The 576,716-nt window shown below is 41.3% G+C and overlaps 5 protein-coding genes and 1 long non-coding RNA gene across 17 annotated transcripts; 4 read left to right on the forward strand and 2 right to left on the reverse strand.

The window, feature by feature from the left end:
• Positions 1–7,018: 7,018 nt before the first annotated feature.
• On the reverse strand, positions 7,019–55,683 carry MAEA (macrophage erythroblast attacher, E3 ubiquitin ligase). 4 transcript variants are annotated; one of them, XM_059469747.1, is made up of 10 exons: positions 55,524–55,658; positions 47,937–48,030; positions 38,006–38,188; positions 34,347–34,550; positions 21,480–21,602; positions 18,487–18,563; positions 12,467–12,575; positions 9,548–9,681; positions 8,668–8,863; positions 7,019–8,273 (listed from the first exon to the last, which is right to left on the reverse strand). In XM_059469747.1, the coding sequence occupies exons 3-10, from the start codon at positions 38,111–38,113 to the stop codon at positions 8,178–8,180; spliced, it is 1,047 nt and encodes a 348-aa protein (XP_059325730.1). In that variant the 5' UTR covers positions 38,114–38,188; positions 47,937–48,030; positions 55,524–55,658; the 3' UTR covers positions 7,019–8,177. The 4 variants fall into 4 exon arrangements, with proteins under 4 accessions (XP_059325730.1, XP_059325728.1, XP_059325729.1 ...); XM_059469745.1 differs by lacking the exon at positions 47,937–48,030 and having other exon boundaries at positions 55,524–55,683; XM_059469746.1 differs by lacking the exons at positions 47,937–48,030; positions 55,524–55,658 and adding an exon at positions 46,365–46,467.
• A 693-nt stretch (positions 55,684–56,376) lies between these two features.
• CTBP1 (C-terminal binding protein 1) lies at positions 56,377–295,804 on the forward strand. Of its 7 annotated transcripts, none has more exons than XM_059469802.1 (10): positions 56,377–56,462; positions 109,850–109,990; positions 257,985–258,139; positions 267,736–267,880; positions 271,713–271,919; positions 277,927–278,141; positions 281,965–282,095; positions 284,223–284,350; positions 287,564–287,681; positions 294,335–295,804. In XM_059469802.1, the coding sequence occupies exons 2-10, from the start codon at positions 109,942–109,944 to the stop codon at positions 294,516–294,518; spliced, it is 1,332 nt and encodes a 443-aa protein (XP_059325785.1). In that variant the 5' UTR covers positions 56,377–56,462; positions 109,850–109,941; the 3' UTR covers positions 294,519–295,804. The 7 variants fall into 7 exon arrangements, with proteins under 7 accessions (XP_059325785.1, XP_059325784.1, XP_059325791.1 ...); XM_059469801.1 differs by having other exon boundaries at positions 56,382–56,462; positions 294,332–295,804; XM_059469804.1 differs by lacking the exons at positions 56,377–56,462; positions 109,850–109,990 and adding exons at positions 227,757–227,939; positions 252,860–252,949 and having other exon boundaries at positions 294,332–295,804.
• Positions 295,805–430,032: 134,228 nt separating this feature from the next.
• SPON2 (spondin 2) lies at positions 430,033–437,579 on the forward strand. 3 transcript variants are annotated; one of them, XM_059471059.1, is made up of 6 exons: positions 430,033–430,369; positions 431,167–431,392; positions 431,758–431,981; positions 432,249–432,440; positions 433,436–433,610; positions 435,653–437,579. In XM_059471059.1, the coding sequence occupies exons 2-6, from the start codon at positions 431,170–431,172 to the stop codon at positions 435,829–435,831; spliced, it is 993 nt and encodes a 330-aa protein (XP_059327042.1). In that variant the 5' UTR covers positions 430,033–430,369; positions 431,167–431,169; the 3' UTR covers positions 435,832–437,579. The 3 variants fall into 3 exon arrangements, with proteins under 3 accessions (XP_059327042.1, XP_059327044.1, XP_059327043.1); XM_059471061.1 differs by lacking the exon at positions 430,033–430,369 and having other exon boundaries at positions 431,160–431,392; XM_059471060.1 differs by lacking the exon at positions 430,033–430,369 and having other exon boundaries at positions 431,838–431,981.
• Positions 437,580–440,597: 3,018 nt separating this feature from the next.
• On the forward strand, positions 440,598–445,928 carry LOC132072619 (transmembrane emp24 domain-containing protein 11-like). Its single transcript, XM_059471056.1, is given in 6 exon segments — positions 440,598–440,737; positions 440,739–440,914; positions 441,765–441,865; positions 442,569–442,694; positions 444,746–444,892; positions 445,779–445,928. Coding segments are annotated over 6 exon segments (840 nt in total).
• Positions 445,929–448,606: 2,678 nt separating this feature from the next.
• Positions 448,607–465,433, forward strand: RNF212 (ring finger protein 212). Its single transcript, XM_059471466.1, has 12 exons — positions 448,607–448,718; positions 450,254–450,315; positions 452,948–453,022; positions 455,717–455,773; positions 458,333–458,391; positions 459,803–459,864; positions 459,954–460,023; positions 460,834–460,879; positions 461,621–461,684; positions 463,192–463,264; positions 463,993–464,181; positions 465,391–465,433. The coding sequence occupies exons 1-12, from the start codon at positions 448,607–448,609 to the stop codon at positions 465,431–465,433; spliced, it is 912 nt and encodes a 303-aa protein (XP_059327449.1).
• Positions 465,434–544,359: 78,926 nt separating this feature from the next.
• On the reverse strand, positions 544,360–560,792 carry LOC132072618 (uncharacterized). The gene is made up of 3 exons (XR_009418358.1): positions 560,721–560,792; positions 546,113–546,208; positions 544,360–545,260 (listed from the first exon to the last, which is right to left on the reverse strand). It is a non-coding gene; the product is annotated as an uncharacterized LOC132072618 (long non-coding RNA).
• Between the last annotated feature and the right edge of the window lie 15,924 nt (positions 560,793–576,716).

Raw genomic sequence — 576,716 nt, forward strand, 5'->3', positions numbered from 1 at the left:
GCCTCTGGGCTTTTCTCTCCAGCTGGTAGTTAAAGTGAATCATTAGCTGTCCTGTAGCACCAGCACCCTGGTTATTCACTGGTTTTTGAAGTAGGATAACGCTGCACTGAAGCCACAATGCTGGCAAGGGATATTCAAAGAAAACAGATGTCACAAAGCCTGGATCATCAGAGGGTATGTACATCTGAGATCAACATTTGCAAAGTGCTGCTGGAAAAGAGAAGCCAGCAGATTTGCATCAGCAGCATCAATTCTCATCTGTTCTTCCCTGTCTGACCAGATAGGATCACTCCCTCCATGGTATCTGTCCCGTTCCAGGGCTGTTCCTCCTGGAGCTGGCCGTGCTCAGCTCCCACACACCAAGGCAGGCAGCTCAGCTGCTCCAGGCACCTTCTGTACCCACAGGAGGGGCAAGTTCAAACACCCTGAGGGCAAGGTCCACTTACAGCCCCCGAGCGAGCCTGTTGGGCTCAAGCCTCATGGTGACTGCAGGGAAGAGGCAGGGAGCAGGCTGGAACACTCCTGAGACAGGAATGTGACCCTGCACTCAGCTGCTCAGAGCTGGGGCTCCCCTGACCCTGGCCCTGCACTCAGCTGCTCAGACCTGGGGCTCCCCTCCTCTCCATCACAGAGCTCCCCACTGTGCTCAGTGCCCGCAGCTGGCACAGACATGGGTGCTGCTGACGCTGCTGCTTCCCTCGCTCCAGCAGCCACCCTCAGGGATGCTCCCCTGGTGCATCCCCAGCACCCAGCCTGAATTCCTCTCCATTTCCTGGTGGAAATCAGCCTGTAAAGGGATGTTCCTTATGGCCACAAATAGGAACAAATAATTTCATGAGCTCCTGTGCAGGACAATGCAGGACAATGAGACAGTCACCTGGGGGTGCAGGGGTTAAAGTAGAAAATTGTGTCACGATCCTCATGGAGAAAGAGCCTCTTCCCCCATACCCCTGAGCAGAACTGCTGCCACCAAGGAGCCACCTCAAAAGGAGGGGGCCAGCACCAAGCAGCCAGGGGTTCCAACCCTGCCTGTTGGGTTTCTGCTGCCCCTGAGCAGTTCTGCCAGCAGGGCACAGAGCTGGTTCAGGTGGAGGTGTCAGCTGGGCATTGCAGCACGATGCCAGGATGATGCCCTGCATGCAGGGAATGAATACAAGGTTTTCCTTAATGACTGCATCCTGGGCAACTTGAGCTTCTCTAAGATAAATTTTCCCCTGACCCCTCCAGTCTCTAATAAAATATTTCTCTGCTTTGCATCCCTAAAGCTGCTACTTGAAAGAGGAGACAACTCCATAAGGGGCCCGCATGGGCACCCTGAGGAACTTCCACAGCTCTGCTTCTGGCTCCTCTGAGCAATTTGTCTTGCTGTGGTTTGCAAAGAAAGAAAAGGAAATTGTCTACTGGTTTATTATCTGTTTATTTCCTTTTGTGGAATTTGTCTATATGATCCTGCTAATCTCCATGGGTGGGGAACAAAATATTTAAGTTAGTTAAAGATCTTTTTTTGTCCTGAAGTGAATAGACCTTATAATCTTTTTCTCCTCATTCTTCCTTCTGGCTCTATCAGGAAAAACTCCTGGCTGGGAATGCAGAAGATCTCCCTGGGAAAATTTGCCCCTCTGCTCTGTGGGTAGGTATAACTATTTCCTTAAATGCACAACATAAAATTTAATTTTATGGGATAGGAAATAGTGTCAAAGGAGTAGGTACAGATGTTACCCCCCCCTTAGCCAGCTTTAGTTTTCCATTTTAGTTTGGGGAACTGAACAGCTCAGTGATTTCCCTGCTCCAGCTTCCAGCACAGCAGCACCAGAGCCCTCTGCAGCCCCACGCCAGAGGGATCTGAACCTGCTGGAGCGAGGCCTGAGGAGGCCACAGAGGTGATCAAGGGCTGAGCCCCTCTGCTGTGGGGACAGGCTGGGACAGCTGGGGGTGTCCTGCCTGCAGAACAGAAGGCTCTGGGGAGAGCCTATGGCACCTTCCAGTGCCTAAAGGGGCTACAAGAGAGCTGGAGAGGGACTTTGACAAGGGCATGGAGTGACAGGACAAGGGGCAATGGCTTCAAACCGGCAGAGGCAGGGTTAGATTTGATATAGGGAGGAAATTCTTTCCTGTGAGGTTGGGCAGGCCCTGGCACAGGTGCCCAGAGCAGCTGTGGCTGCCCTGGATCCCTGGCAGTGCCCAAGGCCAGGTTGGGCAGGGTTTGGAGTAACCTGGGATAGTGGGAGGTGTCCCTGCCCAGGGAATGAGGTGATCTGCAAGGTCCCTTCCACCCCAAACCATTCTGATTCAATGTGATCTGATTCCCAGACTGGACACTGGAGCAGCTTCTTTCCATTAGAACGGAACAATTTACAAGGATCACTTGGTTTCTACAAGAGGCACAGTTTTTTCAATTCCATGTTGCTGAGTTATTTCTGGTTTCCTCAGTGCATCTCCCTCCCACCCATGTTGCACATTCCCATCTTTATTAGGAGCAGGCAGCAAGGTGCTGGGTGAGTTTTGTAACAAAGTCTGGATCTCTGTCACACAGTACTTCCATGTTAATTTTTTCTTCTTTCACTTTTAAAAGCTTCAGATATTTTAATCTCTTTGAAAGGTAACTGGCTGATAACATTTCTTAGCTCTACCCTGATGTTTGATCTCATTTTTGAGGAGTCAAAGCAAACAGCTTTTCTTGTTCAGCAGTCCCTTCTGTTCCTTGTTGTTCTGCTGTTTCCTATTGTTCTTCTTGTGGTGCTGCTTATCCTTCAGCTGATTTCCTCTGGCTAAGCATACAGATCTCTGATAACTGTAATGTGATCAAATAGCAGGATTTTATGGTGTAGCTGAAAATACTGATTCACAACTGTGAGCTCCTCAGTGAAATCAACTTGTTGCCAGCTAGCTGTGAGGACTAAGTTTATTTTTGATATTAAGAACTCCCATGTACAGTTTTAGAACTTCAGTTCAAACTGAGATCAGGACTACATCTCTTGGGATCATTTTTCAATGCCTGGTTCTCACACAACTTCTCACAAAAGGCAGCTGTAAGGCAGAACTGCTTTGTGCTGGCTCTGCACCTGCTGTGCCAAAAACATCTTCAGCCCTCACATCCAACAGGAACTGAACTGGAACTCCTTGCTCCCTCTCACTGGCCTTGATTGCAATTTTTTCCCCCTGACTGTGCCAGAGATAATTCTACATATAGAACCTACCTGGCTCTCAGAGGATGTGTTAGTAAAGGGTTAAGAAATTCTGCTGTCCTGCTCTGCCCATCCTATATCTCCTTCTAAAACAAACAGAAAGTTGAGCTTCTGACAATTTCTCAGAGCTTAGCTAATAGGGACAAATCTTTAAAATAAATGACTGAATTAAGAAAAATGCCTTTATGTGTGGCTGATGCAGGATGCAGAACCAACCAGACACTGAATCTCTGGAAAAGGATAACAGCAGTGAGATCCTGGTGAATCTCTGACCCCCCTCATCATCAAACAAGGAACAGATTCGGGGACTAGAGGGAACTACTGGAAACTAATTGATCTGCTCAAGGAGGAGATGAAAATCACACTTGACCAACCATCATGTGGATCTGGGCTGGGCTTTATTGGGTGTTCAGATTAATGAGTTCAGAATACCTCGTTATGGAACATGAAAATGCAGTTGGAGAAGTTTTAAATACTCATTTTGTTCTATCAAGTGACCTACATTGTGCATCAGGACACCCAGTGCATGCTGTCGGTGTGGGTCTCAAAGCACCCTCAATAAAATGTTCAGTGTGCTTCCCAACACCCTCTGCTCAGGCTGCCTGAGGCTGAAATAAAAGCAACTCAGAGTATTCCTTTATTTTTTCCTCCCTCTGAATAGTGGTCCATTATGCATGTTCAAAGGCTTCTTTTTGGCAGATTTCCAGCTGTAATTTTATCATTCTTCCTGTCCCAAATAATATATTCTTTTTTCCCCCAAAGAGTAATTTTATTACTGAGTAGAAAAGGTCATGCTTATATTAAAAAAAATCCAAACCCTGACTACTTCATCAGTCTTTAAAGCTCACAGGAAAATGTTTTGCCAGAGTTTGTTATCAGCTTTGCTATTTCCTACACACAACGTTGTGACCTCAGCATCCTGAGCCCTTCTCAGCCTGGAAGAAAATGGAAGCTGAAACAGGCACCAAAAGCCCCCAGGGCACTGGGCAGAGTTACCAGTGTCTCTCTTTTGCAACACTGGAAAACCTTCAGCGTTTAGAGCAGGGCTTGGGACCACAACAAACAGAGGGTTAAGGCAATTCTCATCCTTGGTGTAACTGTGGGAATCAGAGTAACCCGTCCTGATCACAGCTGGGACAAACTGCTGCCTTCAAACAGGAACACCAGAACCAAAATCCAGAGCCTCGCTGCCTGGCACGACTGAAAAAACATCCCAGTGAAGGATAGTGTTCATTTCCAGTTCAGCCAGATCTTGAGAGGAAAGAGTCTTTGCTCTCCTAGAGAGCTTCTACCATCTCAAACAACTTTATACTTCCCTGAGCCACCTGCCGCTCTTGGTTTGATGTCGGGGCCACCTGTGAGATGAGCTGTGAACCAACAGCTCTGCTGGAGCCCAGGGCTGCTCCGAGCAGCCAGGGAATGCAAACCAGAGCAGAACACACTGCCACCATCTCTGAGCCTCACACAGCTGGAGGCTCCAGAGCCACGGCCTGAGAGCAGCCCAGCGGGGCAGCCAGGGGGCCACAGCTGCCGGAGCACAGCGGCCCTGCTGCACTCACAGCGGGCTGGCTCACTGCAGATCCCCAAAGTGAGCAACCAGAGCTAACACACAGCTGAGGCTCCTTCTGGAACCTTCCCTTGTAACAGGAACACAGTCAGCGACTGAGTGCTCCTGCTGGCACCTGTGAGTGTGACACACCCGCAGGGACTGAGTGCTCCTGCTGGCACCTGTGACAGTGACACACCCGCAGGGACTGAGTGCTCCTGCTGGCACCTGTGAGTGTGACACACCCGCAGGGACTGAGTGCTCCTGCTGGCACCTGTGAGTGTGACACACAATCAGGGACTGAGTGCTCCTGCTGGCACCTGTGACAGTGACACACCCGCAGGGACTGAGTGCTCCTGCTGGCACCTGTGAGTGTGACACACAATCAGGGTCTGAGTGCTCCTGTTGGCACCTGTGAGTGTGACACACCCGCAGGGACTGAGTGCTCCTGCTGGCACCTGTGAGTGTGACACAGCAGCACAGACTGAGTGCTCCTGTTGGCACCTGTGAGTGTGACACACAATCAGGGACTGAGTGCTCCTGCTGGCACCTGTGAGTGTGACACACAATCAGGGACTGAGTGCTCCTGCTGGCACCTGTGACAGTGACACACCCGCAGGGACTGAGTGCTCCTGCTGGCACCTGTGAGTGTGACACACAATCAGGGTCTGAGTGCTCCTGTTGGCACCTGTGAGTGTGACACACCCGCAGGGACTGAGTGCTCCTGCTGGCACCTGTGAGTGTGACACAGCAGCACAGACTGAGTGCTCCTGTTGGCACCTGTGAGTGTGACACACAATCAGGGACTGAGTGCTCCTGCTGGCACCTGTGAGTGTGACACACAATCAGGGACTGAGTGCTCCTGCTGGCACCTGTGACAGTGACACACCAGCACAGACTGAGTGCTCCTGTTGGCACCTGTGACAGTGACACACCCGCAGGGACTGAGTGCTCCTGCTGGCACCTGTGACAGTGACACACCAGCACAGACTGAGTGCTCCTGTTGGCACCTGGCCATCTGGAATCACACCTCCCAGAAACTGAGCTCTCCTTGTAGGACAGCTCTTCTCTTCTCCCATCCCAAACTAGGATTTTTTGGAGTGTGAGTTTCTCCAGCACTCTACTCAGGTCACAGAAATCATAAGAGGCTGGTCTCAGGAAACCACAGCTCTAACTGGTATTTAAGAGAAGCAAAAGCAACAATTTCCATGCCCTACAATTGTTGTGCATTTATCACACGTTCCCTGAGGTCCAATAGAAATCTACTGCTTCTTTCTTGCTTTGGCCTTTTATGAATTCTTGCAAAGTAAGGAAAAGTGAGGTTGCCATGCTCAAAGCTATGCTTGCCCTTCTGCAAGGATGCTGTCAACAGTGGCCCAACTAGGGGTGCTGCTCCACGTGGGTTTGAGTGACACTGCTCCTCAGGGTGACATCCTGCCCCACTCTGAGCTGAGGGTGCTCCAACTCCTGCCCCAGGGGAAAGGAAAGGAAAGGAAGTTACTGCAGAACTGAAAGCAAATTACTCCAGTTACTAACCTAAGTTCTCTCAGTATCTCCACCTGCTCCTGGTACACTGCATTTGTCCTAAGGAATCATTAAATTTGCCACTTCAGAAGATGCCCAGAGAAGAACAGAGCCCTGCATTGCAGCAGTGAGTGCAGAGCACTGGCCCACGCCAAGCTGGCAGCACTGCAGTGGTGCAGACACATCTGTTCTGAAGCATCAGTAATTGATACCCACTGAAAACTGAACTTTTTCAGACACACCTTCCTGGAAATCCCATGTATTTACAGTTCCACAGGGGCTAGCACCAGCAGTTCAGCAATATCTGTGACCTTTAAGTGTTGAACATGAAAAGAAGTTGTGTCCTTTGTGCTTTGTGCATTCTTTAAAGCATGGAAAACCCACACCTAAATCATCCACAACATTTTATTAACAGGAAGGCTCTAGGACAGTGAGAGGCAGTGTTCTAGGAAGAACAGAAAAAACCCTGGAGTTTACTGGAGTTCATATATGAAAAGTTTAAATCAAAAATACCTATTTGACTGAAATGCTCTGAAGAATGACATTCATGGTTGCTGTGTGGCATTTTTTTGGTTTGCTGGGGAAGTTTTGGGGTTTGTTGGTTTGGATTTTTGTATGCATGTGTGTTGTTAGTTTTCTTCTTTTTCTTTTAAATCTTGCAGAACACTGAAAACCAACACGTGGAAGTTCCACAGTTCTCTGCTCTTAACTCTCAGAGAGGCCACCGAGAGTTAATTCTTTTTACATATAAACACAAAACAGCTTTCTAATTTTATATAATCAAGAAATGGAAAACAATTTTTATTAACATGTCTTACATTTACAATCTTTTATTAGCTAATCAACATCAACATGCAAAAATAAGCGCTAAATACAAACCTCTACAATATGGTTTTGTTTAAACTACAATGGTTTAATTCTTTTGAAAAGTCATAAGGATGTGTTCTGCAGTTGTTAAAATTGAACTATTAGTTTCAGTAATGAATACTATTTAGACCCTAAAATTATGTAATCATCCTGCAAGGCATCTTCAGAAACTTCGCCCAACACTTAAGAATACCAGCTCATTGTCATGTGAGTACATTCTCAAAGCAAGAAATAAGGCAGTAGCACTAATGATTTCATATTGAACCCTATGCACATAACTAATAACTTTAGAAGGACTTTAACACTATGGTAGACTGGAAAAAGAACATTTAAACAAGCACTGGATTTTGCCTGAAATGTTCTCAGTTCTTCGTGATACTTATGCAACCTCCTTAAAATATTTGGGTTTGGAAAAAGACTTCATACTCCTTGAAAGCAGTCCCTATCTGATCCTCCAGAGAAGCCACCTCGTGCCAAAGACATCAAAAATATCTTCCCATGGAAATAAGTTACATCATTCACGTTCAGGACTACTTCACCAGAGGATCATAAAGAAGGCAAAGAGGAGCTTAAAGGAGAACACGTTGGTAGTACTGAGATCTTTGATAACAAAAGGGTCTTGGACAATTGTGAAAAAGAGGGAAGGAAAATGGATTTCATTTCAAATCTGTTCTAAGTTTTCCCCCAGTGCAAGTGTCCATCTTTAAAGAAAGCTATCCTTTAGAAGATGAAAGTACTTTTCTTTGAGAAGAGTCCAATTTTTGACCTTATGTTACAAAACCTTAACAATCAAAATTTGTTTTTGTGTATTTTATTCAAGTACAAACTTAAGTCATAATTCCTCTCTTCTTTTTTTTTTTTTTTTTTTCCTTTCAAGAGTGTTTATTGTTGCTCATTGATCTTTGGTCGCAAGAAACAATAATGCCACCGACAGGTCTGCTCCCCAGGGTGGCAGCTTTTGCTTCTTTGCCACACATTAAGGCCCCCCCTTTGCAGGGCGTGCCAAGATACTCTGTGTCAAAATCCCAGCGGCACTTCATCCTGTGGTCACACACCTACATGATGTACACTTTCTCAGCTTGTGAGAAGTTGAAGACTTCTTTGGTTCTTGGGCAAATTACTTTGTCATCTTGACGGATAGAAAGCAGAGACTGAAAAAGAGGGAAACCAAAAGATAATATTCACAACAGTAATTCAAAGCACTATTGAACTGTTTAGGAAATGAACTTTTAATTTAAAAAAACGTTGTGGTCTGAGGTCAAAACATCTTTGCCCCCAGAAGTGACTTATTGTACATTATTGCTCTCTGGAGGGAAAGATTTCCAATGCCATTTGATCTGGTGTTATAAATTCACATAGTTAGGCATGTGACCATTAATATATCTTCATTAGGACCAATTTAAGCAGCTAAATATACAGTCCTTAAAAAAACATTACTGCAAGAAGTATTCTTCCAGCTTCTGAGTTTCTAAGCTCTTATTTTGATCTAGATTATTCCAACAGCCGCTGTTTCAGCCCTCAGCAGTCAGGGACTGCAGCACTTACATTGTAGCCGTAGACATATCCATTTGGTAACATCATGGGAGGGTTGTTCTCGTTCATTACATCCCCAGAGATCTTGCACACTAGTCGGGAGTTGGCACAGTGTGCCATGGGCAGGGGCTGAGCCAGCTTGTTCAGGGATTTGCTACACACGGGGCAGTCGGGGTTTTTGGAGCTCCCGTCCTCTTTGTAACACTGCCTGTTAGCAGCAAGTTAGGGAACAATCACCACCATGAAACCACAGTGAGCTGCCCAGGGTATGGAAACCTGAAATGGGAAATATCGCCAGCTGTGCCAGCAGAGCCCAGGTGGCAGCATGCACAGAACATTTAACTCAAGTTTCATGTCCACACAAAAGAATCAAGGGTTTGCTCTGTTTCAAGGAACAAGAGTGAGCAAAACTCATGTCTGGCACAGGTGCAGCTTCTGAGGTGCAGCACTCCAGCAGCACCATCCCTTCTCCAGCCCAACAAACCCAATGAAATTTCAAAAGATGCAGCTATTTTTGAATATTCATGGAAAACCTTGCAGGTCAATTTGTGTTTAAGTGCTTAAAAACCAGTAATTTTGACCCAGCTCAGTAACCCTTGCAGGCATATTCACTAATTTCAGACATGAAAAGACAGCCAAACCAGACACAATGTTACATTTTACCTTAAAATTTTTGTTTGGGCATGCCTTTTTTTTTAACCATAATGCTCTTAATTATGATCTCCCCTTAATTTAATAGTGACCAATTTATACCCCATTTAAACAACTGATGAGCAAAAATATTGAAGTGCCACATTTCCTATTTGAGCTCTCTGAAAAGCCTCCATAAACCAAAAATAAACCCCCACATGGCTTTTTTTTCACTCCCAGTAATATCTGCTTTAAAGGATACGGTGTTTTTATAGCTGAAAGGCCTGCCTGGAGTGTTATAGTAAAAACAGAATTGTTTCCCAGCTGATGTAGTCTGTAGTTATCATATCTAAACTGTTGGATCAGCATTCTCCATCGAGCAGGGTCCAAGAGATCCTGTTAAAAAACAACACAACTATAAGTTGCTTTCAATCTGATTGTCCCAGGGAGCAAAAGCCTGGGAGTGACAAATTGTGCCAAACTCACTTGTGCAAACCCATCACAAGCCAGAAGTGACACCCCAATATATAGTGTTTAAAAAGTACCTTTTAGCACTACTTTATTAACACAAGTGTTATTTAAAATAGCTGGAGCAATATTCAATCTCCATCACCTACCAAATGTTCTAATCAAGATACGTAAATCCTGGTAAAGAGGTTACTTCTTCCATTTAGTTTCCCAGAATGCTGGGCTACATAGGAAACAACATGAGCACTGTGGAATGGTTCTTCTGCAGCCTCTGAACCATTAACATCAAAAAGTCAGAAGTGTTTTTTAACTTAAGGCAGGCTAATTCTGCTGATAGTCAATTACAGTACATAATATTTACAGAATTCTGTAAAAAGATTTCAATTTGAAGAAGCTGCCACAACCCCAGGTTAAAGAAAGCTTGCATAAGCTACTCATTTAGAGACAAAATTCTTTAATGCTGTATGTTACCTAAAAGTCAGGATTTTTCTTTCCATGGAAGTAAGAACTAAACCCACAGGTCAAGGATACACTGAGCTTTAAAAGCAGTGCTGTTCAAGAGTCATGTAAGAAGGGAAGATCCTTTGGAAATACACTGAGTGTCATCTATGCAGGGAGACACCCAATAGTGACAATGTTTATTTACCTTTATATCATATTTCTCATATAAATACTATACTGCTCATATTGCCAACTCTGCCTGCTGCACTGAGGGAACCAGGAGAATCAATCTGGGGACACCTTACAGCACCTAAAGGTGCCACACAAGATCTGGAGAGGGACTTGTGACACGAGTCACTCCCTCCCATCGAGTGACAGGACAAGGGAAATGGCTTCAAACAGAAAGCAAGCAGGGTTAGACTGGGCATTAGCAAGAAGCTTTTTGCTGTCAGGGTGGTGAGACACTGCACCAGGGTGCCAGAGAGGCTGTGGATGTGCCATCTGTAGAACTTTGCACTGCTGAGACCACACCTCAAGCCCTGTGTTCAGTTTTGGGCCCCTCACAAGGACACTGAGGGGCTGGAGTGGCTCCAGAGAAGGGCACAGAGCTGGGGAAGGGTTGAGCACAAGGGAGCTGGGGGTGTTTAGCCTGGAGAAAACCAAGATGAGAACACGGTTCTGGGTTGATGGTTGGTCTGGATGATCTCAGAGACCTTTCCCAACCTTCACAGTTCAATGGCTCTGCTGTTGGAGACCAGGTTGGATTTGGCTCCAAGAAATCTGGTCTAGTGGGAGGCAAAGTGACATAAGATTGTTCAACAGATATCAAAGAAAACAGCTTGTTCTGCCACAGCAGTGAATGTTTTCCTTGAAGTCCTGACAGAGGAAAAGCCAGAGAAAGTTCTATTCATTGGTTATTGAGGATGCTTCTTTCCTTGGATTAATAAAAATCAGCTGGTTAGAGATATGATCTCACCAACTTTATCACAGATTTTTTTAAAAAGAATTTACTTAAGAGGCATTTTAGGAAGCCATTTATGCACAGAACTCATAGTCAAGATACTAAAGGTAACTCCAAACAACCATGTGCTGCAATTGTGGTGAACTAGGTAATTATTAGAGAACTCAAAACTTAACTGCCATAAACTAGAATGCTTTAAGTCATATCCATAAGCATTAGGGAATTTGCTCTCATTGTATGGTTGTATGTGGAACAATCCCACCTATTTCTCCTTGTTCTCCCTCACTGAAACACTCCATCCAAACCAGCCCTTAGAATAAAACACAGGATCCTTATTTCCTACCTATTTCTTTCTAACTGCTAAAATATTGATAAATTCTATCTTACACCCAGTCTTCTAACACATCTATCATTGATATTCATGACTTAGATCAAATCTAGCATGCAAAATACCAGGATCCTTCCAGGACTCCAGGATGAGCAAAGAAATTAAAATTGATTCTGTGGGTTGTTCGTTTCAGGGTTTTTTTGTGTGGTTGTTTTGTTAAACCATGATTTCATCATCATGTTTAGAAAATGTGTTTATACTGGCACTGCCAGTACTGGCTTGGCATTTCATGGAAATCTTGTCTTGCTTTGACAACTCAGCTCTTCTCTACCTTCTGCCTCCAAAGCAAGTTAAAAAGAAGTGAATTAGCACATGACCACAGAACTGTCTGTAGAAACAGCTATCTGTGAATTTTGTGCTTGATTTAAATTTAGATGTAGATATTACCACTAATATCTACATCCATTTGCATAATCCAAATAAATGAAAACTTATTTTAAGGAACAAAAATACTGCTTTCACATCATTCAAATCATCCTTCATTTCCTCATCCCAACCACTGCAACAACAGTAATGCGAGGAGCAGAATTGAGAACTGCTGCTGGTGTATTAAATCCACAGGTTTGTATGTTGAACAAGACTCTCTCTCTTTTTTTTTTTTCCTTTGTACTTGCCCATCTTCTGCTCTTGCTGTATATTTAATTATTGTGCTTCCAGCCCACAGATCTCTAATGCTGGGTTCATGGTAAGCCTAGCTCAGTGTCAATCCATGTTACTGTTACAAACCAGCTGAAACAATACAAATATTTTCTGGATTAATGTACAAGGACTGGTTACTAAAATTAAAAGCTCTTACAAAGGTGGAATTTAGGAAGTAAAATTTTTAAAAAAACCTTTAACTTGATATTATCAATGTATTTTCCTGTGCTGAAAAAAGAACATCTGTTTTCATATTGTGCTGCAGCACAGAATTTCAGTGTTACCTTATAGGGAGAGATATGAGTGTCTGAAGGAAAGGCCAACATCCCCATCACCTGTCGAACCTCATCCAGCTGGCTCCCCTCAGCCTGACTGAAGTGCTTTCTTGCATGTCTGAAACAGAGAATTGATACTTTATTAGACAGCCTTGGCTCCAAATCAAGTACATTCACTTAATTATGGAAGACTTCAGAGAAAACCTACAGATTCTGCTCTCAATATATGAACTCCAGGAGTGCTCTATGTACATTTAAAGGACTTGGAAAAACCACATCCTGCAAATGGGAATGCAAGAATGACTAATAATTACTATTTTTACACTGTGATTTCTTAGAAACCAGAATCTTTTTACTGTAGTGTGAAGTCTTGCCTCACCTAGAACTAAAACAACCATGATTATTAGAAGAATGATTATTAACCATAATTATTAGACAAAATGCCTCTGCTCATGCAGGCTCAGTGTATGACACTCCTCTGGCATACACTCACAAGTGAGATAAAGGCAGGCTGAAAATCAGCTGTTCCAAACCCATTACACATCAAGAGTGTTCAAATAACTGCAACGTTTATTTTGAATAAATGATTCTTTGGAGGCAGGGGTATAGGCCTGAAGACAGTATCACTTCCTGTGCAGACTACAAGAAATTGTAGGGCAATGTAATAGAAAACCCCTTGTTAAGAGCACCTTTTTTAGCCAGGAAAATAAAAAATTAATTAGAACCTCAGTATAAATTTTTGTACTTTAACACATACAGATTGTAAGGGATAGACACATGGCTGAAAGCTTGGATATTTGAAATAAGTGATAGAATTACCAGAAACATATTTAAATAAAAAATACAAACTTTAATATTTTTCAGGAAGTAGTAAGAAGCCACAAAATTATTACCAGATTATGAGGATATACAACTACTTTAAAAGCCTGTATGAAAGTTTCCCCGGTCTAGTGTTCACAAGATCAGTAATTCTCAAGTTGGAGTGTAAGTGTGCAGGAAGACCTTCAGCCTTTAAACTGGTGATTAGTTCAGCATTTCTGCTAAAGCTCCTGTTTTCAGTGGTGCACAGATGTAGCACAGCAGGCTGGGTATGGAACCAGCATTACACTGAATTTCTGGCATTGCATAAGTGTAGGAGAATTTTCCCTGTGCTGTGACTTCTGCAGGAAAGATACCAAGTCATCTCTCAAATCCTCCACTAAGAATTTGCTCTTTTTAAACTTTTGAATAGTCTTTTATTAATTCCTAAATTACTGTTAGGAATAGACAGTATTTTCAAAATCGCCATTTCATGGCTTGAATAAGAAAACCTAGGCAAGTTGTTTTTTCTTTTTTTCCAATTCTGAATTTGACAAGTACACTGAGGTCATCAATACCATGAGAACAGTCACTTCAGCAGTGTTTCAGTACTCCCACTTCCTCTCCCACCCAAGCCAGGAAGCAATGGAAGTTATGTAGGACAGAATGTTTCCACCCAATTTCCTATGCTGGGTGAGCAATTCAGGAATGAAAACATATTCCCCAGGTGATAACTGTTATGAGGGCCGAAGCACAAACCCCCTGGCCTGGAGAAGAGACAGCCTGGACACACTGGAAGAAAGCTAAAACAACTGTGGAGAGCTGCAGATGAAATGGAGAGCTTTTGCAAACACAGATTAGACAAACAAAAAAATTCAGATCTACCAGCTGAGATTATCTGTGCATGCATGAGAGAAAAAGGGGGAAAATCTTCTCACAAGACCTGATCAGAGTGCAGTTGTGTTCTGTGATGGTGGAACAGAAGCCACACTTGAGCTTGCACAGCCCGGTTAGGGCTGAGCTCTCCTCCCCACCACCAGCCTTGTATCACGTGCCAAGCACTGAGCACACGGGGATGTGGGGCCTGTTTGGGCTCAGCCACAAGGAGTTAGGTTTCCAGAGTGACCCTGTGTTAGTCTTTATCTCCTGACTTTCCCTCTCTCCTGTGTTCTTTAAAAAACAACAAGGAAGTTTCCCACAAGGTCTGCATGCTATGGCTGAACTCCCTCCACTGAAAAATTAAAATGGAGCAAGGCATCTTTCAAAGGTGAGCAAGTTCATTATCAAGTCTTTTTTAGATTGGGAAGCAAGACACAACACTGTAAGTTACCTGGGAATACACAACAGTGGAATTACACCTTATTTGCCCTCATGCCGTTATTCACCCCTTTCCTTGTCATTCAGCTAATTCCATCTCTGTGCAAGTGCTGGCTTGCTCCTGAGGTCTGTGTGAACATTACAATGCTTAATTGCCATGTTTTTACCACTATTAGCACATATGAGTCTCTATAGCTAAGGCAGGGGGCTGAATTTTTCAGGAAAATAATTTTTAAATCCTGACAACAGACCATCTCTGAAGTCACTAAATTCCTGTGACAGATCTAAGTAATAGGTAGAAAATTTTGTTTTTCAAATCCCAGAATGATCCTGTAAACTCTGCAAGGACAAAGTTCATCATCTTTTGTGTGCCCCTCCAGCCCACACAGGTACAGCTGATATACTGTACTTGGCAAATATTTACAAAGACTTGAAGACCGACAGTTCACTAAATTGTTAAAAGGATCCACATTTGCAATGCCCAGCTTAGATGTCTACATATGCCTGAAGATAGAAATGAACATATTTATTGGGCAGTAGCAATAACTGAACACAAATATGAGGGGTTACCAAGAGAGGACTTGTTTCTACTCAGTGTTCTGGGCAATGCCTGAATGCCTTTATCTGGGACCCTTATGACAACCAGCAGAATTTATACTCAAATGGCTCAAAAGTACATTTATACCCCTGTTCAACTGCACCCCACTAGAAAAATAAAGTGTTCATTCATCCTTGTAGGAGGGAAGTTGACTAAAATGATAGACTGTAGCCATTTTTCCCTAACTTTGCCCACCATCAGCTATTATTTACTCCTTTTTGTCCTTTGTATTCCCAGAACAAGAAGTGCACATGATGTTTTGTTAAGCTTTTAGCTGAGAACTTTGTGTATCTCTGGCATTGCATAAGAGCAAAATATCAAAATGCTGTCAGATTTCCCAGAATGAAATTAGTGAGAGCTCTGAAAGTGTGAAATTGGTGTCATCAGTCATTCATTGTTACTTTAGTAGGTACAAATTTGACAAAAAAGCTCTAGAGACTGAGAGTTAAAGGCTAATGATACTAGGCAAAAAACTGTGTTATATTTAAGGTTAAGAGATTTACTCTTTGTATTCAAGAACAGTTCTTTACATTCTTGAAACTTGCACTTTCAAGGCTACTCTGATAAGGCACCTTAGAGGAAAGTCTGTTTGTACTCATTCTAAAAGCTACACTTATTAAATAAGATGTATAATTTTAAAGTTCACATCCATTTTAATGTAGAAGCAATGTCACTTCAGAGGTTCTCAGCAGGCAGCAAAAGCTTTCAAACTTATTTAAACGCCAGCTGCGTTTCTACAAAATGTCAGTTCCCCCAGTTCCACTCATCCAGGAAACTCCTTGGTAAACAGCCTCTTTCTCTGCTTTCTAATGGATGCCTGACCTATTTATTGCACCACAGACAATACTGAAAGAATCCTGCTGCAGGCACTTAACAGAAGCAAGCTAATAAAACCACAAGTTGCAAGGGTTTGCTAGAAGCAATGAGATTTATGCCACACCTCCCCAAAGGTACTCCCTTATTCATTACTTATTTACTTTCAAACAAGTAGAACGCAATGGTAAAAACTTACAGTTTTTAAGCCACATTATTGAAAGGAAGCATTGACATGCTGAAGTCTGAATGTACAAAATAATCAAAACTCATCCTCCTAGAAAGGAGTCAATTAAGATACAGAAAGACTTCCACAGCTCCTTTTCCTTTTACAATTGGTTATGAAGTTAAAGCAGCCCTGCCATGAGTAGCAATCTATAATTGCCAAGTGTAAAATGTATGTCAGCCCTGAATTTCAGCAGGTACATGGAATACACACACTTCACCCCAACAGCACTCGGGATGGAAGCCTTGTTTGCCATACAGACAGGAGCCTTAAGTTGTAAACCCCAGACAGGTTATTCCACACAAAGCATGCTGTGGCCTCTTGAGGGCTGACAGCTTGCACATTTTACCACTTCTGATGTGGAAAAGGGATGAGAGGGAAACAAATATCCAGTGACAATAAAATACTGAAGGACCTTATCTGCTTTGTCCCAGTTCTCAGCCTATTTCCTTATTCCAGCTCTGTGCCTGCCCCCTGGTTTCCAAGCTACATAAGCAAGCTGTAGCTCAAAGAAAATAGTTTTTAGAGCATGGACTACTCATTGTTAAGATGCATGACTGCACACTTGGCAAAGAAACAAACTGAGAATAAAGCTAAAGGCACAGTATTCATTTGGTATAAAGAGCACCATGGGCTTCAGAAGACATAACGGAGCTGAGTCTCTTTCATGCTTTTCTTAAGTACTTGACAATTCCTTAGGATTTGATAATTCTATCAAAGGGTAAGTGTACACATCTAAATGCTAGCTTGTAGGTTTTGTTTTTAATTATGTTTGGTTTTAATTATTAACATTAAAATTAGCTAGAATTCATCAGATTGCACATTTGCATTGGCTGGGACCAGAGCAAAGATGATTTAAGTGCAAGTAGGGCAAAGTAGGAATGGTATTAGCTCAAAGCAAGCCATGCATCTGAATGAAATTAGAAATAAAACCTGAAAACAACCCTAAAACTCTGCCCTGCAGGAGAGCTTCTCCATCCAGATTTGGGAATATGCTAGAATGTTTTCAGTCTGTGAATACATGATGGTAGTTTTCTGTCCCTCTGTGCTGCTCTGACCAAAAAATCAATTCTGCCACAAATACAAGTTTCAGTTTCTCAAGTACCTAGTTTGGGTTTAAAGGCAGCAGAACTTGCAACTTCCTTAACACAGAAATATTATGTGGCAACAGTGTTCTTATCAGGATTTATCAGCAAAGCTTCAAGTTGGGCCATGAACTTCTCACCTCTCTTTAGGTTTAAATATTCTTACAAAACAGAACCTGCTGGGAGTTCTCCCTCCCTTGTGCACATGTAAGCTCCAGTAGTTCAGCCACCTGCACCGTTCTTTGGTGCTGGCAAGGTCATTGCTTATCAAATTATCAATGCATTTCTTTGTCCCAGTATCAAAATTCTACTTATTTCAGCAAGACTAGTTTCCTCTGTTATCCTGGAACATTATTCCACCTTCAATTCAGGACCATTAACTTGGATGTATAAATTGCTTTATGTGCTGGTACTGAAAGCATTGTCAGAAAACTCTCTTGTGGTTAAGTCAGGCAGTGCTGAGGTGTGACTGCACTTCTGTCACTGATTCACAACCCCACTGGGCATTGTTGCTTTCTCTCTGTAGTCCCACTGAACTACTTCAGAGCAGGTAAAAATGGATATTGAGTTGGTTTCCTCATTTGAAGCCAGAAGAATGGAGTGAGGAAAGCCTAACACAGCTCATCCCTCTCCCACCCACATCCATACAGAACTCTAAATTAGGCATCAATAGTGAACATGGCCTTGCAGGTAACTTGCAGAACAAAAAGTTTAATGAAGATAGCAGAGCAGAATCAGTCAAAATTGAAATGTTAAAGCTTTAGATGAAGGCTTCATTAACCTTTTAGTATTTCTGGTAATTAAAACTGTAATGAATTGCCATGAGAAGCCAGCTGTACCTCTTGAAAATCAGTTAAGGGTGAATATATATTTATATATTACACTATATGCCATCAGAAAATCCATTTGATTTTTAAAGCAGGTTAATTTTCTAAAGCTTGATTTAGAAGAATAAGAAGACAGAGTTTCAGGGACAACATCAATTCTTTAAGAAGGTGCATCTGTGGAATGACACTTGGCCTTTAAAGAAAGTCCAAGCCCAGCTTAAATCCAAAGACTGATGACAATAGCAGGGGAGACCCTCCAAGGCTTTACAGGGCTTCTGGGTGTTGCAGCAACAATCACATGTTTCTAATGAAGCATAATACCATCTCGTTAAGAACACTGTTGGGAAAGCATCCTAATTTCATACCTCACAGCATCCAGTCTCTTGTTCTGTCGAATGAGTTCAATGAACTCCTGAATCCTTAGGCTGAACTCCAGACAGCTCTGAGATGAAACACAAGACAGGCTCTTAGATGGTGCCAAAGCTGCACCGCACGCTCTGTGAACGACTTGTGTGCACAACAAAAGAGAAACTGTTAATAACATGCAACCTGCTTTGCTTGCTTTTAGGCATTCATGCAAAAAAAGTTCAAATGCTGACTCTACACACAAGATCAGCACAGAATTCCATAAAAGCAAACAAATTCCTCCTCCTCTTGCCTCCTGTACAACTTAGCAGGGATGAACTTTCTCCTAAAGACTGGAAGCCTTGTTACCTGAGACACAAATGAGAGCAATAGGTGGTTTCCTTGGACTTGCTCACAATAAAGCAGTAGAGTCAGCAGGAGTTTGGGCCCATGTGCTAATTTGGACAGGCCTACCCAGAAGACTGCAAGGAAGAATCAAGCCTTTGAATGTCTTTTGGAAAACCCCAGTATTAACAAAAACCAGCACAAAGTTTAAGTTGCTGCAATTCACTCCCTCCCTTTCTTCAAGCTTCTATCCCACTCCTCTTGTCAAACATCTAAAAGCCATGCTGGAAACAATCTCAAACAAGAAAACCAAGTGGCATTTACCTGTTTATGGAAAAAGGTAAAATTTGAAGCCTAATGAAGTTGAGAGTGTCCCTTTAAATCAAATTCCACAACCAGTTCACAAAATCTATAAAAAACTGTGAATATGTGGAATTAAAAAGAAAAAGATCTCCCCCCATAAAAGAACAAATCACTATGCTTCTTTATGGGGACACAGTCAACTGTTTTATTACCTTATAAAAATAATGAAACCCCAAAGTGCTCTGAATCATGTATAGAACTCTATTCCCTGTATTCCTCTAATCCACTTGCTGAGTGTTTTTTCTTCAACCATGTTTGTAATGAATAGTTGCCTTTTGTTTATTGTCCATCAGCACAGACACATCAAAATTCCTCAGTGTCTTCAGTAGGAATTTGAGCAACTCCAAATTTCTATCAGTTAGCTGCCTGGGGTGACTAATGCACACACTGCAACAACTGCTTATTTAAGATTTAAAACACAAGCCATTTGAACATAAAAATGATGCATTCTTTCATATGTTAAAACTAACTTCTTTAAGGAACAGAAAAAATTACTTTCCAAATATGCATTTTTCTGTATTCAAGCCCAGATTTAGCAGAAAATAAAAATTTCTCCTCTTGAGATTTTCAATAGGACTATCTTTGTTAACCAAATCTACACAAGTCCTCATCTAGAATTTTAAATAAGCTTGTTTCTACTAAAAATCTGATCAAGCTTTTTAACTGTTAATGATACCAAATCCCAGGGCTTCCTCTTTTGCTAGGACGTTTCCATAGCAAAACCACATGTCAAACAAATGAATTTCCAAGTGAGGTGCAAGCCAGTGGCCCCAGGGTTCTGCAGACAGGTGTAACTAGAAGCAGAGTCCTGGACAATCAGATGATGCACATTCCAACTCTGTGTACCTTCACACAGTCCCACAGCAGCTCTTCACAGGATTTCAGATAGCTCACATCTGTAAAGATGACAGGACTGCTTTCCCAGGCTACCAAACAGTTCAGATTTCAGGTAAGGCTTGCATTCAGGTAGTGGTGGCTGGGACTTTACAACATTAACAGTGATGTTCTAAGCAACTAGACGCAGCAGAAATGTTTGTGTTTCAAAAAGAAGCATAGTAATTTCTCTTCTTCCAACTCTGATCTCTCACAGCCTTAGCTCTGGTTTTTGTTTGATTAAAAAAGAAACAAAAAAAGAAAATTAAAAAAGCATAAGGCTTGCAGAAATAGATTTTTGTTGTACTTTGTTTTTCAAAAAGAGGATGGGGAAGAGTCTTCCTTATTTACTGCCTGTTGAAAATTGGTGATGAAAAAGCAAAACGTTCAGATTATATTTCTTGTATTACTTAACATTAAGATTACACAAGGGGGATTTTTTTTTAGCAGTATAATTATACAATGTGGTTTAGATACCAATTCTGGTTTTCCTTTAATGGTTTCCATAACAAGACCAGCATTTTCTCTAGAACAATCACTGCCTCATTGACTTTTGCATCCCATCTTCATCTCAGTTTGGCACCCCTGAGTGACAGAGAATGTCACTCCTTGCTTATTGTTAAGGGCACTCAAACATTTTTGGTTAAAGAAAGCACTTAGTTTAAAAAATAAGATAAAAACTTCTTTCAGGGAGGCAGGGATTTTGGTCAATATCAGTTAAAAACAGATCTCTGCAAGCCCTATAAAAGATTCCAGCATGTTTTGAAATGCATAATTTAAGAGACAAGGAAATTTAAGTGGACTGCACAGCAACAAGTACACAGCATGTTCAGCCCATGGTACTGGATGGCTTGAGGAAGACTTTTGTGTTTATTGCTTGATTAGATTCCAGCTTTTGTTTTTGTATTTTCTCACAGCAAGTGAATTCTTTACTCTCAAGTTCTGTCATCTTATATTCAAGAGTTAAAAATTACTAAGACTAAAATCTGCATCAAATTTCTCTCAGAAATTTTAAACCTGAGAGAAGAGATTATGAATGAATTTCACCTAATTTCATTCTTAAGACACATTTTTAAGAGTTAAAGTCTCAGCAGGATGCACAGAGTTATTAATTTAAGTCTACATGCATTAAGACACTACATGTTTCGCCCTTTGTTTTCAGATTACACTAAACCCAACTGAGTATTTTATTTTATTTGAGCATCATTTGTTGAGACAACACTGAATCCAGAAGATGACCTATCACTCACTTCCAGGTCTGACATTTGTGGGACTGTTTAGCTCCAACTACCTATGCCTTTTAAGAACATTTTATACTTACTGTCCTTACTTTTATACAAGACCTGTAATTTAAAGCACACTGACCACATCCAGCATCCAAGTAGTTTAGACAACAAATGAAGCAAAATATGAACATGTTGTATTTTCATACCTTCATTTTTCTGAGTCTGGATTTGTTGTCATGACACCAAGCCAAACAAGTCATAGTCTCTTGTCTTTCCAATGACTCTTCCACTTCTTTAGCAGTCAAAAACATCTCAATATTTACCAAATCCTTCAAAAAACAAAAAAGGAAGGAAGATGTTGTTAAATTGTACTCATACTTCACACAACAATTCTTCAACTAAGTTGGAATACAGAGACACAAAAGACTTTGTTCTCAAGACTTCTGGATTTTAGAACCGTACTTTGCAAAAAAGTCATTACAGGATATTTCCATGGACTGGAATGTTCTGATAGTGACAACAGTTCTCTGAGTCTAGTTACATAACAGAATAGAACAAAACAAAACAAAAAAGAAAACGAAGATTAACCCTTGAGTCTTGCAGACTTTTATATAATTGACATGCTTAACATCACAAATATTACCATAGCTCTAGTGAACTAAACTACTCTCAGAAATAGATGGCATTTCAATCTGTCAGAATAGCTGAATACACTTAATCTTAGAAGTTCTACCTTGCAAGAGAAAAAAAGAGAAAAACCAGAACTAGCATCAGCTATACATCACATTCACATCTGGCATTCCATTGGCCAGCTTTTCCTTATAAATACAGGAAGTCTAATACTACTGGGAAGTGAACTAAATCATATTAGGGTTAGCAGAATGGTTATTTACAGAAATTTAAACAAACCACATCTATTTCTAAAGTGCAGCAGAACTTGCAGCTTTTACTAAATCTTTCTCTCATTACTTGAATTTTAAAACCAAAACATTAACATTTATTTTATAGGTTGTATGACCAACAAAACCATTTACCATCAAAAGAATAAAGGGCCTCCTGCAGCTCTGCTGGTATCAAACCCAGGTAAGTCAGATTGAGCTCAGAATCCAGACAGCTACAAGTTTATAGGACAACACTGAGACTGGACTTCAATGGACTCTTCCCATACCCTTAGAGTTAAAAAACCAAAAATCTATTTTATCAATGTGTTGGCAAATGAACTGAAAGAATGCCAGCTTGTTCCACAACAGTATTTTTAGAGTATTCCTACAAGAACATGAGAATAATCATTTTGCTGACTGAAGTTTCCCTGATGATATGCTCAAGTGGAAGGAAAGTGCATTACTCCCCTGTGCATCATAAGGTGACCATATAAAAACCTCTTGCCCATTAACTCCTCTGTGTAAGTAGCGTAACACATAATGCAGTCATGTTAATTATCCTGCTTGCCTTCCATACAGCTGGAGTGGGAAGACAATTCCACTGAAGTTACAAACAATAACGTCTCCATGCATCTCCTCAAGCTTTGAGCTATGTGCTCTCTTAGTGAACAGCATTTGCTTTTACACCAAATTAAAACAAAACCATTTGTTTTTACATCAAAAAAGGGCTGGATGTGCTAAGCAGAAACAAATCACTGGTTTAATCTCATTTGTTAGCTTTTTAGAGTTTAAGCTTCATTACAAAAGAAAATAAAGAAGCATAAGGGCAGCATTTGTTATAAGCCCACGAGCTGGTGAGAGAATCCCAGCTATCTGTATTTATCAATCAGGTGTTGGTATAGCAGCCCTCTACTATGAGCAAAAAGACTGCAATTGCTGCTGAGACAGACAAAACTCTTCAATAAAGAGAATTTCTACATTGCATTTGAAAATTTAAAATGAATCAGGTTCTATGTAACAGAAATGCTAATTAGATTCGTGGCTGCCAAAAGAAGTCAAAGCTTGGCAGCCTTCTCTATTAAATAGACATTATGTATCCAGAAAACAGAGGAGAACATTTTAAATTAAAAGAGTTTCTTTCAGAACCAACAATTACATTTAAATTGCACCAATAAATAGGATTTTCTTCTCTGTTCACTTGATAGAAAGTTAAGAAACAATATAAAAGGGCATTAAGAAATCCTTTTGTAGAGACAGGAATAGCTTTTGCGTTTGCTTATAAGCAGTTAGAAATCTTAATCATGCAGACCGATTACTACAAAAATACTAAGATACAATTGGGCAATAAACCTTTCAAAACCCCACATGCCACACAGGTTTGTTTTTTTAATCCAACCATACTTTCCTATCTTTCCTGGTAGTGCCTGCTCTTGGTGCTTCCTCCTTAGCCAGGACTAAGGAAACAGAAGAAAGGAGAATCAGAGGATTTATCAAAACTGGCACAGCTCTGCTACACAGCCCAGTCAGGAGTACAACTTGTCTGCCTCATCCTGGATGGGCAGGAACCAGATCAGCATTTGGAACAAGTGTCTCATGTTCCAGTCAAAACAAATCCCCGTTAAAACTCCAGTCCTGAACAGCCTTCTGAAAGTATTCTGCAATTCCAAGATGCACAGGCTGCAGACCATACAGAAACATGGTCTTTCTCAGCTCCCAAAACACGATTAAGATTTCACAGGCTGCTACAAAGTGCCTCTCTTATATAATTTACATATAAAATTAAGTAAATGTAAATACACAGTTTTAGAGAAATACTGCCACTTGATTTTGCAGGTGCAGGAAAAGCAGAAGCAAGAAATCTGTTGCCACACACTCCCCTTTGAAATGACAGTATTCAGCACCATTGCAAATGTTTTCTGACTTGTACATAAACTAAAGAGGAATTCTAAACTCTTTAATTACCCTCTTTACAACAGAAACATCTCCCTTCATTTCACACTGAAATGGGGGCTGCAATACTTTCCTGCCCGTGCTGCAGAATAAGGAGAACCCTTCCCCACACTCTGATTTTTTCAGTGCTGGATCAAACCATAACTCTTAGCACAGATTTCCAGCCTCTGTGCCTTGTCAGAACTTTGCCTAAATCACTTGATTGCAAATACACAATTACCTGAGGTTGGGCAGGAAGACTGATTTACACGAAACTTTCATTAATTTTACAGCTGTACTGAAAAATAGCCTCAAATGTCTCAAGGAGGAGAATACATCCCATTAAGTATTGGTAACAATTACCCAGAAACTCAGGGGGGGAAGCACAGTACAAACCAGGGAGTGCCACATGGATTTCATAATTTCTGCTTTAAAAAATGGTATTGGACTAAATGAACTAACTTTCCCTTCTATACAACAGTCACTAACCAGGTTTTAGAAGGGTAACTATCTCAACACTGGGTGAACTTTATCATAAAAGAACTATTTAATTCCATTACAACAGTGAAAACTCCAGAGAAAGACATTTCATTAGAGAAAACTGCACATGAAGGCTAAAGTCACTCCAGTGAAAGCAGCGATACTTATTTAAACAAGAATACAGCTATCCATCACCCTGTGCTCTGCCTGATTTACATATATATAGCTTTTAAAATATCACGGCTTCTTTTTAAGCTGCAAGTGCCTCCAGGGAGGGAGGTTACCAACCCCATGATTCTGCACAGAACTCCAATTATTAGGTATAAAATCCTGTGAGGAATGAGGATGCCTTTATGATGACGATTACTAGATACATACTCCTGGCCAACATAAAAGCTGGATCCCATTTGCTCAGATGGGTTCTCCGTGAGAACATCCCAAACATGTTTATGCACATCCCCTCCTCTGAACAGCCTCTGGACTCTGCTGAGTGTGAGCAGGGATGGGCTGAGCTCTGATGGGCTGGGCTCGCTCCTCAGCAGGGCCTGTCCTCACTGGAGATAAAGACTGCAGCAAAAATGAACACTAGTCTGAAACAACAAAACTAAGAGAACAAATAAAATGGGCCCAGGACTTAATGAATTTATGTGGTTGTGTCACAGAAAAGAAAAAGTGATTCACAAAAATATTGTGAGGAATAATAGCTGTGAAATAATGAGAAGGTATGTATAAAGGCAGTTAGGTAATTTGTTTTAACTGGCAGATATATAAGCTTCATATGAATTTAAAATTAAACACAGCTACATCTATTCTAAAGTTGTGAACCAAACTGGCAAATATATATAAAAATGTGATTTTAAACTGAATTTAAAGCCAAACAAAGGCTGTAACTTTAGACTGTGCACAATTAAGAGAATTCAGCAGTGAGCTGGAAAAAACCCAGAGCTCTACATGTGTGGCTCTAAATTCACCAGGAAAGCTGCTCAGAATTTTCAGCACCAGATGCAACAAAAATAGCAACTTCGCATGAGATCGTATGTGAAATTACTTAAAAAGAACAAAACCATCTTTTCTGCAGTAGTAAAATAACTACAGAAATTCATGTAGTGTTCACATGAGGAGTTTTATGTAACATTTTAAAATTTGGAGCAATCAGGTCAAGTCATTCCTCTCCAGTGGTCTTCGCTATGCACATGAGCTGAAGTACTTTTACTTTATGAGATCTCCAGTCACAAGTCTGGAAAGCTATCAGAAGGAATGTGTGATAAAATCCCTTCTAATTCATATGAACATTTGTGTATTAATATAACCCCCAGAATATTTCACATTAGAAAAGAGAATCTTTAACAGGGCACAAAACCAACCAGAAATGGGTACTAGAACACCCAATACTTGATATTTTCAAATCTCCTATAAGCCATTTTCAAAACAAGATTAATTCATCAAAAAAGAAATGTTAGGCTTAAGATAAAATAAAAGATCTGATGCAGTGAGAAAAGGCAGCATTTTGTAGAAAAGTAAGTATCCTCAATGGAAAAAAGCATCATAAAATAGGCTATGTGTTGTATAAAATAAGCAATTCATAATATCATAGGATGCTGTTTATGTATTTTTTCAAAAATGCAAATTGTTTATTTTTAATTGCTTACTAACATCAATATGAAACTGAAAATAGGCCAGTATGCCTCAAGCTATCAGTGGCTCATTGCCAAGAGTATGTACCAATAACAGCTTTAGTAAGATTGACTATCTGTCTATCTGTACACATTACATGCACAAGAGCACTACCCTCATAAAAAAGCCTTTGCTGATGCACTCCAGTGTTCAGCAGCATGGTAAACTACTTGTGTATGAAATACAATGAACACTTAGGTCACTCAAACAACAACTTCAGAAAAAGCTGTGTTAAGCTTTTAATGACTACTCTCATACTCTCCACAGCAACACAACCTTCAGTACAATTGAGTTCTATGGAAGTGAAATAGAAATGCACTAATGAACAGTTACAAAGAGGTCAATTTGGTCTTCTGTAGTAATATATTCATTTGTTAAAACTTCCCCTGTGATGAACACACAGCCAATGCAGGCACCATGTCAGGCTGTGATTGCTGTTCCGCAGCTCAGGGAGAAGCAAACACAAGCAGTTGCAAGGTAAGACCACAGGAAAGAAGAGATCAGTGCATTTCCACAGTGGGAAGCAGTGAAAGAGGCATCACTTGGCAGGAGCAGGAAGCCTGGAGAGCAGCACAGTCACACTGCCTACTTGAAAACAAGTGCAGGAAGCAAAAATCAGGTGCAGGTGAAGAGGGGGCAGTGCAGGTGGTTGTGATGGCAGTAACAGGAATTGGGAGCACAATCCAAGGCTGCTGGACTAACAGTTCCTTCAAAGTCAACACAGCATGTATAAACTGCACTAACATTGAAGGGAGACACAAATTAAGAAAATAATGGCAGAGGTGGTGACAATACAGCAACACCACAATTACTGAAGACCAGTTAAAGTAGGGCACAAATTAACAGTAAAGGGCCTCCTTACTCTGCTCATAAAATAACATGGTCTGAAGATCATTAAGCTATATTAAGTGTTATGATGCTACTCACATTAACAGGATTAGAGAGAAACTAAAGAGAGTAACTGACAGAATGTCCTACTCAAAGGCAGCTGCAGAGCTAGTTATTGGGGAAAAATGCAAAAACAGACAGCCAAACCACAGATTTATCAACAGAAGAGGCAGAAATGTTTTTGTCTACCAAGTAAACAGAGTACCCATGGTGTACAGTCAAGCTTTCACATGAGAGCATCTTCCATACCCTCATCACAGCACCAACCTTTAGCTCTGTCTGGTTGTTTTTGCAGGATCCCAGGATCTTACACTTAGTGTCTGTCAGAAGAGCAAGGTTGTGCAGCATTAGAGGATACTGGTACTTTTGTTAATTAGTTCTAGTGATTAATTCATGCTCTAAACTTGTGTCCAACTTCTATTTTTCTGACTAGATTACAAAACTCCTCGGTATTTGACCTCTGCTCTCACACATACCCAAAGCACCCACCCATAACATTCTCCAGTGATCCTGTCCCTCCATCCAGTTTTTCCAACAGCTCTCCAAAGTGTGGTCACCAAAACTATCCGTATCCTGGCACTGGCTGCTCCAGAGCCAAGCACAAAGAAGTGTTTCATCCAGCTCCTTTCACTCAAGGACATAAAGTGCTTGAAGAGCCTCAGAGTTGGAGCAAGCACTGAGGTTGGTTATTAGCAATCTGTTTTCCCAACGCATCCTCTGCTCCTGCCTCAGCAATTTTTGTAGCTCAGCAAACGGCTGCACCTTTACCCATCAGCATGTCATACCATGCTAAGTGCAGTAATAAATGACTACACTACAGTAGTGTGACAAAGCCTCTAGAGCTTAAGATGCATCATTGGGCAGAAAAAAAGTGCCTCGTTTTCTGTCATAGCCTCTTCTAGCAGAGGAAAGGCACCATTCCTTTGCTAGAGGAGCACAAGCCCTGCAGCCTTTGTCCACGCAGGATCAGTCTGTCTTAGCAGCTACACACACTCTAACAAAACATTATCTTGTCATCTAATGTAGCAGTAAGAGCAAGCGTTAAATGTGAGGTAAGATTTATACTTTGAGGGAATGTCTGGCAGGAAGAAAGGACAGTAAGAAGAGGCATAACTAAACCCAAACCTCTTCTACTCCTGGGTAATCTCCAGGTGACATCATCATTCCCCATTTAGATAGAATTTCAATTCAAGAATTTTTCTTGCATCAGCAGCCTTCCAGAGTAAGTATTTTGTAATAAATTAGCTCAGTTATGATACACTACAGGTAACCCACTTAGTCTAAACAGACTGAAAAAAAACATGTTCAACATCACAGCACAATTCACGTTGTTGGCTTTTGAAGTGTCAAATGATTCGTAATGAGGAAGTTTGTTATTCTGCTTCAATCTTGACTATTCCACATTTACATAATTCTAATTCCTCAAGATGCTTGAGACAAACTGCAGATGTAAGGCTGTGCAGGAATTGCAGCACTTTTCAAATTCAGACGAACACACCCAGACATTCATTACAGCAATCCACTCAGAGTTGCCATGCCTACACTGGGTACAGCCAAAACACGTTTAAAGGAGTTTCCAAGCAGCTCTCTATAGCCTGGTACTGCAGGTAACTCCAAGCAGCACAAGCTAAATCCTGGCACCTTTAAATGAGCTCTGCCAGTTTAGGAGTTCCTTCACACAGAGTTTTCCTGGAACATCTCCTGGGGGGGAACAGCAAGTCACAGGAGAGGGACACAAATAGCTCCTGGCAAAAGGCACCTTTGACCACTCAGCCTGCATCTGGAAAGTCAGCTTGGCTGTGTTCTGCATGACAGCAAAGTAAATAATACATTCAAGCATTACGATGAATATTATTTACCTATTTGAAATTGAATTGTTATGAATATAAATGTGTTCTGATTAATTACTTTAATACATACGTGTGTGTTTGCCTACAAGCCATTCTCAGACTATGCATCTTAACAAGGAGGATTTCTAAAGGCACATCTGTATGATTGTTAAAAAATGTGTTTATTCAGCTTTTAACTTTTTGAGTTAAGACTTAATACTGCTCCTTTTTGTGATCTCAAATGTGCAGGTTATTTTCTATCTCCCATTTTCTGAGAGAGTTATCAAGCAGAAACAGTTTTTCAGGGGATGGATTACTTCAAAAAGAGCAGCTTCAGGAAGATTTTGCCCTGTAGCAGACAGAAATCCTTCAGCAGTATTCTACTGAGGTGTCAGCTGGAGGATCCATATCACAGTGCTGAGAACACTTTTCTAAAGCAAGGAAAGAACATTCAGCTTTGGGGTTGAAAATAGGAACATGATAAAGAATAGGAAAGAGATCAGATATTTGGTCAAAAGCCATGAAGCTCAAGTTTCTCTTATACCACAGGACATCAAATAATATTTCACAGCTTTCTGTAACAAAATTAAGAGAGTGGAACATGCTTGAATTTGTAGCAGGTATCTTTTCTAGTTAGGCTAATCCCTCCAAAAACAGCTTTACAGAAACTGAAGCTGCAATGATGCAGTAAAAAAGAATAACTGGACCAAAAGGGAGGGAGAGAAAAATGGAAGATAATCAATTTTTCCAATGACTACTATTCCTTATTTAAACAAAATGAATTTTTTTTAAATAAATGTATTTACTACTTTGAAAGACAAACACTTGTAGAATGGCTTTTCAGTCTCTGCCCTGTTTTGACATTCTCCAGTGAATAACCATTACCACAGATATAGAAGTTCAGCTCAGGAAGGAAACCATTGACAATAACTGGAGACCTGAACTCCCACTTCAAGAAAATTACTATCTTTTTGGGACTGTGTCTATTGTCAATACCTGAAGTGTCAAGAAGCCCTTCTAATACCAATCAGTGATGACAATGGTCATATGTCTAGACCAAACTCCTTAAGTCAATGGAACACTCATTTCCCCCTCAGCTCTCAAAAGCAAAAAGCACACTGTGGTATGAATGCAAAGGGCTAACTAAGTTTGAGGGATGATGCATGTACTTAATTACTGATCTAAGAACATTAATTGGCAGAATTTTAATTGATATACACAATCCCTGATTTAAGGTGAAATTAACAACTTTTAAGTCATTTAAGAGTTTTTTCAACTCAAGCATTTAACTGTCCACATTCCAGTGTCACTGCCCACCCTGCCCAGGGTGCAGTAACTCTTCTGTTCCTCAGTGGATTACAGATTTTTGAATAATTTGCTCCCTGCCCCAACACACCAATAATTAGGTTGAATTTATGCTATCCTTCACAGAAAAACCATTGCCACTTGTTCAGCTTTTGTACAGCTTGAGCAGTAAGGCAAGGAGATACAGCCTTTTACTAAAATAAGCTAAGCAAAGATGGAAAGAGGATTTACAGCATATGATAAGGGAGACTGGAAGCTTCAGAATCTGGGTTTGTTTTCAGTCCTACAGGCAAAAATCACTACAGCTATACATAATTAAGCAAAGAATGTAAAGACACTTTACATGTTTATTTTTTCTTCCTAGCCCATTAAGGAAAGGGCTGGAAAAACAAATACAATTTTAAACCCCACCACCTCCAGAAACAGTACACTAAGTACCATATACATAGCTTAATTATAAAATTTATCTACAAACAGAAACCAACTTCCTACTGGAACACCACTCTTCCTAAACTAGATTTGCATATCAATTAATGGCATAGGAATGAGACAGCAGTATAACAAAACATGAAATAACAAAGTTGAAGTCAACAGACAATGTTGCCAGCTAGCTGGAAATATGAATCTGCAGATGAAAATAGGCATTTTTATATTGATGTGGTATTACACTGCAATAATGACCTTATTCTGATTCTATTTATTCTAATAAGCCTATACTGATGAGTTTTATTCATATGCAACAAAAAAACCCATAACATTTAGTTTGTATCTTCAACCCAAACTGTTTTTCACATCATTATGGAGCCAGAAGATATCAAGAAAAAAGTCCACAATAGAATCCCCTCTACCTCGTATTTACTTTGGCACAAACATTTCTGTCTTTGACTGTCAGCTTTTATTTTAATCTTACATTCTGGTTTACTTTCCCAAATAGCATTACTTTTCTTTAAAGACATATAACAAATATTTAATGTTTGGAATTTATTTCTTATATTGCCATAACTTTATGCTGTATAAATGCCTTATGCCCAGTTATTCCTTACTTGAGCAAGTTCTTAACTCTGATATTTAAAATTTCCCTGTAATTTTTTACATCCAACATTGCTTTCCATTCTGTTTGCTTCCTACTTTATAATCATGGTTTTTAAGCACTTATCTTCTATTACAAGACTTGATAGCCTATCATTCCTATGGAGGTAATTAATTTAGAAAATAGCCCAGAATTTGTCACAGGCCATCAAAAACTACTGGAGTTGTACACTATGGCACACAGTCAATCTTTGCCAATAGCACACAGCTGACAGTCTGCCCAAACACTGGGGTGATTTAATGGTTTCCCTTTGGTCACTGAAGCAGAATCCTTTCTGACCTGCTTCACCCACGGAGCACCTTGGCAGCTCTGCAGGTCTCTCACGTTCAGGAGCCACACAAGAAATTCAACCAGGCAGGCTGAGACTCGCTCCCAAGACTGGTCTAACAGCTCCTGGAAAGTGTTTAACTGGGATCCCCAAGCTACAACTGAACTGAAAAAGCTGCTTCCTTCAGCCTTCCCAAGGAGCAGCAAAGGGCACCTCAGCCATGTGCCCCACAAGCAGAGGAACAGTCACAGAATGGTTGAGGTTCAGATCTCTGAACTTGTGTAGTCTCCCTGCTCAAAGCAGGGTCACCTCTAACAGGTTATTTGGGATCTTTCCCATTCCAGTGGGGTTTGAGCATCTCCAAGTACAGGGAGAGCCCACAGGTCCTTGTGCCTGCTGGGGAGCCCAGAACCGGTACAGCACTCCACCGGCTCTAAGCAGGGGTGACTACAGGGGCTGGAGACCTCCCTTCTGCTGCTGCTGATCCCAGTGCAACCCAGAGTGCTGCTCAATTGTCTTTGCCACCAGGGAACATCACTGGGCCATGCTTATCTTGTGCACCCACCTCACCTCTGGCTGCTGGACAAGCTGAACAATAACAGAACTTTTTTCAGGTTCTTACTTAGGGTATAATGTCTACCCAGTCGTAACAAAATCAAGACAAGAATGGTGGTGGGGACATTAATCAGAATGCCAGGTGAGACCACAGTAAACAAAGATTACTTGGCATGAGAGAATAAAATGGTATTTTGGAAGCATTAGAGAACATTTCAATGCTCACATCCTTTAGCAAGAAAGGAACAAAAAGAAACAAAGCTGCTGCCTTACTAAACCAACAAAACCACAAATTCTGTGTAACAAACACGTCCCAGAATCATACTCTGTAAAAGCTGTTCACAAAGAAGATTGCCATACAGTCAGACCAAGTGCAAATCAGGGAAACTGAGGGAAGTCTTATCTTCATTAAGCCAAAACAAACCATAACACTGACTAAAATGCATAATTTGAGTGAACTAGAACAAAAAAGGCCTCAGTGCATTCAACATGCAACTGTGTTCTGTGTTATTACTCTGATGTTATGCAAATTAAAGAGTTAGACTTGCAGACAGAAGGTAAATAATCTTATTTAAAACTCGCTTTTCAACATAAAATTTTCTATTCAACAAACAGAATGGAAAGCTTTAAGTATGATGTTTTCACCACAGGGTCTTGCAGTATGTCATGAAGACTTCCACGCTCATGGCCAAACCAAAGCTGAGCATTACTTAATCAGGCATAACAGAGCTTGCTAGGAAAGTGAAAATATTTCCATAGTGCTTTTTCAGCAGACCTAGTAGGTGCAGTAACACGATGACTCAGCAGAGATGAGCTCCTGCTCAGAACAGAGGGAAGCATCTTCCAGCAGTGGGAGAGCTGCTGAGCAGTCAAGCTGCAGTTATCCCAGCTCACTGCCTTGGGTATTTCTGACTCACATGCACGGGCTACTTCACTAGTGAGGCACAACAGCCTCTTCAGTTGATTTGTTCAGGACTATTTCCTATTAATACTTTGTAACCCACTTCCCCTCTCACTTCTATTCAGCCTCTACATGCTATTTCCTATTTGGCATTTACTGAAATTGCTGCTGGCTGAACAGGATTAGACAGCAAAGCAGCCAAGGAATAAGAGACACATGACAAATAGGTCCCTGTTACACAACAAAGAACAAGTACATATGCTCTAATTTGACATCAGTAAAAAATATATTTTTTCCCCAACAAAATGAGAGAGATGTGTTCAACTATTCCACCTAAGAAAGGCAAAGTACATAACTCATGTAAGAGAATTCAACTTTCAGCATCTTTATTAGAGTAAGATTTTAACTAGAAGAGTTGCATACGTTCTGCAATCAGGCATATCAAAACAAGATTCAAGGACCACTCAGGATCAAATAGCAAAGGCTACCTAAAATCTGCAAAACATGATTTCTCTAGACAAAAAGCAAATTCTTGAAAAATCAGTTTTCATGTCCTCCTGGTTGTCACAGGACCACAATCAGGATTCACTGGTCTGCATAAAATAGCTACACCAAGGTACACAAACTGCAAACACTTCATAACTCACTGTGAGCCCAAGCAAAACCAACTAGCTCACCAGTGAGAAGGAAAGCGACAATCACAAAATGGTGATTTGCAAACCAGCAAAATGTTCTTAGGATCATGCAAGATATAATGGCTACTAAAAAACCCAAATTGTATCAAAATTTCTTTTCCCAAGTAAAAGCCAGCCTTTCTCTCAGTGCATTAAACAGTAGGATGATACAACAGAACAGTTGTTCCTGCAATCAGCAAATGCTATTCTGCTCAGTCTGGTCACCTACACGTATCAGCTGAGTGGGCCTAGACAGATGGGAAGCTCCACCACCTGCTTAATCAGCAGCCTAAAGGCCTCTAACAAGAAATTTTGTATGACATTTGAGAATTAATCTGAGTTTTAACAGAGAAAGGTGTTTATCCAAAAGTATTTAATTTGCGACTAAAAATGATGCCTTCGACTTATTTAATGCATTAAAACACAATTTATGCCAAGGAAGGAGAACGAACTCAAGCTTAAAATGATAAGAAATAAACATTAGGCAGGAAGGCACACCAATACATAACAATAACTGCTCTGAGGTTAAGCAGCTTGTTCCCATTTCCCACCTTGCTCTCTACTGCCACTGTTAGCTAGCTCCTCCCCAGCGGCCTCACCTCGATGCCACTTTGCCTGGCCAGCTTCACAGCTGTGTTGTAGTAGCCACAGCGCAGGAGATGCTCCACCATCATGCGGTCCATGCGCTTCTTCTTCCACATGTTGGCGGCGGCGGGCTGGTCACTGCTGTGCTCCTTCAGGTGCTCGATCCTGCGCTTGCACAGCTTGGCACTCTCATCTTCCGCCTGGATGGACTCCACGGCCTGAAAGGAAAAGCCAACCGTAAGGGCTGCACGCTTGCCATCTCCTTTGACAGCAAAACACAGCCATTGCTTGTAAGCGTTCTTTATGTGTTACACAGCTACTCCCAGTAGTGTCTCTTTTGTTTAGAGATATTGCCCATGGCAGTGCATAAGCTTCTGCACGGCTGGTCCAGTTCTGAGGTATTCTTGCACACAAGTAAGTTTTGATCTATTTGACACTATGAATATATACATTTTTCTGCTTAATTTGCAGTTTATCCAAAACCAGAAACATATCAACTATGGCAGCAACTCCTGTAATAGCCTGCAAAGAGCTTTGTGAAGGTTTGGAGTAATCTGATCCAAACAGTTGAAAGGCAAAATTTCCACCTCTAACCCATGCATGGCCTCTTCCTCCAGCAGCTGTCCTGCTGGATTAATTCTACTCAGGAGTGATGCAGAGTAAACCCACATTACTTCTAATACACTGGAGCCATTTTCATCAGTCATGCAATAATGGAAATTATACAAATGGTTGGCCTCTTGGCACCTGTAATTCAAGGATCTGAAAGCAGTTTTTCAAAATCATCAGTTTTGTTAAACTGCTATTATTTTATATATAACTCTGCTACTGTGGGAACGTGCATCCCTTGTTAAGGAGCTTTACTTAGGAAAACACATTTGTCCAAAGAAAATAGATTGATGATTTAAAACCAACATATTGGCATACCCAGCAAAAAAAAACACCCACCAATCCCTCAAGGTATTGCCACAATATTTTTAATTAAAACCAAAACACACAGCTCAGTTGCTTTCCTTCACCCTTAGAGCCACGATTCCAAGCCAGCTGACTCAGTACACAGCATGGGACAACTCTGGGCCAGGTCAGGCTACAGAACTCCAGAGAGCTGGCAGAACTTTAATGTGCCTGCTAAGGTAAAGGCAAACCAGCAGAGGATGGTTAGTACCTTTCCCATCTGCAATACATCACTGGTGATGCAATTGCACCTTAGGCTGCCCTGTGGTGACTTTAAACCTGCTGGCTTGTGTTGGAATGACTGCACAGCTCTGGCAGCTGCAAGGCAGAGGCAGAACCTGGCAGGCTTTTGGCAGCCCACTCTGCACTCCATGCTGACACAGAGACCTTTCCAGAACTCAAACTGTAGTGTCATACATGATACAGCTCCAGCTCTGGAAACACAGGTTGGCTCTAATTGCATTTACCATGCCTACCCATAGACTTCTTCTGGAAGGATCAGCATTTGAAAAGCAAAGTTAAATGAGAGAAAACTTGCAAGGAAAGCTCACTGAGCTTTTTCCCCTCTTCCCCCCAATTAAGCCTGACTCTGATCTGGCCCTTGATACCAAATTCAAGTATCTGAAACACTAGTCACCATACAAGAGTCTCTTAACATCCATGTAAACATCTCTAGCCTAAGTTACTTTTATTACTGAAGTTGGAGTTACTTGTGCTGCTGACTCGAGCTTTACTTTGTAACAGAGTTTGGTGACAAGTATTTTGTTAGAGTTATGAACTGGGTCTCTTCCTATGCAGCAGGCAAATACTAACTCAAGACAAAACACACTTTCACTTTTTAGATATCTGTAGTATTATCAGTTGTGAAGGCAACCTTGAGAAATATTCTGAATACAACTAAGAACTCAAGGCAGCCAGGCACAAAGGTTAGACCCCTTCTGCTCCCAAAGGGCTCTTCTTATATGGCTTTGTATCTGGACTTATACAGCTCTTGCTGGTTTTTTGATCCTTCTAGTATGTTCAGAAAGGCTGCAGATTCTTTTTAAAACCCTCTGAAGCAAGTCTATCTGGACTTGCCCTGCTGGATGTTAACAGAACTTGAGGGAACAAGCATATTAAACAGGATACAAAAGGGAGAACACAAAGGCCTAGGTTTCCCCAGGATCATTTTCAGAACCTAAGAAACCTGCTGTGTTTTAAAGCTCTCTTTCAAGAGTGAGTGAGGTGTTAAATAAAGGAACCATCCAATTCTATTATGGCCATCTCAGCAGTTCATGAGATCCTTGTCTAAACACAGGAGGCAACAGAGATCCCACATGGGTCCACAGGCTCTAAAGAAAACAATTTTGCTCGTGGCAGAGATTATAGAGAAGACAGTTGGGAGTTGAGGGTTTGGAGCAGAAACAAGACCTTTGTATTTCAGAGGACTTTTACTGTTAAATAATTTTTTTGGCCTTTTGTTCTTTCCAAGTAGCTATAAGATTCCCCAGAGTCTTTCAGGCAGTCAAAAACAAATGAGCAATTAATCTAAAATGGAGCTTTGCACCCAAAACACTTAGCAATGCCTTCAGACACACCCCCACAGTCAGCAAAGCTTTAACAAGTAAATAACTTTTACTCCTCCACATCATTACTACACACCTACCAGCAAGATACAACACCTCTGTCACAAATAGCTCCTATTTTTCTGTAAGTAACAGAGAAGTGAAGAAAACATATCCTTTAAGACCTCTTTAAGTCTCACAAGCCAAGGATGAAAAGAGCAATTAATTTATCAAGCCTTCAGCAGAACAGCTTTTCAACACCTAAGTTGTTCAAGCAGAAAACCCCAAATCAACACATATGACAGCATTATTTTCATGTTGCAAACCTCCAAGGTATTTTGATGCTTCACATAGTACTGTCACAAGATTTATATCTGTTGGTTATTTCATTTAAGTTTCAATGAAATGACTCTGCTTTTATGTTTCATCTATTTATTTTTGGAGAAGCACTGCTCTCAAGTCAGGCAACAAAGCTATTTCCATTTTTCTGCAAGACTTGTTTCAAGTAAGTGTTCTGATGACTCTAGGGATGAGTAATATTCCCATCCAAAATAAGGATGGCTTATGCTTCTTTTTCTGAGAACATATACATCTTTTTCTAAGAAAGATGTGGTAAAAGCATGAAAGGCTGGTTGTATTTTGTTCAAGCTTAACAGCTAGAAGTAGGTTATCCAGCCAAATTTTGTTTAAAAGGCTCTTAATATTCCCTAGGAATCTTTCAAATTGCAAGTTGAGTGTTTGTAAAAATATTCAAGTAACAATCCAGGACAAACTTGCACTTTCTTCTGCAGAGAAGTCTCAACACTGCATACAACTATTCCTGCACTGGGGGTTTCCCATTTTTCAGCTTCATCTTCTACCTGTTTTGCTATTCCAGTGATCAATTTATTCAATTACACAAATCTTTCCATTAGGCAAGCAGGAATTGTACAAATCAATGCATTTTGCTACTATTTCTTTTCTGTTAGTAAAGAAAGTCCTTTCCAGGACTACAGATACCTATTAATTTTACCTCTCAACAGAAGTTTGTTTTGTTATACTTAGACAAGGACCACCAAATTGTGTTTCTGAAGCACAGCGAAGCAAAGTTTCATTTTAAAGATTCAGTAATGCCCGGTGCCTTGAAAAGAAAACCCAAGCAAAGAGCACAGCACCGAAGGCAGAAGAGCACCCACCTTGCGTTTCAGAACGCTGAGCTTCTCAACAACCCCATCGAGCAGGCTGACAACAGAGTCCACAGCGGGACAGCTGCTGAGCGTCTTCTCCAGCTCGGCCACCACCATGCTCACGTGGCTGGTCTCGCGGTCGATGTTCTTCTGGGCGGCCCGGAATCGTTTGTTCAGGGTTTCATACGGCACCTGAAGCACAAACAGCAGCTCAGTAGGATTGCTGTGTTCAACAAGTCAGCTCCTCCAGAGCTTAGCAAGACCGATGATTTCATCTGATGCAGCCCAAAGAGCACCTTGGTTCCAGGGGACTAGAGGTCATTGACTGAACTTTAGTTCCCATACCGAAACCCTTGTTTAAGTTCTCTCAGCAAGGAGCTCACACTTCAAAGATTATGAAAAAGCAACAGGAAAAATGCTGCAGTTTCTTGTCTGATACCAGATTCACCTATCCTGCTTTGGCTGTAGGAAGCATTGATGGAAACAATCCAGGGACAACAGAATATAAAGACAAATCTGTACCTACAAAAGGAAAGCTGCAAGTTAAACCACAACTGAGAGATCACTCTTCAGACCCTGACTTTCTAATTTTACATTTCTTCTCTTCTCTAATTCATTAAAAAAGAGAAAGTTACCTTTGAGAGAAAGCATGTATAATGCATACTGGCTACTGAAAAATTTATGCACAGTACACCAACAGTCATTCAGGAAATCCAACGAGTCTCCTACATACCTCTACCCATGAAAGACTACTTTTTAGGAAGCGTTACTAAAAAGTAGTATATACTTTGTATATACAAGAATTATAAGGAATTCCAAGAGAAACCCCATGTAAATTTTAAGAGATAAAAGCCTAAAATGTATGACTAAACTGGTTAATTTCCTCTAATGCTCCATTCCTGAGTTAAGAGATTTGCCAGTCTTGGAGCTCTCCTGTCCTACTTGTCCCACACCTTTGTGGAACAGCTGAATGAAACCTGCTGCTGATGGCCATTAGGGACACATGGATGGAAGCAGTCAGCCTGGGGAATGATTTGGGGAAAGCTTACAGGAAGTGTTAAACTGCTTCCACTACAGTGGCAGCAAAAGCAATTTACACAGGAAGTTCTATTACTTCACAGAAACAGGAATTTTTAAAGACATTCCAGAGCTATACACTTAATTCAGCCATATCTTTAATCTTTTAAAAGTCCATGAGAAGTTCTTTCAGGTAGTTATGATAATCTTGATTGCTTTTCCATTAATCAAAGGCATAGTTTGGATAGCAATCAGATTATCTATGCTAAAGGTAAAACAGGAAGCACAAATCAGGGCTCTGTTTGGTACATATCACGTGTATGTTTGATTACAAATCTTTCAAGCATATAACTTCTAATCAATTACATCAAGGGCTCAGTTTTCCTCTTTCTAATTATCTGCATGCAAGGAAGTATCCCCAGGGGCCACAGCCCTTCTGGGCTCTATCAGCAGAGAAGTTCCTGCAGCAGCACTGCAATTCCCCATCAGAGAACAGTTTGGTTCAGAGGAAGGAAGATGAGCCAAAGCATTTGCCTTCCAAGACTTTGCATTGCCTACAAAAGGCTGTGCTTCTTTGTGGTAGTAATAAAAGACAAGGACAATCCTGATAAGATATGAAAGGGCTCCTCTTGTAAGGACTGAAATGATCTATTTATTGGTTCCTGGGATCTCAACCTAAACAAGTGACAGGACAAGACCACCACAGAAGGCACTGAGCCAAAACAATTCTTTTCCTTACACATTCTGCCATAAAATCCCAGCAGTACACCCACCCAAAACTCAAGCCACATAAACCATGACAAATTATAGGCTTCAGCACCTACTTAGTTGCCTATGTAACAACACTCCATCTCCAACCCTCTTTTCTTTTTTCCATTTACACAAAAAATATGAAATATTTTAAAGATCCACAGATAAAATGAATGCTCTAGGAGGCCATTATTTTGACATGTCATGTTTTTGAACATGAAACTTATTTCCAGCTCTAAGACCTGATGCCAGACAGCATTAAGATAGCTTCTTCCCTTCCTTTGCCCCACTGCATCTTTCTTACTGTTCACCAAAAAATATTTCTGCAAGTATTTTGCCAATCAGCTTTCCACGCCACACTGAAAATCTGCATCAATAAAGACTTTCATAAGCTACTATTAATTTGAGGTACCTTTTTTAGTACAGCAAGTGCTTTTGTTAAATTTTGAGCAGTCAGCTGGACACAGATCTAGTCAGTTGGGAAAAAAGTCTGTGTTTAATCTCCCTTTTGCCTAGTTCCTTATCTGCGCTCAAGAGCAGTAACAGCACCCATTTCCTGTGCTGTCTCTTCAGCATGCAGAGTTCTGGCACACTTTGTGTTCATATGACATTTAGAACAACTGAACTTTCAATTTCAGCTGCTAACACTATATATCATTTAGAATGTCTAGGTGCAATAGGTCTTGAATCTTATCTTTTTTTTTCCCCTACCATAAAAACAATCTGAATGTCTTCTGTGGAAGAGACTGAGTTGAAATGTTTCCACTATATACTCTGAAAGTAAACAAAAGTAAACATATTGAGAAACATAATTTAAAGTGTCATAACAAGGGAAATTAAAGGTACAATGAAATTATTTGCATAACTGGAGCTGACAGTAAATACACTTTACCAGAGATTTTTGTAATTTGCACAGGCAGTTGTTTCTTATTCTAGAGCCAGCAGTTTTCATGAGAATATTTGTGAATCATATCTTGGTACAGATTTTACACTTACTTTACAGAGACAGAGTCTGTGAATGCCAAAATTTAGAACTACATTCCTTACACAGCAGGATTTTATCTTGAATTTGCATCTTCATCTGCTGGTTCTTTTATTACTCCTACAGCTCCAACATGCCAAAAGACCCAGCACTGGCTTGCTTTGCTGCAGAACCCTTCACAGGTTACAGGCACTGCACCAACAGGAGCATTTCTTTCCACCCATAATGAAAGTTAATGAAAGGAGAACATGTAAGTGCTCTGGACAATGCAATTTTAAACATTTTTAATTATAGTTCACTTGATTTTCAGGTACCATTTTAGAACACTGTGAACACCAAAGTTTTTAGACTAAGAGACAGATGCAAGATTTATATCTCATTAATTGCCATAAACCTATTAGAGACTGGGAATCTTGGCTGCCAGTACCATTCTGGGACCAAACCTGGATTACACACCATGATTTAGAGACAAGAGTGACCTACAGAGCCCAGCCTAGGGAAGCATTACCTTAAGGAAAAAAGAACATCTGAAATACAGCAGCAAGTACTGACCAGGATGGGCTCTGTATGAGCACAATACCAACTTGTCCTACTCGTTAGAGCTTGAAAAGCCACACCCAGCTGGCTCCTATGGTGAGCATACAACAGCATACAAAGGAGAGTTGTAAAATATTAGTGGGCAGCACATTTAAATCCAGTGGCACTAAATAGATTCTGCTCCTTTTGTTCATCAGCTTCCACAGCTGCAGACACATATTCAACCTAAGCATGTCCTAAACCAAGTCAAACTTAAACCTAGTGAAAAGGAATTTGACTGAAGGGGTAAAATTCCAGTAACACAAGTTTTTCCAAGATCAGAATTTTGTTGTGATGTGAAGCAAAGTCTGCTTGGCTGGAGGCTTCTGCAACCATAGTGGCCGTTTCCAGGTGCTAAACACTAACAAAAAAGCAGAGACGACTGATTAACCTGAAACAAATATTTTCTTCATTTCAGGAGTTACTTCACTGTTTTCAGAAAGCCAAAAAAGTGGTGTGCTGTCCCAGAACATGCTCCAACAACCTCTAGCTGTGGAGACAAGACTTAGAAGAGCATTGTTCTGGGTGTACAAGCTGGAACTGGTGGAAGAGCAGGAAGGACTGCCAGGAGAGCTACATGTTGATCACTCAGAGCAAGGAGTAGAAAACTGCAGAGCTAAGGACGTCAGGGGGAGTTTTTAAGTGCACACTTGGGAACTCAGCTGTGAAGTTTACCACCCGGCCTTCAGCCCAAACACAGTCCTCTTCCTGCCCATGAATGCAAATAAGGTACCAAAGCAAGGCAGAGTTCTCAAATCATGAAGTGGCTAAAACTATTCACATTGGGCAACTGTAGACAATCTTTCTTTTCATGATCCATATCAAATGTAACTTGAAATATCCTTAGAGTGAATTTAAATATATTTTCATAAAAATCAAATTTTCAGCGAGCCATTCACTTACTAAGTGATTCCATTTTCTTGAGTTTTTTGAAAACACATTAAAAATAGAAAAAAACACCAGCCAGTATTAAATGCTTGCATATGTTGTAACCTGATGTTTTGCAAACTGTATACACTTCTCAAGTGTTAATTATCAGGCAGCAAATAAATATTTAAAGAAATATAAATAATTTTAAGCCAACTGCATACAGGAGCGCATCAAAACAAGTGTGAGCAGCTGGTGAAGGGAGGCAATCTTGCCCCTGTACTCTGCTCTTCTGAAGCCCCACCTGCAATGCTGCACCCAGCTGAAGACCAGAAGGAGCTGAACCTGCTGGAGCAAGGCCAAAGGAGGCCACAAAGGAGACCAGGGGGCTGAGCCCCTCTGCTGTGGGGACAGGCTGGGACAGCTGGGGGTGTCCTGCCTGCAGAACAGAAGGCTCTGGGAAGAGCCTATGGCACCTTCCAGTGCCTAAAGGGGCTACAAGAGAGCTGGAGAGGGACTTTGACAAGGGCATGGAGTGACAGGACAAGGGGCAATGGCTTCAAAATGGCAGAGGCAGGGTTAGATGAGATATGAGAAAAAAATTCTCTACTGTGAGGGTGGAAAGGCCCTGACACAGGTTATCCAGAGAAGCTGTGGATGACCCATCCCTGGAAGTGTTCAAGGCCAGCCTGGATGGGGCTTTCAGCAACCTGCTTTAATGAACATGGCAAGGATGCTGGAATTAAATTATCCCCAAGTTGCCTTCAAAGTAAACCCTTCTATGATTCTAAACCACCTAATCCTTTACACAGCATCCTACAATGCATATTGCTTTTTTACTCATTATCAAGATTTTACTGAGATTCATTTTCCTTCTCTTCTTAAGGTTTTCTGAATTTATCTACGTGTGCACACTTTGTACTCTCTCCATAAATGGAATATATAGAACCAGCTGCTGAACACACTCCCACCTCAGCTCTTGCTTATCTCTACAGACTCACAGAAAAATGCCTTTAGAAAACCCATGATAAGAGCATAGCATCCATACAGCCTTTAACAATGTGAAAAGGGAGAGCAGAATGCACACCATTTTCCCCTCATAGAAGTTTATTAATTATAGTGATCAAAGCTTCAAATGCTTTGCTACCTCAATGGCATTTATGTTGTTGGAAGTCAGACACCCAGACTGGACTTAAGCTCATTGTAGCACCTTGAATTCTATTAAGCAGCTGAATGGCATTTTGAGAACGGGGTGAAGTTTCAGCCTGTTGCACACCTGCAGCTTCTACAACAGACACAGTCACTCACTGAGCACCTGGGGTTTGCAAACAAATTGAATACAGACACTGCTGAAGGGCTCTCTGCTTGGGATAGAGTACAACATAAAACAAACATCAGCTGTGGAGAGCTCTTCTTTGCAGAGGTGTTGTAGTTGTCCAGCCAAAAAACCTTCTGAGCTACAGCTAGAAATACAGCTCTCATTACCATCACAGCCAGCATATACATCCACTTAATTCAGCTAGACTTCAAATAAGTAATGGACATTACCAGGGCCTTACAGACACCAGCAGCTTAAGGAAGATGAAAAGCATCTACAGAATTGAGTTTGTGACCCAACTACCAAGGACAACAGGGTCTCCCTTCTAAATGCTTTCTCTGTCTTTACTGGTAAGGTCTGCTCCTAAGCCTTCCTGATGGTGTATGAGCAAGCCTGGGCAGAGAGGTGCTACTCACTCATGGAAGAAGTCCAAAGCAAGCTGAAGGTACACAGGTACACGGGAGCAGAAGGGAGGAAAGGAGAGAGCTCCTGGATGACACTGTTAACCTGCTACCATTGCTGGAATGCCACAGTGAACAAGAAAAGGTGAATGTGACTGAAAAGAGCAAGTTTTGTGCCTCTACTCCAAAAAGAGAACCTGGAAGATCACAAAACCTACAGGCTGGTCTGCCTCACCTCAGCTCTCGTGAAAGTTACAGAAAAAACATACAAAAAAGCCCAACCATTTCCAATCTTATAAAGGTGACTAGGAACAACCAGCCCAGATTTGTCATATGCAAATCAAGCTGACAAATTGTTTGCTTTCAGTGCTGAACTGTCTCTGAATGGCAGGGGCACGCAGCAGCTCTTTATGCCAATAGCAGTGAGGTTTCTGACATTGTCTCACTTGTGGCCAAACAGGACACACAGACTCAATGGCTGAACACAAGATGGGTCAGGGACTGACTACTCAGGCTCTAAGAATAATGGTCAGTGGTCCCAAAGCTTCCTGGTGGCCCATGACAAGTACTGCTTGTCTCCAGGAATGTTATCAACTCCAACAAACATGTCATCTTCAACCACCTGCACTACAGAACACATAGAGGGCAAACTGGTAGAGTGCTTGATAAATGGGTGTCAGAGCTGCCATTCAAAAACAATGCCAAACTGGAGAAATACAGCAAGAATTTTGTGAAACAATCAAGGGAAACACCAGAGCCCAATATCTGGCACAAAACCGCTCCAGCCTTTAGTACTGGATGTGGAATAACTGGCTAGGACCACCAGTGCAAGAAAAGATGCAGAGGTCCTGATGGACAGCAGGTGGGACATGAATCAGCAACAGGCTCTCATGGCAGTGAAGGGTAACCCCATGCCAGGCTGCATTAGCAAGACTAAAGGCAGTGGGTAGAGAGGAGTGATTGTTCATGCTCAGCACTCATGCAGACTCATCTGGAATACTGAGTCTGGTTTTCAGGTCATTCCCCCCTCCCACTAAAAAAGAGATGCTGACAACCTGGAGGGAGTCCAGAAGGCTGCCACCATGCCAGTGGAGGATAAAACAAAGTCCAAGAGAAGCTGACAGGGGCAGGCTTGTTTCCTTTGCAGAAGGGAAGGCTCTGGGAGCTGGAAGCGGCACAATCTGATAAAAGCTTTCTGCCACCAAAAGGTGAAGGTCACAGATAAGAGCCAGCCAGACCTTCCGGAGTTACAGAGCAAAAAGGAAGGAGGCTGAGCTGACAACTGTCACTAAAGAAAATTCCAGCTGGACATCAAAAAATATTTCAATCAGAAGATTTGGTAAGCACTAGAACAGCAGCCCAGAAAGGTGATGCAATCTCCACCCTCAAAAACTTTCAGAACTTGGCAGGACTCTGAGCAACCCAGACCAGCTTTGAAGTTAGCCAAGGTTCGAGCAGAAGCCTGAATTTAACAGTCTGCAGGAGTACTCTCCTACCTTAATTTAATGAATTCATCTCTGCTAACTTAGACATCAAATACATTGCCATATGAAGATTGGAATGACCATACCAGATAAGACCAAAAATCCCCTCTCTGTCGCTGTCTTTCCTCTGAGGATATCCAGAAAGAGGATGACACTTGAAAAAAGGCAAGAACAAAGTTACTAAGCCCAAAGTCTCACTGGACTTCTTGAGCCAGAGATGGGAATTTAATAATGGGAATTGAACACCACAGGGTGTTTCTCACTCATGAACTCTGGTTGCTGCTGACCTGAGTTTTAGCACTGCAACATCCTGTTGGGAGATATTTCACAGGCTCACAACTATGTGAAGAAATACTCTTAGCTTTGACTTTACAATTGACTTGAAACCCTTTTGTTCTTGTTTTGGAAGCAAAAAAGGGAACCTTCTCCTACATACTTCTCACATATCTGGAGATTGGAGAGACTCTTTGAACCATTCCTTGAAGACAGACATTCCATCTCTCTAATCATTCTTGCCCTCTGTAGCCATTTTCCAGTTCTGCTAAACCCTTTCTCAGGATGAGAGAAGGGAGAAATTAAGAGTAACTCATCCTGCTTGAGAGAAGAAGAAACCATGGCTTTTAAGCTGTGTAGAGTTCTCCATTGTTCCCTTTCCCAACACTTCTGTCCTGTGTTTGTTACCATTAACCGGGCCACTCACACAAAGCATTCACTATGAGCCCTGACATCCCACTGAGCAATGATGATCACTTCCAACACAGTTATTATATATATATTTAACACTAGAATTAATTTTCTTTCCACCATACCTAAAAACTGTATCACACTGCACTTATCTATACCGAATTTAATTTATTTTAACACCCATTCAGTCTCTCACTATTTTTTCTCTAATGGTTCACACTTTGGCTACATCTGTAATACCTCAATTATCTCAGTAGCATCAAGGAAACTGCTTCATCTCAGCACTTACATTTTCTTCCAGGCTGTTCAAACAGCTGAATAGCACCAGGATGCCAGCAGAATCCTAACACCAATCTTGCTCCATTAGAGAAGCTGGCTACTAAATCTTGATGTTTGTTTTTTATCTTGCCCAGTTCCTTATCTGCCTAAGGATTTCAGTCTTTCTTGAAGAGTTCCTGGTAAAGCTTATCTCCAGAAAACATCCAGTAATATGAATAAACTATCAACCAAGTCCACCTCACTGCCCACTGCAGTTTTTTCAAAACAACTCCAATATCTTTATATGGAATGCACTTTTTAAAAGTCACATTAGCTGATGTACATTATTCCATACTGGATTAGTCAGGATACTATTTCTGCATCAATAAGCCATTGGCTGGAAGGGAAAAATCAATTACATATATTAAAAATCTCACTAAAATTTTACTTAAAGTAGAAGCATGCAAACAGTCTTCTACATTGTCTTTCTTCCACAGCTATCCAACAAAATCCCCAGACTACTTCAGCATCTATCAGAGAATTAGGAGGAGGACTCAACACAGGAGAAGGGGATTTCTCCCAAAATAAAAAGCTTTTTATAACAAGTGTTATGTGTGCATTTCTACTCCTTTGGAGGTGTAGGATGTTAGGCCAAAGTCTAATGGCCACTGTGAAAAATTCAAATACCACTTTGATGCTGCCCACAAGTTTTTCTAACTGGTACAGACCGATACTGAAAGACTGAATTAAAAATTTCTTTTATGACTGAAGATTTGAAAAAAATGTAAGCCTTTATTCTCCCCCAAATCTTTAGCCTTACCTTAGACTTTCAGCACACCAGTTCTCACACTACAACACTGGCCAAATTCCTTCTTTACTTATATAGATTCAACCCTAAGGAGCTCCAAATAAAAATGGAAACTAAAACACAATCACTTTCAGATCACAAGATTATTCAAAATGTTTCTAGCCCACAGTAACTGCATGGATGAAACTAATTCAGATGTAGCAGAAAAAAGTAAAAAACAGTTTGTATAGCTATCATTGGGTTGTTGAGAATTACAGAGTAAAAGTGATCCTTCAAAAAAGTCAGCTGAAGGAAGAAATTGAAGGAAGAAGTATTTGGCTATAACATCATTAAATATTCTCCAGACTCTTGTTAACAGGAATTTTCCAAGTTTCTAAAAACTAATTTTTATAGAAAACAGTATAGACAACAGAAACAAGCATCATTTACACAGGTTTGCAATTCTGTAAAGAACATCCATTTTCTTTCTGTATTTGATATAAAGTAGGTAATTGGGTCTAACTGGTACAAATTCCTACAAAGGGAACTTTTAACTGTATATCCTGACTTGACAGATCTCTGTGTGCATCCTCAGTGTTAAACTATCTTGGCTAAGGAAACTCCTTCCCACAGAAAATGTGGTTCTTTTAAAAACATAAAAACCCACATTGTGTATATTTTCAAATTAACTCAGTCATGAGCAGGAGGGAATTAAAAATGGATTTGTAAAAATCTTATCAAGTACATGAAGTCACAAAATCAGGAGGAAGAAAAAAAATAAGAGTTTCAAGAAATATAAAATCAAGAGAGTCCTACCTAGGTGGGGGGAACCATTACAGAACTATGCTCTCCTTTCAAGGGGCAGGAAAATGGTGAGCTTCCTCTCCTCAACTGTGTTAGCTTACAACACCTGAAAAGCACCAGAGATTTGTATCAATCTACAGGTCTCCAAGACAATTCTGCTGAAGACTTTCAGATAGAAATAAGCTTTTTTCAAATGCCCCTACATGAAATTTAGCCTGGCCAGCCAGCTAGGGAAAACAAGAGAGGTGCAGTGATGAAATTGCCTTTCAAAAAACTAGCAGCAAAGACAACTTAGCACCACTTTAGGCAAGAACAGGGAAATATAACAACTTGTAAGAAAAATTAAGCATCTCCTGGAGAGTTTTAATAAACTGTGTCAAGAGAAAAACTAAACCCCACAAGAAACACCTTCAGCTCTTTTCTTGAGACTAAATTAGAACACCATGCTCACTGCTTCAATGAAACAGAACAGTAGAGGATATCTACTATATATGATGCCATAGAAAAATGAGGCAGGGCACAATAAACTACTGAAAATTTTCCCTCAAAGAAATAACAATTAAGAACTTCCTTGCAGAATTACTGAAATTCTGCATTTTTATATAGTTCATTTTTTCCTCAACAATTCTTGGATTACTTCAGACCAGAGTAAGCATCATTATTTGTCACTGGACTTATCCAAAATGTAAATGGTATCAGCACCTCTTCAGTGAACTCTTCTGACGAGTAGCTCTTACAAATTCCTTAAAACAGTAATAGTTTTTCCTTGTTCTAGGCAAAATCAGAAAAGGAAAATACACTTAAAAGAGTAGTAGTATATTTGAGTAATAGATGGCTTAAAATAACGTCTAGAGTTAGGTTAATTAGAGAAAAGCATTAAAATAAAATCTTGAAGAGATACAGAGCCAAATTAAGTAATTTCATAAGCCTAAAAGCAGTTGGAGGTAATTTGGATTATTAAAAAGCAGTTCTTTTTGCAAACATGTTTTGGAAGCCCAGTAGCTTGCCTCAGTTACACAGCAGTCAGTCTCACAACTCAGGAACACAGTACTGTGTATTGCAGAGCAGCTGTGTCCCAAAAGAAACCATCATTGCATTATTGGAAGCTGCTACTTCAATACAGGAGAGAATGAACAGCAAAAATTCTTGGGCTATCCATCTGCTACACACATACTTACAACAGAAGCAATCACACTCCTTCAGAACATTATCCTGTTACACAAACTGCAAGGAACTTATTTCTGAATGTATGATCAACTTTTGAACAAGGCTTCCTGCAAGAAAATGAAGTGCTTCACAAAGTGATATTACAGTTACAAACAATTGTCTTACATCCCTGTAGAAGGGGGTTGACAGCCATTTTAGAGCCCTGCCTAGAACCACCCTGAGCACATCAGAGGCCTTTCCAAGGCACTTGTTTAAAGCTGCCACCCTGCACTTACACCTCACAAGAAATGTCTTTGCTTTTCTTCTTTCAGTAGAAATACTGGAGTACTGACAAGAACCTAAGCATTGCTTCCTGGCCAAAGCTGAGCTGCAAAGCTAAGGTCACTCAGCAGGTCTGTGTCCTGAGCAAGTCCTTCCATTTGTTTCGATCCTTCTCTCTTCTCCAAATATTTGCTCATTTTAATCCCAGCACCACCTCTTTACCTCTTTAAATGATAGAGGTCTTTGTCCTTCTGTGTGTTTGCACAGCCCAGACACCATGATACTGCTAGAGATCCCATTTCCAATCAAACTGCTCCCAAAACAACCTATTCCAGCCAAAGTCACAGCATTTCTTGTAAGACAATTAGGCATTATTGATTCAAATTAGCAGACCCATATCAGAATATATGAATGACCAAAGTTCTACTCAGTGTATCATCTGGTTTAATTTCATTTTCATTGGTTTACAAGTCCAGTTAATCCACAGAGCTCTTGAAAAAGCTGAAGTAAATCCAAAGAAGTTGTGAAGTAGTTAAATTACTGACTATCAAAATAAAAGTATCTTAAAAATGGCTTTATTTAAATGAAATATCACATATTGTAAGCAGTCAGTTACTTGGGCATATTTCACGTTCTGGGTTAGCAAATACTTCCCACACAGTGTATCTTCGGGCTGTAGTTTGTGGGAGGCCAAGCGCACAATTCAGGCAGCTTTGTGACTGAACAAGCACTGATGGATGCTGTCAGTGTGCCCTTACAGCAAATCTGCCAGAGCAGCACTTCCCTAGGGCTGTGAGCCTGAAAGGAACACTCCTGATTACACAGCAACCACTGACTTGGGGGACAATGGGAAGAAGCTTAGGGAGCACACCAAGCAAAGCACTCTCCTCCTATTGCAGTACTAGGAAATGTTTGGGGCTCATCTTTACTTATTTCCCAGCTCTTGAGAAACACTCACTGTGCTAAGACTCAAATCAAGTCTGATGTCAACACTGAAAGACCCCAATGTGCTAGCTACCACACAAACATACTATTCCTGCACCAGAAAACATGCACAAACCAAACTGACAATACCACAGGGCACTGTCCTGTGAAAACACTACAAACCAAGTATGGTGCAACCAGCAATTGCAACATCAGGTAAGCGTTCACTTGGAAGATACTAGCAGGAGATCCTCTGTGAGATGGTTGAGAATGCCTTTCTTCAAGTATCTTCCTACAGGCACAAAAGGGTACTAATAACCAAGCAACAGCTCTAGGTGATGACCACACTGTCTTTTACTGGGTTTTCTCCCTTCATAAATAACTTTAAAATGTATTTTATAGTGAGTGGGCGGGGGTGGAAAAGAAACCAATTTCTTCAGCTACTGCACAATGTCAAACTTCTTACAACGTGCCAGCGTTAGCTCTTTCTTAGGAGTGTTTTTAGAACAGAGTGCAGTGCAGGAAAACAACAGCAGTAGGAAAGATTTCACACTTGTTTGCTGACACACGCACACACCATGTGTCAAAACAGGAAGTGCATTATTCAGCAGCACAGGAACGCTCGGCACGGACACTGAACACACTTGGTGAGTCAGAGCACCCAGGCTGAAGATGGATTTAGGGTGAGAGAAGTGTTCATGGTGAGTTAGTGCAGAGCTGTCACCAACATCAGGCTTAACTTATTTTGCCAACCTTCTGTCTGAAAAGCACTCAGATAATCCAAAAGGGGGCCAGTGAGAGCTGGAATGGGACTTCTTACAACAGCAGGTAGTGACAGAACAAGGGGGAATGGCTTCCACCTAAGAGGGCAGGTTTAGATTAGATAAGAGGAAGAAATTTTTCCATTGTGAGGATGGTAAAACACTGGCACAGGCTGCCCAGAAAGCTGAGGATGCCTCCTCCCTGGAAGTGTTCAAGGCCAGGCTGGATAAGCCTTTGAGCAACTCGGTGTAGTGGAAGGTCCCTGACCCTGGCAGGAGGGCTGGAACAAGATGATCTTTAATGTCCCTTCCAACTCAAGCCATTCTATGATTCTATCAGGATCTGTATTCGTATTTTCTTATGCTGATGTACAGACAGTGAACTAAATGCTACAAGTTGCTACTTCTGTCTTAAGTCCTGCTTGAACCACTTTCACTGAACAACTTTTGCTGCTACCTTTTCAAAGTTTTAACAAAAGTACTCCTGACTCTTAAAATTAGGTTCAAAACCCACTTGAGTAAAGCTTATAAACATGGGAAAAAAATAAAGTACTGCTACCAGTTATGCAAAAAATTAACGTGCACTTCTGCCTCACTGGGTAAAAAGTTGATTGTTCAGATGTTTGACATCTCCATTAGTGACCTGGATGATGGATCAGAGTGCACCTCCCCAGCCTGCAGAGGACACAAAACCAGGAGGAGTTGTTACTATGCCAGGCGCTCGTGGTGCCATTCCACAGATCTCACTGGGCTGGAGAAATGGGCAAACAAGAACCTCATAAATTCAATAAAGAGAAATGTAAAGCCATACCCTTGAGAAAAAACAACCCTTTGGACCAGGACAAGTTGGAGACAAAGCCCGGGAAGCAGCTTGGCAGCACAGAGCGTGGGGTCCTGCTGGACAAATTGCCCATGACAGCACCCCAGGCTGTGTGAGGCGACCACTGCCAGCAGCTCACGGCAGGTGATCCTGCCCCTCTAACTAGGGCTCAGAGCCACCCAAAGTGCTGTGCCCAGTTCTGGCTCCCCGTCCAACAGAAACATGGACACGCTGGGATGAGCACAGAGAGATCACCACCAGACTGGAGAATCTGGCATGGAACAGGGGCTGAGAGGGCTGGGACTGTTCAGCCCAGAAGAGGCCCAGGGGAAGCCTTGTCAAGGGGTGTGAATGTCCCTGATGGGGACAACAAAGAAGATGGAGCCAGACTCCTCTCAGCAGTGCCCCATCGAAGTACAACAGGCAATGGGCACAAACTGCAATAGAGAGAATTTCCTGTCAACAAAAGATTACATTCTTCTAGTACCACAACAGCAGTCAAACACTGGGCTAGCTTTGCCAAGAGAGGCTGGAGTGTCCGTCTTGGAAGAGAACTGAGAGCAGTCTGGCTGTGGTGCTGAGCAGCCTGCTCCAGCTGACCCTGCTGGGAGGGCTGCTACTGCACCAGACTGTCTGCAGAGGTGGAACCTCAGCTGTTCTGTGGGCCCAGGACAGACACAACATGCACTTCAGAGAAACCCAGTCTCCTGCATGCTTCCCTGCAACAATCCAAAAACCGCATTGCCATGAGAAATTAGTATTTATTAAATCTGCTGCCAGTATGTTCCCTGACAGAGCTGCCAACAAAAGAAACCAAAGAGCAGCTCTGAGAAGGCACTGACAGATCCTGTGCTTCTACAACTCTCCTGTTGCAACTTTTTTTAAAGCAGTAGCAGAGCAGTTAACCCAAACCTGCAGACCAGAATATTTTCAAAGTGACCACTCCTGCTTTTGGGTCTTTCACTTTTGGGAGGGTCTTAGCCTATACAGCTTGCTATCACTTTAATAATCATTCATACTCTAAAGATATGGATGAATTATCCAGCTTCCTGTCATCACTTATTTATTATTTTCAGCAAAGAACTCCGATAACAATGTTTGCATTCATTCACTTTCAAATTGCCAGCTTTCATCTTACATGCTCTCATCTGAGACTAGCAGAATTCCCCATCGGTAGGATAAAAAAAAAAAAAAGAAAAAAAAATTCCACAGCAGTTTGGTAGAAGAATAGCTGACAACCTTCTTGTCCTTGAGAAGGGACTGGAGGGAGCAGGGGGCAATATTCAAGAATTATTTTCTGCACTTAAAGAGCTCCTCTAGATTCAGCTGAAGAAGTGTATTTACTTCCCCTGAGCTGAACTGCTGAAGTATTTCCACTCCAGCAGCAGGCACAATTGAGCTCTGGAGCAGGGATTTCCCTCTGCAGTTTGAAGCACTCTCTCACATGAAAAGCTCTGTGGAACACACTGTAAATGTAGAACTATTACACAACTATTATCTAGTGATGCTGGCATGAGGAAGCTAGAGGGAGGAAACAGGAAGGATATAAATACAAGTCTGCAATCTTTTCTATTTTACTCACATAAGGGAAAACCACCAGTGTCCAGAGCTCCAAGAGACACATCTGAGCTACTGTGTTGGTGAATAAAAAGCCCTCAGTGGTACACATTCATTTTACACAGCCTTTAAATAAACTGGAAATAAAAATTCAGTCTCAGTCCCACAAAAACCTGTAGGCATCATCTGATTTCTAAAGATCAAAATGAGATTTCATATCAACTTACTTTAGCAGACTTTAGCCTTAGTGTTCATTTCTCCGTGCTGCCTTTTCACCTCCACCAGTAAAATGTTTTGATATATGACTCAGAGCTAAGAACATTTCAGAGGACACATTGAAAAGATTTGAGCAGACAATGTTCTGGCAGGTTTTTTTAAACAATGAAAAATGTTACTAAAGATTACAGGAACAACCCAGAAGTTGAATGGCTGCTGGGAAGAGTCAATAAACATCACCTCTGCTTGGAAATTAGGAATTTCAGTGCAAGGGTGTATCACCCTCTTACTATCTAGCTTGCTAACTTGACAAACAACATTCCATTCTGTTATGTATATTTTTGTTGAGATATTTTAGGTGAAAAGAATGCTTGTGAAAATAAAATAATTAGTCCAAAATATTATCTACCTTTGAAATGGCTGGCACTTTGACAATTCATCTTAAGTCATAAGCACCAAAACAAAAACTCACTGATCCTCACTGCCAGTAATTTTTCAGGAATGCAGCAACCAAAGCTGTGGCAACAACTGGAATACACCTAAAATACAGTCTTAAAACGATCTTCTTAACATTAAATGCCTTCACATTGTTCTGGCTATGGAAAGTGCCAGAGAGCTCTTTACAGCTATTTTAAAATTTAGGCCTGATGCTGTCAGGTTCAAAGTACTTCCGGGTGACAGAAAGGAGCCTTCACACGTAAAAGGGGAATCAACACTGTCCTTCTGCTTCTCAGACCCGAGCAGAATGGAGCTGGTGGAGGAGGACGTGCACAAGAAGAACATGGCCAGAGAACCTGCAGAACCAACACTGTAAAGAGCACACAATGCTCGGCGTGTGAAGGACAGCATGATCTCAGCACAACAAAGTTGACTTTGCATTAACATCTCCTGTACACGGCAAAACGTGGACACCCTGACACGAGAGATGTTTAAATAGGCATTCTGCAATAGGGATCCTTCTTCCACAGCTGCAGCTATTTATGTGGCAAACGTCCTGTATACACACCACGACACTTCAAACAAAGGTTCCCGTTGATTCCTATGAGCACCATCCTTGCAGCTCAACAGTTCTCGTAGCACTGAGCGCTAAGGTCACCGCCGAGTCCTTCACCTGCCTCCCAACACCTGCTCAAAGCCCGAGCCCACCTATGCAGCCCTGGGAGACCTCCCTCCGCAGGCAGCCCCAGCATCTCAAGGAACAGCTTCTACCGAACTGCATTTTGCCTATTCGCCTCCACAGCCCCCCAGTACGTCTGTCCCTTTCTATATTTTAAGCTCATCTCCATCTTCGGGGGACCAAGCAGCCAGGGAACCATATTACACCGCCACCTCCACTCCCTCCCCTTTACCACGTCTCCTAACAACGCCACGTAGATGCAGATAATCATCTGGGATGAGCACTCCAGGCAGCGCTCGGTGTTCCTGAGGGGGCACATTCCACTCACACGCCCCAGCCCCTCTCCCCCAGCCCGGCTCCGTCCGAGCCCGCTCCCCCCTCACACCGCCCCGCGAGCACAAGGACCTCACTTCTCTCCCAGCTCCTTTCCAGCTCTTTTTGTGTCCCCGGCGTGGCCCGGGGGCCTCCCCCGTCCCCTCAGGGCACGGAGACACCAGGGAACAGCCGCATATTCCAGGCACGTCCCTCTCCCTCCGCGGAGGGGGATGGGAACAGCAGCAGCGGAGCGGCACCGGCCGAGACGTCAAGCGGAGGAAAAACGAGGACAGCGGGAACCACGCGATAGGAATCGTTCCCGACCTCCATCCCACAGCCCCGGGGCTCCCGAGGCGGGGAGAACGGGGTGGGGAGAAGGGGCTCCCCCTCAGCGCTGCTCGGGCGGGACGCTGAGGGCGTTAACGCGCTCCCCCCCGCGCCGGGGGCGGCCCGGCACCCACCTTGAGAGTGGGGTACTCCTGCACCTTCAGAGTCATTGAGAGCTGAGCGGCTGATTCCTGCACCGCCATCTTGGATCGGGCACCGGCCGCCTCCCCCCTCCCTCCTTTCCCTCCCGCCCTCCTTCCCAGCGCGTCCCGGCGGGAGCTACCTACGGCGCGCGCGGCATGCCGGGAAACGGCGCGCGCCCCGCCCCGGCCCTCATGGACATGGGCCGAACCAACGCCGCGCGCTCCCCCCCTCCCGCCACCCCGCGCCGCCGCGGCTTGGTACGCTCCGAGGGGGCGGTGACGGACGGAGAGCGACGGCGCGCCGGCCAATGAGCGGCTGCCTTCCCTCACGTTCCTCCGCCGTGAGTGTGGGCACCGCCCCAGAGCTCGGGGAGCCGCGCCTGAATGGGCAGCGGTGCGGGAATGGGCGGGGCCGCGGAGATGCGCGGACAAATCAAATGGGATGACGGCATCGGGATAGGCGGGATTTGGGGGGGTTATGGACACCCAGCCACTCAGGGGCGGCAGAGAGCCGTTTCCTACGGCCCAATCAGAACAGCTCTCGGGCTCAGTGGGCGGGGCCTAAAAGTAAATTTTGCTGGTGACTTCAAACGGCCGTTTTAACACCCCCGAGGTGTCCGGGAAGGGGAGGGGCGGGGCGCAGGGCGGGGTGCGATGTGATTGACAGCGCCACCAGCCAATGCTGTAGCCTCTCAGGTTGACGGGCAGGCTGCTGAACCAATGGGCGGTGCCTCTGGGGCGGGCGGGCGGAGCGGCGGGCGGTGTGTGGCTGTGTGTACATCGGGAGGGGCGGGGCCGCCTCCGTGAGTTCCGCGGGGCGGAGGGAGCGAGTGAGAGCCAGTGAGGCGGAGACGGCGGGAAGAGGTTTAAATAGCGGAGACGGCGGCAGCCCCCTGCCCGCGGCTCTCCGGGCCGGCGCCGAGTTTCCCGGTGAGCGGAGGCGTGGGGCGGGCGCAGCTCCCGCCGCAGCCGGGCCGGTCCCGCCCGCCCCGCGGGGGACGGGGTGGAGAGGGAGGGCGGCTCCGTTCGGCCGCCGGGGGCTCTGGGGGTCCCTTCATGGGCGGCGCTGCCCTCGCAGCCTGGCCGGGCGCGGAGCCGGCGGCGCCGGACGCTACAGGTGCGGAGCGGGGGCTGTCCCGGGCGGCGCTGGCTGCGCGGGCTCCCGGCGGGCTCCCGGCGGGCTGGGGATCTCCATGGCTGCGCTCAGAGGCTTCGCGTGACCCGCTGACCTCTGGCCCGTCCCTGTAAGGTGACAAGCACCGGTTTAAGCGAGCAGTAATTCCTCTGGCGGACGTACGTGAGTGTTTCCTTAAAAAAAAAAGAAAGAAAAGAAAAGGGAGGCAATCCCGCAGAGTTTCTACTTCTGTGCGTGTGCGAGGGAATAAAACCGCTCTTGGAGTGTCAGTCCTAATGTAAAAGCTGCTTTCTGGGCAGTGTCTCGGTGTTCGGCACCTCGCTGTGACCCGCAGTGACACAGGGCACCGGGACGGACCTGCAGCACAGCGAGCTTGAGAGGAAGGGAAAGGCGCCCATACCTCCGGCCCGTGCAGTACATACAAACTTCATTCTCTTGCTGAAGTCGATGTCAAAAGTTTAGTTTCCTGATGCACTGGCAGAAATGTGCTTCAAGCAGTGTGCTGCTTGAGTTTGAAGCTTTAAAGAGCCCCCAAACCGTGTACCTATCAATAACCCTGGTGATTTTTATGCTCTCTGAACATTGCGGTTATGTTTTTACCGGTCTGCAGAAGACTGAGGGAAAATAAACACCAAGACTTCCAGGAGGAGCAAACACATTTAGCTTTCTTGGTTTGAAAGAGCAAGTATGTTTCTGAGAATATTTAGTGGTATTTTTTCTGATGTGCATAGATCTCATTGCACTGAAAGTATCTGTCCACCACAAAGGGATGGGGGTAAATAAAAGGGAATGTGGGAAGCCATGTAGTTGAGTATTGGATTTTCTTTGGCTCTTGACTCTTAACTTTTTATTGATATTTACTCACAGCTGCCCTAGCATTCAGCCTTGTGCTGACCATAACCAGCAAATGTATGCCTAAACATAATTTACCAAGCCCACACCAGGTGCAAAGCCTTTGTTTGAGAAGTGTGTTAGTAAAACCTTTGTGTTAGTTACACCTGGGATTAGCATTCGTGTCCAGACACGATCTTGGGACCAGATCCTGCAAGAGGATTTTTATAAGGGGGATTTTGACTCCATTAAGGCTCTGTGCAGGGAATGGTTCACCCTGAGCTGCTTGGGTGGAGGATTGAAAACTTTGCTCAATTGTTGCTGTATTTACAAACATAATTGTGTGGCATTGTAAAATATTCCTGTTCTTCCTGTCTGTCTTCAGCATCCTGTAAGCTAATATTTAGAAGGAAATTTGCTCTTCAGTGTTCCCCATGATTAATGGTACTGAGCAGCCTGAACCTGGCATACCTTAACTCTGTGATGCCTATAGGGATTGAACGAGCGTGACTTGCCGTGTAGTTGATCAAGTCATGTGTGTATTTGTCCTAGACACTTATTTGCAACAGGTTTTGTTTACATGTAATCTCTTAATGGTCCTTTCTGATAATACAGTAGCTAGTTTAATGTCACACAGATACTCTGTGGATACAGGTTATGTGCTCAGACTGTATCTGCCTTTAAACTGGAGGGGTTTTGGTGAAGCTCTGTCAGACGCGAGTAGCCAGAGCTAAAGGGGTTGCTTGATGGAACAGATGGCCAAGCAACCATCATGTCAGAGAAAACAGCATGCATTCGTGTATTCTTAGTTTAACACAAGAGGGAGCATGTCTAATCTTTAACCTTTAAATATTGCGACTTCAGAGAGAAAGCTTCAAGTGTTGAGTGTCAACTAATTTGTGTTCAAGGCTCCATGTGCAAATATTGATACAACCTATGTATATTGCTGGCATGTTCTCAGCTTTGGGCTGCAGCTGTGGGTTTATAGTGTAAATGTTGGCATGATAAATGTGGGGGTGAGAGCTAAGCTAATGATCTTTTGATGTTGTTAAAATGTGTGGTTTCCTGCTAAATTAAACACAATATTTATGGCTATTGTTATTCCTGGGTATGGTCATTAATATACTAAAGTTGTACTTTTTTTCTTAAATATTAGGTTAATATATGTCTTCTGCTTAACCTACCATACAAACTTATAAAGCCGAGTCTTAATTTAATTAAATTTAGTTTAACTGCCTATATACCTTTGCATTTAGAGTTCTTATAAATCCTACTACTTTATTCTTCAATAGGAAGTATGAAGTTGGATCTACTAAGAAGTTTTGTACTGTATCTTCTTTATTTTTGACTTGTCCCCTGGTGTCATAAAAGGAAGATGAAAAATCAGCTTCCATTTTGTGTTGCTTCCTATTGTCCAGTTGAATCATAATGTGTTAATGTTTGTCCTCGTTCAGTGTCTTGTTATTGTGAATTAGCAATTGGTTTAACTTAAGCAGCGTGCAGAGAATCTTCCAAACCTTTAGGAGAACTTCACTCATTTGTTTCCAGTAGCCTTCCACTTTGCTCCAGATTAACGATCAGAGAAAAACATCAGCCTGCCATTGAACACTGCATGCAAATGATGTATCTTTCAGGAGCATAAACACTCTGTGTGTTAGTTGGTGGAGCAGAGCAGAACCCTCAGTGCTCTGCTTTCATACACTGAAGAAAACTGCTGTGGATGGAGATTTCCGCACACTTGCTTCTCTTTCCTCTCCGTGGCCATCGTAACCCCAGTGCCAGGTGGCAGAACTGGGTGTGTGTGTGTCACCATCACTTGTGGTATTTGCAGACCAGACTGGCCTGAGGCAGGAATGTGCAGCCTGTGCCGGTTCAGGGGGGAAGGAGCACAGGTTGTACCACTGTTATAGAGTTCTCTTCCTCCGAGCAGGTGGGTGTGGTGGTATTGTCCATTATCGTGGATTCTCCACGTTTCTTGGCTATTCCATATCAACCAAGACTTATGCTTTGGTTTTCCTGCCCAGCAGGCTTAGGCTGCTGCCCAGACTTTACGATAAAGCTGTATTTTTACTTTAAAAGAAAGTAGCAATATGCCTGTATAGTTCATGGTTTGAGTTTTTTTCCTTCATTTTGTTATTGTAACTTTAAACATAACTGAAAAGTGTCAGTGTAAATGGGTTGTGTAAAAAGTGTTATTTCTGTATCTGAGTAAAAACCCAACAAACAAAAGAAAAAGCCCCCACCACCAAAACCCTGCTATTAACAACACCAGCAGCTGTTGCCCTGATGTGTCACTGTTTAGAGTGTAGTTGTAAAGTAGTAAATACAGATCAAACACTTTGTTTCCTTATTTTAACATGATTATAAGGACCCTTTCCTTATCCAGGGAAAATGCACATGGCCTCAGCAGTTTGGGTTACCAAGTTCCCATAATGAATTGGGGTTGAGACCTCAGTAGAGGCTGTGCTGGGTCATCTGTGGGAGCATTTTCATATCTCTGCTAACAGTCTGGCACCTTTCAGGCAATGTGTGTGCAGAACTTAGAAATTATCCCATGTTTATGCAAACCGGGTTTCGATGTTAAGGTATGTTTTATATTGCTTTTATTAAAAAAAAAAAGGAGGGGGCATTCACAATGTAGGTCAAATTCTTGTGAAACCTCTTTAAAAACAAAAGACTTGTATTTGCATAAAAAAAGGCATGTGGGACTGCCTGAGAAGTGCACAGAGTCCTGTAACTTTCTGAATGGTTTAAATGGGTGATTTAAAATGCAAAGAGAAAGGGGTTTACCTGCGATATTTTTGGCCATAAGCATTTTTTCTTTTTTTTTTTTTCCTTTCTGAATTGCAGCCCCCTGAAAATGGGGGGGTTTAGAAAGAAAGTGCTGACACAGCCTTGACTACAGAGCAGTGCCCTGCTTGGTGCTGCAATAATTGTCCAGGCAGTGTTTTCTGCTTCCCTGCCATTTTGCTTTACATTGCTCCAACCCATTCCATTTTTAACTTTCCCAAAGTTTGGTATTATTGCGAGCCCCCGGCGTGCGTGCAGCCGCCGGAGCAGCGAGGCTGGCAGAGTAGCATGGACTTGTTAATCTCAGCCTGATCTTGTCAGCAACAGCAGAGCAGAGGGAGAGAGAGACGCACACAACTCCGGCTGGGGCAGCGCTCCTAAGGTTCGTCTCGTGTTTTTCATGCCTCAATCGCGTTTCCCTGGGCGAGTGGCGGCGGCGCGGAGCGCGGCGGGGCCGGGGCTCGGCCGCGGTGTTCGTGAGGGGAGGCTCCGGCTGCGAGCCGGCCGCCGTGTGTGTGTCTGTGTGTGTGTGTGTGTCTGTGTGTGTGTGCTACGGCCGCCGAAGGAGAGCAAACCCTGTTGGTTCTCCATGCAAATGACCGCTTTGCTTGTAACAAAAGCCTTGATGTTGGGCTTGGAAAAATGATCTGACAGTGTAACAACCCCAGGCCACTTTCGCCATGTTTTTGTTTATTCATGTTTCATTCCGTTTTCCGTAGCTATCTCGCAGATGTTTCCAATTTCACTGTTTGTTGTCGGCTTGTTTTCTTTTTTTTTTTTTTTTTTCCTCTCTCTCTGTTTTACACCGTCGAGCCTTTTTGGAGTTAGCAAGAAAACGCGTGAAAGAATGTTAAGAAAACAGAGAGGTGTTGCAGATGTTTATACTTTAGTTCTTGCGTTGCGCCTGGCCATTCTGGCACAGGCATTCGGTGCATATGAAGGAACGTAAGCAGCATCTGTTTTACCCACCGAGCTGCTGCTTCCGAAATGTGCCCATTGTAACTTGAATATTTACATAAACACATGAAGCGAGCACGTTCCCGGTGCAGTGTGGCAGGTCGAGATTCTCATTTGTTTGCTACTGCTTTTGAAGGGGGCAGGAAGGGGGGAATCCAAAAGAGCAAGGAAAGGAATATCTGTGACACATCATGTATGCTCCGAGATAAACTCCTGCCATCTCGGAGTGCCTTTAAATATTTGAACAGCTTCCGTGAAGTCAAATAAAATTGGTTACCATGAGAAACAAAAAAGTCTAATAGAATAGTTGAGCATACTAATGAAAATCTGAATGTATCATTGTTTTAGAATCATTCAAAGAACTGGATTAGACAGAAAGCCTTGTCAATAACGTAACATTTAAACATTTTTGCTTCTGAGATCCTGGAAAACAGCAGTACACAGTACAGAAATAGCAGAGGTGGATGGTATGTTATCTTACAGCCGCATAAATTGAAATGTAATCGTCTACTAACGATATTAAAATCAGTCTGGTTGTAGAATTTTATGCTTGATGAACGTATCGAGGCATACACAAATAAAATCTGAAATCCTAAAGGACAATGATTCAATGTCCAGAGCCAGTGGTTAAATCAGATGTGGTAACTATGGTGAGAGGTAAAGTTACTTAGCTTCCCACAGACCATGCATATGTGGGTTTCTTTTCGTATAATGGAGATTAAGGAGAAAAGGATTAGAAAATCTAAAGAGAAATTTTGAGTAGGAGACCTGTAGCCTTGCTCTGGGAATTAACACTGTGGAGGCTTTTAAAAGAGAGGCAGGGTAGAAGTAAACACTCTCTTGTAATATATATTGATGATAATTCTAGAAAGGAGTCTTTCTGCTTGGGAATATCAACAGCTCATGCATACAGGAACAAAATCAATCCTCTGCATATTAAAATAATCCTCCTACTCCAACAAAACAAAAGCAGAACCCTGCATAGATTTTCACATTATGAAGTGACAGCACAAAATCAGGTAAAGAGTGAATGAATTTTAGGTTTTTGTAGAATGAAGCAGTATTGATTTATTTGGATTGCTTCGCATTCCTATTTTTAAGCATGTCTATGATATGTGTTTAGGATTTTTTTTTAAACTTCAAAAATGGTGGTCATAGGAAATAAAATCAGAGCTTAATGTTCTAGCTGGTAAATATTGGGGGAGTTTGGACTGCAGCCAGAGAGGCTTGGACCACATTTCTGATTTTCCTTGAGTTGGGAGGCTTCAGTGTTATCCTGAGCTTCTCTGGGAAGAACTTGAGATTATGCTGATCAGCTCCAAGGGGCATGGGAAGGATTGCCATGCTTGCACATAAAACTCTGGTGTTCTGAGAGAGCCACCAGAGATGCTAATTAGTGATTAGCAATTTGAAAGCTTAGGAAACAGGGGAGAGGTCAGGTTCAATTTCCAGCATAGAGGGAACAGTTCCCTCTAACAGGGAAAAGTACATTTGCTGTGGGAGTGCAGAGACATCTGGGGGACATGAGGTGTGTTCAGCTTTCTAGGAATAGGTGCTGAAGTGTACTGGGGTTTTGGCAATGCATTACACACATCTTTAATGAAATCCTGTAAAGTTTTGGGTTTCCACTCCTGCCTGCCCCCACTGAGGCTGTAAAACACTTGTTTTATGAGAAGCTGGCAGGGGAACTGCTGGTTGAACACAGCCTAGAAGCGCAGTGTTACGAGTTTTAAGGTGTTTTTGGATTTGCTAGGAAATACTTTGAGCTTTTTGTGGGTCATAATCCCTCAGTTTCCCTTATCAGCTGCTGTGAGAGGGTGTTATCAGGTACCTGTTCAGGAGACTGGCTTCACTGTCACTGAGCAACACTGCTGGTTAAACCCATGAATGGAATGTGTGCTTCTGGACTTCAGGCCAAATCATAAAAAATAGACCCAACAACAGTGAAATTCGTATATGTTACAAATTGTTTTCACTATAGGAATGGTCAACAAATTTTATTCATTTTTCTGTTTAAATTGTCACTTTTTCAAAAGTATTAAAAGTTCACTAATTGTATCCTCTGCTAATAAGGAGCAAGAGGAGGAAAAAGTATTGAATTGCTGTTATCAGTGGACAATATTTTGCTTTTTTCTTCATGTTGGAGTTGACATTTATGGAATGGTACATCGTTATTGTATTAATAATGGATTATTATTTCTCAGGGAAATTTTTATTTATGTAGAGATTGCTATTTTAGATTGAAGCAGAAAGCTTCCATATCTAGAGCAAAACTCAGATATAGCTATTGATGTGCAACAATTAATTTCCTTTTCAGTGTGTTCTGAAATTGTTTTATCATCTTCCCTTATTAGGATGTTTTATATTTAAGAACAACCAACCTAAAACTTCAGGCACAGGACGCTGTATAACCTAATGGATAGGAATAGTGCAATTGGAAGAAATAGTATTTTTCTTTCTTTGCTATTGGATTAGGGCAGATCAATTCACCTTTCTGTTTCTGTTTTCCATCTACAAAACAGGTGTAATGGTAATTCCTTCAATACCTACTGATGAAATTTTCAGATAAGCAATATTTTTTCTTACAGCAGCACACATGTTGGATACTGACATATTTGCATCAAAAGCCCTAAAACATTAAAAAATAATTAAAATACCAGTGATTTGATAATAAAATGTTGCCAGAAAAAAGTCATAGTGCTGATGAGGCTTTTTCAGACACTTGTGACTAAGTGTTTTGTAGGGTAGCTGAATATCTGGCTGGTCAGTGCCTTGAGAGTGAGAATTGACAGATTATACATCTCGTTTAAATCTTGAACAAAAGGCAGCACTGACAGAAGCAGAGGACAGTGTCTCAGGCTGCATCAAGGGAAATGCAGGTTGGGTATTAGGAGGAAGTGTTTTCCACAAAGAGTGATAAGGTTCTGGGATGGGGAGGCGGTGCAGTCCCCATCCCTGGTGTGTTTAACAAAGCCGGGATGTGGCACTGGGGGCCAGGCTTTGGCTGAGCTGCTGCGGCTGGCCTGGGCTCGATGCTCTTTAGGTTCTCTGCCAGCCCAGGGATTCTGGGGTTCTGTGAAAAGATGGGCTGCTATTTCTCTAATCTGATCAGTTTAATCAATTGACAGAGAAGAGCATTTACATCTAAAACTTGACAAAATTTAGGGGATTATAGTTTGAAGTGCACCTTAAGTTTCCACAATTTCCTTCACGTGTGTCCCTGCTTCAGTTATCTACTCATATCTTTGTCTTTGTAGACAGCAGAGTCAGTATTTTGTTACTGAAAATGATCACTTGCTGCGGTTTGGTTTGGGGTACTGGGGTTTTTTTATATAATTGCAATAGTCCCTAACACTAAGTATATTTAAAAAATATACTTCTATTTTTCTGTTTACAGGACAGAATTTTTTTCTAAAAAGAACTCTAATATTAAAAGCCAATTTTTCCAACAGTACTCCCTTTGAAAGGAGTATTTTTCTTCATGTGCAGAACAAGACAATATAGCTTAGTTTGTAAAATTTGTTTATACAATGGTATTTTCTGAGTACACAGTGCCTGGAATATGTCTTAGCACATAAAAAATAGAATAAATAAAAGCTTTTGTATCCAAACAGCTTCTGTTTATATTTCTCAGTAAGAGGTGTGTGTGTGGAGAAGGATCCTTGTAGCTTTGAGAAACTGAGTGTATGCTTTGTCTTGTAAATTATGTCATTTGTTATCTTGGTAAATCTTAGAGCAGCAACTACATGACAGTTTCCCTTTAGAACAGTAAAGATCAGGTGGTGATTCTGTGGAAATCATTCCAACTTATGCTGTGTTCTTGAGCAATTTCTCTACCTTTCTCAGGTATCTGTAGAGGAAGGTTAACCAGGGATAATGTTGTGATCTGGTAATGCCTGTGCAAACTGAATCCCATTGTTTTGCAAGGAGATAATGACGGTTTGAAAGCTTTTGCATGCCTTTATTTTTGGTAGATCTTTCATAAATTCCATGCTTTGCTTACTGATATGCCTCCAGAAAGAGTATGGTGTGACATTTTCTCATATCCTCTTTTAAACTGTAAAATGTATGTGTATCTTTTGTGGTGCTTTGTTTATGCTGTGCTGTGACAGACGAGTAGAGATAAAAACATGCTATACTTAAGAACACTTAGAATAATATATTCTTTAAATAACAACTTCTAAGATTGTTTTTTCTTTCATCCTTCATCTCTGCAGTGAGGGAGTGGTATCAGGGAGTGATTGTCATTCTGACTTTTTCATATTAGTGATGTCAGTTTGATCTAATGCAGTTCCTCTGTCATTCCTCAAGCCCTCTAGTACAAATAGATACAAAAACCATCCATGATATTGTGAGTTGAGAGGTGACCAGTGGAGTCCAGACTGTGAGAAGCAGGCAAAGAGATGTGTTACATTTAAATTGTTGTGCACAGGTTGATGTGTTTCCTCAATGTTGGCACAGAAATGAAAGAAAAGATCCTGTTTACTTTTAAGGTCAAAGTGTCTGGGAAGGATTCACTCGAGAAACAATTGCCATTTCCTATTTTACTCTATGACTGTGGGACAGGAAATGGATTTTGCAGATTTTTGCCTCCTGGGAAGGCAGCTTAAATAAAGTAAAGATTATGGTAGAGTCATTGGGCCATAAAAGTTAAGCAGATAAAATTATTTAATCTGTTGGGGATAGAATGTATTACTTTCAGCCCTATATTGTTAGACTGCTGAAGATGTCAAAACCAGGATGTGTTCATCCCTGTTGGAGCAATTAAAAATGTAACTTTTCTGATCCTTGTAGGACTATATCAAAATCAACACCCTTGCATCCTGCCCGTGTGTCAAGGTTTCTGCACCTTATTGATACTTAATTTGAATCAGACTGAATTAAATCTATGTCACACTGCTTTTAATTTGAACATCTCTGCCCACCGAATTAAGGGAGAACTTAACCTGTGGAAATGCTTAAAGCTTTTTAGAAAGGATTGTCTGCTCCTGCTTGGCTGGGGGCAGCAGTATAAACCTAGAGAGGACAAGAAGTTAGCAGCAGAGTGCACAAGTTGAAGGCATAGACGGTTTCAAGTTTCTAATTAGCATTGCACACCCAGGTGAGTAGATGCATAGATAAGTATGGCAGGTATTTCCAGCAGTCTCTAATGTCATTCTGAGTTTTGTATACTTGCACTTGGTTTTGTTCTGGATTTGACTACATCTTTACTCTGTTCCGCATTGTTGTTTCAGTGTTTGTAGTTGATTGATAGTGTTTTGTCTTGCAGTAATGTGTCCTAAATGCATATACATAATTTTCTTTTTCTGATTTAGAGCCCATTGCCAGTTTCTCTGCCAAGTGCTAGTCACAAATTTCTTAGAACTGCCAGTAAGATTTTCTGTTCTTTTGGATGTGTTTCTAGATAGAGCAATGACAGAATTGGGTGAGGAAAGGCACAGCAGTCTGGTCTTGAGCTGGTTTGTAGGTTGAGGTTGTTCAGATCCCCTTGGGAGAGAGGGCCAGTCTGTTAGCAAGCCTGAAGATGTAAGTGGGTGTTTTCTGTAGAGGTCTACAGGATAAAAAGCCAGACTGACCCTTCTCCTGACATATGGGCAGCATGTTCTAATGAGAATGATGAGTACAGTCTGGGAAGTTCCTCAGTGTGTTTATGATTGCTTCTGCCTCAATAAACAACTCCTTGCCAGCTCTTTTCTGTCCCGGGGCTTTGACTTTGTGGGCAATTTCCGTCTGCATAATATCCATGAGTCAGAGTATTGTCAGCTGGAGTACCTCAAATTATATGAAAGGACATAGAGTACAAAATATTTTCTAGTGTTTTGAGAAGAGATGATGACATTCTGACAATTGGAAGATAAGGCTGAAATGTGCAGGGCACCATGCTGTGCATTTCTGATGGATGTTCTGGGAGCAATATCCTCAGCTGGAGACATTTTTGGGAAGCCACTTCTCTGGTTGATACCATTTTCACAATGCTATTTACAGGGAATTCTGACAATGTCATAATTGGAAATTAATGTTTGATAAGAAGTCATTTGCACCTGGAACAGTAACTTTTTTAATACCTGATGTCAATATTCCAATGCTTCCTTAGAGTACCTCTCCTTCATGATCTGTTTAATAGCTTTGTGTTATAAAAAGTGAAGGCTTTTGTGTAGAATCTCAACTGTTGACTTTCAGATTAAGATGACTTTGTATCCTGAAAGGGGTTGTCATAATTTGGCTTTAAATTTTAATTCCTAAAACACGTTACCATTTACCATCCAGTAGTTGCACTTTGATGATCTTTGTGGGTCTCTTCCAGCTCCGGATATTGAATAATTCTGTTATCTTTCTTATCACAAATGTTCACAGTGGGCTTTTTTTAGGGTGCAGGCAGTAATTTCTACAAGTGTGCTCACTGTAGTTTCAATCTTCTTTCCTAAATTCATAATTGGTGTAAAATTGGTCACAGTTTGCAGTGACCAGGTTTGTATAGCTCTGGAAGAAATCTGTCTGTGTTGCAGTTTAGGAAGCCAATGTATATCTGAAGATGCTCAGAGGGCTTTCTGTGCACCCATGGTTACTTATTGTGACTATAGAAAGTCTTTTATGTTAGTAGGCTGTTACCCAATGCTAATTAAAAATGACAGTCACTGTTGTTGCAAATCGTAACCATTGACTATGCAGTAAAAACATGTGAAAAAGCCTATTAACTGCAAAATGGCTAAAAAATATGCAGTGTGGATATTAATTTGCCCCATCATCCTGAGAAGTTTGCCTACAGTAAAGAATCTATCCAGTATTTTTCTCTTAAATTAGGGTTTTTTTTTTGTTATAATCAGTCTTTGCATGTGTTTTAGAGCCTTGAAATTAAAGATGTGATATAAACACTAGGTATTAAAAGGATCAGATAATTTTAATGTGATTTTTAAGAGGTATTTGTAGAGTTCTAGCTTTGACTTGCTGCACTTTGATAGCAAAAATGTTACATATTTCATCAGCTTGAGACTGCAGTAAAATTTTAATTTAGAAATAGTGTTATGCCCAGCTACTTGTTAAAATAATCCTGTGGTTTCAGTGCCATGAAAGTTTTACACAGTTTGCAGTGTGGTTCAGTATTTTTTCAGATTGGTGTTCACATTGATGTCAGGACTGACAGTAAAATTGGGTCTCATAAAAAGTAGGATAAGACAGCAGATTATATTCAGTATTATGTTTTTTTTAGTTGTTCAGCATTGATACATGCCTCTGGATAGGACAGTTAACTTGAGATTAAATTAAAACTAAATTCAGTTCAAATTTTAAGTGAAATAAAATACTGGCACATTAGCTATCACTATGTAAGAAAGAAATTGTCTTTTATTATGTGTGTGCTGAGTCTCTAAGGAAGAATATTGTTCTTTCATAAAGCCATTATGAGTAATGGAACTGGTGTCTGTACAAAATGAGTCTATATGGGGTTTTAACAAAGCAGTGATGTATCAAAGAAGGTGCTTTCCAGCAGTATTTTCTTGTCAAATGCAGTGCATCTCTTAGGCTTTATGGGTGCAGCTTGTCAGCAGAATAAACAAACATCCTGTCACTGTTTCGTTATGCTACCAAAATAAATAACATGACATTCAGCCAAAAGTCTCTTGCACTGTCCAAGCCAAACATGCACAGCAGTTGGCAGTCTCATGTCCCAGAGCACTCTGTGATGGAGGTTTCCCTCCTCAGCACTGACCCTAAAGTGCTGGGGAAGGTTGTGCTGAACAAACCTCAGGGGGAATTCCTGCTGCAGTTCTTCTTGGGAAGAGAATTTGTCATGATGCCAATTGCAAAACACAGATCCAACAAGAATCTGAATTTTGAACTGACAAGCCAAAAGCTTCCATTGTTTGAATTTTCAGAGATCCTGGTACAATCCAAAAAAAGGGTCTTGAAAGTTTTCTGTGTTCAGAAATGTGTGGTGGAACTCTGTGGGAGATTAGGCAGCCTGGTTATAGTCCCTTACTAAACCAAGTTATAGACCAGTTTCATATTGGACACTGTGTCAGTATAGAGTAGAAAAAAAGTGTATCCTGAGGATTGTGCCAGAGCATGAGACAGGAAACACAAGATGGATCACACCGGCAGTAGTTACAGAACTGGGAGAGTGACCAGAAAGTTCTCTGCAAGCCTGACCTGCGGTGCTGGTGGATGCTGGTGCTGCTTGAGCAAACAGTAAAATTGCAGTGATGTGCTGAGCTGGTTGTAGCGAAAGGATTTTGTGGGCTCTGAGGGACTAAGAGGCTGCAGGTAAGGTGATAATACACAGTGGTCTCAGAAATATCTACCATTCTTTCTGTCATACTGATGGGAAAGAAGGCTCAGATTCATCAATGTCTCTGTATCCTGCTCAAAAAAATCCAGCTGCAATGGATTTTTCTTTTCCTTCAGAGAAAAAGTGTCCTACAGCAAGTTCTGTAGTCACCTGATGATCTAGATAGGAGTTTTCTTCTTTTCCAGAGAAAATATCTGGGATCTTTTCACCAAGTGCACTTAATGCTTAAACCACAAAATTTACAGTCTTCATCTTCTCCTTTGTGTGGTGTGAGGATGGATTATTTGCCAAGACCTAATACCTATTCCAGCAGAGCAGAAAATTCACTGAACTTGGAAATAAAATCACGCATTCAAATAGCTAGAGTTGACACAACCCACATCCTCTCCAGTGAGAAGCCTTCCCTATTCATTCTTTGCCTTGCTTTTCCCTTAATAGTGATGGTTCCTTGGTACCTTGTAAATCCCTTACCTGGGGAGGATTTGACAGAGTGAACTCAGATTGCAGTGCAAGAGGGAGTGTGAAATTGCCACCTTATTTTTGTGGCTGCTGTTTGTCAAAGCAGGCATGATTCCATGTAACTGTTCTTTTTGACTGGGGATTTGCTATTGCAAGATCTGAAATAAACTACTAATCATTTGTATTTGCTCATTTTTGCTTTTCAAACTCAAGGTACTGTATGTCACAGGGTACTGTTTCTCTAAACACAGAAATGCTTCCTGATGTAGGCTGTTTGGAGATGTGTGTATTATAAGATCAATAAGGTCATAAAGCATTTTAGACACATTTAGGTCATGTAATGAGAGATGTTACAACAGGTGTGTCACAATCAGGTGTTTAAAAAAATTGGAGTTGACTCAAACTTCTTAAAAAATATTCATTTGGGATGTGTGGGGTGAGGTGATAGCAAGAAGACTGAACATAAGTATCTTCGTTACTTCATATATGAAAGTATATAAAAGAGAGGTGCTGTCAGATTTCAGTTCTCTGTGTTTCAAAGTGTGGCACTTCATTGTAGGCTTGTGCATCCTTGAGAGTCAGGTTAAGAGTTATGCTGTGATATTCAAATTATTAAGCAACTTTCTGCTTCAAGTGTTTGAATGAGCTCAGGAGAAAGAATTTGTTCCCTCCTCTACCTCGTTTTGGGGGATAAGGCTCACATGTGATTTTATAACATTTGAACAGCTGTTACATTTAGTTCCAAGTCCAGATAATTTTTAGGAAGATTGGTTATGGGCATGCACTTTAGGCAGAGGTACACTTCTGTGGGAGGTGTGCTTTTTTGGTGAGGAATTGATTCTGGAAATACTTAGATTTTTCTTTGGTTACTAAAAAGAAAAGAAATCAGATGAACCCTAGGGTGTTCCAGAAATTTTTGTTAAAACAAGACTCTGATATCTCAGGGCTTGTGTCTCCTGGGTGAAGTGGCTGCTGCTTTTATGAGTTACAGATCTCCATACTTCAAGGCAGCAGAAAGAAAATGTGTGATTTAAAGACAGCACAGAAACTTTTATTGCTCTAGATTCAATTTTTCGTATAAAACTATTGTTGTATCTGATGCTGATCAAGTCATAGGTTAAGGTGATGGTCACATTCATCCAGTGATTGTAGCTCTCTGAGAGTTTGATGTGGCTTTAATGGATTTGGATTATGGTTGATAAGCTGCAAAGATGACGTGGACCTGAAAGGTAAGGCAATAACCAGCACCTCTGTCTTGTGTCTTAGTCAGCTTTACAGCACAGCCAAACCCTGCCAAGCAATGTAAAACCTTGTTAACATCTGTTGGGTATTAAAACAAATCACTGCTACTGTAATGCCTTGTTCCTCCTAAAGCTGAATATTGTTTCCTCCTTCCACTTCCATTGGAATCACCAGGGATAATCTTGGCGATACAGAAATGTGCTGCCACTCATGGTATGGCCAAGCAATTAGCAGGACAAAATTAGGATAATGCCTTTAGGATTCCTTTGTATGCCTTTTTGGTTTGTGTGCTAGATTTTTTGTTCATTGCTTCTTGTTCTTTGTATAAGTTGCATTCTGAAATTGTCTGTTAGTGTTTAAAAATAAGAGATTGAATATTTGTGAGAAATCAACAAATAATAGTCTGTCTGACATAAAGTCCTTTTCTGAGCTAGAACAAGCAGTAATGTTATTTAGAGACTGAATTTTCAATGTTGAAGACCTAAAGTTTGGAAATAATCTAAAACCAAAAAATTTCGCTTTTGCTCTAAAGAAGCTTTGTGACTTTTTCTATTTCTCTGTGATGGATTGCTGGAAGAATCATCTTGGAAAAACAACAGCTGCTTTCAGTTTTTATTTGGGTCAGATGCTTTTGTAATGTAGCGTGTTTAATATTGAGACAGAAATGAATGTGTAATTATAGAAATGCCTTTCTGTGAAGTGCCACGAAGCGATAGAGGCAGCGAGGGCAATGTGTGCTGCACACCAGTCGTGTGTTGTGGTCCTGGAGCAGCAGAGGTGGTGACAAAACTGTTCCTGGCTATTTGTTTTCCATCAATGTGAGAGCTGTAGGAAAAGGGAAGGCAAACAATCCAATAAGAAGGTATGTGCCAGTGTGATACTCAAATGAGAAAAAGCATCTGGTTTGTCAGTTTGCTCATGATTTTATCTGAGAAAGTTACTGATAAAATTGTGATGTGTTGCTTCTCCTGTAGTGGTACTGAGGTTGGCTACAATATTGAGACCAAAGAAACCCTTTAATTTCTCACATTCAGCTTTTTAAAATGTTTGTTTGATGTGAGGCTGTTCTAGGATTCTTTCCAGATTTTTTTGTTTGTTTCACAGTACTTCATTTTATGGTCTATTTCATTGCAAGATATGCAATTCTACTAAATTATATTAATTTTTAAATTGTATTAAATTGTCATGTGGACTTAAGTCTTGGAAAACCCAACTTGCAATGAAGAAGGAAAGAACTAATTAAAGTTTAATCTGAAGAGAAGGTTGCTAAAGGTCAGTGTAACAGCTTTTAGGTGTGCAAGAAGTATTTGTAGGGTCATGGTGGAAGAGCACAAGAAATACTGAACTTGGATCAAAGCAAGAGTCAGGCAGGTTGAACTTTATTACCATCCTACCAGAAGATACTTCTTTTTTTAAGCATAATGGTGCAGAAACTCTGGGGTCCTCTGCCTGGAAATCCTGCCCAGTGTCTGTTACCTAATCTCCTGTTCAGACAACTCTGTGTGGATTGAGGGAAGGTGATCTGGGCCAGGGAAAGGAGCAGCCCAGGTGACCTCTTGAGCTCTCCCTCCCAGTTACCTTTTCTGTGAACCTAAGAATAGAATAGCACAACTATGAGAAGTTTCAGTACCTCTCACTTTTTTTTTTTTTATTGTGCTTTTTATTGAAGGGATATAACTCTGTCTGCATGTTTTATTTGTTTTTTAGCATAGGTGTTCTGGGGCAGTGAACTATTGGCAATGACTACGTATTTAACCAATTTCCAGTGGGAAGCTATGAGTGCTGTGAGTATCAGTTAAAGATTCAATCCGTCCATTAATTAAAGTGCTCTTCAGCACTTCCTAGTGTGTGCAAGGACATGGGTAGGCATTTGTTTGGGAGCACCAGTCAATGAGTTCGTGTGATCTGTGCTTTGGTTTTCATCCCTTTTCTAAAAATCTCTCTTCAGAGTGTGCCAGCTTTCCCTATTTTATAGTTTGGCTTATAAGATATGAGATGCAGCTCTGGAACATTTTCATCCTGTGATTTTATTTTTTTTAAAATCTGATGTGGCCTGCTATTTTATGAACTCTCTGAGTGTGTTTGTGTAAATGCTTATTCAGCCCTCATGGGTTTATTCATGACTGTATTGCTGAAGCATTTGGGAGTTCATTATTGTCCATAGTTCCACATGAATTAAGTTGTTTTCTGAGAAAGTAGAGTTTTAAAAGAATTTTCTTCTTGAATTCCAGAGCTGTTTGGCCAGCTGTTGTGCTATTGTGCAGTTGCTGCTTGGGCAGTGCAAGCCCAGCATTTGCAGCCCTTCTCCTTCTGCCCAGGCACTGATTCAGATGCTGAGTTTCCTGAATTTCCAGCACAGGTGGGTGGGAATTGGGCTGCACTCTCATTGTTTGCACCTTCATGGAGTCCTCTTCTGGAGACCCCCTTCTCCCCTCCCATCCCTCCAAATAAGAGATTTAATGAGAAAACCTTGATGTCCTCCCAGCACAGGCTCAGTCACACCAAACGAATGAGCCTAACGAGCCTCTTGAGGAGAATGGTGTATTTACTGTTCCACCTGGAACCTGTGCCCACAAATGGGATGATTAGATTTATGTGTTTGTCCTTAAGGGCAATTCTGTCTATGATTTCAGGGCTGATGGAATGTTTTTTTTGCTATCTCACATGTCTGGCCAGACAATTCAAAGTTAAGCTGGAGAAACAGTAACTTTTCTTTTATTCTCATGGCCAGAGTGTTTAGTGAGATTTAATTAATCTGGATCTTGAGAGTTCCACCTGGAGAAACAGTGGGATAAAATTGGTCAAATGAATTCTTAATTAGAGCACATACCCACTAATGACTGTATTTTTTAATTTAAGGTTTTATCTACTGCAAATTTGTACTCAAAGGACCTTAATTTTTTTTTTCTTTTACAGCTGATTTGTTTTAGTAGTGTCTGCATGGAACTGCATCCCCTTGCTATTTTAAGGGAAAAAAAATCAAACTTTTGATGTGGAAATACTTAAATGTTGTTAGACTGTGCAATTTGAACTGTTCATTAATCCACAGGTTTAAGAAGACTGTTTCCCAGACTGTTTTCAATGGCTGATTGACAGATAAATTCTTGAGCTTTACCATAGGACTGAATATTTTTTATACTTTCAAACCTGATTCTTTTTGTCTGCCTCTTTCTCAGTGTAAAATTCTTGAAACTTCCTTTTGGATGATTTAAGAAGTGTCTGCTTTGTGCTGCTGAAGCAGCCCATGGAAACATGGCAGTGCTTCGTGTGGTTCTGAAACCAAGAGCAAGGCTGTTGGAATGTGCCATGAGGGCCCAGCAAGGACTGAGATTTGTTTGGTTGGTCCTAAATTAAACCTGATTTATGCCCACAGAGGCTACCAAAGCTTCTCTCTTTACCCCCTTCTTATTTTCAAATGTCTGTAGAAGAAAGTATGCTTCTGGATATTGAGACAGGTGGAACCACTTAGCCAAGGAACCATAAAAAATAAATTAATAGAATATCTGGTATCTTCCCCTAGAATCATGTGGGTTTTCATTGCTGGAAAAGTCTGGTCAAGTTCAGAAATGAATCTGGGCTTTTAATCCTGTGTTGTGTTGAGGGTGAGTGTGTCCTATTGTTCTCTGGATTGCCTTGAGTGGTGCTGTTGCTTGAAAAGGGAGTTTTCATTGACCCCTCTGTACAATGCTGTACATTTCTTTTGGGCCTGTTCCAGAAAATGGCTCTATGCTGTAGTAGTAAATTTGTGATATTTATTAAAAAATTAGAAAATAAAGCATGTAAATAACACTGTATCTGTCTATGCAGAAATTCTCATGCTACTTTTGAAGTTGTTTGATTCACAAGAAGATTCATGTTCAGCTATCAGAATGATTTCTGAAAATATCCCCTGTAGAAAGAATTGATATTAACTTTAACCATCATGGGCAGGTGATATTACACTGTTGTTCACTTTTCTGTTACTTTTTATGCTGCAGCTGAACCTCTCTAGTATGCCAAAAATAAACAACTAATATCTATGTAACACCTCAGTCTTAAATTATAGCTTATATGGTTTTACTTTTATTCTAGAGAAGTTGGAACAGAATTTGCAGACTGTTCTGTAAATGTGCTTGCACATTGTAATTTAAAATAATGAGTATCTCCTTGTGCTATTAACATTACTTAAAAATTTACATTTCTTGTTTTTCATTCTCAGTGTGTACATTGATACAGGAAAATTGCAGGGCCAGGGATGCTGATTCTCAGAAAAGTTTATTAAGTTTTCCTTTCGGCAATTAAAATTTCTCTAATTCCCGAGAGCTCTAAATTCAGGTTTGAAAATACATTTTAGTAAATATATTTTCATGGGGTTTTTGAGTAAATCAGGAGTATTTTAAAGAGTATACTAGAACTTTTTTGTAGTTTTAAGTATTTGTAGTGTGCAAGTATTTGACACTAGGAACCCTAAGAATTAGTTGTTTTTAAAGACAAAAGGAAAGCAGGAAGGTAACAAAATGCTTTAATTTGTCTTGAACTTTTCTCTCACTTTGAAATATTTCGAATGGTGACGCTTCTCTATGAGAATTACACATTTTTTTTGCTAAAAATGAATTGAGAAAATAAACTTCAGGTATTTGAAAATGAGAAATAGATTTGCAGAACCTCTGATCTTTTAATCTTTCAGTTGGGAGTCAGCTCAGCACAACCAGGATGGAGAAGTTAAATAAACCAACTTGTCAAACTTTGCAGTACACTTGCTGCTTTCTGGAAATACCTAGAGTATATGAAAAGCACTTGGGTGTTTAGTTCTGTAAAAGCTGGCTAACAAGTTGTGTGTTTCACAATTGATTTTATTTGCAATACTTAAGTTACTGTTTGATTGCTCGTTATTTTAATTACAGCCAGTAAAGCGACAACAAACTGCCAAAAATGATACAGACTTGAATAGTGTTTATTGATTGCCAGGCATGAGCAGAGGAGCTGATCTGATTTGCAATACCAAAGGTGGAACAAAGAGATGGAAAGAGCAGAATAGAATTCTTTCCAGTATTTCAAACAAACATCTTTTGTTTGTAATATAGCTCAGTCAGGGATTTAGCTGTTTAAAAAAAGTACATGAAAAAGGCTCAATTTGATTTAAAAAGAAGCTTTGCAATTTTCTCATTAATGTCATTTTAATATTGTTGGAACATGCAGTTTGTGACTAACAAATCCATCAAATGTATTAGCCAAGTGTTAATTTTATACTAGTGCGGGATGTTGCAAATAGAAAAATAAAGGAAAGATGGAAAATAAAGGCAATGTAAAAATTGGCATTAAAATGAAATTGCATGTAGCATTAAAAATCTCTACAATATTTTCAAGAATTCCATAGAGAAAGTTTTACTCCACCTCAGAAAAGGGTAAGAAGAATGAAGTGCATCTCCAGCTGAGGAAGATTTGAAAAAGGAGGACAGTTATTCATGCTTTCCAATGGTTCTTGGAAATTTGGGAAGATTGCACTTGGAATTTTTTCTGGTTATTAGTTTGTTGGAATTTGCCCCAAGTGTTTTCATCAAAACCTGAAAATAATCTCTGGATTCAAGTTAGGAACCTCAGAAAGTCACTCAAAGAGGTTCTGGCAATGAACCTGTATCCATTATGATGACACTGCTGTCAAAGTAAGAACAGGGGAGTTGAAAATTAAAATAATTGCACTATTGAATTATTTGGTTCTTTAACCCTTCCCATGCCCAATGAGGAGATCACAGATGAATTGGGACCAGGGGAAATGAATCACATGGTGGCAGGACAGATGAAACTGTTCTGTGTGTCATATGTGACAACACAGTTTGATGTTCCCTCCTCCCTTATCCTCTATTGAAGTCTGATTCCTTTTGGCTCTATAAACTTTACTAATGACGTAAACTGTGCTTAAAAGGTGGTTGGGAATTTTTGTGGTCTTTTGTTTGACTGTTTGTTTTCTCTTTGACTACAAAAACACAAACATTTCAGCGTTGTGTTGCACTGTGCATTCCTGGGAACAGTTGCATCAGCATAGCTGGGAGTGTTTATGGAGTGAAGCCCTAAGGCCTGCTCTTGTTGCCCAGAGACAATTTATATCTGTTTGTTTTGTAGTCTCTGTCCATCACTGTCACTGCCCGTGTGGCACAGCTACTGTGGCAAGTATGAAACTTTTCACTATCAGTAATGTTCCATGTGACAGAATTTTTATTCCTTCCATTTAAAAAAGGGTGCTGGAGGGCTCAGCGAATGCATGGTGCATACTGAAATAAGTGATGAGGTTTCCAGAGTAAAGCCCTCAGAATGTGGGAAATGGATATGCTGTTCACTATGATGACATCTTTTATTATTTATCTATATATTCTGTTGTCAGCAGTGTTTCTGCTTGATTCAGTGTGCCGGAGGTGTCATTTCTTGTTTGTGTCAACTTCTGTGCAGCCTTTTTGTGCAGCCCAGCACTCTGCTGTGGGGATGGGTCAGTGCAGAGCTATGGCAAGAGAAGTCATTGCTTAGGAGCTCTTTTACCTTGTGTTGAAAACCAGGAATGTGTTTTCAGGAAGTGGGTATTTTCCTGGCTAGATCTGTTCTTAGTGGTGGGTATCTGTTAAAGTCAGAAAAGCTGTTTTCTGGGGACATGAGACAGATGTTTCTTCTGTTCTTGCACTGCTAGAAAGGTTTGTGATGCCTGTTTCGGTTTGTTTTCCTGGGGTAGTTGCCAGCTTTGGCAATCTGTTCTTGAGCCAGTCGTTCAGCTGGGCACCATGTGTAACCTGATCCAGCAAACAATTGCCTCCAAGAGGGGAAATCCCATTCCCTCTTCTGGAGCTGTCACTGTCCTTCCTTTACATCAAATCTCCTGCTTGCCAAAATGGTTTAGCTCACTAAGTCAGCAGAAGTCAGTAATTTTGTGGTTACCTTAGTATTATTCTTGTTCTTTGGGATATATTGACTTGCTGGATAATCAAATACTGAGCTGTACAAGTGAAGAATGAACTCTCTTTTCTGGGAGAATTGAAGGGAGACACTTGAAGATGACCTTCCTTCAGCAGCTGTGACTGCCCATGCCTTTGGGATGTACCTTAAGACCTTGCATATTTGGCTGTGTGAACTATGCCCTTTGACAAGTCAGGTCCAACAATCTTATATTGGCTGTCTGACTCCTTTAATACCTCTGACCCTAACCCTCTTGAGCCTTAGTTTCATTATTTTGCAGATTGCAAAAGGTGTTTTCTTCACGATACATATTCTAGGAAAATAAAGGAATGTATGAGAATTCAGGTATTACAGTTGTAAGTGCCACAGAAGAACGCATTAGGATTTTTGGTTTTGGGAGCAGGATTTGAATAGTGTACAATAAACAAATTCTTGAGGAATCAGGTGGGATAATAGGTTATCATAAGGTACCTATGATAACCTTATATCATAAGGTTTCTTCATATTTGGAAAAATGCAGAGCATGTTACTTCATATTTGGTTTCTTTATATTTGGAAAAATGCAGAGCATGTTACTTTCTAATTTTAGTGTTTCCTAACTTTGACATGCCTGATTTTGCACCCTTAATCATGTTGATTTAATCTGATTTAATTGTGTCAATTAAAGTTTCTGTACACTGAAATGTAACTGATAAGGCACTAAGAACAAGCCTTAAGAAGAAAATTTGGGATGCATGTACTAACCATGTTTTTTCACTAGTCAGTAAGTTTAGCATTGATTTTAATATAAGTTACAGAAAATACTGCTGGTTCTTTGACTGAATATTAAGTGTTTATTGAGTCTTTAAACACCTTATTCCCCTAATATATAGCTGCTATATGAGAGTTTTCAAAAAAACGAACCAATATAAAACTAGAATTAATATAACTTAATATTTTTGCTATAACCAGTGGTAAAGTGATTTTAACTAGAAGTTTCATTATCAGGGAGCTATCTCCTGATTGCTTACCAAAATTTTTAAGAAGTTTTTACAGGATTTTGTAATTGATGACAAAACTGTGACACTAAGTAGGAGAGCGAAACCACAATCAAGTTTTGTGCTCACTCTCATTCTTTTAGCCCACGTTTCCTGTTTCCTCTCTGTAATTTTGATTTCTCATGCTCTTAAACCTGGCACTTTTGCCTCTCTTCAGTTTGGGGTGTGCAAAGCTCAAGGCTGAAAGCACAGCCTGGGATGTTGATCCCTGACCTGGCTGGTGTGCAAGTGGCAGGCCTTGCATTTCCAGTAATCTGAAAGTCAGAGATAATCAGAGCTGTTGCTGCTGACCAGATGTGTGCCAGCCTCTGAATGTTCTCTGGACAAGGAGTTGTCAGGAGCCGACCCAGCTGCTGCTTTGGAAAGTGACCCTGAACTGCTTTATTGGGGGCTGAACTGCCTAGAATATATTTGAGCAACTTCAAGTCTGTCAATACAAGTTGTAACTTCTACTTAGAATTGACTGAAGACATTTCCTGTTGTAAACAAGAAGTTTAAAGAAAAATGAATTTCAGCTCTTGACTTTCTGTGGTGTGTAATTAACTGCTGTAACTGGAGACTACCAAGGGACATTGTAATAAAGAGAGGATTACAGCCAGGGAAAGCAAATGCTCCTTCTTAATGCCGCTTTTTCTGTAATTTGTAAAGTGTTTTGAAGAGAAATCTGTGTTTTCAGAGCCCACATATCTGGACAGTGGGAGGATGTTTGATCATGCTGAGAGTTGAAATTTCATCTTTATTCACTGGAGAAACTGTAATTCATCTTTGAGACTTGACAAAGTAAGAAATTTATATTGCTGGAAAGCATAACAGATAGATTGACACAGCAATTCAGGCATAACAGATGGCTGAGTTTCAGGAATGGGATGAAAGTTGAAGTGAGATTATAAGCTAGGTATAAAGTACATCCAAAGACCTGATGCAACAGAAAATACCAAGAACTGCTTCAAGGATCACTGTTGGGCACATTTAAGAGTTTGTTTTTTCAAGCTCTTTATAGTCATGTGATGATTATTCTGTACTTGTATTCTGTGAGTTTAAACTGTATTGTTTTGTGCTGTGATCCTGGCTGGGATAAAACAGATAATTTGTGAGAGGCTGGAGCACTGGTAGGCTCCCCTGCAAGGAGAAAAAAGATTTTCTGCCTTCAACTCTAATAACATTGATGAGTTACAATATCATACCATACATAGAAATACAATAATGAATTGTAGAGTAGAACAACAAAAAACATGTTTACATGGGGAATACTTTGAAATAGAAGTCCTTGACTAGCAATCCCAATTATTTTTTGCACAGCTGCTCACATTCCAGCAAACGAATGTCTTGTTTTGAATTAGCTTTGTGTAGTTCGACAGGGAGTCTTATTTATAGATCAAAAATATTCACATGGATCCAATCAGGAATGATATAAATTAATGTCTCATCATAAACAAGTGCAGAGACTTGTAAAGTTTCCCTGATGTTCTCTTTGCCAAGTCAGACAAGTAGTTTACAGCTTCTGCACATGGCACAAGCAGATTTGCACTGCTCTCTGCACAGGGCTGGGAACAGTTGTCTCCTGTTTCTAGCAGGTGGCAACATGTATTTGTTTACTGCCTTAGTGGGATACTTTTATGAGAAATATTTCTGTAGCCTGAGAATAAGGCGGTAGGAATGCTGGCTTGACAGTAATTGTTGGTGTGAAGCTGGGAAACGAGCACTGCCTCCTTACCTTTAGCAGTGTCATCAGCTTGAATAACCTGCTCTGGAAGTTGAGCTGACAAATTTTCTTTTTTAAAAAAAATATCTTTAGTGCTTTTTACTAAATGTTGAAATTAATTTCAAATGCAGATACCAGGCCTGAGGTCTCTGCCTCAGCTAGATGTCCTTTTTTCTTACAGAGTAGCCTCTTGTACTTTCTGTCCCCCCTTTCAGCTTTGAATTCTCCCTGTGCCTCAGATGTAACTAGATGGGTAGAAAACAGCCTATTCTAGATGTGCTTTGCCCTAAACACTTCTGGTGGGAGAGAGGTGTGGGTTTTAATCCTTCAGATAAAGTAAAGCACTTTGGGATGCTGTATAAAAAACGTGGATGGTGCTAAAGCATTCTCTACCTTTTTTCTTGTGGAGCATCTGCTTTTATAGTTGATCTCTGAGGTGCCTACTTGGGCATTTGAGGTGCTCTAGAGTTTGTTTGAATTGGTACAAAGTTCTGAACCACTGTTGCTAAATGAATTTGCTGATGTTTGTGTGGGAACTTATCTCAAGTGTGAGGGAGACATCTCCCAGCAGAAGGCTCAAGGGTGCTTGCTTGAAAATGCCAGAGGTGTTTTGGTAGAGTCTGGCTTCATAGGTCTGGGAAAACATTATTTAATTCCTTTCTGTTGAGTGAGAGACAGGAGTTGTCATTGGGAAGTTTTACAGAGGTGTTCAGAGTACAGACTAATAATTTGTGTTCAGTGGAGTGGAGAAGTGGGGGCAAAAAGGGGTGAAATAGTCAAAAGTTAAGCCAACTTTATGGTAGCTGTAATAGAGGCTGTGAGAAGGGAATTTTTCAGATCAGAAAAACCCTCACAATGAAATAATGGAAGTGTCTGTTCTAGCTGGGACTAGATTTTTAGTTACCCAGAATTCCAAACCTTGGAATCAGCATTGTTTAGACCTTGCTTGAATGTGGGCACCTGAAGAAGCCTGAGCCTAAAATTGGCTCCAGCATCACAAATGTGATGTTGATGGTGTCTGCTGTGACCAAGACTTCATTTTGTCTTTCATATCAGATAATGTTATGTTCAGCTAAAAAAACCCCAAACACAACCAGTCCTGCAGCCAAGGTTTGTCCTCAGGAGACTGAGATACTTTGCTGTGCCACAAGCCAATAAATCAATTAGTCTAAGGTCAGCCCTTCAGTTAATGCTGAAAATTTCTCACAGACAGAAGCTTTAGGGGAGGATAAGGAAAATTTGCAGCTCCTCTTTTTTTGCTTGGGCATAGCAACTATCCTAGACATTTCTTTCACCCAACAGCAATATTGGTTTGGATTAGTGAGACCAATTTCTTAACTGCTGAAACCTGGAGGCATTTTTCACAATAACACTTTGAAATAGTTAACAAGTTTAGTTTTAGCAGAGGTTGATTGTACTTGCATGAGAAAATCTCTTACTCTAGATAAATTAGATGTGAAAATAGACTTCTCTTGGCTAATACAGAGAACCTTGCTGAGGGAAAATGTCTTAAGATATGGAAGAATGTTTGTAAAGGGTTTTGTGGATTAGAATCACAAACCTGTGGGGTTTCAGGGACTCCTGCAGGACATCTTGTCCTGCCTCTCCATCAGAGCACGAGGTTGTGCCAGCTCTGGCTTTGTCTGCCTCATTTTGGAGATCTCCAGGGTTCAGCTTCTCCCGTCCCTTTGGACAGCCCATTCCACTGCTGCACTGCCTGTGCCCTGAGGAAAAGGTCTCAGGCCAATGTGAGCTCAAAGCTGCGGCTTCGCTTTTGAGCTCTGTTCTTCTCTCTGCTGCTGAGCTAAGTTTGGCTCTGTGAGAGTTTTTCCCTGAGCTGGCTCTTTGCAGCAGGGCTGCAGTCTGTCCCAGTCTGTACTGAGGTGTGGGGTCTCTCTGCTCCAGGTGTGCAATTTTCTACTTCTAATTGATACCATTTTTCTGGCCCAGCCCTCTGGTTTATCAAGGTTCCTTTGGGCTGAATCTTTTATATCAATCCTCCCCTTTGCAAGCTTGATACTGTGCTGGGTTTGCTGTACGTGCATGGATTCTCCTCTGGTTTGCTGGAAAGGGTTTCAAACATTGATAACTGCTTGGATTATTATGTGCCAGCAGCCAAGGCACTGATTTAATCTCTTTGGGCTGAGTGGTTCACAAGTTTGCAGCCTCTGCTCCCTCCCCTCCCAGCTGAGACTGCTGCGAGGTGTGGGGCTTTGTCCTTAATTTGGCTTTTGCATTTGGGCTGGCCAAGCACGGTGTGTCTGTGCTCAGTCCATGTCCATGGTGCATAAATACCTTCTTCTCCTTCTGTTTTTGAGCTTCTGTGTGAGATGGTTTCATATCATAGAATCACTAAGTTGGAACAGACCTTTAAGATCATCAAGTCCAACCCATGCCCTAACACCTGAACTAAACCATGGCACTGAGTGCCACATCCAATCTTTGGAAATGCTGAAATAACCACTGTGTGTATGTGTGTAAGATCTCTGCCATATTAAATTCCTTCTTGCACCAGTTCCCCTTCAGTGTAAGTGTTTTGCTTGATTTTCTAGGAGAATTTAGAAAAACAACTAGAACTTTTCTTCTTTGTTTTGATAATAAAGCATTTATATGAACTAAACTGTAACTGAAGCAGAATTCATAAAGTAATTCAAAATTCTTATGCAGAAAACTGCATGGTAGTATTGAGTAGCTTCAGTACTGTAGTGGCGCAGTTTGTGATGGTTTGTAAAAGCTTTCCCTGAAAAAAAACCCAAAAACACACCAAACCCAAGAATTGACTCAAACTTTGCATTCTCAGGAGCTGGAAGAAGATTTGTGTGTATAAAATATGTATTACTGTGTGGGGAAACATTTTGGTAAAAGTTAAACTCCAGTGCTATCAGGCTTGCCTGCCTATTGTTTTATTCCCACTAAAGCAACCTTGAAAATTAGAGAAAGGCAGGAATTACATGAAAAGAGAAAGAACAGAGTTTGCCTCTAGCAAAACATGTTTACAGTAACAGCTGCTCTCAGAGGAACTGCAGAATGCTCACAAAATAGTTTATTTTTGTGTTTATCTACATTGCTGGTAAAGAATCAAATCAATTGACTTAGATATATAGAAATGTAGTATTAATGTTCTGAAAAACAGCGACATTTTCCCACATGAGGGTTTTTTGAATAGTTTATGAATACTTTTGAAGCAGAAAATGTAGCAATAGCTAACAGAAGTCATCAGGATGATATTTTCTACATAGTTACAGGGAAGAAGATTAATTTTGATGCATCATAGGCAGGCACTTCCTTTTGGAGGCATTTGCATGATCCATCTTATTTCGGTGACCTTTATTCTGTCTTATAGGACAAAAGGTGATGTGCCAATGATTCAAAGTCTTGAAAGTTTACTGATTTGGATTTTTTTTAAGGCCCTGCTTTTCTTTGCTGCACAACTTGTCTGTTGTACCTGTCCCATATAAATGCCATCAGCAAAAAGCTTAATCACAGGCAAAGATCTAAAGCTTTATGAGTAATGGATCTAGAAATGGCTAGTATTGTGCTTCAGAATGAGCAGAGAAAAATAAAACAAACAGAATTAAGTCCAGTTCTTTGAACTATACTAACTATTGCAGTTCAGTTAAAGGCATGTATAGTATAAAAAAACCCCAAACCAAACAAAAAATGTTCATGCGAAAACCTCCTGGATGCAGCAGTTGATTCATGACCATCCTTGTGGTTATGTTTGTCTCTTGAATTTCTGTTCCAGCCCTTACACTGCTGCTAAGTTCATAGAGGCTGCTGTATTGCATTAATCTTTGCTATTTTAAACTCAATAAAGCTGCACTGCTTGGTCGTGGCACAATCTAATATCTCTGAGAAGTAAGAAAAAGCTCCCAAAGATGCAACAGTCCAGTGGCAGCTTGAGTTGTTGTTGTTTTTCCTTTTTTTCTAGTTTGTGTGATCTGATTTTGCTTGGTTTTGTTGTGTTTCTTTGTTGTTAGAGGTTAAATTTGTGAATCCCAAGCCTCTTGTCAGCTACTGAATATGGGAAAAGCCAGTGTTTGAATATACATTAAAAGTTCTTTTTCATGATACTTATTTACTTCATTTATTTTCAAGAGGTTTCAGCCTAACAGATATTTGGAGGGTTTGCACTTTCAGTTCTTGGTAGCCTTGCATCTTTGTTTCCAGAGTTGCATTTAAGGGTGGCTTCTTCTGTCCATCACTGTGTGAGAGTGCCTTTCGTGGACAGAATTTATCTCTGTTTAGAAGTTTGAGGTGCATTCTTCACAAAGATGTAGTACTAAGTTTGTTTTTTGACAGAATTTCTCTAATGCATGTGGGGTTTTTTGGGCAAAGTCCCATTCACTCTGTCAGCATTGAACAACTAATTTGGCATTAATTTTTTTTTTAGTCTCCTGCCATGGACAGAATGTTCCAGGGGTGTGTTTATCTTATCAACTTACAAAAAAGAAACATTTCTCAACATCACTCTGTGCTCTTCGTACTGAACACTGAATCTGGTGCTTTCCACAAATGTTATTACACTTTACTGTAATATATTCCAATGATATGTACTGGCTGCTGTCTTAAAATCTTTATGTTTTTAGGTATGTATGCAGAAAAACAACTTAGATGTTCTGAGTGCTGTACTTCTTGAATGTGATGTAAAAGCATATAATGGGTTTAGGACCAGATTAACAGTTATTTAACAGCTATTTAAATGAAGTTGTGACAAACTGCATATGAAATAGAAATAAGAACATTCTGAGGAGGAGAAATAAGATGGAGCTCTCATGCATCACTGGCAGAGCCCCATGCTGGGTGTAAAATAGCTTAATGTACTGTGCCTTAAAATATTCCTAAAACATATAATAAAAGTAAGGTATAGAGGTATTTATTGTGTTTTATGCTGTATTTAATGGTGTATTAGGTTTTGGTGCTGCAATGCTTTCAATTTTCTCTAATAAATCCAGAATGTACGTTCAGTGCTGCACTGCATATTTGTTGCTGCTGCTGCTGACCCTTTTACTATCAGAGTCAATGAAATGGATCCCTGGCAGAAGACACCCCAGGGACAAGCTCTCCATTAAGGTGACTTAACAGGTCTTTCATGTCTCCTGGTGGTACACTAAGAACAAGTCTAAAGTCATCTTGGCTGGGAGCTCTGGATGCAAAGGGGGTCTGAAAACATCTTTGGTAATTTCTTTTCTTTTGAATTTCACGATTTAGTGTGTTCTAACTATGAGAGAGAATAATACTTGGAATGATTCTAATAAACACTTAAGGAATTGATGCCTAGAACAGAGATATGTGGATTAAATTACTTTTTACTTCAGGTTGGTAGTGCTTACTAGGTGCATATACACAACTACATGTCTCCAGAACTGATTTTTTTTTTGTTCATCCATCGAAAATTGTGTTTATATGAAATAGATGCTATTAATCCATTAATGTTTTTATCAGTGATGTACAGCTATAATCAGTTTTTACTAACTGCACTGCTCCATAAATTTTCTAAATACAGGAATATGTCACTTTCCCTGAAAAGTGTAATGACTTAATATGTGCAGCATTCCCTCCTGGGAGTAATCCATTCTCACCAAGTGATTTAATTGGACTTGATTGAACAAGTCACAGAAGTAAAACATTATTTTTAAAGGCCTTTGCTATTTTAGAATAGCCCTGCAATGTCTTGATTTTTTGCAGTACACACCAAATAGAAATTATATGTGGAAAAGGAGGACACAGTAAATGTGCTAGAAATGCTTGAATCAATAACTGTTATAGCTAGGTTTTTGTTTTGTTTTAATTAAGTAAAACATCTATTAATGTAGAGGTGCAGTTTCCTTTGACAAAAAGGAAGTACTACAGGCATTTTTGGAGCGCAGTGTGAGCAATATTCAGTGTACTTTATAATGGGAAGTAATGAAGAAAATCCCATTTTAGTGTTTCACAGTTACAAATGATGCTTTCATTTGTTTGTAGCTGACAATGGGACCGAGGAGAAGGAAGCTATAACAAAAGGTAAAAATGAAATGTGGCTAACCTTTTTTTCTGAAAGGGAGGAAAAAAAATCACTGAAAATATTCCAAATACATTTCTGAGGTCTTTTCTGAGGGGAAAACCCTGTTCTAGCAGGCACAAGTCTGACATGTTTTTCAGTAGAAGACAGCTGAGTTAGTGTGGCTGTCACTAGAGAGAAGACAATCTCTATTTTGTCTTCAAGAAGAAACACTGTCCTTTGGAACAACTCTGAGAGAATCAATATCAAACTGGAAGGGCCTTTTTTTACTGCTTTACTTGCTTTTTTCCTTTTTGTACACTGAGACAATTTATGCTGTGGGGAAGCACAGTTCTAATCATTGCAGGATAATCATTGAACTGGTGACCTCCAAAGTTTTTCATGCCTTGCAGATTCAGTTTCCCTTGTTGACAGTATGAGTATTATCACACTAATATTTGAACATAAATGCTTCTTTAAGGGTTTTTAATGCATCTTATATAGGTGGCTGAAGCTCAGTTTCACCATCTTAAAAAAAATAACTTGAACTCTCTCTCCAGGGATAAATATATAAATAAAATGTCTTTGCTCTTATGTAGAAGCATTTAAAGCAAAGAAGTAAAAATTTAATATTTGGCTTTGCTCAATTAAAATAAACTTAAATCAATGCTAGTAGATATTGATACAATGGGTTTTTATTATATATTTGAGGTCTTAGGTCTTTACAAAGGGACTGATTTTATTTTCATTTGTATTAATGACTTTAGTGTCAGACTCAAGGGCTGGGAAAAAGGTATCATCTTCATCTTGTGACTGAAACTGAAGTGCTTTGGGAGGAGAGCTCAAGGAATCACAGATCAGAGGACTGGCTGTCACATCCTTCGGAGCTCTTTTGCTGGATGGTGTGAAACCAGGGAGTCCTGTGGTGCCTGTATCATGTCTTTTTGGAGTCCTTTTTCCCTCTGATTTCTTCTTCAGACAAAAATCTTTAAAACAGTTGGAAAGTAAAATGACTGTAAATTATTCTGAATCAGAAGCATACAGGCAGAATCACTTGAATCTCATTTTGTTAGGTATGGTGCTCTGCTTTAAGCTTGTGTAATCAATGTGAGATCACCTGAAAATCCACTCTACTGAACATTTCTAGAGTGCATTTCTGCCTCATTGCTGGTAGGAAAAAAGAGGGGAGGTTCTCTGAGTTGTGATTTTTCATAAATGAGTAAAGCTGTTTTTCCTCTGAAATTTTGTGAGGTTTTATGTAGATTTTAATCCTGAAAACTAGATATAATACTGCAAGTAATTTGAGCCTCATGGTGTTTAGGGTGAGGTTTTTTGGTCGTTTTTAGGTTTGTTTTTTGTCCCAAAGGTGGGAATACCTGATCTCTTGAATTAGAATTCTGACCTCCAGGGAAAGAAGCCTTTGTGGTGTTTCTGGAAGAGTTTGCAGTTTGCCCAGTGACCTCTCTACATTTGTACCTTCATTTTGAGAATGCAGATGTTCGGCTGCTTTACATTTTTGGCAGCGGGTTGGCAGAAGACATTACACAAATTTTCCATGAAATCATACTATTGCAGTATTGTTGTCAAAGCTGATGTTTGCTATAAACATAGGACCAGGCCTTGTAGGTCTGTCAGGGGTCAGCAAACTGCAGATGTCACCTTTTTCTTAACCTCTTGCCAGGAATGAGATGCAGGAACACAGGCAGGTGTATTGAGATGCAGATGCTGAGAGGAAATGGCCTGAAGTTGTGTCAGGAAAGGTTTAGGTTATTAGAATTATTAGAAGGTTATTAGGTTGGATATTAGAAAGGTTTTTCACCCAGAGGGGGTGAGGCACAGAGAAGCTGTGGCTGCCCCATCCCTGGAAGTGTCCAAGGCCAGGTTGGATGGAGCTCTGAACAACCTGGTGTAGCTGAAGGTGTCCCTGCCCACAGCAGGAGGGTTGGAACGAGATGATTTTGAAATCCAAATCTCCTGTGGTTCTATGACAGTGGGTTTCTGAATTTCATTGGAACATTCCCAGAGGAGTAGCCTAAAGAGCTTCACTTAGATTATATTTGGAGCTGTACAAACGTGCTTGAGATTTGAAGATCAAATAAATGTCAAAAATGAAGAGTTCCAGAAGGATTCCATGCCTCTTGGGAAGACAGACCTGACCCGAAGTAATAGTTCAGTTTGGGCATACAAAACTCCATAGGTTATTTTATGACATTAAATCCAATTGCTTGGATGGCCTTCCTGAGTTTTCCCTGCAGCTGCCAGAATGTTCAGGGTGCAGTTCTAGACATTGCCTAAGCCAGCAGTGGTTGTATAAAATGACTTTATTCTGGGCTGGAGTCCTGCAGCCTCTGCTTGGCCAGCAGACCTTTGGCCAAACCTGTAGTAGATGGGCAATGGTGTAATAGATAAAAACTTGGTTCTCTTTCATGGAAATGATAGCAGTGTGTCACAGAGCAGGGTTTGGAGCCATTTTGCCTTATTAATCTGCTTATTCATTCTTACATTTCTTCCCAGGTTATCTCAGGTGCAACCTCAGAGCAATAAAGCTGCTCTGCTTCTGTTTTAATTTTTATTGGACGGACTACAGTAAGATCATTCCAGACAGAAATTGATTGCCAAGCTTATTTTAGGTCTTAAAACCATGCAAGATGCTCTCTTGGACATTTGTCATTATATATTGGCGAATTAAAACATAAAATGTGTGGAGGAAGGATGGTTTCTATTTTGTAGCTATAGAAATTCCTTTCTGATTTCTGATACATGTGCTTATTTAGAATCTAGACAGTATATATTTTATTTCTGTTTTTACAACACAGACATTGGTGTAACTTTGTTCTACTGCTTCAGTAAAAGGGTTGGAACAGATAAATTAAATGAATGCCAACATTCTCTTACTGTAATTTTATAGCTGGTTATTCCAAGTTATTTTGGAATTATGACTGGTTCATTCTAATTTAACTTTCACAGTAAGCAGCAGGTATGATAAATTCTAATCTAGTACACAGATTCTTCTTTTTATTTTCAGAGGAGAAAAGCCTTCTGTGCCTTATATTTCAATATTCACTAATACCCAGTATATAATCTTTAAATCATTTTTCCATATTTCATAGTTTCTTCCTGAAGTTTTCTTAAGCTAGTTGTGTTTATCCTGATTATTTGTTCTTGCTATTTTCATCTTCAGAATGTTGAAAGTTTACTTTAGTTATAAGCTGTTTTGGGTAAATATCAGTTTTGCTGAGTCTCTTCAGATATGTTCCATTTTAAAGGTTTTGAGAGTGATTTCCAAAACCAGTGACAAGGACAGCTGTAGTCTTTAAAGCTTTAAACAAAAAGGATGTTTATAAGGGTCAGAGTTTGATGAAAAGCCAAGAATAATGCATAAAGTGATACTTGATGTAATACAGATGGTCTAAATTTCTCATCCTTGTAGGGCCTGGATTTCTTGTCTTTGTAGTTAATCTTTAGTGTCCACTTTCAGCTGTAAAAACTTCTGAGAAATTAATCTTCTTCATTTCATGATCCCATTTTTTAACCTCAGTAATCATTAAGTGGCATTAGAGTGAGAACTGCCTAGATGAATTACTGTACAATTCTTTTGATAACATAGGATTTTTACAGTTATATTTTATATGGAGGCTTTTTTATTTTGTCTATTTAAAAAAATTGAAAGCAATTATTAATATTGCTATAGGAAAGTCTTTTTCCAAAATTCATTATGAGTTTGCCTTTGGTTTAAATTTCAATTTTGCAATGGAATTGGAGAACTTTCCTATTAATTCTGTATTCATTATTTACATCTTTCTATTAAGGGATGTGCTACCTTAAATGCTCACTTATTTTCATTATGATTGTCCAGTGTATTTTCAGGTTAATATCTAGTTTGTGACTACACTTTCCACTACTAAAGATATTAATGTTGTTCCATAAGTAATTTCTGGAAGCTATATTTATTTTCTTGAAAACAAACTTGGTTAAAAATTAAGCTTTTAAGAGAATTGCTCACAGAAGGAAAACAATACTGTAAGCAGTACAAATTGAATATGGACTTGAAAAGCAAGTATTTGTTATTTGCTTTTGGTTTTAGATTTTTTTTTTCCTGTCCTTTCTCTAGTGAGTTGACTCTAGAAACATGAATATGTTTGAATGAACTTATGAGTCAGCTGGTCTTACATCAACATTAGAATGACTCTGCATCTAAATAGCCAGTAAGCTTTTTTAAAGTGCCTATTGCATTAGCACAGTGGGAAGTTTTTATGAAGATACTTGAAGATTTAGACTGGTATGTACACACATGTATAAAATAAATATAAAACTAGATTATTTTTGACTAAGGCAATAACAGCCTGTTTTTAGACCATGACAAACATAAGGAAGTCAAGTTAGTCAAGAATCTTATTTCCATTAGTGCTTGATATTTAATTGAGTATTCCATCATTCAGGTCCTATTTTGTCAGTTTAACTGCCTTTTTATGTGATGTTTGATTGATATGTGACAATTATCCTTGCTGCTGCCTGCGATCACTCACAAGCAGAATTTGTGCACAAGCAAGATGTGATCTGAGCAAAGACTGGGTGCAAAATTGGAATACAAGTGTTTTATTGCCCAGTAGGATTTATAGAGGATATATAGATTTTATATGTATAAAAAGTATTACCTCTAAAAATCATAGTATCATTAAGATTGTAAAAAACCTCTGAGATCACTGAGTCCAACCACAGCACAGCCGTTAATGTCTCCAGGTGCCACAGCCAAATGTCTTTTGAATGCTTCCAGGGATGGTGATTCCATCTCCTCCCTGGGCTGCCTGTTCCAGTGCTTAACCACCCTCTAAGTGAAGAAATTTTTCCTTTGTTTCTTAATGGTACAAACTCAATATACTACTTTAGTTTAAAAAGGTTCGCTACATCACAAAATTTTGCATGGGGTACTTGTTGCATCTGATGAAAGCCAATTTTGAAAGATATTATATTTTTAAAATATACTTTTAATAATGTAAAATCTGAAGTTCACCTTTTTTTTTTAATTATTTTTCCTGTGCAGTGATAAATCAATTTTGCTATTGATGTTCATTGATCAGGAACTGCAGGGACAGAACAAGGAGCAATGGGTTCAAACTGCAAGCAGGGAAATGTATGTTGGATATTAGGAAACAATTCTGTGCTGTGGGGGTGGTGAGGCCCTGGCACAGGTGCCCAGAGGAGCTGGGGATGCCCCAGCCCTGGAAATGTCCAAGGCCGGCTTGGACAGGGCTTGGAGCAGCCTGCTCTGCTGGAACCTCTCCTTACCCATGGCAGAGAGCTGGCATGAGGTGATCTTTAACGTTCCTTTCGACCCCATGCCACGATTCACTTAGAAATTGTAACAGTATGTTGCATTTAGAAATACATATTGGTGCAAAATGCTTTGATTTTTTATCACCCAGGAAGTTGAGTACTGAAGATTTATAGGGTTTTTTAAAATAAAATGTTTAAATATAAATAGCTCCTATTGCTCTTGAGATGTCAGAAAGATGCATTGAGTTCCATATTATGTATTTAATTTTGATGGAATGACAATTGAGAAGGGAATTTCTTTGTAATTGAGAGTACCAGCAATAGTTCTTATAATTGGTTTTAGGCATGGCTTTTAGTGTATAATAGGGGTCAGATATTGATCTCAGTAAAATAAAACTTTCTATGGGGATCATTAAATCATTTATTCTGTGCTGGCATTGGCCTAAGTTACTACTTAACTTGTCATTGTTATAGCCAAAATTTCCTTTGAAATCATTTACTGCTCGATGGGATTTTTAGCTGGGCTAATTAATATGATTATTGGTTACTTCCTAGTAATTAAATATCTAGGATGACTTTTGGGATCTCGTGCCTTTGTCCATTAATCTGTCATTTACTGTAATAATATCCAAGATGTCAGTATCAATTCAACCTTTACAGACTCGCTATTATTAATATATGACATTGTTCTTTCAGTCCTTGGGACCTGCAGGAAAAAAGTATCCCACCCCCTGTGATCAGAATTTGCTCACTTGAGCCATGGGCAGGCATTTGTTCTCAGGATTATAGGATGTTTTCATGATTATCAATTTTCTGTTGGTATTTTTTTCTTTAGTGTTGTCAAATTTTCTATTTTAATAAGCAGTAGAGAATGAAGATTTAGAATGGGTCGAGTGCTTCCCTTTGGGAGCAGGGGCAGATGCTTTGCTGCTCTCTGAGCCTGCCGTGTTTGTGCTGTGCCCTCTGGGGCACGCAGAGCCCGTCAGAAATGGCCATGTACCATCCAACCAAAGGCCAAGAAACAGCAGTTCTACCCACTGCCAGGTGTGCCCGGTGTGACATCCAGAACTGCATCCTTAGCTTGTGTTAAACATCACATAATGCTTCTCATGGATGGAAACCAAAATGAAATGTGTCACGAAGGATTTCTTTCAAAAGGGTGCGTTCTTTAAAGATTATTATTGCCATTTAAATAAAACACTTCTGTAAGTGTAACTTATAAATGAAGTGAAATACCTGTCAAGGCTTCGTTTAAAAGGTCTGAAGTTGCTATGTTTGCCTTGTACAGAAGTCAAAGATATTGCTGCTATTTAAAAGACATCTATGTTCCATGGTACTTCAGAGCAGTGTTTGGGTAGTTGTAAAGTAAAGAAATTGTAAAAGTGAGATTTCTAAGCTTCATATTTCCATTTCCTTCAAATGCATCTTCTGGCTGTTAAATCTGTCATTGCATAGAAATACTTGAAAATTGCATGCTCTTAGAAAATTTCATTTCTTTCTGTTAAAAAAAAAGTAATTTTATCTTACATTTAAATATGTATTGTCAAGGCTGATTACTGCCTAATTGTATTTTTTTCAGGGAATGTGCATCTAATGGAAAGGGAAAGTTTATTTAGTGGTGTATCATTTTTGCTTTTAACATATGGTAATATTTTCAGAGTTTATAAATACCCAACTGTGTAATTGCCAACCCTTATGTGCTCTTGCATATAGATTCCAAAGCATCACATAACAAACTGATGCTTCAGGAGGGAAAAATTTAGTTTCAAGTTCTTTGGGGAATTTCTCCTGATGGTAACTGCTGGTGAGGGTCTCATCACCAATGTGAATGTGGACTGGCTTGGAAGTGATTTGGGGGAATGGATTTCCACACAGAGGACATGCCAGTGGAGGTTGTTGTCATTGCTATTGTTTTTGTATTATTTGCTATTTGGTTTTCCTCAGTTATAGGATAACTTTGATATAATTTAGCACGATCTTGAACTTAATGAGCACTATTGAATTTTACCTCTTCCAGGCGTTTCACTTTTCCTCAGTTGATTGCAGTTGCAGAACGTGTGCCCATTGAAGAGGTGGCGTGGCACTGCTTCCCCCTTGCTGGGACCATTCCCAAGGCAGGAGGGTGACGGGGACATTTCCCTGGTGCTAAAGCTGCCCTGAGCACCCTGGGGTGACTGGCGGTGCATCGCAAAGTCAGACAAGGTGAATGTTGTGTTTTCAGCTGCAGGAGGGAACAGGAGCCAGTGGAGCAGTGGCACACAGGCAGGGGCAGGTCCTGTGGGAAGGACAGGACAAACTCAGCCTTGTGATAGAAATGATGAGCGAACTCCTGGCAAGCTGCAGCTTGTGGAGGAGGAGGATTGACTCTGGATATTCCTCTGCAGAGCAGAACTAACAGCCTCCTGTCACCCTTCCTGTCGCTTGCTTTGCGAAGCCAGGCTGTGCAAAGAAGAGGCTGAACGTTTGCTATCTGAGCATCTTAAACTATAAAATGTATCCTCACGTGAGCTAAAGGGATAGGGCTGAGCATTTCTGCACCTGCACACTGCCAGTGTTTACTAAAAGCAAGATCTGGGTCTTATTTAAACAACTGGGAGAGGAGGTTTTTTCCCAACCTGGAATTTTATTAATGAGCCAGAATGGAAATTCTTGCACAAACAAAGAGCAAGCTTTCTAAAACCTTTAGCCATGCATTTTCTATTTTTTCTTTTTTTTGCCAATGGGCATTTTATAACAAAATAATAGTTCAAAATTCAGGTCCTTAATTAACAAGTAAAGAACTGACCCAATGCCAGCAACAACTGAATCACTAGTATTTAAGGCCATCTGTTGTAGAATTGTCAGATATTCAGAATTTGACATTTTACTCCCTTTATGCAGATAATTTTCATCTGATCTTGACACAGAGAAGCTAACAATCTCAGTCCAGATATGCAACACTCGGATAAAACAAAGGCACATGTTGTACTTTGGTCTATTTTAAGACTTGATTTTTCAGGGAACTATTTTTTATTTGCTTTTGATATAATTGCAAATATACTCATCTTGGAGTCTTGAACTTCTGATGTTATTTATTCAAGCAAAATACTTTTATGTTTTCAAATCTAATTATGTGTAGGGAGAGCTGTTATTCAAACATTCAAAAAAAGATTGCAGGGTCTTTATATTCTGGAGGCAGCCTTTGAACTACTTCTGAAGAAATAATACCAGCAACCAAAGCAAGATGAGTATTATTTGGGCCCTGGTTCTCATGTTTTTTTCCCCATATGCATATTCCTTAATTATTATATTTTACTTGGTTTAAAATTCATTTGTGTACAGTAAATTGATACATAAAAATTGAAACATAAAAATTATTTATAATAAGACCATTTAAGTTATAGTTTCCATTCTTGGTTCTCTACATATGAAAATTCTGTAGTAATGTTGTAGACCACTGTTTGCTTTTTCTTTAAGTCTACTTGTTTTAAGCATTTTTTTCTGAAATCAAAGACTTTTTTTGTGGCCTCTTTGCTTGCTCTTAGAGCCAGAGCATCTCTAACAGGATTTTTTGGCATTGCTGCAGTTCTAACCATACTCCAGATATGGTTTAATAAAGTTGTTGCAACCTCTCTTCAGATTGTGGAGGAAAAGATTTTGTTTCTTAGTAAAGCAAGCATCCCCTAGTATGTGTTTTATAAAGAACACCAGGAGCGTCTCTTCTGAAGTTTGTTTTGAATTTGCTGTTTCAAAACGTGGAGTTTTTGGTTTTCTGAAGGCAGGACAATATCAGCTGGCTATTCAGGGTTTAATGTTAAGCTGTGAAACAGTTCCAAGTATTTTGGTGGAGATGCTAGTGCTGTGGAAGGAAAGGATAAGAGGCAATTGGTCCTGAGTCCCTTCCATACAGGCTCCCATATTCAAAAGGAGCCCAAGTTCCCTCGGTTCTTGTGTAACTGAGGGGATAATCCAGGCAGTCTGCTGGCTTTAGGAACTTCCCTGTCCTCACAGTGAGCTAACACCATGAAGGATCAAGGAGCAACTAGCAAATACCAGGCAGAGTTCAGGAGTCATCTCGAGGAGGTCAGGAAGCTGTAGGCAAAGAAGATAGGACAGCAGGCACTGTGATGCTCCAAAAATAAGGAAAACATGAAATACTGAGGTTTCCCAGCTATGGAACAGATTCCAAGAGCAGCAGTTTTGTACAGTGATTCCTGCATGAACAACTTGAATTACTGATAATTAAAAGTAGCACAGTGAGGTTTGCTTGGAACACTTCTGTTTTGCCTCCTGGGTGCAAGACTGCAAAACTCTGCTTTTCTCCAGGTACTCTGAGTCTAGCCAAATAGAATTCATCTGACGTTACTGGAAGAGCTCATAGTATACCAGAAATCAATGGGAAGTTGATCTACTTGATGTAAATTTTTATCTAGACCTTTTGAAAAGCCGCCACTGTAGCAGAGTGTGCCTGGGAGAGCAGCACGGCCACTGCGCAGGGACTCACTGATGGGTGCTGAGGGGATGTCTCTGCTCCTCGGTGGCAGTGTGACATTCTCACAGGCAGGAAATGCCATTTTTCTCTCTGACAGGAGATCAATACAGTCACATGGTTCAGGGCTTTCCTAAAGAAGCATATTCAGTATTTACTGACACAGTCTGACACCAGCACATCTCCTCTAGGAAGGAATAATTCTTCATTTACACTCCTCTCCCTGAGAAGGGGCTAAGAGGTTTGAGGATGTGAAGTGGTGGCTTGGGTGCTGCCCATAATGTGCAGTGCTGCTTCTCGTGGCTCACACCTCCAGCTTTCTTCCCAAATTAAGGAACACAATTCTTGAGGCATGCAAACTACTTTGTCCATGTCTAACTTCCAGTCTTTTTACAAATTTTTGGAAGTCCCTAGTTAGGTCTTGAAGGAATATTATATTCACAGCTTTGACCTTATTTTCAAGATGTTATGAACTTACAAAAGTTTAAAACTTCTTGATTAAAACTGCACTCTGCAGTAACAGAAACATTCTAAATAATCAAGAACTAACCACAAGTTAATATGTGTTGGAAATTTTATTTCCTAGTGTAGTGTAGGACTGAAATTAGTTTCCATTAAAGACTGTTATGGTCTTATCACTTTCCAGACCAGCTGCCAAGTGCATTTGCTTGATCTTTCTTCTCTAACAGATACAAACCCAGCATATATGTTCAAATAAGGAAACTAAAAATAATCTAGCTGCACACAGAGTTCTCTTCCCAGACATGAGAGAAAAGTATAAACTGTGGTAATTTATAGCTACATCTCAGAAAGATATTGAGATGCTGTGATGAATGTAGTTGCACTAAAACCCCTCTGCAATAAAACAGAAGTTTCATGCATTTGAACTGGCTTACACTGCCAGGTGTGTCCCATGTAGGGATCTTGCATCCTGACATGAGCATGGAGAAGCTTCGCCAGATTTCTCACACCTGCCTAAGGATTTCAGGGCCTGTTTGTCCCCCTCTGCAAACTTCAGAATTGCTTCACCAAGTAGTTTTGCATTGAAGTGGGTCTCAAAAACGGAGCAAGCTGCTGCTCTGTGATGTTTGAGAGCTCTTAAAGGTAACTTTTGAATGCAGGGATGAAGAACACAGGTCCCAGGTTTTTAAGGTCCTTTCTCTAGATAGTTACATACATCATATATCTCAGCACTATGTGAACAGAAGAGAGGAGAATCTAGTTCAAAAACTGTGTATCTGAAAGCAAATTTTGCAGAGCTTCAGCTAAGCAGCCTGCAGGTACTTTAACTCTGCTCTGCCTTCCTACTGCATAAAAGAATGAGTGGATGAGCTTAAATTATGAGTATAGACCAAACAAAATCAGTTTGGAAAATGAGTAGTGTTGGTTACAATATATTATATCACAGCAAACAGTTGTCAGCCAGTTTCAGATGCATGAGACTGTCTAATTGTACTTTTAATTCTTTGTTTCCCCACATTCAATTGTGCTAAAGGATTCAATATCCCAGCCACTAGCATTAATCTTCTACATAAGCAATGCCTGTAATTGCAACAAAGATTGTGTATAGAATTTAGCAAGGTGTGACAGTGCACTGTATTGCTGTGACTGAGATGGGAGTGTAGTTGGCTGGAAATTTCTTAATGAAATGTCATGTCAGGAGATGGAGATTGACACCAAAGTGTGGGGGAAAGAATTGCTAATTAAACAATTCCTCTAGTTGACTATGAAAGTTGACTGTGGGAAGATGGTCAGTGATGCCTTTGAGGCTGGAGACCTTTGAGCTGGGTGAGGGAGCCACAGTGGAAAATAAACTGGTAATTTAACTTGTAGCTATTTTTGTAGAATTCAGAATTAGCTTCTGTTTTTCAAACAGATATTCTAATAGTTGGGGTTTTTATAGCAACAATTTATAGCACTTGCAGACTGTTTTGGATCTATAAAATGCGACATGGTGTGGTTGTGCATCCAGGGATGCTCCATCATTGGAAGTGTTGGATGAGGCTTGAGTGACCCCATGTAGTCCAAGGTGTCCCTGACCTGCAGGGGCAGGGAGTTGGACTAAATGGTCTTTAAATGTCCCTTCCAAAGCAAACTATTGTGTGGCTGATGGGACTGAGGGCAAAGGTGCAAAGCTTGGCAAAGATGGCTTAAATGAAACTGTAAGGGCTGGAAGGGCAACTTGTCACTTGTTTGGTCTCTTCTATTGCCTTTTTTGCTTAGCAAGGAGGGAAGACATTTTTTCAGTATCTACTGGGAAAATCCTTTTTAATGTAGTTATACCTGCTCATAAAGAAACGTAGGTCTTTTGACTCCACAAACTTCCAGAGGATTTATGTACCAGATATCAGTAGAATTACATTTCAGAAATGTCAAAGAAATGTAGAAATGCTATTGCTAAATGCTATCAATGATCATGTATAAATTGCATAATTTATAATGTTTTAAATACTGATTTATGGAAAATGCAGAGTAAATCCACTTGATCTGTACCATTTTGGTATGTTTAGGTGATAAAAATTATCCTCTCATTAAAGTGGCAGAAAGAAATGGTCCAGCATTTTTAATGTATTTAATAAACTCTATCAAAACAAGCCCAAGCACATGTAATTTATATGTGGCAATGGACAATTAAAAAAAAAAAAGGCATTTTTAATTCAGGTACTACTAAAACATAGGTTTTACCCAGACACCTGAGCAAGCAAGAGATAAATACCAGACCAGGTATCTTTTATTCTGACTGGAATGAATTGCTATTGTCTGAAGAGTAGGTGCTATAGTAGCAAAGCTTTATCCTTGGTATTTTCTTTTTTCAACCATAACTGGAAACAGTCTCTGGAAATCTAATCATGCAAAATGATCAGTTTCCTTCTTGCTTTTTTCTTTCTCCTTCTAGTAACTGAGCAAAAATTATATATGTAGTAGTCAATGGGTGAAACAGTTAAACTTCCTCTCTTAAAATCTTTAATGAGTATTCTAATTAACGCAAAATATTACAAAATTAATTTACACCAACTAAAAGCTTAGAGACTCCTTAGGTGAATGATGTCAGGTGTAGCCAATCTAGTGCTGCAGTACTGTACACCTTGATATCTTGAAAAGATGTCATGTTAGCTTTCCATAGGAAAAAAACAATTATATTCTAATGTTTGTGGTGTTGTGATACTGATCCTGCTGTGGTGCTATATTGCTGCCACAGGGCAGTAATATGGCCAAACAAAAAATGTGACCAACAATTGTATTTGCCTTATCTGTAGAAAGTTATTTCACTGAAATATTTTCTAGGTATAAAAGTAATATTGAAGAAATAATGCACAATCATAACATTTAAATATTACTCAGTTTACTTTTTGAGTGGAAAGTAACGTATTCAATCTCAAAAATGTTTTCCCAGTACTTGACATTGTTTCTTACAGCAGCAGGGATGCACATATCCATAGAATAACAAAATGTTGTGGGTAGGGATGGACCTTAAAGATGCCCCAGTTCCACCCCTGGCCATGGGCAGGGACCCCTTCGCTGTCCCGGGTGCTCCAAGCCCCATCCAGCCTGGCCTGGGGCCCTGCAGGGAGGGGGCATCCACAGCTGCTCTGGGCACAGAACCCCAGAATCCCTGGGCTGGCAGAGAACCTAAAGAGCATCGAGCCCAGGCCAGCCGCAGCAGCTCAGCCAAAGCCTGGCCCCCAGTGCCACATCCCGGCTTTGTTAAACACACCAGGGATGGGGACTGCACCGCCTCCCCATCCCAGAACCTTATCACTCTTTGTGGAAAACACTTCCTCCTAATACCCAACCTGCATTTCCCTTGATGCAGCCTGAGACATTGTCCTCTGCTTCTGTCAGTGCTGCCTGGTGACAGAGACCAACCCCACCTGAGCACAGCCACGTTTCAGGGAGCTGTACAAGTGATAAGGTCACCCCTGAGTCTCCTTTTCTCCAGGCAATGTATTCCAACGTCTCACCACCCTCACAGCAAAGAATGTCTTCCCTATATCCAATCTAGCCCTGCCGTCTGTCGGTTTGAAGCCATTGCCCCTTGTCCTGTCACTCCGTGCCCTTGTAAAAGTCCCTCTCCAGCTCTCTTTAGGCACTGAATGGTGCTCCAAGGTGTCCCAGAGCCTTGTGTTCTGCAGGCAGGACACCCCAGCTGTCTCAGGCTGTCCCCACAGCAGAGGGGCCCCGAGCCCCCCAACAGCTTTGAGGCTCCCTTTGGACTCGTGGTATCCAGCATGAGGCTTTGGTGTGCAGAACAACCCACCAGGCCCACAGGTCTCTGTCTAAACTTAATTAGCCATAACTAAATCTCTAACCTAAATGTCTTTAGATGTGATTTCTTACTTACTTTCAGAACAGAGCTTTCTTTTTTGCCCACTGTTTCTTTTCCACTGCACAAGCATATGTTTATTTAACAAGGAGTTTTGAGCTGTAAAGCACAGGTTTCTGAACATCCATGGATTTTTAATAGCGGATTTGTGACAGATGAACCAGTTTCATATGTGGAGTAGGAACACAGACCGTGTGCCTGGCAGTTTGATGTGGGTTTGTGTCTTTCTTGGAGACAAAAAAAAAAGCATCAATAAATCAATAAAAGGTTAAAAGTAATCTTTTCTCCTTGCTGGTTTGAATCCTTTCTAGCAATAGAGATTCATGAAGTCCACCAGTAATTGTTTCCTTTCTTAGAGAATTCATTAACCAAGGCTTTAGCCTTTTAGTCATGAGCACTGACTAATACTTTGCATCCTCTTGTGCTTTCTCAGGTGCATTTAAATATTAAATACATATTATTCATTTGAGTTTCTGATTCAAATAATGATAATTTTCTGTTTTGAATTAGAGGCAGTTCAGTTTTACTGCTGTTGTCTCTCAAAGTCCCTGAGATTGTGTTTCATTCATTTACACAGTTGCTGTCTCTTCTATCCAAATCTCCAAAAAGGGGGAAGGCTTCCAGCTCCTCTGCCTGTTCAGAGAAAAGAAACCTGAATGGAGATTGATCTTCTTTCAGTGTAATTTTCTTTCTTTTCAGACTTTGAAAAATGCAGAAGTGATTAACATGATCTAACAACTGACTTATTTGGCATTTCTGGATGGTTTTTATTTGGGTGTTCCAAGTACTTTATAAAGCAGCAGTTGTGACAGGGCACTGGGCTGTGGATCTGTGTTGCTTTACAAACCAGAGTGGCTTTGGGTGAGGTGAAAGGTGCACCCGTCAGGTTCAATTCCACAAGTAAGGAGAGTAACAGGCGAAGCCAGGAATGCAGCATGTGAGTGAATCAGGTTCATGGTGTTAGACCACACCAAATTCTTCATTTTCCTTCCTTTACATCTGTTTATGACTAAGACTGAGGATTGTTACAATGCTGGTTTTCCTGAAGAATCTTGTGCTGAATACCTGAAATGAAAGTTTAGAGATCTTGTTTGATGAGAATCATAGCTGCAATATTGCTCAATGGTTGTTTTCTGACGCCAAAGATATCAGTTCAATTTTACTTAGAAATGTACATGTCTTAGGTCACTAGCCTTTAATAATTTTCTAATAGCTTGAGTTCTTCAATGAAGTTTAATTAATGACCTAGAAATCTGAGATGGCAGAGATGCTTCCCATCTGTCTGTAGTCATACACATCTGCAGAAATTAATTTTCAGCAGTGAGTAATTTTTGGCTTGTGGACAGATGTATAATTGAGAGAGAATGCTGCTAAGGGGGGGGAAAAAGAAAGCTCTGGGAAAAAAACCTTTATGGTGAAGACAAATACCTCATGAAAAGCTTGTAATGACAGAATTACTGCCACAACCTCTTCTACTGTTTTCACCATGTTCCCTGTCAAAAAGGCCATTTTACAGTCCTGTGCCATAAAAATAAGGGCTTGTGATTATCAAATTATTACACTAAATTTTGGAAGACATTTTATTTGGTGCTAAAGAAATTAAAAAGAAAGAATAGTCCAAAAGGGAATTCAAAGTATTAAAAAATAGTGGACAATATGTCAAAAGCCCATAAGCCTTGGTTTTAGTTGTGTGTTGACAAAGAGAATTCTTGGTCTTATTTTGAATATATTTATCAACAGGAAAAAATACCTCCATTCATAAATAGAGAAAAAATGCTGATGATACTGAAGTTCTCTTCCAGCTTGGATGATTCTGTGATTCTGTGAAATTGTATTCAAATTTTGGGTGATAAATACAGAAGGGGAGGCTGTTGGCTGTATTCCTGGGGCAGAGACCCCATCCTAAAAAGAACTGGCCTTGCACCAGTGATGAAAAAAAAACTGCTGGAGTGAAGGCAAAGTCTTTTTTTAATCTCGGATGTAGTCCCTGTATGTATTCAAGGACTGTGAAAGAGAGTGGTTAAAAGTTCTTCTGCTTTGGATATTGATGTCACTGCTCCTACAGTTACAAGGTTTTGTCTTCTAGCACTCATTAACCAGGATTTTGGTGACTTGCTCTTGAATTTAAGGATATACAAGTTTGACACAATTTAGGATCAGAAATATGACTTCCTAGGAGGGTAACAAGGAGCTGTAGGTAGACCAAGGGATGGCTTGGTGATACCCAAGAGGTGCCTGTGCAAAGAACATGAGGGAGTCCTTCCATCTGCCAGGCAAAGCTGCAGGACAGATCTAATCCCTGGAAGTTTTAGCTAAACTGACAACAAAAGCAGCCAGTAATAAAGGACACCTACTGCTGGAAGGGCTTTCTGTGTGCTAGGGTGGAGTCTATGGCACTGGCAGGTTTCTAATTATGATGATTTTCAGATGTCTCTTAGGCTTTACATTGGAGACATGGGCAGTTTGATGATTCCAGCAGTATCTTTTGAGTCTGTGTTAGTACTAACTTGTTAGTAGTACTAGTAAGTAATAACTTACTTCAGTTTTATTTTGCACTTAGGATGTTTTTTGTGCATGCCTGTGAGCTGTGAGCCTCACTCTTCTGCATTTTGTGGTTTATCTCAGCATTCCCTGAGAATGTGAGGGGTGTCAGAAGGGGCTGCAGCCCCATCTCCCCGTGTTCTGGCTCCAGAAGTGGCACTGGTTTGTGCTTGAGGGAAGGATCCTGTTAGTTCTGCTCTTGCTCTTTTAATTCAGCACCTCGTTTCTTGGCAATGCTGGATGCTGAACTAAACAGACGTTTGGTCAGTGGAACACAGTGCAGTCATTGCTGACTGTGAGAACAAAGCATGTGCTGACATTTTCCCTGCCTTTGGCATTTACCAGCTTATGGATTTCTGACCTGGGTCGGTGCTGTGGCTGTTATTATCAGTGGCCACTGATGTGTTTTCCATAAACTTATCCCTTTTAATAACCACTTAAGGTTTTGGCATCCACAATACCTGTGACGCCAGATGTTACAATTTAATTACATACTCCATGACAAAGCTTCCTGTTGTTTTTAATATTCTGCCTTGCTATTTCACTGTGTGCTCCCCAGACACTGAGTTAAGACATGGAGTGTATTTTACATATCTTTGTGGTATTCTACCCAGTCATACTGTCTTCAGGCTGGGGGAGTTTGTCAGCAAGCTATTTCATGCTTTGGACCATGCTTACTGCCTCTTCAGGCACTCTTTCTACTCCTCCATCTTTCTGAGACAGATTCACCTTAGATGTAGGTAATGTCATTAGAATGTTTGGGGTTTCAGTCCTTTTCTGAGTAGCTAATTTGTGTTTTGGTGTCTAATTCGGTAACGGCTTCATTTTTGTGATTAATTTATTGATCTTGAAGCTCCCTGTACAATTTCTCTTAGACTGTACTGACATCTAATGGTAAGGCAAAGTGGCTTAGCCATACTTAATGGCAAGATAAATTGTCTGACAGGCAAATATAATTATATATTTCCTTCTTAATTCACTATTAGGTTTCATAAGACAAGATGGAATAACTTCAATTTGTGCACAAAAAGGCTGACATATACTTTTTCTTCTGGCAATTAATCTCTTTTTGTTCTGCTCAATGTGCCACACTTATTTTTAAGTGTAACTTAAATCTTTGCAGGAATATTTTTGAGCACAGTGATAGTAATGTGATGGTTTCATACTGCAGAAGTTTTCAGTGTAAGTCACAGGATCTTCAGGAAAGGATGTGAGGACAAAATCTGTCCTGCAGAACTTGCAAAGAGGATGTTCCAGTGTTGTTGTAGCAGTCCCTCCTGCAATTTGAAGAAATACCCAAACAAAAGTCTTTGTCCTCTTTTACTCATCCTCCTATTTGAGGTTCCTCCATATCTTTAATGGGAAACTTTTCAGACACCAATGGATAAGTACTAAATAATACTTTTATAAATGGAATATAGAAAGAAAAAAACCGTTCAGATACTTCTCTTTGTTATAGTCCATGCTTAGGTGTAGTACACTGTATAATTTTGAGATGTAAGCATTACCTGTTTCATTATGAAACACCAGTCCTCTGGTCCAAAATTTCTGTTTTATACAGAACTGATACTGCTGCTACTGACATTAGAAGGGTTCAGCTACAAATTGTAGAGCTTTTTAAAGCAGATTGTTTCTTTCTTACATCATAAACTTTATTTTTCATTTTTCACAGAATTAGAGCCCAAAGCCTCAGAAAGTTGAGTAAATACATCTTTACTGAGTAAATACATCTTTAAGTTAATGTTCAAATAAAAGAAAATTCTCTTAGCATTCTTATGTCATTTTACTTTTATCTCTTGATCAACACTATTAGATCCTTCTTTTTTGCCAAACACAAAATATTTTGTTTTGTACCACAGAAATATTTTGAAATTTAGATACATTTCTATTTCTTAGTAATGATGTTGAGGTATGCTTGACATCAATATAAAGATTTTATAGTGAAGATGATGAGACATTGGAACAATTGCCTAGATAAGTGTGGAGACTTCCTCATTGGAAGTGTTCAAGGCCATGCTGGATGGGGTTTGAGCAACCTGCTCTAGTGGAAGTTGTCTCTGCCCATGGCAGGAGGGTTGGACTAAATGGTCTGTTTACTAATTGAAATAAACAGTTACTGCAAAACAAAATGTATAATTATTTAGGGAAATTAAAGTATTTCTAACATGAGGAAAACCACTATGATTATATTTATTTATTGCTTCCAGGGCTGTGCAGAATGGCACTTCAAGGCTTGTGAGGTGTGATGGAAAATAGAGATGTTGTCAGTTTGGGTGGGAAGGAAGAAGTAAAGCATTAGTCTGACTTGCCTTGGAAATTTATCAAAATTTTGATCATCAGAACTGATGGCACTTGGAATTTGGAAAGTAAACTTACAGTTTATTTTGATAGCCTTACACTATACTTTTTGATGGTTGTTAGTTGAAAGAAGAAATATTTGAAGAATTCAGTGTAGCTTCAGACAAAGGAGTGGAAGCTAGAATGGCTGAGTTAATGAAGGCTGAGATTCCCAGGGGTAACACAGATCTTCATGGCCTTATCCTCTAATAACCTGTCACTCTGTTCTGTGAATTTGATTTCTTATGCTTCATCTTGTGGTTTGGGGTGGCCTACAAATCTATGCCTGCAGCTGACAGTGGGGCAAAGGTAGAAATCAGCCTTCTGCAGTTTGTGTCCTGTGGGTGGAAGTCTGTGCTCAGGAGAGTTTATTCTCTGGATTGTGGGACTTGTTGGGTACCCAGGACAAAGGAGGAATTGAGAATCTGACTCCATGTTCTTAGAAGGCTAATTTATTATTTTATGTACTTATAATATATTAAAGAATGCTATAGTAAAAGTATACTAAAGAATAGAGAAAGGTTACAGACAGAAGGTTACAAAGAATGAGAATGAAAGCTCGTGACCCTCTCCAGAGCCCCGACACAGCTGGGCTGTGATTGGTCATTGAGGAAAAAACAATTCACATGAAACCAATCAAAGAATCACCTGTAGGATAACAATCTCCAACCACATTCCCAAGCAGCAAAACACGGGAGAAGCAAATGAGATAATATTGTTCTCCTTTTCCTCTGAGGCTTCCCAGCTTCCCAGGAGAGAAATCCTGGCGAAGGGATTTTTCAGAAATTGTGACAGTGACACTGCATCCCTCTCAGAGTGAGGTAACTCATCACAGGTGATGCACTTTTTCTGTTCAGACCTAGATGAAACTGGTGCATGCCAACCTCCCCCGTTAGACTGATGCAAAGGGAATGGTCCAACACTGCATGATGCAGCATTTTGGGTTTGAGGGGAGTCCTCCTTGTGGAATTTGTCACACCCCACACGTACAAAGGGTGTGTATAATTAGCCTACTGTTTTGCCCTCTTAAAAAAAAAAATTCTTAGTTTGCTTCCTTTTTATCCTTTTACTCTGGAGAAATAATGGTTTTGGAATGGGCCTTCCTTCAGATCTTCTCACTCACAGCTAATGTTTATCCCTCATTCATTACCAGTATTATCTGTTTTGAAAAGTGAATTCCAAGTTGACTTACTTGTTTATATTTTCTGCTTTAGCCTGTAGGATTTGCTCTCTCTGCTGGAAATATGGTGGAGAATCACTTTTATCTTGAAGTCTCAAAGTAAAGCTTTCCCTTTCTTAAGAAAGCTAAATGCTCCAGCAATACCCCAAGACTTATTCTCTTGAAAAATACACTGAAAGAATCTGATTAACTGAAAGAAAAACTCTAATATTGTTTGCAACAGTGTGTGTTTTGATCTAAAATGTGTACTGCTCAAAAGGGCTCTGTGCATTGATGGTATCTCAGATGGCTTTGTAGATACTACTTGACGTATATGATAAGCACAATATGCTCTTAAATCCCTTGGATTCTCACTTAATCTTAAAATATTGAACTACAGAAGTTTGGTCTAAAATACTATTTGGTGTTCAGGTTTTTAGATCATCAGGCACTGTGTGTGTATTTTTAGTGAATTTCTCAAGTACAATTATTCATGTTGTGGTTTAGCAATTGCAGTAACTAACACTTCCACAATTCCAAGGCTTTTGTTTTGCTGGGAAGCATTTCCCACATCATCATCTGCTCTTTCTGTTGGAACATGATGTGTAATAAAACTGTGTGAGGGTTCAACTTAGAATGGTGTTAACATGTTAATTTATTTTTTGCTCAAATATTTTTTAAACTTATGACAACTTACTATCAATAAAATAATGTTAAAACAATGCTTGAAAGCAAAAAAAATTACTTGATTTATATGGCAGACTTTGAAGCTCCCGAAGACAGATAGAAAACATCTGGTGACACTTTCAGTGGTAGGTCAATAGTTACAGATGGTCTGTTCTTCACAGCTGTCATCCAGCTTTGGATGCAGTGACTACAGTGGGAAAATCTTTTGCTGAATGAATAAACAACACAGCACAGGGAGGCCAGCAGGCCTGTGTATTTCTACAAGATGGGAAATTAAATAAGCTATACAAATTTAAAGTAAGATTAGTGTTTAAAATGTTCATTATATTCTGGTTTTGGTTTTATGCTTTACATCTTTCTATGTTTCTATGCCTTTCTATGTTATGATCTTTTTATGCTATCATCTTTCTAATTGAAGGAAGCAGATTATAAAACAGAAATGATAAGCAAATAAATTAAAGACTAGTTTAAGGCTGATCCTGTGCACAGGTTTGGGGTGTTGGCTTAAGCCAAGGCTGGTTATATAGTTCTGTACTTACATAGTTGGCTTATAAGATTATAAAATCCATGTTAGATTTGATGTAATGCTTGTGCAGTCTTATAACACAACCACATTCAATATTAAAGAACATTGTATTTTAGAAGAATGCCAATGTTGAGAAATGTAACAGTGAATTTCTAAAATGGCAACAGTCTTTGTTTTTTAAAAAGTAAAAAAGTGGCATTCTGCGTTCCTCATAAATTTTTCTTCTCCCTTTCATGATGGGATGTTATATTCAACTGGAATCTGTGCAAAACAGCAGATGAATCTTGAATTTGAGGATAAACAGGTGTGGGGGGAAAGTGAAGAGGACAATGAGGCAAATAAAGAGTTAAAAGCATGATGAATGTTGCACACTAACTCAATTTTAAATTTAATAAAAACCCCAAACACAAAGAAGGAACTTTATTAAAAGTACAAATGCACCGAGCAGGGCAGTACTGGTAAAGATAGTACAAATACAAATGTGCAGTTATTGATACTCAAAATATTTTTCTTTATAATTTCACTTGCAATTCATGAATCTTGATGATATGTTAATGAAATGTGCCTATGTTTGGTTTTAGTGCAGTTCAGCCTCTAGAAAGTAACAAGCAGATTTCTAGGTTCAGTCACTTGTCAGGCCATCTAATCCTATGCACTGATGTTGGAAACTGCTGGGCAGGAATACAGAGAATCAGGGGGGTGGAGTGTTTGGCTCATTTTAGTGTGCGCAGTGCTTGTACTCCAGCGTGCTCTGTGTTTGTTTCTCGAAGTCTACTCAGATATTGAAAGGTGAATAAAAGTGGTGCTCTGATGATGCTTTTTAGAGCATCTGTATCCACAGTTTTGCCACATCCCCTTGCTCACCTGCATTTTACATTCTCCTGCTATAATTAGGTTCTCATTGAGGGATTTTTCCTCCTCTGTCCCCATCCCCCCTTCCCACTTCTCAGTGCTTTGGCTTCAAACGCAGCCTGCTTGTTGCACTGCCCTTCTGCTGCCTTGCCCAGCTGCACAGAATCTGAAAGTGCCTGCCTGGGTCTGCTGCCAAGGAGCTGTGCCTAGTCGTGCAGAAACTGCTCCAAGTGCCATTGGCTTGATAGAGATGTTGGCGTTCCCTCGCCACCAGGATGTGTCTCTGCCCCTTGACTTGGCTTCCTTCAGCTTCCAGGCTGAAACTCTGGATTTCATTGCCATCAAGAGCCTGGATGTTAGCAGTGAAAGAAGTATTTTCTCTCACTGTGAGCTTTGTGATGCAAAGTTGTGGCTTTCCAGTTTCATCTCGGGTGAACACGTTTCTGTCAATTTATAGGAATAAAAACATGTGCCTGCCTAAGGTGCCTGCATTTGTTGGTGGTTTGCTCATTGGAAGGGCAGAAAAGTATTTGAAGTGAAAAGGCAGAGAACAGCAGCTGTCCTGGAACATTTCCACACTGCTTGGTCCGAGTTGTGCCCTGTGCTTTTGACAGGGCACAACTCGACTTAAATCATATTAGGTAAACTGATATTTATTTCACAGCTGTGAAATAAATACTAGTTTACCTAATATGATTTAAGAACTTTGTGAAGATTTTTAATTCTTTGAATTACATACGGATCATCTCCAGATCAAGTGGACAAAGGTGCCAGAAATGATGTATTTTAAAGTTTATCTTTCTGTTCACAGCTTATAAAAGACTGAGCATTTCTGCCTGGTGTGAGAAGAGCATCTCCAAGCTGTGTGGGGACGTTCTTTGAGCTTCCACTTTTGTGTCTCTCATGGACAAACACAAAGTGAAGCGGCAACGTCTGGATCGCATATTTGAAGGTTGGACATTTCAATTTCTAATGTTAACTGTGTTAGTTTTGTGGAATACTGATATTTGCTCTGGGTCATTCTGTGTATTTGTAATTGAGTTGTAGTTGCTGTTGAGGTAATATTGAATGTGCACAAATACTGGTTTTTGGGTGGAAACTGATCCAGACAAATAAGAGAAACTAGTCTGTGACCTATTCTAGAGTTGAGTTGACTTTCATCTTAGCATTTTACAACATTCTACCCAAACACTGTAAAACCTGTGAGCTTATATAAAACAACAATTTCAAAAGGGCAAGATGACCACATAGTGCTCTCAGGAGTCTCTCTCTACAGGCTTGCCTCATGTAGGGTGATTTAACAGCTTGTATCTGGTCCTTGAAAGGAAGTAAAAAGTCAGATGAAAACAAAACAAAAATTGCAGGAGACACCCAAACGTTAAATGAGTATTAATAAAAATAGTGTGAATTCTAGTGGAAGGACTTGTAATCATTTGGATCTCTCATTTTACCTCAGGTCACAAATGACAAATTGCATATTCTTGCTCTTTTTTCCAAAAGGGCTTTTAGAGCTGGTATGAAAGCAGGTTGTAGAATAAGTTGTACTGTTTTTAATGAATGGTCTGGACTGAATGAATTTTTATATTAAAATGTTAATTTCTCACTAAAAGGCAAGGGAATAGTTAATTTTTTTTTGACACAATGAGAGACTGAGTACAGACTGGTGGGCACATGGTCTCTGCATCATGGCTAAGGATGTGAACTGGGGGTGAAACCTTTGCCTCCTCCACATATTGGTCTTGAGACCCTTTCCCAGCAGCTGTGTTGTGTGAGGAGTCCCTGGCAATGGATTTTTACCCTTTCTTTGTGCCAGTGTGAGTGTGACTCTACCAAGAGCTATACTGAGAAGTTGATTTGTACTAAAACTTTTCCTTGGCATATTTTCCATAGGTAAATTCCTCAGTCCAGGTCACTGCTCAGCTGACAGAGCAGTTGCCTGGAAGGGGCAGCTGGAAAAGCTCAGTGGGGTTGCTGGGGCTGTTTAGTCTAACACAGCCAGAGAAATGGACATTTCATCCAGATATCAAAGGGTGCAGCTCCACATTTGGTTTGGGTGGTGAATCTCCTTGTCAGTCTTCCAAAACTGGCCAAGCCCAGCCATGGTTACCAGGTCCAGGCTGTTAGTGCTTCCCACCTAGACTGCTTGGCCAGGTGGGCAGAGCCTGCTCACCAGAGACTGATCCCTGCTCGGAGAAATGGGGAGCTGGCTGCAGAGGATGATGAAATTGGGAAGGCTGCCCCACTTTCTGTGCATCTCTGCTGTTAGATCAGCTGGAACTGACCTAGGAGTGTGCATGCTCCTCTTCTCTGCTCCCCGTCTCAGTTCCCCATCCTACAGTTTCTGTATCCAACTCTTCAAATAAAAATGGAGAATATTAGTTTTTATTTCTTTTGGCCTGTGTTAGTCAGCTGAATCAGCAAGGTGTGAAGAAGAATGACAAACCTGTCCCTTTTGATGGCAGCCAGCAGTTAGAGCAGCTAAAGCCCACTCAGTGCAATCTCAGCCTCCTAATGGGCTGATTCTGTTGAGCAACAGAACAACCTGAGAGGCCAAAAGTGTGTGATGATGTGGAAAGGAGCATTGCCAGGGACAGAGGTGACAGAGCAGCAGCCACTGGGACTGAAACAGCAGTGGCTGCCCCCAGGCTTTGTGCCCACATCCAGTGATGCTCTTTTGTCTGGCTTGTTTTCCCTGCCCTGCACAATTCACTGCATCCATCCTATGGTCAAATCTGCTTGGCCATGCCATGGAGGGAATTGATCCCTTGAAAAGTGATGTAGGAAAAAAAGGGGTTTTTAGCCACCTCTCTGCTTCCTTAATCCCATTTACCAAACAGCCAGGTTGGGAAAATAGAGTGGGAAGGCCAGGCAGAAAATGATCAGGAGGAGAGGGGGTAAAACAACAGGTATGGAAACATGGGGTGAAACATCAGGTATGGAAACATGGGGTAAAACATCAGGTATGGAAACATGGGGTAAAACATCAGGTGTGGAAACATGGGGTGAAACAACAGGTATGGAAACATGGGGTAAAACATCAGGTGTGGAAACATGGGGTGAAACATCAGGTGTGGAAACATGGGGTGAAACATCAGGTATGGAAACATGGGGTAAAATAACAGGTATGGAAACATGGGGTAAAACATCAGTTATGGAAACATGGGGTAAAACATCAGGTATGGAAACATGGGCTAAAACAACAGGTGTGGAAACATGGGGTGAAACATCAGGTATGGAAACATGGGGTAAAACAACAGGTATGGAAACATGGGTAAAACAACAGGTATGGAAACATGGGGTAAAACATCAGGTATGGAAACATGCCTGACATTTTACAGCTGTGGGAACCCAGTTTGGCCCCCAAGTGTTGGAACTGTGTTCTGCTCCTGTGTGTCTGTGTGTTCAAATGTTCTTTGAGGCTTGTAAACACATTTCCCTGATGATGATTTCAAAGAATGTAAAAAGGGATAAAAACTAGGGGGTTGGTTTGTTTTATAATGGCTTTTTTTCTACATATGGTACTGCTCAGATTTAAAAATTAATTATGCAGAATTGTTCTCTGATATATGTGCTTTTCATGACACAACCTAAATATTTTATATTTTAGAAATATCTGTGATGTTTTACAAAGCTTAGGGAATGTAGTGAGCTGTAGAACTATTAAAGGTGGTTTATCTTCTTGGTCAGCTTTTCTGTCCATCAGTCTGTGCATTGCTTTCTTCTCTGGAACTTTCTCTTAGAAGAGAATATTTTAAAGATGCACTTTATTTCTATTGCAAATTCACTTAAAAATGGGCTGCAATAACTTGCTAACTACTACTAACTACATATTTTTTCATGAATTCTTGAATATAACAAAGCTTAATGGAGCTCAGTAAATGATTTTGTCTCTGAGGTACCCATGATTCCCTTTGATGATTTCTTATATATAAAATTGAATATTTGCTTCTAGTCCCAAAGCTGTTTGCAATCATATTTTTTGTGCACATTTCAATGTTCTGCCATTGAAGGCTGTCCCTTAAAAAATCCAGGTATTAAATTCTGGTTTCTAACTTCCACCACTAACTGTGAATTGTGCTGTGGCATCAGGACATGATTTGAGGCACTCTGAGATGCTAATATTAAACTCACTTCTCAATTTGTAAAATAACATTTAGGATTCTTCCCTTGGAGATGAATGGTACCACGACATGTGAAGGATTAATTAGTTACTGATTATATTGTTCTTTGTCCCCCTCTCCGGTGATGCTGGTGATTGCAAAGCATAATTACAGAAGTATACATTTGGCAGAACAGTTGGAAGTGTCACAGTGCAAAAATAAAATGTGTTCATTTTGTGAGTAATTTGAAAAATTCAAAATGTTTTTGGCATTTTGAAAAGTTGTTATCTCTAATTAAGGTATTATTGTGCTTTATATTGTAACAAACTGTAAACAATGCTGTTTATTTGCTTATATTCTAGAAATCCTTAATTAAATTGGTGTATGTTTTACTGACCATTGCTTGGCAGTTCCCTTGGGCTGTCTGACCCCTCCTGCATTTGCTGGGTGCTGATGGATGAAGGAACAGAAGGTGGTGCAGGCAGGGGGAATGGCTGAATTGTCTGTCAAGGGGTTTGCTCAACACTGTGAATTATTTTTAAGTACATTATTTTGGCTGCCTCAGCACTATATATTTATTATACACTGCTTTTGGTGGCTTTCCAAGCTTTAGGGAACACTGGTGGAGGAGGAAAGGGGCTTCTCTCATTTCTTCCTGCTTGTTTGCACAGGTATTAGGGATGAAAGTACAGCACAATGCTGGAAATGTTACTGGAAAATTCAGAGGACTTTCCCAATTAGGTAATTTCTTCCCAGAGCACCTTGTGTGATATTTACACAGCACAGACAGCAACATGTGCCAGGTACAAGTCTGGGAAGACCCTGTCTGTCCCCAGACAGGTGTGGATTTTTTTTGGCTTTTTGTTTTGTTTTTTTTCTTCTGTTGTTGATAAAGCAAAAAGCATCTTAGCACTCAGAATGCTCAATCGTTTCCTTTTTTTTTTGCAGCACTAGTGTTAATGTTATTCTTTATATATTCATGTTGCTTCATCTTTTTAAAAGTGCCCAGAAGAAAAGTTGCAATGAGTTTTAGCTATTTTAACAGTGATGCTTTATTACCTTAGAAAAGAAGAGTTGGCCAGGATGATAAATTGGAAAAGAAAGTGCATATTGATGGGATGAATTTCTGAAATTTCAGATAAAATCTCTCGTCTTTGCTTTTATGAAGGGCAGCCTTTCTTTGGGAAGGCTTGATTAGTGATGCACTTTGAAGGACAGTAAAAGTGCATGATAAATGAATAGTTTCTTTTCAAGGATATGGCCTGGGCTTTCTTTCTTTATAAGGAAACATCTGTGTTTTTAGAGCTTCTTTTTGCTGCTTGAGATTTAATAAGATCAGTCTTCAGTTTGTAGTACATGTGGAATATGTTGATGGTTCCAGGAGGAATGCAAAGGGAAAAAAATCAGATATGAATTGAATTTGAATTTGAATTGATAGAGAAGTCTTGTAATAAAGAGTGACTTAATTAAAAGAAAAATGTATTCACTTTCCTGATTTCTTTTGCTTGTGTGTGTACTAGCTTGGCTTTTTCACTAGTGGGAAGTACCAGGTTGAGAAATACCAAGTGTTTCTTCATGACCATTGGTGGATCTTATCTGGTTTGTGTAAACTGGGATTTGGCCCCTTGCAGGGGCAGTTGAGTTTTCTTCAATTAATGAGAAGATGGCTTGGTCAGGGCTTTCCCTGAATTTCAAAAAGCACTTTTACTGAACTTGGTCTGTACCATGTGAGTTGATTTGTAAATAAGAGGAAGGAGGAATAAATGTTGTTTCCAGGCAGGGGGTGCCCTTTGCTCTTTGTGTAAGTGGGAATTGCAGATGTCAAGTTCTTTGGACAACAAGAGCTTCAGTTTTCTTAACATGCAAATTTGAACATGTTCTTCATTGTTTCATTTGTAGAGATAGTGGAGAAAGACAGGAAATCATAAAATGCACAGGCAATGGTAAATCAAACAGTACTTTATAGAGTTCCTGTGTACTGATATTTGTACTGGGCACACTTAATATGCCAAATGTTTCTTAAAAAGGGATTAATGGGCTGCCTCATTTCCTGGTGTCTTGGACAGACCTCAGAAGGTGGCTTAGTGAAGGATTAGGGCAGCAGAGGGAGCTAAAAGATTCCTAATATTTTATCATTTGTTTCCTAAGTCAAAGTAGCTCCTTTATAAAAGTACCAATTAACCTTTGCAAAAATGTGATTTTCTAACCTTAAGTGCCTTCAGCAAATACATAAGCATTTGAACTGGAGTAAATTCTTTTCCTCTGTAGCAATCCAGTATAAATTAAATTAGGAATTAGATAGTTAAAGCTACAAAATCTTTCTGCAGGAACAGCCATCAAACCTTTCAAGTGTAGCAAATGAAAGTGTTTAAGCAAGCAGAGTTTTCTATGAAAAACCTATAGAAGAATATTCTATAAGTAAACCAGTTTACTTTCAGCTACAAGTGTTTTAACATAAAAATGCATTCTTTGGTGCATTGCATACAAGCATGTTTTAACCATACAATACTATTTTTCTGTGTATTGCTTGTAAAAACTTTGAAAGCATTTTTGAACATGTGGTAATACAGAGAATTAGATAAAAGTTGCCTTCAAAGAACAGGGAGCATATTCTAAGGACTAAGACAAGTTGACTTTAAAATAATAAAATAACAAATGGTGCTACCAGGAATCTCAACACAACAAGATTTTTTGCCTCTTTCCAAAGAAAATGATCTGTATATTTGGGTTATGTTTACCCTACTGCAAAAGCATCCTTTATCTCATTAGAATTAGAGTTGAAATGCTTATGCACAGGCTTGTGTTTGGTTTTTGGCTCTGTTTTTTATATCAGTATTTACAGTGCAAAGTGGTTTTTAGCTTTCCTTTGGCTTCCTGCAGCAACCTGCATCTCAGTCTTCACCTACACAGGCTTTGGATTTGCATCTACTTAAGTATTACAGTATTGCAGAGGTATTGCAAGGTATGAAAAGGGAATTGCCTTAGAAGCCCCTTTTGCTCTAAGTGATACTAAACAGTAGCTGCTAATGGAAATCATTGCTTCAGTAAGAAAATCTGTGGCGGGAAAATCTATGGAGAAAAGAATCGGAGATTTTTAAGTTTTGCTGAAATGTTCATGTCACTGATTTAAGTTATGAATGCTGTAAAGAAAAACTGCCATTTTGTGGTGTCCAGCATCATGCATTTTATCTGTGTTGTCGCATTCTGACTGGTATATTGAATAAAATACACTTAAAATACACTTGGTTACGACAGCAGCTGTGTTCAGCTGCGATCCATCCAGAAAGTTGCATCTCGGCACTGCAGTGAAGTCAAAATAGTTTCCCTGAATGCTAGTGTCAAACACAGTGTTAAATACAGAAAATAATACAGCATGACACTGGTTTTACAGGGTTGTATTAATTGTATTTGTAGTATCAGATACTTGAGTCAGAATCCAGTACATAACCACACCTCATCCTCTAATTCCAGAATAATCTCCTGAGAATTTATTCCTCCTATTCTTCTATTAATAAAAATATTTTCAGGCTAGATATTTAGCTTTTATACAGTGCAGATGCGTGGCTGGTAAAAATTTTAGAAGCTTTAGAAGTCTTAAGTACTTGATGGTGGTATGTTCTTATTTCTGCCTGGGGTCAGGGAAGATGCTCTGATGCTGCTTTGCACTGTGCTCTGGAAAACCGAACTGTACAAAGATTAAGTGTCTAGGTAAACATACTGAAAAATTTACATATTCATCTAATTAAAGCAGTCATGTTCAGCTTCACAGAGGCAGTTCCCATCCTCAGGGAAGTGCAGTCTGAGATGCAAAAAAGGATTTTATTTTGTTTCCTCCCTTAGTGCAGTCAGGATGGGGGTGCTATTATGCAAGTGGAAACAAGAAAATAAAAGTGGAGACAGTCTTCTGGTGCTGGAGGCTTCTGCACAGGGCACACAGCCTCGTGTCCTCAGTGCAGGAGGTCAGTGCTGAATCGGAGGGGGCCTCTCCTTGGACAGGAGGGATGGGATTGATGCAGGGAGTGCCCAGCAGAGAAGGACAGGTCATTTGCAGTTAGGAAATCTGTGTTTTGTCTTGCAGCTCTTCTGAAGTCAGGTACCAGGTCAGGGAGAAGAAAAGCTGCCTCTGCCTCTTCTCTTTCTGTGACAGAAAACAGTCAGAGATGTTCTGGGACAGAAATAGCAGCAGGCTGTTGTAATACTCTTGGAATCCCTTTAAAACATGAGGCTTTGCTAATTGTGAAAATGCCTGGCACTTGCTGCGGGTGAGAACACAGCCTTTGGTACCGCTGGAGATGCAGAACTCTGCAGTGGTTTGTGGCCCTGCTCAGATACCTAAATAAAAAGGTTCCTTCTTCCACCCTTTCCTATGAGAACTAAATTTAAATTGCTTGTGACTTTGAGCAGATGTATTTGGGATGTTTTTTTAAAGCCAGAAATTAGCTGTTAAAAATTATTCATGTTTCTCTTTCCCCTGATGCTTATTTTTCAAAGTATCCTCCCATGCACTGAATTTTCAAACCTTTCATTGTGCCAATTAACTGGAGACACAGCAAAAAAAGACACAAAAATTACAGGCAATGGCAGTAGGAGAGCAAATGATGAAGAGTAAAGGCTCTTTATTCTTTTGATCCTACCTGTATTTGTCAGAAAGTTTCCTTGTGTGCTAGATAATGACACTCAAACACAATTAGACTATGACTCCTGCTAATAGGTAATCAAGAATAATTATAAGTTTTAATTAAATACACGATAAATGCCTCTTTTTGTCAAGGAGTGCACATTAGAAGAAATAGTTTTATTAAGTGCTAAGAAAACTTTTTCCCAGGCAATTTTATCACCATTTCTTGTTCCCTGCTGTTCCTTTCTGTCTTGAAGATTGCATCAGTCACAGGCGTGTGGTTTTTTCCTGGGTATCAAATACCACTTAGGCAGGTGTTGCCCAATTTCCACAACATCTGCCAGTCATTTCTGGTGGCTGCTGTGAGTTTAGCTAACCTGCAGATGGTCATGTTTGCCCGTGTGTGCAGTGCCCCACAGACTGCCGTGCTTGTTCCCCGAGTGCTGCCCTTCCCTTCCATGCAGGCATCAGCAATTTATCAAACTCAAATCATTCAGGAACAGTTACTGCTTCTTGCAGTGAACAAAAGCAGCTGCGCTCTAGCTGTCCTTATCTGCATGAATGCATAGATTGTAAAGGGCTTTGCTGACAAACAAGACAGAAGTTTAGAATTTCACACTGGAATTTAGGGCATGTAAGTCAGAATGAGTCGACAGTGATGTTTAGAAACAATATAATAATGCAGAGAATGAATTAGTTGCCATAGTAACTGCTTTGTTTTAATAATTTGGTGGGGCAATGAATAAAAGGAGCTCAGAAAGAAGTAGTATCACTCTTGATTACATGTGCAATGAGAGAGGTTTCGTTCATTAATAGTGGAAATTAATTTGATTTTATAACAGATTGAAGAATGAATGTATAAGTTTTACTTTGGAAAGGCAATAAAAATGATGTACAGATTTTTTTATTCTTATTTTTTCTACCCCCTGGGAAAAACATAATCACATTTTACGTTTTATTATGGCAATGCAGATTATTGATTTCTTAACAATAAAACATGCTCAATATATTGCATTATAAGCGTGGCCTCAATGTGTGTGCTGTGATTTGTTGCCTGGCAGTTGTTGGCAGCCTAGCAACATGCTCAGTCCAGATCTGCAAAGGGATGGAGACACCCAAAGTTAGGAGTTACAGGAAAGGCAGGTTTCTCACTACTTCAAAACCCATCCAAAATCATCAGCACCTCGAAATCCCTTTGTGCTTCATGGATGAAATTCAAGTACACTACACGCTTTAAAGATCACAGAATCCCAGGATGGCTTGGAAGGGACCCCAGTGATCCTCTCATCCCAGCCCCTCTGCCATGGGCAGGGACCCCTGCCATGAGACCAGGTTGCTCCAAGTCCTGACCTTCTGAATCTTCTTTCCTCTTGCAGATTTGAGCGGTTTGGTGTGCGTTTTGTGACAAATGCAGGGTCCTCAAACAAAGACAAGGCAGGATCCCCAAACCGAAGGAGCTTTTTGGAGGCAGATGTGGAGCCAGCAGAAGCCTCCTGTGCTCGCAGGTAGCTGCAGCCTGCTCTGCAGAAGGAGGGAGGCACAGAAGGAGGTGCTTGCTGCAGAAATTGGTGTGCAGAGCAGGTCCCAGCACCTCTCCCAGCTGCCTGTGTGCTGATGAGGCCGTGTCTGGAGACTGGCAGGTGTCGTGGAAGAAGGGATTACTGCTGATGTCCTTCTGGAGCCTTTCACAGGGCACGGCCTCTAATTTGTGTCTGCCTTCTCATCTGCTGCCCTTTTTCTCATTCTCCTTGACTACTGGCAGCTTTTGGCTGAAATTTGCTGGCGAGTTAAAGATTTAATTATGGAGAGCCCAGTGGGTAGATGGACAGGCACAATTAGGTGAGCCTGGCTTCCTTTGAAAATCTGTCTGAAAGGTGCTTAGCAATTGCAGACAGAAATAAGAAATGCCACCTCACTACTCCTTGGCCTAGGGAGAGATGTCCATCACCAGACCCAAATCCTGTTCCCTCCCTTGAAGTTGATTCTCCAAGCACTGCTCCCAACAGTGGCTCCTCAATAGCTGAAGTTGTGTTCCCAGGATCAGGGAACCTTTCTGTTCCAGGTTATCACCAATCCAAAGCTGATTGCTTTTTTGAAGAGGTTTGTTACCCTTTCTGTGTTGTTTGCTGCTGTGTGTGTAATGCAAGCTCAACTCATTGTGTCAGGGGAAAAAAAAGGGATACCTAAGCTCAGTAGTGACTCAGAAAGGGAAATGAAAGCTTCTCTGTTCCCAGTGCTTGTGTGTGTGTAGGTTTTGGAAGGAGATTTAAAACTAGGGACTGTCCTTCTCTTTGAGGTGAGTGCCCCCATCACTGGGCTGTTCATGTCCTTGACACCTCCCCTCTGGTCTCATAAGAAACTTGCCCTAAAATAAATATTTCTAAGAGCAGTGTGTCATACCTCCGGACCATGTTTTCTTCCTTCTTCCCTTATCTTTTAGCTGTATCTGAATAAAATTAAATTGTGATGTTTTTGAAAGGGACGCTAACTTGGTTTGAACTTTCCTTGGTACCTAATCCTTCATTAGAATTCTGAAATGTTTGTTAATATAATCTTAAAGTTTACCAAATCCTTTCCTGTTTAATTTTTGTGTCAGTCTTTGAAACTTCTCAAAATGTGAGATGATTGGATGAGTTTTGCCCCCATCCAAGATGTCAATGGAGGGAAGTGAAAGGAAGTTCATTCCAGAGCTGCAAACATCCAGTGAAGAATTTTTTAGTTTTTTAGTGCTTCCTTTTATCTGTGTTAACCATAAATCAGTGGTTATTTTATAGGTTCCTTGTGATTACAGTAATCAATAACAGGACTGTATCCTGAAATAGTTGGGGAAGGAAATTTCCAGCAGCTCCAGAAAGGCACTGGTGCATCTGATGTGTGTGGTCTTGCAGTCAGATGTGGTTTTAGCTGCCTTTTCCCCTGCAATTCTGAGTCTCATTTTCTTTGTTTTTCTGCTTCTCTTGGAATGAAATAATTTTTGTTTCATTCCTGGTTTTCTGATGTTTCCTAAATTATGCTTTGTGATACTTTTTTTTTTTTTTTGCTTGGTTATACACAAGTGGATTTCCACTGAAATTAATTAGCATTAAATGTTAATTTTTAAATTTAATGTTCAACTCTGCTCCATTCACTTTGATTTTATTTGCATTAGTCTTTTATGAATGGAAGCAACTGCAAATATGTTCCTAAAAATTATAGCTCTCCACATAACTTAAAATTATTTACCAGTTTACTAAGGGACCACTCATGAAAAACACTCCTGCCCTGCCTGGAAATTGTGGATTCTTCCTTTTTGAAAGAAATACCAATGGGGTTTTCATGCCAGCTCCCCTGGTGGTGCCAAAGGCTTGTTGGACACAAGCTGTGGTCTTTCCTGAGCCATGATTGACTTGTAGCTCCTGGAAATTTCCACCTAGTTGGAAAACATATTTGCTGAATAAAGTTTGTTGGATTGTTCTAGATAAAAACTTTGCATTTTTTGCAGTTTTAAAAGCTCGCTTTTAAAATGATTTACAAGGCAGACTGGTAACTTAGCTTAAACTTGCTTTAACTTACAGGCAGGTTAATCCTTTTGCATCAATAACATTTGACATTTTTCTGATAGGAAGATAGAGTTCAAAGTTAAAGAAAGTAGCTTAGCCTCACTCTATAGAAGTCAATTATGAATGTTCAATTTAACAGGAAAGATTTGAACTAAGAATTGGTCTAATTGAGCCCAGTTGGCACATACAAGAGACCGCTATTACATTTTGGAGTACTTATTTTTAATAACTTCATGCATCTCTTAAAACTCCTTTTGAGTATATGTGACTTCACATACACAACACAGATTACTCAAAAATGTAATGAAATATTTAGTATCCAAAAATGAGGTATTTAATTTAAAAAGCATGCTCAAACAGGTAGTTAGGGCATTCCTGATCCCTCAGTCTGGAGTAGCTGTGACCTCTGATGTGCCTCATGTTGTGGCATTCTTTCTGTGTCCCTTGTGCAGTTCCTTGCTCTGGATGCAGTTAATATCTGCTCTCTCTTTTTCTTCTTGATGCCAGTGTGGCAGAGCTTGTTGTGTTATCAAAGCTGGACTCTGAATTCTTTGCCTCTTTGCAGCAATTCCATAGACCAGAACTGCCACAAGGTACAGGAATTAAAGGCTCGTCAGCATTTCTCCATGAGCACAGAGATATATTTTCTGTTGAAAATCTTTCTTTAATTTGGCGTTACAATTGAACTACATTACATCCAGCATAAAAGGAGGTTGATTTATTAGTTGCAGTTAATTTAAAAGGCTCCTGAATACTCCTCCCTTCCTTCTGCAGTATAGGTGGCTTTCTAAATTTTTTTAAGTTTTCAAGTGTAGCTGAGGCATGGGACAGACCCTGACTTAGGCTGCCAGGTTTACAGATGCCAGTGGTTTTACAAACCTTAAACTGCATTTTAAATAAAGACTTCAAAAAACAGTAGAAGCAGAGTTTTCATGATTTGTAGAAAGTCCATAAATTTATTCTTAATGTAGCTGGGCTACTTTGCTATTGATGGAAAGGGGTTTACAAATTTGAATTGATGTAAAGGAGTTTACAAATTGATACAAACAAAGTTTTTCTGGCAGAACTGTTGGGACCTCATATTTGAAGTAATTGTACTGAAAGCTGTAAAGTTCTGGAGAAGTTATTCTCTGCAGCATTCCTTGGCTGTGGAGGACAGAGCAGGGGGAGGGAGGGAAAGCTAAAATTATACATAGAAGCACATTGAAGATATCATCATATCCTTGACATCAGAGTACAATCTGAGCTGTAGGCTGGCAGTAATGCCTAATGATTGTGCATCCAAAACCAGATGACCTTGTTCTCCCCATTGATATATGCATAATGCTTTTTGTGGTTTCTATTAATGATATATTTCCTTTTCAATCAATTACATTTCAATTAAATTATGTCCTTTCAGTAGCATTAAAGTATTGTGGGTTGAGGAAATAAAAACTAACTTGGTAAGAAAGTGTAAACTGGAAAAAAGGAGTTGATTTCAAAAAAACCCCACTCCGATATTCATCTACTGATGACCATTTAAGAAATGGTCTGTTGCCAATATTTTCTCTTTTATGACACCTAAAATACCAGGTCCTTGAACCAGTTACCTTCAAGCATTGGTTGAGTGTTCAGCTGCACCTGCTCCATCATCTCTTGTGACCTGTGGTGCTAATTTTATTGTAAAAGATATTGTTCACAACAACAGTCGAGTTCCTAGTCAAGTACAAGGAAATATCTTTTAATATTTAGCTCAGCTGAGCCACACTGATTTGGTTGCTTTACTTGCTGAAAGGTTTTCTGTAGCCTCCATAGAAGGTAAGGGTAAACTAAAGCTTTTTCTTTCTAGGTTTATTTAAGAATAATATTGGTCATATGATGTTATCAGCAAGAAGAGAATCAGCATAGCTGCTGCTAAGACAAAAATGTATCTAGACTTGAGGTTTCAGCAGTTGGTAAGGTTATTTTAAGATGCACTCACCATTTGAAGATGTTCCATTAATGCTTGAGATTAGCATATTTTTTAAATGGCAGGAAATTTGATGGAAGCATTTAGAGTAAGCTGGATGGGATGTTTTCAGAACTCAATTTCTGGGAAGCTTGGCTATAATCCTCCCCAGTTCTATGTTTTTCAAATATGACAGTGTCTTCTCTAAAAACATTTGTCTGGTTGAAAATAAAGTGGGAGAAAAGATTGCGTGGTAAACCAGGGTGTCATTCACTGAGTTTGGTGTCAGTCAATTCAGAAGTGATGTGGAAAAAATGCATTTACAGAAGTTTTATTATGCTGGATAACAAGCTGCAAAATACCATAAAAGCTTTGTGTAGCAACTAAACATAAGCATGGGGAGCTGTCAGCTGAATCAGGTCGTTGGGAAACTCCTCAGCTCTCATTTTCTCTGGCTACTTTATCTCCCTCTAGTTCCAATTTTCATTTTACTGTATTTCATAATAAGGGAAAAACCATTCTAACCTCATGTTTCAGGGGCTCAGTGATGTCCATGATATCATAATTAAATCATAAATCACTGGCAGCATATTGATGCCTGGTGTTGAAGCTGCAGCCAGCATTGACACTGTTGGGCTGCCTGTTGTGGCCTGCACCAGTCAAATGAGGGAAAGAAGAATTCAGGCAGCTGGTGGGGTGTGAAGATGAGAACTCCTAACCAAGTAAGCCACGCACTCAGGATTTTTGAGTTTGCTGGTGTGATGTGAAGGTGCCTTCCTCAGGGAGCCAAGCTGTGAGTGGCACGCCTGGGAGGTTGGTGAGGGCTGCTGGAGTTGAAAGCAGGTGCCTTCAGGAGGCAGCCCAGGACTTGCCTGAGGTTTGTGATCTTCCCCATGGCTCTGTGTGGATCCAGCTGGCAAGCAGGAGTGGGGAGCACTCACATTTCTCCTTGCAAAAGTCTGAATGAGCTGTGCTTGAAAGGTACCTGACTCAGAACTGCACTCCATGCTATTGATAGTCAGAACATCAAGTCCCTGTCTGGGAATAAAGAAGATTTTGACCTACTTTAATGGAAGTGTAGCACTTAAAATATTCTCTTCAGCCCTAGGATTGAGAACGGTGTCCTGCTTCCTGCACAGGAATCCAAAACCCCTCTCCTGTTACCTTAGCAAGGCTGTTTCTGTTCTCAAAGCCATAACCAGCGGGCACCATGCTGCATGCAGGTGTAGGAAACATTTCTCCACACATCAGGTGAGTTATGAAGCTCTACTGCAGGATATTTTAGGTTACTGAAGTTTCAGGAAGGCTGAAAGAGTGAATAGGTTCATGGAAGAAAAATCCACTGGGTTTGCTGAAACAATTGTGATTGATAGAGCTCTTGAATGGCAAATTGCTGGTGGCAGGGAGAGATTCTGAAATACAGTCTTGCCCTTTTTCATCTTCTTTTTCTCACTGTTCTTTCCCTGAATCTTAGCAGCAGGGGGAAAAAACCAAGACATCCACTATTTAGTAAGATAAATCTTTGGTCTGAGCCCATGGCAAGCTTTTCTTGCACCCTTGGTTGTGGAAGGCTTCTGTCTTCCTTGCCTGAAATTAGCAGAACTTTGGAGGGTCCTTCAGCTCTTTGAGGCTTTCAGCCTCATTACTGGAGTCAGAAATTGGAGCTGCACTGCCCACTGTAGTGACATCCATAACCCAGCACTTCAGTGTCCACAGCCTCAGGTACCTGCTGCTGTGCTTTCTCATACCTCCCCATTAGCCCTGGCAGCACAAGAAATAATCTCAAATTCAAATATCCATTCTGTAAGTGTCGTAAAAAAGATTAATTTTACAGGTCAATGTTCAGGGGGTTTTTTGTTTAGCTCAGTACGGCTGAAGTATTCAAAGAAAGAGATATATAGGATATAAAAATTAAAAAGTAGCTCCCTGTAGTTGCAGTAATGCACAACATGGGATTGATTCATGGAACAGATGTGTGAGCAGCTCCCTCCAGGTGGTGAGGTGTGTGATTAAAGGTGCAGGAGATCAGAACAAGGAGCAGCCAGCTGTGCTCACAGTCCTTGTGGCAGCAGTTTCTCCCTGTAGTTGTTTCCCTGTGTGTGGAAGGATGATAACACTCACCTGGCTGAGGCTTAACTCACTGCTGCTTTTACAGCAAGGTGAAAAGTCTATATATGGTTTAATAAAACCCCCACGAGTTATTACAGAACAGTGTTATTACATAGTGTTTCATAATTTGCCTATTCAAGCAACTGTCTGTATTAAGGAATAATTGAAACATATTTACAGAGCAAATTTGAAAGAAAAATAATAGCATTATCAAGCTAAAAAGCTATAGCACATGATTATTATACACTTCATGATTCAGCAGCTGAGCTGGTTTTGTGCATGTAAATGATTTTTACCTAATGGATTATTGCAGCAGTGGTGAGTGAGCACACAGGACTCTCTGAAGGGTGCACCTTGAGGACACTGCAGCAGCAATATTTTGCTGTGTCACGAGATTTTATCATGCATAAAGGACAGATTCCTTCATCCTCGGGAGTTTCCAGATGGAAACCACAGATACATTTCTGCTGCCAGTGTGCAGGAATGCAAAATGGTCTTAAACTGGTTCTGTTAGTACAGGGCTTTTTTTTTTTAATTTAAATATTACCTCATGAACTGTCTAACTTGTAGCAGCAGTTATATGAATTACATCCAAAAAATGAAAAAACTTATGTCTAATTACAACAATTTTACGAGTGGTGTCTTTTATTTCTTATTTTTGAAGCAGGAGCAATAAAAATATAAGTGTATTTTAGTTTGCTGTTACAGTGCTCTATATTTGTCAAGTCCTGTTACTAAACAAATAGTAAAAATACTGTGTTGATTTTATTGCTTTAGTAAAACAGTTACAAGAACCACTTTACTACACTTCTCCAAGATTTCCAACATGTTTGAGAGTGAGTACATAGAAGTAATTTCTCAGGTTTGGACGGCATCCAGTACATTATGGAAGGGATCTTTGTACACAGCCAGAGATTTGGGTATGGATAAGGCAGGTACAGCTTCACTAGGATGAGATTTATCCCTTAAAAAAAAGAATTGAAAATGTAATTACCAGAAAAATGCATTGAACTGGGGATCTGCCCTGAAATAAGGGCAGCGATGCAAACATTAACTTGCAGACATTAACTAACAGGCAGCTACAAATAAAAGGGGGTGATGTGTCATTTCTAGATCACTTTAATAGTCCTGGGGATGGTCTCAATCACAACTCTGTGTCTGTGCCAAGCATTCTTTATACCCCTGAATGTGTAAATTCTACATGATGTGTCTGTAGGCTGTGCAAATACAGCATTGTGTTGACTTGTGGTTTTGTTTTTGAAGAACAACATCTTTCTACTGCACTGATAAAGGCGAGGGAAGAATGGGGAAATGTCTGGCAAACTTTGGCATTTCTGATGGAGCCTTTAATGTCAGTCCAGGAAGTAATGGAGCTACAGAGAGATGTGAAGATGCATAGAATGAAGTTGTTAAAACTGTTTGCTTTGGCCTTCCCTCAAACATCTATGTGATAACAGGAGAATTTTGTTGAACTTGAGAGTCAAATAAATTAAAACATACATTCCTACTTAAAGGAACCTCCTCCCCAGCCAGTGAGCAACTTTCTGGTTTATTGAAATGTAATCTCTCATTGAGAGATGGCATATCTCTCAATGAGAAATAATTATTGAAAAATTACATGAATACAAAATTTGTTGAAATATTGTTGTTGATAATATTACACTAATGCACATTGAAATATTACACTAATACAACATTTTGGGGTTTTCCAAGATGCTGTTTGATGTCTGTATTTCCATAGCCATGGTGCTGTTTGCACTACCCTTGGCAGAGGCTGTTTCAGTGAGGTGGCACAAGCTAAGCACCCTTGGGCACAGAATCTTTTAACTCCCATCCACAGAAGAAGGTTTAACAAATTCTGTGGAGATTTGCTGTATAAACTTTTTATTTCTGGCCGGAATTCAGAGTTCTGTGCGGGAGTTTTGCAGCAATGTGATGAGCCACAGTTAAGCCAGCGGGATCATGAGTGGAAGAAGACAGGTCATCTATAAATTAAATTCTCTAAGGTTTTACTTGAGATGACATGATCTGGAAGTTTCTATCATTTCTAGTCCATTGTAAAGGAACTTGTACTTTGGATAACACACCTCCTTTAGGTTCTTTGGGTGGTGGGAAGGATCTGAGCCTGAAGAGGACTCAGATCAACTTCCCTGGATCTGAGGTTTAGATGGGAGAGCTGGTATTTTTGAATGCTACCCTGTTGGGTATGTTTCTGTATCTTTACAATAAAAGTCACTCATTCCTGATGAGAGAGCATTTAGAAGCTGAAATGTGTCTTAGGCTGTCCACTGTGCAGTATTTTAAATATTGAGGACATTGGTTTCTGGAGCTCTGAATACAAACTCCTAAAAAGCCATGTGGGTGTTTACTTTTCAGAGGGGGGCAAAGAAAAATATGTTGTGTTTTTATGCTTGTACTGAAGTTGTGCAGTCCTGTTGATCTCTGTGTCCACACTGCAAACAACTTTTCAAAATTTGGTGTTGAAGCTGAATTGTTTATATTTTAATTTATATCCTTGTATGTTACACATTCATTTTCTCTTGGAGCTCAGTCTCTTTTCTGGGGATAATATTGCATGTTTCAGTTATGGTTTGTATGCCCATGTGTTCCTAGATACAAGAATGTCTCCAATTGTGAAATATTTCCCTGTGTAGTCAACATAAAGCCATTCTTGTGTGTCTGCCTGCCCCTGTTCCCTTCAAATTAAGTTGTGTGTCAGATATTTTTGTTCCCATTTATGTCTGATATTTTGGTGCCCTTTCTTCCTCTGTGTATCACAATCCACTTGCATCCTCTCAGCTGATTTTGCCAACATCCTCATTACTTATTCTCCTTCACACACTAAATTAGCATTGAATTATGTGTTGCATGAATTTACTTGACAGATAAAAGGAAGAACATTTCTTGTGTCTGGAGTGAGGAAATGAGGACAGTTCAAACATGGTGAAGGCTGGCCATCTGCAAAGAGGGACAGTGTCTGTTTTCTGTGAGAAAGTGCAAAGCAATGCAGTGTGCTTGGCCCTATCAGAGCACTCACATCCTTTACTCAAGGCACAAAAGAAGGGCTCCCAAGTATTCCTCACTTTTTCAGATAGAGACTTCATTTATTAAATTGGCACAAATGAAGAAAACAGTGGTACAAAACAATTGCATGTTTGAAGGTACATGTGAGCAAATGTACAGAAACAATTCTCTGATGGTTCACCTTCTGCTTCGGTCCTTATCTCAGACTCCAGAGCTGTGTTCCCCTGGTCATTATTTCTTCAATTATGTCATGTTTTATATACATTTTTATCTGTGTGCATCAATGAGGCAGAATGCCTGCTCTGAGTAAGCACTTTGGATTCCATCTCCAAACTCTGCTCTAATCAATATTGTTTGCAGTGACAGAGTGCTGTGTAGAGTCTCCTTTTCTTGTCTAACCTCAGAAGGGAAATACAGCAGATGGGTTTCACCGTGTGTTTTTGGCAAGGAATAGCATGAAAATAGAAATAAACCTTATTGCATATGTGCTTCTCAGCATGATGCTTGTAATCTGCAATAAATATCACTAAAAAAGTGCAAGCTTATTGCCAGTTAACCATTAATCAGGGGAAAAAAGTTTAATAGAATGAGCTTGAGAGCAAATGTATCTTAACCTTTACATTAAAAACTGGTGGTAGGGTGTTTTTTCTTGTGGTCTCAGGTGAGATGACAGTATAACTCAGTGTGCTCTCATGAGCTGAAAGAAGATGCACTTACATGTTTTTCCAGAAACAGCAAGTCCATTGTTGTGTGAGAATATAAAAAATATGTAAAATATAACAGACTAAAGGAAGGAATATAATTAGAAGACAAAACTGCATATCTTTAGTTGTGTTTTCAACAGGACATATTTCCACAAATTACCAATTAACATTTTAAGTCACCTGAATTTTACCATTATGTGCAAATCACCTAGGTTTGGTAGATACTCAATGTTTTCAAGAAAACTGTAGCATGTTTTCTGAGCTCCAGATGATCCAGCTGTTATCAGGACATTTGAGATGACAGAGCGGTTAAATCCATAAAATACCTGGAGCTGGAGTGGAGGTGACAGAGGTGTCTGTGGCTGCTGCTGTGGGTGACTCTGGGCTACCTTGGTGCCTGAGCTGAGCATCCTGGCCCAGTCCCAGCTGCCCTGGAGGCTGTTGGAGGTCATGGATGAGGATGTGTGGTTATCCAGGACTATCAGCAAGATTTAATTTTAATAATGATTCATCCAGCCTCTTGTGCAGCTCAGCTCCTAGTCTAGTTTCTGTGTGTTAGTACACTAAGTTATTTATTTTTAAAAAATAATCCTATCAACCAGGATAAATAAAAGCTTAAAAATGTTTTTAAATTCAGAGATTAATGGTTGCTTGACTTCTTTGGATAAGGCTAGATCTCTGGACTCTCTGTGAGATGCACTCTGGTTCTTTCTACTGAGGACTGGACAGAATTTTCCTAACAGTGATTTCTTCTTCATGTTCTTCTTCAAATCTTTTCTTCAAGGAGATGTTAATCTCCTACAGGCCATCTACAGGATGTCATGAAATTCTAAACCTTTCAGGTTTTTCCATTATATGTAGTAATTATATCAATATTTGGTGATGATCCTGGCCATTCTGTATTCCCCAGTGGCCAATGCAGCCTTCTGTGACCCACCACACACTCATCAGCCATGTCAGCTGTTCCCTGAAAAAACAAAATGTTCTCTTTGACTCTGAAGGAAAAATGGATATCACCTCTTCATCCTCCCCATTCAATCTTTCCATTGTTTCACTGATGTCAGTTCTGTGCTTCTACAAAAACAGGGAAGAAACAGTGAAGATTCAACTGCAGCAATTCATGTAAGCCCAGAGCAAATGAACCTTTTACTTTTTCTGTCAGTCTGCTCAAATGTGCATTTTATACACATATACAACACCTTCAATTATATATTTTGATACTGGTTGGTTGAGTAATATCAAAAGAAACGTATCTGTTCAAACCCACAGTAAATCAATAAAAGTCTAGCAGTGAAAATGAAATAAAAATGTTTTCTGCCCATGTGGGCTTTCACAGCCCTCAGCAGCTGAGGCTTCTGGGTTTCCTGGGTGTCAGAAACCTTAAAGCATTTGAGTCTGAGCTGGGTTGCAGAGGACACCTTTGATTTTCATCTCTGCCCCATCTCCCCTCGTGCTGAGGTGAGAGGTTCCTTACAGACACACCTTGCTGCTCTTGTACAGCCTTCAGGGGAACTGAAAACAGCTTTAATTAATTCAATGCAATCCCTGTTTGCTTGGACTTTTCCAATTCAGCAGCAGTGTTTTGTGTAAGTAATAGGTAATGTGAGGCAGTTTCTAATCTTCAGCTTCATTAAAACCAGAAATTGTTTTGTAAATGAGTATTTTCTTTTTTAAATCAATAAGTTCCTTCACATTACTCTGTTGACGGTCCCTTGAAGAAAAGTTTTGGCATGGCTAGATCACAATGGGCCATAGCAAGTTGGTTTACATATTTTATTGAGACCACAGATGTTATCTTAAGCACAGGCTCTGAATTCTTATTTTCCTTTTCTAACATACAACTCTCTCCCCTCTCTTTCTTCTTTTTTAAGAGCTTCAACTGCACTAAACAAAATTATAAGCAGATATTTCCATTGTAATAATATCTAGCTAATGAATAAAAAAATTGCAAATCAGCATAGTAAACCTCAGATATTTTCATGTACCATTCCTGTTGCCTCATGCCATGACTATCTGCTCTTCTTCCCCCATCCCTTTTGGTTGAGTCTTCAAATATGGAAAATCTACTCCTCTGTGTCCTTGTAAAATCCCATTTCTCTGCAGTGTTACATGCTCTAGTGAGCCATTTAATGTAGATTTCAGTTGTTTTTGTTTACTGGTGCTGTAAATTTTAGGTATTTCACTCTTCCTCACCCCAAAAGCCTAGTGGACCAAAAGGACAGTCTGATCTTTTCAGATGCAGTCACTTCTGGAGAATGAATTTACCCTTTTGGTGATGGGATTTCCTCTTGTGAGGGCTGGGGAAATGTCAGATTCAAAATGTACTGCACTCAGCAAAGGGAGGGACTGGACAATTTTAAAATGAGAACTTAAACTAGTTTGAGGAAAATGAAGGGGATGGCTTAACTTCTGACATGTTTAGTGTCTCTTGATTTATCTGTTGCTGTATAAGCAAATGGCAGGTCTTAAATATTGGGATATAGAAATTTTCTTCTTTTTTCATTGCAACCATTTTTATTTTTTAAAAAAAGACTGAAGTCCAGTCTTTCTAGACACAATTATTTAGACACAGTACTCATAATATTTCATAATGGAAATCCATTTTTTGTATATTAACGCTATCCTGTTATCATTGATAGCAACACTGTTACTGTTTATGGATATCTGAAGGATATCAATGGATATTTAATATTTATAGTAGGAAGAGTTAGTGCTGGATTGAAGAGAATGGAGAAGGTGCTTAGCAAGGCACTGTGGATGTCACTTTGGGAACACTTTGGTACTCTATAGTGCTCTGCAAAGATTTTTCCCAAAAAATTGTTTTCTTTTCAGTGATTAATTTTTATTCTTATATCATTATCCCTGTCATTAATCCATTCTTTACCTTTTTAATTTTGTGCATGTCTTAGTGTTAAATCTGATTTTTTTTAATGACTTCTTTGTTTTTCTGACATATTCAACACTTTATATGATTGTCTGTTTATATGACTGTGTAGGGCAGGTAGTTCTGTATACTTGGTGAAGTTTGTATGTTTGGAGACAAATTATGTGGATCTTCTCATGGGTCTAAAATTTTCTTTCTAGATTCTTCACTGCTACAAAATAGGAAACAATATTTCCTAGTGCTACCAGAAAATTCTGGGTGCCCCAGACATGCCAATGCAAGAAATGAAGAAATATTGTTGAAGATGTTTGTTTGCTTTGTTACTTTGGCTTCAAGTGTTTGGGTTATTAAAGGGATGAGGATGTTTGCTTAGTTGGTGTAGGGAATTTCTACTTCAAACAAAACGAAACTAGTTTCTCCTTGAATGGCTGTAGCTTTTCACCCATTTTTAAGGCACTGTCCATGCCCAGGACGGCTGCAGGGAACTTCGCTACCTTCTTAAATTATTCCCATTTTTTCCTTTTCTAAACTCTATTGAGTTTTTCTTCTGTGATTAACTAAAAAGTAATTTTGTTCAAATAATCTAAGCGTTGTAAGTGACACAACAGCGTTACAAGTCTGCCATGGAAGCTGTTCCTCCTCATCTGTCCTTGTGTGTTCATTGGGGTGCTGGAGGAGAGATGTGTCTGGAGCAGGGATTTACAGCCCGGATTAAATTACAACACTTGTATTTTTCCATTATGTATTATTCAATGCATTTTAGCAAAGAAATAGGATGTGCCAGGGTATCACAGAGTTCAGCCTTCACTACAGGATCAGTTGCTGCTTTTTGGAGAATTACAGAGCTTTTGTCTTCACAGAGAGAAGCCTCAAGTACAGGCAAACACTCTGGTTTGAAGCCTTAGTATATCCAGTGCTTCTAAAAATGCTTAAGCCTTTTTTTTTTTTTTTTTGGCAGAGCAATTTTTTACAGAAAAATATAAAAAGAAATGTAAAGCTGTTGTTTCTGATTTAACCCTCAGAACTGCTCTATTCTTACTCCTCTTGCAAAGAGGGGCTGTGAGAAGAAGTCTCACCCTAGCAAGAATGTGGGCACAAAATGCAATGAATGATGTTAGTTAGTGTGTATTGTACCTGGTTTTTTACCTTCAGTTGTTGTCTGTATTTCAGACAGCTTTGAAAACAAACATATTCCTTTCAGTGAAAAATAGGTTTATATCATCCAAACTGAACAGTACTGTCATTCCAGGTAGGCTACATATGTTCTGTTATCTGTGATCCAAACAGTTTATGAAGGGACAGAGAAGTAGGGGAAAAGTCCATCTTCTTTTCTTAAACAAGAGGTAATTAATAAATATGTGTAAAACCTCCAAAACCCTTCCTCATGCATTCAGAGCTGTGATGAGAAGGTGGGCAGGGGAACTGAGATGTGTTGGACTCCTCGTGAGCAGGGAGGGAAGCTCAGGAGCATTTTCAATTGTGGAGTTCATGCTTAAGACAATTTAGGTTTTTTAATCAACTGGTAGTTTCTTTCTGAGTCAAAACAAAAGCTGAAACCTAACCAATGTCAGCTCTGCAGTCAGTTTATTGTGGGATTAAACAGATCTGAACTGTTATCTTTAGACTATTATTAACCGGTAATTGGCATTTAATTCCATTTAGTTTTACTAGAAACACTTTTCTGTTAGGATTTGTTTTGCAGGACAAAGGGAAAAGCACATTTGTGTACCCACAGAGAGAGAGGCAGGTTCAGTGATGTCTGATCCAGCGCAGCATCGAGGGGAAGCTGCTGTGTTTAATGAGCACAAAGTGAATGAAGCTCATAACCAGGGCTGCTTTATTGATGTTCTTGGAAGGGTTTGAGAAAACTTCTCTCCCTGCACGAGGCTCCAGAGTTCAACCACGGAGGGAGGCGGTGCCAGGAGCGGGGTTTGTGTCTCTGTGTCTGCAAAACTCCAGAGCTGGGTCGTGCAGTTCTGAGTAATTGCATAATTAAAGTGCAGCGTTTTGTGGAACACACCTCAGTCAGCAGAGAGGGAGAGAGAGGTTCTCCAGCTCCCTGGCACCTCTGAGAAACCCCACCCTGAATCCCTGCTGGCCTGCTCAAGCCAAGGAGGATCCCTTGGGAAGAGGGATTTGGGTTCTGCGCCTCCAGGGCAGTCCTGGGCCGCTCTAATACACCAAGGGATTTAACAATAGCGTTTGATTGTTCTGGGGATAGGGAGACAGGTACAGGCAAAGACTCTGGTTTGATGCCTTGGTATTGGCAGTGCTTCTGAAAATGGTGAAACCTGCTTAAGCAGGAGCAGTTTTTGGCAGGACCATTTCTTTCAGAGGTTCTGAGGGTTCCAGCGTGCCAGAGGCAGCCATGTGGTGTGCGGGGCAGCTCCTTTCACCTCTCTGGAGGAGCCTTCACCCTTCATTTCTAAACCACCACAGTGTTTTGAAATCCAGACATTATCTCTTGTTCAAAAAAACCCCAAAAGCTTCAGCACTGCCCTCAGCAGCACTTGTGTGTTTTATGGAATTCTGTGGAGCTTATTGCGAATTAATTCAAGACTCTTAAAAATTAGTATTTACTGCTACTAAGAATTACAGGCCTGTACCTTATGAGCTACCAGCAGTGAAGAAACAAGCTGAGGTTTGGGTTTGGAGGCCTCCTGAAGGCCAGTGAGACCTTGGCTGTTGGAATGCAGCATCACCAATAGGGCCGATCCCTCAGAACGTGCCCAGCGTGCCCAGGGCATCTGCTGGGGAATGATGGGCAGAGCCAGACACAGCCCTTGTGTGAGCAGCTGCAGGCACAGCTTCCCTCTGTGGAATGGGAGCTGAGTGGCTGCTGCTGGGAAATCGGGCTAAAGAACCATTTATTGCCACAGAAATTCATCACCAGGTGTTACTCAAAAAGAATTGTTTTCTGAAAGGTGTGGTGTTGCAGGAGAGGTGACCAGGGCAGTGCTGAGCTTGGCTTGCCTCACATGATGGCCTGGCATGAGTAGAGTGGCTGTGCTAATGTCTAAACTGAAAGGCATCCTAAATATAACAAGGAATCTGGATAGATGTTGCTCTAGAGATTATTTAGTTTTAACACAAGCTCACCAAATTAGTATGGGTGCTGTACTTAAAACAATAAAAATAGCAGCTCTGAAACAGGGATATTCTACTGTACAGCAAGGGGCTAGAGAGCCTTTCTTACTGTAGAAAAAATAGCTACTCAGCCCATCCACAGATATTATATAGAAATAACTGAGATTATCTTGAACACTGGGCTAATAGAAGTAGAATCAAATTCAAAACATAAAATCAGAGGTCATATCTTCTAAGTGAGTAATAGCAGAGTTTTGTAAAATGGAAACTTGCAACAAGATTCTCATTATAGATAAATAGTGCTTGGATGATCATGGGATGTGCTTTAGCAGCCCCTGTGATATGCATAAAAACAAGTGAACAGAATATTCTGCTCTATCACTATGAGTTCATCATTTCTGAACAGTTTAATGAGTAAGGTGAAGAGGCTGTCATCTCAGAGGGAGACATGAGGAATATATTCATCTTTAGATGCTGTGTGGAGCAAGAGGAAAAAACTGAAAGCCAATGGGCGCAGAAGAAAAAAATGGTGCAAACAACGGCAGAATGAATTGAGGCTGAATTCTGAAGAGGATTCCTGACGGGCAGAGCCCCCAGAGTCCACCACAGCTTTCCAAGGAGAGTGGTGGCAACAAAACAAACCAGGGGTTTTCTTAATGAGGAAATTTAAGTTCCTGAAATAAATTATTTTACATCTCTCCTATAATATCCCAAGGGAAATCTTCTCAGCCCTGTGCTTCTAAGAAATGTGTTATACTACTAGTGCTCATAATGCTTCATTCAAACTATTTTCTTTATCTGGGCAAAGTGTGGATGTTATCAACTATACTTGAGACAACCCACTCTGGAAGTAAAATTCTGTTGGGATAAATGTTGTGATACAATTACCTTGATATGTTGGCTGAATGTGTAATAGTGAGAGAAGAACATCTTTAAGTAATGTATAAAATATGTCACCACAAAGGAATGTACAAATATCCTTCAAAAGGAGCTCAAAAGTTCCAAAACAACACTCCAGGGAAGAAAATCTAGGAGAAAGTAGATTATCTACAGATACTCATTTCTGGATGTTTTTCTTAATAGTTGCTGATTTGAGCATGCTGATGGATTCTTAAAAGCCAATTTTAGATTTTAATGCAGTATCAACTGTTTTCTTAAATTCCTTATGCTCTCAAAATTGCACCCATGAAACATCATCTATGTTTACCAAAATATTTTCAAATTTAGATGAGGGTTGCAACACAGGGAGATAGTTCAAAGAAAGAAGTGTGTATCTAGTGTTGACAGTTTTGCAAAATTATGTGAATATGCATTCAGAATTTTCACTGTAACTGAAAAAAATAGATTTTTACTCTTCCAAAAAAAAAAAAAAAACCCCAAAAAATCAACCCACCCCAAACCCCAACCCTATCATTATAACATATTTTGACTTTAAAAATAGCATTTGTTCTTGTGCTTTAAAACAGAAAGTATCAAGGCTTTTTAGGGGAGCAATTTATTCTATTGCCATTGAAAACAAATGTGGAGAAAAAAACTCTATTGGGTTGCTATCTTTTGTTAAGTTTCTCTGCAAAAAAAATAGATCCTGTGAATCTGTGACTTTTAATGTCCTACAAGACTGCAAAGAAAACCTTAACCATAAAAAAATCATAATCTGAGTTCATTGTTGTATCATGGTAACTGCATAATAAATGCTGTAGATGTGACAGTTTAACAGGTGAGTAAAAGAAATGCTCAGATCACTGAGAACACAGAGATTGCCTGGCTCCCAGCCCAGACCTGTGCCACTCCCTGCCCTCACCTCTGGGTTCCTCTGGGTCTGGATTGAAGGCACTTGGGACAGCAGTTCATGTTCAGACTCAGGTGTTTATTATTTCTGATCAGTAAAACAGTCTCACTGCTGTGAGTTCTGCAGCCTTTCATTAGAAGGCACAAAATGGCAACAATCTCTTGGTACAAGGGCTATTAAGACTAAACCATCCAATTAAGAACTGACACCTGGATTATTTTCCCTTTTAACCCAATAACTGATCCCACAGAGCCCCCAAAGCAGACTTTTCTGCCCCATTACAAAATGCCACCCAAACCCGTGGAGAAGAAGGAGGAAGCAGCATGAAGAACAAACCCAGGATGACACCCTGTGCCCTGCATCTTGCTGCCATCCACAACACACTAAAAATCCCAAACCCTCAATTTCTCACCCAGTGACACACCTGCACTGCTCTCTATAATCTATTTCACACTTTTGTGCATTCCAGTCTATTCTGGAGTCTGGGAAACTTTCTCCATGGATGAGGGTCAGAGTCAGAGCTGCCCTGGGGGTCAGGGCACCCCAGAGCAGACACAGAAATATTCCCTGTGTGCCCTGGGTTTGCACAGGTTCCAAAACAGAGACAAATGTTTTGAATTCTGTGTATTTTGGTTTTGAGGCTGTTTCTCTCATGGGACAAATGAATTAACAGCACTACAAGTGTTACACTGAGGTAAGAGGTTGTTGTAGCTCTGCATTCATCACTGCTGACTCAGCTGTAGCAGCTTAATTTTATATTGGCAAAGATTGAGCACAAACAGAGGCACTACATTGTTAATCTATAATCTATTTCACACTTTTGTGCATTCCAGTCTATTCTGGAGTCTGGGAAACTTTCTCCATGGATGAGGGTCAGAGTCAGAGCTGCCCTGGGGGTCAGGGCACCCCAGAGCAGACACAGAAACATTCCCTGTGTGCCCTGGGTTTCCACATCCACCTACCAGGAGCTGCTTGGGGAGAGGCTGGAGGTGAATCCAGAGACCCCACGGAGCTGCAGTTCCTGACTCCAGCTCTGGGGCCTCACAATAAGAGATCTGTGGATCTGTTGGAGATCCAGAGGAGGCCACGAAGATGCTCAGAGGGCTGGAGCATCTCTGCTGTGGAGGCAGCTGAGAGGGCTCCTTCCAGAGCCTACAGGGAGTGACACGGGAGCTGCAGAGAGACGAGGACATGGAGGGACAGGACGAGAGGGAAGGGTCAGGCTGGATATAAGGAAGAAACTCTTCCCTGTGAGGGTGGGGAGGCCCTGGCACAGGTTGCCCATGGAAGCTGTGGCTGCCCCATCCCTGGAAATGTTCAAGGCCAGCTTGGATGGGGTTTGGAGCAGCCTGGTCTAGTGGAGGTGTCCCTGCCCATGGCAGAGGGTTGGAGCTGGATGGTCTTTAGGATCCCTCCCAACCCAAAGCACTCTGTGATTCTGTGGTAACTGCATGTACAGACAGGATAAAAGCAGCTGTCTGAGAGGCAGCACTTCACAGCATGATAGAGATTGAGCAGAAATGCTGGTACTTTTGGAGACACCGTGGTCTGTCAAGACCTCTGACAACGTGGGAGGTGCTTGCTTTGAGTCACACTAGTAGCGCAGGAGTAGACAAATTCTAATTTGCTTTTGAGTAACCTAAGATATTCAATAATTCCACTTTCCAAGAAAAGAATGATGCAATTTAGTCTCGAAGTACTTAATGAAATGATTATTGAACTGGGTCAGACCATAAAGTGCCCTCTAGCCCAAGGTCCTGTATGAAATAGAAAGCAAAACCAGGCCAACTCTTTATGGTATTTCTAATATTTCCAGTCTTTAATATTTCCAGAGGATGGACTTCTGGCCTGACTTCCCTGACTTCTGTGTTGCCCTCAGTGATACACAGATGGATACATATCGATATATTTATTTTTCCCGCCCTGGAATCTGGTGGTCCCTTTGACTCCTGTGGACTCAGGTCCCTGCACTCACTGGGGAAGGAGGAAGGTGTGCTAGAAGAAAATGTACCAGGATTGAGTGACTGGCACCAGACAAAACAGTAATAATGGGCATTGCTGGCCACTGCAATGGCTCACAGATGTTTAGCAGAAATCTCATCTGGGTGATGACATAAAGATGCCCTGGTATGTGTGATTCTAATACTTAATATTGCACATTTTAGAGCAGATTAGGTACACATGCATGTGTGCACTCCTAATATCAGGGATAAATTTGGGTAACTATAGCTCATAATTTGTCTCATTGCAGCTATTTTTGGAAGTTAAATAATTGCTGATAAAGGGAGTGGTAATTTATGGCAAGAGAAAATGCTCTGGCTTCATCTTCTGTGGAGGGAGGTGGGTGTAATCCTGAGGCTGGTGCTGTTTGCTGCTTCTCTAAAATATGCACTGCTGCTGTCTGTAGGCACGTTTTGGGGCCTGAAAGGATTCACAGCAATGGGGGTATTTTCTTAGTAAATGAAATGATCACCATGCAGAACCCTCGTGAAATATTTAGATAAATGGTTGTCTGTGAGTGGGGATATGTAGGTATGTTTTCTAAATATACTTAATTTTGAAAGAAAGTAACATAATAAATTTCTGGTTGCTAATAATATGCCAGAGAATAGATTATTTTTTTTAAAAACTGATCTAGATTGCCACAGCTAGGGAAGGCAGCCGCTTATTTAAGTAGTAAGCTGGTTTTGAGGAACTGTTTATTAACTTAATGATGTTCAACAAATGATTAGATTGAAATGTGGATATTGCCTTTGAGAAGATGAATGTCATGAGAAGGAGCTGATGGGATTATAACTTCGAATATGTTCCTGTTTATGTGTTTAATGCATTATTAAATGTCATTTGTTTGAGAAAGAATTAAGTTAATAACGGATCTAGTATAAACAAATATTGTTTTTGTATCACTTAGGCTCTATTTGAGCTTTGTTTCATGACAGCAGTTCAGAATTAAGATTCCATTATTTATTAGCTAGAAAGAAGGATGGGAAACAGCACATCTCATGTGTTTAGCTTGGAAATCTCTGGCAGTTGAGGAAGTGGCTGAACATTATGGATGTAAAATACTCATGGAAGTCTCCAGGAAATGCTGGATGTTTTGCAATAAAATAAATATTTGGAAGATCTGACAAGACATCAATCATATGAAGACACCCTGAAAGCACCATTTTATCTGGCATTGTAGATATTAAAACTAATTTAGGACAGCCTTCCAATGTAGTTGGTATGGTGTAGTTAGCCTGGAGAAACCAAGTATGAAGGGGTTTCAGGAACTAAGAATTGTAAACTTCAATGAACATGATCTCAGTATTTTAAATTCTTCATTTAGGAGATGATTCAGAGCTGTGTAGGAATAACCCAACACAAACAGTGGACACTGAGGATGTGCCTGAGAATGTTCTTCCCAGTAGAGATGCCTTTGCCATAAGGGATGCTCCATCTTCCTCCCTGGGAGAGGAAAAACCCCAACTTTACAGAAGGCTGGGAAACCTCTGCTCACTGCATTCCTCAGTAGGGGAAAATATCCATGCAGGAAAACTTTATCATGTGTAAAACAAAGGACCTCCAAATTCAGCAGGATTCATTGTGTTCCTGTGTTCAGGCAAGTTCTTTAAACTAGAATTATTCAGCAGGCACGAAATTATGACCAGCAGGGTCAGTCTGTCAGGTCAGACACTTGCTTTGTGTATTTAAGTACATTTGCTGTCATCCTAAATGTGCTAAAAATCTTTGTGTTCTCCAGTAGTGACTGCTGAAGTCTGACTGGTTGAGGAATTTTAATCTGGTGTAAATACTCCCCTGTGCAGGTAATCTGGTTTTATTACGTCTAACACCAAAATCAGCATTGCATTTGAAGGAATAAATTACAAAACAAGGAGAAGTCTAGAAAGTAATTACTGTGAATATGGTAGTGAATTCTTGAGCTGCCACTTCACTATGGGGTTTGGTTGGTTTGGTTTTGTTTTGTTTTTTTGGTTACTTTGGGTTGTGCTTTATAAAACATGTTTATAGGCTATGTCAGCGATGTTCTTTCTCAGTTGCTGTTGCAAAGACTATTTTCCTAGTTTATCACAAAATGCCAGATTTGCTCAGCATGTAATTTAATCTTATGCTTGGAAGCATCCACATTACTTGGTTATCATGAAGTTATTCTTTAATAAAAATGTATGCTTTGTGATCTATATTTTATTAATGTGGTGAGTCAGTTTATCGATTGTTGCAGATGCCATGAATGTATAATTTGTCACAGTTATTGGTTGCCTGTCAGCAGTTCACAGCCACACAGTGTTCCTGGCTCTTGGGGCACCTTAGGAAAAAACCTCTCTTGATCTGCAAAAGAAAATTTCTCCTGTAAATTATCATCAGACTTGGGTTGGTATTGGGTTTATCACTTCACAGAGTGTGTTACCCTGCGTTAGCCAAACTCTGTGAATAAATTCACGACGTGGCCTGCTCAGGCAAGGGCTTTGAGCAAACACAATTTAGTGATTTTAAATGCTGGGGCTGAGGAAGAAGGAGCACAGCATCAGAAATGGGAGGTGCAGGCTTTGGGCTTTGTCACTGTTTTAGTTTGCTCGGAACTGAGGAATTATTGGGGTCACCAAACTGCAAAAACAGAAGAAAATTCTGAGTCATTTTTATCTCCCTGTTCTGCAGCAGATAGTTTTCTGCTGTAACATAAAGCAGTCATGAGCTTTGTTGATTGAAAAGTTTATTTTCAAGAACAAATGTTAACAAATTTGATTTTTTTAAAAAGGGCTGTTTATTCCCTATATTTTAGCAAAGCAGGTATTTATACCCACAATTGTTTGACTTGAATAAGAAAACTTTGCTAAGAATTTCGCAGTGGTGATACAGATGAAGCAGCTTTGCATGCTGGAGTGGAGCTGTGTGGTGGAAACATCTGCTGGTTTCGTTTTGTTATTTTTAAAGGCTGGTTCTGCATCCTGGGAGCTTGTTGAAGTCATGCACAGAGCTTGTGTGCCATGCCCAAACCAGCTCTGATTTTGGCTTGACCGGTTCTAGTGGCTTCTATCCCCTCATCTTTTTGGGTTCTCTAAAATATCAATGTCTGGTGCCTCCCGCCATCGGTGGTGATTTGGGCAAGAGCATCCTTCCACACAGAGCAGAACAACTTCCCTGGGGGCTCCCCCAGCTTTTGGTGTCTATAATTAATGTACAGTGGGGGGAGTACATCAAAAATCCGGGAAAAGACCCTGCCTAAAATAAGAAGGGCAGAGGGAAGTTAAACGAGGGGAGCGAGAGAGAGGAGAGAAATAAGAAAGAAAAACAAGGGGGAAAAAAGGGTGGGGAAAACCAAGGCGGGGTGGGGAAGGAAAAGCCAGAGGAAAAAGGGAGGAAAGAATTAATCGCGGGTGGGGAAGGAAAAGCCGGAGGAAAAAGGGAGGAAAAGAATTAATCGCGGGGGGCGGGCGAGGAGCGCCCAGAGCCGCTCCCCGCCCCCGCCGCTCCCGGCCGCCGCCGCCTAATGAGCTGCGCTCTGATTGGCCGGGCGCCGGCGGCGGGCGGCCGCCATTGGCTGCGGCCGCGGCGCTCTCCGCCCCCATTGGTCCGCCCGCCTGCCCCGTATTTCCAGCAGCGGCGGCGGCGGCGGCGGATTCCGGTGCGGAGCCGGCGGCGGGCGGGATGCAAGGTGGGCGTGAGGGCGACGCGCGGGGCGAGGGCGGCGCGGCTGGGTGGGGGCATGGATGGATCCCTGTTCGCTCGGTGCGCTGCCCCATCGCTGCGCACCGTCCTGAGCCACCATGGTTGATTCTTCCTTTCATTTGTTTAATTTTTTTTTTATTTTTCCAATAATTATTTTTGCGCCGCACCCCCGGCGGCCGCTGGGCGGGGGCCGCGCCGGGGGCAGCGCCGGCCGCGTCCCGGCCGCTGCTCGGGGGCCGCGGCTCTTTGTGGCTGCCGGGGGCAGCGGCAGAGTTTCCCCGGGAGGGGAGGGGAGGGGATGGGATGGGATGGATCGGGGGCCGCGCTCTCCCCGGTGCCTCCGGCAGCCCCGGTGCGGAGCGGGCGCGGGGCCCTGCGCCCGTCCCGGCGCTGCCGCGAACTTGGCGGGCGCGGAGTTGGCGCTGCGGTGCCCCCGGCTGGGAAATGGAGCTTTGGCGTGCGGAATTGCGGAAAGTCAATGGCAATCGGCTGGGGGGGTTGGCACGTCCCGGAGGGAACGCCGGCATTCTTCCCATAAGTTGTTTCTGCGGATTTGCCAAATATTCAATACCTCCCCTTCGCTTAATTGGAAATCGATGTGGTTAGGTGCGGTTATCTGAACGCGCTTCGGTTTGAGTTTAAAATAACAAATATGAAGTTAAATACTCTCTATTTTTATCTTGCCTTGTAAATCTCTTATACGTTTAATGGACGAATTTAGCTCTGTTATTTTGCAACATATCTCCTTTTTCATGATCTCTTTTACAACCAACTGTATTTATTGTATTTCTTCTGTATATTTAACATCTTATAAAAACCACATCCACGTTTTTAAGTTCTGAGTTTCCTGGTGGTTTTCGTGGCAAAAGTTATTTCTGACGGAGATACGTTTTCAGAGAGAGAAATCTGCTGACAGATTTTGCAACTTTTTTCTCTGTGGCATTTTTCTCTGCATAAGGCTGCAGTTACGACTGGGTTCTGTCATTTCTGTGCCATCTAGTAGTTAGCTGGGAATTTAAATACTCTCTGAGCATCCCCAGCTGGAGATGGTACTGGAAGCTGTAGTATATTTGTACAACCATTTCTGTGATGTGTGAGAAGTGGAGAATTTGGATAGAAATAATTGATTATGGCCATTCAGCAATCAGTGCTCGAATGGTTCTTTCAACTGAAATTGCTGCTGAATCTTTAAGGTGCCTTATATAGAATTTGGGTTAAAATCAATGGTTCTGACCGTGTAGTCAGTGAGATCTACACCTGCACGTGTGATTAACCCCTTGCTGTGCATTGCGGAGGCAGCAGGATGCTTGTGGGGCCAGCTCTGTTGCTAGGCCTAAAAACTTAATTTTTTTGTTGCTAGCCTGAAGCTGTGAGAATCAATACAGGTTTTTACATGGAGTGATGGAAGAATTTCAGCCTGGCCCTACCCAGGAGCAGCCCCAGCCCCTCTGGGGTGAGGGAAGTGGCCAGAGGAGCTGCACTGCCCCAGACTGGAGTGTCCCAGCTCCTGCCCGAGCACCCCCGGGCGCACAGACATCCTGACTGCCAGCAGGCACCGGGACAGGGCGTGCTTTTGGGGAAAAGGATAATGAACGGGAACAGCACCTGTTCACCACTGGGGATTTGTCATCTCCCAGGGAAAAGCTGTGCACCTGCAGTTCTGTGATCACCTACCCAAATCGTCTGAAATGAGCAACGCCCAGGGAGTTTAACATGAATTTATCAGTGTGTTATAATGAGGTGACTGTGATTACTTGAGTAGGTGACAAGGTCAGAGAGTATATATATAAATTGTAATTATTATGATTAAATAAATGCTGCTTATACAAGTGATCTGTACTTTTAAAATGAAGCCAGCAACAGTTCAGCTATTGCTGTTTGAAAGTAGAACTACCCATGTGTACGTTTTATGGCACTTTGATTTTGTTACATAATGGCATGCATAATTTTCATGCATTATATAAACTTCTTTCAGAGCATCCTGAGAAAACAGACAAAATAAGGTCTAGGTCTGTTTGATACCTAGTGAGGCTTTTTTAGCCTAAGTAGCAAATTCTGGTTTCTAATGCTGTGTAAACAAAGTGCAGCCAGGCTGGCGGCGCTGCCTGCTTGTGGTGGGAACAGGAGTATGAGAGATGATGTGAGCACTGCAGAGCTGAGTTACCTGCACACCTCCTGCCTGCCTGCTCACCCAGCAGGTGAGGGGAGCAGCTGAAGGCTTTCCTTTCCCTTTGGCACAGTGCTGGCTTGCTTTTTGGTACCAGGTAGAGATCTTGTGACCCCATGGGGCCGCAGAAAACCTTGTTGTTTCTTACTCTAGATGTTGCTAAGGGTAGACTTAATATCCAAAGGAGATACATGTTACTAAAAACCATATTTTCCAAGTATGAATAGATAATAAACTCTTAATAAATTTAAAAAAAGTCAGATTAGAGAAAGTGAAATCCTGTTAGTTGTTTTTTGGGGGTTATATTTTTTCCTAATTTTATGAATTTGTCAAGCATAGATTACTGGACGTTTGGCACCAATAATATGGAAAACCATTCATTCATTACAAAAGAGTGTCTGAATTTCTTGTTTTACCTACTTGTGGGTCTGAAACAATCAAAGTTTTAGCAGGTGCTGCCTAGTTGTTTTGTAGCTGGTTTTTGTTTGCTTTTTTCCTTTTACTGTGACCCTGATGAATGGAGAGGGAACATTCCCTTGGTGAAATGTGAGGGATTCTTGAGTCTTCATGGTGGCAGTTTCTGTCTTATAGTGATGTGACTTATGGTAGCACTTTTCCCTGATAGCAGCAATGTTTATTTCAGAAGTGTAATTTTCATATTTAAACACATGCAGCGCTAGATTGGAAAACTTTTAACGACAATTGCATGGCATGTTTGTTTGTAAATGGTTATGTTGAATGACGGGAGAAAAATTAATTTGTACTTTTTAAAGATCTGTGATTTTTATATCTGTTATTTAACAGAGCTGTAATGTTATCACTGAGTGCTGCCAGTTGGGTATAAAGTGCAATGTGTAACATTTCCTGGTAGTGGAGTTGCTCTAAGTGGAGAAATAATTTAAGCAGTACAAGGAATTTTATAGCCCTCTTGTCACAATTAACTGTTTTGATGAAATAGGAATTTCCACACCATCCGCCTTGCGGGACCGGAGCCCTCGCTTCCCACGGCAGCAGCAGCAGCAGCAGCAGCAGCATCCTGCCCGGAGCCTGGAGCCCGGAGCGGGGCAGCACGGCCCGGAGCCCGCCTGCTGCCCGGCCGGCGCGGGGCTGCTTCCCTGCCGGCCTCTCCCTGGGCAGGCACTGCCGCTGCTGGGGCCGGGCAGCCTTTGGCTCCCCCTTCCCTGCCGGCCTCTCCCTGGGCAGGCACTGCCGCTGCTGGGGCCGGGCAGCCTTTGGCTCCCCCTTCCCTGCCGGCCTCTCCCTGGGCAGGCACTGCCGCTGCTGGGGCCGGGCAGCCTTTGGCCGCGGGCAGCTCCCTGGCCCGCAGCCCTGCTCAGCCCCTGCTCAGCCCCTGCTCAGCCCCTGCTCAGCCCCTGCTCAGCCCCTGCTCAGCCCCTGCTCAGCCCCTGCTCAGCCCCTGCTCAGCCCCCGCTTCCTGGGCACAGCGCTCGCTGTGCGTGTGGGGCTGTCGTGGGTGTGCTCTGGGTCTGCCACTCACTGCTGGAATTGATTCTGGAGGGAGCGGCGCTCTCTACCCTGAAACTGCAGGTGAGGACTTGCGGTGGGGTGGGGAATCCAGCTGGACCAAGCAATGGTTGTCTCCTCGAGACCATTCTGCTCTACATCCCTGTAGTGGTCACCACCTGACCAGAGGGGAAGAGCTGGCATTTTGTGGTCGCTCCTATCAAATCTGGCTCTTCATGGACCACTGTGTCTCTTACTGTTTTATTTTCCTGCACCGTGGGATGGAGGGTGCTTCTCGCCGCTGCTGGCTAAGCTCAGAAATGGTCATTAATGCCTGCTTGCTACGATTTTTGTGTGCATCCTAGGAAAAGCAGGTTCACAGGAGGGTAGAGTAGCTTCAGGAACACTGATGCTCCTGCTTGGTAAGGGCTGGCTTGGGAGGAGACATCAGGATGTGCTTTTGGAAAGATGCAGTTCCTGTCATGGACCAACTTAGGGCGCAATGAAAAATGGGCACAGCGATGAGAGACTGTGGATAAATGTTGCAAATAATTCTGTAGCACTTCTCCCCCTTTTCATACACGGCCTATATTGACCAGTAACCATTCCAGGCTGCTGCTACCCCTCAGGAAAGAAACTGTGCAAAGGTGAGGTCTCAGCCTGGCACAGCAGGATGGGCGGTATTCAGTTCACAGAAATGGCTCTGAAACATTGACCCTAAGTGCTGTTGGCACAACATCCTGCACATTTCGAGGCACCTTATTAAGAAATGAGTCCTCAAGCTAGAGGTTGTACAACTTGGGGAGTCTGGTGTGTTCTCTTGGGCTGTGTAAGAGATCTCAGTGCTCAATGCTATTTTTGCTGTCACTCAGGGCAGAATAGTCGAGGTCGCTCATCAAGCAAGCTGTGGTGTTGGGAAGGCAGCAGCAGAATGTGCCGTGTGCTACCTTTGCATCCATGTTTTAGGAGATGGAGTAAAAATAGTTCCGAGTGTCATATCTTGGTGAAACCATCCAGCAAAACCTCCTGATTCTTGCACAGATATTTAGTTCAGCCTTCTGCTGCTGCTGCTACCTGAGTATTTGCTTCTAATTGATCTCTTAATCAATAATTACAAATTATTACAATTGCTCAGTCAGAGTGAAAAATTGTGTAACAGGTTGCTGTTATAGTGGAGATCAATCATGTTACCTTAGAGCTAGTTTAATGGTGAAGGAAAGAGCCAGGACTAGTTAATTGTCTCTTCTTTGAGTTATCCTTCTATAAAATGGGGATCATCATCATTATAAAAGGTGCTTTAGGACTCACTAAATATCTTTGAAGCACTTAGGAATCATAGTTAAAAAATAATTGCCTAGTGAATTTACTTAATAAAATGTAAAAATAAAAGATGTAGAATATATTAGGCTTCATAATAATTTAAATAGATGTATATAGTTTATTTACCTTGTCAATGAGAACTAACAACCATTGAAAGCAAATAGGTCTTTAGGAAAACTATAGTGGGAAAATGAGATTATTTAAATTAAGGTTTCCAGTTCACTAGCTTAAATGACTTTTACATTTATGATTTAGGCTCTGATTTAAATCATACTTTGTACTGTTAGTATTTAAAATTTATCATCAACATTGAAGCTGTGAACACAAAAGACGTTTTTGGCAAGATTTGCGGAATGCAATGTCAATATATTTCTCTGGAATACTAAAAATTTAGAAAACACAAACTTTCCCTTGACACTTATGACTTTTGATATATGGAGGAAAAAGAAAAACCTTAAAAAGACAAGTCAAAGGGTTGTTTTTAGTGAACACTCCAATGGGTGCCTGTTCCAATGGCCTGGAAGGGGCCAGGGGCTGGGTGGAGGTACTGCAGGCTCTGGCTCTGTGCTCATTGGTCTTTGTGGAAGGGAAGGAATATTTACAAAGACTTTCTTGAATAAATAACATCAATCCCTTCATCAGATATGAAAGGACTGGTAATGCTTGCTGTTGTTTTTGTTGATTAAGAGAAGTACCAAGGAAAATAGTTTTGCATTACCAGCAGAAATACTACCGAGTGGAAAGGACTGCCTAGAGCTCTTTATTCATTTATTGTTCTGCTGAGCAATTAGAGGAACAAAATATCTTTACATCCTTCTTACACTTGACAGATTGGCATTTGTTTTTCTCTCTGTTTAAGAACCCCAAACAGCCAACAAGCTGAGATTTTCTTCAGTCAGGGAGGAAGTTTAGAGCAGAAGTTTGCAGAATTTGTGACTCTTGTGCTAGCACAGCTGGGACAGCCAGGGGAAGGTGTGGGCTGCAGGTGGAGGTTGCAGGAAGCGTTGCAGGGCTGTAAATCCTCACCCGTGGCTCCCAGCAGTTCCCAGGGGCGCTGGGGCAGCCGCAGGTGATGCTCGGGTGATGCCCTGAGAACAGCGTGCGTGCTCTTACCTCCCTTGCTGCATCTCCTTTGGACGCTCAGAGGGGTGGACTGCTCACTCCTTTCACCCGTGTGTGCCCAAGCTTTTTCAGAGTTAAATGCCTTTGAAATCAGGAGCAGAAATGAGTCCGTACTCTGGGCATGGACTCGCTAGCCCTACACTTGCCTTTAGGAAATGTTGTAAACAGGGATCGGATTTGCACTTGTTATGAAATGGTAATTTCAGCTTTAAATAATGATGCTTTAAATTGTGATTTGCATTTGTATCTTTGAGGAGTAAATACCAGATTGCATTTGTAGTTTTGTACCTTCCTTTTTTCATTCGTCCTCAGAATATCTTAGGGTAGAATAACCTCTGAGTTCTTACTGTGGTTTATTGGCACCTCAATAATTTTGAAATCCAAGCTCAATAATCATATTTCCTACCCTCTCAAAAAATAAAAAGGAAAGAAATCCATTACTTGCTGATTTGTTCAAAATGTTGTTTGGCTCGTTTTGTGTGTACCCACTTAAGTGACCAGAATGTCAATGGAGGCTTTGTTTAAATGTTTTTCTTTATTTTTTTCCTTCCAATCCCACCCACACATACACCTGTTCATCTAAGTCTTTTGGGCCAGATATCAGTTTATTTGGTTGGGCTTTATGGATTTTTTTCCCTCCTGCTCCATTCAGTTAACTGCTTGCTGTCAGTTCTGGCACATCCCCTCGTTTTCTGTAAGTTGCCCATGGAAAAAAGGCTGGTTTCCAAAGGCAAAGAGGTAATCTGGCTGGGAGTCGGATTAACTGGTGCAGTAGCTCATGATAAACATCTGTTGCAATACTCCCAGATGAGAACATCGCTTTCAAAACTATTTACTGCACATTTTGAACTGCTCACTTTACTTGGAGTTTTACTTTTCCCCCCTCCAATTACTAAATTCTTTTGAAAGGACATAGATCCATAGAGTCCATCTCGGAGCCTGTGTTTATTTAATGCTAGAGCCAAGGAAATGGGGTTGTTGAGTTCCTGTTCAGTGCTGGAGCCCTGAATATCTCAGAGTGGAGCACAGAAGTGTGTGCATTCCTCAGTGAAATGCACTGCAGAGCAGCCCTGGGAGTGCTGCTGTGTGTGTCCGTGCTCTCCCTGGGCTGGACCCTCTGCATGTTTCCTTTGCTCTGAATCTGGCAAGATAAGGCTGCTGGGGAGTGGAGTTGGGCTTGGATCTGAAACCCAAGGCTGGCTATGTGGTTGGGAGGGTTTGGCCAACTGGGCTTGGGACTTTGCCATTGAGGAAACCTTCTGCTGTTAGTTTGGAATGTTTTTAAAAGTGTGTTTCTTTGTTTTATGCATTTTTTAAAAAAGTTTTTAATTCTAGATTGAATGGATGAAATGATGACAGTTTGTGCTGCAGCTGGTTTTTGAAGTTAGGGCTGCCAGCAGCCACTCATGCTGTAGCTGAGGATCAGCAAACACAGCAAGCTTTGGTAGGTTTTCCCAAAACATCAACAGCCTTCTCCCCCACCCCACCCAAACCACAAAACCAAACCATTCTTGGTGTCTCTGGGAAAATAACGCTGGAAAACAGTATGGAGTACCTCAAATGGTGAGTGCTTTCCAACAAATCGTTTTTCTTTCTTATGTTAATAAGGATGATGCTCTTAACTTAATCATGTTCAAAGTAGTTTCACTCATATTTCTCAGAAGCTGAAAAGTATTTGGTGCTGAATTTCATATCTAAGTGTTTCCTATCACAATCAAAGAAATCATCTGGGTACTTTACATATGTGTTAATCTTTACCAGAATTAACTCTCTTTGCATAACAGTAACAAACATGGACAAGTAAAGGGGATTTCCAAATACCAAAGTTACTTGTGGCAAAATACAAGAGTCTGTAACTTTATTTCTTGCTGATTTTCTTCGGTCTGGCAGACCCCATGTTGTTTTAGCAATAAATCTGTAAGAACAGCTGTTCTGATTCAGAGCAAGCACTTACAGTTCAATATCCTGTCTCTGATGGTGATCAGCAGGTATCTAGGGAAGCATACAAGAGCAGTGATAAAGTGGTGGAATCTAAGGTGAGGTTTCTTAGTTTACCAGTTTAATGGTGGCATCAGGATTTTCAGAACCTGCTTTCTAATCATAATGCTGAAATGACAGGTGTGAGACACTTAACAGCCTCAGCTTTCTCTTAAAGACTCTGGTGGTGATAGGATGATAAAAAAAAGGAAAGAACCCTGAAAAGCAATGGATAGTATGTAAGAGAGAGAGAAATAATGGGATAGGCTGGGAAAAGGCAAAAAAGGGACTATAATTACTGAATAGTGTAAAGAAATGACAAAAATGGGTGGCTTGTTGCCCTCCTGCACTGGAGCTTACGAAGACCTTGTCCTGGTGGGCTCAGCCATCACCTGCATCACATCATTGGGGCATGGGGGAGAGAGGCAAAACCAGGACACACAGAAATAGTTGGCCTGAGCCTGCTTCAAGGCAAGAAAGACAGCAGAGGGCAGACAAATTAGGTGTGGGAGAAGAAACACGTGGGAAAGGGGAGCGTGATGATGGGAGTGTCCAAGAAACCTGTAGAAACTGAATTATTCTCTGTCTCCGAATATCTGTCCATTCAAATTGATGAATAAGAAATGTTGTCTGTGTAGAAAATTTGTTTTCCAGGTTTGTACTGACACCCTTGGAGCATTGCTGTATTTTTCCCAGGCTTCAAGACACCCAGGTTTTATTTTTAGTGCTATGAACCTGTTCCAGCTTGCTGCAGTCATTACTACTAAGACCATCTAAATAGCAACTCAAAAAAGCTATTAAAGCAATGTAAATAGTAATAAATTGTTTTGGCTTTGTGTGGGTTAAAAGGTACACTTAGGAGGGACTTGGTTTTGGGTCAGGTTTTTTAATGCTCTAGAGCAAAAGCGTGACAAGCCTTACTTACATCACTGCTGAGCAGAGGTGATGCTGCTGTACTTTAAATAAAAGACATGAGGGCGTTGTGACTGGGGTATTCACTGCAACAGTCACTTAAAAGAAGATTTTTAAGGGAAGCTTTTACAAAGGTGTGTGGAAAACTGTTATTGACTATCTAAAGCAAATTCAAGAATAATATCCAGGAGGTGTTGCAGTGGGCGAGGAGGTGTTAGAGCAAAGTGCTCACCAAAGTAAGTCATGCTGCAAGCTAGGATCAAACCTGACAAATCCAGGGTTTATTGTATGTAGCAGGATGAAGAGAAGAGGATGCATTTGAGTACAAAAGGGCAAAACCCATCCTGAATTTAAGCACAGTTTACATAATCCTGTGAGCAAGGAGGGGAGTTGGTACAAGCAGCAAAAGGGGCTGCTGCTGGTACCTTCCAGAAGGGACAGCTTCATCTGTGGGTGCAGACCCGGCAGAGGAGATTGGTTCATCAGCTCATAGACAAGGTGGGTACAAGATTAAATAAAACCCCATACTGGTCTTTAATGAGTTGATATTTTCATAATTAAATGAATAATTAAATTAATTAATAATTAAATAAATTAACAATAGTGGTAGTATTGTGTGTATATGATATTAGAACAGAGTTTCCCATAATTAAAGGAAAATAGTGCAGGAGCAGCTTCCCCAGTATGGGAACAGGAGGGACTAGGAGTCTGTGATTCAGGATTCAGCTTCATTTACCTTTTTAAGAGGATTGTAGGAAATGGATCTTTCCTCAGTTCCCAAGAACTGAAAAAGCTTTTCCCAGCCTGGCATTCTCAGATCCAAGGAGTCTGGGGCAGGTTTTCTCCAATATGTGCTGTGGAAGATGCTTTGATTTGCACCCTGTTACTGTTGCAGCTGTGGACAGGAGAACCACAGGAGTGAATTGTGCTTTCTCTTTTTGCCAGAGAATTTCACCTTTCCCACTGATTATCCATGCTCCTGAAGAACCTGAGTATTCATTTGCTTTCTGTTAGCAAATAATTTTAAATGGAATTTCCACAGTTACTACTCTCAGTAGGAAAATAGGAGCTCTAACAAGGCATATATAAAATAAGATTTTCCAAAATCTAATAATCTGGGTTATGCTTGTTGCCCTTACTATGCAGCTTTTTATTAAAAGGTTTATAAAGGTAAGATGTCAACACTGACTTTTCCCTCCCATTGCAGCAGTGTTTCTTGTGTGTTTGAGATGCTGTATAACCACCTTAGAATAAACAAACATTCTCCAGCATCAGCCTGGACGCATTTTTACAGCACACTCAGGAATTTTTTATGGATGGTTTTGTATTTTCTCTTCTGTTACATACCTCCAGGTGTGCCTACCAGATCCTTTCTAAGCATCCCAGTGATTTCATTGGCATGCACAAAGAGACGTCTCCATTATATACTGAACATAAAAAAGAATTTATTATTGAATTTCAGCCTTCACTTAAAAATGTTTGGTTGTCCTATATCCGTACAGGATTGACTTAACTTTCAAAAGGAGATTCCTCAGAATCAGGGAGGAATCTGATGGCACATTTGCACATCAGTTTACAGTGACTTTTTTACACTCAGATTTTATTTAACTTGTTTAATTCTGTTGTGGTTTCTTTACTAAACAGCAGTAACCTTACAGTTCTGTTTCACAAATGCCTCATTATGCTGAGCTGTTAATAGTTCTGTTAGTATTGTTAAAGTATTAACAGAAGAATAATAATTGCTCTGCTGTAATTGTATTGAGGCTAAAAAAGCATTCTCATAGAATATTAATGAGAGCCTGTTTTGAGGTATGAATTACTGTTCTTAGGACAGAAAATAAACAAAAAGAAAGTACTATCCTGGAAGAACATAATAATAAAAATCAATTTGGCTTCACTTTAGTCTTGAACTCCCTTGCTCCTCCTCTCCTGGCCCCGTTTGTGTTTCCTGTGGGTCCCAGGGATCTGCTCTGCACCACATCTGCTCCGGTACCTCGGCATCGCAGGGGCCTGGCAGACTTTTAACCATGAATTTTCTTTTTTTTCTGTTTATCTCAGCCTTAAATTACTTTAACCTTATTTAGTCTTAAAAACTGTGACTGTGGAGCTAATATTTTATGCAGCATGGAGAGGAACTGGAAGTGCTTTTCATTGCTATGCAAAAGGCAGCTGGGGAATAGCGCAGAATTAACGGCAGGGACTTGTGCTCTTGAGAGTGTGAGCAGTAGTTTATTTTCATTTCTGTCATTAAATATCTTATTACCATCTATTTGTTTTTTCTTTCCTCTCCCCTGCAGTGCAAAAAAGAAAAAGAAAGGGGTGATTACTAGAAGGTAGGAATTGTACAAATGCTGGAAAATACCTTAAATCAGCGACCTTCAGCTGACCTCTGCCACTGCTGGTGTGAGCCCAGCCTGTATTTCTTTTCATAGCTAAGTTAGGACCTCTGCCATCTTTTTCCTTTTATCAAATCTTACTCAATTTCATATCAGGTTTCTGATTTAAAAGCAAAATCCAAATATAGGAATAATTAAAAGAATGATCTCTTGTAAATCTGAAGAGGGCGTATCAAGACATAATAGAACACGAGTGTTTCCTGGGACTTGCTTGACCATTAAAAATTTGCAGTTTATGTTGCATAAGACAATTTTCTGACTGGTTTTGGTAGCAGTTATTTGTAAGTAGGCAACTGAGCTGCTGTTGCAACACTTGGCTTTTCCCAGACCCATTGACCTGAATGAAAAAGACAGTGCAAACTTTAGCTTATTGTTTGTTTTCTGAGATTTGAAAGGGGCTTCAATTTATATTCTAAAGCATGTAATTTCTTTTTTCAGTCTCATGTACCAGCTCCTTGTCATCCTTCATTCTCCCTCGTCTGACATCGGTTTCTCTCTTGTCCATTTAAAACTGAAACTTGAAAAACTGCAGTTTTATACTTTATATTATTCTTCTACCCCGGAGCTGTTTTTAGTGTCTTTATTGCAAGTAGACAGATGGTGATATTTGGTTTCCTGTCAGTTTTAATGAATATAGATAGGAGTGATAAGAACATTTGCTTCGTTTAGCAAACTTCCTTTTCTGGCTTTTAATTAATGAAGTGCTGGCTGGTGTGCCGCTGCCTTTGTATGTGCTACAGTAAAATCTTTTATACAGCCCAACTCATAGTGTCGGCTAATGAAGAAAAAGAGGATGAAAATAACTTTTTTCTCCCAAGATCCTTTAAAGTTTGTTTACCCAGGCTTGGAGCACTGCAGGCATCAGCCATGGAGCTGCTCGGACGAGCTCTGTAGCAGCATCCTTTGTTGCTGCAGATTTTGGTAATATTCTGTTTTGATACCAAGAACCCAAAGGAAGTGGTCTGTGTTTGGTGTTCACTTAACCTTGGGTGAAGTTCAACTCAGTCTGGGAGCAATTTGTTTCTCATGCAATTTCTTAAATAGAATATGGTCCAGAGCAGAAATTTGGTAAAATTAAAAAAAAAACCAAAACAAACAACCTTTGCTTTGCAACCTTTTCTTCCCCCTGCAGTTTGTTCTCCCTTGGAGAGAACCAAAACATTAATATGTAACATTGACTTTTCTTTTTTTTTTTTTCAAATAGTTTGATTTCTGTGTTAGCTTAGCACAGGCATTATTTTAGATTCTTGTAAACTATTTTAGAGTCCATTATTTTTAAGATCTTTCTCCAATGTTTAACACTAAGAGGTTTTCCTTTCTTTTTGTGTATATTGGAGTTTTAATACTGAGGGGGGGTCACTCCTTGTAGGTGAAGTTGTTTAAATAATTTCTGCTTTGCCCTAACAGTTTGAGTTCTTTAATGGTGAAAGTAACCCTTTCTGTGTGTGTGAAACATTGCAGTGGGTAAAGTCTGAATCCTGGCTGTGGATTTAAAATCTCTGCTTCAGCTTTGTAGCTCTAACAGTTCAAGATCTCACTCGATGGAGAGGAGTGGAATGAAGGACCAGAAGGTGATCTTTGGGAACATTATTTTCTGAAGCATATGATTATTGCTAATTCTGATTTTAAACCTGTTGTGTCTTAATATTCCTGTTTCCTGAGTTAAAAAATGGACTAGATTTTGTACTTTTTTGGGGACTTTTGTTTTGCTGTAGCCTTATAAGGGTAGGATTTGGTTCCCTGGTGGAAATCTGTTCGGAGGAAAAAAATCTTGGTTTATTTTAGCAGAGCTGTTTTAAAATACTCCAACAAGCCTGGCAGGAGGCAGAAATAGTTGTTATTTTATATTATTTCTTAGGCCTTTCTGAAAACGTCACAAAGTGCAAACCCTGTTCCTATGGAAAGCTCTTCTCCCAGTGAAAGATACCTCCATTGTAAATGAGTTAAAACCAAACAAGTTGTTTTCTCTGATGCATTTGGTGGAGGCAAATAATCAGGTGTGTGTGTAGTACGTGTATTGCATGGGTGGTATCAGCTCTGCAAACAAACGGTGACTGAGGTTTGAGTGCATCCTTCCTGCCTTCCCAGAGGTCACACGTGAGGGAACAAACCCATGGAAGGACATCTCAAGAGCAGCTTATATTTAAATAATCCCTGCGTTCCCTGTTGGTGGGTGTGCAGTTCTGGTGGCTGTGTTGGTTTGAGGTGGGTGATGAGGAGGGATGTGTGAGCCAGTTCAGGGGACAGGGATCTCTGTGGGCAGCTGCAGCTCAGACCTGAGCACAGACACATCCAGTTCAGGGGACAGGGATCTCTGTGGGCAGCTGCAGCTCAGACCTGGGCACAGACACATCCAGTTCAGGGATCTCTGTGGGCAGCTGCAGCTCAGACCTGAGCACAGACACATCCAGTTCAGGGATCTCTGTGGGCAGCTGCAGCTCAGACCTGGGCACAGACACATCCAGTTCAGGGGACAGGGATCTCTGTGGGCAGCTGCAGCTCAGACCTGAGCACAGACACATCCAGTTCAGGGATCTCTGTGGGCAGCTGCAGCTCGGTGTGTTCTGCTTCAGGAGCTGAGCACGGACACATCCAGTTCAGGGATCTCTGTGGGCAGCTGCAGCTCAGACCTGGGCACAGACACATCCAGTTCAGGGATCTCTCTGGGCAGCTGCAGCTCAGACCTGGGCACAGACACATCCAGTTCAGGGATCTCTGTGGGCAGCTGCAGCTCAGACCTGAGCACAGACACATCCAGTTCAGGGATCTCTGTGGGCAGCTGCAGCTCAGACCCGGGCACAGACACATCCAGTTCAGGATGTTGTCTCTCTGGGCAGCTGCAGCTCGGTGCCTCCTGCTTCAGGAGCTGAGCACAGCTCACCTTCTGTGGGAGCAGCCCAGGCATGCTCATGTGCTCTGGTTCTACCATGAGGGTCCTTTCTTCTGAACCAGAAATCAGCCCTGCTGCAGACAGCAGTGCCCAGTACCAGGGCCAGTTTTAAGCTTTTAAGCTATTTTCTGTGCAGAAATAAATGTAAGCAGAAAATGCATGGTGGTGCCTCCTAATGTGCAGGCAAGAACATTTGAACATTGTTAGTTGCAAGATTAAGGTTGTGCTTTCATCTCTTTCTGGTTCCTTGCCATCCTTCAGGAAACAGAACTGCGTGTCTTCTCTCTTACAATAAAAGAATGCTTTCTGATGCCTCTGAGCTGGTGCTCCTTGCTGTATTTGACATAGGTATTTGTGAATTTTATATGAAATCCAGACTTGAATTAATGGGAAAAATACACACATTTAATTCAGACTGAATAAAACATTCTCCCTCTGGAAAGAGCCCATAGCCTGTATGTGTGGGGTTTATTTTTTCTTTAGCATTTGCTTCTTATTCTCCAAATAATTGTAGTTGCATGTTCTCCTTTTCAATATTTGCCAAAATCTCCAGCAGTTCTTATTCTCTCATATCTCGTTCAGTCATGAGCCAGAAGGAAGGAAAGTCATCTGGAAAAGAAAACCCACAGGGCTTCATTCCCTTCCCACGCCCCATCATTTTCTCTCCACATATTTGAAGATGTGAAGCAGTTTAGATCAGCATTCTCCATCGTTCCTTTTTCCTAACGCAATTCCTCTTCTTGCAGAGAGAAACAAAAGGAAGATACAGAAGAGAAGTTGAAGAAGAAAGGAAAGACAGAGGAAAAAATAGTGGAGAAAATCAGAACAGAGTTGGCTTTTCTAAAAGGAGGTGTCCAGGAAGCAAAATGAGCAGCTTCCCTCTTTTTTTTCCCCCTGTTTTTAGCCCATCCCAGATACTGCAATTCTGAGATAAGTGGGTCAGGCAAAAGGACATAATTAATAGTGATTTCACAGTTGCTGTGGGTACAGGAGAGCATAGTGGGAAGAATGGATTCAAGGAGGTGTTGGCAGGCTCTCAGTGGAAAGCTCCCGGCTGAGCCCCAGGTTGCCATGCCCATCTTGTGCCGTAAGACTGTGGGCTGTGCCAGCCAGGTGGGAGCTGCATCAGAGTGGGAGTGGAGCAGATGGATGCTCCTCTGGGTGCTCTGGTGGATGGAGTGCAGCACATCTCAAGTGCCCTGAATTTAGTATGGGACAGGATGCATTTGTGAGAGCAGCTGGGGAAAGGATGGGTCCAACCTTTGTGAAGCATTGTGGGGAGACAAAGAGCTCAGTGCCCTGACCGGGGGCATAATGGAGCGTAATGTTTTTCTGTCAGACATTCTGAGTTTATTACTAAGGAACATTTCTTGTTTCCCACATCACCTCCAGTTTCTGTTACCTTGCAGTGCTTTGTTTCCTCTGCTTGGTGGTCATGCAGCATCAGCAGGGCTTGTGTGGGATGTGCTGCACATGGTCCAAGGACAGCATTCTGTGCATTTCTGATGAGAGATTACCTTGGGTTTAACCTCTGGAGAAAAGGAGAGAGCACATGCAGCAAGTTACAGTTTGAGGGTGCTGCTGCAGAGAAACTGCTTCAGACAGATGTAGTGGCATTGCTGTCATGGGAGATGGAAGGACAAACCACTTGTGTTGTTCATATCTGCTTTCTGCAAAGTGTAATTTTATTTGCTTTTCTTTTCCTGATGGAGCCAAGTTGCTGTGCCCTGGTCAGGGGATGGTGCCATGATTTTGGATGCTCTTAAAGCCCTGATGGGTCTTTGTGAATTCTGGTGCCCCATCTGCTCTTGGACAGGAGGGAACCCTTGGATTAACGTTCCCAACAGTCTCTGTGCTTGGATTACACATGCCCAACACCACCTGCTTGTGCTGTCACCAGAGCCTGCAAGAAAAGCTTTTCTCTTGAGGAGGAAATGCCTGAACAGGAGCTTTTTACATCCCTATGACACATTCAACTCAGCCACTTTGGAAATGTAGCTGGGAGCAGCATGTCCTGGCTGCTCATGAAGATTCTCTTCATCCAGCTGTGGCCTGTCAGGGCCAGCTGTTGGGACATCACTGACCTGCATCCCTTGCTGGGGATGAGTTGTTTGTGAGGTTGGACACTGCTTGCAGAAGAAGGGCAATGCCTGGGACGGGCTGTCCCCGATGGAGAGGGGAGTGCAACCCCTTGGCGAGATGATCTTATTTCCTTGCCTCCAGAACAACAGTAAATTCATGCTTTCAGGTCTGTAAAAGTGCTTGTGGGTACCAACATTGCAGAACAGTTGACTGTGTGCATCTCGTGGTTTCAGCTCTTGAATGCAGAGGATGAAGCAAAAGCATCTTAGGGGTTGGATTTTTATTTTAGATCCAGTCTATGTTTCAGATTTTAGGACATATTTTGGGGTCTGAACTTTATGGTATTGAACCTTTGTCCTTTTCGTGAAAATAAAAAGACTCTTCTCTCTGTGGTTATGTCTGTGTTATTTTGGTTAAATCACTTGAGATCTTTATTCACATGATTTGAAATGTTTTGAGATTATTGCTAAAAAAAATCAACCCAACTTTCTGAAGGATTTTGAAGGAAAAAAATGAATTTTTCTGAAAGCAGTGGCTCAGTCATCAGTAGGTCTGTTCTGAGAATGAGTTTGTACAGCCCACACAGGGCACATTTGATTGTTGGATAGACATCAGTAACTGGTATTTTTCTTCACAAAAACCCCTTTTGCTTAATACTAAAGATGTATGTAGTCCATTTTTTCAAATAGAGCATCTGAAAAACTGCTTTAGAAATGTTGGTTATTATCAAACACAAACTTTGGAACATTTTAATTTTTCTAAATTACGGTATCAGCGCAAAGACAATAAATTGGAACTGAAGGATGCTTTCCAATTTCTCCAAGCTTTAGACAAAACATTTGTGCATCTGTATCTTTTTTATGTATGTTGAAAGTGCCATATGGAGAGGTCGTTCTGTATTTCAACTGGCAGATGAAATAGGCTAGAAGTAGGAAGCAACTCTAAACCAAAGGGTTTTTCAGCAAAGGAAAAGCCCCAGATTTGCTTTTGTCCTGTGGTGGACATTTATACTGTTGACTAATAATTATGATTTGTTGTATTCTAACAAAGAGACATCAGTGGGTGATTTTTTGTGAAGGGGGAAAAAAGATGACATATGTAGGAATAATGCTTCTATAAAAGGCAGAAAGCTTGAAGGCAAATACAGTGAGCTGGAAAATGGTGATCTGTATCCTTAGTAAACAAAATGTAGGTGAGCAACTGCAATTCCATCTTTTACACACAAATGGGGAAAAAAATCCCCTTCAGTTGCGCCTGAGTCACCAAAGCCAATTAAATGCAGGGGCTTAAAGAGAGATGATGGAAAGAATAAGGGAAGAAAATACCAAGTGTTTGGTGAAAGCCTGGTGGGGGAATGTGGTTATCAAAAAGAGAAAGAGTGTGGTAGATGACTTCACGGTCATAAGAAGATGCTGTTCCTCCTCAGTTTTGTAACTTGCAGAGCAGAAGCAGCACAACTGAGATCTGTGCCAAAGGGCTCAGGGAGAGTGAGGACAAGCTTCTGTTGGTGCTCTGCTGTGAAGCAATGGCCTGATGGCATTATCTGCTGAGGGGGAAATGATACGTGGCTGAGGTCTCCAGGGAGGATGGAGAGCAAGGTGATGGTTCTGCTTTGGTCTTTAACGATGCATGCTCTGCACCTTTGCAAAATTTAGTATTGGTTTTGTCATGGAGGAACTCGGCGTGCGAGCTGTGACCGTAAGGGTGATGCTGAGATGGAGGAGCGGGATCTGCACCGGGGTGGCTGCTGCAGGAGGAGGGCTCCTTTCTGGGAAGGAAAGGCCTGTCAGAAAATAGAGCTGGCCAGCGATAGCCTTGGGAAGGTCAGAGCTGGAAAACACCAGGAGTGGTTAACACTGCCAAGGACGAGAGTGTTCTGGACGCATGGGGTCAGTAGGAGTTGAGCACTGACCACAGTTTGCCCAGCAGAGGTGGTGAAAACTGGAGTAAAGGGCTGGAAATGGAAGTATTTTCTTCCTTAGAAAGGATTTCTCCTTCATGTTTTTAGACCTCTAATGGATTCTTGGTTTGAGAATAATTGTGGTTATTTTCTTGTTCTTTTTCTCCCTCTTGTTCCGGCCAAAAATAGAATTTTATGTAACAATCAAAGACACAAAGTTTATTTCTTGAAGGGGATGTTTAATGCTAACACATCAGGACAGTGTTTTGGTTTTGTTTCCGTTCCGTTCCTCCAACCAGGAGAAATCACATGAAATTTATCATTAAATCAGGAGCACAAAAGGTTTTCTCAGCAGAGCATGGTGTCAGTACTTTGACTTAGAAAGGAGTTGTGCAATTCCACGCTGTATTTTTCCTCTTGCAATCCACTTGTCACAGTATGTTGTTCCCATTATGAGCTCATGCTTCAGGAAATTGTGCCACTTTTTTTTAATTTTAATTTTTTTTTATCACAGGATTTTCAAAGTGAGTATATCTGCTCCCTATAATTTCAAAGCAGAGAAAGAGACTTCCTAGGGCATGTTCTAGCCTTTCTATTTCTGTAACAAAGATCTGCAACTTGGTGGTAGAAGACAAACGATTCATTTTGTCAGGAAAATACCACTTTTCTAAGTGGTTGTCAGGGCATGTCTGAAGCAAACACAGAAAGATTAAAAGCAATCATCTTATGTAAACGTTCAGCAGGACTCCAGGAAGGAGATAAGGAATCAACAGTCAAGAAACTTGGGATGGGTTGCAATAAATATCTTGTCCTATATATTTCCATAGTGCTGTGGGCTTGCAAATTGTGGGACCAATTGCAAGGGAATACTGAATGTTGTTTTATATGGGATTTGGATACCAATAAACAGATTTCTGCCTGGGTTTCATTGCTTAAAGAAGTGTTGAGTAAATGTAATGGAATTTTTTTAAGCAAACCAGGTTGCAGTGAGAGGAAATATTACCTAAAACTCAAAGTGATTTCAGGAACAGTGGAACTGCCATGGAAAGTCACTCAAGATTTATCAGCAATATATTTTGATGAATAAAATATGTGTGTTGCTTTATACTTTCATCATGAATCAGGAAAACCCCTGCAAGAGGCACAGGAAGAGCAACTGCATTTTACATCTTGTCCATTGTTCCCTTTTAGTTTGGCTCTGTGCCCTTCTAGTAAAACACTGTGTTTCTATAAATTCACATTATATACATTTGCATCACATTTATATATATGTAAATTATATCAAGATATGAAATGCCCTTGGAATTATTCATTCTTCGTGCCAAGATGTGTCCATGATAAGCTGTAGACAGCTTTTCAGAGATATATTAGATGTACTTTCATGAGCCTTTCCCCCTCAGTTTTGGTGCTTTTCCAGAAAGAAGCCATTGCCTCTTTTATTCATAATTGAGTGTGATTATGTGCCATTGTCCCAGAGGGATTGTGACAGAAGGCTGTCCCCATGTGAAAGGATTCTGGCTGGCAGTGGCAGAGGCTCCTGCTCTCCCTCAGGCTGGAGGGGAGCAGGGCACTGGGTTCCCAGTGCTCACAGCCTGACGGGAATGCCTCGGCTGTAGGTCCCCTCTCTGGAAATCACTGCTTGAACCTGCAAACTCTGCCTTTTCCCCCTGGCCCAGAGCTACCCCTTGGTGCTCATCAGCAGCTTCAGCATTGCTGGTCCCCTGGTCCCTTAGACAGTGTGAATTGTGAGTTTCATCCAAGCCATGGCACGCCAGGTAAGAGGAGAGGAAAACTGATCCGGGCTCTTCATGGTACAATTCTGCCTTTGTAGCACCAGGGACGCACAGCTCAGGATGAGTACTGTTCAGTCACCACACTTTTTTTTGTTAGCTTTTTCACAGCACTGGTTTATTTTTGAGATGAAGATGTCAAGCCCTAGAGAGGAATTCAGCATTTTTTGCCCAACTCCTCATTTTGTTTAAGGTCTGTTTGCAAATCTGCTTTTGTCTTGATCCAGTCAGATCTCATGGTGGCCTATCAGGAGTTTGTCACCTTCTTCATCCTGTTTAATGCCAGCACTTTTTGAGTGCCTCAAGGAATCCACATGGTTTATTTAGTATTGTAAATGATTTTGCATCTCTTGACTGTTTTCATCACTCCTGTTAATAAATCTTGACCTCAACTTGGGTTTGGTCTTCTAGTTGCTTGTGTTGCAGCATCATTCCATCACCGGTGTAGCTTCACAGCATTCTCTGAACTTCTTGAGCAGTACATTTATTTCCCAAGTAATTTGCAAGTAGTACTGTACAAATTGCATTTTGGAGCCCTGTTTTGAGAAGGAGGTTGGGTTGGACCAGATGATCTTGTTCTTCTTTCCAGCCGAAGTTATTGCAAGATTTTTGCTGAGGTTTTCTCTTAATCCTTTGTTGGCTGTTTGTCCTTCCCAGGTTATTGCTGTTCCACTGCTTATCCTTGGTGGTGTGAGGATCCAAAGCCACTCTTGGTATTCAGCACTGACAATTAGTTTAGCAGACCGGCATTTGTTTATTAATCACTCTTAATGTTTACCGTGCCCTGTTACCAACCGGAGACCTTCTCTGGGTTTCTATCCCAGCCTTGACTGAAACCAGGGTTCTCCAGGGAGGTTCCTCTGCCCAGGCCCTGCAGCTCTGATCCTGCGTTCCCTCAGCTCTGATCCTGCGTTCCCTCAGCTCTGATCCTGCATTCCCTCAGCTCTGATCCTGCGTTCCCTCAGCTCTGATCCTGCGTTCCCTCAGCTCTGATCCTGCATTCCCTCAGCTCTGATCCTGCGTTCCCTCAGCTCTGATGCTGCGTTCCCTCAGCTCTGATCCTGCATTCCCTCAGCTCTGTGCCCTTACGCATGAGATCCTTCTGGCACCTCCTCAGAGGCTGAAGTGCTTCCTTGGTGAGCACAGGTGAACCTTGCCAGGTTCCCCTTCTCCTTGGGGCTCTCAGTCCCAGGCACCCCAGCTCCTCTCTTGCACAGCTCTCAGAGATGGACTTGGTGTTTTTCATGCACTGCAGCAGCCCCACTGCCTTCGTTCCTTTGATCTGGCTGCAGCGTTTTATCAGAGAGATGGAATTTAAATTTCAAATTTACACTTGTTTACAGAGTTTGTCTTGATAAATGTGCTTTTAGTTAGGTAAATCACTGTTCACTGAAAAGCTGGAATGGAGGAAATCTGCAAGCATGAGGATGAGTGCTGCACTACAAGGTGAAAACGTGACTTTTAACAGGGGTGGAGGTCCCTGGAGTGATTGTGTTGTCCCCCCGGCGTTAGAACGGGGATGGAGGGAGGAGAGGCTGCTGAGGGTTTGCTAAGAGCTGGGCTGGCAGTTCCTCATTTCCAAAACTGGTTCCTCAGTTTTGCTGGCAGAAGATGCTGTCCCCTCATTGTGCAGCAGTCTGGGGCAGAGGGTTTGCCTCTCACGTGGGGAGATGGGGAGGTAAATGGGTAAAGCACATCAGGGCTTAACAGACTGCTGAGGGGAACGTTATTCCTTCCCTTCATTTTCTAAATCTGTTTTATTCTTAAAAAATAAAAGTTGGCTTTGGCATCTGTTAGAAAGTAATAAATGCAAAAGAAGAGACGGCAGCTGACAGTGTCAGGTTGTTGTGTATGTCCATTTTAGTAATATGTATAGCAAACCAGAATCTTGTGTATTTTTATTCATTTTTATTCCTAAAAATTGGATAATTGGTTGCTCTTACTTTCTTAGAAATTCTCTGTTTTGCTCAGTGAGTCACTCTTTAGATTACATACAGTTTGAGTGGCTTTACTTGATGGTAAATGTAATGTCAGAGCAGTAATGCCTCCCAAGGACAGGAATAAAGCTGTGTTTAAGCAGTTACTTTATTTTTGTGGATGCTTGTTTTCAGGGAGATAGAGAAATCTGTATTTGTCTTTTTCACAAGACAGAATGTGTCTTTTTCACAAGAAAGAAATGGAAATCCTTTTAATGCTAAATTTTAAAGGAAGATGCTTTAAAAAAAAATTCAAGAAGTTGCAGATCCTTTTACTTTTGTTGGGTGTTGTGAGCTTGACCTAGTTTTGAATATATTTGTGGCTTCCTATAAGGAAAAAAAACAAACCAGGAAAAAACAAAAAACAAAAATGAAAAAAAACAACAAAGCCCAAAACAAAACAAAAAACCTCCCCAAAAAAACAAACCCAAAAACCCCCCAAAAGCGAAAAAAGGGGAAAAAAACTTCCTATTGAGAATTTAATTCTGGAGATATTCCAGCATGGGCTACTATTTCACATACATATTTAATAGTCTTAATTCATATTGAGGGCAAGAAGAGCATTGTTGTAATGGTACATATGACTTAGATTAAATATGCTATTTAAATGGAGCACTGTAAAGGGTATGAAAGTGTTTATAAGTTTATTTTTATTCTAACTTGTTAATAAGTTGGTTATGAGAGCTGAAAAACGCCTCATTTGCAACAGTTTTTGTTGCTATTGCCAAATATTGTCATTCCCCCTCTTCCTCCCCTTGCCTGCAGGTTTTGAAGGAAACCAAAATTAACATGCCTGTCCTTATTAATTATGCTTTCTATTTCCACAGTGCAATATAGTGACAAAATGAGTTTCCTATTGCACCAATATCTTTCTGTCATCACAGCTCTGGGAATATTATTGTTTATTTCTCTACCTCCATGGAGTCAAACCCTTTAAAAAATAATAAATAGTAAGGTGGAACCTGAGGAATAAAGAAGTGAAAATGTCTTTTTTGAAAATATAGTTTTTTGAAGACGAGGAATCTTGCTCCTGTTTGCAGTGACAGGAATGTGAGTGGTGCATCAGGGGATTTACTGATTGAGGGGGATGTTCTTAAAATGATTTTATTACTGCAACTCAAGACACCTGGTTTCAGTGGTGCCCAGTTTAACTCTCAGGTTTAGCTTCAAAAGGTTGTGAGTAATTTTTCTGTGTGGTGTAAATGACTTTCTGCTGATTACAACTTCTTTTTGCCTCTACTAATGGTTTGCCATAATGAAAATAATAATAAGTAACATAATAAAAATAACAACAGCGAGGGTTGAAACTGTAGAAAATTAAGTTGCCTGCACAGATTTACAGTATATAAATTGTCAAACTGCATGATCTTTATATGGGATTATTTTTAATGAGGGTAATAGTGTTGGTTTAACAATCTAGGTTTCTCCATAACATTTGACTTGATATCATAAAACATATTAAGTGCAAAACCAGAATGATGCAAAATGAACGCTCTAAAGGTGAAGTGGATTAAAAACGGGCAGTTTATACCAGAGTCCTGTGGAGAATTTTTTCTCTTAATCCTTGCTGACATTTTTATCCATGATGTGGAAAAAACCTGTAAAGACATCACTGATGTTTGCTGTTGAGACAAAGATGGAGATCAGTGAAGACAGGAGGTCACAGGCACAGGTAGCTCTGGATCACCTGGTTTTATGGGGTTGTTTTAAATATGATTTAATAAATTGGAGGAGGAAGTCAGATGCACAGATGCTGCTGTCACACTTGCAGTGGTTGAGTCCACTCTGGATGAACACGGACATCCAGAGCTGCCACTGCAGAGCCTTGGCCAGAACGAGGGGTCACTCCCATTTCAGGCACAGGGAATTGGGAGCTGGCTCCCTCCACCAGGGGGGAAAGCTTTGGGAAAGATGCACAAGGATGATTTAAAGGCCATGTCATTTGAGACAGAAGAGAGATACTTGCCTAATCCAAGATGAAAACAAAAAAATTGTCCAAGATATGGTAATTTAGACAAATTTAAGCTAGATAAGAGGCAATGCTGTTAAAGCCCAAGAGTAATCCCTCAGTTTATCGGGGAGGATGTGTAACACAGCCTGCAGGAAATGGGGTGAGTGTGCAGGAGTTTGGGGATGGGACCGTGTGATTTTTAGCAGTGCAAAGGAAAGGCCCTGTCACCTGCAGCTCCCTGCACAGGAGCATCATCCAGTGGGTTCTGTGTGGGAACGAGGGAAAATGCTTTGAGCTGAATGTTGTCAATAAGAAACAAGAAAGATGGAAAAGAGTGAGTGAGCTGTGCAGTGGCAAGCAGGAGAAAAGGGATGCAGGGAGATTTTCTGTCATTTTCAGACTTTCTTTGAAGGACGACCTTAGTGCCTTAAGAAAGAAGAAGCAAGTGAAAGCCTACAAAAATCACATGCATTTTAAATATTGCCAATTCCTAGATGTGAGGATAAAACCCTACTGAGTTCCAGAATTTAACAATTTTAAAAAGTGAGCAGCCAAGGCATTTATCTTGTTGCTGTTGCCTGCTGTGCCTAACTTTGGGAGGCCTTGTGATTTTTCCTCAAAAATCTTTAATATTCAGAAATCCCATGTAGTTTGGCTGGTCTTTTACACTGAATTGCAGCAGCTGCACACAGCCTACTGTGCCAGTGCTGGGAGTACTTAATTGTGGAAAGCTACTGAATTCAGCTGCCCAGACACTGGGGTAAGGAAATCTTCATTAGAGCATCTTCAAATGTGCAGAGTTAAGAAAACACAATGGGAGAGATGAGCAGGATTCCCACAGCTGCTCCCTCCCCAGGGTCCACAGCAGCATGGGTGGTTTGGCATGTGAGTGAGATTATTATTTTTATTATTGCTTTAAAGCTGATATTAAATCAAAGATTGTACAGGGGCTTCTGCCAACCAAAACAAAAACATTTATAATCCAAGTGGGGCCCTTCAGGGGTGCGTCAGAAATGAAAGTTTTCAAAATTATTCAAGTATACATGAAACAGCTGGAACTGCTTTGGGTTATGTTCTTGGTGTTTTGAGGTAATGCTATGAAAAACAAATATGTTTATTAGTTTCATAAGCTTTGTGCAAGAGTTTCACTTGGACCACTCAATAAGCAGTTTACATTTGGAGATCTGTCCTTCTGTAAATGATATCTCACAGTTTTAATTTCTCTGATGTCTATCACTGTAACCAAGTCTGAAATTAGAGATGGAATCTTTTCCTGAAAATTAAACCCCAATTAATTTCAATTGGAAGGAAACAAGTACTTCAGAGAACTGTGTTTGGAGAATGAAGTGTTTATTATTGTTTGAAAGCTTGGGGATATCCTGCTTGAAGGGAGTTGGGAGTTCACTGGCACCCACCCACCTTCCATTCCCTCCTTCACACTGGGGAGTTTGCTGTTTTGTTTTTTTAATGCAGTCTTTAAAGGGATTTTTGCAAAGCAGAAGCGGTCTCAGCATTTGTGTTTATGAAATGAGTAGTGGTACCACAATGAGTGCGAGCATTGCAGGTAGGTGTAACCTCTGGTCTCCTCCAGAGAAGAGACAGGCTGGATTTCATGGGGCCCTGCTTCACACAGCTCTCATCTAATTAGGAAAATAAAACCCCAAAGCAGATACACCACACCATCAGCATGGAGATTTTCAGTGGAAGGGCTATAAAGTTAGGAGTTAACATTTTAGAAGGCTGATCAGGACCCAGCATTCACTGCAAGTCTCTACAGCACGGGCAAAGATGATTTTTCACTCTGCGGAAGCAAACGCCATCCGTCCATTTCCTGAAAGCACCTTGTGTAGGTACATTTTAAATAATTGGACAGCAAGAAACACAGTTTTTCTCTTTCGATGCGTTTCCTAAAATACCCGTGGCGAGCTATTTCGTGTCGCGGTGAGGGAGGCGGCGGCGGGGTTGCCATGGCGATGGGTGCCGGTGCCGTGCCGTGCCGTGCCGTGCCGTGCCCGGTCGGTGCCGTGCCGTGCCGTGCCGTGCCGTGCCATGCCCGGCGGTGCCGTGCCATGCCCGGTCGGTGCCGTGCCATGCCGTGCCGTGCCGTGCCATGCCCGGCGGTGCCGTGCCATGCCGTGCCGCGCCGTGCCGTGCCGTGCCCGGTCGGTGCCGCGCCGTGCCGTGCCGTGCCATGCCCGGTCGGTGCCGTGCCGTGCCCGGTCGGTGCCGTGCCGTGCCGTGCCATGCCCGGTCGGTGCCGTGCCATGCCGTGCCGTGCCGTGCCATGCCCGGTCCGTGCCGTGCCGTGCCGTGCCCGGTCGGTGCCGTGCCATGCCGTGCCGTGCCGTGCCATGCCCGGTCCGTGCCGTGCCGTGCCGTGCCCGGTCGGTGCCGCAGCTCGGCCCGTGTGCCCCCCTGGTGCCCGCCGCATTCAGCCGCAGGCTCCCTCCGCGTTCACAGTGGGCTGATGAGTGACCTTTGATCGTGGGCGCCGGCCCTGCCTGGCTGGAAAATAACTTCTCTCAGACGTGGATGCTCTCTCTGTAAACGGGGAGGAAAACAGGCTTATGTTAAAATTCAAAATTAAATTTCCAAAAGCTTTTCTGATGGAATATTATTTTCGGGACTAATCTGCAGGTCCAATTCAGAATTGCAAAATGCCCATTTGAGCCCGGTGCTTGAATGAGCAAATATGTTCTGTACCACAGCACTGGTTTCACTGCCTTGCTTTTAACTAATGTTGTTTTGAAGAATGTCAAGTCACGAGGTTGGGTGGTTTCTTTAATTTTGTTTTTCTTGCTGGTGGTGCTTGTAACTAAAAACTAAAAAAAAAAAAAAAAAAAAAAAAAAAAGAGTAAGGTTTTTGGCGCCAATTAAAGTCCCAACAGTAGCACCATTCATGGCTCCTGCTGTTCCCTGAGGCGTGAGCCGGGGAAGGTGAGCTGGGCGAGGGATGGAGGCGCTCGGGACGCTCAGCCCTCCCTGGCTGCAGGGAGAATCAATCAGGGCTTGCCGGGCTTGTGGAACCCTGGCCCCGTGTACATCCAGGTACTGCCTTGTGGGGACAGCCTTGTTTTCCTCTCCGCTAAAATGTCCCGTGCTCCTTGCCTCATTTCCCAGAGAGGGAATCAATGCATAGTGGGGTCTTTTTTTCCTCTCTGCATTTGATACCATCATATGGTAAATATTAAATTTCTTTGTTTTTCTGCTTCAGAAAAAAAAAAGTGCTTTATTTTCTTAAACTTAGATTAGTTAGTCTGCTTAGTAGTGGCGCCATGGCAAATATCCTCCAAACAACTGGCAAAGTTTGGATCAAAGAAAATCTGAATTCAGGCAGACCTTAAAAACATTACATGTAAAATACAGAAGAGTATGGGTTTTTAAAAGCCATTCGGCTAAATGCAGGTGAAGGAAGAACCCAACATTTCCCTTTCTCCATTTTTCAGTCTCTTGCCTCTTTGTTTTCTGGCTGAAGAGGAGATTGAACCTGAGTTTCTTGGATTGCAGAACTGAAGAGAGACAGCAAGCCCTGTCTTCTGTAGGCTTGGGTTTGGAGCACAGTGGCACCTGCCCGGCAGAGGATGAGCTGGTTGCTCCTGTCAGTGTTTATGATTGTTTGGAGTAGCAATAATAACAAAAATAACATCGTGTCAGTGTGATCTGTGGGGTTCACATGTCACTGACCTTGCTCTTCCATGTGGGTGCAGGCCCCTGCTGGGTGGGCACTGACCCACTCGGGATGGGGCTGCCAGAGCAGAGTCCTGCTCCTGCTCTGTCTGGGGATGGGACTGAACAGGAGCAGTCACTCGATACAGAGCCTCAATCAGGAGCCATAAGCACAATCTCCATTTTCAATGTTCTGATTCATAATCACAGATTCTGCATAAACGGAGCGCTATTGTACAACATCCTCACTCATCTAATTGAGCTCCTGCTCGTCAAAGGTAATTAAATCCGGGCTGTGTGGCTGTAATTAATGAGTGAGGCTGGGATGCCATTGGCTGTGGATCCATAACAGTTGTGTCTGCTGTTTCCCAGTGCTCCACTGGTGTCCACGTGGAGCTGCCCAGAGGTGCTGGGCCCTGCTCTGTCCTGCCCTGTGTCCAGATGTGTGCAGCTGTTTCAGCTCCATCATTAGATGAGGGCACAGGGCAGGTGTGCTCGTGACTTTGGTTTTACCTGTCTGAGCTTTACGTCCTCACAGGATGGGGAGTCGTGGAGGCACAATTTAATTTTGTGCCTTTAGAGATTTTTTAAAGATGTATTTAAGTTAGAAAAACCTTAACTTCCCCACAAAGGAAAAATCCACTAAGTCATTTTATGCTTTCCTTTGTTAATTGATTTGGAAGTCAACAACCCCCCTGGTTTCTTAGTTGGATGTGTAGTACTTTTTGTTTGTGCCTCCTTGGTTTTATCCCAGGTGAAGCAAGACTTGGCAAGAGAAGTTTGAAGTTGATTCATCTTCTAATTTAATATTTGGTACTTTCTTTTTGTTGAAAACATACATTGCCTGCACAAATCTGAGTTGTCTAAATTCTTCTAACAAACTAGTTATGTAATGACTTAGCATTAACTGCCTTTCATATTTTATATCTTTTATATTTTAAAAGCACACCTGAGTAGAGAAATGCGTCCCCTTATGTTAAGAGAGAAATGGAACTTGGTTTGTGTTCACTGCAGTGTTCACTCTGAGCTGTATTGTGGCAGGACTGTCATTTTTTGTTAATGGTGTAGAATCTCCCCATTGCAATGGGTTTAATATTGCAGTTTCTGAGACAGTAATTGACTATTTGGTCATTGAAGAGAAGATTTTTTAAAAACTCCCCCAGCTCTGGGTGGATGATGCTAACTTCCAGTGATGTCTGTTGGTCTTAGATCTAAAATCCATTCAGTAGCTGAATCCATACTAGTAAACTAAATATTCAAAAGATATGATCTTTTTCTGTAGCACTATCAAACCTGGGTATATGGAATTTATTCTTGGTTTTTAATTATGTTGCAGTAAAAATTCCCAGTTATTATAAAGAAGTTCTGACCAGTCAAGAGGCATTTTTCTTTTTCTTCTCACAGTTCTATTAAATGAAGTTCTGGTTCCCTTAGCTTTTTCAGAAATGGATGCTGTTCAGTTTTCTGTGCTTGTATCCAGGGCCCACCCAGAATAAAACTCCACTGTGCACTACAGTAGTGTTTGGTTCTTTTGACAGCTTGCCAGGAAAAGATTTTCTGTTTGTTCCCTTACGGTTTTAAAGTTACACTTGTCACTCTCTGTGGGCATCGGGAAGCAGCAGCAGCTAAATGCCACCCAAAAATACTCCTGCAGGCACTCAGGCACTTGCTTTTCTCGCTCTGTCTTTAAATGCCATGATTTCCTTGCAGTTGCAAGGAGAATGGGGCAGTGGGGGCATTTTCAGGAGGGAGCGGCTGTGGAATTACACCAGAGCTCCAGCCTGTGCAGCACACGGAGCTGCTCTGCGTGGAGCCCTCCTAAAGGGACAGCTGGATGGTGAAAAGCACAGCAGCCACGCAGGGAAATGGTGTGTGTGTTACACAGCTGACAGGAGGTTCAGTGTGATTAAATGTGGACCCAGATTGCTGAGTAAGGATGAATTGTAGCAGTGAGCTGTCTGGGCATCCTTTTGAGTGTGCTTTGCATCACCCCTTGGAGCTGGTGTGCTGATATTAGCCATTCCAGGTGTTGCTTCCACTCTTGATGTGGCAGCAGTGCCTGGAAGCAACACCTGTTTGGGCTTTATCATTCCCTAGAGTGCCAACAAATACTATTTGATACCATTATTTAATGGGTGAGCAGATAAGAATTTATTATTGAAACTTACTTAAACCCCAATAATTTCTGATTTTGTGTGTTGCTGTAAAATGGGGGTTGGTCTCTTTCCCAAGTGACAAGTGATGGTACAAGAGGAGATGGCCTCAAGTTGTGCCAGGGGAAGCTGAATGGATGTTGGAGGTTGATTGGATATTAGGAAAAATTACCTTACTTGGAAGGGTCCCACAGCAGTGGCATTTAGACCACCCTAGCCTGGCAAACATTCTGGACTGGTTGCCACTGTTTGATTTAGTACTATTGATTTTCAGCTTGTTTCTCTTTAGGAAATGATAATCTGTTCAAAACATAAACCTGTTTTTTCCTTCTTCTGTCTGTGGATTCCCAACCATCCCTGACTGCTGCTCAGGCACTGTTTGCCAATGACTTCTTTGTTTTCTTCCTAGAAAAAGTCGTAGATGTAAAAATTGCTTCAGCAAAAATCAATTTCAATTAGTCTCTGCTTTGTTACCCATTAGCACTTTCAGGAAGAGCTTCGGCAAGAGAAATTGGAGGTTTTTAGCTTTGTCACAGGATATTGGTAGAGATGTTTTTAATGGCCTCATCCAGAGGATGTGAATAGGGAAACAAACAAGACATTTCATAAACCTGAATTCTGCCCAGAGCATCTTGTATGTTTTATATATACCTGTTTACCCAGAGAGAGAAATCATCCAGCCTGGCTTCTGTGTGGGGAAAGCACATGGGAGATATTTTTCAGCTAAGTTTGTGACTTTGTGTTTCAGCTCAGATGAACTCAGTGATCTGTTGACAGCAGGACAGTGGAGATCACAAAACTATTTCTGGATGGTAGTACAGACTTTGATTCAGTTTGAAAATCAGGTTGTTGAATGGCATTACTATAGCACAGAGTTTATAAAAAATGAATTACTGATCAGATGGGGGATTATATTTGGAAAAGTGCACTTATGGTCTTGTGTGCTGTGGCAGTAAATACTTCATGAATGCAAGGATTTCACATTAAATGTCTGGTAACAGAAATGTATTTCTAGAACACCAATTCCTGCCATTGAATTCTAAGTGAGAGACTTCCAAATGCTTCTTGTTCTACACACTGTTAAGTAAAAGCAGCCTTTGTTAAGCAAGGAGACTCTAAAATAAGTCTAAGACATTGGGAGTCCTTTGTCACCCATGCTCCTTGCCACATTACAGATGGATTTTTTTACAGGTAGTTACCATAGAACTTGACAAATGGCAGGGGTGCGTTTATGAATCCCAGATTTCATGGACTTCTGTAAAATTTGTTTTAACAAGGCTCTGGATTTTGTATACTTCTCTCCAGGTAGCAAATGAGAAGTTTTTACTTGCAATTTCACCTGAATTGTTTGCCAGTGATTTCAGCTGAAAACCTGAACAGTGAGTTCCAGGGTAATAAATTTGTCTGGCTGCTGGGAACCCCCCACCTTTTGTGGCAAAGCAAGCCCAGATGCAGCTGAAGTTTGCAGAAAATCTGAATGCAGAGTTTTGTTTATCTAGCAGGAGGTGTGCAGCGCACAAGAAAACACCTCGCAGGTAGCCGGTGCTGGCAGCAGTGGGGAGAGCTCGCGGGCATCCCCGCGTGGTGTTTTTGTTGGGCATTTCACAAACACGCCCAGCTGGGTTTGCATTGGCACTGAAGGGGCGGCCCTGGCAGGGCAGGGCTGAGCTGGGTCCGGAGGAGCTGTGGCTGCTCTCACCCAGCTGCTGCTCTCAGCTGCTCTCAGCTGTGGCTGCTCTCACCCAGCTGCTGCTCTCAGCTGCTCTCAGCTGTGGCTGCTCTCACCCAGCTGCTCGGGGGCTCCTGCTGCCCTGGCCCTGCTCCTGCTCCTCCAGGTGTGCCCACAGACCCAGGGCAGGATGGATTCCTCCTTCACTTGTGGTCAGCAGGGCAGCTGGTCTGTGAAATGAGCACCCAGGCAAACCGTACTGAGCTGTTGTATACAAATATATTTTATATATGCACATCAGTGCAGACATGTATAAAAATAAATATATATGAGTATATATAGGCATTTAATACATGCATACGTATATATAATATAATATAATATATAAATACAGCCAGTTTAGTATAGGAAACAAATTACTATGCCCCAGAGCATGGCTTGTTCCAAGTCCTCTGCAGCTGAATTGCTGCTCTGATTGTAGCTTTATGTGGAAGATAAACTTTGATTAATCAGTGTTTTTATTACTCACCTGTAGAGCATGATGAAGTTGTGTCATGCCAAATTTTAAAGGTGGGAACTGCAGTTACCTGAGTTACTTCTGTATCAAGAGATTATTTTTAAATTATGGTTAAAAGTGCTCTTTTTCCAAGTCACCTAATTTAAAGGAATAGTCATGCAATTAGTCATCTAATTGAAAAGAGAAACAGCTCAGATAATAAGAAAAACCTGCTTTTCATTTTGTGGAGTTTATAGTTAATATTGGCAAGTTTTCCCAACTTCATTGTTTTTTCTGCTTGAAATATTAGACCTGAGTGGGGAGTCGATAGCAGCAGAATATCTGAGCAGCCCCAAGGGGCTGAGTGGAGTAGTTCCAGATGCTGAAAGCATTTTTATATTTTCTTGTATTTTATAAAAGCCCAGTTGCAGTCCTATTTTTCTTTTGTGAATTTTAGGAGAACTTGTTTTATAATTATCATATGCTCATGTGAAATCTCTGCTTCTGTACCTTGAATAAAGGTGGGCTAGGGGAAGGGTTTCTTTGCTCAAAAAAAGCAATTTAAAAATGATAGCAAAAGGAGGAGAACTCTCATGTTTAAGACCTTTTTGAATCTTCATAATCTTCAAATATGAATTTCACAGATGTTACCTTGTTATATCTTATATTCTCTGTGTCAAATTTAATTCCTGACCAGATTGCTCACCCCCATACCTACTGCTTCCTTTCTCAGTCCCTGGACAGTAATCTGTTTTATGTACACCATCCTCTTCACTTGTCACAGGACTGAGCTGCTGGCTCAGAGGGCTGCAGGGAGAGTGAGGAGCAGCAGATTTCCCCCCGCTGTCCTGGCCCCTCTCACTGCCCTGTGCTCCTCTGGGGCTGCTGAGCTGGGCTGGGCACAGCTTTGCCCAGGGGCTTCTCCTCTCTTGTGCAGTCAAAGCTTTGCCCAGGGGCTTCTCCTTTCTTGTGCACTGCTCGTCCCTGGCAAACACTTGGGCACTCCTGCTCTCCCACACGTGCTGGCCAGTTCTGTGTGTTGTAGCTAATTCAGGCATTATCCTATATTATATATTATTATAGGTAACTCCTCGGCAATTTGGGTCAACACAAATACAATTTTTCTTTGCTGGCTGGGAACAAATTTTTTAAAATTAATTTTTTGTAAAAAAAATTAAATATTAAATTGGTACATCCAACTGCAAACTCAGAGTGTAACTGAGGGTGCTGACACGTTTCTCAGCAGCTGGATGGTGCCTGCTTGGAGGCCAGGCAGAGGGTGGTGCTGTAAAGGCTGTTGCTCATTCCCCAGGAGGAGCAGGAAAATGCAGGAGCCAGGGGGATGCCCTGTGCTGGGCTGCCTGATGCTCTGCATTTCTCTGTCCCTGCTCAGGACTGTAGCTCAACACGCCTCCTTGCCTTGTCCCCTGGTCAAACCAGGACCCTGAGCAGAGAGAAATGCAGAGCATTTCTGTGTAGCTCAACACGCCTCCTTGCCTTGTCCCCTGGTCAAACCAGGACCCTGACTGCCTCCCTGGCTCGCTCACAGAGGTGGAAATCAGGTACAAGCATTTTATAAGCCTGTAATTAACATTTTTGACACCTATAACCTCTGAAATCTGGCTAATCAGGATCTCATCTGGTTTATTAGGTGCTTCTTGCCTTTTATTTAGGTTTCCAGCTCTGTCATGTGAGCTGGAGCCTCTCTGATTAACCATCCTGGATGCTAATTTTGGGGGTTTAATTATCTTCCTAAAAGCCAGCATGTTGTTACCTTTTTAGAAACACATGCTCAGTTCTTACGCAGATGTTGTTCTTAAAATCTGTTTCTGTAAACATCTCTTTTTGTGGGCCAAGAGGTTTCTGATGGCTCTATATAGCTGTGTGTGATTTCCTGGGGGGAGCAGCAGTAAATCAAGCCCCATCAGTCAGGTGTGCATCCCTCCTGCAGCTCCCAGTTCTCACCAGAAAGTCGAGAGAATCATGAATTAAATTACACTTAATTGGTAATGAATTTAAATTCATTCAGTTTACTTCAATTTCTTCTGCTGCTTGGAAAGTAATTTTAAATGAAGGATGCAGATACTTGCAGAGATCACAGTGTCTCAGAAAACACTGAAATAGGGATGTTGAATGATGCATTTAGCTGGTGATTGAAAAATTTGATGTAATCCTGTGTCATGGGTGGAAGTATTTACACTTTCTCCATCTGTGGCTTACAAAGCCATGCTTGTGTTGTTTTTACATCTCAGTGTTTCACACACACAGGTCACCAGATTATAATTATTCCTACCTGCTTGTGCCTTAATATCTGTGGGAGCCAAGATATTTATTTTTTTTCTTCTGGAGATTTATTGCTTCTTACTGCTGTTCAAGAAAGCTTACACAAAACCTACTAATTTCTCTTTCTTGCTTCCTAAAGGTTGTTGTTAATTGTCTGTGCTAAGTTGTTGGTTTTCTCTAATGAATGTGTGATGCTATCAAGTGATATGGGATTTTGTAGGTGATAGCCATAATATATTTATATACCATTCAAAGAACTTATACATCTCCAAATTCCAGCTGTGTAAGAAGAGCCTGGGGGTGAATCTTACAGGCATAAAAATTCCATATCTGCAGAAATTTTCTTTACTGCACGGACAGCTGAAGGGAAGCTCCAGAAGCAAAAGGCTCCACATATAAATCTGAGCAATGAGTTGGGCATTTGGGCACCCCGTGGATGTGTTGTGAGGTAATCCCTGACTGCTCTTTAGGGATCCGTGCAAGCTGTGTGGCCTTCCAAAATAGGGCAAACTTCCTAGAAGTGAAGCTTTAAAACAGTGCCAGCCAGACACTGGTGCTGCAGTGAGGATGTCTGGGGTGTTTGGGAGCTGCTCTTGTCGTGGTCCTGACTGGAGATCCTGCAGTAAAGTGAGGGCATGCCAGTCCTGTCTCCTGTGGGAGATGCTGGGCTGTTTCTTTCATTGCTTGTTTTCTACTGGAGGTGGCCCTGTGAGCTTGCACAGACAGGGGAAGCTGACTGAGCACTCTGAACTCACACTTTGCAGTACTTGCAAGCCATGCTTTTATGGTCTGGTGCTCCTCTTTCTTCTAGAGTTTGAATTTTTAAATCCATCTTTGTTTTTATTTTCAGTCACATAAAAGTCTCTGGTTTATATCATGAAAGTTTAAAGGTTTGAAGCTTTGAATCCTGAGTTAAGGGAATATTTAACAATTTTTTTTTAACCAAACAAAACACAAAGCAGAGCCCAGCCCCTTCCCATCAGCTGTGCTCTCTGTTAGCTTCTTTAGGCTCCAACTAAAACGGAACGGGCAAATCAATAATTGCTGTTTAATAATGTGTTAGTAATAATGCAGCTGCTGGATGTGAAAGCTCACGTCAGCCTTTCTGCCCTGCTGGAACTGGGCAGCTTTTGTGCCACAGGTAACTGCTGAGGGAGTTAGCTTTTGAGATTTGCTTATTTTATATTTGATGGCCAGAATGAAAGAAAAAGCTTTGGATAAAGGATGAGGTGACAGATTGAGAGATGTGCCAAGAGTTCATCACCTCCTGCATTGTGTTATTTTATCAAACAGCTAACAAATAGTGGTACAAAGTATTCTGATATTTAGGAAAAACAAATCATCCAAGTGGCCTTGCAGCTGGATAAATAGTGCAGAGCTCCTGCAGCTACTGAATCAAGTTAATTTGGGCTTTTTAAAATATACCCGGAGACTTTGTAGTTCAGCATCAGTGCTGAAGTGAGTGGTGCTCAGTGGGGATTTATGTGCTTTTGCAGCACGATTTGGAGGAGGGTTTTGATTTTCTGTGGTGTTATTCCTGAAGGTTTTTGGTAGAAAAGCCTTTTGGACAAGGCGCTGTGCCAGGCAGAGATCAGCCTCCCTGGGAAGGGGAGGTTTTGGAGTCCTCTGGGCTGTGCTGTGTCCCTGGCTGTACAAATTGCGATTCCCGTTCCCATTCCTGGTTGGAGTCCCTAAAAGAGAGTTTGGATTTCCCCTTGCAAGGCTGTTCTTCCAGATGTGCTGTTCCAGGGCAGAGCCTCAGGCCTGCAGGCATCGTGAGCACCCGAGAACTTCCCAGGCATTGCTGTACGTGGGTTACAGACTGCAGAATGGGAGGAATCCCTGAAGTATTACAAGTGGGGAAAGGAACAGTTTCTGAGAAAATTTCCAAATAGCTTTCTAAAGGAGAGTCAGGTTTTCACAGATTTTAACACTGATTTCAGGGGATTCCAGGGGAAATGCTTTCACCTTGTGGAAAGAGCAAACCTGGGTAGTGAAGTAAACCAGTGTATTTATTAAAATATAAATGAATGTGGGTGCTCAGTTAAGGTTGAAAAGTGAAACAGGTAAACACCTGTGACATGTAATGCTACATTACATGACTAGTTAGTGTTTATATACAAGTGGGTTAAATTTTAGTGAATAAAAAAATATTGCTAAAAATGCTGAAAATACAGCATATATGAAATGAGATGGAGTTAATCAATACAGAGGGTGAAAACAGTGACTGCAAAAAGCATTACTGAAAATATAGCCTATATTAAATGAGATGGAGTCAATCTTGGTGTAAAAGTCCACTGCCAAGTGAGGTTTGTGTTTAATGTATTGTTTTGTTGAAGTATGCCAATTATAAACTCATAATTTTTTCCCTCCATTTATCCTATTTCTTCTATAAAGGTGATTCAGAGTGTACAAATGCACACGGGATGTAATTAGAAGAAAATGAGTAATTTTTACAATGGTGCCACAGAGCCATCAGCCCATGCAGCAGTAGGCTGCACTGAAGTACCTGTGCCTAGAAAATTTTCATTTCCTCTGCTGTTGCAGTTTCCCTGTGCTTATTTCCAACTTTCAGCACCTCTGTCCTGAATACACTTTAATCTTCAGCATTGTCTTCATTAAAAGAAGGGGAAATGAAAGTTAGAGGGGAAAAAAAAGCTTGTATGAAGTGTGAAACAAACGCAGTGTAATTCAACCCAGGAAGGATGGGGTAGAGGCTCCCCTGTGCTGCAGGGGCCTTTTTGTTCAAAGCACTGTGAAATACCAGGCAAAGCTGTTTTCAACTTTTAGGTGTGATCTGGCCAGTTGTCTGAAATTCTCAGCAATCATCCTTTTTTAGCAAGTTCTGAGAAAAAAGTGCAGTGTTGGTGGTTTGGGTTTTTTTGTTACGTTGAGCCAATCTCTAATTCTGCAAGCACTTCCAGTTGCAACCTTACATTTTCATCTCTGTTACACCATTCTCTGATTTTATCTGGGCTGAGTGAAAATTGCTTTTAAAAGTAGTTGGGCCGATTTTACTGCAGCTTTCCAGAGTGTGTGCTTCAGGTGGCGCTGCCTGCCCTCATCATCCTCAGTGATGCCAGGAGGGGTTGGAGCAGTGATGGTGAAACCACAGCCACGGGAGGAGCATCCTCTGGAGGGGGAGCACAGGGCCGTGTATAAAAGCATCCTCTTCTCCTGCTCCCAGCAGGATGGAGGACACTGAAACCAAACCAATATTAGGTACCACAGCTGATTCCAAAAGGCCAATTTTCAAATAGTGGGGGAAAAAATAGTTTTCATCAAAGCCGTTGCAAAGTTGCGGCCTGTTTAATGGCAGCTTCTGCAAAAACACAGAACACGGCCTACCCACAGAGGGTGTTAGATGGGGTATTAGGAAGGAATCCTTCCCTGTGAGGGTGGTGATGCCCTGGCACAGGTGCCCAGGGCCAGGCTGTTCACTGGGGCTGGGAGCAGCCTGGTGTAGAGGAAGGTGTCCCTGGCATGGCAGGGGGTTGGAATGAGATGAGGCGCCTCCCAACTCAAACCATTCCGTGATTTATGATACAATCTGGTGTTTGCCTAAGCCAGTGAAGCTGTTTCTGCTTTCAGGTGTGTGAGGAGCAGAAGAGGCCGATGGCAAAACTCTGTTGCCACCCTCTGTGAGCCCCGGCAGTGCAGCTGGGGTGCAATTCATGCCCCTCTGCAGAGGGATTCCCTGTGGGAATTGAGGCTGGGCTGTGAGACTGAGATTATTGAGAGGAGATTCGCAGCAGAGGCAGCAGCTCTGCAGCAGCACGGGAGTCCCTTCGTTACCTTTCTGTGCAGCTGTTTCCCTGAAAGGTGCTGTTGTTTGTTTGCAGCTGTGTGAGGCACGGAGCAGGATTGGAGCAGATGACAGCAGCAGCTTGTCTGTGAGAGGTACACGGCTCAGAGCAGCGTGCTGCTGTCTGTGCTATCAGCTGTCTGCACTTACAGCTGTCATGTAAGTGGGGTAAAAAGAAGGAAAAGTGCAGTTCTTGGGCTCTGCCTGTCACTTGCAGCTGAGAGTCTGGCAAATGATTTTTTTTCTTCGCTTAAAAAGAATTTTCAACTTACTTAAAACAGTATAATTGTAAACAAGGAGTGGATGTGTCAGAGGGATTCTGGCTCCTGAGACTCCATCCTCTCCATCCTGTCTCCATCCTGCTGCCCTGCTCCATGGGGGTACGTGGCAGGATCTGGTGCTGCAGGTGCAGACAGCTCTGCTGTGAGGCTCCATGGCCAAAAATATTCATCTCCATTATTTTTGCTGATGTTATTGCCTGTTCAGACATGGCAGAGCTTTGCCCGCACACCACCTCCTGTGTCACAACTGATTTTTTATTCCCAGTGAACATTAAAATTTCCCAAGCAGAAAGAATTGTTCTTTTTTGTTTGGATTGGTGTGGTTGGGGTTTGTTTAAGCGTTCACTCTGGAGGAATTCTAATATCCTCAAACATCACTGCCATACTCACACCATCAGGCTGACTGGAGGGGCTGGCAGGCTGAAGGCAGAAGCAGGAGCAGTGTCTGAACCTTGCGTGCCATGTCCCTGCACTTGGTGGAAGTGATGGCTTTAAGGGGCATTGCTGGGCCCCTCTGTAGCTCTGCTTGTACAAACACCCTCCTTTTTGGGATGTAGGTAAGGTGTTTTCATGAGCAGCTCATGGGAATAGCCAGCAGTGTAAAAATCAAAGGTAAATGGTCTGGAATGACAAAAAAATGAGAGTTTTCTGTGTACCAGGTGCAACTGTGTGGCTGGAGCTGTTGCAAAGATGTCAGCCTGGGGCTTACAAGTAAACAAGAGAAAATGAATTCTCTGAATTTTACTTTTCATTTTTGTTACTGTGTATTGTTATACGTGTATGTCTTCCTTATTGTCCCCCATGCCAGGCTGGTATTTCTGCAAGTATTTTAGAATTTCATTTGTTTTCCAGGCTTAAAAACCAGTTAGAAGTATATCATTTAACCCCGTGAGACAGTTGCATACAATTTATTTTCTTTTGCAAACTTCTGTCAGGTCCCAGTGCCCCTAAGAGGAGCAGCAGAGTTTCCCAAGCAAGTGCCCTTCACTGTGGCCTGGGGCCATCCCAAAGCTGCATCAGGTGAAGCTGCCATGGCTGCTGCCTGGCATGGGAGTGATGGCATGGGCAATGCATTGTGGAGCACTTCTGCAGCCAGGAAACCATGGAACAGTTCTATTGCCGTGCTGAAATATGGTATTAACCACTGTGCATTACTAGTACAGAGCTTACCAGTCACCTTTTTTACTGGATTAATAGACAGGGCTTTGGCTTGACTGTTTCCAACAGCGTACCCTTGTTTGCCTCGATGACAATTGGTTTTTATCACATTGGTGCACATCTGACAAAAAAGAGGCGCTCTGGATCATTGGTGGCATTAGTCTGGCATTGTCTTGCAGTGCCTTTATTAAAACCCCCTTTGTCCTATTGTTGCTAAGTGATCTATCCATCTTAATATTTTCCTGATGTCTAAGCTACTGTCTGTTAATGGCATCCTAATGCACTCTGAATTGACATATTTCACATCATTTAAACTCTGCTTACCTATTTATCATGCAGAGGTCGTAACTTAGTGAGTGAAAGTCACTCAGAGGATTTTTCTTTGCTATTTCTCTAATTTTCTGTCACTATAAGGAAATTGCAGCTCTTGCACTCACTTATTGTACCGTTGTGATAAAGGCTGTTCCTCACTCTGCCATCCGATACACAGAGGAGCTTTGTACATTTGATTTCCTTTTCTCCCATTTGTGTCAGCCTGATGAGATATTACAAACTGGAGCAGGGATGTTGTGTGCAGCCGTTCCTGGCCCTGGGAGGAACAAAGATGACCTGGCTGGTGTGGCATCCATCCTTGCACAGGGAGGCTATCAGCTCCGTGCTTGCTGGGGCTGGGATTGCGTGTCACTCAATCTTGTCAAAAATTCTATGAATATTCAATGAGGATTTTAATGTATTGTCATCAAGGAAGCAATTTCTGTGTAGTCATATTAAGCATGTTGTCATCTCTGCAGTTTAAATACATTGTTTTGCCCATGAAGTGACCTTAGGCGATTTTAAAATGGTCTCGTTTTTTCTCCATTTGCCTTATACCAAATAAATTAGTTTTACCTAATAGGAAAGAACTTAATGTGGATCTAACACATTTGTATAGGGAAAAGCACATTTTAATAAATAATCAGGGTATTATTCTACATGTACCAGGATTTATCTTTCCCACTTACGCTTACACAGGAGGTTTGAGATATGGTCAGGTTGGCTGCAGTCAAGTTGTTCTCTAACTGAGCTTTCATAATGAGTTCAATTTTCAAAGGGGGGCCATTAATTTATCTCCCTCCTTGCACTGCTGGTGATGTTTAAATCACTGCCTGCCTCATCATTGTGTGTTTAGGTGTAGTTTCAGCTCCATTGCCCAGGCAAGGCTCTCATTTGCATAGATGGTGTATGAGTGTATTTTGTTGGATATGGATTATTGTAGGAAAACCAAATGGGTTCTAGTAAAGTTAAGATTTTGAAGTTTGTTTTCTTGTGGATTTCCTAGATTGCAGGTTTTTTGTAAGTGCATCTCTCTGTACATAGTGAGAATATGAACATTGTTTTTTTGAGAGCAATGCTGTGATGATTCCTTATTGCACATGTCCTAAAGAACGTATTTTTCTTCTGAAATCAGAAGAAACTATTTCAGGATATACAGAATGTGGCATTTGAAGCTGAAATGTGAACAGCAGGGCTTTGTTAGTCACGCCAACGGTTGTGCTGGGAACAACAGGTGTATTGTTGGGTGGACTGGAACAGGGGGATGTCTGATGTGTGCTGAAATCCAGGGAGAAAGCATTAGGGTGTGAAAGTGCTTTGGTAAAAGGCTCTTCATTAGGAAACCTGAAAATCCTGGAAAGTGCAGAAAAGTACATTTTGCTTTTCAGCAGTTTGAGAAGCAGGCTGCTTATTAACTCAGCTAAAGAGTGTTTTAAGCTGGGGAGAGAATGCTGTAGTCACAGCTCCACCGTGTACCTCTGGGCCAGCACTTCCAAAATGAACTGGAAAGTTTTGGTACCTTTTATGTTTGTGTAAGAACATGAAAGTATCTGATTTTTCAGAGGATGGATTAGCATCACTTTCAGGCCCAAGTAGCAGTCACTTTGAGAAATACAGACTTGTTTCTAAGGATACTGAGATGCTTCCTTAAAAGTGATGGAATTCCTGCACCAAATGGCCTAGCACTGGAGGAGAGGTTTTTGCCAATTTTGCAAGATGAGATTCACAGCCTCCAGCTTTGCAGCTAGACTTGAGAAAACTTCCCTTAGTACCTTCCAAGGATTGTTTCCTCTCTTCTATAAAAGCTATCAAAGTCACTTACTGATAAGAACCTTCCAGAAGTTTACTTTCCTTGACTTACTTCATGTGTTAGTTATGTGTGTGAGCATTACTTTGGTCGTATCCTTTGCATGTGGATAAATATGCTGGATGTATGGATAAAGCTGAACTGGGTTTATGGATGGATGCATCTGAGGACTTTAATGACAGAATGTGAGGTCTGTTTCCTTCAAGGACACAGAGATGGCATTTATAATAAACAGATAATCTTTGAAGGAAAAGGATTGATAAAACCAATCCTAACTGATTTAAATAATCGTGATAATCCCTAATTTTGTTTCTTGTTCATTGCCTGATTGACATCATTGTGATAATCTAAAATTTCTCATTCATGTTCAGACTGGAGGAGGAGGAACAGACCACCTCATGCACCTTGTGACACAAGTCAATCCATGGTGGCAGTGGTATTTTCTAGGAGTTATCTAAACCTTGACAAGCAGGAGCCTGCTCTCAGGAGTGGGGTGAGTTTGGCCAGCCAGGAAGGGCTTCCTCAGCTGAGAGCAGAAGGTGATGAGTTCCTCAAGGCTGCCAGTTGGCCCTGTGCTGTGAACATTTGAGAAGATAAGTATTTTGTGTGTGTTAGGCCAACTCCCAGATAAAGATTAGTTGTGTTGTATCTGGGACAAGAGAATTTTAGACCATGTTTGCACTAAAAACTCACATCCATGCTGCTGCAGCCATGCCTGGAGATGGGAAACGTCCAAAGCCAAGGGAGGGAGGGAATAATTCCAGCATAAATGATGCATCCAACCTTGACTCATGCATTACCCTGGCTCTGTGGGTGATGACTTTCCTCCCATAGTCCAGACATGAGAGACACAGAAAAAGGGCTGGGCTTTTGCAGTGGAAAATGCAAAGTTTCACTGGGAGCACTGGCACTGCTCATTTTCATCAGTAAGTAAAGGGTGGGATTTTCTAAAGGCATCACATCTGTACTTGATGCTGTTCCTGAGAGCAGCTTTGGGCTCATGTGCAGTAATGTGCTGGGTCCCAGGCTGTGTACAGTGATTTTCCATTGTTCTGGGGAGGCTTCTCCTCTGAGCTGTTCAGCAAATGAAAGTGGATTAAAGAAAAAGGAGAAAAATTGTTCAGATTGATCATGGCCAAACAAAATTGAAAGGACATCAAGCTTCTCCAGTTCCTGACAGGGGATATTCACAGTATAAAGCAATATGAGTTTTCTTTAAGCTTCATGTTTTCAATCTCTTCCTGTTTTTTAACATTTCAAAAGCCCCGTGGTAAAGTCAAAGCAGACTAGTGCAGAATTAACAAATCTGACTCTAGTATGCCTGCAGGGCTCTGGATATACATACAAAGTAGTAATCCTGTCTGAAGTGATTTCTACTGAGTTGCTTAGAAAGTCTTTTGACGACTTTGCGTGTTTAAAAGCATTTATTGTTGTGGTCAGAAGAAACGATATTTTTCTCTTGATTTCCACTGAGAAAAGACTTTGTGATTTTCTGCAGTTTCTAACATCTTGCAAAGTGCACAAGCAATTAGCACTGGGGCCCAGGAGAAGGAGTCGTGCTTCGTGGCATTACTGCACTTCCCCTGAAACGTGTGTTAGATTTCAGTACTGCAGACATTAATTTCACATCGTTTTGCATTCTGACCATGCATTCAACTGTATTGTTTAAGCTGGCTGTATTACACAGTTGCACTTGGGTTTTAAATGAGTGCATAAATATTTGCAGGGAAGAGGTAAAAAATCTTTACTTGTAGAAATGAGTTGTCTCTAATTAATATAGAATCTATATGTGTTGCTCTTCATTTAAACCTGCAGCTAATTGCTGTCTCACTGACTTCTCAAAGCCAGACATCTGTAATACCATCATCTGAAATTCCAGAGAAGGATTTTGGGGATGTGCATAAATAAAAGTATTGAATAATTAGTAAGCAGTGTATATGTAGCATTTTATAAAAAATTCTGTGAGCGTTTCTTTTGCTACATGAGAAACTGAGGAACAGAGGACAGACATGAAAGATCTTAATGAAGACTGGAATTTAACTTCTCTGTCTCTGTGTTCAGTTCTGGGCCCTGCATGGAAAGAAGGACAGTGAGGTGCTGCAGCAGGCCCAGAGAGCAGCTGGGGAAGAGTCTGGACCATGGCTGTGATGAGGAGCAGCTGAGGGAGCTGGGTGTGTTTCACCTGGGGAAAAGGAGGCTCAGGGGGACCCCGCTGCTCCCTGCAGCTCCCTGACAGGACAGGAGGGTGCACAAGGCCGGGCTCTTCTCCCAGGTGACAAGTGACAGGACAAGAGGAAATGAACTCAGCTTGTGCCACGGCAGGTTCAGATTGGATATGAAGGAAAATTTCTACCAGAAAGGGTTGGCAGGCGTTGGAGCAGGCTGCCCAGGGCAGGGGTGGTCACATCCCTGTCCACATTTAAGACATGTAGATGTGGCACTTGGGAACGTGGCTTAGTGGTGGCATTGGCAGTACTAACGGGTGGACTTGATGATCTTGGAGGCCTTTTCCAAGCTTTTCTATGGTTTTCTCTGGGTTTTAGTTTGTCTCAGTCACCCTTTGCTCACTCCCTGCCTCTCCCTGTGCAGAATTGCTGGGCTCTGGTGGGAGCACAGACCCTCTGCTGCCCTGATTGTAAAAGGACAGATCAAAGCAAACCCACACTCCCCACCCCTTCCCCACCACTCATAATTCAATTTACAGCTGGATTTGGGACCCCCTGCACGAGGAGGTGCTGTGGGAATGCTCCTCTGGATGGAGCCCATTTTGTTCTCACACAAGAGGTACCAGGAAGAGGTGAATTCTGCTGTTGTGCTGCCACATCCACACTGTTATCTTGCTGAACAACTCCACTTGGGCTGTTATTCAATGCAGTTATTCAGTGTTCCCCTGGAACATTGTTCTGTTTGCAGTGTTCTTGTGTGACCTTAGATGAATAATGTGGGAGCTGTCACCGTGTAAAATTAGGCACGTTATAAAAACATCAGTGGAAAAAAAATTTGTTGGGGTCAGATAGTATTTTCCTCAGTAATAGCTTTAAAAATAAAATTCAAGAGACTTTTGTCTCTTTAGAAATCACACTAAACTGACAACAGATACACAATTCTGGTTTCTTTAGATTTACATTCCCTGTTACTACTTGGCTGCCATAGAGACAGATATGTGATACCTTATACAGCCTGCATGTGCTTTGAGGTTTGAGTTGAGCAGTCATCTAATAGTGTAATTTGAAATACTGAATGCTTGTTTTCACTTTCCAAAAAACATCTTTACTGTTCTTTATATGTTGTTTGGCAGCTTCTGCATCTTAAACTGCTCTCTCACAGGATCTTAGAGACATTCCCACAACCACTGAGAAAAGCATTGACTTATATGATCTGAATAGAAAAACAGAAACTTAAACTTTTAGCTGTATTTGAATGTTAAAATGTTGTGAATGGCAGCACCGTGTCAAACCAAAGTACTGACTAGTTTGGCTCCTTGCCTCTGAGAGGGATCAGGTAAGGGAAGAATTTCTAAGCAGAGTAAGCATTTATTCCACAAGCTCTGAATTGTAAGGAGAACTAACTTGGAATAATACTGAGCTTGATATCACAAAAATTACTACTATCTCAGTTAAGGTCCTGTTGCAAAATGGATTTTATATTCTGGCTCTATTCCATCTCCTATTTTTTCTCTTTATCCATACTATGAAAGGAAGAAAATTTCAGCCTTACTGGAATATTTTCCCTCTGTCTCTCATTCACAAGAATACCAGAATTTCCAACCCCTACCACGCTTTTATCTAGTCACATTTAAATGTGCTTTTGACAAGTGAAAAATCAAATTGCCAGACTAAAATAAAAAGTAGCAATCCCCTACTTACTACAGCTATGCATGTGCTAAACTTTGAGCAGCCAAAAAATTATCAGCGTGGCAATTCATTCCTGCCTTCGTTTCTGCCAGAGTGAGTGGCATGGAAGGGATGAGCACGTTTCACCTGCTGGCACCCGGGCCACAAGCTGCGGGTGGCAGAGGGCAGGACAGGGGTGGCCTGTGCTCACCAGGGCTGCAGGTTGGTCCATTAATGCACCATTCATGTGCTAATGGGATGTTTCTGCTTTGCTGCAAGCCCAAGAGTTCCGTGCTCTCGGCCCCCTGAAAACGCCCCTCGTGTTTGTGTGGTGTTCCCCTCTGAGTGTGGAACACTCTTCAGCTGCAGCTTTCACATTTTTCTCTGTTCAGCAAATTTGTTTCAATGCCTGCAGGTCGATTACCTGGAGTAAGTTGCTTTAGAGCTCTACTGGCTTTTCCAAGGGGTGACTTGGGTGTTAGTCCATGTAATAGATGCACTGAGGATCCCTTTACTTCCCACTCAGTCCCAGATTTTGATTCTGTGATGAAATATGATTCCCTCTAGGGGTGTAATAACAATACCCTGGGAAGACCCTTTTTCTTAATAGAATTTGATTTATTAAATAAGCACCTGTGTCCACGTAAATCTGTAATTGGATAATCTATTTGTGCAGATTTACTATGATTTTAAGTGTAAGAAAATCCTTCCACTTCTTGTTTTTCATTATACCATGGAGAAATAAATTAATTTGAACTCTGAAAACTCGTCATACTCAGAATAACATCTTTTTGTTGCCTAACAGTGTAATAAAATACCTCTTAGGCTTATAGCAGTGAAAATGCCCCACAAAGCTGGAGTAACTAATTAAAGACAAGACAACTAGTTATCTGTCTATAAATGCAAAGGATAACACGTGGATAAAAGTTCATGAGATTGACCCTGGTAAATATTTTTCCCTCCTTTTTTATTTGGTATTGTTATTATAATAGGTGTGGAATGCATTGCCTGCTGCAGAGCCGGCAGATGGAGCAAAAGAGCACAATAAATAGTTGGATAAAAATATCCTGAATGCACTCACTCCCAGCTGGGGGAGGGGACGTGGCTTCAGCCCTTTTCATGCTCACTGTTTGTCCAGTGCCATGGTTTCCCATCTGTCTGATCTTGCTCCCATTCTGCCCACAGCCATCTGCATCACTTGCTCTAACTTTTCACATAATGACCATTTCACCCCAAAAGGACTCAGGTTGACTTCACTTTTTTTTGTGTAAACATTTTGCTGGTCTGCTTCTGTATGACAATGCCCATGGTAAAGGATTGGTTCAGTTTTATCTTCTAGAAGAGTTTGGCTTTCAGAAAATTTGAAGTATAAATATTGTCCTGTAAATGTCTCAGTTGATTAAATCAGTATGGTATCTTATTTTTTTATGTGATTAACAACAAACTTAAGACTATTTTTAGGAGGAAAAATGCACTTTGTTCTAAGGAGAAGGTTTAATTGTAAATCTGTTCTGCTAGGTCAGTGGTAAGTGTTCAGAGTTTTTCTGACAGCTTTTCAGCCCTATGGCCACCCATTGTGTAAAGAAATGCTAATAGAAATATTACCAGAAACATTAACACCATTTTCAGTGGAATAAAAGCGTTTGCTCAGAATAAGATTATATATATATATATATATATCTATATATCCATAAAGGGAATGGAAGCTGTCTGCCATGTCCATGAAATGGAGAACAGGAGGCTTGTTGAGATTTTTTAATGTAATTCGAGCCTATTGTTGGGATTTATTTGAATGCACTGTGTGCTCAGACAGAGGTGTCACTGGGTGATATTTTATTGCTTAGTTCTGTGTGGGCACACGTATGTTGTACTATAATTGCTGAAGGCAGGTGGCTGAACACAGATATGCAGAGGACTTCCCATGCATTAACCATGACAAACACTGCACTTTGCTCCCTGTCTGGGAATTCAGGTTTTATTCTCTTGCCACACAACTGAGAAATTACTGAAGCAGCCCTTGAGGTGACAGTGCTGTCTTTTAGTCACAGAATTAACATTTGTTTGGTGACATGGATCACTTATAGATGTATATATAACCTCACTACAAGTTTCACAGTCTTGACGAGCTCATCTGAGACCTCTTACTCAACCCCAGCTTGAATCACAGAATCACAGAGTGGTTTGGGTTGGAAGTGACCTTCAACACCTTCCACTAGACCTGGTTGCTTGAAGCCCCATGCAGCCTTGCCTTCAACACTTTCAGGGATGGGGCATCCCTAATTTCATTGGACAAACCTGTCCTGGTGCCTGACCACCCTCACACTAAAGAACTTCTTCCTAATATCTAATTTAAACCCACTCTCTCCCAGTTTAAAGCCACTCACCCTTGTCCTAGGTCTCATGTTGCAGCTTTTATAGTATTTATAATACCACAGTAAATTCCAGCAGGCTGAGTTAGTGTTTAGTAAGACCCTCTGAAGACAGAGAAACTTGTCAAAGCCTTGCTTTTCAGGCTCTCTCCACTACATTTTCCATGTCTGTTAATTTATCTTTGCATTTTTTCTCCTTTTTTCACACAGAACACTGCCCCTCGTTCTGTGCCATTTGACACCCAGGCAGCAGCCTCCATCCCTCCCTACCTGAACAGAGCAAAGAGTTCTTCAGGTTACACTTGAGATTTGTGGAGAACAGTTTTTGCTGTGTTGGCAGAGTGCAGGGGCAGTCCCTGCAGAAGCAGCTGTGCTGCAGCAGTGCAGGACCCTGCTGTGCAAGTATCCATCCCACCCTGCAGTTAATACTCTGGCTTCATCCTCGTTAGCGAGATAAGATTGCTGCTCCCTTGTAATTTATAACAGCAATCGTCTTGACCCTTGACTTGAGGGTCTTTCACAATCCTTTCATTTCTCCTGGCCTTTTTGACTGCACTAGAGAATATTTGTGTTGAATTTAGTTGTGTGAGGTTTTAAGCTCAGATAAAAGAGTAACTTGTTCATGTCATCTGGGCCCAGGTGCTTGGGGACGTGAATTTGGAGGTCAGGGTTGTAAACGCTGCTCGTATCTGGTGTTCCCAACCAAAGTGGAGATGGGCAGGCAGCGTTGAAAAGGAACTTGCAGGAGGGGACTGGGAATGAGCAGTCCCCATGGAATGTATAAATTGGCTAAGCAGGGAGATCAAGGGCAGATGAGGAAAGAGTGGCATGTTAGAGGTGAAGTGATTAAGAGAGAGTAACCAAAAAGGTACACTGACTTAATATTGCAAAAGTAAATTTAAATGAAAACTAGATGATAATAGAGAAAATCTAAGTACGACTGCCTTAATCTAAAAGTGGGACTCCCTTAATCCTGGATGAAGTTGAGATTTAATTGAACTGCTTATGCCCAAGATGCCTATTTCCCTTCCCAACACACTGATTTTGGAGAAGATTGCTAATGACATTGAGGACAGAGAAACAGCAATTTCTAATTGCAAAATAACAATCACAATTTTAACAGGAGAAGCAAAGCCTATTAAAAGGACTGCTGACCTGTTAATCACACCTTGCTCACATCCTTTGGAAGAGGTTACAGGAAATAAATAGATTCTGATCTAGTGGATAGAAATGTCATAAAGTCTAGTCTTAGTTTACTAAAATAGGTAACTGATACTTCTGCTCAGTCTGGGCTTCAGTGAAGTGCTTGTTAAGCATCACTTCAGGAAATTGTTAGTGAAACTGGAGACGATTAAAATAATTTAAAGGATGGAGAGTGTGACAGAGGACTTGATGTAAAGAACTAAGGCAGAAAGAGGAGTTTTAATGATGTGTGAGTTGGTCCTGGTGTGTGTTTTATTTAATATTTTCAGTAGGGATCTTGCAGGAAGAGTGGTTGGATGTAATATACTGAGACTGTGGAGTAGGAGAGAATTACCAATGTGTAGTAAAGGATCAGAATATCTGTGAATAACATAGTGAGGATGGGTAAAATCCAAATAGTTTTCAATTTCATACCATGAACTGCAAGGATATGTGCTGAAATATCCCTGTTTGGGGTTTTTTAGCTATAAGCTTCTCAGCTCACATTATCCACTGTTGGAAATGACATGGGAAGAGAAGATACTGGTTGTGGTAGATAGGGCAGGTTACCTGGCAGCCACTGATGAAATGCAGCCGTGAGAGAGGCCAAGAGCAATGCTCTGTGGAATAAACTTCCACTGAAGAGAGGAAAATCATAATGCCACTGAATAAGGCTTTTGTGCCATTTCAGACCTGGAGTGTGTTCTCTTGTCATCACATTCACAAATGAAGAATTCATTCCAGGACAGGGCAGGGAAGATCTGCTAAGGTGATGAGGAGGATGTGTGTCCTGGGATGGTGGGATTGAGAGGCTGGCAGCGGGCAGAATGTGTGCTGAGAGCTGTGTATGTTTGCTGTCTGCAAGGATATCAGAGAATTAAAGAAGGAGGGAGTGCGAGGAGTTCCTTCAGCTGAATGCCAGCATTAGCATAAGAAATAAATTGATGTAAACTGACAATTACTGCTTTCAGGCTTGAGGCTGGGAGGCTTCTGACCATGAGTGATTGCTCTGACAGATGCAGTGGGTCTGGACACCAAGCTGGCTTTAATGTGATTTATTTTTTAAAAACTAATTGTGAATGGTACTTGAAAACTGGAGTCAGTGATTCAAAAGGCCCTCTTCAGGCTTAGGTGCCTCTAGTCCCAGTAGTATCTGGATTACATTAGAATTTAGACTGAGGTAATATAAACCTTTATGCATTTATTTATCCCATTTCTGGACTCTGCTGAGCTGACAGGAACAAACAGAATAAAACCCAAGCAGCGTTTCAGAGTTCAGCTGCCCATTACTAACTCCACGTATGGTAATGTGACATTCTGAGGTGCATTTGGCAAAGGAATTGTGCTTTCATGCTTCTCTGAGCAAAGTTTCAGGTTGTCTTTGCCTTCAGGATATGGGATCTTTTTTTATTTTTTTTTATTTTACTTTTAAGCCCTAAACAAAATGGTAGCAAGGCCCAGTCGTGTTAGGGTATGTCTGCACAGCTGTGCAGAACCAGATAATGGCGTATTCAGCTTTTGGCGAAGATTCAGTACTTTTCATTTGTCATCAGAGGTTGCAGCAGTAATGCAAAGTGATACTGGAAAAGCATTATTCTGCTACAGTGACAGCACCATTAAAATCAATGGAATAGGGCTTTTTCCTAATCCCTGCTACAGAAAAAGAATTAACGTGCCGTTAGTTGTGCGAAAGCAGGAAATCATCTGGCTCTGTGCTTGGGTGCAGTGAGTTTGGGTTTAGGAGGCTTTGCCTTTCTTTTAAAGAACAATATATCCTGCCCAGGGCTCTGAGTTCTTAAAAACAATAATTTAAAGATCCATCCACTTTTAGGGAAGGATGGATGATATGATTTTGGAGGTCCCTTAAACACACTGGTTATAAAGATCACTTTGACTCCAGTTCAGCACTGTATCTCCAGTCATGAGTAATCTGGAGTTAAGTCCATGGAGATGCGTGTCCTGCTGGATGGAGCTGTCACAGGGCTGCTGAGTAAGTCTTCAGCAATTGTAAGGTATCCCAGTGTGGGCTTGGTTGTATTTTAGCCAGCTCTATTTTTCACAGCTTTATTATTGAGATGTGAAAACTGGTTTAAGCTGAACATCTGACTTATAACAATGGTTTTTTCTCCCTATTTCAGAAAGAATCACATTTTTTTAGCTCTTACCTGAGCTGGATGTACATTTTCTTTATTGGCCTGTAACCTATATTACCTGCTGTGAAACTGTTTAAGGAAATAATTTATACTTGTATCATAGTTTAGTTTATCAAAAATGTAGTTTTATTTAAACCAGACTTAGTAAAATCAGTGTTAGACAGGTAATTATTTTCAAAGACTGGGTTTAATTAGCTTGCTTGAGATTACAGACAAAATCTATGGCATAAAAGAGAATTGCCAACTTCTTATCTTTTCCACAAGGTTATAAATACATTTTGTTACAGTTCTTCAAACACTAGTCTGTATTGAACCAAAACAATACCACGTTTATTACCATAGTAATTCAGACTGTTGAACTGTGGTTTCCAAAGGTGAAAGGCTGATACATTAACCCACTGATCTGCAAGTGTATGACAGTTTGTGAAAAATGTTCCATATCCTTCTCCTCCAAGCAGTGTGGCAGAGAGCAGGATAAAATGGGTGGCAACAAATGCTAGAGTTAGCTGAGTCCTTTTAGCAGAAAATGTGTTTTTTTATGGCAGGAGGCATACAAAGAATCAGTTGTGGGTTTTTGGTGGTAGTGTGAGATTTTCTGAAGAACTCCTGGAGGTCTGAGTTCTCCAAACTTGTCTCACTTAGTCTGGCTTTTACTTCATAAATGTGTCAGCTTAAAGCAACTGAGGTCTGAAGAATGAATCATTGATTGCAAAGTTTCTCACTGGGCATTCTGACTGCCTTCATCGTTTCCCCAAGTTTATTTATTTAATTTTTTAAAATTTCATTTTTGATTCTCTATAGAATCAAATCTCATGCCAGGGCAGGGTGGTGACGTGCCCTGGCACTGAGAGCTGCTGTCTGTAACTGAGTGCTCACACCGGCTGTCCCTGTCTGCTGCATGCTGGCATTATTCCCACCAGCCTCAGCCCTACTTCACCTTTCCTTTATCTCCCTCCAATGCCTCGGGGCAAAACCACCATCCTTCACTTAGTTCTAATGGGAGGTGGATGGAACATCAGAGCTTATAATGGATGGACTTCTGGAACTTTGTGCAGTCCTCTTTTCGTATGGGAATACTGTAACTTCAGAAAGCTGGTTACTTGTTCATCAAAGCGTATTCTTTCATAATTTCTGGTTTCATATGGTTTGCCTCACTTTCTCTGGCATGTTTTCCTGTTGATTAGATTAGATTATAATTCTGCCTTAGATGATAACTTCTTTGGCAATGGATAAATACTCAGTAAGTCATTATGTAAGAGAAATTGCTGTTTAGAAGTCACCTCTGTGACAACCCTGCAGAAATGAGGGAAGTGAGCAGAAAAGTAGTTTTGGTCAAAAGCAAGCTGTCCTCTTTTTTCTGATTTACTAAATGTTATAGTAAAGAACTGTTTTCTCAGCATTTCGTCCTCCTTCCAAGTATAGTAACTTTTTCTACCCTTTTTTTTTTTCTTTTTTTCTTTTTTTTTTTTTTTTGGTTTTTTGTTTTTGGAGTTTTGGTTTGCTTTGGTGTTTTTTGTTGTTTTGTTCATTTGTGGTTTGGTTTGGTTTGGTTTAGTTTTTTAGCTGGTGGCACTGAGATGGATACTGAGCACAGTATTCCTTTTCCTGCCCCTTTTGTGCTCCTCTGTTAACACCTGGTGACCACTGCTCTTTTGAGGGCTGCTGCACCTCTTGGTGGCCAAATCAAGGTTCCCTGGTCTTTTATGTGTTGCTCAGTCTTTTCTCTACTTGGATCTTCACAGAGAGATTTTGAAGCCTGCACACAAAGTACAGTTGTTAATGACTTCATTAGTAAAATCAGATTATTTTTTTCCTGGAACAGTGCTGCTGAATGTCTGGGTGAATTTGTTGTATAAAGACACAAGATTTGGCACCTCTGATTTATGAAGGAAAGGAAGTGATTTGTATATCTCTTCAAGCTCTGAAACAGAGGAGCAAACAGCAAAGGAATGTCTTTGTTTACACTGGTACTGACAAAAGGATCTTCTAGAATATAATATTTCATATTACATAAAAAGAGCAGATGCTTGCTTTGTTCTTTGAGGGATGTGCTTATCATGAAAGATGTGACTGCTTTTGGGCTGGCACCTTAGAAAGCTTATTGGTATATCACATCTCTGCAATCTCAAAAGAGAAAAGCAATTTAGATAGTCATCTTGGCTTGGTTCTTTACCCAGAGAATACCCAGCAAGGCAGGTTTGTGCAGAAGAGCATTTTCCTTGCTTTGACTCCTGTCTGACGTTACCTCAAGGCCACATGCAGGATTCCTAGAGTTAAAAGAAATTAGACACTCTCCTTTTTCCTCAATTTCTTTTCATTCTGCATTTCTGTAGCTCCTCTCAGTGTCCTCTCACAAGAAGAAGCTAAATAAATTTTTAGCTTCAGAAATGGACAAGAAATGCTTTCACAGGATGTTAGATGCTTTATCGTCTTCCCATGGAAAATTATGTACCCCATTTTTTCCAGATAAACTCAAGATCAGACAGTATTATAAGACAGCTTTTTTAATGAAGTTCAGGACTGGGAGAAATTACTGATTTTCTGAATACCTGCTTCCATATAGGTGCCTGCTCTGCTTGTAGGGAACAGTTTGTAGCACCTGAAGGACAATTTCTCTAAGTGCAGGTATCTGATACTTTTATGTCAACAACACACTACAAAATTTGTTGGCAGAGAGTTTTTGCAGTGATTGGGAAAGAAGCGTCTAAATTTGATGGGTGTAAGTGCAGGTTTACTAAGGGATGGAAGGTTTGGAGCTGGTTAGTTATTAGCATCACTAAAAGCATTGATGCCAGGTCTTGAAAAGGACTGGGCTCAACATGTAGCTGCTTCATGAGTGCCCATTTAGAATATAACAGGTTAGAGTTTACAACTGAATAATTAAACAGAGTATGCAAATGAAAATTTTAGCAGTGACAAAACCCTCCAGTTTGATGGTATGAGGAGGGCTGACAGTGCAAGTCAAAAGTAAATATATTTTTTCCTTACTTGCAGAAAATTTGCTCTTCAAACATCAGGTGCTTGGATAACTTCCAGAGTCAGGATGTGGACTAGATTGACCAATTTTCAGCAGATAAATCTTCTGATTCCATTTTTACTGAGTCTTCAAAATGTTAATGATTTGCTATCTGCAGACTTCAGAGCCTTTCTCAGGGCCTGGAACACTGCCGAACTTATGCCGAGTCTGAAAAAATGACTCTTAAAGCATTTCAATTTAAAACCCCATAATTCATCTGAGTGTGAGCTGGGAGAGTAGCCCACAGCACACTGCAGATGAGAGCTCCTAGCTGTGCTGCTGGGGCTTCAATCCTCTTCTGCAGAAAAGAAATGGGGAATCTTTCCTTAAGGGTTTGACATCAGTAATGCAGATAAGAATTTAGAAAATTGGAGAGCGGGGAATTTGGTTTGCTATACTTAATGAATAGCTTTCACTCATAAGGATGTAATCCAGTTGTTTAAATGATGCATTTTGTAAGTATTTAGGTGTCTGAGGATGCATGAATCTCTCAGTGGGAGATTACAGGTGAGTTGGGAATGAGTTGGTATTGCTAAGGCAAAATATTTATTTCCAGGCTATGTTCTAAAAATAGCTAATTTGCCAATAAAGCAGCCAGGACACTTCCAGGGATGGGACATCCACAGCTTCTCTAGGCCGGATCTCAGAGTGCTTCACTGCCCTTTGAGTAAAGAATTTCTTCCTGAAAGCTAATTAAACCTGCTCTCAGTTTAGAACCATTGCCCCTTGTCCTGTCACTATCTGCCCCTCCTTTTTATCAGCCCCCTTAAGGTAGGCTTTGATGTTCTTGTACATCTGAAATCTCATAAATCCATTCAGTTTATGACAGAGCTGTTTTGTCTGCCCAGTTTGATAAAGAGAACCTTTAGGGGTTGTATCAGGATGTGTTTTGGTGGTGTCCATTCTTGTTGTTCAGTTGTGCTTATTTATATCCTCCAGATCTATTTCCAAGGCCAAATTTTTATGAGGGGTTTTTTGTACAAGAGGTAATCAAGCCCATTGGGAGCATTTAGGTGCAGTATAAATACGGAAATGATGAAGTCCGTGGAGTTTTGCGGTCTGGAGATTTGTGCAGTCAGCTGAATGAAGAGCCTGGCAGTGAGCTGTGTGAGGCTGAGTCTGTGCCCACTCAGCTCCAAGCTGAGCAAAACCAGGGGCCAGGACTGCAGGGCAGTTACCTGGCCTGGCCACCCACAGGAGTCTGCAACATTTACACTTAGATTTTATATATATATATACACAAAACAGAATCATAGAATATGCTGAGTTGGAAGGGACCCCCAAGGACATCCAGTGCAGCTCTGGCCCTGCCCAGCCCCATCCCCAGAGTCACCCCCTGTGCCCAGAGCATTGTCCAAACACCCCCTGAGCTGTGCCAGGCTGGTGCTGTGCCCACGGCCCTGGGGAGCCTGGGCAGGGCCCAGCCACCCTCTGGGGCAGAACCTTTTCCTGATATCGCACACAAACCTCCCCTGGCACGGCTTCAGGCCGTTCCCTCAGTGCTGGCACTGTCACCACAGAGCAGGGATCAGCGTCTGTCCCTCCCGTTCCCCTCAGGAGGAATTTGTGACTGCACTGAGGTCTCCTCTCTGTCCCTCCAGGCTGAACAGCCCCAGTGCCCTCAGCCTCTCCTCACACGGCTTCCCCTCAGGGCCCTGCACCCTCCCCGTGCCCTCCTTTGGGCACTCTCTGACAGTTTGATGTTTTTGTTACCTTGTGGCACCCGGAGCTGCCCCAGCACTGGAGGTGAGGCCGGCCCAGCCCCAGCAGAGCGGGACAATCCCTGCCTTGCCCGGCCGGCCATGCTGGGCCTGATGTCCCCAGCACAGGGATGTCCCTCCTGGCTGCCAGGGCCCTGCTGGCTCACCTTCAGCTTTCCCCTGCCCAGAGCCCCAGGTCCCTTTCCCTGGCACTGCCCTCCAGCCCCGCACTCCCCAGGCTGTCCGTACACCCAGGGCTGCTCCACCCCAGGGGCAGAATGCGGCGCTTTCCCTGCTGACCCTCACATGGTGGGTGATTGCCCTGCCCTCACATTGGCTGAGGTCTCTCTGCAGGGCCTCCCTGCCTTTGGGGGAGCCAGGATCCATCTGCAGAGAGCCCCAGCCCAGGGCTACACCTGGTGCCTCTGCAGATATTGAATATATGTTCGGAAAGAAAAGGAACATTCATGTGCACACAGAGAGATCCATTTATTTTGCTATTCTAATACTTTATTGACTTTAAATTAAAACAGATCTCCTACAATTTGAACTTTTAACGGACTAGTTATTGTCATTCTGCTGTAATTGCTCTTTAATGTCGTTTGAATAACAATCGGAAAGGGGAAAACAAAATTTATGTGCAGTTAAACAGCTGCAGCTGCACCAAACACAAATGTGTGAAAGTTTCCAAATAGGAACTTTAATTTGGCAGTGATTTTGGCAAATAATTGTCCTTTTAGTGCAGCTCAACATCTGTGTGTAGTTTAAAGTTTTGTTACCTCTTAGATAATTAGCTGCCTAGCTTTCATTGTGTTTTAATGTGGTAAGACCTCAGTATAAAATATTCCAGGTTTAAAAATAGCAAAGTGTGTTTTACTCTTGTTAAATTTACATGCCTTTCACAGCCATCACTAACAGGCATGAAAATATCTAAGCTGTGCTCCTTATAAAAGAGCATTTCAAGTAGTAGTGTAGCAGAAAATACTTGGGGGAAAAGCAATAGGCACACACCCCCTTCCCACACTTGGCTGGAAAAAGTGTGTTATTCTTTGAATTGTCATTGAATCCCAGTGTACCTGCAAATGTGCAGTTTTACTTGGACAGAATAGTGTGTGATTCTCCAGAGATGGATATTTTTGCTTGAAGAAAGCAAGCTGCAGTGATTTTGGGGTGTATGGCTCTGGGAGTCCCATGTGTGCAACAGCTCCTCTTAAAAGCATTAATTTCTACAATATGAACTTTGACTCATAATCTGCAATTTTTGTGGAGACACTTTACAATTCTCAGTAAATCCACGTCGGACCTGAGCTGCTGTTCCATCAAATCTCCCATACTGAAGCAGGGGAGCAATTGAATGAATCCAGTGGGACGCCAGTGTAAACCCTGATGATGAAATAATGAACTAATGAGTTGTGCAGCGAGTGGTGAACATGTAGACCTTGGTGCCTTGGGAAATTGTGGAGTTAGATTATATCTGCTCTACAGACTGAAAAATGGGCAGAACAAGCTCTTGGATGTCTGATCCATGGGCAGCAACAGCAGTAGGTGGGGACACATCCTCCAACAGCCCCAAACGCAGCAGCTGTGGGTGCTGGAGCATCCAGAGGACTGCTGCAAGCTGTGTTTTGAGCACCGAATTTCCAGCTGCCTTGGCAGCCCAGTCCTTCTGTACATTAACAATAAATGTGTTTCAGTGCTGTGTATTTGTGAGTTTTGAAACACCCAACACCACTGATGTGACCTTTCAAATCTGTAGGAAGTGCAACAGCTGAGGTGCCAGCCCTGGAGTTTCCCACTTGACCTAATCAAACATCTCAATATTTCAATCTCTAAACCATTTTCTTTTAAATATCTGTGGCATTAATAGCTTGCTCTGAGAGCACCTGTGGCATTAACTCTGGGATTTTAGGCTTTTGAATTAGTTCATCCTTCTGGGAGGTGGACAACCTTCCCTTTGGTTTGGGAGTGCAGGGTGAGTAGGCAAAGCCTTACATGAAAAACAGGCTCAGATCCGGAGCGAAAAGTGAGTAAAAACCTCTGTCAGGTTTGAAAAAAACCACTTTTCAACCATATTAACGTCTGCCTTGTAAAGTGTTAAATCTCTTTGAGTCCTTTATAAATCAAATAAGCAACCATGCAATCTACACAGAAATCTCTAGGCAGACCTTCTTTCTCTTTGGATATTTACTGTGGTCTGGCCAGAAAATTTTGGAAGAGAATTGCCTTATTCCTTTTTTTATGTGTGTATTACTGCCAGGTGAAGAGATTGTTGTCTTGTACTGCGGTTCCTTTAAGCCCCAGAGTAGAAAATTATTAAAGTTGGCCTTTCAGGCTATGTGATTTTTATCTGTGTGGAGTCCTGCTCCAAAAATTGTTTTAAGCTCAATTAATTTCACCATTATTTAACCTCTTGTTTAAATGTGCGATAATGAAAAGAAAGAAAACACAACAGACTCTAGTGAGAGACTTGTAAGAGGTGAATAATTCAATTTTTAAAAATCTGTTATAACTTGATTTCTTGGCCTTGGTTGCGCCTCATCTGTGCAATTAAAGCACCTCCCAGTCTGTCCTCCTGATCACCAGATAATGCTTAAACTCCTTATTTCTGGCCTAACTTTACATATTTCCAGAACTAATCACTTCTTATTAGCCAAGGCAATTTATCTTTCTTAAATATTAGATATTTTTATTAAGTATCAGACTTGCTCTGCTTGAAGAACCTGGGTCACTTCTTATGTTTTAAATTAAGGTAATTGGTGCTGTGTTTTTTCCTTGTGTTTTTGATGTGTCATTGGGGTACCAGGAACGCTCAGCTCTCTGCCCCTTATTCACCTCCAAGAATAAAGTGTAAATTGTGCCTGAGGATCTTTGGTGGGGCTTGAGGGTGGAGGAAGGTGCATCTTGGTGGTGACATGGAGCTCCAGACTAATCTGGCACAAGTGGGGCCAGCAGAAGTGAAATATGTTGGGTATTGTTAATCCCCCAGCCATCAGCTCTTGTTGGGAGGTGCCTGAGCACGAAGTTGTTCCACATCTGGAAAAATATTATGGTGTGGATATTGTGATCTGTGTGCTGCCGTGAGGAATCCACTTTGGCCATGGGCACCACGCTGGGCCCTGAGCCCCTGCTCTGGCCAGGACAAGACTTTGTCCGCTTTAACCACAGCAGATCCCAGCTGTAAGAAAGGAGCACGTCCGGGAACGGAGGAAGGCAAGCAACAGAGAGTTCAGGTTCAGGTCAAGAAGCACAACTGGGAAATGTTTTCCAGTATACCTTTATGCTGCTGGGTTTTTTAACAAATAATTTATCTTCCCCTTAGATGCTTTCATAGCTTCGCTTTAATTTCTCTGCTTCATGGCTTGATGGTTAATTTTCATATATTTAATTACATGTATTTTGCTGCATTTAATGTTTAGATTTATAGAGCCACAGTTTCTCAAAATTATGTAGTAATTTCATTTTAAACAATTTTACTATTCCTCAAAAGGGTAAAATTCACAATTATATGTGCACTTGACAAAGTCATTTCATGATTTCACCACACAAAGATAGTTTTTTGATGGATTTATTGTGTGGTTTGAGTAATTCTGGACAAGCTTCCCACAGATTTTTATTTGATGTGTTTTTAATTTAAGAAATATATTGGATTAAATAAAAGATGTTATTATATATTAATGCATTTTTAAAGTATTACACTACTATTAAATCATAGCCTTTCTCACACACATATTATATAGACTTTGTAATATCAAAAATGAAAAACAGCTTATAGTCTTGAGGAGTAAAGATTGCCAGCATTTATCTGGATGTGACAGAGATAAAAATTAATTGAAGGCAGTGAAAAAAATGACAGTACATGGTAATATTTTTATCACACTCGAAGTCAGTAGATTTTCTTCATTTAGAGCTGGAAGTGTAGCATGTTCTGGTTTTCTCATCAGTTCTAGGAAAGACTGATTTACTCAGGGCTTCCTGGTGCTGCTTTCCAGAGCCAGTATCATTTCCCATCAGCTGGAATGGGCTTTCATCAATTATGGGAGGCAGAAATGGGAGGTTTGGGCTTCTGACACCGGCTCCACTTCTCTGCCTTGTTCCACTCCTAAGCAGGCAGCAGCCCTGACATGCTTCCACTCTGATTTCCACGGAGTTTGTGCATTAAAGACACTTTCTAAATCTTTAATGTGCATCTCTATGTGCTGTCATCTTATTTTATTTGCGCTGGTCAGGCCACAGATAAATTTGTGCTGAATAAAAGAGACTGTTTTTTTCCTTCTTATTTCTCTCTCATTGATGTAAATTATATTTTAGCAACTTAATTTTGCACTTTTCCCCTCTCCATGTGCCTAGGTCCATAATGGCAACTGAGAGAGATCCATGACATGCAGGGCTTTAGTTTTCCCAAGGTGGAAGGAGGTGCTGCGTTTTTGGGATGGTTCTCAGCTCTGCAGTTGTGTTCCTGATTCACACCTGTACCAAGATCACCTGGAAGCCAGCTCAGCTGGCTCCTTGTGCCTGCTCCTGCAGTCCTCCCCTCCCTGAGCTGCTGTGAGGAACAGCAGTGCCACGAGCAGTGCTGGTTTCTTCTGGAGCCATTTCCAGCAAAATGCAGAGGTCCCAGTGTGCCCCCTTGGGTGCCAGCATCCCTGGGGTCTGCATGTGACTGGGCTCACAGGGGCTGCTGTGTTTCCTGCTTGTGCAGACCCACACGGCTGTGGGAGGACTGCCATGAGGATTAAAGGGTTAACAAAAGCACAGGAAATGTTATTGCTCTGTGTTTTTAAGAAAATGTTTTTTTTTTTATTTTCAGTTGAGTGGGGAAAGGAACGAAGAAAAACATAAAATATAGTCTTATCATTGGTTTCCAAAAACACAAATCAAGTGTTTGTCTCCTTGGTTTTTGCACAAGTGTCCTCAGGGTCTGGGGTGAGGAAGGAGGGGAATTCTGTGGACAAATAAGTGTGATGCCTGGATGTGAATTATTGTAAATACCAGTTTGAGGGCTCAGATTCCAAACTGTTCTGCTGTGGAAAGCTGACTGGCTTCACGTTGCTGGCTTGGCCAGTGATGGATTTGTTTTCATCAACCAAGTGACTTCAGCTGTCTGTGCCTTTTCTTCCTTTGCCTTATCTCCTTCATCTCTAATGGGAGACATTTGCTCATTCTGAGCTCAGGCCACGGGGCTGTGATTTCATCTGGCACATTTAGATGTTACCGGAATAGGGATCATAAAAGGTTGTTTGGAAATGTTTAAGATACCCTGTCTCTCAGCGGGTTGATTTTTCAGCAATAAACGCAGGTTTCCAAGTAATTTTGGTTCCATGCAGTGGAGGTGCATTCTGCTGCATGCAGGAGCCTCAGTTCTCTCAGATACACAGATAGATACTCCTCCCGAAAAGCTCTGTGTGCACATTTTTATTGGATGAGCTCTGCCTCAGAAGTGGAACCACGCCATCACTGTGTGCATGCGAGGTGTATTTAATAAATGGGAACAAACTCTATCTCAATTGGAGTTTATTTGCTGTCTCTTCTCTGTAGTGTGCAGTTAGCGGTGCGTGAGTCTTGCCTGCATTCACTGCGAGAAATTCTGCAAGCTGTTGAGTTTCACCATTACTAAATATAGCACTCACTCTAGCACTCTTCAAAATATTTAACAAAAAGGAAAGTTTGTTTTAGTAGTGTTTGGCATTTTACAGTCTCATGATAAGCAAAGGCTTTAGTTGCACCTTAATACTGGTTTGAAAGTAAAGTCTGTAATGTGATTTGTAAAATAGATTTCATTATCGTATATACAAAATTTCTCCTATTTCTTGTAAAGACAGAAGTATTTACAGAGCGTAAAACTTGATCTGCAGTTGTACTTGAAACTGTTGCTGTAAGAACATAATGTAAAAGTGAGGTAAAACTGGTATAAAAATATGTATAACTGATATAAAACTATTTTGGGATTAACCATCTGCAAATATTCCATCACTCTAAACATAATGGACCAGCATGAGGACTCACACATAATGTTAGTAATTAAATGTGTTTGAAAATACAGAAAATGTATTTTTGTATACCTGTAGCAGTTTCAACATACACATTTTTCATTTTTCATAATAAATAAAGAGAATAGCATCTGTTTTAAAAGGAGTTGTTACCAGAAAAAAAAAAACAAAATAAAAAGAGGTGAAATGTGCAATAGCAGCAATATTTTACTTCTTACTGTAACTTTCCCTATAATCAAATAAGCTCCAGCTGCCAGGATATTTATCTCATTTGTCAGGATGTCCAAGTTGTTCTCATCACCCACCTCAAATAAGTCAGCCTGTCCACTGCATTATGTTCACTACTCAGTTGGCCAGAAGAAAACCTTCTTGGAACAGACAGATGGTGAAGAGATAGCAGGAACTCAATAAGTAAAACAAAATCACATGTAAACTTGTTATTTGTAAGTACAAATTGGGGTTTTTTCCAGAGGTCATCTGGCTTCTTGCAGTTGCTGACTCCATTAAAAAAAATAAAATGGATTTTGTTTTTTCCACTTAATTTGCATTAGATGCGTAGTGCCAATTTTCAGGGTGTTGTCTTTCAGGGTTTTTTTTCTTTCTTTCAATTTTTTTTTCTTTTCCATAGGAAAAAAAGCAGAATTTCAGCTGCTCTGTCATTATTAAATAACCAAAAATATTTTTTTAAAAGTCTGTAGAGAAACAGCCCCCACTCCTCCCTGAACTTGCTGATGTTAAAGTGCAAAATTATAATAACCCTTTTTGTGTCAAAGGGCTGATGAAACACCTGAAAGAATGCACTTCCATATAAATGACCAGTTAAAAATACTGCTCTCTTCCCAAGTTTTTATTTGAAAAATTCAAAGGTTTTCCAGAGTCATGCTGGCTATTGGCAGTGAGGAAATCCAGCACTGAGGGCAGGTTAAAGGGTTTTTGGAGGGAGGCTGATGTTTCCAGCCCTGCTGGGGACATGAGTGGGTCTAAAGGTGATGGTGATGTCCTGGTTTATTATTATTGGCTGGTTTATTTTATTTTATTACTATTTTATTTCTTCAGTAGGGTGTCTCAGCCTGGGCAGAGTCGTCATCTGACAGTGGCTCAAGAGCCATTTTTGTGGCTGTTCTTACAGTCACAGAGTGGTTTGGGCTGGAAGGAGCCTTCAGAGGTGGTCAGGCCTTGAGCACGCCTTCAGTGCTAATTAAAAAGATGCATCTGTCACTGGTCCTTTCCCCTAAACCTTCATGGCAGCATTCCCACTGCTGTCCTTCCCTTCCCTTCCCTTCCCTTCCCTTCCCTTCCCTTCCCTTCCCTTCCCTTCCCTTCCCTTCCCTTCCCTTCCCTTCCCTTCCCTTCCCTTCCCTTCCCTTCCCTTCCCTTCCCTTCCCTTCCCTTCCCTTCCCTTCCCTTCCCTTCCCTTCCCTTCCCTTCCCTTCCCTTCCCTTCCCTTCCCTTCCCTTCCCTTCCCTTCCCTTCCCTTCCCTTCCCTTCCCTTCCCTTCCCTTCCCTTCCCTTCCCTTCCCTTCCCTTCCCTTCCCTTCCCTTCCCTTCCCTTCCCTTCCCTTCCCTTCCTCTTTCCTCCCTCGGCACCTTCAGATGAACATTCCTGGGGTTTGGGAGTTTTGCTGTGTTGATAATGCTGTGTTGGGTTGGCAGCGTTCTTTGCTCCATACCCACCAAAATCTGGATGGAAGAGTTTAATGGATCTTGCACTGCACTGTAACAGTCAGCAGATTCACGAAAAGAAAATTAATGACAAACCACTTTGCACTTCCAGAACTTTTGCCTCTGGCAAGGAAACCATTGATTATTTTTTTTGTGATTGAATTGGTTTCTTTTCACATAGATACTTTATGTCAAAGTAGTCAGAAGCTTGGAATATGCACAAACTCCAGTGTCTGACTTTTATTTTCTATATAACACACAAAATCCAAATTTAAAATAATTTAGTAAAATGCAGATTCAAGATTTAATTTTGAATTTCTCATTACTCTTTTAAAATGCAGAAGTTACATTGTGTTGATGCTATTTACCCCATCTGTTTCTACTTTTTAAAAACTGTTTTGTCTTTCATCTATTTTTATTTTTATTTCATGGACTACATTTCTTCTCTGGTGCTCTCAGTGCTACTTTTCTTGAAATACTTATTATAAGCTCCTGAATTTTTGTATTGGTGGACTGATGGACCATGTAGGCCATTAGAAGAACTGAAAAGTTAAACAGTAGGAGTAGCACTGAAGACATAATTAGGCGAAGCATTTGGAGCTTTGGGTATGACCTGTAATGAGGAATTCTGTATAATTCCTATTTCCTTCAAAGAAAAACTGCTTGGTTTTGTGTGTGCAGGTCAATACTTAGCAGGTCAAATACTGCTCTGTATTTGAATATTGCTCAGAATTACTCAGCCTGTTGCCACGTTTGGATGTTGCTGATAAAAACAATATTCTAGAACCTTCTGTGCCTCCCACATTGCCCACTCAGGGAAAAACTGCCATCCTGGTCAGAGGAGATTCAGGGTTTGAATGTTTCAGATATGTATTTCAACATTTCATTGTGCTGCTTGACAGATTAATTGCATTTTGTTTGCCACCTGCACTTTGTGTTGCATCAGGCCGTGTATCTCCAGAAGACACGTGTTGAAAGCTCTGATGAATTACAGTTTTCCAAATAACACAGCGCTGACACCCATAAGATTCCAGAGGGGAGAAGTGTGATATTTGTTTTGCAAACACTGTTTTCTTCCTTTTCTGTGTTGTCAGTTTAGCTTCTTGATTTTCCTGGGTTAAGTTAAGGAAACAAAGATTGCAGTGGCAATAATGTGGGCACATTGCCTCTCACAAGTATCTTTTGTAAATAATTCAGGAAAAGAATTACTTCCCTGCATTCAACTGGAGGACGACTTAGCAGGATTGACTATATTTTGATCATCACATTTGTGCCTTCAGTTGCTAGAAGATTTTGTTACATGGTTGTAAAGGCTGGCAATTAAACCATAATGCTTCTGCCTCACACAAAACTCACAAAATCCTCTTTAAACATCCTGGAGATGGCCTGGCTGCATCCATTGAATTTGTGTTTTGGTACCCAGACACTGAGGGGTTTTATTGACGTGTCACAGACACAAATGTATGCATGTGTATTGCTTGTAGTGTGTTCCACTTCATCTGCTCTGTGGAGTTAGTGGATGTGACCTGTAGTATCTCATCTAGTCCAATATTTCATCTTCAGAAGGAAAAGCTGCTCAAGTCCCCATGGATTTGAGAGGTAACATTTGGCCATACTTCTATTTAATGTCTGAAGCAGGAGGAACACTTCTAACTTTGCTTTATATTCCAGTTACAAAGCTTTGCCTGAAATATAAAATTCATTTAGGAATCACAGAATGAACCATAAAAGGGTTTGGGTTGGAAGGGATGTTACAGATCTCATTCCAATCCCCTTGCCATGGGCAGGGACACCTTCCCACCTTCCACTAGACCAAATGGAAGAACAAGATGCATCCAACCTGGCCTTGAATACTTCAGAGATCACTCTCCTTTCCTGCTTGCTTTCCTCAACATCCAGCACAATGTTTTATGTTCTTGTTTTGGGGAGTACTATAGTCCTGTGCCTGTTCAAAGCCACTATATAAATTATTGTTAGATGCCTGGTTATACCTTCTAAGCAGATCACTCCCTTTTAAAATCATTTTAAGCTCTAAACATGCCAGTTATTCAGCAGAGAGTAAATATTTACTTACGGGAGGTGTTGGTTTGTTGTTTTTTTTTTTAAATCAATGACACAGCTATATTGGCCTTCCCTTTAGTTTGAACATGAAATGGCCATTCCCAGGAAGAAATCTCCTTGTTCAACACCTGACAAAAAAACTCAAGTAAGTCCGATGACCTGAGGGTCTGTTGTTTTCATACTGGTCCATGTTGACATGAAATCTGTTCATCTTCTTTGCAACCTTTGGTATCAAAATATTTGTGCTGTTCAACTGAAGGCAGAAGTGACGAAAATCCTGTTGACAAGTACATATAGTAAAAGCAGGAGTGGAAATGTACCTTACTGTTTCCCAGGAGATGAATAAAGCTCAGTTACATGGGCTTAAACGTGGTGGTGCAGACCCAAAATGCAGCAAAATGCACTCAGGATCTTCAGCTTTTCCTTGTCTGGGATGTGATGGTGCAAGAGGGGGAACAGATGTGGGCTTGTCTCCGTGCTTTCTGTGGGGAAGCAGACAAATCTCCCTCTGAAAATTTGGTTTATTCTGGGCATGGAGATGTTCTGCTGATCTCCAGGGGTGCCTGGATGAGCCTGCCCCCATCTGGGACCTAAATGTTGGGATGAGGTGCACCAGTCAGGGGTTTGGGGGTGATAAACGCTGTTAGCTGTGCAGTTCTTCCTGCAGATCTAGGGAATGGCTGGCTATGCTTAAAGACTTTGCTGTGTTACGAAGTTAAAGGTCCATTTAAACAGCCAGAGGAAGAGGGGCAGAAAAGTTTGAAGTTGGTTCCCTGGAGGAGGTTCGCTTTGAAATGTAGAAGCAGTGGTTTGTGACAGATCGGTGTGAGCAATTCCCACTGGTACCAGCAGCCACCAAAGGATGAGGAGAGAAGAGCCAGCAGGAGGTTCTGAGCTCTGGAACTTGCTCCTTTTCTGATCAGAGTCCAGATATTTTTATTCTTAGGATACGCTTCAAAACTTGAAGGGTGTTTTTGCGGAACGACTCTGGTATTTTCTTATTATGTTGAGGGAAATCTGTGTGGATTTTCCAAAGTGACTGTGCTGTCTGTGATTCCAACTCATGAATTTGTTATAGAAGTCCACATAATTTGTTGGGTTTTTGGGTTTTTTAAGTGATCAAATCACAGAGTATGTAGGAAGCATAAATCTGTGTATGGAGTTGTGAGAAATGTCATGGGAATTTTCAGTCTGATACTGCAGATCAGTACAAATGAAGCCAACTCAGTAACATCAGGGCTTAGCAGTCTTTTGCATCAGAAGTAGGACACAGAAATGTTACTTTCCACAGGATGATTTTTTTTTCCTCTTGCATCATCTCATGGAGATGTCAAAATTTGCAAAATGAGGTCATTTTACCCATGGAAGTTAAGAGGAGCAAACCATTAGAATTTCAATGTGGGAAGCAGCAGGAGGGAGTTTGAGGGCCAGCAGCGACCAGCCAGGGTTGCTCAGGGGAGGATGGCCAAGCTCTCGGACTTCTTTCCAAAGCAGCCCCAATACCCTGCCCTGCCCTGGCTGGGATGGGGGAAATCTCCTTCAAATGTTTTCCTCTGAAGAGCAATCTGCGTAAATTAATTTGTAAGTGTAGTGGTTTCAGGTACAAATCCCACCTTGGCACAGCGCCCCACTGCATTCCCCTACTCAGTTAAGGATTTAAATCTGAAACCTTACCTCTTTTGGGCTGCACTCCTGTGATGTGGTCCATGTGGTTTGAGATATGAACATCCAAATCACTGATGTTAAATGCACTTTAAAAAAATTACCTAAAATAAGTGATTAGAAATGAAATGGCCATATTTTTATGCATTATTTATGGACAAATATTTGATAACCTGACCACATTTTTCATCTCTAGGGCAGTTTAATTAAATAAAAAAAAATGTAGAAAAAATAAATTAGAACTTTATTTAACCCAAGCAAACTTTTTACTAGAACAGAAATCAGTTTGCCATCTGTTATAATTGATGGAGGGCTAAATTGTCTTTTTTTCATAGGAACATTTAGCAGACTGAGCTATATTTAAATCACAAGGTTTGTACTTAGAACATCCAGAAATTAAGTTATTATTTATTAAAAGACCCACTGCATTCTCATTTCAGTAGTGATGAATGCAGGAAAACTTGTTTCCATCATCTAATTTTCGAGTACAATTACTTAGCTGTGCTCATACAATTACTGTTAAAATGTCATATATAAAAATGACTCTATAATCACATTTACTAAAATGTACCACAGGATGGTATTTCTGGAAGAGAAAACTCTAGGAAATAGTGCTTAATCTGTGTTGTTGTGTTTTTTAATTGCCCAAACTGCATCTAAAATACTAAAAATGGGTATTTTTCTGAATAGTCACCTCATTGTTTGTAGTGATTAGTCCAGATAAGAATTCAAGAAGAGGCCTAGGCAACAGTTAAATTAAATTTTAGAAGCCACACTCTTCTTAAGAGCTGTAATTTTGCTCCCAGTAGGCCTTTAAATGCTACTCACATGCTGCCTTCTAAGTCCCATTAAAGATGTCAGTGCTCCTTAAGTTTGGCTTTGTTTAAAAGAAAAAAAAAAAACCTTCTTTTTGAATGAAACATGCAAGCAAATCATTAGATTAAACTGCTCAGGAAATGATATGTGTAAGTTGGATCTGCAGAGTCGTTACACAGCCTCCAGTAAACTTGGAAATCTTAGGGAATGGTATGGGTGGGAGAGGCTGCAAAGGAGGAATTCAGAAATACTGCCCTGGCATGCAGGGACAGTGCTAGGAAAATCAAAGCTCAGGTTGAGACTTGAATGTCACGGGCAAGGCAAAGCTTCTGCAGCTGCAGGGGTGGTGTGAGGATTGGGATGTGTTTGTGGGGACGGTGCAGAGGAGGGGGACTGGGAACATCAGCATGAATTTATTCCAGACAGACCCTGCTGTGTGGGCAGGTTCACTTTGTGGAAACCTGGCTGCATTTGGGGATCAGGGGACAGTGGTGGATAATGTTTTCCTCAGTTGGAACAAGGCTTTCTGTCACAGTGTTACCCAAGCTGGGGTGTGTGGTGGGATGGTTGTGTGAGGTGGGCAAGCAGGGGGTGAAGCTCTGGTTGGATGATGGGGCTCAGAGGTTGTGTTTAGTGCCATCTACTCTTTATTTTCTGGAGACAATAGCAAGTGGAGGAGGATCTGTTGTGTTAGAAGATCTTGCTTGTTTACAGTAGCAGATGAAGGCAGGCAGTGATACCAGAGTGGACCTGCAGCTTTTCACTACAACCAGTATCTCCAGATTTCAAAACTTGTGTTTTTCACTTGTTTAGTTTACAGAGTAACAGAAAGTAACAGAATGGTTGGGGTTGCAAAGCCTGTAAAGATCATCTTGTTCCAGCACCCTTGCCATGGGCAGGGACACCTTCCACTAGACCAGGCCTTGACCACTGCCAGGAATGGGGCAGCCACAGCTTCTCAGAGCAACTTGTTCCAGTGTCTCACCACCCTCACAGTCAAGAATTTCATCCTTAAATCTACCTAAACCTACTCCCTGTCAGTTTGAAGCCATTCCCCCTTGTCCTGTCGCTCCATGTCCTTGTCAAAAGTCCCTCTCCAGATTTCTTTAAGGCCCTTTAGTCACCGGAAGGTGCTTCAGGGTCTCCCTGGAGCCTTCTCCAGGCAGGACACCCCCAGCTGTCCCAGCCTGTCCCCACAGCAGAGGGGCTCAGCCCCTGGTCACCTTTGCGGCCTGCTCTGGCCTTGCTCCAGCACGTCCATGTTGTGCCTGTGCTGGGGCCGAGCTGGAGGCAGCTCTGCAGGTGGGACCTCACCGGAGCAGAGCAGAGTCCCCTCCCTTGGCCTGCCCACCCTGCACGGCTGCAGCCCGGGGCACCGGCGGCTTCTGGGCTGAGAGGACATGGCCAGGGCACGTGGAGCTTCTCACCCACCAGCACCCCCAATCCTTCTCCTGGGGCTGCTCTCGGCCCACTCCCCACGGCATCATGGTGAGAGGCCTTCACTGAGAGCAGGTCTGCACTGAGCCTGCTGAAGGAGAGGCAGAGCTGTGTGACAAAGCCAGTGGAGATTTTATTCTCCCCGTTAAACTGACTAACACCCTTGTCTTGGAAGCTCTGTCAGCATGCAGGGAAACAGAGAGATTTTATTAATCAATGATTAGTTAAGGACTGAAATACAAGCAGGGTATCGGGTTCTGCTGAGCCCTTGTGGAAGGATGGGACAGATCCACACGACTGTGCTGCCCTCGCCTGACCATGGGCAAATGGGTAAATCCTGGTGGGAGGATGGCTGCACGAGCAGCCAGCTCTGCACTTTGGAAGGATTTTCCTAGGAAAGAATATTCCATGGCAGAAATCATCCCCTTCTGCTTTCTGAGACTGATGTCAGCAAAGAGGCCATTTTTTCATCTTATAAATACCTGTTTATAGTTCACTTTTTTCCCCCTTACCATCTTGCCTATAGCTAATTTGTAATGGGAGAGAGAATTTAGCCAAGAGAATGTGTGGTAAAAGGTTGTTCTTATTATCTGTATTTTGCTAAAAATCAGAAGGAGTTACCAAGACAATTGATTTTTAAGGCAGGCATTATCCAGGGCAGGGTACAGCACTGATTTAAACATTTGTTTTATGATGGCATATGTTATTCCAATACTTGTAGCAAGCATTTTAATAAAATATGGATTTATTTTACTGAAAATCTTTCAAAGTTTTAGTACAGCTGTGAGCTGAGGTTTATTTTGGCACACTCAACTGTCCTGTCTACATTAAATGTTTAATTGAATCCCTCTAGTCTTTCAGTTTAACATGCTGAAAACTATTGTCTGAATAACAGTGATGTTGTTCTTTCGTGTTCATAACTATTTTAAGAGCTATGAAAAACAAAAATTAGCTTGTGTTAAGGTCATTTTATGTAGTAAATAATTAAAGATTTAATTGGAAAATTCAGTCTTAGCATATGCAGGTCTCGCATACTTGGATGGCAAATCTTCATTGAGTTCAGGAACATCAAGGAAGGGAAAAAAGACTTTTCAATTTTCCTAATAGATTGGAAAACAGAAAAATTGATTATGGAAACTGTAGACCTATACACAGTTGACAGACCTATACTTAGTTCATGTACCATAACTGTTGCAGAAGTGGTAAGTGTGTGTTGTGCTTCTCAGGTCCCAGGAAAATATTTGATTATTTTTTTAATCCAAGAAGTATTTTGTGCAATAAATAGTAGCCCAGTGGGGAAGGATGAGGAGTCGATTTTGTGGCAGATTTTGGTTTAATTTTGGATGCAGAGGATCCGTGTGTCTGGACCTGAGGGCTGGGGTGTCCGTGGCACAGGCATGGTGAGTTAAACACGTGCAGGTCTGTGCTGGGTAAAAATGAAGGATGAGAGGAGAGCACAGGCAGATGGAGGCACTGCCATCCATTATTGATGGCTGTGGTTGTGATTGGAGTACAGTTACACAGATTGCTAAAAGCTGAGATAGCCATCTCACAGGCAGCAGGATTGTCTTACACCCACTGTGTTTAGTTCTTCTGTACAGCATAGGATATCTGGCTTTAAAAAAGAAATGTATAAACCACACTGGGGTTGGCAGTCTTTTCTTGATTCTAACAACAATAGTTTATTTGGTGGTGTAAATGCTTTAGCAACACATGAATACAATTTTTATTGACTTTAATTTCTCCTTTACGTATGCCATGATTAATTTATTACTGTTTTGGTGATCTTTCAGGTTTTGCCCAACAGAATTCTTATCACAATTTTTACAGTTTAACTTCCTAATTGGATTTTTCTTTTAAAATGAAAGTAAGTTTTTTTTTCTTAATCTTGACCTGCCAGGTTTATCTACCTTTGAAAGGACCACTCCTCTCTCATCAGCTCTGTTCTTTGTGTAATAGTAACTAAGATTCAGCTCTAGCAGAAGTCAACAAAAAATTTGTTATACTATGATTCAGTGGGAGGCTGATGTGACACTTTTTAAAACACACAGTTGTATTAAAACAAACGTAATTTTACAGACCTTCAGGTTTATATTGTATTTTTATTAGCAGTAGGAACTTACTGGCCATAAGGGGACCTGTGTGCGTGGACACGAGACAGATCAGGGCAGTGCAAACTGCAGGTCAGACAGTCAGCCTGTCAGATGCTGCAGGCTGTTCCTTTACAGGGAAGCACTGTGGTCTTTGGCATATCCACTGTGAGCCCAGAATGATGGCCCACTGCTGACACAGCTGAGATCAGCACCGTGCATGAACGTGTGCCTGCCTTTCTCCTCAGTCACATGGAGCACGACTCCTCACTTGTGGTGGGACATCGAAATGTTTTATGGACTTGCTCTGACAGCAAGCATGAGTGTTCAATAGGCAAATATTATACATACTTTAAAGGTGAGGAACCTGGATACATGGAAGGGAAGTGGTTTAGCATCACAAGGCTGGTAGAAGGCTGGTGGCAGAATCAGGGACTAACTGATTGTATGCTTCCCAAATCTTGGTTGGTGCACTAATCCTTCTAATTTCTCCCAGTTTTGAGGTGCCCCTGTTCCCTTCCAAAAGCGACTGCCAGCAGAATTTCTCCAGGCTCTCTCTTGTGCAACTTTTTGCAGACTGGAGTGGAAAAGTCTGAGCTGTGTCATCAGTTAGGATGTCAGCAAGTTAAATACCAAAAATTGATGGACAGCAAACAGTTCTGCTTGACAGAATACAAGAATAGTCTTGCAGTGCTGAGAGACAACGTGTTTAGAAAAGCACTGACTGAGCTAAATCTGAGCAAGGCAGCAGTGCTGGTCCCTCAGGACTCATTGCCATTATTGCTGGAGGACATTTCTACCAGCAGCATCCCTGTGTGAGGTGATGAAGGTGCCACAAACTCCATCTCATTGCAGACTGCTCTTGGAGCACCCAGCACTGTGATCTGTTCATTCATCCCTGCTTTCCAGACATCCCATTTTGGTGCACTTGGATGCCCAAGTGCATGAGCCCCAGACTGTGTCAGTTATTGCATGGCAGTATAAAGAACTTGTTATTAATTTACAGCTAAAGTCCCCAAGGTCAGCGTTTGCCATGCTGTGTGGGGTTTCCCTCTGAAGCCCCGTGGAAAGGTCTCTCCCCTTGTCGGTGGTGCTCTCAGTGGGATCACATTGGCTCCGTCCTGGAAATCAGCTGGTTTGTGGTAACACATCTCTCTTCATCTCAACAACTCAGTGGCAATTGCTTTCTGTTAATGGATGTCAGGAGCAGGGGAGACTGACACAGGAGATGATGCTGTGTGAGAGACCGCTCATCTGTTCTCATTCCTGGAGGGAGTGAGGCACTGACCAACCATTAGTCAGCCTCAAGGTTTTGGAGCTGTAACTCCCCAAAGTGCAGGATCAGGAAGGAATTACCAGGTTAACTCAAACCCTCTTTGTGTCATGTACATATCTGATACAGTTCAGCCCCAGATGTTTTATTAGACTGATCTTTCAGAAGATTTGAAGTATTCAGGAGATAAAGACACGACCATAACCTTTGCAGTATAGTCAATAACATCCACTTGAACAACAACAACAAAATAAGCTAGAAAATACAGATTTTGAATGAGGTTCTAAGCTGCTCAGTGTTATGATGTCTTCCTTTAAGGTCAGGCAGGCTTTTAGTGTCCAGTATTTCCCCCTGCAAAGTGTAATCATGTTATCTCTCTCAGGGATTTTTTGGCAATCTCAGTACATTGTGTTCTTCGAGGCTTTTTTTACTCCAGCACTGAGTTTTTCTTTTTGCAGACTTTCACCCATACAGAATATGGATGCCAGAGCTGGCAGCAACAGTTCACTATTTATAATGTTGGTAATCCTGTCCACAACAGCAAAAATTTCCTCCTTACTTGAATGTAAGGATTTTCTCAAGGAAACGTGACTTCCTCATGCCGAGGTGTGGTTCTGGGAGCCGCACCTCCCTGTCAAGGCTCTCGTTCCCTACCCTGTCAGCGTGGCAGGAGCCTTTCCTAATGGCACAGCTTTCCACCTTGGATTTATTGAAGCATGTTTTGTTTCTTTATTTATCTGTGATCCAAAATGACTGCATGATTGCACTTCTGCTATTATTTTTTAGTCAGTTATTATTGTTTTTATGATGTTCCTAGTAATTTTTGCAAAGATTTTCTATTTATGTCCACATTGTTGGTGAAGATGATGACAAATACCCATTAGAAATATCCTTACTGAGAGAGCTTTTCACTGACAAATGTGTCCTAAGATAATTGATCATAATCCTTTAAATATGTGTTAGTTTTATCAGCCTTGTAGAGCACTAACTTCTTAAACCAGAATGTCAGTAGTGTGCTAACTTGGGCATCCTGCAAAGCTCTCATTTGTTGCATCTTCATGGTTGCCTTAAATGAATTTGTTAAATATTTATGAATCCTGGTGATGAATGTAGTATAAGAATTAAGACTATTAATTTCTAATGAAAATAATTTGCTATTTAGAAGAAATAATCAATAGTGCATAAGTACACAGTGTCTGGATTTCATTAGTTGTTCATTCTTGTTGGCCAGATCGAGTTTAGAAATAAATTTTCATACCAGACGTGCCAAATGGCCCAAGAATTTCAACAATTGTTGAAATTTAATGTTTATAATGTTTATTAATTAATTGAGACCATAATCTAGTATTGGGAAAAGGATATTAAAAAAATAATTTAGTGAAACCCCCATAAAGTAGCCTTCCAGTAGAGCAAATGGACTCACAGTGTATTTATTAGCATTTGGCTCACTTGTTTGAATCTGAATGTGCATGCCCAACTGCTCACAATTGGAATTATTTTTTCTAATGCATCTATGTGGGTGAGCTTGGTTTCTGGAGAGAGGGATGTTGCATTTAACCATGTAGTGAGTCACATATATATATATATATATATATATATATATATATATATATATATATATATATATATATATTACAACTTGTTTGGGTCAGAAAGAAGTAGCATACTGTGATATTCTTACATTTCTGGTAGTGTAAGCTGCTCAAAAATCTGTTTTGCAATTATCTTGATTATTTAAGTTCTTTGGATGTCCTTGTGAGAGCAATAGACTGTTCTTTCCAGCTGAAATTATTTAGCTGTTTCTTTCCTCAGTTAATGTAGGGAGAGAAAATCAATATAGAAGATAATATTTTAGCATTAGTTGATCCTAGGGTCTTATTTGATTCCAGCATAGCAGGCTAAGTAGCAAATGCTCTTAGCAATTGTTTCTGTTAGTGGAATTTAGAAAGCACTAAGAGAAATCTTGATCCATGGAGACAGTACAGTAATTCACATTGACATATTTTCCCCATTTGCCACAGGGCAAGTGGAACTATTAATGCTCCTGTGCAAAACCTCTTTTCTCCTTTCCTCTGTTTGTTTTTTTTTTTAAGAGCAGAACAGAAACAGTGTTGATCCTAACAGTGGATTATATGTAAAAATTTAGACTACCCTGCAGCCATCAAAGGGAAAAAGATTCAGAAAATTTGCCATCAGTGAATCTTTGCTTTTTTCCTAAATAGACCCCTGTTCCATGAGTATATATATTTATTTATTTACATGGTGGATTTCTGCAGTGTTTTGGAGGTTTGATGGTTGTTTTAAGCAAGACGGCATCTCTGGGGTCAGGGAGCAGGTAGCAGCAATTGTAAAATAAACTGTTTGAATACTGCATGTCCACATGAACTGACTGTAACAATAAAATATTCTCTGAATCCATTCTGTGCTCCACAATGTACAGTCAGTGCCCAATGGAGACAGCCGTTCCAACCATGTATACACAAGGAATATTTGTTATCCATTGTAGTATTTTGCCTGCAGCTTTGAGAGACCCAATTTTATCTTCCCTTAAGCAGCCAAAATGATGTCAGCATCAGCATGGCACTTTTATTTTTTTCTTTGAGTGTTTCAAGAACCAAGAAATTGAGCTGTTTGTTGATAAATGAAGGTTTATGTAAAATACATATAAATTTAAGCAATTTAACTCAGTGCAGTAAAATGGCCTTTGAAATGAGATTTAAATGTGAGTTCTTGAAAATCTGGTTGGTTAGATGTGCAGAAAATAACAGACAGTTGACTGGTAATAATGCCATAAACAATAATTAGGCTGTGAGGAGCAGTGTATGATAGATGACCAAGAATATATTATATATCTTCTCAATGTGCATCATCTTGGCTTTATGTTAGCGAACTCTGTGTGTGCTATTCGATTAAAAGTTAACCAGAAAAAATTCCTAGATAAATTGGAAAACAATTTCTTTGGTGTTCTTTCCCTTCCATCATTTCCCTTCCCCTTATATATATATTTTTTTTAAGAGAGCCGAGGGACCGAGCTTAGGTCACAAATGAGATGAGTTTGATGACCTCAGCCTGTGGCCTCTCAGACATCTGTCTACGTCTGAAAACATCCACAGATTTTAGTGGAGTTGGAAATCTCTTGTCAGGAAAGATTCAGGAATAGAGTGGGAACACTTAATTCTGCTTGTGATTGTAAAACCTCAAAAAACAAATAAATCATCTCCTTCGGTGCTTGGTATTGAGTAAAAGTTACAGTTATGATGCATAAAAGGAAAAACTTCCAAAATACTCACTGAACCAAAGTAGGGTTGTTTTTCTTTTTCTCCTTAGACTATTTATTATCTGCATGAATTATTGTTCATTCCTCTGTTGTGATAGTTCTTTCTGATGCGGGCTTCTGTGTGATGTTAATCACAGAGGTGCAGCCTCTGGGAAAGACACCAACTTTAACCTTTCTGGGTCACGGGGCTGGAAGCCACTTCAGTGAGAATCAGCACACACAGCCATACACAGCCCGTTCCCACTGCTTTCCAGGTCTTTCAGGAAAGGAGAATTAATTATTTATACCTTATCTATGTACATTTACTTATTATTACAGCTCAGTTGTCTTTAGCTGCCAGTAGTTAATTTAAAGTACATTTTTCCTAAGGTAACTTCATCATCTGTGATATAACTTGCACTGTTCATAAGGCGTATCAAATCATTTTAATTAAGAACCCAATCTGTTTGTATGGAAGTATTTTCCTTTTTGTCTATGTCTGCTGAACTTTCTTCTTCCTGTGGTGATGTACAAGCCTGTACTGTGATCATTCTTCCAGATACATAAAATAATACAAATTAATAAGAGAGTATTCTGATATCAGTGACTCTTCAGCTGTTCATGGAATTATTCAGGACCAAAGAAACCATAATAATTTGAAGGAAAAAATAGGCTTTATGTACCTTAAGATCTTCCTTGGGATTATGTGATAAAAATGAAAATTTAAAAATTGTCGATTGCAGATTTTTAATGTTTATTGTGTTACTTGTGATCTTGTAATTCAGATGGCACATCAGTGTAGTGAAAAATAATAGTTTGTTACATAAAAGCAGTATAAGATACCCTGCTTCTTGAAAAAGACAGCATATGTTAGGAAACCAAGTAATTGTCTTGATGAAATAAATGAGGAAAAAAAAAAAAGCAGCAAGATATTCAACATGGTCTGCATTAATTGAAAGTGCTTTCAAAAGGAACATAATGTTCCAAGTCCTCTTCTATTCAATAGTCAGTTCCAGGAAATTTACCTTTCAAAACTGCCCCAGAATTAATTTTAATGCGGTTAGTTTTGCTCTGCAAGGCCTTTCTGTCCCTTGCCAGCAGTCCTGGCTCTGGGGAGGTCCCTGGGGCCGGAGGTTTGCAGACACAGCGCCCGTCCAGCAGCAGGGCCTGGGGGGGATCTGGCAGCTGAGGCCGTGGGTGTGGGCTCGGAAAGGCAGGGCTGCTGCACCAGCCCCATCTCCTCCTGGGACAGGGCAAGGGAGGTGGCCTCAGGTTGTGCCAGGCAGGCTTAGATTGGGTATTTGGAACGATTTCTTCATGGAATGGGTGCCCAGGCATTGGAACAGCTGCCCAGGCTGTGGTTGAGTCGCTGTCCCTGGAGGTATTTAACAGACACGCAGAGGGGACATGGAGCGATGGTGGCCTTGGCAGTGCTGCTTAATGGCTGCAGGTTGTGATCTCACACAATTCTGTTTACAGCTCAGGGTGAAGTCTCTGTGGGCTTTCCACAGTGAATCACAAATGCTGCAGATGTGTCAGCCCAGCCGCCCTGGCAGTGCCTGCCTGGCACAACAGGAGCTGCGTGTAAAATTGCACCGGTGATCCTGCCGTGTCGGAGCAATGGCTGTTGTGAGAGGATGCAGTTCCCAGAAGACACTTGTAGGACCAGAGTTGTGCTGTGCTGTGATACAAATTCAACAAAACATCCCTGTCAGATGGTGTTTTCCTGTGTAGAGGAATTGAACCGTTAAAAAGACAATGATTTAGCAAACATTTCCATGAGATGTGTTCTCTCTGCAGTATCTTCTTCATGTAATATGATAAGGCCTTTGGAAAGTTTATCCATTAATCTTTAAATAATGCCATCCTATCATAATGCTCAGTGCTGCCTCAGTCTGTAAGTCAGGGTATTTGGCAGCACAGATCAGCTCGAGCAGCAGTAAATCTGTTGATACTGATTATCACCTCTCTGAATCGCCTTTGCTTTTGTACTGAAATTCTGTGTTACATGAGTATGAGTAGTGTGATCTTTCTGCCAGGAGAACTCGCTGCTCTCTCATTATTCAGCTATACAAAGGGAGTGTTTTCAATATCTTTAACCTTTTTTCCACATCACTCTGTAAATCACATAAATTGATGTCCCTTACGGATGGGAATTATATCTTGGGGAGTCTTGCATAGGGATAAGTTGCAGTTTCCTTTTCAGCTATTCAGTTTTAAGTCTTGAGAACAGGAAGTAAAAGAGCTGCACAAGAGTATTTTGGTTTAATAAAAGCAAAAAGGTGGCCTTCTCAATAACCTCCTACAGATGTTTGTTAGGAGAAAATAAATGTATTAGGAGAAGGTTAAAATATTACTGTGTTGCCAGATATATGGAGGCAGAGAACATGGAATATGTTTCTTTGGCTGATGGGGTATGTGCTGTACACATGAAACCTTGCTAGTATCTTTTACTGGTCTGAAACCATCGACCATTCACTGTAATGGATTGCCTGGCCTGTATATTGTTCCTATGTTGTAAATATGAAATTGATTTTCACTGCCCAGCTCTTTGCTTACTGTGATTCTCTACTCTAGTTTTCCTGTTTTCTTAGAGTTCAAAGATCACTGACTGAAAATAATATTGGTATTTTTTTGCATATTTAATAGGATGCCTTTCTCATTTTGTTTACAAATTTCTGGATATACTACTTTTTAAATTAAATTAAATAATTCTAATCTCCAGGTAGAGCTTGCATGTTTTATCGTTGCCCATTAAGTTATCTAGCAGTTACCAGTGGGCAGGTTTTACCGTGTTGAGGCAAATGTGTTCAGGCTTTTTCAATGTACCAGTCAATGTTTTCTGTTGCTTGTTCCAGCTGCTGTGCACACCGTGGGTGACTGCAGGCACCTGACGTGCTCCACTGATGGGGTGCAGCTGCTGACTGGTGTTGGGGTGCAGCACGATGGGATTTTCATGGCAGGGGGTGTGATCAGCCAGGGACAGCCAGGGAGGTGCTGTGTGTCTCAGGAGCTGGTGTGGGGATTCACCAGAGGTCACTTCTGGCTCACTAATGAACCACTCTCTTATCTTAGCAGCAGGTGATAGTGGAATGCTGGTAGTGCAGTATTTCATGGTGATACAAAGCAGTACTCACTTTGGAACAGGATGAAATTCAAGCCTGGTAACTTGTCATCATCCTGAGAAAATCTGACAAAGCAGGAGAGTTCATTTCAATGTCATAAATGTCCATAATCCCAGTGTGTGGTTGTGCCTAAGGTCCTTTGCAGCAAATGGACAGTTTCACTGTTCTGCTTTTTTCATCCTTTAGTATCCTTGCTGGTTTTTCAGATGGCTAAGACTTGTGCTGAGTTTCAGAGCAAAGTCTCTACCTTAGTGAGATGTGGCTTTGATTTCATATGTGTTTAGTTTTTCTTGAGGGCGTCCTCAGTCTTGTGGAGTGTGTTTGAAACAAGGAAGAAACAAGCAAGTATGATGCTTTCTGTGCCACCTAGTGAATGAATGACAGTCACAAATGCAAATAGAATTGTTTGGGAACTTGAGAACTATCTCTGATACAACTTTTGCTTTTTCCCTGGCTACTTGTTGTACAACTTTGATAAAAATAAGATGCCAAGTGTGTTAGAACTCAAGAGGAGGTAGAGGACAGTAGAGTGCAAATGACACTGCAGCTCACTAACACACTCCCAGCGGCGAGTTCACTCAGGACATCCACTGGTTCTGCTTAGGCCATGGGATGGTTCATTATTCTCCATATTACCTGTGAAATTGCCACCACCAAGCAGGTTATTGAATCTACTACAGACTTGTGGGTTTTGATCCCTTCAGTTGGCCTTAATATGTAGATCTCTTCTTTTTTTGCATGCAGAATGCAGCATCATAAAGAGTATCTGGTTCTCATTATAATTCTAAAGAGAGAGTCAGATTTCATAACTATTCTGCAAAGGCCAGAGCCTACTTCCCTTAATCATCTAAAAAATAGCACTTTGCTTCATGGCCAGGCCCAGACTGATTTAAAACTTGAGAAGTAAATTACTACTCAATAATCCAGTTGTATAAAAGTAAATGCAGAATGTTGTTACACTGGTTCATTATGTTGAAAGCATAGTGCATTATAATTTTTAATGGAATGTGAGTGTAATATATTCTAAATGCCTTCTTTAACACTTTGGAGACAACTGGATCTGTGGTCTCACCAACTGAGGGATTCCCACTGTCCACAGAATTTTGTTAGTAGCTAAATGTAAAATTTTAAGATTTCATTAATAGCAGGACCCTCGGCTATGCCAGTTACACAGTTTGAATGAGCAAGATTTCAGGTGAGGAGGAGAAAACCTTCCCTGGGTCACTAACCCATTTTTTGTCCTTTCATGTTAATTGGCTGCTCATTTCTGGGAACACAGATTGTGCTGCTTCTCCTTTACCTCATCCAATGTCAAATCCCCAAAGAAGCCCTGCCAGCGCAGAAGGGAGGGAGCCATATGGGGCAGGTTGCGATTGTTCCTTCAGGTCTGGATTTATTCCACTGTGAACAGATGGACAATGGCTGACATCCACTCATGGTTCTTGATAGGTTTCTTCTGCTGTTCATCTCTGTCTTCTTTTTCTCTTCGGCCACAACACAGACCATCCTGGAGATGGTCTGGTAACTCCCCCTAACTAGATGGAAAATAATATGTCGTTTCACGACAACAAGAAAATGCAGAGGATTTAATTTGACCCTGGGTTCTTATGTTTTTAGCACTTGAATGGAGAGGGTGAGAACAAGAAGAATATCCCTTAGTCACTTAATACAGATAACATCAGAAGAGAGAGGTTTTTTGTGTTCAGTGGCTTGAAGGGAATTTATTCTTCCATTCATTCAGCTCACTATAAGCTTCTTCACTTTGTATTTCCAGCATAGACCTAGTAGAGCTTTCCAGTCTGAGAAAGGAGCAATGCACATTTGGCATTTCAAAAATGACTTTGAGTGTTTGACACAGCTGAACTTCTTGTTCATTAAGTGGAACTTTAATCTACTACTTTCATCCTTCACCTTCTTTCTAACAGTAGATGAAGGTCCTCTATTTTATTTCATGCTTGCAATGACTGCAATTTCTTAAAGATCAGGTGGTTCTCTTTAGTCAGTTATTCTTTTTTTCCCATTTTCCCCTCAAAACCTGTGGATTTTTCTCCAAAATTACTTTTCACATGAACCAGAAAGCATTAACTTCCTGCAGTGGGAAGTTGCACACAGGGGAAGTTATAACTAAAAAAAAAAAGAAGCTGTAATTGAAATACGCAATTGCAAAATCAAAGGAGGCTGATCTCTCTGTGTGTTATATAAACAAATGCTCCTCAGGATCTAAGTGAAAGAATTAAGGAAATATTTAAATCCAAACAAAGTTTTCTTTCCAGGTTTTAAATAAATTGAATGGACTTAGCTTGATTATACATTTAAACAATCTATTTTAGGATAAAGGTTAAGTGTTGGGCCCTCTTTATCCAACCATTCTTTTCTTCTGACATAAATCTCTCCTAGGATCTCATAATAGCATCTGCAAGATTTACTGTTCACAGAAGTTAAGATATTCCATTGAAACATAATCTTGCATTTTGATTAAAAATGCATAACGGTTTTAAATTTATGGCTTTAAAAACTGTTACAATGAATGATGTCTGTTTGATAACAAAGCAAAATCATGCATGAAAGAACCAGCACACATGGCTGTGACAAACCAAAGAAAATCTGTAAGCACACAATAGCAGTATCTTTGTGTAAGAAAATTGTCAAAGCTCACTCTACACTTCAGAAAACATTCAACATGTATCTTAGGGGTAAAACAGCAAAACTTCCTCTTTCGCTATCTTCAAAGTCCCATCTGCTAAAGACAGTGAGCCCTAATGCCCTGAATTTGTGACAGCCCAAGGTCATGCCCTTATGGTTGCCCATTCTGAGGGGAATAAAACTTGCACCTAAATTATACATGTGGCTGTTAAGAGATACACTTAAAACAATGTGTTTGCTGTGCAGCACATGTGCTGCTCCAGCTGACTCGTGAGAAGCCAAGGAACAGTTTGGGGGTTTGACAAACGCCATAATTCTTAGTGCAGGGCACAGAAGACGCTCAGCTGTGTTACGCTGCTAGTGAAAGAAGAGATTGCAGTAAGAGGATGGGGATTGTTAGGCTTTGTGAAAGATGCATTGTAGCCCTGTGAGCCATGGTGTAAAAGTTGTGAAGATGACTGATTTGAGGTGATCCAGAGGCGAGCTGCTGGAGAAAGCAGGCAGCAAAATGGACGAGGCTTGGCTGGAGTCAGCTCTTCTGCTCCTGGATTTCCTCATGTCCAGTCCAGAACTAGGCCACTGACAGACATGCAAGGGAGGGGGGCTGAATTTGGGGGAAAATGAGCTGCATTTTCTGAAGCAGAAAGAGCAATGCGTTGTGTTCTGAAGGGAAACTTCAATTTTGCTTGAGTTATTTAATGTTTTTTTCCATCCTGGGAGTCTGCATAGTTCATTCTGTGGAGCAGGTGCCTTGTGGCAGCTGTGGAGCAGCGTGCCGAGACCTTTTGGCTGGGGACACGGGGTCAGACAAGCCCTTCCCTTCAGCAGGTGCAGCTGGGCTTGCTGCTGCTGCTCCAGTCAGCATCAGCTGAGGATGCAGCCCAGGATGTTTTCCCAGGAAGCATGAACTAGTGATGGGTGTGCCAGGAGGAACCCGAGTCCCGTGGTACCTACAGTGTGTGTATTTGTTAGGTCTGCGTACAATCAGAAGAGGAAAAAGAGCAAGCATATGAATCCCTTCACGAAGCAGTGTAGAGAATACCAAACTGCAGTATTAATAACCTCCTGTTATTGAATCCTCCATCTGTTCATCATGCCAACTTATCCTCACTTAGAGCACTCCCCTTGTCATAATATTTTGCGCCACACTCCCCTCCCTCCCCGAAGCAGCAGTTCCAGTTTAGATCTAAACATTTGCCCAGTCATGTAACCCCACCGAGGACATGGTCTCAGTGCCTGGATCTGTTTATGTCTCTCTATGAAAAAATGCAACTGAATTCTTAATTTCATTTTTGATTTTTTCCTTTTCCTCTGGTAATTTCTTTTTTTTCTGGAGATTTTCATATCCATATTGGTATTCACAGATATTTCTCTTGTGGTTTAAGCGTGTTTGACCCCCTAATGTTCATTCCTGATACTTTGCCACATGGCAACTGAAGCAGTGAGGGAGAAAAAAATAATTATTTTCTCCTTAGAGCTTTGATATGTATGTGTTTTTATATTTTGCTAACATTTATAAATGGCAATAAAGTGGTTAGCCACTTTAAAGTGATTAAACCCAAATTTATTTATACAAACCCCACATGAGGCGCTTGGCTAGATGCTGCCCTAGTGATGCACAGTGAGAATTTAGGGAAGCTGTTCTTTGAGGGATGTCTGAGACGTCTGTGCTGAGCCACAAAAGGCTTTCCCAGGAATACAGGAGGAAAATGAAGATAAATCAGAGGCTGCATAAACTTGTCCTGGGAGCTACCTTCCAATCCCGGTGGATAATCCCATGAAAGGGACGCAGTACCTGGGAAATGATGGGGAAAAACAAGTTTTTAGGGAGCTGGAGCCAAGCTGCTGAAGGCTGCCTGTTATGCTAAAATCCTTGAGTTGTGGCCTGAGCGGATTCCTGAAATCCACACAACTCAGAGGCTGAAACCACCCTTCATAACCTCTGGGTTCAAATATTCCCCTCATAGGTAAACCAATCCCAAAAAACCCCGGGGAAAAATCTACAGCCCTGTCCGTTCTCCCAGTGAATTTCTCTTGTTTGCTACCCAGGAGTGTCTGTCTTTATCCGAGCGGGTCCGGGTCCCTGGGGGATGCCGGGGCCGGTTGCTGACAGGAAACGATCGTTTTATTTCTGGAAAAACCCAGAGAAGGGATGTTCGCTGCCGGGCTGGGCTGGGCTGTGGGTGGGGACGGACGAGCGAACGGCCGCAGCTCCGCTTCCCGCCCGCGGCTGGCAAGGAGGAAGGGGCAGCTGTGGCAGTAGAGCGAAAGTTTCTGGGAGGGCTGGAGCGGAGCTCCGGGCGCTCTGGAGAAAAAAAGCCTCGGGCCAGGAGGCGGCGGGGCCATGGCGGCCGCCGCTCCCTCACCGCGCCCGGGCGGGGCCGCCGTCAGCCGACCCAGCGGCCGCGGGGCCGCCGCCACCACTTTGGTTCGCGTCGGCCGCCGCCGCCGCTGTTGGGGCGGGGAGGGCATGGCGGGCGCGGGGTGACCCCGAGGGACCGCGGCCACGTGGGCGCGATGGGAGCGTTCCCGTGGGGAAGAAACGGGCCTTGGATTCGTCGGCTTTGGGCAATTCGCTGCTCTTAGAATTTCTTAGAATATCTTTCTCTTAGAATTTTCACCGCTCGCGGCGGTGCCGACCCCGCGGAGACCGCGGGGTTAGTTCTGGGGCACTTCAGGGCGGATCGTGGGTGCTGCAGGAGGCACTGACCCTCACCGAGAGCAAAATTACAGCGTTACGGCTTGATTTGTTCTCATTCCTGTTAGTTCATGAGAGAAAAGCCTTAGCCAGATCACAAATACAGCGAAACACCAGAAGTGCTGGTGTTTGTGATGGCAGGAACGGGCAGTAAGTGATGGGCAGAAGTTCCACCTGAACGTGCGGGGAACTTCTTTGCTTTCAGTGACTGCACACGGAATACATTGTCCGGAGAGGGTGTGGAGTCTCCTTCCCTGGAGATCTTCCAGACCCGTCTGGACGCAATCCTGAGCCGTGGGCTCTGGGAAAACCTTGTTTGAGCGGGGAGGTTGGACCCGATGACCCGCTGTGGTCTCTTACAAAATGACCCATTCCGTGACTCTGTGAACGCAGCCGGCGTTAACTTTGCCGAAGTTTGAACAGACCAAAACAAAGCAAAGCAAAGCAAAGCAAAGCACTGGCGACATCGCGTCCCAGGGCAGGTCCCGGTTTCGCTGCGCGCGGCCGAGCCAGGCTCGCCCGCCCCGCTGTCTCGTTCGTCTCGGCGCCCGCCTAGAACCAGGAGATCGAGCCTGGGGGGCGCGGCGGCGGCGGCGGCCGCTCCCCCCCACGCCCCCCCTCCGCCCCACCCCGCTCCTCCCTCCCTCCCTCCCGCGGGGGCGGGTGGGCGCGCGTGCGCGCGGCGGCGGCGGGGACGCGCCCGGCGGCGGGGGCGCGCACCGAGGCGCCGCTCAGTTCGGGGGCGCCCACGGAGCGGCCGCCATATGCCGCGGCTGCCGCGGCGGCTCCGAGCGGCGCTGCCCCCCGGCATCCTCCTCGTCCTCACCGTCCTCCTCCTCCCCGCGGCGGGCGCGGACGGAGCGCGGCGCCTCCATGGGAAGTTCGCACCTCCTGAACAAGGGCTTGCCTCTAGGTAACCATCCGGCCTGCTCGCCGCGGTGCGGGGCGGGCGGGGAGCGGGGCGGAGGGGGGGACACACACGAGCGGCCGCCGCCGCCGCCGCCGCCGCCGCCGCGCTTTGTGTGCCCGTCACCGCCGCTCCGGGCCCCGCCGCGGGCTGCCGGGCTGCTGGGCGGCCGCAGCGCCGACGCAACTTTGCCCGGTGGCTGCTTTTTGAGGTTGGGTGAAAACATAAAGGGAAATAAAAACGAGAGGCGGAGGGGCGGGGGTGCGAGTCGTCCCGAAGTACCGAACTGAAAGGGCGCTGAAGCTGCGCCCCGGAGGGCTCTGGGGTGCTGGGTCCGCCAGCGGAGCTTTGGGGTGCTGGGTCCGCCAGGGGAGATTTGGGGTGCTGGGTCCGCCAGGGGAGCTTTGGGGTGCTGGGTCCGCCAGGGGAGATTTGGGGTGCTGGGTCCGCCAGGGGAGGTTTGGGGCGCTGGGTCCATTAGGGGAGGTTTGGGGTGTTGTGTCCATCAGGGCACCTTTGGGGTGTTGTGTCCATCAGGGCACCTTTGGGGTGCTGGGTCCATCAGGGCACCTTTGGGGTGTTGGGTCCATCAGGGCACCTTTGGGGTGTTGTGTCCATCAGGGCACCTTTGGGGTGTTGGGTCCATCAGGGCACCTTTGGGGTGTTGGGTTCCCCAGCGGAGCTTTGGGGTGTTGGGTTCCCCGTGTGTCGCTCGTGGGGTGAGCGGTGCCGGCTCCGAGCTGCGGGAAAGCTGGGCCGGTGTTTGGATAAACAGGAAGTTTAAAAGCGGCGTTTTTATTGCTGTAAAAAAGTGCTTGAGGCCTGCCTGGTGGATGGTTTTGGCAGAGCTGCGGACGGGTTGTGTGTCAGAGGTAAGGCTCTTCACCCTAAATCTCAATTTCTCTGTTTCTTCCTTTCCCTTACTTTTATTTTTTTTTAAGCGTGCGTTTATGGTGTTGTTTTTAAGGTAACATGAATAATATGCACAGGGTGATGCCTCCAGAATTGCCGGGCATAAATTGTCATGTTAATCTGAAGGTGATTTTTTTTTTCTTGCCCCCAGACATAAGGAGACAGAATGTCGATTCTGTTTATAAACATTATCATTTTGTAAGTAAATGTTACCAAAAGAAGGCTGCAAAGCATAGAATCAGCCTGTTTACAGTGTAGATATGAGTCAGACTGCTATGCTGCTTTGTTTTCCTCTAAAAATTAATTTCAAAAGTCAGGATTTAAGTCATAGAACCGAGCTGGACAGAATAATGGTAGAAAATCTTGTTAGCAGTGCTGGTTTTTAAAATTTTACCTGTTGTAAGTTAAATTGAACAGTTTCACAGTGTTTTAGTACAAATTCACATATTTCAGTAAGTGTTGTCCTTATGAGGAAGACTGTTTGCTCTTAGGCCACGTTAGAGCAGCTAATCATCCCTTTAGCCTCATTGAGAATAATGAGGCCTAATAAACTGAAGTGAGTGTGTACTTTCTTTTCCAGTAAATTAAAATTAACTGTCATATTTGTGATGTGTGTACGTGTTTCAAGAGCTTTGCACTGATTCCTCCTCCAGGGTCTTAAAACATGTAAATATTCTTACTTAGTATTCGAGCCCCTTGGCAAATAGCCTGATGCCCTTATTAAAATATTTTAAATCTCATTTTTCTGTCCCACTAGGACAGGAGCAAGGAAATACTAAGAAAAATAAAACATTCTTTAATAATTTTATATTGAGATTGCATTAAATAATACTTTGGAAATCTGTTTCTTTTATAATAAAGAAGGGTTAAAAAGCTGGGTATAAATTAGACTGCCAGCAGAAAGATAATTGTCCAGTGCATCTCTTTGTTCCGTGCTCTTATCTGTTTTATCTATTTTTAGCTGTGCGCTGGTGAAGCAGGCATGTAAAATTAGCAGCCCAAACTGCTAACTTTAGTGCCTTTTGTAATGTTGCTCTTTATTGACCCCCAAAGGCAGCAAGATTTCAATATTGGAATTCCTTAATGTTTGACAGATAGCATCCTCTTCAGTTTATTATTATGTCAGCCATCCCCAGAGTGAGGTAGTGACAGAATATTTTGCCCATTGGCAATTCATCGGAGTGTTTCAAACCACAAGGAATCAAACAGCCCTCTCTCTGCCCCCCACCTGCCTCTTTTCCAGCCTGGACAAGAAATGGGTGTTTATGAGGTGGCTGCAACTGATAAACAGATGAGAGAAAGTGGGGGAGTTAAATTCTTCCCTCGTTTTTGTCATTGTTTATATAGAATAGTACTTGGGACATGAATTTAGCTTCTCTGTGTTTGTTTGATGGCATTGAGGGGGTAAGTTGATGCAGAGTCAGGGGTGTGTTCTCTGTCACACGCCCCCATTCCCCCCAAAATAACAGAGATTCTGTATTTCTCCATCAGGGAATGTGTTATTTCTTACTGAACTGGCAAATTAAATAGTAATAATCCCGAGATATGCTGTAGTCATGCTCAGTAGAGGAGTTTAGTCAATGAAGCTGCTATTCTGAAATGAAACTCCTCCAGTCACCTTTGTGAATTTTGCATTACAGTGCTGTCATACGTAGTTACGGAGTAGCTGGAGCATGCAGCTCTGAGCACACAGTACACTACGTGTAGAAATGTAAATATTGTATATGCTGTGATACTCTGTCATCCTGTGGAGTTCTGATAGCATGATAAAACAAATTACAGGTGCCCTTATGCTTGTCAGTTTGGTTACCTCTTGCCTGTCCTTCTGCATCATAAAGATAAAATAGTGTCTGCCCTTTGTTAGAAATGTGTGATCCTTCAATTTATTAATCTCTCAGTTTCTGAGAGCCATTGTTTTGTTTGCAGTGCAGACAGAGTGGGTTGCAGCTCTTAGCCAAAGTGTGATCCCAGAGATTGGGACTGGGCTGCACACTGTGGAGTGCTATCATGCACACACAGCAGTGCACTTGCCAGCCTTTAGAAGCATAAAGTCAGTCCCTCGTTATTAAATAGGAACATCTACTGCAGATCACTGGCTAGGCTGGGCCATCCCTTTTGGGGAGAAAACTGACATTCTCCCAGAGTGTTTTACTGTATATACTGTAAATATGATAAAAAAAAGTAAAAAAGCCTATTTTCCTAGAAAGCAGCTTGAACAGCAGTGAGTGTGTACAAAGGCATAGATTTCAATGTGTTTGTAGCAAAGATGCTGAAAAGCAACACGATCCTTAATTCTCTTATCTGAAATACAGCGGAAGAGAATTAAAATTTGAAACGGTGCTGATGTTTTGGACTAAAAGTTCTTGTTGCCGTTTTGTTTTGACTTATGTACCGTGCATGTGCAATTACTGTATTTCTTGCAGCTTGTCTGGAGCACTGGGCTGCTGGTGTGTGAGACCTGCCTTTAAGAGCAGCAGTCGGGTTTTTGCCTCCCCAGGCAGCTGGGAGCATTGATGAGGTGATGCCCCAGCATGTGTCAAGCTTTCACATCCCAGAGCAGTTGGCAGTGCAGCAGCCTCCTCTGAGGCTCCCTCACCTCCTGCCCCATCATTATTTATTTAGTGGGAGAGTAGGGATGAAGTTACGCTTTTAATACGTATCCTAAAACTTAAGGTGAGGATAAAAGCTGTAGTACAGAGCCCTTTAGCCTTAGTTCCTCAGCTGCACGTGCTTTCTCACTCCCAGACAGAGAAGCAATGGATTTACAGCTCAGGAAAACAAATTCCCAGCTGTGGTTTTGGGTCTCTTTCTCCCCTGTTGCCTCAAGAGCAAAGATGATGATTCATTTTAGTCTATGAATTGATCAGGAGGAAAACATGCGTTGCAGATAAATCTAAAATTAACATTTCCTGCTGAAATGTAACCCTTTGCTCCCTCACCAGTGTTCCTCTGGGAGAGCTGGAGAAACTCAGCAGCGCTTCCAGTTTTGGTTTAGGGTCTCTGAGCTGTGACTGGGACAGGATCTTTGCCAGTCCAGGTTAGGGGCTGGGACTGGGACAGGATCTTTGCCAGTCCAGGTTAGGGGCTGGGACTGGGACAGGATCTTTGCCAGTCCAGGTTAGGGGCTGGGACTGGGACAGGATCTTTGCCAGTCCAGGTTAGGAGCTGTGGTTGGGACAGGATCTTTGCCAGTCCAGGTTAGGGGCTGTGACTGGGACAGGATCTTTGCCAGTCCAGGTTAGGAGCTGTGGTTGGGACAGGATCTTTGCCAGTCCAGGTTAGGGGCTGGGACTGGGACAGGATCTTTGCCAGTCCAGGTTAGGGGCTGGGACAGGATCTTTGCCAGTCCAGGTTAGGGGCTGTGACTGGGACAGGATCTTTGCCAGTCCAGGTTAGGGGCTGGGACAGGATCTTTGCCAGTCCAGGTTAGGGGCTGTGACTGGGACAGGATCTTTGCCAGTCCAGGTTAGGGGCTGTGGTTGGGACAGGATCTTTGCCAGTGCACAGCAATCCTCAGCCCATCTCCCCAAATGATTAATGTGGTCAGGGGAAATGGAGTAAGAATCCAAATCCTTCATGCCACAAAAAAGGTGCTGAGAGTCCCCAGATTAGACTTGGTTTTGGTGCCTTTGGTGTTCACCTTTGGTTTGGTGGTTGGAGTGGGCAGAAACTTCAGATTGTTTTGGAACATGAGCCAAGACTCTCAGGTTCCTCGAGGAATAGGAGACAGTCCTGGGCTCCTGATCTGTGCCACCCAGTAGCTGCAGTCTGTGGTGTGTCAGGATGGGAGGATCTGATCTGGATTCCCCAGCCCTACCCTCAGGCTCTGCCTGCTGCAAACAGCCCAGGGGTGCCTGCCTGCCTTAACCTGGGTCTTTACCCTATGGGTGCTCCAGCAGTAAGGAAATAATAATTAAAAAAAAAATAAATCACAAGGTAAAATTTAAATGCCAAATAAAAAAAAAATTGCTCAAAAAAACCTTTCCTGAAAAACATCTGTGCCTTAGATGAATAGGTTAATTGTTTTTTGATGTGCAACAAAATAGTGTTTATGTTTGCTCTAGCAGAATGAGAAATTAATTTTTGAGGAAGATTATAAATTAGCTTGTTCTCTCTTCTGGAATATTTTTGCCACTTCATTTCAAACATATCATGTTTCCTATATTATTATTCTATTTACTAATTATCCAGTTTGTTTCTAATCAGCATAATTGAAAATTGACATTGTTTGATTTTTTTATTTTTTTTCTTTGAATTAAGTATAGCTAATACAATAGCATGTTTCGTGCTGTTATTTATTTTGGATGACTTTTGCTTATCCTTGCATTTTCATCTCTTTTTTTATACCTGCATTTTTCAAGGGGCTTTTAGAGGAACTTCTTTGCAGTATACCTTCCAGGGTAGTCAGCCAGAAGGGATCCTCTGCAGAAAGCAGAAAAAGCTGGCCCTGGGGACTGGGGACAATTGTTCAGCTAATTCTCTAATTCTGAAGTTGAGGTATTAATAGAAAGCTTTCATTTCTGTTGCGTATGAATCCTTTGTTGTTTCAGTATTAAAGCAGGAGGCAATGTGATTATATAATTTTGCTTTACGTGAGGTATTTCAAGGCATATTTTAATAGTTCTATTTACAGGTCAGTGGATGTCCCTTATCGTGCCTAAAGCACCCTTGAGCGAGTTGTGTCACCAGCAGCAAAGTTACATAAGTCTGCAGTGCAAGTTGTTCACGCTTTCTGCCTGTGTGCCAGAGCTCCCCACGTTACCCCTCCTCTCCTTTTGCTCTATTTAGGGGAGCTCTGATGCCAACTCACAATGAAAAAAAAAGGAAGGAAGCAGGGAAACATTTCTTACTTGACTTGAGTCGCAGTTCCAGATTGCTGTGTGCACTCCAGCTCTGTATTGTTGGATGTGCTCTAATGGTCTTCCTGAACAGCACCGGTGTTTTTAGACAGATTCCATCTTCTGCTGTGGGACACAGGCACACCCTGTGATGAGAGGGATGGGAGTTCTGTCCTGGCAGGATGTGCTGAAAGCTTTAATAGCAATGAATTCTCACAGTGCCGTGCAGAACATGACAAGGGCACAACTTCTGCTGCCTTTCAGATCAGGCCTTGCTTTGGCACCTTCTGTGCTTGGCTCACGTGTGACCTCCCGAGACAAGGAGTGTGTGCGGTGGGGGAAGCCTCAGTGGGCAGCCCAGGGTTGTGCACAGTTACCTGAATGTGTCTGGGCTTGTGCAGAAGGGACTAGGCCCTCACCCACGGCTTGTTGGGCAGTCAGGGCAGGGTCTAACCACAGCAGATAGTGATTTAGGAAAGCTGAGCTCTTGGGGCAGCAGAGGAGAGCTGTCCTGCTTTCACTTTTGCCTCTGGAAGCTGGGCTCGCTGCTGTTGTGCTGCCATGTGGCAGATTGTTCTTCTCTCCCACCCTCCAAACATGATCAGTAGGAAAATGAGCCCGTGGCTGCCATGTGGAATGGCAAGTGGGAGTCTCTGAGGCTGTCCCTGCTGCAGTCCCACCAGGCTGGGTTCCTGTCCCTGCTGCATTCCCACCAAGCTGTGTTCCTGTCCCTGCTGCAGTCCCACCACGCTGGGTTCTGTCCCTGCTGCAGTCCCACCAAGCTGTGTTTCTGTCCCTGCTGCATTCCCACCAAGCTGTGTTTCTGTCCCTGCTGCAGTCCCACCAGGCTGGGTTCCTGTCCCTGCTGCAGTCCCACCAGGCTGGGTTCCTGTCCCTGCTGCAGTCCCACCAAGCTGTGTTCCTGTCCCTGCTGCATTCCCACCAAGCTGTGTTCCTGTCCCTGCTGCAGTCCCACCAGGCTGTGTTCCTGTCCCTGCTGCAGTCCCACCAAGCTGTGTTCCTGTCCCTGCTGCAGTCCCACCAGGCTGGGTTCCTGTCCCTGCTGCAGTCCCACCACGCTGGGTTCTGTCCCTGCTGCATTCCCACCAAGCTGTGTTTCTGTCCCTGCTGCAGTCCCACCAGGCTGGGTTCCTGTCCCTGCTGCAGTCCCACCACGCTGGGTTCCTGTCCCTGCTGCATTCCCACCAAGCTGTGTTCCTGTCCCTGCTGCAGTCCCACCAGGCTGGGTTCTGTCCCTGCTGCAGTCCCACCAGGCTGGGTTCTGTCCCTGCTGCATTCCCACCAAGCTGTGTTTCTGTCCCTGCTGCAGTCCCACCAGGCTGGGTTCCTGTCCCTGCTGCATTCCCACCAGGCTGGGTTCTGTCCCTGCTGCAGTCCCACCAAGCTGTGTTCCTGTCCCTGCTGCAGTCCCACCAGGCTGGGTTCTGTCCCTGCTGCAGTCCCACCACGCTGGGTTCTGTCCCTGCTGCAGTCCCACCAGGCTGGGTCCTGTCCTCTGGCACTCCTCTGCCCACCCTGTGCCTGGCCAGGCAGGGGAATGGCCAGGGGGCTGTCCTGCAGCGTGCTCAGACAGTGCCCTGGCCAGGCAGGGCTCAGAAAAGAGCCAGGAGAGAAGCAGCACTGCAGGGGATTTTCATCATCTGCTGCTACACATAGATCTTTTCACTCTGCAAAATGTCATCATAGCACTTGGGTGAGTCAGGAGTTGGGAGAATGAGCCAGAAAGGAGCTGTACCAGGATGTGTGTGCTCTCCAGTTGGATTGGGCTGATGTGCAGGAGGGTTTGTAGGAAGAGAGAACTGCCCCAGGCAGCTCTTAGTCAGACTTAGAGTCAGCGAGAGGTGCTGCTGGGGGCTGACAGACGGTGATGACTGTGCCATTGATGCAGATCCCTGTGCCTTTAATTTGTAATTGCAAAGTTTCCATCGGCTTCTGTGGTATTTTTACCTGAATATGGATTCTCAGAATTAACCTTCTATTTTAAGCCAAACAGTCCAAAATTGATGTTGCTTTTTGCATATTTGCAGCACTCTCAATCCTGCAAGGAAAAATGTATGGCTTAGCAGAAACAGTGGTGTGGAGCAGTTCCTCAGAATTCCCAGATGAGTCAAATTTCATTAGATGGTTGCAGCCAGTTTGTCTCTTGCTGAGTGCATCGGTTCAGTCTGTGCAGAGTCATGCAGGACAAAAGTGTTTAGCAGAGATAACCACAAGCCAGTCTCCAAACTCTTAAACTGATGCTTAAATATTTTTTCACTTTAATGTGTTGTACCAGATATGTTAAACTGTTTATTTTCAACCGGGTAATGAGCGTTTTCGCATTTGTGGTCTACCAACCATCTTAATGTGTGTCTGGTGCTTCAGTGAGCAGCATTAATGTGTATCACAGCCTTTCTCATGTCGTTGATTTTCCCATTCATATAATCAGGGTTCCTGAGAAGTGATCTTGAGTAATTCAGTATTCTGTGTGTGTTCCCATGCTGACTGGAACTGGGCAGCTAATTCCATTTTAACACATTATTTTTTGACTAAGAAGGTCATTAAGGTGCTGATCAAAGCCAGTGCAGCATTTTAGGTTTTATTTTGTGTCCCCGCCAAATTCTCTCCTGCATACTTTGTCTGCTTACTGTGTCTGCATACTGTCTGTGCTGGTTGTTTTTTCTCAGCCTGTCCTGTGCCAGGATTATTGTCTTTCATTTCTGCTACCAGCAGAAGGTCTTGTTCATTTTGGTTGGCTTGTGTTAGCTTTCAGGATCCTTTAAGATAAAAAGTATGCAATATCAATTTTTAATACCTCCATAAACTAGTTACTTGCACCTAAAGCACTTACTACCTTCACTCTCAATCAAGATTTGCAGTGAATACTGCAGTTTCTTTATCCCATGAATTCTGTCAAATTTTCATTATTTTTTTCAGCTCCTGTGAGACTCTCCAAGCTGATTTGAATTGTGTTGAATTTGCAGAGTTCTCAGTGTGGAACCTTCTCTTGTTACCCTCAAACTGAAGTGGTTTCCTTCATGTGCCCTGCCTGAGATGTGTGGTCAGCAGTTCAGCCAGCACAGCACTGCTCCTTTGTGAACTTTACACTCAGCACCACCAGGCAGCACATTTTTATTTTGCAGTTTTATGAACAGAAGCAGCGTCTAAAACGACCTTTTATCTGTGTAGAGCTCAATGTATTTTGGCCACGCCAGGGTAGATAAAAAGAATGTCTTGCATTTTTGAGAAGCTTGTGGGAGGAGGCCCACAATAGAGGCTCCATTGTGCTGTCAGTACTGAGCGTACAGGAAATCACAAATTAGCTATGACTGAGAGTATTGCAGGGGAGTTTGCAGTTTACTTAATTCCTATAGTATTGTATGCTTTTGAAAGGTTTCACAATACATTGCCTTTTGGGTCTGCGTATGTGTGTTGTTTGTATTTGGCAGACTTGTGTTCAAGGCTTTGTCTTACCATGTCTTTGTTTCATGTGTTTTGAATCCAGATGATTTTCCTTCTTACTGTAAATAGAGAGGTGTGCAAATATTCTTGGCATTTGTCTTGTGACCACCCTGCAGCCATCTAAAATTTAAAACCAGCATTGTGTATTCAGCAGTGAGAACCATCTCCTTAGAGAAAGAAACAGAAAAGGTTTTTAGTAGGAATTAGGAGAACAGCAAGCTGCAGGCACAACTTTTCCTGCCTTAACAGATTTGGATCCTGCAGGACATGGAAGTATTCAGCTGCTGGTTGGTACTGATGGGAGCTGGAGTGGGCTCACAGATCGACAGGATTCTGGCTGCATCCTGCGCACTAAACCCGAGTTACTGCAGGATAACACTTCTACCAAAGTGGTGTTCAAAGATGGGTTTGTTTCCTTACTTGCAGTTGAGGAACGAGTTCTGCCGCTCGGCTGAAAGACTCAGGATTATGGGAACTCTCCAAAATCATGAGTCTTATTTTCTTAGTCCTCTGAATTAAGAAAGTACAAAAGAGTGTCTTGCATGGAGCCAGTAATTGAGAACTTGAAGTACTGGGAATATTGCAGTTTTGCATTGATTTTCATAACTTTGCTACCATCTTCCATCTGAACTGTTTTTTAAGTCTGTTAAAATCTGTTAGTGATTTTTCTGAGCTTTGTGGCTTTGTTTAAAAAAATACATTAAAAAATATGTTAACAAATACAGAAATAGAAACTATTATCTTACACTCACAGTCAGAGAAAAACTCCCAAGAAATTGAAAATTCAATTTGGGGTTTTTTGCTGTCCTGGGGATATTCTCTCATAGAAATGATGAATATTCTGAAGTATTTACACAATTCCAGCAGCTATTGAAGTGCCCTAAAGATTTATTGGCGGAAGGGAATTTTTCTTTTTTTGTGCAGGAAAAAATGATGTCAAAATCATCTACTTCTCTCTCAGATTTTCAAAGAGAATGAATCAAAATTAGTTTTCATTTTAGAAGACTAATTCTAAAAAGAATACTAAACAGTGGTTGTTTTTATAAATAGTAAATAACCTCACCTGTTACATCTGAGATGTGTTTGATCACAGGAGTGCATAGTGAAAGGAGTGAATAAGCCATATAATACCTGGGAAACAGCTTGCATTTACTTAAGTATGATTTTAAATCGAGTTAGTTAAGGCAGTGCAAGCCTGTTTGAACTCTTTTTTAAGTAAGTAAAGTGGGACTGAGTGTTCTAAGCTTATTTCACATTTGCATTAAGATATTTAGGAATCAGGAAAACCAAATTACTTTGTACTTTGCAATGACATTGTTAGACATGTGTGTTCTAGTTTTGAAGCACACTTGAGCATAAATACAGCTGCTTTGTGTGGGATTTGTGCCTCTATAAAAGGCATCACTGAAGGACCTGTGTTAGGAATTTAATGTCCTACATGAGAACTGAATCACTTTCCTGAAGTTTTTGTTTGTTTGGGGTTGCTTTTGGTTGGTTTTTGATTTTTGTTTGTTTGGTTCTTTTTTTTTTTTTTTTTTTTTTTTGTTTTTTTTGGGGGTCTTTTTTTGTTGTTGTTGTTTTTTTTTTTTGGTTTTTTTTTTTTTTTTTTTTTTTTGTAGAAGAAGTTTCTGGTTACTAAAAATCTTAGTTGACTACTGAAGTCAAATGTAGGTACTGGCTTTCAGGGCAAATGTGGTCTAATTATTGCCAGGGGAATTGGAAGAGAAAGGGCAGCAGAGATGGCAGTGGTAGCAGATGTCCCAAGTTGCTGTGGAATGTTCCAGATGCTCATGGTGGTTCTGTCACATTTGTGAGAAGCCTCAGAAGTGACCTGGCATAATTCATTTATTTTTTCTGTGCCCCATCCCACCCTGCATCCTGTGCATGCAAATGATGAGCTTACCTGGGAAAGCACTCTGGGATCTGTTGGAAATGGCACCAATTTAGAATAGGATTCTTTAGTTAATGGTGCTCCTGAGGAGATGTGTGGTCAATCTTTTTGTGTTTTGTTTTACCACACAGAAATAGTTTGGGAGGCAGTGAGCTTTCATTTGTGAACTGGCTTAAGGTAAATGCACTTATTAAAAACACAACCTGTGGCTCGACTGAACACAATGCTGTGCAAAACATTCCACTGTGACTGAAGGGCTTGCTTGCTCCAAATTGAAAATGTAATTTCCACCATTAAAGCTCGTCCTCTTCAAACAGCAAAAACCCCTCCTGTAAATTTGAATGGGGAAGTTGTGTTTTGCCAATTAGCTTGACAGGACACACACGCAAATGAACCAGCAGAGTTCTGGTGAGTGAGGAGGCTGCAGCTCCATGGCTGGCACATGGCGATGGGGTGTCAGCACTGGGTACCCTTGCTCCTGCTGGGATGCAAAGCAGACACGTGATTGGGAGCTGGTTTTACTCACCAGTTGAACTTTGGAAGAGAAGAAGTAAGGGATAATTTCTTTCAGTTTGAGTTTGCACATTGTACGACTTATTAAAAACTTCAAGATGACTGTGAAGTAAAGACAGCTACTTGAAGTGCCAGATGGAAAAGAGCAAGAAAAATGCCTTCTGTTTAAAACAGAAAGGGGATTTTTGCTCATTTTTTGTTGGGGTCTTGTCAAGTCCAGAGTGCTTTGGTTCTCTCCAGTTCCATTTAATATTCTTATTGATGGGTGAGGGGATTGAGGGCACGCGACAGATGACACTGAGTTGGGTGGGAGTGTTGACCTGCTGGGGGACATGAGGGACCTGCAGAGGGATCCGGGCAGGATGGATCAGTGAGTCTGAGGTTCAAGAGGGCCAAGTGCCAGGTCCTCCCCTTGGGTCACAGCAGCCCCTGCAGCCCCAGGCTGGGAGCAGAGAGTGGAAAGGACCTGGGGGTTCTGGTCAGGGGGGGCTGAACATGAGCCACAGCATGGCCAGGAAGGCCAGTGGCATCCTGGGCTGTGCCAGCAGGACCAGGGCACGGGTTGTCCCTCTGTGCTCAGCCCTGTGAGGCCACACCTTGAACCCTGTGTTTCTGTGAGCCCCTCACCGCAAAGTAGACATTGAGGTGCTGAAGCGTGTCCAGTTGTTTATCCTGGAGAAAAGGAGGCTGAGGTGGGACCTTACTTACCTTTACACCTACAATTATAAGGTTTAGACTGGATATTGGAAAAAATTTCTTCACAGAAAAGGTTGTCAAGCATTTAAACAGGCTGCCCAGGGCAGTGGTGGAGGCACTGTCCTTGGAGATGCTTAAAAAACCTCTAGATGTGGCACTTGGGACATTGTTCAGTGATGGCCTTGGCAGTGTCAGGTTGCACTGCACGATCTTGGAGGTATTTTCCAGTCTAAATGATTCTGTGGTTGTTCTGTGTTGCAGTTTCTGCATGGTTCCCATGCAGATATTAGATGCATGGCAAGATGCACCTGTCTGACAGAATGCAGGGTTCAAACAGCATACTGGTCACACATTGCTGGCTCAGCTTCACAGCATCAGGCTGCATTCCTGAAATTGGGATGGCACTTTTTTTTAGTTCCTGCTCTCATTGTCCAGCAAGTGCTCTTATGGACATTGCAAACATTTGTGCTGTTCTAGAAATGTACCTGCTTTCAGCGAAGCTGCTGTGGTTTGAGTAATGCAGTACTGGCTGTTTGATTTGGCTCTGAGACCCCTCAATTCCTTCTTTTGCACAGCAGTCTATCATCTTACTACGACCATTTTATATGGATTTAGTTCAAGGCCTATGTTAGCTTATACATAACTTGGAATAATTGTAAAATGTGAAAAATGTCAAGTATTTTTCAGCTGACTAAAATTTTAAAAGGGTGTTTTTTCTGCCAGCATCTGGAAGTTAGCCAGGTAAAAGCTAACATTCCCACAATGCCTTTTCTGTGGGATAATGGGCAAGTTCAGGGCAGCATTCTTTCTTTCAGTTATATAAACAGACAGTGCTGGCCAAGGCTAAGAAGTGCTGCCGAACATGAACTTGTTGCTGTTTGCCCTTCCAGTTGTTGCTGTTGAAAATGATTTATTTTTTTCTTTATTTCATTATTGTTCATCTCTTCATATTTAAATCACATGGAGTCTTCTGCTCTGTTGCCTTTTAAGATCTTGCCCAAGGCAGTGCTGTGTGAAAAATCCGTGCGCTCTGTGGATGATTTCATCCATGGTAGTGGAACGATGTCATCAGTATAAAACTGACTTTCAGAAGGCTCCAAAAAATAGAAAGGTGTTTGTAGAACAGAAGAGATTCTCTGACAATAGATAAAAAGAGGGGAAGGTGTGAGAAGCTGAAGTGACCTTTCATCTTCCTCAGCTTTGTCACTCCTAGTCCTTCCAAAACATAGCAGGAATTAATTGTGAGGGCAGCGTGGAGCTGGGAGTGCAGGTGCTGTCAGCCAGCCCCAGCGCAGGCAGCTTTCGGTTGCTGCTGGTTTTGTAACTTCTGTAATACTGCACATTGATTGGGATTTATTAAAATACATTTTTCCCTGTTGGAATTCATATCTTTGTACTTCAGGAGTTCCTGAAGAGTTGGCAGGCCACAAGGGTAATTGTGATGTACATGACTTAACACATGGAGTTTAATCAGTTGGGAAAGTCAGCGTCTTGGGCCTGCGTGGAAATTTTTCTTTTTATTATTTTTTTCTATAAGGATCCCACACAGGAATTTACTATATAAGCCTAAAAGCAGTAGTTTTAGGCTTTATACATGTTTATACATGAAGCAAGGTGCAGAAATCCTGGCCCCTCCACACGGCTGAATTGTCATTTTTCAGCTTGTACAAGAGCAGCAGAAATGCAGTCAGTTGGCTATGGCCAGCCTTGGGGAAAGTTTGGAGAAAGGTAGTGAGACCTGAAAAATTTCAGGGATGCTGAATGCTTGCTGTATAATTTTCTGAGCTGTGATGGGAGCATAGGTTTTATTAAAAAAAAAATAAATCTTGGTGACTTAAAAACTTTTCAGCTTAGATCTTTTCTACTAGAATACATACACTTATTGCCCTTGAAGGGCAAAGCTTTTCCTAGAAAAATCAATGCCTGTTTAAAAGGGCAGCAAGCAACACACGTCTAAAAATTCAGTTCTTAGTAAATTCTGAACAGACAGAAGAAGAAAGTCTGTGAAACCCTTAATCTTTCATGCTATCTGGATAAGCTGGAACATGGCTGTAGAATTATTTTCTTTCATCTGCTGATGTCATTGAAGTCCCTATGCAGACTGAGGCTCGTAAATGAAACTAAAGTTCATTTTCTGTGAACTTTGCATTTTTCCATGCTGTCTTTAGGCCCATTGTCATGTAACAATCTCTGTGTTCACAGAAATATGAAGTCAGTTGGGTGGATACAAGCACTTGTAATTTTCTATTCTCTACTTATGCAGAAAGTGACAAAACAGTAAAATTCAAATGGACTGAAATGCATCAGTGGTGGTTTTTCCAACTTCCAGTTCTGTAACCATAATTTATATCTGTTTTAAACCTCTAATGACTTTTAATATGTTTTTAAGTGCTAAATAGGAAGAAAAGCACTGTTGCCTGATAAAATAAAGATGTACTTAGAAACAGCAATTTATTGTCCTGCCTTCAGTTTGTATTCATTTAGAACATGGGGTTTATGGACCTTTTAGTTGGGGTTATTTATTTCTTGAGGTTTAAAGAACATGTACTCAAACTGCTGGTTTTATTGAATGTAAATGTCAGTATCTTGGAGCTGGTTATATTTAGATCAGCAGCATTTTTGTCAATTCAGTATTTCTAAGTTTCCTCGCTTAAATTTTAAGTAGAAATTGGCATGTGTGGACTGTATATCCCATGATTTTATTGATGAACTTTATGAACTTCTAGTTTGCTGTAATACTGTTGGTGGTAGCACAGTTTTATCAGCTGTGAAGCTGAATTTTGCTCATACACATGGAAAAATTTAATTACATCAGATAAATACATGCACATGGCCATGTGAGCTGCTTGTGTGCAGATCCGTATCTGCTCATTTCTCATCATGTCCCCGATTTTGCAATGAGCACTCAGGTAGCAGCAGCTCTCTGACTGATTGCAGGACCCCAAGTCTGTGAGTGAGGTGCCAAGCGAGGCCTTAAGGACAAAAAATTAAAATCCTTATGAAAGATGTGCACTGAAAGGAACTTGGTGCTTTCACAGGAATTGTACAAATGTTCCCTCCTCCTTAATAGAAGTGTTCTGGATCCTGTTTTTCTTCACTAGAGACTGACAGCTTTTAGAAGTATTGTAATGATGAAGTGCCATTAGCTGCACACCATTCATGTCTTAAATTGCAATTTAATTGTTCTTTGCTATTCTTGTAAAATAGTTGGGTATGGTCAGAATCTTGATTTCCAGCACTTCTCCTTGCTCTTTATTTTCTTGTTGTGTAGGTTATTCATTTTTTTGTTGAATTATATGTCTTTCTGTTATCAGTTGGCATGGAAACAGGGCTCCTTTATAGGCCAGTTGCTTTTAGCATTAATTTGCAGGTACTTGTTTTTGAATGTGAAAATGGAAACTATTTATGTTCCTCATCATTCCCCATCATTAATACATGCATGCTTTCCAATGCAATGTAAATTATCTTGCCTTATGTCTTACAGGGAAAAATGTACCCTTAAAGGAAGAAAAAAAATACTGCATCATGTGCACTGTATTAGAAAGACTGTACTTCATATAAGGGTTTTTATACGTAAACTTGGCAGAATCAGTGAGACAAAGACTGACACCAAACCTTAGTTTAAGCTCAGAAAGTACCCAACACTTAATAAGACAAAATGACACCACCTAATTTTCATTTCATTAATGTGTTTATTGACATTGCTCTTTATTTTTTTATTATTATTGGCAGAGTGTCCTGTTTGCTTTAAGAGTTCACTGCATTTCACTAGGAAAAAAGTTAAGCAATTTGCTTTGATCAGGACTGACAAAAGTAAGGGAATAATTGCATTGATATTTTGTGATTTTAGTCAATGGAGTTTGAAGTTCCTGAAATACCTCGATACTGGCAAAAGTCACATTCTGGGGCTCTTTTATATTTATTGGAGCAGTGTTCATGGTGCTGTGATGGTGTCCTGCAGCAGCTGCTGCTTGGAGAAAAAGCAGGTCTGTCACACATCTTCTCAGAGAGCAGTTAGGCTATTAGTGTTTGCTCACATTTCTAGAGATTTGGAGCTATCTAAATAAGTACTGTTAACTATTGGTAACTATCTAATTTCACATCTGCTACAAGCAGTTGCAGAATTTCGGTTTCCAGTGTAGTTGCTTTCAAGTTCTTTAGGATGAGATTTAATCTCATTGCTAACAGCTCCAGACCTTTGTCTGAAGAGCTTTGTACAGATTGGATATGCAGAATAAAAATGAGATTTGAATTCATGCACTTTGGCTCATTCTTCTCCATCCTGTTCCAGGCTTCAGACACTTTGTTTCACTACCCATTTATTAGGGAGTGTGCAAAACAAATAAATTCAATTGGTACTGCTCATAACTCCATTTTACATGTTTAATAAACAGTCAGTTCATCTGGCCTGTTTGGGTGTAGTTCTGAACTGCTTTTGCTTTATTCTGTGAGTTGAAGTACACGCTGTCCCATTTCAAAGCCATAAGTCTGTGCAGCATTTAACAAATTTCAGTGAAAGCACTGCAGACCTACAGGTCAGAAATGCTTTGTTCATGCCACTTGTCCTGTGTTACAAGTGTCATGGCATTACTCAGCAACCATATTGTTCATTCCCTCTGGACAGTTTAAAAAATATAACTGTGAAACCAAGCAAACCAATCCCTCTAGGTGCAATCCCCTTATTTTTGCATTTCATATTTTCTTTAGATAACTTTGGTGGAAAAGAAAGATTTAGATTCATGCCAAACTCTTTCACCAAAACTGTTCTTGCAGTTACTTGCCAGTGGTTTTCTTGGAGTTGAGTACAGCAGATGAGGGCTTTTCCCAGCAGTTTACAGAGCAGATTTTTCACTAACCATAATGCAGCTGTGAAAAGAAGTGTCACACTGGGCCTTGGTGCTTCCTGTGTGACAGTGTCTCATCCTGCAGAGCAAAACCATTCCTTCCTCCCTTCAAGCCCCCACCCTCATTCTCCCAACACATCTGTTCAAAAAGCAAATGGGTCCCACACCAGTCCTGGTGTGCTGCAGAGGAACTGGTGACAGGATGTACTAAACTGATTTTCCCCTCGCCATCCTCCCTGCAATGGCACTGCTGGTGCAGGAGGGGCTGCAGAGACCCACACTGAGGACAGAGCTCCCACTGCTCATTCACTTAATCCCTGGGCTGAATTGCAGTGTTTCTGGTGTAGATTGAGCTCTTCTTTCATATTCTTTCTGGAACCAAACTCTCAGGAACCAGCACAGCCTCTTAGATGTTTTCATTCTTTAACCAGATGTTGAGTGTGGCTGGTGTCCCTTCTCAAATTCATCTATCCAGAGGTGGGTAGACTACTCACTGAAATCTCACATTCTGCTGTGGGTCCTTGTCAGACCTCCCAGAGAATTAAGCTACTAGTTATGTTGTCCTTTAAATATTTTTAACGTAAAAGTTTAATTATCTTTGTGTGAACCGTTTAACATAAGCTTTAAGGGATGTATAGCTCTGATTAAACTGAGGATTTTATCTCAGCCCGAGGGTCACATTTCACAATGTATTGTGGTGGTGTAGACTTCCTAAGGAAGTAAGGCTAATTCATTATTCAAAAAACAAAGAGCACAGGTGGAGTTTCTTCTTAAAGCATTAACTTCATTGACCAGCACCTGTTTAATCACTGCTTGAGTGTACCTTATTTCAATCTGGTTTACAGTGCAGATGAAATAAATGGCTCTCACCTGGGCTACTCATGGATGTACAATTTTCATCACAAAGAGTTATTTTTCACATTTCATTTGTTATTCTCAGCACTTGTTTTTCATCTTCCTTTTGTAACTGAGTTGACAATCCCAACCCAGAGGAACAGAATGAATTAAAAGATTGATGAAAATGTTTTAAAAGCTACAGTTTCTTCTGAAATAATTGTTGTGCTGTCAAAACACCTGCTAAGCAAAAGGAGCATGGCTGTAACCAAAGTTTGGGAGCAGAAGTAGTAACTGCTGGTTTTTTGCTTTTGCAGTGGTATACCTGCATGAATTTGGTTTGCTTTATATCCAGAAAATAGGGAAAATAACGTGTTATGAAGACCTTTTACTCTGCATCAATCCCAAGTTCAAGGATTCAAGCTTCGTATTCTTCTGTGATGTTCTGGAAAATAGTCATAATGGTTTCTTGGTTTCTGGGAGGTATCTGATAGCTGTTGTATTGCACTGAGTAAGCTCTCAGCTGTCATTTTCTCCCAATTTTTCAGAAATCACAGTCAGTAGGAAGCAGTTAAACTCGTTTTCCAGCATCTTTCCCTATGCCTTGTCCACTTTCTGAGCAACCAAATGAGTTTCCAGTTTACTTTGCATGAACTCAGTGATGATTATCTTTGATAAAATTCAAAGTAATGTGTTTCCTGTTGGCTTGCAGAAATAGAGTGTTCCTGCAGCCTTTCAGCATGGTGCTGTTTATCCTGCTACTGCCATCCCTCCTGTTTCTGGTTTCAAAAACCTAGAAAAATCAGAGTAAGCTTTCTTATTTTGGGATTTTTTTTCTACATCCGATGGAATGGAAACCAGACCAATTTAATTGCTTCTCCAACTGTTGTCAGTCTGTATTTTGTTTCAGAAGAGGTCCATTTTTTATAATTGCCTGTTTCTCACCAAGTGTGTCACTGCAGAAGTCTGGGCTGTCCCTGGGAGAGGGGGAGATGACATTTGTGTGACGCACAGATGTGCCGTGGGCACGTTTGGAAATGTCTCTGCCTGCACATTGGCGGCCGCACGAGCTGCAGCAGGTTTGTTTTTGTGCCAAACCACACGGGCTAGAATAAAACTATGAACTGTCATGTTCACTGTATTTACAGAGAAATGTGATAGTGAATGCGTTTTCCAAAATACAAGTGCTTGATCACACCAAAAATCCAGAGTCAGAGAGAGACCGTGGCAAGAAATCATGTCGAGAGTGATGAGTGCCCTTTCGCCTTAACATTCTCTAACTCTTAATAATGGATTCAGTAACTCCTTTTATAATCCTTCCCCTGTTACTGATGCTTTTTAGCACTGATAAATGTTTTATGCAATTTACAGAGACAGAACATGATTTGTGCTCTGAAAAATTTATTATTATCTGCAAAGCATTTTAGTGCATGTGAATGGACCGTTTTCAAGTTGAAAATGGTTAAACTGCAGAGACTAAAAGAAACTATAAACCCTAGTAAAAAAATGCAAATGTAGGTCATTTTTAACCACTTCTGACTTTTCACCATCAGAAAGATCTTTAAATGTTCAAAAACCTTCCATAAACCCCTTCAGTATGTGGTATGTGTGGGAAGAAGTATTTTGCTTCACTCGTCAAGTCATGGAAATAGCTCCCAATTTGAACTGTTTTTCTGTGCAGCTTTAACTGTCATGTTGAGACCAGAGCCTTTGTAATTGAAACTCAGATTTGTACTTGAAGAACAGCTCAGTAGAACAGCTCTCTTACATCATTGCTTTGGTTATATTATGATTAAATGTAACATGATAACATAAACCCGGCTTTGGCCTTAAACTGCCTGTTTTATTTGGCACTTGGACTGTTGTTACGGGCTGGTTCTCAGTGAGCTTGTCGTTTTTTATACATCCTGTTTGCTTACCTTCAAAATGAGTATCTTTTCAGAAAAAGCTATTTATTTAACTTTGATTATTTAAGCTGCAGAGGACCCTGGATGGGAGGTGCAGGATTTTGATTTCGCTATAGTCCAAATTTTCTCAGTTTTACTACTGCACTGTTCTCTAGTTTGTAATCATCATCAGCCATTTTCATAATATTGGCAGAGGACAGCAGAGGTCAGGGGCTGTGGGAGGATCCAGAAAGGGAGAGAGAAAAAAGCTTTAAGGAGCCCTTTGCAAAGGTTCAGCGTTTGTTAGAGTTGCTTTGCTTTTCAGAGGAACATAGTGGAGTGTAACTGGAGGGATTTTATTATCCCTATTTACCAGAATCCTTACTACTGTGTTAAATTGTCCTGTTTTAAATATGCTCATTTTAGCAGTCTGGACTATGTATTTGTGTGTATATATATATATGTATATTTGTTTTTTAAAGTTTTTAGCTGTCTGCCTTAAAGTTTCCAGCTTTCCTCCCTTCTCCCATCCCTAAACAAGTCACAGTATTTTTTTTGTTGTTGTGGTTGTTGTTTCACTGTAAAGATTGCTGACACACAGCATCATGATGTTCAGCTGAGAGGATAATGTATCACGTTTGATGCTTTCCCAAAATAAAAAACAAAAGTTAAGGAGTTACAGGGAACTTGGCCAGTGTTCAATATGTAAAACATTTCCATACTGTTATTTTTAGTGTCATCTGAGTGTGTTCTCCTGACCTTAAGAAAGAAATAAACCTTGTGAAAATGATTTGGTTATCCAAGGCCCCACGCTTGCTTATCTTCATACTTTTTGATAAGGAAAATAAGGAGTGTCTCAGGTAATAGTTTAACGTTCTTGGGTCAAAGTACAGTTGTGCTGTTGGAGAAATTGCTTTTGGTGTTTGGGATCAGAATAAAGGAAGCCTTTGATGTTGGCTCCACTTGGATTATTTGGTTTCTTTCCCAGAGACAGACTCCTGTACAGCATTTAAAATATGAGAAAAACACAGAGTGTAGCCATTAATACAGGCTACATTTAGAAATTTTATGTTGTAATAAATTCTTGGCAGTGTCTTTAAAACATAATGTGAAATTAATACTCTGAAAGCAGTTGTAATGACAAAGCTAAAAAGCAGTGTTTTCTCTCAAAGAATATTTCCAGCTCAGGCAGTGGTGTAAAGCAAAACAAACAAAAACCCAAACCTGCTGGAATAAAATAACTTGCTAGAAGAGTAACATTATTGATGAGAAGAAAAAAATTAATTCTCTTCTTTTTTCCTTCATAGTTCAAATGCATATGTCATGGGCACATCTAAACTCATTCCTTGAGGGAATTACATTTTAAATCAACACTGTGTGGCTGTTGAACTTTTATCAAAACTACAGCCCAGATGCTAGTTCTGATAACTTGATTTAAAATGGAAAGGCATGGTTCCATGCTGTCCATTGAGTACATGGGCAGAGGAGTGAGGATGAGGGCCACTGATGCACTTCATGTGCAGCACAGCCCTCCTCTGCCAGCCTGGTCTGGTCTGCTGTTGTTTATCCTCAGGATCGCTCTGAAAATCTCCAGGACCGCTTCTTCCGTGGGAAGGGCTTCAGTAAGTCTTGGCATGGTCTGTATTGTTACTGGAAAGGCTCAGGGAGTTAATCATTCTGCTCCTAGTGCAATTGTTGAAACAGATTGTTTTTCCAGTTTCTGCCAGCAGGAATTTTCTGCCTTTTTTTTTTTAAAGTCACACCCACCCACCAATAAAATTTATGGTCTGAAATATAAGCCCAGTTGTATTTTAAACCAGGCTTTGGGAGCTCGTTAGGGTGGGTTAACCTCCAGATGCCATAATCAGCCAGCTCCATGGTCACTGTCCTGGGGAAGGGCAAAGGGGAGGTATATTCTGATACAAACCCAGCATATGGTGCTTTGTGGGGATGTCTGTAATGCAGGCTGGGCTCATGCCCTCAGCTCTGCCTTTTGGACAGGCTGCCCCATCAGTAACTGGAGATTGATGTCCATAGGTGTGGGCACGTGTGGCTGCTGAGAGTTACAATTCTCAAGTTCGTTGGGTCTTAATTTGCAGGTCCCATCCCCAAGTTCACTGCAGCGATTCCTGTAAGTGACCAAGCAGTTTTTTGTGGCTTTTGTCACAGTGTGTGTGGACTGTAAAACCTGTGGGATAACTAACAGGAGCTGGCAGCCTTAGCCAGCATTTCTCAGAAGCTGAGATTGATGTGGGTGAACTCAGCTAGCACAGCTCCACTGTTGCCAATTTATTTATCCTCCCCTTCTTTCACTTATTACTTAATAAAGCTGGAAATATTTGAAACAGATAAAGACTCACTGTGCACAGGCACTGAGATGTTGCACATCCAAGGAGAGCTCAGTCCTTGATGATGTTTTGCCTTTCTCTGGAGTTTGCTTTCACGTATCTGTTACTTGAAAACAACACTGCTGCAACGTTGCTTTTAATGTGTGTTTTATTGCAGATACTTAGACTTTCTGTGTTTGGTACTTGATATAGTTGTTACTGAATATTGTCATTTGTTTTGCGTTTTAAATGGTGATGGGAAATTAAAACATTTTACCATAGTACATAGTGCTGTTACTGCTTGTTTATTTTACATTAAATAGGTGTGATTCATACTGTTTTCAGTCTTATTTTGAAGAGTATTAGTTAAGATTAGGCATATCTTTACAGCATACTCCAAATATGTAATTTGAGTAATTTTTTGACAGATGTGAAATACTTCCAGTCTGAAGTACATGTGTAATATAAAATGTTGCCGGATTATTTTGTTTCTCCTTAATTGAACATTATTTCTGATCAAAGGCTTTCAAGATGTGCCTTGTGGGATGTTCGTGTTTTTGTACCCTGACAGGCACTTAAGATTTTGTGTGCGCACTGACAGATATTAGACAAATAAGAGCAAGATTACTAGATAAAAACAAAACCAAAAACCACTGGTTAGGGATCGCTATTAAAAACCACAGCTAAGCCCCATGTCCTCATGACTGTCAGAATAATATCATGAGAATGGCAAGTTTACCTGCAGTGCGAGTATGGAACAGGAATGAGGAGTCATGATTCAGGCTCTAGTAGCAGCAGGGAAATGCAGAACGTTCTAAACAGAAGTCATTGGCTTGTGTTGTTTTGATTGTACCAAAAGGGCAGATCAGGCAGGAGAGTTGTCTCAGTGCTTTGTGCTGAGGCTGTTGTGTGTGTGCTGGAGCGATTGCCCGGGTGCCAGGCAATGAAATAATGCAGGCCGTGAAATAGCGAGGTGCAGTGTGCCCAGGTGGGTGCCAGGCTGCTTTCTCGCAGGCCGTGAAATAGCGAGGTGCAGTGTGCCCAGGTGGGTGCCAGGCTGCTTTCTCGCAGGCAGTGAAATAGCGAGGTGCAGTGTGCCCAGGTGCCCCCGTGCAGGGCTGTGGGCTGGCTGTGATTACACAGTGCTGGTGTTGGTGTAGGTTCGGTGTCAGGGAGGGAGCTGGGAGCGTCTGCAGAGCTCTGGGTGCCTTTCAACCCTCACACTTAACAGGAGGGTGCAGCTGGGTGTGACTGCTCTGCACATCGCCGGCTCAACACAGCACAGGAAACCGCTTGTGTTTTTCTTGGTCTCCTGCAAATTAAAAGAAAAGAGGGAAGATGACTTGTTCTTACTGAGTTCAGGTAAATGAAAAACATAGATAGCAGCAGAATTCATCCCCTGTGTGCTTCCAGTAAAGTGCCAGTGTGCTCAGCATTAACCCCTGAGCCCTGGGGACTTCCCCAGGGGCTGCACATGAGCTTTCAGCGCAGCTCCTGCTCACTTTGCTTTTGCATGTGCACTGCGAGGTCCATCTTGTTACTTTCAAAATCAGTTTGGGGTTGTTCCTCTCAATTTTAATATGCCTTGCAGCAGGTTCCTAAATTCTTAACAAATATACTTAGAAGCATTAAATGAGATGAGAAAAGAAGGAAATTAAATTTAATCTGCTACATAATTCAGTCTTCTGAGGGTGGCTGTCACTGTTTTGTCCCTTGTTGTGTTCTTTATTTTAAAGTATTCTCCCCTGTGCCTCCCTCCAATCCTGCATTCATAGGAAATTGCATCCTGCTCATCTTGAAGGCAGCAGCAAAAAGTGTTGGCTCAGATTCTGGTGGAATCATGAAATTTTTGTGTTGCATATTCAGCATCTCAATATGCTGAATATCACAATACTGAAGGATGATAAATGTTCTTTTTTTTTTTCTTTGCATCCTTTTCTCTGATCCTTGTACCTGAGTTGTATTTTAAACTTCTAATTGACTGCTCTTAGAGTTTTGCTATACCTTGAATCTCAATATCTTGAACTTGAGTTCATGGTGCACAAAACAATGAGCCTGCCAAAAGAGTCCAAGATGTAAAAATGCATGATAGGTCAGAAACCTTAAAATACGGTTTTTAAGTATGGGGTTTCTAGGAATTTTAATGGTGCATATTGGCAAATGTAATTCATAACAGCTTCTGTGTTCATGTTATGAGGAGGATATTTTTTGTTTGTTTTGACAATTCATTCTTTCCTTGAATTAATATTAGCATTTATTTTTGAAAATAATGCAAATTTTTTGTGAGGGTTTATGGTAAATCAGTGACAGCTCTCACTGAATTTACACCTAGGTAAGAATATAAAATAAAGGTAAATGCCAAAGGGGTTAGTCTCATTATACATGTGCAAGACTATAAATTAGTTGAATGTCCAACCTGTCATTTTCAGGTCTTGTTTCTGTAAATATTGATGAGGTTTTTCAGTAGTTTGCATTTTGTAAAAAAAGTAAATCATTTTGATGTTTTACAATGTATAAAGGAAGTTTTTTACCACAAATTCTTTGAAAAGGAGGATATTGTCAAGGGATTTTTCTTCCTTATTTAATCTTTGCACTTGTAAGAATCCCCAGTGACAGGAAAACTCTCTTGCCAGGCTGCTGTCCTCCATTTCGTGTTCCTGTTGGTTTGTGATTATAGGGTTATTGATAAGTGTTGTGCTTTTTGGCATTGATGTATTTTTCAGAAAAAAAGAATTGAAGCATTTGTTTTGAAAAAAGAAAAACACATTTAAAGAATTACATGGACTTTGCAAACAGATTTAAAGAAATGAAAGGTAGGTCAAGTTTTGGGCCTACAAATCTGACAGTGTCCTTTACTTTTAACATGTGCGCCTCATATGAGACACTCCTCAGCCTAATGATGTCAAGTTAATCAGCAGTAGAAAAATGTGAAAATTACATTGTTATTAATCTTGATAGCTTTGCATTGTAGTACATTTTCTGATGTCAGTAAACCATGGCAGACTACTTTGAGATCTCTGGTATTTGGGCAAAGTGATTGCTTCAATTACTGTCAGTTTGTACCATAAAAAGTTGTTTTTATGAGAAGTTTGGAACACATTTTAGCAGCCTGGATTATGTCAGGGAGAGCTTTCTTACCCCGCAGTGCTGAGTGTGCCAATGGCATTGGCCTCTCGCCCTTGGAGGGCAGCACAAACAATGCTTGAGGAGCAGGAGATGCTGGTTGGGTTCGGGAGGGAGGAGGACACTGCCCTGCTTAGGTGGCTTCCTCCCAGTTTAAGAAAATACATCTTGTGCTGAGGTTGGGCTGATCACCTTTAAGTCCCCAGGCTCTCAAATGTGTGGAGGTAAAATAATTCCCAGCCCTCCCACTCCTGTTTGGTTCCAGAGCTGCATGGTGAGCTCGTTAATCCCCTGTTTCTGGGACCCACAGTCAGTTGTGCACATGGCTGGCCTCCTCTCAGGTTCTGCAGCTGAAAACTGGTTTTTCAATTCCCCAGTTTATTTCCATAAGAGCTGGACTAGAATCAGGTTTTGATAGGTTTTTTCCAGGCTGCAGCTGTGCAGAGGCACTGTGCTGTGAGCCACATGTGGATAGCTGCTGCCTGAGGACAGCTGCTCCGTCTGTCCCTGCACCTTATACCTGGGATGAATTTAGAAAAACCCAGCAGCCCCTGGCACAGTAGCTGTTACTGGGATAAGAGCTTCCCCACCAGATTTGTTCCACATGGGGGCAGGGCAGAAACCCCAGACTGACAGCTGCATTAGAGCTGTTGGGAAAGGGCTAGGTTTGTTCTTTAATACATTTAGATAACCTTAAGGGCCTGACTTACACCCAGCTAAACCATCAAGTTCAGAGTTAAGGCTTCTCACTCCATCTCTGGTGCCCACTGGAGGGCTTGGCCCTCCAGCAGGGGGATTTTGGAGATGACACACTGTCCCTGGATCCCTGCCCACCCGGGCAAAGCCTTGGCCATGGGAGTGGTGCCCACCATTGCAGGTAGGTGTATGTACAGTACACCTGCTGTCCTGAGCAAGGTGCAGTGTGTAACACTCCACTGCTTTCCCTGCAATGTTCGTGGCCAGTGGCAGCGCAGCAGGTGTGGTGGAACGCCAGCAGCCATAGGGGGAAGGGTACAGATGCAGTGAGAAGCTTTAATTTTGAGTTTCCTGCCTTCTGTGAGCACGAGTCAGACCCTTAACGTTGTTTTAATGTATTGTTTGTGTTTAATTTTTAGTAAAAATTTGAACACCATCCAGGCTACAGAGGTTGCAGTGGATAAGAAGTATAAAAGCTTTGGTTCAAGATTACAGGAGGCTGCAAGAAAAATTAAAGACATGGAAATGAGGATGGAATGACAGGCTGCTATTTTGCCTCAGAATACTGAAGATTGTAAAGCATTGAGAAATCGAATTCATGATCCTGGAAATCAAGCTCAGATTAAGAAATGTCAGGTTGGTAGGGGTTCCTGAAAGTCTTGAGTTAGGATAAACTAAGATTGTTTTCCCATAACAAAGGTCATAGGATGTGGGGGTGGTGGTATAATTTGTGTTATCTGTGTAATGTAAAGTGCTATACCATAATACTTTTAAATAAGCCAGCTAAGTGAAATTATTTTTTTAAATCAGTTTTACATTTGTCGTGTTGAATGTCACTTCTGACCACTTTGCAGTTACTTCTCTCTGGCACAGAGCTGCATTATTCACTGTAAATGCAGGCATGGAAAACACTGCCCTTAAATCCACATTGCTCTTAAATCCACATTGCTCTTAAATCCACATTGCTCTTAAATCCACATTGCTCTTAAATCCACATTGCTCTTAAATCCACATTGCTCTTAAATCCACATTGCTTTCTGCTGCCTCTTCAAGGTCTCCTGAAAAGCCAAAGGCACAGTGCAGTGTGACATTCCCAGATAAAAAACAGGCAGAATGTATCCAGATGCTGGAAGAGGAACCTTTTTGTTCCAGAGCTTCTGATTCATAGCGAAGCCTTATCTTCCCAAATGGGGACTTTACGTAGGCACTGCTGCTGGGATGAAGCTCCTGGAAGTTAGCTGAAGTGGGAATTACTGCCTGCCATTCAGGGGCAGGAGGTTTAGGCACAAAGATTGTGCAACAGGAAGTCTGTGCTGAAGTTCAGAAAGGATTTTAGCAAGCAAAGGTTTGTAGGGTTTTTGTGGTCAGGGTCACTGGATGTATTTGAGTTCTGGGGATTCTTAACAAAGCCTTGAAATTTCTCAGGGAGGGTTCCTCCTTCTGGGGTTTTTCTGACTCTGTTCCTGTGCTTTGGGGCTTGCCCTGGCATTCCCCTTAGCACCAGCGTTGCACAAGTAACTTGGTGGAAATCTTAGATATACTGGTGTGAGGGGAAAACCAGACCACACCTTATGTGTTTTAGAGAAATCATTATCTGAAAGGGCTCTGTTTAGTGCTTTTGCATGTGCACTGAGAAGTCCACATGCAAAAGCACTCAAGTTAGTGCTGTAGCATTTCATGATTTTTTGAGCTAGCCCTGGTCAGAAAAGTGTTTCTTTGAAGTGAGAGTTTTTAATCTCACCTACTTTTTAAAGTTTGGACTCTGTGCTCTGACAAAGGTGCTTTGGTTGTAGCTCTGAGGGAATCACCTGTGCCATATTTTTCCTCATTCATCTGCAACAAATTTAGTATCAAAGTTCTTAGCTTTTAAAATTTTATTTTAGCTAGCATTCAGACTTGTTATTGAATTTCTGGCTTTGCTGTACTGACAAAATCATGACATTTCAGTTCTTGAGTAAGCACAGTCACTCTAAGCAAAATGAAGAGGTCTTGCAATGTAATTTTTGCATTTGTTTCTAGACATAATTGCATTTTATTAATGCTGTTATATATACTGTTTTTTAAAAAATGTGAGCAAGTCTATAACATGCTTTATCCTAGGATGTATTTAGGTATATTTAATGTGGAGTTTTGTAATTAAATGCCCATTAAAGGATAGAATTGTTCCATTAATACCTTAAGTATTTTTATGTTGTCTCCTGTACCCCATTACTGGTATGTAGTTTATTTACTAAAAATGTCTGTATGAGGGTTATGTGGCCATTTTTGGCTCAAACAAGTATCAATAATAAGCTATCAAGCTGCACAGTTTTTTTTTTAAAATTACGTATTAATGTCTCCCATTTAGTTTTGGTGGCTGAATATTACTGAAATAATGTGTACCAGAAGCATTTCTAAGCTCACCTATCATAGTACAGGTTAGGAGTGGGTGTTTTTGCACCAGTGTAATTGCCATAACAAACTCTGTTTGTTCCCATCTGAAAAATGGTGATAGCACTGCAGAGTCAGTCAGTCCATGCTATCATCAGGGGTGGGGAGGTGCTGGAAGTAGAGCAGAAAAGAGCCAAATGTAGGGACTGCTTTTCTCATGTCTTCAGGTATAAAAACTGAACAGGTGAAGAGCTGCAGTGCCAGACTGCAGTGGTGCTGGGCTGTCTGAGCTGTTGGGCTCGGGCCAGGCAGTGAGGGAGCTGTCCCAGGGGAAGTCATACGCTCCTTTTGTTGGCTTGTGAGAATCTCTCTTCCCAGCAGCTGGTTTTCTTCATCACATACTTGTATGGCTGGGATTCTGCTGATTTTCCATCCACTTGAAATGCAGATACTAGTCTTTCAGGACTTGCTTTCTGACACAGGCTGGGACTTAGGATGCAGGGATTGCTTGTGGAAGTTAACTGGGACACCTCAGTCATCTGCATTGCTGTTGGACCAACTCGGATTAACAAGAAAATAAGCAATGTTTTAAAATTGACACTGCAACAAAAATATCTGTTGAAATTTGTATACAAGAAATAACTAGCCTGATTCACTTTGCAGTGCTTAAAACTTCTTATTCTAAAAGAGGAAAAAATGTACTTTATTCTTCGTTTTGTTTTTCATTATCTCTTCAGGAAGTCTTTTTTCCCACCCATGCTTAACTACTTTCTGTAAATGCAATGGTTTAATATTATTCCCTTGAGTACTTCTATGTATTTATAGCATCTGTATTGTTAAAGAGATGCTCTCTAAATATCTTACGGATTATTTTTCATTTCCAGACTCTGTAAGGAGGATGTAAATTAAATCTTCAGTTTGGACTGATTGTCCTTCTCCCAGATACTTGACATGAATTTGTTTGTCACTCCACGGTGTTCAGAGTGTGACATTGATTTAGGGAGGGACATTTTTTTCCTGTTTTGTAAGAGTTTTCAGTGGTGGATTAAGTATGACATGTTTGACCAAGCTATATAGAACTGTTTGGTAAAACTTTTTAAGCCTAAGCAGACCTACGTAGATCAGCAATTCTGCCTGTGAACTTGGACACTGGATCCTCAGTAAATGGAAAATTTTGCTGCTGTAGGCTTTTTAAAGTTAAATTTTAGTCTCAGCAGAATCATCATTATATATGTAAATTGAATACTCAAATCCTCGCTGAGTTGCTTATTATATTCCATAAGCTCCACTCTTCATGCAAGCCTGGGCAAGATATTTCTCACTCTTTCTAGAGCTCACAAAGGTGTGGAATCCAGTCAAAACCTAAAGGTTGAACAAGGTTGCAGAGACACTGATTAGTACAGTGAGAAGTATCTTTAAAAAGCAAGTATTCCCTCAGTGATTTTGTCCATCTCTCAAAGTTCAGCCTTCTGAACCTCCATGGAATTTCCTCATACGGTCTTCTACGCTTGGTTGACAGCTGAGTATAAACTCGTTCCTGTTTTATTAGCTTCAGTCCTTGAAATCTTTTTCTGCCATCAGAGTAAAGCAGAGTAGCTGTAACCTATTTGTAATGCCATTTGCACGGCCTGACTAACAGGATTTTGTGTTTCTCCTCAGGCATTCGACCTCCGATCATGAACGGGCCCATGCACCCGCGGCCCTTGGTAGCGCTGCTGGACGGCAGGGACTGCACCGTGGAAATGCCTATTCTGAAGGATGTGGCCACAGTGGCGTTTTGTGATGCTCAGTCCACACAAGAGATTCACGAAAAGGTAATGTTGAGGAGGCACAGCTGAGGTGTTTTAGGAAATGCAGGTATTGCAGTGATTTGGAACAGCGTGTGTCAGCTGTGATGTGTTACTGCAGTGTCTGTGGTGAGCTGTGCTTTGGGGGGTTGGATGTTGTCCCTCTGCCTCCCTACTGAATTAAATTCATGGACAGAGTTACTTCTGGGCAAAATACTACTACATGGTACCTTGAAATGCTCCTTGGAAACATTTCTGTTGCTCAGCCTTTTCCTGGAAAGACAGACCACAAGTATTGGATTGTCTGTGTGGGTAACTTTGGTTTCTGTGTCTAGCCAAGGAATTGTGCAGGTTGGGTTAGGCAGCCTTGTGCACTGAGAAATGTCACTGGAAGAGAGTTTCAAAACAAATACTAACCCAAAATTTGCATGGAAAATGCGGTGAATGTTAACCTAACTTGAGAACATATGCAAGGAATTGAAAAATTCTGTCTTCATTTATAATGGATCTGCAGAGATAATGGTTGTTGAGATTTTTAATAAAATAAAACTTAATTTATAAAGTTCAAAGACAATGTATATTTTTTTAATTTAGAGGAAACTCGAACTTTTTTCCCAATTCTTTTTATTTTACTCTATATCAAGAATTCAAGAATTAAAATGTGATAGAATGCCTTTTTTTCTGTGATTTCTGTATAATCATGTTGAGAAGTTGCTTTTGTTTTTTCTGTTTTCCTCTCTCACACCACTGTTAGGAGTTAATACATGGATTCCATTTACAAAAACTAAATGACACATGAAGAATAAGTAATATAAATGCTGTTCTGTTAGTAGCGAAGAGCAGTCTGCTCTTGAGGTGAACACTGTACCATTGGCTGCTCCACCACCTGTATAGTTTTATGATTAGCTTACTAAAGTCAACATCATTTACTCTGGTGCATCAAAACTGGGTAATTCCTGTGTGCCATGAGTGCCTTGCAAAAATCCAGTGGATATTTTCTGTTAGCAGTGGTGTGTAATAAATGAACTTTTCACATCCTGAGATTGTGTCTCTCTCAAATTGCAGGTTTGGAAAAGTATTTGAATAACTCATAAGTGACATAGGTAATCTGTTGCTGATCTTCACAAAACTGCTGAATTGAGGGGATTATACTAAAGCTTGCATCTTTTGATTTTTATGATACAAAAATAATTAATTCTCAATGATCTCAGTAATACATCAGGAAAAAATACTTTCACTGCCTATCACTACAATGCCATAATACAGATTTTCACTTGCCTAAAGGATGAGACAGTCCTAAAACATTTGGACCTGCGAGGTAATAAATTTCTACAACAAAAGTCACAAACCAGAATTCATTATCATACAGTTGTTTTCCTTTAACATAGGCTGAAAGAGCAGTTTTATGGAGTGTTAAGCACTGTTCACTTATGTGGGAAAAGTGTTCACTGTTCATGTGCAGTGGAAAATGACTACTTTTCACCTATCTTTAGAGGAATATTTGTATTTTAGTACTGTTTGCATAATACATTATTTGGGAATGGTGCTTTGCTAAATACAAAATTGTTTTCACAAAAGGTTTTAAAATTAAGAGTTGCATATTTAAAGCAGGATCAAAACTGTTAATGTATTTGTGAATGCACATTTGTGGCCATACTAATGATGTTGCCCTGTTAGCTGAAATACAGGTTTTGATAAGATAGATGCTGAATCCATAGGCTAGCAGATACAGATATATTTAATGTGAAGTTGCAGGGAGCAAGCCAGAGGCTGGGAAGTTCAGAGCGGGGTCAGAAGGGTGATTGACATTGTTTGATACTCTGGGGTGGGTGACTGTAATGGGATGGGGCAGAGACAGGAGCCGAGCATCAGACTGGGAGGGAAGCAGTGAAAGGCAGCAGAAGGATCTCTAGGAAAGGAGGAACCCGTGGTAACTCAGCTTGCACACTTGTGGAGCCTTGATCACGGTGGTGCGAGGGGTCACACTTTGAGAAATGAACATTTTGGAACGTGCAGAAGCCATTTCTGCTGGTCATGAGAGTTTCAGGGACAAGACCTGCTTTAAAATACTGTGATTTCAGTTTTTCAAGGAAACAGAGTAGAAAGGAGAATTTATAGCTTGTGAGACAGCAAAGCTTGAGACTAGAGGCTAGCTAGTTTTTCATAGAGGAGCAAGCAGGCTGAGAAATTTTAACACAAAAAGAAAGGTGGAAAAGAAGCAAGGATTTCAATGCCCTTTCTGTGCAGAGTCAGGAGCAGGATTTTAGCAAATACCTTTCTGTGTGTGCTCGTTCAAGAAAGTTTTCTCCATCTGGGTAACTGAGTTGCAGTTCTGTAGCAACTCCCTTCTGCCGAGAGTTGATTTGCCAATCACTTCTTATAGCTGAGGAGATTAACTGTGGAAAACGAGTAACAAGTTGTAAAGTTGCAAATAAGTAATAACATGTAGTAGAACTGTGCTTCATCTCAGGTCGAAGCATTTGTTCCCCATTCCAGTGCTTTGGAAAACAACTTGGATGATGAAGATGCATTTCCCTCCTTCTGAAAAATCGGGCTGCCAGTGCTTAAATGAATACTGACATTTACTGAGAGTGACCCAGTGTTTTGAAATAACTTTGTAGTTAGGGTCATTTATTATGCTTCAGAAATTTACTCATGTCTAAGGTTTGACTGGTATTTGGTTCCACTCCTTGTTTCCCATTCTGCCTAGAAAAAGCAGTTTATTTTTGAGCCAGTCTGCAGGGCTGCAATAGATGTTTTTATCCCTTAACCCCTGAGTTCTGTTTTATTGTAGATGTGGCATGTGGCTGTGTGAAGTTGAGCATTACATTTGTCAAACTTATGGCAAAACTGGGAGGTCGGTTCATTGCATCCTATCAGAAAACTTCTGTCATTTAGGGTAAAAATATTTAAGATTTCAGTGTTCAAATTTCTTACTGGAGATTGCATTACTGTCTATAAAAGTTACTCACTGCTGTTAAATTGGCTTTTATTTTACAATTAATGATGTGTAAATAAGTTCTCTCAGTAACTATCTAAGACTGCTTCCAAGTGTACACAGTGTTTTGGTTTGTTCTGCCAAAAATACAGTTGTTCATCCAAAAAAATTATTTAAAAACACTTAGCTCGCTTCCATCCTCATTCCAGGTCAACTTTCTTTTTTCCCTACCTCATGCTCCGTTGTCTGTTTGCCTCTTTTTCCCAATCCCTCTTAGTTTCAGTGCCATTCACAGTTTGCTGCTTTTGCTGGCTCCTTGGCAGCCTACCCAGCACTCTGATTCCTGCAGTATTGCTGCTCTTTTCCACTTCTCTACCTTTAAAGGCATAACAGACTCAAGCATTGAGGTCTTTGTGTTGCCCAGGATTTTTTTGAGTTCATGTTCTTTGCTTTTTGGGCTTTGCTGTGTCCTCTGTAACAGGGAAGTGCTGTGTAGATCAAGAGGGATAAATATAAACAATCTGCAAGGGCTGGTAATAGGCATTTCAACCAAGGAGAGAGAAAATAGTGATTCTTGCAAACCCAGATGAAAAGACAGGAAGCACAACTGATTAGGAATGGTCTTTAAAACAAAATGTACAGGCTGGAAAGAAGTCAAGAGTTTATTTGAGGCTGATACATTTTTCCATTTTCTTTTTTCTGTAAGTATGTACTTTGCTACGTCTTGTTGCAAATCAGGTAGAAGAAAAAAGTGTGTGGTTGACGGGGTTTACAGCTTCAAGCATTTACCCAGAATGCTGACCAGAACACTGATGGAAGCAGTGAGGAGTCCTTGGAACAGTCTGTTGGGTAAACCCTGGCCTTAGCAGAGATTGGGGTACAATGTGTCAGATCCTCTGACTCCTGTTTTCTGAGCCCAACATGGAATCATTTTCAAAAGGATATACTGCATTTCCATATTTGTAGTTCTAAGTTTAAAAAACTTTAAATCTGAACTTCCTGTTTAACAGAACTTGAAATTTTTCAGTCACACTTTGACATAGGAATTAAATATAGAAACAGTTCTAGTGATGGCAGTTTTATCAAAGAGCATTTCAAAGAGGAGCTGAAAAGTGACAAATGTTTTGAAACTGATGCAGACAAATTCAGGATGGTGCTGTTGTTCACCTCTTTGATTTGTCCCTGTTACAGCAATGGTTAAGTGAGATAATTTTTCAAGCTTCCAATTCTTTGTTTAGCAATAAAGCTTGTGTTTACACCATCAGTGCTGTTTATATTCATGATGCAGATGAAGCATTTAAGTTTTCCATCAGATTTAAATTCTCAAAGAACACAGATTGAAAGGAAGCAGCCTTGTTCTAAACAGTAAGGTCTGGTTGGGAGTAAGTTGTCACCTCGGGGCTGATCCAAAACCTTGTAAATGTCCCAAAACTGAATGAGCTTTGGATCAGACTCCTTATGAAGGACTTGGGAAAAAACTGGGTGGAGTTGTCACCAGTGACTTCCATAACTCCATAATATCCTTTGGTATGGATGTTCAATCCGTTCTAGTGTCTGATAGATGACCTGAATTCAGCCTTATGAATAGACACAATCCAGCCCTATTAATAGACAAACTAACACACAGAACTCCTGTTAAAGATTTTTCATTGAAGCCTTTTATTCAGTAAAAATGTTTTCAGAGTCTATATTCTCAAATTGACTTCTGTCATTGAAGCTGCATGTAATGGTCAGTAAATCCTGCCTTGGAAAGACTGGCTTCAATATAGTATTTAAAAGCAAGTTGTGTGTAGATTATACAGGTTATTTATGCAGTTGTGTGTACGTATTTATATGTATATATATTTTTAATGTTAATTTTTAGAAGACTAGAAATACACTATCATATATAAATGTCACGTGTATATATATGTAGTTTATATAGTGTATGGATATATAGGCTTTTAGAGAGTGCGTTTTCAGGAGCCTGCAAGTAAGTTTTGTTTATGTTTGTGTAAAATATTTATACTTGTATTTATGGACAGCATAAACTCAAGTATTAATGTTTAGGGTCCTCACTAGAGAGTATCCTGGCTGAGTAAAGTTTATATGAAATAAGTGGGTTACTGACAGCACCATGGATCATAGGAACCTAACAGGGAGCTGAGAGCTTGTAAAGAGAAGCAAGAACTTGTAAAAAGCAATACAATATAACAGAGCTTTGCAGAGCCACTAAATACCACTTGAGCACACTGGCTTTTCCTTTTAGCTTTAGTGGTGCTGGTTTCACACGGATCCTTTGCAGTGCTGTAGCTCTGAGTCTCTGCAGCCTTCCCCATGTGACAGACTATTGGTTACAAATTCAACATGCAGCTGCTTTTTGCAAGTTAAATAAGGCAAGGCTTACTCTGTTTTGGTGAAGTACATTTGTTCCACCCAAATGTGCAAAATATTTCAAGTCTGTTGGTGACACTGGAACATAATTCTTTTAGAGATGACACATGTAATTTCAAGTCCAAGAAATGCAACACTTTGTAGTTTCTAGAACTGGATTAAATACAGCACTTTCTAGTGATGATTTTTGTTTTTAAGATGAAGAGTTTGTCATATTCATCTTGTAATTTATAATTTGTTTTTGTCTCTGCACTGAAGTAGTTTGGCATTTCATTTACTGTGTTATGTTTCTGTGCTCTGGATTTGATCCATGAGTGTCTGGGATCAGCCTCTCATAGTCAAATCTAGAAGTGTCTTGAGATGCTCCAAGAAGAGAAGGCCTTGCTGTTTAGTTCTTAGCATGTGATTTATGTTTTTCTAAAAGTAAGCAAGATGTTCAGAGCTCTTCCCCAGATAATGAGATGTGTATGTAACAGTGGTGACTTTGTGATGTTCAGCATGATGGTTAAAATAGTGTGGTACTGAAAGAAGAAAGAAAAAAGTGTAGATGGGGAAAACATGCAGAACGATTTAAACCTTGGATAATCAGTACTCAGGATTTGTAAAATTCTTGGAAATAGAAGTGTCTCCTACTACTGTCATCTGTTCCCTGAGAGCCTTGGTGACCTGGCATGTTGTGAAAGCAGAGTAGTCATGTTGAGCTTGAAGAACAGCAGAAAGACCTGTCCAGGCTGCTGTGATGGGAAAAGCTGTCAGCCATGGAACAGGGAGTGAAAAAAGGCTTTCAGCAGTGAGCTCTGGCGTCAGCTGGAAAGGAAGTCTGAAGGAATAGAAATCAGGCAGGTGAGCTCCATAATAATTGGGTAACAGAAGGAACCCAGCTCATGTCCCCCGTTTCAGCCTTTGCCTCGGATCCTCCCTTCCCACAGGGCTCAGCTGTGGTGTGATGGAAGCAGGAGTGCCTCTTGGAGGAGCACAGCTGGCTCTGCTCATTTTCTCTCAGGTTTTTCCATTGCCTTTCCTTGCAAGAAATCATCAGAGAGCGTGGTCTGACTGCCACAGACTCAGGCTGGTCTGGAATTTCTGCCTTGCCTGCTATCTCACTCACAAGTTGGATCTCCTTGTAAAAAATTGTTCTTGAATTCGTTAAAAATTATGTTCATTATGGAAAATGATGGAGAAAAATTACTTATTCTCCCTGATTTTCTCAATGCATCCATCTCTTTTGTTAAATCATCGGTGAATTACTTTTCTGCACAGTTATTTTTTTCTAAAGATCACTTCATTTTGTGGAATTGTTGATATTTATGCTGGATATCAGTTTCATGTGTTATATTTTACTCATTGAAAGACTTGTCAGACTTCTTGTGTGCATATAATATATGTAATGACTGAGAACATGATTTATGCAAATAATTCCAAAATACAGAAAGTTTCACTGTTTTTTTAAATCTAAGTGGCATTATTAACATTCACCAGTACTGGATGTTTCTAACTTCAGGTTTTCCGCTACTATTTTTTGCCTTTTTGGCAGATTTCTATCACATGTCCAGTAGCAAAAGGCAGTAACATAATTAAATTATCAAATTAATGTGATAAAACACACTTGCAGGGTATTACAGTTTTAGCAGTGGATTTCCTTGCTAACTAGCCCATAATCCTAGGAGAGGCTCAGTCACTAAAAAGAAATTCTGAGAGATTTGTCACTTGCATTTGCTTGTTCCATATCCCTTGTGATGGGTAAATAACTGCCTGTGGAAATGGCTAGTGTCAGCATTAAGCTATAGCTAGGAAATATTTTCCCTTGTATTGAACACATTCCCAAGCTTTCCAGTACTTTTCTGTCTCCTCCTAGTGCCAAGCCATAACCCAGATGGGCCCAAAAACTGTGTCATAATGGGTCCACACCAGTGCTCCTGCAGTCCAAATGCCAGTCTAGACTGGCTGGGTTAATAAAATATGCATGGTTATGAAATGAAAATCTGCCTCCCAGAGTGAATCACTGATTGTAAAACAAATGTGTGAGGCAGTTCAGCTGTGCTTTAGCCCTGCTGGATGCAGCCCTTGATGCAGTGGCAGATCTGCAGCCCCAGAGTTCACCACCGGGGCTGGGAGAGAGGCTCTGGCTGTCACAGCCTCAGGGTGTGTCCTTGTCGTTCTGAGCTTCGCTTTCTGCCTATCTGACAGCTGCACAGGGGATGGCTTCTGCTGCAGCACAGGCGTCCACAGCAGCCCTTGGGGGAAAGTAAGCGATACAGCCCAGGGCAGGGGACATGGCTTGTTGGAGATAGCCAGGGTATCTAAACTTGACCTTGAGGCTTGAAGCAACAAGTGCTGCAACTGAATTGGAAGAAATTTCCACACACTGAGGCTGGGAGATCCTTGAACAATTTTATTTCAGCCTCTAGTGGGAGCAGAAATAACCTGAGGGCATTGAGGTGGGCTTTCCTTTCCTAAGAGGGATGGTTCTTGTGTGGGATACCCCGGGCTTGGTCGTGCCAGCTGTAATGTGACTGGAAAAGCAAACCCAAAGCTGTGTTGGGTTTTTATTAGCCCTGTGTAACAGCTCAAGGTGACACATCCTGTGAGTGCAGTCTTTCTGATTGGGAGCTGCTGCATGTCATCTCCAAGGGACTTGTTTGCACCATTAAAATCAAGGAGTTTTGTGTGTGTAATCATTTTATAAGATCTGAGCCTACAGCTGGTCTTTGAATTATGTTGTAGCTGAATTCTTGAAGGATGTGTAATTTGTAATTTTTTTTGCAGTTCTTACTAGTAAATGCAAATTCTGCTCAAAGGAATCTTGTCTTTATCTGAGTTAGAACTGAAGTTCTCAGTCCAGAAACAATGTTGAAATAGCATAAATAATTTTGTGAAGTATTCAGTAATAAGTGCTTTTCTTTCATTGTTTATGGGGTTTGATTTTATTTTCTTTTAATTTTTTCTTTATGTATTTTTAAACGCTGTTGCAAATCCTTGGTTCCAGCAATTGTAATCCTCTGTGTGCAAGACTCTGATTTGCTGCAATGGTTTTTTTAAAAATTATACATGTTGATTATTTTTACTGACCTTGCACTGCGCTAGGAAATGCTCATATGAGCAGAAGTAATTCAGATGACAGAATCTGTGCATGTACCAGACTCTAAAATCTGGACAAGAAATTTAGAGCCTCTGCAGAACTTTTATGTGAAGTGTGTCATAGGAATCTCGTGAATTCATTACAGCTGGCTTAGCTGCTGAAATGATGTGTGCATGTTTTGTGTCTTGTAGAACCATTAGGATATTAGCTAGAGCATTGAAGGTGCAAGCACAGGGAAGTGTTTTGAAGAAGTAAAATCGTGCAGTTTGCAGATAAAGAGGAAAATAGTCTCTGCTGTGTGAAAAATAAATTGATATCACCTGTGTGGGGTGCAGTGTCACTGCTGGGTAGCAGAATTCAAAACTGCTGGGGCAGGTCTGGCTCCATTCTCCACAGCCCTTCTCCCTCTCCTTACTCCACACCTCTTGGTTTTAAATGCTGTTGTGTAGGTTGGATGCACTCTAACATAATTTTATTTGTCAGGGGCTTCTGACTGTCTTTTATTTTTGCTTTTTTGGTGCTCTCACAAGTTTGGGGTTTTTTTCTGCAGCATTTTTACTTTCATGCAATTTCTTATTTCTCAGAGGCTTTGGATTTTCCTGGATAATGTCACGTTCGGCATCTCAGTTAATACCAATTTATGTGACATCCAGTTTTCTGTCAGTGAGAGCTTATTTGCAGTGTCAGTGAACTGAGGGGCAGACGCTTTTGGTTTTGTGTGTGAAGTGACCAATTTCAGTGTCTGTTGTCAGAGGGGTTTGTGATCACTGAATGTTTTCTGTTCAGGTATCCAGTGGTTTCATAGGGCAGTGGTGCCTGTATAGAGATTCTGCTCTGTTACTCCATTCAGAGCTGAATATCAGCTGCCTAAACATAAAATACTCACTGTTTGTGGGAGTGTTTGCTCTGTGTGTGCAGATGCAGTCCAGTGGCACTTGGACTGGGGTCAGCATTGCAGAGCATTTCCTGGAGAATGAGGAGAGCTTTCCCTCTTACTGAGAACACAAGGACAGATCATGTACTTCTTTGGAAGCTGATCCCATCATGCTAAAATGGAGACTTAAATGAAGAAGACTTACCAAGAGATATTTAGAAAAGTAACCTTTAAAAAAAACCCTGAATCTCTATTTAATGCTTTTACTGTCTTTTATACTTGAGAATATGTGTATGAGATTAAGCTGAGATTCTGTAAAAACAAAAGAACCAATTGTTTTTTCTTCATTTAATTTCTAGGTACTAAATGAAGCAGTGGGTGCCCTGATGTATCACACTATAACTTTAACTCGAGAAGACCTGGAGAAATTTAAAGCACTTCGAATAATTGTCCGAATTGGCAGTGGTTTTGATAATATTGACATCAAATCTGCTGGAGATTTAGGTATGGCTATTACAGACTTTATTTTGCATCTTATACTTGCCTCTAGAAATCTGATAGCATCTAAATCTTTGTATTAATGTGTTCTGTGTATTTTATACTAGTATCATATGTAAGCTGTATAATTTTCCCATCAGAGTATAAAACTCATTATGGAGATACTAGCATTAGTTAATTAAGTGATAATATTAACAGCTTTGTGGCAGGATGACAATCTGCCTGCTCAATATAAACCTAAGGAGAAAGGCCATAATTTTTCATCTCTTTCTTTTTTACCCCAATTGTATATTTTAACTACTTCTGCTGTAATCTAATTACAAAATATAATTCCAACATTTTGGCATACTACTTCTGTTTGAATAAAAAATGAGATCATTATCAACTGTCTGAGACTTATTTATGATGCATGAGATTTAGTACTAAACCAGTCCATAAAATAGAAATACCAGTTTTATAGGAGAATCAGTTGTTGCTTCTTCAGAATAAATTCAGCTACTGGAACTATGAAGAGATGGTGCTTGATGTTTGACTGTAAGAAAAGCAACTATCTCATCTGTACTTTTCTTACTTTAGGTTAAACTACTTCCTGTCTGTAATCTAGAGGTCAGGTCAGACCACTTGGAGTAAAGATTTTCTTTTCCAAGATTGTGTAGACCAAGTATGTTTTCCATTCTGCTCTGGAAAGATCTTGGAAACATTTATTTCGGTGTGGCAGTGCTTAGTCCTAGCAGTAGCCCCAGTGCTGTAGTGAGGAGCTGTAGTGTGATCTGTTTATCAGCTGATGGTAAAAGAACATTCACCTGTTGGAATGGTGGCATTAACCACTCCTTGCTGAGTTTATAAAGGCCAGGTCAGGGCTGAAAGGGGGCAAGGCTGTGTTTTGCCTGCTTTAACTGGTGCACAGTCAGACGTGTGTTGTGAGCCTCAGAAAACCTGTGTGTGTGGAGAGAGTGGCCTGGGGTAAAATCCTAGATCAAAAGCCAAAATGTAGGTGCAGATCAAAGGCTCAGACCAGTCAGGAGCCCAGTTAGTGCAGAAAATCCCTGATAAGAGGAAGATCTTTGAAGGTTTGCTGGCTGTCTCTTCTGCAGGTCTCTGTGCTGGCTTGTAACCCAGGTTACAACCTAAATGCAGCCACATAATTCCTCAAGCTAGAGTACACAGCAGATTTGGGAAATTCTTGTTCATATGAAATGCTAAATGGCCACCTTCCTCATCATTCGGTTCCTGTCTTGTGATCAGACTGACTTATAAAGTTGAGGGTCCAACCTGGTTGTGTATCTTTTAATTTAAAAATATTGTTGTCCACTCTGTCAAAAGCCAGTAAATGGTGGAAAGATTCCAGTAAAATCTCTGATTTTAATATTAAGTTTGGGTGAAATGGCTGGGCTGAAACACTACTGAGACAGAGAGCCTTCCATTTGTTGAACTGGTGTTAGTAATGCAAATCTTAAGGAGGTAATGTGAGAGTGATTTGCTCTTTATAAAAGGCTTTGATTTGCTTTTGAAATGTAGATTTAGACCAGAGTCCAATGTATTCCTGAACTCCTGTAGTAACTTCTTATTTTTCGTAGAGCTGGCACATGGGGTTGTTACCAGCTTTTCCTACTTAGCATTATTTTATATTAGCACTTTTAATCTTCTTACAAAGCATGAAAATATGTGTTTCTTGGATAAAATATGCTTTTTCTGCACTTTATTAATAGTTGACTAGAAAATACGTACAAGTAGTGGGTGTAGCTGGATGCCAGTGAAGTGGGAGCCAGGTAATGCCTGTTACCACCTGCATTTTTCAGCATTGGACCTGTGCACAACATCACTGAAAGCAGTGGGAAAGGAAAGGGAGCACTGATCAGGGGATGAGATGAGAGTGTGCTGTCTTTTCCCATGTGAAATGTCTCTTCATTTCCTTGCCTCTCTCTTGCTGCTTTTTGTGGTTTGCTATGTCTCTGCCTCTCAAAAATGAGTGCTTTTAGAGTTGAAGAAAAATTGAGAAAAATAAATTCCTGCTGTTCAGGAGAGAATTTATCTGACTTTTGTTCCCTCAGTTTCCTAAGGAAACCTATTAGGGAAGAAGGTATATTGCTCTTCTTCCCAAATACATAATACAATTCTTTAAGCTCCTTTTAAAGCATAATTTTGTTGAATGGCAGCTATTAGGAGACACATTTATTTAATTTACATTGCCATCTAAAACCTGCATCGTTGCTCCATGAAAGACTTTTTTTGTATAAACAAATGCAAGTGTTTAATGTGAGGTACTTAGAGGGATGTTATTTTTCAGTCTTTCACCTCTCCCTCCCAGTCAAGCTTTTTTCCCCATTTTAAAAATGGTGAATTTCCTTCTCCCATTGGTGTTAGCAGGATGCCAAGATGAATATTCCAGCAAATGATGCTGGTATATCTTCTTGTAAGTCTTAGGGGCAGTGACTCAGCAGACAGGCTTATCTCTGCAGCAGAGGAAAGAAAAATAGTGCTGTAAGTTCCTTGTGCAGGTTTTTAGTGATGTAGAGAAAGCTGTAAAAGAGTACTGGGCAGCAGAATAAAAGCATTTGAATGTAAAACATAGATAAATATAGCATGAGCTTATTATTTGTCATATTACTATTGGTGCTGTTTTTGAAGAGAATGTTTATTCTTCTTCTTTGCTTCTAAGATACTCAGGTATTAGCTGAGGACTTACTGAATATCTAGTTATGTAAAATCCCAAACAGTAAAAACAGTTCTTGGGTGCTTTTAGATACAAAACACTTTTTTTCTTCTCCACCATGAAATTATACTGCGTGCTGTTTGTTGTCTCAGTCAGCAGAACTGAGAAACAAACATTTGTGGGAGCTGGTGATTAGAGAGAGAACATGCAGTACGTGGAAAGACTGAAGAGAGACAAGTCCAAAAGGACACAAAGTTTTTCAAGCATTTTGCTTAACTACTGTCTGTTGAGTACTGGAAGGTAAAAAGCAGAATGGGATAGTTTGCATGTAATTGAAATAAATTGTTGCTTCTGTTTTTGAAGTAAAATAGGCTTATTGTGAGTCTTGAATCAATGATCCACCTTCCAAACTTTTCTGTGGTTGTAACAATTTAGGCTGCTTGATGTTATGCTAGTTTCAGCTGGTGACTTTTCAGCTGTTAGGAACATGGACTTATTTGTCATTACCTTTGCATGCCATGGAGAAGCAGATTTTGCATTTTCCTATTGATGATTAGATGGGTTCCCTTAATGTGGGGGACCAGGAAAGGACTGGGATCTGGTTTGTTGTAATTCTAAAAACCTCTGTGCAATGTGTAACAGATTGTCCTTCCCTGTATCATGATTACCTACACATGATGTGGAATTACTAACAGTCATCCTGTGAAGGCTGTATAAATTATTTTATCCTTTTTTAATTTGCACAGATAGCTTTTGGGAGGGTATTTATCCAGTGGTGGAAGGCTAACTCACAATTAAACCTAAACTCTGATCATTGACTACACTGTTGAGAGCAAGGCAGGTTTCTCTTGGTTATTCAAAGCACCAAGCTCAGTGGAAATGTAAAATGCTTACCATGTTCTAAACTATCAGACATCTTCAGTGCTTTCCTTCTGTGATTCAGTGTTTTAGTTTGCAATACATAAAAGCATGATAATTAGTAATAAAAAATCAGAGAAATAAGTTGGCACATAGTTGTCAACTATTATGTCAGGTACTCTGCCTGCCATTACAGTCAGAAGCTCACTGTTTGTGCAAGACATGTTGAAATAGGTGTTGACTTCAAACATCGTGCTCCTGTATTGCTGTTAAATGGAAGAAATGAACTTTGTTTGGCAACTGGCCTCCTGTGCTTGCTGCCTGCAGGGATCGCCGTGTGCAACGTGCCAGCCGCCTCCGTGGAGGAGACCGCGGATTCCACCATGTGCCACATCCTGAACCTGTACAGGAGAACCACCTGGCTGCACCAGGCCCTGCGCGAGGGCACGCGGGTGCAGAGCGTGGAGCAGATCCGGGAGGTGGCCTCGGGGGCTGCCCGCATCCGAGGGGAGACCCTGGGCATCATTGGACTGGGTACGTTCTCCTCACGGCTGCTGTCGTGCTCCTTGCTGCCCATCGCTTTAAAAAAGTGAGGATTGGAGCTGTAGAAATGGAACGTTTGTTCGCTCCATGGCAAGCGGTTATTCCTGTAGATTACGTAACTCAAATGTTCTCCCTTTTCCTCAGAAAACTTATTTTAATGTTCTCTTATTTCTTTGAGTTTCTGTATGTCGTTCTGTAGAGGGAGAGAATATAAGAAAATAACGAGAGTCTAGAAAATAATCTTACCCCTAAGGAGTTGCAGCTGGGCCAATTATCAGAGATTAGGAACAGGCCTGACTTTAACAGGCCACAGCTGTAAGCAATGAGAAGAAGATGCTATAAAAGAGTGGGGTGGCTGGTTTGGAAGGGAACTGGAGTCAGTTGGGTGCTTTGTGAAAGAGTAAGAGTCAATGCTTGGAGGAGTTGCCCATGAGAAGCACTAAGAAGGTGTGAAGCTTTTGCAATAAGGAGACAACAGTGTGGAACTCCTACGTACAATAAGATGGCAGCATCTTTCTGTTGCCATGTTGCCTACTCGTAAGAGGAGACACCATCACTTCCCTTTTCCAGGACAAGAATCCTCCTACTTCAGCCCTGTTACTTGTATGTTTTATCCCTTTTCCATTTCATATCTGATTTTGTTTGGACTTTCTTCCTTTTTCAGTTTTTTACATAACTAAAAAGTCTTTTCTTCAGTAACACCCTGCAGAGCAGTTCTTGTGTGCATTTGATTGAGGTGGATGTGAAATTGTATTTCAACTCTAATGAGAGGAAGAATATATGCAAGAAATTTTGAAATGCTTCCAGACCTAATAAAATCACCTACTTACCTCTCTGAGTGACCCTAAATGTTTTTCAGCATCCAACAGATGGACAGGCTTGCTAGAGATGAATTAATTACTGTCTGTTACAGAAGTAGAGAAGAAAAACAAGCAAGTCAGTTTCTATATAAAAATTATTCAGTCATGTGCTTGTCTTACACAGATCTGATAGACTGTGGATGTAATTGCTGTGCTGTTCATCCACAGGAATTAGTAATATGATTTTGACAACAAAGCATCATATTTAAATGACTGCTCCAGTTACACATTGCTGTCAAGTAACTCCAGCCTCGAACTCTTACTTTTGGAAGCTGAAAATAGCCTGGTGTTACATAGTGCTCATTTAAATGAGCATGCAGTACATCAGAACCATCTTTACAACCAAAGAATTGCCTTTAAAATAGGATTTTCAAGAAGTTAGTCATGACGTGAAGCTGCTCTCTCAAATCTATACTAATGTAATTATGCATCTGATTAAAACACACAATGATTATTGTGCTCACAGTCACAGCATCTGTACCTAAGTCATAGACAGTTGCCTACAGTGTTTCCAAAATGGAAATTCATACCTGGTTTTTGAAACTTAAGCTTTGGCTCACATGCAATGTGCATGTTTGTTGGAGATATCTGTACTGCTGTAACTCAGTTTGGTGTTTTTACTGAATAAATTCAGATTTGAGATTAGAAAGAAAAACTCTTTCATCATTGACTTCCTTAAGTGAGTTTTGCTGGTTTTGTTCTCAGTGACTGAAAAGTATAGAGGAATAAATGGATAATCAGATTGCCAGTATGCTTATAAAGCTTTACCAAATGCTAGGTTTTAGTTTTGAAAAGCAAGCCTTTTGTGTGCATGTTACACTAAAAAGTAGTAAAAGCTGATTTTTAAGGGCATGCTTCTGTTAGTTTTTGACCAGTCATTATCTCTAGCCTTATGTTGTTCCTATCTATTTCCTACCATAGAATATTCAAAGAATACTAAATTGTAAAGTCACTTTTGAAAACTTCCCCTCTTCCTTCTTGTGCATGTGTGTGAATAGGCACAACAGTTTGAATCAGACCTGTTCTAACAAACTCCTCTGAATCTATGTATTAGTGAAGAGTAAAATTGTAGACTTAGAAGATGTACCAGAATTCCTGTGTGAGCACTTCAGGCACTTAGGCTATGATGTGCACCCTTTTCTAGTCCAGCTCACTGCTAGAGGTTAGCTGTCTTGAGTTTCAGACTCCAACCTGCCTTTACAACCAGAGACTGTTGTCCTTAGGTGGTGTTTCTTCACCAGTGTCCTCTCCCTACATCTGGAGTTTTGCCTCAGTTTATTATTTAGACATGTCAGTGTCAGAAGTGATCCACCCAGATGCTATGAAGTGGATGTATTGCACACAAAATAAACAGTTCTCATCATCTGTTGCTCAGCCCTTTCCTCTGTTTCTGTCGTGTCTCAGTTTCTGTCCTTTGTCCTCAATGTGTGTCTGAGATCATCTTCTCTCAGCCACCACTGTGTTTGTCTATTCTTGTCTTCAAACTTGTGCTCTCTTCAGCAGTGGGTTGCTTAAATTTATCACTGCTGCTGCAACAGCTAACTGCAGACCTTCTCAACATCTGCTCCTGGGCTTTACTCTTTGCCAAAGAGAAACACCCTAGCTGCTGCCTATCTCTGTGCTGGGGAATGACTGTGTCTCCAAAGTTTCAGCTACTCACTTCCTTATCCACTGATCTAGCCAAGTTTCGTGACTCACTTGCCTTCCTTCCATCACCCACTCTCTCTCCCTCCTCTCATGCATATTCCTGCTTTGACACTTGGTCTGTCCTGCTTAATCCTGTTACTCTGTGTTCCTCCTTTAAAGTTAACCCCATCTCTCATCCTCTGCTTGTATTGAGCTTGAAGATAAGCAGGGACTCAAGAGCATAATGCCTCCTTCGTGTGCTTGTTGGGGCCCATCCGTCATTGTCGTGTTGTTTGGTTAGCCCCTGAGCTCCTCAGGGCACAGCCCTTGCCTCTTTCTGTCTTTGTGAATGTCTGACTCTTTGAGCTTTACATAAATAATAATATCACATCATTTAACAGCTGTCTTTGTCACTTTTAATCTTTATTACTGTCCAGTGTCCTACATTTTAAATGTTGCATCACAAGTGTGGATAGTAAGTCCCACATTTAGAAAAGAAATTAAAAAAGCTGCCTTTTCACCTTGTATCTAGAAATATGGGGGTTTGTGGGTTTTTTTAAGGAGGAATATTTAGCAGCAGCAGCATGTAAGTACTTGGCTGAATAGACATCTGGGCCTGGTTCTGCTCTAATGATATTTTTACAGCAGTGAAGTTGCACTCCCTTTCCCTTCCTTCTCAGTGAGAAATGCTGATGACTAATGCATTTCCTCACCCAAGAAAGGTGAAATTCTTTTAAATAAATTTGTCTCCACATCACAGTGAATGTCATCACTCCGTTTGTCTTTCCTCACCTGCTCTATTCTCTCAGCAGTCCCACTGCCCTACCTAGATGCTTGGCCAAGTTACTAACCTGTGTTATAAGTAAATAAGGCCTAAGAGTTGGGTGGTGTTACTCTGCAGTAAATGATCTACTCTTAGCAGTCCTACTGGCTCTCTTAATGTGCTCAGCAGGAAGTGTAACAGAGCAGCACTCTCCACATTTCAGAGTTCTCCAAGGAGGAGGAAATATTACCCATATTCTCCACTGCTGTTGCACAGGCAGGGGACAGCTGCTAAGTGAAAGCACTTTTTCTTTCCATGCAAGTGTTCAGGCAGGTCAACATCATCATTTCCATGGAACCAGGGTCATTTATAAAACTCTGCAATACCAGAGGATGAGTGTGCATTGGCCAGGGGCTGAGCAGGGTCCTTGACCTGCAGCTGCTGCCCTGTCACACTCAGGTCAGGTCATTGGCAGGGTCAAGGTCAGTCACACCTACAAATTGGGGTATTTGGGTTGAGGAGAGTTGGGAGACTTGTGGGGGAGTTGAATGGATGAGGCTGTAACAGGAGATCTTCTGAAATGATGAATGGACTTTGCTAGAACTTTGATTTCCTTGAAAATACACTTTTGCTGCTTTCTGCTTTTTTTTGCAATTGTATGCAAGATTCATTTTCTGCATTTTTCTCACACTGCCAACTAGTAAATTAATTTAAAGTTTTGAGCTTAAGATTTTGCCCTGCCTGGAAGCAGCCATGAATATTCATAACAATTTGATATGCTCTTACCATAGAGTTGTCCCAAAGGTGGGATGCTTTGTGTGCTGTTTTGTCCTCAGTGTGTTGAGGTAGGTTTTGAACCACCCCTCATGCCCAGGAGAGTCTTATATAATAGAGAGTTTTCAGGAAAGAAAAAAAGAAAGTCATAGTTTTGTGGTTGTTCTTTATGTCAGATGGTAATTTAAAAAGAAATTGGCAAATTCCTTACGTCCAGTTGTGTGTAGTTGTTTAATGACTAAGACTAAATATGAATTGTCAATTGCAGAAGAGTTTTATCCCATGAAATATTTGTAATAGGGTAATTCTAGGTTAGAAATAGAGATGTGATTCCCTGGTGTTTCTGAAGGAAACTTCTGTGCCCATTGAAGAAGGCTTTGGTTTATTAGCCTGGTGGGGTGAATGAAGTGTAGCTTTAACTGGAGAGGCTGTTGTAAGAGATTTTGCTGTTGTGAATCCCCTCAGGTATTAGTGTTGTAAAGAGTGTAAAAAAAAAAAGAACAGATGACAGAATGTTGCATGTGAAAATGAATGGAGCTGGAGTAACAGTTATATGCTTTGTTAAAAAAATGAAAAATATTTACAGTTGTGTGACTGATTCCTTGAGCTGTGAACATGCCAAAATTTGGAAACAATACAGTGTTTGTGTTGAAAATTTTCTAATTCAAATTTATAAAAACAGCCTGGCGAGCAAACAAATAACATGCATGCAAGTGTTGACATGAAAGATTTTGAGGAGGATTCTAACCTGGTGTCCCCAAAGAAAAGCAGACAGCCCCTGTCACATTGATATACTGTTTGATATTCCAAGCACATCTGTCACTGAGCACTGCAGAATTGCTGTGTTCACATTAAGTGATCAGCAAAAACCTTTCTTCCTGTGGCTTCTGAAGTTTATTCAAAGAGGAACTGAAAAGCAGAGGTAAATCCCTTCAAGCACAATTGGAAAGAGATGGGATTTCCCTGGGTTGATTTGATGCTTAGACATTACAAAGGAAAATTTGTTGACTTTTTTGGGGTTTGTTTTTCAAATTAGGCATTTTTATTACGGTGTGTCAAGTGATGCTTTTGAAACATCTTTATCCAACATTTGCAGTACTCGAATGTGAATGTCTGGTCTGTAAATTTCTAACTTGGAAAGTGTGTTAGTTCTCACTCTTCAAAATGCCTGTAACTCATTAGATGTGCTCAGAGGGTTTTTTCCCTCTCTGTGTGACTGGTAGTGTGTCAAAGGCAAGTACACACCTCCTGGTACGTGTGGTGTGGAGTCTTGCCCATACAGCTCTGAAATCTGACAGTAAGGGAAGTGGAACAAAAAAGCAAAGTTCAGTGTCAATTCCCAGTGGGACTGCAGTCCTCTTAGCTAGATGCTATATGACCAACTTTATTTGTTTATCATTCAGGTAGCTGAATAGAATTTATTTTAAAGCCTTACACGACAGAATTCTTGTAGGCATTTTAATGCTGGGAGGATGTTACTCAAAATGAAAAAAAATACCAGAAAGGAGATTCCATGTATTGAGAATGGTTGCGCTTCAGATTAAACAAATTATCTGTTATTGCACCCATTTTTGAGGATTAATTTTATGGCTTTTTATTAAAGCCAGCTGGTTTGACATGGGTAGGGATAAGCCCTCGGCAGGATGTGCTCACAGGCAGCGGTGTTTTGCCATAACCAGGCCCAGCAGGCAAGCCTTGCATTACAGATTATTGCAGATTACGTGACATCTGGCATTTCACACAGCTGGTGACAAAAGGTGCAAAGCTCCTGCTTTGTTCCAAGGCAGTGTCAAACAGCCCAGGTGTGCCATTTCTGACCGCAGTGATGATCTGGGCGCGATGGGGAGACGCCTCCCTTTCCTGCAGTCGCTGTACAGAGTGTTAGGGTTTGGTACAAGGTTCCCGTTGGGCAGGAGAGGCCACCTTACCCACCAGCTGCCTCACACCTGCTCTCACGGCGTGTCTCTCGTTGCAGGGCGTGTTGGGCAAGCAGTGGCCCTCCGTGCCAAAGCCTTTGGCTTCAGTGTGATTTTCTACGACCCGTACCTGTCGGACGGCATGGAGCGGGCGCTGGGGCTGCAGCGCGTGAGCACTCTGCAGGACCTGCTGTTCCACAGCGACTGCGTCACCCTGCACTGCAACCTGAACGAGCACAACCACCATCTGATCAACGACTTCACCATAAAGCAGGTAATCATCTCTGAGGGTGCCTCCGCACCAGGGCTGCCTCCCAGCTCTGTATCGCCTTTATTTCTGTAAACACGTAGATTCTCATTTGATAGAAATATTTCTCTTCTGCTGCTCTGAGATCTAACAGGCCTATAACTGATTAGGAACTAGCTGGTTGTTTATGTATTGTTGCTTTTACTGTCTTTTTGGCTCGGTAACATTGCATTTGTGGAAATAATTTGCTCTTCTAAATATTACTGAGATTTAATGAAGTGGCATTGATGTAAAAGCACTTTTTCTGTGTCTTGTAGTAGCTCCTTCCTTTACATGTGTATTTTCAGGTGGCAATTCTGCCTTTCACCGTTGTCCCTCAGTTTGAGTTCCTTTGATGCAATTTAAGGATTATGACTAAATGGCTCCCCCCTGTGCTCAGTCCTGATGCTCACAGAGCACTTAATGGATGGAGCTCATTTACAGCATTGCATTATTGGGAAAAATAATGTTTCTTGGAATCAGTACTAACTTCTCCATAAAGTTATAGGTAATACACAAAATAATAAAATAATTTCAAAATCTGGGTGTAGTACTGCTCCATTGTTGAAAAATTTGATAATAGAAGCCAAACATTTAATGAAAATGTTTGACTCCAGCTTTAGTGTAGGTAACAGCCAGAAGTAAAACTCTGAGACATAAGAATGGAGTCAATGTAAAGAAACCCTAAGACAGCATAGTTGATTTGGCTGTTCTTTATATATAGTGGGTTTATATGATGGTAACAATGACAGTAGCACTCTTTTGCAGTAAAATCATTGCTTGTCTTCTGAGAAATAGTTTGTACCCACTAGTCCTGAACTTCAGAACTTACTGAGCATGTTCCACAATCATGTAGGACCATGGCACAAAACTGACAGTACAGCACACTTCTTGATTTGAGAGTTTAGGGATTTTGCAAATCCATCACAACATAAAATCAGGATTTGGAATTTAAAACTCTAAAAAATTAAGAAGCTTAAAATGAAACCAAAGCTCTGTCACCCTGCCTTGAATATTGTCTTCTGTTGTATGGCTGGGTACATTCAGTGGTTATTACATAGTGAGATGTCTTTTCAAGCAGACATCAAACCAAAAAGTATCACACTGAATTCCATGGGACCACTGAGCATTGGTCACTTTATTACACAGCAGTTGTGAACTTTGGGCCAACTCACCACAGAAAGTTTTTGAGTGGAGGCAGAGAAATGTGTTGAGCTTTGGAGAAGGCACAGCACATTAATCAGAGAAACAAACAAAGGAAAACATGTTGTTAAAACTGAGTAATGCCATCTGAAATGAAATGCCTGTAATAAACTCTGCACTGGAAAGTATCTTAAGTAAGCATTTATCTTCTTATTTGTTATCCTTCATGATCAAAGCAAGGATTAATTAAAGTGTTAGATGATAGTTCTTGCTTTGGGTAGGAGTTTGGGTGAGGCAGTCTGGATAGTAAAGTGGATGTGAAACCCATGAAATTGTAACCCTCTGACTGCATAGTTTGTGTAGAGCATATTCTGATTTAGGCTGACAGATGCTGGAGTTGGCCTGGAATTTCTAGAGAGCATTGCATACCCTTCTTGTCCAATACTGCATGCTCATGTCATGCTCAGCTTTTAAACAAAGTACAGAGAAGTATGGTGCATCTCATTTCACAGAAATCTCACCCTGAACTTTGTGGAGTCTGAACTGACATACACTTCAAGTGTCTTTGAAAATTTGGTGTCTGTCTTCTCTTTAACTTTTCTAGTGAATTTATCATTATTCTGTAAAGCCATCCTGCTTGTCCTTGGAGTCCCAGAGTAGCTCAGAGAAGTGTTTCAATGAACTTGTGCTCTTAAGAGACTGAGGTCATCTTTAGTTATACAGATTGGAGAAAAAACTGCGGTTTAAACACAATACTTTCATAAAGCAGCTCTGCAGGTTCAGTGTAGGTGAATTTACCAGACGTCAGCAGTTCCAGCTGTGAAGTTCTTTCAAGCTTCCACCCATTGTTAAGGATCATCTCCAGCTGCATCCACCCTGACAGTTTATCATGAGTCACACAATTCATTCCCTCTAGAATGCATGTATGCAGTCATGTTCTGTTTGATTTGAAAGTGTCTTAGTGCTAGTTCTGGAGTTTTGTAAATAGTCCTAAAATGAAAACTCAAGCAAGGTTGTTGGACAGATTGGACAGAAGATTTTAGCAGGGTTCACTTTAAGTAAAATGCTCATGTCCTTCAGAGGGCCTGTAAATACACCAAGCTGTACTTACAACTGCAGCTAGGAGTTTGCCCAGAAATGGGAAGGGTGTATGAGCTCCCACAAACCTTTATGGTGTGTCTGCACAGCGGTGAGGGGCTCTTGGGTGAGCCCTCCTGTGCTGGTTTTGGTGCAGTTCCTACAGCTGATCCAGAAACTGGAGGGGCACTGATTGTTCCCATAAGGAATCTCTTGTTACCAGAGCAGCTTAAGATCCTGCCCCAGTTTTTGTGCTGTTCTGATTCCCAAATTAATCACATAAAGCTGAGAGAAGCATCCTTTAGTTCTGCCCCTGTAACTGGAGTTGGGTTTTGCTGTGCGGATGGATCTCCTGTAGGCCCAGGAGCCTGCAGATGGACAGAGGCAGGGCCACATTAACCCTTGAGAGCTGGCCAGTAAAATATGGTGAGTTCTTTCTTTATAAAACACTGCAGGCATGTGCACATTAGTATTCTGTATGACCTCATTAAAAAAAACAACCACAACTGACTTATTCAAACCTCCTTGTTGTTGGTGAAATTGGCATTTTGAATCAGTATTTGAGTGTAAGGATCCATTTACCTAAGGTTTAGTTTGATGTGTAGGTTTCATGAAGCTGAGTTGGTGTCAGAATGTTGGGGTTTGCGTATTTTTCTCTTGAGAGATGGAGTTGGTACAAAATGAGATTTCCATTATTCATATTCTCCATGGTTCCTGCCCTTCACGTGCTTTCCTTCATGCACAGAAGTGTTGAGACATCTGTCAAAGATGAAATACCAGGGTGGCTGGAAGCAGGATGTTGTAATTTATGTTTATTTCAGTACCATTTCTCTTACTTAAACTGCCACTTTGTTTTCAAGTTGTGGATGTATTATGGTGTAAATTGTTGTAGTTCTCCCCATACTGACGGTAGTGTCATCTGCAATGCTAATCTGCACAATGCACAGCACAGCTTCTCTCCTGGGCACACGGCGTTCTCAACCAAATTCATTTTCATGCCTTTTAATTGAATAATAGAAGGATTCTTTAGACCTTTATTTGAAAAGTCTCACAGGGGAGGAGGAAGCTGAAGTAACAAAAATAAATAATGCATACATCTACTGTGTTTTGGCAACTAAAGGGAAAAGTGTTTGAAAATCCAAAAGCATTGATTTTTCTGAAAAATTCATGTAGGCTTTTATTTGTGTGAAAGTTGAAAGCCACAAAATATGAATTTGTTTAAGAATGTGCTGTAGTTTCTGTCTCATGCAATTTCACAGTGAAATAAAAAGGCATAAAATGATCTGTCACTTTCATATGCACAGTTGTACCTTTTGATCATGTTACTGCTCAATATCTGAAACAAGGCTTCTATTAAGAGACACTACTTACAAGAAACAAAAGGTTATTAAGTGCTGTGAAATAGCATTTTATGTTAGAAGCATCACATTTGATGGTACTTTCCAATGGAAAGGGAAGACAACTGTTACAGTTTAAACCAGCTGAATAGCCTTTGTTGTAATGGATGCTTCTTTTGAGTAAAAAACTAATGCCACAACGATTTTATTTCATTTATTTTTATTTCATCATTCTTGTTTTTAACTTTCCCTAGATGAGACAAGGGGCTTTCCTGGTCAACACAGCTCGAGGTGGGTTAGTAGACGAAAAAGCACTTGCACAGGCCCTGAAGGAAGGAAGGATACGAGGGGCAGCCTTAGATGTACATGAGTCAGAACCATTCAGGTGCTTTTCCTTTTCTTTTCTTTTTATTTTGTTCACTTTCTTATTTTTAAGTCTTAGTGCATGATACAATCAACAGCAACAAGTAAATTGAGTTTTCTGTTTTATTTGGTAGCTAAATATTCCTTAGCAAAGCAACGTGAATCTGTGCAGCACTGGTTAATGCAAATCTAGAGAGAGTTTGTGTATGTGGTTAGAAGTGAAAAAAGTGACATCCAAGATTTAATTCCTTAAAAAGAAAACTAAAACAAATCCAGTGGGTTTATTTAGTAGAAATATCAGGAACCTGAGTTCAAATCCTGGCCATGGCTTTGAGGAGAGTGCCCCTCTGCCACTGATGCAGCTCTGGAGGCAAATGATGCCTGAACAGGCTCTTCCAAAGGCAAAGAGTTGAGATGTGGTGTGGGAAGTGCTTTGTGACACCTTTCTGAAGGAAAATACATTTGTCCAGATTGCCTCTGCAGGAAAGCCATAAGTGTGTGAGAGGTTGCAAAAAAAGGTTCAGGAAGGCTGTCAGAGTGCAGGTTTTATTTTGTTTTACCCTTCCTAAGGGGAGTAGTCACTCTGCTGTCAGCAGCAGGGCTGGTAGCACAAGACTGAGTTTCTGAATGACTAAGTGCAGTGTTTCAGGCAGAAATGCACCACGGCCCTCAGTGGCATTGCCATTGACATATCAGCACTCCTCATCAAAATGAGCCCATTTCTTATGTCCTTGAGGCTTGAGAACAGACTGCTGGGGCTTAGTCCTTGCATGTGACAAGCCTTTTTCAGGCTGGGCAGGGAAAATTGTTATTTTTAACTGGAACAATCCACATAAGTTTTTGAAGAAGAACAGATTCAGGGCAGGTTGCAAAGACTGGAGAGAGGACAGTATCTCTCATTCCAGCTTGAGGGGGAAATAGAACCTTTGAAAAAATTGAATAATATCCTTTTTGTCAGAAATTTTATATCTGCTGAGGCATGATGCCACATCAGAAAAACTTAATTTTATTTATGCATACCCTGGGTTCATTTACTCCTCAAGGTGGTCATTGCAATGCCGTGGTGCTGTGCAAAGCCAGAGTGTAGCAGCTCAGGGGACTTGCAGCTCCTTACGTCCAGTTCTATCTGGGATGTGCACAAGCAGCCCAGTGCCCCTCTAGAATCCCCATTGCCTGCATGGAGATGCCACGTGCAGAGATCCAGCTGCAGGATTGCAGCCACAGTTTCCTTTGGCTGCAGTGCTGCATGTCCATCTGATTGCAGCACGCACTCTATTCAAGAGTTTTGCCAGATATTTTGATGTTTATTGAACTACAGATGAAATCTATCCTTTTATGAATTATGACCAACCCTGAAAGCACGCTTTTGTCTTAAAATATTTGCTCTCCTGTTACAGTCGACTGCAAGATTATTAAAACTGGAAATGACTAGGAGGAGCAAGTTTCCATTATTTTCAGTTTCTCTGCTTTGTATCTGTGATATCTTTTGTATCTGTGTATCTTTTACACAGATTCATTGCTTTCCCTAAAAAACAATCTGTAAATTTCCTTCTTTCTGTGGAGTTTCTATAAAGGAATGGGAAAGAAAAAACAGCTAAAAATTAAAAAAAAAAAACAAACAAAAAAAACCAAAAACTTGAATTATCCAAAAAGAATTGAGGCTGCTGATGGACACACCTCTGATTTGGAAATAATTGTAAGATTTTTTTCTTTAAATGATTAGATGTCATACTGACAGAAAGAGAAGAGCTTTTTTATTTAATGCAATAAAAGTAAAATTGTGATGACCTAGACAAATGGAATGGCATCCTAAATTAATTTGGGTTTTCCTTTATGCATTTCTGCCCCAGAACTGGAGTGGCAGTGACTGTAGTTACAGTAAGTGCATTGGACAGAAGCTAATGTTGCTGCTATACTGAAGTTCCACCCTTTGAGTCTATAAAAAGTGATTGTTGCTTATTTATACCCTAAATAATACATTAAATTAACAGAATTATAAACAAACTCAATAAGGAATAGAAATGCAATTATTTTGTGTTGTAGAAATTAATCTGTGTATGTACAAATCCATCAGGATTGCCCACCTTGCTTTTCCCTTTGCCCCCCAGTATTTTTTTGTCATTTGATCTTGTTTTAAATTTTCATTTAGCTTTAGTCAGGGCCCCTTGAAGGACGCACCAAACCTGATCTGTACCCCACACGCAGCCTGGTACAGCGAGCAAGCCTCCATTGAGATGCGGGAGGAAGCAGCGCGAGAGATCCGAAGGGCGATCACAGGTACTGGCTCACACTGCTCTTGTCGTCAGCTCCCTCACTGTGTGCTTCTGGCTAAGAAACCTATTGCTTCAGTCTTGAAAGGTGCCTAGAAGCAGCAGCCTTGGGTTTTGTTTCTAGTACTTGGAACACAGAAATCAGCAAATGCTCACTAAGTCTATTCTGAGAATTGGAACAAGTAATTTTGGAGGTTCTTTGCAATTATATAGGGAAGGCAGGCATTGCAGAATATATCCTTTTTTCATGTATAGGAAATGTATTTTTATGTGGAAAATCGTCTGCTTTTTTCTTTGTTGCATATAACTATTACCCATTGATGGATTTGCAAGCCCTCCTGGTATTGCTGGTATCTTCCTTAGCTTTCCTAGGCACTCCTTTATGCTTGTCATGAGCAGTTCTCTGTGTAAAGTTTTCAGTATTTTGTTGGGAGGTTATTCTATTTTAGATGTTCCCCTCTTTAAAGCCCTCCTAAAGAAGTCTGGCATTTTAAAGGGCAGAGTGTCTTTGTTATATAACTGCCATGTAATTGTAAACTGCTCACATAAGAGAAAACAGCTACGTCTCAAACATGCACTGCTAATAAATAAAATGAGAGGACCGAGCCATTTGGCATGGGTTTGAATCCCTTGTAGCCTAAAATAAAAGGAAGGATTTTCATACTGGAAAATGATTCATTAAGCACTAATGTTTTCCCTTTAGTTGGACTTTGCTGTGTCCCCCTTGGCAATAGTGTCTGAATGCTCTGCAGACATGCGGGGCCATCTGTGTCACCTTGAGAGCAGCTCAGTGCCAGCACATTGCTCTCTTACACAAAAAGCACTGGCAGTAGCCTTCCCTCTGCCTTGTGCCTGGAGAGGCCAAGCAATTTAGTTTCGTTTATAGCCTGTGCAGAAAGAAGATTCTCTTCTGGATGCTAATTAAAGACTCTTAAACTCCTGAGCTGAATTGTCCTTTACTGGACGATTTCACTCTGTTTTAGAGGTGACCTGAAGAGCCTGACCATCCTTTTCCTGGAATTGGTGCTTGTGGCTGTACTCCAGAGCTGCAGTGGTACATTTGTTTGTTTGTCAGGGTGGTCAGTAACTGCTGCCTGCTCCCAGACAGCTCTGGGAGAGATTGCACAAGCCAGCATCCGATACCTGTGATTGATGTGCAAACCAGCATTAATAGGCTATTGTCTGAAAATAGAGAAGAGCCAGCTATCCAGAGCCAGTTTCATGTTAAATTTGTGCAGTAGCCAAGCATATGTGCCTAGAAAGGCAGACACAGTTCCTTCAAGTGTGATGGTGCTCTCAGCGATCTGGATCATTGATTTGTATCAAAGCTGTCAGCACTTCAGTGTTTGCATATGGTTTTTAGTAAAATCAAACTGAGACCAGCATTAAGGAGGTGAGAATGACATTGAATTGCAGTGAAACAAATGTAGGAAAGATACAGGAAATGTGGGATAAAGCTGGATATATGAAAACCATAGGGGAGCACAAAGAAGAGAGGGTGTAGAGAGGGAGAATAATTGGAAAAAGGTGTGAAGTATAGGAATGAAGGCTATGACTACCATCTGACAATAAAAATGTTAAGTGTTTTTGCTGTTGCTTAAAAGTCAATGATGTTGTGATGTGTAAAACAGAAATAATCAGCAGAGATTAAATACCTTGAAATATATTTTTAAACTCTGAAGCATTCCAAGTATGAAATAAGGAGGACCACTGGAATGGATGTAAGAGATAGGCAAGCATGGCAAGTGAAAAGATAATTAGAAGTTTAAAATAAAAAAAAACAAAACTCCTGGGTTCTGGGGGGTTTCCATGTCCAGTTGCCTACAGAAGTTAGCAAAATGAAGAACGAGGTGGGCAAAGAAGAAGACAGGATTGAGAAGGATAAACATCAGAAGAAGAAAGATGGTGTTTAAATTTGTGGACAGTTCTGGCAGAAGTTTAGATGGATGCATATTTCAGCTACATTTTGAAGATGATTTCTAGGTGGTTCACCTGTAATGGAGCATGAACCTCACCTTGTTCAGTCCGGAGCTAAAGGCACAGGAGATGTGCCAGCTTCAGGGACATAGCTGAAGGCAGGAGTAACCCTATTTGGTGCTATCCGTTGCACAAAAAGCAGTTCTGTGAAAAGGCTTTTTTACAGCCCCATTGTGACCAGGCTGATGGATAGAAAGAGCAGGCAGAGATAGTCAAGTCCTTAATCAGATTTCCAGCAGGAAGCTGGAGACAAAAGGCTGAGTTCTTTAATGATGGAGCATGGTCAGTTTTTGTAAGGGTTTCTGGAGTCCCATTGCCAGCAGTGGCAGGGGTGGACTCAAAATTACCTCTTTCTGCCCCTCTGTGCAAATGCACTGTAAGAGTGAACTTCAGTGAAGGCACATTAAAACAGATGCCAGAAAAAAGACATGCTCCAATTGATCTCTCTCCATTTAAAATAGGTGGGAACTTTCCTATTGCTGTGAAGAAAATCTGTGTTGGATCTGCTCATGTCATTTGTAGCAGGGCTGAAGATAGTTCTGCAGATGACAGTCACAGGCTTGTCCAGTGCTGAATTGAGGATTCAGGTTCACAGATTTTCCAGTCTTAAAACTTCAGTTATACTTCAGGGGTTAAGGGAGAGTTTAATGAAGTGAAGAAAGGAAATTCTGGTGTATTTTCATTTTATGTAGGAATGAAAGGCATGGCTGAGGATTGATACATTGCAGTAAATAAAAGTGAAGAGCAATTTAGATAAAGATGGGAAAGTTCGGGAGGACAGGGAATAAGTGTTGGTCATATTCAAGTTTATGGCACAATTCCATTCAGAATTCTGTATTTTTCATAAAGTGTTTTTAGTTGCTGTTACAGGTGGAAGGAAAAGGAGGAAAGTGATGTTAAGGACAGAAAGCAGGGGGCTAGATTACTGAATCTGATTGGTAGCTATGCTCTATATCCTAATTACAGCTTCTTGGAAAGATAACTCCAACTGATTTTGGTTCTCCTGAGACCCTGTATGCAAGAGATAGACAGGAAAATCAAAATTAAGCAGAGCATTTCAGCCATTATTGCCTAAGTCCCAGGCAAAAGGCTACAGCTAGGATCAGAAACAAGCTCTTAGTATAATTTTATGTATTGATTTAAATACACAAATATTTGTAAGTATTTTTAACATAGACATACTAAGAGTATAAGGCACACAATTTGAATACATTTTTATTTCCTCTTCCTTGCTTCATCTTAGGTCGTATTCCAGACAGTCTGAAAAACTGTGTTAACAAAGACCACTTGACTGCAGCTACACATTGGGCCAGTATGGACCCTGGAGTTGTTCATCCAGAGCTTAATGGTGCTGCATACAGGTAAGTGTGCTGAAGAGATAGAGGAAATATCTCCATAATTCAGTGTAGGTATTCAGGAATAGATAAAAGAGTTTGCTATTAATGATAGAAGTGCTTTAGCATTACACACCAGCTGTATTGGTTTTGTAATCGTTGTGTTCAGGAGAATAATCCTGTTTTGCTAGTTGATACCAGTCATGCTGTGTCTGGCTATAAATGCTCTTACAGTCTTTTTTCTGTGGGGTTAGTATGTGAGCAATATTTGTATATTCAAGGAAAACAGTTCTGGTCTTCTCCAGTGTTGCAGTGGAAGTGTTTTGGTTTTTTGCTGAAGGTAATGATGCAGCTGTAGGTTACACAAAGACTTTCAGTAATCAACTTGCATTGTTTTGTGGCCTCCAGACACAAGAGAGAGCAAGTAACCCAGTATTGAAAACGGTGCAACAGCCTGTGGTGATTATGAAAATATGTTTAAAATAGCTTTTTCTAAATTATATGTTTAATTTTTAAGCAGAAGCATTTGAGAGACTTGATCTATGTATTCTCAGTCAACTGTGAAAGCAGGTCTTAATAATTAATAGAAAGGGGCAATTTTTTACATCTAATATGCACATTCCTTAGTTGTGAGAATGACTTTGTTTGCTCCAGAGTCATTCTCTGTCCCTTTACCCCTAGCAGCTATTCTAGCAGCAGATTCTTCCCAGTAGCCAGCTTCAGACAGTTTTTATTTATGAAAAACACCTGCAGTTTTTGTGTTTTCCAGCATGATATTTACACATAAGTAGGATGAAGGTGGCAGAAAGCTCCAAATGCCAGATTCCCTCAATGCCTTGAGGAAAGGGGCAGTGCAGTCCTGTCACTGTTTTGTCATAGCTCACTATCCTCATCCTCATCCTTCCGCTGTCCTTCCTCAGGCATCTGCTTTACCTTTGTTGTTGTTTAGGAGGACTCCCCACACTTTTAGTAGAGGGGGATTCCTGATTTTGTGTTACTCCACGTGGGAACCCAGCTGAGAAGTGAAGCAAAATTATCCTGTGCCAGTGCCTTGGAACAGTCTCAGCAGAAAGGGATGGAGGGTGGCAGGGATGAGTGTCACCCCCTCTGCCTCATCAGGAGCCACAGGTGCACCAAGGGAGAGAATACCTTGGATTTGGTGATCACAGCACTTGATGGTTATTTCTGGCAGTATGCCCATAGCCCTAAATATCCAAGAAGGGTGGTTTTATTTGCTTAAATGAGAAGCTCAAGCACACATGTTCTCCTCCACACAGCATCTGGTTTCAGGGACTGCAGTTTGGGGTAGTGAGGACATGGCTGAATGTAATTGGGGCTTAAAGGCAGGTGTTGCTGGACAGGAGGTAATAACTCCAACCCTGTCGTGGCAGTTGAGAACAGGGGTCCATGCCCAAATAAAATGCAGCTTTTTGTTCTCATTTTGGGGGTCACAAGTCCAGCAGCAGCAGGCTTTGCAGCCAGAAATTAATTTTAACTTAGGAATGTTTGGGGGAGTTAATGATTTACAAGGTAAAGACCATATGTATTCAATTTAAGCAGGGTAAACACAGAACTGAGTGGCCTTTTAAGACATTGTTTCAGTCCATTTTTTGATAAAGAAAATTTATTGTAAAATTCTGATTTCATTATTTTCAAATGTAAAATAAAAGTAATTTTAGGAATTTTGAGGCAGGAGTTGATAGTTATACAATAAATGTTAAAAGCTTTTTGGAAGGGCAATAGAATAGTGTTAGAATGTGGGTAAAGGCAGTTACTACTGTGTGAAGTGCAAAATATGCATCACTTGAAGCCCAGGTTTTATGAAGGAATTGGTTTCAATAGCAGTATTTGCTGATGCTTAATTCCTACCTGGATTAAGTACAGCATTTAAACTGATTGTTCAAACCAAGTTTTTCCATCTTTTCTTTGCAATCCAAGATGATGTTTAGCTAAGTGAGTTCTGGAGTCTTTCACAGACAGTACAATGTTTCAGATGTGCTATAACTGTATCATACTCATGTAATTGCATTAGAAGATAAGACCTGGGATAATAATCAATATGTTAAAAAATGCAGATATCTCTTTTGGCTGTTTTATTTTGGATATATAATTCACTTGTATTTTGATGTAGGACAGTAATCTCAAATTGCAGCTATTATCACAAGCTAAGAACATTGAGCATTAGTCAGCAGATTGTAATCTAGATCATCTGAATGTCATCATATTCTGGGGAAAACAAAACCATTTACTGTGTGAAATGCAAGACACCCTATCAACACTAAAGGTCATGCAAACAGGACCTATCCCATGAGTAAAGATCAACAATACTCCTGAGAAGGAATTGTTTGTAGTGGTCAGGCATAGCATACCCTGATCTTGTGTTATCCCTGTGTATTTGTTACTGAGCTGTGAAATAACTCCCTGCCACTTCCTGTCACAGGCACAGGGAAATTCAGCAGCCAGGAACAGTGGTTGTACCATTTCTAGACATTTCCACACATCTTCCTGCCTCCTGGCAGGTGGAGGATAAGGCTGGAAATGGCTCTCAGCAGCCTGGGCTAGTGGGAGGTGTCCCTGCCCATGGCAGGGACTTGGAACAAGTTGATCTTTAAGTCCCTTTTATCCCAAACCATTCCATGATTATGTGAATACCTAAGTACTGAAGAGGTACTTGGATGGGCATGGCTGGATGTTGGTAATTCAGGAGTTAATTCGTGTTCAGGTGCTTCACTGGTGGTTTTCAGATTCAGTGCCTGATATCAGAGTGCACTTAAAAATTGCAACTCTTCTGGGACAGACTCAGTTACTTTAACAGAGCTTGATATAGTGAATTCAAGGTGCTTCTGCCATTTAAAAGATAGATGAGAGTAAAGTAGAAATTAAAGTTACCTATCTGTTGTAATTAAGAGGGCTAGTGTGGTTTTCCTCCTAAATTAAGACTACATAGGGGAAGGGGATGGAAGAGTATGAATTAATTAAGAAGTGTAACTGATTGCTCACTTCTGCTTTCACAGAAATTTAGTTCAGTGGACATTCTACCTGGAAAACATTTCAACTTAGTGCTGCCAGAGGAGGAACATAGAGGGGAACTTCGTGAAGTGCTGGAGAGGATGTATTTGCTGGTTAAGAATAGAAAAAATGGAAAGACTGGAAAAGCAATAAATAGCAGAAAAAGGGGAAGTTATATAGAATACATGTGCTCATGGATAGAGGCTGGAGTTTCTGTGCCCTTTCAGAGACAGGATTTGAGCAACACTGATGATTAAGAAGGGACAAAAATTACAGAAAGAGGATTGCAAAGCAGGGTTAGGAGTGGTCAAGTTCAGTGCAGTTTCTGTGGAACAGTATGGTATCTGTATATTGGCTGCTGCCACTGTGTGGCTTTAGGACAAGAAAAAACAAATATAGGGCCTCTGGATGTTACTAAAAGTCTGTAGGAAACCTGTACCTGAGGTGAGGTGCTGGCAGGTAGGATCCTGGTGGTTATGACTTGGTGTCCATGGGAATGTCCTTATATTCAGCAAGGATATTTGGAGTCAGTAGAATTACAGATGTGCAGTTTGAAATGTTTAATGTGCTCATAGGGTAACTCTTAGTGCTCCTGATCCAGCACTGTCCATTTTCACAAGGGGAGGCTCTGACTTTTCTTCCTGAGGAAAACACAGTTGCAGAAGTTGCTCTCTCCTTGACTTTTTTCCAGCTTTGGTGTGTTGATTCTGAGGGAATGTGTTGTTAGAGAGTAGAGATTGTGTTGAGATCAGCTGCCGTGTTGGACTTTTAAATGGAAATTTGTGTCGTGTTGTGTGTCTTGCACAGCACCTAGAATAACAGAAAAGCTGTTTCAAAATTAAATTTAGGTAAAACAATACTGTCTGACAGTTTTTATAGGCATTGAAGCAAATTTGATTAATAAGATTCAAATGGAGTTACTGAAACAAGCAACTAATTCCATTAGCAAGTGCAAATGAATTCCAAGGATCCTCTGTGGAGAGGGAATTAGCATAGGAAGCCCTGTAAATAAATATGTGTACAGCTGGGAGCAGAGTTACCTGGCCTGCAGGAGGTGTGATCGGTCGCAGCCTCGTTACCCATCCCAGATGCAGAGTTGGCTGTGCAGGGGGCTCTGCCAGCATGACCAGGGCCCTGTCCCTGTCCCTGTGTGCTGGCCCTGTGCCATGTCAGCCCTGCTGAGCCCCTCTGGCTCTGGTTCCAATCCAAAAGTGCTTCCCACGATGTTTCTGTGGTGGAGGCAAGAAAACAGCTCCGAGTGCTTGCATTTTCTCCTGAGTCTTGCCTAAGTTCTGCACTAATTTTCTGCCAGTTTGAGGGAACTTGGGATGAGCAGCACAAACAGATATTACCATGGAGAAGATGCAGAAAAGGGGTGAAATTCCCAGGTGCACTGAGCTGTGATGAGGAGAAGATCAACAGCAGAATAATGAACTTGAAAAAAGCTTGACAAGTGCCTTTTGTCCCAGGTAGTCCTGGGTAAGTCCTTGGGCAGCAAAAGCTGCAGTGAGTGGTGGTTTTTGTGTTCAGGATTTCAAATGGATAATGCTCTCACCAGGATGCTTGGGTGGGCAGAGGAGAGCAGGAGAGAATGAGGGACGTGAGGGATGAGTGGGCAACTTTATGATGAGCAGGGGAGGCAAAGGGTCAGTGCTGGTGGCCAGTGTGACATAACTTGCAAATAGGTATTGAGATATTTGACTAAAAAAACCCCACATATTTGTATTAAATCCATGCGTAGCTGTTTTTATACAGCACTGTGAAGTACCAGTGTTCATCAGTTACATCTGAAGTTTGTGATTGGAACAGTAGATTTGCAAGATTTTTAGCCTGATAACATCAGAACCATCATAAAATCAAGCTGAATCAGAGGGTGATTCTTTTGTTGAATGTACAAAATATTTAAGCCTCAGTGTTTGTCCAGATAGAGGAAGAAATCTTTAAAACCATCCATAAATATTGTGTTTGCATTTCTCTTTCTTGTAGTCTGCCTAAAGCACTTGTCCTTGTGTAACTGGCACTGGTTCTCATTCAGACAAGTGCAGTGGCAAGTTTGCTGCTGAAAAAGTTACTCAGGTGCAATAGTTTGTCATCTTATTAGTGTGGGGGTGTCTTGGCTTTTTGGGGGAGCTGTTTCTAAGCTAAGACTGCAAAAATAGTGTAAACAATTATTTTTCAAATCACAACAATGAAAGTTTAAAATTCCTACATGAGAATGAGAGAGGAAGAAAAGGAAAAGTCGTAGAGAACATATTGCACAGACCCAGCTGGAATTACTTCTTGTTGAGGTTATGCTTTGAGAGGGGCAAACATTGAAGGTGGTTTCCTTTGCTGTGCTGTTACTCCTGCTCTTAAATCAGAAGAAACAATCTGGCAAACTTTCATGTCTCATTTGGTTAAAATACAATGCATGATTTGCTTTATGTAGCAGCATCTGCATGTGGCATCTAGCCTGGAGCTGAACTCTGTGTCTCTAGCTGGTCTGAAAGCACAAGAAGCATCTCTGTAGCTCTGGAAGGAGGCAGGGTGGATGTGGAAACCCAGGCACTGGGAATATTTCTGTGTCTGCTCTGGGGTGCCCTGACCCCCAGGGCAGCTCTGACTCTGACCCTCATCCATGGAGAAAGTTTCCCAGACTTCAAGATAGACTGGAATCCACAAAGTGTGAAATAGATTATAGTGTAGGTGTATCATGTGGTGAGAAATTTATGTTTTGGGATTTTTAGTGTGCTGTGGATGGCAGCAAGATGGAGGGCACAGGGTCTCATTTCTTCATGCTTCTTCTTCCTCCTTCTCCATGGGTTTGGGTGGCATTTTGTAATTGGGCAGACCAGTCTGCATTGTGGGCTCTGTGGGATCAGTTATTGGGTTAAAAGGGAAAATAATCCAGGTGTCAGTTCTTAATTGGATGGTTTAGTGTTAAAAGCCCTTGTAACAAGAGATTGTTGGCCATTTTGTGCCTTCTAATGAAAGGCTGCAGAGCTCACAGCAGTGAGACTGTTTTACTGATAAGAACTGATGAACACCTGAGTGTGAACATGAACTGCTGTCCCAAGTGCCTTCAGTGCAGACCCAGAGAAAGCACAGCAGGTACAGGCACAGGTGTCTCTGCTCAGCTTCTGGTTTAATGCTGCTCTGCTGTTCTCCTCCCAGCAGGTACAGGCACAGGTGTCTCTGCTCAGCCCCTGGTTTAATGCTGCTCTGCTGTTCTCCTCCCAGCAGCACAGCAGGTGCAGGCACAGGTGTCTCTGCTCAGCCCCTGGTTTAATCCTGCTCTGTTCTCCCCCCAGCAGGTGCAGGCACAGGTGTCCCTGCTCAGCCCCTGGTTTAATGCTGCTCTGTTCTCCCCCCAGCAGGTACAGGCACAGGTGTCCCTGCTCAGCCCCTGGTTTAATGCTGCTCTGTTCTCCCCCCAGCAGGTGCAGGCACAGGTGTCCCTGCTCAGCCCCTGGTTTAATCCTGCTCTGTTCTCCCCCCAGCAGGTACAGGCACAGGTGTCCCTGCTCAGCCCCTGGTTTAATCCTGCTCTGTTCTCCCCCCAGCAGGTACAGGCACAGGTGTCCCTGCTCAGCCCCTGGTTTAATGCTGCTCTGTTCTCCCCCCAGCAGGTGCAGGCACAGGTGTCCCTGCTCAGCCCCTGGTTTAATGCTGCTCTGTTCTCCCCCCAGCAGGTATCCCCCGGGCGTGGTCAGCGTGGCCTCCACGGGCATTCCTGCGGCAGTGGAAGGCATCGTCCCCAACCCCATGTCTCTATCACACGGGCTGCCTGCCGTGGCCCACCCGCCCCACGCTCCCTCGCCCGGCCAAACTGTCAAACCAGAGGCTGATAGAGAGCACCCCAGCGACCAATTGTAGCCAACAGCGGCGTTCCTGCGCGGAGAGCCCGGCCGCAGCGCGGAAAACAGCTCCGCTCGAAGCGAAACCCTGCATTTGGATTAAAGGCAAAACCGCGAACTGACGGGAGGAGACGATTATTGCTTTAGAAACTGGTCCAATATACGGTGTAAAAGGAAAAGGTGGGAGACAAAAAGAAGATTCGGAAACATTTTTTTCCTCCGTATAAATTGTAGTTTGTCCCTGTCCAGTGGACTGATTCACTGTTTCTGTGTCCTATGGGTTCTTTGTTAAGCAAGAGAAGTTAGTAGTTAATTATATCATGAATGTACTTGTCTGTGTACAGTTTCTAGAACATTAAAAAGGGTTTGTTTGCTTAGCTGTCAACAATGAAAACCATAAGGGAGGCGTTCAGCAAACCAGTTTTGAGATTAAAAATCCTTTCTTTTATATTTTCAAACATGCCCAAAAATGAGGCAGTTGGCAAACTTCTCAGGACAATGAATTTTTCCCATTTTTCTTTCTACGCCACACAGTGCATTGTTTTTTCTACCTGCTTGTCTTATTTTTTAGAATAATTTAGTAAACAAAAGAAAAACAGTTTCTCCTAATTTTGGCATGAATTCCCTTATTTCAAAATGAAGACGACCTTGCAAAGAGATTTTGAGGAAAACAAAAAGGTTTTGTATAAACGAGCATTGTGCTTTTTGTCACCAGTTAAAGTATATATTATTGGTGGTATCTGGAAAAGGCACTAGACTACTGAAAAGTAGGAGCATTTCATTGCCTACATTGATTCCTTCCTGGTAATGTGGTAGGCTAGCAATATTTTTGGTTAAAATCATGTTTGTGACTGTAACCATTTGTATGAATTATTTTAAAGAAATAAAAGTCCCAGACAAATATCAAATGTGTAAAAATTTTTATTTCTGGTAACTGTTTATTCAACTTTTATTAGGTTTCTTAGCTGTAATTTTTAAACAGATGCTGTCAAGTATTTCATTTCTAGCTTTACTTTGCTCTCTGTTGTTTGTAATACCGTCTTGGAAGCTTGAAAAATAAAAACAAAATAATTCTTTCCATACCATTTTTCCCTTTACATTTCGTAAATGTTGATCTTTTTTCCTGTGTTTCTAATGGAGTTTGAAATTAAGATGGATTTTGATTTGTACACCGGCATCATCAGCTGCAATGTGGTAACAGCATTTATGCCACCACTGTGGGCAGAGCAGAGGAGGTACAACAGCAACACGACAACAGCAGTAATAATAATAATAATAATAAATGTCTTTTGCCGAAGTCCAACACGAGAAGTGTCCATTGTTTTATTTGGTTCTGTGATGATGGAAGGCTGCAGCAGGATCTAATTGTATTTGCTTTATTGGAGGAGTTTGTTTCTTTGAGCACAGGCAGAAGTGTGTTCCAGGCAGGTTAAATTCCAGCTGGATGCTGTTCCTGTGCTCCTGGGTAAGGCATCCTTCATCTCTAAAAGTTTGTTAAAAAATCAGAAGTTCAGCTGCTTCGGGAGGGAAGCCCATGGTTGGCAGAACTGACCTGGGCATGAACCTCCTTGGTGCTCTGTTGTCTCTTTTTTCACCGGTGGTCTGTCCAGAGCATCCACCTGAACTCGGCGAGCTGCTTTTATGGATCTGCGGGGAGTTTTGGCCCCATCCCTGCAGGGCTGCAGAGCAGCCTCCAGCTCAGTTCAGGAAAGGGTAAGAGGCTGTAAATCACAAAACTGGAATTTGTGGGTCTCTATGCAGGGAGCACAATGTACAGTGAAATTTTATCTATGGAAGAGGAAGTTTTTTGCCTTGAACATTTAGAGCTAAAAATGTCGTCTATTATAATTTATTTGATGGTAAAACTGTTCCTGTTCCCTCTGTGAAACAAAACAGAAAACAGCCCTAAAGCTGCAAGTTATCCCAGCAAAGACTTCTAAGAGCTTTGAGGCCAAAAACTTGCAAAAAACCAAATGCAATCTCCTTCTGTTGAAGTGGGATTTCATATTTCTTGGGTAATTCATCTTTTAAGATGCTGCTTTGTCAGACTGAACTTGCTTCTTTAACATATGTAAAACAAACATTTAACATCTGGCTGCCAAGAGTTGCTGACAGCCACATTTGCAGCCCCATTTCCCAAGGAAAAACCAGGAGTGTTCTTGCATCGTTTGGACATGGCTTGTGTAAGTACCTTTTGTTCCTAGTGGATTGATAATTGAACTAGAAATGGTATTCATTGTGTGCACTAATTGGGCTCAGTTCAGAAGCACAAAATCTTTCCAGGATTTGAGCCTGAAATGCACATTCAATGTTTTTGTGTTGGTTTGAGGTTATCTCTGTCTGAGTGCAGCAGAGTAATCCAGTTTCCTGCTTCAGAAAGGAAAAAACATCTGGGCAGGGACAAGACTGATGGACCCTGACTTTAGGCTATGGTCTGAAAATCTGAGAGGTACTGAAAAACCAAAGTTGGCTTAAATGACTGATTGGAAAAGTGGCCCATAATAAACAAAAGACTGCTAAGCCAGAGCAACCTTCTCTGTTTTATGACTGCTTTTATTGGGTGGTGATGAGATTTTCCTCTCTTGGGTGAAGGATGTGCTAAATAAGTGTAGACAGCAGAGGATGCAGTTAGTGGGAAAATACAGAGTGGAGAAGGTGATGGCAGCAGAGGCTACAGGTGACCTGAGGCAGTGCTGAAAGAGGAGTTTGACAAATGTGCCTGCCTTGAACATGATCTGCTTTTGGTGGCTTTATTTGAATTGTGGGTCTTGATGGAGAATGAGGCCAAACATGTCAACAGCAGGGTGACACGAGGCTCTGGGGCTGCCCAAGAATTTGGTGCTGTCCAAGAATCAGCAGAAAGGTGCCAGTTGTGCAGATGCAAAGCCAGGTGGTGGCAAATCCAACAAAAACTTGGCAGGAAAAGGACCCAGGGTAGGCCTGGTGGATTGGTGCTGTGGGAAGGAGCAGTGTGGTGGCAGATTGATCTGGCACAGGGTTTGGTAGGACTGAGAATGGATCAGAGGTGTCACACAGGTCCTGTTACGTTTGCTGAGTAATTCTGGTCGGGCATTTTCAAAAGGCTGAGCTGGAGCTGAAGTCATAGGAGAGATGGGCTCTCAAATTCACTGATGGTGTGCAGGACTCACAGGAGAGGAAATCTGAGTAACTGGATATTTTCAGTTTTAACTGAAGGCTGAGTTGGGGAAATGGCTGTAAGTAATAAATGCTGTGGAGGAAGGAGAAATGTTAAAGCAATGCTGGTACATGACAGTTTAAGTGGGGTTAGGAAAAGTTCTCTCAACAGGGAGGTCCTGGGACCCAGTCCTGAAGTCTCTGCAGCTTGGGTTGGGGTTTTTGTTTTGTGTTTGGGTCCTTTTGGTTTTTTATGTAACTTTGTCTTTATAATCCAGAATGTGAGAATGTTGTTTAAAGGTTGTACAAGATTGCAACCAAACCAACAACTAGAGGCTTTTTTTCCATTCAGGATAAAACACTTTAACTTCTTTTTTAACAAGCTTCAAGGCTTTTTCCCTTATTACAGGATTTTGGGGGTTTTTTGTTTTTTTTTTTTTTTTTTTTTTGCAAAAATGCCTTATTTTCTTGTCCAGTTTCCATCTCAGGTTATTAAGGCTGGCTTTCCAAATGACCTTGACTGCTGCAGTTTACCTGTTCCCAGCTTGCTCCTCAGACCGAAGGGTTTTCTCCTCTCATTTCAGTGGATGCACAGTCTTGGTTGTTCTGCTTGAAGGAGAAGGCAGCACTACCTGTATTTCCTTTATTCAGTTCACTCCAACCTTTCTATTTTGTGAATTGAAAACAAAGAAGTCATTAGTTTTAAGGGCAGAGTGTAGTATTAGATCATTTGTCTGACCACCTAGTAAAGCTGTCCAGTGTGATATGTGATATGAGTCTTCCTTAAACCTGATACCATGTTTTGAATTCAGTAAATCTTTCAGAAATATTTCTAGTATTTATATGAAAATGTCAAGTGATGGGTGTTTTTTTGCTGTTTCCTTTAGTAGCTTGTTTAAACAAGGGATGACCGTCACTGTAATTTTTAAATGGCTTTATTTAATTTGGCTTTCCCTGCCTCTAAATTCCAGTTATTGTTTCATGTTAAACATGAGGTCATGTAGGCTGGCTTGGATTTAGTGAGCATGTCACATTTTAGCCATTTTGCCTTTGTGCTGAGGTCAGTGACACATCTTCCAGGAGGAACAAACTGTGTTATTCATCTGTTTTCTTTTCCAGTTGCTTCCATTGCCCTATCCATCCTTTCTTTGTGGCTCTGTATTTCTGCCCTTTGGAATGGCATAGTCCAATATGGTTATCTTCTGCAGGAATTTCAGAGTTTCTGATCTCAGTCTTTCGGCTGTTTTCTTCTTCCCTCCATCAGCTTTCCAATTTCCTTGGTAAAGTTTCCTTCAAAAATTTTCCTTCAAAGTCACAGGTGCTCAAGGAAATTAATTATTCCTTTTCTTTGTCCTTCTTTGCCCAGGTAGCACCTCATTAGCAGCCAGAGCTCCTCATTGAGTGGTCCTGCTCCTTTCATGCACCATCTGCACACTTTGTGTGTCTGCCTCTTGCAGGATGGACCTTTGCTGGGTCCCACGCTTCAGATCAGCCCCTCAACATCTGCCTCCTGTCCTTCCTCGTCTCCTTCCAGCCTTTGGGAGCCCTGGAATGTTACCCAAGCATTCTTCCCTTTTCTGGAAGGCAGTTCCAGTTTCCATCTGTGAGTTCCAGCTTGACACAGGCTCAGCTCTCCTTGGCTGACCTCCTCGCACAGCACCTCACCAAACCCATGTCATATATCACATTTTTTGTATCCGGTTTGGGGTTTGGGATCACCCAGCTGCTCTTCTTTCTTTTAACGCAGATCCTCATCTGGAGTTTCCTTCCCTCATTTTCTGTACCACAAAACCAAACAAACCTCTTCATATCTCAGCACTTTCCTTTGCCTTTACCCTCGTGCTCAGAGCCACACTGGGGTGGTTTTATGAAGCAGCACTGTTGGTTTGGGGGGTCAGGGTGGTCACCACAAACAGACTGAAGAGTGTCCTTGGATGGTCAGAGGCATCTGGGACATGCCCAAGATGACGCAGAGAATTCTCTGAGCGTGCCAGTCCCTTGAAGATATTTGTTACTTACACACTCTTTACCTACACATCCACCCCCCTTCTTTCATATGCTGCCTAAAAAGGATAAGGAGTTGCTGGCTCAAGAAATGAAGTAAGGAAGTTTAGGAAGAACCCCAAAATCAAATGTCTCAAAGGTCAAAGATTTAAAGCAATGAAGTGGAGCAAGATCATAGCTTAAATTGCCACAATAACCTTTTGTTATGTGTCACATTTGATGCATTAGAAGCAGACAATTATGTGTCAGTTTGACAGTGCTATTTATTTCTGCTGTGCAAACAGAGACCTTTTAGAGTTTGGGGAAAGCTTACAGAGCTGGCTCCCCAGATACACTCTAGGAGTTAGGGCAGCAAATCAGCATCTAAAAATAAATCTCCTGAGGAGCTGACATCCCAGACTTGTGTTTCCAAACCCCTCCAGCCATTTCCAAAGTGTCCCACCCAATGGAATATGTTGCATTCTCAAGCCAGTTGCCTCCAACACAGCTGTCAGCTCCCATCCCCATCCCTGGGACCTCAGGAAGCACAAACTTCCTCCTCAGCACACCTAAAAGCACCAGAGGAAATCCCATTTAAGTCCCTGCTGCTGTTCAGTAAGATTTTAGTTAAGCCCTCATGTAAAGCTAAGTCCATGCTGTATTTTACTGCTCTTAAACCACAACAGAAAGAAAATCTGCTCGTGGTATTTTCCAGTAACACATTTGCAGTTATCAGCACCAGTGGTTTCCATGTGAAAATGGGGTCAGGGGATTTCCAGCCTCTTTTTGATACAAGTTTTAATTCATTTTGCTGTTTGCTTGCTCATGTTCTTTCAAGGCCTAGTGTATGTGAAATGTGTTTATTGTGTAAGAAGTTCTGGTGATAGATTTTTGTCTCTTAGGTTGCAGCACTGTGTCATTAGCTCCAAGGCCATCACTTCCCATTCCCAGCATGGAGTGCCTGTCCTTTGAAACTGATGGCTGAAACGAGGTTTTCAAGTACACGTATTCTGAAGAGCTGTAGTTTTCTTTTTCTTTTTTCTCTTCCTCCTGCAGACCAGCCATTTTCAGAGCAGGACACAGCCCTCATATTGCAAGAAGCACAGGTAAGAGTGAAAACCTCCACTGTGACTCAGAGCTCATTTCAGAGGTTTTCAGCCTCTGTGAATTGAAAGAAAAAAGGCATGGTTCTGCATCATGTAACTAGTGGGTAAGTTCTTATCCTATTTTACAGAAAAATAGAATCTTGATTCTGTTCAAAGAGCAGTATTAAGTTGTTCCCCCTTGGATTGTGGCACATACACCACTTGGATTTTTAGATGTGTCCTGGAGCAAAATGTGTCACTCCAGTGAATGCCTTTCCAAGCGACATCTGGGCTGAGCCTCGTCACTTGGAGAACTCTCTTTATGTGTTACATCCAAATTTGCTGGGAGTAGGATAAGGTTTCTGATGTCACAGTGATCCCCAAAGCTCTGTAGTTTTCATTTGCAGTTAATTGTCAGTGGAGCTGCAGTGGCCCCCAGCAGTTTGTGATGTCTGTGTGACACAGCAGAGTTCAGAATTAAGGGGACACCAGAGTTTCCCTTTGAAAAAGGCTGTCGAGCCATTAGATGGTGCCTGCTCTTAAATCTTGATTCATCTGTCTGGGCTCTTTCTTCTGCTTGTCCTCAGTGACCTAAGTGAGATCCTGAGAGGAATGGCTCCTCGTGCATGGAGTTTTTCCAGTTAAGTGCTTGAGATTACAGTGGAGCAAACCAGGGAGAGTCTCTGCAGATCTGAGTGTGTCAGAGTAAACCTCTCATTGTAATTCTTTAATTTTCTAGTTTCGAAGTGGATTTGCTACTTAGGAGATGCACAGAGCAGAAATAAAATATCATCCAGAAGAGGTACCTCTGTGTGCTGCTCTCTCTCCAGATACATTTAGCCCCATCAAAACTCTCCCCAGAGGAACAGAAGGATGAAACTTCTCCAAGCTGCAGAGCTATGTTTGAAAAACTGCTTTGATAACTCACATCTGATAATTCACCCCCAAAATCTATTGTTGTGAGGTTTAAAACTCCAGATGTTGGAAGCACTCCCGAACAGCTGCTTAGGCTCAGCTCCATCGGCCTCTGGAATCCCTTTGGGGATGCAGATTCCTGGGTGGAAACTTTTGTTTGGGATATCTTGGGGGTTTTTAATGCTTTTTCAGTGTGATCATTCCAGGGACTTTCAGAATTGCAGTGCCTCTTGGCAAAACATGTCAGGGGGCAGAAATTGCTGCCTGACCTTCTCAGCAAGTTAAAACCTGAAAATCCAGGAGAAGAACGATGGGATCGATGTCCGTCCGTCCGTCCGTCCGTGCCCAGGGCAGCCCAGGGCTGGTGCAGCGGCGGCTGCTGCGGTGCCAACCCAAACCCTTGGCACAGTCAGGGATGATCTCGGCTCCGATATCCCGTGCCAGGCCCTGCATTTCCAGCAGGAGCGAGGGCGGAGCTGAGCTCTTGTTCCCCAGTTTCCCCTCTCAGGATTCCTTGGCGCTCGCCGGGATCGCGCCCTGGCTCCGCGTCCCCCGGGTTTCCTCCCGATTCCTTTCACACCTCTGGGGGATCTGCTTGTGCCCGTCATAAATGCTTCATTTCATTTTACCTTCCGCTGTCCCTTCCGCCGCTTCCCGCGCAAGGGCCGGAGGGGCCCCCGCGGCATCCGCTGGGTGCCAAGGGCACTTTGTGCATGGAGAGGAGCCCCGGGAGCCCGGGCCGGGCTTTGCCCGCCGCTGCTCTCAGCCCCTCCATCGATGTCATTTTTATACGGAATTTGGGAGTGTTTGGGTACTGCCCATGGAGCATCTTTCCCTTCGAAAGTGTGTAAATGCCCCTGTTCTTGTTTGTGGGTTGGTCATTCGAGCTTGGCAACACATTCTGCCATGGTGTCCCGGAGTTTGGAGAGGATCAGGTATTCACCAGCCTGGTGGGGCTGATAAATTCACAGAATTCGCTGTTTAAAAGCTGTGCCTGTACTGGCTTCCCTGTTAATCACAAATCAGGTGTCATTTCCATTCTTAAATTACAGATGGGATCTGTTCAGGACAGGAGTCTGTAAATTATTTCTTTTATTTATAAACAAATAAATGAATATTGGATAATTCATTTGCCAAAAAATTTAGAGGCACAATTATGGAGGAAAAAATGAAACAAAGAAATCAGAGGAGAAACATAGACACCCTTAGCATTTTGCAAAGCTGGGGCATGGATTATGCTGTTTGTTGTCCTGACTTTATGAGATTTTGTCCTCTGTGGAATACACCCTTGTGCTTTTGCCTACTGGAAATGTCTCAAGTTACAGACTTCCGTCAGAGTCTGGAGGGTTTTTCTGTTTTCCCAGCAGCTTCCAGGGGCCCTCGCAGGGAAGTTCCCAGTTCCCTGTCAGTGGTGACAGCAGCGCTTTTGGCTGCTCCTTTCTGACACCTGTCACACATCCCAGCCCTGCTGTCCCATCCCTGACAACATCCCGGCAGCCCTGCTGAGCCTGGATGTGGCTGGTGGTGCCGGTTCTTCAGAGCTGCTGGACATGAAATTCACCCCCTGCACGCCTGGGCCCTGCAGTGCCTTCAGCGGCGCCTCCACTGCCTCCGCTCTGGTTTTGCTTGGAAAGGCAAGCCCCAAAATGATGATCTGATGTGTTGTGTTTTGGAATGTGGTGGGAATCTCCTGGTCTGGAACTTGGAGAAACATGGGCAGTGTTTGATTTATTTTCTTTCTCTGTGTCACTGGCAGACTGGACATTAAAATCTTAAAATAAGCCACGATAATAATGCCGATAGATTGGGTCTAGAAAAAAGCAGTAGATGTGCAACAGCTTTTTGACCAGTCATTTATTAATGGAGCATTGGTTTTCTGATGGAAGGCTCTGGACAGTGCTATGGAAAATGCAGCATGGTGCTGTCACTTCAGCATCGTAATGTTCATGTGGCCACGCTGATGTTCTCAAAATATCACAGATTTGGATTTGCTAGTTTCTGAGTACTCGCCTTCAGAATCTTAGTGCTGATATTTTAAGATTTGTATTCATGAATTCACCTTTAGTTCTCGTGGCTTCAAAGAGTTCTGGCTGTTTTAATAGTGTGATTGATCAGGTAAGATGACAGTTTTCAGCTGACTTCCTGGGATGCCCTTCAGTTTGCAATAATTTCCTTGAGGCAAAAGCAAAAAAAAAAGAAAGAAAACAAAAAACCTCCTAATGGACTAAAACCAGATTTTCCAAGAATGCTAAATATAAAAATATATCTATTTTGCTGGAATTAAAATAGATTGACAACGCATATTTGTCTTCGATGGACATGAGAATCATGAAGAGCCATGCAAAAGAACCTGATGGTCCCAGTTTACAGCAAGGGTAATGTATTTGTTATTTGTAAAGGGTTAATCAATGATTAACAGGCATTGCAATCAATAGTTAATTGATTGTTGTAAGCTTGGTTCCCACATGGCTTGTAGCTATCTGCAGCATTGCATTCACACTGTAATGTATTTATTAGTTATTAATCACACACTAGTGGTTTTTAAATGTTTTAAATGTTTTAAATTCACTTTATTAGGGGTAACTAAATTTTCAGTAGCACATCAGTGAACTTGAGTTCTGCCTTCACATTAGCAAAAGGGAATATATGAGAAAGCAGCTAATTTGGCTGCTTTCTTTAATTTGAGGAACTCAGCTGCATACATGGAGGAGCTATCACATTATAAAAGCAATTTTAAGTAAAACATGCCATTTATGGAAGAAGAACTCTTAAAGATTTTTGTAATTACAAATATTTGTACTGTTAAGTGAATTGCATTGAAGTATTTGTTGTTGTTGTTGCTTTATTTCCCTGGAGGACCCTTGTGTAGTGGGAGCTTTGTTATGTTGATAAATGTGCCTGAAAGCTTTATAATGTACTGATGCATTGTAATGATAAATAGAGCTGGTTAAGTAGTAAAGATCAAACACACAATTAAACAAACTGTAATATACATCTTGCTGAGCAAGGGAAAACAATAGTGGAATCAGTAGAGATGAATACAAATGGCTTTATTGAACTAAGCAAAAAATATATTCCTGTGCCTACAGAATGAGGAAATTTGGCCTGATACTTGCAAGAACAGAACTTATAAAGTGCTTAATCAGATCTAAAATGTCTTTAAGCTGTTCAGCATTTGCAATCAGCAGGCAGGGCTCTCTCTGAGTAATGGAGATGTGCAAGAACTGAGTGAATAGAGCAATAGAAATGTGCAAGAACTGAGTGAATAGAGCAACAGAGATGTGCAAGAACTGAGTGAACAGAGCAATAGAAATGTGCAAGAACTGAGTGAACAGAGCAACAGAGATGTGCAAGAACTGAGTGAATAGAGCAATAGAAATGTGCAAGAACTGAGTGAATAGAGCAACAGAGATGTGCAAGAACTGAGTGAACAGAGCAATAGAAATGTGCAAGAACTGAGTGAATAGAGCGACAGAGATGTGCAAGACCCCAGGGGCTGAGGGAACCAGTGCAAGGTGGGATGGCCAGGAGGGGAGCCTGGCACAGCAGGCAGGGCTCACAGGTCTGGCCCAGCAGGAGAATTAACAAAAACACATCACACCCAGGGACTGGAGCAGAACGTTGCCTGCTCCTATTGTCCAGCAGGGCCTTTCCTAGAACCTCCCCAGCAGGGAAGGGAGCCTGGCTCTCACTTGGCAGGGCCACAGAGGTTTCACACTTGTTATTGCTGTCTGCTCCTCCGCATGCCAGCAGGAAATGTGATTCAGAGGGAGCACTCTGGAAAGGGGAAACATGGCCATGCATTATTGCAGAGGCACAAAAAGGAAGATTTAACATGAGGCATCGACAGGGGCTCTCATTCCCCTCTCAGAGCAGTAACCACCCAACCTGCTTGCAGATTGATCTTGTCCATTCCAACCTTGAATTTCTGTGAAGGGTGTTGTGAGTGAATTTCCCTTGCAGGGGTACCCATGGCCAAGGCAGCACAATAGGAATTTCACAGCTCATTTTACAGATGCTGTGGTGGAATAACTCCTTGAGGAGTTAGGCAGGATGCAGCAGCCAGAAGAAATAATAATTCTCTTGGATTGTGAGCTCCTACCCTACACAGTGCTTTGCCCACCTGGAATATCATAAGCCATTTGGATTCCTTTGCATATCTGGGTATTAACAAGACTCAGGGGGAGCAGCCAAATCCTGCTTCACTGGTGCCAGCAGCCAGACTCCTAAGCCTTGTGCACACTGGCCAATTATTGTGTAAAATCCCCATGGTGCTCACCAAGCTCTGCTCTGCCACCAGGAGGTACCCAGCAGACAAAAAGCATCTGCTGGTGTGGTGTGGGCTGCTGGAAATGTCCTTTCCCAAGGATGCAGAGTGTGAAATGTTCCAGCAGACCTGTTCGCTCCGATTTGCCGAGTGCTGCTGATGCTGAAAGCTCTGCGTGGCCTCCAGGAAGTCAGGCTTGTTTAATGAGAAGCAGGAGAGTAATAAATGCATCCAGCTTCTGGAGATTAAGAGAGAAAGGAGTGGCCAGGGAAGGCACTGCGGCCCCCCTGCCTCTGGCTCCCCACAACCCGAGCTACAGGTGTTGCTCACGTGGAGTTGTGAGGGAGTTCCCAGCAATATCCATGGGAATAGAGGGGGCTTCTCCTCTGTAAAAAAACCTGCCTCTGTCCCAAGAGCTGCATGTCACTCCACAGAGATATTTACATGTCCAGCTGACACCTGAATACCTTTATGGATGTGGCCTTTGGTCCTGATTGTGCTGCTGCACTCTGTAGTGTCACTGGTTGTCACAGCAGGCCCCAGATCAGAATGGACTGAGGAGAGAAGCACAGCCCAGCAGCCACAGGGTTTGATTTCATTGGGTTGGGCTGCTTTATGGTCCCTTGATAAACCTAGTTTTTTCCTTGTTGAAACACAATGTGTCTGCCAAGGCCCGCAGGAAAGTGGGAACTGTCTGGAGGAGAAATTGCAGACTGACAGGGATAGCCCTGCTCGATGGGAAAGAGACTCCAAAGGGTTTTGTGATGTCTGTCGCTTTATGCCATCTCTTCCTCACTGAGTTTGCAGCCCAAAGATTATTTTGGATGCTTGCCTGTTCCCAGAAGCTCCATGTGCTCAGAACAATTCCAGCTCTGCGTTAAGACAATAATTATAATCAAATCTCACGCTCTGCTGCCTCGGCCAGTCACCTCCATGGAGCAGGTGGGCAGGGGTCTCACATCAGTGAGGGCCTTCCCTCCCAGTGTACAACTGGCCTGGTGTCTTCAGAAAGGGCTTTTTTGTTTTTTCCTTTGGCTCCCCCCTATTTCTCCCATGGCATCAGGGACAGGCTGCAGCTGGAGAATTGTGGGCAGGGTTGGAAGTGCAAGGAAGGAGAAAGATGTTCTGTCTGCTGCCTGCCTGCTGCTCCTTGCTCACACCCAGGCTGGGAGCAGGCAGGCAAAGGAAAATGTGGTTTTGGTGGCCCCTCTGCCCCCGCTGATGTCCTGTGTCAGCGCTGGGACCTGCCCTGGGCCCAGCCTGGCTGTGGGTCCAAGTCCTGCTGTCCCAGAATCCCAGAACGGGCTGGGATGGAAGGGACCCCAGCGATCACCAGGTCCAGCCCTCCTGCTCAGGCAGAGGCTGAAGGGCAGCCCCGGCCCTGCCAGGGGTGCTGTGCTCTCCTGTCGTGGCACACCTGGCCAGGGGCACACACACAGGTTGCTGTCGGTGTTGGCAGTGCCACTCTGAGCTTATTGGTGACCTTGAACAGCAAAAACGCAGGGGCAGACACAGGCTGGGTTTGCTTTGGAAGGCTGTCCCTCAACACATCCATCCCTCCAGCTCCCCTGCAAGTCAGGCTCAAGGCCAGATGTGAGCAAGTCTCTTTTGCTGGATGGCCCCTCTGTGCTCTGTCACCTCAGTCAGAAAAGCAGAAAGGTCCCTGCTCAGCTCTGGTGTCATTTTGACCCCCAGATGATGTGTTCAGTCTTTAGAAAATTATAAATTGAGGAGAAAGGTGTCTTTGGGGAAATGTTCCCAAAGCTGCAGAACTGACTGGGTGTTTGTTTTAAAACCAACAATTCCACCATCTGTTGGGGGGCTCTCCCCCACAGCCCAGCCCGTGCTGCACCACTGGTGGCTGAGATGCTGGAGATGGGAGAGCATCTCCTCACTTCCCCTGTGTTCTGTTTCCACACAGAGCTCCTAAGGCAGGCTGGCAGTGAGGACCCTGTGGTTTCCAGTGCTGGTCAGACTCAAATGGGTAATCAGAGCTCATTTGCCTGGAGCTGGGGGTGTGACACTGTGAGGTGCTTTCAGGGAAGTTGCAACACAGCCTTAGGACTGGCACACTCCCTTCACTCACCCCCTTGATGGAAAGTCCTAGGGATCTGATGTTTTATTTTATTTTCAGCAATGGTTGATGATATCTCCCTGGTACCGTAGCTCTTCTATTATTTTTTTTTTCATTTTGGCTTATTAGAATAGGAAATTGCCTATAAATGTTAAGTGGAATAGCTGCTGAACGTTTAAATTTTTACTGCTCTCTCATGCTGCATCTTTAGTGCTCACTGATATTTCCCCCCCTCCCCACATATTTTTTTCTTTTTGCCAATGAAGCTGTTTGTGGCTTTCTGCATTACAGTACTTGCTGAGGTTGTTTCTGCATCCCATGACAGCTATTAATGAGATGTTTGTTCTCCCAAAGGTGATTGCAATGATTGATGTTTAAATACAAAAACAAGCTGTGTGCAGACTCTTTTCCCAGATTTGGGATTTTCACCAAATGTATGGGGGTGTTTTAGACGTGGATCCTTGCATTGTTCACGTGGCTGTCTGATTCACAAAAATCTCCTCTGGGGAGTGCTTAAGGAAGCCTTTACCTTCACAGGAAAGGGTCAGGCACCATCCACATGACAGCAGGGAACTGTGGTTTTCCAGTCACCAAAAAGCCCTGACTTGGCAAAACCTTTGCAGATTGTACAAGACCTTCAGTGTGGAGCTTCCCTTTCAGGAACCCAGAGAACCTCCTGCCCACCTCAATGGTGATGTCCTCACTGCTGGCTGCTTTCACATCAGCCAGGTTACACCCTGCAATCCCAGAGGGGTGGCCAGCAAGCCTCAGGGATCACAGAATGGGTCAGGTTGGAAAGGACCTTGGAAAGGACCTGCAGTGAGCAGGGGCATCCTCACCAAGGTCAGGTGGCTCGGAGCATCAGGACTCACTTGATGCCAGCACCTCCAAAGGCTGTCAAAGCTCCACAGGGCTCTGTGAACCTCCAGCACTGATGGCTCTCCTGGCTCCACGGGCCAGGCAGAGCCTGTGGGATCTCGTGGTTGTTCCAGCAAGGAGGGGAAATGATGACAGCGGGGAGGAATGCAGCTCCCAGCCAGGACAGTGGGCACATTTCACACTGCTCCCTCACTCTGGGCTGCCAGAGCCTCCTCCTGCCCCAAACTCCCTGCTCCCTCTGTGTTCCCATTTTTCCCAGCTCCACAGGTGTGTTTGCTTGGGGTGCTGCTGCAGGAATGTGGGCAGAGGGCTGGGGCTGGTGTAGCTGCTGCCTTTGGGGAGGAGCAGAGGAGGAGAGCAGCTCCTTCTTGCTCTTCCCTTTCCTGGTGTGCAGCAGGCTCACACCCACTCACAGGAGCAGCTGCCTCGATGAATATTTGCCCAAATCATTATGCTTTCCAGCAGCTAGCCTGCAAAAGGCCCAGCACCATTTGTATGGTAATGGAAGGCTTTCTCAGAAATGTTTTGGAAGCAATCAGCTAAACTAATAGGATTTTATGTAAACCAATCTCTTTCTTTAGATCAGGGTGGTTGTTCTTTTTTTTATTTTTTTTTTTCCTGGAGAGGAGGGTAAGAGCTTTTTAATAAATGCAAATTGATATTTCAATGAAAATGGAAATGAGAGGAAAAGTTCATCAGCAGGGTAAAATGCTGCGACTTTGCTCCAGCAGCAGCTTCGTGTCTGATTCTCTGCACATCCCCAGCCACGATGAGTTTCTGAGGAGCTGAGGCAAGGGAAAAGAGCTTTCTTCCACCTTCACACTGGAGTGAGACATCAGCCAGGCTGGGCTTTCCATCACCCATCAAAGCTGTGGTTTCTCCCGTCCTGGGTCAGAATGGTCGTGGAGAGGGGGCTGTGGCTGGAGGGGCTCAGGCAGTGGTTATTGCTCATTCCTGCTGTGCATCAGCAGCTCTGGGGCTCTGTAACTGGAGCTTTCTGTGCCCCTCCAGCAGGATTTGAGAAAAGTGAGGGATGAGAAGCGCTCAGAATTCTGATTTATGTTGTGTGCTCAAAGCTGTGCTTTTAAGGTAAGTGCTTTGCACTGGGAATTGTTCTCTGCATTCACCCAGGAGCAAGAGCTTTTGCTGCAAGCCCCGGATGCTTTCTCACTTGGGACACAGCTGGGGCAGCTTCCTTGGCCCTGCTCCTGCTTGTCCCTCTGTTAAAAGGGCCTGGGACATGACAGCAGATTGCTTGTGTGGAGCTTGAGCTGGCTAGGACTGCTGCAGTCAATCATTTAGCTGTTTTCTTGTTTATATGTATGTAAATAAACATGAAATGAAATGAAACCCTGATGTGTAGATGTGGTGGCACTGCTGGAAGTGCTGCTCGTGGAGACTCAGGCAGTGAGGGTATCAGGCATCCAGCAGGGTTTCAGGTGAGAAGTTCTCACCCTGTGGGGCTGAATTTGGAGCAGTGGTGTTTTGGCTTGTCCATCCTGGGTAGCAGGACAGGGAATGTCCTGTCCTACCTGTCTACATGGTAGAGAGGCAGGATGTGTCCCCAAGGCCTTGGACAGCAAACCTCAGCAGCACATGGGCAGAATGGACATGCTGAGCATGGAAACCTGGTTTTTAGAAATACCTTCCTCCCTCCAGCTGCTTTTTCTGACCCTTCATTCATGCCAAGACAGCTGCTGATGGTGCAGTCATGTAATGGGATTGCTGAAATGATTTGGGGTAAAAATAATTAAAATAGATAAATTTGAGGATTTATTTGTAGGATGTACCACGTCAGTGTCAGAGGCTGACACAGAACTCCACCGCAGTAATTCCTCCTTTGAGGTAAGTTCTCTCAGGACAGAAAGACCTTGCTCAAGCTTTGGTCATGGGCAAGAAGAGAAGGTCTATTCAGAGCCTCAGGATGGGAAGACAAAATCTGACCTACAAATAAGCCTGGTGAGTTGTTATTTGGCTTGCCTGAACATATTCAAGCTTAATTCTACAATAGAATCCAACTGTACAACTGGAAGAGTAAAAGCTGAGATATTAAGTAAGCATTTATTTGAATATATTTTCATATTTGGAACCATGTGGAGCAGTATCAGCAACATCAGAAGAAAGAATGTGTGTTTTTACAGGCTGTGATCCCTTTAAAACTCCCTATCTGAAAACTGTCCCAAAGAGCAAGAGAAGGGTGCAGTGCTTTGGTGTGCCACATTCCTGCTGAGATGCTTTCCAAACACAAAACTGCATTTCCAGGCATTGCAGCTAACACCATCTAGAGTGTTCAACTGAATATTCAAACTCTTACATGGTTTAAATGCTTTGTGAGTTTGTCCGGGCTACATTCGGTTTATATGAGTAAAAATTCCTTCTTGAATTACAAAATTGACGATTTTTTGCTCCTCTGAGATCTCAATCCACTCCTGGAGATGCATTCACTGGGGCCTTGGAAAGTTTGTTTAAACAATTCAGACTCTGGAGTCTATAATCTGTTTGTTTTTTTTTTTTATTTACACCATGTATTGAGTGTTATAACCACAGTGTTTAATCAAAGTGCTACTGAATTTTCAAACTGCATCAGAATTTATATCTTTAAGAGAGAAAGGAAAGTAAACTGAGTCTATCCAGAAACCTCTCCTGACAGTCACAAAAGTACTAAAAAACAATTTTAAAAACGGTCATAAATGTTCAGTTGAAAATTTCTTCGATGGAAAAAGCAGTACCTGCAAAAAATAATATTCCAGCTTTGATTTGTAAAATTGAAATAAAATCTTTTGCTGTAGTTTGGATCTACAAAAATTTCTTTTCACAAATGAATCCAAGCTCTTCCAGGAGTGGCTGCCTGTTTGAGCTGTTGGGCTCCAGTTCTCTCCTGGTAGCTGTGGATCAATGCCACTTACAGATGGGGTGTGCCCACCAGATGTGAAACAACAAGATCTGAAAATGCTCCTTCCCACAGCTTTCTCCTCAAGAATCCGATTTCCTCCTCTTGGGCTCTCTCTGCTGTGTGAGTGGCAGATCTGGGAGGGGATTTTCAGTGAGTTACTGATGGAAACACCTGAGCAGGCAGAGCTTGTGCTTTTCACCATGGCAGGGATTCCGGAGGAAAAGCAGCAATCCCAAGAGTTCCCATTGGAAGGGAGTAGCAAGGAGGGGTGATGTTCTTCAGGTACCACAAAGTGCTGGTGTGCTAGTGAGGTTCTGTATTTCACAGCAAGTTTTGAAGCCTGAACCCAGATATGGCTGTGCTAAAGATCCCCAGCAATGGGAATGTGTGCGCTCTGTGCTGCTCAGAACATCTCTCTTTGCAATGTTGAGATCTTTTCCTTGATTCAGCATCCCTTTGTGTCCCTTTGAGTTGTTCAATTGTCCCTTGTCTAGTTTGCTGAGTGCCCCAGACAGAAGCTGCCTCTCCTGGAGCAGGATGGTCCCAGAAGGTCCTGAGGTTTTTCCTCCATCTGGAGGAACCTGTCAGTGCTGCCAGGCCCCCACAAGGACAGGGACCCTGCCCCAGCCCCAGCTGGGGATGTGCAGCAGCCCCTCCTTGCTCCTGCCTGCAGGGGGAAGGCTTCTGTCACAGGTCAGATGGAAAAGAGACAAGATGCAGGATGGAGAGCCTGATTTTTAATGAAGGAATAACTCAAAGCAGCAAATCCTCCAGACCACGAAACAAGCCCCTCTTCCTTGCTTGCGTCATGAGCTGTTGAAGCATTTTGGTATGTGAAAAGGCAACTCCAAAGGCTGCCATTGTAAAATCTTTCCATCCATTTAACTTCTACCCACCTTTCTTTTGCCCCAATCTGAAGCTGCTTACACTTGTGGTGGCTGCAGCTCTCAGGAATTCACACTCCCTTTATGATCAAGGAGATGAAAGCCATGTCAGAGCTCATCATCCCACTGTTAGTGGGTGCCTGGGGTGTCCTCTTTGGCCAGACACCTGCACTGCAGATATTGGTGTCTGCTGATGGAGACATTCTGAAACTAATTACAAGAGGAATGAATGGGTCTTTTAAATTGTCTACCCAAAACCTACCAAGTAAAGTTGCACATTTCATCACACTTTTGTGCCTTTCCTCTTGTAAAGCAATTTCCCCCTCTTAGTGAAGCTGTCACAGACTCCAAGGTGTGTCAATAGCTGTTTTTCAGGCTGACATTCATGCTCTAACCATCAATTACTTTCTCAGATGTCTGCACTGAAGAATTTGCCTCTTTCAAATATTTTGGAATCCATCCACTTTGGCTTTTCTCTAGATTTTTCATGGCATTGGAAAGTGCATTTGCACCTTTATCCTGCTCAGTTACTTCCACCAGTGCTTGTGGGATTGTTCACTTGCCCTAAGAAATTATTATGGAATGGATCCTCTGAATTTGGTGCAAATCTATGTAAGAGTTTGATCACAGTTTCAAAATCTCTCTTTTAGGGGTTGTTTGTTTGGTTTTTTTTTTTCAGGAGCACAGTTGATCACAGTTTCAAAATCTCTTTAGGGGTGGTGGGATTTGTTGTTGTTGGGTTTTGTTTGTTTGTTTGTTTGTTTTTCTTTTTTTTGTGTGGTTTTTTTTTTTTTTTCAGGAGCACAAAGTTTCATTTGAACTGTGTTCAATTAAGTTATGCATAATAGACTTTTGCTGGTTGTTCACTGGGCAGCTCCAGCAGGAGGGACCTGCACTTGGCCCCATTTCCTGCAGAAGGTCGGGAAAAAACTCTTCCACTTTCTCTCCTCCAAGCCACCACACCAGAAATATACATGCAGGCAGCACAGCATTGACAGGAATTGTTCCTGGGACTGGTTCATCCACCCAAGGCCAGCCCTGACCACTGAGTGTGTGCAGAGCTGTACAATGCCACGTGTCACCTTAGGTGAGTATGAAGTTCTGATATACATGTTGCACTTACAATGGTCCCTTAGTCTTAATCTGTATTTAAATGTCTTCTATCTTACTGGTTTTGATACTGGTGTTTCAGGATGTTGGGATTTAGGGGTGTTTTAGTGCCTTTAATAGAAAAAAGAGTAATGTGCAGATCACTGATAAAGCGAGCTGCATTTAAGTAGGGAAAACTGTGATGTCTATCTAATCTCAAGTGCTTATATGACTATTAACACTCAAGGCCATCTCTAATTGCTATTTTAAGTACACCAGGAGCTGTAGACAGTGGGGACAGAGCAAGGCCTGACTTAAAAGTTTTCTGGAAAAATCCGTTTGCCCAGGATTTTTCTCCTGGGAAGCTGAGAGGACTCAGAGAAAAGGAAAACAATTCTTATCTCATTTGCTTCTCCTGTGTTGTGCTCACATGTGGAATGTGTTTGGAGATTGTTCACCCACAGGTCATTGTTCCATTGGATTCTGCTGTGAGTTGTTTTCACTCTTTGGCCAGTCAGGGCCAAGCTGTGTTGGGACTCTGGAGAGAGTCAGGAGTTTTCATTATTATCTTTTTAGCATTCATTAAGTATCCTTTCTGTACTCTTTAGTAGGCTTAATTTAGTATTTGTTTCATATATTATAGTTTCATAAAATAATAAATTAGGCTTCTAGAACATGGAGTCAGATTCATCATTCCTGCCTTGGTCTGGGGGCAATGCAAATACAACACTTAGGCTGGCTGCTCTGTATCCCATGGTGTCATGTCCATGAACCAGCCTTGGCTCCTTCCCAAGGGCTTTGGCACAGTGAGCAGAGATGTGGGATGTCCCTAGGGCTGCTGGTGACACAAGGACACGGTGTGGGCTGTGCTTTATGCAGCCTGTTGGGGTCTTCTCAAGTCAGCAGGAGCACCAGAACCCCAGGAGTGCCGGTCCCCATTCAATGCACCTCACACTTCAGCCATGACCTGCATTGGGCCTCTGGAGATGGTCTGAGAGGGTTTCATTGGCAGCTGTGGTGCCATAATCCATCAGGGCTCGGTTGTGTTTGCAAGGCTTTACACAAGATGTCTCTTCTGCAGCTTTATTGGCTTTTACTGCATCCACACACCCCATTTGTTATTTTTCCTCAAGAGGAAACTCGCATGAATCATCTGCTGAGCATTTTAGAAAGGCTTGGCCGTGGGACACTGCAGCTTGCAGAGCAGGGCCGTGCTGCAGGGGTAGATCCCATCAGAGTGGTGTCAGCATTTCACACAGCTGCAGCCCTCAGAGGAGCAATGCAGTGCTCTGGCATTCCCACGGACTTCCAGGCAGAATCCCAAATGCCAGACACTGAAATCCACCCTTTGTGCTATTGGCATCTGCAGTGCAAGCTCCCATCCCACTGAACTGCAAGCCTAAATTTCAGAGGGGCTGGTTAAATTGAGCAGGCATTGAGATGTGTGTGTGAAAAATGCCAATCACTTGTTTTTAAAATTTCAAAAGTTTAAGAGTAATAAGATGCTTATAAAAATAGTAATCCAATTAGAGTAATAATAATTTGGACAATTTGAATTAGGACAATATGAGACAATAGAGACAAAGAATTATGGACAGTCCGGGTACCTTTTCTGGGCAGCACGAGCCCGAAAAAGGACCCACATTAACAAAGGATTAACCCTTAAAAGCAACAGCCTGTTGCATATTCACACACATACACATATACATGATGCATAAATTCCGTTCAAACACAGGTGGTCATTGTCAACTTCTTCCTCTGAATCCTGACAGCGCCTTCGAGGTGGGAAGAAGTTCATTTCTCCTGATAATTGGAGCAATAAATTCTCTTTCTCTGAAAGATTCAGGTGTCCTGTGGCTGCTATCCCGCTGTGAGTCCTTCCTTTAAAGAAAATATCCTACATAGCATAGTTTCTATTTTAACATTTTTTATAACCTAAAACTATATTTAACACACTACTTAAGAGAATTAATACAGCATCACTTTCTAACACAACACATATAACATTCATTTTAATATTTGTGAAAAGCAATCATAAAATACATGCATTTTCCACAAGTGGATGGGGAGTGGCAGGCAGAAGTTCTCTGGGGTGTTGCAAATTGCCCACAGTGGTTCCTCGAGCGTGGGATGCTGTTGTGTGCTGGATCCAGGGCGAGCAGCTCCAGCTGGGCAGCAGGTGTGCACAGCACTGACCTGGTTTGGGAGCAACCTCTGCTAACCCCCCCTGCACGCCAAGACAAAGATTGGCCATATGCTCCCATGGACGCTTCTGTGCCAAGAGCTTGGCTTCCACGTGCTTTTAGAGAGAGGCTGCAGTCCTGTAGGAAAACATCTTGAGATATCCCAGGAAAAGAGGAAAACACTCTTCACTATGGACAGATAATGTAATACAAAGCTGTTTAAATACCAGGGGTCACTGAGTTCTGCTTGATTCCTTGCTGTGCCAGGGAAAAGCATTTGGATGCAAAGGGAGGATGATGAAGCCACAGCTGAAGGTCCCTGTGCTGCTGAATAAACCAAGAGACAAGACATCCTGTTGCCTTGCAGGCCTGCTTGAAGAACCATTCTGGAGTTCCAGGGCACTGAGATGTGACTCCTGAGAGGCTGTTGAAAAACTCTGTGGTACAGGTGGGAAGGTGAGTTTGCAGAGCCCATAGTGATGCTTTGGGGCTCTGTTTATAGAAACCAGTTTTGGATCTTTAGGACCAAATTTGAAGAGCATTGGTCCTTAGACTCCTAAACCCTGGTGCAGAAAGATTCTTGGTATCTTCTTTTTCCTCTCTAACAATTCCACTTTAATTTTCATGGGTATTGGTGAAAATTGAATGCATTACCACAAGTTAACTCCCAAAACACTGTGGATTGAGAGTCAAATCATATCTGAAAAGAAAAACATTCCTACCTGACTTACATTCCTTTGGAAGTGTTGCTATCATCTGAACAGTGAAATGTCTTACAGGCACTTGAAAATTGCACTTGGAAGAGGACCTAATATTGTATTACTCCCAATTTCTGCATAGCTGAAAGAGACACCAGCTGATCCCTAACTGCAGCTGGAAATAAAAACTACATGATTAAAAAGGAGCTAGACACTTTTCTGCCCACTCTTTGGAAGCAGGGCCATCTCTTCAGTGCTGCCATTCATTCTTTCTTATCACATTGCCATCAATAAAACTCCCAGTCAACTCCTTATCTTCCTCTTATAGAGAGAGCACTATTCTCTGCCTCACCTTTCCTGTGTGAGGAATCTGCAAACAGCCTGAAAACATTTTTGTAGGCTTCCTGCCTATTCATGGGGCTACTTACACCACTCTGAGCAATTTGATCATTCTCTCTGTGATTTTGTGCTTGTGGAGCTGGGGCTGAGCAGACACAGAGGTTTTGCTGTGCTCACATCAGCCCTTGGCACAGGGCTTGCTGCAGTCCTTTCCCCACAGGAACCTCAGCAGGGTCCGGGGCACAGGGCCCTGAAGCCGTGGCCGACTGCTGGCATCAGTGTGTGCATGCTTCTTGCATACCCAGCCTGCTTGAAAACGGCTCTGGATTGCTCAAAATTCTCAAGTGGTAATTTGTATTTAGCAATCCTCGTCATCCTGAAAGAGAAAAACCCCTGCGAGGCTCTGCAGTGGCAGAAATCTCCCCCTTTGCTCTGACAGAGGGAGGATGAATTGGAGGGAGCAGCTGAGCTTGATTTGCCTCTCAGGTGGCCCCTCAGGCCTCCTCTGGTGGGGCTGCAGCAGAGAGGGGAGCTGGGGCTGTGAAGAGGGGTGAGGAGCTCTCCTGCACTCCTGCCTGATGGCTGCCCTGTGGGGGAGCCACAACAAAGGGGAGACTTCAGCAAAAGGCATTTCTGGATTGTGTTCCCCTGTTGGTGGAACTGGGTGCGTCATTCTGGTGGTGACAAACTGCAGGTTCTGGCCTTGCCTTGTGCCAAAGGCAGGCAGAGCACAGGGAAGGAGCTCTGAGTGAACCACTTGGTGAGTTATACTGTAATACCTCAAAACTAACCCACAAAGTGACCTTGCTTTGAGCTCCACAAAGGTAGCAGGACCCAGCACCATCTCCTGGCCCATATTTGCTGGGCCTGAGGTTTCATTCATGGACTCTGGACACATCAGTGCACCACAGCCCCTCCACAAACAGATAATTCAAGCTTGTTTTAGCCAAAGTGCAGTGCTGGATGTGTGAAACTGAGCTAAAAGCCAGCAGTGGGTATCACAGGGGCCTTCTTGACATGCAGCGTGTGATTTTAAAATTTTAGGTTTGTGTCCCTCTTGGCCCCTGGCATTATACTTTGTGGTGCCATGGAGGCCTGGAATAAAATTGCTGAAAGTCCACATATATCTGTAGTTTTTGTAACTGATTCTCCTCTGTGGACTCAAGTACCTGATCTGAAGGTGTCTATAAATGCATCTGAACAGCTTCAGGCCAGGTAAAATGAGCCTCATTTTGCTCCTGTATGGAATCATCTTGTGCTCCCAGCTTAAGTGCTTCCTGCTGAGCTGGCCACACTCTCTGAGGAGAACCAAGCAGAACTGGAAAAGGTCCAGGGACTGGAAATGGCTGTGGAAGAACAAGGGCCTTCTCCAAGGCCCTCTCAGGGGTTATGGCTTGGTCAGCCAAGAGATAATTTTGACTCATTGCTGTTTTACACGAGGCAAGAAGCAGTAGCATCAAAATGCCTGGGCTGCAGTGGTTTTAACCCAAAATATGGGTCAGCTGAGGCCACATGAGCATCCTGGCTCAGGCTGTTGGAAAAACAAAGGTGGATTCAGAAAGGTCTTTGGCAAAGGGTGAGGAGATCAGCACATGGTGACAATCAGAAAAAGAGGGGTCCAGATGCCACATCCTGCTCCAGCTGCTGCTCTTCTCCTGCCTTGGCCAGGAATTGCATTCTGTCCTCCTCGTGCAAGTCACAAGGTGCTGGGTTCTGAATGGACCTTTGCTCTGAATAATGCTCTCCAGGCCTTGGAGTTACCTGGCAGCAAGTCCCAATGATGTGAGTGAAAACTGAAGTGCCAGCACTTGTCAGGGATGTGACATTTGTTTGGATTGTCCTGCTTAGTGCAATTTTTCTTCTGTATATTGAATTATGCACCCTGGTATTGTTCCTGCAGTAAAACAGTCACACCCTGCTAGCATTTTTGTGGGCTATGGATCTTCTGTTTCCTTTCTTCTTGCTCATTAAGGTCATGAGACTAAGCAGTGACAGCTGGGGATTAAAAAAGCAAATTATGATATTTTTGTGTGTGTGTGTGTGTGTGTGTGTGTGTGTGTGTGTGCAGGAAGAGAACTTCAGCAAAGTTTCAGTTTCAGAAAGTGCTGACCTTTAAAGCCTTTTTAAGATTGGGTTGGTCCAGATAGCTCAGAACAGAAGGGTCCAAAATCACTTGAAAATTGGTGCTAAAGCCACCAGAAATAAATCAACCCTTGCATAAAATCTGCAGGTAATTATTACCTCTGTAAGTATGTGATTCACAAGTTTGTTTTAATCATTGTGCAAATGAAAGGTAAGGCCTCACTCACAGTGATAGATTTGATGGCATTTATCCTCTAAGACAAAACCGATGCATTAAAGTTTCCTGGTATTTGGCAATCAGCAAAAGCCTGATTTTGCCTCTGTGATGAAAAAACTCAGGGCATGAACAGAGCGTTTCTTGGTGTGGGTGACGATGCTGGTGCACAGTTTGTGTTTGCAAATATTCTTCTAAGTGGAGAGAAGCAAAGAACAGAAACTTGTCATAAGCTTCACAACTTTCTTGTTGAAGATCACAAAATGATAGAGTGGTTTGAGCTGGAAGGGACCTTGGAGCCATCCCATTCCAAGCCCCTGCCATGGGCAGGGACACTCCACTGGCCCAGGCTGCTCAGAGCCCATCCAGCCTGGCCTGGGACACCTCCAGGGATGGGAAGGTCAGAAGGAACCTCTGCCGAACGCACGGGTGGGCTGCTGGTGCCCTGTCTGCAGGGCTGTGAGGGCTGCCTGGGGGTATTGACAGCAGTGAGCTTTGCAAACCTAAGTTGGACACCTAAAATGAGAGCTTCGAGTCCTTCCAGGTGCTTGGTGTGCACATCTCTCCATTGCAGGAGAGGTTTCCCTGCCCTGTACATCCATGTGGCTCTGGCAGAGCAGCCTGGAGCCTCCTGGAGAGCAGCAGCATGGGCTGGATGCTCACCCACAGCTGAAACCCCAGAGTGGGTGGGAGCACGGACAGCACCTCCCAGGGCAGTTCCAGCAGCTCTGGCAGAATGCCCTGCCCACACTGGACAGTCCTGCAGCCACATTTCTCTTCACAGAGAAAAGCAAGGCACAGTTCTTCCCAAGAGTATTTCTGAGATTCTCTGAACCTCAGGGAAAGAAAAAACAAATCTTACCTCATTTGCTGTGCCTGTGCTAGTGCCAAAGTAGAATGCAACATGGAGATTGTTCACCCAAAGTGATGGAGTTTTGTTTCCTTGGCTTATCAGGGCCAAGGGTGTGTCTGAGTGTGTCAGGACTGTCAGCTGACAGTCACAAGATTCTGTGCAGTGCAGTTGAGTGCTTGGCAGATTCAGTTAAGATGTAATGTAATATAGTGTAATAAAGTATAGAATAATATAGTATAATAAAGTAATTAATTAGCCTTCTGATAAGATGGAATCCTTTTCATCATTCCTCCTGGACGTTGGGGGCAAAAATATCCACAATGCAGTCTCATTTCCAGCCCTGGGCTGGTGCAGCTCCATCCTGCTGCAATCCCAGCAGCTCCATCCCGTGACAGTGTTCACAGGGGTTTTCAGGTGAGGGAAGAGACGAGGCTCTGACTCCATGTTTCAGAAGGATTGATTTATTATTTTATGATATATATTACATTAAAACTATACTAAAATAATAGAAGAAAAGGTTTCATCAGAAGGCTAGCTAAGCTAAGAATAGAAAGGAATGAATAACAAAGGTTTGTGGCTTGGACAGAGTCTGAGCCAGCTGACTGTGATTGGCCATTAATTCCAAACATCCACGAGACCGATCACAGACCCACCTGCTGCACTGCACAGCAGCAGATAACCATTGTTTACATCTTGTCCCTGAGGCCTCACAGCTTCTCAGGAGGAAAAAAATCCCAAGGAAAGGATTTTCATGAAAAGATGTCTGCGACACCGTCCAGCTGCAATCCCAGCAGCTCCATCCAGCTGCAATCCCAGCATTTCCATCCAGCTCCAATCCCAGCAGCTCCATCCAGCTCCAATCCCAGCAGCTCCATCCTGCTGCAATCCCAGCATTTCCATCCTTCTCCAATCCCAGCATTTCCATCCTTCTCCAATCCCAGCAGCTCCATCCAGCTGCAATCCCAGCATTTCCATCCTGCTGCAATCCCAGCAGCTCCATCCAGCTCCAATCCCAGCATTTCCATCCTGCTGCAATCCCAGCAGCTCCATCCTGCTGCAATCCCAGCATTTCCATCCAGCTGCAATCCCAGCATTTCCATCCTGCTGCAATCCCAGCAGCACTCAGAGCTCTCTGGCTGATTCTCCCTGTGCTGTTTGTTTGAGCAGGGAGCTCCTTGGTTGCTCCACCAAAGCCTTGCTGACATAGCCTGCAGCTATGAACAAATGTTGTGTGGCTGCAAGCAGAGCGTTGGAGAGACAGGAAGCGTGTGCAATATTGATAAAGAGCAGAACAGGGGCTTGTTTAAACTGTGCACAGACAACTTTTCCATAATTAAGGGAGCAGCAGGCACGATCCCTTGCCTACAAATGAAATGAGGAATGAGAGCAGGAGACACAGAGCACATGCAGCCTGGCACACACCTGTGAGCAGAAGTGATGGTGAAAAGCACCTGAGATGATTTCCAAGGATGGGCTGCACATGCCTGTCATTCCTTGTTTTCCAGCTGGTAGCATGGGTGTATGGAAAACTCGTGCTGTGTTCTCAGCAATTTGAATGTGCCATAAGTCCTGTCTGGGAATGGAGCCCCTCAAATGAGCCCCAGTTCTCTTTTGAGAGCCCCTCTTCATGCTGGAGTGATTCAGCCTGCAAATGGGTGCAGAAAGGGGTCAAACAGACCTGTTTGCTCAGTCCTATTCACAGGGGCTAATGGGATTGTTTCCTTCCTATCTGCAGCTTTATCCTGTTTTTCTTGGGAATGTGTGCCACCCTTGTGCCTTAATACTTTAAAAAAATGGGAGCTTCTGCTAGGCAGCAAAAATGGGATTGGGACAACTGCTGGGAGAGGAAGTTTGGATGTTGTTGGAGTGGTGTGTGAGCTTTACCTCCAATACCTGTGGGTGCCTGATGCACATAGGTTACAATTGCAGCATGCGGGCACTGGCACAGGTTGTCCTGAGGAGTTGTGGATGCCCCATCCCTGGAAATGTCCAAGGCCAGGGTGGATGGAGCTTTGTGCAGCCTGGTCCAGTGGAAATTGTTCCTGCCTGTGGCAGAGGGGTTGGAACTAGATGATATTTAATGTCCCTTCCAACTCAAACCATTCTGAATTTATGATCCTATCATTAGAAATGTGCCCACCAACGAGTCATCCTCTTCCAGGTGCCACTCACTCTGCATTCCCTTCTTCCTAAGGTTTGGGCACCTTTCCCAGGCAGAAACTCCAAGAAGAATCTCCAGACCCTCCTAACCGCACTCACACTGTTGTGAGTCATGATCCCCGGGTCCTGGCCATGCCGATGAACAGTTGTCACATCCTCATGTCCCAGTGAAGCCTTTGGGGGTTTTGCTTCCACGTTCTCCTTGGTTTTTTCTCCTAACCAAAGCCCAATCTATTTTCAAGCCACCAGACTCACAGAGGGTTCAAGGCTGCTGATGTGCTCACAGGACAGGGGCCAGCCTGGGCAGCCTGAGCTCTGCACAGCCCTCACCCAGCACTGTCTGAAACAGGCATCCAGGGCTGTGCCAATGGTCAATTTAGCAGCTGGCACATTTAAATGCTTCCAAGTGGGATCAATCTTTTTTTAATCATTTATGCTTAGTTATTGTTTCCAGACAGATCTCTTAAGCTTGAGCTGAAAAGCCTAACACCACCCAGCAAGAGAGAGCTTCACTGAGGAGACTTCTGCCATGCTTGGGGCTCTTGGGAAGGTCAGGGGTTGAATTCCCTGAAATATTTTGTTTGGGAGATATCTGATCTGACTTCTGCTTACAGCTGGGCCATCCTCAAAAGAGGCTGAGGTTCCTCAATCCTTGCCCAGTGAAATTTTGGTTATTTCCAAAGATTTCAGAGCCCTAGGTACAGCTGTATGCTGTACAGGGTTATCCCATCCCAGGTGCAGAACTGGGTATTTGCTGTGCTGAGCTCCTCAAGGTTCCCATCAGCCTTTTCCTCCAGGCCCTTCTGAATAAATGTGCTTTATCACAAGTGTTGTACTTGCTCGTGGTGCAGATATGCCCAGCGCATCTGCAGGCCTCCCCATGTCACTACAAGACACGAAATAACACGATGTGGAGCTGCTGCTGTTTTCAAGGTAAAAAGGGGAAGTTTATTTTCTGACTCCAACATTTATAGATTTCCAAAAGTGTCAGTGGATTGGAGGGTGACAGTGCCACCTCTCCAACGACACTGGACAAACCAGCAGCCCACCGAATTTCTCCTATTCTATAAAAAAATGCAAAACAACAAGTTATTTACAGAAAGTGTGTGAGAAAGTTTGTTATAAGAATGTAAACATCAGAAGGCTTAGAGAATCTTTAAAAATCAGGCCTCCCCACACACCCCCCCACTTTGCAGGGATGCAAAGATGGAGCAGGATCCCTGCTCTCACCCCAGGGGTGGTGCAAGGTGGCATTTTATTCAATGATGACTTTGGGCATCAGTGCTCGGCTGCAACACACGCTGCTGTATCAGCGTCTGTCTACTGAGAAATGAAAAATTATGGATGGCAACCCTCCCTTCTCTATTCAGAGCATGAAGGAAGATGATGCTGGTAATTGGGTGTTTGCTGTCTAAAGGAGGAAGTTTGTAATCCATTGCTGCTGCTGACATGATGCCTCTGCAAACCCCCAAGCCACGATTCATCTCAGCCATTTAATATCTGTGCAGAGAGACAGAATGGCATATTCAGGGTGAGCCATTATGACCTGTCTGTTTGGGAATACAGAGTGTTTTATAATCTTCTGTGGACATTTTTTACTTTAAATGAAGGAAATTAATGGCTGATATCTGCAGAGGAGTAATGCCTGATGGGAAGCACTGTTTGAAGGACAGTGCTACATGAAAGCTGGAATTGTATTTCTCTTTCAGCATGATATCTGTTTTCTTTTAATCACAGGTATGAAGGTTTCAGTTTCAGCCTTAACTGTTAATTTCCTGTCTATCGTCTATTCAAACAAGATCCTGCTGTGTCATTTCTGACAAATACATTCAGAGACAGGGCTGGAACCTGGGCCTGCCCTTCTCCAATTCCTGCAGTCTGGGCCACCCTTTCCATGCAGTGCAAGGACCAGAGCAGCCTGCTGAGTACTGGAAAATGGGGCTGAAGCACTGAGGAAAGGGCAACAGAGAATGAAAATGGGCAGCAGAGAACAGAAATGGCTGATAGAGCCATGCAAAAATTCAGGTGTGAGAAAGATCACAGAATCACAGAATGGTTTGGGGTGGAAGGAGCATTAAAGCTGATCTCACTGCCATGGGCAGGGACGCCTTCAGCTAGCCCAGGCTGCTCAGAGCCCCGTCCAGCCTGGAGCTGAGCACTTCCAGGGATGGGGGATCCAGGATTTCTCTCTGCCCAGACGCATTTGCCAAGTGGCCTGGGGAGAGGACAACAGTGAGGGGCAGCTTGGATGGTGCCAGCACTGCAGAGCCCTGGGCACTGCCACTGCAATAAGAGTTTTGGCACAGCTCCCACACAGGCTGCATTCAAAGAGGAATTGAGTGAGATTGTTTAAAAAGGGTATTTATAGTAGCCAGAAGGTGCCCAAGGCTAGCCCAGCATTCTGCTCTTCTGCCAGACAAAAATATTTAGGACAAGTTTGGAAATTGAAAAATAAAACAAAAATTAAGGGTGATGCCTGTTTTTTATTTCTCATTGAATGAGAATGATCTGCTGCCTTGTGGTTCACAGATATTTTAGAAAACTTTAGCTTAAAGCAGGACTGGTTTTGGCCTGACACACCTACATGTACTCTTACAAATCACAGGGAACTACAAGGAACATAAAGTTTTTTTAAGATGAGCTAAATATATGTACAAGGACTGAGGCAATTTTTTTTTTCTTTTTAAGCTTACAATTCTGGAAAAAAAACCCCAGTGATCTTGTAGGAATCCAAATCTGTGATGCTGAAGCTCTTGAATTATTCATATGATCTTATTCATTGCACTGTGATTATTTCTGATGCTTCAAACTCCTGGATAGCTTTTGATGCCTGTATTATTTCTATGTAAATCCCAGCCATTAGTTGGTTTTATCAATAACTTTCAGATTAAATCATGCCTCCTCTGCAAATTAATGCAAGACTTAGACAAATGCAAGAGAAGATTCAAACTATGAAATCACAGACTGTTAGACGTGGGTTTGGAACAAAAACATGGATACGTTATTTCTAGCTTTAGAAGGTGGTAACTGAAAATATTAGCACATGCAGGGGCATTTGGCAGGTTGGTACCCATGGAAGAGTTGGGAGGCTTCTGGGATGCAGAGACAGGCTGAGTCTGCTCAGACTCAGTCCTTCGTGGACTGGAGACCAGGAGATGTTACACTGGCTATTGATTCATTGGCACCCTGGATAATTAAACCACAACATTTGTTTTCAAACAGACTTAAAGACCAGATTTAAACTCATAAAAGCAGGAAGCCCAGGCTAGGGCTGCAACAGCCTCTCTAATTGCCAGTGACATGCCTTTGGGCTGTGTTTGGCAGAAATGCCATGTGCCACTGATTAGAGCTGCCCAGTGCAGGGCAGCCTGGGAATGCTGTGGCCCCTGAGTGCTCAGTTCTCATGCCCTTCTGCACGACACTCTGCCTCAGATATCATTTCATTTCATATTGCAGTGTTAGTTTCTCTCAGATTACTATTTTTTTTTAATTGCCCTTTATTTTTTTCAGCAAAGGAGGGGAAAAGATACGATCAGCTCTAATGGATGGGATTTTTTCTTGGTGGAGCACAGTCAGTGCAGGGACCGATTCAAGCCTGCAGGCACCCAGAGTTGTACCTGCAAGCCTGGTCAATCAATTTGTTCCCCTAAAGCAGTGATGAAACTGTTTTAATAACAAAAAATAACTGGTTTACTAATAGAAGTTTACATCTCTCTGGCCCAGTAAACTGTGAGAAATGCAGTTATGGAAAGCAAAGAAAATCTCATTTCCCCTGGTATTGACTCTTAAAGTGTCTCAAAAATAAGTAGCTGATAATTTAAAAGGAAAGCTGGTGCAGCAGAGGCCACTCTGGGTTGACAGGAGGGGCAGTTTGACCTCTGAAAATAGAGGACAATATAAAGATCCAGGCAGAATCTGGTCTCTAACACAGAGGATGTGTTTAGATCCATTCTGCAGAGACAGGTTACACCTAGCAGAGCCAGAGGAATCCTTAAAACATCCTTAAAACCTCCTTCTCCCTCATCTCCCTCCATCTACTTCTCTTTTAATGAGATATTTAATTTTTCAGCACGCTCACTCCCCAGCTGGACCAAGAGCTGCAGTGGGGAGCAAAGAGATGAACAAGTTTGTGAAATTTGGGTGCAGTGGGGATCCCTCAGAGGCAGCTCTCCCAGGCTCCCTGCAGGATCCCCCTGCATTGCACGGGACTGCACTGAGGGCAAGAACAATTAAAAAAGGGGGTGGCATAGGGAAAGTTGCTTCCAAGTAATTGCTTATGCTGTTTTTCACAGATTTTACAGTGTCCCACATGAAATACCCCACCGTTTGTGGAAGACAGGGCTGAAGTTATCCCAGCTTAGTTTAGGGTTTATACCTGAGTCCCAGGTGAGTAATTTGTCCAGAGGTGACAGAGTACAGGGAGTCACCACCTCTTCTAGCTGGGCTTTGTTCAAGAGAGACCATTTGGTGTCTGGGCTCTGGGCAGAGTTGCTGGATTCAGTGCGGAAGGAGGGACAGGGGCTTAGCCCAGTTCCTCCCTGCTCATTCTCCCATGGTCCGAGCAGGCAGCTCTCCCTGACACATCTCAGGCTGTCCTTTAACACCTGGTCCTTCTTGCCATCCCCTCCTCAGGAAACATCCCAGTCTGATGCTGCTGGACTGTGGGATCTCAGCACCTCAGGATGGAGGTGCAGAGAGGCCGAGACCACCCTTGGGGGGCTCGGGAATCCTGGAATGTTGCCAGAAGTGTCTGGTGGCTGGACTTTGATCCTACACAGGAGACCACACCTGTATGAGGACTGGGAGGAATTCACTGGGTGAATGGTGAAGGGATAAGTTAGTTAAAGTGTAAAACACAGGGTTTAGGATTTCTGTACAGGGGGGTCTAAAGAAGATGGAGGAATTGGGGCGTGTCCTGTTCTTCTTCTTCTTCTTCTTGGCCTCCATCTTCTGTGGTGGTGGTGGCACTTTGGGATTGGTTATTACTAAAAGTGCACCGGTTAATAAGGGTAGAAGGTATTGGGGAGAAATGATAAATATTGTACACGTAACTTCGGGTGTAAAGATAAGTGACCGTCCCGGGGGCTCGCAGTGTGCCCATGGCTGACTTGCTGTGCAGACCTCTGTCGGGCTGAAAGAAAATCTTTTAGATAAACAATTAATAAACACCAAGACCGAGACAAGATCAGAAGTCTCTCCTCGTCCTTTGAAGCGCCGGGCTCTTCGAGGCCATCCCTGGGCCTTTCCAGGTCACCTAAACAGCACAGAAAACCTTACACTGGACCACACAGCAGACAGGGAATGCAGAATATCACCTTACATTCTCCTGCTGTGCACTGGCTGGGCTCATCTCATCCCATGCACTTTTTTTTCCTGCTTGCTGCTGCTTGGAAATGGCTTCCTGCCTTTCTTTGGTCCAGCAGGGAAAATTCTTGGCTGCAGAGATGAATCTCACAATTGAGGGTCTGCAGGCCAGCAACCCTGGCCAGCTCCAAGGAACAGGATCTTTCTGATGTGGGGATTTTCCACCCAGGGTATCCTGCTGCCTCTTCAAATGCTGAGAGAATTGCCTTGTGAGAGTGGCTCTCTGCTGATAATGCCCCCAAAAGCCAGAGGAACAAAATGCATGCAGGGCTGAGCACAGGGGCTGCTCCCAAGCCCTGCCTAGGCTGGGGACAGAGGGCAGCCCCTGGATGCCTTCCCAGAAATGACTGGACATGGGTGTTTTGGGGCTTGTCTGTCCACCCAAAAGGGCAGCTATTGCCTCTACTTCCACAGGCCAGAGACTAAAATGTCTAACTGCAAAAAAAAAGCCAATTAAGAAAAAAAAAAAAAAAAAGAGAGAGAGAGAGAGAAGAGAGAGGTATTTTCTCCTAATATGTTTTATGTGTTTTATGTTTTTTGGTACATTTAAAAGGCTGATGCTGTTTTGCTCTTCATAACTCACTTATAGTTTTACAGGCATCTGAAACACCCCACCAGTGTGTCCCTCTCTTTCTCAAATGTCAGGAGCCTTGTGTTCTAAGGTCTGCAGCAGGTGTCCATCTCCTGCAGTGCTGAGGGCACCCCCACACCTGTCCCCAGGTGTGTGCAGAGTGTTGTTGAGCACTCTCCATGCCCTGTCAGCTCTTCTGGCAGGCCCCACCTCCCTGAGCATCAGCTGCAGGCTGTGCCCATCCCCAGCAGCCCAAGGGTCTCTGAGCAGCACCAGGAGGGGACACGGCCACATTTAAACAGTCAGGGTCAATCCCAGCTGCAGAGGGGAATATACAGAACAGCCACAGGGTTGTTGGGATGTGTCTCTCTAGGAATGAAAGCTCAGTGAGAAGATGCAAAGCTCCTTGTGAAGGTGACCAACCTCTTTCACCTTCCATCCACGGCAGCTGGAAGGGAAGGCTGGTATGGAGTAAGTAGTGTACAGGGGTTGGTGTCAGTGCTGATTTCCAGGATTCTAGGTCTTGCTGGGTTATTTTAGGTATTGGGAGGATGCTGTTCCAAACTCACAGTTGTTCAAATGTCTACTTCCAGGCAATGATTAAATTCTTTTGAGTGAATGGATGATTTGGATTAATTGCCAGTTGCTGAATTTATTCCATTTGGGGTTAATTGCCCCATCAGGGGACACTGTGTCTTGAAACAAGTGCTTAAAATCCAATGTGCTAATGGTGAATAGCACCTTAAAAGAGACCTGGATAAGCTCCTTTTCTGTGCTGGGGTACAGAGGAGAAGCTCAAGATTAAAACTTAAGCTTTGTCCTCAGAAGAAATTGAAAGCTGTTGATGCAAATACACAGAGAGATTGTGCTGAAATATGGTGCCACTGCTCAAAGAGTGTGTCATGATTTCACTTCCTGTTTTGGTTTTGGTTTTAGTTGAATTATTGAGATTATTAGGGTTTTTTGGGAGGGTCATCAGGAGCACAGAACTTCAGGACTGAGAGAGTATGGCTCGCTGAGTCAAGGATCAGAACATTTCTCATTATTTTGGATGGAGACTGTCACAAATCCTCTGAAACGCTCACACTACATTAGCACATGATCCTAGATTCTCCTTTCCATAAAGCTTTCCCTCCTAACTCCTGTTTTGTCCTGTTTGGCAGCTGAAGAGCTACACCATATTCCTCTGCATATCCAACTTTACTGTCATTAAGTGATGACTGTAATACCTGCTGGATGATTTCTTGGATTTTTTCTTTAATTGCCTAGAGACTTCTGTGTCAGAAGAGGAAGGTGGGAGAGATCATGATAAAAGCAGTGGGTTTGAAGAAGACAGATACCAATGAACCCGAATGGGATACATAAGAACTCCTAAGAGGTGAGACTAACAGAGGGTAAAGTTGTCAGGTTTTCAGAGTAAGCTGAGGGCTGAATTCAGACTGCCCAAATGCAAGAATGCAGGAAATTGAGTAGGTGCTGAGCTGGGTACATGATGAAGGGTTTTTTTGTTGCTTCAACACCAGACAGAAACACACAGGAAAAAAAAGAAGAGGTCAAATTTCTGAGAATAAATCTGAAAAAACAGTACAAGCATTCAGGGATGAAACCAGAAAGGCCAAGGCACAAAATGGGACCTCAAAGATAACCAGAAATAATTCTGTAAGATCCAGTAATAGAATGAGGAAGATCAAAGGGAGGATTGGTCTGCTACTCAATGGAGAATGAAAGCTGTCTGCAGATAATTAAAATAAACTTGAAGAATACTGGAGAAGGGGAGAAATTATTTTTTCCCCAAAGTAGCTTGGGAATTAGAGTCCAGTCAGATTAACAGTTCTAGAAGAAAATAAAATCAACCATAACAAATTTTCTGTAACTTTTGAAAAAACAGTTGGAAGACAAGTAGCAGTCAAAACGGGTTGGTCAAAAATAAGTTGTATTAAACTATTTTAATTTCTCTTACTTTGCAAAAACCCTTGTGGGTTGGTTTGGGGAAGCACAAGGTTTGCATAGCTTGATTTGGAAAAAATTTCAGGTTTGCTTGCTAAGTTCATGGCAGGCATAAAACTAGGAAGGACTGGAAGCACATTGGAGGAAGAGGTTATATTTGTGTGATACATGAGACAAATTTCTGAAGAAACGGGGCTAAATTCAGTGCAGGACAAATGAAAATTATTCTTAACTGGGTATATTTTGCTAAGAAAATAGGCTGGGAAAGAACTGGCTAAAAACAGTTCTCTAGAAAATGATCTTTTGGTAAACAGATCAAAAATCAGCTGTGAGTAGGCAAAGGCTTGGTGTTGTGAGCACGACAAACATCCCACCATCAGGGTCAGACAGGAGGGCTCTCTGCTCCGCTCAGCAGGGGAAACCAATGGCCAGCTCTCATTAATGAATTTTTAAGGGAATTGTGGATGTACAGGGCAGAGTTTAATGTCCTCTTCTGATAAAGGGTGTGAGGGGTTTGCCTATTTTATTTCTTTAATCTCTGATCTGTGAGTAAAAGTTGGAAGGCCTGGAGTTATGTAGTGCCCCAGAAAGAGCCATTTCAAAGAGGACAGGAACATTTTCTGCGTTCATAATAGTCAGGACAAACAGTAGTGTTTGTAAAATAACACAAGGGACACTCAAATTGAGTGTTGGGAAAAGCTCTGGAAGGACAAGGGCAGTGAGGCTGTGGAATAGGTTTCTTGCAGAGATTGTGAAGTTCCTGTGATTGTAGGGTCATTAAGTACAGATTGGGAAACCCTTGGCCAGGAATGACATATGCTGATATGCCTTCAAGTAAAGGCATCTTTTATTCCTCCCAGGGCCATTGTTTGATAACTCTGTCCAAATCTAGGGATGGAAGTGATTTACCGAGAGAAATTCTCCTGGCTGTGTCATTATTTCCATCCTGAGAGGGTTCTGCTTTGCATAATTCGGTTCATTTATTGCTGTTCTCCTATGTGTAATGAAACACCTGAGGTGGGCAGGGAGAGGGCAGCTGTCAGACACTGCTGGGGGAGGGCTTGGCTCCAAGTGATCAAAGATGCCATCCTTTGGATGGTAGACATCCTGTTAAGGCAACACGATGCTGCTCGTCACTCTTGCTTGCTGCTCCCCTCTCTAAATATGTTGTCTTTATCTGAGAGAGCCTGGGGAACTGTAAATCTTTGAAGAAATTCTCCATATGCTGGTGATTTTCAGGGAACTCTGCCATACATAATTTCTGATAGCAATGTTTGAACAGAGAATTAATTTACTTTGGGTCCCTGGTTAATCTGTCTTGCAGTAAGAAGAGTATTGGCACCAGGCTGGAAGTTAAGCAAGGTGCTAGTTTCCCTTTTTCTCCCTCTCTCTCTGAGCTTCACATTCTCAGCAGTGTTGGAGTCAGGAAGCAATGCAGGATAGCATGTTCAATTATCACAAAAAATCAGTTCTGTGTAGCTGAAGTAATCTTTTTATTGCAGGAGCTTTTAATGAGAGCATGTTTTATATAACTCCTGTTAACATGGCAACATATGAGCATGCATCCATCCACGAGGAGAGGCTTTAATAGCACACCAGTAAATAACCCCACACATTTCTCTGGGAAACAGCAGACTTAGGGCAGATGAAAGGATCAGACAAGGGTCCTGCAGATTGATAAACAGCCTCATAAAGAGGGGAGGGATGACATAATCAAAATCATGACACTTGAAATTATTAAGGTTCATGGAAGTTCACTTCAAAACATATAATGAAATTCTAACAGATCACAACCCTGGCCACCGACCATCACCCAGTGAATCCTTTCTCCATAACTTCTGCTTCAGTTCTGACCAATATCTCTCTTCACTGGAAGAAGCAGAGTTCACCATCACTGGGAAGATTCTCCCAGCTGTTGGAAGACCTGTTTATAGTGAAGATAATTATTTTTATTTGCCTTGTCTCCAGTTTCTAAGCAGTGAATCTTTCTTTCTCCCTTTTGTTTCTCTCTCTTTTAAAGCAAACAGCTTGGTTAAATTCTCTGCTCACCTTTTTCTTAGGTGATTTGGAATACTGCAGGAATAAATATTTTCTGGGCTTCTCTTATGAGAAGCTCTGCAGTCTCTGAAGTGGGAATATAGTGTCACCTCTCAATCTGTCACATTTGATTTAGCTTCAGGCTCTCAGGGTAGCAGATGAAATACAACCACATGTAGATGAACCATAGGTATTATCCACATCTGGAGTTTAAACACATGAAGCAAAATGTATTCAAAGGTGGGGGATATCAGTTTTTGCCATAATTTGGCAAGCAATTTGGCCAATTATATTCAGCAAGAACTACAGCACGTTTAAACACAATCCAGCCCATAGATTGCTTTCAAAGGCAATACAGATTTTGTAAGTACTCCAAAATAGATCAGAGTGACCTCTTAGCTATGTTAGAAAATATTTAGATATAATTTTAAAGGAGCTGCTGAATTTGGCTATTCCATGAATGTGTAAATCCATGTGATCTGTCTTTGCCCATCTGGAGACTGCAATGTTAATGAGTTAACTGCTGAACACAGTCTCTGTAGAGTCACTTGGGTAATTTGAAGCAGCGTCGTTTCACACCAAGGATAAATACAGCTTTGTAAAAAATGGGTTCTTGTCCCAGCAATAATTGCATGTGTGCTTCATAAGATGGTCTTGAATCACCCCATCAGACCCATTCCCAGAGCAGTGAGTGATGCAGGCATCCATAAAGGGGCAGTGCATCCACCAGTAGATTCACTAATTTTGGGGGGGAGTTGGCACATGGAATCAATTTGCTTTAGCAGTCAGAGACTCTTTTTATGGCAGAGAAAGCAGTTAGCAGAAAAGGAAAATGTACACGATTTATATTGCACTTCCACGTTTAGGGACCAGCAAAGCACATTTCCCAGCACAGCTAAGGTAATCTGTGGTTATTTTCATACCATTGTCAATGACAACCCTTCACAAGAAATAATTTTTTCCTATTGAAATGAACTGTTTCATACTGTGGCTCTCATTTCTTCATGCTTGTAGCAGGTCTGTTTTTATAATCCTCAAGATTTATCCAGATCCACCAAGGATTAAGCTGACCAAACCCAGACATCTCCACTCCTGGTGCTGTTTGTGTACATCTCACTATCAAATGAAATACGGGTACTTTAGAGGTTAAGGTATCTGATTTGTGTGTGGATGACCAAGGAAAATATTAATATTTGAGTTTTAAAGCAATGTATTGAGAAATTAATAATTTTAAGGTAGTACTATTAAGAAAATATCTGAATTGAGAAAGACCTAACTAATTAATCATTAGTTGGCATTTAAATCTCATCAGGTTAATTGAGTTACCCCACTTAAGCTGTAAAGAATAACACCTGTGCTTCAAAATGCTTGTATGGAGGAATCCTGTATTTAGGGGGTTTGATAGAGTAGGATGTGGCAACTCAGACAAAAGTAAACTCTTCCCAGAAAATAGGGAGAAACTGGAAGACCTTCCTTGGTAGAAGGGCTCTCTGCTTCATAATAAAGTCAAATATATTCTGGGGATGAGGTCTGGCATTAGAACTTCCAAGGTAAGATCAGATAAATTCCCCCTTCCCAGTCTAATCAGTGTTGTTCCAGCTGGGTGAACCTCTGTCCTGATACAATCCTGGGCAACTGGGGAGTAAGAAGGTTTTTCCTCCATATTGTTTCTTCATCCCTTCTTTAAATTATGATCAGTTACAAAAATCAAAGAAGGAAATGCTCACCTGCAAGAAATGGGGTTAGAAGTATCTGTTTTTCAAGGTAAACATTGCAAAATACCACGAGAAGTCAAGGAAGACAAAACACAAATGGGGACTAATGCTCCTCCAGGTTGGAATCTCTCCAGAAAACTTGAAATCAAAGCTCGTTGTTAGTCAGGGCATGTTATGGCAAAATGCAACTAATAAGTGAAGGAGACAACCAATGCATTTCATGTGACAGCACCAGCAGGGCCTTTGCATCGTCTTAAGAAAGTTCAGTTGAATTTGGATTGAGCATTTAAATGCCAGGCAAACCTGTGTGAAACATTTCCGTGAACTGACAGAATAACCCTTTTGTCTCCAGCTAAAACCACCCAGCTTTACTGAGCCAAAAGTGAATTGAGCAGAACCATTTTCCATCAAAAGTAACCATGACGCAAATGGTTTTATCTGCTTGTAACCAAGGCAAGAAAACATTAACCAGCTGGTCCCCATTCAGAGGCATCTGTAACCATCTGGAGGGAGCCCCCAAGTGCAGTGCAGAGGCTCGGTGTGGGATTGAGCTTGGCTCAGTCTGTGCCTGCCAGAATCAACACTCAGCGACTGGAACGTGTTCGGAGCCTCCTTGTAACCATTCTCCAAATGGCCTTTACCAGGCATTGGCCTCGTTTCCCTGAGCCACGTGGGAGTTGTGTGGTTCTGGCTGGCAGAGCTGGCCTTGGGTGGTCCTGGGATGTTGGTGGTCGTGGGTTTCAGTCCTGGGAAGAACTGGTCTGGAGCTCCATTTGGCTGGGGTTGGGTGGTACTGACATTACGGGGTCAGAAACGAGAGAATTGCCTGGGTGTATTTGCACTTGTCCACTTCCACACTCATATTTTCATTTCTGATATTTCAGGATAGGTCTGTGGTTGAGCCAAGTGGATCCTGTTACCTCTGAGTTAATTAGGATGCTGAGGGGATGTTGCTTTGGCTTTACTGCTTGGTAAAGGTTTTCTTGTTTCTTTTTGGATACGGAGTTTGTTCACCAAATTAGTTAAAATGGCATTCAGACATTAGCAGACACGGTGAAGCTGACCTAAATGTGTCAAATGATTCAGTTCCAGTACTGTGTGACCTCTGCCTGTTGTCCCATGTGAGAGCAAGAAGCCTTGGAGATACTGTGGTAGCCATCAAGCACTCAAAGGGATTTTAATGCATCTTCCCATCACAGAGAAGCCAAAACAATATTGACTTCTGCAGTGCTCCAAATCACCTCAGAAAAAGGTCAGCATAGAATTTAACCAAGCTGTTTGCTTTAAAAAGTAAGAAAAAAAAAATGAACAAAAGGGAGAAAGATTTATTCAATACAGATCAGAAAATATAGATCATAATAGGAGTATTAAAACACAAATGTTGGAGTCTTCATTGCTTGGAAATCCAGCATCTTACCATTTATCCTATGGGTCTTTTACCTCTAATTAAACTGTGAATAGAAAAAAGGTGACAAAAGGAACAACTTGGTTCATAGAATCATATAATGGCTTGGGTTGGAAGGGACCCTAAAGATCATTTCATTCCAACCCTCTGCCATGGGCTGGGACAAGTTTCACTAGAGAAACTTTCACACAGAGCCCCTTCCAGCCTGGCCTTGAGCACTTCAGGGGTGAGGTATCCACAATTTCTCTGTTTATCTTCTGCTAACTCCATTCTGATTTAAATGAAGAATGTTGAAAAGATTATGCACTAAACAGCCATGGAAAATGGTAGAATACAGTTTTTTTTCAATAACAAAACCCTGCGGTCGGGTCAGTCTTCTCTAAAAGAGCTGAATGAATCATAAATTGTGGGCTTTTAATCATTAAATATCCTGTGTACCTCCTTTCTCATTCAATTATTCAAGACCTCTGTGTGAAGGACTGCATAGAAGCTTGTTATATTAATGTTCTTTTCATCATGCCATGGAGTTTAAACAGCAAAATGATTGACTCTAAACTGTTTGTTTCCTGTTGGATTTTTGAGTCATAAACTTGAATTTTCTCTGCTTTTGCATGAGTCTGAAATAATATAGCCCAATTTATCTGTTGCTTAGAAGGGCTTTTGTAAACCTGGACACACTTGGTAAACACTGGACCTCGTACAAAAAATTGCAAAAATCATGCTGCAACCTGTAATCATAGAAGAATTCATATTAGAGTAGGATTAATAATGCATGTAATTATAATATACAATTTTCTTTAGGCTTTTCTAATTATAAAAAAATTACAGATAACATCAACAGTGTGATTCTGAAATGCCTCTCATTTATTATGTAGCTCTCTTAATCAGTGCTCTGCCACTGGAAATCAAGTCAGAATGTTATTATGGTCTCTCCTTCTGGATTTAATTACAGCAGTAACTCATGGCTCAAAGTCTGAGCAAACACACCGTGCAGTTTATAGCTTTGAAGAACAGCCATTAATCCTGCCATCTACCACCCTGTGCCGGCCAATGAAGGCTTTTAAAAAACTTTATGCCTGAAGATAAACACGCACTTGCACAAGGTGGGGGAGTCGAGAGCCCAGCCCCTGTCAGCTCTGCACACACAGAACTGAGCATCCTCTCCCGGGAGATGATCTAAGGGCGCACACATTTGTGAACTTTTTGCTACCAGACTCAAGTTGCACCTTTAGCGTTTTTAGGAATGATTTCAGGATGTCAGCTCCTGTCTGATGGAGCCTGGAACCAGGACAGGGCTTTCAATGGGGTGTGTCAAGCACAGCACCATGAGATGGTGGAGGGAGGAGATTTTGTGCCCTGCTCTGCTCTGGGATGGACTTGGGTTCTGGGGGGTGTCCTGAGCCCGCAACATAAGAAAGGCATTAAACTATTAGAGAACATCCAAAGGAGGGCACGGGGAGGGTGCAGGGCCCTGAGGGGAAGCCGTGTGAGGAGAGGCTGAGGGCACTGGGGCTGTTCAGCCTGGAGGGACAGAGAGGAGACCTCAGTGCAGCCACAAATTCCTCCTGAGGGGAACGGGAGGGACAGACGCTGATCCCTGCTCTGTGGTGACAGTGCCAGCACTGAGGGAACGGCCTGAAGCCGTGCCAGGGGAGGTTTGTGTGCGATATCAGGAAAAGGTTCTGCCCCAGAGGGTGGCTGGGCCCTGCCCAGGCTCCCCAGGGCCGTGGGCACAGCACCAGCCTGGCAGAGCTCAGGGGGTGTTTGGACAATGCTCTGGGCACAGGGGGTGACTCTGGGGATGGGGCTGGGCAGGGCCAGAGCTGCACTGGATGTCCTTGGGGGTCCCTTCCAAGTCAGGGTAGTCTGTGATTCCATTCTATGGTTTTGCTGTATAAATGGCCTTGCTGAAGATGAGCATCTGAGACCTTTGTATTGCTCTGGAATCAGTTCCCATGAGCAAGCATCCATGCTAATGTTCTAACTCATTTTTTAAAAAGAAAATAATATCATCCAAAGACAAAACAGTTAAAATACCACAGATTAATATCTGCCAGTGCATGTCTTCCAAAAAACAATATAATCCCTGATTAAAGATTCACTGTCCTCTCAAGCCACCATCTTCAGCACCAGCTTTCTATATGCTCAATGCGTAGTGAAAAGTAAATTGAAGAATGACCCTCCTGGTTATTTTAGTGAGTGGTTTATTTGGACTCAGCAGGGATGCAGGGATCCCAGGTCATCTGCTCACTTCCAGGGCTGGGTGAAGGGACAAGCAGCCATTGGGTGTGTGTCATTTGGGAAGCTGTGGGAAAGAACCAAGGCAATATTTGCACTTGATTGATGCAGCTCACATTTATGCTGCAGTGTGCTCTGCAAGGTTTTCAGAACTTGTAAGAAACACTTTTTTTTTTTTTACCTAAATATTTTTTCCTCAGGACCTGCCAATTGTTTGAAATGAGAAGCACTGGCAGAAAAGGCTAAGCCTCACTGTTTGAAAGACAGTGACATTTCAAAATTGATATTCTGAAATTGCCACATCCCTTCTGGAAACAAAAAGCAATAAAAGATTGGTATTTCAGTGAACTTCTCAGAAACATAGAGATGAAGTGCTGTGACTGACCAGCCTGAGTTTTGCGTGTTTTCGGTTTGTACATTGCAACATTTTCTTCCTCATGGAACAAGTCTGTTCCTTGGGTTTTTTTAAATTTCTGAGAGTTGTCCTGGGCAGCAGTTTTTTCCCCAACCAGGGTTTCCAGCTTATGTTCCAGCAGAACCTGTGGTCCTTCTCACCCCAGTAAATCAGACAGGAAGGGCTGCAGGCACAGCAGGACTGGGTACAAGATGTTTCGTGTCAAACAGGAGAGATGAGTAGGAAGAGTACTGGGGTAGGAGCTCAGACTAAGTTCTTTGTAAAACCATCCCTTTACTTTCATCTCATCTTAGATTAGCCTTCCAAAAGCAGGATCTCTGGTCAAACATCTGGAGAGGTGATGGAAGCTTCACTGCACTGCCCAGGGATCTTGGCTGCCCCTTCCCAGAGGTGGATTCTATGCTGCCCTTTTAGGCAGCAGACTGGGCTCTAGGGAGACTAAATCTCAAGGATGATCAAATGCCATGAATGTGGTGGTATGAGCACATTTATGTTCTTTCTTTTTGGCAGTCTATTAATCTAAGTGAAAAGCTTGAGAAAATAAGGCTAATTAATCCTGACTACTGTTCACAGTGTAATTTAATTTTTTTTGAAGACTGATAATGCTTGGTCTGAAATTCCTCAGAACCCTCTCAGCTTCCATCCCCAACACAAGAGTATTTCATATTTTTTAAAGTCAATTGTATTTTCTAAATTTGCTTTCAAATGCATCACAGGAAATAGGCCTTACAGGAAAGAGAGGTAATCAATAACTTTGCCATATTCCAGGAAAGGATGTGGAAAGAGCCTCTTGCCTTATGGATTGAATTAACTCTGCTTTCTAGCACCAGGACTATGGAAAATCCCCTCGACATCCCCTTCCAGTGTTCAGGCTGCTGCTGTAGGGAGCTGAGTCCTTGATGTCAGCTTGGACCAGGAGAAACTGGGCTGGAGGGAGGAGGAGAAGGATCCTGGCTGGAGCAGGGTGACAGTGACACATGAGGCTTTAATTTCAAGGGAGGAAGTGGAGCAAAAAGGATTGCGAAATCTGGTTCCATGACGGTGTGGGATTCTGCTTGCTGTGCTTGCTCTCATATTTGTGGTCTCAGAGGAAACATCAGCTGGTCCTGCTTGGTTCAAAGTGAGATTGAAGGGGAGGTGGGTGGGTGCAGCCTTAATGTGAGAATGGGGGAAAGGGGGGATCCTGCATGTATCAGCAGGGATGTGAAGTCTTTCCCTCTCCTCCTGATAAAGTGTAAAGCATTTCTTTGCATTTATTTTTATTTTTATTTTTAAGGCTGCTCTGCATTTGCCTGTGAATACAGAAAACTTTTGACATTTATTTTGCAATATGCACACAATGACTTACACACACCCTGGGTTGGACATCTCCAGGGTCCCAGCAGACCTCAGCCTTGAGCCATTTTGTTTCAGGATATCCCAAAAACATCACATGGAACAGCTGGGAGAGGCAATTTGCTCAGGGAACTGAGAGGAGATCAATCCATACAGCAATCCAAAGAGCAAAGCAGCCCAAAGAGAAACTATTGCAGAGCAATTACTCTTTCATAATCCTCCAGGCTTGCCTTGACACAGCACTGTGCATGAGATCTGAGCAAATTTGGAGGCGTCTGTAATTCCCATTGCCACTCTCCAGTGTAGAGGGGAAGGTTGTTTTCATGCAAAGGCAATCACTTACCCTTTATTTACTGTGAAGGATGAGGATGGGGGACTCTGACTCCCAAAGCTTTCCACAGTTGGGTTTGTTGTCTAATTATTGCATGGAAGAGCTTTTCCTCTGCAGCAGAGCCTGGGGGACTCCTGCCCTTGCAGAAGGTCTCTGAGAAACCCAGTGTTCTGTGGTGGAATAATACTGCAGCCCACGTGCCTTTGTCACTTGGTTAGTTTATTTATTTTTAATGGCATCATATGAATAAAGAAATGTGCCTTCCTCATTGTCTTTTGAAGGCAGATAATTGTGTCGCTGCTGTGCTCGCTATCGCCTTGTCGTGCCCAAATGAATTCACATTTATCCATCTTTCTCTTCAAAAAGCAGCCCTGCTGAGTTTTCCCAGTTGTTCAGTCAGTCACAAGCCACTGTTGTACAGCAAGCATTGCTTTGTGCTGTCTAAATAGATGTGGCTCTTCTCTTGTTCCCGTTGTCAGTCTTATTGTTAAATTGCTTTGAATTTGCAGTGAATTGAAACTGTCCATTCCAAGGAGAAAGACATTATTACTTGTAATTAGGATTAGGATTATTGGATGGTAGCACTTTTCAGTCCAGAGTTAATGAGTAATGATCAGAACACATCCTTTCATTAGTTTAAAATATTCCCATCATTATTCTGATATTGTGATCTAGGGGAAAAAAAAGCTTAAATAGCAGTTCACTAAAACCAGCAAAACACACACATCACTTCACAGGCTGCATAGAGTTATGCATGGCTAAACATGACTCTGTCACCACTCTGGCTGAGAAGGAGTCCCACTGTGATGGGATGGATCAAGGTAAAAAATACACCATAAGATCAATTATCACTGATGCTCGATTGCCCAGAGAGGTTGTGGGCTCCCCATCCCAGAAGGTCAAGGCCAGGCTGGATGGGGCTTGGAGCAAACTGGTCCAGTGGCAGTGCCCCTGCCCATGGCAAGGGGTGAAATGAGGTGGTGTTTGAGGTCCTTTCCAACTCCAACCATTCCATGATTCTGTGATCCTGCAGGATGTCTGCAACCAAGCTTCACTGGAGAATTCCTTCTGCAGTTGACACTAAGTGGGCAATCAATGTGGCAAACTGAATTTCCTGCTCTCCACCTACAACCTGGAGGTACTCTTCTCTCCCTCTCTTGTTTTTGCATTGTGGAGTGCCAGCCCAGACTGAGCAGAGGGACAGGCACCACATTTAAAATGCATTTAATCAATGGTGACATTAAGGTTGGCACTGGGCTCGTGTGGTCAGGAAGAGAAGCTTATAAAGGTATCACAGGAAGCCAGGATGTTGAAGAAAAAGTCTTCCAACTCTTTCTAATTTGGGAAATTAGATAGATTTTTAAAGTGGTGAACTTCAAAGACTAGGAATTATTCTTTGATCTTACAAAGCCTGCAAATGACAGCAGTGTCTGCAGGACACAGCATATGTCAAAACAGTCACAAGAAATCTAAATGGGGATTTAAGGCAGCAAAACTCTTAAAATAAGAAAGGAAAAGGGACATAATTCAGACAGGCAGCCCAAAAAACAGCATGGTTGCTCAATGTAGGCATTGTACAATCACTTAATAGCTAAAAAACCAAAAAGTAATTTGAATTTCCAGATGAATTCCTGAAAAATTAGGGAAGTGATTTAAAAAATAGAAAAAGAAATGTGACCTAGAATGAGAAAGATTTTAGTGTCTGAATGTTTCTGAGAAGGAAGATTGCAGCCTCAAAAACAGAGGAACATTTTTAGGTGGAAGGAAGTAATGAAAACACTCTGAAATGTTATTTGTTGTGGTTTTCTGACCTTTAACCAAACACTCCAGGCCTGCATAAAATGTCAAACTATGTTTGTTTGTGTGAGTGTATTTGTTTGCACTTAGGTGTAGCCTGCTCAGAGAACATCTCCATGACCACAGCTGTGGTCAGACATTGCTTTGAGTCCTGAGGTCCATGGCCAGCCTTGGGAAGGCTCTTCAGGATGACCCTGGGCTTGTACAAATCCAGGCTCAGCAGTGATGCTCAGATGCCTGGCTCCCAATGGAACAGAGATAAAAAGTTACACACCTCAGTAGCTTTGGGCCTGAATTGATGAGAATGCTGGGCAGGGAGTACAGAAGAGCAGAATGCACATCTTCTTTCCAGAGATGTTTTTGGTGCATCCAAACCAAATTACTGAATTAATTTTAGTATCTGCTTATCTCAGAGTGCTGTACATGATTGGAGGATATTTCCTAGTCTGCGGTGCCTTTCGCCTTTCCTTTCCTTTCCTTTCCTTTCCTTTCCTTTCCTTTCCTTTCCTTTCCTTTCCTTTCCTTTCCTTTCCTTTCCTTTCCTTTCCTTTCCTTTCCTTTCCTTTCCTTTCCTTTCCTTTCCTTTCCTTTCCTTTCCTTTCCTTTCCTTTCCTTTCCTTTCCTTTCCTTTCCTTTCCTTTCCTTTCCTTTCCTTTCCTTTCCTTTCCCTTTCCCTTTCCCTTTCCCTTTCCCTTTCCCTTTCCCTTTCCCTTTCCCTTTCCCTTTCCCTTTCCCTTTCCCTTTCCCTTTCCCTTTCCCTTTCCCTTTCCCTTTCCCTTTCCCTTTCCCTTTCCCTTTCCCTTTCCCTTTCCTCCCATCCCCTCAATTACATCATTAGTTAACTACATTTTCTATTTCTAAAAACATCTGGGACTTTGTTGTTAATTATTCATTGAGATTGAGACTCATAGTTTAACAGTGCTTCTGAATGGGCTCTTAAAAATCTTGGAGCCAACCTGTGACAGCCAGATGAAAAACAGGACAGGACAAGAAGTCTGTGGTGTCAAGGCAGCAGTGAAGAGAAATAAGATTTAGTGTTTGCTTCTAATGTGCTGTCTTGGGGTGTCCTATTGGAATTTCGCAAGAGAATTGCTTTTTATAAACAGGTTGTGACAAGCAATCGCACATCTCTCCACACAGCTTAAGAAAGGAAGAACGGAATAATTGAAAATAGGGCTGGGCAAGCTCTTGGGAGGTCCCGCAGTCCATTGCCTCACCCAGGTGGGGTTGGCTTCACACTAACTACTCCTGGCATATGTTTGCTTCACGTGTTTTCAAAAACCTGCAGTGACAGAGGTCCCACGGCCTTCCTAGGAAATGTTTTTAAGGCTTATCACTGGTTAATGTTACAAATTTCTTTCCTACTGCCCGGGGGCCAGTGTGACACCATTGCTTCTTTTCAGGCTCCCAGGGATCACAGGAGATGGTAATTTCCTTTCTTACACAGCTACAAGTCCCTCTGTTTGGAGACTGCTATCCTGATTCCTCTTAATTGTCTCCTTTCTAGACTAAACAAATCCCATCATTTTAATCATCCTTCATAATTTATGGTGTTTAAACCTTCCCTCATTCTTGCCTGGACTCAGACTAATTGGCCTGGGTCCTTCCTGAGAGCACTGGCCCAAACCTACATTTCAGTGGCTTTATTTTCTCATCCTGATATTTATTTTCCAAGTCTCATTGCGGTGAGAATTTCCATGATTTTACTTAAAGCACCCCTGGGCAAATGCCCAGTCTTGGATCTGACCTGGAGTTTGGGTTGGCAGTACCCTCTAAGGGAGCTTCCATGTCTTTGTTGAACCCTGATACCCTAAGGAGTTCTGGATTTTAAGAAGAAAGATGGTGAAAATACATAGTGGTACCATTGTCGAAGTTGTCTAACTCTTAAAAATACTTTTTACTGACCTATATTTGTTTCCAGCTGTTTATAACAGCTGAAATTTCTCAAGTAGTACAAATTCTGGATGCTCAGCCTGCTGAAGAAGGAATTGTAGATGCAGATGCTTGAATATGTATTTAAAGTGAAATTTGGACTTCCTGTTGTTGCTGTGTTTTTGGGGTTTTTCTGTGTTTAGTTTTGTTTTTCAATAAGTTGACCCATATATAATTTCCCTGGATTCATAACATCTTTTCTAACATAACACCTCTACATAACACAATTCTGTTCTGTGAATCTGTCAGAGGGGCCACTGTTCAATTATTACTTCTTATGTAATTTTCTATAATTAAGTGTTAGACTTTCATAAGATACATAATCTCTAAACTGATGGTGTTACTCAGAAGTTTCATTTTATGTTTTTTTTTTTAATTACCTTTTGCTGTTAATATGTTGGCTTATATTTTAGTGGGCTTGGCAGGGCTGTGTTAACACTTGGAGTTGGTGATCTTTAAGATCTTTTCTAACATAAAGGATTTTATGGTTCTATCTGCAGAAGCGACTTCCCAGTGTGAGCCTCTGGGCATGAGAGGGGTCAGGAGAAGCAGATATGATGCAAACTTCTTCTGTTTACTCCTTCAGGATTTGTGGTCTATGTATTATGGGGTTGGTCAAGAGGATTGGCCCCTCCTGGGAGAAGTACTGACAATTTTGGCTGGTATTAGGCTACTTTAATCCTGAAACCCTCATGGCTGGTGACAAAACACTGACTAGGGGTCACGGCCAGGGTGTCACAGAGGTTTCTATCCCAGCTGAGTAGGGTTAGTAGGGAAAAGGATTTCTCTTTCCAAAGCAGCCGAAGGACTGGGTGACTTTTCCAGGCATCCCAAAAAGCATCCAAAGCCATTGGGGTTGGGTAGCACAAAGGTCATTTTCTGAGTGGGTTTTTTGGGAAAAGATGTCAGCAAGAATGCTGATTGGGTACAGACTTTATCAATTTGAGAAGAAAAAGAAAACATTGTTCTTGGATATTCTTTCCACTGATAATATGAACTGGGAGATAGAGAGCCCATAAAAACGAAGCCATTATAATTGTATGAATATAATTTTTTAGGTTCTCAGACAGAGCTTATGCTGGGAACTGAGCTGACACTGCAGCTCATGGTGGATATCTGGAAAACAAAATGTAGGAAATTTTGTTTTCCAGATATAGACTTGCTTTGAGTATGTGAGGTTAAACTTGTTGCTACTTCTCTCAGTGAGGAAATTCTGTACCCAGTAGATTGACATGCTTTAAGTAATCAGAGTTCCAGTGTTTTCTGCAAGATAGAGTAATACCACATAAAGCAAGAGAAAGAAAAAGGAAGCTGGACTATGCTGGAATTGTTCTGGTGTTTTCTTCTACAACAGAATGGTAAATTGTTTGCTTTGGCTTTCTGGAAAATATCTGACCTTGATACTTCATATTCAATTTATGTAAACAATTACAAAAGCATCTGAGCCAAATAGAAAAGGCTATTTCTTGAAAACCTGCAGGGAATTCACATGGGAATTTCCCACATGCTGTGGCAATCTCAAAAATACCTCCTTGTAACCCCACAATATTAATGATTAACTCCGGAACTGCGAGTTTTTCCAGACTTCAGTGAACTCAGTGATTTGTACGTTCAGCTGCATGTATCAGGAGAGGTAGTAAAAAAGATTCATTTACCACTTTTAGTAGCTTGCATTCAACAAACAATCTGTCACATTTTCCCCTTGAAACTCAGGGATTTTTGCAGATTGCTCGGCTGACAAATATCACAGGACGGGAAATGTTTTGCGGCTAAGTTCTGTGCTGAGATGCTCTTGCAAGAATGAGCTGGAACCAGCTTTGTTCTTCACGAATCACCCGGAGCTGCTTTGCTCAGGACACCCCACGCACACACCGCAGCGTGAACCTTCAGAGGGTGTGCTCAGCATGGCTGAGCCCTTGCTGATTTACCTCTGGCACTCAGCGTCAGTGTCAGCTGGGCGGATTGTTCCCTCTCATTTGCTGAAGAAGGGAGAGCAGCAGAGGGCCCTGGGGAGGTGATTTCCCAGAGCAAGCAGGGCTTCTGTGTGAGGGGATTCACATCACCTGTGCCTTGGTGTGGCGGGCAGCAGCGCAAGCTGGTGCGGGAATCCTTCCAAACACTCCAGTACCTTAAGGTGGCTCATAAAAAGGAGGAGAGAGTATTTATACAGGCAGCAACAGGACAAGGGACAATGGTTTTAACCTGCAAAAGGGCAGATTTAGGTCAGACCTTAGGAAGAAATTCTGTACTCAGAGTTTAGTCATTACTCATTTTGAGAAACAGGAGCGTGACCATCATGAGTGCCAAGCCAATTCTCATCTTTACGGGGCCACAGTCAAACTAGTTTTGGAATTCCCCATGCACAAGCACATGTGCATTTTCAGAGTGTTCTTGGTATCTCTATCTCTATATATATATACATAATTGAATTTTATGTATATAATATCTTATCACCTATCTATCTATCTATCTATCTATCTATCTATCTATCTATCTATCTATCTATCTATCATCTATCTATCTATCTATCTATCTACCATCTCTTTATAGCGTGGCTCCTCTGGATGCTTCCTGGGTCAATATTTGCCCTTTTTTTCTCCTGGAGGGGCAATCCCAGAACCCTAATAACACAATCAGACACAATTCATAATCAGAACTTTGCTTCAGTGGATGTTGGGGATTTACCTGCCTGCAGTCAGAAACAATAAATATCTCTACAATCTGGACTGGGAAACCAGGCAGCTGGAAGCAGATGGTAATAAAAGAAGAATCAGAAAAGAAGAATCCTGAGAAGTGACCTGGAAATCAGGCTTGGGTACACCAGAAAGATTCAAAACTCAGAAATTCGTGTAGGAAGAACAGACACCAAATCTTTAAAATCAGGATGCTTCAAAACCCCCTTACTTTTAACAAAGGATGGGCTTCATTTTTTTACTAAGAGTGTCCTGGATTCAGTTGTTGTTCTCAAGATAGATGTTGGTTGTCATTATTTTGGGATTGGATTGGGGTTCAGCCTGTGCTAGGGCACATGTGGTCAGGACATCTTGCCTCTGAGGGCAGGAAGCAGACAACCAGCTGGTCAGAACAGTACATCTCTCTGTATCTGCTTGATTAATGCAGGATATGGATCTGCCACAGCTTCTGCCTTCAGATCTTGGCACTTCAGTTTACTCATGCTTTCATCCTCAGAGAGCCTCATTTCCCTCCCAGATATGATTTATTTCACTTTTTTTTTTTCCCTTAAAAAAGCCTAAAAATCCCCCAACAAAACCCAAACAAGCTTAGAAGTAGCTGATTACTGGCACCAAACTCATGAACTTTTGCCCCATTCAGGGTTTTCCATTTCCCATTATGTTCACTTTGACTGGAGCCACATGCTGTCCCCTTTCCTAAGCTGGCCATTTCCTGCTGGAAAAGGCAAAGACTCTGCAAGGATTGGGAAAGAAATAATAGCTGCATGTCTCTCTGTACCCTCCATGAAAATTATATTAATATGTGTGCTACTAACATTTGTAAACCCCTGAAATTTTAAAAAGTAAGGCTTGGAAACTCTTGTTTGCATCTGGCACTCACTGTACCATGGAACTCTGGCTTATTGTTATGAAATTATCAAATTATTCACCTTTCTGTCAGTTGATATGGAAAATCCTTATCATATGGAGCCTGGCCTTTAGCAACTGGGTTTGTCCTGCACCCTGCTACAGACCCATCTCCATATGTTTTATTTCAGTTGGGATAATTACAGATACAAATTTAAGTGTCTGCCCTCTTTTAAAGTTGTTGACTCCTTGTTCCCTCCAACATTTTCATAGCTGTTAGGCACTGTAGAAAATATTTCTTTGGCACTGTTAATATTGAACTGAAAATATTTGTTAGGCACTGTAGAAAATATTTCTCTGACTCATTTAAGAATTTTTTTGGTATAACTGCCTAACATATAGTGAAGCCTCTAGGAAAAACTGAACACCTAAATTTACTCTATTTGACCCAAGTGGTTCTTTCTGTTACACCTTCTGCTCTGTCCCTTTTTACTTGCTTCCCTCTAAATTGCAGGCTGTTGTGCTGCCTTAAATCTCTGCCTATGGGAGTCCTTTTAGGCTGCTGAACATTGTAATTAACCACTTTGGACTTTCCAGGTTTCAGTGCATGTATGCTCCGCTGAAATTCAAGCCCAGGTATGGCAAAGAGAGTTGCAGATGAAGGCATGCTGTTAATGAACATAACGGCATTATTCATCCAACAATGTTCTTTGTTAATCACTCCTGTTTTTACTGTTGCAGGGCAGCAGTCACACACACCTTTTCCTACACATTTTGGCAAACAACAGGCATTAACTTTGAAGATCAAGGCCCTTGAGCTTTTTAGGTCGAGCATCCATTTTATGAAAACCATACTAGTTATGTGAGTGTGAGTCTCCTAAGGGCTGAGGAGTCCCCAATTCACCTTTTAAATTTGTGCCTGTTCCTGTTATTCCTGGGAGGGACTCTTGGCCAGTGCAGCTGGGGTGGCCTTGGTTTCCTCCTGGTGGCGTGGCTGGAGGTGAGTCCAGCTTCAATCTGTGCCACTGACCTGAGCTCTGCACAGTGCTGAGGAGATCCCCAGCCCCAGAGCAACCAGTCTGGCAGCCCTGTGCCCCCCAGAACTGAGCTTTATTTGGGGACGGGCACCCTGCACACTTGGTGGTTCCGGGGCACATGGGAGATGCTCTGCTGCCATGGCTGAGCTGGGCTTTGTTGACACAGCCAGAAATCAAGAGCTGGGACTGGCTGTGCCACAGCAGCACCATCTGCAAAAACGAGCTGTGCTACACGGGGACTGCAGCAGAATTAGGCAAAGGTGTTGCAAACTGTGGTAAAGTACACGCTGTACTCTGGGAAGGAATCTAGCAATTCTTGCTGAAGGACTCCTGAAATGATCCACCCAGCCAATGGGTGAGATAAAAACAGGCAGATAAGACACTGGTATGTCCTATGAGGTGGCTCAAATATGTGTTTGAAAAAAATGAGTGGTGCTGTGCCTGTGCATGAAACACAGGCTTGCTAGGACTTATTGAAGTGTTCAGTGTTTGCTTTTTTGTGCTTTGGTCAAGGCCATGAATCAGTGAATGACTGGGGTCGGACAGCTCAGCCAAAGGCAGCCACAGAGATTTCAATTCTGACATCAGCCGAGGAGAAAACCTGAAATGATGCTGGCATTAGTCACAGAGAAATCTCTGGTGACGCACAGCAAGTACATGTGAAATTACAGGGGATGTGGAGCAATCAGCACAGATAGGAGAATCATCTAGCACGGGGAAACCACCAGATGTAAACCCAAAACTGTGATGAGGAGCGCACATCCAGACCCGCATTAAAATTCTCCTCCCTCCATTTGTGTGCTGCAAGACGTCTTTTCCCTTGAACGAGCCTGGAGGGGCCGTGCAATGCCTAAAAGTTCATGATCTGTAGCTGTCAGAAGAGGCTCTGACTTTTAAATAAGCCAGCTGGTGATCAGATGCTGTGACTTGCTATTTATTTTGCAAATCATACTCGAGGACATGTTGCCTTAGCAAAGTCACTGATTGTGACAAATGTGTGTAACAAGTGCAGTCTTCTATTGATTCTCACATTCTATTTTCTGCTTTTGGTGGAAACAGATGGAATTCAATTTTCTCACAATTACTATTAGCCAAGAATAACATCACTTAAATCGGTGCGGGGGAGGTGGAAAGTTGCAACTACAAAAACACACAGCCTGAAAAGCTGGATATTGAAATGAAATTGCAAATAACCATAACTGATGTTATATCCAGGGCCCAATTCAGAAACACAATTAAGCATTTTCTGGACCCAAAGCTTTATGTCCTACTGATATTACACATGTCTGCTATAAAATGGAACATCCAGATTGTTCTTGTGGGTTAGTCCCATGGCATGACTGATGCTAAAAGTGTAAAATCTCAAGACATTCTCTACTAAAAATAAATATAGGATAAGGTTTCCTGTAGCTAATCCTAACCTAGAGATATGCAATCCTACAAAATTATTGCTTACCATGCAAAACATTAAAGGCAAATCTTAAGAAATTTAAATAATAGTCTGTCAATAGAAAATAACTCAATCATTAGGCACACAATAAATCATCTCCAAATATTCAGGCTGTTTCAGCCTGAATTTGTGAATTTAGAAAGGGTACATTGCATAGCTAATGCATGACTACAAGAAAAAATCCCCCATTCTGTGAATTGGTTAAGGGTTGTTTGTAAGAATTGAGTGTTTAAGATTAAGAAATAAAATAATTAACGATTATTTTTTAAATCACAGATTTACACTAATTCTTTTGCATCATGCTGAAGTCTTAGCTGATGTGATCACAGGTATTTTCGTCCCATTATTAAGTATTGCCTCTGGCTTTGTTTAGCAACTAATATGGGATTATTAGTTTCATCCGGGACTTCCTTCAGTCCTTCTCATTGTTACGGGATCTTATCAATTTTCCCAAACTACTGCATTTCTGTTCATAAAGGCCTTGTAAAGAGGCATTAATACACAAATCATACAGGTGCTAAGTGGAGCCAGACACCTCTGTGCCAAAAAAGGGACAAAGATAAGATGATTGTGATGTTCTATTTCAGACCCTTCAATATTTCACAGCTCTTCATGTGTTCAGAGCAAAGATAAACCGAAATCAGAGAGCTGGTGTCTGTAGTAAGGTGTCTGAAAAAATAAGAATAGAGAGTTTTCCCTCTCATCCAGGGCAGACTTGTCCTGTGGTGCTGTGAAACCTGTGCCCATAACCCATTTTGGAGGGCAGCTTGCAATATCTGCTATTGAAGGCTGAGTAACTCCAGTTCTGTGCCCACAGACTGGAAGTGGAGCTCCACAGCTTTTTGGAAGTTGTACCTTTGCACCTTAATAAGTTCACTGTAAGTATCTTTCTGTTAGTTGGCATGGCTGTTTTGGCCAGATTTAGGCAAATATTCATAAAAGCAGCAAATTGCCTCTTCTACCCCTGAAATGATGCCCTGGAAATATTGGGGTGAGATGCAATATTTCCTTTTGCCTTTTCACATGGCCAAACCAATATTTTTTCTTTAGGAAACACCAGAGGAGCTTTTGATGAAAGTTTTTCACCAGAGATGTCAAGGCAAAAAATCCTCCAAAACCCTACCAATGTTTTTGTTTGAAAAAAAAAAAATTAAAAAAAATCTGTGAGTTTTAAAATGCTAAGGAAGCTACGTCTGGTGTGACTGTCACCCCCTTGCATGGTGGCTGCACTGGGGATGGGCTGCTGTGGCCACCAAAGCTGGGGTGGCCCTTCAGCCTTCGTGCCCCCTCTTTGTGCCAGCAGGGCTTGTGGGGACAAGATTCCTCTCCTGCAGCAACAGGGACTGTGAAAGGCTGCAGCTAAAGCTGAGATTGGATCTTTGCTCTGCCCACTGTTTTCTGTCACTGGAATGTTTCCTAAGAAATTACTTTGCAGGCTTCAGTTTCTGCATCTGATGCATATTTAAATAACTTTCCAGTGGCCTTGTTTAATTTTGTTTAATTCACAGTTCTGAATATTCACTGAAGCCAAATTATGGAACACATTGGTGTCTGCATAGTTCCATACCTCCTTTTTTTAAATCTTTTTTTTTTCTCCACTTGTATCTTCCAGTTCTAACCTCCCTGTTGGAAGAAGCAAAAAAAGGACAAAAGAATTTGAATGGTTCTTCCTGGGATGGTATTTCTAAGCAAAGAGGTAATAGGCTTAGGCTCTATGTACACAAGGCCTGCAAGAATGGAGATGTTAAAACAATCACAAACCTTACAAACGAGACAAAAGCATAACTCTTTTACTGCTCTTGGCATTGCTTAAATCTACAGAGGAAATTGAAGATTTTTATGATTCTATTAAAATTACTGTTCAACACATTCAGAGGGATGATAGAAAAACATAAAGGGCAGTGTCTCATACGTTAATGTTAGCCTGACTATATCATTTATATTGAAATTTGACTTGACTTTCAAGCACCATTTGAAAGGTTATTGCATGTGAAACTGAATTAAACCACATGGATGAAGTTTGCCCTTTTGTAATGTAAAAGAAGAACTGTATTTTTCTTTCTGTAAGTCCACTCTCAAAAAGGAAGAAAATCCAGGTTTTGCCTCACCCTCCCTTGCACCAGCACAATCACTAGTTTGTTAGGGGTGGAGAAAAACAAAAGCAGGTGAAAAAGGCATCCCCCAAGGGCAGGCTCTGATGCCAGAACTGGCTGATGCCAAAGTGCACATTAACAAGGCAGTTTCACCTTTACACCAGAGTGCCTGAAATTGGATATTTCTCCACTCTCTAGTTCCTAAGTCTTGTGTTTCCATCCCTGTTTTTATTAGTTTTGGGCTGATGAAATCCTTTCCCATGTTGTCCCAACATTTACCTCTTAGACTGCTCTAGTTATTTGAAGCATGATACCTTGTTTAGCTAAGCTGGCCTGCTACCTACATTTGAGCTGGATCAAATAAGCCTGCTTCAGTCACCTCTTTAACTTTTCCAGGAATTCTCTTGAAAACTAACATCCATCTCCCCAAGGGGTGTGTAGTGCACAGTCTCTGCAAGCCTATGGAATTTTGGTAATAGCTTGGAAAATGCTAGGATATTTATAAAATATCTTGGAAATGCTAGGATTTGCATGGAAACACTCTTAACCAAGTGAGACCCCAGGGAAAGAAAAAAAAAAATAAAAAAAAAAATCCCAGTCACCCTCATCCTCAGATGACCCCAGCAAATGCAGCTTTTAAACGCGGCAAGCGAGTTCAGCAGAAACCATCAGGCTTTTCTGAGAATTTCAGCACTGCCCTCCTGCCAGCCCTGCCACTCTGGGCACGAACGCAGCAGATTTTCAGGCAGCTGGAAGGCGCAGACAAATGGTCACTGTGCTCCAGCCGTGCCCCTGCCCAGCAGCCGGGCACGCCAGCCCTGAAGCCGTGAATATCGGCGTGTTTGTGTGTTGTGTGGGGAGGCAGGAACGCTCCAGCTTCGGCACCATGCAGAGATGGGACGGACGCAAATACAGCGATTTATGGTCTCTGCAACCTGAATGTTTAATGGAACAGGGAGGAGCTGTCGGGACTTGTCATTATGAAGAATGATTTATATTAGACTGGGAATGGATTTTCCTAGCTGAGGTGCTCGGCACAAGGGAAGATTTGGAAGGGGGAAAGTGTTTCTCAGAGGTTTATTTTTGTGGCTTTACCTATGTAAACTATTTTGCAAGGAAGAGGCCCTGTTTTGGGAAGGAAAAGAGAGCATAGCCAGGAAAAAGTTATAAGAATTAGGTAAAAATCTTCTTTTGCTCCTAAATATGCCCCCCATAATTCAAATATTTGGATTTGTGAGATATATTTGCATATTGGGAGATACATTCATGGAGATATATTTGAGTATTGCTACTGGGACATAGATTTGTGTCCCTGTCTGTGGCAGCAAGGGTGGGATTAGATGATCTTTAAGGTCCCTTCCAACCCAAACTGTTCTATGATTCCAATTGTGAAAAGAAAATAGAGACAGAACAAATGTATTAAATTGTCTACTTGTGAGCTCAAATAACCCTGTTGCCACTGCAGATTTTTTTAATTTCAAGTGAGTATAAATCCATCTGTCTCTGTTCATCTAAAATTTTTTGCACAGTGAACGGTCCTGTCTCCACTCCCACCAAAGTCATGTTTCCTGTGATTCCAAAAGTAAACAAGTTCAGAGGACATGAATGGCAGCAAACAATGTCAACAGGAATTCTCATGCTAAATGTACCCATGCTCTGCTATACTTAGAAGTGGAAGTCAAGCCAGTGTTTGGTGAAGCAAATCTCCTGCAACCAAGAAGGAAGCCGAAAAATAATCAACATGTGGGTCGGTCGGTCCGCAGAGGAAATCCGAGGTGCAGTTTCACAATGCATTAAGCCCAAAACAATGTTGGTTCAAAAGTTCCCTTTCTGCCTGACCCTGACCTTTTGGGAAGGGTTGGAAAGAGGAAAGGGTGTAAGAAAAGGGCGTTTTAAAACCAGATAGTCCAGGAAACTGATTTTGCCTTATAAAAATGTGTGCTCATACAATTGGGGAGGTGATACAGAGAGGAAACAAGTCTGGGCATGGAAAGATCTCCATGATAGAGCCATGTGGGCAGAGCTTGCTGCCAGAGCCAGACGGGTGTGGAAGCAAATGCCAGGAGTAAAACAAGGAAATGGGCATTGGCATGTTCTTTAACTTCAGATGCCATGCTTAGTGAGAGTGGGTAGAGCCAGGGTTTGTGGACAGCCTCATTTCTGGAGGGATGGACTGATTGTTTCAAGATGAAACAGTCCTGATGTCATCTCTGCTTGCTCCTTTCCTGGTGATGTTGCTGTGCAAGGACCATCTACCGTGCTCATGGGATCATGAGTTGGGGCTCGTAAAAAACCAAAAGGATAAGGAGCAGATGGCAGCAATTTCCATGTAGTTCAAGTTTTACTTATTACTGTCATGGTCAAATCACACTTTGCTATGGATATTTTTATTGCCCTTGGTTGTGTGTTGTTTGTCGTGGATTTTTTGTTAGGCTTACAGCATAGAGCCCGGTGTTGACAGCTGCCCCTGGCATCTCTGGACGCCTCTGTGCAGGTGAGAATAATAACATTCAGCAACACTGACATCTTGTGGCTGATGAGAAATGGCTCAGACACGCCAGAACAGCCAAAGCCACCTCTTCGTCCAGCGTTCATCACCCCCTGAAACACGGTGATGCTCAAAGGGATGACTATCAGAAGCCTAGAAATCGGGAGGTTAAAAGGCAAAACATGTACAAAGGTGCAGATTTATTAGCTGGCTGAGCCCGTGTGTGGATAATCCGGCTGCATGCTAATCCTCTGGGCTAATCTCCTCCATGTGAACGATTCCCTCCAGAGGACAGGGATAGAGCCGGGCGTGTCTGACGTGACAAACGAAGCTGTCGCTCCCTGCAGATGATCCTCTTTGTGTTCACCTCCTCCGCTGGGAAGCTGGGAGAGAGAATACCTCTGGAGAAGGCCCCAGGAGGAATCTTTCTCATTACCTATTGTTGCTGCCAGAAATAAGACCAGCAAAGCCAGGCTCTGAATCCCTGCCTCTCAGACAGTGGAGATTTTTTGGGAAAAGGGATGGTAGGGAAGCCTGTTTGTATGAAAAGATGTGTAGGAGCAAATCCTGCTTGGCTGGAAGGTTGCAAATGTTTCTGCATGCTTAGAATAATATTATCCCCAAGTGCCACATCCTTTTGGACACTTCAGACCTGTCTTAGGCCACTGAGACTTAAAGATATACAGTATAAAATGGCCTTACTCTTGACACATGGGCAGAAGGAGAACATTCAGTTTGGACTCCTATGGGCGGTGGAATGGTCAGATTTCTTTTTTTTTGGTCTAAAGAGAGATGTTTGTGACTCTGCAGCACGTGATGGTCAGCCTTGGACTTCTCAGTTGCAGCAGCTTCTTGGAACGCTTCATTGTTTGCCTGTGTTCCCATTGCTAATGAACATCTGTATCCACTTTATCATCGGAACCCACTGACGAAATTAATACTGAGCACTAAATTAAGTGTTATGCAATGGTCTTTTGCAAGTATCTAGAGAACTTTAATGCTTCCTTGAGGATGGTGGTTCTGGGATTGCAAGGAGTAATGACCATGTGTTCTGCTTACAGCCTGTGCTCCTTGAAATTAAAGCAGTTGTCTAATTTGGGGCCCATATTGCATAAAATCTTTTATGAAATCCGGTGGAAGAACTGTAAAATGCCACACATAGCTAGTGGTTGGGACTAATTTGATTAGGAAAATATTAGAAGTCCAAGACTGAAACTGATTCAAGCTTGGGGATCATATTTGCTAATTATCTTGGGAAGTGGAAAATAACATCAGTTTCCTAAGGATTCTGAAATGAATTTGCTTTCCCCCCCACCCTGTCCTTGCTCTTGTTTAGTGCTACTTTGATTAACTGTACCTGTGAAAACAAGCAATAGAAGTGAATATTTTGTGGCTAGTAGTGAAGTGCTTGGCTGCACTGCATTTTGTGCCTTGGCAGCTTTCACGTCAGTGTATTAAGTAACTTTAGACCACTGACATACACAAATGCTGTAGTTTAGTGTAAAAATTCCAACTGAAAATGGTTGATACCATATATTGTTAAAAAATTGCCCCTTTACCTGCTCTGTTGACTTCATTTAATAATATAAAAGATTATTCTTTTGGTAGGAATAATCTGCAGAGAAATCCATTATTCGATAAAGTTAAAAGTGTGTGAGCTTGCAAGAAGCATTTATTCATACTGATGTTCACCTCTAAAAAACATCTTGTTGTATTGTCTCACTAGACTGAAATCTACCACATTGAATCACAGATGTTTGTTTCAAAGAATAAAAAGTGCTCAATGCTGTTTCAGTAGAAACTTCAGCAGTATGCTGAGTTAGCACATTTCAAAATTCCACCCAACTTGGTGTGAATTTTGTTTCTTTAGCCCTTGAAAGTATTATTGTGACTTTGAGAGAGCAAATATCTCTACTTCCCTCATTTCTTGTGCACAATTTTCATACACAATTTTCAAAGGAAAGATACACCAGCCTGTAGCACTTGGTCTTATGTAAAACAACGCCTTCACTTCTTATTTTATGTATAAAAATAACTTTTTTTCCTAATCCAGTGGAGGTTTTGCTTTTTTTTCAGCCCATACCATAAGAAGGGTTTATAAAATTGCTATGCCTTTTTGTGAACAGCAAAGGAAAGGATTTTATGTTTATGACCTCAACTTTGACATTAGCATTTGAAAAAAGGGCACCAAATGGTGAATTATGAGTGAATGGAGGGCTTGCCATGAATTTGAATGGATGCATTGTTTCCAGAGCTGTAAGCAGGGAAAACTGGGATTGCTGTTGAAAATTGCAATATGCCCTTATTTGTTCTTAAATAATTATGCCGTACTCACTTGAAGCTTGGTGAAACAGCTGAAGGTACAAACATGGGACACTTTTTGTAAGATGTGGGCATTTGTAAACTATTTTTCTTCTCATCATCAAGTGAGGAGGAGGGGTCCCTGAGGTTTTCACCAATATTCAGCCACCAGCTCAACTTTGTGTTGGTTTACAAGAGAACAGCACTTCTGCATTGCCCAACAGCCCCACATCACTCACGCCTTGTTGGAGCAACACTGGTGACAGGATTGGACTTGTGTTAGCCTTGACCTCTCCTCGTTTATATCAGCCTACAACTGTCTTCTCCCCTCTCACACTGTATTTTTTATAACATATGGTCTTTCAGCTGCAGGGCTAGAAAGCCAGATGTCCTCGGCTCTTTTGGTCAATACAATCAGTTATGCTGCCAATCACCAGCCCTTTAAACCCTGCTACACGATACTACAGTGAGTTTGTGTTCATATCCTTAGTCTAAACCTATTTACCAGACTCATAATGATGCTCTAAAACAATATCTGTGCCTCACCCAGTCATACACAAACTGCTGTATTTCAGTTGTTAAGTAATGGACGAGCAATGAAGCAGCTGTTGGAACATCGTGCTGGATTTGTTTCTCTCAAGCTGAATGACAGAATTTGCCAGGTCATTTAATCAATTTCATACTGATTTAAGCTAGATAAAATCAATCATCTTAGCTCATGGATTTGGTAGCTGGAAAGATTGTCTCATCAGCATTGCAATGCCATACTTGAAATAATTTTTGGGTTATAAAGGAAAAAATCCTTTCCAGAGTTCACAGCATAGCAACCCAAACCCTGCTAAGCTGCTGCGTGCAACACAACTAAAACTGTAATTCTGAAATGACCAATTTGTAAACTAAGAGGCTTTGTGGAGTGATCAATCAAAATACGAATCTGAATGGCCAGTTTTCCTCAAAAGTGAGTTAAAATAATCTAATCGATAGGGATTAGATTATAATCTTGTTAAATAGAGAAAAAATCCATGCAAGTTTAGAGCTGGTAATTTTTTGTGTCTGTTTTTTAATAAAATATCTGGTTTCTGTATTTCACTGGCAACCCATGCATTGAGATATTAAAACAAAAAAAAAAAAAAAAGGAAAAGGGAACTTTCATTAGGGAAGTTTCATTTTCTATCTACAATGTAACCCAAACTCAATCTAGATTATATTTACAAGAAGACATTAAAGCATTTGTAGTGTTTTCAAAGGAGAGTTGCAAACTTTGATTAGCACAGGGGATCATGAAAGTGTGAGGAGAAGGACGAAAAAGTAACCTGCCTAATTAGTGTGATTTTGGGAGCCAACATCTGTAGCCTTTCACTGAGCGGGGTTTTCTTTCTGATACAGCAATTTTTGTCCAATTTAAAACTTAAAGAAAAAACCAATGCGCCCTCACTGCAGATAAAAACATGATGCTGATCAAAAGGGGTCAAGACATCAAGGAGGAATGTACCTGTCTAATACTCAAGCACAAGCCTACACCCTTAGGTGCCCAGCCTCCTTGCCTGTGGTTGGCAGAAACCACATTTGGATACTTTGGGTGCCTTTACGGTGGGAATCTCTGGGGATTTGTGTGCCCCAGGGTGACCTCAGCGACAACTCAGGCAGGCAGGCACGAGTTTCCAAGCCACATGTCAGAGCTTGGTGTGCTTTTCCCACTTAATTTGATACTTATCCTCAATGTGGACTTCATAAAGTCTGTACTGCCTCCTGCATGCTTCATAAAGTCCAAATCAGGGCCACACTCCAGAACAATGGAGTGCACTTTATAAAGTGCAAATTGGCTATGCAAACTTTATTAAGTATACAAACCTGCTATTAATGTGTAATCACTCCCCAACAAATTCATCCTGCTACTCGAAAGCATTGTTTTTCATCACGTCCAGCAGCTTAAAATCATTTTTGCTTTCCAATTTCAGCATTTTAATGCTTCATGAGCCAAATAAAACTAGGAAAATGTCAATGAGGTAGAGAATACCTCTGTTGTTCAACTCCCTTGGTGAAGGTATTCAAACACAAGGCTTGCTTTACCTCAAACTGTGCAGAGAATTCACATCATGGTGTTGGGACTAAATCTACATAGAATTTGAGGCACATAGATTTTGATGAGTTGAATCAGGGGCCAGGATTTCTTTTCAAAACATACAATTCTGTAGTGAGGAGGCTAATGCCTGCTTAAAGATTAACACCTGGCACTGGATTCCCAAGAGAATGTAAAACAAATTAAATCTTCCAGTCTTAGCACCTTGAAGACACATTTTTGTTGTCCATTGATACTGCTAAATCTTTCCTACAGACATTTCACATTCTTACAGACATTTGCTTGTAGCCATGTACTGAAGAATTGCCTTTAGTCTAGAAAGAGGGCCATGCAGTGAAAAGAGTTTAAGTTAAATGTGAGCTTTCTCCATCTCAGACAAGTCCTCTATCCCATCTGGCTGTGGAGTAAAAGTGAGAAAAGACACAATTCTTCCAAGCTAATCTTGTGCTAAGCCCAGTATGGCAGATACATCTGGAGAGTGCAACCACATGTGGCCTTGAAGCCAAGTTAAAAGGTTGGATTCTTCTCATTTTTCATTGTTGCAAGCTCTGTGAGTTTCTTGGCATTTTCCAGCCTCAGAAAACACTGAAGTGTCTTCAGTAACAAACATTCAGATAAATTTGTAAGTCCTAGAAAGAACTGTGAGTATTTAAAATCTCAGCATAGATCCATTGGAAGCTCCACACACTCTGCTAATGCCTTTTTGTAATATCTTTTTGTTTATGATTGTATTAACTGTAAGACTGAATGGCATACGGTGGGTGGCACTTGTGATCAGTGAATTGTTGTTGTTTGAGTATCTTCAACTCTCCATAGTTTTGGGTTTCCATTCCACAGGACCATTTAATCTGCTCTGGCTATCTGGAGGTGTTCTTTCAAGCTGGCAACCAGCATCTCAGGCCATTCCTTGCAATCTGCTGCTTGCCCTTCTTCCAGTAACCCTAAATTTTTCTGTTTCCTCTGCCTCGCTGCTGAAGGCTTGGTGCATTCTGTGGGTGGGACAGCCACACAGACACAGCAGCGTTCTTGGGGTGCAGCTCTGGCAGTTGAAATCAATTTTGAGCCTCTGGTTACAAATGCATTTGAAGGAGAGGAAAAACTTCAGGTAAAACAGCAGGAGAACCTTGAGAACATCATCTTACCTGGATGGTCAAGGGGCTGGAGAACATTCCAGAGATGGCAAAGGGAGATCTTGCTGCAACCAAATTGAGAGTATGGAGTGGACAAACCTGGAGTCCTGTGGCCATGGACTTGAGCTGAAAGAGAAGAAACTGTGATAAGATAAAAGGAGAAGGGTTTTCACCATGAGGTGGTTATTTGAGAGCACAGACCTAGAGAGGTTTGCAAACACCAGCTTTGGATATATGCAAAACTCAGAAAGTATTTTGTATATCTATCTGGACCTGCTCTGAACTCTTTTTTTGGGCTAGATGATTTCCTTTCAACCCATATAGTTTTCTGTGGTTGTATAAGGAAAGAAAAAAATCAGTATTTACCAAGTGCAGAATTACCCTGAGCACTATACAGAGAAAAGTGTTTTTTAGACTGAAGAGTTTATGTTCCAAATAAAAACAAAGTCTTGTGTGTGTGTTTGTGTAGGGACTGGGGGTGCACGGAAATGAAGTGATTTGCTGATGTTCTACTGAAATTCAGTAGAATTCATATGGAAGAAAAAAGTTTTATCTCAGTCTCACTCTTTCCACTGTTAGGGTTCAGACCATGGTGAGCAGGAAGCATTGTAAGGTTACACAGGATGGAAGGATTGCAAGAGTCAGATGAATGTTTGGGTTCTTTCACTTACAAAAGATATTTTTGGCTATGACATTTTGCAACAGTTAAGGAAAAAGTCCCCCTTGCAGCAGTGTGATATGCAGACAGACACCCTATCACTGTTACTGGAACCATTTCTTATCAAGATGCAAAAAAAATTTCCTTTTATTTCAGTAATTTCCTCTGATCACTCAGGCCAGTTCTGGGCAGTAAGCTACCAGTCATTTTTCTCTGAAATCCCTAAATATCCCTATATTTAAGCAGTTCTAGTGTTACAGCATGTGAGAATAAGTTTGTTTGAAAAAGTTATTTGAAAAAAGTAGATCTCTATATTCTCTCTCAATGGACCATGAATTAAAATATAGTGAGAATATTGAATAACTAATTTCAAAGGAGATTCACAGTGGCTTGCAAAGGAAGACAAATAAAAAAAGACCCCGTTACATATATGATTCATTCTGATTCCTCCACACTCTCTTTAATAATTAGAAGCACGGTTTCACTGATACACTTTACAAAACCATTCTGGGGATTCAAGAATTTAAAAGAAAAAAAATAAACTAGATGTGAATAATTCATAGTTAAATAGCTCTGGGCCAAGATATGGCTTCAGTATTTTCAAGTATGCAGGTTTTATTATTCTCTTAAAGTATGAATAAAAACAAGGTTGTTTTATCACACTTGGACTAATCAATGATATGCCTGAAGCACAGTTGGCAGTAAATGATCCGTTTTAGTTTAAAACATTATTTAAATCGATGTGTATTGTAAGGGAGTCATAAAAATCTTCAAATTAAAGGATTTTGAGCCATAAAAATAAGTAATATTTTTAAGGCAGTAATGTTTCCAAGTAAATAGGAGATGGGCCAAGCAGTTCCCTCTGAATTACCCTTCATCAGGTTTTCACACCCTATTAAGGTACCCTTCATGAAATATCTTTACATTACACTTCATGATGTAATTTGAATGTATTAGAATTAATTTGCCAATAAACTGCAGGGAAAATATGGAATATGCTACCCCCCCTAAAGCTTATGAACTCTCTCTGTTTAGCTTGGGCCACATACATGAGGGTTCCCAGTGCAAAGTTTGCAGGTAAAAAGCAACCCTTGTGCTTTATTTGGGAGTGAGCTCTTAGCCCAGGGAGGCAGAGCTGTAGTCAGAGCTGCACTCTGGAGTCAGGGGTTTTAGTTTGCTCCCTGAATGCAATACACTGGGACACCAGTGAGTCAGTGATGGCTTTGCAGGCAACTCCTTAAAAATATTCCTTCACCACCAAAGGCAGGTTCGTCCGTGTCTTTTTAAGCCAGCCAACTTCCAACACAGTGTGCTGTGGTGCCAGCCCACCAGTGAGTCCTCCTCCCTGCCTAAAGCACGGGTTACCTGTTGTAGAATATCCAACAGGCCCTTGGCAGGAGCCTATGGATGAGTTTTAGGCAATGTGAGCTCCCTTAATGGCATCAGACGCCTTGGAGATGTGAGGAAAGATTTGCAGGGCAGTGCCTTTTAGGACAGGGATTTTTGCCTTGTCCAGTTTTTTATACAATATTTAAGGTTGCTTTAATACCTGCCACTCTGAGGATCTCACACGGCAGCCAGGGAATCACCTGAGAGAGCAGAGGAGAGAGGTTTTGAAGTTTCCTCGTTCTTTACTTCCAGCTCTCATTCCCATTTGCTGGCAGCTTCTCTGTCTGCAGCTCTAGAGAACCTCTCCTTGCAGGTTTTGGTTCAAAGGCAATGAGGATTCCACATGTGTCATGTCAGACCTGCCATGCTGAGGCTTGGAGTCCATCCACCCAAGGCGAGACTTGCAGAGTTTATTCCCACTGCCTTTGATTACAGGCAATGAGAGTGAATGGAAATACTGACAGCAGGATGTATTTCATAGTGGAAAAACTGGCATGTGTTATCTCACAGTCTTCATAACCACTATTTTCTTTTTAAAAGTTATGTAAAATATATGAGTTAAGTACATTGAGGGCTGAGTTCTTCCAATCTTCGGCATTTTATGCAAACTAACTGGCAAAACCCCCCCAGCTCAGCAAGAAATCTTTCTCACTAAGTAGGACCAGAACTGGATATGTCCAAACATTAGGAGGCAAAATTCAATTTTTTAAGGATTTCCATTCAGTAGTGGAAAGAAAACAGAGAGATCCTCAGAACCAGGAATATTGTCAGAAGATTTCTGAATTATTTACAGACCCAAGAGTTCTGCATCACCAGAATGGAGCTTGAAGTCTGTCTTCTTCCTACAGTACATTTTCTACAGCTCTCCTTCAGCACAACCAATTCCCATAGGACCGAGGTCTTGCAATATCCTGTTTGTAAATGGAGATAGTGAAGACATGGCAAAGCTTCTTGGCATTTCTTCCTTCTCTGTGCTCGAGAGCCATCTCTGATAGCCTCAAAGCCTAAATTTAGCCAGGGCCAAAGCGTTCAGGGCTGAGCTCACCAAACCACAGCAGGCTGACCTGTCTCCCTGCTCTCTGAGGGTGCTGGAATTGCCCAGCTTTGCTGGAAACCTGGCTTTTACCACTTGCCCAAGGTCCCCCAGGAGCTGATGGTAAACCGGCAGCTGAAGCTCAAAGGAAATTTGATTATGCTGCCTTGGGCAGAACAAAGGGCTGGAAATTCAGAACAGGTTAAAATTTGAGTGATGAGGTGAGAGATACTTGGCATCACCCACTCTATTCTCTTCTAGGATGGAATTTTGCCATTGTTATTTCACCAATAGGTTTGAGAAGCTGGAAGGCTAAATTTTACTACATTTGTGCAGGTTTTTTTTCCTTCTGCTGAAGGCAGAAAGAGAAGAGCAGGCAGGACATGTATGCAGTGTTTGGAGATGTTGTAAGGGGCTACAATGTGAAGATCCTGACTTTTAATCAGGCCAGTGGGAAATGTCAATGCAGCTTCTGCTGTATCTCCTGGCCAGTCTCACCTTGGTTCTTCTCCATGTTCCTTCCCCTGTCCCCATTTCCAGCCAAGCACTTCCTTATTTTACAGCTACAGGCCCCTTACCTGGAGGATGCTCTGGAGCATGACAAGGTCTGGTTTGTTTTGGATGATATTTTCCTTAAAAAGAAATAAGTCTGCCCAGAGTAGAGAGATGATTCTCTTATCCATTTTCTTGTTCCTCTGGCAGAAAAATCTTGGCACTGTCTTGAAGGAATATATTATGTTTCCAGTGAAAGGAAATAATTCCGGTCATTCTCAAGTAATCCCTCTTATCCACTACTGCATTAATATTACAGGTCCTTAAAAAGAAACCATCTAGCTTTTTTTTTTTTTTTGTCTAAAATGGAGTCACTGAATAAAGAGACAGGAAATTAGAGATTTTTTTTTTTTGGATTGCAGGAGAAGCTATCTCCTCACACTTGCTGCCAGAAATCCTGAGAAAAATTTCAAACTAATAAAATAGCATTATTCTTATTGAAAATTTTGCAGAAATATTTGGCAGTAAAGAAAGACCAGCCAGATTCTTTGGAGTATAAGGTTTAAAATGGAAAGTCTGACACGTTCTTCAGCTATAATAACACAAATGGGATCACTGTAATTTTCAGTTCTGATTATATGTTACAAAATCACTGCCAAATACCCATATATTCACGAGTCTGCAGAAAACAATCTGCAAAAATAAATATGGAGAACTACTGAAGAAAAGTGCAGGCAGCTGTAAATGTAGGAAATATAATGATAAATCCAAACCTAAAATCAAGATACTGTTGATAAGTAGTCAGAGGAATTTCACTCATACCCTATCAAATTGAATTTAATCACTGACAATTTCCATTATCTAAGAATACAGTGATTTATTTGCAGACATTCTAAGACAAAAAGCTTTTCTAAGACGGGATTAATTTTGAGAAGATAAGTACTAAGCAGGAAAGAAATTATAGGGGTGTTATACCCAAACTGCGTAATATAAACCATGAAAATTCAGACTCAAGGTTACATCAAGGAGAAGAAACCAAGTTCTAAAAATTCATTAGTTTCAGTCACATGAAAATTAATAATTTTCTCATTGTAAAAGAGATATTTTTTTGACAGTGCAGTTCAGAATACCAGGATTAAACAAAGATAAAGAGAAGATAAGGAGAGCTGGTTTAGCATGAATGCAGAACAACTGCTAATGATAATATCTATCTATCACTTCATGATGAAGTGATTGATTGTGAGACTGCAAAATAGGAGTAACAAATGGGCCTTTTCCCATGAGGTTTCATATTCCTTTGTGACTGCTTGTAGTTGGAGTTTGCAAGAGTTTTGCTGAGAGAGAAAAATTAAAACCTTTTAAAAGATGGAGCTCACTTCTTTGTGGTCAGAAATGCACAGTAAACTGCTAACACATATTTCTGTAAATTGGGATAAATATCATCCCAAATATAACAAGAGGCATAACAAAATAAAAAGAGGGGAAAATTTTCCAGTGCGAAAGGGCAGAAATTAATGGTTTAAAATGCAATAATTACATTATTTTGAGCAAAATTCTCTCTGGATTGCAACTATCCTTGAGTGCTTGAAGTTTCCTCAAGACAAATTTGCATTTCATATTTTTCACTCAGCCTGTAATTTAATTTCAGTCTGTATCGGCTTAGCAATGAGCATCCTTAAAAAGAGATAGCTGCAGGAACGTGGGCATAGGAATGTGATTCAGTGTTTAGGGCATTGTAATTTTGCTGCTGAACCATTGTCTATGCATTGGTGGCCCTCTTGATCAGAGTAATTAGTAAAAAATAGAGACTCAAAAATTATGGTAAGGACCATATGAGTTATGGTCATTCACTTCTCCCATTGATAGCTGTGGTGAGGTTTGAATTAAAATTATTAATGTCTCTGGGGGGTGGTTTTCTATGTATAGGTCATGCACAGGGCCTGTTTTTCACTAATAGGAATTCCTCTTCCTGAACCTTCCCCCAGCCTAAAAGCCCATTTCCAAAATTTCCATTTCTCATTCCTGCCTGCCTGACTGTGTCTGCTTATGTGAATGCTGTTTGTAGAAACACCAAACACTGAAATCCTTAAGCAAAATATGTGTTTTAATAGCTGCAATCATTGCAGAGCTGTAAACTTTGGTGGGGCTCTGCAGCTGGAAGTTTTTGAATTTTCCGTAGAGTCAAGTTGAATGAAGTTGTGTCTGATGGATAAAAAGATCTCACTGTTTTACAGGATAAAAGAGAAGTACCAAGGAAAAAATCCTCATGATTCTGAATTTGAGTACTTGAAAGGTTGTGTTGGCATCTAACGAGTTCTCCTTTCTTGTTTTTCTTTTTGGAAGCAGAATTGGGCTCGTGGCTCCAGCACACTTCATTAAAAGGCCCTCAGATTTTCATTGGAAGGAGAGGAGCCTGCCAGATGCTAGCATAAAGGCATCTCATTTATTTTAGTAAAAGTGGGTGTTGCTGTTTAATATCAGATCTTCACATGGTCCTGCAGTGAATTGCCCAAGGTCATTCAATGCCTGTGGGAAAGTCCTGAGGTGATTTTTACTCATTTCTTCCCTCTGCAACACAAGGAGCCCAGCACATCACTGCTGTTTGGGAGCCAGAAGGTTATGCATAGAGAAACTTCTTCCTGAACAAAGCCACCAAAAAAATGAAATGTGCACACAGACCTGGAGAATGAACTCTTTTGCTTTTCCCTGGCTGCTTTTGAGGCCGCAAGTAATTGCAAACAAGTAATGAAATTCCAGAAACACCTCCGAGTTTGATTGTCATAGATCATTTAGTGCCCACATTTTCAATACCTATGAAAGTGCTGGAGAAGCCAGACCTCTCCATTGTCATTTTTAAATAGTAGTTTTGGGGAACCCTCTGTTTTAACTTTTTATCTTGCACGTTTTTCAGAAAGAATTGGAGGCGCAAGTGCTGGTTCTGTATCCTTGACCAGTCTGAAACACAAGCACCCTTCCCTCTCTCTGCGGTGTTGTGTAACCGATGGAATAGGCTTGTTTCCTGAACATTGGCATAAAATATGTCCTTCCAGCCCTCTTCTAGTGATGATACACCGGCTGTCTCCTCTTCCTTTTGGAAGAAGAAAAGGAAAAAAAAAGATTTCAGGGGATTTTGTGAGGGGCAGGTGATGCTCCAGAGCAGGTGCAAGGAAGAAAGCTGTGCCTGCAAGGAGGTGGAGGAGGCTCCTCTGCATGGCAGGATGCTCATCTGAGCTGATGTGGCTGGAGGAGGCACCTGGCCAGCCTGCTCTGGGGCTGTTTAATGGCTAGTCCCTGAATCTGGACTTGAAAGTGATCCTAAGATAGACCTAAACACAGAGGAGATCTTTTCATCCCGGCATCCATGATTTCATGAGGTTGTAATCAGCTGAACAAGGACAGCACCTTCCACGGAACAGAGTTGAAAGCTTCTGGTTGTTGGATTTGGGACATTAAAGCAGAGCTTTAATGGCTACACTGCTTTTATCTCTTGGTCTGAAAGGAAAAATCTGCTGCTCCCAGAGGCTCCCAAACTGGCGTGTGAGCTGGGGCACCAAATTCCTTGGTCTGGCAGCAAAAGTAGCCATGGGAGGGAAGAAATGCCAACATTTAGATCTGGGGGGGAGATCTAAATGTTGAGTGTGAGCAACCAGTGCTAAACCGTTCTAGGGGGAGCAGGGTGTCAAGGTGTGAAAAGCTTCCAGACAAATCTTCCCAAAATACCAGATCTCTGATTAATCTCTCGTGTGTTGTCTCCGCTGCAAACCCAGAAGCAAAGGAAAGATGGTGAGGAATACTCATATGATTTTTAAATTGCTATGACATTTAAAAAAACCAAAAAAGTTGTAATTATCTTAAGTTTCTGTGAGTTCTAGAACGATTAAGTCTACCATCAGATTATCACCTCAAAGGTGGTGTGTAGTAGAGGGTTGTGTTTGGTGTGATTGGGTTTTGTGTTCAGACTCATCCCAGTGAGTGCAGGAGGGGAGGCCAAGGGATCATGTCCATAATGTTTATTAACAGATTAAAAAAAAAAAAAAAGAAAAGAAGAAAAAATGTATGAATTCTGAATAAAAAGATAAAAAAGATGGGGAAATGTGTCCTTTTCATTTTTGAAAAGGAGGAAGGAGATGGTTTGGAGCAGAGTTTCTGAGACAGAGAGGCAGGCTCAGCTTACCAAGCTGGTTTTGGAGGACAGTCCTGAACAGTAACACTCAGGAAATGAACTTTTGCTGCTTTTGGTCTCAGCTTGCAGAGTTGGATGCTGGGGGAAATCCTAAATGACTTTTAGGGGAGGAGACTGGCGTCTGTGCTCTCTCTCAGTCCTGTTTCCAACTCAATCATCCTGCATTCACTGTTGCTTCAGAGATGAAATTTACTCATTTTTAAACTGCTTGATGGTAAGATTTGTTAGAAATTAATCTCACAAGTACAAGGCACTTTTTTTTCTTGTGGGAGTAAAGAATGCCAGTAAAATGATTTATAAGAATAAAGCCTTCAGGTGTTTTAGCTCCTGCTGACATCTCCCACCTCACTGCAAGGGTCTGTTTGGGGCTCACTTCAGGCACCACAATATCATGGTGTATCTTCCTAACTTTGCAAATATGAGAACATAATTTTGTGTGCTGTGTTACAGCCAGTACCTCCTTAGCAGAGTGCACGTGGTGGGGAGAGACCCTCAAAAACTGGGTAACTGCCAGAAATCATAGTTCACACCAGCGGACATCCAGCAATAGCTGCTGCTGCCATTTTTCTTTCCTTACCCACCAAATTCCTGCTAAAATAAAACCTGTGCTTGGCCAGCCTGAGCTCTCTGGATTCTAGCTGCCCTCCAAAGTGCTTCTGAGAGTTGCCCAGTTTGATGTATGACATAGCCTTTATTTAGCTCCTGCCTAAATTAACTATGTTTAATTTTCTGTAAATCACAGTGCTGCCTCTGAGCTTTTGGGGGACTGTGTTTCTTGACACCTTTTCCAAATTCTAGGTCTGCAGTGTGGTTCTCTACCAAGAAAAAGGAGACAGATGTTAGATGAAAGTACTCTGGAGGAAAAAAATACTGAAACTATGATGGATATCAAAAGAAGAGGGAGCATTTAGGAGAGCAACTGGGCATCTGAAGTCAAAAATGATACAATCCTAAAAAAAATCCATCTTCTGTTTTCAGTTATAAAGGAAGAAAACTGGTAAATTTCTTTTGAACTTGTTTTGTTTTTCTACTTAGAGGTGCTATGTTTAGGAGAGGAAGGAAGAAGTGATTTTATGTAGCCTCCAGCAAAATGCCATTTTTTTCATACAATACTTTCCTATTCATTCTTATTTGCATATTTTTAAATATATTTTAGTTTTTGGGCTGCTCATACAAATGATTTAAAAAAAATATTCTTCAACAAATCTCAGCTGTTTCTGTATTTCCTAGCATTTTAAAAAGAAAGGTCTTCTGTCTTGTATATTTACATACAGCCTGAATTCCAGATTTGGAAGATGCAATGAAAATATGCTTTTCTGGGATTAGTTCTTAGGGAAAGAGAATTCCTCAAGACCAAAAATACCCCAGTAATAAGCATTTGCTCTGTACTGGCACCACTGTGACCTTAAATTATGAGCTTGCCCCCATTTGCAGCCAGTTTCCCCTCTTTAAATGTACTGTTAAGTCATTTGTAAATATCATAACTAAATCTGGAAGTGTAATTTAGTGACTCTATTTGAGGATTAAGAGGAAGAATAACATTACTTAGAACCATATGCAATCTTTTCTGCTTTGTTCAATTTAGTTTACTCTATGCAAGCCTTATCTTACAGACATTCTTCACTCCAGCTTACTTGATATATTTGCAATGCTGTTGATAATGCTATCAAAAAAATAGCTAATTTTTTTTCTTTACCAAAAAAAAAATAAAGTATATACTGTGAAGTGCACTGACAAAACATTAGTGATGTGGAATCACTGTCCCTAGGAAGGGCAGAAAGGAAGAAGGTTTGATTTATATTTTCAGAGGAGATTTAAAATTGCAGGAAGAATATATTGGACTTTACACTCAGCCATACTGGCAATCTTTATAAAACACTTGGAGCAACACTCTAGTTTCCTTTACCAAGGACGCCAAAGAATTTATATTCTCTACTGAATACAGTCTGCATTGTGGTCTTCAGTTCATTGAGGTTTTATTCACCTTTTTTTCAGTGGGACCACCTCACAGATTCTGTGAGTATCTGATGTTTGATTATTGTGCCACACTGACAGTTGTTCATTAATTTATATATCTTATTGTTAATTACAAGTCTCACAAGTTTTATTCTTGCTGAACCCACCTTGTGATTTCTTATTATAGTTGAAGTCACATTTTATTTCCTTCAGACAGTTTGGATGGTGAAATAATTTTAAAGTTCTGAGCAGCTGCTTTTGAAGTTTTCCTGACTCCTTTTTGAATCAAAATGTCTTAATTTTTAGCCTTACTTTCTTTTTTTTTCTTTTTCATGAAAGCTTACCATTTCCATATGGCCCTACTGTGCTGTCAACAAGCATAATTCTTATACATTTGGAAGGAACATGAGGCAGATTCTTGCCTGGTGCACTCATAATTCTGTTGATTGTGCAGCCCATTTCAGCCTGGAGGGAAATTTTGCAGAGGCCACCTTCACTCGTTGCTTGGTGTGGAGACAGGCACACAAAAGGAGGTGTCTGAAGGATTACTCTGAACTGGGCAGAGCAAGGACATCTCCTGAAATAGTGGAGTCTCACGTCATTGACAGCTAGATTTGGAAAATCTGAAACCAGAGGCTGAAAATCAGGCACTGGAGCTCAGCAGAGCTGACACAGAGCTGTTCCCAGCATTCCTTACCTCCCAAACTGCTCCTTCAGTGGTGTCATCCAGTGCCCAAAACCCACAGAGCCGTAAATCCTGTGCTCAGCAGGGCTGAGGAACAGAAATAGCTGTGTCTCAGTCACCACAGGGACAGATCCTCAGCCAGCAGTGGCCCCCAACACAGAAGACAAATTGAATGCAGAGAGACAGAAATGAAAAAAGAGAGGACAATGATTCATTGGGGGGAGGAAAGATCAACCATCAAACAACAGCTGTGAGAAAAATGACTGGGAAACATACATGCCACATGCACACACACATACTGATACATGGGACCAATCAGAGTAGAACATGAAATATATATATAAACAAATTTACTAGAAAGTTTCAACCCAATATAAAGTCCAGGTGATCATTTCTCACAGTGACATCAAACAGAGATTCACTGTTCTAAAATCTTTGATTTTCCATATTATTTCCTGTGTTTATTCCTTTTAGATCTTCATCTATCCCACACTAGAGCCATCAGGAAGACCCACACTTGAACCTGCAGTGCAGTCTAAGATTTTTCAGACTCTTTAATATTACTGACAATGGAAGAAGTATGATTCAGAAAAAGGCCTTGCAACTTGTTCTTGAGTGAGGAGAACTGTAATCAGGGTTGTTATGATCTTGCCATGTCTGGAAAACCATTTGAGAGTCACTGGTCATTGTGCAATTAGCACTGGTAGTTACACTCTTTAAATGTGGAAAATTGCAGTGGTTGAGCTAGAAACAGGACTGCTCTCTAACTAAATTACCAGGGTGAAGTATATGGTGTTCAATATAAAAATTTGTTTTGATTAAATTTAATGTTGACAATAGAAATTAATTGTTTCACTGGCCACAGGACTGAAGAGCACATTGTCAGGACGTGCAATCAACAGCAGCTCTAGCATTGGAACTGGCATATGGGGAGCATTTGTCCACAGGTAATCAGAGCTCCATCCAACCCTCGTTGAAATAAACTTCCCATTGATTTTAATAAGAAATACATTAAACTCTGGACACCACAGTTCATCATAATGGGGTATCTTTTCTTTTAAAATTTGGCACCGGATCAAATTCTCTAATTTGGCTGACGAGTTTGCTACAGGGAATGACCTTACTCGTATTATGTGGTATGACAGCTACAAAACAGCTGCTACCAGCTCTGAAGAATGTGAATTTTATGAGCTGGTAAAACAGTTTTTCATGATAGATTGTTACATTGAAGTAGTTACAAGTTCAGGAAACATGGCAACAATAAATAAAAAATAAGAATAAATAGATAAATAATAAATTGCCCCCCAAAAGAGCACTGTAATTCTTTGTTTTCCTACCTGTGCAAGAAAGCAGCAGTTTTAGTGACTGAATAGACACTCTGAGGAAATTTTCAAAGTACTCATAATGACATAAAAATTCAGAGAAGTCTTTGAAGATTATCATGTTCCTCATCCACATAGCGATTGATATCTCTGAAATCACCAGATAAAGCAGTTATTCTAATCAACAGAGAGTTATCTTTTTCATAATCTTTTTTTCAGTCCAAGTTTAAAAAATGGCTTATTTTCAGTAAAACTACCCATTGTGCAATCCACATCTCTGTGAATGCAACAACTGAATCTGGGAGTTCTTAGCAGATTTTCTGGAGGATTGGCCACTCTTCCAAACTCACTGCCTAAACCCTTTTTGTCATACTTGATGCATGGAAATGAGTAACTGCAGAAAAAATTACTTTTATTTTTTTTTCCCCAGGCCACCTACAAGTACATCCTTCAGAAAGTCATGGTGTTTCTGCAGCACTTAAACATCTGCTGTGTGACTGGCACTGGCTGCCTACATAATTTCATTAATGCCCCTGAATATTTTGGCGCATTTCCTCTCACACCATTAAAACGGCAATCGTTGGGGGCAGCAGCCACAAGGCTGATCAACAGGGAAGGGTTGCACTGCAGATGTGTGCAGATGTTGCAAGGGCTTTTTTAGAGAAATGGGCACTTGCAGGTTGTGATGCAGCTCACCCTACAGAGGACATCTAAAATAAGGCAGGTGAAGAACTGTGCAGTGACACAAAGGAGTTGAAGCTGACTGCCTTTGGTAGAAGGGTTCACACTGCAGATGGATACACTCAATGGGATGAATCTTGTCCTGCTGGAACAATTTTGACCTGGCAGCACTTGGGACCTCCCTGTGATGAAAAACCAAGTGTAGCATGGGGTTATTATATAAAATATTGTGTTTCGTATTTATCATTCAGGGAGAAGATTTAATTCACTTTCTTGCCTCATGATCTGCTCTAGGTTTGAGTCATCAATAAAATCTCCCTTATTGTAAAAAAGTGCATTTCTGAGTTAATAAGCAAAGCACATTATTGAGTAATTGTTTGTAAAAATTATCCCTGTAAATAAGGATAACATTATAAATAAGGATATAAATGGAAATAAGGATAACACTAACAATTGCAGCTGTTTCTTGAAATAACTTATTTACCAAACCACCAAATAATTTAAACCATTTACCTGCTTTAGGGGCTGAGTAATTCATGCAGAATTAGCAGTTCTGTCTTATCTCGGTGTGGGCTGGCTGGTGATGAATATGTTCTTACTTTTTAGTCACACTGCAGAATAAAATGCATGTGAGGAAAAATCATTGCTGCTGGTCTGAAGTACCCACAGGGTCTGAAGAAGTGAGTTTAGAGCTGGTTTGGTTGTTTCTGTATTATCCTTTAGCTATAAATGGAGTTGGAGGCTCAGACAGGAAAGGTGTCTCAAAGATGGACTTTTCATGGAGTGGTTTCAAATGCTGAGTGATGGTGTTTGAAAATAATGAAAAAGAAAACAAAAACAAAACCCAGAAGATAAATATTCTTGAGCCATGAAATTTGATTGGAAGAAAAGCCTTTTTGCTAACAATCAGGTGCTATCCAGGCTCTTGTGAAAGCCCAGTGTGAACAGATTTGTGATTACTGGGGATGGTCAGCAAGAATGATGCAAAAGTTCTGTGTTTAAATGAAAACAATGATCACATTCGAGCATGCTGGGATGAAGTGTTTCTTACTCATATATACCTGTTTGTGGGCTGGCCTCTGCCTGATTTGAGTAAACTCTAAGAATAAATTACCATCTGTGCTCAGACTGGCTTCCTACTTGAAGTTCAAACCATACATAGTTCTCAGATTTATAGGTGGAAGATGAATTTGAGTTTGAGACTGGGCTACATTTGGCTGTCATTGCCACTGCAAGTGTGCTCCACAACGTGTTTGATGCCCCGGTAGTCACAAGGGTTTTCCAGGGCTTGCCTTTTGGTTGTGGGATGTGGGCTTTCCCTCTGGACATTGCACTGCCACCTGATGAGAAATGGTAGCAGCTAAATGAGCTTTGCAGGGGTTAATGGCATTTTTAATCGACCTGCCTCCTGTCTAGGTGCCTGAGAAGAAAAATCTACAGGAACACAAGTGGAATTTAAAGGGCAATCCCAGAGAAGGGAATAGAGAGATCTAATTAATAGATTGTAAAACTAAAAACACTACTGTGGCCATCTGATCCTGTGTAATGGAGGTCATAGGTCTTCCCTGATTTAATTTATATTTGAACTTTATTTTTCTTTTTTAAAGCTATCCAATGCTGATATAGGAGTTACTAGTGATGGAAAGATCTTGCAGACACCTTTAAGCTGTGGCAGTGATTAATTTTCAATATTAAAAAAAAAGAGGCAGACCTGTATTTTTGGTCTAAATTAGTCTGATTTCACCTTTCATGTATTTCAATTGTGAGTTGTTACAGAACATATTGAGTCAATTTCCATTCTTTTGCTCCTCTTCCAGCAAAAGATATGGTTCTGTTTTCCTTTGAACGTTATTTTAAGGTCATTGAGAAAGAAAATGAGAGCGAGAAAAAAGAAAAGGAAGAAAGAAACTAATGGTCAGTGCCAGTATGAGACTTGGGATTTCTTGCTCTGACAATCTCCACTTCACCCAGCTGACAGGAATGATTCAGAGCCATGTTTTGGAACAGTGTTAAGCACACACAATGCAGCCAGCATGCAGGGAACACCTAAAAGCAACTCTGCACACAGAGTTGTATTTCTCATGGATCCAGGCACTTCTGAAGACCCAATAACAATGCTTCAATACTGAACAGTTCTTTCCCTCTTCCCTCCCCCCTGCAACTTTTAATCTCTCTGCCTCAGTTGCCCAAAGAATATAGAAATGGAGAAAAATGCTGCAGGGTTAAACACTACAGGACTGGGAGATGCCTGCATGCAGGGGGAAAAGGGAATCACATGAGCCCCTAAGACAGAAGCAAGTGTTGGTTGGATCACTTCCATATTACACTTAGGATCACAGGATCACAGAACAAGCTGAGTTGGAAGGGACCCCCAAGGACATCCAGTGCAGCTCTGGCCCTGCCCAGCCCCATCCCCAGAGTCACCCCCTGTGCCCAGAGCATTGTCCAAACACCCCCTGAGCTCTGCCAGGCTGGTGCTGTGCCCACGGCCCTGGGGAGCCTGGGCAGGGCCCAGCCACCCTCTGGGGCAGAACCTTTTCCTGATATCGCACACAAACCTCCCCTGGCACGGCTTCAGGCCGTTCCCTCAGTGCTGGCACTGTCACCACAGAGCAGGGATCAGCGTCTGTCCCTCCCGTTCCCCTCAGGAGGAATTTGTGACTGCACTGAGGTCTCCTCTCTGTCCCTCCAGGCTGAACAGCCCCAGTGCCCTCAGCCTCTCCTCACACGGCTTCCCCTCAGGGCCCTGCACCCTCCCCGTGCCCTCCTTTGGGCACTCTCTGACAGTTTGATGTTTTTGTTACCTTGTGGCACCCGGAGCTGCCCCAGCACTGGAGGTGAGGCCGCCCCAGCCCCAGCAGAGCGGGACAATCCCTGCCTTGCCCGGCCGGCCATGCTGGGCCTGATGTCCCCAGCACAGGGATGTCCCTCCTGGCTGGGAATCTGAACTCCACAGCTCTTTCTGAGCTGCTGCAGCCCTCTGCTCAACCATCACTTGCTCTTGCAAACCCCAAGGAAGAACATGACCACAACCTGCAGATCGTCACCATGGATTTGGAATCTGCTCTGTGCCAGCAGGAAGGCCGTCCTGTGTCCCAGCAGGTTCCTTTCCCCTGGCAGGTTCCCCTGACATTTTTCCTGCTGAGGAAGGCATCTAGCAGCTTATCATCAGGGCTGGCCATGTTTCTTGGCTGGCTGGTGCATATTTGAACTTCAGTTCTCACTCTTGGGACCTGCAACCACAGATCTCATCCAGTAGAAATCCCAAATCTAAAAGCAGCACAAGAGATGTGACCATTTTTCAGTGAATGAGCTCAGGTGTGACTAGATTGTTCCATTCAGGTTTGCTGATTTTCTTTCTCATTCTCTTTGCCTCTTTTTCTCCCTCTTTCTCTTTTTTCCTCTCTCTTTCATTCTTCTAAGTAAAATAACCTTGCTCTTGGGTTTGAAGAACTCTTTTCTAAATTCTCTTCAATGAAGCTCCAGTTTGAGAAATAGGGGCTACAATATTCAATAGAGATTTTGTGATTCTGAGAAATACTTCTTTGACTAATCTGACACTATGATTTCCAATTTAAATAACAGAAACCAATCTGAAATGAAGACATTTGTATGCTTGCTAGATGGTAGATACTTTTAGAAAGAAAGAAGTTTGATACAAAATATAGAAATTGTTTAGAACAAAATGACCTTAGTATGAATCTGGTAAAAAGCCAATATGAATGAGGATTAGAAAGTAAGGTAATTTATTTTTCTTTCTCTTCATTTTTCAGTCTGAAAGGAATGCTACTTTTATAGGTTTTAACTTAGCTGTTTCATTTATCTGACTTGTGCTACCGTGACAAAAATAAGGAAAAGGATGTTTCAGCTTTTTTTTTTGGCCAACTCTTATTGTGAGCAATCTTTTACCATGCAGCAGAACAAACTATTGATTTTTGACTGCTCTGGTTTGTCAAAAACAGTGCATCTATTCTGTTTCTCATCATATATTTTAAACCCAAATTAAGTTTTGTGGGCCCAAATAACAGTTCCCCATGTACCCGGAGACACCTGAAATGCTTCTTAATTTTCTTAGTCCCTCTTGATTACTCAGGAAAAGGTCTTGTTTTTCTTTAATGGGAGCCTTGCCTGGGAATCAGTTTTAGGAGGAAGGTCTGTCTTTTTATTCAGCTCTCAGCTGGAGACCAGTTGACTAATACTGCAAGACAGTATTAATACTTTGCTGTCAGAGCCTGTCAATCCAGAGAAAGCAAGTCTGACTCACTGGAAAATATCCCCATGAGAAAGAGCCTTTCACAACCTCCTATCCCAATGCATGGAAAGATAAATGCTAGGGTTCAGATTTTCCCTCCAGAGACTGTTCTTCAGGAAAAGTCAAAACAGACACATGCTCAAAGTAGGCTCCATAGATTTTACAAGATATGACATAAACGACAAAGAATTTCTAGCAGTGGCTCTCTGCAGAGAGATTTATGGAATATTGAGGGTTTGAGGACTAAACTCTCTGTTGGCTGGTGTGAGACAACCTGATTATTCTGTCCAGCTGGAGAAGAGACGAGTAGCAGGGTCCATCTCAAGAAAATGAATCTATTTAAATGATGCAAAGCTGTCTTCAGCTGGAAGTGTCAGGGTGACACTGAACATAAACACTCATGGATTGTGGCTTGCATTGATATTCTTAAGTGAACAAGAGGCGTGAGGAAAATGGTACCAGGTGTTAAATTCATCACCTCAGAAAATGGAACAAAGTGAGCAAAAAATAAATTGAAGGGATGACTGTATAGCAAGGAGAAGGCTTTCAGCAAGATTTATCCAATATGCAAAGTGAAAATTAAAGCTACATTTAATTCAATTAAATATTTTTTTATATAAAGGTATAAATAAAAAGCCACTGCTGGCTTTTATTTTTCATTTTCACTGGAAGTCACGCAGCCAAACAGATCTCTGCTGGCACCTAAAATATTCATGTGGAGAGGAAGGAGGATGGAAGGAAAGGATGGGAAAAATTATGTGAATAAAAATAAATGGGGAAAAATCCAGTATAATGGCAATTTAAAAAGATGCAGATGAAATTTAAATTTAGGTTCAGATGACTTGCCTTTTTATGTTTTAAATTATTTAAGGAAAACCATCCTGGAAAACAGGAATTAATTCTTTGTACAAATTTCCTAAGTGTCACCTGACAGAATGTCTAAAGTATAATTAATTCATGCACACAGAACCAGAAGATGCTAAGGAGAAACACATTTTCTAAAAAGTAATGCTGAGGGTCATGTCCTGAACATATTTGTACATCTTTTTCTTTGTAGCACAACTGCAGGCAGAACTGACCTAAATCAATATCAGGATGTTAATATTGATAAGTCTTGTCTAAGTTTTTTCTTCTGTGAGTAGTCCTGATGGCTTCAGTGTGGCTGTCATCACTGGTGGGGGGCAGTGAATCTGCTTTCCTTCTCCAAACTGTGCAGCTCCCTAAATACAGGTGTGAATGCTCCCTCTCCTGCAGATTCCCCAGCAGAGACTGCTCCTCCAAGGATCATCCTGGAGGCCACCCGAGGATGGATGTGATGCAATCTGGACACCCCTTTTCTCTGGCCCGTTCCCAGGGTGGCAGCAATAAAGGTGATGTGCCCTGCTGTCCCTGTGCCAGCCTGTCCCTCTGTCCCACGTGGGTTTCCATTTGGCAGCTGCCTTTACCCTCCTAAGAGATGGAAGAGTTGCAGATTGATGGGAGAGTTGAATTGCTTTTGGACAAGCTTAAAAACTCTTACAGTATTAATGTCTTTTATTGTTTTAGGGGTTTAGGTGCCTCTAAATACCACTGTACCCCTAGGCATGACCATACTTCTAAGCTTGAGGCAGCCTAAATCCCAGAGTTTTCACTCTCTGCTGCTGGGATTGGAGTGTCCTAATGATGTGTAAAAGGCAGCTGTCCCCAGGTCAACTTTCTCTGCAGCAACAGGGGAAATGTAATGTGCAGGATTTCCGCCATGCACTATCTGTGGGGAATGATGTGGAACGAAAATAATGAGTAATTTTTCTTTGGAAAATGATTTACTGACCGTAATTAAAATGTTTTGCTGTTACCTACTGCTTTTCATCAATTAACCCCAATATCCATGATGAAAAAACATTGGTATTCTTGTCAGCATTTTATAATTCAGATATCAAGGTCTGGGTGTCGCATGGACAGGATTTTTTAAATTTATTTTTTTATTTGATTTTTTTAGCTGGAGTTTAGGACTGCAGTGCTTCAGAGAACTGTGTCCAGCAATATGTAACTAAGGCCAAAGGCAAGACACAAACTGTTTTAGGTTCATCATAAAAAACCTCCAGATTTTCAACTCTTTGCTCATTGCACTCAACCATGCTAGCCCTCTGAAGTGCTAGTGGTGCGGAAGGAAGAGGATGTTTTATGATCCTTGATGACTATAATGTAGCACATAAAGCTCTAGGGTGCTTTCAAACTCACAGTGATCTTGTGGGGTGGAAAATTAATCACGCTGCAGCTACTAGGAGAATGTATTTTTTTTGTACATTAGCTGCTTGGGTCCTTTTCCAAACCAGAAGATGATAAAGTGCTTCCCACTGCTGGATGGAGACAAAAGACAGTGTAATCAACACAAGCAGTAAAATAAGCTGAATAAGCTTCTCTGGATTCCTGATTACTAATGTAATTCTTCTACAATAATTTTTGGCTCCAGAAATGAGAACCATTTGCAAAATAAGCAATTTTTTTTTAATGCCACAGTCAGAGTGTTGCAAATGTTGGATCTCAAATCCTGATCTACTCTCTCAAACTTAGCTGCCAACCTTTCCTTACTACAGGATATTGATATATTATATGTAAATGTATGGACAGCTAAATTTTTGGAAAGTGAATGGAAATTGTTCCCTGTGGTCAACATGTATCAGCAAATGCAGCTAAAATAAAATACAGACAGTGGTTTGAGGTTTCTTGAGACTTCTGATGTTCATAATAAAAAAAACAACCTTAGTCAGCTTTCTTTCTTCCACTTTTTTCTTGCAAACTGATTTTGTCATCTTACAGCAGAGATCTTTCCAAAGACCTTGTTCATATAGCAAATTTTGGGGGATTTTATGGTCCTGGATTCACCATGCATGGCATAATTCACAAATGCTACAGGTTCATACTTGCAGGGTTTATTTTCCAGCTGAAAACTTGCCCTTACCTAAATGAGGCCCTCTGAGGTTTCTGACATGGTTGTTGTCTCCTTGTAAGCCCTTTTCACTCCCTGTTCCAGGCTGCAGCCCTGGGATTTCAAATGCTCTGAGCAAGGTCAAGCTTTGCATTTTCCATCTTGGTGTCACTGCATCACTGAAGGGATGAGAAAAGGGAAATTGTGTAGTTGTACTCTGGTTCTGTAGTGCAGCCACCTTTTCCTCACACTGCACATCTGCCACCTTCTTGTACCCTGTGGGTCAAAACTCAGGTCAAAACCTGATACTGAACTTGGAGGGGAAAATAATTTTCTTTGAGTAGCAACAGCCTTCACCTAATCAAGTGCTGTTTCTTAAGACAAGAAAGGAACCAGCTGCAAAGTAATTGATATTTACCTGTTCTTTACATTTCAGCAATGGAAGAATCTTTCTACCCTAATTTAAATCAGGTTTGTACAGTGTCTAGTATCTTCTGATTGCAGCTTTTCAGTCTGAAGAAGATTCTGCACATCATCATCCCTCTCCATGCTCTGGCACCAGCCTACTTCCACTGCAGTCTCCTACTAAGTGGGAAAATTGGAAGTTCAACAAGAATAACTTAAAAATAGAAGGAAATAAATGATCATGAAATGAAAGGAGTGGTGAAAACACACTCAGAAAACCCTGATGTCCATCATTAGGCTTCTCAGCTCTTCCTGTGCAAAGCTGCAGCATTTGCTAGAGTGTGCTGAGAAGCTGTGTGCAAGAGAAAGGTCAAGTATAATTGTGAGGGTTGGCACCTTCTCAAAGATTCCCATGAAATATTTTGTCTTGCAAGTCAGCTGTTTCCTGACAAAATCTGGGCAGAAGCCTTGCTAGCCCACTGCTCTACCACAAATTTAATTTGGAAGCTCATAAGACAGCTTAGTAAGGTGAAAAAACCCTGAATCATTGTAGTAATAATATTTTATGGTAATTTTTAGTTATTTCAGAATGGTTTAAGTTGGAAGGGACCCTAAAGATCACCTGTACCAAGATCCTGCCATAAGCAGGGACACCTTCACACACAGACTGCTCCAAGCCCTATCTAACCTGACCTTGAGCACTTCCAGGGATGAGGCAGCTTCTCTGAGCAATCTGTGACAGTGCCTCACCATCCTCACTCTCACAAATTTCTTCATTATAGCCAATCTAAACTTAATTTCTTTCAGTATAACTTCATTACCTCTTGTCCTGTCATTATGGTGCTATGGAAGTCTTGAAATTGCTACTACAGGGCTTATTTTTACCATATGTTAGGTCATGTATGCTTTTCAGAAGTGAAAAATGGTCTTTGGAGTTGAGTAAAGATGCTGTAGGTCACTGTCATCATTGAATTTTTAGAAGTAAGCACAGTGTAAAGTGCAGAGCCTTGTCCATGGCCTGATGGTTACCTGTGTTTATTCCCATTATTAAGTATAAGTGAGTCAAATGAAAGTCTCTGCCCCAGTGCCAGCTTATTTGGGGAACCTCTTTCACTGTGGGATCTGACCCCCTAAATATTCAGACCCAGATGGAACAGCAATACCCTCACTCGGCCCTTCATCTGCTCACTGAAATGTGGTGGCTTTGGCAGGTTGGTGTGACCTGAGCTCTCACTGGGGTAAATTTCCAGACCTGAGTTCTCACTGGGGTAAATTTCCAGCTGTGTGCGGTTCCTCAGCAGTTTCCAGTTCTCCCTAGGAAGTGGTGTGACCATTTTCTGGTGTTTCCACAGGAAAGTAGGTATCTTTGGACAGTCCTTAGTGAGGAGGGAGGGAACGGCCAATCCTAGTGAAATCCTGGGGGGATTTGGGGTGTGAAGATGACATTCAATGACATTAGTACAAGGCATAAGCAAGTGCAGAGGATGGAACCCTCCAGTGGTGACTTCTGTTGCTCTCCCCACAGATGTTTAAAAAACCCCAAGCACAGCAGGTTCTATGGACAGAGCAGTGAGAGTAAAGCTCATGGGGGAGTAAAAAAGCTTTCCTTATCAAGTGTGGGTCAGTGTCTGGACTCATGCAGGATTAAATCCCCTTCCAGATGCAAATCAGTGTTTTCATGCTGCCGTTAAGTGGTACTTCCAAAAGCACAAGGAGCATAGAAGAGATATTGAGCAGCCTGAGGATGGATGTTGTGCTGTAGCAAGTTTTTGCTTGAAATGTACCTCATCAGCATCACCCTGATCTTCTCTCTAGTGAACATTTTTATCTGTTTTCCCTCCAGGTATGCACTGAGGAGTACCAACAGTGATGCTGGAATGTGAGGCAGAGAGAAACTTGAGCAGCAGCATGTGCTGCTGTTCTCCTGGTTCCGACCCTGTGGCATCTCCTCTCTCTTCCCTTTACTCCATACAGATGCACAGATGTTGAATAGTCCTGGAGACAGGATTGTGGGTTAATGGAGTTTGTCACTAAGGGCTCTGTAGAACAGAAAGGAAGACTTTGAGACATTGCAGACCATCTTTTTTAATTTCTGCTGTCTCCTGGCGGTGAAGCAAAGTAGAATGCCAGTAAATAACAAGATTCTGCAGCTATTTGTATTTCAGTGACACAGAACTTTTCCTTCAAAGTTGCTTAATATGCCATTTTCTTTCCCTTGCTTTTGCTGTGGCAGTATACTGAATTTCTTTTTCTCCCCACTTTCAATTAATGCAAGATGAGCCTTTTTTCAAAGGCCTTGTGGGAGTCAGGCACCCATCTTTCATCAATTTTCCATCTGAGCTGGCACCAAATTTACTTAGACAACTCTTGAAATCTCACCCGTAGAGTTTGATGGTTAACTAAAGAGTCCTTATTGGAAACTATGATTATTGCAAAGGTTACTGGCAGTAAACATTACTGTTATGCCTGTGACGTGTGTGCAGTTGATTCATTACAATAACGACACTCTTCACCTAGGTAGCACTTTTCATCTGAACTGAAGGCTCAGAGTCAATATTTCCATTTTCCTGCTGTTTCATATAAATCTCTGCATTTGTCATTGACAAATGAAAGAGCTTCAGAAATGTTTTCCCCATCATTTGTCTCCTGGAACATAAAACAAACAAGGAAACCTCGTGTTGTATCACAAAGAGTCGAAAAAAAAAAAAAAAAAAGTGTTTTTTTGGCTCAGAGAACTTAGTGATGGCAGATATGATGAAATAGCTGGGGGACACGCTGGGCCCCAAATCACTGTGGGGGAAGGCACCAGTGCATGGACCAGGATGCCCTTTGTGGGTCCTGGGGCATCGTGTGTGGGCCTAATAGCACGGCCTGCCCCTCGCCTCTGCAGTGCTCTGCGACGCAGATAACGGGCTTCTGCTCGTGTGCTCTCCAGCCTTCACTCAAAATCAGCATGGAACAGTGAATCATTGTGACATGATGTTCCTTTTTCGAGCACTGCAAGAGACAGATTTTCCAGATAGAGTTCAGTTTGTTTTCTGTTATGTGTGATGGGAACCACACTTGGTATTTGCACTGTTTTAACACTTCCCTGCAACCACAGCTGTTCAGGCTTTCATTGCTTGTGAAGCAAATGCGTCTGATACACTCCTTTGTCAGCCAGAATGCAGGTAAAAGAAATAGTAAATGCAGGAGAAGTTCTTTGGGTAAAGATTGGCAGAAGTACTTCTCATGCCACCTATGCTGAGTTTTCCTTTTGCACAGCAAAAAGCACAAGATTTTCATTATGGGTTAGTCTGTAAATAAAATTAGTAAAATTAACATATGAGCCAAAAACCTCTTTTTTTCTTTTTTTTTTTTTTTTTTTGTAGGCATCAAGCAATCAGTTTCTAAGGACAACACATAATTTAATCTGTTTGTTGATGCATTTAAAGCTGTAAGAACTGCATGTGCTGGAAAGTGCACAGACACACAGTCCAGAGACAAAACCCAAAAGTCTGGGAGGGAGGCAGAGGACTTTGTTTTATCATTAGAAACTGTATAGAAAAATAGGTTGCAAACTCTGGAATTAATACGAAAAATTTTTCCCAACATTTCTGGCCAGTTGGGTCTGTTTCCCCTTCTGTCTCTCACTTTCAATGTGAAAAAGAAAAAGTGATGTCACAGAAGTAAAAGCTACAAGAAAGCCACAAAGTAAAGTAAAAATATAGATAATTAAAAGCATGCCAGTGAGTGGCTGTTCTGTGGTTTCTGTAATGTGGACCCCATAGGAGGATGCAGAGCGTGAGACTGAATGCAGCTACAACTTTGGAGCTCTTTTTCCCTAACTCCAGTGATGTGTCCTCAGGGCAAAAGATCTTCTTCCCAAGGATGGTTTAAAAACATTTAATGGAGTTTTTCCATGAGAAGAGCTACAAAAAACAGCCTTCAATAAAATGAGCATAGAGTTCATGATGGGATGCTCTTACTGAAAAGAGCCTCCAGCAGCAACAACAAACACTGGCTGTAGAGTCAGCGATGAATAGAAGCTTTTCAAAAGCCTAGAAAAATAAAATCATTCAAAGACTAATGGGTCATATGAACCTTAGCTGCTTGCCATGAACTTGCATTAGATGTCTGATGCTTTAAAAAACTACTGCTGCTCTTGCACTATTCCATGGTTGTAGATCTCTTCTTCCAGATATGCTCTGCAGAAATTAGATTTGTACCTATCTAATCCACACATTGCCATTGCCACACTTACTTCAAGGAAGAAAAGTTGTAAATTCTATAAATTTTCCTCATTTTAGTCACAGTTTTTAGAACAAGGAAAAGTGCTATAAGAAGACGGGTGCTTTCTTGCAAGGTATCAGACATGGAGAAGGGACATGGTTTCATGATGGCTTTGGCATTAATGGGTTAGCAGTTGGATTTGGTGATCTTATAGGTCTTTTCCATTGATTTCCAATTGATTCTATGATTCTATGCATAAAATGTGTGAATGCACACATAAATACCTAAATAATATGGATGTGTAAGGATCCATATTATTTGCCTTGATCCTTGCTTTGAGGCCACTCTTACACCTACCACCTTCCAGCTAAAAGGGCAGGTGTGACCAAATACAGAAAAATTCTTGTTCTGCTTCAGAATAAACTGAGGAGGAAACAACCCAGAGAGTTTCTTTTCCCTCCCTGATTTTGGTTACTTTCCTTTGAAATGGAAAATCCTTTGATAATCAAGCCATGTTTGGAAGACAAAAAGGGAAAAGGAATATTCCATCTTTTGTAACTGGTGAAAAATAGTGGACTTTGAATGAAAGTTTTGCTGTGAGGGAGAATCATTGTGGGATGGCTGTCCTCTGTGAGATGACTTGCTGGGCTACTGCAGCTTGTTCTGGCAATGATCTACTCAATGAGGCTGGACCAGCAAAGGATCATATCTGTGGTGCTTTTCTGGGGGCCAGTCATGATGTGTTTAATGCTCTCCTAACATTGTTTTACCCTGTTGGATGGCAGTTTTTCTGAAAAAATCCAAAGAGAATATTTTAAAATGTAATTTAGCTTGAATAGAAAGGAAAAGTATCTAATGTCCTGGCTTATTCCTTTTGATCTGCCTGGGCATCAAAAGGCACAACATGTAGTTCCTGGCCATATGTTACACACGTAGATTTCTGTGTAAGTGGTGCCTGTGACAGGAAAAGGAGTTCATCTGGCTCCATGAAGGCTATTAGAGGTATTGTTGTTCAGATCTGTTTTACCTGGAAAGCACATTAGTACATGGGTGGAGATAGCTAGAACTTTTGGAATCAAATGTGCTAACAATTGAGTTTTATTCAAAAGAAGAACTCATTCTTCTTTTGCACATTGGAATATTTTAAGTTTTCTTAGCACATTGCCTAATTTTTCCAGCATATACTCAAACACCCTGCATGAAACGGAAGCTGTCTTTGCCTCTGTCACAAGCACTGGCTTTATGGACATTGGGTGAAATCTTTGGTCGTGGTTGCCTAGATGCATATTGCTCCGTTTTTGTTTGTCCTGGTTAGTTTTGTATCTTCTGGTATCTTTCTCTGCTCATCTGAAAAAGATCTTTCCAGCTCAAAACAAGCACTGTTGTGCAACTTCTTGAGAGTTGATCTGTGGTAGTTTGGAGGGGACAGGGAGCAGTTTCACAACATTGACTAGAAACAAACATGCACATCTTTTAGCTTTCTGACCCCTTTATTGGAAAAGTTAATCTCATCAGAAAAAATGCACAGTATCTTTTCGAAATAAAACAAATGTTCCTGAGCCTGTTGTTTGGTTTGTTTTTTGTTTTTGGAAATGGGTGTTACACACAGAGTTACAGAACTGAAATGTCTTATGTGATGCCTGATGCTTTCAGAACATTTGGGAGTTGAGGAGAACATGTGTGTCTGCTTTGCATGGCAGACAGTTCACAAAATGTTGCATTTATAGTTAGAGAAGCAAATAAAACTTCACCAACACCTCATCTGGATCTTGGTTATGGATTTGCAATAACCTCCAAGACAGTGAATGATTCTGACTTCCTGCAATGCCATTGAACCCTTGTCAGTCCACTCCATCCTGCAACAAATTTTAGGAGTGCAGGAAGTCAGCAGTGGCTCTTCTTGAGCTTCTTATCATTAAGTACAGGCTTCCTAGAGAGATATAGGAGTGCAGCAGGGTCGAACTCCTGTGACATTTTCCTTGACTTGTGCCATCTTTTGCTCAGTATCTGATAATCCTCAGTTTTTATCATCGACAAGAACTTCCTGTGGCACTTTCACAAATAAACCACAGTTCAGTTGCAACTGGCAGATGTGGAAACTCTGTGCATTCCTTAAGTATTCCCTCCTTTACATTTCCTTAAGATTTTGACTGGTAGATTTTTGTACACAGAGAAAGCTCCAGGTACTATAATCAACATTCTGTGAGTGTGGGTTTCTGAAACATCTGTTTATGTGGATAAAGTGTTTGATAAGTTACCAGGGACAGTTTATGGGTGGTGTTTGTGCTCTCTACACAAACTGCTGTTCAAACAGCCCTTGACTTCCAGCCAACAGATGGGGAAGTCATTAGCCATCAGATTCGAAGAACAGTTGCTTTCTGTGTTTACAAAGTCCTGAACATGATCTGTTTGTTGACAAATTGTAAACTGAATAGGAAATGTCTGATGTCTTCTCAATGCAACTTATGTAAAACATTGCAGGAGTCAGCCTGGGGTTAATTCAAAATGCTGCAGGTTTTGTCCAGCACAGGGCTGAGGGCTGCAGCAGCTGGCTGAGAGGGGGACAGATATGTGGTGAGAGAACAGGAGCCATCTGGAACAGCCCAGGCCACTTTGTGACTGGGACACAAAGTACATCCTCTAAAAGCACATTTCTGAAGTCAATAATCTTAATAGGTGTAAGAATAGCACCCCAGGTACATAAATCTCATTAATCTCTAGTCTAATTTATGCAGTGCTCTGCTCAGACTTGGCAGAGTTGTTGGGATAATAATTTCTCAAAAGGAAACCATTGTGGACAATCTCTAGAAAGTCCTCTGATGTGTTATTGACACCAAGTTTGGCATTGCCCTCTTTTTTTTTCTTTTTTTTCTCATTGCCTAGATTCCTCAGCACATAAACACATCATCAAATTAATCCCAGCATTAAGGGCTTACATTAGGAATGGTATTGGCTCATTATTTGTAATTTATGAGTAAAGAGTCACCAATGGTTTGCAACATTTCCCTGTGCTGTAATAATGCATTCCACTTTCTGAACTGCAGTCCAGAGGCAGGAGCTGGTTATTGCAGAGCCAATGTTGTGTCAAGGTATGCAATGGGTTGTCTTGGTAGAGGTAAACCAGTTCAGATAAGAATGATTTCATCAGATGCTTTTAGTTATTTACCTATTTTTACATATAGAGTTATTTTTCTATTTAAAAAAAAAATCCATGAGAGGGGAGAATTTTTTTAAGATTTAAATAAGTCAGGTAATTTCCAACGTGACTCAAACATCTTATTGTTCCACTATAATTTCCTTTGTAATACCCTCAGATGTGACTGTCTCAGTCTTTTTCCCTGCCAGGATCTCCAGGTAATTATTTGTGCAAAACACAACAGAATGGTTGGCTGAGGCAGGTACAATTGGGAGACTCAAGTTTTAGGTACCTTACAAAGAGGCATTTCAACACTAAGAGGTCACACATGGTGCAGCCTGGCTTTGAATCAGCACCAAATAACAGAAGTGAACTTCATCCTGCTCAGCACAGTGTCAACACAAAATACCAGAAAGAAAACCTGGAATTTCTGGACTGGAAAGCCTGGAAAGCCTGGAATTTCTCACTGGTTTTAGAAATTTTTTTTTGCAGATATTTCTGTATCTTCCAGTCAAAATGTACTATGAATGCATTGCTGTAAACATGGATTTACCTACCTCAAATAAACTAAAAAGACCATTCTTCTACTTTTCGTGGGTGTTACATGTTTGTTCAAAGGAAAGTAAGTCACAACAAAAAGCTCTTCCTTTTTCCTTGGCAGTTTTTCAGAAGCAGGACCCTGCAACATCTTGGAAAATATCACTGAGCATTACATTCTGAGTACAGTCATATCAAAAGAAATTGGAGGCCATGATAGTCAATTAAAATCCAGAAAGAACTAAAATGTTACAGAGGCAGAAATGTGTGCATAAAATAATTTTCCATTTATTAAAAACCCACATTTTCTAAATGTGATTGTCAGAAACTTTGATCCTGATATTTCCCTGCTGAGGTCAATGAGTACTTTTTTACTTGACACATGAGCAAAGCCTCAGTCAGAAATAATCTGTCTTTTCTCTCTCTCTCCATAAATATACATACACACACTTACCTACCCACATGAAAGGGATTAAGAGCACAGACATTTAATCATTGCCTTGGACTCTTAGTGACATGACAACATTTTTAATATCTTTTTTTCCAGTCAGAAGCACAACCCCAGATATGGACACCCCATTTTCCATTCAGTCATGAGCCATCATTTATTTCTGAAAAGTGAGTGCAAAATGTTACCAGCATGAGAAAGAAATTTCTAATTTCTTCATGTAGCCATGACATTCTAAAGCATAAGGAAGTGGAAAAGCAGGCGCTCTGTGCAGACAGAATGTTTCTAGGTGCTGTTCCCTCTTGTGCCAAGTTTTTGTTTTTGTATTTCTCAGGTAATTAAATTTGCTTCCTGGAAGCCTTGTTCCTTTTTCCTCCTGTCCCCTTTCCATAGTGACTGTGCCCTGAAATCCCACACTACACAGAGACAGGTGTCAGGACTGCTACGCCTCCCTCACAAGTGAGTGAAAAATGGAGATGTTTGATACCCATGTGAGTTGAATTTCTGGTTTCATGCTCATGACAGCCCCTTAACACAGAGCAAAGGACTTTCTCTGGCTGGTCATAAGTGATCTCAGGGTTTTGGATCTGTGTCTTCAGCACCTCTTCCTTAATGTACCTTGTGGCCACATCCAGTTCTGCAAAAATGAACAGTTGGAGGACCAGCTAAGGCAACATTTTAAAGCCAAAAGTGTTTCTTTATTTAATAAAAGAGTGTTACATGGCCATATTTCCAAACTAAACTTCTCACTTCATGAGTATTTCTATCCAGACCTTTGGAGTCAGCATTACTTTTCTTATACAGCTTAAACAAACATGCCCTAAAATTATGACAAATTTCTGATTTGGACCTATTACTAACTAGACACAATCTACCACCATACCTTTTCTTTTTTTTTTTAAATAATTTTAAAATTACTAACTTTGGAAAAATGCTGTTCATGTTTCCTTCCACCTCTATTTCCTCCTTAACCTCCAGGTTCAAACAGAAGACCCTTCTGCTAATCCTTGTGTTGTTATATAAAGGAATTGTGCCATTTTCTGTGGGCATAAGAGGTACAGGAAATTACCCAGATCTTAACTCCACGTAGTGCTGAGTGTTTCAGCCATTATCCAGCCAAGCACTTAAGCACATATTTAACTTTCAGCACCTCAGGAGGCTCATTCATATCAATGGGTTTACTCAAGAATTTGTGGGGTTTAGGGCAAGAACCCTCAGCATCCTGCGGAAGGAGGAGATCAGGATGAGAGAAACGAAGGGCAGGCTGAGAGCAAAGACCTGCTTATCTCCTGATCCTGGAGGTATTCTGATATTTTATGAGGAAAAGTGTGGGAGTCGTGAAGTATAAGCCTAAATAATTTGCTCCTTTTGATTAGGAGTTGAGCAAGGGCTAACGAGGATTATTACTGCTCCTGGGAGAGGCTGCTGCACATAAAAAATGGCAACAAAGAGAAGCCTGTGTCTGAATGGCATTGACTTGGAAATACAAAAGGAAAAACTGCAGCTCCGCTGAGCAGGGTGGGGTAAAGAATTGAAAAGAATAAAAAAAGTCAACTTCTCTTGACGTGATATTCAACTATATTTTCCCAAGGAAAAATAAAATGTAATTTATACAGACTTTTGAACAAATTGAAACCATATACCGAAAATTGACTTATGTTTTTATGGAAAGAACAGAACACATTTAACAAGCGCTACCTAGAGCCAGCAGCCTTTCACTATATAACTTGCAGGGTGTTTTAGTTATACTGAGGTCAGAATGTCTGTTTCCAGCTTTAATCGGCTAATTCAAGATTATATTCAGTCTCAAAAAATCTAATAAGTCTTTTCTTCTTAGATGGCTTATTATTTTCCAAATATGACATAGAAATAAGCCACAATATATCCCTTGATTTTTAAGAAGCTAGTTTATACTTATGAAAATATCCTTGAGTACATTAAAAGAAAAAGATAAAACTACTTATTTGGGTAAAATGCATGTTGGAATTTTAGAGTTTTGCAAATTCCTTTTTCTTCACCACTGTATTTAAGCCAGATTTTATGTTGTATTTGGTTTCTTTGTATTACAAAGAGATGGTTAAAAAAGAAGGCAGCAGTCCCTTAAAACCATGTGTGGCCAGAGGGGGCTCCTCATTGTAGGACCTGAGCTATATTCTGTCAGTTGTTAGTGGATATTTTTATTGTGCATTTTCAAATATTGGCTCATTGGTAGCCAAAGTGGGACAGTTAGATGTAGGTAACTTCTGTGGTTTTTTCCATGCTGCTTCTACAAATTGCAGTACTCATGCCTGTTCCCTTATATGGGAAATGAATTAACAAAAGAGAAAACTGAATGGATTCTTTGTTTATATGGTAAATGCAATGTGAATTCATAATGGTAAATGCATTTGACTTGAGGCAGGCACTGGATGAAATGCAGGGTTTGACTTTGGGACTGAAACTGGACCACGTCCCCTTCCTGTGTTGCACTAGGATGAAGAATCACTCTTAATTTTTGCTTTTGCTATTCCAATGCATCATGATTTGTTTGTACATTCTTGAGCAATAGAGCATTTTCAGCCAGAAGAATGGAGAATGCAACTGGCTCATGAGTGCTGATGGCCTCCAGAGCAGCTGAAGGATTGCTTTGAAACGTCCTCGGACAGAGCGGAGAATCTGAGCCAGACTCTCCCATACCCAGGTCAAGGAGAAAGTTCAGGTTTGTGCTGGGAGCTGCAGTGTGAGGGGAGGGAGGAGTCATGGTGGGGTAATTTGGACAAAAAAATGAGAAAATAATAATTCTGTTTGTCCCTTTGAAGGACATGTGGTGGTGCCTATGTTCAGGAGTATCCCTTAGCTCAGAGGGTGTTTTTCTGCAGGTTGGAAAAGAGGAGAGATTTAGGATGTGCTCCTAGGCATTCCTTTTATTGCTCAGCTCTAGATGGTTCCCACTTCAGAAAGTTCACTCTTTTGAATGTCAGTTTGAGATGTTTAATACTTCCCTGGCATCACTTTGAGACTCCAGTCACCTAATGCAGAGTTGTGAATGTGGCTTGCCAAAATTTTAGATATATGATGCTTCACTACTCTAACTCATAAATAATTTTGTGGCTCTAGCTCAAATGCACTACTTTTCTCTTTTATGCACAGTGGTTGCCTGAGCTGAATGTTATTTAAGAGAAGCAGCATGGGCAGGGTACCCCCTAAGAAATAGATTCAATCAAAGTAGTATTTGAGAATAATGAAGATGTCCAAAAATATTTTATGTATTGTAATTAAGATGTGTTTGCTCAGGTTAGTCCCAAGGTATCTAGAAGGACTGGCATAGCTTCCAGTTGCTTTCTGCAGATCTGAATTTTCATCAGATGTTTGAACCTTTGTGCTGAAGATTCTACATTTTTTTACTACCCATTTAGGTATGGAGAGAGTATAAGCCCTTGCATGTTTAAAACAGCAGCTGAAGCGCACCTACAAATGTGCTCCCACTTTCTAAAAATAAGGATTTTCCTGCAACTCAAGGGAGACTGGCCTCACAGCAGCCCCACAGCCATCGCTCCATGTGTTTACATCCCCAAACTATTCACAATCATTTCCATCCTGTGGCTGGGTGGCAGCAATCTGGCTGGATGCCATTCAGATGCAGGGAGACAATGCAGCTTGGGGAAGCTGGACTTGAGACAGCACAACTGCCCAAAACACCCAAATGTGTGACTTGAGCACCCAATTCTATTAGCAAATTATAATGGCTGTAGCTTGAGATGGTGGGAAAAAATACAGACCAAATTTTCTACCTTCTAAAATGACACTCTCCTTCTTGATGTTAGGTTTTCCCACTTTTTCCTTCCCCTTTAAATTCTCCAAGTAGTAAAGCCTTAAAAGGGTCATTGAAGTTAAGCCTTACCAGCCTTATCTTTTGTTCTACTGAATGACTGTACTGCTGAGCCTCATCTCCACAGATAAAACCCTCTACTGCCACACAGATGATTTATTTTCATCTTTCTTCTGTCTGAAACAATTTTCTTCTGTGGGTTTATTCCCCGCCTTTGGAACTTGACCTAAGGTCCATCACACTTGAAATTAATAAAGCCTGGTTCAATATAAACTGTAAATTCTGGCTTGGAAAAAAAGAAAAAAAACCAACAAAACACAACAGTAAAAGAAAAAAAGACAAAAACCCCCACACAGACAAAAAAAGAAAAAATAACAAAAAATCCTACACAGACAAAAAACTATCAAATTGTTCACCCCACAAACAAGAAAATGGCATTATTGCTAGCTTTTATTATGCTACTGTGACTAGTATGATTTTCATTGTCCATGCTCCTAAAAGGAAGGAGATAGATAAACTTGTGTTAAAAGAGATTTATTTATAGTCTTCCTGTTTGCTCAAAAAGTCTCAAAATTTGACCTCAATATGCCCTAAAGACTTTAGCCCAGGAAATGAAGTGCCCTCATGTATATATATTTTTAGATTTTATGGCTTTCAGCTTCACTGCAGGAATTTTGGGGTTTTGCTCAGAGTGTTTGAGTGCTTGAGGTTAGCAGCACTACAATGACTAATAAAATCATGGGGTTTTCTAATCAGCAAAATATAAGATTACATTCAAACTAGAAATCCAGTGTCAAGGATAAAGAACAGATGTATTTCACATACTGTTTTTTTTTTTTTCCTTCTCACAAACCATATTTTAAAATACTTCACAGAATTAAAAACACAGAAGAAATTCTCATCCCAGCCCCATTTAACTGAGAGCCCAGGGAAATAGAAATTAAAAAGACAAGACATGTGATGACCTCTGAGGTTAGAAATGTGATCAGGGATCATTGAGACATAAAAATAAGGAGATTATGGATGTAATAAAGTTATATGAAATAAAATATTGGAAGATGTTCACATTCAACAGTGCCTAGCCTCTATAAAAAGGGAGAGACCACAGAAGTGAGGTCAGAGAAGGTGACAGCTGCATGAGGAAATCTTGCAGGCAGTCAAGGCTGCTGGTTTGAAGAAAAGGCAAATAAAAAAATGGGATTGGCAGTTGTTACTAGATCATGGGATGCCTCCTTGTGACTGGGGTGATGCAGTCACAGTGTTGTTTGTTAGGCAAAATGAGTTCAAAACCCATTTTGCTCTTGTGAGTGAGGACATGAACTGATGCTGCTACAGCCCAGTGTGACAGACGCTGTCACTGTCACAGAGCTGTGCTCTGCAGGACATACCTGGACACGTGGCTGTGTGACACGCTCTCTTTACCCCAAGCAGAATGTGAGAGGCAATCCACAAGCTCCAGTCTTGCTGAGGCTCATCAGAGATGACCTTCCAGCCTGCAGGAGCTGTGTTCCAGGTGAAAGAACCACGGGAGGGGTCAGCAGACTGCACAGCCCCAGGGACGGCCAGGAAGGGGCTGCTCAGACCTTCCCAGAGGTTCTGCAGGGAGAATAAGCTGAACCCCCAGCAGGGACAGGCAGAATCTGTGCTCATCAGGCTGGCAACTGGAGAGTCCCAAGATGCTGCAGGCTCTGAGATGATGGCCGCTGGCATCACGTGGATAACTCACGTCCACTTGCAGATCTGAATATATTCAGTGCCAAACTTCAGATGAGGGACCAGGAGACCCTCAGGACCTTGCACTTTCCAACAAAGGATGGAGCAAGGAGGAAGCAGCAAGTGAGAGCAGTCGGCAAGTCCTGCTTTAGTCCCATCTGATGACCAGACCTGCTGCCCAGGGATGTTTGCTTTATTGCTGGCAGTTCAGGGCTGGGACATTGTGGAGAGGCTGCCTAGGCTTGAATGGCCCTTGGATTGTTATTTCCTGCTGGTCCCTCAAAGGGGCACCAATGGTACTGCCAGGGGAGATCCTGACTGCTTCAAGCATGACTGAATAATCATCTGGAAAGCAGATTTGCAGAAAGAAACCCTGGTAAGAGCTGCATTAGGAAGACCATTGCCAGCAGGCTGAGAAAGGTGATCTTTCCTCTCTGCTCAGCGCTGGTGAGGCACATCTGGAGTCCAGAGTCCAGCACTGTGCTCCCCAATAAGGGAGGCATGGGCATCCTGGAGTGAGATCAGCAAAGGTGGAGAAAAGCTCATTGGGATTGGGACATCAGACACCCAAGAGAGGCTGAATGAGCTGGATTTGTTCAGCTGGAAGAAGAGAAGGCTCACTGGGTGATCATTTCCATGTGTATAAATACCTGATGATGATGTAAAGAAGGTGGAACCACAATTTTCAGTTTTCAGTACTGCACACAGAAAGGAAGAAAGACCATGGCAACAAACAGAAGTATGAGAAATACCACATAATTTAACTAATGTTCAGGGTTTTGTAGGTTATGAGAGCAGCTGAACACTGGGAAATGTTGTCCAGAGAGGTTTGGAGTCTCCATCTTGGAGAAACTCAAGACCAAACTGGACATGGCCCCAAGCAATCTGCTTAAGCTCTCTGAGCAGGTTGGACTAGAGGATCTCCAAAGGCCCCTTCCCATCTCAGCTTTTCTGTGCATTTCAGTCCTTGAAAATGACATTGATGACTGCAGCCAAAGATTTGTTCCTTTCTTAGTGTTCAAGGCCAGAAAATTGAGCATATTCTATAATCAGCTAATGGAAGTTCTTCAGGATCTGCAGGTACAAATAAGAGTTTTCTGGGGCAGTTTCCTAATTTTTTAATTGGAGAAGGTGATAAAAAGACTTCTTCAGTACATCACCTGATCCCTGTGCTGAAAGAAACTGATGGGAAAATTGATATTGATAGAAAGGGAGGGAAAAAGGCTTCAGAGCCTCATGGGGTGATGGAGAGTAAGGATTCTGCTTTGTTTTTAATGTTTTCTCTAAATCAGAATTCAGGCCAGATGTGCAATGTGAACAGGATGACAGCCTCAGAATGATCCGTGGTTTTGTGTCACCAGTGTGGAGGGCCCTGGCTACCACTGCAAAGCATCTGCTTCCTGCCCATCCTGTGAAATCTCTGCTATTTCAAGAAAGCCTAAAAATCCTTCATTTAGTTGTGCTATTTTCCCACAGCCATTGTAACAGGACAAAGTGATTAGAAAAATATTTAACAGTCCTAGTCTCCACTTCTATGGTATTAGCTATGTCTCACCACAAATTTATTTTTATTTTGTACACAATGGGCTACAGCTTGGCAGAAAATATTTTACACCAGAATTTCTCTTGGATTTCTCATGAATGAGCTGAAGTCTATGAACAACAGAGTGTCTTTTGAGGCAAACATATTTTGTCAATTTTCAGCTGACATATTGTCTCATTCCTTTGCGGAGTACTGTCTCATGAAATCTGAAATGCTGCTGCTGATAGTGACAGATGCCATAAGAAAGAATCAGTGGATAGACAAGTCATATGGATATGGTGGCTGTAGGGAAAAGAATTGTAAAGGTCTCAGCAGTCTATTTAATTAAGTTAATTGGTTGAGCTGAGAAAGAAGAAAAAGCTCCAATGGAGTAACCTCATAGCATTTACAGAGCATGTTTCAAAATACTGATACTAGAAACAGACCTGTGCTTGATGAACTCCAGATGATACCACTGATGTTAAAACAGAGAAAAAACCCACCATCCTCCCTCCTCCGCCTCCTTCTCCTGCCAGAGGTAATCCAGAGATTCTTGCGCTGTTAAAGCCATTATGACATATTTTGGAACTAGCCAATACAAAAATTATTCCTCTTCTCTTTCCTATGATGTTTACAGATGTATTTTGCAGTAGCTCTAAGTACAAAGCAGCTAGAAAACCTTCAGCAATTCATATAAATAAATAGTGTAGAAAAAATCTTTGAAGTAGGAGATCACAAGTGAACACATCTGCTTAACAGAACTGAAAGCACAAAGGTTTGAGACCTTTCCCTACGTTCTACTAAACAATTTTTTTAAAAAAATAAATGCTTTGTTTTAATGTTTTACTCATCAACTTTTTGCAATTTTTTGTATTTTAACACTCACATAGCAAAAAGAATGTGCAGATAAACAAATGTCTAATTTTTCTTGGTAGCAGAAGTATCTTGGCTCTTATTTATTGATGTAGCATACATGTTAGCTTTGATACCAAGCGTTTCATTTACTTTTGAGTAAATAAAGGCTTTAGGAGAAAATGCTTAAAAAAGATCTTTGCTTCTTTAGTTTCAGTAATGAAAAAAGCTTTTGAAGGTATTGTGGACTAGAAAGTTCAATATAATACCCAAGAATTTTACCTTGCTTTACAAAGAGTCTCTCTTGATCAAAAGGATGGAGCACATGAATTAAGAAGTCTTTTCCATCTTAAAATACAAGGATTCTGCCATTCATTCTATTCATAGCACAGCCTGAAACCCTTTTCATTATCATCCAGTCAGTAATGCTGAAAAAACCCCATCCTTAAGCCTAATGATCTTGCTCAAATATTTTTTTTAGCTGAGGGAAGGATGAAATAGACAGAATCAAAGAAAATTCAGACTTCAGTGAAGATTTTCCCCATAGGGGAAATAAAAGAACTATTTTATAATAACTTTTCCTCCTTTTTTCATACAAATGTGTCTTTTCTTCAGACAACATGCAAGTGCCAGGCTGTTATAGGGTTTTCTACAGCACTGCCTGTGAGGGAGCCAGGGACTGTTACTCATAGGAAGATTTCTCTTCCAAACTGACAATGGCCATGACCAAACATTGGTGTTTCTGTGCAGAGAAGTGGGCAAACTTCCTTTATCTCCTGAATGTTATATTGAATATGGAGCTGTGGCGTGGTAACCTGGCTTTAGAGAGTGCCACACCTGCAGAAATGAAAATTTACTACGGGCCAGATCAAAAAAGACAAGCTTTAGCAACAAGCAAGCTTTAGCTTTAGGTAGAGTTTTAAAACACTTTAGATTTGCTTGCTAGAAAAATTGAACAAAATTAAAAATGTAACTGCAAGCAGATTGGGAGCAATTTTAACCCACTAATGGTAATGGTACGCCTCAGATATTTCAGCATCTCATCTAGCATGTGAAATTGGCTGCCTTTTGTAATTGGTGTTAAATTTGACACATGTTGGAGACTCCTTGTGCTACATTTTCCTTACCAAAATCACTGCTGGTAACTGCTCTAGGCACTTCTGTAGCCCAAAATGGAATATCTGCAAACTGCAATGATTCAGGCAATTGGTCTTCTTGCAATTCTTGTGTTTGGTTGTTGGAGATAATATTTCATTGCCTTGCTTTTTCCTCCCCTTCCTCAAGTTTTTCACAGGAAATGTTTCCACTATATCTCCTGATTAGATTATATTTTCAGCTTTATGCTGCCTTTGTTGTGACAACAGCCTCTTTAAAACACTAATGTTGCAAAATATGTATCAGGAGAAATATGAAAGCTGCACATTTTTAAAGATATGTAAAGTGAATTTTGGACTATATTGTTTAAACACAATTGACCCAAGAATAAAGTTACCATGATTACACCCCGTTCCTTTTTCTGAGATTAAGGAACCCTAGAAACTGTTAAATTGCTATTATCTTTTAATACTCATCTAAACTTTAAGGCTCTTACCAAATATATTAATAAGAGGGCTTTTTATTTTGTAGCCTTAAATATTCTGCATTAATAGCAAGTATTTATAAATAAAACTCTCATTTATATGTTTTTCATGATAGTACTGTACATCTTTTGGGTATGTGTTACTTCCTATTGTGCCATTATATTGACCCTCAAGGTCTCTGCATTTCCTACTTTTACAGCCTCTTCTTTTAGATGGAGAATTGCAGTCAAGAAAATGGTGTTAAGAACTTTTCCTTATGTTATCTATGTCTATGTACATCTTTTCCTTATGCCCACTAATATCACTATTCTATAAAAAGAGAGGTCAAGATTAAATAATAAAAGATTTTGCCTCTTTGGAATATCAAAAAAAACAGATATTTTTATTCCAGTTGGGAAGATGAGAAGAGATATAATGATATAGTTTGTGCTTTGTTGCCCTGTGACAATACCATGCAAGACTTGTGTATGAATTTTAGCAATGTCTACAATGAATATTTAGATGCTTTAAAATAATTTAGCTAGAGCAAGAATAAGACTAAAAACTGCACCAGATCTCTGTTCATTATTTTTTCTATCCTCTGGATAATCTCTAGCTCAACTTCAGCCTTCTTGATCTGTTGCAGCCAAAACTGAAAACAGTGCATGTTACTTTATTTCTTTAAGATTAGGATAAGGAGGAATAAACTACTGATGTACCCATAAAGAACCAATGTGGCATGAGACATTTATGACATAATTTTGATGCAGAAATCAGTGGGATTTAGTGTGCTTCTATTATGTATAACACTTGTTTCCTTTACAGTTGACTCAACTGTTCCTGACTTTGCAGTCTCCAACTTTCTTTTATTTTGAATTTGAAATGACACTGCAATGCCCTGAAAAAAGAAAGGGTAGTGGTAAATTGGAAACTGAAGTTGTTTTGGAAATTCAGAAATTTAATTCAGAAAGCTCTAGGTCCAAGAAGGATATGTCCTCCTTGCTTCATTTAAAAGAGCTATGGTTAAGAAACTTGCCCTAAGTATGTCAGGCATTTGTCCAATTTTCTGCTCCAATAAACACTTATTGATGTAATGGAAGAGCTGCAGTCAGGAGAAATAAGAATCCCATCTACATAATCATGGTCTTGGTGGAAGAATGTCCACTTCAAACAGTGACTGAAATGCTGTAAGGCTTGATTGGATGCACCACAGGTGATGGGACTCATTTGACAGCAACTCTTCTACTACCAGTCTCACTCTCTACCCCAGAGATGGACTCCAATACGAAGTTAATTGATTAAACTTATACATTATCAATGAAGTTCACTTTTCAAAAAATCTACAATTCATTGTAAAAAACCACAAAGCAATGACAAGAGTATTCCTGATGAACCGTTTGGGTCGATTGGAGGTGTGAAAGGAATTGAGCAAGCATTCAGAAGACTGGGCAAGCTGTAAACCTCTTCAAAGAGTGACAGAGAATCACAGAATCATAGAATGGTTAAAGTTAGAAAGGACCTTCAAAAATCCAATCCAACCCCTCTGCCGTGGGCTGGGACAACTTAAACTAGACCAGGTTGCTCAAAGGCCCTTCCAGTCTCACTTTCTGCCTTATACCCAGTGTAAATCTGCCCTCTGTCAGTATAAAACCTCTGACCCTCATGCTGTCACTACAGATCCTGGTAAAAAGTTCTTCTCCTTTTTTTCTTATAAGCCCCTTTTTATTTTAAAGGGTAAGTCCAGAGTCTTCCCCAGACTGAACAGCTCCAGCTCCCCCGTCTTCACAGGAAACCTGCTCCTGCCCTCTCACCATTTTCATGGCCCTCCTCTTCACCCCCTTTAACAGATCTTGTATTTCTTGATCTGGGCACTGCAGAAGTGGAGAGAATATTTCCTGTGGGGTCTCACGAGAGCAGAACAGAGGAGAGACACCTCCCTCATGTGACCTGCTGGGCTCACTTCCCTTTTGTGCAGCCCTGGATATGAGAGGTTTTAATGTAGGAGGTGATGGTTCACATGGATTTTATGGGATTTTAGCGCCTCCACTTATAAAAGGAACAGGAAGAACAAATGTCTAAGACAAGCATATTGTAAGAACAAGAAAAATATCCAAGGCACTGTGCAAAAATGGTCTTGGTTGCATTAGTAGCTTACAGATGAGTTGATAGTTTAGATGTAAATAATGTCACTCATCTTCAGCTAGCTACATGCCTAAATTTTTAGTTTTACAAGGGTTTTCCTATGTTCATGCTACTCACTAGCAAGTAACTAGCTAGCAAGTAATGAAGTGACAGCGTGACAGTGCCCAATCTAGTAAAATCATCAGCAAACAGAAAAATGCTGTAAATGGAAAAAAATCAGCACTGGAAACAAAGATACGAGGTATCAGGGAAAGTCTCAGATGCCTGGGAATTATTAAGTTCTAATTAAAATCCTACTTTTACAAGCAAGAAAGCAACAGGAAAGCAGGACTGGTGTCTGGTGCAAAGTCAATGAGGGATAAAGACACGAAAATGAGGGAAAATACAGAAAGGGCAAATCAGCAATGTGCCATTAATTGGAAGCACACCTAAAAGTCCAGAAAAGGCATTTATATAGGACTTTAATTTCAGTCATCTATGTCTATATACATCTGTACCGCAGCTAAAGGGATTTTCCAAAGCTGTTCTCAGTCTAGGCTCCATGTCCACACCAGTGACTTTTGAAATTTTCCCCCCAGTGTGGGTGCAGCACAGGTAACCTGCAGGCCCACTCCTCCAATGCCCTGTTGGTACACAATCAGGTAATTAATTCATCATTCATTCCTCTGCCAGGGATTAGCTGAAAAGTGCCTCGTCTTTACTGGGTGTGGATCTAAGACAGTACCATTTAACAATACATATCTAATAAGAGTAGAAAGGAATACTGGCCTCACATCCACAACTGAGGAGCTCAAAAAAGGGACTTCTCATTGTTGAGAAATCCAAAATACACATGTAACCTCAAATACATTAGAAATACTTAGCTAGGAGTAGGACTGTACACAAGAGGTGGGATTCCAGACAACATGACATTAAAAACAAGCCCAAATAAAAGGATCAAGACAATGAATTAATACAAAATGAACATTAATACCAACATAATTATATAGATAATAAATTTAAAATACAAGGGTTCAAAAACATGACAATCAAGGAGGAAAGCAGGTGACCTGAAATACAGGCATGTTTGTCATGGTGCACATTATGTAGAAAATAATGTGCAAAAAGAAAAACTGCCTACTTTTAGAAAAATAAAGCACAATGTGTAGAAAAGAGAATAATTTTATCCTCTAAAGTTATGCTGTCTCAAGAGGGAAGAAGTAACAGTCAACAAGGCTGCAAAGATGCCTTGTAAAGGGAAGGAGAAAACTTCAGTGTAACTTTAGAAGACAAGGAGGTGCTGAGGATGAAGTTTTGCAGAACAATGTCAATGATTCAATTGTTATGATTGCAGCTCTGCTGTTAGACCAGTAAGTAAACTCAACTGCTACTGGTTTAGGGAGCCAGGTAAAATTTAATATCAAGTAAACAGCAACTTTAGACTGAAGAACTGAAGCCAAGTGTGGCTCATTGACAATTAACTCAGGAGCCAGTGGACAAATGCAGACTCCTGGTGAGAAGCCCATGGACCAACAGAGAAGGAAACCAAGGAAATGGCTCACTTAGAGGCAAGATGAAGCTGGAAATATTTCCTCACAGTCTGCAAACCTACAAGAACACAGAATGTCTTCAGTGTTGTAGCTAAGAGAGATGGATGCAGCTGCCTACAATGGAGGCATCATTTCAGCCCTTGAAATTTTCAGCAGAGCTGCCTAGAACTGGTGAGAACAAAAAGTTCTCACTTTGTCGTGAGCACAAAATAGTCAAGTGCTCAATCCCCAAATTTTTTAAGAAAAACCAGAAACCAGTATCATGACTAAAATGCTTCTATCCCGCAAAATGATTAGATCACAGATGTGACTTGCAATGGTAAATTAGAAAAAATTTAATCTAAAAACTAGTAGGCCAAAGTTATTGCTAGTAGATACTTAATATACTTAGAAAATGCACCTGGAGTAGTTGAATAATTTGAGTTACAATCCTATCTCAGAGTTATTATAAAATGGCTGTAAAAAAGCACTACCAAAGTGTGCCTGAATGGTTACAGGACATGCTTTGGAAACTCCTGTGCTGTGAGGTCAGGTTGAAAGTTACTCATAAAAATTCACTTTTGGTGCAAATATAGCAAATGGCAAAATTTCCAGGACATGGAGAGCAGTGGATCCTGAGATAATGCTATCAACACACTGCAACGTCTCTGCAAGGCTGAAAATCCCAGCAGAGTAGTGGCAACCAGCCAGAGGGCCTCAAAAAAGAAGAGTCTTGGGTACCATTTGGCTTGAGCAGGAGAAATGTAAAAGTTAATGTCTATTAAGAACTACTGTGATCCCACCAGACACCGAGGATGTGAATTACTGGGGCGAGTCCCACTAATTTCACCACTGACAGGAAACCCCTTGAGGATCACCAGGTTGGAAGGGTTGTGATGGCAAAGTCCATGCAGTGCCAATGTGGCTCCCACCATCCACATTCCAGTCACTTGTAGTCCCAACAGCTCATCAAAAACATGTGAAAAAAACAGAAACACAAAAAGCAATACTTAAAAGGAAATAAAAGAAACCATAAGAAGCCTGGATACACATCAAGGGGTCTTAGTCTGCAGGAGGCAGCTGGAAGTCAACCTTAATTTTACTGGATTAATAGCTAGAGTTGTAACCCTGTTGTAATAAAAAATTTTGTTTAGGTTTTCAATCACTAGTCTTTATGTGATATTTATCAGCCCATGGCCCATAAATTAGGTCAGATGGTTTTTTTCCACCTTCTATTGCAGAAATAATTATCTATCTTTATTCTAGCAGGAGAAACAGCTGACGGGGCCAAGGAGATTTGTTTGTTTTTTGTTTTGTTTTTTTTTTTGGTAAGCCATATTTTCAAAGACTTGAGAAATTTTCCAGAACCTGCTCCAGGATATTGTATTGATATTTCCAATTCCTCAGGGGTTGTAAGAAGAGATTAACTGTTGGACAATATCCACGTGAGAGACCATGAACACTAGAAGTTGACAGCTTTGCAGCATAATAATCCATGGAAATGTCATCTGAAAAGCTGAGATAATGTCTGAAATTTGCCAATGGGCAGGAACAGTGTATCTGGGGATGTAAAAAAGATAGGCTTGAGCTTGATTACAAGAATTCAAGAAAGACGGAATTGAATCTGAATAGAGAGACTTGTGGCTCTTTGGATTAAGTCTCACAGGAGATAAGCACTTGCTGACCTTCAGTTCCTCAATGTTCTTCTGCCCAGACTTCTAGTGTGCTTGAGTGTTTATTTCTTGACCTTCAGCCCCAGCAAAGCAAAGAGGTTTAGAAATACTTGAATTGGATCAGTTGTTATGATGATCTTTTCATGAATAATTTTTTGGCAAGGTTAGTGTAAATTTGGATGCTATTCATGAGCTGTTAGTATTGCAAGGTACAGAGGAAAAATCCCTGATTTTATGAGAGGAGCAAATGGCAATGAGCTGTCCTCTGCAGGATGAAGATTTTAATGAGCTGAACATCAGCTGACTTAAAAACCTGCAGGAGGATATAAAGGAAAACATTATGTAGAACTTCTGTTCCTTGTAATCAATTAGAGATAATTATGGTTAGAAGACAATTCACACATGTAGTGTATTAGCTGTGCTTTCTTTGGTGTTGGGCACTGAGTTTCTAAAAACAGGTCAGTGCAGCTCTGTGTCCTGTCAAACAAAGGGCAGACAGCTCAGTCAGGAATCAGAAGTGATGTGGCATCAAGACGTGCAGTCTTGCTAATCTGTAGCTTTCTTGAACTGAGTAAATCTGGGGTGGGATGCAGTACACCAGAGTGGTGAGGCACGGGAGATAATCTTGTATGACTCTATTTATGTTCCAACAAATGATTGCTATTATTTTGTGATTGTGTATCACTGATTCCAGTATGCTTTGTGGTTTGTAATAACTCAGCTTTATTTCTGAGGAGCTGCTACCCAACCAGTTCTTCTTCCTCTTGCATTTTCACAGATGACATTTTCTTCTATGGAATACTTTGCTCATATCCTTATTACTCTTTGCAAGCAGAGGTTTCCTCTATTTCCAGTGCCAACATTTCTCTCTTCCAACTCTGTCTATGTACTGAGACAATTTTTGGCTCATCTGAAAAGCAGTACCCTCAGGAGTGCTGGGCATTCAGTCACTCTTAAATGGTTATGTGCAGAATAATATACCTTGCAGCTCAAGATATTTAGAGGTTTTGGGCACTTTGTTCTTTTGATATGAATGTAGGCCGTCTGTACTATTTTTCTCTCTTTTGCATTGATGTTTCTGAAAAAGAATCTAAAGCAGAACAGGAAATTTTTCACTCTTTTTCCTTTGGTAATGATGCATTCAATTATGTTCCCGATGATTCATGAGGTTTCTAGTGGTGACGATTATTTATCCTGCACAGCCTCCCCGGGGAACACAGGGTGCCCAGAAGTGTGACTAAGATGGGTTCAATGCCATATGCTCCAGTCAAAGTCAGTTATGTTTCTAGGAAAACCTTTCACTGCTTCTGAGCGGTCTGGGGTCTGCTGACAACCGCAGGGAGATCCTCCTGTTCCTCTCAGTCTTCCAGGCTAAACCTCCCATTTCCCTGTGTCTCTTCCTACCTTCATTCCAGAGTATTCCCCAGGCTCAGTGTGATCATTTTTCTTCAAGGATTCAGAAATCTGCTTCTCCTTTCTGTGACCCCTTTCTGATCCAGTGTGTTTAGGCGGGATAAGACAAACAGGTCATAATGACAGCAGGTCATTACCCATCCTGCTCACCACATCCTCTCTAATACTGTGTAATATTTACTGTACACACAGCAAACTGTGGTCAAAGAAACAATCAGAAGCATTTCCCACTCAGAGCCTGATGCAGTGCATGTCTTCAACATTGCATTTTGGGGACTCAGAAACTGCTAGGTTATTTTTCATCCAAGCAATAAATTTGTCTTAGAGAGGATTGGTAGCAAGGTGTCAGATGCTCCATCAGATGCTCCATCAGGTGTCAAGAGGAACACTTCAAAGAAATAATACTCTGCCCTCCAGAGGCTTGCCAAATTCTGTCTACATTTTGTGTGTTGTCAGTGCTGCCTGACAGCAAAAATAATTCAGAAAATGTTTAGGTCATCAATGCCACCCCAGCACAGATAAGGCAGGCACAGAGACATCTCAGCTCTCTTGAACTCTGAGCACTTCAGCACAAACCTGGCAGCTGGAATTCCATTAAAAACCAGAGATGTCAAGGGAATGCTGGGAAAAAACCAAACCAAACCAAACCAAACCAAACCAAACCAAACCAAACCAAACCAAACCAAACCAAACCAAACCAAACCAAGCCAAACCAAACCAAACCAAACCAAACCAAACCAAACCAAACCAAACCAAACCAAACTAAACCAAACCAAATCAAGCCAAGCCAAGCCAAGCCAAGCCAAACCAAACCAAACCAAACCAAACCAAACCAAACCAAACCAAACCAAACCAAACCAAACCAAACCAAAACAAACCAAACCAAACCAAGCCAAGCCAAGCCAAGCCAAACCAAACCAAACCAAGACAAACCAAACCAAACCAAACCAACCAACCAACCAACCAATCAAAAAAGGTACCTGAATTTTACAGTGATGGCATTTTCAATTTTCTTAACAAATTATTCCCTTTACTAAGTTCTTCCTTCCAGTTATAGCTTGGCCAGCCAGCACAATTCTGAAAGTACTGAATTGCACATTTAAAAGCTGCTAAGAAGTGCTTAAATTAATTTCATGACACTTGAACAACCTCCAAATTTTATAGTGTTGTGATATTCTTATGGTCTATGCAAAAGAGGAAGAACCATTGTAATTTCTTTTCTTCTCTAGGAGCATTTAAGAGTTAGTTATCTACCCCCAAACTTTCTATTGAGGGGAGCAAAGTGTGACTGCAGCACTTCTCCAGGGGAATGGGTTAAGACTTTCAAACTCTGTTGTCATTCCCATGAATTTCATAAAAATATAATTATAAAATATAATTTTTTAAAATTATATGTCCAATATAGAATAGATAAATCAAAGTTTATTGTTACTTGTAACAGAAAGCTTTAATATAACCTCTAATAGTTATTTGTATGTGTTGTGCACCAGGTGCTGACATTGAAGACATGAAGTATTTTGAGAGTGTTTGTACTTTTCATGCTGGCTTTCTCAATTATCTTTGCTCTTCAGGGCTGATACAGGGCATTGTAAAATGTTTTAGAGTGATGCACATTACAGACAAACATCAATTGTCATAAAAATTTTGTGGGTTGATGTTTGAAGACTTTAGCAAAAGCTGGGGGGAAAATCTATTTTCAGGTCACTGGATGCAGTCAATAGTGCTGTGTCTCATTTCAAGTGACTGAGACATTACCTAAAAATCCCAGAGCATAAGATCTTATTCTATTCAATCTAAATAAGTTAATTAATGGGCTATACCAATTTTTGAGTACATAGAGAACAAAAGTCTCTATTTGGAGAGATTTTGGTGCCCTGCTCAAAGTTTTGAGTCGCAGTCTTGTCCTTCAGACTTACAGTTTGAATTCTGGTTAGGAAAAAGAATAGCAAATATTTTCAAGGACAAAGAAAAGTTTCTATTTCAGTTACTTTCAATGCTTAAAGTCTTCCTTTTTCTAACAGAATTTTGCTTTTTCAGTTTTTCTACTACTTAATTATTTTTTAAATTATTTCACATTGTCGGGAGCCTGAGGACACCAGTAGTTAATGGTCTTATATTTAAATTTTTTCCATGAAACATTATCCTGACCACTTTTCTAAGAGATTTCTGAAATAAATCTTACTCTATAGTTGCTCTTCAAAGCAATAAGCAAAAATGTCATTGATTTGGCTAGGTGAAAAGGTTTCATTTTTATAAAACCTTTCTGAATATTTACACAGGCTTCATTTAATCATCTGGAGCCATCATTTTTACTAGTGAGATACAGAAAAATGAATTTCTATTAAAATTATAGAAAATGTTATTGCTTTCAGAAACAATCTGTGGTGCAATTCTATATTAGTCACTGTTTAGAGTGTTGTTACTCTTTAGAGAAAAGAACAGAGCATTTATTTATGGTTTCCTTCAAGGAATCAAATGAAGCCCTGACTTTTCAAAGCCCATTGAAGGGGTGCTGACCACTCCACAATGAACAGTCCTGCAACACTGCATCTTCCAGGGCAGAAAGAATTTCCATTTGCCTTGTTCAGAATCTGTCTGTACTTGGATTTGTTTCTAGATACCTGTGGAAAGCAGGAACACATAGGACACTAGGAGTTTAGGGGAGGAATGTTTAATAGGTGAACAAATAGCTTTGGTTTTTATGCCCTTTCACAACATCACTATTTTTTGCATTAAGGACTGGTATTCACCCTTTCATTGCTCAAACTGAAGTTGCTGTTTGGTTTTATGTTCACCCTGTCCAGAGCAGACCCTGGAAAAGGGGGGTCCTGGCATGCAGGCAGTCTCCATACAGCCCCATTGGCTTTCAGGGCTTGGGTTTAATGCTGGGACAGCCAAGAGCCTCCTCCCAGCCCTCCCTGATCCCCACTGCAGGCACTGTGACAAACCAACAACATCTTGCCAGCTGCCAGAGGATCACAGCTTTCATCTGGGAATTCTGCAAATTTTGAGATGCCATCAAAGTATTTTTGCTCTTACAGAATCCAGCATTTCTCATCAGAGGCTCTCAGTGTGACTGGAAGGCAGTAATTGAGCACAGGTGTATAATGAGTTTGAACCAAGCGCAATTCAATTTCTGACTTGAATTAGTCCTGTTATAGAAGGATATCAGGCTTGTTTCACATAATGCATTTTTCATGAAATGTATTGAACAGTATTGACAATATTTTTGATCTTTCTGAGAATAATCTAATACACTTCATGTTGCTTATTTTTCTGTTTATAGAGAACCACCATTAAGGAAATTATCTCAAATTTGGAAAAGCACAGGCTCCAAAAGTATAGTTGAATACGCTTTGTTGAAACTGAGTAAGTGATATTTGACAAAAACACAACATGTTCTTTGATATAGAGGGATCTCATGCAGCTGGAAATCTTCAGTTTATTGCATGATTACTGCTTGAAAATGTTACTTATGTGCTACCAGAACGTTTCTATATGCACATATATAGTGTTAAAAACTCTACATAAAATACCCAGTAGCCTGTAGCCAAGCTCAGTGAAGTTCAGATCTTTGGATTTATGGTGGAAGTTGCTGTTTTCCAGGAAAGCATGGAACCCCCAGTATGCCACCATGCAGAAGCTCCAAGCCCTGTGTGTGCCAGCTGCAGGGCCAGATGTGCACCACAGTTTCCCGGTACAGCAGAACAGTTTGCATTGGAGCTCATGCCATTATGAAATGGGACACTGAAAGCTTGAATTTATTTATGCTGCAAGGAAGACATGAAACACAATCACGGCTTTAAAACTGACAGGGCACAATTGTTTTTGGAGAAGTTCAGAAACCCAGAGGTCAGAAATTTAAGTCTCAGCTGGTTATCCCCTTGTTCCCTTTGTAGTCAGTAGGTACAATCAGAACTGAGCTGTTTTATACATCCAGTTTAAAAGAAATTAAAACAAAGCCTGCTTTTCTAGAAAATCAAAGTGGAAGGGATGCTTTTGGTGATTAACTGAAATATTTGATCCTAACTCTAAAATTATTACGCTAGGATATATGACTAGATTTCTGACTCTCTTGATTTTTATACACTTTCAAAAATTAGTACTTATCACCATCTTATTAAAATAGTTTATGCATACCATGAAAATACTGTTTCCTTAGTTCATCATGTTCTGCTGCTTGGGGTTTGTTTGTTCTTCTTTGCTCATTTCTACTTAAAAATTAAAGATCTTACTACATATAAAATTTTGCAAATGGTTTCTCTTACTACATTACCCAAAAGTCATCACCCATGCCTTGCACTTCAGTGATTGCTTGGATATTTGACAAAAAGATAAAAACTTATCCACTAATTTATAAAATGTACTGTATAAATTAGATAGAAGCCATGGGGGATATCAGACACTTATTCATGGTTTTGGAGCAGGCTTGAGAAGATGCAGATTTGGCAAGATCAGAGTAATGTGAAAGAGGAAATCACACAATGTTATCTTGTTCTTTCCCTCGTCTAGTTTCATGCAATCCAGGACACGAGGCTCTTGTCACCAACTGAAACTCCCATTATATGAAATTTAACTAGTGTTTTGTTTAAAATAAACTTGCAACCTTGTAGAATGGATTGGCCTTTCACTTTTTTTCCATTTTATGCAAATAATATTTATGTGTGATCTTCTAAATTCAGCAAAGCTTTAATTTATTATTAAATTATTAAATTATTATATTATTATTAAATTAATTATATTATTAAATTATTATATTATTATCAGCTTGGAGAGCAGAATACTTTCCTATCAAATAGAACACATTCATATTAAGCCTGAAAAATTGATATTGCACAGCAGCTCTTTTTTAGTAGCCTTGCTCTAAAATATCTCAATCAGAAATTGCCTTTGGATATGTGGGTATTTCTCATATCCAGTTGCCTTTGGGTATGTGGGTATTATTGGTTTGTGGAAAAACCACTTAACTGAACTCTTCTGTTCTAAAATTGTGTTTTCTCCTTGCCACAGTCACATGTGGCAGGCAATTCCTGATGTGGTAAATTTGCATGGAGCAAGCTGCTCTAGTGGAAAGTGTCCCTGCCCGTGGCAGGGGTTGGACCCAGCTCATCTTCAAGGCTCCTTCCAACCCAAACCATTCTGTGATTCCACAATGTGAACTTTTCAACCTAGCACCACCCCTAATGAATTATTCCAATATTTTTTCACAGTTAAATAATTGTACAAGTTACAAGGTACTGCAGTTTTAAATATATTTGATGATTGCCAGTGTTCTCTCATTGCAACCAGATATGAGCACTACATATTCATATAAGAAGTTATAAATATATGTAAATATACACACATATCTATTTTTTATGAATGTGTATATGCAATACAAGCTTCATAACAGATTTAGTATTGTTTTCTACATAATTTCATTTGTGAAATAGTTATGTGTTTAATCACCATCTTTTGAGCAACCTCTAAGTATGAAGGAAAAGATTTTGCTACTCAAAATCACAGAAATATTTCCTTTCTGAAATGAAAAAATAATTTAGATATGGGGAAGGTATAGGAAAACCCAAAAGATTTATTTCACCTATAACCAGTTTGGCATTAACAGCAGTGAATTTTCTCTGGAAGAAACTTGTGCTTTTTATATTTTATGTCCCTTTAAAGTTCTTCACATTACCTTTAGCTTTGATTAACCTAAATCGTTGTATCCCATGTGTGCTTTTTGCCTCCCTGTTGCTCATTCATTTCCCCTACAGATAGATAATGAACATAAAATTAATTCTAATACAGACTGAACACATTAACAGCCTTATTGGGCTTTTGTATTAGGATGAAAAAGCTTTAAAATATGTTTTTAATGCAGAGAACAATACAGTAATGAATTTTAATATGCATAAACTTGCTTATTCAAAATATTTCTAAAAAGTTATTTATAAAAGTCTTTATTGCTGTAATGTGAAGCTGTAAGTTTCTACATTTTTCAACAGCTAAAAGTCAGTGCAAATGAAGAAATCCATTATTAACATTAAATAAAGAAGGTCCTTTTATTTGTGCATGTGAATATCCTTTCTGTGTATGAACACTGGGAGTTCTGAAAGGACTGGAAATTTTGATTCTATTATTTTTGCTTTTCCCATTTTTTTCTTAATAATTTTGTACAGAAATGCTTATCTGTGTTCACTTCTCCCAGTGAATACTCTAAGATTGTAAACTTTTCCTAAAGGTCCAATACCTTTCCCTGTACCCCATAAATTACAACTCCATTGTAATGAGTTAGTGCTACAACAAAGACTCAATGGCAATGCAGTGTATTTTAATAGACAAATTACTCTAAATTAAGCTCTAACCATCTGCTCCATTCTCATTTATGGCTCTAAAATGAACGTATTTTAAAATTATATCATTTAAAAATAATGCAAATGATTGAAGTGTGCAGTAAGGCTTCTGCATATTTGTTCATTCAGTGTAGCACAGTTATGGTAATAGTGATGTTTCTTCCTTGCTCCAGGCATGTATGAAGGAGAAAGTGGTTAATGCTTGGTACAATAAATTTGCAGTTATTATGACGCATTAGGTATGTCAAAAAAGATATTTTACTCCTAGAGAGTTCCACTGAATGTAAATCTCTGTATTGGAGCATCCTGATGGGATACCTGGAGGCAAAGCTTTAGCTAATTCTACAACTTGTAGGGGGTTAAGGATATCAGAGACATTAAATGCTGACAACTGTAGTTTTAATATGCTGGGGAAATGAAGCTGTTCCATATCACTTTCTGTATTTGCTAACTGTTATGCCACCACCAGGGATCTCACTAGGATTTATAGAGAAAGAACATGATGATAGCTATTTAGAGGGAAAACAGTAATTTTTTTTTCTCCAGTAGTAAATTGTGGTACAGACTGATGGAGCAGCAAGGAGGAGAAAAGACACGATATTCTCAAAGGATGGAGCTGGAAGTTCAAATAAATCCCATTTCCTCTCATTGCCTCTCTGCATTGTTTGTGTCCTCCATATTTTAAAAATATTGCATTAAATGCTTACATTGATCTCATAAGTGAGATAACTTTACTATTATTTTTGACTTCAAAATAAGCATCAGCAGTCTAAGAACATTTACCTCAGGCTTCGTGTGACTGCAGCACTTGCCTGGGAGAGCACTTGTGGAAGGTGCTAAATATTATTCACCATGCAGAGACACCTTTTCCTTCTGACAGACTGGGCAGGCCGCTCATCTTACAGAAACACAAAACACAGAAACACAGAACAAGATCAGCCGAGATGAAGAAGAGAATCTGACCTGCAGATTGTGACCAGATGCATGAAAAGATGGCACGAATTTTACCAGTTTGCAGTTTCAAAGGCAGCAGTTTAACTGGGCTGCCTGCAGAGACACGGGGAGGATGGTCACGGCGCTGTTTCCTCCGTGTGTTTTCAGTGAGGGTGAATTTCCTTTTGGAAATTTGGAAACTCCTGCCTGTGGAGAGCCAGCATGAGGCAGGCAGGTGTGAAGGTCCGCCCGAAATGAACGGGTGACGAATGATTTTTGGGTGCAAAAATAACCAACACAAGGCACAGGGGTTTTGCAGTAACAAATCAACAAGGTGCAATTTTATTGATTATTACCACAGCTAAATATGCGTTTGGTTAAGGGATCCGGGGAAGAGAAGGGTAAGACAAGGAAAAAAGGAAGGAAAGGAGGTCAGGGAATGGGGTATAGCTACCAAAACGTGATGTCTTCGGGGTCCCGCCGCCGAAACTCGCTGGTACACGTCTTGGGGAGATCTCAAAGGACAGTCGGGCCGAACCCCAATATATATACTGTTCTTGGTTGGGGGAAGGTGACTGAAATTAGGTTTCCACGGAGGGGAGAAGTCCATTGTTTTCATGGCCGAATGCTCACATGTACGTTAAGTTTTCCCCCTCCCTGAGTTGGGAGGGAGTGCAGTCCCAGTCTCTGGAAGGAGGTTGCCAGGGGGGTGCCATGGGGGTGCCAATAGGGTGCCAATAGGGTGCCAGAGGGGTTCTTGGTTCCTTGATGAGGGGATTCTCATCTCAGTTGGTCTGTCACGGTGGTTGAAGACAGGCAAGAGGGGTCTGCTCATGGAGCGGGGGGGAGCCACCCCAGAGCTCAGTCCAGCCAGCTCAGGAGTTTGGAAGAAAGTCCAGTTCAATTGTCCAGAAAAGGGCAGCATGCCCCCTTCAATACAGCATGGCGTGTTCTGCAAGCATCACTTGTGAACACACTAGATAAGCAGGAGACTTTCTTTCCCAACCGGCTCAGCAGTTTAACCCTTCGGCAGTCTTTTCTCATGACAATTGTGAGGCAAAAAATGAAGGATTTTCGGATGGACTTCTACAGCAGGGCAGGTGCTTCCCTGTTCCACAGCTAAAGTCAGACAAGAACACCAAAGTCACCATTCTCTCATAGCACCCCAGCAATGTCCCCCTTTCAGGGAACGACATCAGTGATTGTAAAGGAACATCTGCTGATGGCTTTAGGAGGGATTAACTTTGGAATGACTAATTTAGTCATATAATTAACAGAAATACGGTTTGTTTGGCAGAATAGGAAAAACACACTACAGAGATAGTGATAATGATAATTGTGAGGGCCAGTAATAGAAATCAGAACGCACCACTTCAGTACATTGCATCTCTGGTCTGTCATTCCAAAGTCAGTGCCTCTTAAAACCAGATGCTCCCCCTGCAATATTTGATATGTGTTTATAATGGATGAACAAAGGAGGTATTACATCTTTTGTTATCACTAAGCACCAAGGTCAAATTTGGTAAGTAAGCAATGATTTCAGAGTTTTAATTATATACAAAATAATTCTGTTTAATTCCTGCAGAAATGTGTCTGCCTCTGGGAGATGTTCCGGAAGGGAGGATTTTAAAATTGGCCATCTTTTTTAATCCTTAGAAAATATAAATTTTAGTGTATGCATTCTTTTCTTAGCCTTGTAAATATTAGGAACATAATTCAGATCTTCCCTGTTTGATTGAGGGTGTACTGGAAGGACAATGCATGGGACTTTTCTTCACACTGTAACAGAATAAAACTAACAGAAATGTATCTTCTCTAGAATATTAGTGCCTGGAATTATAAGATGTATTAATACAGGCTAGAATGTGATTTCATTCTATCTAAATAAAACTTATTGACCTTTTCTTATTGAAGTTATTAACATTTTTGTTTCCAGAGTCATCAGAATTTATTTTTCAGTGGTTCATTTATTATTTAACATATGATTTCATTCTATTCCATTCAAATTTATAAACTAAACTTGTAACACTGAGAATTTTCCAATACACAGCTAAGAGCTGTGATTAAGGCTGTTTATCTCTGCTCATACTTTTCCATTCTCCACCCTATTGTTTGTAGGATTTTGCTTTGCTAGGATTTTAAAATTTATTTTACTACATGTGTTCTAATTAGGCAAAAATGTTAAGAACTGAATCTTGCATTTGGAAAAAGAAAGGCAGCAGTCTTCCCTTCCCTTACTTTACAAAACTTCCCTATATATTTTCTTTTTTTGGCCGGTTACTTTCATTTTGGAAATCATCTTTTTGCTCAGTCTCGCAGAACTGCTGCTTTTGGCAGATTTCTGAGAGTGTGTTCCACTCATCCCAAGAGGAATGGATTCATCAGCAGGGCAAAGGTGAGGAGCAGAGGGTTCACAACAAATGAACATTCTTATATTATTCCATAATCCATACTGTGGATGTTCCTGCTATCGTGATGGAACCTTTTGGTACACGTGTGCACATGTTCAAAAGAATTCTTTTTTTTCTCCTCTGTAGGAGCTGAATTTCTGCTCATGCAGCTCTTTATCAGAAGATTTTCCCTGGTGAAAAGGAGAAAAGTGTGTTACAAGGGGAAAAACAGAAAATTCAACATTCTCAAAATTACTAAAAACATTATTTTCTAGAATTTGGTTCACTGACATTGGTCTGACTATATAATTTAATGTGTTAGGTGTTATTTTTGTGTTGTTTTGGGGTTTCTTGGGGGTTTTTTAAGTGAAATTTTTTTACTAGAAGAGAAACCACATTTAATTTTCCTGCTGTCTAAATTTTCCATTTGTATTTAGGAGGTGATAAGTTTGGGGCCATAGTGGCTGTTACTGTTCTTTCTGTGCCCTTTGAGAGTTCTAACTACAAAATGAAGCCAAAACTGCAGCTGCAGCAGCAAAAATGCACTTTTTAAATGAGAAACATCTTGCTGTTTTCCCCTTCCCCACAGTAAAATTTTGCTTAAGATGAAAAATTAAACATCATGTTACAATTAGGCCACCATCTATTAACACTTAATTTGGTAGAGATAAAATTAAATACAGGAACAGCAGATATTTTAATAGATTTTGGGTTTTGCACATATTACCACACATGCACCATTGTATGTAGTACTATGCATTCAGAAGAAAAAAAAAAATCTTGTGTTTTCAGTAATTTAACTCCTTATGCCTCAGTTTTACATTAATATTCTCAATTGGGAGCAATTTTATATACAAACATCATCCTGATATGAAATTTTGCTTGTAGTTCATGCAATACTTTCTGTAAACAAAAATTAGATTCAGTGTGCAGAATCTAAGCTTTTGTCAGTGCGAGATATCAGCTTCATCTACTTTAAAAATTTTATTAATTCTAACATTTATCCTTTGAAGGGGTAATGATTTATCGTGTGTGTGGAAATTCCACAATACCCTATTTTGCTTTGACAGCTGTATTTATTCCAGTGAGCTAATTAATAGGAATCACAGTTGTTAAGATGGTTTTCTGATGTGTTGACAAAACCCAAATAAACAGCTGAAAATTACACACTTTAGCTTCAAGAAGGAAAAATGTCTTCTTTCCTTTCCTTGCCTGTTCTTCAGGTATAGAATACAAGGATTGTCCTTTGGAAAGGAAAAGTCATCCAGGAAAATCTTTCCGTTTAAAACACATTTTTGTAATAGTTGCTTTTTAGGATTTGTCTGTAATATTTCTAAATTAAAGAGAAAAACCGAAACAGTTGAAGCGAAAATAATTCTATTATTTTCTTAGTGATTGGAATTACTTCCCACAGTGACTTAAGCAATGTGATTAAAGTGACTACTTTTCTTCCATAGTCTGATTTATACAGCAATCCATGATCTGAGATGTAGGAATGTTTAATCTAAAGCATCTAAAGGCATAACAAGATATTACTGAGGCTGAAAGCAGAAGTCAGAAACATATAAACTGCCAATTAAATGCAACTTTGGAAAACATAATGAATCTGACCTTATTTTTGAGCATCTTGCTAGATGGAGGGCAATTAATGACTGGCAGTTCTTCTCATGGGAAGTGACAAACTCATAATCATCTGGAATCTTGAAGTCAAAATTACGTGTCTTTGAAAAGAACATTCATCAGCCCAGTAAAAAAAAAAAAAAATTAAGAATATTAATGTTAGTTTATGGTAAGAAAAAAAAATAAATTCCCCACTATGAAATAGCAGGTTTTGGGTCCTTATTATTTAGAAGCTAGAAAATATGATTATAGTGGATTCTTCTGCTCTTGACAGACTGAGGAGCTACAAAAGTCTGTCGAAATAATTCATGATATGAGTACAAGGAGGAGATGGAGCATTCTGCAATGAAGGATGACACTGGGGAGGCAGGCTGCTTTAGCAATTAGTGCACGGATTCACAAGTCAGAAATTCTACATTCTATTCCCATACCTGACATTGATTAGCAAGTCACATTAGGACTTATTATCAAAAGTCAGATATGCAGCTGATCATCTAATTAAGATCATCATGCCATTAGCATAAATGCATTTGAAAATCATGTATGCAGAGCTTTAGCCTTTGTTTAACCTTGATCTCAGCTATGAAAGCAATCTATGATTCAACCCTCTCATTCCATAATTTGAGCAGCTCACAATTTTTTGATGTATTTATCCTCATCAGATCCTGTCAAACTGGATATTATTATTTATCCTTATTTTTAGAAAGTGGAAGTGCATCACAGAAATAGAAGGTTCTGAATTTTGAAGATACTTTAGCAGTTAAGAATGCAGATAACCAATTAATGAAATTTTCATAAGTCCCAAAGATGATCACATCTCTAAGTCCTATATACATTTTAATGACATTTTAAGTGCCTAAATTGTATTTGATTTGATTCTACATCTTGTGAGGGTCTGTGAAATCGAAGTCCATTTAAAAACAGTGTCCACATGTGCAAGTAGCACAGACCAATATAAGCAAATGAATAAAATGAAGCAGTTTGTAAGAAGGATCTGGCTGTCACACATATCAGGAGGCTTTATTGCTGGTCTAGTTCTACTCATGCTTGCCAAAGATCACCTCCTACTCACTTTCATTCCAAAATTCAGTTTGTGTGGGAATCCAAGACCAGTCAGTAAATACAAAAACCCCATTATTAAATGGGAATAATCAGGGAATTTGCTTCAAGACCAGTCAGTAAATACAAAAACCCCATTATTAAATGGGAATAATCAGGGAATTTGCTTCAAAAGTTGACAACCGAGCTAAAATGTTGATGTAGCCTCACCCTGTGATTCTTAGAAACACAACAATCTAAGAAGTGTAAAAGTAATGGAGTTTTGCCCTGAAAAAGTAGAGCATGTTGATGTCCTTACTTGAAAATTTAGCATTAGTAAGCAGATTTGGTCATCTGAAAAGTATGGCAGGATTGTTTTGGAATAGCTCACTGAAAACCTGGACAGAAACTGTTAAAACTAACCTTGGAAGAGATATACTGATTTATGGAAGGTTAGCCAGCTTAACAAAACAAAATACTTAGTACCTGTCCAGTCTGAAAATATTGCTGTATTCTGGGATTATTTGAGTAAACATTCTCCATTTCTTGGCCAAGTTTATGGGAGAAAGCAAAAATTTTCCATCTACTGCACTGCTCTCACACTTTAATGAATTTTCCATATTATGAGAAAATGGAAGAAAAAACGCATCATTTCAATGTTATTAAGTATATCAGTAAAACAAAATTAAACTTTCATGCAATAAGATGAAAGGAGATTAAAATTTCAAAGAAAAAATATGATTGAGAGTTTCATTCATTCTTTTGAATAAATTAATTTTGTCACTCTTACACATTCCAGAGGAATATCATGGACACATGAGAGGTGCTCTGTAACCTGATATTTCTAACTTAAATATTTTAATTTTTCCAAAATATGAGATGTTATGCCTGTATATGCAAAAAAACCCAAAAACAAAGCACACAGCAAACAGTTCTTTTGACAACTGCATTTGAGCAGCATTTCCTAAGCCATACAGATCTCCTCCCTTCTTGTGCTTTGGTAGTGCTGACACACTTAAACAATAAACACACACGAGCATTACTCAAGAGAGGTCAGCAAAAGGATGCTGGAAAAGAAGGAAGGTTCATTGTTACCACAATAACCTTTCCATGCTCTGAAATATTACATCAGAGTTAAAAATGCAGGATGTAAACAACAGCTATTGAAAACACCCACATGAACCGAATAGGGTCAGACAATAGTAACTCAATATAAAAATCTATAGGACAATAAAAAATACTTCTTTCTATCTGAATTTCATGTATTTAGGTATGTTTTTTAAAAGTTTTCTAGGACTTCAGTTATGAGATAACTACAATAAGTTTCCAGGCTTTTCTTGGCACGCTCCCAAGAGAAGAGATGTCTTAATCCTTTCCCTACATTTATGTTTGAGTGAAAAGTGGAGCCTTCAGGACTTGTACCAAACACTGTGGATGGCTCAGAGAGTATTTTTTCACTCTAGAAAATGAAGCTCCTTCTAGAGATTTTCCATCTGTCACTGCCAAAATAATTTGTTATATCCTAATATGCCCCATCTCACTCTTCTAGTCTGATGTATAAATTGAAGGAGGTGGGTTTATAGAATTATACCATTCCCTTTTTCTTTCAATATTGTGTATGCAAATACCTTGGCTGCCTTTTCAGTGTATCTGCTCTTATAATATATTTTCATTTACACTGTTAGTATAGCTTGGTAGATAATTTACAAGGTCCAAACCTAAAATTCCACATTACCCTGTCTTAAAAAGTACTTTGAAAAAATATATCTGTAGTTTTGATTTAAAACTAGTGAGAATAGTCACAGTTTAATTAGCTAAATTTATAAGATTTCCTAGAATTTTTCTCATGGGGTCTCTTTCCCTCCAGTTTTAAATCTGTGAGGGCTTTCAGACTTGGGGGCAAGATTAATATATTTTTAATCACAGCTGTTTGATTTCTTTGTGTTGCATCTGCTTCTATACAGAAAAGAGGATCTCTAGACATTCTGGAAATAGAAGGTCACTTAAAAAGAAAAAATCTTCCTAGTATGCTGATCTATATACTTGTTATCTTGGAAGCTACTTAAAAATTTATAATTTAAAAGAGAAAATATAATTTTTTGTTCTTTTACCACATGCTTTTATTGTAATTTCTCTAGAGAAATCCTGTCTCACTTTATTGAGTACTAACAGGTGGGACTTATTCTATGTTCTCCAGTTTGATCTCTGTCTTGGATTTCCCTTGAGGAATGGGAAGACTGGAAAGTGAAATGAACATGTCCACAGATCCTGGAAACAGCTACCAATGGAGTTTTAATTTTATTTTTTGATAAAAGATCCTTATCCCCTCAGAAATGCATGAAGTTTATGAACAGCTGTTAAAAAGCAAAAGTTGGATAATGAGATCTGTTTCATTAAAGGCTGATAGAAGCTGATAAATATCCTAAATGCTCTCAGTGGCTTCAGAATGGCAGTACCACAGTGGGTTTTAGTGAAAAATCACACATGTGGCATATGGAAATTCTCTGTAGAAAAATACATTAATCTTTGACATTTTGGGCACGAATGACTTGGTGTCTGCCAAGATATTTGCTACAATGGATTAAAAATACTAGGTCTGAATGGATTTTAAAGGTCACTTCAGAAAGAGTTCACAATGTACCTGAAGGAAACACGGAAAGGAAAAAACCTTTCCACCAGAAAGGCTGTAAAGACATGATGTGTCTATTTTGTATATTGAGTGCCTAAATAATAAGACACAGACAGAAACCTGAAGCAGTGAGGAGCAGGGATGGACCAGCATCACTCAGGCCATGGGGAACCCCAGCAGAGGAAAGGTCTCATGTTAATCAAAGTTGAAGCTGATAAACTACAGAAAGTGGGATTTGGAATTCCTCACTTTTGTGCAGATTATCCTAACTGATACAGGTCTGGAAATCTTACAGAGACCATGGAGGCTTTTAAGCTTACAAAAAAGATAAGGGATGTTATATAACAGAGCCATTCTTATTATCAAAAGGGTTCAATTCCTGGTTCTTGTTTATTTTCTCTTCCAACATCCAACAGACTGTTCTGGCACATCCCAGGGACTGTTCCTGCTTCAGGTGAGAACTTTAACTCAAAATTCCTTCATTCCTTCAAAATGCTATACATTTGGTAATATCTACCTCTTCCACTGAGTTTTTCTGAAATAGAAACGTTTTGAAGTTACGCTTTGTTTTCCCTGTGCACAGATTAGAGTCAATCTTGTATTTCATTATTTGAGGAAGCAGTCAGATGTCATGACAACAGGTAGAAGTGCCTTGAGCTGGACAGACAATTAATCAATGGCTCTGAGAGGTGACTAAAAGATCAGACAAGAGGTAGGCATGTTTTAATTATTTTGTAAGATCTATCCATCTGCTCTTTTCTGTACTGCCTAATACCAATTATATCATCCTTACTCTGGACTAAGACAGTGCAATCCACACTCTGAAAGATGAGGATGAGCAGAAGCCTGAACCAGTCTGGCTCGTGTATTTGCATCCTGTCTCCCCAGAAACAGGGCCTAGGGAGGGTTCACCAATCCAGGTCTCACCCCATGTTGTAATTTTCACAGCAGCGTTGTTGTCTTCTCCCATACCTCCTCTCATTGTTTTCTTATGGCTGCAGATCTTCTATCACGTCGGGGTCACCAGATGTTGTAATCATCACAGCAGTGTTGTTGTTGTTGTTGTTGTTGTTGTTGTTGTTGTTGTTGTTGTTGTTGTTGCCTCTCATCCAGGGCTCCTCTCCAGCCCTCTCTGAATGCCTCACCCCCTTTTATCCCAGCTACCTCCACTGGCTACAGCTGCTGCCCAATCAAGGACATCACAGCTGCAGCCCATTTACAATAACTAGGATCAGGGCAATATAATACATAGATCTTTTACTGCCATACATATATTTACAATACATATATTTACTCAGGGCCCTACAACCTCAGGTCTTACTGGAGGTAAGAAAATGAAAAGGATGCACATCTGAGCCAGAGAACCAGGAAAGACTTTGTAGTTTGGATGGAAGCATTACAGACTGCCTCCAATGTTGACTTCTTTTTGCTTGATAGATGACAAAACTGAGGTTTTTTTTCTTGTCTTGGTCTCTATTTTGTGGTTGTTGGGGTTTTTTTTTCCTCTTGCTTTTTTGGAAAGGGTGTGACAGACCAGCAGAAGGGCTGCCTCTGCTTTTCCTGGCTGTGGCAGTTTGGGTCAGGTGGACTGTGGGGAGGAAGAGGAGGAGATTGCAATGTCTGCACACACATGGAAAGACTCCTGACAAAGCACATGTCTTGCTTGTGGAAAGGAGCAGATCCAAGCCTCAGAGGTCAAGGAGAGGATGCATTCCTAGAGACCCAGAGGGAGACTCTGAGGGTTGCTGCAACCCAGGAAGAAGCACAAGCTGCTCGGCTCCAGAGCATCTGGAAGGAGAGTTCATTCTGAAAGGAAATGGAATGCAGGGGGAAGATTTGTTTTCCAAACTTTTGTTTATTGCATCATAAGACCTGCATTTGGTGTATTTATTAATGGGATGTCTGTGCTGTAACAAAATATCAAAGTTAGAATTACTTTAGTGGTTTGGGGGTGTTCATTCTGCAGATAAAAGTAGTCCTACCTCAAGGTTCAGACCTCCTCAGAGTCCCATCAAAACCCCATCAAGGCAAAAGTTTATATAAAAACTTTCTGGGACTGTGGGCCTCTCTTCCTAATTCAGAAAAGACTAAAGAAACATTAGTAAATTATGGCTGGTGTAATTTATTTGGCCAGTCCTGCTGGTAGAAGGAGACAAATAGCTGTTGTAATGGACTAGACACCATGGAAAAATAAGCTTTGGTGTTTAATCTCTTGAAGCTGATCTAATTAGTGATGACAATTTGTCTTAGCTACTACAAGAGATTTAAGAGCTGTGTGTAATGCTGTTTCTCTCAATTTTTGACTGCTTTTCTATCTCTAGATGCTGAATTCAAACATTTCAGTTTTCCAAGAAAGCATTTATCATATGATACACACTGTAAACAATGTATATTTTCTATTCTGTTTAAAATGTAATTTATCTATAAAATATGTGGTTCAAAATTCCAAACTCAAGGATCTGTGGGCTCCCATACAGTTAACCAAGTTGTCTGCCGTCCTATATATTCTCAAGCTATCCTGGTCCAATCCAGGAAAATAAATGCATAAACCATAGGACCAAACCATCAACAAAAAATATTGATCTCCTTGTAAACTGAGCATAAAGAATTATGTTTTTTTTTAACCCTCTTGATTTCCTGTTTTGGTATAATTTTAGTGTCACTGAACATGACTTAAAATCCAAATATCAAATATTTTGTACAAGCAAACCTAAATCCTGTCTGCACTTTTATAGAGCAAATCTTAACCATACTTTGCTTTGGTTATATCTGCTGAATTACACTATCCCCCTGAAGTGCTAATGGATTGGAGTAAGAGATTAATGGTTGGCAACAAGTATAATTCCAAGGGCCTGATTCGCTGTACATGATGGGACTTTTTTGATATATTCAACAAAGAAAGTGTGCAAAGAACTTGATACTGTGAAATGATGGGATTCCTGTGATAATAGTTTGAGATTTGTGATGCAATGTGCAAATAACATAACATTACCTTCAGAAATCACTATGAATTTTGGAATAAATTTTACAAATTATTGTTATGAGAAATTTATTTTGTTATTTTATTTTACTTTATTTTAATTTATTTTATTTTATTTGGGAAAAACCAGCCACTGCTGTTACCATTGATAACATTTGTAAAAGTAGCACCTCATACGAAGAATCAGGAATTATCTACTTGCCTGCAGATGCAATGAAATGACTGCTTGTATTTATATCAGTTCTTATAACACTGGGATAATAATTAAAGGAAAAATATCTGCATTTTTTTCTGGGGATGATCAAAGTCTTCCAAAGAGTCAACATGAAAATAAGGAGATGTGACAGAAAACAAAATGTGTTAAGCAGAGTATTGGTAACTATCCAAGTCTGGTTGAAAGAAATCACAGAGAAAGAATTCAGGACTTTGGGAGAAGACAGAGGATACACACTCGAAAAAGGTAAAAGCCTTTTCTTTACATCATAACTACGGAGTGATCTATAGTAACTGAATATGCGTTGAATGGAATTCAACGCATATTCAATAATATAAAATATTCACAAAATATTCAGGAATCAATTCACTCATTACAGAGTATTGGGCCCGATATTTAGCTGAGTAAATCAATGCTTTTAGATTTCTGGTTTTGATTCTTCTGGCTTTTTTTATTTCAGCAATTCTAGAGGCAGTTAGGAATGTCAGAAGTGTTGTATAGGGCTATTACTGCACATACAGAACACTAAATGTGGGGACTGGGAAAGAAAAGTGTGAAGAAGATTGCTGAAGTCCTTCCCCAGTTCTGTGCTTATTTACCCTTAGCTTTAAGCGAAACGGTAACATTTTAATGTATTTTCCCCCTTTTTTCTAATCATCTATTTTATTCATAATTATGAAATGTTGTCCAAACAACTCCTAGAACAGTTCCTCAGAATCCATAACTGATAATATGGATTATTATCCATATTATCCATATTCAGCAAACTGCACTGTCACTTTGAAGGACAGCTTAGGACAAGAAGAGAAGAATAATATCTTTCCTTAATTGAATCTGCAAAGGGAATTCAGGGTGGTTAATTAAAATGTGATCTGGGCAATGACTTTTCTGTTGACAAAAGGAATTACAATATGAGCTTTACATCTTTTAAAAGAATAGGTCAGATTCAGATTATGTTCACATTGACATAATTGTAGAGTGTTTCTATTGATGCTAATTCATATTTATACCAGTGCTTCAGAATTAAAAATCCATTCAAGCATTTCTAGCAATACAGTGGGTCCTAGAATGGTGCTTAACACTGATTTAGTTTTAGAAGCAAAAGAAGTAAATGAGCAGCAAAGCTTCCTGAGATATAAATTGATACCAACTTATCCCTAAATTGTAGTTAAGGCAGAATACAATGGAGAAAACTTAAACTTATCACCTTGTTGAAAAAGTACATTTTTCATGGTAATAATTTATAAATAAAATTCACACTCAGGCAATTAGAATAATTAATAACGCAGAGATTTGAAACAGCAGTAAAAATTACAAGAAATCATATAACCCATCATTTAACCAGACGCTTCTTCTTCAGTTTCAAAACAGCAAACTCTTTTTTTTTTTTAATATAATTTCACCTTCTTCAATGCTGGCAAAAATACTGATTTAGAAAATATTTGTTCTTACAGTTTGCGTTCCCCTGAGTTTTGTTGAGAACCGAAGGGCAAATAGAACATTTTATTTCGTTCAATATTTCTGGGGAAGAGCAAGTTTTTGGTTGTAGACAAGTGATATTGGCCTGTGGTCAGAAACAATAATGTCTTACATTTAATAGTTTTGCTTCTTCTGCTCTGCAATACTTTAATACTTTTTGTGCTCTTGGGTAGGTATGCCCTGAAAGCCACTTCTTTTCTGCTGTCAGAGTTGGTAATTCTTGTGGAAGTTTCTTCCTGTGCATTGGGGCATATGTATAGACAAGTAAAAAACCCATTTCTATATGCAGCACAATGTACCTATGATAACCTCCCAACTCAAGGGGTTTAAATGAAGGTGGCTAGCAGCATAATGATAGGAGGATTGTTAATTAAGAACATCCATTTGATATGAATTGGTTTCACACCATTTATAAGAGATTGAAAAAAACCAGCCTGGTTACTTTTGGTGAGGAGGTCACAAAAGACGTGAGGTTTCCCGTAGTAAACTGTGCTTTGGCATGCATTTAGTTCTCTACACTCATATTTGTGCTTCAGCCACAGACCCTCCACAAGCACATCATCACCTCTGGGGAAGCTGCTGTCATGGAACAATGTGCATATGAAGGGGTTGTCCCCAAAACCCAAAGAGACACAACTGTGTTTTATCGCCCTGTTTGTGGATGCAAAGATACCACCTCTCAGTCAGTTAATTCTCTCCATATTCTCCAGGCTCATTTAACTTTAGTATATGGAATATTGGTTTGTTCCAATGCAGGGAATTCTGTCACAGTCATAAATTTCTGGGGAAATCCCTTTGCCCAGGATTCTTCTCCTGGGAAGCTGAGAAGCCTCAGAGAAAAAGGAAAACAATAATTATCTGATTTGCTTCTCCTGTGTTTTGCTCCTTTGGAATGTATTTGGAGATCGTTTACCAACAGGTGAATGTTTGATTGGTTTCATGTGAATCGGTTTGACTTAATGGCCAATCAGGGCCAAGCTGTGCCAAGCCTCTGGAAAGAGTCATGAGTTTTCATTATTATATTTTTACCCTTCTGTATTCTTTAGTATAGTTTAGTGTAGTATTCTTTAATATATAGTATCATAAAATAATCAATTAGCCTTCTAAGAACATGGAGTCAGATTCATCATTCCTTCCTGCCACGGGGCACCCTGCAAATACAAATCTGCACTGAATTCCATTGTATGATGTGGAGAATTCCTATCATCAGCCCTACATCCTCCTCCTGCACAAACCTTAGTTTTACAATTACATTCCCTTTATTAGGAAAAATAAATCTCATATGTGGAGAGAACCTTTGAAATTATTAGACAGGTGAGAATTTCTTGCCACTAACTGAAGCATTGAGGTAATATCAGAAACAAATTTTCTTCATAATATAAGATCATAGGATTGTTCAGGTTATAAGGGACTTCAGGAGATGTCTCATCCAATCTGCTGCTCAAAGCAAGGTCAGCTTTGAGATTCAATCAGGCTGCTCATGGCTTTGTCCTGTCTCACCTTAAAGCCCCCAATAAGGGAGACTGCCCTGCATCCTTGGACCAACTGCTCCACCACTTGATGGCTTGATGTTACGATGGTGAAAACGTTTTTCCTTACATCCAGTTTGAGCCTCTCTTGCCTCAATTAATGCCCATTGTCCCTCAGCCTCCCAATGTCCACCATGGTGAAGCATCCAGGCAGCAACTGACAGGACAAGAGGACACAGTCTTAGACTGTGCCAAGGGAAATTCAGGTTGGATGTCAGGAAAAATTTTTTACTGAAAGAGTGATAAAGTACTGGCATTGTCTACCCAGTGGATGGTGGAGTCACCATCCCTGGATGTTTTTTAAAAAAAAGATGGGCACTCACTAAATGGTTTAGTTGAGGTGTTAGGGCATGGGTTGGACTCAATGATCTTAAAAGTCTATTCCAACCCAGTGATTCTGTGATTCTGTGATCCTGAGACCTCCTCAGAGGCACTGGGAGGCTGCTATCAGCCTGCCTTGATCACCTTCTCTTCTCCAGGCTGAATAAAATTTCCTGTGAACTGACTCGAGTTTATCAGTATCTGTCTTGTTTGGATTAGATGTGGTCACAAAACTGGATAAAACACTCTAGATGAGGTCAAATGAATGCTGAATGCAACACTGAAAGTGCCTGCAGTCTCTACTATAAGATATTCTAATGCCCTTGAATGACACAACCTATTATATATCAGCTGTCATTAAATTGGAAATTCCTAGTTTTTCTTAGTGCCATTAGATCCTATTCATAACCAAGCTAAGGAATGACGACAGAATTATACATGTAAGCAGAAGGGTTTACTGGTTTTCCTATTCAATTTCCACGGCAGAAGGTAAATAATTACACCTTGGTCCCAAAAATGTGATGCCACTCTGACAGTGGGTACAACTCCTCATTCCAGGGCAACCCTTATTCTGCACTGACTCCTCACAAGTCTTGGGGTGAGAAAAAGAAACTGTGCTGTGGTGGCAATTAATGGATCTTTTACAGATCCAGACCTGTGTGCAAACTGTGATGTATGGAGGAGTTCCCAGAAAAGACCAATTCATTTTATTCAGTACCCCATTATTCATATGAATTAAAGATGTAACTCTAATAACTCCACAGCTATCATTCAGTAGATTTAAGATCTTTGAAAAAAAAAAACAAGATAAATCAACAAAACTGACTGTGAAGCGGGACATATTAGAAGCAAAGAGTGGCATTGATGGTGGCTACTTTAGAAATATAATTTGGTGGCCTTCTACAATATTGTCACAGATATAAAGGACTGATATTTCTACAAGTGAAAGAAAGCATCAGATTGGTCTTAGAAGGTCAACACCTTGAAAAGTAGTTTTGTAGGGTTTAAATCTTTTTCCAGTGGAAATTCAACAGCAAACAAGAAGTGCAAATGTTAATGGCACAAGCTCTTTCACTTTAGAAATGAATTGAAAGATAATAGGATTGGGCTTGCTGGAAAATACAATCCATATTTTTCACAAAATGAGAATTAATTTTTATTATATTAATTATACTGCTGCAGTTTTGCCCTGTTCTCCATTGCCAGTGTTCAGTTCTCTTAAACCTTTGCATTTACAGCTCCTATGTAAATGCTTCCTTTTGTAAAAGCTCCCAAACCAACACCACAATTTCTCCATCATAAAACATTCTGCTGCTGGCCACTCTGGTCCTGAGGTTTTACAGCTTAGAGCTCAGAGGGTTTTGACTGAACGCAAACCTTTGCCATTGATGAGTGTCCATAATTACACGTGTCTCCATGGTAACCACAGGAGAGAAAGTATACCTGTATAATCCTTCTTAAATAATACAATGTTATGTTTTTCTTGGTAGACAAAGAGATTCTAGCCAGTCATAAGCATGTTAAGCAGCCTGTGAATATCAAAGTTGCACATATATTCCTTATCAGCAGAATGGAAATTGTTTTAGCCAAACTGAAATGTGTGTTGATACCTCAGGAATATAAACACAAAAGTTTTGGAGCTTCTGTTATGAGTAAATCTGGGCAAACTAACTTCAGATTAATCATTTTGGTAAATTTTCCTTTCTCTTAATCTCACAGTTTAATAGAAAAGTCATAACTAATCATGGCAATCTGGTTGCTTGCCAGAAAAGGGGCTAAATTATTCCCTGACTAATCAAAATGGAATTTACATTCTTTTAATGCGCTATATTCCTGTGTGATAGCCTGAACTTGCTCATTTAAATGTTTCAGTACAGTGTAAATGATTCCAGAGCCAACATGAAATTGATGATACTGCTGTATTTTTAAGTAGTTTGTTTGTTTCTCATTTCTTTAATTATTTTTGGTTAGAAAAAATACAAAATGACTACTTCGGACAACGTAATGACTGACATTTAAAAACCAAAAGTATCTGAACACCATTTTTGTTTTATACTTTCCAGCTGTCATCCTCTGAATCTGGATAAAGACTGCAGGAACTGTAAAACTGTTGTCATATTGACAAGAAACAGCAGAAGTTGCACATTTCTGCAAGCAAAATTTAACCCAAGGCACACTTTGGCACTGATGCTTAAATAAAGCAAGTTTTGTATGACTAATCCCTCCAGCATTCAGGGTCTGTAGAGGTACATATGTGGATAGAAAAGAGGTGTACCAGAAGAGACACAAACTTGAAGAAAAATAGGTATTTTGTTGAAAAAGAAAAAACACATTTATAATACAGGCATTTTTTTTCCTAAAGGGAAACTCCTTTTCCAGTATTCCATGAGTTTTCAGCATATTCCTAATGGGACATAAAAACTGAAGAAGGAATGCAAGCATAGGTTATGATCCCACAGCATTTTTTTCTCCTACTGCTGGCCCACAGAAATTTTTCATCTGTGGTTCCCAGCCATGAAAGTAATCCATTGAGTGGAAATTTTCTTTTTTTCTGTTCTTTGTTTTCCTTCCCATCTATGAGACACATTTTGGTGTTTTGATGTCCTTCACAATGTCAGAGACTGATTATGCTTAGCACAGTTTCCATTTTAAAAAATAGGACAGTGAGTCTTCAAGTTAGAATTTTCTGACAACATTACTCTGCATGTTTTTTTCTTCTTTTTTTTTTTTTTCTCTCTTCACTCAGCCTTAGGGGGTGGGGGGTAGGGAGACAAGATAATGAAATAAATTAACAGTATTTTCCCCATTGATTTCATGATGAATTCAATAAGGATAAGAATGAGGCTCTAGGTCCTGAAGAACTTAATCATGAGAAATGTCATAGTAAAACCCTCACTGTAACCAGGGAAAGGTCCAGTGCCAAGTTCTGCAGCCTGCATGTATTGTCCCATTCCTGGGTGCATTCACAGCACGTAGCCACGGGACCAGAATAATCTAGTCTGTGATGTGCCTTTTGCCAGCAATTTATCTTTGGAAGGATGAGGCTATTCTGATAAATTAAATATTTCTGTGCCAGACCCAGAGCTAGTTGCTTTGTTCTCATTTTGTGTTGTCCTGGCAGTGCCACAGCAGGTTTCAGTATGTGAAGTTCACTGGCTCAGTAATTGTGATGACAGACAACAAAACTTACTGAAGTTTAAGGCTATTTAATAATAAATAGCAAGCCTTGAGTAGTTTTAACAATACACTTAGCAATATACTTACAAATTTGTGGGAAATTTGTGTAGTTCTAGCAGGCCGCACGGGCTGGATGTCCTGAAATTAAAATCTCTAAGAAACCTGTGGATCTGGAATTCTGTGCATAGGAGGGAGTGAGCTGGATGTAGTTCAAGTATCATTCTTCAACAAATACTCAAAGAACTTGTATAAAAGTATCCATGAAGGATCTCAGCTCTTTTTCTTAGTGGAGTCTGGCTCCTGGAAGAGAAGTCAGGTATGGAAAACATACCATTAACAAAGGATGGAGGAAGAGACCTTGGAAATAAAGGGCATGTCCGTGCCTGGATGCCTCAACCTGCCTCAGGATTCCCACGCGTACCCAGACACAGCAGAATTGTGGCTATAGGTGCTGCAGCCATCTGTGCTGCAACTCGCAATAGATTCCATGTTGTCAGCAGAATAATTGATAGAAATTCCACGCAGACATCCCAGTTTATTCCCCTCCTGGCTGGGATCCACCCCGGGCTGGGAGGAAGTTTCCAGTTGAGGTGCCACAGAGCTCAGGCACGCTGTTTGGGGGACAGGAGTGTCACTGGAGCTGGGTGCTGTGTGCCTAACCCTGGGAGCTGCATCTGGAAAATAACTGGGTTTGTCTGGGTCTTTTCCCATCATGTTAGAGATCTGGGGAAGTACTTAAGTGGCATTCCTCACAATTTCTAAAGAAAACTCTATGAAATGTTATTTTCATGGTTCACTGTAAATTTTTCAATTGCTGATTAGCCACAATAGCATTTGTTAATGCTACAGGTTTGGCACAAAGTTTTCTCTTATTTGAAAAGTGGCTGGGAAAATAAATAAAGATTAAACATTATTTTTTAGTTGGGTCACTCTATAATGCTTATTTTTCATAAACAATTTAAAAGTTTTTAATGAAGTAGGTATATGTACTGTACTATAGAGGATGTATGATCTAACTGTAATAATGAGATTTTTATTTGGGGCTTTTTACTCTGAAGACAGCTAAGAAAAATCTCTGAGCTTCCCAAAACCACTCTTTCCAAAGAAACCACAATGTTACAGAGCCCTTTCATCATCCAGCATACAGTACTGTACACACAAAAATATACACTGTACTACTTCAAATTAATTCATATTTGCAGGAGACACAGCCTGTGTGAGTATGTGCAATTATGAAATGTAACTTTTTTTTCCTCTTGACATTTTTAGCTGCCTCACCCCTTTTATTTGAACACATACATATGGTGTGTGAGAGTGAGCAAGCTCTCTGTAAATGTTTGGAAGGAGCATCTGTCAGACAATAAAACTTACAAGAAAACATGTTTCTCATTTAAAGAGTATTCGCTAGAACTATTTCAGTGTTGGAATCAGTTCATTTGTATAGCTTGGAGGCATTAATAAGAGCAAAGAACTGCAAAGGCACCAGAAAACTCAAACTGTTACGAAGAATCCAAGGTATTTTTAAAAAGCATTTTGTCTTTTCGGCATCTCCGTCTTCTGATAAGGAATCTGAAGCAGCTGACAGACAGGAAACCCCTGCTAGTCCATCCAGAGGGACTGCAAACAAGGAGATGGCACGATTTCTGCAAACCTGGAAAGTCTAAAGATTGCAATAATTGTTGGACCAAAGGGACCCTCTTCAGGCATAAATAGCAAGGCTCCTACTGTCTTCTCTTGCAGACCAACTCAGCTGCCAGCAAAAGCAGGTGCTCTCCCCCTGCCAGTGCTCCAGAGGAATATTTAGTGAGTATTCATAGATATTTTTACAAACTAATGTATTATTAGTGATTTACTTAAGATTGTATAGTTTTCTCAAAGGACAAGGACATTTAAAGATCGGTTTTAAGGCTGTTATTTTAAACAATTGGTGGAGTTCAACAGTCTGATGCAATTAGCATGTTAATTTAAAAACAAAATTTGCACAACCTATGACAGTAACTGTAAAAAAAATACTGATTTTTTTAAACTATATCGTTTAAACAACCTAAAGTAATTACAATGCTTTGAATTCACATTATGACAGCAAAGTAATTTATATAAATATGAAATCTATTTGACTTTCAATGTTATGCTATAAAACAGCCTTTGTAGAACACAAATTTAAAATAAATCATTTCTTTTGGCAAAGTAACCTGCAATTTAATCTTTAGAAGAATAAATACACCACTAATGTTTTCCACAGAAACAGTTGCTACTCTAATTAAATCAAGATGTGACTCTAATCAGATTTCAAAAGAAAATCAGAAACAGATTTTTCTCTGAGGTAGTACTATGGACAAGGATAAGATATTTTTCTTTTCATTTTTATTAGAAACACTTGTCCCAGGTAAAGTTACAGGTTTGCAGTATATACCATGGCAATAACAAATCTGAAAGCATTATAGTAATGTTTTCAGAAGCATAGCAATTTTTAGTGTTCCAGATATCTGCCTTCTCTTTGGCTATAACTTATGCCACATTTTATTAGGTAACTGCTATTAATTTTTGAGCTTGGGGTGACTAATATGACTAATACTTTTTTCTTTCTTTTCGTGTGGAAGGCAATGGAAAACCTGATGTTTGTCTACTGGTCCTGTAAAGTTATCTGGACAGTCCTGGTGGCAGCGCTGGGTTATGGCAGCAGCCTGCCCGTGGGGGAGGATGCTCTCTGCACAGCAGAGGAGCTTGCTAAGTACAGGATCATCTTCACAGGGAAATGGAGCCAGGCTGCCTTCCCCAAGCAGTACCCACTCTACAGGCCCCCGGCTCAGTGGTCATCCTTGCTGGGTAAGTGAATATGCACAGCACTAAGAGCAGATAAACCTCTTGACCTCTGTGGTCTCTTTTTCCTTAATGGTTATGTAAGATAAGAAATGAAAAAGGAAGGAAAAAAAAAAAAAAAAGCCAAATTATTGAGGATGAAATGCAGATATTGAAGTATCCACAGTGTTCTCAAAAATCTCCAACTGTTTTCAATTGACTTCTGTTTTCAATTGGCTGCAGCTGAAAGAAGCGGTGATAAGCCAAATGTTTTAGCGTTCACTCAATCTTGTACACATTTTTTTTAACCTCAGAAATAAAACAGAGAAAATGAAGAAATAGGGACACTCTAAATCAGACTTTTATGTCATGCCATGTATTCACTCAAATAGGTGTTACTCATAGTTCTGACTACAGCATGTGGAAAAAAAATGAATATGCCAGCAATGGTGTACGTGATTTTGCTGAAAAGGGTGAAGCATGGACACTAATGAAAGAAATAGAAGAAGCTGGAGAGAAAATTCAGAGTGTACATGGAATCTTCTCTGCTCCTGCAATTTCCAGTGGTACAGGACAAACCTCAACTGAATTAGAAGCACATCCAAGACATCCCTTAGTAAGTAAATGTACATACTCATTTCCAAGTTTATTTTATGTTACCAGCAACCAAAATTAAATATTTGAGTTCTCACTTGTAGAAACAACATCATGAAAAAGAATTACTAAAAAGCATGTCACATTGCAGGGAGCGCTGTACAGCTACCATGAAGTAGAAGAGCAAAATGACTTTATTTCAAAAACTTTGAGTGAAAATTCCTAAAAGCAGGACTGCAGCATTCCAAAGCAAGTGATGCAATCCTGATGGATCATTTTGTTTCATTAGGTTTCGTTCGTTGTACGAATTGTTCCCAGCCCTGACTGGTTTGTGGGCATTGACAGCCTAAATCTCTGTGAGGGAGACCACTGGATGGATGAAGTATCAGTGGATCTATTTCCATACGATGCTGGAACTGACAGTGGATTCACATTTTCCTCCCCAAACTTTGCCACCATTCCACAGGACACAGTAACAGAGGTAGGTGCATGGACACAGTTTAGCACTTCATACTGCTATGTTTTGAGTCTCCCTTTTAAAAGATAACTCATCTAAAATAGTGAAACTGGTTTCAGTATTTGAGAGGGCTGATGCTCTCTATATGTGGATTTATTAGACAGCTGATAAACCTACTGCTTTTGTTTATCTTCTGAATCTTTTAAATTTATTAGGTGAATGTAAATGGTTCATGAGAATTTGTCTCTACATTTTTTGGAAAAGCTGACAATTTTTGTAGATGATATTTAACAATCCTTCAAGTGCCAGGAAAATGAAAATACAGAAGTCCTGACATTACCAAATGTGAGTCTAACCAGGAAAATTCTTAGTAGTGAATACTGCTGTGAGGAGGAGTTTTCAGTTGAAAGCACTGCTGAAACCTGAAACTGCAACATTTGAGGGAAAGGACCTAAAGGAAAGCAGAGAACTTCACTGTGGTGACATTGCTTTCAATCTCTTTTGCTCATTTCATCCTCTCTATGCCCCATACTTTGCTTTTGCCATTTAAGAGAGGTGGTAAATGAAGGATTTTGATTCAAATGGTTTGAATACTATAAGTATTCACTAATCCTTTCTTAAAGGTAAGTTTTTCTAGCAACAAATGCTGTGCTAATAAATAATGAGGAAAGGAAGAGAGAAGCATTTGGCCTTTCATATCCATATGACAGCTCCTATGGCATACCCAATATTGTTTAATACTCATGTATTCTCTTGTAATAACATCCAGTTCCTTCTGTCAAAACGTTTCATACATTACTGTGTTTGCAGGACCTCCTACCACAGTTCTGTATCCAGTCAAGTACCCTGAATTAAAAATTCTGGGCTGACCAGGACAGTTATGTGAACTATGTGTTCATAGAAACTGGTTGTATGCAAATTATTTGCCAAAAAGTATTAGCATGATTTACAAACATGATTTTACATTTACCTTCTTAGGGTCTTTTTAATATTCCCTGTTTTTTTGTTTTTTTTTACAGATCACTTGTTCCTCTCCAAGTCACCCAGCAAACTCATTTTATTATCCCAAACTCAAAATTTTGCCACCAATTGCTCAAGTAACAATGGTGAAAATAAAGAAAACCCAGCTAGGTCTTTCTGCACCTTTTATTAATCTTCCAGCCAGAAGCAATGAAATAATAGACACTGTCTCAGGTAAGTGATTAGTAGATGTTCTCAATTCTGTTATTTCCATTCACTCAGAAGTATGTGGAAATCTGGCAGGTGATGTGGGTGAAACAGGTGATCAGGCAGAATATTCTCCTATCTGCACAGGAATAGTTCCAGACTCACAAATGGGAAATAAAACAAGCCAGTTGACATGAAAGAGAATTCCTGAAAGAATAAGTAAGGGATTGCATATTTCAGCTGTGGTTCAAAGGACTGGGCCATATCCAGAGTAAGAGCTACCCAAGCCTTTGTATCAGTGTAGCTCAGTGAATTTTATAAGAAACAAATGACACTCAATCAGAATCAGCATTCCCAAACTCTTTGCAACTTTGAAGTAAATACTCATCCTTAAGCTTTTACATGACAATGAAGCCAAGAACCATTATTGCTGTCTCTTTCTGGGTCAGAGCTTGGCAGCTATGTGCAATAAAATTTATATAATTCGATTGATTTGGACACATTTTCAATAGAAACATAAATCCTGATAACAAAAATAAAGTTCTCTCTCATTTTCATTTTCTCAAAAATATTAGATAATAATCTTGAATAGATAGGAAGATGTGCAAACTACTGACTCAAGTCAATCATAAGGGTGATTTTCAAATCTGTGAATTAAAATATATATATTGTTAACACAATATTTGCTCCAAGGGACCAATGTATTCCCAAAAGATCTGCCATGTTCCAGAAGCTTCTCAAGAAAGTCTGGAGATAGCATGTCTCTAGCACTGCGCTGGTCACCTTACAACCACTAAAATACAGCTTATTCTCTGCTCAGTTAATGTGTTATTTGTAATTTAATAAATGTATTTATCAATTTGTAGTGGTTTAATGTATTCCTATTTGTAAACAACACATAGCAAAGTGAATGTTACACATCTCATTTACAGTTATATATCCTTCCCATAAGATTTGAAAGGAACATTTGGCACTGTTCATGATATAAATTTAAAACTGCATTTAAAGTATAGTATTCCAAATATAATTTTTAATCAAAAATCCCCACTTTCTTGTATATGAACCAGTATATTAAACCAGTTTAAAAAATTATCCTGGAATCAAAAGGGCAGATTTAATTACCAGGGGTCAAGCAGTGCCGCTCATTCCCTCTGGAAACACAGGAATGAGTGATGACAGCAGAAGTGGTGAGTTCACTGTAACACCAGAAATTTATCCCAGGTGGTACATGTTTAGTGTGGCATTGAAGGATGGGCTTGTGCAAACCTCTTTTACCCACAGATGCTGGCACAGGCAGCTTTGATGCCACTTCCTGTGACAAGCAGTATTTTAATTTAACCTGCTAAGGAATATTCATCTACTTTTGATGATTTTTACTTTAGGTGGAAGCATACATTATGGATAGCACTTCAGAGTTTCTAACTTCTTTTCTTGCACTGAGTGAAAGTTATATTGAAATCCTTTCAGCATTAGAAAGCTTCTAGTGACAGAATATCCTTACTGGCAAAGGGAAGAGTAGTGTACAGACCAAAAAATAGCAAGATGATAAAAAATGGGACTTTATTTCCAAAGCAAATTGGCACAAAAGTAAAATGGATTTTGATACAAACAACTCTAGGAACAATAGCTGCCTTCAAAGAAATATAAATATACCTAAGTAAACCAAAGAAAAGCTTTAATATCAGTGTTCTAGTTAGTCATGAAAAGGAAAATGAGTTATAAAAATTGACAGTAATGTTTTTTAATTCAATTTTTGAGTAAAATCATATTAAGCATAGTTTTCTTTTAAGGAATTCTGTTTTTCATTCAAGACACAATATGCTTCAGAACTGATGTAATACCTCAGACAGGCTCTAGATTGCAATAACAATAATGCTGATGAGTTTAGGAGCTGAAACCAGGTTGTTTTTTTTTTTAATTTATGAGACCACACACTGATTTGATGGATATCACATGTGTTTTGTATAAGAAAGGATGCTGTTTGATGACCATTCCTTAGTGCTTTTCCAAGTGTGTATCTGACTCAAGCACAACTCGATGTACAGCTCCCTCTTTGCTGTGTGTTGCAGAAACACCCCTGGACTGTGAGGTGTCCCAGTGGTCCTCCTGGGGGCTCTGCAGAGGGGTCTGCAGGGAAACGGGCACCAAGGTCAGAACTCGCTTTGTTCTTCTTCAGCCTGCCAACAACGGAATGCCTTGTCCAAACCTGGATGAAGAAACAGGATGTGAACCAGAAAATTGTGTCTGAAATAAAGAAAAGATAATAATTAAGATAATTTAAAAGTAGGATAAGTTTAAATCTAAACTACATGTCAATCAAGATTCTTTATCATTTGGACACGCTGCACTATTTTGCTGAAAAGCTGCACAAGAGTGGGTTTGAAAGTTTTTATTTAATATCATTTTGGGGGGTTAAATTCCTAAGGTTTAGTAGGACAACAGTACTGGATAATTTAAAGAACAAAACCCCCAAATAAATCCTTCCTCCAAATACACTGTAAGTTCTTGGAGTACCCTCTAGTGGCAGAAAAGAAGACATTTGGGAAGATCGTACTTCACATTTTTACTTCACGGAAAAAATCTTTCAGTCACAAAGTCTAAACTAATAACCTCCTTAAATATTGTACTTTGTTTATCTACACCTATTTATACCTAGAAAATAGTTTTTCCTTCTAAATTATGTTTTTATAATTTATTGGCATTTTTGTCATCTTTCTAACCTTGCTTAATGTGCATTTCCTCAGAAACTACTTACAAAAGTCAGAGTGACCAGATGTTTGCAGTGTGGTTAAGACAATAATGGAACTGAGTAAAACTTGTCTTGAGACTTTTGAATATATGAAAATGTCTTTTTATTTTTCTTTCTCAAAAGTGAGAAGAACAACTGCCATGAGGACACTCAGCCAACAAAATTACTAGAAAAAAATCTGAAGTGTGGATAGTAGTAGAAAACATCTGACCTGAATTAAAAGTGTTAGCTGAGATTCAAAAGCTGATTGTTGGTATGTGTCCCTCATTAGATAACTTTAAATTTCAAAGTTAACACTGTTGACCATAACATAAATTATATCAATAACCTTATATATGCAGTAAATGTGTCCATGTTTCTTTATATGTGTTTGCTGCTATTTGTGTATATATTACCTAAAATTAAGGTATGCACAACTCTAACAAAACACATGTCAGAAACTGTTCCTGTCTGCAAGTTTTAATGCTCAAATAACTTATAAAATTAATATAACATGTCTTATGAAGAGCTGTGGCTACCAACTAGGAAAAGAATTTTGGAATAATACTTATTCAATAGAATAAGTTTAAAGTCAGCTAACAAAACTTTTACAGCACACTGCAATTTTACAAATATACAGCACAGGTATTGAACAGGAGAGTTGGCTTGTTGTTTTCCAGAATATCCCAAATACAAGATAATTTCTCTTGTCCTTAAAAGAGCACACTGTATTCTCCACAGAGCTGAAACATTTAAACATTTCTCTGTATTTCTTTCTCCAGGAGAGATATCTTGCAAAGACACAAATAAATTTGAAATTTTATCAGACTAAACTTCACTGGTCCTGCAAATGCTGATAAATACACAATTGTTAGAACTAAGTGTAGGAATTTCTGCTCTTCTCTCATTCTTCAGATTCCCACTGTTTGTTCCAAATAGTTCACTTATACAAGTTGCTCAATCACAAAACTGCACACTTACTGTTTTTTTAAGTTCCCTCTATTTCCACTCTATAAGGTGAGTAGTGTTACTACACTATTATGTGTTTAGTTAATAGTTAGTATTTTTCTTTCTTCTTTTTATTAGTTTTAACCATTCTGTGGTTTCTGTTACACTTATCTACTTCCTGTTTACACATTTATCATCATATCAGAAAACATAAGCATATATTGTAGTATATATTTAAATATTCTCAGAGGGTAGGAGTTTATTTCAAATTGATTGTCAAGTAACAAATTAAGCTCAATAAAGTTTTTGGGCAGACATCAGATGCAATTCTAAATTATGCCTTAGGAAAAATAAACTGAAAACCCACAATGTATCCTTTGAGGTACTTTCCTGGAAATTCTCTAAACACTACAGTTTTCCTTCTTCACATGCCCAGAATAAATAAAGGCCCAGACCCAGTAAAAGAATAACTGCATTTGTATTAACATACATGACCTGAAACTGGGATTTCTCCTACAAGATTTAATTTGAGTGGAGGAGTCCCAGTGTTTGCTCAAACTCCTGGATACACAAGTTTTCCAAAGGACAGTGAAGGAGAAAGGATGAGGTAAGGACAAGGAGTGGAAAGAGAATATGTAACCAGCACACCTCAGAAAACTCCAGTCAGTGATACATAACTTTACTATTTTAGGCTGTTTACATACATGAATATTCACTGCATCTTCCTTCAAAAACAGAAGTTTCCTATCCAGCCAGTTACCTGGATATGGGGTTTTTTGTAAGCTGTAAATTCAGGAGACTTTGGTAAATATATTCTTTAAGGATGCCCCTGTGCATTGCTTGGCCATAAATATAATTCCAGGTATTCCCTTTGAAACCACAGGGATGGAGCCATTCCTAGGCAAGGCTGTGGATACAGTGAATGAAATGCATTCTAGGGATGGAGCACATTTCTGATAGTATTTATCAATTAAACTGATTCGTGAGGTACATTATTCCTGCACAGATATTGTTAGGACTTTGTAGCTTCAGCAGCCTTGGAATTCCCTTAAAGATTTTGGGACCAGGAAGAAACACAGAGAAGCTCTTCCTTCCTTTTCCCTTGTTTCTCATGTTACAGGTGGTTGGCAACCAAGACACTGAGGTCCTAAATACATGAGACTTAGGGAAGGAAATAGGCAAATTAATTCCTGGGTTAAGCTAATCTCAGAAAGCATTTTGGAAAGAAGCTTGAAATGGATTTGTAAAGACAATTCTTTTCAAGAATAGCTTAGAATCAGCTCTGATGCCTTGGCAGATGTTCTGCAGAATGAAAGGTGTGGTTAATGGCAAAGTGTAGTAACAAAAAAATTACCACAGAATTAAACTGTGGTCCTAAAAGAATAATCCACACAAAATTAAATTCCTATAATGGAATAAGTGTGAAAATAAAAGATCAGACAGTATCTAATGTTATTCAAGGCTAAAAGCTTCATTTCATTATATTCCCAGTCCCAGGTAATTGAAGTACATTGGGAATAACCGATCTGTCATGAATGATCCAACATAATAAAGTAACTCAGACTATTCCATGACAATATTTAACACTATCAAGAAATAAATCTAACACTCAATACAGCGATTCTGGTATCAGTCAGATGTTGTTCAATGGGATTTTTTGCTGTATGCAGAAGTTGTGTCCATGACAATTTACAGAACTCTGAATGGCTGAGATGAAAGCTCTCAGTATGCTGCACAACTACCTGATTACTTAGAGACTGAATTATTTTTGTTTGCTTGAAGTCCAGCAGCCCTACTATGCCAGCATTTGCTAGCCAAAAGCACAGAAGAAATGTGCCTCTTCCAATGGGTCTGGGCAGAGTGAAGGATAAAGTGGTGTCTCTTGGTATATCCTGTGTTCTACCACTGGAACTCAGAACTTTGGCAGCCACAAGAACCCGAAAAAGCTAAAATATGATAGGTCAAGTAGCTCACAATGTACAGACAAATCAATATTTCCTGCAGGTATGAGTGTGGCATGGGAATTTATGCAGGTGCATGACAGTCAACATCTCCTCTGGTAGAGGGGCAAAAGTCCAGTATTATGAGATGAGATCCTTTATAACCTAAAATTATTTCTGATGGATAAGTGCTGAAGTAGTAAAGGAGTCCTAACATCCCGCTTGACACTCCTAAGGACTTAACAGCCATGAGATGCAATTTTTATCCCTCTATCCTTAGCCTTAGGAGTCAAAGCAGTAATGTGTAAGGAATCAGTTCTCTTCATCCGACAACCTTTCCATATGGGGATGCTGATGGGTGATTTTTGGAGGTGAACTAATACTTGTGCTACAACTTCCATGAAGATACTCCATGCTGTGAAATGGAGTGGACCCAGGATGGTCCAAAGCCTGTGCCAGTGCTACACAGACATTCCTTAATTGAGACAACTTCATAGATGGCAGGTGCAGTGAAGGGTAATAAACACGAATCACTCCTCCTGCAGATGTGAAATAATCCAGCAGGAGTTTACCCCAAAATTTTTATTTAGGTTACAGATATTGAAGATGAAGGGCTGTGAACCCCTCTTTGACACAAGAAAAATATGTGCTCTTGCGCAATTGGGATAACATAAATATTATGAGGAAAGATGGGTCCTCCCAACTGGAAATGATCCCAGAGGTGGGTCCTACCTGCTGGAAAATTCCCATTCAGACCCACCTTTCAGACAGAGTGATCTCCATTTATAGGACAGGGAACACTTAAGTGATAAATGAGTTTGTCATCAGACATACACACTGGTCTATATTAGTACAAAGAATAAAAATAAGAATCTCAATCACTGTTTGATTTATACTATAACGTTCTTCAGAGAATGTACTAGAAAGAATCTAAGAAATAGCCATTCCTATATAAAAAATCTTATTCTGAAACTGTTCATGTTGTTATTTTTTTCTGCAATATCATATTCACTAATGTTATTTGATTATTTAATGGATTATTTGATTATTCAAGTTCTTTTGACTTCTTTGTAGTTCTTTTATGTAGTGCCTGTGAATTTTAATCAGGTGCCTACATTTGTACAATGATTTAGGATGGAAATTAAAAGTTTGCTTAATAAAGGAGGGGTGAAGCTCTGGAATGATCACCCAGAATTGATGGGAAATAATAACTTAAGTTGAAAATATAGCAGTTTATGGAAAGAGGTAGTCAATATAGTTGCCTACAGTAATCTAGGGAACTGATCTCAAGCACCTGAGAGGCCCTTTCAGTTTCACGTTCTTGCTCTTCTAGGGGTATAAAATAAATTTTAATCTAGATGCTGGGAAAGAAGAAAGAATTTTAAAGGTGTCTTTTCCATGTTATCTCATTCTCCAGAACACGCTGTAGTTGTTTGTAAATGTGTAACCAGCAGCTGCCTTTTCTCACAGGTTTTTTTCTCTCTCAAAAATACTCCGATAAGCAGCAAACAAGGAACAACCACAGGACTACAGGCACTTGGACTTACTAGCTTCAAAAGCAGTACAGCAGGGATATATAAAAAATATGAAAAGCAAATTAATAGGATTTCTTATGAACTTTTGGATTTCTTTTTCACTCGCTTTGTATTTTCACATGGGAGAAAGAGAAGAGAAATGCATAATTGAAGATATTCCCAGCGACACCCTGGTAGTTGGTAGGTACCTGTCAATGCTTTATGATGATCTAACTCATGCTGTAACAAAGGTAACTGGAAATGTAACAGCAATTTCTGTGATTGATGAGTATGGTAAAAAACCAGAAAAGGGCGCTCTGAAAATAACTCCCTGCAGCAGGGATTAGGTTTAAAGTCCTCAAACACTGTGTGTATACATCACACAAAGAAAAGCAGGTTTTCAGTGTGCTTTACTGACTAAACAGAGAAAAGAATGGTTTTTAATTCCACAGCTGTGGGATTGCTGCTTCCACGTGTGCTTCTGCACGTTCTGACTGATGTGCTCATTCATATCAGGATTTCTGTAACACGGCTTTCCCCATATCAATGGGAGAGTTACTTTTTTGGTAAGTGCTGGTCTGAAAACAGACAATTCACAGTGTACTAAAGTTTCATTTCTCCTCTGATATGAGAAGCACATTAAATTAATCTACAAGACTGAAAATGTAAGATTTCAAGGGGATAATAAAATATAATACAAATTAATCTTTTTTTTAAATAATATGATAAGAGTGAAAGACAATCCATAAAATATAATGTAGTACAGTACATTATGCTTTTGGAGGTCTCAGTGTGCCTTCTAGAGGTTAAACTTCCCAGAGCATTAAAGTAATTAGAAAGTTTTTCTTATTAACCCTTTTTTGTAGTACTTTAGAACATTTTCTACTGTAGTAAAAATTTATTGCATTTCACTGTTATGAAGTACCCCTGAATAATATTAATCATAAACACATTAAATATATACATATTTCTATTTTTCCTGAAAAAGCATCAAAGATGTTTAATGTTAAGCTACGTTTTACTTAACAGATTTATCTCTGTTTTTATTCAGGGAATTACAAAGTACAACGCTGGGATTTACATACACATGACTTTCTTGAATCTGCTCCTGGTTTGGGAATGTTTGTGACTGTCACAAGCCCTACTGGTGAGGTAAAAATGCTTTATGAATGTTTCTCTAAGATTTATGACTTGACTTCTGGCACTGGCAGGCAGCACTATCTAAAAATAAAAGACACTTCTGAGGAAGAAATAAATCTACCAGCTAGTTCAATATTTTGATGCTGAAAGATAAAAGTAAAAAAAAAAAAGATATTTTATAAATATGTGTATGGACATTTTTTGCATTACTACCAGATTTGGGAAACAGTGTCCATAAGAAGAATCAGTGACAATTGAAAAAAAGGTAAATGAAAAATAAAACCCCAAAATTCACTAATGAAGTAGGATGGTACAGAATCCACCTGAGCAGCAGAAAGGAGTGCTGATGATAAACAAAACCCAAAGTCAGGCTGACCAAGGCTGCTCGCAGCCCTCACACAGAGCAGCTGCCTGAGGCCTGAGCTTTTCCAGCAGTGGACAGCTTATGTCCCCACCTAAGCAAGGTGTCAGTTTTCAGACTTTGAATGCTTTAGAGAGCATTGGCTTTTGTACATTGCAAAATTCTGTAATATTTTCATGTTCCCTGTGAGCTAAAATTGTTTTGTTTTCTCTAAATGTGTTCTGAAATTTGGATAAATTTAATGATGTCAGCAGCTAAACTGATTCCTTTTTGCATTCAATTCACAGTACTGTTTTTTGATTTATTTATTGGTAATTATAAATTACAAACCCAATGCCTATATCTAAATTGCAGGTACTGTTGTCAAAACTGTATGGGCCACAAGGGACCTTTACTTTTACATCCTACATCTCTGGGGAGCACATCATCTGTTTCCAGTCCAACTCCACAAGATTTGTAGTGATTGCAGGAAGCAAACTGGTAGGTGCATTTCCTAAATGGTCTTTGTTGGAACAGTAGAAATCATTATCAATAGCAGAGATTTCAAACTGGATTAGAAGTTGGTCTAGCTTCTAGCAGATAATTCAATGTTTTTTAGAGATTAAGGAAAGTAAACATAGAATTATGCAGATAAAAAGATAAAAAGACTGTTGTCATATTTTAAAAGTTAGCATTCAAGAGGCAGGACTAAGGACAGAGAGATTTAATTCTTGTATTGTGCTTTGAATGTGAAAGAGTCTGATCATTAAGAACAAATAATTTGAATCCAAAAGACATACATGTAAGATTGACCAACTCAAGTATTTGACATAAAGATATTCCATGTATTCAGTAACTTAGATCGGATTGCCAGTGAAAATGTAACACTTCAGTTTCTGAAAGATATTTGAATAAAGAATATCTCAGCCTACTTGTTATTGTCTACTACCAGCAAAACTGGTTTTAATGCAGATTTGGAGAGAAAAAAAAGCCATCAGAGGTGATATCATGGCTCTACTGATTGCAGCAAAAAATTTTTAAGTACTGTTTGGAAATTTTATCTATTTGCTGCTTCCCAAAACCAGGAGAGAATTACTCTCTAGAGTGATTTGGGGCTTTTCAGCTGACAGAAAAAGAGTTAAATAACCAGCTAAATATCATCTTCTAAATGAGTTAAGGTAAGCTAAATCTCATCCTAGCGGTGCACTTCAGAAACATGTAGAAAACCCAGAAATAACAATATTGGAGTAGGATTATTACACTGGAATAACAAGGTGTTCTCACAGGCTGACTGACAGAAATTAATGGAAATTTAATCATATACATTGCAAAAGCAATTAGCTCTAATCATAAAAAAAAATAATAGTTGAGCTTATAAACTAGAGAGAGTAAGGGGGATGAAGCTCTGGTTGGTCACAGTTAGCTATGCACCATGAATGTGATTCTGAGGATGTGCAGGTGATTTTATCTGGAATAGATGGGGGTGTATTAGCATCATTTTACAATACATGCACCAACATGTAGAGTTCTGGCCATCCTATATAAAAGAAGCCAAGAGATGCAGGGAAGGAGAACATTAATATCACAAATACTAAATAATGCTGTTTGAGAACACAGAAATAAAAATATTGTCCTTTTAAATTATATCTGGAAAGGAAAAGCATTCTTTAGTGAAGGTAAATCTTTAACTGTTCTTTGTAAGAACCATATGGTTATCTAAACTCTTTCAAACAAAAACAAAGAAATTAATGAACCACAAGGTTGTGAGATGGATTTCTACCTATAGAGTTAGGTAACTTCAAGACAACTGCAAGAAAATCCCCTCTTCATTTGTGGCTGATCTCTGAGCAGACCTAACTTCTAATATGGTAATATCAATTTCTAGGGTTTTGAAGATTATTTGTTTGGCTACAACCTTTTTATTTTCTCTTAGGTAGCAATTGGCTCTAGGAGAAGCTTCTCGTACTAGTTTTAGTAGAATTTTTTATGCATGCCAAAATAAGTTGCATAATGGCAAGTTCTATTCTCTCTTCTTTCCGTGGTTCTATTGCTTGGCTGGCTTGAGGCATTTTGGCCATAGATCATACAATAGCCTGGAGGATATTGGGAGATATTCCAACTTGGATAAATAATGTGAAGAAAACAGTTATGGGAGGGAACCTAGAAGTGCATTTGTAAAAAGCCTCCAACAGTACTATTAAAAATAGTAATTTCTGCAATATCAGGATGAAATGTGAAATATAATGAGCAGTCTTTTTTTTAAAGTATTTGGACAAAGGCAACATTTTAATGGCAGTTGAACCAATACTAGCATAAAATAATGCCCTAACATTAGTGAAGGTTGTAAATTTTATATAACTAATTTAAAAATAAAATTAAGAAACCCTTCAAATTTTCCACCTGAATCCAAATTTAGGAGGAATTCTAATTTTTATAAGCAATTAAAAATATTTTCCTGCAATGATCTTAAGGGGAAATAGTTTCATTTTTATTCTAAGGAACTTTGAAAAAGCAGAAGATGCATTAATGAGAACATTTTTTTCTTTTTGCAGCGCATCCACTTGGACATCAGAGTTGGAGAACATTTTTTGGATGAATCTGCTATTCAAGCCAAAGACAAAGTGAATGAAGTTAATATCAGACTAGAGAATCTAATTGAGCAAATTCATCATGTAACCAGAGAACAAGAGTATGAAAGAGTATGTATGTCCCCTAATGTAAATGTTAAAAGGCATTGTAAATAGCTTACTGATTTGTGAAGTATTATGAGGTTTATTATCCAATTGCAGGGCTGTTTTTAACTAACTCATAAAAATCTATAGATATTTAACCAAAATAGTCTCTATTACCTTGCAAAATATTTTTAGTGGTTACATAAAACTATTAATCACTGTGGGCTCATGCTTGTAGCAGCAGGTGTCATTTTCTAGCAGCAGGTGTTATTTTAAAGCAGGATCCTCCAAGCAGGGTTTTCTTGGTCAGACTCAGCCACAGCAGCTGAGCTGGTGGCAGGTACCACTGTGGGTGATGCTGTTATTTCCACACTGCCCCGGGTGCACAAACTCCACTGAGGGGGGCAGGAAATGACTGAGTGTGTATTTATATATCCCCATGAAGTGTACATTTATACATCCCTTCTTCAAACAGGAGTACACCCCGTCACTTTCTGTATGCACACAGATAGACTGAGAAATGTACACACTCGTTACCCAAAACTCGTTACCCAGCTTGACGTGGATCAACTCGTTACCCAAAACCAGAAATTTGGCTGCAAAAGGGCTCTTGACAGCAAATTATATAAACTTAAACAGGTTAAAATCTGTACTGATGGAACGTGTTTAGCACAATGCATCTTCTGTGAACAAGGGAAGCTCTGTTTACCTTCCTGCTTCAGGATGCAGTGTGCCTGCTTCTCAGTTTTGATTTGTGCACACATCCACCACACAGATAGGTACAAACCTTCATTTTTATCCACATGGAAAAATGGTTTTGTTCACCACTATGCAGAAGAGGGCTGCCTTTCTGGTTACCATGAAGCATACAGATGGCAAAAGGTAATAATTATGCTTTTCCTTTATTCTCTAGGAGCGTGAAGAAAAGTTTCGGAAAACAAGCGAAGAAACCAACAGCAATATTTTGTGGTGGGCTATAGTACAAACACTAGTCCTCATCTCTGTTGGAATCTGGCAAATCAAATCTCTCAGAGATTTCTTCATATCTAAGAAGCTTGTTTAAGTTCTATAAAGTCAATGCAGAGATTCAAAAATTACACACCATGTAACACTGAATATCCAAAGAAACCCTGCACCTCTGAGAAAATTGCTTGTATAGAACTCTCAGCCTTCTCTCATCTTCTGTTCTAACTCTGGTTTCTCCAGCTAGGTCACAACCTCAGGCATCCCCTCACATTTTTCTCCCTGAATCCCATATTTTACTATTTTTTCTCCCATCTACAGATGTAAAGCTAGATATAGAAGGAGTCAGTGACTAAGGCAGAATTTAAGTTCAGTACTCACTGAAGAATGTTTAATTTACGTTAAATCTAAAATACAAATCTAAAATAAAGTTTCCTAAGATTTTAAATTACTGTGCTTGCTGAGTAATCTTATTTGGCACTACCATGAAGAGTTCAGCACTTCAGACTGACTAGGATTGAGATAGTAAACAGAGAAATAATTACATCCCCTGTGGTGTTTAATTGGGTGAGAGTGTCTTGAACTCAATCTATGTATGTGTAACACGTAAATATAATTGTGAATGCTTTCTTGTAAAATATTCAGAGTTTGAACTGATCAGTGGTGGCAGCAATTATCATAGAAGAGAGAGACCCAGACAAGCAATCTGGAATCATACTTTTTCTTCCAGAAAAACCTTTAACATTAGGCTATGGAATTGATGATGATCAGATGCCTCCCACAGTTGTTTATGTAAATTACAGTATTTATGAAATATGCCAAAGAAACCCAAATTATTTGGTTTCTTGGTAAACAATGTCAATTTTATTTTAATTCATTCCTGCACTAAATATTTCTGTGCTGAGAATTTTTATAATTTTAATTATTTAGCAACTTTATTATGACTGCTTAGAGAAATTACCAGTTTTTGACTTAATTTTCTGTTTTACTTATTGCAGCTTGGTTGCATATACCTTTATGCCCTAATTTAGCTAGTTTATGTACAAATAGCAGTGTAACTACGGCATCATACAATGACAAGTCAAAGGCTGTGGTTAAAATTCCAGCTAATTAGCTTGACAAAGCAGCAGTAGTAGGAGTTGGAGGTGATTACATACAAACACATGGAAGTTGAAGTTTCTAGAGCACTGTGATAGCAGAATATTGTGGTTTGTTTATCTACCCATCTTTTCAGGCTTTGCTGGTTTAAAAGGTAGTGAAAAGTGAAATATCTGTAGACCAATTATTGTTGTAAAGGCACAGCTTTCTTTCTTTTTTCTATCTTCCCACCTGTTGTTTTCTTTAGCAAGGAAATGACATTTTCCTTTAAGTCTATTTATATTTCCAACATGGGAGTTAAAAGACAGTTGGTAGTATGTGAGAATCAATAAAGTTGATATAAAGTAGAGACAAAAAGCAATGTTCCAAGGACCAAATCAATCCAAATAAAATCTCATAAAGCTACTCATTGCATTGTGTCCTATATTTAAAAATTCGGATACTTCAGAGGTGCTGCTTGGAACGACCAGTAAGTAAGTATTATTGAATTAACTTCTATAGAGCACTCACTCACAACATGTCTGTAATAACATCTTTGGCAGTGGGTAAGAAGGAAATATGTGTTAGGTATGGTATATGGTATGTGAAATCCAAGCAGAAAGTAATAAAGTGTTGTGACAAGGTTGTTGTTCAGACTTTAGCTGATATTTAGTGTAAGGCTCCTAACCACATCCCAGCGACAAACATAACTCATTTCACTTACAATACACTCCAGCTGGAAATCCAGGACAAGCAACATTTCAGAATTCATAAAAGAGCTGATCATGTTTCACCATATTAATTAGGTCTATACTCAAAGAGTATAGACTCAGCACTGAGACTTGGGAGTCTTGAATATAACTTGTGATTGCTTAGCTCTTTACTATTACTAATGGTGCTATTATTAACAATAATCATCATCATCATATTATCATTATCATCTTTGCTTTCAGGAAATGTTTTCAGTCTCCTTCAAGATTTTTAATTAACTTCATAACGCACAAGCTGACTCAGAGCTCTTTTGGGAAGCACTTTGGGGGCAGAAGCCTTTGTGAAATTAAAAGCTTCCTCTGCAGTTTGTGGCTCTGTCATACCCAGAGCTACAGCCTGCACTGCAACTAAGTTTGTAGGGGACTTTCTGCCTAAAATTTTCATCACTGAACACTAGCAAGCGATGGGGTCTTTTTTTTGTCTAAGAAATGAACATCAAATCTCCTTGTTTTGCGCTTTTTCCACAGCAGATGCCACAGCAAACCTGTGACAGCAAATTAACAAACTTCTTGGATTCTTGCATTTAAAAGAGTGATATCCACAACTATTTTCTCTGCTTTTCTTTTTTCCCCCTCCATCTGCTGGCCCGAGAGGAGCGAGCAGGGCGGGGCTCCTGCTGAAGCCCCTGGCCGGAGCCCTGTGGGTGCAGCTCTGTTCCCCACGTCTGGGGACGGCGAATCTCTCAGGGCACCGTCTGTGTCGGCACCGCTCCACTTTGATAGGGAGAGGCCAGAAAAACCAAATTTTATTGGGGTGCGTGTGAGGACCAAGCTCCGCCGCCCTGAGGCCCCGCGGCGGGAGGGGCGCGGGCCGCGCTGCCCTCAGGGCCGCCTCAGCGGGCGGGACATGGCGGGGACGCCCCCGCGGGGCTCGGCCTGAGGACAAAGCGGCCGCGCCCCAGCCCCGGGCCGCCGCCCGCCCCGCTGCCCCATGGCCGTGCCCGTCTTCTGCAACTCCTGCCTGGCCGAGCCCCGCGCCCCCACGCCGCGGTTCTGCTTCACCAACTGCGGCCACGTTTTCTGTGAGGTTTGCCTGCAGAAAGGTAATAATGGCTGCTGGGGCGCGCCCGGCGGCGCGGGCTGTGCTGCCTGCACACATCCACCCCAAACATTGCTATTTCTCACCCGCTGTGGAATAAAAGGAAGCCCTGAGCGCTTTTTCAAATGTTACTGATAAGCCTTTCCAGTCCTTGCTGTTGATTCGCTTTGAACACTAAAACTGTGTCCACTTCCAGGTGGATGTGGCTTTGAGAGCAAGCCTTGGGTACACGCGATGGAGGCTTAATAAAACTGGATTCTGGATGCTTATGATCCATGATTTTGTAAAAAAGCACCCCACAAATAGATGGCTTTTTGCTCCGGAAAATTTTGGGAAAATAATGTTTTTTCCTTAGTGAAAGAGCAATTGAAAAAACGGAGGATTCGTTTAGAGTAGGTTTTGTAAGTCGTTTTAATAAGTTTTGAGGCTCAGTATTGTTCCTGAAGACGTTCAGCAGCATGAGGGAAGATTGGAGGTGATGTTTTGAAGCTCTTGTGTTATGTACAATTCCAGAGTCATATTCTGCGACTCATGTGAAGCTCTTGGACAAAGATACGTGGGAAAGGCAGAGGAATAATGAAGTTGTTTTAAAAAAGGAAAAAAATGCAGCAGACGAGTATCAATGTTTCCCCCTTTCGCATCGTGCTAAATGCCCTGGTTTTTGTAAGGGCACACAGAAAAAAATGATCAGTCTTTATTTCAGAACTAAAAACTTTTGACCAGATATTTTCACGGGGTGCTATTGAGGATAGAGGACCATAAAATGCAGCCTCTGCAGCTTGCAGGCCCCTAGAACATGAACACTTTCCTCTCCGCTCTTAGTATTGCTTGGCAGAAAAATATATGAGGGATTATGTATCTTTTTACTGTGAATTCAGTAGTAATGAGGTTTAAAATGTATTTAAAGATGTTTATAAACACCGATCCTAGAATCTTCAGAACGGCAGTAGCTAGTAGAATTACAAATTATAAATATTGAAATAATGTGCATTTGCTATAGATATTTTCTAATATGTTTGCAGATAAAGAGTTTAAGTCATAAAGTTTTTTAAAGTGATTTTATTGTTTTCTCACTGGAGGAATTCAAAAGGCAAAATTACTAGTTTCTTGACATTTGGGCTTCATATATTTTGTTGGGATAACCCAACTGTGCCCCAGTCTAAAAAGCCATATATCAGATTGACTGTAAGTCATTAGTGCACTTAAGCATACATTTAATTAAAGCAGGCAAGTAGTCCTATTTAAATCAAGGGAACTAAAAGTCACCTGCATTCTGTGACACTAATGATATTCATAAAATCATTTACATGAATGCTTATTTAGAGGAGTAAGACCTGATGACATTCACATACATTTTTCCTGCTCAACTCAGTGTAATGGTTATAGAATCAAATTCTTTATTCATGTTTATTCATGTTTCTTGTGTAACCTGGAGATTTCTTCCACAAGCTCAAGAGGTTTAGGCATCACATTATATTTGCAATGTAATCAATATATATTCAGTTTGATCTATATTTTAAATGTGTCTTTACCTTACAGGCAAAAAAGATGAATGTCTGGTCTGTAGGAGGGCTTGTCGTACCTTAGTCCTTTCAAAAGAGGTAAATCAAGCTTTAGTTTTGTTGCATTACATGAATCTGTGCTTTGCTTAACAGCTAAACTATTTGCATTAAAGAATGCTTCCTTTTTTGTTTTTGCCAACTGTGACATGAGTATTTACTGATGATAGGTTGCTAAACTAAGATGCTCAGGCACTAGACAGCTCTGCTTTTTGTTGTAAATATTCCTGTAAATTAAAGCCCATGGAAACTTTAGGTTTTCAGGTACTGCCAGGCTGTAAATCATTCTAAACATTTCAAGAAATACGGCTGGTTACTGTGTAACATCAGTGACTACTTTCAAAATGTGGAAAAATGTTTATTGATCTTGGCATTTGTACATCACAGAAATGAACTGTAATGAATTATTTCATGTAATGGACTGAATTGAAAGCCTGCCTTATGGCTCTGCAGTGTTTTTAAGTGGATTAGGTTTTTTTCCCCATTTTCTCTTAAGGTTAACTATTTTCCTTGTGGCTGTGTGATTAAGAGAGGGTTTGAAATATTGTTGGGAATTTTTGTTATTCACTGGAGAATTAAGAGCTTTTAATTCCCGTTCTTGATTAATCATTAGGAATCTTTCATTTTGCGTTTCTCCCAGGAGCAATCTTCTCTTTAGCTGATTTCATAAATAGTTTGTGAACACATTCATATTTTTGTAGACTGATGCCTACCTAAGAGCCAATGCCTTATAAGGATAAAAGAGAAACGTTAAAAACATTTAATAAAATTCAATACAGCTAAACAGGAAGGCCTCCTAGGAGTCTTGCACATTGAAGAAGACAATGTTACTAAAAAAAATTGCAACACAACAACAAAATGCAATTATAATACAAAGGAGAAATGCACACAGTAATCAAATATGAAAAAAATCAAAAGCCCTTCATAAAAATTCTAAAGGGTATATTTTAATATGCTTTCAATATCAATGTATTGTCACTGCAAATGTTGTTATTAATTTCAGTCAAAGAATAATTTAAGTTGTTGAGGACTTGTGAAGGTCATCTTGTGCAGCACTTTGCTCCAAACAATGTTAATTTTTAAGTTACATCAGTCTTAAATTGCACCCTTTCAGCAGAAGTTGATAATTTACTTCAAAAGCACAGAAGGAATTTAAAAATGCAATGATTGGGATAATAAGAAAAATATTAGATGTTTCATTAGAACCTGCCACTGCTCTGGAGGGCTGGAAGGAAGCAAATTACCATATTCTTTAAAAAATACATTAATGATGATTGCTTATCCTTGATTAAGAACAGATAAAATGATTGGAATGATAATTAAAGATGCATATAAAAAAGTCATGGCTCTATAATTCAGGAACCTGAGTGGAAATATACCTGGTAAGCTTTATGAGCTTGATGCTATGGAAGAATTCCCAATGAGAGGAGGTCCTATAAATGTGTTAGAAGTCCTAATTAAATTGTATGTTGGGGTAATCAGCATGTACACATTAAATATTCTCATCTTTACAGTAATGCATTCTTGTCACCTTCGTGTCTTCCTTCTGTGTCTCATGATCCCCACTTGCTTTTCCCCAGAGCATGGTTAAGTGTTACAATAAATCAGAATCTGGCTCTTCAGTATTTCAGAATATCAAAGGAACATCTGCTGCTCCTCCATGCAGCAGATAAAATATAAACAGAGTTACACAAATCTTTATTTGAAAGAGTTTTTATATCACTATGAAGCTGGTTGGGTTTTATTTTTTTTAAATCTGATAGGTACTTACACCAAGATCATTGCTTTGAGAGAACCCTAAATAGATTGCAAGAGCTTGGTTCCTATGAATGCATTTCATTTAAAGCAGCTGAATATATTTTTATGAATCTCTTAAGTTTTCAAGATGGAATATTATTGTTTTTATTTTCTTTCCTGAAATACCATATTTAGGTTAACTGTTCTGTTTGTCTGCATTTCTCCATCTGTCAGCTGGAAAATTTTGAATCTTTGGCTAAGTCAACCAAAGTCAAATTGCAGAGGAAGTCCCAAATACAATTACTTACCTTCTGTGAGTTCTGTAACGATTAGTCGCTGGGGAAAGCAAGGAAAAGCAGTTTTCCTAAAGCATGCACAGCTCTGATTAAAAGACATAAGTCATAAAAAGTTTTAAAAATTCAACAATTACGTTAAGGCTCTGTCCTTATTCTGGGATAATATTGCGCTGCCCAGCGGGCAGGGAGAGACAAAGGGATCCCAGTCAGCATTGGAGCCATTCTGAAAAAGGACTTTGAAACAAAACTGATTGTGGGATGCATCCCATGTGGCTGGGAGTGGTGAGAACCACGAAGCCTGGGAAGGGCTGCCAGAAGTGTGGCTGTTGGTGTGAGTGCAGTGCCCGTTCCAAGGGCCACAGCACCTCCTTGAATGTCCTCTGTGCACTGGTACTGTCATAATCACTGTAAGTATATATGTGGGTAGTATATTGAACAAAACCCCAATGCTTTCCAGGTATTTGATACGGCCATTTAAGAAAACTAGGCTCATTCTCAATTTCAGCTTTATCCTCGTCTAATCTGTCAATTTTTTTAATATAGATTCATTAGTTAATTTAAGAAACACTTTACAAAAGACTTTATTTAATATGACTTGCTAATAAAAATGCTAACCTTGGTATATTTTCATTTCTTCATAGACAAGTGCTGATATTCAATCACTGTTCATGCCAATAGATGTGTTAAGCAAGAAATATTCAAAAGAAATATCACAGGTGAATCTGCCTTTAAACTTTTTAACTCTATAAAATAATCAGCAACTCCTACTGACTTTTATGTGAATGGGAAAAATGAATGAGTGAATGCTTGAAAATGAATGTATGCCCATTACCATCTTAACTTCCTTAATTCCACAGTTTCTGAGTTCTTAAGGAGACATAAATTATTCATTATGGTCACTGCTTATGTTTCCAAACTCTCTCTAAGGACCACTAGTCTGGTTATTTTAATGGTGTAAAATCACTTTCAATGCCATGCAGTGAAAAATTAAATCTTCCAGAAGCTTAAACGTGCCCAGATAGTGTGCCTTAATTACAGCAATAAGAAGTTACACAGTGAAAACCTGAGCTGGACACGGTCCTGAGCTGACTGTGCTCTCTCTCCCTTCTAATTTTTTTTTTGTTTAATCAAAACACACCTCTTTTTTTCCCAGGTAGATCCAGCAAATGATTCCAAGGTCATTTTCCTCCTGCTTTCTGTGAATTCCAGATAGGATTACTTTTGTCAGGCTTAGTTTCCAGTCAAGAACTTCTGTAGCTCTCTGGGTTAAATGAATGCATCCAAACTCCCTTCTCCTCTTCATTTTCTGCGACTCTTCAGCTTGGCTTTGGGACTCTGTGTCCTTGTCCCTCTCCCTGTGCACTTCAGCAGCAGTTTCAGCCACTCCAGCAGTACCAGCAGTACACTGTCCCTGGGCCTGGCTGCAGCCTTCTTTGGCTGTTCTCGTCTCCTTGGGCTGGACTTGCTGACCTTTGGGTGAGCTTCCTGATCCAGAAGAACAAAACCCAGGCAGTATCACCTGTGTCCTCCAGCAGTGGTCATGGATTCACATTTGCTCTACCCCAGGCTTCACAGACTTTTCCAAAGCTGAGCTTGGCCCTTTCCTGAGCAGTGCTTCTCCTCAGAAGGGACACAAGGTAAATGTGAACTCTTCCTCTGTCCTTCCATACCCACTTTTTAACAGCAGGATCAGCAGTTACCCCATAAACTGAACAAATGCAGGGAACCTGCACACCTCCAGTCACACAAACTTCCAGAGTGTGCCAAAGCAAGGAAAAAAGAGGGCTCAATCTCTCCAGGCTGAGGCAGGTCTTCTGTAGCCTGGGATAACGTGTTTGGAACATATTGAAATGTAGTGAGGGCATTGAGGTGTGTTCAGAACATGTCCCAGAATCAAAAGATGTAAGAGCAATTTCTCTAATCTCTCATCTAATCTGATACCTTGTCACTTCTGTGGGTGCTAGGAAAGCATGAGGGCAGAGCTGGATGTAGTGACCCATCTTCAGAAGAGCCTCCCAGCTTTCAGCAGCTCATGTCACAGGGATTTCTCAAAGTGGGATTGTTCTGCATTCAGAAGCTTTGGTGGATATTTTCCCCCACATAATTGTCAGGTTGTTCCCTGAATTTTAGCATCTGTCTCATTGTGGAAGGGTGATCCCCAGGTTTTTCACTGCATGATGATTGTTTCATTTTTCAGATTTTAACCTGTTAGTTTAATTTCTTACTCTTGAATTTGATTCTGGAGGAAAAAGGATCCATTCTCATGCACTACATCTGTGCTAAGCAGTAGTTTTAGACTGCTGATGCAGCCCTTCTTCAACTGTTTGTTTTTCAGCCATGAAGATTCATATTCTATGTGGTCATTCTTTTACTGAAGTTCTTGCATACCTCTGATTATTCTGAACTGTTTCCAGACCTACTCTGTCCTTTCTGAGGTATTAGGCAGACTCAAGATATAGGAACATGCATTTATTAAAGGAGAATGATGATGGCCCCTATTCCATTTTAAACTGGTAAGATCTGATTTGCTTTTTGACTGGTACTGAGCACTAAACTGGCAAATTCAGGTTTCTCCTAGACCAAAGAACTCATTTCTGAGTGAGTAGAGACAGCTCAGAGCCACCACTTTCCAAGTGAACATTACTTCCATCAGTTCTTCCAAAGACACACTGATCCTTTGATGAGTATTCAGTGGGAACCTCCCAGGTCCTTCCACAGGGAATAAAATAACCATTTAAGTTGGATACTCCTCTATGGGTTTATACTCTCAGAGTGTTTCTTCTTGGTTGTCTCAATTCCTGCAGATTTTCTGGCAGTTTTCTTACATGTGAGAAGATTTATTAGAAGTTACTGCCTATAGTAATTTGTTCCTCAAGCTCTTGTCTTGCCTACCTTGTCATTTTTACTTTTAACTTTGTCATGGTTTATGATCCTCATGTGGACACAAGAAGTGCTTACACATCACCAGACAGTGTGTCTAACAATTATTTTTTAATTAACAGGGTATTTTTACAAGGCATATTATAATTGCCAGTAAGACAGATTACTTTTTATGTTGCCATTAATTTTATGTGTTTGCTTAGCACTGATGAATAAGAAACACTGCAGCTAAACTGGCTTTCTAATGTCTTTACCTTTTTATTGAACATAGTGTTAAAATATAACTTCGGTGAAATAAATCTACCAGCTCTGCTGTAGGTCATATTGGATTAAATTAACTCTATAAGAGTTTTTCTATCAGTGATAATAACTTAGAATAGTTTGGGATTTTTTTGAAGAGGATTCAAAAAAGGTATTTTAACTGCCTATAAAAGACAGAAAACTTTGAATACTGTTATTTTCCATTACTTCTTTGCTGAGGTGCATAAATGTAATTGTGTGCAGCTTGATATAACTGTATTTATTTTTAGGTATCAGAATTTCAAGAAAAATATCGTAAGCGTTTATTAAAATACCACAAACAAAAGGTAACTCTAATTGTGATTGTCTCAGTTTTTGTTTGTGTTTGCCTTGTCACTTTGGTTTATTTTTAGAAACAATATTAATCTTTTATGTGAATACTTAGAATAATTTATCAGGATTGACTCATTACTATCATTATAAATACCAGTTTTTAGTCTGTGAGGACTATTAATTCTGCTTAATGTTTCTAGTAAAATATTCTGGTTGTAAGGTGGTTAAAATTAAATGGAGGATCAAAGGACAGGGAGGGAAGAAAGCAGTTCACTGTGTGGAGGGGAAGGTGGAGGAGGTAGGAGAGTGGGGTGCTAGGAGATAAGCCCAGAGGAAAAGGAGACAAAATAAATGAGAAGTTTGAGCTATGCAGAACAAGACTAAGGGCTGATACCCTGAATTTGGGACAGCTGAGTGTGAAGGACAGAATTAATTATTCTGTGGAGAACAGGTACTGCATTTGTTACTGTGCTTCTTCCTGTGTAGCTTGGAAGGCAGATTCCTTTTCCATTTTTCAGCTACTTCTAAATATTTGATTAAATTGTTGGATTTTTCTTTTATTTCTAAGGACATGGGATGTTGTTTAAGGCAACTTGGCAGTATTGGTGACTTGACCTATGAGTGGGTGCCCCATGTATGAAGTTTCAGAGAAGAAGCTCATGTAGCTGCCCAGCTGGCATTTCATGTGTGAGGAGAGTTTCTGGTATGGTTGTCATGGATAGAAAGCTTGGGAAATCAGGTGTTCTGTGGCCCATTCTTCCTTCTTCTCCGTGAATGCATTTTGGGATCACTCATAGTGTGTTGTGATGTGTGTAGTTCTTTTAGGGTCCTGTCCTTCTGCTTTCAAAGCCAGACCAGGTAGGAATCCTGATTTCATCCCCCTTCTAATCTATTGTACCAACTCCAGATGGTGAAACTGAAACCTGAAGGCAAAGTAAAACAAATAACTTAATAGAATTCAGCATAAATTGAGATGTTATCTCCAAAGAAGCTGTGGAGAGTTCTGATACTTTGTAATGGCAGTTTTTTAAGTTGTTACTGCTGAGACATTCACTCAGCAGTGTTTGTGAAGTATTCAGGGGTGCTGCTCGACCTAAGGAAGGTGTCCAGGTGACAGTACCAAAACAGTTGAAAATACAGTTGGTTGCTGCTCCAATGGCACCCTGTTTTGGGCGGGTTTGTTGTTGTTTTGCCCATTCTGTGTAATGTTAGCATGTTAAAAGTGCTTGCATTGGATCAGGGTCGGGAGAGGCTGGTTGTATTAAACACCAGTCCAGTTTCTCATGCTTGGCTGTCTTGTTCCAGGGCCCCTTCCTTATTTCTAGTTTGTCATCCTTGTCACTGTCGACCAACAAGGTCTCGTGGGCTTCATTAAACTGCTTTTTGTCGTTTCTGTGGTTTGTGTAGGTATTTGGGTGCAGGTGGTGGTGGCCACTTGTTGTCCATGTTCCTGGCAGGTGTAGATGTCCTGTTATGCTAGGATCCCAAAATACTGAAAATCAAAGAGTTGCTCATGTTCTTTAAGGTACTTTGGTCTTAAAATTACCCAGTCCTACAGAGCAACAGGGTAAAGTACATTCTTCCTGCCTGGTTCCTTTCTTAATCAAACCTAGCTCTCATTAGGAAGGAAGAAAAAAACCAGAATACCAAAAACCAGATCTTACATAAATTACATTTTTTTCTTTAATCTGTTTTGCAGAGTTTTTCATCTGCAAAAAGAGCATAGTATCTCCCACAAACAGTATGATTTTATAAAACAGGTAATTTTATTAAAGGATTCAAATAATAGTTTGAGAAGCATGGAAAATTAACAAGCAAATTCATAATTTGCTTTCAAATCAAAATATGAACAGTGTGAAGGATTAAGGTCACATAATGGAAATGAGGGATAAAACATAGATGCAGTATTCAGGCTATTGAGTAAATTTTTACATCCTTCATAAAATATAATATATGTTCACCTAATGAAAGACTAAAAAATACACATACTAGGAGCTGACCCAGTCTTCTTGACCTTAATATTCTTCCATTTTGCCAGCTCATAACATTTTTAATGGAGATATTTCTGGTTGTGTCTCTCAACAGAGTAGCAAAACTTTTCACTTGGGCTTACTACAAATAGATACTGAAGTGAGCTGAATACATTTTGAATCTGAAATGAGAAATATGGGAACAATGTATTTTGTACATTTATTGGTAGCTTTTTCAGATAACTCTGTATTAATCATAACAAAGCTTTTATATCAGATATGAAAAATAGGAAGCAAAAGAAAAGAAAACTATTTTTAAGCCCTTTTGCTAGTGTTCATTTATCCAGTATTACCAGCATACTTAAGAAAAGGTAATCAAACAAAGTCTTTAAGTGCCAAAAAGAAGCATATCTCTTCCAGACTGACTGTTTAATGGCTCCATAACACAGCCATAACAGCTCCCATAAATCTGGAATTGCAGTGATGTCTCAACATTAAAACCAATAGAAAGCAGCCTTTCAGCACTTTAGAATGCTAGCTGGGTGAAAATGAAGCTGTATATCACACAAACAGACTTTGTTTCAATCTCTGATTATCTCACAGATAGCAAAGCTGGAAGAGTCTCTCAAGAAAGTAACACAACAAATTCAACAGCTACAATGGTAAGAGGTTTAATGCAGAAAAAGTAAATGTAATCAGACAGCAGTACTTTTAATTGATAAAGGAATGAAAATTCATGTTTTGTTTGCCTTCCTTGTGTGTTTTTACAGAAATAAATGCATAGTGATTTCTGACATCAGATCCGTTTTATTCACAGCAATCAATCCTGTCAGGAAGAAATCCTTTTATTTTACAACACAACTCTGTAGTTAACTCTAAAAATGAACTTTTAATCAAGTCTGTTGTATAGATATTCAGTTCTATTTTTTTATTTGCAGTTACATAACCATGTTTGTGCATTTTACAATGGACTTTATAGCATCAGCCTGGAAAATGCTGTGGTGCCTTTCCTGCTATCTTAGCCTATTTATAAAGTTACCAGAGTTTTGTAACATAGTTCTCATTGTTTCTATTTCTAGTAAAAATTAAATTCTTGTCTCATCTTGAATTACTCTCTTTTCTCAAATGTTTCAATTTGGGAGCCAAGAGGTCACTTATCCTTATCCCTCTGCTAAATGACTGATACACCTTCATCTTTTCATCTTACTTACTTTCAACATAAAGCCAGAATTGTTATTTAAATCTCCTTAATAAGCCAGTTCATGAAACCAGCATTTTAGTTACACAGATTTGATCTTTAATTGATCTTTATTCCTTTTCTGTGTTTTTTTAGTACAGACTTTCCCTTGACTCTTAAATGCACATAATACTGTATTTTGCTCTCCCAGGCTGCTTGGTGTAATGTAACAGAAAGAAAACCAGTATAAAGGAAACTCTGTATGTGGTGGATTATTGCAGTTTATATATTTTTATTCATTTTATACCTCCATTTTCTTGTCTGCATCACAAATGAATAGCATCTTGGTTATATCAATTACAGAGTTCTTACTGAATTTTAGATTTTTTTTTTTGAGTTCTACCTAGAGAGAAGTGTCCTAGGGCCTCTTTTTGCCTGCCTAGTAAACATATTCCTCCTTTTTATGATTCTTGCCAAAGGTACCAGCTTTGCAAAGTTATTGTTGAATAGCATGAAAATGCCAATATTTCATTTGATAACTAGATTTCTTGAAGTTTGGTAAATATATAATTTCATGAAATTAAATGAATTTTGTGCTTAGCTGTAGTTAATGGTTGTATTTTAACATCTGTTGTTCTCTGAAGTACTTTGCCATGACGTTGTGCTAAATTTGATATTGTTGGGTATGTAATGAGCACTGCAAGTATTATGATGTAAAGATCAAGTTCACAGATTTACCAAATAAGTTCTAACTTTGCTTCATGGCAAATAGTGTCATGTTAAAACCTGCTCCTGATGGATAAATGCTTTGATTTTGTACTTTACTGGCCAGTTAGGCATGTTAACTAATCAAACCAGCTTTCAGGTTATATCTGTTGTTCTTCTTTCCCCTTTAGTGTGAAGCCTCCTGAAAACACTACACCGCTGCCATTTTCCAGTTCGAGCAGAAATCCATCCAGTAAGAAGTGTTGGTTTAAAATATTAGCTATGGAATACCTGTCACTGGACATAGCTGTGTTCTAATATTCAATTTCTTAATGACTTCAGTTGCTTCAAGGAAACAGAATGTTTATTCTTCATATTCTCTTCATTCGAGTCGTCCTTCCACTTCTGAAACGTGGGTACAAACTTGTTCATTTTCAATTAAAACCTTCACTAATATTTTGTACAGAAAGTAAACTTTTTGTAGTTATTTTAAAGTACTTTTTGATTTTTTTTTTTGTGTTTTGTTTTTGCAAACTGTTGAAATATGAAAGAACTGAGGAAAGTCTTGTCCATTCAAGTGTACATTACAGTTGTATGGGTGGTGGTTACTGGAAAGCAATCTAAGGCATGATGCACCTTATTGCAAAGAACTTTTGGATGAATAGCTACGTAGATGAATGCACAAACAGGTAGATTAGTGAGACACTCTCCATTCACCAGAGAGAAAAACAAATTTATTGTACGGACACCTATATGTGCACTGTAGTGATCTCAGGATAGATGGGATGAGCCACTCCACTAAGGCTCATTTAATTTTAAGTAAAATGAATATACAGCTTGCTCAAGCTAAAATATTTTTATTCCTTTGATTGTGACTTCCTTTTCTACAAAAAAACCCAGAGATTCAGAGTGCCCTTGTTGTGGATACAAATGAAAACTACATAAATATGCATATTTATTCAGACAAATAGAAGAATAACAATGCTAATCATAAAATAACTTACTCTGTAAATGTCTAAACCAAAGCTCAGAATCAGTGAATAGGTTTTTCTTACTGCTACTGAGTTCTGGAATAAATTCTAAATACTTACGTGTCTTATGCATTATGTATTATGCTTTTCCATTACTGGTCAAATTTAACATTAGAATCCAACATGATTTCAGTCTTTATAATGAAAATGTTATTTTTATTACAATGTCATACTTTGACCTTTCTTGCAAGGATGGAGGCAATGGAGATTGATCCTGTACCTTCACCAATGAGGAAAGTAAGTGGGGTTTTTTTAATACTTGTTTATGTATAGTTACACACACATATCCTTTTGATTTCTCTTACTCTGTTAATGCTGCAAAAAATAGGATTCATCCCCCATCCCATTCAAAACCATTCTGATGTGCATGATGGTTTCAGATGTGCTTGATGCAGGATAGAAATCAGATGCTCCCCAAAAGAAACCAAAAGCAAATAAATCACAACAATAATTTCTGGAATTATATTCTCCACATGCCATGTACAGGCTTTTAAACTTGTGATATCAAAGTAAATGCAAATTCTTAAAATCTCAATATTGCAAAAATGTCAGTGGTGTGAAAGCACCGTTTAGACTCTGATGCCTGAGTAGGGAATTGCAGGGTTTGAGTGATGCTGCTCACATGAGAATGGAGGCAGGAGCTTTTCATGGTGTTGGTGTCCTGGTTAGGAGAGGTGACATCCAGGAACAGCTCTAGCTTGCAAATGGAATGTCAGCACAGAAAAGTGAGAGTGTCTGATAACACTTCTTATCTGAATGTGATAGGTTATATAATAAAGCCAAAATACAAATATTTCCCACCTGCCCATAGATCTTTAAAAATAGTAACTTAATTCTTAGCTTTTGCATTTTAGTGCTATGAACAAAAATGACAGCAGAGAGTTCTGGAAATCTGCAGGCTCTGTAGACCTTAAAAATATCTTAAAATGTCTTAATTAATATGCTTATTACACTGTGGTTGATGACTTGTTCATTTAGCTGGAGACACCAACTGGTCCAACAAGATTATCAGTAATAACTCCACCACAGGATGGACGTATGGGTGAGTCAAAGTAAACTTTGTAACTGAGTAACATTTCTGTTGTATTAGGAGGATGAATAAATTAAAATCCACACATTAGCAATTTACTAAAAAATTTGAATTGTGTTGAGGTGTGAGGAATTTACCACGTGGCAAATTCACTTCAGCAGCTGGGAAATGGTTAAAATGAAGTATGAAATGTTTTCCTAGTACTTACCTCTTCTGTTCAGTGGATGATTACTTGTAACCAAACCAATTTTTGCTGAATCAACAGTTGCAAAGAAAATACAAGGAACACTTGCAATATACATTGTTGACCCTCTGTTAAGCTTCTTAATTTTGTGTATTTGTGGTTAACAGAGAGTAACATTGCCCACAATGTAATATTAAATATCAGATGAAGAAAAAGGAGGAGACTAAATGGAAGTTAAAAAATATTTAATGACAGAAATGAGGTAGTTGAGATCAAGAATTTCTTTCAAAAGTGATTTTTCTTTTTACCTTGTCACTGTTATAGGGTATAAGACATTTTATCTGCCACTCCTGTCTTTGATTTCTTCACACCCTGAGCTTGGGTAACTCTCAGATGTAAATGAGTAACAGCCTGCTGGACCTGGTGCAGTCTCTTGAGAACTGTTTGTTTGTGAGGACTTCCCCAGAATTCCTGATGCTTTGCAGGCCTGCTGTCTGTGTGTGTCTCTCCCATTTTGGTTTTACATTCAGCATGTTTCTGCAGCAGTCTGTGCTCAGGCAGCTTTCACCTGGCTTCAGCACTTCATAGAATCCATCTGCAGCCACATAAACAACTTTAGCACTCTTGTGTTTTTACATGGTGTAAGTGTCCTGAAACAAAGACAAATGCAATTTCAATGGAGGAGGAAAAATTGTTTTTTCTATGTTGTGTCTGATTTATATGCTCAGATCCTTCCTAAATCCATGGTTGCCTATAAATTTAAGCATAACTAGATAAAGAGAGCTGAGGTTAACTGGTTTTTTTTTTATTGTGTCCAAACATAAATAGATATTTATTAGACAGTAAAATTTTATGTAGAACAGTTATATGTTCAGCAGATTTCAGAACTTTCACATAAAGTTTTGCAGTGGACAAGGCTGAGGGAATCAAAGTTTATGTGCAAAAGTAAGGGTAAGTGGAAGCAATGATTTAATGGTGCACTAAGGAGTTTCCTTCTCAGAGGTGGATGGGGCAAAAAAGATCAGCTGAAGAGCTGGAGCACTTCAGCACAGCTGTCTTGATAGTCTAATAATAGTCTAATAAATGAAAGAAGGTGAAAGAAACCACCATGTGTTTAACTGGAACAAGATTTGCAGGGATGGTGCAATATGATGTTTTTGTGACAGCTGAGCTCTCTCACTGACTATTGTAATTGTGCACCATTTTTAGTTCTTGGATGAATCAATCATGAATTTGTCCCAAATCATGCAATAAAAGTACTAATCTTTATTTACAAAGTTATCTCTGAAGTAAAATGGGTAATTCACGTTGTTTTCAAAAATCTGATTCCACCAGGGAGTGTATCCTACAGGACTTCTCAGATAGCTCTAATAAAGCCAAGTCAGAGTAGTGGAACAGGATCTACAAGGTAATTCAAGACTTTTTCAAGAGGTTACCATCTCCTACAAGAGAGTGAAATGTCACCTCTGGCCTTTATTAATCTGTTCAGAGGCTATATTCTAGATCTGAAGTGTTGCTGTGCAGCCTGGCTATCATCTACATGAATGTTTGGGTTTGGGGGAAAGTTTTATTTTGAAATCACATTTTTCAAAGATGCAAAGATATATGCAGTTACAATCTGTGCTTCTGTAGCTGTTGGCATCTTCAGTCATGGTACTCCTATAAAAAGGGGTAATTTTATAATGAGGAAGTTTAACAGTGTCTCTGCTGTGTCATTCGTACAAAAATCAGAGATGAAAGCACAATATCTGCACAAGGGCTGTTCTCTGAATAACCTGAACTTTTCATGCAGCCTGCAACAGGTGTTTCTGTTTTTATCATTTAAACATTGAAAATGTCTTAAATGGTGAGAATTATTAACATCAATAACTTTGAACTATTCCAGAAAAATTAAACTCATGTTCTTTATAATCATTAAGCCAAGTATATCTTCCTAGCAGAAATTTAAATATGCGTAACAAAGCACTTCTTTTCCACCTCTGATTCCATAATTGTTTTGTCAGTCTGCCTTTTGAAACATGTGAAAATATTCAGTAAGTAAAAATATATAGACAACAAATTGAAGTACCATTGAAATATTTTGTGTTGTTATAATGGAAGCCTCAAATCACACACATGAATGAATTTCATTAACAGATCCACCCCTGCGCTGAGATTACCACACAGTTCCTGTCCATCATCAGCTGCATCCCAGAGCAGTCAGAGGGGATCATGGGCTAATTCTGATTTCAGAACCCCTCAGCTGTATCCATTTACATCACCTTCCCCACAGCTGCCTCTGTCCAGGCAGCCAATCACCATCTCTGGGCTTCTGCAGAGACAACAAGGCAAGTGGATTTATAAACGAGCATTTAGCATTCCTGAAAAGATTTTCAGCATAGCAGCTTAAATAAATGAACCAAAATAAAAATGGTATTTCAGAATTGGAAATAGGCTTTCAGCAAAATATAAAAGATGTTGGTGTTTGTGATTGTATTTTGCCTTGGTCTTATGTGTGGGATGGTATCTGCTGTGAAAATGTGTTCTTGCTTCACTCCAGAATTAGATTTTAAGAGATTCAAATCTGATAATGTCCAAATTTTCTGTCTCAACTGCACATTTCTTAAAGATCTGCCTATCAAGCCATCCATGTAAATGTCCACAGATCACAGTAAAAAGGGAGCTAGTCTGGGGTGTTATTGTTGAGTGCAACATAAAACTAGCAAAAAAGCTGCATAAACATCAGCACAAGGGGGGGTGGATGTGGGTAGGAATTGCACTGGGGCAGATTAATGAATAAAATCACAGAATCAGAGTCACAGAATCATGGACCAGCCCTGGTCAGAAGGCACCTTGAATGGTCCAGCCCTTTTTGGGAAAGAGAACCTGGATGAGATCATGTAGCACCCTGACCAATCACATCTTGCAAACCTAATTCTCCTTATTGTTGAGTTTGCATTACCATTGAAATATTATTTTTAACTTATATTAAAAAAATAATTCATCTCTAAAGCACCTTCAGTCCATACTAATAAAAGTGACCTTTCTGCAAATCCCAAGTAGTTTTTAGTTCATGAAACCAAAATAAAAATATTTTAAGAAATGAAGGCTTATAGCTTGTAAAATCTTCCATCACAATTGTTTTAATTGTGAGATTTCTGGAAAGATACAGTATGTGAAATAATGCATGGGCCTGATAGGATCTCTAAATAATGTAGGAGAAATTAATGTTATTAAAAAAGTAGGTGGATTGAACTTTAGTAATCAATGTCATTTGGCTATATGATTGCAATTAACTTCAGTTCATATACAGAATAATGCCTTAGAGATTCACTTGTGTAGCTAAAATTGAAATATGGCAAAAATGCTTTTATGGAAATACCGAGAAGCACATTTACATTCATGAAAATGGCAATAGAAAAGTTTTCATCAGTTGTGTAGATTTTTCAAATTTTTGATAGTTTTGCTTTTCCTTATATGAATTCCCCATATAATTTACAAGAATAAGCTTTAGTTTTACCATGGGTTTTTTTTCATTTGTACCTGTATTTCTATTCTAGGATCAGCTAATTTAGGAGGACGTTCAGCAGAGAGATGAGCAAACATCTGTGAATTGTTTTGGTTAAGAAGGATCTGGAGATGCACTGCAGAGTCTCTGGATATCAAAGTATTTGTAACTTCCATAATATGTCAAATTGGCATAAACCAGCAAATTGTTCAGCATGAATCTGTATTTAAAACATCACTGATCTTTCTGATTAACATCTACTGAAATTTTGGATGGGAGTACAAAATTTTTTTGTTTTTTGAAATTCTGGCTTCAAATATATTGCATAAATAAAAGTCCTTCATTACCTAAGTGTTAAGGCAAAACGTGATTATATGTTGACTAGCTGCAGGATAAATAATTGTGCCTGTACAGTATAATAGATAGACTTCAATCCTAAAAAAAAGCAATTTCTTTATGGATTTTTAATTTCAGAATTCCCAAGTTTGGTTCTTACTCAATGCATCTCCCTTTGTTTGCACTCTTGAAAAGGGCTGAGTTTTGAGGGATATTACATTCTAGCAGGCTCAGAACACAGTATCTGTTCTGTGCTAGTGAAAGTTCACCATTTGATTTAGGTAGCAGTGATTTCTTCCCAAAATGGAATGAAATGGGGGAGCTGGAATGAAGAGACAAAACACAGTGAAGACTGCTTTTACTTCTGCACAGGAGGAGCAGCTGGAGACTCTGAATGAAGGGTGCCAGAATTGTTTTTTCTGCAAACAACTCTGAAATTGATGTGCCTTTGTTTTGTTTTGACCCTTAACTTTACCTGGACTATTTTAAGTATAATAAAACTAGAAGCTGGTGTGTTTTTTTGAGATAAAGTTCCCTGAATATATGATAAACTTCTTTTGGGTTGAAATGTTTTGCTTTTCATATCACAAGTGGATGGGAGAGAGAAAACTTAATGAAAGGTTTAGGAGTTGAGATGAGAACTGGAAGAGGTCATTCACCAAATACCATCATGGGCAAGCTACACACACAACTTGAGGATATTAATTGAATTTATTACTAAGAAAATCACAGCAGGATAATGAGAAGTAAAATAAATCTTAAGAAAACTTTTCCCCCACCCCTCCCTCCTCCCCAACTCTGCCTCCTCCCCAAGAGTGCATGGAATCAGAGAAAGGGAGTTGCAATCAGTTCATCACAGGTTGCTTCCACTGCTCAGGGAGAAGGGTCCTTGCCCTGCTCCAGCATGGGAATTTTCAACTTCACATTTGCCTTATTTCAATGTATACCTGCCTTTACTGCCTTTTTTACCATGGGAAAGTTGGTAGATTTTCTCCTCCTCAATATTCTTATACTTCAGAGTTTAGCTGGGATCTCAAAGTCAAGTTCCTTCCAAGCAAACTTCCAGCCAAAAGATTTAATTTTGCCACAGACATGTTCAAATAAAGGTGTGTAGTGAAACTCTTAAAGAAATTCAACTCTCCTTTAATTCCAGGTGAGCTTCAATAGCTGGAAAAGTGAGGCTGGTAAAAAATTATTGCAAGATTTGACATTATTTGTGCCCCAGTGGTTTTCTGTTTGTTTGCATCCCAAGAAGAGATGGATTCTCTCTAATCTCTGTTTCATCACACTGCAGAGTTGTCATCCAAATCTGTGAAGTCACACTGTAACTTTTATAATTGCTGGAAGATGCATTCTGCAGTCAGGTGGAATACTTTGCTTTTATTGGTTTTGTTTCTCTTCCATCCTGCTCCACAAACCCTCATCAACTGCAGAATTGAGCTTCATGAAGCTGAAAATTTGTGTGTATAAATGAGCCCCGTCTGAGAGAATTTGTGTAGGAAAGAGTCATACATGCAAGATCTACATCAGTCACAACAACAAGGAATCACCCTGTCATTCAGAGATGTGAATATTCATAGAGAACAGAATGATTCCTGTTTCTTGCTCACCACAGTAATTTCCACTCAAATTCAGTAACAATCTTCATGGTTCAGGTCATCATCAGTTTCCCTTTTCTGTGCTGAAAGCTGGACACAGGCAGACTGTGTTTTAGCTATAGGCTGAGAACTTGGAACATCGATAAAGAAAAGAAATGTAGTATGGAAATAGATACTTATTTCTTGCTGCTTTGAACTACTTAGTAATGTCTGGTAGTATCTTCTGGTAGTATCTTCTACTTAACATGTATTACCTAATCTATTTGAGCCCACAGTCTAATCCTGAAGAAAAAAAAATCCAGCAACTTCATCTTCAGAAATTCTACAGCTTTGAAATTCACTTTGAAGAGAAACAATGTAGTTTGAGGAAGAAATCAAAGGCACTGGAGCTATCACTTTTGAATGACATCCTCTTGCTTCTCAGAGGATGTCATTCCCTCTTGCTTCAGAAAAAAAATGAAAAAATTTTAATGAACTGAATATAATGGGATTCTTTTCAAAACTTACATCTAAGTGGCTCTTATATAAAATAAAGTAATAGGTAGGAAAAAATAATTAAAAAGGTAAAAGCTTGAGGAATGTCATTTGCCAAGTTCAATGCATCTATCATTTGTTCAAAAAAGTTGAAAATAATGTATTCAGTATTTCACTCTTTAAGAAGAGGAGAAGGGAAAAAAAGCAAGGTTTGTTCTATCTTCCAACAGGCACAGAAGTCCCTACATCACTCTCCTAGCATCTCTCTTCACAGACTTTTCCTTGTTTTTGCGAGGAATTGGTCCTGATGTGCGAGTAACTTTGCAGTTCGCTGAGGACACAGCAGAGGGTGCTGAGCTCCCTCTAAAGACGTTCGCTCCTCGCTGCTCTTGGGCCAAGGGGACTGAAATCCGGGCTGGAGCTTACGTGGAAAGTGCAGATGGTGACGGGATGAGCAGGGATGTGAGGTACAGTCCGAATGTGAAACATCAGAAAAGCACCCGCAGGTGAACAGCGAATGTGAGGGACTACGTAAGGTCACTGGAAGTTAAAACTAGCTCAGGCGCAGGAGTTTTCAGGAATGTGAAAGGTGAAAATGGAAGCAGGGGAGGGTAAGCAGTAGTGGTCTGAAGGAATAAATTGTTTATTAATTTTGTAAATTTCTGAACAGAGGACCTTGGCAATGCACAGTGGATATTCAAGACTTCAGCATTAAGAAGCAGCAGCTGAAGCTGTGCTGTGTAACTTTGAGAAACAGACTGAACTGACCTCCAGTTCTCATTTTCTGTCTGCAGCTTTCTGGCCTTGAGGCATAAGAGGGCACTAATTTATCTTTTTCAGTTTTCTGGGAGAGAACACGAGTATATATTTCACTACAAGGGTGTTTTATGCACACACAGACAATAGCAGAGGATTTTATTACAGACAGAATCGTGCTATTCATGCAATGGGGTCAGCACTCGTGCTGAAGGTATCCTCTTGTTTGCATTATCGTTGCCAACTTCAGCTTCATTTCACAGTCATCACATCTCCCTCACAAGGTGATGCTTATGCCATAGAAGGCAGCATCGTGTCTATTTATTCCTGTGTGACACAAAGGAAGTCTGTTGCAGACAAATGCTTGGTCTGTTAGACATAATACCTGATACTTGCCAAGGAGCATTTTCTACAATTGTGCCAATTAAAATGTGAAATTGCTACCACTTATTTTTGAACTCTCTTGTTCTGGCAGTCAGGAAAGAATGCCATAACTCATCAAGATGCAGCGCTGTTGGTTTATCTGTGATAGCTCTATTTTCCCTCTAGAATTTAACCTGCTCCTGACCTGAGGAAATGCAATTTGATAATTCTCTCCTTCTGTGGTCTCTGTGTCAAAAATGCCAACATGTTTCAGTCTGCGGATCAGCTTTGTGTGCCTTTGGAGCACATGCTGTTTCTCGTGGTCCATTGTGCCAGAGTCTTTCTGCAAATCTCTTTTGTGCAGATAAAAACTGCTGTGCCAATAGGAGGACACTGCTCATGTCCATGCTGTAGTGTTTGGGATTCCTCCACATTGTGCCTTTAGGGTTGCTGGGTATCCCACCAACTCCAGAAAGACTTAGCACTGCTGTGAGTAAATCATCTGCATCACTGGAACCCCTGACTGCTACAGCATTTTGCAGGGAAACACCTTTTGTAACAACAGGATTGATTTGCTGAGTGTCTCCATGGAAAAGGTTCTGCCCCGAGGATCCTTTGTCTCGTGTGTCACGTGAGCCTTGGGCAACTCTTGCCTTGGTTATGTCTAAAGCTCTGGTAATCTGTCCTTTGAAATGGTGTTAAATATTTGTCCTGAACTTCAGTACTAAAGTAGGACCAGGGCCTAGGGTGCCAGCTGGGTGTCTGGCATCTGGAGGGATGGGGAAATAACTTTTTTGGAACAAAATGGAAAATTTGTGTGGTGGCAAGGTGGGGAAGGACATGACTCTGAGTGTGAAATGTGAAAAGCTTTTCAGTGTTAGGAGTCAGTGAAAAAGTTCTGTTAGCAGGTCACTCACAAGTCACACTTTACCACCGGCAAAACAGGAAAAATCTTTCTGTTCTGCAAGTGGAGAGGGTTGCTTTCCTTTTTGACGCACGGGACATGGGGAAGGTCCCTCACAGCCCCTGTCCCCAGCAAGCAGCAGCCCTCTGACCTTGCTGCCATAGAACTGTTCAGAAGCCACCAGATCTAGAAAGGATTGACAGTCCTACATCATGGTCCACCTTGCAAAACTCTAAAACCAGCCACCAGTGCTGTCAAGGCCCACATGTAAAACAGTTCTGCAGAAAATGAGCAGTGCTGAGAGGTTCAGGTTCCTCCTTGCACTCTGGAGAATTGCCCCACATTAGGCAATGTTTTGTCCTAACCAGCCCAGGCCCTCCCAGATAGAGGCACACAGCACATTTCCCATCAGGGCAGTCTCCACAACAGGATCAAGGGCTGTCTATCCCCATGTTCAGTCATCTGCAGGAAAAAACACAAAAGAGAGGAGGAAATCAGTCCCACTAGACATTCCTAAAAGCTTTTTCTGGCCCCTGCCTTAACCGAGCACACATTTTAGCCATGTTTCACATCCTTGCCTAGCTCAGTGTTGAGCCAAACAGAAGCTGACTTTGGAGATGGTCGAAGTACATCTGTGTCTTTATGCATTTGGCTGTGCAAAATACGGTAAAACAAATAATATTTCAGCCATCTCCAGCTCCTCTGAGCTCAACCACTTTGAAACAAGCAGGACAGAGCTCCAAGAGTCATTGTGGGTGACGACAGGCATGGCTTGGTGTGATGGGAGTGAGGAACAGATTTGGGATTACCCAGACCAGTTTCAACTGTTCCTGACCTAAGTCTGCACACAGGGCCCAGCCTGGGGGTGTCAGCTCTCAGGAGGTCACCTCCTGTAACGTGGGAACATTATAAATCAGGATGGTGCAGCGGAGAGGAAGAACAACCTGGCTAAGAGATGGAGGACGGGATAAAGGAAGGAAGAACAAAAGCAGCCAGGAGTATCAAGGAATGTTCTCAATGTAAACTACGTCCTTCTAAGTCTTGCTCCTTGTGTGTACTCAGATGTTCTTGTGTGTTCTCCTTTTTGCTGTTGCCCATACAATGTTAGCAGCAGAAGGTGTTTAAAGCAGAGAGAGACTGGAATGGCTGAATGAGAGTTGTTTAAATGCCCCTGGTCAAGGCTTCTACTGTTCTGTGTTCTGGTATCATTCTTGGCATAGATATGCAGACCTGCTCTGCCTTACTCACTCTTTCATTGTAAGCTCTGAAATGGGCATTTCCAGCTTTTTATCTGTTTATTTATCTTTCTGTTAGAGTCTCTGCAGTTCCTAGTAATGGCAGGTCATTTAGAAATGATGCAGTTTTTCTAAGAAAGAAATAGGTAAATGAATAAGAGACAAGGCAAATAACCTTTATAATGCAGAGGACTTGCGTTTTCCACAAGTGTAGTGCAGTTACTGTTCCTTCTGACAGCATTTCACAGCTTACCAGTAGAGTCTATGGGGTGTGTGGGTAAAAATAACACAGTCTAGCCATGTTACAGCCCTATACAGTAAATCTTTATAAAAAATAAAAATAGACCTGCAGTTTGCCTGTGTGAAATTACCAAGTTGCATTGCTAACATGAATGTAAAAAGCTTCTAGCCCGGCATACGGTAAATACATTAGTGCTATATTCCAGAAATCATCATTTTCCCAAGCTATAGTTCTTGCTGACATATGTGGTAGAAAGGCTAGTTCTGCCAACTGTCTGCTTCCTTCATATCCTCTCATTTTGGTGCAAGTTTAAAGCAATATGCTTAATAGCCACAGTCTAGTACTTTGAAAAATTGCAATGCCATCTATCTGTGTGGAAAGTCACATATCAATGACATTTGGTTGGCACAGGGGGTTTGGAGAAAAATGGCAAAGAAAACAGTTGGCACTGAGTTTTGAGGGAAAAAAAATCAGAAAATGTGAGTCTGTATGCTGTAAACTCAAGTTTTATTTGCTCATATATCACTTTGTCAGGGTTTTCAATGGTTCTTGTGGAAAATGTGTTACTGAAATATAAAGAAGCTCTTACATATAATAAGGATTTTCCCTTTAACCTAATTGGTGTTTTCCCAACCTGTGCCATACCCAATATGCTGGGTAGTAGAACATCAGCCTCTGAAAGAACTACAGGAGCCCTCAAAGTAATTTTAAGAGCCCATCCATGCACATTTTGCAGGATTGTGTGAGACAGGAGGGGGTGTTTGCACAGGCTGATGGCTGCTACTCTGCCATGGGTGCACAGGGAGCTGCATCTTCACGTGTTCTTGTCAAAATTGATACCACGGTTGTAGATTTAGGGGAAAGCTGCTGTGTATTTCCAGTCTAACTAAACTGGAAACTGGCAAACCACAGCCCCTCCCTTTCACACCATGAATCAGAGACAGCTAATAACAATTAATGCTAAGGCATCCGTCTGCTGAAGCCTTTTTGCACACTGGATGAGACAGCAGCCCCCTGGGGCTCAGAAATGAGTTCAGAGTCTCTGGAATTGGCAGCTGCTGGCACCTTTGTGGCAGGTGTGCAGGGGACAGAAAGTCGCCTCTGTGCTGGCTCGGGGAAGCCTCTGTAGAGCCCTGGCATGCTGGTGGCCCTGCAGTTCCCCTGCAGAACATCAGAGCAGCTTTCCTACGGGCTGTGATTAATCCCTGCAACTCTTCAGCAGGGAAATCTGTTCCTGCATCCTGGCATGGCGGTGTCCTGGCATGGCAGTGTCCTTGCATGGCGGTGTCCTGGCATGGTGATGTCCTGGCATGGTGGTGTCCTGGCATGGTGGAGTCCTTGCATGGTGGTGTCCTTGCATGGCGGTGTCCTGGCATGGAGGTGTCCTGGCATGGTGTCCTTGCATGGTGATGTCCTGGCATGGAGGTGTCCTGGCATGGTGATGTCCTGGCATGGCGGAGTCCTTGCATGGCGGTGTCCTGGCATGGTGTCCTTGCATGGTGATGTCCTTGCATGGCGCTGTCCTTGCATGGCGGTGTCCTTGCATGGCCGTGTCCTGGCATGGTGGTGGCCCTGCATGGTGGTGTCCTGGCATGGAGGTGTCCTGGCATGGCGCTGTCCTTGCATGGTGGTGTCCTTGCATGGTGGTGTCCTGGCATGGTGATGTCCTGGCATGGAGGTGTCCTTGCATGGCGCTGTCCTTGCATGGCGCTGTCCTGGCATGGTGGTGTCCTTGCATGGTGGAGTCCTTGCATGGTGGTGTCCTTGCATGGTGGTGTCCTGGCATGGAGGTGTCCTGGCATGGCGGTGTCCTGGCATGGCGGTGTCCTGGCATGGCAGTGTCCTTGCATGGTGATGTCCTGGCATGGCGCTGTCCTGGCATGGCGGTGTCCTGGCATGGTGATGTCCTTGCATGGTGATGTCCTTGCATGGCGGTGTCCTTGCATGGCCGTGTCCTGGCATGGTGGTGGCCCTGCATGGTGGTGTCCTGGCATGGCGGTGTCCTGGCATGGTGGTGGCCCTGCATGGTGGTGTCCTTGCATGCTGGTGGCCCTGCAGTTCCCCTGCAGAACATCAGAGCAGCTTTCCTACGGGCTGTGATTAATTACTGCAACTCTTCAGCAGGGAAATCTGTTCCTGCATCCTGGCATGGTGGTGTCCTGGCATGGCGGTGTCCTTGCATGGTGGTGTCCTTGCATGGTGTCCTTGCACGGCGGTGTCCTGGCATGGTGGTGTCCTGGCATGGTGGTGGCCCTGCATGGTGATGTCCTGGCATGGTGGTGTCCTGGCATGGCAGTGTCCTGGCATGGCCGTGTCCTGGCATGGTGGTGGCCCTGCATGGCGGTGTCCTGGCATGGCGGTGTCCTGGCATGGCCGTGTCCTGGCATGGTGATGTCCTGGCATGGTGATGTCCTGGCATGGTGGTGTCCTGGCATGGCGGTGTCCTGGCATGGCAGTGTCCTTGCATGGTGATGTCCTGGCATGGTGATGTCCTGGCATGGTGGTGTCCTGGCATGGCGGTGTCCTGGCATGGCAGTGTCCTGGCATGGTGATGTCCCTTGCATGGTGATGTCCTGGCATGGTGGTGACCCTGCATGGTGGTGGCCCTCCATGGTGGTGTCCTGGCATGGTGGTGGCCCTGCAGTTCCCCTGCAGAACATCAGAGCAGCTTTCCTACGGGCTGTGATTAATCACTGCAACTCTTCAGCAGGGAAATCTGTTCCTGCATCCTGCCTCTGTAGCTCAGACCAAGGAGTGAATTCATAGGTATTTTTCATGTGTGCAAACATTTTATTGCCTCATTCGAGCCCTTGTTCTTGGAGGCAATCTTTGTTTCAAGCTACTGTTCCCTTAAAACCCTTACCTTGGTCGTTGATGATGGGGCTGCAAATATTTCCACTAAAGAGAGAGGCTGTAAAATAAATGTCACCAACAGACGCAGACTGTGTGTAAAGCATACACACATTGAAAACCTTCCTGTTGTTTGCAGTGGTTAACGCCTGCAGTGTTCCTTGGGAATCAGTTGAGAAATATATAAATCAGAAGGTAGCTCCTGACAATATGATGGGGTAAGTGCAAATTTTCATTTGCACAATTGGATTGTTAATATGGCAACAGACTGTTTGAAGGGACAAAAAAAATGTTTGAGGGAAGGGAATAGCTCTTGTAAGACTCAGCTGTGCCTGTCAGAACTGTTAAAAGAGTCACAGCTTTTGCTGGGCAGTAAACTGGAGTCCCTGCTGTGCTTCTCTTAGTTTCCAAAATTCATAATTGCAGCCTGTTTCCAAAAAATTAATTAGCTTATGAATAAGGAAAAAAACCACAGAAGTTTGCATGGAGTGCTTTAGAGCTTTCTTGGGATATGCTAATATATGTTTTATTTTACTTAATTGCTCTTGAACTTTTTGAATACACCATATGTAATGGGACACACTGCATAGTCACATTTAATGAAATATTGCTGTACTAGCTATATTTCCCCAAACTTTATAAAGTGCTTAATCCACATTCTTTATACCCTGAGACAGTGAAAACTGACTCTCCAGAGAATACAAATATCTTACATCTTTTAAGCAGCGATGAGCAGATGCTGAAGGAGCACATCAACACAGCACACATAAAGCCAGGTCAGTGGGCACAGGGCAGATTTTGTTATCACAGAGCATCCAGCAGTGAATTCACTCCAGCAGAGACAGAAAACATCTCGTGAGCCACTGATCTCCCTCTCACAGCCCCAAACCGCAGCCAAGCGGGGCAGGAGCGACTCGTGAGCCCAACCATCTGAGCCAAGATGGGAATTTTAATTTTTTTTATATTCCCAAGCGGGAATTTTATTCTTTGGGAAGCCTTTTTGGCAGGGGAGCCTTGGATACAACTATTTGCTGCCAACAGTCACTCTTAAAATGGAGCAACGAGTCTCTTTTGTACTGAAGGGTGAGAAAACCTTTCTGTGGGAGTCAGGCGGGGTGAAAAGCTGCCAGCCACACTCAGAGTTCCTGCCCACATCCAGGTTTTGGTGATGTGAAAACAGGGACACACGCATGTGTTTTGCAACACATTTCCTAAGTAGCCAGACTTCTCACAATCAGATCATTATAACTGGGGAGGCAACAAATACAAAGGTTTTCTCAGCAATTAGCATGGGTTGTGTGTGAATTCTTTTCTGTAAACCTGATGGTATTTCTTAGGCAATACCAAATGTATCTTTGACTTCTGATCATTTAGCCTAACAATAATTATTTTTAAGAGAACAAAAATACAACTCACTTTAACTTTACAATTTAGTTAGAGAAGTCATACCAAAAATAGGCCATACTAAACATGTACTATTTGCTAAACTATGTAAATACATAGTAGCTACACATACCCATTCTTGGGGTCCCAGTTATGCCTTGTTATGCTGCGCTGACATAAATATTTATGTGACGTGTAACTCTGATATTTTTAACAGTGTTCTCCATGATTTTTCAGTAAACATTATGTGCAAACTGGGAGGGGAAGAACAGCACTTATTAGTTCCCCAGTGAGGGAAATACAGCAGCTGGATGCAACAGTGTTCAGGCGTGTAAAAATCCACGCCAGTGCAGCTCAGTCGTATCAGACACCCGAGAATCCACTTCACCATCCGGGTTCCTTTGCTGTGAGAGCTCTAATCAGCTGTGAACTCTCTCTGAACTTTTCCTTGAGCTTAGTGCTACATTGTGGAGCCTTCCCAGTGCCCAATAAGGGTGAAATCACGCTGCAGCCCCAATCGAATTCAGGTAAAAACAAACAAAGATGAGATGGTGGCCTGCTGGAGGCCAGCCTTTTGTTAGTTCCTGTGCTCAGGGTGGTGCTTTGTCCCTTTAATCCAAAATAGCCCTTTTTCTCCGGTGCTTGGTTTAGAAACAAGCAGCAGATGATTTGTGGTGGTGATCTGGGACATTAGGTGTGTGCAGGCTCCATGCCTAGAACCAGCACTGCTCTTCAGAGGGTTTTCAGTGGAGAACTGGTTTGCAGTGAAAAGAAGTGAGTTTTCCTCAGAGTGGTGATTTTCTTGACATTCATATCCATGAAAAATATACGTAGGTTTTTATATTTTTCCTTTGTAAAAAAAAAAAACAAAAAAAACCCAAAAAACCAAAACAAAAAAAAACCCACAAACAAAAAAACCACCAAAAACACTGTCATAAACCCAAAATGTTTTACCTGAAATAATAGATTCTTACTCAGAGGACGGGTAAATAAGCATCCTGGCTGCCTCCTCTCTTATCCCTTTCTTTGTGGGAGAGCAAGTGGAGCTAGAAGAGCCAGGATGCCACATTGCAAAACCTGGGCAAAGAGCTGTTCAGCCTGCTGCAGGATCCTGAGCAGGATCAGTGCAGGCACACCTGCTCTCCCAGTTTCCAGGGAGCTGAGGTAGCATCTTCTCATCTGCTGGAGTTCTCTTTTCCTTCCAAGGATGTTCGTATAACATAAATAGGGAAATGGATCCAACCATTTGTTTTCAGAGGCAAAGAGAAACTTGTTGCTTCTACATCCATGAAACTGTGGTAGCATCAAATTAATCCAACATAAATGAAAAATAAGAATAGATTTTTATTAATATAAATCTGTTTCCTGGACTAATCTTTATATATAATCAGGTGTTAAACTTACCCAATCCATGGGCCTGTTTCTGTGCAGCACAATGTGAGTTCTTAGGATCTGAAGTGGAATAACCAAAGAATTTACTTAATTTTCATTGCTGATGAATGAATGAATGAATGAATGAATGAATGAATGAATGATTGAATGAATGAATGAAATCCTGTGAAATTTCCAATATCCAGTACAGCAGAACAGAACCAGTGTGAAACCAGGTGAAACCCCCCCCAAAATCCTTTACACAGCACAAGGGATGAACGTGCAGCCTGGTGCAAATCTGAATACAGCTTGGAAAGCCTGCAATGAATGGGAACAGCATTTCCTTGTGGCAGTGGGAGAGATAACAGGATTGAGTGGATGTGGAAGCAAAAGGCACTCTGAGAAATGAACTGCTGAATGAGAGTGGAGTCCAGATTGCAGCCCATACCTTATGGCCATCAGCAGGCAATACAGTCAGTGGAAATGGGCTCGGAAAAACATATTCAATCAGGGAAATTGCCCCGCCTGCAGCTCATTAACAGGATTAAGTCCTGATACAAAGTGACAGTCAGTATTATTTGTGTGGGCAAAAAGCTTGCTCCCCTTTGTAGTTTTTGGCACGTCCAGCTGGCTTTAACAATGCGGATCTGAGACAGCTAGCGTACCTTTAATGTCGAATTAGCCAGGGTTAAAAGCTTGCCAAGGCCAGGCAGGAACAAAGTGTTCTTTATTGCAGAGCTGGCACACGGGGCCGGTTTCATGTCGGTAGCACCCATGTGGTGGCTGCTCCATTTCCCACATCCAGCATTTCTGCAGGTATTGGATGCCATTTGTCACCAGAGCTCCACGCTCCTGCAGCAGAGGAGGATCAGCAAACCCTGACCCCAAAAAGATCAACGCTTTGTTTGGAGCAGACTCACGCTGCTGAAACCTGGTGTCTGTTCTGCAGTCCAAACAAGATAAAGGCTCAAGTGCTCAGCTGGTAAGAGTTAGTGCAGCCACTGTGAACCGGTGGAGCTGCTGCAGTTGCATTTCTGGTGAGGCAGCTGCAGTGGGGCTGCTCCAACCAGCTGTGCAGAGGCAGCCCCAGAGCTTCCCAAACAGGGATGGTGGGCTGGATTCAATTCTAAAGAAAGAGTTTACAGCAGTGATTAAATTGCTGTTTTAAAATCAAACAGATTGTGGTTTGTCTCTCTTTTATGTTTGGAGGATAAGTCTGTAGTTATGGATGCTAGACAGCAGGGGTTTTGTCAATGTATTTGGGGGGATTATTTGGGTGTTCCCATACAGCAGCACAGCATCCAAAGCAGGGGAATGTGCTGTTCCTAGAAATCAGTGGTTTCCTTTCTAAGTGCAACTACTGCATGATGTTCCCTTGCTGGCACCCCACTACCACACTGCCCGAGCCATCACAAACCTCTTCTTGCACTAAGAAAATAATATTAATCTTAAAAAAAAATTTAAATTGCATTTCTCATTCTGCATAATTATTTGCTATGTTTCTTTTCCAGAGCTTGATATAATGCCTAGGCCTGGGCAGTTAGGAAGAAATTTTCTCTGGAGTTTACCCTAAATGTGCTCATTTGCACCATTTTTTTTCCTGGAGGCTGGTATAGGAGCCTGGAGTGCTTCTCCCACAGTGCTGCAGTGCTTGTACCCTTGGGAGCATCCATCCCAGTGATGCTTTAGGTGATCTGGGTTCAAAACTGCAGCTTATTGTGTTTATGGGGAACCAGCACCAACATGACATGCTAATATCTTAAACAAAATGTGAACTACAATTGGTGATTTAAAATAATAGAAGTATTGTGGACTTTGGCATTAAGGGGGCAGAAGATGATGGAAAAGTTTGCTCATGTCACAGCTTAGCGAAATCTTGATGATTAAGGATCAGGCATGCAATATAAAAGAAATAGTGTTGAAAAAAGAAGATTGATGTCTTAAAAATGTCTGATTGAAAAGCAGAATATGTGGTTCAAGCTGTACCAAAGCTTTACAGAAGAGACTCGTTTGTGCCTATTGTTGTAGCACTGAAAACAAATGGCCAATATAACTGTGCAAGGAACTGGAATCTGTCATCACTTATGGGCAGAACAAGGCCACGGATAATGGACTGTAATGCAATATAAGTAGCACTGCCATGAAACCAGAGTAATTTAATTTAGATCAGAGGATTCAGTTTGTGTGGTATAGACTTATGAATATAATAATTCTTAGCCATGACAGATTAGCCTGCCAATGCACTACAGCACTCTGGGCTTTTACAGAAATGCCAGCCTCAGCTGCACTTCTTTTTTTTAGCCTTTGCCCAGTGATATGTATTAAATTTGTGGTATATATGAGCCACTAAAGACCAAATTGAAATCCCTAAATCCAGTATAGTCTCAGAGATCATAACATAAGCTGAAAACAACAAGAAAAAATGGTACCATTAACTCAGAGGATGTAGGTGATCATAAGTGGTTTTTTGAACAAGTAAGAAATAAATTTATGAGAGGCCCGAGGAACTGGGAAGAATTATCCCTATTGCAGGACAATGTCTGCATTCAGCCAAGGAAACTAACATCTTGCTTATAGTAAATTATGTTTTAAAATGTTGGAGAATAGTGATTCCACACATATTTTTTCTTATGTGTGGGAAACAACCCGGAAACCAGGAAAATTAGTTTCTCCATCCACTAGAAACGTCTTATTCCAGATCTTACAGGCATTAAACAGCCTACAGCTTTTCTTCTTTTGCTTTGCTTAGCCCTATTTTTTGTTAACATTTGGTTAGAGATTGTCTGTCCATCTCCTTTTGTGTGAGGATGATCTCGTGCCATCAAAAATGAGATTAAATTATTAATCTTATTAGGCTCAACTATCCCAGGAGGAAGGATGTGTGTTGCCAGCCAGGGCAGACAGCGCTTGCTGTTCCTCACGAGCTCACATCATCCCTGCCTGAGCAGCTCCACCTCTGCCCTCCACGGTCTTCAGGGAGTTTTGAAGCACAAGATGTGCAGAGCTGTCTCTGATGAGTTGGGCTCAGTGATCTAAAGGCTCTTTTCCAACCAAACAATTGATTCTGAGATTTTTTTGTTGCAGGATGAGCCGTTTGCCGGGGATGAGCCGTTTGTAGGGTGCGGGGAAAGCTCGGGGCTCAATCTGAGTCATCAGCGAGCTCCATTTATTGCAGAGAGCATCAGACACTTACACAGCAAGTGATGAGCTCATGAATATTCTGTCATTTACACCGTCCATTGGCCACACCACACCACCAGCTCTTCCCCATTCCTCAGGGGTTACATCTCTCTTTTCTCACGCCTCTTTCACTATTTGTTATCATACTACAGCTACGCCCAAGGACACGCTGCCTTGCAGGTGCAGGACTCGGAATTAGCCACGGCCTCGTACTTTCCCAGTCTCCAGCCAGCTAAAATCCCAGCAACTTTTAGATTGCTCTAGGCTGCAGGTCAGCTGGGCTTCAATGCACCTCCACAGCCCTGGCTCTGACCAGGGCATGGATCTTGGTGGATCTGGCTCTGATTTCCTTTCAGCCCACGTGTCAGCCTCCCAGAGGGTAGAAGATGAGGTCCAGCTGAGGGAGGTGGAATGGGGAGGTGGGGAGCGGGAATTTGTACCTGCAGAGCTGCCTGTGCGGGAGCTGAGATGCACCTGGAGCTCAGCCTCGGATCAGAGCCCCGGAATTGCTGCGGTTCCTGCAGTTCCCTCTCAGCCCTGGTTACTGCAGTTGCTCAGCGTGCAGACAGAGGCATCACCAAATGCAAGCTGACATCTCTCTGCAGTGCCTTTCTCTGGAGCGTCAAATCAATTAATGGTTTTAGGTTTTGCCTTCAAGTAACAGACACTAATGCCCATATCCATGTGTCGCAGACATTTCTCCACAGAAATCCTTCCTTTCAGATTTCTGCATCTTCGGGAGGCCAGAGGCCCCCGAAGAGAAGGTAAACAATTATTATCAGCTGCTGTGGAATGCAATAGGATTCACCTTGATTGGCTCATTTTCTATGTTTATAATTAAGAGCCAATCATCAGTTCAAGCCAGGGGACTGAGTCCTTGGCCACAACTTTGTTGTGGGTTCTTTTCTATCTCTTCTTAGCTTAGCTAGCTGCTCTGCAAACCTCTCTCTATATTCTTTTTAGTATAACTATAATGTATTATATCATATATTAATAAATAAGCCTTCTGATTCAAGAAACAAAATTCACCGTCTCTCTCTCACCAACTGCGACCCACTCAGGTCGCAGTAATATCCATGTTTTATCGTTACAACTGTCCAAAGGTTTTATAACTGCATGAAATAAGTGGGAAAAAGTATCCTGAGAGAGAATGCATAGAAAAGAAGCCAGTTGGATTTATTTAGCTACTTCATGTTGGGTCATTGACTAGAAACTTGATAGCAGCGCAGGAAAATAGTAACATCTTTTAACTTGTTTCTATTCCAGCTATTTTAAGTTCACAGCGATTCAGAAAACAGACACCGTGACCCACAGGTGTAGTTAGTTTTCAGCTTGTAATGCATATGTGAAGAAAGCATTTATCTGCTTAGCCAAGGTTCACTTGCATTCATGGCATGTGGAGCTGAACCATTCCTGGTTTCTCTTCTGGCCAAAATCACATTGGATCAAGCTTATATCTGGTGCAAGAATGCTGATTTCAGTTACTTCAGCAGTGAATAAGACCCATAGCTTATTTTTAGGCCAGATAATGATCCCAGTAAAACAATACTGATGACTGTAAGTTTGGCTCACATTAATAGATGAAATGTGGGTAGATGCAAACAGATGGCATCAGTTGCTTTGTCGCTTCCTGGCAGAACTGGTCTCATTAAAACAGCAATTTTGCTGAAGCTTTTGTGGCTGTGATTAAAGTTGCCAAAACTTTTAAATAGGCAGAGTTTCAAAGTGATAGCTGGGATGGTTTCCAAATGTATCTGGCATTGTACAGCGCTCCACATTAGACTTGTAAAGCTGGATGTTTTTGAGGATAAAGGAGATCTTTAATTTACCCAACAGGCTGTTTTATAATTCCATATGTCATCTGTATTTGTAAGAATGTTTGTTTCCCTCCAAGGAAAGCCGTCAGTGGGGTGCAGTGGAGGATTATGTAGTAAACAGTTGCTGGATGGCTGCAGTAGCACTGACACCTCTGAGCTTGGTCAGGAAGGGAACAGGGTGAGAACATTTGTACAAATGATAATTCACAAATGATTGTGGCTGAGGGGAGACTTTGGAAGCTCAGGTGCTGCTTTCTCCACGCACAGCAAAGGCAGAGGTGACAGTACCAGCTCTTCTTGCTCCAACTGCAATTTGCTTTTGTGCAGTGGGAGGTGGTGCTGCTGGCAGGAGGAGCAGCACTGCTCTGGGGTTGAATTCATGGATATTTGCAAAAGTTTTGGTGTCTATTGTCCAAAGGAAGGGTGGCTTTCAGTACTGCTCTGGTGCTGCAGGAAATGCCTCATCCACAGAGCTCCAGTGCAACCATGAGCAAACCATTTAACCTTTCTATCCCCTATTTTTTCACTGTCAAGGTAGGCTTATTTATTTATTTTTTTAAATGGGGAAGGCAAAGAATATAAAATTGTCTGAAGATTAATTGCTGAAAAATGTTAAGAAAGCTACCTGCTATTTTCTGTAAGGGAAGGGGAGAGTAGAAGTGGTCTGACATTTCTGAGTAGAGGCCAGAGCTGGAAGATATTATATTGGCAGAAAATATTTTGTCTACCTGTAGTTTTCATAGGATTATAGTTGTTAAAGTTGGAAAAGACCTTTAGGATCATCAAGTCCACTTGTCAGCCTAGTACCAGCATTAAGCCATGCACTCAAACACCATACCCACATTCCTTTTTTCACATTTCCAGGGATGGTGACTCCACCACTTCCCTGAGACTTCCAATGCTCAACATTTCTGTGAAAATTTTTTTCCTATTGTCCAAGGTAAACCTCACCTGCTGCAACCTGAGGCCATTTCCTCTCATTTTGTCACTTTTTACCTGGGAGAAGAGAACAATCCCCACCTGGCTGCAAACTCCTGCCAGGGAGACCATAACGTGTCCCCTGAGCTGCCTTCTCTCCAGGCAAGCTAGCAATAAAGGGACAGCTCTTTGCTGGTAATTAGCAGGTTAATAATTGTGTCTAATGGTGGGAGACACTGAGTGAAAACTCAGATGACTCTGATGAGTGGAAAACATATATGACATTTGGAAAAATTAACCCAGCATTTTGTAGGTCTCAAACATATAGCAATCATTTTCACTCCCCAGGTTCCAAGGATATTACAAACAGGCCACATAGAAAATCCTGAGGTTTGATGTAGAGTATCTGGCTTTGGGGAGGAGATTATGTTTGCACATGTGCTGGTCTATTGTAGGTAATGATATGTGAGAAATGTAGCTTTAATGGGTTCGCATATTATTTATTATGGGAGCAGAACATCATAAATTGGATAACCAGATCCTACTAATTTGCCAAAATATGTAAGAAACACAGTGGCATAATTGTGTTTGTACTGTATTCACTTGTGTGAAGTAGTTTAATTTATATTCATGGGAAATTTCCATTCAAAGGCAAATAATGCAACAATATTTTCTTCTGTGAATACTTGTACGAGATATTACACGAATATACAAAATTCTATTACAAAATACTGGTATCTCCAGCAAAAATAAAAGGACTATTTTACAATTACAAATTATAAACTGCTTGTATTACTTTGGCAGATCTCTGAAAGAAGAGTTTTGAACATTTTGAACATCAGCAAGTTAACAGAAAAATATTGTCCCAGTAATAAAAGTAGAAATTAACTAAACATCTAATGAAAATCTTTTCCACTGATTTATTAACTCAGGTCCTGGGGAGATGAAGATCAGACTGTGAGATATAATTCTGTACCATAACGCTGTTTGACCCATCTTCTAAGCCAGAAGCCAGGAGCAGCTCAGCATGAGGGAGTTTCTAAGCACTCTGTGAAGCTTTCCTGTCTCTTGAAATCAGAGACTGATTCCAACTACACTGTGAAAGGAACCAGTAGTGTTGGTGAAAGGCAGGTTGCTCCTGAAATGACACATCCCCACCACACTGTGTTTTATAACAAATACAAATTCCTTCGAGTGGCAAAACCATCTCCAGTTTTAAAGTGAAAGCAAGAATCCCACTCAAAGTAGTGTAATGAACTGCCAGTGACAGATACTCTCAAGAGAATATTTTTTAGAGATTATTAATTGTGTTATTAAGTTTTCGAGATGATTGTTTTAGCTCTTTTCAGGAGGATCTGGAAGGAGAAGGGGATGGAGGAAAGAACTCAACTAACCTGTGCAAATCTTGTTATTTCCACGCTGTGAGAGATTCTTCCATCTGATTCCTCCCTGCCTCTGCAAAGGAAGCTGAAGATTATTTGACTTGGACATGCAGTTAAAGACAGAACTCTGGTGTCTGCAGGAAAGCCCTCCTGCTCCCCTCAGGAGGGACATTATTTCCTTTCACTCCCTCCCAGCAGTTTAGCTGTTTTACTGGATGTGACAGTGGCATGCAGGGCGTTTTCCCCCGCAGAGGAACACATTTTAATCTATTCAATCTACATTTTAATTTAAATCTATGAAAGCTTTGGGGAGCTGATCTGCCAGCTCTGAGGGCTGCATGGAAAAAAAGGACCAGAAACATGGTAAAGATTTCTCAAAAGTCACTGAACAAAGTAAGCCCTGCCACAAAATCTGAACACCTAAAGGACTCCTTTGAATATTAAGGCTGAAATCCTTGCTACCCTCTTTGTTCTTACATGTGCACAAAAATATCTATTTCCAGACCTGTGAATGCCAGTTTGTCATGGGTCTTAAACAACTGTTAAGCCTGTTCCATGTGAAAGTATGAATTGAGAATTAGTAGAAAGAGGGATTTAGTTCTGCCAATAACTGCAAATAAAAAATACATAAGAAAGGAGACAAAGAGAAGCTGAAACACCATTTTCAGTGCTCCTTCAGGCCTTAAGAATCCCTCAGTTAAGGAAGCCTGTGATTCCCTTAGGCTTTAACAGCAAATGTCCCTTGATCTTAGTGGTGTTTTGTTAAGCTGCTGTTTCAGCTGTATAGTATTGCAGGAAAAAGAGTGGTCCCATCACCAGGCTTTCTTACACCCTCATTCCTAGAAAACACAATGGTTCATTTGACACGTGCTTGTACTTACCAGCTGCTCATTTACACTGCTTTTATTGACTGCATTTTGAAATGATTGACTTCAGAATAAGCCTCTGTGTTCTTCCTTCGAAGTTAAAGCCTGTGCAAGTGGATTCAATATTTAAACTCCTTCTTATCTGATTTTGTCCCTCAAAAGCCATATGTCAGCTAGTGCTCAGTAGGTGATATTGGTTTATCTCATAATGGATGCCGGGTGGGACAGTGGGGGCTGCCTGTGGCTTTCAGAGCTGCCAAAAGGCGGCCACAGAAGGGATGGGCTGTGTCTCCTCCTTCCTCTGACCCACGGCTTGCCAAACAAACACAAACAAGGCATTGCAGTCTGCCCGAAGTAAAAACAGTTGCTAATGGGGAAACAGAGCCCTCAGAGGAAAAACGAGACTCAGAAACAGCAGTCAGCTGTATGAAAGCTTTAATCCATCACTCTTGTGGTGCGACAGGGTGCCAGGTCAAAGAGACAGGTGGGATATGTGTTGTTTGGAAATGCCATCCCTCCAGTGACGTGCTGTTTTCTGCTGAACAAAAAACAACTTTTCTTCCCCCCCAAGCCCCCTGTTTTGTGAGTCTATCAGTCAGAAACTTGCATGATTATTTGACATGGTTTTGCCTTTGAAGAAGAGTGGGGAGTAAAGAAAACCCCATCTTGCAGAGTTACAGCAGTGCAGTTTCTCCTCACTTCATCTGAACATGGAGAGGCAAGCAGTGACCCACTCGAGGAAGCCGCAGCTGGTCCAAATCAGCTCCCAGCACTGGCACAGCATGGGACAGATGCACTGGGCCAGCCCAGCTGTTCCAGGCATCCCAAACCTTGTATTTTTCACCTGTCAGAGGTGCTGTGCCTCACTGCTGCAGCATAAAGCCACTAGTGTGCACCACTGAACAGCAAACCCACCGATTCCAACACCTAGACGCGTGGTTTATTCAGAGAAATCCCTGCCTCCAGCAGTGTTCCTCTTCATGAGGATTCCTGCCTGGGTGCATTGACTCTCACAGGAAGTGAAACGTTTTTTCCAGATCCGCTTCCATTTAGTCTGTGCAGGGCAGAGGGAATCCAAAGCAACCTGGCAATAACGTGCACACATATTGCTGTATAACACTGAGCCCTTTTCTCACAAAGAGCCCTGCACACGCTGGGAGCAGCGTGGAGAGCTGGAAATGGATGTAACTCCTCTCCAGATTGCCAGAGCTGCGCAAAGCTTTGCATTCTTTTTGCGTTATTTGTATTTTTTATTTCCTGAGTGGGAATAAAATCCGGGGCACTGCTGGCAGAGCTGTGTTTGAGGATGGTCCTTCCCCGGAGCCCTCGCTCCTCTGCAAGCACCAGAACACAGGAGCTTGGAAGGGAATCAAGAGGGCAAAGAAGGGAGAAGAAAAGAAGCATTTTATAGATCAATATCCCTGTCAAAGGCAAATATTTTCTCCTGTTTTGTCTGGCACAGGGAATTTTGGAGGGGATATTTTTAGAACACTCTACATGAATTTTTGATTACCTTAAGAGATTTATTTTCTGCCAAAACAAAGGGATCGTGTTTCTCTAACCAGAATGTGGCACTCACCCTGAGGACAGCCAAATCTTGCACATAATCATTGAGGTCATATGCAAATAAAAGGCACCATGCTTCGTGCAAATTCCCATTTTAGCTATTCTTACAATATTTCTCATTTATAATAGTGTAACTATTTTATGAAGAGCTCTCTGGGACCAGTCTATTAAACTGTAACCAGCCTGTTTTCCTTCAGCTCCTGCTGAGGAACTGCCTTCAAGGAACATTTTGAGATGTAAAAATTAAGAAAAATAAATTAAAACGCTTTTTAGCAGCTTGAACTCATCATTTAACTTCAGTAATATCTGTAATATCTTGTTCGTTTGCTGCTGCCATGGTCCAGCAGTGATGGTGCCAGTGGGGTGGGAAACATGGGAGGAGATCCCTGTGCTGCTTCTTCTTGTCCTTCAAGTGACCAAACTCTGCCATGTGCTGCAAAAATGGGGAGCACAGCCTGCTAATCCCTCAGCACAGCCACTGCAGTTCTGTGCTCACTGTTTCATCACTCCCATTCCCTCCTTCCTCTCCTCTCTCCTGCCCCAGCCTTCATCAAATTCCCTTTTTTGCCTTTTCTCTGCAGAAAACATTTGTGTGGCATGATGAAAGGCTCATGGGCGCTGTCCTGTGTGCTCCTGCCTGAGGAGGCCAAGGCAGGGGCTGCTGCACTATAATATATAGATTATAATATATATATATTTCCATATTACTATAATATTTCTGACATGTGACTACTGTAATCAGGGCATGGCATGTAACACCTACAGAATATTCCAAATCCACTGTCTAAAGGAATTATTATCAGGTCTGGGGACATTCAGGTTATTGTCCCTGCTGACTTTCTGCAGCCATACATTACAAAGCTGCCCACGGTTCTTCTGAGCTGTCTTGTTCTGGCCACTTGCTGACAACATGCAAAAGAAAGTACTGCCATGGGGAAAATAAATTCATCTTCCTTGTGTCATTTCAGGCAAGTGATTGCCTGTTTTAAACCTCTACCCAAGATATTTATCTATTTTTTTCATTTTTTTTCTTTGCTGTGCATAATAGGCGAGAGCAGTGGGAAGATTCCGAACACTTGGCCTTGCAGTATGGATGTTCTGTCCCTTCCTTTCTGTGCAAAATCCTGTAAATGTTTTTAGGCCACCTGCCATCTCTGTTTCGTCTTTTCCATGCTATTTCCACAATCCCCACTTTGGAATTATCTTCCCACCTGTGCTGCTCTGCTGCCTTGGGTCTTGCCAAATTGCAGACTCTTGTTTAAGACTCACCCCAGAGTTGAACCTGGTCCTTTTTCTGTCTGAATGACAGAGCTCAGCAAATTATTTTTCATGTCAGCCTGCACAGGCTGCCAGCTGTTCAGTCATCACTGCCCTCCTGTTTCAGAACTGAGAATAAAGTTCTGACTATTCCACTGCAATTGATAAAAATCTTTATTTCATGGGTAACAGTAAGAAAGCTGCCAGGTGAAGTCAGACACTGCCAGGAGAGTGATGAGAAGCCCTGTCTGAATGGCTGGAATGACAGACCCACATTCTTCATGAGACAGACAAAACCTGCTGTGCCAGGGCCCTCTGGAAACTGCCCCAAATCACCAGCCCTGCTGCAAGGCCTTCCTCCCTCGTTGCCATCCCTCCTCACACTCACAGCGGTCATGGGCTGTGGCAGGAATTGCTCTGTACGGATGTTGTGGTGAACATTTCTGTCATGTTTATGTCTGGCTTGTTTTCCTGACATGATCTGAAAGCAAAGACAGCTGAACCCTCTCCTCTGAGCACACCCTCTGTCCCTGATCATGGAATGGAATGGGATAATGGGATGGGATAATGGGATGGGATAATGGGATGGGATAATGGGATGGGATGGGATAATGGGATGGGATAATGGGATGGGATGGGATGGGATGGGATGGGATGGGATGGGATGGGATGGGATAATGGGATGGGATAATGGGATGGAATGGACTATTTCTCTTGGAAGGGACCTATAATGACCACCTAGTACAACCTCCTGACCTATTCAGGGCTGACCAAAAGTTTAAGCATATCATGAGGAGCATTGTCCAAAGGCCTCCTAAACACTGACAGTTTCGGGGCATGCACTGTCATTTTGTGTCTCACCCCCTTTCTGATTTTCTTGCTTCCCAGACAGAGGCAGTGTGCAGATCTGAGAGGATCCTTATCACCTTCCCCAAGCGCAGCCGTTTTGCCCAAGGGAGCAGGAACGGGGGACAAAGGTTTCCGTGTGTGCAGCAGCAGACAGCCACATGCTGCTGACGGCAGACTGCAGACCCCTTCCGGCACGGCAATAAATTCTGAGTGTCAGCTGCATGGAGAGAGCACCTGAGCATGATGGTGGCACGTGGTGCCAGCACAGGGCCCTGGGGCCTCGTGACACACGTGTCCAGTGTGTTTGCAGCCATCACATCCCACACCCGTGTCACTCGCCTACTTTGTGATAAGTATGATAATGAAGGAAATGAGAATGAAATGACGATGAAGGAAAAGGACCCTCTCCCTGTGCAAGGTTCCCTTTCACTCCCTCCCCACATCTGAATGCAGGCACTGCCTGATTTCAGCTTGTAATAGATACCAAATTGTCTAAATGAATCTTCACCACAAAGCCACTCCCTAGCTTCTGTTTCTCAAGCATCTCTTCCTTTACTGCCTGCCATCAGAAGTGCTCTTTGCCCAAAAGGAAAGAAACAAGAATTGATTTCACACAAGTCAGACACAAGCACTGCTGTAGAAGCAGAACATTATTTACTAACCCAAGGAGTGCAAACTGTTCATGTTTGAACCTGTGGTTAGATTCTTCAGGGAAGTTTAGTACAAAATCACACCCTCAAAGCAGAATGTTTAGGTTTTCCATAGAAAGACCTTAACTCTCTATGACACTGTGTTGTTTTGCAGTGTCACCATGATATTTTCTGAAAAATTTCTACTTCTTTCTGGGATTTCTTCTCCTGGGAAGCTGAGAAGCCTCAGAAAAGAATGCAAACAATAATTATCTGATTGCTTTGGAATGTGGTCTGGAGATCGCTTACCAACAGGTGAATGTTTGATTGGTTCATGTGAATTGTTTTTCTTTAATGGCCAATCACAGCCAGCTGTGTCAGACTCTGAGGGGTCAGTCACGAGCTTCCATTATCATTCTTGCTAAGCTTTCTGATGTATCCTTTTTTTCTTTAGTATAGTTTTAGTATAAAATTTCTTTCAATATAATATAACATCATAAAATAATAAATTAGCCTTCTGAGAACCTGGAGTGAAATTCTCATCTCTTACCTCGTCCTGGGGACCTCACAACAGCACATTGCAGAATAATTTCTGTGGGATATTTTCATTTTTTAGCCCTGTTTGGTTCTAAAACTCTTTGGTGTGACTATTAGGACTCCTAAGTGATTCCTAAGTGATATGTCAACGTGGGTCTCTGAAGGTGCAGGTTGTCACTGCTCTCCCAAATGAGATGGGAATGTCACAGTGTGGATTCACCTGTGGCTGCTCCTGGGCTGTTTCTAAATACCTGAACATAGATTTTATTTTCTATAGGCCTGCACAATGTTACTGCCACAGAAAGGCAGCCCTAAACATCACATATGTCCTCCAAGAAAGAAAACTCTGTTTTTCTCCTTATTTTCTCTGATGTCTCAGTGCTGTTTCTTCCTTGAACAGAATGGCTCAAGAGGCTTTAGAAGGATACAAAATTCAGCTTTCTGTCCAGCTGATTAGCTATACCTCCTCTTCTTTACATTTCCAGCGGCTGTAGACAGATGTGGGGATTCCTTGGCTTCAGAACAAGCTGATCAAATTCCAGTTTTCAGAATTACCAGCCACTGCAGTATTTCTCTAGGGCATCAAACTCTCATGATCGGAAATCATTAAACATCCACATTTTACCAGCCTTTCCTTCTGAAAGGAGGAAGAGCTTCACAGGAAGGTGCTGACTCCTCTGTCTCCTTTACAGGATCAGAGTCCATTTCCATCGTCCCTGATGACCTCCCCAGCCTCATACAGCTCACCCAGGCATTTCCAATAAATGTGACTAATAACTAAATTAATTGTCTGAATTTTCTTCCTTGTGGAGGGTTGGAAGGTTTTCTTCTAGGTCTATATCCATTCTCTGAGTTGTTCCTTATCCAGTTTCTGGTGGGTTTTGGAAGTTCCCTTTGACTGGGCATTGCAGGCCCCACACTCTGTGTAGTAATCTTTCCAGGGGCTTGGAGTTTTGGGATGGTTCAATGTGTGGAGATATACATATTTTTTTTTTTTTTACTTTGGCCCAAAAAGTAGCACCCAAAATACAAATATTTCAATTTTTTTAATAGATTGATTCTTTTCTCAGGGAGGTGCCTCTCATTTCCTAAGGATGCAGAAGCTATTTGTCCCAGTCACATTTTATTTCTGTTTTTGGAACAGTTTTCTTTCAGAATTAGTGTGGCTGACATGTGTGCTATTTGCAATTCATTTGTTATCCTATGAAAGCCATTCCTCCAGTTTATTATTATTGTTTTCCTCCTTGTTGCACGGACACCTCTTTGTAGAGTGCATATAATAGGTTTTGGCACAACTCTGACTTTTTTTCTTTTTTTTTTAAGTTAATTCTGTTATTTAGTCTTTTTCAGAGACACTCCCAAGTTTCCTGCCATTTTGGCTGGATGAGGTGATGTTGATTAGCAGGGATTGGTGTAATGTTCCTGCTCTTCCATTTCTGCATATTTGGTGTGTGACATGACCTCTCCATCTTTAGTCTTGCAAAAGGTCTCCTGCTCCCCAGGCTTCTTCCTTGGGGTAGGAAAATGGAATATTCCTTCCCATAAGCTCTTCAGCAGATGCCATTTCATGGAAGTTCTCATTTGAGGCAGGAAAAGTCACATTTTTGTGACATTTGTCACGTTTTTTTGGTGTTACGTCCAGGTTTAGGTACTGATGTGCTTCCTGAGATGGTGAGGAGCTCTTGCTTTCTGCTTTCAGAAAACCAAATTGGGAGCTGAGAGGAGGGTCTGGTGCTGACCCCCTGGTACCTGCCTGTCCTCATGCCTTCTGCACAGGTGCAGCCCTTTGGGAGGGTGAAATGGGGCAAAACCTCCTTGTAAAGCAGAGATTCAATAATCCATTTACAAAGAAACTACTGGAAAGACTTAGAAAAATCACCATTGCCCAAAAAGTCTGGGCAATTTTTTTCCATGGGATAATTTATTAAAAAATGCAATTTAATTGGCCAAAAATAACTTTGATATTTCAGCTAAATTCATAAATTAATTGCAATTGGTTAATATTTGGGGAAATATTTTCAGCTAAATTCATCAAATAGTTGCAATTGGTTATATTTGGGGAATTATTTTCAACACACAAGCATTCTGATGAAGTGATTCATTTCGCCCCAAATACAAAGCCTACATTTGCTTAGGTGAAATTTAACCTAAACCTGCCTATTGTTCCCCTCTGACTCTCTAGGAAACTTCAGTGAGCAGCTCAGGTGTAGATGCTGACTGTGAAGATGTCTGTGGACACAGGGATGAATCCCAGCTGAGTCAGGCAATGGGAAAATAAATCCCTTTTGTTTGGCAGCACATAACAAGATTCCAGGAGCTTACACGTATTGTTGAAAAAAGTCACAGGAAGAGACAGGTTGGGACAGCCAAGGTTAAAAAAGTTATTTAGGGTCATTTGGCAGCTTAATGGCAAAACTGAGAATGGAGCAAGGTCAGTGACTCATCTCCAAGCTGAATTTCATCCCCTAATTATTTAGGGAGTTTCTTGGTGCTGGGCATGGCTGAGAGATTGAGAGAGGGTGCATGACAGCACAAAGGGTGAATGGCTCCATGGAGCTCTTTTGGGCCATTGTTTCTCTTTGTGGGCATTTTGAAGGGAATGATTTGTTAAAGGGGACTTGAAGGAGGCGGGGATGTAAACAGAGGATGCTTTAGGCACAGGAGATACAGGGAAAAAGGGACATGAGAAAGCAAAGAGAGCAGCAAACTGGACCATGAGGAAAGGAGAGGATGATAATGAATTTGGAAGGGAATGGCAGCAGAACAAATACACACAGCAAAGACAGGGAAAGAATTAAATAGGCCATTTGGTAACTGAGTAGTTTCTGTGTTAAAGAGAGTTAAGATCCTGGAGATTAGGGAAAACTGCAGCTGTAAACAGTTCTTTGGAGTGTCCTTTGAAGGGACAGCCCTTGCAATCCAGGCTCAGAGCCAACCTTCCACCAAGCAAGGAATGGAGCCCAGAGTGTGCTTTGGACTGTGCTGGCAGCTTCAGACTGGCTGGTACCTCTGCATGGCCTCTGTCTGGCCTTCCCAAATGCTTACATTGAGTGCTTCACAGATTTCATCCTCATTCAAGAATATTTCCTGCAGGGTGGTTGCAAAGCAAATGCAGCTGCAGATGAGGGCTCTGCACCCTCCTGCTATGAGGAACAATGTCAGGAAAGCAGAGGAGAGAGTGGGAGCCCGTGACAGGATTTTGAACCTGAATGTAGGAATCAAAACTCATCTACAATAGAATTTATGGGAGAATTCAGGATTTACACCCCGAAGCCACAATTACACACACAGAAAATGATTATTCACTTGGCTTTCTTCTGTGATTTCCTGGCACCTTCACATCCAGAAAGAAGGCTGGCCCAGGTTACACACTAGTGCAGCTTTCTATAGAGCAGCAAGTAACTTAAATATGAACTTAGAGGAAAAACTGGTTAGGAGTATATTCTAAGGTGTAAAGCAGGAAGAGAATGCTTTTTTCCCCCCAGATGATTTTATAGGCACCAAAATGTTTTCTCAGCCTCTTTCTGGCTGCTACTTAAATAGAGGAAACTTATTCTCTGTGCCTGCCATTCTCTTTTGTTAGTTGTACTCACAATTTCAGGGACTGGGCTTGCAGGGGGAAGAAAAAGTCTTCCTACCTAATTTCCAAAAATATGCACTATCTACCTGCATGTAAATAATGACTCAGTTTAAAGAAAAAAATCAAGAGCATTTTCTTACCTGCAAGGGGATGCAAGACAGGTTCGAGAGAGCTTGTCCTTTCTGCTCTGGGTTTGGGTGCCTGGCTGAGCAGAGGGCAGAGGAACAGGTCTGGCAGCACAGGGCAGCCTCACCCCACTCTGCACCAGCTGGAAATTTAGATGTGCAATGGAGAGCAGTGGAACCCAAAGCCTTGGCTGAGGCATGAGCAACCCCAAACTTTGAATCAGTTCTGAGCCGTGAGCCCTGTCCTAACCCAAGGTATCTGAGAAAATAAAATGAGGTATTTGGAGACAACGTTGGAAGATATTTCACGGAAGTGTTTTAACCTACAGCTCTTCAATTCCTCCAAGGCAGGATCAGTTGTTCTCATGAACACTTAAATCATTCCAGCCTCGGCTGTTTATGAGACCCTCCCGTGGTGGAGGTTTCACAGATTCTTGAACAAGATTTCCTAGCACAAAATTAACCACATCAGAAGTCCAACCTGAAGTTCTCTTAGCGGGGTTGAAACCAATCACTTTGTCCTATCATCAGTGCACATGAGGAGCTGTTTGTCTTTCTCCCATCTGCAGCTGCTTTGTAAGTTCATTTCAGTCCTCTTATGAGTACACCAAATAAACCATATTTCTGCACATCTCGTTTACTCCAGCTCTGACTGTGCTTTGTGTCCTTTTTCTGAACACTCACAACTGGTTCAGTTGATAAAGCCGATTTAGGAAAGAGGAGAAAGGAAATAATACTTTGATATACTCTTAGGATCAAATAGATTGAATGGAAAAACAGACAGTAAATTAAAGAAGTCAATACCAGCCCCCCTCCCTGCCCACCTTTTCTCCTGCCCAGGCATGCTGTGTACACCCATGCAGCTCCTGCTCCTTTCACTCAGCAGCTGTGGGGTTTGTCAGCCCTTTTGTGGCAATTACTTTAATTCTCTGAAATCAAAGCACCTGCCAGAGAAGTGGCTTGTTTTACAAATCCAAGGCCTATTGAAACATTTTAAGGAAAACAGTTGTTTCATTCTCTAAAGATAGAGATCTTCTCCTGAGTCAGGCAGAGAAGGTAAAGGGGCAAAGTTTGACATTTGACTTCACTCTGGAATGCAGGTAAAGGCTTGAAATATAAACCCTGAGATGAACAGGTTTGATTAAGATATCATTTTAAACTACTGTCCTTTTCCTTATTTATTTGTAACTTTGAAAGGAAGATAAATAGCTTTATCTTTGTCATTGGACAAAAAAAGAAAATAAAAAGCAGGCTGGCAGCTTTCACTGAGAAACTTTTTGAGTGACTTTGATGGCTGCCACGAAAGCACCATGGTCTGCTTGATCTTTTGTTGACTAACTGCAGGTTTGGGGATGTTACAATGCATGTTTACGTGATGCAGGCTGGCTGCAAAGCCTCACCTCAGCTGAAAAGACACAGCTGGTTTTAAAAGCAAGCTGGGCCAGGACAGAAAGGAAAAAAAGTTACATAAGACGTTATGAAATTTCAAAAGTAATGCGTGAGCTGTACAGCCAGCATGAAAAAAAGACAAAAAGATCCTACACTACCAGAGAGGAGTGCAAATAGACTGGGATTTTGTGGAATCCCTTGTAGTTCAAAGCCAGCTGAGTGTTCAGGATAGAGCCAAAAGCTATTCCCTTTGAGGGATATTTGTTAAAGCTAATTCAAACATCATCACCAAAGTCCTACACTAATCCTCCTCCTCAGGAAAATTTGCTTTTGCAGCTCCTTTCTTATTGCGTGTCCCAGACCCAGGCTGCTCCCACCAGCCAGCTTTCCTAACGGTGATGCTGAGAGTGAAGCCTTTTGTGCCACAGGGTGCGAGCAGCTCCCGTGCAGTGTCTGTCCCTGGACCGTGCAATTGCAGTGCCCAGCCAGCCCGTGCTGTGCCCAGCTGCGAGCAGCAGTGCAGTAACGCGTGGATTTTCAGCAGGTCACCATCGGGTGCTCCTGCTCTCTCGGGTAAATCCTGGCCTAACTGAGGCACAGGGACCTGCAGGGAGGTCAGAGCTGGACCACAGGAGCCAGACACAAAATGGAGTAAAACTTCTGCCAGAAGGAAGTGGTAAGGACAGAGCCAGACCTTCAGCCCTGCCCACAGTACTCTGTGACTAATGCAAAGGGACAAACCCCTTAGTTAGGCTTCTACAGGACTGTTCCTACAATAGCTTAGCAGAAATGGGTTGGATTAGTGTCTCCAAGGGGTTGCTGCTGAGGTCCTGACGTGGTTCAGGGCGGTTGTTTCCATTGGTATGTAATGTGGTTTCCTGCAGAAGGTGCCATCAGGATCATGGGTTGAAGCAGTGACCAGGGGGTGCAGTTTGGGAGCCTCACATCCCACATTTGAGGTGTGCTGGAACAGGGGGCTGGATTTTGTCTCCCACAAAAGGAGCCTGAGACTGCTGTGTGAGCTGAGCAGCCTCTGTGAGCTCTGTGGTGAGGGGAGCCGTGGGGGATCGCTCCCCAAGCGCACAAAATACTCATATACACAAAATACTGCTCCGAACCAAAATACTCATCCAACGTGACCAACACTTAAAAGGGAGAGGGGCCAGCCCCCTTCTCTTCAAAGCACACAACGTCCCTTGAAACCACAGTGGAGAGGTTTCTTGCCAAGGACTGTGAGTTTAGCTTTCCCCCCTGGCCTGCAGGGGGTTGGACTTAAATATCCTAGTGTGTCTCTTCCAGTTCAGATGTTCTGTGGTCTTGGTCTCAAACTGGTATTGCTGGAGGTGAGTGTTGTTACCTCCATGCATTGGTCCATGGCTGGAAGCCGTGGAAGTCAGCTCCTGCCATTCTACTTCACATCAACTTCACTGCATTGTTATTATTCCTTAAACAGCTGGTGCCAGAGAAGAGCACCTAATGGGCCACTGGGTCTTCTTGATAGTTTTGAAATGCTCACATCCTTTTGCTTTTGAAGATACAATCTTTTCCATTGCCTCCAGAAAGCTGTGCGATTTGGGCTTCACTTACTGAAATAACCAAGAGAAGGTACTCTGATTTTTGCAGCGTTGATTATAAGTAAAAACTGTTTATTCCTTGACATCTTTTCATAACTGGTAAAATCTTGGGTGTCAGTGTCCTCGTGCTTCACTGAATATTTTGTGGCTATAGGCTGCCTGTTGGTCTGTTCTTAAAAGCAACAATTAAATTTAACTGTGTTCTTTAGAGGAAAAGTGAAATTTCAGAGACATCATATAATTTATCCATGATTCATCCTGAATACTTGCTAGGCAAGTGGTGACAAACTATGCTGGTAAACAGAGAGGGAGCAATTTTCCAGTTTTAATCTGGGTGATTTTCAAATTTACTGTATGAAGATGGACCCACTGAGTTTAAATGTTGCTCAGTCAATTTTTTGGCATGATAATTATCATTTTGAGCAAGGACTCGGAGTACTGGTTAAAACAAAGGGAATACACCTGAAATGCCTGTGAGAGGGCTCAGCAGGCAACTTGAAGAGCAAGAGCACAAAATGAACACTCAGGGAAAATCTTGAGAATTATTTAGTTGAACTAATTGATATAGGTATTTTAAATTAAAAATTAGTAGAAATGCCCAGAAATCTTTAAGTAATGGGGGAACAGGCAAAGGAAATTTTTAAAATAGAGAATTCCTTGACTTTACCATAATTTATTTAATATAAACTCCTCAACAGTGTTGTAACTGTCTGTAAGACATTTCAGAGTGCCTTGGCTCTGCCTTCCCATTACTATGCCTGGCTGGATGTGGAAAATACACTGGGAGCAAGGATTTCTCTGGCTAAACACATTTGTGTGAATTTGCTCCCATCTATAACTAGTGAAAATTGAATTCCTTTTCATGAAACAAAGTCTTGTTGCCTCGGGGATAAGGACAGTTTTCAGATTGCATTTCATAATTCAGTCTGCAGCAGACTGGGTTTGACCATGAGGACCCTCCTGGGGACCATTTTCATCTTTGCAGCCTGTGGGCTCTTCTCTGGGCAGCAGCTATTCATCCAATTTCTGAAATAAGTGAGCAAGGAGGGGATGGGCCCAGAGTCCCCGAGCTGAAAATGCCCTGGCGATGGATTGTGAGCAGGAGAACTGATTTCTGCACACCACTGCATTCCCAGAGGGCTGCCTTGCCTCAAATGTAATACAGTCACAGCAATTGCGAAAAAACCTGTCAGAAAACACCATTTAAATTAGGCTCAGTTATGGCTTTGAAAGTGAAACACATCTTGCAGCAGTTCCTGAGTAGTCTCCCGTTCTTTGCAAAGTGCAGGCTGTGAGAGGGCTCTGATATTCAGGGTTTTTACAGCAGATTTACCCCCAAACCCTCCCTCTGATATCAGGAGAGCACCTGCCTCAATGGCCTGAACCAAAGCCTGCTGGAATCCACGAGCAGCCCCTCCTGCCCCAGCCAGCTCTGGTAAAGGCCTGAGAGAGAATCATGGATAAATGATATGATGTCTCTGAAATTTCACTTTTCCTCTAAAGAACACAGTTAAATTTAATTGTTGTTTTTAAGAGCAGACCACACATCATTTCAGGTGTTCTTCACAGTGGGCTGCTGCTGGGGGAGCATAAATCACAGAGTTATTCATCTGCAGGGGAATTCAGATGGCAGCCTGCCCTGCTGCTCGCACAGCTACCATACCTCTGCTGCTGCAATGGTTCATGGCAGGCCAAGGGAGCACATGCAGTGGAAACACACTTCATTGTGTTTTATCACTTGTCAAGTCTTGTAAACTCAGGGGTTGGGGATTTTTTTAAAATTTTATTTTGGGGTATTCTCATTTTATTCTGGCTGATAGCTGTGTGGAGAACTAGAGTGCATTTTCATGTAAAAAAATAGTGCTGGATGCTCTTCTCATCTTAAAATTTAGTGTATTTTTCAATTGAAGGCGGTTTCTGCTTACCTCTCTGAGCCCTGGTGTCTGTGGGAATTGTGCTTGAGAAAGGAATGCAGCACAAACCTTTCAAAGTCCCAGTGGCCAAACTGCAATGGAATGGGAAGGGGACAATCAGCCTTGCCAAAGAATGTGTTTAACTAAAAGAAGGGCCAGGTTTAGCCTCCAAGAGAAGAAATCCTCCATCCATGGAGTGTTTCCACACCACTCCTGCTGTGCTGCTGTCACCTCACAAAGCTGGAGCCCTTGAGGAACTCAAGCAATGCAGCAAAAAGCCACAATCATTTCTTTAAAACGTTGCTTTTTTTCCAGACAGCTTACTATCAATCTCCAGTCCATATGGAAGAATTCAGGCATAAGGGTTTTGGGGTTTTTTTTAAATTGATTTGTTTTCACCTGCCTCACATCATCTATTCTTCCCCACTTTTATGAAGAACATGCTTTGGATATTTCTGAGATGGGGGAAAGAAGAAAGCCAGGCCCAGTGGGTTGTTAGCAGCGTTGTGGCTGCCAGACCCAGGCAGAGGATTGTCAGCTCCCTCTCGTGGGTAGTGGGGCCCTGAGCAGAACTGGCTGGGTTTGGGGCAGCTGCAGTCCCACATCAGGACTAACTCACCGTGCAATGGTTCAATTCTGTGTGTGACAGTGCCCACGGGGCAGGGAGACACCTGTGAGCTGTGCTGTGCACAGTTACAGCCACAGCTACATCCTGCTGGGCAAGGCAAGCAAAACTCAGCTGAGAAATCAGTTCTTCCACCCTTCTGGCTTTGGGCACGTCATCAATCACAGCTTGCTTTTAGAGCTCATCTCAGCGACGGAGAGTGGAGCAGCACTGCCCTGGCAGCTGCAGCCTTCATCACAATATCTGTCAATATCTTAATTCCTACAGCATCTCAGAGTCTAGGAACACTTTCTGTGTTGAGAGACGTGGAGACAAGCAGAGAGTTAAAGGGTGAGGAGGATGGAGCCTTAAATTCCCTATGACCACGCATTAGAAAAAAGAAAATTGTTACAGCTCACAATATTAACTCATATACTCCCAAAAGTTGTAACACCTGAAATATCAATGGACCTAAAATAGAGCTTTTTCAAAGGAATTTTTACCAGAGATGATCTGATTTTTCTTCCTCTTCGAGTGAGGTGGTAAATTTGGGGGTAAGCATCAAAAAAAGAGCTGCAGAGACCCTCTCAAACAAATGCTCTTGACTTCTAATGACATGAGGGGACATTAGGAGGCACAACAGGGTGTCTGAGGGGCAAAAGATTTTTCAGAAGCTTTGAAGAAGTGGAAAATGCTCTTTTGGAAATCCCAGTAAAACATGAAAGGGTTTCAAGGTCCATAGCCCTTCATTGTAATAATGTGGATTTATGCCCAAAGCCTGTGCTTGTGCTTGATGCCAGCTCTTCAGCCAGACAAGGAATGTGCTGCAGATGCTAATGGCATATTTCTACTGAAGCAAAACTTAGATATCATGTTTCCCTGACAGGTGATCAAAACATCTCAGTGACTTTCGAGCCCGTTTCCTACCGTCAGAAGGAGCAGCCTTATCTAGAGTGGGAGCTATTAACGCAATGTTATTGCACTGCCGTTCACAGAGCCCCAGGGAGGAGGAGGAGGAAGGGGTTTTGGTTTTTTCCCCTTAAATTGCAATCCATCAGGTGTGAATGAAGATCTTTATCGGCTGAAAGATAACAGCTGATGTCTTCCCTCCTGCTCTCAGACAGGGAAAGTAATATCTTACATAATGGAACAGGGGAGCTGCAGTAGCTCCGGTGAGAACAGAGAGAGAAGGGAGTGGATCGTGTTTCAGGTGTAGGTGTTGAGCTATTATGTTTCACGGAATAATGATGTCCCACCCTGTAAGACAGAGCAGAAAGAGGTTTTTATTCTGCCCTCGGGGGCCCGGCGGGGCTGTAATGACATTCCCATTGTGTAGGGGGGACAGGGGATGGTGCAGCAGCCACAATCTGTTTTCCTGCTTCTGCTTATCTACGAGAAAGGGAAAAGTTAACACTCTGATAGTCAGGATGAGCCTCTTTGAACGTGGGATTGTTTTGGCTGGGAGAAATAGCCCCAGTTAAGTAAAAGACAGAGTAATTAGGGAGCCACAGGAATGGGGTGGGCCGGGCATGCATTGCTTCAGTCAAGGCTGATCCAATTTGAACCACCAGCTCCTGCTGAGGTTATGGAGGTGTCCTGAGTTCCTTGAGTGAGTGCAGGCCGGGCATGCACTGATCTTTGAGCCACCACCAGCTCCTGTTGAGGTTATGGAGGCGTCCTGAGCTCCTTGAGTGAGTGCAGGCCGGGCATGCACTGATCTTTGAGCCACCACCAGCTCCTGCTGAGGTTATGGAGGTGTCTCGAGCTCCTTGAGTGAGTGCAGGCCGGGCATGCACTGATCTTTGAGCCACCACCAGCTCCTGTTGAGGTTATGGAGGTGTCCTGAGCTCCTTGAGTGAGTGCAGGCCGGGCATGCACTGATCTTTGAGCCACCACCAGCTCCTGCTGAGGTTATGGAGGTGTCCTGAGCTCCTTGAGTGAGTGCAGGCCGGGCATGCACTGGAGGAGCTGCTCTGAGGGCTCTGGCACCGTTTGGTTCCCCATGTCCCAGCCCAGGACACAGCCCACAAGCCTGCTGCTGAACTCATTGTCCTCTTAGCAGCCATGGGGAAGCAGAAGGAACAAAACTGGAGCATAAACGCAGCACCAGCAGCACTGCTTTGATCACAGCATTCAGAGATGAATGTGGAGAGGATTTGGAGTAGCTCAGGTGTCCCAGGAATGCCACCACAACAGGCTGTGGGACTGGGAGCTTGCAGTCCTGCTCTTCTGCTTCTTAATGATGCTTTGCTGAGGTGTTTCTCCATGGCCAAGGAAGACAAATCAGCAGCAATGCAGTGGATGCATGCCCCTGGTATCAAAAAATCTCACACGGTTCAGACTGGTGAAGGAGGGAAGTGTGTGTAACCTGGGTTATCAGAACTAACTGTACTATTTTGAGTATATTTTTGTGCCTTTCCTCTCTGAATTTTGCCAGAAGCCAAAAATGCAACAAATCACTGCTGAAGCACCACTTGTGTGTTCACACTCCAAGATCAAGTTGTGTCTGTGCAACTACTAAAAATGTTTTTTGTAGATATTTCTTGTTCTACCTCTGGTACCTCTAGCGAATTCTTTCATTGAATAGATATCAAAGAGGAGGTTGTGGTTTTCCTCACAAAGGAAGTGATACAAGAATGAAAAATTGTTCTGCTCTTCCCCACAGGATGAAAGGCTGAAGTCAGTTTAGTGCATTACTTCAAAATAGAAAGCTTTCTTTTTGTTTTCTGAAACACTTGACAATTACCTGTTGCTGTAATTTACCTGTAAAAGTACCTTTCCCTGTAACTTGAGAGCCTTGTTCCCCTACCTTGTTCACTTACTGAAATGAGGTGCAGTTAAATACCCTTCTGAACTGCAACACAAAAACACATTTCTCTGAAACTGAGAGTGAACAAGTTCAAGGTCATCAAGGGGGTGGGAACACCAATATCCTGCTTTGCAGGCTTTGGCCTTTCATCCATCTCTAACAAAGACCTCAGAAAGACTGATTTGGGTGCTAAATATGACCTGAAGTAGTCGTGGGAGAAATTCACATCCATGGAGAGATTTCCTTCATGGGGTACGGAATGTCATGTTCTCCATGCAACTTTCTCTTTGAGCTACTTTTTTCAGAGTAGGTTTAGATTAGATATTACTTTCCTGTGAGGGTGATGGGGCCGTGGCCCAGGTTGCCAGAGCAGCTGTGGCTGCCGCATCCCTGGAAGTGCCCAAGGTTGGACAGGGCTCTGAGCAAGTGGAAGATGTCCCTGTCCATGGCAGGAGGTTGGACCTAGAAGATCTTTAGGTCCCTTCCAAACCAAACCATTCTATGATTCTGTTGTACTTCAGGGTGTCCTTTTCCACCAGAGCATCCTGAGATTATCCAGTGAGAATGGTTTGCATCCAGCATGGCCTCTGCAAGATGGGTGCTCTCAGACAATCACCTGGTGGTGCCTTCAGCCTTTTTGCACAAAAGCAAATGAGCCAAGATGGGAATGTTGCTGACTGCAAGCGCCATGAGGTTCACTGACCTCTATTTTCTGTGCCTGCTGTGCTGCTCTGACATGTATTATAGTCTATAGTATAAAAAAAAATCTAGTTGTGTTTTAAAATCCATCACCTTGACAGTTTGGCAGATGGTTTTGGAGGCTGCCCTTTATACTGTGCTTCTTAAAACCTGTCAGATGCTGCTTCTTCAGTTTCAGCCTTCCCACCCTGCTTTCTATCCCCCATTTGCTGTCATTAACTTTGTAGATGAATTGCCAGACATATAAATCCCATTTTCCATTAAGGTTGCCACATTACCAAATAAGTGCAAGTCTTAAGGAGGGACATGAATTTAATTTCTAAATACCAGTGAGACAGATGTTTCTCTTATGAGGAATTAGCACTCAGGGCTTCCTTTCTCTTAAAACAAATAGTGGTGTTGCTGGCATTCTTCTGTAATTAGTAAGTATCTGCTTGCTCTGTACATTCTTTCTGCTGGAAGTTTTACACATTAAGGGCTCTGTCATTTTTGCATTTTGGAGCACTGTTTAATAGAGGAGTTGGCTTGCCAATAACTGCTTGTAATTTCTTAAATAAATAAATTAAAATAATTTCTTAAGTAAATTCTGTGCTGCTTTAAATGGGGCGAAAAACTCTTGCGAATCCAAAGCATTAGATGATCTAAGGTCTGCGTGGCTGGAGGAGCCTGCAGAGCTTTTCAGCTGGCAGATGTGGCCATCTGCTCCAGGGCAGCTGCATCACTTGCCCGCTCCTTTGTACTGATGGCACCTCTGCCTGGAGCATCGATTCACTCTCAGACACCTGCACTGCACACCTGACTTAGGTACAGCAGCTGAAATCTCCCTTTCTGGCATTATTTGTTTCAGTGAAGGGCTTTTGCAGTGCAGGGGGGTGCTGAGAGCACTCAGGAGCAGAGGAGGAGGCAGGGGATGTCCTGGAGAGCAGCTGGGCACCGCAGGAGCGTCTCAAGTGACACAAATGCTCAACTTTGGCAGTGGAAGGGAGTGCCAGGTGTCTGCTGTCAGTGGGAAAAACTAAAATTACACTCTGGAGATGCCTCTCTCTGCTGGCCAGGGTTTACAAGGCCAGCTTAGATTGGACTTGCAGCTTTTAGGCTGGTGAAATGAATCACACTTCATGAAAAATTGGAGCACTAATGGATCAAGTGTGTAATTTATATTTGCGCTCTAGAGACACTTAGCAGCCCAGCCAAGACAGCTTCGTTTTGCAGGGGCTCCCACAAATAAAAAATGAGTGTTTTCTTCATCTAAACAAAGGCTCTAATTCATTTTTGTATGCATTTGCACACTCAAGAAAAGCCATTTTAGTCTTCATCCTAGAGATTCAGAGTTGAAAGAGGGGTGTGAAGTGATTTGCCTAGAGCGACAGAGAAAACTTTGGACAGAACTGAAAACTTTACCTGGATTTTCTGTCCTTGATTCCATGTCTTAATCTCAAAAATACGTTTTCCTCAATGAACAGAGTTCTTATAGCAAAATCTGCATATAAATCTTCTGTGAATAAATGCATGTTCTCTACAAATGATATTCAACCACCCATGTTAGGCTTCTAAGAATGGGTGGGTAACAAAAGAGGAATTTCCTGTAATGATATTATGTGCAATATGGAAAATGCAAAATTGTGCAGAAGATACATTTATTTGAGCCTGGATTTCAACTGAATGGTTTAGATTGAGTGAAGAGGAGTCTGGCCATGTGCAGTGCCATGGAAATCCATGATAGACAGATTGGATGCAGTTACTAACCTCAAAGAACATGCCCTGGAAATCTTTTGTGGTGGTTCTGGCAGATTGCTGTACACAGGCTGACCTGAGCTTTTTGAATATTATGTGCAAAGGCGACCTTGAAAGTGTGCTAGGTTAATATCTGTTTATTGCAGTAGACAGTCAGGTCCTGTACCTTGAGGTGCCTATGAATTTTATGGTGCCAGTCATTTGAATTCATGTGAATTTCTTGTGATATCTGAGGCATCAGAAAACCCATCCCTTTAATCCTAAAAGCTAGAGTCTGAGTAAGAAACTTTCAGGCTTGTGAGATCGTGGAATTTTCTGTCAAAGGGCACAGACTTCCTAAGATATCTTAATGGGTTTTTCAGTACTTTGCCCACCAGGTTGTATTTATGTACAGAAACACGTTGGGAAGAGATCTGCAATTACAGAATCTACCAGGCTAAGACTGGAAACCTTTTCCAAGTCTGGAATTGATTGTAACAGACTTATGCCTAATTATTTGTGAATTCTGATGTTTAAACATGAGGTTTACAAAAGTCAGTATCAGAAGACAATTGATTTTGATTTTGGTCAGGCTGGGTTTTTGGTTTTTTTTTTTTTTTTTTTTTTTTTTTTTAATTGGGTTTTTGGGTGTTTGTTGGGTTTTTTGGGGATTTTTGTTTGTTTGGTTGAGGTTTTTTGGTGGTTTTTTTTTTTTTTTTTTTTGATCCCAGGACTCTCAATAATTTCCCCAATACTATTTATGGTTCTGTCAATGATGTGATTGATATCTGTGTTATATGTGCATGTGTGGGCAGCCCAAAGCTACCCAGACCTGCATTCTTGTTGAGTTGCTTGTTATCACACCCTTTGTCTCTCTTTCCTTGGTTGCTTTCCTGCTTTCTGCATTCTACTGCTATAATTTTAAAAACTGTGGAGAATTGCCTCAATTCACTAAAAAGCCAAGCACAGCACAAAAACTTTGCTCTGAGAAGAGATAATATTCTCTAGCACGTAAAAACCCCTAATGTGCCCTGTTTTTAAAATTCTAGCATGTATTGCTAAAAGAATCTTTCAATATATCCTGGCATGCAGTGGATGCTTAACACTCATTTCCTCTCAAGAATCTAAGTATCAAACCCAGATGATGAAAGTTTAATCCTTTGGCCCAGGATTGCACATTGCTTCTTTCAACACAACAAAATGCCTTGCTTGGGCTTCAGTGCAGGGTCCTGGGTTAGAAAAGGTGCAGTTTTGGCAAATAAAGTTCCATTTCCAAGGTACACATCAAGCAGGCCAAGACATTGCTTAGCAAAAGAACTACAGTGCCTTAAAGCCATCTGCACAATTTCTCAAAGCTTCACTTCCCTGATGGATAACAGATGGAGGAGGAAATTTATAAGTAAAAGATTACAGCAACTCTGTTTATAAACAGGAGTACTAATCACTCTGCCTTTGCCCTGGAGACCAGATTTAATCCTGAGGTTTAACTTAATGCAACTTTCTTGTTTCTGCTGCCAACTGAGAACATTCAAACACTGCCATGATAAGGGATGCTTTGGGATGATACAAAGCTAAACACTGCTTGGCAATTGATGACCCAGCATTTAATCAGTGATTACTCTCAGCAAAACATGCTGAAGTAATGGGCTGGGTAATTTGTGCCTTTAACATTTGTCATCTCCCAGTGTTTAAAATCCATTTGCTCAGCAGCTCTCCATTGCATTTATGCTAGGTCAGTAGCACCTGCATTTGTACCCTCACCTGGTGGTTGTGGTAATAATAACATGCTGCCATTTTGCTTTTATGTTGGTTTATTGAAGAAACAAAGGTTCAGGGATCATCCAGGACTGTGTGAGAATGTGGGCATTTAAGTCTTTTCAAGGTCATTTGTCTACAACCAAAAGGAGTAGAAACAGAGTTGTGTGTCATGAAAATAGCTGTCCCAAGGAGAGGATGTGACAGAGGGACAGGCTGCAATGTGAACTTGTTCTTTTACATTTTACACAACAGGGTTTACACATTTTGGGAAAAACCTCACCACCAATGTCAGCAAGACTGAGAATCCTGTTTGACTGTTGAAAATCCAACTGCAAGGCACAAAATAATGGAAAGCAGATACCAATAGTTGTGTTGCTCATGGAATGTGTTCTTTAAATGAGATATGGAACAAATACAGCACCCACTGAAATGAAAAGTGAGTGAACGAAAACCTTCAAAACCTGAAAGGGCTACAAGAGAGCCAGAGAGGGGCTTTTGACAAGGGCAAGGGGGAATGGCTTTAAACTGATAGAGTGTAGATGAATATTAGATATTAGGAAGAAATTCTTTACTGTGAGGCCCTGGAACAGAAGCTGTGGATGCTCCAACCCTGGAAGTGTTCAGGGTCAGGGTGGATGAGGCTTTGAGCAATCTGGTCTGGTGGGTGGCATCCCTGCCCATGGCAGAAGGGTTGGAAATGGATGATCTTTGAAGTCCCTTCCAAGCCAAACCCTTCTGTGATTCTATGAATAAGTCACAGGGCTGTAGATTTGCAGCATAAGTTATTGGGTAGCAGATTTTCCACTCTCTGTTTTCTATTTTTATACCCCAATTTCTGTGCTGTGTTCTGGAGCGTTGGTTAAAAGAACACAGACAGTGCAATTAAACCTATGATGAGTATTGATTTTTCAATTTGCTGCCTGAAGTGGAAATTAAAAAGGAAAATTGTCCCAGTCTGACCTGAAATGAAAACATATTAATTTTTCTCATGGAAAAGAAACCAACCACTGTGCCTGCTGCACCCCTGCTAAAAAAAGTACCTCCAGCCTAAACTGAAGAATTACATTCAGAGTGGAATTTTTCTAGTCTGCAATTGCCTGTTTGAGCTGTTGGTGAGACATGCATTTAAGAAACCTGAATCTTTCTATGCTCCCTAGATTTTAGTATTCTTGCTCAATTGATGAAAAGAAAAGGAATCAGTGCAATCTCTGGTTATTCTGTGTATGAATAATAACATGCTGCCATTTTGCTTTTTAGTTGGTTTATTGAAGAAACAAAGGTTCAGGGATCATCCAGAACTGTGTGAGAATGTGGGCATTTAACTCTTTTCAAGGTCATTTGTCTACAACCAAAAGGAGTAGAAACAGAGTTGTGTGTCATGAAAATAGCTGTCCCAAGGAGAGGATGTGACAGAGGGACAGGCTGCAATGTGAACTTGTTCTTTTACATTTTACACAGCAGGGTTTACACATTTTGAGAAAAAAACCTCACCACCGATGTCAGCAAGACTGAGAATCCTGTTTGACTGTTGAAAATCCAACTGCGAGGCACAAAATAATGGGAAGCAGATACCAATAGTTGTGTTGCTCATGGATGTGTTCTTTAAACAGGATTTGGAACAAATTAATGGGTTTTGCTTGATTCTTGGAGAGTGGCAACACTTGACTGATGGAGAATTAGTTCATTGGTTATGCTACCCCCTGGTGATAAGAAACCTTTAAATCCTTACCTGTTTGCTTATTTTTTTCCTAAAGGATGGTTTCAGGACAGTCTGAGATCTCTATGAAAGTAAAAGGCGAGGAAAATCAGATTAAATCTCCATGTTACAAAGCCACAGTACAATCTAGGTTGGAGGTCTGCATGGATTAAAGCAGAAAGTTAATTAGCATACCCTTGATACTTTTCTCTCTAGAAAAATGATGCAATTTCAGTAATTAATATATTAATAATAAGTGCATATCTCACTGCTAAGGGTTTCAGATATCTCTTTATCAGGTAGGCTTTCACATCCAGTGAAGGGACCTTTTTCAGGAGAATGGAAATGTATATAAATATCTGACTAAAATATTTCCTTTGTAGACTTGGGGGAAAAAAAAGAAAGGAAAAAAATTCCCACAAAACCCAAGTATGTCTTTGATAATCATGTTTATGCAGAGTCTGAACAGTAGCAGTTTTGTAAGAGAGATTTTATTTTACTGGACTTTTTCTGTCTTGCACATTTTCTCCCTTTATGAAGTGTGTTTGTTTTAGACATCCTGGTCTCATAAAAGCAGCTCATTTCGAACAGACCTGGCCATCTGGGACTGCTTTGCTATAGGCTAAGCTTAACTTATTAGGTATTGTCATCCAAAGAAAAACAAAGGGGCTACTAATGCATTTTTCATCTGTTCTGTGTAGTTTATATTCTCTGAGCAAAAGGAAGGAAGGAAGTGGCGGAAGGAAGGAAGTGGCGGAAGGAAGGAAGTGGCGGAAGGAAGTGGCGGAAGGAAGTGGCGGAAGGAAGGAAGGAAGTGGCGGAAGGAAGGAAGGAAGTGGCGGAAGGAAGGAAGGAAGTGGCGGAAGGAAGGAAGTGGCGGAAGGAAGGAAGTGGCGGAAGGAAGGAAGGAAGTGGCGGAAGGAAGGAAGTGGCGGAAGGAAGGAAGTGGCGGAAGGAAGGAAGTGGCGGAAGGAAGTGGCGGAAGGAAGTGGCGGAAGGAAGTGGCGGAAGGAAGTGGCGGAAGGAAGTGGCGGAAGGAAGGAAGTGGCGGAAGGAAGGAAGTGGCGGAAGGAAGGAAGGAAGGAAGGAAGGAAGGAAGGAAGGAAGGAAGGAAGGAAGGAAGGAAGGAAGGAAGTGGCGGAAGGAAGGAAGTGGCGGAAGTGGCGGAAGTGGCGGAAGGAAGGAAGTGGCGGAAGGAAGTGGCGGAAGGAAGGAAGTGGCGGAAGGAAGGAAGTGGCGGAAGGAAGGAAGGAAGGAAGGAAGTGGCGGAAGGAAGGAAGTGGCAGAAGGAAGGAAGTGGCGGAAGGAAGGAAGGAAGGAAGTGGCGGAAGGAAGGAAGTGGCGGAAGGAAGGAAGTGGCGGAAGGAAGGAAGGAAGGAAGGAAGGAAGGAAGGAAGGAAGGAAGGAAGGAAGGAAGGAAGGAAGGAAGGAAGGAAGGAAGGAAGGAAGGAAGGAAGGAAGGAAGGAAGGAAGGAAGGAAGGAAGGAAGGAAGGAAGGAAGGAAGGAAGGACATAAAATTGGAATGAGTTGTCTGGAATTTTCTCACTTCAGGATAAGCTAAATTCAGTCTGTGGTGCTGCTGAGGGGGAAGAGGAAAGGGGGTAAAAATGTGAAGTGCCTGCTGAAAGCTCACCCAAAAATGTGAGCACCAAAAGGGTGAGATACCACATCTGCTGGGGCATGTTTGACTTAAGGAAGATTTGCCAACATCTGGAGCAGTAATGGCTGTTTAAAGGAAGCTGTGAAGTCAGTTTCAGGCAGAAAGCAAATTCTCTTCAGTGCTGCAGCATTTGGATGACATGGAAAAGTTTTTTTAAATTGCTACTGCAGCTTAAGCAGCACTTTCCTGGGTATTAGTGTGGTTCTGGGGGAGCTGGCTGTTTTTTATGAGTGGTGGCTTTCCATCACCCTGTCCTCTCTGCAAGATCACTCATAGAGATTTAAAACCCAAATACCCAAGAAAGCAGCAATGTGATTTTTCTTTGGGTTCCTGAGCATCCCCTACAGGCCCTGCTGGCGAAGCCACAGGGAGAGCTGGGGACCAACCACATCAGTTCATTTTTTCTTCTCTTCTTTGCTGGACAATAGTTGTAGCCATCTTTCTCAATGTGCAAGCAATATTTTAAACATTCTATCCTCTAGAAACGCAGTTATTTCAAAGTAGGAGAAATAAATCAGGAAGTATCAGGTTATTCAAGTGGGCCTTGCCTGTCACTGACCTGTGCTGGCTGGGCCTTCTTAACTCTTCTTTTCTTGCTGATGTATTTATAGAATTAGGTTTTTTGATGATTTATTACACACAGGTGATCTGCTTATTGCAAGAGTTTTTTTCCTCTCCTGAAACAGGCAAAAGTTTCTTAGATTAAACATGTGAGACCTTAGAGCTTTTTGTTTTTATATTTTTTGCTAACAAAATGGCCTAAGTGTGTGTTGTTCAGCAAACCACCCAACTTGTCCAACTCTTTACTTTATAGCAGACTTTTGGCCTTTGATGTGCTAAAATCAACTGTGATTCCCACTAGTGACATGGCAGACATTTTTAAAAGTGTAAAATGTAATGTATTTATAAGGCTATCTGCATTCAGGCACTTCGTAGAAACATGGGTGTGAGAATCCAGTCTGAAATATATTTTCCCTTGAATCTTATCAGGATCTCAGACATAAAATTCCTTCATTTCTACTGGGACTTCTCGCTGCTCTCCCACATTCCCTGGAATCATTTCCCAGCAGTTCAGAAATAAGGTACCATTTCCTGCAAAACTGACCTTGGTAAAAAATATCTTTTGAGAAAAAAATTAATTGCTTATCCCCGATGAACCCCCTGGTCTGAACATTCATTGCCTTTAGGAAGTGGGAGGATTGTGGAAGGGAAATATCTGCTGTTGGATGCAGCTGAACGTGCTGTGCCTGAAATAAAACACCGAGGGAAGGTTTCTTTCTGCTTTCTCACTGGGGAGGAGAGGTTTTTGAGAAGGCTAAAGACAATACTGAGATTAGGCTGCTGTTGTTTCAGCTCAGTGGCAGACGTTGAAGCTCTGGCTGAGAGCCCATCAACAGGGCCAGATGTTTTAGTCCTGCACTTCCTTTGCAATGGGAAATAATGAAAACTGAGCCTTGCAAACGAAATGGGACTTTGCTGGTTTAATTCATTTGTTGTGTCGTTGTGCTTCATATCATTTGAAAATCTCCCTGCCAGGGGTTCAGACCAGCAGAACAGGAGCTCATGAGGGAGCTGCTAATGGGGTTTCACAGGTGCCCTCTCATCTTGTTTTCAGTTCTCCAGAGTCATCTTTAGCAGCTCTCACCCTGAGAAACCTATGGGAATCCATCAATTTTCCAAAGCTGTTGCTTTCTGGGAGTTCATTTGGTGTGGTGTGTGACCCTTCCATTTTACAGACCAGTCTATAAGAGCTCACAGAGCACTGGGATTCAAAGCAAAATTTGAATTGAAAAGCTCTGCCCTGGGTGTGATGAGGAGCATCACTGTGCTATCTGGGTGACGTGGGTCACTCTTCACAGATTTTAGCTACCAGAGCACCCTCTGTGCACAGTGCACAGAAAGGTGCCTCCAGGTGTGACTCAGGTGTTTTTTGTAGGGAAATCCTCTTTTGGAGGTGTCAGTCTCTGTGTTGGCTGTGTGAGGAGTGAGGGCAGCTCAGAGCACAGCCACAGAGTGGGATGGACTCGGGGCCAACCCTTCTCAACAAAACACAGGCATTCATTTCCCCCTGCTCTGCACCTGAATGCAAATAGCTTTCTTCCTCTTGCAGACTGTGCTTTCACACACTGGATTTCTTCATTAGGTGACCTCAAGCATGAGAAGCTGAGCAGTGGGTTTAAGCACCTTTCTTTTCAAACACATCCAAGTCAAGGAGGGACCCGAGATGGTTGGAAACAGAGTTGGCAGTGCAAAAATCCCCATATTTCTCCCTCAGAGCAATGTTTGTAATTTGTCATGACTTCCTGAGCTTTTTTGAAGCTACAACTAGAAAGAGCCATCACAAGCACCTGGTTGGATCCCTCTGCTCTAAGTTTTGTGCAGAGTTTTTGTTTCTGCTCTGAAACATTTCCCTGCTGGGAGCATCAGCAATGCAGCTTCCAGAACCTTGGTCCCACCAGCCTGAGCCTGCCTGTGATCACCAGTGCTGATGCTCTCCACAAACCCATAAATTCAGCACAAAAACCTTGTGCACCCTGGAGCAGCAGCAGCAAAAGCAACAGAGATGGGGCCATTGTGAATCACTGAAAGGTGACATAAAAGAAATAAATGACAGAAACTTTGTACTTTGCAAAAGGCAAGTAAATTTCCTTTAAAAAAGTGAACATTGGACACAAGATGAAATTATATATATTGCTTTATCTCTGCTAAAGATGACTTTTATTTCTTTTTGTTTGATGTTTTAATGACCCATATGTAGTTTCACCTCTATTTCACTGTGTAGTAAAACCATCTTAGCAGCAAAACATTCCTTAGAAAGCCAGACTTCTGCAGGTTATATTCTCACAACAGAATAAAAAATTACAGCATTTCACTCCTATTAAACATAGTTAGAAATACATATCTGTTTCATGAAGTCAAGTAATATGCTAAAAATATGCCTCAGAATATCGAAATTGCTAAAATCTTGAAATAGAGGCAATAAAATGTAACAGATCTGAAAGAGGGAAAAGGCTGTAAATGAAAAGCAGAGAAGAAGGCCTGCAGTAGGAGTATGTGAGCAGTCCCAAAGCCAAACTCTGGCAAATGTTAACCAGTTCAGTCTAACAGGCTGCCTCTTGTGATGCTGAGCTCGGTAGCTGAGATGAGTTATTGGAGGGCGTGCTCTGGTTAGGGTCTGGTTTGTGGCAGATATGAGGAATGGGATTTCCAGCAGTCCTTTAGCTCCCTTCCCTGAAAACCTTCAGCTGGCTTCAGCAGCTGCAGCGTTCAGTGGAGACTGAGGTTGCTGCTGTCTGCACATATTTGGTCACAATGGATATTTTTAAGGACAATCAGTTATTGAGGTTTTGGAGCTCCCCTATTCCACATATAAAGGGGGTAAAAATTCACATTAACTACTGAAAATAGTCCTCAGGGTAAAAGGAGGGTGGGATGTAAATTCTTCCATTAGCTCTCTGTGTGATGATTATATCACTCATTCTATTTGCCTGCTTTCCTGAACACTTATTTCTGCTTGGAATTTGCTTGTGGGACACTCAGATTCTCTGTGGCATCCCATGAGGTCCAGAGACAAGTAACACATCGGAAGAGAGCTTTCCTCCTGGATGTGAACACAGGGGCCCATAGACAGAAGCAATTTGGTTGTGCAAAGGTTATATTGTGTCCTGCACTTTAGGCACTATAATAATAAAAATTATATAATTAATGATTTAACAACAACAACAACAACAACAACAACAACAACAACAACAACAACAACAATAATAATAATAATAATAATAATAATAATAATAATAATAATAATAATAATAATAATAAACCCAGCAGTGTAGAGTTTGGTAAATCAGCATTGTGAATTTCCTACTATATTTTGGGGAAGGAGAGTGGAGAACAGAGATTGATCAGCCTTGCACTTATGTATTTTAAGGGGAAAAGAGTCCAGATTTGCTTCTCCTCTGTCCTTTGTCATGACAGAGCCATCATATTAGACTGAGTAACTTCTACACTCATCCAAGTGCCTTGTTTCCATGAAGAGTGCAACATCTGGGGGACTCTTCAGGAGGTGGGAACCCACCATTTACTTTTGCAATTCTTTTCCTCGGACTCACCCACTCTGTTCAATAATTGTGACATATTTCTTGTTGGGAGGTCTTTATCTAACTTTCAGTCATTCTGTGCTATGTTAAAAAGTCTTTTGATATCTGATATATACTGTCTTTGAAGAAAAAGCGTAGTCTTTTTGACACTGAAATCACATCCCCCCCTTGATATTTTTGAGGACTTCAGAAGAGTGGGAGCCAGACATTTCTCTGCAAGGCACATTTTCACAGCTCTCCAACAATCAAGACTTGTGTGTGCATCTATGCTCTGAATTTTTGTGAGTGTGGTATTGAAAACATGCGTCCAAGATTTGGTATTACATTTTGTACAATAATTGTGTTTCTGTACGTGCATATGTAGAAAAACAGGAAGCTAAGATACAGTATGTGTTAGGGACATGAAGATGAACATCTTTGTGCCTATTGCACATTAATTCTTTAATCTTATAAGATTTTTCCCCCCACCTTAATTTTGTAGCACTAGATAAAAAGGCATCAGGCACTGTCCATTTTTAAAGAAATAAGGAAAGCAATACTTTTGTCACATTCTTTTCCCACAAAAGTTTTGATTTTTTATGACTTGCATCTTTCCACTCTTTTTTTTCCCCCAAGCAATTTGCTCAAATGATGTTTTGGCAGCTTGTGGTATAATCAATGTTTTATTCGGGTGGCTGACAAACAGCTGGGGGAAAATGGGCCACTGTGAAATGTTTTACATGGTAATGTTTTCCTGGAGAGCTGGGCACCTGCCTGCTGGAGTCCTCTGTGATTCCCAGGAGAAGACCACAGAAACAGGAGTCAGACTGCTGCTTCAGCAACATTTAAATAACAGAAGTAAAATCCTCACATTTTCGCGTTGCATTTCAAAGAAATAAAGAAGGCCATAAAACTGTCCTCATGGCAGTGAGCTAACCTCATGTGTGGGAACATTACCCTGTTTCTTACACACAATTCGGGTTAGAACATTACTGAAAATTGCAAAGCCATTTACATCCTGTCTGGCACAAAAGGAAAAAAAAGCAGAAAAAAAGAGCTGAATTTTTCTACTTAATGTAATTCAAAACATTCCAAACCACAGACAAATATAATGGCAACACTGACAAGCATTTACTCACAGTGTCACTGGTACATCATTGATGATTTAACTGCAGCTAGAAGGGATTAAATGTGCTGCTTCTAATAATTTCTCAGGGTATGGTGGCTCTAGAATATTGCACACAGGGACATTTCAGCATGTGTAAAATCTTACCCCTACTAAGGGCATGTCAAGGTGAAAGTGATTTTTTCTATACACAGCTATAAGGGATGTGATTCTCCTTGGCAAACAGGAGCAGCAAGACTGAGTGGGGGATGTGACTTTACCTCCGTTAAATGCTTTAATTAGACAGACTCTGGAATGCTCTATCTGAACTATCCATGTTTTAGCAGAGATATTAGGAGATGGGAGTGAGGTCAAGGGGAAAAAATAGAAAAGGTTTTATTGCAGCGAAATGTTTTTCACAGCCAAAGAAAATAATTTGCAATGAGAGATTTATGAAGCAAGTTCTTAGGTTATCAGAAGAAGTCTGAACACAAGGGTCAAGAGATGAAGTAATTTCAGTCTCTATGTTCTTTCACACAGAAAAGAACTGAGACCAATCATACTTCCACTCCTATGGACAGAGACATGGCCCAGTTGAAGCCAGACATGTTTTTACAGAAGGACAATTAACCTCTGTGAAAATTTCCCGTGCAGAATGACCGGTTTCTCCACCTCCTGCCATTCCTGAGAAGTGACTGAAGCCAGGGCCTGCTGAAGACCTGCAGTGAGCAAAGACATCTCTGGAGCCACCAGTGGGACAGGAGAGCGGGTGTCTGTGTCATATGGACACACTGATGCAACAATGTGCTGCTCTCAAAGCCCACAGAAGAAAAATGAGCTGCAAACTTTCTGCCTCTGCAGAGATCCAACACTTTTCAAGTCATGAGGGTGACTCCAATGTGGTGGTCAAACCCAGCCCAGGTCTAGGTCCTTTCCCTTTTGGGAGGAACCCCATGTGTCTCTCATCACTGCAATGGAATCCAACGTTTTAATATGGAGACCAAATGAATCTCAAGAGAACTTTTCTGAGTACAAAACTTACACATGTATCCCACTCCTTCATGCATTTATGGATTAACTTCAACATGGGGCAAAGGTGCCACATTTCATTTGTCACCTCTTTACTGATCAAAAGCAGCCCCCACACCCAAGGAATATGACTTAATTCTTGACTTAAGGACTTCAGCAGTGGCTGAGGCAATGGAAGAGAGAGAGAAGTCCATAATGACCTGTTTGTTCAGTAGAAGAACAGTAATTTCTTTCTGTCTGCAACAGAAACAGAAAATCTTTGTAAGTATACACGTATACAAGGCTGCTGCTTCCAACCAAACAGCTTGAGTGCCAATATTTAGAGATGGGACACAGGGCTGCCTTTTATTAGTCTGTTAAAGCACCAATGCAGCTCCTAAATAAGACTGTTATTTTGGCTGTGAGATCTAACCAGAGAAATTGCCTGCGCAATGAATACGACACTCATCCAATTTCTACATGTGAATAGGGAGTAACTATAGCTCAGAAGGAAAACATCCATGTAAGTGTCTGAACTTTGCAAGTGCCTATTTTATTTAAATATTTATAGTACTTTGAAAAGTGTTGGACCAGTGTCACACAAGCAGTTTTCCATGTGTCTGCCTGGGATGTTTCTGGACTTCACAATGTCAAGCAAACAAAGAACGCTGAAAACTAGATCCGTATTCACTTTCCTCTCTGCTGGGAAAAAATATTAAATAATCTGAAGCAGACTTTTAAATGACAAATGAGATCTTCTCGAGGGAACTGTACTAGCTCCTTTTCCATGTTCCAGTCTGAGATCAACAGAAGCTTCTTGGCTCTAGAAGAACATATTGCTTGTACCAGCAAGCACCAAAACGTGCAGCTGCTAAGCTGGATTTTCAAATTAGAAGGTAAGACAAGCTGTTTGGAGAGGAGTGTTAACTTTGTGTTTGATGGGTGAGAGCTGAGGCAGTGAGAATGGTTTGTCCCAGGTTTTGGCAAAAGGCTGTGGCCAATCTGGGGTGCAAACGCAAACCAGAGCTGGCAGTGTGGGCCTCGTGGGCTTCTCGCCTTGTCTCCCTGCAGGCTCCACCTGTGAATGTGTGAAAGTGCTGTTCAGGTTTGTTGGGTAAGGTCTGTCAGTCTCCTCCCCTCCTCTCATCCTTCCCCGCCACTGGAGGTGGGCAGCTCACCCAGGGTGAGGGATTAAGGTGTACCCCATCCAGTGCCTTCTCTTAAGGTCATATTTAGCATTTTCTGGGTCCCAAATCACGGGGTGTCCATGGTGCAGTACTGTACACTGTGGAACTCCAGGGCGGGAGGAGGTTTGCACGGATCCACACAGAGTTAGCATTGACTGTGCCTTGCAAAGCTGTGCTGGTATGACACTGAGAAAGGGTTGGAAAAGTCATGTTAGCACTGTGGAGAGATGTCCTGGAGCAGGGATAGCTTGGAGGTGTTGCCCTGTGATCCATACTCAGTATTTGCTCTGACGTGATGTGTAGGAGGGAAAACACTCAGTTAAATTGCCTTACAGCCTCACAAGTCCTTAAAAGGACTCATTTTAATTTGAAATACTTTGTGGAATTACGACCTGAGCTTTTGATGTTGGCATTCAAACACTGTGCACATCGGTGTTATTCATGCACGGTGATCCTGAGTTTGGTGGGAAGTTGCACAAATATATTCTTATTATAAATTTGATATGCACTGCAGCCCACAGCAAAAAATGCACAGCTTGAGAGACTCTTTGAAAACGTGGGCACGTGTGTATAACTTGGCTGAAAGATCACGAAGGTGTTGGTACAATAACTACTATAAATATTTGAAAGGTGTCAACATCAAGGTCTTGATTTTACACACAGATGTCAGGACAATGTTTCCATTGATTAGCTGCTCTGTAATATAAGCCTGTGTATGGAAAACGTATACTAAAAAGAGTCTCATACAAATCATGCCAGGATTTCACTTCCCCTGCTTTTGTTGTATAAGTCTGAGCTTACTAAACCCACTAGAAGTTTACAGACATTTTTATTGTCTGTTAAGTTAAAATCAGGAGCTTGCTGTAAAAAAAAAAAAATAAAAGAAAATAAAAATTTCTGGACTGACTGAGGCTCAGAACATGATCATTATTTGGGGCCATTATTTCCTGGATAACACTCACTTCTGATTAGCGAGTCAGCAAGCAGCTTTAACTCACCCAACATTATTCAGGGTGTTAATATGCCTTGTATGTGGATCCTGCAGTCTGTTCTGCCTGCAGAGCTACTTGCATTGTGCAGGTGTGCTCAGACCTGTAAGGAACACTTAGGAATTCCAGATCTTGGTTATTTCTCACGCTTTTGAGCTTCATTTGGTGCTGTTTGTCTCTGTAACACCCATAGGTACAAAAAGCCACCTGTGACATTTATGGCCAAGGCAGGAGCACAGCTCAGATCTTCTGAGACTGGGTTCTTGTGTTGCAGCTCAATAAAGCAGCTGACACGAGCTGCCTCGTTTGGTGGTGGAAAAGGCCCTGTTAGTCCCATTAACTTTGTGAAGTTCTCTGTTTGAAGTGAGCCAAGTGCCATATCTAATGCTGTCACTAATGGAAACAGGTCTTCAGCTGTGCTGTTAATTATTTTTACCCTGTGATGCTCACACACATCCTCACCATCAATAAAAAGCATTTTTAACGGAAAACGCGTTCCACGTGCCCGTAATTAGTGTTCTCTTTGTTATAAAAGAATTGGTCGGAGAAATATGGAAGAAAAAAATTAGGTTGAAAAAGATGCAAAAATTAGTACATTTCATGAAGGGTGGTCAATTATTTGCCTATCAGAAAAAAAAATAATTAAAATATTACAAAATAATTAAAACTTTCTATTTGTACATTTAGAAATTGATCCCATTTCCTTCTACTTTGAACCATCTTCAGATTTCTAATTCTTTACTTTGTGTACCGGTAGCCTTTAAAAGTCGAAATTAAATGAAATTTTCTAAAAAATATTTTGATCAAAAAGAAAAGTAATTTTTGAGGTAATTTTTCGCTCATGTAAAATCTTGCAATATTTGAGGCTTTGCTCTGATTTGGGCAGAAGCATGTCTGGAATTTCCAAACTGCTTCACAAAGTGAAGGTTGGTGCTTCTGTTTCCATTCTACTTTATTACAAAATTACTTAGTAAAGCCCAGAGAGAGGAACCAATGCATTTTTCAGTTCAGTTTCCACTTGAATTGAGCCATGACTGAAGCTGTTCCAGGACAAATTGAAGAGAACTTCATAATAATGGTTTTAGTTAAGGAAAAAAAAATAATTAGAGATTCAAACTTTTTATAAGTCCTATCCCTAAAAGACAAAAAAACCCTTACTAGTAATTTTAGTGCTATCAGTCAACAATGATCTCCATCTAGTGTTATGAAACTGTAGATGAGGTTGAACTAAATTCACTCAGACAGTTTAATCTATTCAGCACTGAAATTATGTTCTTAAAATATTAAAGAACAAATTATTTTGGGTTGGGCTTTTTTTCCTTTGTTTTATTTTATCTAACAGTAGTTAATTCACCCACAGTTTTGTACCCAACAGAAGTAGCATCCTGGTTTTACGCATGCAGGGGAAATATTCCATAAAGGCATTTAATTAAGTTGCAAATAGTCCAAGGGTTGTTAATATTTACCCTGTAGAAGATGGGCTTCCTTTGTTTGCAGACCTTGATGTGAAAATGATTCTGACCTCACTGGGGATAATGGGGGTGATGTTTGGTTAATGGTGCTGGCACAGGGACATAACAGAGGTGCCCTTTTGCTGGCAGGGTGACGCGCTCAGGGGGACGGGGTCTCACTTGTCCTGGAGAGCACCAGGCTCTGTGTGAGGGGTGAGGAACCCGGGGACAGACACAGGCTGCAAACCTGCTTGGATCACAGCAGCAGGCTTGAATTTAATGGACTCTTTTGAGGAATGTTATTTGTCTGTTAGCAAGAGCGTTCTCAGCTGGCCTCCAGGTGAGACCATGCTGTGCCACAGCAGAGAAAACCCCAGGTAGGTCCCCAGTGGCCTCTGTGTTTTGAGGTGCAGAAGACAAACTGAATTTGGCATTTTTATGTGTGCTGTGTGTTCTTTCAGGTTGTTTTATTACTCTTGGAAGTGCCTCACCTTCCCGTAAAAAGCAGGACTCCCTGGGCTCTGTGCACGTGTTGGAGGAGAGCGTCACCATCAGGCACTTCTGCAGCCTCCGTGCCCAGCACGGGGTTCCTCCCAAAGCTGTGAGCTCCCACAGCAAGGGGGACCGTGCTCCTGGTGCCACCATGCCCTGGGGGACTGTCCTGCCACACTCCTGGGGCTGTCGCTTCACTGGGGCCCAAGGCAGTGTTGGAGTGCTGCAAATGATGTGTGCACTCTGAGACGTGTGGAGAGATGGTGCCAACCTCCTGTGTTCGGTCCAAAAGAAGCTGAAGAACTTTTCTGATCATCACAGCAATGAGAACACCCTTCCAGTCAGGGTGAAATAGGTAAAACAGTCTGCAAAGGAGGCACAAGGGGTACTGGAAGATACTGTGCATGGCTTGGACCCGTGTCCAGAGATGAATGGATAAATTCCCTCTTATTTTGTGCAAGATGAGGGTAACCAGGTGGATAACCAGGATAACCAGATGAGGATAACCATGTCTCTGATATGGCTGGCTGAAAGGATAGAAATCTCTGGTGGTAAAGCTGAGATGATTCCACATCTAACCATGGCTGAGTACAAACCCAAATGTGGAACTAGCATTTGCTTTCTTGTATTTTTGTTCGTTTTTTATGTTTTTTTTCAAAGCAGCTGAATGCAGTAATTCCAGTTTCCTTCTGAATCTTCAAGATTGCTTTCTAAATCCCTGCAAACTGCAGCAAGTACCCGAAAATGGTGCCAGTTACCATATAATAGATGTAGCATTTGCTCCACCAGAATCTGCTCAGAGCTTAGCCATTTAAGCAACCCAGATCTTAGAAACACTTTCAGAGAAGAATATTAGCCTCTTCCCAAGATTAAATGTGCACTTAAAATGCTGTTTTCAGGTGGTATTTTGCTCTGGGGCTGACCTCCACAGGTAAATGTGGTGTATTCTCTAAATAAGCATAAAGACTGGACAAACTTGTTCCGAGGAGTGATAAATCCTGGCAATAAATACCATTCCTGAGGAGAAACCGAGACCTTGCTGTTCTCCAAAGGAACAGAAATAGCAGGTCACTGGAAAATGTAGCAGGAGAAAATACATGGGCTGCCTTGGGAGAGGGGGGAAGGTGGCCCCTTAAATCCCTTCCTACTCTTTACTTGTGTGACTCATCCAGACCTGCCTGTAATGGGCTGCTGCATCGCCACATTGTTAGTTTAACTTCTTTGTATCCTGAACAGCCAGTGGGTCGGTAAAAGAAGCTCTTTGTGCCTTCAGTGGGAGAGAATGGCACGAGGGTTGTTCTTGGAACAGGCCCAGGGAAAGTGTGGGGTGAGGAGGGACAAGGGAGTAAAAAACTCCCCAGTAAAGGGAAAAGAAGGAAAAGAAAAAAAAAAAAAAAAAAGGTGTCTGTTTCACAAACCTTGACCTTCGGCAGAACCGCCATTTCCTGAGACTGCACAAAGCGTCCTGTTCTCAGGGCTGGCACGGAGGGATGAGCCCGACCCTGGCAGTGCCCCAGGCCCAGGGAAAGGCTGAGGGGTCAGTGAGTACTGAGATGTGTGGAGAGATGCTACCAACCTCTGGTGTTCAGTCCAAAAGAAGCTGAAGACATTTCCTGGTTGTCAGGGAAATGAGAACACCCTTCCAGTCAGGGTAAAATAGGTAAAACAGTCTGCAAGGCTGTTGGCACAAGGGATAATGGAAGATACCGGGCATGGCTTGGACCTGTGTCCAGAGAATTTAATGGTCCTGCCACACCACCTGAGCAGTGATGCTTGGCTTGGCTGGGAGTGGAAGGAGGAGCTGCAGAAACCATTGCCTTTCACGTGGCAGCTGGAAAGGGCAGCAGTTCCAGAGCTGTGCTGTCTTTGAACCACGTTGCAAACACGCATGAACAGCAGTAGGAACCGAGGGATGGTGTGAAGTTGTGCCAGGGAAGGTTTAAGTTGGATATCAGGAAAAGGTTCTTTACCCAGAGGGTGGCTGGGCACTGAACAGGCTCCCCATGGCAGTGGTCACAGCCTGAGAGAGCACAAGGAGAATTTCAATGATGCTTTCAGGCACATGGTGGGATTTTTGGAATTTTCCTGTGCAGGGCCAGGAGCTGAACTCAACGATCCTCTTGTCCCTTTCAGCTTGGAATGTTCTAATGGTTCTGGGATTCTTTGGTGCCCCATGGGTGAATCTGCTGCAGAGAGAAGGAAAGAGGTTAAACTGCTTGGAGTATAGAGAAGATCTGGGACTATTCCAAGAGGAGCAGCCAAGTCAGATGGGGACCATCTTTCTGGTAACAGAGTCCAAGCAGTGAATAGTCAGGGAGGAGCCTTATCAGTTCAGAATAACTTCATTCTCCCTGCCTGGGGAACAATGCGCTTATTTGGGTCAGCAGTGATAGTGCTGACATGGGGAAGGAAAGGTGGGAGGGAATGGCTGCATGCCAGGTTCCAACAGCCCTTCTTCAGTGCCAGCAATGGACAATAGTGAGTTTTTATCACCAGCACTTTTCCCAGAAAACTTCAAGGAATGTATTTCATCCTAGATAGAAATGACTATTGAAGTGTTATAGAAATTGAAAGCTTTGTGGCTGAGAGGGAATTGGGGGTTGTAATTATGGAACAAGCATTATCCCCAGAAAGACAATTGAGCCTTTGAACAACAGAAGCTTGCACCTTGAGGGCAGCTGGGCCTGTCCTTTCTCCTTCAATCACTGGGTAAAATAATGTGCTTGAATGAGAGAATGAGTGGAATATCATCAGGAAGATCTCTTTTTTCTTTCTCTGACTGTTTCACAGAGAAGTGATTCTTTTCTACAGAAAAGCAGGAGATTTTTTTGAGGGAGGGACACAGGCCTTGTCTTCCCTTGTGCCTGGAGATTCTGGATAGTGAGATCCTTCCAGAACGTGAGGTGTCTCTGTTCCAGTTCCAGCTCTGACTCAGAAAAAAACGAATTCCTCATTGCTTGCAAGGCAAAGCAAACAGAGAATAGTTCAGATGTCTTCCATGTTCCATATTTTTTCTTTTAGTGTGAAACTTGCATTTTTCCATAGCTCAAATTAATGGTGAACATCTGCTTGGCTAAGTTATCTGAAACACTGCAAGAGAGAGGGAACATCTTGAGAGGTGTCATAATCTACATCCATCATGTATGCAGTGTTGCTATGTTGTAGTTTCATAGTTTTTGCCAAGCTTTTCACCAAAACCCAGGAACTGAATGAATACACCCAAAAAGTGGGATCTTTTCCCAACCTCTGGGTCTTAGGCTGCAGTTACCATATCCTCATTATGCACTAAAAAGAGACATGTCTGATTGTCTGCCCAGGTTTCTGGATGAGGGTAATATGGATAACAAGGCAACTCAGTGTGGCAAAATGCTGTGGAGCTCACCCTCCCTGCAGCTGAGACACATCCAAAGTCAGCACAGACAGAGACTTGCAAATCATCATTGGCACAGATTTGCTAATTGTTACGAGCAGCAAAAAGTGGCTATGTCTGTGAATGCCAGATGGGAATTTGCCTGATCCCTCCTCTATTCCTCTCCTCAATTAGAGAGACTTTTCTCCTCATTAAAAGCCTCAATAAGCTGTTTCTTGAGGGGAAAGGCTCTCTGTGTGTGGATATTTCTTTTTTTTTCATGACTCCAGGGCATCTGGACAAAGGAAGTTTGGCGAAAGCCAAGCTTATTTTGCTATTTGTTTTCTGAGTGTGTTGAGTTGTTAGTGCTGTGTTGGCAGCACGTTGGTTCAGTCAATCAGTCTGGGTGTCCTGGCTTCAGTCTGTCTGAAGAGTTCTGCAGCTAGTAAGTCATGTCTCAAGTGAATGGTTTGGCCAAAGCCATTAGTGGGTTGAGATGTGTCTGGGAGAACGACTGAGGAAGGTGGGCAGGACCCTACAGCAGGGTTCTCACATGGGATAGGGAAGACCTGGTCTCCAGACCTTATTCTCTCCTTTGGCCATATAACTCTTGCCTGACAGGTTTATTGCAGCACAGGTTCAATAGGACAGATAGACCATGATCTCTTTTTTCCTATCAGCCAGCCTATTCTGTGTCTTGATAGCTCCTGCCAAAAGGAAAATAAATGATGGTTTGAGTTAATGAGTTTAGTGAGAAAACGAATTTTCATGCAATAAAGCACACATGAGGTGAGTGATGGCTTTTTCTTAGACATGTTCAGGTGCTCACCTGGACTTGTGCTCATGACTTTGATTCCTAAGTCAGCAGAGATCACCCAGTCCTTCAGCAAGCAGAGGCAGGAGTTCCAACATGTGAGTGTATTAAACACCTCCTAGGTTGCTTCCTGCTCTGCACGTCAGTCTTTTGGTCTTCTAAATCCAAAGGCACCAATGATTTTACTTGGAACGGATCAATGACACTCCACTGTTCATTAATAGGGTTTCCATTATCCAAGTTTGAGTTTTCATACCCCTGGTCTGCCATGCAAGCTCATGTCACAATGCCTGTTCTCAGGTACTCACACAGGTGCTCTGAGCTGTTTTCGTCACTGCAGCCTGGGCTTCCCTTGCCCAAACTCTGCATTTCAGCTGACACTGATGCCAGCTGAACCAGAACAGAAACATTCAGCTGAGTATCCTGGCTCTTAGTTTGGTCCTTGGCACTCTTCTGTGATTGCACACTAAGAAGAACCAGGGGCTGGGCAGAGCTGATCAGTCCTCGTGCCTGACTGCAGCTCAGTCTGCTCTCACCAGTTTGCCCTGCTGGCTCAACAGCCATATCAGAAATCACATTTGGTGCCTCTTTTATCTCCAAAACACATCACGATCATTAGTCATAACATCCCTGTTAAGTACCATTAGGTTCAATGGTCAAAAGGTAATAACTTGCAGACACTCTGTTATCCAAGACAGCAGTTTCCCACTGTGAAGAGCTGAAAATAACCTGGCACATAGTGGTAATGTGTGTTATATCAGTGTTACCTTATGAGACAGATCCTGAGCAATATCTTAGGACATGCATCAGTTTGGTGTCAGCATCCAGAATTATGTTTCATGTCCAGAGTAATAAAACCAGGTGCTTGAGCATGTGAAAGCTGAATTGGTGAGAAGACAATAATGAAAAAAAAGATATTTTTAAAAAACTATACAGGTAGAATAGATATTGCTCATAATTTAACCAGGAATAACACCCTGATTACATGATTTCATGCAGTCTTACAGTGGAGGGTTGCTGCTCAGGACCAGAGGAAAGCTGTAACACCAGAAGGGTGGATGCAGCTGAGTATCTGTGCTCAGCCTGGTCCTCCTGCGAGGATGAGGTCTCATCTCAGCCAGCTCAGGTCACCATGATCAGCAATATTCCTCAGTGAGGGAGAGACCAGGGACTCCTCTGAAGCTAAAAAAGACTCTTGATGCAACATGTCAAAACCCATCCTGAACAAAACTCCACAAAAAAAGGGGGTTCAACACTTGCTGAACTGCAAAACGTTTGCCAGCTGGATTTAGCTCACTTTGGGCTGGCTGCTTTGAAAATCAAAAATCATTTTCTTTGATCCCAGTCCGAGCAATACTGTTGGACCTCTGCTGTACAATGAGCTCGAGGTCAGTAAAACATTTTTCAGTTGTGGTGGAAGCATTTAAGTTGGAATTTGTTAAATCAGGGGCACAATTCCATGGGTAGAAATTGAACTCTATGTGTGACATTTCTCTTCTTATTACACTTTAAAGTATTAAATGGTGCAGGTTTTTACTTCCATTAAAAACAAGTTGCCAGATTTAGCATTTTGTTACTTTGAAGTCCCTCTTTTATTCTTCCCCAAAGGGCTTTAACTTTCAGACATGGTTATCCTTAAAAATATATTTTAAATGTTGGTTTTGAAACCTTACAAAGGATATGGCATTGGAGAAATTCAGGATGGAATGACTTTCCAGGGGCAACAGTCAAGCAACAGCAAAATAGCTCCATTTTTCTTCCACCCCCACATTTCCCTTCGGTTTCCAGTATATTTAATTTGCTGTCAGCTCTTTCTAACTCCTGTACAGAGTTTAATGTTGAATTTTTAGATAAGCTTTTCTAAGGATTAGTTTCTACTGAAACTAGTTCCAGAGGATTTGCCCATTCCCAGCAGCAATCTGAGTTGCTGCCCCTTCACAAACAAAATTATGATTCACATGTTAGAGCAATGTCCCTAAAATATTGAAAAGCAAGCCAAACTCTTATAGATCAAAGTGTGATTTGTGATGGATAAGAGCAGTGCAGGCTCACTGTAAGTGCAGAGAAATCAAAGGACACTGCTACACCTGATTTGCCATCTCTAATGCTACTGTCCTCCTCTGCCCCAGCCACACAGTGTCCTTCAGGCTTATTTCAGCTTCCTCTACATGTAAGGAGAACACAAGACCAGGAATGATCCTCACCTTGATTGCATTACCCTCTCTCTTCAGAGAAGCCAGAAATCCTTCGCTCTGTTTTTCTTATAGATTATCCTGGCTTAGCCCCAACCTTCTTGCATCTGCTGGAAGTGTGAATATAACTTTGGTGGAAATGCCTACCCCAAAAACCAACTGGAATATGTATGTTTGTGAGCCAAGGCGTTCTACACAGTCTGAAAATCTCAAGTGCCTTCAATGACGTGACCATAAAGCCAGTCAGAGAAGGCTGGAAATGCCGTGCACCCCTGGAGTGTTTCACAGTGATCAGCTCCAGGCAGAGACTTCCCTTGCAGAGACCTCAGTGCTTGTGCCCACTGGAAGGTGACCTGGTAGAACACTTAACTGGGAAATTCTTACCATCCCCTTCCTTCCCATATCCTTTTTCCCAGCAGCCCTTAAATCTTTGGGGGAAATGGAAAACTTTGGAATGATTTACTCAGTGACAATAAAACACTGTCTCTTTGCAGTTACCGCTATCATTTTCTGCGCAATATTTATGGAAAAAAATCAAATAGTTTCTGATTACACCAAAACAGGAGAAGAAACATTTATAGAATCATAGAATGGTTTGGAGCTGTGGATGCTATAGATAGAGTTAATTTATATTTCTTTTAAGATTAAATAACATACATAATTTTAATTATTTTATACTCCCCCGAGGAACATATAGAAGGGAATCACTCTGCTTGTTGCCAGTTCTCACTTGTGAAATGTCTTTACAGACATACAGTGTATTACAATATTTTTGTTGTTCTAAAACTGACATTTTCCACTAGTTGAATCTAACCCCCAATTCAGAGAGCAACGTCTCTTCTGCTCAGACTTGCCAAATCAAATTCCTTTAGCAAACTCAAAAGAATTATGTAATCTCCTTCTATATCCAATTTTCCTTCCTCTTGCTAACGTCCTCAGTGAGGGCCTGACAATGAGCCTTTCAGTGTCAGCATTGTTTGACATGCACAGTGTGGCCCATGCAGAACTGTCCCTTTTGCCTTGGCAGTCCTTCAAAGCCTGGGCTGTTCCCTTCATGTAAAGTTTAAGTTAAAAGTAAATACGCCACTAAGTGTGTCCCACCTGATGGGCTGATGGTTTTGGGGAGTGGGATTGTCTTTCTCATGGTGTTTTCTCCTGCTTGATCTCTGCTTCTGAGATGTCACAGATCCCAGGGGCCTCACTTAAATTTGAGTCTTTGGCTTTGGCAAGCTCACTGTGATACTGAAGATGGCAAGAAATGCTAAAGGAAGATTCACATTAAAACTGTGCAGAAATAGTTCAGAAAACAAAATAAGATTATTCAGATTGTGCTTTGTACAAAGGCTCTTTACTGCTTTCATAGGGAAGATGTGATTATTAACCATAATTTTTCTTACTTAAATATCTACAATGCATCTCTTTTGTTCAAGACAGCTTTTTACATATGCAGGAAGTGAAGGGGTTGCTGAGCTCCTGGTTTGCTCACATCTCTGTCTATTCTGCTGACAAATATTCTGGTCTGTCCTTGGTATTTTTTAATTGATACACCACAACTGTGCAAATGCCTGAAATGAGATTTTCATGCTTAAGCAAGGTTTTGAGTTATTGAGTGATGTGGAAAACTAGAAGAGTAAGAGAACTGAGTAACATGGGGGGGTGTACAAAAGTATGAACAAGAGGAAAAAGGTGAAATGTGGCTTTTTCAGAGGTGAGAGGGCAAACAGAGAGCCTGAGGAAGAGTAACAAACATCAGAATTTTGCACTTGAAAGAGAAGATAAAGAAACCCCATGGAAAGAAGTAAAGGAAGGAGCTAGAGTTAGGGAAAGGTTAATTTTGCCTGAAGATTTGGAAGAGTTGTCCCAGGAGCAGACAGAGCCTTGGCCAAGCCAAAGGTTCTTGTACCAAATCAAAAGAGAAGACAATATGGTGCCATCCCACAGCAGAGCTGAAGGAGATGTGCTGTCCCTACTCTGAGAATATCTCCTGCATATGAGCAGATATGAACAGGATTCTTCAACAAAACGGATCTTTGCCTGCTGCCCAAGGTGGTCAGGGGACCTTACAGAAGTGTTGAATGAGTGTCCCTGACAGGAGAGGTAAATGCAGTTGTTGTTATGAAGAATTGCACCAGGGTCCAACTGCAGTGTTCCAGCCTCAAGGAAACAACTTTGAATAAGGTCAGGGTTTGCAGAATGACATGATGCTCCTTATCATTCAGGATATTATCATCATCAGCCAAGGAAATACCAAGCTCTTTTTTCTTCTGATAGACTCTGAAGTTATGATTGTGTTGTTTGGATGGTTATCTAAGGAGCAACAGTCAAGATTTCTTCTGCTCCCTAAGACTCAACAACACCGAATTACTCCTGTAAACTTATAAGATGGTTGTGGAAAAAAAAAAAATCAGGCTTAATTTAATTTACCTGTGTCCATTCTAGAGGCTCTGCATGATTAAATATGCACTTAGAACAACTGACTCAAAATGAAATTGCTCATGCCAAGCCTTTGACCATGTAAGTCTGCCACTGGCTGGAAGCATGGAAATGGCAATGCTGACCTTTTTCTTCCCTGTGTCCTCAGCTACCATAATCTGCCATGCAGGGGGAATTCCATTTGCAGTTGCTGAGAACAGTCCCCATCAGACAGCAAGAACTGGCTAATGAGCTATTTCATAATCTCCTCATTCCCAGACACCATCCCAGAGAGTGTGAGGAAATGCTGCTGATAAATTTTCCTCCTCAAGTGCGTTGTTGATGAGCACCTAATGGTACCTTGACACAAGACAGTTGATAAATGACAGTGGGTACTTTCAGATGCTGTTTCCATTTTTCAGCATGGTACTTCTGCACTTTTTCAAAGGAGCAACCAGGGACTTGCTAAACTTTGAAATGAAAAATATGGAGACAGCAAAGTGGTGGGTTTAACCTCTGAGCAAGTATGTGTTAATTTCAGTTCCTGAAAGTGTGCTGCATTAAACTGTTCTTGACAGATTTTAACAGGAATTTTGGACATTGTACGTTAATAAATAAGTATTACCTTTGTTATTTTAAATGAAGTGGTTTTCCTTAGTTGGGAAAGCCTGGCTCTTTCATTTGATTTATATGATGCTATGTTAAAAAAAGGTAGTAATGATACGTGTGTTATTCGTGTACTTGGAAGTCTCAAAGGTTTTTAAATATATCTTGACATGTATGCTTATAAATTCTATCTAAGGTAGACATTTTGGCAAACTGGATCTGGAATTAATGTTCCTGAGACTTCCAAACACCATTGATCAAAAATACTTTCAAAATTCTCCAGAATGCCAAACTGATTTCTTTTGAACCCGTTTGTGTGGTCAATGCACCATCTATCAAATTGTCTTCAGCTTGGAGACATGGTCTGTGGGCCCAGACTGCATTTCATTGCAAATTCTTCACACCACAAAGGCTGGATTCCATCAGTTTGAGACGGAGCAGTTGAGTGTGAGTGTCTAATGAAGAAGTGAAACGTGAGTACAGAGCTTGTTGTTCCAAATGTGCATCTGTTTATGAGTGTCTCAGGGGGGAGTTTTTGCACTCAATCCAGAGTGTGAAATGTAAGAGCTTTTGCAAACAGCGTGTTCACTTTCACCAGTGAGCCACTTGCTCTTTGTGGGGTGGGTTTGGGAGTCTGTTTGGGAGAGGCAGAATCAAACACAGCATTGGGCTGAGAGCAGGATTTTGGGTTTGCTTCCCCCTCTGTGTATGGGCTTAACTCCTCTGGGACTTTTGCTACAAATCTCCTGCAACTGTTACTGCTTTGGGCACAAAGATTAATTTCTCCTTACTATCTCTGTGTGCTGACAGCTACAAACGTGGCCTTCAGGTGAGGGTGTAATTCCAATAAACATTGCTGCATTCTGGTCTACACTGCTGGCCCAAGTGGGGGCCACGAAGGTTACCTCAGGAAAAACAGATGACAACCTAGTATTTCTTTGGCAGAAAGAATTACTCTGGATGCAGCAATAACAAAACAGAAATCAGTGGCTTGTGGTTCCAAGTCCTTGCCAGGCCTTTATCCCTCCCAAAATGCGCCCTTGATATCTCTCCAGGTATGCTGCAAGGGCTTCCTCACCTGCTGCCTTTTTGACGCTCGCTGCAGCTTTTGGAGACCAAAAGCTGTTACAAGCTCTGGGTGCTCATGTCCATACCATAGCATGTTCTCTCTGTAATTTAGGGATGATAGAGATTTAAATATTTATAACAGGGTTTACTCAGACACACCCCCATCCCCCAAGGCCATTCTAGCCTCCAATGATCTGGCCAAATATCATGCAAACTTTCTTCTTGCCTGATTATCTTTTCAATATGTGGAATGGGTCTTTCTGTCTCTGCTGGATTTCCTTTGTTTCTCCAAAATCTGCTAATTTTGGTTCCTGGAGCCAGTTTCTTTCCAGTAAAACTGTTTCAGTTTCTGAAATGATACTCTTGGCTTCTGTGGCAGAAACCTGAAATAGTGCTGTGACACTTTTTTGGGTGACCCCACAGCATTCAGAGCCATCTTCCAAACTTTATTCAGCCTGTTCTTCCTCATAACTCTGCCCACACCAAGGAAAATACCTCTTGTAAAAGTTCACTGTTTGCATGTGTGAGAAACCTTCTATAAACTGAAAATTTCTTCTTCAGCAGAAATTTTTTTCAGTTTTGCCATGTAGAAGGCTTGTTCAAGATCCACACTTCTGTGTTTCTTTTCATGAACCACGTATGAGAATTTATGAAGGACCTGAGTTTACCCAGCACTTTGGAAAGTGTTGTGATATATTTTACTGTCCTTTTAGAGTGTTGTTTTGGTTTTTTTTCTATTCCAAGGAATGGAATATACTGTTCCCAGTCTTTTTTGGGAGCCTTGATGCACGTAACCAGATGAACTGCTATTGAACCTTACTATTACACGATCAGCTTGCTGGTACAGAGGCAAGCATGGAAATTCTAGATACACAGAATTTAACAAACCAAATGAAGGACTTAGAATTCAAAGTTTAAAAGGCTCAGGGCCCATCTCCACTATTAGTGTACCAGTATTTGCCTGTTTCTTTACAGAAGTACACATGTTAGTGCTTACAGTGAGACGACAGTGTTAATATATGAACAGAAAGGACTGAGAGAGGAATTTCATTTTTTTCTGGGAATAAATTTCTCAAGGAGAACCTGTTACTTTACCAGGCAGTGCCAAAGTCTGTATCACATTTTCTCTATTATTTGTATGTAAAGTCAAAAATCCGTGTAAGCGAAAAACTCCACAGAAAACTTTGTATTGAAAAACATTTGCAGAGCTGAATCTTCTATAGAACCTTTTTTTTTTTTCTTTCTGTAAGAGATTTTTCCTTCCCAATGGGTTTCTTAGCAAATATGTTTAACCGAACTCACGCTTCTTTGCTCTCACTTTCCTATTGACAGCACACTTGCTTGGCCATCAGAGAGCAGCCATGAAAACACAAGTTCTTCTCAAAGACATTAGAAAGCTTTTTGGTGTTATCTGGATTTTGAAAAATGCTGGGAGCCTCAGCCGTGCAAACCCGATCCATGGGTCTCACAGATGGGACATGCTCCTTCCCTCAGGGTTAAAAGTTGTCACTTTATTTTACTACAGGTCTTGTTCTAGTGCATTTTCCCCTTGTTTGGGGCGTTTTCTATTTTTAAGACCAACACAATACAACAGACAGAGTGTCCCATGTTCCTAAAAGTGAACAGGAGTCCCTTAGGTGGACTGTCTGTCCTTCAGGCTGAGTTGAACTCTGATGCCTTTTCAAGCCAGCTCCTTCCTGAAATTTTGTTTTCCCCTGTCCAGCTCCCTGGGTAGAAGAGAAGCTTCTGCTGAAGACACATGATGCTTCGTCTGGCCAGCCAGAGATAGAGAATGGTCTTGGCCATGAAACAAAGAAATTTCATAACAAAAAACTTTTATCTGGTCCATTCTCTAAATTTGCTGCACTTGCCAGTTTTTCTCTTCTCTCCTTCTCTCACTCACTTAAGAAAAGGAAAAAAATAACAGAACTGAGCAGAGCTGAGATTCATTGTTTCCCTGTTAGCTCAGAAGAGCTGTGAGCCAAGTTTGAGTCCCTTTGCTGCAGACATTCCAGGAATGGAGCACCAGGGCTCTTCCAGCCTCTCTGCTTTCTCCTCCCACCAAGGGGCTGTGAACTGGAAAGCAGGAGCACCACAGCAACTTCTTCCATGTCCTGAGGTGTCCTGGGCCTTTTTTCTGATTTAAGAGACATGTTTGAGTTCGGGCAAGCATCCCTATGTCAGTGTTTGATCTTAGTCTGAATCCAAGCCTGTGTAAACTGAGATTGCACAAGATTCCTTGGACATCCATCCTGTTACTCAGGGTCTTCTCTCGTGCTCCCCACCCAGCTGTAACCCCTTACCTGTCTTTTACCTCAAACAGATTCAGATGAATTTACAGGTAAAAACAGTCACTGTGTGCAGCAGCTTTCCAGGGTGATTCTGTTCAGAGATAAACCCCAGCCAGCCTTTTGGGATGTGAGGTTGGCTGGGGTATGTGTGCCTCCAGAAAAGCCTGACCCAGAGCTGACACAAGCCTTCTGTCCTGTTTGATCTTCACAAATAGAAATGGGAGTAGGAAAAGCCACCAGTAATGAGAGGACTTTCTGAGTGAAAGTCCTTTAGATAATCTGAGTCCATCTTTCACTTATTTAAAATGCTGGTTTTTTATTTTTTTGTTGTTTATTTCCAGGTCCTTGAGCCCATGTGTCAGCTGAAGTGCATTAATAGATTCCAGTGGAAAAAGGTCTCCCAGTTTTAATGAGAAGCTTTGTGATCCATCATCTCTTGTTGCTCAGTGTTATGTCAACTCGAACTCCCTCCACAGCTGAGTGCCAGAATCCATGGTAGCAGAGCAGAGGGGGAAGAATCATCTTAGAGGTTTGTTTTTTTTTCACTCTTCTGCTCTAAACTTCTAATATTGGCAGCAGTTTAAAAAGGATACAATTTTACATTAATTATTATTTTGTCTTAGTGCAGTTTTCTGCAGTTTTTTCTTCATGTGCAGATCAAAATTGTATTTATGTTAGCAGGGTTTTTCAATCTGCTCAGACACACTTCATTCTGCCCCCAAAGACATGGTCATATTTCTCCCTTTTCTGGGAAGCCACGGAATTTTGACTCTGATTCTTTATAGAGGGCTCCAGCAATTGTTTAGATCTTGTTTTAATTATTTTCTGGCCATTGTTGAGCTTTGTGAGTACCTCCATTGTTTGTTCCAGTTTGATTGCAGATATCAGCTTATCTTTTCTCTTCTGGGAAACTTGATTCCCCTGGTGATATTCGCCTGCCTCATAGCCAATATTTCTGGTGTGCTAGATTGTTTTCACTGAAGGAGAGATTGGTGACCTGCAATTCTTCAATGCAATCATGTGTCCTTGTGGAGAATGTTTGCAGAGACCTGCTGCCATGATGTAGGAGGCATTGTCTTTGTTCACAAAGCCACATTCCTTCTTGAGTAATTCCACCCCTTTTTGGTGGTTTTGTGTCATAGGTGTTCTTTGTGGTGTTTTCTGTCTGCCACTGGTAGTTTCTGTCACTTTTGTAGACATATCCAGGTCTGCAATGCCATTAGCAAAATTTTAAAGTGTTAATTCAGTTCCCAGCCAAACCACCAAAGACAGATCTATAAGACATGTAGATTTGTTACACAAACAGTAACTTCTGTTGCTAAACAAAAGAGCATTTTTTTTCTCTCCCATTTATCTTGAATAAAAAATGTTGCTACAAACCCATCATCTTCAGAGAGGTTTGGAAATATCCATATACCAAAGGTAGTATCAGACTGAATCTTTCAGCTAAATAATGAGAGATATTGACTCCATCACAAGCCTTTATACAGACCTATTGGGTGGCTGATAGTGCCCAAGGCTTAATATGCCTGATTCTTCCAAAGCAGAGAAACTGAAACAGCAGTAATTAATTATTCAACAGTCATAAAACTACAGATATTACTGTCTATGAAGTGTATTTGGGTCTTTCACTGTAATTAATCCAAACTGCAAAACTAAATTAATTAATCAGAATGGTGACAGGCATACTTTTTAGGTTATAAACAAATATAGGCCTTTTTTTTTTCATTTTATTTGAAATGGTGGAGATGCTGCGACTTCAGTGGTGGCCTCTGCTTTCTGAGCCTTCAAGCCTTTCCTCATTGAGCTTGTGGGAAATCTGTTTGTCCATATTTCTCTTCCATCTGGAAGAGAAATATTTGAGGAAATCAGAATTTGAGGACTGGTCCTTGCATAATGAGTAGGTCTTCTCTGTTCAGGATATGCAGGGTAATTATGCAGCTATCAAAGAGGAATTAGTTAAAGCAATTTAGCCAGGCAGCAGGTGAACAACAGTGTCATTAAATGCACAACTGGGGAAGCTTAGAATTTTAAAGTAACACCTTTCCTTTAGTGAAAATGTGAGTTTTTGTGAGGCAGGAAAATCAGAGGTGCTCCCTCAGTAGTGTTTTCTCATATGCCAGCAAGAATAAAAATAATCAATGCATGGTATATTTTCTAATGGCAATAGGAGTTATATAAAGCTTTGCATCTCTGTGCTGACCTGAGGGCTTGGACAGTGTCTGCTGATCCTTGGCAGAGCCTTGGTTTTGCAGAAAAGCTGTGGTGTGCCCCCACCAGGTGGGTGGGGTGTCTGCTGGCAGTGCTCACTGGGGTCAGCCCGGCCTGGCCCATGGCAGCTGCTGCGTCCCTGCCCAGTGCCCAGACAGGCTCTTTGTCACTACAGCTGCTGCGTTTGTGCCTTTACCTGACGGGGCCTTGTCATGGTCAACGTCTCTAATCTTGACCCTTGTTTTCTGTCCAATCTGAGCAGACACTTTTTGCTCAGATAGAGAAATATGGAGGATGGTGCTTTGCCTCCAGTTCATTGATAGCTCTGGTGCCACCCTAATGCTCTTCTTGAGGCTCTAAACTTCTTCTCTAACCTCTCTCCTCTCTCCTGTGAATATTTTAGATATACTTCCACTTATTTTTGTCCTGGATTTTCAGCTTTGTGTCTTTTCCCTTTTCTAGGATGCTCTTTTTCACTGATCTGAAAACCCCTTCTTTGCCTCTACTATTCTTTGTTGCTTCTTCAATCCCACAAGGACTCACTCACTTATCTGTTACTGGGATGTCTCTGAAAAATCATTCTTTCTCCAGAATTATCTTTGAAGCAAACTGGCTCTGAACTATCACTCTCTTTTCCCAAGGGGCCAGGATATATCCTTGAATTTCAGTCCATTTATTTCTCTTTCTTTCAGTGACATTTTTTGTGGTAATGTCTCCCAAAACACAGATAAATTTTTCTAAACTGCCTTCCCTAATTGTTTTCAGATATAAATTATCCATCTTAAAACTCACAAGTCATTATTAATTGAAGGAACTTTTGGCATGTAAAATATGATGTTTAAATGCTGAGAGGAATCTGGCAGAACATTACTGCCTTACCTTTCCAAATGTTGCAAGATATTCTTGGCTTATAGCATATTATATAACCAAGGCTTTAAACACAGATTATCTTTAGAAAGAGAGTCAGTGATTATTGTCAAACCACAGTGATGAATTAGCTGAAGCTGATGAGATGCATTTGCAAAAGGAGCAGAACAAGAGTAGTGAGAAGCAGTCAGCCTGCTGGGGGAATAACAATGTTCCTAAAGATAAGTAAACAATGCATGTGGTCCCTCATTTATTGTTCTCTTGGAATGAATTTTCTGCCTTCAGAGTAAATAAAAACTCTATTTACATTATGGCTGGCTGCTTTTCATAGGGCTAACTGAGGACTTCTGCCTGTCAGTATACCAAAGCAATTGGCCCAAACTGGGGTCATGGCAAGATAAAATCAGCTTTCTGTTGGAAGTCCTGCCACACAAACAATTTCTGACTAGTGGAATGAGTGTTGCTCATGTTTTTCTAGGACTCTTACTGGCATCAGAAGACCTGTCCTGTAAGCAAAGTTAGAGGAACAGACTTTTTATGCCTTGGTTTGCTCATGTATTTTAAATAGATGCTATCTCTGAGCACTAAGATTTTAGACTTCAAAACCATAAAGAATGTGTCTTGGATGAACATTCTCATGCTCTTGTAGGGATTTTGTGCACCTTAATTGGACTTAAAAACATTGTTTCAAACTTGTTAATACTTTCCCCAGTTTCCTTCTTTATTTATCATTACAGTTTCATGATTTCTGGAAGGAGTAAGCTACAACCCTTTCTCCTGTGAATATTTAATAATTCTACATTTAGTGAATATTTAATCTGCAGATTAAATATGATTCCAGATAAAACTCCCATTTTTGTTGGTGAGATTTTTGCCCTATTTGTAACTAGCAGCTTGCCAAAGAATGTGGTGGATTCTCAGTTGCTCATAGTCTTTAAATCAGACTGAATGTCTTTCCGAGAAAGATGCCCTGAGTCAACCACAATTTATTGGAAATAATTTAGGAATTGCTGGGCAGCCTCCTCTGGGCTATGCTCTACAGATGTCAGAGAAGGTGACTGCAAAGTTTCCATATGATCTTAAAATCTACAAATACATGGCTGATCTTTGAAATACCATGGTCTTAAAGAAGTTTTTCTTTTTTTCATCTGGGATGTTTTAAGATCTTTGATGTGCTAATGATCCAAGTTGTCTGGCTAGATGATAAATCTCAGATGAAAGAAGTAGATGGTGAGCTAAAACTTCTTTCTCACCTCTGCCTGGGAGCCATGGCACATCTTAGTAACTTCCTTAATAAACAGTATGTGTTTTCAAGGGATTGGACATGGTTTTAATTGCAGCTCTATAAGAAACTGTTTTTCTATTTCATGAAAGCTCTCTTGATTTTTCAAAATGTTCTCCTCTCCACATGGCTAAATCGTGCCCACCTCACATCCCCTCCCAGCATAAAGCTGAAGGTTTAAGGCTCTGGGATTATAATGCCATGTCCTTGTTCAGGGTCAACAGAGCAGGAGATTTATCTTTTGTCTCCTGAGGCGTTCTGAAGGAGCTGGGCTGGAGACTATGGAGTCTTCCCTGGAAAAATCCATCTTCTTCTTGTTTTGAATAGCAGCTCAATCCTGTACCATGAAATTTTCCCTGGAGAAACTGGCCAGGGCTTTCTGGTGAAAATGTCACATCTGACAATTTGATATTTCTTGGCAGACACCTTTCCTTCCAAATATTAATATCTATAATGTCAGAAAATATAATTAATATCTATATTGTTAGAAAATTCATGCTAAATTTACTAACAATGACCACAAATAAAGCTATGCTGGGATATAGAGATCACTGAAAGCCGTGGTGCCTCAAGAATCTCAAAAGCTTTGTGGACCACCAGATCATAGCAACTCTGAAGGCCAAGATGAAAACACTACCAAATAGAATACAAATTGTGTCTTCTTTAAGTGTTCAGCAGTTTTTTAATGAGTATGTTTATGTAATTTGAAATAAGGATTTTCTGTCAATGCTAGTGTATACACAGGAGGGAAAAAAAGGGAAAAAGAACAAACCTTTTTCTCCTCAAAATCAGATTTATTAAGTGTAAACAAATTTCGTTCCCAGTCTGTCTGAAGCTGGCAGTGCTAAATTTTACCTTTGCAGAAAGTATTTAATATAGTGTGTGTAAATATTATGCTAAAGGATTCATGTCCTGTTTTAAACAGTGGCAAAAAAATTTCCTTTCAGCCTTTAGGTTTTCCACTAATTTATTTCATATTAAATCAGAGCAGGCTAAAAAACTGCTGATCAGATCTTTACTGAGCTTTATTGTAATGTAGTTTAAGTGGATGCAGACGGCTGGTTTTTCTTTTTCTTTATTTCTTCTTTTCTTTCCCCCCTCCATGTCTGAAATATTATACAGTAGACTGAAGTTCTTGTGGCATTAACATGAGAGTCTCAAAATGGGCTGAAAAATAAATATTATAAAAATATGTCATCCAAATCAAATACTGTGTGAATAAGAGAAACTGGAGAGGTTACAATTGTGGTTCAAGGTTTAACATGCAAGGTACCTCAAAAGTTAGCTAAATACATTTCAGATGAATGTGAAATGCAGAGGAAATGTGTTAAGTGTCTTCTCTTGGTGAGATCCTGAGTGTGGCTCAAGTAACACGCTCAGAGGTCAAGTTCCCACATGGCAACCTATGGGGTGATGGGAATGGGCTCAGATCCCCCTCTTCCTTAATCAACAGCATCCCCCTGGTGAAAAGGCCTGACAGTGCCCCATGATCATCCTCATGCTCACCAGCAATCAAAACCCCAAGGGTGCACAGGAACAATATGTGGATCCTTTGGGTTTCCTTACACTAGGGCAAAAACTTTGGCTACTGACTGCTCATGGTGCTTAACTGTGTAATTGTCTTAATTATGCTAAATTGCACTGTGTAGTCCCTTAACAATTATGTGGGTTGGCAACAGGATTAAGTGACAAAAATGACATTCATGTAGTCACAGCATTGCCCTGCAGAAGCACAAAAGTCATAAAAGAAAATGCAGGAGTCTGCACAGGTTTCCCTTGAGGAACCACCCTCACCAGTGCCCACTCTGGCAGCTGCAAGAGACTTTAGCACTGGGGGTGATCATAACATCACTAATTTTGTAAAAAGTCTTTGCTTATGGGACAGCTCTAGCAAAATGCTGACTTTGAAATGTTCACAGTGAGTGTTTGGGCAAACAATTCTCACCCCGTGGTTCACCTCAAAGGGCTGATGGTGGCTATCAGAATTTGACCAAAGGTTTGGAGTATAACTGTGAAATCTTACCATGACCATCACAGAGCTGGTCCAATCCAATATTCCAGGACAGTTTCCATGAGCAGATTACTTTCAGAGTGGAGTTCTGGTCATCCATTTGTCCACATTCCTTTGCCAGGGACACAGACCCCTGAAATGAGTCTCAACTGTGAAAACTGAGGAAGAACTTGTTCAGTAATTCTGGGGATTAAAATCTCAATATTTTTGGCAAGTGTCTAATTTGTGACTCTGCTAAGACCTTCCTATTCACTGGTGTTGCAGTCCAGTTTCCTGCCTCTCCTACCCAAGGCAACAGAGCTGTTTGTGGCAGCCTCCCCACTCAGGTGGGCTCTTGCTCTCAGGAAAGGTGCAATTCCCAAAACATCAACCTGCTACAATACCTCCAATGTAGTAGAGGTTCCTTCCCCCTTGCAGTTTTTGCATTATCTATTTTAATATAAATACAACAATCCCATTTAATAGTGTAAAAATGTAAAATTACTGTTTCTACAGAAATAATAATAATAATTATTATCATCATAATCATCATCATATTTGGGCAGCAAGCTGTGAACTACAAATGTGGATTCTCTCTCATCCACAGCTTTCAATAGGACTTATCAGAGACCTGCATTGGACAACATTCCAAGTGCTATGTTTTGTTTGAAGTAAATAACTGAAGTAAAAAAAACCCCAAAACCAAAAAACCCAAAAAACCCAAAAAAAACCCCACCAAACAAACAAACAAAAAGAAAAGCTGCACATGGAGTATTTAAATATTTGATAAGCTTCAGTGTGAAATAATATTAAGAATTAATAGAAAGGAGCTTGTTCTGGTGGAATTTTCATGTTCATATTCTTTAAGGGGTTATGCAGGATCCTCTACATCTAGAAACCTTATTGAGTGTCTATTTTTGAAAAGATGCTTTTAAGTTATGTGTATGAAATAGCATGGCCACATCAATGAATCCCATCTTAAATATTAGTGAAGCATTTATGCTTGTTGCCCTGAAGTGCTGCTAAAATCCAGAGCAAGGCCCTTCTTGATTGACTACATCTGCCACTGAACCCATGTGTAGAAGCCAGGAGTAATTTATGTTATCTTGAAGTAATAACAACTGGTGGAGAAATATTTTTTCACATAACCATCTGTGGAAAAACCCATGCATTCCTCTTTTTGTACTCTGGGCTAACCTATAAATTAATTCCTTAGGTATTTATAAGGATAGCTCCGTGTGTGTGGGATTTGCTCATAAACCCTCCCGAGTCCTAGTTTGGGTTTCCTCTGGTGAGGTGAGCAGGCATATCCCAGCTGAGCCATCTGGACAGACCCTGCTCAGGCTGAAGAATCTGACACTCCTGTAAGGTTTAAGCGTTCCTAGAAAATTTTGGATTCCCTTACAAATTGTATTTACATTTTTTAATAGTGTGAGTGTAGCCAAGATGGACTCTATCTGGAAGAGGTCTCCCATTTATCAACTGAATACTTACTCTGTGAGCAGTGAAGAGGGCAAACCCTAGAAAAGCAAAGAAAATCTGTTTGAAAGGAGGAAAGAGTGGTATTTTCTTAAGCTGGCATGCCTTCTTGCATTTGAAGTTATATCTTATAAAATATATGGCCAAAGTTCAACATGATGTGGTTTGAGCTTGGCTCCCTTTGGTGAATAGGAGTATGTATTCAGTGGATGAACTTTACTTTAATTTCAAATTCAGACCCAAATTCCCTCCAGCCTCTGGGGAATTGTCCTCCCAGGGTTATGACCAATAAAAGGAAAAAGGCAAGAGCTCTATGCAAAGCTCCAGGATCTGAGATTTTGGCTTAAGGACGTCTCTATCATGGACAAATCATTCCATATACAATCCCCAGAACCACAATCTACAAAGACTTACAAAAAATGTATTGCAAAAAGGAATGCTCTGGGTTTATCTAGGAGTAAGCATTCTAAAAATAACCCCAGTCTGTCCTCCTGGGCTCACACTCAGTAGTGCTTCAAAATGCACTCAAATAAAACTTCGCAGTTAAAGAAATGTTTTCTCAGCCAGAATTATCTATAAGAAACTTGAGGAATTTTCTTGTGAATAAAATATTGCACTGCAAATATTTGCTCTGCTTTAACTTGGCACTGCTCCTGCTCTGAATCTATTCACAACCTGGGGGAAAAGACGCATTATCATTTTGAGCTGTGTCTCAGTATTCCTGATCTAGTTTCTTCACAGAATATGTGAAGCAATTATCTATAAAATTGCATGTGATATTTTGATAGAAGTGTGTCAGCTCTATTTACTTTCAAAGTACCTTTGATGTGGACATAGAACTGAGTAAGTGCAGCTCATTTAAAGTCAGAAACCTTTCTCTGGTCACAGCATTATTCAGCTTCCATGTTTAATGTGTCCACCCTGGCAATTACTGCTGTCCAAAATGAAATTATAATTAAAAAGTGAAGTTACTTGTTGAGAAAATGGTTTACATCAAAGAACACCTTCCTGCAGTGCATTGTAGCTATGACTGGGGGGGAGTGTGGTTGGGGAGCCTTGCCAGGGTCCCAAGCACAGCATCTCCATGCCTCATCTCACCTGCAGTTTTACCTGTTTGTGTTCCTTGTTTTGGGTGTCTCCTGCAGGCTGTGGTTCCCTCTGGGCTCCTGGCAGCTTCAGAAGGATCAGTTATGGTCACCCTCAACACTGGGGCAGTGAGTAGTGAGGTGCACTTTGTTTTTTCCCTCTGGAAGGAGCAGCCTTCAGCCTAAGAGAGAGCAGAGCTTTACAGTCTGTGATCTCTCTTGCCCTACCACTCTGAAGCCATAATTTCAAAGGGTTCAAAGTTTAATTTATTTGTTTACAAGAGAATTCCCTTAAGAGAATGGGCTGAGTTCATATCTCACACCCATGCAGATGTGGAATAATGGCTTTTGTCTTGGAAATCAGTTTATGCTCCTGCAATAAACCAGGAGTTGGCTACTGGGTTCTTTCCTGTCATCATTTTAATTCCAGTACATACTCATATGTGCTCTGCAGTAAAATTAGATAAAAAAACATCTGGCAAACAAAACCATTACCAAATAAATGTTGCCCATTGGCCCTGAATTCGCACTCAGGATATTGAAAACAAATGTTCTGGTGCTATTGAGATCTTGACATGTTTGTGTTTAGCTTGTTGGGTCAGCTGAAATTGCTGGTGTTCACAGTGATCCCTGATGAGAGATACTTTGAGTCACAGATTATTTAGACTATTCTCAGTATGGGGTACAACTCAAAGCTCCTTAGCAGCATGACTTTCATAACAATGATATAACCCAACAGCAGGTCCTCTGACCTGACAACATGCCCCCCACTCCCAGGGAATCTGTGTAGCTAAACAAAATATTTGTGAACTAGTGGGAAAACAGGAGTCACCTGTCATGAATCTGTCTTTATTTAAGGACAGACAGCACTCTGTGGCCTGTTTTGGTTTCCTAGCCTATTGTATTAGGGATTTCACAGAGTTGCTCAGAATCACAGAATATCCTAAGTTGGAAGGGACCCCCAAGGACATCCAGTGCAGCTCTGGCCCTGCCCAGCCCCATCCCCAGAGTCACCCCCTGTGCCCAGAGCATTGTCCAAACACCCCCTGAGCTCTGCCAGGCTGGTGCTGTGCCCACGGCCCTGGGGAGCCTGGGCAGGGCCCAGCCACCCTCTGGGGCAGAACCTTTTCCTGATATCCCACACAAACCTCCCCTGGCACGGCTTCAGGCCGTTCCCTCAGTGCTGGCACTGTCACCACAGAGCAGGGATCAGCGTCTGTCCCTCCCGTTCCCCTCAGGAGGAATTTGTGGCTGCACTGAGGTCTCCTCTCTGTCCCTCCAGGCTGAACAGCCCCAGTGCCCTCAGCCTCTCCTCACACGGCTTCCCCTCAGGGCCCTGCACCCTCCCCGTGCCCTCCTTTGGGCACTCTCTGACAGTTTGATGTTTTTGTTACCTTGTGGCACCCGGAGCTGCCCCAGCACTGGAGGTGAGGCCGGCCCAGCCCCAGCAGAGCGGGACAATCCCTGCCTTGCCCGGCCGGCCATGCTGGGCCTGATGTCCCCAGCACAGGGATGTCCCTCCTGGCTGCCAGGGCCCTGCTGGCTCACCTTCAGCTTTCCCCTGACCAGGAGCCCTTCAGGTGTTTTCCAATATCGTCCAGAATAATCTTCTCCGTAACTTTACCAGGCATTGAAGTGACATGAACAGGCCTGTAGATACTGGGGTTCCCTTCTTGCCTTTCTTTCACCAGCTTCCAATCAGCTTCCAGTCAGAAATCTTATTCTTCATATGCATCTTTGTCTCTGGACAATCCACTTTTTCCTTCATCTCCATCCTTTATATGGTGCTTTGGAATTCCAAACACACTGCTTAAAGTTACCTGTACTCATTAATATCTGGCTCTGTATTGTATTTTTACCAGATACCTCTCACCTTTCTGGGTGAGAGTCACAACAATTCTGGATGTTGTTTGGGTTTGGAGTTTTTTTGGAGTCCTTATTAGAATAATTTCTCTATTTCAGGAAAGACTAAGACAGTCTCAGTAGACTTGTAGGGGCCTCAACCCAAAGAAGAAAAACATGCAGCTTCAACCACTCATAATCAGTTTAGTGGATCCATTATTCTACCAGTGCATGCAAATTTAGTCAAAATGAAACACTTCAGAAAATGTATTGATTTTGTCAGCACTTTAGTTTAAGAAAATAAAAAGGGGAAAGAATTTCCATCCTGTTGAAATGTGCTGTTTTAAAAATGCTGCTATTTTGGGCTTGGTTTTGTTTCTGAGAAACTTTTCTTTGGCATTTTACCATTGTGTTGTTGGGTGGTTTTTTAAGCATAATCGAAGTAAAAATCAGAAAAGAAATGGTTTTGTTGAATTCTGAAACCTGCAGGTTTAATTTAGAAAGAAAATAATGCATATCTAGTTCAGCAGCAATCAGAACTTGTTTCAGCCGAGATCTACTCTAAGCCAAAAAGCTTAAGTAACTTCCTTACCATCTCCCATCATCCACCTCTGTCTGGGGAAAGTGGGACTGCAGGGGATTCAAATAACAAATTAACATGGAATCATTACGAGTAATTTAACTTTTGAAATGAGATCTTTCTGCATGAACAATAGATCCATCTTGAGCCCCCTTCTTTCCCACAACTGTCAAACATGCTTGTTTTTATGAGGCCTGGGATAAAACTCAGTTTGACTTCTCGATAACATCTTCTTTGTATCAAAGCAAGTGAATGTATTCTGAAAAACTACTACGTTCATTCAAATTCCAAACTGATTTTTATGTCACATTTTTGCTTTCTCTATGAATTTCTCTTTTCCTCCCCTTTTATATTAAGATTTGAAGATTTTCAGTGTAAAAGATTTTATATAGAAAACTCCTATCAAAGAAAGCATGTGGTTTTTTTAATTAAAGTCTGCTGATGTTGACAACTTTTGATGACTTCTGACTGATCATTCCTAAGTGATCAGTTAAAGCATTTGATCATCTTTTCAGACTCCACTGGGGATAGTAGGCAGTCATACCAGCAAAAATGGAAAGCACATATCTAATTTTTCTTATGCCAACACAATAAAATCAGTCATTAATTATAATGTTAGAGCAAGATAGTTTTATTATTCTTAGTAACATGACGGAGTGTGGGAAGCTAAAGGACAAAAAAATTACTATATGAGAAGAGTTTGGTGTCCTTAAAGATCAAAAATGTCATAATTAGGAAGGTCCAGCAAGAACAAGGTGGTTGTGTGTCATCCCATTAACGAGCAATTAAAGTGTAATTACATGGATGGAAATCAATATGATTAGAAGTGAAAACTTACCATGCCCCAGAAAGAATTTTGTTACAATTCGTAAAGGAACTGGTTGTTTAATTATGAACACACAGAGGATCAGACTTACAATCAGATTCACTATGTATTTTAATTCATGAATCAAGCTTTTGTGTAACTGAAAAAAAGAAGGAGTTGTGATTTAATTAGTGGCATGAGAGTTGGACAACCCGATCTCATTAGGATTAATCACTTTCCAGGAAGCGCCGGGCGCCGTCTCGCACAGCATCTCCCAGAAATGATCACTATTCTGCAGACCTGAGCTGTGTTTAATGCCACTGTTGCAGGAAGCTGTCATTAGCTGTGTTAGGGAGGACAAAATGGGACAGAAGGCTGCTATTCTCGAAGTGAGTGTGGCAATACAGCCTCTCACAGCTTCCTCTTGCTCATTAATCTCAAGATTCGCCATCTCCTCCAGTACAGGCTCGAAGAACAAATTGGATTTTGTTAAGGAGGGAAATAACAGAGGATAACTCCAAAGAAACAAGGAAGTTGGGCAGGAAGGAGTCAGATTTGGAGAAGGTGATGCACAGATGTTTTCAGGAGTTAATACATCCACGTGGGAGCAGCCATCAAAAGAACCATGCAGGGCAACAGAGGGTGCCATTGTGCCACTGTGCTACTGGTGTAAGCCTTGGTGGGAATGGTTTCTCTCCCAGATCTAGATAAAAAACAATCATATAAACATTTATTTATTTATATAATATTAATATAATATATTTATTTATAAATATTTCAAAATTTTTTTCATGGCAATACAGGCAGGAGAGCATCACACATTTTCACGTAAATATATGTATATATATTTGTATATATGTACAAATAAATAAATATATTGTTGAGGGGGTGAATAAATATAAAAAAAGTTCAAGTCATAGGTAGGCTATGATAAATGTCTTCAGAACACATTCTTTCCTAGCTTCATCTGCAATCCACCCTCTAATTTCTTGATCTGGCAACACACAGGCTCCCAACTGAGCCCTGTCCCTTCCCCTCTCACAAGTGCTTTGTCATTGGAATTATTTCCCCACAAATCTGCTCTGGCTTGTGGTCTATCAGATCAAAGTACTCAGTCATTGACAGCATTTGTTTATAGTAAAAAATGCCATAGCTTCATATCCAGATTTAGCCCCTGTCTCTCAGTGCTGTCAAAAAGGGACATTTTTAGATATCGATGCTCATTCCTGGTTCTCAAGTTATCAGAATTTACAGTTGTAATGTTCTTATGAACAGAGTAGGCTATTTTTGGTCAGAATGATAGACCAAAGCAATTAGGGCCCCGTACTTTATTAACAGGATGGAAAAATAGTCCTAATTAAATATTTTTCGGCTCTCCTAAACATTCCTAAAATAGCCCTTTCTGCAAGGGAAGGGGCATAAGCAGGGGGTGTGACAGGGCAGTGTGAGTCTCCTGGCACTCCTCTGGCTGTCTGCATAATTCATAGCACTTGTTATGTGCCCTGCCCAACATTCATCTGATAAAACCCTCTCCCCCCTGCCGTGTGCTCCTTACCCACGTCCCAGACAGGCACTTGCACACTCCGTGAGGGATTTGCTTCGCGTGGCAGGAGACGCTCGGGGAGTAAAATCACCGATGCCCTTTAGATCTCTGCAAAGCAGGTCAAGGTCTTAAAAGCTTAAGGGGAGAAGCTGAGCCCTGCAAATGTTGGTGTAAAAGCTCCATTGTACAAACAAGAGCCACGTTCCAAGGATGCTGTCACCTTGGATTTCACTAAAAACCACACCCCCCCCCCTCCTTTGCAACTGCTGAACTATTTAGACTGTGAATCCTCAGGACTGGTGACCTTTATTTTGAACCTGGGGATCCTCCAGGGCTCACAATCTCTTCTCCCACCAGGGCACAGGCTTAGGTACATGTTGTGTTGTTGAAATGCAGATCTGAACACAAGCTTTGCGTTCTCTCTGTGTCTGAATGACAATAAAGACCCAGCAAATGACAGGTGCCAGTTGTTGTTTATGGAATATATACATACATATATATATATATATATATATATATATATATATATATATATATATATGTATGTATGTATTCAATACAATTTTTGAGCTTTCAGAGGGAACAGCAATGAGATCAGCTAAGCCTCAAAGTAGTTTAGAAACACTGAAGTTTTGCCCCTGGAAGTTTTTTTTTTTTTTTGAATGCATGTTTTAGAAACAAAACCATGCCAGTTATTCGTTATTCTTGCTCCAAAAAGGGTATCTCATCACAGTGCCATCAATTACAATGGACTGGAAACTATGCACAGTATTTCAGTGAAAATCAATATGAAAAACCTTATGGCAGAAAAATAACATGGCTCTTTTTGTATAGACTGATTTGGAATGACTTCTTTTTCTTGAGTTTTTCTTTGAAGGTGAAGAGGATCAGGTCTGCAATAAAAATGTCTCATGGAAAGAGAAGTAGAATTTATCAGTTTGAACAGGTTCAAAATATATGTAAGAAGGACCCCAAAATGTCAGTGGTTTGGAGGTAGAGGGGAACACTTCTGCTCCTATGGTGAATGTCCTAAAGAGGACTGAAAAGCTTTCAAACTTGAAAAATACAGAGTTTTTTTGAATACAAATAAGAGTGACTAACTTCTAAGCAGCAGAAATCTCAATGTGACTGGGGAAGCCAGAAGAGAAAGAGCAAGGCTTCTTTTCCCACCATGTGCCAAATACCAGTATCTGAAAGATGAACAGTAAACCCAAACCCAAACCCTAAACTCCTGTGGAACAGTCTGTGATGGCCAGGACAAAGGAGAAAGCAGCATTTGGCTGCAAAATCCTTCCTGGAAGTGTTCAAAGCCAGGTTGGAAGGGGCTTTGATCAAACTGATCTAATACAAGGTGTGGCTGTGGGTGTGGAACAAGAAGGTCCCTTCCAACAAAAACCATTCTGCGATTCCTTGAAGTTGTGTGTGGACAATGCTCTCCCACATTGCTTTCTTTGCCAGCAAGCAGAGGTGTGTTGAGCCAAACAACAACCTGACCACTGCCACAACACCACTGGGCTGCCAACTTAAGTCACAGTGTGAAGGAGTAACCATGGAGTTTTTTTCTGCTGAACGTCTTGAACAAAACTTGTGTTGGTGCAGGGGAGGCATGAACCTCCACCTACTGTAAATTTGTAGGAGCTGTCATGATCAGCCAGATTTTTCTTTGGAACAAAGGAAATTCTCCTTTTGAGACCTTTATAAGTTACTCTGGTGTCGAATGTTGCCACTCTTGCCCTTCCTGTCCCTTCCCCACCTACCTTTGATGGTGAGCCAGGTATTGTTTGAACGACTTTTACACTGAGGTCTGTTAATTCCCCATTGAAATCGGCCACAACAGGTCAGCTCCTTCTTTACCTGAGCACATTGTGTGCATGAGGACTGATAAACTTACTCATTTTCCATAAGCTCCATGGAATTTATGTTCACAAATGCTCTCTGAAAATGATGCAGTAGCAAAGAGTCACCATGGTCCCTCTGAGCTAGCAGCAGGGACAGTCAGTGCAAGAGAGAAACGTGGCATCTTCTTGGACATGTGCCCTTGACAGAGACCTGAACAACTCTTAAGGTTTCCCCTTGCACTTAAAAATTACTTGAGGACTTAAGTGCCTGGATTTATTCTTTAAGAGCATTTAAATTCTATTTTGCTCTAACTTTTAATCTTCATTTCTCTCCTAGTGCTAAGTCAAAACTGGAGTTTCTATCCTGTGGAAAATTTTGCCATTTCAGATTCTGTTTCCATTCTCAATCAGAATTAAAAGAATGTGTTTAGAAATTTCAGCTTGGGGAAAAAAAAACCTCATTCCCATCACCTGAGCCAACTACATTTAAGTATAGCTGAAATATTTCTGCCAATCTGCTTTTATTTCCTCTTTCTATGATAGATAAAATAGTTTTTAAAGTTTCTATAATCTTCTTAAACAAGTCAAATCTATCAGAAGAATTTTTGTTTTGACAGAATGGTATTATTCTAGCAAAAGAAAAGTTACTAGTTATAACAGTTATAAGCTATAAAAATATAAGTCATAATCTAAGTCTAGTCTTTTCCTTCCTTCTGCCAAGTTCATGAGAACACCGAGACATGGAGGAGACCCACTCTTCTTTCTAAAGATCTTTTTCCCTCAGAAAAATCTTTTGCCACAAAAATCTTTTGCTGTGAATGAGGCCATTCATTGATTTGATCTTAACTCTCTGCCCCAGCAAAAATAGAGTCCATAGAGAGCTGTTCCCAATCAAAGGGGTTTGTAGAGTTTGGGAAACAGCTGGCTGTGGCCAAGATGCTCAGACTTTCTTACCTAGACAATTGCACCTTAACTTGAAACTCTAGCACTTAACACTGCACTTAGTCTGCCATGCTACATCCATCCTATGATCTGGAATACCACAAAAACCCAGACAAAGTGCTGTGTTGCCTCTTCTGAAAGAAATGCTGTGCAATCACTTCCCAGAAAGGGCTGCTGTCATTCTGTGCAGAAGCACAGCATGTTGTTTTCTCAATCCCAGAGGTACTCTTGCCCCTGCCCTCCCATGACTGGAGGAGAAGAATGGCGAGGAAAAACAGAGGCTATGGCATGAAACAATTACACAGCACTTATAATTTTCAAATGGGATAACAGTAAATGGCATGAACAACGCACTAAAATTGCAAAACTGCAGTTACCACTGATTTTTGTATTGGTATACTTCACCCCTGAATATATATCAGAAATATAGTCAGATCATGATGCCATTTCCCACCAGCACAATGGTTTGGCCTTTTTGTTCCTAGAGCTGCGAGAGAAGGTTTTATCCTAACTAAAAAGAGAGGAGAAGATCCAGATAATTTTTCTAAAAGAAGAGGTATTTAGGAAATCCTCTATAGCCATAATAATGAAATTTTCCCAGAACATTCAGGTTAAATATTGGACAGCTGCCATCACTATTGAACAGATAGGGAAAAGTGTACTTGACCCTGATGCATCCATGTGCATTTCCCATTGATGATCCTGGAGTTTATGGGGTGCTGAAGTGAGACCACTGTGCTGCGCTAGGTGTTCCCCTGGAAAATGGGCCTCTAGTGGTGGACCTTGCAGCCAACCCCTATCACACACACTTAGCCAAAGGGTCAGACATGGTGTGCCCAGAGCATGGGGACACTGAAACACCTCCACGAGCCTGACAGTCCTTTAGACAATTATCTGTTAGATCTTGAAACTCTCAAATCCCCCGGGGCTGCCACGCCACAGGAAGGTGGGTACCCTTCCCAGCCCATCTTTCAGCAGCGGATCCATGTTCTTTCTCTGGAAGGTTATCCACGTGCCACTGTCCATCCCTGCGTTAATCACAGGCCATTATCTAGCTGCCATTGGCTGGAGTCCTGTCTCCAGGGTTTTTTGGTGGTAAAGGCCCCAAATGAGCTAGGTCAGGATCCAATCTTAGTGTAAGAAGGAGGCTTCTCTCAACTCCTCTTGTTTCAGGCGTAGTCCCTCATTTGACACACATGGAAGATATTTTAATAGTAATTATTATCTCCTGATGCCAAAGTTTGCTCTATAAATTTCTCAAACCCAACTTTTTAGCACACTTTCTCTTCAGCCCTCTCTCTGTATGTATATTTGCATGCACACACACACAATTACATCCAAAATGAGACCACACACTGCCTAAACAAGGCCGTGTTGTGTTTTTGCCACGTAACACAGTAACAGCTAATCTCATCCTTCAAAACTCAGCACCTCATCCAACTTTCTGTCCTGCACAATTGCTAAGTGACCTCCCGAGCTGTGGGATCAGCCTCAGTGTTACACCACGGGGCCCCCAGGTACAGCTCCCAGGCCTAGGGCAGGGGGAATCTCTGCTTGCTCTGTGGCATCTGTCAGCATATTGCCACGAGCTTTCATTCTATATTTATGAAAAGGTGCTGAGGCACAGCAGGCATTATGCATGATCTTCGCCATAAAAAAGGATCATGCCCTTATCATGTTTTCTGCAGTAATTTGCTAAATGTCATTGGTGTTACCCAGGTCTCATTCTGCAGAGCCCTGGCGCGCCGTGGTGCTGCTGAAATGTGGTGCTGTCCTCGCACTCATGTGAGTGTTTGCTCTGTCATGAGATCTCCCAAATGCTGGATGTTTGATAGGCCAGTTAGCTGCCTGAATAAATATTTTCACTTTCTTTTAGTCAACACTAGAGCTAAACATTCAACTGAAAATAGCTTGGGGTAAGCATTGTTGGTTTAAAATTAATTTTGTAATAGATTCTGTTTGTAGAATCATTGATTAGTGTTCCTGCGCTGGCTTTTAAAACACAGCTTAGAATATTGCAGAGAAATAACATTTTTACCACTAGAAGTATTATATTTTAGTTGTGTCTATTTTTGGAAGGCTATTTGAAACTGCTCATGGAAAAGTAAAGCAAAACATTCTAGCTCAAAACTAGAGATCTATGCTAGTAATAGAGATTTGATTTTTTTACCTTAATGGCCTATTTTATTTACCTACAGTTAGTTTAGTTACCTACCTATTTAGCTACTTACATTTTGTGAAGCCCAAAGACATTGTAAATAAAAAAAAAAGAAAAGAAAAAAGAAAAAAAAAATAAACTTCACCAGGTGCAGATTTAAGGAGAATATTTAAAACCTCAGTAAGGGTTTTAAAAATACATAACAAAAAGGTAAGATCCTACTTTGGACAGGGAGTTATTTTTGACATTATTTGATACAAGAACTCAACATGGATATTTTTGAAGTATGGTTCTCATTAACATTTGGATAGAGTACATTTCCTTTTCTTGATTCAATCATGAAAAAATTCACTTACAGATAGTCCATACAATAGTGCAACCTCTTTCACACATTACTACATCATAATCCATTTGGCTGCACTTGCTTCAAACAGGTCCACTCTACCCATATGGGCTGGCTTCAGTATTTCTTGCTCCCATCTGTTTTAAGTTATCTTCTTTGGGCTGTGTTTTACTGAGAGATGCTCTTCAGCCACATGCAGAAAGGCTGTTTCTGAGAGAAAATGTGAACAACAGGGGACTTTTCTGCTCTCACATCTGTGGGAGTTCATTGGAGTCAGCTGAGCCTACTGCTGTAGATTTTGGCTCTGCAGAGTCTGTTAAAGCCCATTTTGTCTGCGTGGTCTAAGTTTTCATTACAAAACCCGAGAGGCCTGGTTTGGAAATCCTTGATTCGTGTGAATATTCCTGCTGAAGAGCAGTCCTGCAAAAAGATGTCTTTTTATTTCCTTTTCCTATTCACCTCTTTCCCTGTAGGACCACGTCCTACATCGTGAAGAAGCAGAAGAACAGTCATTGCCCACGGTTTTTCATCCTCAGCAGACAAATTAAGTCAAAATCTACCAGAGGTTTCTACTGTCTTTCGCAGCCTTTGGTGAGTCTCAGGTTGGGCTGGGCAGCCAGGAGGAGCAAACCCAGCTCACAAGACCTTCCCCTACCCTCCAGCCTCACTGCATGCTCATGGCGTGGTGGCACCATGGAAGTCACTGCCTTGTTAGGAAGTCCACAATCTTCTCCTTTCTTGTTGTGTCCTGAAACTCGATGTTCCTGACACAGTGATGCCACTTGACATTACTGATCCCTCCTAAACACCTGCTATCAAATGCATCAAATCTTTTCTTGTCCGCTTGCGTAATGCCCCAGGTCTTTGCAGCATCGAGCAAAACTGATACCACACAGCTGTTGTAGAGCCTTATTTTTTGTTTTGCAGACATGTCACTGCCCCATGCTTTTGCCCTTGAATTTATTTGCATTGATATTCACCTTATACTGGTCAGGCTTGAAAGGACATTGGATGAAATCCAGGCAGAGTGGTCCAGGGTACTGGAAATGGGGATAAAATATGAACCCTGCCATGACTGTGACTGACCTCAGAGAGGAAGGACAAAGCCACTGCTTCCTTTCCTCACTAGACCCAAAGCCATTATTTAATCAAGGGCTTTGATGTTTATTTCTAGTGAAAGCTTCTATTTTTAGGATTTTTCTTTTAAGGTGATCGCTGGCCTTTGGGCTCACCAAAGATGAGACAGAGGATTTTCAATTCTCATTAATAGCTGGTCATATATTTATGAATAACTTGAGGAAAGGGGGACAGAATGCAGCGGATCTTAAATAATGTATTAAGAATGAGATATGGGTTTTCTTTTTCAGAAGTGAAAATCTGTGATGTTACTGAATTTATTGATGCAGTTCTGCACCAAAATTTAGAAAGAAAATAGCACAGAGAAAAAAAATTAATTAAAACTCTGTGCATAATTGTTTTCATTTCTCCAGAGGTAGTAAGACCATTTATCACAATTTTTAAAATACTTTCTAACTTTAAAATGTTACCTAAAGAATGCAAAAGAAAACCGACATAGCTCAATCCTCTTGATTTTTAAATTAACCTTTCCTTATTTATTTTGTCTTCTGTTAAATCTTTCTTTGTCTGAATAAGTGTGAAACAATAGAAAGGTGTGTGACCATTCCTCTATAATACTGAAATAATTTGTTACAAATGTAAAAAAAAATCTGAAAGAGGCTAGAGCTGTGTAGAGTGTACGTTTATTTTTCTGATATGCAAGTTCAGGAAATCTCCACATGGCATAAAACCAGACTATTCCAGCCCATGTAGGGTATCACATATATTCAGTAGAGGTAACATTATGTGAGAAAATAAAGAAAAGTCCTTTCCTAAAATTACAGAATTTTATGAAGAAAATATTAATGATATATGACTTGAACATAGAAACCTATAGTAAACAGAGGCCACAAAAAATTAGCCTATTCCTCAAAATTAAAGAGGATAATAATAATAATAATAATATGAAAATATAAGTTAAAATAATATTTAAAATATAGATATTAAAAGTAGAAAAAGTAATAAACTATTTAAACACAATTTTGTGGTTACATTTTATATATATAACATGTTGTTGTGATAATATATATTTAATAATACTCTTCTTCTGATATAATAGAATAATATAATATTTTTCTTATATATTAATATAACAATTATAATAATAGATCAATAATATACTTTTAAAAATATTGGAACAAGTATATAAAAATAATTTTCTGTAAGTAGTTCTATGTTGCTAATTTTAAATTATAACGTTTTTACATAGTATAATACTGCATACATTATATATAATATTGTTAGCTATTAAATGTAGGAATAAATTCTACATTTGGCACTGCCACATTTCCGGTGATTATCATAAGGCTGTATAAAACTTGGATGTAGTTTAATTTTTTTTCTGCTTATTAAAAGTCATGTGAGCATAAAATTATCTTGTATCAGATTATAATTTATAATTTTCACCTAACTTTTATTAATTTAGACCAAGTTCAACTTTATGAGAATCCTGAAATATTTTTATCTTCCACAGGAATAACCTTAGCATGAAAGTAAGGCACAAAATAATTAATACATTCAATAGTTCAACATGTGAACCTTTACTGTGACCATTTTCCACTTTGCTTGTTCCCCTTTGTTTGTTTGCTTGCCTTTATATTTTACATATCTAAAAATATATAAATGGAATTAAATATTAAAAACACATTTGAGAAGTTATTCCTTAATTGCTAGGTAGTTAAGTGAATTTAGGTTGGAAATTATTCCAGTCTGATCTACAAAACCTCTGTAGAGCAAAGATTTCCATTCAGAGGGGCAGATATTATAACTTTATTGTTGTTTCTATATTTTAGTCCCAATGAAGACAGAAGAAATAGATTCATCATGACTGTAGGAATAAAATCTAACCATAAACAGATATCAGTTCTTGTAATTTTTTTTCTGGAAAATTCTCTTATCTAAAGATTCAAATTATTTACTTCTTTAAGGTTAATAACTAAAAAAATCAGAATTTTTAAAGTTGTTCAGCCACTTGATTTGCAATTTTAACTAGCATTTGTTTGAGGGAAAATATTAATTTCACCCCAAGGAATAAATAATATGAGTTACCAGTACTGCAACTCTGATGTGCAAATAAGTACACATTCTTCCTCTGTAAATAGTGTGCTTTCTAAAATAAAAGTCACATTAATATTTCACCTCTACCATGTTTTCTTAACAAAATGGAACTTTTGATAATTAATTCTATAATTCTTAAATCCCACCTTATCTGAATTTGCTTTGAACCCGACAGTAGCACTGTCATGACAAAGAACATTTTAAAAGCTTTGAAACATGGGCTGGCCACTGTGCAGAACGTGTCCCTTAATAGCAGCAGTGGCAGGAGATAGAGGTGCCTTTCAACTGTCTTTTCATTTTGCCAAGACCAAGTCAAAGGAACTGAAAGGGGACGAAGTGACAATGGGCCTTTGTGTGTCTCAGGTCACCATTTCTGGGCAATGAGCAAACAAACTCTGAGCAGGAGTTACCTGTGCAAAGTGCAATAGCCCAGGTGATTTTAACTGCAGCTTCAATAACGTGCAACATGATATTTCCTCACTGTAACTCAAGAGGAATTTTTTGTTTGGATTTTTTCCCCCTCTGCTTTATTTTTTTTTTTAATTTGGGGACTGTTGGATATGGCCAGAAAGAGCAGCACATCCCTGGCCCAGCCCGGATGCCATGAACACCCTTAGTCTGGAAAGAGGCATTTGCATCCAGCAGGGCTGGGGACTAACTCAGCATCCAGCAGGGCTGGGGACTAACTCAGCCTAGAGAAGACAGCAGATGAACAAGATAAATCCCACCCCAAAATGAGGGAGCAGCATTGTGAAAATGATACAGTGGGTCAATGAAAAGACACCTCAGTCTCCAGTTCTGGAGGGTGACTGAGCTGCAGTAACAGCTCCACCAGTGAGATGAAGATGTTGGATTTGGGAACATGAGGCTTCATGAGCCCAAGAATGGGCAAACCTTACTGACATCAGGAAAACTTTGATTTCTTGCAGAAATGAATTTGGAAATATGTAAACATATAGACACTGTGTGCAGAGAGAAAAATGATCTAGAATAACACCAAAAGAATATTTCTGTGTGGGGAATGCGATGTTGTCCATCTGAATTGTTCCCCAGGGCACAGTGAGTCGGACAGGGCTCCTCTGCAGGGGCTGCTGACCCTAAGGGTGGTTGGCTGAATCACTGCCCTCCTCCTCATGGGATGCTCTGCCAGCTTTGATCTTTGGATCCAATGCTCCTGAGGCTGAGCAGCTGCTCACAGGGAATTTTCCAAGAGGGCTGCTGTCTCTGAGCTCGTTAGCCCTTCCTTTGGCCTGAAGCAGCCAAGCCCCAGTGACATTTACTGCTGGTGGAAAAACCCCACCCATTATTTGGCTCTTCTAGTGGAGGATGAGATTAAGAGAAATTCAGGGCATTATACAGCCTTGTGGTGACTTTGGATGGATAGCTGGAGTAACTTGGGGAATAATGCCATGTGTGACAATTTTGACTTTGCACAAGAAACCTCGTGAGCTAGAGGCAGATAAATGGGGTTATCAGCTATGACACAAAACTCGGTCTTAAAGTTGGTATATTTCCTTGTGAATAAGGCCATAACATGTGTTCAGGCAGGTATCACCCACTAAAGCAAGATATAAAGCTTCACTATCTTTCAAACTGCTCAAACTTTGTCTTCTCTCCATCCCAAATGGGAATATTTTAATGTAGTTTTTTAGTTCTTTTTTAAAATTTATTTACCTGGGAGCCCCAAAGGGAGCTACTATGAAACAGGCAAACATGATTGCTGGATTGCAAAAAAATGCCATAAAAATAGGTCCTAAGGTACTGTAGCAGAGGGAAGGTCAACGAAAATTTAACTGAAGCAATCGGAACAGAAGTTGTCAATACAGAAAAAAAATGCCATCAGGATAAAGCAGCTCAGTACACCTTTACTCACAGCCACACCATGGATTAAGCTAGATAGAAATATGGATTTCCAGCTCCATATCCAAACTCTTCTTTCCCTATTCAGTATCCCACAGCCCCATACCCACCAGTGTCCTCTCCCTGTGCAAAGATGTCAGCAAGAGCTGAACCTTGGCTTCACTCCATTTCAGAAATCCCACGGGACTGAGAGAGGAACAGAAAGTGGCTACTGTTCTGGATTGAGAAGAAAGCTCTGAGGTCTGAAGGAGAAGATTTTGGGCTGTTGCTCTTAAATGCTGGAGACACCAGGGTCAGACTCTGGAGACTTGGTAGAGGAATAATGTTCTGTGATTCTGCCCTGCACAGCTTACTCTGATGGACAGACTCATTAGCAACAATTAACATCCCATATCCAGGCAAGGCTTGTAAAAGTACCAAAGTAATCACTGACTCAAAGCTGAAGTAACATTTAGAAATCAGTTTTCCTGCACATCCAAGCCAAACAAACCAGATTTGAGTTTCTGCAGACACTCAGTAGTCTCATGTGCTGTTTCTGGGCAACGGGGAGGCTGTTACACAAACAGCCCTGCTACAGCTTCCAGTGGGCTGAAAACAGGCTTTTTCAAACCATTGCTGAATGCCTCCCAATTGCATTTTGCCTCCCTGCTTATTTGTTGTTTTGCATTAGGTGACCCTGCTAGCAGTGCACCATCACATGGAGAACATCAAAAGGAGGGTCAGAAGTTATCCCAGCTCTTATCTCATGGCCAACATCGTTTCCCAACCACTGCACATCTGCCTCGCATTTTGTGAATTTTAGCACGTTGAAATCATCGTGGCTCAGAAAAGCTTTCCTGGAGCCTGCTTGGTTGGTTTTCACTCAGATCACTGCTGGTTCATGTCCTGCTCTCCAGAATTTGAATTACTTTGCACATCTGAGCAGTGCCATTGACAGGGGGAATGTCTGAGTGGGGGAGTGTCTGCAAGCCCCGGACCCTAAAGCTGAAATGAGGCTGAAAAGCACCAGCAAAAAGGGGTCAGAGAGAAGGAAGGACAGGACAAAACACAGTAAGTGGTGAACAAGTTCAGGCTGTGAAATCTGGTTAATTTAACTTCTTATAATAAAGTAAGGAACTATTTGCAGAACAGAAAACACAGAAGGAAATATCAGCCTTGAAACAAATGTCATCATTCTCTCCTAATTGCAATACGTAATCTGTGGTGGAAATTAATAAAAATGCAACAAGGGAACTAAGCAAGGAAAAAATATAGTCACAATAATGGGACAATTCTGCAGCATTGACTAGAAGATGTCGCTAAACTGGTTGACACTGATTTTAGACACTCACTACCACCTACAGCAGGTTAAAAATAAAATCTTACAAAGTTTGGGTTTTGGAGAGAGAACAGTGGCAGCTGAGACACAGCAATTTGTACACAAGAGGCCAGAAGCAGTTTGGGGCAGGGATTTGTGTTGTGATATATTTCTACACCTGAACCCTATTACCAAGAAATATTATTAAGTCATGAAAAGCTGGTTAAAATAAATAAAATCAAATTTTTGTAAATCATGCTGTTGAAGACCTGCATGCTCAGGAGTAGTGTTGCTCATTCAGAGTCTAGTTTGAGTTTCCAGGATCAGAGACAGAGCAAAATAAGCCCTTCCATTACCTCGAGCAGCCTGCAGTGAAATGCAAGGGTGACTTCCTTTGACCTGCTGGTCTCGATTTTGGTGTCATGCCCTGATTTCACGTGTATTCTACAAAAATTTCTGGTTTCAGTTTCTGGTTGTTGGGTGATTAACTGTTTGTCCTGCTGCAGTCCTTCCTTCTCCCCCTCAGTCCCACACTCCAGGGTGGCAGGAGGCACGAACTGCAAATTTACTGGAACAACACCGCCAGCAAACCCAGCACCCTGTGACTTGCGTATCCTAAAACCACAGTGTACTTTATTTACTTTCTCTTTCAATGAATGATTGCCATAATAGGGACACTGAGGAGTTAATGCACCCTGTGACTTGCATATCCTAAAACCACAGTGTACTTTAATTTAAATTAAAAACCCCACACTTTCTCTTTCAATCTGAATGATTGCCATAATAGGGACACTGAGGAGTTAATGCACCCTGTGACTTGCATATCCTAAAACCACAGTGTACTTAAATTTAAATTAAAAACCCCACATTTCTCTTTCAATGAATGATTGCCATAATAGGGACACTGAGGAGTTAATGCTGAATGTGTTTCTGGGTGGTGTCAGAGCCTTTGCTATCCCACCCTGTGTCACTTTGGGTGTTTCTGAGTGCCCCGTTTGAGAGCCCCTGGGGCTGGAGCTGATGAGCACGACCAGAGCCTCGGCTCCTGGCATCAGCATTGCCAGAGAGACGCAGTGAGATGGGAACGGGGAGAGCAGCAGCCTTCCAGCGGGGAAAATGCCTGTTTGTCCCAGCTGAAATGCTTTGCAGCAGCTTCCAGACTTTGACAGCCGCCTAGGGAAGGGGGGATCGACTTCACCTCCCTTCCGACCCCGAACAGCCGCTGATGTGTTTGTGCACAACAGCCCAAACTGCAATCTTGCAAGGCTTTTTTTCCAAGAGGAGCAGTAATCTTGGCGGCTCCATGCTCTGGGGATCACTTCTGGAAGCCCCAAGGGACTGAACATCAAATCTTTGAGTAATCGGGGCTCAGCAGAGCCAAGCAAATTCAAGTCCTTTCGTTTGTTTGTTTGGAAGGTTCCCCATGAGCACAGATCCATGCCACTGCCTGGTTTAGGTGAGAAACTGCCAGTTTCTGTGCAGGGACATAGACCTTCAAGACCTTCTCAACACCTCCAAAATGTTCTCTTATTATCTATTATTTTCTTTCCACTTTGTGGGGTTTTTCTAATGCCGTAATTTTCTTTCTGAAAATCATACTGTTATTTAGCTATTTAAAATTGCTATGTACCCGTGAATACAAATCTCTTATCTATTTCCATATTATCTGAGCTATTCCATAAGTTTAAAATCTTAAATTATTGATTGCTTTGTCAAGACATCATTTCAAACATGACTGAAGAGCTGAAATACAGCATTTAAAGTTAGGACACTTTTTACCCTCTGTCTGGAGCTCTCCTTCTCATTTAAATAAGGTGCCAAGCAGGTCACTATAACTTTTTTCACTTTTTTTTTTTTAATTTGTTTTGCAGAACTTCAATAATTTATTTCTTAAAATGTTAGTGTATAGCTTAATTTATTAACTTTCCTTTGGGTGATGGAACACAAACTGTGATCGCTTACTGAGCCTGGTAATCAAATATAATTTGAATATAATGTGGCCTCAAAATTAATAGCCCTGAAACAAATGAGAATAGCAGACTCTAAAAAAATTGCCAGAATAGGAGCCCAGCAGGCTCTCTTTAAATGTGTCTTTTAGAAAAATTGCATACTAATAATCCTATTATTCAATGGAAAAAAAAAGTATCTTTCTATTTATTATATGCTCTGGAAAAGCCACAGCCTTTTACAATGCTGCTTCTCACAAATCACTTCAGTTTAATGATGTTACTGTACATTTCATCTCTCATTTGAGTAAATATGTTTATTTCATCCTGGAGAGAGATTTTATTTTAACTTTAAGATTATAATTTCTTAGAAGTCTGTCACAGAACAACATGAGCTCTGCCAAATGGAAATACATACCCACCCCCCTGCTGTATGTTTAAAAAAATAAGGATTTTTTCCTCCAGCACAGAAAAAAACTTATTTATTCTGACAAAGAAGCAAAGGACAGCTATCAGAGACACTAAAGTTAACTGCTGCCTGAAGTCATAAACATCTGGTGGCTATTTTAATTGCATTGTGAACTAACCACCAAATCCTCCACTAAAGAATAAAAGTATTTCCCCTGTGCAATACTGTATTTTAGAATTCTTCTCTTCTGAATCAATGTCAGACCTGATTACAGCACAATGAAGTCTGTGTTTCATGCCTGCATCTTCTTGAAAACACCACACACTCTTATTACAATTGCAGGTTTACTCAAAGCATCTCATACAGACAAATTTTTCAGGTTACTTCTGCAAACACTGACTTAGAGATAAAATATAATGCTTAAATCACTGTAGTTTGTTTGCAAATATGTTAGACAGATCAGTACATCTGCACAGAAATGCTGGACATTGGAAAGCACACAGATAACCACACAAGCACACAGATTTGTGTATATGAGATATGGATGTGTACATATATGCATACACACACACAAAAAATGCAGATATTCATACACATATATGCATATACATGTATATATAAGAGGAATTTAAGTAAGTAGTAACACCACCTACCTAAATGTGAACAGAAATTGTTGTTAATAAAATACTTGCATGAGTTGTACGGGGACCTTCTAAATGTCTGTGCTTCCTGGGGAGACTAAATGACCTCTTTTTTACAGATACCAAGATCAAAGCTCTTGGTTTAGATACTCCAGCTGTCCCTCTCGTTGGCATTTGACATGCTACCCGGTCCATTTAAAATCAGGGGGCATGTAAACATTTTAACCCTTGGCAGCAGTATCTGAGAAAGATGCTGGCAATAAATGGTCGTAACTGCCTGGGCCAAATCACATTTGGCGTCCTCCCTTTGAAGTCCATGCAGGCACTGTACCCTATGGTTTTGACAAAGAGCCAAGTCCAAAAAAAGGATGTAGGCTCTGAAGCTGTCCGGATGTGGACTTTGGGATCCAGAGTGGCTCCGTGCTGCTGAGCAGTTGCCTCCAAGCCCACTGCAGGACTCCCTGCCTGACCTTGGAGGCTTTTTGCCTCGGCTCTGCTCTGGTGCACTCCCTGCATTGCCCTAGAACTCAAATCCCAATGTTTTTTGTACAAGCAGAGGGGCACCTTCATCCCTCGTGAAGCTTCCTTTGGTGGGTGTACATGGGGGTTACACATGCTGATAGGATTAGACCCTGCTCTGAATTTAGTCACAGCTATTTATTTAATTTTTTTTTAAACCATTGCCACAGGAGGGTGCCATTTTTCTGTTTAAGCTCTGGTTGAGCCACGGGGTTCAAATAGTCTGGATCCACCATGCCCCAGGAGAGCAGGAGATGGTGACTGTGATCCCAGGACAGGTGTCCTTGCATGCCCACACCCTTCCCACCAAAGCCAAGTCAGGTCCATGGAGATGGATAAACAAACAGCATCAACAAGATCCTACGGGTAAAAGTGTTACTCGTGGTCCTCAGCAACAGGTTGTTTTCTGTCACATTTTTAGAGAAGAGAGATAGCAATGGAAAACCAGGGCCCTTCTCCTCTGCAGCCATGCTTTGAAAGAGTGAGTCTTTTCTGTCTCTCTCTTTCCAGTCTTTGGAGACACAGTGGTGAACCTCATCCTATTTGATTCCTGAAGATACTTGGCTTCTGTACTAGGTACCCATGGTCCGCAGAAAGGATGAGCTCCACACCCAGCTAAAGTGTGTCTCACGGGCCTGTGTGTGGCCTGAATTCCATCCTCCCATGCTGAGAGTCCAGTTGCTTGATCCACCTGCATTTTGGGTTTCAGGCACTTAAATACGTTTTCCCTTGAAATGCCAAAGTGTTTAAAGTGCCCTAGGCCAGGCAGTGAGGCAGGCTGATGTGACACTGGTTATCAGAAGTTAGAGCAAGCCTGGCACACAGATGCCTCAGAAGGTGACGCAGAACTTGTTCAACACCACGTATTGCCATGGGGAGGAGGAGGAGGGCACTGCAGGTGGTGGTACATCCCTCCCAGAGACACCTGTGTGGTAAGGAGGGGGCTGAGAAGGCAGCTCTGATGGTTGCTGTCTGGCACTGCAGTGGGGAACTGGATGAGTCCACAGGACCTGGTCCTCAGGGGAAAACCTGAGAACTCATTTTCTTCTTGAAGAACGTTCATGTAGTCAGCTGAAATGGCAGAAATAATGCCGCTGGCAGAGTCCCAGGATTTTTCCTTCTCTAACTACCAAACAGTTTCTGCTGCATCCACTCATTTGGTTTCTCCAAACATCTCCAGATGTTCTCTCTCCTGAACATCTGAGTTTCAGGCCCATCACCCTCCTCACTCTTCCTGGTGCCATTTTCCTTGTGGACAGCCACTTGCATGAAGGATTTGCCTCCTCAGTGCCTGCTCAGCAAACGTGCCTGTTCATCTGTCCCTGCACTGCCTGCTCACCCCTCAGGTCCATTTGGGAAGCAGTCAGGCATCCTCAGGAGCATCCCTGTGCCTGAGATCTGATGTCTAGGAGCAAATCCCTGAATTCAGGAGCAATCCCTGAATCTCAGAGCAAACAAGGCCTGCTGCTCTGTGCCCATGCTGCTCTCCTGCCAGTTCTTACTCTCAGGGGTTCATCCAAGGTGGAAGCTGCTTCTGCCCTGGACGTGGCTTCCCATGACATGCTCACAGCTTCTCAGGCTCTGGTGGCTCCTCCAGTATTAAGTACATAAAACTACACCCAGAAATGAATTAGCAATATTTAAGTCAAACTGACTGCAAGTGACTTACAGCACGTTTGAGTATTTAAAGGCAGTGGCAGGCACTACGCACAGCAAATAAAGGTATTCATGCCATTCTAAGTAGTGGAGAACACATTTGCATTCAACATCTATTGTCAGTAATCGTGTGAGCATTTTATAACAACAGAGATCTCAGCAAATGTGATCTAAGGGGGTCGTTGAAAGGGGAAAATGTAAAATAATGCTAAGCTCTGAAGTTTTTTCCCCAATTATTCTTTCTTACAGAACAGCAGCTATTAAAGTGTCTTGTTAAATATGTGGCCTTTAAGTAAGCACCCACTTCTCTGGGCTTAATATTAAAATTTACTCAGGCTTAATATTCTTTTAAAGTTAGGTTTCTACAAAGAGATCAAACAATCTAACTACACCATTTCAGAGTTTAAACAAATACACTTGGAGCTGTAGTAGCAGGATTTGGTTGTTATTAACTGATTGTAATTGTATCAGAGCATTTATTTACACTTCCAGATGATGTTACAGAACACTTTTGGGGAGGTTTTCCTAATAGTGCAAGCATAGATGGAAAAGTTGAAAGAAACAATGTCCAGAATTTCTATAATTAATACAGAGCTGACTGTAGGTGTTTGTAGTCAAGGGATTGAAGAAATTGATGTAATACCTTGAATGTTGGTGCTGTTTGAGAATGACTACCACAGTAGAAAGGCTGAAACCTGGATTCCAAGCGTACCAAGCCTGCACTCCCTATCAGTTGCTGATATGGATCACTGGTCACAGCTCTAATTGACTGATTACACAAAAGCTCTTTGCAAAACCAGGACTAAGCCTCTGCAAAGGAGGAGCTGCAGTTCCTAGTGACTGGCTCCAACCAGAGCTTCAAAGTTCATGTAGAGTCACCAAAACCGAATTTGAGGCCTGAAAAGAAAAACTTGGGGGATTTTTCCTGTGCATTTATAGAGTCTGAAGGAGTAATAAATAGGACCAGAACAGTCAGATGAAACATTAATAGCCAGGGTGTAAATTGAGCAGCAGTGTTTAAGAATGTATTTTGTGTCTGTCTTCAAGTAAAAAAAGTATTTAGATCAGAATTTATGAAAAGTTTGGAAGATCAGCTTTTGATTTGCTGATAACAAAATTCAGATGAATTTCAGGAAAAATAACAGCATGAAGTAGCACACCTCTAGAATATTATTTCAGTGATGGGGCTGTAAGCTTGTTTTCCTTTTACCTCTTTCAAAACCAATTAAATTAACTGGTGCTGTAGCTCCTTGCACCATAATCTCAAATTTAATTCTGCAATTGGCCTTGAGAAATCTTTTCACCTGTTGCCTTGAAAACAGGAAGAAAAGCAGAGGCAGAGAAAGGGAAGTGTAATCAAAATTCCTGGTAGCAACTGAGGATCTGAATATCAAACTCTTCATCGTCACAATTATTTAGAAACAAGCCATCTCACTTCCAGTATGTGCTGTGATCTCACCTGGCAAAGGGTGGAATACCAGATAAGGAGAACAGAATTTACGTAATAAATTAGAATGTATGTAATAAATTAGTCACATCAAGCACAGTAAGATTTTTGTGTTCTATTTATTTTTAACCCTTTTTCAAGAGAGCTAAGGCATGTTGGAAAAGACCCTCAGAGTTTTCATGGACATTTCAGCGGACCAAGAACAGAAGTTATTATAGCACTGCATCCTAATAAATTCTACCAAACCAATGGGTTTCTCCTTCTCCTTCTCCTTCTCCTTCTCCTTCTCCTTCTCCTTCTCCTTCTCCTTCTCCTTCTCCTTCTCCTTCTCCTTCTCCTTCTCCTTCTCCTTCTCCTTCTCCTTCTCCTTCTCCTTCTCCTTCTCCTTCTCCTTCTCCTTCTTTTTAAATTCAGAGAGAAGATAAATGAGTTAAAGTAACAAGGAATAAAATTACCTTCCTGTAAATCTTTGACAACTTCTAGTTTATGGAAAAAGACAAATGTAATTTGTGACAGCAGATTTGTTTTAAAACTTGACCCTTTACAACTGGAATGTCCACAATGGGTGGCAGCTGAAAGACCTGTTTTATAACCCCAACACTTCTTTAACAGTCTTGCATGCAATAATTTCTGCATTCAATTTCCTGTACACGTGTACAACAGCTTGCCCAAGGGAATTGGGCTCCCCTATAATCCTTCTTCTTTTCCTGAGCATTTGCAATTTCTGGTTACTGGAGGATAAAAAAGGAAGAAAAAAAAAACCCCATTAAAAAAAACCCCTCACTGTAACACTTACTGTATTTATGAAGCAATGAACAAGTTTGCATTTCTTGCTTCCAGGGAAATGGAAAAGATCACAGCGAGATCTCACCAGGCTGTTCCACAACTCCAATGGCTGGAGGACAAGCCCTCCTCATTGTGAGAGCAAAGCTCTCCCTCAAAAAGGTGTGTTCCCCTTTCATCTCTTCCAGTTGAGAATGGAAGAGGAAGGGGAAAAACAAGAGTTAAACTCAGCCTTGCACCTACTGGGGATAGTCCTGAGCCAGCTTTGACAAGGAATGGTGAAGATGTCATTTGGTTTTAATATTTATCTTCTTCACAGCAGTACTGGTCTGTCATGGCACACACTGTATAACTTAGAATTTATTATTTGGCATGGGAAATCATAAGGAAATCCTTTACTTAACAATGGAAAGTGTTTTCAGCCCATTTAATAACTGACACTTCCTTGTCTATTGTTGCTGGGTTTGATGTGGGAACTGCTGGAGGGAATCAGGAGCCCTGGCTTTGCCCAGAGGACTGACCAGACAACTGATAAATCTCCTCTGGCTGGGTGGTTCTTCAGAGCTTACAAACAAATCAGCTACTGAACTAAATAAGGAAATTTTATGCACTTGGTTATCTCTGTTAACTAAAGCTCCAGGCTTTTGGAGCTGGCTTTTGGCAGACAAGGAGCCTTAGTGCTTTCAGGAAAAGCATTTATGCCCTGCTCTAGGCAGGAGCCTCAGCCTCGCCAGGGCTCTGAAGGGACATGTCATGCAGGTCGTGTCTCTGGGATGATGGTGCTCCCACCCAGGCTGTGCCAGCAGATGGGATGGGAGGCACTCCAGGGATGGAGAAATCTATGTTTAAAGTCTGTGTGTGCCTATAGCTCCCTGTCTATATGTATGAAACCCATAACATTTAACAGCTCCTCAGCCTGAAGTGTAATACAGGTGTTAAAGTTTTGAGCTAAGACTGGATTCATTTTTGGGTCTGTTACATGCATCACCTCTGGTTTTGGAACAGTCAGATTCTCCTGGAGCAACTTAAGGAGCCTTTGCCCCCGTTGGAATGAGGATGGTCTCCTGCATGGGTTAGCTCTGCACTGCAAGGGCCTTGCAGGTGCAATTGTGGCATAGATGGTGGTGATAGCTCCAGAAAATTAAACTCTTTCTTTTTTTTTACTTTTCTTCCTATTCTTTCAACAGACAATAGCCACCTTAAAAATCATTTGACCAGGAAATGCTGCTCACTGCACCCAAATACAATAAGAAGTCCAACAAAGGAGCCAAGATATTAATCAATTTTTCCAATTCATTTTAAAAAACCTTTGAGTCGTGTGGCAAAATGAACTCCCATCTGGATAATTTCTGTTGACACAATAGTGGACATTGTGTAGTGAAGCTGCCTTCTTTGATTTGTTTCATCCAGCAGCAAGGATAAATGGTTCTTAGCTCTCCAGCTGCATTATCAGGGAGAGCATTAGCATGGCTGCTGTGCCATTTTTCTCCTGTGCCTCCTGACACGTGCCTTGTCCTGCTGTCACAACAGATATTGCTGCAGCTGGGGACGCTCTGCAGTGAGCACAGCAGCCCAGAGCAGGCACCTCTGCTGAAGGAGGGGAGTGGGAGCCTTGCACATCCTGAAAATATAAAAGATTGTTTCTGCTTTACCTCCTGAGAAAGGAAGGGCACATGGACAGCACCCATTATATCACAGACAGTGCTTGTGCACCCAGGAAGGGCACAGCTCAAACTGGTCTGAGCCAGAAGACCAGGAGCAGTATTATGCATGACTTTTCAAAATTTTTTTCAGCATTTTGGCAGCTGTAAAGCCACATAAGCCTTCTAGTCATTTACAGAATCACAAATTGATTGAGGGTGGAAAGGACCTCAGTAGATCATCTTGTCTGAATTCCTTGCTCAAGAAGCAGCACTTAGGAGTGGTTGCTCAGGACTGTGTCCAGACAACTTTTGAGCATCTCCAAGGTTGGAGACACCACAGAGTCCTTGGGCAATATGTGCCAGTCACCTTCACAGTAAAAAAGTGTTTCCTGATGTTCAGAGGAGCCCTCCTGCGTTTCAGTTTGTGCCTGATGCCTCTCACTCCTTTATCACCAAAAGAATCTCATGTGTCTTCTTTGCACCCTCTCTTCAGTTATTTATTGTATTCAGTTATTATATGTATTGACAAGGACCCCCAACCTTCTCTTCTTTAGGCTGAACAGTCCCATGTCTCTCAGCCTTCCCTCAGGGCAGATGCTCCGGCCCCTCCAGAATTTTCATGGCCCTTTGCTTGATCACCTCCAGCATGTCCGTGTCTCTCTTTCACTGAAGAGCCTGAAACTGGACCCAGTTTTCCATGTGAAAGACCTTTAAGACCTAAGAACCAGATGGCCCTTTCTTCCCTTTCTTTATGCAGGCTTCCATTTGGTGCACTGCAATAATAGAAAGGCTCTAGAGTGCCAGAAACTTCTCTGTCCACAACACTTGCAAGTTGTCAGTCCTCTTGCTGTGAGTTTGTTTTTCTTGTCAAGGACAGCGCTGACCACTTGTGCTGGCTTAAGAACTGCAGCACTTGGTGCCAGAGGCAGACCTGCAACTGGATTAGTTACAGCTGCTGAGCCTTGGCACCAAAAATCTCCCTTTGCAGAGGCACTGGAACACAGCACACATCCCTCCACGCTGCCCTATCACACAGGTCTGCATTTCCGTGGTGGCATCCGTGCAGTCAGTGTCACTCCTCTGTGTTATTGGGCTCAGCATCACCAGACCCTTCCCAAGCCCTTACAGCAGGGTCAGAACCCAAACTTGGGCAAGATGGATTTTTTTTCAATTTTTTTGCTATCCAAAACATGTTAACTGAAAGCCACATTCAGATGATCAACAAGAAGGTTTCCCAGGATGGATGTGTAGGTAGTACAGGAGCAGAGCTGGCTGCTCTCTCCACCTCACCTGGAGCCACCAGAGCACAGAGGCTGCAATTCCATGAGAATCCATGAGAATCCATGAGGATCCAGCTGCTGTCTCCACAGTTCTCACAACCTAAAGTGCACTGATTTGCCATACAACCCTATAGATAGATGATGTCAAGGTCTCAACCACCAGTTTAATGTCACTAGCCAGGCAGTGTAGCACTGAGAGAGACTGGCCACATATTTACAGGGAGGTCACAGGTAGATTAAAAAAAAGGCAAAAACCCCACCCTATCTTGATAAAATTCTTTATTTCTGACTTTAAAAACCAGTATCCTGAGCACTATTGAGCAGACTAGGTCCTGCTTAGGAAAGCAGCAAGAACTAAAATGCCTGAGTAAGTGACAGGCACTAAGCATCCTTTTGCTCCTAGGCCTAAAATGCTGTTGTTGCAGGGGACTGACAGCAGACTTACCCTGGGAAACTCTTTCTTTAGTTATTCTGAAATGTTACATTTTGTTCTGGTCATGGATGCATCAGTGAAATCAGAAGGGACAACCTGCCCTTTCCACCATAAACTAAGCCCTAATGTCCTTTATAAAGCAATAGGGAGGGATGGTGCAGGATTTAGCACAGTTGGGTTTATTTCACATTCCTTCTCAAACTCTTTATATATTTATGAGCAAATCATCTTATTAGTATGAGGCTTTATTGCCTAAAATATAAAAATACTTCTTGTCTCTGCAATCCTTTGTATCTCTTGTCTGTTCAGCTTGTAAATTTTCTCTGTGTAAATGCACATTAACAGGACTCCCATATGAGATGGCAGTTTGAGCACTACTGCAACAATACTGTAGCCAGCTCACATTAAATCACTGTATATTTGGTGTGGAAATGACAGTTTCGGTGGAATTAGGAGAGAAATTTATCCAAGAGTCTTTAGCAGTGGTTTAGACATGAATGCCCTTTTTATGTAAAGCGATAGTTGGAAGGATTAAGATTGGGAGGTTAATCTTTCCTAACGGCCAGCTCATTGTTTTCTCATGATTCCAAAATTCTTTGGTGAGAGACACGGTCTGCACAGCTCACCATTAGCAAGTTTGGAATGGAACGCTGACCGCAAAGCAGTCAGGGCTGGATGTCTTGCAAAACTCACTCAAACACTGATTTCCTTCTGAGCCTTTTCTTCTAAAGATGCCAGACACATTCCTGTCCGTGTCCAACAGCTCTGTTTTCTGAGGCAGGAAAGCTTACACACACACACACACACACACATCTCTGAGCAGAGACACACTCAGAAGAGGCAACTCAAAGCCTCTGCCAAAGAACACGTACGCTGGAAAATATATTGATTAAATAACTCGTTTTCTTATCACAGCCTGAGAATGCTCCTCCTTTGTGAGAAAGGCTTCTGCTCATAGGGGAGGCTAACATCAAAGTTAATATTGATTAATGAGAAATTCTAATGATTTTTCTTTTTTTTCCTTTGGTTTCTGAAATGGGAGGTGATTCCAACAAATATTTGGGAAAGAAGGCAATTGTGCTGCTAGGCCCTCCCAGAAGGAGAAATACTTTCTGTCAGAGAACTGGTGGAAAGCAAAGAGGGAAGATGCCGTGAACACTTTTTGACTTAAATCCCAATGTCTGGAATTTAAAATGAAATCTCTTGGTGTCCTGCTCATACATACTCAGTTCAAATCCGCTTCCAAACCCTGTTTGAAAATATTATTGTTAAATCCAGCTATGGAACAAGTTAACAAAACATTTTCATTTCCAGCAGATTTCTCCTTGGTCCTTCTGAAACAAGTTTGTGGTTTAATTTTGTGTCCATCAGGTACTGTGTACATCTATATTTCCTCTGGGACAGTTTAGGTTTGGTCTTGCCATTTGGTGGTTTCATGGCTGTGAACTCAGGGGACCCTGGTCCAGCCAGAGTAAACCTTCTGTCATGAAGATCCAAGCACTTATAGTCAAATACAGAGAAGTCTGTGTTTTTTAGGGGGTAAATCTTCCATATATTGGCTCTGATGGCTTCAGGGCATCTCGGGTTCAGGAGTGACCCAGCATAGCAGGGGCTGCTCCCCTTTTCACACAATCAGCTCAAAACAAACACTGGGGCACAGGGCCTACCAAACACCCTTACTTTAGGCAAAATCTGCCCCAAAAAATCTTCTGTCCGGTGATATCTGTGGGGTACAGCACATCAATGCACCAGGGAAGGGCGGTCTTGGAAAACCTCCAGGCTACAGAGCTGTGGGATGACATTCCTCAGTCATGCTCCAAATTCTCCTGTTCTTCCATCCTGTTAGAAGTGAAAGTTCTGTTGCTTGGAAATTATTAGTTAGGCTTCCAGATTCTAAACAATTTTAAAAGGGCTATCTTGTGTTATTTATGGCACAGCTGCAATTAGAAATAACTGGCTATAAAAGTGTCATTGTTGGTATCTGGTTCAGGAGCAGCTTTCTTCTCTCTGTTGTTTTTTCCTTCTCTCTGATGTTGGGGAGTTTCAGCCTCTCAAGCTCAGCTGGGGAGCTGAGATTTAAATGGGGGAATTTCTGGCTCAATAACCATTAGCAGTACTGAACTTTCCACCAGATAGAATCCTCCATCTAGACACAGATTTATATTGGTGGGATCAGAGCCTCCAGCATATAAATTCTTTCGAGGCCAGTACTGCCTATATTTATGTTTTTTAAAGTATCTCACTAAAAGGGGCCTTGGAGCCACATTATGTTGGAATTAAATGTTATTTTTAAATCAATGTGTTCCTGAATCTTTTATGCCATTTTGGCCAACCCTAGGCATTACTCTTGATAGAAAAACAACAATTTAATTTTACTGGTTAAATCATTCCTGACACCTTTCAATGAGGCACTGACCAGAGATAGAAAAAACACAGCAATGAATAGTGTTTGAAACTTCAACTAGGAAGTCCAAATTAGGAGGAATAGATTTCGTGCCATACAAATTTGGTTACTGCAAGTTTGGGACTGAGCTGTATCATTATATTTTATAGTACTATAAAATGAAAAAGTGTTTCTAATGAATCCAGTCCTAGCTGTCCCTTTTGGCTTATCCAGTGCAAGTGTGCTGTGCTCAGGATATAATTAGCTTGATGCACAAACTAGTGAAATAAATGGCCTTTTAATGAAGCTCAGGGTGTGCAAAGAAAAGAGTAGCCAAAGCAAAAAAAAAAAAAAAGGCAAACAAAAAAAACATATAACAGGAAGTCAAATAAATTTTCTTCTTGCAAATGGGTCAAGATGGGAGTCAGGACCTCTGAGCTGCCCCCTCTTCACTGCAGTAATGTCATTCCATCTCCTGCCGTCCTTTTCCCTTGGAAGGGAAAAAACTCCACAGATCCTGCTGACTTCTGATTCTGGCTCTTTCTGCCCAAGAGAGTGCAAGTTCAGTCCTGAACTAAACAATCCATTTCCTCAGGAACTGTCATTTCGAGAGGAACTTGTCTGGCTTAAATGACTTCAGTTCTTAAGTGCATATAATTTGTAAAGAGCACAAGTCTCAGGCTGACTGCACACATCCCGTGGCTCTTCCTATTGAAAGGCCTTTCTCCTTCCACAATGGACTGAAAAAGGTAATTAATCACAAAATAATCACAAAACATCAGTCTCCATGAGCTGGGCAGAGTGCAAGTGTCTCCTTTGCTCAAAGCAGCTTTGGGCTCTGAGCCCTGGGTCATTTGAGCTCGTGCATCCAGCAGCATGAGTTTGGCCTTTGGACATTTCTGATGTTACATGGAACCCAGGATTCTTCCTGGGTGAGCCAGGAGAAGGATCCCCTCCAGCCCACAGGGTCACGGGCTCTGATTCTCAGTCAAACACACACAACAACAGCATCAAAAGCTCATAAAAGAGACAAGTTTGGAGGGCAAAAGAACTGTCTGCCTGTTTCACAGAAATCCAAAAGCAGTTGTGCAACTGCAAACACATTAAAGTGTGAGTCAGCCCAGCACTTGGAGGGAAAACAAATCCCATGGTGGACAGATACAGTGAGTAGATGGATCACAGGGCCCACTGCCAACCTGTATTGCTGCTGGTTTAGGTCTCTTCTATTATATCATTTGTAAAACCACCTATTCAGACCAGCTCTCGTGCCATGAAGTGGGCTGTAACCTCCCTGTACGTTGGGGTTTTGCCCCAGAACTCATTATTTCTCCTGCCACACTCACAGTTTTTTTATTTTTCTATGACTCGGGTCCCATTTTTATTAACACTGCCTACTTTTCCTCTTTTAAGGTTTCTCTTCCTTCCTGCTCACACCTCCTCAATCCCAATGTTTGCAGTTACTCTCATTACTTTCCCACCAGTTGGCATCCTTCTGACCAGTCAAACAATACATTTAGGAGCTCTGTTGCTTTCTTCTCACACCGTCCCATATTCCATGTTTCTTCGACTCAGTGCCAGTGTCTGTACTCAATTATTTTTGTCATTAATTTATGTTCATATTTATGCAAGGTTTTTCCCCAGTTCAATCACTATCCTCACCCACCCAGTCTGATGAACTCCTCCTTTGTTTTTCTAAGGACCATCTTTGTTAAATGCTCTTTGCCTTGACACATTTGTGGAAAATTCATCCTGGTGGAAGCTCAGCTGCTAAAAACCTGCTTTCTTCACTGGAAAAATGAAGATGAGTCAAGGCACAATGAAAGATTGCTTTAAAGGCAGAATTTGACCATTCCCCTTCTACTAACAGGTGAAGTCAGCATCCCCTTCCTCACCTTGTTACACGCAGCTTGTGGCAACATTTACAGTATGTGGGAGAAACACAATTTCAGCTCGAGAATTTTACACACTGCAGTTATGAACTGTGAAACCATGGCAGGCTTCCACCCAGCAACAGCTGGACTTGCCTGTGGATGAAGCAAGCCCTGTATTTTACATTTATACTTGTCTTATCTACCATAAGGTAAGGAATTCTGGAAAATTAATCAGTCTCTGCATTAATACACAAGGCCTGCTGCTATCCTCACAAGAAGTGTCATAGAAAGTAATGAAATTATCACACATATCCCATGATACATTTGCATGCAGATTTTCAAACCCAGCTTGGCATGTTTTCTTGGAAAATGTGAGGTTTCAGGTGAAGGAGCCATTTAGTTGTTAAAATATTGCCTTTTCGCAGAGCAGGATTAAACGTGTCTTGGATGCCAATCAGCTCACCCAGTGAAGAGAAAGAGCAGACGAAGCTCTTGGAGTGTTAAAAATCTCCTTAGCTGCTGTCCACCTTCCTCAGCAGCCAGCCTGGTGGGGAGCTGCCTTTTCTCTCCTGCAAAAACACTTGGACATGTGCAGTGAACGGCCTGAGCAAAGCAGCTTGCAGCAGGAGCCTGTGGCTTCTTCCCTGGGAGCAGGACTAAACTCAGTGGAGACAGAAATGAAAAGTGAAAGGTTAATATTTTGGCTCCAAAGCCTTTCTGGCAGACTTGGGATTGACTTTGGATGTGTCAGGAAAAGTTTTCAGGACAAACCCCAGAGCCAAGCATTTCTGAGCATTTTTTGGGAAACTCAGCTGTGCAGTGTCCAGCTTGAGAAGGAGGGATCTGATGGTTCACCTTGTGAGAATTCAGGTCCCTTTGCAGGGATGGAAGGAGTTAACTCAGTACCCCACTTCCTACACATGGGAGCAATGAGCAAATCCTTCTCAAAGTATTTCTCCCCAGCAAGATATCTCAGCAAGACAATTCTCATTCCAGCAGGAGCGTCTGGGCCACGTTATCATCTGAGATGTTTTTGTGTTTCTGCTATTGAGCTCTAATTGCTTTCAGTGAAACCACTCCCAGTGGAAAATCAGTGACAATTTTGTCACTTACTTCGGTTGCACTGAGATTTCTCACATGTGAGAGCTGAGATGTCAGCCTGCCTCTTCAGAAAGGCCTGGGAAACCACTGACATGAGGACACACCGTGCTTGAACATGTGTTCATCAGTCAGACCTCAAAGCTGGCTTCATTCAGGGTAAAACTATCCTCCTTTCCCTACATGGAAAATGAGTTCCTCACTGAAATCTGTGGGGTAAATATAGTATAACAGAAGAGAAAGTCTGTCAAAAAATCAGCCTTTAAAGTGTATTCTGATTTTATAGACATTAGCTCAGATCCGGAGTGTGCTGAAGACAAAGATTCTGCAGCTTAGAAATTGCACTTAAAATGTGAAGGGAGATCTTGGTAATATGGGAAAAAATTAATTAAAAAAAACAAATTAAACATTGCCATGCAGTTAGGTACATAACTCAGCTGTGAATCCTCTGCTACTGTGTCTTCAAGGCCGATCTGCCTTTTCTCCAACCCTCTCACTTAGCTGTAGATTGAAAACACACACCTGAAATGTAGGAGATCAAACCCAAGATTTGAAAACATTATTTCTCCTCCAGCTCACCCCTCCTTTTGTCCACCAACCTGATGGGTATTTGACTGTGTACAGAAAGTGATAGGAGTTCAATAGGGCGTATGTCTTTAATAACCTAAAGGTTGTCTGACCTCACAAAGCATGAACGGATAGTCCAGCCTCAGATGAGCTGGAGGGGAGGTTCTCTGCAAGGACACACGTCTGTAGCTATCACAAAGGACCATGTCCCAGCTATCTGAACATCCCTTTGGTCCATAGGTAGGAGTGGGAGAGGAATGGCTCTTCTGGGAATCCCACGAGGTCCATGCATGCCTCCAGGTATCTGAGCTCTGCCAGGTCTTGGCAGGTTTGCTTAGACTTTCTAGCAGAAACTGAGGCACCTGCTGTGTCAGATGGCAGCTGAGAAGAAGTCTGGAGCCCGTGTGCAGAATTCAGGCACCTCATCATCCAGCCCATTTCCCAAGGCCTATCTGGAATTTGATTCCTTCATTTCCCTGAAATGCTGCTCTGAGCTCAGACTTGCAAAGAGGCAGAGCTCAGATGAGATGGTGAAGCCTCAGGGAGCTCTGCTGCACCAGCATGTCTCCAAGTGCTGTGGTCCAGAGGTGTCCAGCATCCAGATGTGCAAGATTCACACTTCTTCAAGCTGGCTGTGGTCTGCCCTGTGTGAGTTAATGACACTTTTTTCACTGGAAAACATTCCTTCCACTTGCTAATCAGGGCAGGGATAGCTGCATCTGTTGATTAAGGAGAAACCTGTGATTAATTGATCCTGTGTGGATGGATCAGGGCAATAGCAGCTCAGTTGTTGAAGGAACACACAAGCTTCAGACTCCAAGTTGGCTACCTCCCACTTGTACTACACCCTCGACACTCAGCCTGTGAGAGCCTTTTTTCACCCCCAGACTTTGGCAAAAGAGCAATGGAAAACAGAACATTTTCAGCATGTAGGAGTGTTTACTCTTGTCATGACACAATTTGGGATTTTCCGTTTGAGCTTGAAAAACAAACCCTAAACAGAATTTATTAGGAAAATAGTAGCTATGAGGTAAACTTGCATCAATGAGCGCCAAGAGGTCAAGGAGACGACACATGACATTTTGGTTGAATATTCTGTGTGTTCCTAGAAGCAGTGTGAAAACTGTCTCACAAAGTATTTGCTGGAACATTACAGTGACTGGGGAATAGGGTGAGTTCAGAAAGTTCCTGAGAGCCAAGCCTTGTTCTGCTCACTTATTACAGAGGCCTTTTCTTTATCCACCAACACTGAGTGCCCCACATGCCAAGGCTGGGCATTGCCAGGGCATGCAGACACCAGCGTGGCCAAGCTGCCAGCAGGAACCACAGGATGCAGGACAGGCTGGTGTTGCAGACATCCCTGCTCCAGCCTGGGTGGAGAATAACTCTGGTTTTTCCCATGCTGCTCCCAAATTAAGCAGTCACAATTCCTCCTGAAAGCAGCCCTAACCACCCTGCCAATGCAGGGCTGCTTCTGGTGAAGGTGCTCTGTTCCCATGAACAGGACAGAAATCCACTCAGCCAGCAAAAGGCGAAGCAAAACTGATGGTGAAAGCTGAATATGAGGAAGAGGAGGGTAGCCATCCTTCCTTGCTTCAAGTTCTGTTATATCACAGAATCATAGAATCATTAAGGAAAGGACCTGTAAGATCATTGAGTCCAACCATTAAACTGTTAACTGATTGTTGCCCTCGTTAATTATGAACCTTTACAGTGCACATCCCTCATCTTTACATCATACTCATTTTTACTCTTGCTTTGTATTTTAAACTCCATAAGTTCTGTGCTTAAGAAGAATTTCACATGCCATGAGATTGCTAATGAAGATCACAAATCAGACAATTCCTTTACTTAGACAGCTGTGGAGGCTGGGTAAATCCTGTGTTGTCAGAGCTCTGCATTCCTGGGTTACTAGCTGTCCACCAGAATCTTGCTGTTGTCCATCTACAAGGTGCCTTGGCATCTTCTGAATAGAAAAAACTAAATACATAAATATTTTAACTATATGTTTTGATAGTTACTCTGGTTTAACACATTCCAGTAACTCTGCAAAATTTGTATGTATTGCTATGTCCCCTTTCTTCCAATTCTGCTTATTGTTTCAGTGTTAATAATGCCATTTCCATGTCTGCATTTCCAGAAATTATTCTCCCTGGTTTACACTGTAGTACAGAGTGTTTGCAGATGATGAATGAAATGTACTGAGATTATCAGAAGGGAATTTGAAGAAAGTCACCAACTGAGACAAACAGGGCAAATTATCATCTCTACTATCACTAAAGCACTCCAAAAATATTAAGTTTTGAGTATTGTGTAGAACTATTTTGC

The sequence above is a fragment of the Ammospiza nelsoni genome, chromosome 4 (assembly GCF_027579445.1).
Source record: "Ammospiza nelsoni isolate bAmmNel1 chromosome 4, bAmmNel1.pri, whole genome shotgun sequence".
NCBI classification, from domain to species: Eukaryota; Metazoa; Chordata; class Aves; order Passeriformes; family Passerellidae; genus Ammospiza; species Ammospiza nelsoni.

Bases quoted from the DNA above. Each gene is read 5' to 3' on its own strand.
- SPON2 (XM_059471059.1), top strand. From the start codon at position 431,170: ATGGAAAACCTGATGTTTGTCTACTGGTCCTGTAAAGTTATCTGGACA. The intron at 431,393-431,757 runs GTAAGTGAATAT...TCACTCAAATAG, and splicing joins TCAGTGGTCATCCTTGCTGG to GTGTTACTCATAGTTCTGAC. The intron at 431,982-432,248 runs GTAAGTAAATGT...TTGTTTCATTAG, and splicing joins CACATCCAAGACATCCCTTA to GTTTCGTTCGTTGTACGAAT.
- MAEA (XM_059469745.1), bottom strand. From the start codon at position 55,592: ATGGCGGTGCAGGAATCAGCCGCTCAGCTCTCAATGACTCTGAAGGTG. The intron at 9,682-12,466 runs GTAACACTGAAA...GTTTTTTAACAG, and splicing joins CTCATATCTCTCCCTATAAG to GATCTCTTGGACCCTGCTCG. The intron at 8,864-9,547 runs GTATCCTTTAAA...TGCTGCTAACAG, and splicing joins CTTTCAGCTATAAAAACACC to GCAGTGTTACAAAGAGGACG.
- CTBP1 (XM_059469801.1), top strand. From the start codon at position 109,942: ATGGACAAACACAAAGTGAAGCGGCAACGTCTGGATCGCATATTTGAA. The intron at 109,991-257,984 runs GTTGGACATTTC...GTTTCTCCTCAG, and splicing joins TCTGGATCGCATATTTGAAG to GCATTCGACCTCCGATCATG. The intron at 282,096-284,222 runs GTGCTTTTCCTT...ATTTTCATTTAG, and splicing joins CATGAGTCAGAACCATTCAG to CTTTAGTCAGGGCCCCTTGA.
- RNF212 (XM_059471466.1), top strand. From the start codon at position 448,607: ATGGCCGTGCCCGTCTTCTGCAACTCCTGCCTGGCCGAGCCCCGCGCC. The intron at 448,719-450,253 runs GTAATAATGGCT...TTTACCTTACAG, and splicing joins TGAGGTTTGCCTGCAGAAAG to GCAAAAAAGATGAATGTCTG. The intron at 458,392-459,802 runs GTAAGAGGTTTA...TTTCCCCTTTAG, and splicing joins CAAATTCAACAGCTACAATG to TGTGAAGCCTCCTGAAAACA.